This window comes from Mustela nivalis (genome assembly GCF_964662115.1).
Source record: "Mustela nivalis genome assembly, chromosome: 16".
In the NCBI taxonomy this organism is placed as follows: domain Eukaryota; kingdom Metazoa; phylum Chordata; class Mammalia; order Carnivora; family Mustelidae; genus Mustela; species Mustela nivalis.
In genome coordinates, this window is record NC_139035.1 from 33,041,487 (window position 1) to 33,544,430 (window position 502,944).

General features: G+C 43.7%; 7 protein-coding genes and 3 long non-coding RNA genes across 53 annotated transcripts; 4 read left to right on the forward strand and 6 right to left on the reverse strand.

The window, feature by feature from the left end:
* Positions 1-5,574: 5,574 nt before the first annotated feature.
* Positions 5,575-7,346, reverse strand: LOC309849521 (uncharacterized protein). The gene is made up of 2 exons (XM_082702187.1): positions 7,272-7,346; positions 5,575-6,858 (listed from the first exon to the last, which is right to left on the reverse strand). The coding sequence occupies exons 1-2, from the start codon at positions 7,294-7,296 to the stop codon at positions 6,176-6,178; spliced, it is 708 nt and encodes a 235-aa protein (XP_082558313.1). The 5' UTR covers positions 7,297-7,346; the 3' UTR covers positions 5,575-6,175.
* Positions 7,347-75,457: 68,111 nt separating this feature from the next.
* On the reverse strand, positions 75,458-97,095 carry LOC309849955 (regulator of G-protein signaling 18-like; the record flags this gene model as incomplete). Its single annotated transcript, XM_082703049.1, has 5 exons — positions 75,458-77,303; positions 78,792-78,958; positions 94,898-94,959; positions 96,016-96,129; positions 97,061-97,095. 5 exons carry the CDS (start codon positions 97,093-97,095, stop codon positions 77,046-77,048), a joined length of 636 nt encoding a protein of 211 aa, XP_082559175.1. The 3' UTR covers positions 75,458-77,045.
* On the reverse strand, positions 93,025-93,460 carry LOC309850293. The gene is made up of 2 exons (XR_014304173.1): positions 93,410-93,460; positions 93,025-93,310 (listed from the first exon to the last, which is right to left on the reverse strand). It is a non-coding gene; the product is annotated as an uncharacterized lncRNA (long non-coding RNA).
* A 2,262-nt stretch (positions 97,096-99,357) lies between the features above and the next one.
* CR1L (complement C3b/C4b receptor 1 like) lies at positions 99,358-277,401 on the forward strand (the record flags this gene model as incomplete). Its single annotated transcript, XM_082703050.1, has 20 exons — positions 99,358-99,373; positions 106,372-106,568; positions 124,765-124,825; positions 130,417-130,818; positions 131,494-131,670; positions 131,785-131,887; positions 133,091-133,176; positions 135,144-135,371; positions 137,539-137,718; positions 138,337-138,436; positions 143,377-143,462; positions 150,297-150,523; positions 152,108-152,283; positions 154,644-154,849; positions 159,602-159,622; positions 160,588-160,663; positions 274,271-274,375; positions 275,775-275,966; positions 276,191-276,389; positions 277,033-277,401. Coding segments are annotated over 12 exons (1,638 nt in total). The 3' UTR covers positions 150,299-150,523; positions 152,108-152,283; positions 154,644-154,849; positions 159,602-159,622; positions 160,588-160,663; positions 274,271-274,375; positions 275,775-275,966; positions 276,191-276,389; positions 277,033-277,401.
* LOC309849957 (REST corepressor 3-like) lies at positions 183,917-202,869 on the reverse strand (the record flags this gene model as incomplete). The annotated part of the gene is made up of 5 exons (XM_082703051.1): positions 183,917-184,456; positions 184,927-185,168; positions 193,526-193,583; positions 200,882-200,959; positions 202,849-202,869. The coding sequence occupies 5 exons, from the start codon at positions 202,867-202,869 to the stop codon at positions 184,112-184,114; spliced, it is 744 nt and encodes a 247-aa protein (XP_082559177.1). The 3' UTR covers positions 183,917-184,111.
* LOC309850286 (membrane cofactor protein-like) lies at positions 218,435-253,020 on the forward strand. 24 transcript variants are annotated; one of them, XM_082704010.1, is made up of 12 exons: positions 218,435-220,996; positions 227,542-227,721; positions 228,171-228,270; positions 233,031-233,116; positions 234,000-234,197; positions 239,860-240,042; positions 242,734-242,781; positions 247,619-247,669; positions 248,173-248,208; positions 248,714-248,774; positions 249,318-249,361; positions 249,633-249,852. In XM_082704010.1, exons 1-12 carry the CDS (start codon positions 220,879-220,881, stop codon positions 249,746-249,748), a joined length of 1,221 nt encoding a protein of 406 aa, XP_082560136.1. In that variant the 5' UTR covers positions 218,435-220,878; the 3' UTR covers positions 249,749-249,852. The 24 variants fall into 24 exon arrangements, with proteins under 24 accessions (XP_082560136.1, XP_082560147.1, XP_082560154.1 ...); XM_082704021.1 differs by having other exon boundaries at positions 249,676-249,852; XM_082704028.1 differs by lacking the exons at positions 249,318-249,361; positions 249,633-249,852 and adding an exon at positions 250,497-253,020.
* A 3,437-nt stretch (positions 277,402-280,838) lies between the features above and the next one.
* On the forward strand, positions 280,839-325,276 carry LOC309850284 (membrane cofactor protein-like). Of its 19 annotated transcripts, none has more exons than XM_082704003.1 (14): positions 280,839-282,499; positions 293,195-293,380; positions 293,772-293,874; positions 298,687-298,781; positions 300,219-300,416; positions 307,809-307,991; positions 308,508-308,552; positions 308,661-308,705; positions 309,828-309,881; positions 314,390-314,443; positions 315,872-315,907; positions 316,442-316,496; positions 317,081-317,113; positions 322,635-325,276. In XM_082704003.1, the coding sequence occupies exons 1-13, from the start codon at positions 282,379-282,381 to the stop codon at positions 317,088-317,090; spliced, it is 1,185 nt and encodes a 394-aa protein (XP_082560129.1). In that variant the 5' UTR covers positions 280,839-282,378; the 3' UTR covers positions 317,091-317,113; positions 322,635-325,276. The 19 variants fall into 19 exon arrangements, with proteins under 19 accessions (XP_082560129.1, XP_082560130.1, XP_082560127.1 ...); XM_082704004.1 differs by lacking the exon at positions 322,635-325,276 and adding an exon at positions 319,976-322,027; XM_082704001.1 differs by lacking the exon at positions 317,081-317,113 and having other exon boundaries at positions 319,976-325,276.
* A 9,051-nt stretch (positions 325,277-334,327) lies between these two features.
* On the reverse strand, positions 334,328-398,593 carry LOC309850288. Its single transcript, XR_014304166.1, has 13 exons — positions 398,443-398,593; positions 397,080-397,353; positions 396,496-396,740; positions 352,541-352,842; positions 352,319-352,401; positions 350,911-352,163; positions 349,056-349,194; positions 348,882-348,960; positions 348,395-348,565; positions 345,899-346,067; positions 344,634-344,793; positions 334,980-335,078; positions 334,328-334,539 (listed from the first exon to the last, which is right to left on the reverse strand). It is a non-coding gene; the product is annotated as an uncharacterized lncRNA (long non-coding RNA).
* A 14,848-nt stretch (positions 398,594-413,441) lies between these two features.
* CD34 (CD34 molecule) lies at positions 413,442-437,812 on the reverse strand. 2 transcript variants are annotated; one of them, XM_082704042.1, is made up of 8 exons: positions 437,412-437,812; positions 426,697-426,879; positions 425,807-426,060; positions 424,471-424,551; positions 416,398-416,548; positions 416,109-416,161; positions 415,648-415,812; positions 413,442-414,942 (listed from the first exon to the last, which is right to left on the reverse strand). In XM_082704042.1, the coding sequence occupies exons 1-8, from the start codon at positions 437,488-437,490 to the stop codon at positions 414,757-414,759; spliced, it is 1,152 nt and encodes a 383-aa protein (XP_082560168.1). In that variant the 5' UTR covers positions 437,491-437,812; the 3' UTR covers positions 413,442-414,756. The 2 variants fall into 2 exon arrangements, with proteins under 2 accessions (XP_082560168.1, XP_082560169.1); XM_082704043.1 differs by having other exon boundaries at positions 413,442-415,083; positions 437,412-437,778.
* On the forward strand, positions 437,066-443,849 carry LOC309850295. Of its 2 annotated transcripts, XR_014304174.1 has the most exons (6): positions 437,066-437,221; positions 437,922-437,973; positions 438,350-438,427; positions 439,639-439,798; positions 441,316-441,412; positions 442,175-442,507. It is a non-coding gene; the product is annotated as an uncharacterized lncRNA (long non-coding RNA). The 2 variants fall into 2 exon arrangements; XR_014304175.1 differs by lacking the exons at positions 437,922-437,973; positions 442,175-442,507 and adding an exon at positions 443,710-443,849 and having other exon boundaries at positions 437,125-437,221; positions 441,183-441,412.
* The last annotated feature ends 59,095 nt before the right edge of the window (positions 443,850-502,944 follow it).

Genomic DNA, 502,944 nt, shown 5'->3' on the forward strand with positions numbered 1-502,944 from the left:
AGGTTATAAGCCTCCCCATTCCCTTAAATTCCCACTAATTGCTGTGGGTTCCTTCCTATTTTTGACATGTGAAAATTTCCCCTTTTTGCTTTTGATCTTGGCAATATATTAAACATACATTTAAAAACATTTTTTTCCAGGGCACCTGGGTGGCTCAGCGGGTTGTGCTTCTACCTTCGGCTCTGGTCATGAATTCGGGGTCCTGGGATCAAGCCCCATGCTGGGCTTTCTGCATGGTGGTGAGCCTGCTTCCCCCTCTCTCTCTGCCTGCCTCTCTGCCTACTTGTGATTTCTGTCTGTCAAATAAATTAAAAAAAATTTTTTTTTCCGTCCTTTCTATGCTTATTGTAGAAAGGCAGTACTCACCTCTCCTTAGCTCAATCTGCCATCTTGATTGTTAGTTTCTAGTTACCCTTTAAAGTCATTGTAACTTGGCTTCTTCCCCAGTATTCCATTGAAAATGTATCTACTAAGGTCTCAAATCACCAGTGAATCATTAGATCCAGTGGACATTTTCCAGTGTTTACAGCATATAGCATATGATGGTGTTCTTAATTTCTCCCACTTCAAAGACTTTTTCTCTCTCTGGGCTTCTAGAAAACTGCTTCTCAGAGTTGTCCCTGCTTCCAAACTGCTCCTTCTCAGCCTCCTCTGAAGTCTGTAAATTGTTGATTTGCAATCTCTGGCTCTACCCAGATGTGTCTTTAGGGCTCTACACCTGTGTGTATCCCCTGCCTACTCAATATTTCTTTGTTATGTCCCACAAACACCTCAACTTTTTCAAAACTGAATAAAATTTTCCCTAAATCTATTTAAAGAAATGAAGAAGAGTAGAGTGTTATTTCTATTGATCATGGTCTTCAAAGGAAAAAGTTTATATGAATGTGGAAGAGTAGTGATTTGAAGACGGTAGTGAGGGGTTAGATGAATTCTCATTGCAGCTTCTGGCTTCTAGGAACACAGGTCATGCCAGATGAATAACCTCCAAAGGAGGGGGATCGGTGGGATTTCAAGACCTTAGAGGAAGATCAAGTGTCAGTTAAGAGGAGTTGGGAAAGTCTTCAGGGATGAGATCAAGCTGAACTATAATTTGTTGACAGAGAAAGAAAGATTTAGAGTGTGTAACTGAGAGAGGAAGGTAGCTAAAAGCAGAGAAATTGTAAAAAAGCAAAACATTCACCAAGTGTTTATTGAGTTTCTTGAGCGTAAGTGCCAATCATTAGCATCTTTCCATCCTCAGAATCTCTCCCAGTGACTGGTATATACTAGTCTCTGAGCAAATGTCATAAAAAAATGAGACTGTTGTAAATGGCTTTTAATTATTTTCCATGGGGGGAGTGCAGTAACAGATCCTGTTTTCTGATGATAATAGGAAATGAGAAAGAAGGATATTAAGTTTGGACATTAGAAGGACATAACCCAATTCTACAGACATTTATAAATGCCTATTGAGTTAGCCGCAGTTGAGTGCAACACCCACATCTGTGCATCCTTTCCCCCAGTCACATAGATTATGGAGTCTGATTCTCATTGTGGCACATTCTCTCCCTTCTCCCAGCCCTCTAGGGGTGAGGAGAAGTATCTATAATAAAGAACAGGTCCTTCCAGTGGATATGGCCTTCACAACCCTCTTCCTGTAAGTTTATTAGAAAAGAATTTTTGTTAACAGAAATTAAATGTAACAAATAACGCATCAGTCATTGGGTTATAGGAGCTGAAATTTCTCTTGCTGCAAATTCCCCCTGTTTTAAATATTTCATCATGGTGGCAGAGCAGGTGAGGTTACCTTCACGTTCAATTTCTCCTAATGGTGCTAATTGTTTGGTAATGATGAGGCATCCCTGCTTGGCCATTTTGGCTCCCAGAGCTTCCAGGACTCATTGGTGACTCTTTCATGTTTGAGGGGTCTGTAGGGGCCTACTTAGCCAGAGCGACTCCATCTCGGTTAAACAGCCATTTTGTTGTTTATGCAGTAAAACTTAAACTGACCCTCCCCCCCCACCCCCTACCACAGCCAGGGGAACTTACTTAAAAGCAAGTCTGGGAGACCAGTAAAATATTGTCAACCAGTCCCTGATAACAGAACCCAAATACAAGGACGGGTTAGGTCAGGTGGAGATAACAGAGCCCAGAATGCAAGGACGAGTCAGGCCAGATGGAGACATCCAATCAGTAAAGCACACATATTATCTCCCTAGCCACCAAAGAACGTAAACCCCGTCTTTTGGCGCTAAACTAGGGCGCCAATTCTGACCAGAGTGATAGGCTAGTTCAAACAGCCACTATAGGGTAAATTGTAATTTAATTGGCCACCCATGTGTGACCTAGCATGACTATGCAACTTTCTCTGTGTATTACAATGTCATTGGTCAGGCTCAACCACATGGCCTTTACTCAGTAAAAGCTAGTCTGTGAGGCTGGGGGTCGTCGCTTTCTCCGTAAGAGACGGCCCTGGCCGGTCGGTTTGATTCTCGGTGCAGGCGCGAAATAAAGCTTTGCCTGACCTCCGCTTTATATCAGTCTCCCTCCTTTGATCACAGACCCCATCAGGGTCCTTGGCTTTCTGAAAGGTGTCACCTATGCCTGACGGTCTTAATAAAAGAAAAAAAAAAGTAATCTTTCTCTTTGCATTTTGTCATTTCCACCGCCCCCCCATACATGGCATTGTCTTCCTCTGCATTTGATAGAGTTTTTTTTTGTTGCTGTCGGGCATAGAGATTTTTCTGGTAACCTCTGGACTCCTTTCCCAGCCAGTCTGCACCCTTCGATTGCCATGCTCTCTCTGTTGTAGAATCCATCACTATCCAGACCCCGGTGAACTCACTAATTACATCATGTCTCAATTACGTTGGTCAGAACAAAGACTGGCAAAGTTCACCTTTTTTCAAGGAGCTCTCCATCTATTGTGTGATATGATATAATGATAATATGATATAATTGAGGGATAAACTAAATGCTAGAAAGTACAGGAGGAGAACCGCTGAGAAGGGTAGGTGAGAGGCATTGGAGTCAAAGTTTACAAGGTTTCATTTCAGACTCTATTCTCGGTAGAAGTTCTAGACAGTGGTACCCAACTTTCTGCAAGGAGGGATAGAGGCAACTTAATTTGAATTCTGGTCACAGTTATTTAAAGTTGTCCCTTTAAATGAGAAGTGGTTTTGCCTGTTATATAAAAATACTGGAACTCTCAACTGCTTTGCCAAGGCACATCGGTGTAGTGTGAATCCTTTACAAATGTGTTACCAGATTTTGACAAATTTGTAAGAAGAAAGCTTGCTCCAACTGAGATTCTTACATTTCAGTAATAGATCTCAGAATCTGAAGCTGAGCAGATCCTGGAACTGAATGTAGAGTAGGGAACAGAAGGTGTCAAGTAAGAGGTAAGAAGTAGAGTGTATTGTCAAACCTGCTCCTGAAAATATGGTGTGTTTACTGAGCACATGCAAGCTTGACCTGTGAATTATCAAAGAGAACGTGGATGGGACAGAACACAACCAACTCTCTTCCCACAGTCTGATAGTGCTGAGCGTGGGGCAAGAGAATGCTTTGCTTTCTCTTTGAGGCGTGCTTTCATAGACACTGTGTGACATGGTCACACTGAGTAGTAATGGTGGTTAAAGATTGCTGACTTTTTAGTGTTCTTTTAGGTCTTTTAATCTCTCCAAGTGTGCCACTAAAATTTATAGTATTTAAAACGGTGCCCCTCCCCTTACAATGTAGTGCATGATGAGAATCACAGTAGTACTACATTTAAAATTAAAATGGGAGAGATCTTCTTGTTCTTTCTTCTTATCAGGTTAAAGTCTTTAACATTTCTCACCTCAAATGAGTATCATCTGTTTCTTTTTTATCTGAGCTGCAGAACAGGAAAGCTCATTAAAATCTGAGAAGTTTTATTAATTCTCTCTGACAGTTTCCCCCCATTCTCTTCTTGATCTTCTTTGCACAAGCAGGATTATGAGGTTGCTTGATGGGTTTTTAATATTGTCATGAAAAATCTCCCTTTGGGCATGTTTGTGCTTTAGATAACATAACCTTAAGAACCTTATTCAAATGAACTTATTCAAGTGAAGTGTGCAGTCACCACGGAGCCAGCTCAGCACCAAATACATTTCAGATAAGCTCTTGCCAATCACCGTGTTACCTCATTTGTAATGGAACAAAGGGCCACTAGACGGAGCTAGGGCTTAAGAAATTGCAGCTCTAAGCTTATGTGATGGGCTATCTTATGGAAGAAGTGTTATCATTACTTCGATTTCAAATCCTACACAATCCTTACCTAACTGGGCTATTAGCCCACCCCTGTTTACTTTGTGGCCTCACACGATGATGTCTTCAATGGCCCAATTTATTTAGTCACTCAATGATGCCGTCTTACCTTGGTATAGCACTTCACAGTTTAGAGCGCTGCCCCCCACATCATTATGTTTGATCTTCACGGTAACGCTGACACTTTGCTGGGCAAGAATCAGTCCCTGCATTTTGAGACTAGTAAATGGAGACAGGCATTCTGCAATACAAATAGGGTGAGTCAGGATGGTTAACCTGGACCATTGGCGTGGTGGGGTCTGTTTTTCCCTTGTAAACATTTTTTTTTGACAGAGAGAGATCACAAGTAGGCATAGAGGCAGGAAGAGAGAGAGGAGGAAGCAGGCTCCCTGCCTGAGGCAGAGAGCCCAACGCGAACTCGATCCCAGGACCCCGAGATCATGACCTGAGCCGAAGGCAGCGGCTTAACCCACTGAGCCACCCAGGTGCCTCTTGTAAACATTTTTGTGTCAACTATTCATCTAGTCTGGAACTGACCAGAAAACTATCAGCTCATTCCTTTTGTGGGGCACCATTTCTGGCCACATCCACCGGGGACATCCAGTAAAAAAAGACAGGTAAAAAGAGTCATGTACAGGTGGAAATGGCCCAACTAAATGAGCACAGGAAAGCGAGCCAACATGAGGTGCTGCCGGGAAAACTTTGATGTATGAGATTCGTTATATCAGGGGCAGGTGTGGAGACCAGTACCTCATCCTTGTGGTATAGATAGTCCTTCACGCCAAGTCTGGGGAAGCTGCTGGCCCCATCCCTCCACCCCAGGCATTTGCCCTCAGAGGCAAGCCCACTGTTTTTGTTTTTGATTTTTAAGATATTTATTTATTTATGTATTTGATTTATTTGACAGAGAAAGCGATCATAAGTAAGCAGAGAGGCAGGTAGGATCCTGGGATCATGACCCGAGTGGAAGGCAGAGGCTTTAACCCACTGAACCGCCCTGGGGAAGACTGACAGTCTTGACAGTATTCAGTTTTCCTATCTATGAACGCCTCTCCATTTATTTATATCTTCTCTGATTTCTCTCACTAGAGTTTTGTACTTTTTCCTCATATAGATTTTTTAAAAATATTTTTATTTATTTATTTGACAGAGATCACAAGTAGGCAGAGAGGCAGCAGAGAAAGGAGGAAGCAGGCTCCTAGCTGAGCAGAGAGCCTGGTGCGGGGCTCGATCCCAGGACCCTGGGATCATTACCCCCGCTGAAGGCAGAGGCTTTAACCCACTGAGCCACCCAGGTGCCCCAAGCCCACTGTTTTGATGTCTGTCAGTTTGCTCCTATTAACAGGTTGCGCTTGGGCTAAAAAACGTTATGCATATGTACATATATTTTCTTGCCCTTTTTTTGAAAGTAGATGCTGGATAAGAGTGGTAATCACGTCAGTCACTCAGCAAATTTATCAAACGTCCAGAGCCTGCATTTGTGCCTTTGGTTATCTTAGCAACTCAAGACCATTCTTCGGGAACTCGGTCAGGTGGTCACTCTGCTCGTCTGACCTCTTAAAATTCAGCTTCTTTAACTACTGGTAGAACACTGGCAACTTTCACAGACGAGGCTAACAAACCCTAAGGACAGGCGGGAAGGTGTTCCAAGAGGCTCAGAGCTCCCCCAGAGGCTCCGGCCTGAAAGAGAGCGAAGGAAGAGAGTTACAGGATCATGTCCCCCCAGGACACGGGGTGACCTTGTCTGAAGTGAATCCACCAAGGACAGGGCTCAGAACGCCTTCCTCTCCACTAGCCCAAGGCGCATCCCGAACCCATCGCGGGGCTGTGCCCAGAGGGTGGCGCTGCTAACCCAGCCTCGGCCCACCGTCGCCAGCAGCTTCCCCGCCGCTGCGGGAGCCCCCCGCTAGCCCTCCCGCAGGCCGGCGGGGGTGGGGGGCGCAGCGCCCGGTAGGGGGCGCCCAGTCCCAGGCGCCGCGGCTCCCTCCGCCCACCCGGAAGCGGCTGCGGCTGGGCGAACCCCGCGCGAGTGCTCTGCGAGGCGGGCCGCAGGGAGGGAGGCGCGAAGAGGGCGCGAGGGTGGCCGCCGGAGGGAGCCGCCGCCCCTGGCCGCCCGGGTCCCCGCGGGGCGCATGGGGCGCTTGGAGCTGGGATCGCGTGAGGGCCCGGCGCCCAGCTTCCTGCTGCCGTGAGAAGCCGCGCCGGGACGCCCCCAGGACTCCAAACTGCCGGGAGGATGACCATGGCCGGGGGCAGGAGAGGACTGGTGGCCCCGCAGAACACGTTTCTGGAGAACATTGTCCGGCGGTCCAGTGGTAAGAGGTGTATTCGGATTTCGGTTACCCAGGCTTTTTACCCGTGCCTCGATTGCCATCGCCTCCCGCCGCTCGGCGCCAGCAGATGCAGTAGGACCCGGAGCTCTGCTGGGAGCCGCGGCGCGGGCGCGGGGGGCTGCCTCCCGGAGGCTGGGGTAGGTGGGTAGGGTGGGGCGAGGTCTGTGGGGCCCCGTCCCAAGAGGAGAGCTCTGCTGGGGACGCCTCTGGGGCTCTTCCCGCTTCTTCTCTGTCTCCTCTCCAGAGAGCGTGATAGCTGATGGGCAAAGTATTGGGGAAAGTGATGGGAAGCCGGACGCGGCAGGAGCGGCGGCGCGCTCCGCATCAGCACTGCCCACCCCTCCGCCGCGGCTCGTCGGGCTCCGGCTGCACCCTGGGCGCTGCCTCTGCCCAGGGAGAGCCTGCAGCAGAGAAGGCCACTCGGGTCTGAGCCCCCGAGGGATGGGGGCGGCAGCTGCTTCCCACCTTCCATCGGGCAGCAGACAAGTCCGAGGTGTGGGGACGCGGGGATATAGGGACGAGCTGCAGGTTACCCGGTTCCACCTCTTCACCCACCCACCCACCCTCTTGGAGGTTAAGTTGAGGCTCCCGAGGGACAGAGTCTCCTGGAGTTATATGGGAAATGGAGCGCATAGGTGCAGAGCTGGCCAAAGGATCACAGGAACAAACCTGCCGTATAGTTCCTCTCTTCCATACCTCAGCGGTGTTTTATGCCTATAAATCTTGCTCAGCTCTCCATTCCCGAGCTCACCCAGTGTGTCAGTCTATCCCTTACCCAGTAAACCAGTGCCCTCCGCTCCTCTTTCTCTGTGGCATTAAGAGGGACCGTGTCGTGAAGCGCTAGACTGTGAGAGTTCTAGCAGCAGGGATGGAAAAGAATATTTCTGATACCTTTAGGACCCACAGCAAAGCATCCTGGCTAAAGCCCTGGCAGAGCAGTTAGGACGTGGCATCTGGAAGGTGCGCTGCACACCCGTTCGTCAAAGGGCTGGATGGAAAGGGGCCAAGAACCGAGCCATCTTCACGGGATCTGGGACTCCTCTCCTTCCAGATGCAGATGATACGAAGAGTTGACTGAGGAAATAGGTTTTGAAAATGCGGAAATATCGCAGCTTTAGAGCTTTCAGAAGGAGCTTGTGTTAAAATCATGGGCTTCTATTTGGATTTAGTTAGGGATTCAGGGGAAGAGCGTGAAAAGTGACTTACACCTCCAAGAAATGCTCTTTAATTAAAAAGTGATGTAAAGTTAGCTTGCAACAAAAACCTGGTCAACTATGATAACATATTATTGTGGATTATTTAAATATTTTAGAAATGATCCTTTATCGTGTGCCCCTGAAGAATAAGAGTATTGAAGAATTTCTGGTTGGTCACCTTTCCCTTCAATGTCTTGTCCACTCAAACTTAGTGAGGTGGCTTTTAGAAGAAGGTCACAGCTATGACCTGGGGATTCGAGGGGATGATAATTACTACACAAAGGGTCAAATGAATTCTTTTGTCATAAAAAAGCTGGAGGTGTTCATGCATTTTTAAACATGAAATCACTGAGAGTTAAACTGCTGTGGTAATTGACCTGTTAAGGGCTGTGAGACAGTCTTGCAGATTTGGGGATCTCAGTGTGCCTGACACCCAACTTTCTCATAAATATCAATGACAGTTCCATTTTGCAGGGGGCAGGGGGAGTGTGGTGTGAAGAGGCTGTGTTCTTTAAGGCATAGGGGAAAGCTTATGTTTAATGTGCATCATATAATGTTTTTGAGTGGAGAGAGAGGTAAGAATCTTATATGGAACAGTCATAAGGTTCACTGGGCTTGTAGGAGGACCTTAAGAATGGTGGAAGTAGGGGCACCTGGGTGATTCAGTCCGAGGAGTGTCTCACTCTTGGATTTAGCTCAGGTCATGATCTCAGGGTCCTGGGATCAACATCTGTGGTGGGCTCCCCACTCAGTGGGGAGTCTGCTTAAGGATTCCCCATCCCTCTGCTTCTTCCCTGCTTGCACTTTCTGTCTCTCTTTCTAAAATTACATAAATCTTAAAAAGCAAAAAGAATGGTGAAATACCACGCAAACATAAAATGAATCTTGGAGCTGAGACGGCAGATTACTCTAGTTGATTTTCTTAGAACCACTTCTCTCTAAGCATATATAGAATGTCAATAGACTAAGTCGCTGGGAATATTTTTAGTGTTGGCATTTTAATTTCAGCACCAATTCCAACAGCTTGACTTCAGTTAACCACCCAACCAAACAACATCAACAACACAAACAAAACATCTTAGGAAAGCTGGATGAATTTTTTTAAATTATCTATTATTTCAGAAGAAAATATTCTGGTCTTGACACGTGGGATATAAGCTTTTAGTGATCCCTTTCACCACATTTCCAAAACACAAATAGAAGAAAAATATGTGGACTCATGGAACTATCACAATATCTCCATGCATTATTTTATTTTACTGTGATGGAAAAAAGTCTATTTAAAAATATTGATTGTCTCCTCCCCAAATCCACTAGCCTTTTTTTGGACATTACGGTATTGAAATAGCAGTTTACCTTTAAATAGCAATACTTTTTGGATCATCTTTATTAAGCATTTTCTCCCAGTGGTCTTATTGCAGTATTTTTGTTCATCTTTTGCAGATCAGAAAACAGCCCTAGGAATAGTAAATGACTTATTCAAAGTGGGAGGCACACAGTGCCTGACGCAGGAGCTCTTTGGAGGCTATCATTCATCATTGTTTTTCCAGCCATAAGATTTAGCATGTGTAACTACTGTTATTCTTACAAAACAACAAAACAAAACAAAACAACTACTCTCATATGTTTATGGATAATAAAACTGGCTTTGTCTTGGGCCATTTGAATATCTGGTGTCTGGAATATTATAACCTGTAGGGTTTGCTGCTATGTTGTCTGCCTCTCCTTCCCCATCTTTGTATACATGAAGAAAGCGAAGCAAGCACATTTCCTCAAATATTTAAGGGCAGAGCTGATGAGACCCAAAGTCCCTTGACCCCAGTGTCGTGTTCCTCACGGTACATTCTGCAACGACCTCCTTGTATTACCATTATGTTCTCTAGAGAAGCTTGATTTCCCAGTGGAGATTGAATAAAAATGTTATAACAACAAGAACACATCCATTTTGGCTAACAGCCACACTGCCACATCCAAACAGAGTAACAGGGCAAAGGAGAAGCTAATTCTGTTTTAAGGAAGGGCAGCCGTTTCACCTTTGTCCATGGGTTAACTGAAGTCACCTGCAGGGTAACAGGCCCTTACTGATTCAAGCACCTGTCATAAAGTATTAAATAACTTGGATCCTCATATGCAAGCAGAAGAGGAGCAGTGTCTCCATTTTAGAATTTTAAGACCTGAGAATCTTGGGACACCTGGGTGGCTCGGTCAGTTAGAAGTCTGCTTTCAGCTCAGGTCATGATCCCACGGTCCTGAGATCGGGTCTTGCATCAGCTCCCTGCTCAGTGGGGAGCCTGCTTCTCCCTCTCCTGCTTCCCTTGCTTGTGCTCTCTTACTCTTTCTCTCAAATAAACAAATAAAAATCTTAAAAAAAAAAAAAAAGAACCCTTAAGTAATTTACCTCTAGTTAGTAAAAGGCAGAGTTAGAAAATGCAGTTAGAGGCCCGTCAGGGACTAGTCAGCAGCTGTGACAGGTTTGTTCATTTGAAAAGGACTTACTGTGCCCATTTCTTGAACACTGGGGATATAGTGGGAATCCAGAAACCCTCCTTACCCCCTTAGAATTTCTACATTCGAATGAATCTTGGTCCAAGCACCTTTCCACAGGTGTTTCTGGCTGGAGCTCTTATTTAGGCCTGACATTGTGTTAAAAAAAATTTTTTTTTAAGGTGTTTAATTGTCTTTGATGGGACTAAAAAAATCTAGTTTAACTTGTTCTGAAGACCATTTGGAGGAGAGATATAGTCATTATCTGTGGTTTGGATAGTTGCAAGTGGTTAGCAGGAATAAGTGACTATGCTCCAGATTTTGCTTCTGATCATGTCGGTGATCATTTCAAATCCTCCTTTTGACTTTCTAACCAGCCTGTTTCTCTTTATATTCATGATTGGAAAGTGTTTTTCCAGAATATTTTTTGATGGTTGCTTAAATTCAGGCATTTACTCTCTTAGGAAGGCTGGCAGACTTTAGTGCCAGAAAACTACAAAAATATTACCCTAAATGGTCCCATCCTAGGCAGAACATATGTTTTAATGTTCAGAAACCTGTATCAAACAATTGTAGGTGCCAGTAAGAATCCATGCACATTAGCAGGAGTGAAACGTAGCACATTCTGGTACAGATTTCTGTACATGTATAATTTACAGATTGCTAAATCAGCTGTGTTTTTGTATAGTGTTAAGTTGGTTCAGGTTGTTGATATAATTAGTACACAAACAGCATGAAAGCCGCGGGTAATGTTGTGTCTCCTAGATATGTTGAGCCACGATAATATTTATAAAACAGAAAACTGGTTAAAATCCATTGTTGCTCTGAAAGGGGACTAGTTGGTAATCTGGATTATTACCAGCTCAGTGGATCCTGTTTTTTTTTTTTCATGTAATGTGTTCTAAGATAACCTTCAGCCAAGGCTCCGCTCTCTTGCTCTGAAAGCGTCAAAGAGTTAATTCTGGGGATTGATATCAGCTCGCAGAATGGGAGGCTAAAGGCTTCTGAGTTAACGTGAGGCAAGAACATTTCCACACTCCATGGTTTTTATGAAATCCTTCTATTTTGATAATCCATCATAAAAGAAGAAAAGCATCTGAGGAGCATTGTGGACGATTTGGATTTTTGCCTTTATTCTGACACCAGCTCTTCATTTATGATCGGGCCTTATTTGACAGTGGTTTCTCCAGCATTACCGTGAAGTTCCTCAGTTTTCCCCCCTCCCCACCCCCGCCTCCCTCTGTCCTTTATTTTTGGTTAGTTAATGGCTTGTTCGCAAACCCTTAAAAAATACCTGTTATTTTTTCAAAGGAACCACTTTTGTGAAGTGAGTGTCTACTTTGTATGTTTAGGATATTTGGATCATTTGTTACTGTTTTGGGTTTTGTTCTGTTTTGTTTCTTTAAGTGGCCGCACCTGTAACTGGTGAGAAAGAGAAATAGAATCGTAGACTCTTAGGTCTGAAAGGACATTGTTTACTGTTCGTTTTCCAGCGTTCCAATGTCTCCAGAACCTCCCTCTCAGTTTATGCAGCCCAGGCTTGCATAGCTCCAGGGATGGGACACTCACTTTCTTGCAAGGATTGTTCTGCTTTTCAGTCACTGATTGCGAACAGGTGTCTCTTCCCTCCCCTTTGCCTTCCTTTGCCTTCCCGCCCCTCCCCTTCTTTTCTCTTTCTTCCTCCCTCCCCCTCTTCTTCCTCCTGCTTTTTCTTCTCTTGTTATTCTTTGGTCTCACCCAAATCTGTCCGTTTTCAGCTCTGCTCTGTTTGAGGTATGCCTCATAGAACAGAACTGACCTACTTCACTCTTTCCTTCCACCCAAGAACCAGTTTGTTGTTGTTGTTTTGTTTTGTGTTTTTGGTAGTAGTTATTTGGTAATAGTTGTCCTACCTTGATTCTTCCCCCGCCCCCCCCCCCGCTTTTTTAACCTTTTTGATTGTATAATACCACGACAGAAAAGCACATAAAATAATTTTGTACTGCTCAACACATTTGTATAAAGTAAATACTGTGCTGTTGCCATCTATGCCAACAAATAGAATCCTGCCAGCTCTCCAGAAGCCCCCGGATCCCTTCCTAATCCCAGCTCCCTTACCTCCCAAAGGGAGCCGTCTTTTGATTTTATTCTGATCACTTTCTTGCTTTTCCTCCTAGCTTTACCACCTTGTTTTGTGTTTCTGAATACCCATAGGTTAATTTCTTATCTGTTGCTGAGGTTTATATGTGTGGGGCCACAGAGCGTGTGTTCTCTGGTCAGCTGGAGATTTGCCCATTTTGTTACAGGTGCCATTGGTTCATTTTCGCTGTGATGTCATAGTTGATGGTATGACTATACTACACATTTTATTTACCTCTTCTGCTCTTGATGGACATACATTGGTTCACAAACTGGCCCCTGGACATGGAGGGTGAGGATATACCGAAGAAAGAGGCAGAGCACTTCAGATGCGTAGCTGGCAGGTTTAGTCAACAAAGGAACTTACTTCAGAAGCTTGTCTTGGGCTGCTGAAAGTCAAGTAGATCTCTACCCCCACTGCCAGAATCTCAAAAGTTTATATACAGGCCTTAACTGGGGTCAGCCATATATACAGCCCACATGGTATCCACCCCTTACTGTCTCAGGGCTACATACTTGGAATGGCTTCCCTGGTGGGAGCTATGAGCAGAACGTACATTTCCAGGGCAGGGGAAAGGGTGAGGTGCCTCTGATTGCCTGGGTCCATCTGGCAGGTCAGCCAGTGGTCACGTCATCTCCATGACCTCCTCCAGCAACTTGTGAGTTGTTTCGAGTCTTATGCTATTTGTGCTGCTGCAGACATTCTTGGACATGTCTTTCCGGACACGTGGGCACAGGTTTCTCTTGTGTAGATACTGGATATACTGGATATGTATGGTTTACTGTGGTTGAAGCTGCCCGCCAGTTGTTTGAAGGATCTGTATCAACTTACCATCCCACCCTCAGCAAAGAGAGAGCTCGCACCACTCCACCTCCTTGCCAACACTTGGCATTTTTGTCTTTTTCTCTTTGGTAGGGACATTGGCCAAAGTGTCTCGTAACTCCTAAAACAGGGTGATTTAGAGTTATGTTAATAGTGAGCACATGAACAAAATGAAATGAAAACGAAACTTGCTCTTGTCTTTGGGGAGGCATCAGCATCTAGTGTGTGTTGAAATGTTCTCACAGTCTGATCTCCCTCACACACGCTGGTGAATGACCCGAAAGACTAGCACAGTTAGAATTGTGTGCGAAGGGTGCATGCAGGGGTGCGTGCTTGCAGACATGCATGTGGATGTGTGTATTTAGGAACCCCATTTTCTGAAACTGAGAATCACTAAACCCCAGGGATGGAGATTGTGGGAGAATCAGAGCTGGAAGTGAGAAGGAAATAGAAAGTGCATGAGTTAGGTTTATTTTAATGAAAGATGGAAAATGACTGATGGAAAGAAGGGCAGAGATGAGGGAGGAATGAAAAATCAAAGAAAAAGTAAAATGAAAAGTAAAGGCTTGCTCGTGGGTTCAGCTTCACGAACATGGTGGACCTCCTTTGTGTCTCATACTGAGCTAGAGGCTGAGCGTACCAAAATGAGGAGGACTTTTGTGATATTGGGGTTCGTTGAGGGATTTATGATAAAGACCAACACGCCCTATAAACCTGGAAAGATTTAAGAAATGTTACGTCAGCTGAACACACACTACACTTTTTCCCCTTATAAATGCCTTACCCCCAAATTATTCTTAGATTTTTACAGCCATTTCTTTCTTTCTTTTTTTTTTTTTTTTACAGCCATTTCTTTTTCTGCGAGATGGAATGTGGGATGACTAGATCGCTGAAGTCAGTTTAATGAAGATTGCAGAATGTGTGAATCTTTGTTTCGGTGGGTGGAAGTTCTCCTAAAAAAATCTTATTCCTCTGGGATATCTCATTGCTCTGACTTCTTTGGCATGCTCTCTTGGTTTGTTCACCCATTGTGAGTTTTCAGCTGTTGACTTTAAAAATAAAACAGTTATTTTACCAGCAGAAGTGGGTTGTTTCAGGAATAGCAGAGAATTGCAATTTGGGACAAGCAGGCTATGGCAGAAATGACAGGATAGACCAACAGAGGAGAGGAACGTTGTTTGATGGAGAAGAAGGAGGAAGTTGGAAGGGGTTGTTTCAAACAAACATTCATGGGAGAAAGGCAAAAATTCAGGGTGATGATGGTTTCTCATTGGCTGAGTTGCGGAGGTGGTCAGTTCCTACAGGAGACAGTGTACTTTGTTCCCTATTGGGCCTGTAGCTGATGATGATTCTTTCCTGTTGAGGATTCTTCTGTTGGGGGGTCTGTCTGTAATGGACAGTTTGGTTTTTTTTGTTTTTGTTTTTTTTTGTTGTTGTTGTTAGACACATTACAGTACATCATTAGTTGTTTTTCTTTCTTTTTTTTTTTTTTTTTTTTTTTTTTACATCACTGGTTTTTGATGTAGTGTTCCATGACCCATTATATGCATAAAACCCCCAGTGATCACTAGAACACATGCCTGCCTTAATACTCATCACTGGGCTACCACATCCCCCCACCTCCTCCCCTCTGAAACCCTCAAATTGTTTCCTGGAGTCCATAGTCTCTCATGGCTCATCTCCTCCTCTGGTCTACCCTGCTTCAGTTTTCCCTTCCTTCCTCTAATGTCCTCCATGCTATTGCTTATGTTCCACATATGAGTGAAACCATATGACAGTTGTCTTTCTCTGCTTGACTCATTTCACTGAGCATAATCCCCTCCAGTTCCATCCATGTTGATGCAAATGGTGGGCATTCATCCTTCCTGATGGCTGAGTAATATTCCATTGTATATATGAAGCCCATTTTCTCAAATCTATAATGGGCAGTTCTTGATGTTGAATGGTACCATGGGAGAGCTCCCCTTTCTGGGCTCTCCACTCGCATTTTAGTAAGGTGTCCCTTTTTAAATTTTCGCACAGCATGAGCTAGATGCTGGGATTTGTTTGGTGCTCTGGTGGTTCTCCATGTGCATGCAGTCTTGGCGAACCCACTGTGCTCTGACCAACTTTAGCATCTCCTCAGTTTTCATGGTCTCTGCTCTAACAGCTCCCCATTGCTGTTAATGATCAACTACCAAAAACTCTTCTGATTGGGTATTAGAGAGTTGTGCCAGTGATTAGGATGTTTGCTTACTCATCCTAAGATTGCTCATTTTGAAATTTCAAATGACAGTCTTTTGGTTAGTCCTGTGTTGCATAAAGCTGAGTTTGCAAACTAACAGAGTCAATTCTTCTTTTTTTAGATTTTATTTATTTATTTGAAAGAGAGAGGGAGAGCAAGAGAGAGCATGAGAGCGGGTAGTGGCAGAAGGAAAGGGAGAAACAGACTCCCTGCTGAGCTGGGAGCCTGATGCCGGGGCTCGGTCCCGGGACCCTGGGATCATGACCTGAGCCAAAGGCAGATGCTTAACTGACTGAGTCACTGAAAGACCCCTGACTCAATTCTATAATTATTAATGCAATTGTAACTGAGAGTGCCCCTGAACCATCACTTCTCACATCTTTTTAAAGGTCTTGTGATGATATCAGGTGCTTTTATAAAGAATGGCCTCTCCTTCCTCCTCCTTCTCTGAAAGCAACAAACAAGCATAGGCACCGTGCCCTGACATTCAGGGGCTGGGGTCAGCATCTGGAAGATGTTTAGCTCCTGCTTGAGTTTGGTTTTTATTGTACATTACACAACCATGGCAAAGAAGATGGAGTTCATTTGAATGATAAGACTGTATTTATTTTATCTAAATAGATTTTTTTAAAAAGATTTTATTTATTTGTCAGAGAGAGAGCATAATCCAGAGAGCAGCAGGGAGAGGGAGCAAGGAGCCCAATGTGGGACTCAATCCCAGGACCATGGGATTGTGACCTAAGCTGAAGGCAGATGCTTAACCAACGGAGCCAGCCAGGCACCCCTCTAAATATATTTTTCAGTTTCAGTTTTTGTTTGTTTGTTTGTTTCTTCTCAGCATTGTTGGTATCAAGTTGACTAGAGCTCTATCATGACAGTTGTGCTCTGAGCCTCTGCTTGGGTCACTGTCCTGCCCATTTTCTCTTTGCCTCCCTGGAGCCATTCACTCTTCTGCAGCCTGCTCTGTGTCTGTGAGGCTGACTTGTACGGATTATGTCCATAGGCTCCCCTGCTTTCTGGCTTCTGGCTGGCTTCAGCTTGTGGGGCGTACCACCATAGGATGGGAGGGAGAATTTATTTACGCTGTGCTATTTATTCTTCCAGTCTCCCCCCTCCCTCCCTCCCTCCTTCCCTCCAGTGTAGACTCGCTGTTTTGCCTTGATTAATGGTTACATATCCAGCTCGCTCTCTTTGGGTTTGGGGAGGGTTGAATGTCTTACTAACCCTGGGGGTGCTCCGTGTCCCTGAAGTTTCCTCAGAGGTGTTCTGGGGGGCCAGGCAGCAGCCAGCTGGTACCCCCTCTTAAGATCTGATAATGCACGTCTCTTCCCTATTCTAGGTTCTGGGACATCAACTGGGTAGCTGGAAACCTACCCTGCTGGGAGCATTTCCCTCAGAAATCGGCAAATAGTATATATCATTTGCTGCTGCTGGCACCTCACACGTGCCTTTGTAAATAGTTGTGTCATTAAACACTCCTCTAGCTAACGAGTTGAGTGTGCCATTTTTCTGCCAGGACTGATGGACAGAACCAGTCACTTGTTCTCTGGATCAAGTACTTTCTCAGCCTTCTGTCCAGAACAGCTGTAATTCAAGGGGTTGAGCTTGGTCAGGGGCATGTGTGTGTTCAGGTACTTCTATCAGCTTCATGAAAAACACCTGTGTTCTGCCTGCGGAAGACAGCAAGTCCTTGCTTTTCCGAACGGAAGTTGGTCATCTGGAGGCTGGATAGTTGCTTTCACTTTCCTTCTCCGTCTTTCCTCACTGTCATGATCTCAGAAGTCCTGGAAGACCATAAGTAAACTGAGAGTTTACCAGAGATGATGGAAAGCAGGAACGGCTAGTTAGGGGCACTATTAGATTAGAGTTATTGGTTACAGTTGTGATCTTGGACAGATGGCCTTTCTCACATGTGTGCCTGGCCGAGTGCCTGAGGTTTGCATGCTTTGCCTACTCTGACCTTCAGGGTGACTCTTGTCCTGTGGGTGCTTCTGTTATTGCCACTCTACCTTTGCAGATGCTGAGGTTTAAAGACACTAAGTCAATGGCCCTCAGTTAATTTCTAATAGTAGAATCTCTGGGACTCGTTAAGAACACAGATTCTCAGGCCCTCATCCCGGGTGCATCAGAATCTCTGGGCGAGGGCCCAGGAGCTGTGTTTTCCTGAGCCTTCCACGCAGCTCTGAAGGCTGTCGCAGGCAGAGAACCACTGCTTTGAGACCCACCCCAGGTGGTTTTTTACTTGAGAGCCACAGGGTTGGCTGCTCGGTGAGCTGATGGAGGAGGGTGCCTGTTGGAGGCTGAGTGAACTTTTTCACTCACTGAAATAGCCTTTTGGTTACTTTTCCAGTTTTTCTAACATGCCCTTCCTGCCTCGTGCGGCAGCTAGTGTTTCAGGGTGTGAAATCTCTCCAGGGACCTGTGGGACCCTGTTAGCCCCTTCTGTGGCCAGATTCCTCTGGAATTTTGAAATTGTGGTTTCCTGTGCTGCACGTTTACTCCCCATCTACTTTTCATCTCCCGGGAACAGAGTTCATGCCTTCTCTTTGTTGTTGTGTGTATTCCTTTCAGTTTTCAAGCTGTCATTCCAGAGCGAGGAGATACGCGGCGTGATCCATCAGCCGTTTTGAAGTGGCAACTGATACCTTCTGAAGACCGAGGATTCCCTCAACTCTAGTCATTCTCCCTCTGTCAGATGAAATGACACCTGACGTTTTTCCCGCCTAGCGAGCACAGCCAGGGATTGTGCTCCGGCTGGACTTTCAGAGTGTGCCATTTTTCTGTTGTTCTTTTTTTTTTTTTTTTGACAGAGAGAGCAAGAGACACAAGCAGGCAGAGCAGCAGAGGGAGAGCGAGAAGCAGGCTCCCCACTGAGCAGGGAGCCCGATGTGGGGCTCGATCCCAGGACCCTGGGATCATGACTTGAGCCGAAGATAGTTGCTTAATCAACTGAGCTACCTAGGCGCCCCTCTCTGTTCTTGACAATGACAGAACTAAAACAATTTAGTGATGACTTTGATGTTCTTTATTCAAGAGAAAAGCAATGCATGGACCCGGGGAGTGCCGGGCCTCACAAGTGGCAGAGGCTCTTCTGGAGGGATTCGAGGGCAAGAACAGTTTTTATAGAAGAGGCAATGTGGAAACAGGGCAGCATGATGGCTTAGGAGGTCAGGGGGTTTCCTCACAAGACTAAAAGGTCTTGTTTTCTAAGTAAGGTAGGCTAACTACAGCTGAGTTGGATGATTGGGATTGGTGTTGTGAGGTGTCCTTGACAGTGAGGTGTAAGTGGGCTAACTTAAGTTTACATTTGTGACATGGACTGGGAGACTGGTGCGGCCACCATTTTGTGGGTCGCAGCGTATGAATTAGCTATCTCTCTCCCCAACTTCTCAGTCCCTGCTTTCGTGTTGTCTCTAGTTATGCCTTCTCTTTGAATTTTCTGGTTTTCTTCTTTTTCTCTATCTCCCTCTGGCTCTTGGTCTCTGTCTCTCTCCTCAGTCTCTCCTGCATGCTCTTCCAGTGGGCTTCTGTTCTCTGCTCACTCACTGTCTAGGTCTTGCTGTAGGTATCCTGCTCTTGGGTGCCCATTCTCCAGCCCATTCTCCATTCTCTCACACTCTAGTACTCCCTGTTGGCTGTCTTCCATCTCCTGCACCCCTCACCAATACTCCGTATCCTCCCATTCCCTCTTTCTCTCCTCTCTCCTTCTGTCCATCTCGCCCTACTGCTGCTTGCCACAGATTGTCTCTGTTTTCTGTCTCTGCTGCTCTCTGCATTTTGTCTATATCCCCGAGTGTCTGTCTTGATCTCTGCCATCTGTGTTCATCACTGTCTGTCATCTTGCTCCATCTCATTCCTGTCTCTGACTGTAGACTCTGCCTCCATCTCTCCATCTCTGCCTTTGTCTGTCTGCCTCTTTTGGTCCAGTCCTCTCCTCACCTGCCTCAATAGATGCTCTTCTGTGTATCCATCTGAGTGCCTTGCTTCTCTCCCAAGACCTCCTTTCTCAAGCGGGATCAACTGTTTAGACCTCTTGGCCTTATTGTCTTAGTTTTTGTTCTGAGAGAATCTAATTGACCCAGCCCTGCCTATGCGTTGGTTGGGCAGTTGTCCCCTCCTGGTCTCGTGTGCTGGGACTGGGACCTGGGTGGGCGATGGGGAGGGTAAGGAGTTAGGTGATGTGTAGACTGTGGTAGGTACAGCTGGGCAGGGGAGGTCAGCAGAGCTTTTAGACACACAGCTATGTCCCCTGTACTCCTTCTGTGTCTGGGACAATGTAGATACTCCAGTATTTGTCGTATTAAACTGAGCTGCTCTGAGATTCCTTCCATTTACCTTGGTACTATACTTTAGCTTCACTGAGCTGTTTACCAAGAAAGTTCTAAAGATTTTATTTATTCATTTGTCAGGGAGAGAGAGAGAGAGAGCACAAGCAGGGGGAGCAGCCAGCAGGGGGAGAAACAGGCTCCCTGCTGAGCAAAGAGCCGCATGTGGGACTTGCTCCCAGTACCCTGGGATCATGACTTGAGCTGAAGGCAGACGCTTAACTGTCTGAGCCAGCCAGGTGTCCCACCAAGAAAGTTTTAAAATAACACAGGAGGCAAATGTAAAACTAATTAAAAAAAGAATTTTCTAACACTATATAATATTCTATACTGCTTACTTTGAGTTACCTTTTTTTTTTTTAGTTCTGGGAATCAAATTTTTACATGTTCTTCAATGATGGTCAATGAGTTTTGTTAAAAATGCCTATAATATGTATAGATATGCATTAAAAATTATCTTGACTATAAAAATGAGAATAAAACACCTACTTGATTAATCTGTTTCACCATTTGTTAGCAACTGAGGACACCAATATATATTTCTTCCCAGTAATTCAACATATCACTGACCGCTTATTTATTATGTAAACTATCATTGAATCATAAAAAATCTACACTTTTAACAATTTCATGGGGTTTTGTTCCCTTCCTTCCTGCTTATACAACTGATTCATCTGTTTTTATTGTTTAAAATCCTTTGAGTGAAGGTAGAGGTAATGTTTCTGAAACCATGTACTTAGAGGTAACTACCCAGTAAACAGAGTTTTGAGTTTGCTCTTCAAACTGAAGCCTCTCTTTCCATTGTAATTTACTGACTTAATCAAAGTGTATTTATGGGGGTGCCTGGGTGGCTCAGTGGGTTAAAGCCTCTGCCTTTGGCTCAGGTCATGGTCCCAGGGTCCTGGGATCGAGCCCCACATTGAGCTCTCTGCTCAGCATGGAGCCTGCTTCCGTGCCTCTCTGCCTACTTGTGATCTCTGTCTGTCAAATAAATTTAAAAAAAATCTTCAAAGTGTATTTATGTAGAATATTAAAGTTAGAGGCAAAACAAGTGATTATCGAATATCTTGGGAGTTTGATTTGTAATGTGCCAATATTGGGCCCTTTATAATTTAGACGAGTCATTTTCATGGAATTTTATTGTTGAAAAACACAATAGAGTCAGAACATGACTTCTGCTGGTATTAAGATTTTAGGTATTTTATGTAGGTGTGTCCTACTGACCTCGCTCTTATTTCTCTCATCCCATCGTCTCCATTCTTCCAAATATTACCATATCTCAATCTTTTTTGTGTTTCTAAAAATTAATTTCTGGTATGGATTTTATTTAGGTTCAGGCAAGTTGAACTATTGTTTTCTTGTCTTTGTCTAGTGCTTATGTACATACTTCTTGTTCTCATCATTTATCTCAATGATTTCTTTTAATTGTTTTTCTAGTGTTTTGAAAGAAAGGAAAAGATAATTAAAGAAAAAAATTTTATTTTTAAAGATTTTATTTATTATTTATTGGACAGACAGAGATCACAAGTAGGCATAGAGGCAAGCAGAGAGAGAGGAGGAAGCAGGCTCCCTGCTGAGCAGAGAGCCTGATGCGAGGCTCGATCCCAGGACCCTGGGATCATGACCTGAGCCAAAGGCAGAGGCTTTAACCCACTGAGCCACCCAGGCACCCCTAAAGAAAAATATTTTTATTTATTTATTTGAGAGAGAGCTCGAGAGCAGCAGGTTGAGGGAGAGGGAGAAGCAGGCTCCCTGGTGAGCAAGGAGCCCAATGTAGGGCTCGATCCCAGGCCCTTGGGATCATGACCTGAGCCAAAGGCAGCCGCTTAACTGACTGAGTCCTGCAGGCCCCCCAGAAAAAGATGATTTTACTCAAACTACTTTTTGTAAGCACGCTGATATCCTTAGTGATCTGTAACAGTGAAAGTATTCCAAAGATGTGTTCCCTTCTAAGAAAAATACCTCTAGTTCTTAGAAGCATATTGTGAAATTTATATTGTAGGTTTCTAAATAACCAGTGTGCGCAGGGAACAATAATACATCACCATGAACTGTTTGCTGGATATAGCTTTTATCTGTGTGATGGCCCAAACTGAGTCACTTGCTAAGTCATTGCTTAGTTAGTCTCTCCTTTTCTTCTTCTTTTTTTTTTTTTTTGGTGCTAATGAGGGTGAAAAGCAAATTTCTAATAATTTCTTCTAAAGAATAGCATCTGTCATTCTTTTTTTTTAAGCTTTATTTTTTAAATTAAGTTTTACATTTTAATTCCAGTATGTTAACATACAGTGTTATATAGTTTCAGGGATACAATACAGTGATTCAGTGAGTCTCTACATCAGTACTCAGTGCTCATCAGAGTACTGTTGTTCTATTACCTCTGTTCCTAAATACATACCTGCCCTCCCTGTAAGCAAAAGCCTGTGCTCTTCCCTGTAAGTTCTATGGGAGCTGATCATTTAGTTCAGGGGCTTTCCGAATCTCTTAACCTGTTAAATACAAAAGCCTACATGGAAGCCCAGTGTAGAAATCACATTTTTACAAGGAGCTGCTCTTGTTGAAGCCAGAGCCAGTTTGGGGTCCTGAAGCCTTGTCCAGTGCCTCTCTTTGTCTTCCCATTCCTACCTCCAAATAAAGGGACTGTGAAAATCACTACTTAAGAAGATCAGCATTTTCCCTCTAACCATACACTTTGCTAGGTTTCTCTCAAGTTACATGTGGCTTTCACAGATACTTTTGGTAGTTTGGTTTTTATGAGCTCAAGTGCTCCACCACTTTTTGAGTCCTAGAGTCTTCCAAGAAGAGAGGGATTTGGATTATCTTCTGCCTACTCCCATTCCCTCTCTCCCAGCTTCTTCTTCTTCTTCTTCTTTTTTTTTTTTTTTTAAGATTTTATTTATTTATTTGAGAGATAGAGAGCAAGTGGGGCAGAAAGAGAGGGAGAGAGAATCTCAAGGAGACTCCATGCTGAGTGTGGAGCCTGATGGGGGTTCAGTCTCACAACCCTGAGATCATGACCTGAGCCAAAACCAAGAGTCAGACAGTTAACTGACTGAGCCACCCCCGCCCCTCTCCCAGGTTCTTATATACCATTCCTCAGCCTTGACTGGAAGACAGTCTTGCATCTAGCAGTGAATGCCTCTAGAGACCCTAAATCAGATATCATCATCATTTAGATAAAAGATTTCTTTGAAAAGGTAAGTGTTAAGGAGGTAATGCTTCCCTTGAATTCGTGCCATTTACTATTCTGGTTAAAATTTAATTATACTTCATGGAGTTCTGGCACAATTGAGTATCTTTCATGGCCTTCATGCTCTTACCAACTGTGTTAAAATTACTGCTTGGCCTTACAGAGTAAGAGGCAACTCTGTCCTAAAGATTTTTTAGGGTTTCTGATAGGCTGAGAGAGGAAAGAGACCCCAACTTGCTTATGCCTACATGTGAAAATGCGGTCATTTATTTCTCTTGAGCACACACAAAAAGGATTTGTGTACATGAAATTTGGTAAAGAATTAACTTTATTAGAAGAAACGAACGGCATTCTATGGGTGTGAGTTTTTAGGTGCTCTTTCAAAGATTCCCAGCCATTCTCCCCTTCTGTCTCCGAAGACTTTACCACTCACGTACAGAAAGCTGTCAGGGGCTGAGGTGAGGGGCTCCCTGTCAGCCCTGCAAGGTGACTTTGCAATGAATTCTTTCTGTCCAGTAAAATAATTGTGAGGTGGTACCCCACTTGAGAAGTTGGACTTACAAACACAGCATACTTAGTAATTGTCAGCTCTGTGAAGGGTGATTATTCACTTTGGAAAAGGTCTTTGTGAGTAAGTGTATTTACCCAGATTCCTAAAAATAGCCCTCACTTAGTGCTTCCCAGGGATTATATACAGATCATGAAAAATCTAGTGTTAGGAGAAGAGAAACGTTAAAGCCAAGTTGTTTAGCAATCTACTGGCTCTTTGAAGAACAATCTGCAAAGATGATAAAGAATTTCTGAAATGAGGGGCACCTGGGCGGCTTGGTGTGTTAAGGATCTGCCTTTGACTTAGGTCGTGATCTCAGGGTCCCTGCTTCTCCCTCTGCCACTATTCCCATTTGTGCTCTCTCTCTCTCAAATAAATAAATAAAATCTAAAAGAGAAAGAAAGGACGAAAGAAAGAAAGAAATTTGTGAAATGCTGTAACTTTCTCAAATTCAACTTATACATAACTTTTTTTAAAGAAATCTAACTCCCATCAAATGATTTGTCTAAGGAACACAGCAACTATAATTTGCTGATATCTGACTTTCTGTGTAATATATAAGACATATTAATGAATGGATTGAAAGGAATGGAATGAAATGAAATGAATGTAACCCCTTCTGAGATGGCGTCCAAGGCTGAGTGAGGAGAAGAAAAGCTTCTGCCCTGCCCAGCAGAGAGGACTGAACTTTCTCTCACTTTGATTAATGTCATTTGTAATCTCTGAAAGGAAGTGCTTACCTAGAAATGTTATTCTCCGCCAGATAGTGATTATTATCTTTTCAGAGGATTACTTTTTTGTTATCTACTCCTAGAGGGAGATCAAATAACCCTACTTGTCCTTTATAGTTGAGTTTTTACACAATGTGTTTTTACAGTTTTAATGTAGGAATATCTGATGTCATTAAGAGACACAAATTCTCAGAGCCAACAAAACAAATCAGAACAGAGGGAGGAAAAAAACGTAGATCTGAGAAGACTCTGAACTGAGAAAATGGGCTCATCAGATTACACCAAGATACCTGGAATATTCATTTGAGCTTTAAATATTTATTGAGTGTCCAGTGCCTGCCAAAAATTTACAGGCTCAGTTAGGTTTAAGGAGAGAATCATCGAACATCTGAGCAGGACCAGGTAAGAGACCATGGTCTTTTTGGGCAGACCTTACCAGGAGTTCCCTGTTTTAATATGTTGTGGCAAATCTGGACATATCCAGAGAGGACTGACTGCATGGAGAAGGTTCCGGAAGCCATTTTGCTGGAGAAACTATTGAACAAACAAGGGCAGTTTCCCTAGAGAAGATTTTTGGTAAAGAGGTCATGAAAAACGTTTTTAAATCTTCTCTGTTCGATATGATAGCTACTAGCTACATGTAGCTTTTTCAATTTAAATTAATGAAAATTGAGTAAAGATTTGAAGACTCATTCCTCAGTTACACCTGTACATAATCAAGAGCTCAGTAGCCACATGGTGCTAGTACTTACAGTATTGGCCAATGCACAGAAATAGTAATTTCCATCATTGCAGAAAATTTTATTGGATAGTGCTGCTGTAAATACCTAAAGAATTTCGTGTAAGAGAAAGAATAGGTTCATCCTGCATATATCTAGAAGGTATGGTTATGCCCAATGGAGAACAGAGAGGAAAATTTTCCCAGCACTTGAGTTTGGTCAATAACCAAAAAAGCAGAGTGGAAAGGTAAAAAGGGAAATACTGACTCTTGGTGACCCTGTCAAGGATGCTGTAGCAGGAAGGAGGAGTGGATGGGTTCTACAACTTCCCAGCTGCTGGACTTTGTCTGCCTGTCCATGTCAGCCCCTGAGCTGTAGCCTACCCAGCCCACTCAGTCATCTGTTAGAGCTCTTTCCAACACCTTCATTTGGTCATAGAAAGTACTTCATGGTCTGGTTGAAACTAATCTCAGTTCCCTCTCTCTTTTCTTAGTCTCATTTGAACCCTCCTTGGGATGGCTGGTAATATATAAAGTTTATTAAAAGCTTATTTCTCAATGAAGTTATGCCTGGAAAGTACTTATTTCTAAAATCCAAAAGCAGAGATATCTTTTCTGAATATAAATTTGGGTGGATGATGGATGGGGATCATGAAAAGGCATTGTTTTCTAAACCCCGTGTAGGCTTGAATTATCCAAGGTCCTATGTATTCAAATACTTGAACTTAGGCAGAGTGAAAACATCAGTTAAAAGTTGGCAACAATATTTTCTTTGGATAATCCACAAAGCACGTAGTTGGTCTGTGTGTTTGGAGGGGTCTGTGTTTGCGGGGTATCTTTATGGCCAGGTGATGCTTCCTCTGATGCTTGGTTGAATGTACAGAAAATTAAGGGACCATAATTAATGGGGGCTTATAAAGCTTTTACTAGCTTTTGGTAACTTTAGTAACTTTTGATAACTCAAAAGCATTACTTCTGGAAATCTAAGACCGGAGTTGATTACCTGAGCACATTCTTAAATTAAAGCTTGGTGGTGTTGCCTTTTGTAAGAATGTCACCTCTGGTCAAGCCTGGGCAGTTTTATTGGTCCTTTGTAGTTCTGAAATGACATTCTCAAACGGCCTGAGAGTACCAGAGGAGGAAAATGACACATCAAATACATTAGGATCATCTCTCCAAGAGGTCAGGCGAGAAAGGTGGCAGAGTCTTGGAGACAGATTGTGGTCCGAACACCTCAATTATTTTGGATTGACTTTGTCATTTTTCCCTACTCTCAATGAGAAATCATTGTCTACTTTTTTTGGAAACTTCCTTGTTTGTCTTTCAGTGTCTTTTAATCTGCTCCTGTGAATGGCATAAACAGCTGACCTCCCTTTTCTTTCTCTTCTCTTACTCAGTACAGAATCTGGTTTCTCTTTCTTTCTTTCTTTTTTTTTTTTTTTTTAAGATTTCATTTATTTATTGACAGAGATCAGAAGTAGGCAGAGAGAGAGAGAGGAGGAAGCAGGCTCCCCATGGAGCAGAGAGCCCGATATGGGGCTTGATTCCAGGACCCCAGGATCATGACCTGAGCCGAAGGAAGAGGCTTTAACCCACTGAGCCACCCAGGCGCCCCTCATTTATTCTTATCCAGTGGATGGGGTTAAAACATACTCTAGGCAAGGGTTTTATCAATGGCGTATTCCAACTCACCTTGTGCTTAAAGCTCAGGTATTTTTTCTATGCCCCGACTCTTCAAAGAAGTGTCTCCTCAAAGTAAACATAGATGTATTTATTTGCCAGAACTGAGTTTCTTTGGCAAAGTATCCTTAGTTTGATGTGTCTACAGTGAATAAGAAGCTCTTACCTATGTCTGTACATAGTGAAGAGGAAGTTCTCATGGGCAGTGAGGCTTAAATCACGCTAAAGGATAACTAGGGATTTGTGGCGTAGATGATGGGTGGGGGGAAGCATTCCAGGCAGTGGGAGTAGCCTATACAAATGGAAAGAAACTCCAGATCTTGAGGTGTTGAAAGGAAATTCAAGGATGGTTCTGTGAAAAGAACTAGTGGGAGAATCACTCATTTATTTACAAATAGAAAGTAGCCATGATGTGGTAGGCACTTTTCCAGACACCAAAGATATATTAGTGGATAAAACAAACATTCCTGTCCTTATGGAACTGATATGTCAGAAAATATTCAATACATATGAAATGATAGTAATTAATTTGTTATTTCTAAAGAGCTTAGAACAACCCTTGACACATGGTAAAGGCCACATGAGTGTTTTATTGATAAACCAAATAATTTTATGTGTTTGTTAGAAGGCGGTGACTGCTGTGGGCGTTGAGGGGTAGGGGATCATAGAGTTTGGTAAGGGAAGTTGGAAGCACCAAAGGGAGGCATTAGGCATGGGTCGCAATGTTGCACCCTCTTCAAGAAACCTTTTGGAAGAAGTACCATTGAGCAAAGACTTTAAAGAAAGAGAGTTTACAAAGCAGTTATTTTGGTAAATAGCCTTCCTGTGTGGGTAAGAGCCCTTGCAAAGGCCCTAGGGCCGGACAATGTCTTTGGGAAACAGCAAGGATGCCGGAGTGGAGAAATGAGGTTGGAGAGATGGGAAGGGACTGACAGAATGTCATCATCAGGATCTCTGGGTCATCATAAGGACTTTGGCTTTATTCTGAGTAAGATGGAGAGTTGTAGGAATATGATCTGACTTAAGTTTTAGAAGGTCAGTCTTGCTGCTCTGTTGAAAACAGATTTTAGGGGGACAACATTAATGGTTACATGAAACCACTTAGGGTACCAATCCATAAAGAGCATTGCAATAGCCCTAGGAATTTTATAAGAAAGAGATATTTCTTACCAGAACTCACTGTAGGAAAGTACTATATATCAGGAAAAGTTTAACACTGGGACATGTTCTGTGGGGTAACAAAGTTATCCACTGAATGCCTTCAGAGGACTATGGGTCTAGTTAATTATAGGCCTTTTGTTTTGCTGAGTGGGAACTGCAGTTTGCTGCCAGAGCTGAATTGTTTTTCCTTCCCAGCTTCCCTCTACTTAAAGCTCATCTCTTCTTAGACTCGGGTTCTTATAGAATCAGACTCCCCAGAGAGCCCTGTGTTTCAGTTCCTCCACCCTAAGGAGAAATGCAGGGGCCAGATCCTAAATGACCTTGAACATTTTTCAAAACATGCCTAGTTACATAAAGTATACACACTTCCATGATGGCCTTCTTTTCCCACCTCCAGACCCTGTAGGAGAATGTTCTTTTCCTTCATCCTGAGAGTAGTGTTATTCCATTCATTGTTATTCAGAAAGTCATTGCAAAACACAGGTGAAAGGGTCTGCTCTTGAATAATGGGTTTAGCTGAGGATATCTAAGAGGATTAACTGCCACTATGCTCAAAGAGGGGGACCCTACCTGGGAGGGGAGCCCCAGGGATCTTTGACAGAGATGAGTAGTTTTCAAAGCCCCTATCTAGAAAGGACAGTCTTGGGCATTACAATAATGATAAAGAGGTCAATTTGCCAAGAAGATATAACGACCTTAATATGTATGTGTCTAACAACAGAGCATCAAACTATAGGAGGCTGGGATACCTGGGTGGTTCAGTCTGTTGAGTGTCTAACTCTTAGATTTGGATTGGATCATAAGATCAAGCTCTGAGTCGGGCTCCATGCTCAGTAGAGTCACTTGTCCCTCTCCCTCTGCCCCCACCTTCCTCAAATAAATAAATAAATAAATAACGTCTTTAAAACCCCACAACACTATATGAGGCAAAATCTGATAGAACAGCAAGGAGAAGGAGATGAATCCACTATCATAATTGGCAAATTCAACACCCCTCTATCAAAAATAGATCTAGCAGGCAGAAAATCAGTAAAGACAAAGTTGAACACAACATTACCATCAGTCAACTGGATATAATTGACATCTGTAGACTATTTCATCCGGCAACAGCAGAATACAGTCTTCTCAAGCTCACATGGAATATTCACCAAGATCATTCTGGGCCACCTAAACAAATTTAAAAGAATAGAAATCATTCAGTGTCTGCTGTCAGAGCACAGTGGAATTAAATCAGAAATCAACAGAAGAAAGGTAACTGGAAAGTCCCAGAAAGGACAATCTAAGCATCAACAACCTACTTTAAGTCAGCATGCTTTGTTGAGTGCGTGCTTCATGGCAGGTCCCCAAGGGCAAGCACCATGGCTGTGTCCGCGGGGTGTTCATTCCCTGACTCTGTGATCTGTCAGTACTTGTATAGTAAATAAGTAAGGATTTGGCAAAATAGTAAAACTTACCTAGACTTCATAATCTACTGGCAAGAGGGGTAGGTGTGTGGTAGCCAGAGACCTGACAATGATAGTGTATTCCTTAAGTGCTCTGAGATCTAGATATTACTATGGAAACATTGAAGATGCATTCCTTATCAGTGCCTCATCTGTTGCTTTTGTTTTATTATGTTACATCCTTTGCCTATTTCTCCTTGTATTACATGGTGAGTGCTTGTTTCTTTCTCCACATTCTATAGTACTCTTGATGAAATAATGATAGTAATGATAGCTACCATCGCTTACTGAACTCCCATCTTCACAAACACTTTCAGTTAATCCTCCAATAGCCTATTAAGGTAGGTGTTACATATCTCCATTTTATAGATAAGAAAATGAAGTGGGCTCATATGTCTAAAATAATCAGCTAAGGTGCTGACCACTGGAGCTGATTTATTAACACAGATACATCTGATCCCCAAGCCATGCTCTTAGCCATCACTGTGTTCTGGATCATACCCTTGTGGTATGAATGTAAGGAGATAATTTTAACAAGTTCTATTTTCCAGTTCCTCTTTGGGAGAATGGCAATAATTCTTCCCTGCCTATTTCAGTTGAGATATTCAGACGTGAGCCGTAACGTGCAAATAGAAGATACTGAAGTAATGACCTGTTTATTTTATAGCAAAAGTGCCGTTAGCATAGAGACTGTCATACTCATCTTTGATCTTCCTGATTCTCCACCCAAGCCCATGGGGGAGTAGTAGTACTTGGGAATGTTTGTTGCAGGATAAAATTACAAGTTTAAGAAGAGATTATGTCATCATGAAGGGTTTTGCAAACTGATATCTCTAAGGTTGGAATTGCATTTATAAAATGGAAGAAGGTTGAATTTATGTTCCCTCCAGTTTTAAGAGACTCACTTTTTGATGGTGAATGTGTTTCCCACCAGACTCTGAGTTGCCACATGCCAACTCTGCAGGTCCCGGGCTGACTTGGCAGAGGGGCTGCCTAGGCACTGTGCCTGCACAGCGTGGTCAGGAGGGAGAGGTCATTGCTCGCCGGGCTCTGCACACAAAGGCACATTTTACAATGCTGCTTTCTGCACATCGTCTGTTGGAAATGGAACATGCAGAGCATAAGTCATTTTAGTTTGCGTGTATTCAGAGTGACTATAGAATTGCTGCATTATAATTTCATGTTGAGGGGAAAAATACTTCTTAGATATTCTCGACTGAACTCCTGCAATCCTGAACTCATGGCTGTCAGCTCTCTTCTTTCGGTGACTGTGCTCCCTTTCAAAGGAAGGAGAAGAAAAAAAAACCAAAAATCTTCAAGTCCTTCTTCCCTTGAGGCATAAGATCCCATGACGCCTACATTGTCTGACCTTTTCAATGGACTCTCTTCTGGTTGGTTTTATTGTCTAAAATGAGTTGCACTGATGTGAGGTTGCATCTTTATTATTTTCACTTTATTCTTTGTGGACAGCGTTTACTAACTTCATGGGGAGCCGCCTTGTGATGTCATGAGCATAGGGAGATGGGTGTAGGGGAACAGGTAGAGGGTGCTCCCCAGAAACCCTTTACTGCAAGTGGAAAACAGCTCAGAGCACATCTACCGATAATGGGGTTGGAGAATCTCCACAAATCAAAAATAAAAATAGTAGCATATGCACTCTTGTCAGTCCGCTAGCTTAGTTCTCAAGCTGTCTGTGGCAAAGAGCTAGTTTTTGATTTCTCAAAATATCCAGTCCATCTCACAATAACACTTCTGTCAAAAGAGAATAATTTAAATGCAGAAAAATTAAATCTTAAATAGGTAAATAAAGTACAAATCCCAAGTTTTAAATTAGACTTAATAGACATAAACTTTTATTTCAGTAAACCTACTCAAGCAGAAAAAGGAAATAATTACAAAGACTGTGCACATTTTTTATTTGACATGCACGCACTGGTGATTGATACAGAAAATTCCTATTACACTTGTACTTTGTCGTTCCACAGTCGTAGTTAAACAGAGTCACAAGTGAAAAGGCAATTCCTTCTATTAAACGCCTATATGCACACTTTGAATGAACACCATGTGTAGATGAGCTTGCTTCTTGCTGGCTAATTTATCGAGTCTAGGTTGGATTGACAAAAATGCTGTTCTCGGGGGATAGATGATGAAGCCCAAACTGAGTGCATCAAGGATGCAAGGCCATGGTTTAGGCATTCAACAAAAGCATGTGGAATTAAAGTAGGTTGTTGGTAAGGAGATGGTCCTTTCTGATATGTGGTTTTGGGAACCACTCATCTATGCCAAAAATCTGAACATTTTGAGGATGTTCAGATTTTTGACATGGATGAGTGGTTCCCAAAATGACCCAGCAATTGCACTATTGGGTATTTACCCTAAAGATACAAACGTAGTGATCCAAAGGGGCACGTGTACCCGAATGTTTATAGCAGCAATGTCCACAATAGCCAAACTATGGAAAGAACCTAGATGTCCATCAACAGATGAATGGATCAAGAAGAGGTGGTATATATACACAATGGAATACTATGCAGCCATCCAAAGAAATGAAATCTTGCCATTTGCGACAACATGGATGGAACTAGAGCGTATCATGCTTAGCGAAATAAGTCAAGCAGAGAAAGACAACTATCATATGATCTCCCTGATATGAGGAAGTGGTGATGCAACATGGGGGCTTAAATGGGTAGGAGAAGAATAAATGAAACAAGATGGGATTGGGAGGGAGACAAAACATAAGTGACTCTTTTTTTTTTTTTTTAAAGATTTTATTTATTTATTTGTCAGAGAGAGAGCGAGTGAGAGCGAGCACAGGCAGACAGAGTGGAAGGCAGAGTCAGAGGGAGAAGCAGGCTCCCTGCGGAGCAAGGAGCCCGATGTGGGACTCGATCCCAGGACGCCGGGATCATGACCTGAGCCGAAGGCAGCTGCTTAACCAACTGAGCCACCCAGGCGTCCCCATAAGTGACTCTTAATCTCACAAAACAAACTGAGGGTTGCTGGGGGGAGGGGGTTTGGGAGAAGGGGGTGGGATTATGGACATTGGGGAGGGTATGTGCTTTGGTGAGTGCTGTGAAGTGTGTAAACCTGGTGATTCACAGACCTGTACCCCTGGGGATAAAAATATATGTTTATAAAAAAAAAATTAAAAAAAAAAATCTGAAGAGGTCCACTCCCAGGTAGAGCCCACATCTTTTAGGACAGCGACAGCTAATCCTCTGAGCCTTCCTCAGCTAAACCCCTTTGTTCAAGAGCAGAGGCTTTCAGAAATGATTTGCGATAACTTTCTGAATAACAATGAACAAGAATTGTTATTACTCAAGAGTGGAATAAAGCTGCTACCAGCATGAAGGAATAGAACAGTCTCCTACAGGGTCTAGAGACAAGAAAGGAAGGCCTTTGTGGAAGTATATGTGGCTTATGTTCCTAGGTATGTTATGAAGGGCACTCAGGCTCATTTAGGATCTGCCTCTGCATTTCTCCTGATAGTGGTGGGATTACCATACAGGTTCTCTGGGTGGTTTTATATAATATGTGCAAGAATAAAAAAAAAAAAAAAAAAAAAAAAGAGGGGCGCCTGGGTGGCTCAGTGGGTTAAAGCCTCTGCCTTCAGCTCAGGTCATGATCTCAAGGTCCTGAGATCGAGCCCCACATCGGGCTCTCTGCTCAGTGGGGAGCCTGCTTCCTCCTCTCTCTCTGCCTGCCTCTCTGCCTACTTGTGATCTGTCAAATAAATAAATAAAATCTTAAAAAAAAAAAAAGAATAAAAAAAGAGAATCCAGCTAATTTAGCCTCGCTCGGAATATTCATTTGTAATTTTTATCTAAAATGAAGCAAGTGGTGGTGTGTTTCCAAATTCATCTTCAGTCCTTCATCAATAGCCAGTTCCAAAAATGTTAATTAAATTTAAATTATCTTTTGATGAAAAAAAGTGAATCCATAGGATGGTCTATGCATAAGCTTAAAAAGAAATTCAAAACATTTTCTCAAATTCAGAAAATATTTGGTGATAGCTTTTTTCAGATATGTTAAATCAACATCATCGCATCCTTCAGTGATACTTGTTAAATCTGGAACATGTCGTCAGCTGTGGAGGCTGTTCTTTTAAGTGTCTAGCTTTTGTTTTGGTCTTCAGTCCTCTCTGTCATTGAAAAAAATGTTCCTCCTTTACATAGAAGTATTAGGATCATTGAAATAACAAGGACAGACAAAGAAACAAGTTTGGATGTCTAATTTACATCTTTGTAAAGTTGGGACGAAGCTGGCAAAACACTAAGAATTTCTCCTGTACTTAAGACATTCTTGACAGTACTCTTCCTCTTGATAACCATCAAACGTCAACCTGTAATACTGTTGTTTATAATTGGCTTCCTTCTCAACCATTTATACAGAGTAAGCGTGAATTTAATTCATTTACCTTTATGAATTTACAATATTTACTGTATCACTAAATACAGTGTTTCATTTAGCTGACTTCCTTTTGAAGCAAGTCTTTCTCAACAAAGGCAGCAATGAGTTAATTTACATTCTGGTGCAAGTTTATTAATCTGTATAATTCCAGAATGTTTTCTCATCTCTGCAGCTGTGCCATCAGAACATCCTCTACACAAAACTTAAACTCCAAGCCCCATCTGTTGACAATGTAATTCTTCCTGCCTTTATACATTTGAGAGCTAATTGTCTCTTTTGGCAATGAGCATGGGAAAAAAGGGATTCTTCCTTCATATCACCATCATGTTCGAATCATATATGTACTGAAAGATTGCCATCTTAGTGGTATTGGTGCATTTGTCAGGTTGCAATGAGAGATCCTCTGCTTGCTTTATTTGGTTTAAGAGTTGATGTTTAGGGCGCCTGGGTGGCTCGTGGGTTACGCCGCTGCCTTCGGCTCAGGTCATGATCTCAGGGTCCTGGGATCGAGTACCTCATCGGGCTCTCTGCTTGGCAGGGAGCCTGCTTCCCTTCCTCTCTCTCTGCCTGCCTCTCTGCTTACTTGTGATCTCTCTCTGTCAAATAAATACATAAAATCTTTAAAAAAAAAAAAAAAAAAGAGTTGATCTTTAGCCTGCGGAGTTACTCTGTGATTCTGAAAGAGGTTCTGGAGCTATCTTCTTTGCCACAGATTCACCCAACATTTCTAAGCAAATACTTCTTTTTTTTTTTTTTTTTTTGAAGATTTTATTTATTAATTTGACAGAGAGAAATCACAAGTAGACAGAGAGGCAGCCAGAGAGAGAGAGAGGGGGAAGCAGGCTCCCTGCTGAGCAGAGAACCCGATGTGGGACTCGATCCCAGGACCCTGAGATCATGACCTGAGCCGAAGGCAGCGGCTTAACCCACTGAGCCACCCAGGCACCCTAAGCAAATACTTCTGCTGCAGATTTTATTGAGAGAGAAAGAGAGAGAGAGAGAGAGTGTGTGTGTGTGTGTGTGTTGCCTTAGCAACCCAAAGTGCTATTTTATTAGAAGCCTGCAAAGCGTTAATAGGTAAAATTTTGAACCTTTGCTTCTGTGGCTTTCTAATGCAATCCTCTCATTTCAAAAAATTCTTTTGGTTTTGAGCATTTTTTTTTTAACCTTGTGTAAGTAAATGTTGCCCAAGAAGTTTTGGAGAACATCTCTGTCAATAACACACTTTTGGGTTTAGCATGCCACCCTTAAACATGTCTACAAACCCAAACTTAGTAGATGAGGAATGGTACTTCCAAATACAACTAGCATGAGCTCCTTGGTCTCCATTTCTTTGGAATCATTTCCACTGCCATTATCCAGTTCACTTCTACCGATGGGCTCAGTTGAAGTACATCTTGTCTTAAACAAGTCTCGTGAAACTGCTTTTACAGTTTTAAATTAGAGCTAAAAATATATACTACAGTTTTTGCTTTCTTAATTTAACTTATAGTGTTAAGCCACAAATAAACAAGTTTGCTTACAAATGGAACCAATCACAAAAATAGCAAGTTATAAAAGTAAATACACGCCAGCATTGTCTCCATCTGCCTTGTCTTCTCTGGCCTCCCTCATCTGACTTCCCAACTGGCTACCTCATACTTCTCATCTGAGCTGGCCAGGAGGTAGGTAGGAAGACATTGGTCTGGTAATGCCTGTTTAAAATCCTTCTGTAGTCTAATTCATGGGGGGGAAAATAGGAAGACTAGGGTTTCATGTCATTTCCTAACAGGTATGGTAATAATCTAACCGTATCCTGCATAGGATCCATGATTAGACTGAAACAAGTGCTGACTTCAGGTCAATACATACATTTTGAGCCCTTACAATGTGTACAGCCCTGTGCTAGATGTGGGAGGGAATACTGGAATAAGTATGTCATAGTTACTGTCTTCTCTGACCTGACAGTTTGGTAAGGAGGATAATTCACATACCAGGTGTATGGGATATCTGTTGCTGCATAACGGATTACCCCAGGAGCACCTGGGTGGCTTAGTCGTTAAGGGTCTGCCTTTGGCTAAGGTCATGATCCCAGGGTCCTGGGATCAAGCCCCACACCAGGCTTCCCACTCAGCAGGAAGCCTGCTTCTTTGTCTCCCTCTCCCCCTGCTTGTGTTCCCTCTCTCTCTGTAAAATAAATAAATAAAATTGTTTAAAAAAATAAGAGATTACCCCAAAATGTAGTGATTTAAAGCAGTGGCTTTTTTTTTTTTTAATTTAGCTCAAAAATCTGTAGCTGGTCAGTTGATCATCATGGTGGCTCATTTCTGTCTCACATGTGGTCAGTAGGCTCAGCTCCACTGGACACTGGATGATCCTTTTTTAGGAAGGTTCACTCACATGGGTAGCAAATTGGTTTCCTGGATGGAGGCTAGGAACCCAGCTTTGGCTTTGAGCCAGGGACCCAGTTTGCTTTCCATGTAGGCCTCTCCAAGACTGTTTGGAATTTCTCCTCATAATGGCTGTGTTCCAAGTGGGACTGTCCCCAGATATGAAGGCAGAAATGCATGGCCCTTTAAAGACCTAGCCTTAAAAGTCACATGGCATCTTTTCTACTGTGCTCCAAAGGTTGGTGCAGTCACAAAAGCCAACCAGGTTAAAGGGGAGGGAACAAACCTATGGATGACTATGTGGCAAGAATATAGAAGAGTAAGTGTGATGGAACATAGTGTCATAACCATCTTTAGAAAACACAATCTAGGGGCGCCTGGGTGGCTCAGTGGGTTAAGCCTCTACCTTCGGCTCAGATCATGATCCCAGGGGCCTGGGATCGAGTCCCGCATAGGGCTCTCTGCTCAGCGGGGAGCCTGCTTCTCCTCATCTCTCTCTCTGTCTGTCTCTCTGCCTATTTGTGATCTCTCTCTCTGTCAAATAAATAAATAAAATCTTTAAAAAAAAAAGTTCTTCATTCACTGAACAGCATTTATCAAGCAATTACTATGTGCTTGGCACTGTTAAGGCCTTGGTATTCAGAGATAAATAAGACATAGTTTCTGCCTAGAGAAACTTACAGTTGTAGGGAGAAAGACGATGTAATTAACTATGCCTCATAAAATGTTATAAGTACTATGCCAGATGTTTGTGCAAATTACAGTAGTAGCTCAGAAGGAGGGGAAGGGGTAAGATTCTTCAGGGAAGTAACCTTCAAATTGACTCTAAAGAGGTGTGTAAAGGGCAACAGTTCTCAAAGCAGGATCTTTGGTTCCCAAAGAACCTTCTGGGACTTCCCAAGACCTTCTCAAGGAGGTTGCAAGGCTATAAGTAGTTACATAATAATGCAAAGACATTATTTGCCTGTTCCACTGTGTTTATAATATGCACTGATGGTACAAAAGCAATGGTGTGTAAATAACCAGCATCTCAGCAGGAATCCAGGCTGTCCCAAAGTATTGTTGTCCCAGACTGTATTAGTTGTCATTTTATTCTTCACTTTCAGGCACTTGTAAAAAAAAAAAAATCCAATTTTACTGAAAAATGCCCCTGATGAAGTGATAAGAATAGTTAAATTTGGTAAATTTATCCCTTGAGTATATATTTTAATATTCTGTGTGACAGAACAGGAAGCATACATAAAACACCTCTGCATACTGAAATATGGTTGTTCCAACAAAAAGTATTTGTGCAGTTGGATTCCAAGCTGAAATAGGGTCTCCTTTCTCACTAGTTTCACCTCCATTTTTACTCGAAAGAAAAAATGACACATAAAGCATGGCTTTTCAGACTTGGGTATTTGGCAGACATTTTCAGGAAAATCAGTGGGGTGAGCCCATCACATCAAGGAAAACGACTAACGTATTTGCTGCCAATTAGGAAATTCAAGCTTTCCAGCAAAAATTAGAATTATGGCAAACCAGTAACGGCCATCACAAATGTGACAGTTTCTAATATTGAAGACTGTATGATGCAACTGACAGGGATATTAATGAATACGGTTTTTGGTATTCTTTGATGGAAAGTGTTGACTTGTGGAAGATCTTCATAGCTTAATGAACTCATTCCGTAACTCGTCACGCACCAGAAGAGCTCAGATATTTAAAATAGGGATTGAAGTGTGCCTGTTATCTAGGTCTGCTAGGATTCAATGAAATAAACTCTGTAAAATTCTTGAGCTAGTACTTGGCATAAAGAAAGCACTCAATAGGGCGCCTGGGTGGCTCAGTGGGTTAAGCCGCTGCCTTCGGCTCAGGTCATGATCTCAGGGTCCTGGGATCGAGTCCCGCATCGGGCTCTCTGCTCGGCGGGGAGCCTGCTTCCTTCTCTCTCTCTCTCTGCCTGCCTCTCAGTGTACTTGTAATTTCTCTCTGTCAAATAAATAAATAAAATCTTTAAAAAAAAAAAAAAAAGAAAGCACTCAATAAATGTTAGCTATTTTTTACTGAGGTGTTTGGACTCTGTTCTCCAGTAAGGAGAGTGTTGGAAGGTTTTTAAACAAGAAAAAGACAATTCTGGATTAAGATGTGTTGTAAGAAAAATGTGGAGAGAGCGCATGTCATATTTGGGCCTTTTCTTGATGTGACACAGTCCTTAGGGGAACACATTTAAGCTGTGTTCCATTGGTTGCTCTTTTGGTGGAAGTCTTCAACCTCAGGAAGCCACTTGGGCATACTAGTCACTTCAGGAACAGTTTTATGTACAACCAGGGATCGAGTCCTTTTTGTGGAAAATTTTGCTGGCTTATGAGCTTTCAAAGTTGGGTTGGTTTTTGTTTTTGTTTTTATCTTTTTGTTTTTTTCCCCTCCTTTTCACTCAGAGTGCTCTTCATGGGTATGACTAGTTACAGAATCATTTCGTTCTCCTCAAGTAAGTGACTGCCTGGTGCCCATTCTCCTGAGAGGGCCAAACGTTACTATGGTTACCACCCATAGAACCAGGCGGGGCTGGGAGCTGATCATGGAAAGAAGAGGCCCCGGTGTCCAAGAAATCACTGGATTATTCTGGAGAGGAAAATTCATTTCATCAATAATGCATTGCCCCTCCCCCCCATACATACCCCATGCCCCAGGGCTGGGTCAGTTGCTTTGGCTTGGGAGTCTTCCTTTCCCACTCCATTGCCACACCCCCAACTCTGTTTATCCTTCAAAAGTGTTCTCAGGGCATGCTGCACAACCTGCCCATCCCTACCCCCACATCTAGATTGTACCTGACCACACCATGTCTCATTTGTCCATGCATATAGACTTTGGTCTCATCAGACATTGTACCTCAGCACCAGCACCATGACTAACACAAGAGACATGCTCGGTAGATGTTTGTGGAATAAATGAATCAATAAAGAGATCAAGTTTGGCCATTAGACTGAGGTGATTATCTGAAAACCCATTCATTTCCGCATTAAGAGCTGAACTCTTTTTGGTTCCAAAGAGGGCATGTGACCAGCAGTTCCTCCGCAAGCAGAGCATATACCACTGCTGCTTAAACAAGCATGTGCCAAATGGAGCTCACTTTTATCATTCTGACACCCCAGCCCCTCTGCTGTCACCAGAGACCAGGGAGGAGCAGGACCGATGCGAGTGCAAGAAGGGGGAGGGAGTGGTCCACGCTAATAATGTATTGTTAGTGGAGAATGTAGGTGATATTAGTTGATACTAAAATATCTACTGAAAGGTGGACCATTTCTGTTAACAGCATGAGCTGGTACTTCTAAATGTCAGAGGTAAAATACTCCTTCCCCTCGGAGGCTGTCCTGTTTTCTCCCCCAGAGAACCCCAGAGAGCCCCACTGGGGAGCATCTCAGGTTTCAGTCATGCCTCTCAGGGCAGAGTAGAGGCTATTTATCTGCTCTTTCTATAACTGTTGGCCCCTCAGAACTTCCTTTTTCCTCCTTCTGTTGATGGCAATGTCACAGTGATCTTCCCAGGGCCAACCAAGCCTGGCACTTCTCAGGGGCTCTGCCTCCCTCCTTTTAGTTTTGGGGAGGTATCCAGAGGCTTGGTTGGCTCAGAAAAGCCTCTTGGAGTGGAGCTGAAATCTAAGCTTTAGAAGGGAAATAGAGGGCTGTCACAGACTCACCATCTCTGACCCTGTGTATATACTGGATGAGAGTCTATTTCTAGTCTTCCACTTACATGTGTAGACTGTAGACCTCAGTGCAAACATCTTTCTGAAAACCCTCCCTCTGTGCTGAATTAAGTTGGAAACTATTTCAAAGCTACAGAAACTATGGCAATTTGAAGACTTTTGCTAGCCAACATTTCGTATCAGAACTATTGTATCAATATGGTGCCTCATCTTGGCAGACCAAATTAGCAGTTTGAAAGGTATGGTGGTACCAGTGGATCACTCATAAATGTTGAGATGATTGGTGTCTCCCTTGGCCTTAAGCCAGCTCTCAGAATGAGCAACCCAGTTGGTGGGCTGCTTTGACCCTTCTCCTGGAACCTGTGAGCAGACCAAATTCTTTATCTTGGATAATTGAAGTTGCTATGTCTGTGCTGGCTTGAGGGGTGGAGAAAATAAGGAGCTCCACTGCCTATAGAATAAAACCTAAGAATGCCTTTCATGATATGGGTCTTGTCACATGCCAACTTCCTCTCGTAGGGTCATCCCACCACTAACCTTGAATTACAGGAACCAGCTAGCTATGCTGAGAGACTTGCAGGTCCTCAGACAAGACTTGTTCTCTCAACCATTCAATCATTACCTTTGCCCAGATTTTTCCATTTACTCTCATTCCCTCATTTACCAGAATAATTTAAGACTAAGTTCTGGCATCTTCTCATGCAGGAGGGCTTTCTTTGCTCACTTCCCCAAATGGCATCAGTTAAATGCAGACTTTATGTCCATGTACTTAATATCACAGCTAAATAACCTCACCTTTCCCTAGACCACATCATCCTCATCCCTGCCTTCTGCACCTTTGGAGATGTTATTTTTATTATCTGGGATACCTTACCACATACTTCCTTCTATCCTCAGTGTGGCCTCTCCAGGAGAATTCTCTGGGGATGTTTTTTTCTGCTTATCTCAAGTCTGATTATGTATTTATGAGCACTGTTCTTACAGTCCCTGATAGCTACCATGAACTCTACTGTTCAGTGGTAATAGTGTGGTGAAACTGAATCAGAAATCTGCAGGAATTGATCACTTGGGCCTTTTCTGTTAACAACAATACTGTCCACAGAAGAATAGAATCCAATAATTTCTGATTGCTATTTTTTAGACTAATTTATCAAGATATGTATATATGTTGTCGATACAAGTTGAATATTGGTTTTTCTCCTCCCTAAACTCAATGCATCCACCTCTGCTTAACTTACTTTTTATTTTTCTCTCTCCCCTCAGGGTAACCTTGACTATCTTGTAGCCCTAGTGTTTCAGGGCAGGAAGCCCAGGGCCTTTGGCTTATCCAAAGTGTCATGGCAGACACTCAAGTCGTGGCTGTTCAAAACCCTGGTAAAGGCTCTGTTCCTCCTCCTGACATTTGGCCAGCCCCCCTTAGGCATCTCTCTTCATGAAAAATACTGACCTTGCTAATTTCAAGGACTAAATTTATCTTTTTCTCTACATACTATTTCTTAATCTTTCTTCTTTCAAGTGAGAAAAGAGAAAAAAAAAAAGTCAAGGCTGCAATTTTTTCCTGATCTCTGTAAAATCTGAACCTAGCCTATGATTATTTCTTCTTAACTAGTAAAAAGTTCAAAAGTTACTAGTTTCTTCAATTAACTACACCCCCTCTTTTATTTTTTTAAATTATAAGTACCCAGTTAGCATTAAGTGTTTTCAGCTAAAACTTTTCTTTTATAATCTGTTTCCTAAAGGCATCATATTCTTTTCCTTAAACATTTTTAGAATAGTTGAACATAACCAGACTTTTTTAAAACAAGGCATCCAGTGGTTACTTGCGGATAATTTAGAGGCTCACAGATGGGGATGAGATAATGGTGCCTATAAGAATCATGGGGAATTTAAAAAAATCTACTTGCTCACCCTCTTCTCACCCCACATCACCCCTAAGTCTAAGTAAACCGAGGAGAATATAATTTTTTTAAAAAAAGCTATTTCGATGATTCTAATACACCCCCTGATTGAGACACGTGGTCATGATGGTTCCAGGCGGGCAGGACCCATCTGAGGATTGTTGGTTTCACACAGGAGTCACAGTGAGGAGCAGAAGTGGGGGGTAGTTAGATGTGATGGTTCTGGGAGGCTTTTGGAAGAGTTATGTGTTGTTTTGAGTTGGATCTTGAATAAAACTAATATAGCAACAACTGACATGTGTTGAGCATGTACTGTGTAGAGCACTTCATCTATGTCATCATGTTTAATCCTCACCAAGCATGGTATTATCCCCTCTTTGTACAGATGGGGAAAATGGAGCTCAGAGGGATCAAGTGCTTTGCCCAAAGTCACACAGCAAGTAAGTAAGTAGCAGAGTTACTATTTAGCCCTTCCGTCAGTGTGACTCCAGAGCTCTCACTGCTGTGATGTGTCCGATTTAGTGGAAGGAAAGCAGCAGAGAGAGACTCATGGTGTGGGTTATGACAGGAAAGTTATCTCACCTGATCAAAATATTTGCAGGAGACAGGTATCTGGGTTTGAGAAGTCCTTAAAGTCAATTATGGACATCACCATTAGGCTGAAATTTGTCTTTGTGTCTCTGGGAAGGTGAGAAGGGCCAAGTTTTTTTTTTTTTTTTAAAGATTTAATTTATTTATTTGACAGACAGAGATAACAAGTAGGCAGAGAGGCAGGCAGAGAGAGAGAGAGAGAAAGAGAGAGAGAAGCAGGCTTCCTGCGGAGCAGAGAGCCCGATGCGGGGCTCGATCCCAGGACCCTGAGATCATGACCAAAGCCGAAGGCAGCAGCCCAAACCACTGAGCCACCCAGGCGCCCCTAGAAGGGCCAAGTTTTTGTCATCATGAATAGACCTGGTATATGATCATCCACCTCAGTTTTTCTATCTAATTTCATAATCATAATGCATAATCATAGTACTTTCTTGAAGATTAGAGGGATTTTAGATCCCATGCAGTCCTTTTTCTTGTCCTACTTCCTCATTGGGCAGGTTTTATTCAAGGGAAGGCAGCAGCCAGCCAAGTCCCGCAGAGCTGCCCTAGACATCCCGGCGCAATGCGGCCCGCGGCCGGAGGCGGCGGTAGTGAGACCAGCGCGGCGCTGCAGCCCCCTTCCCTCCTCGGATTCCCTCTGCTCCCGGGAGTCATGTAGCTCAGGGGCTCCGCTCCGTTGCCTGCCGCTGGGGACTGTCCGAGGGCCCTCCCCGCGCAGGGCCAGATGCCTGTCACCCCTCCGCCCTTCAGCAGAAAGTGAAGTTTGAATAGTGGGGAAGAGGGAAGCATGGTGGAGAGGAACCTGGAGCCGAGGCGTCTGACACCCTAAGCTGCTGGAAAACTTGTCCCGGACAACTGCAGATCAGATAATGGGAACATTGCGGGCTCAACACTGAATTTGTGAACTTAGAGTTGCTCAGTTTCATAAATGCAGCTTTATTTCACATCACCCCCAGCTACCTAAATTGAAAAAGCTTGAGCTCAGTGACAGTAGCATCTTTGGAGGTCTGGACGTGTTAGGAGAAAACCTTTCAAATCTCACCCATCCGAACGTCAGCGCATTCTACTGCAAAATATCAGCACCTTGGAACCTTTGAAAAAGTGAGAATGTCTGAAAACCCCGAACCTGTTTAACTGTGGGGTTACTAGTCTGAATGACGAGGGAGGACCGTCTTCCCCTGGCTAGGACCGAGAGAATCAAGAAGCCCCTGGTGCAGATGCCCAGGGGAATGGTGAGCATGAAGAAGAGCCCTGCAAAGGCGAACACGCGGAGGATGAGGACGGTGAGGAGGAGGAGGAGTTTGATAACCGTGAAGATGGAAAGGAAGAAGAAGGTGTAAAGGGGGAGGGCAGAGAGCGACGAAGGTGAAGTCAGTGGGGAGGAAGAAGGATTTGGACATGATGGAGAAGGTGAGGAAGATAAGGGGATGAGGAGGAAGAAGAGGAAGAAAAAAAAAAAGTGGGAAGGTAAGAGAGGAAAAGAAAAATTGATAATGAAGGAGAAGATAATTAAGACCAAAATGACCTGCAAAAAAAGAACTGCTCCATATTGGCTGGACTGCTCACAGGTAGCAGTTTAAATAGTAATAGTTATACAGGTAATAATAGTAATAAAGGGTATCGGTAATACCAACCACAGGACCCCACCCACCCAAAGAGCCAAAGAATAGTTCCTGTGACATTGTGCCTTCCTCCATTTGGTCTGTCTTCAAAATCCACCATCAGCATGGGGATAGCACCCCAACAAAACTGCACGTCCTGTTAGGTTCTCCTGTAAGACTTGCTGAGCATAGGTCATCGTGGTCGGTGAGTCAGCCATCAGTGGCTGCTAGTTACATCAAGACTATAACAGCATTTTTATTTATTGTACAACAAAGAAGGCTTGTAAATAAAATCTTAGCATAAAAAAATAGTTTCCTGCAGCAAGGAATGATTTGGCCAAAAATATCAATGGGGCTGAGGCTGAGAAACCGTGGTATAAATGTCAAGGCATGGGATGAGTTTGAATCCAGCGCTATATTTACTAGCTGTGTGACCTTAGTGAAGTTACTTAACCTCTCTGTGGCCTATCTACAAATAAGGCTCCCAATAGCTCCTTCCTCCTAGGGCTGTTAAGAGATTTAGACAAGTCGGTGTATTTGAGGCCTGGGAGCAGTAGCTGGCCCACAGCAGACTTGGGCTTAAGAGCGGTGTCTGGTGCTGTGCTGGAACAGGTTCCCAAGTCAGCCTGCCAGTGTGTAAATCCCCCATCTGTCATTTAAGCTGTGTGACTTTGGGCACATCACTTAAACATTCTTGACTCAGATGCATCAGTAGAAGGAAGATAATAATAATTTCTATCATGAAGATAAATCATGTATGCAAAATGATTGGGACAGTGATTTGTACACCCTAAAAGCTGTATACAATCCAGTTGTGATTATTACTGTTCTTATTCCCTTTTTCAACAAGTATTTGGGCCCCCTGAGCACAAAGGGTGAAGTCACTCGGCTTACAGCTATTAGACAGCAGAGTCTGGATGAGAACCACAAACTCATGAAAGAAGGAAATCTCTGTCCAGTGTGAGAGTTACCAATTCTCTCTAGTCCTTGGCAACCTGTTTAGTAGAAAGCCTGGTGGGGCACAATACTTCGGGGTAATTAGTACTTTGGAGTCAATGTAGAGAGAGGCACTCTGACCTACAGTGTCACTTAGCAACCATGTGATTCCAGAGCTGCCTTTGAAAAACGAAGACTGCGGGTCATTCACGGAGGAAAATCACGAGATGCCGAAGTGTCCAGATCAGAGTGGCCAACAGGGGAGAAAGTGATTTTAATTTCTTTCTATTAACTATTACTGGAAGAGGTATTTGTTTAAAAGATTTTTTGCAGTCATTGCGCTGTTCCAATTTAATTCACCATGGTGATACTAGTGCCTTTTAAAAAAAAAAATTCTTTTCTTTTTTGTAGTTGTTTTGAGATGTAGAAGAAAAACCAAATTTTGAGCTTTCTTCAGGAATTATAACTACTATCAGAAAATGAGCCCAGTTAAGGTTAACATACCTGTTTAAATGGTTTTAGAAAAAACTTATGTATTTTAAATGGATTTGTTAATTAGATTCTCTTTGATGACTCATATTGGCAAAATATAAACTTAGGGCTCTCATTATGACATCAAGCAAGACCCGGGTTGGGAAAGCCGCAAGCCAGTCTACCTTTTCAGCCAGGTATAACTGTAACTAAGTGTTTGTCTCCTTGCAATCAGGAACACAGCAAGCACAAAATAAGTGAAAATAGCAGATTATTTGGAGACCTTTCCAACCTGTGTCTGACCTTCTTGATCCATTTGCAGAGGTAATTGCCTGTGGAAATTGCTGTGCTTTTATCTGTGGTGCTATTAAAACAGTGGTTGAAATGAGGTAGCACAGACTGCATGGATAATGGGGTACCGTGGCGTTATTTTATTCGACAGATGAGAAATGGCTGAAAATAACCTTCTGTCTCCCCTGTAAGAATTTTGCTTGTTAAGTGACATTCACCAACACAGCAGAGTTTCAGCGTGGTATAGGAATTTGAGCTATTCTTAGCAAGATATTAAGTGAGAGTTTTCAGGCTTTTCTTGTTATAAAGTAGGCAGTGTATGAGTGTTTTATATTCCCTGATTTCGGGGGCACTTTATGTGCTCAGGGAAATAGCTGTTCCAGCTTGGGGAGGAATGAGGACACCATGCTATTAGGACATTCGAAGTGGAGTAGAGTCATTCCTATCAGTGTCCCCTACATCAGGGTACCACTGACCTGTAGATCACTCCCTCATTCTCTCCTGGTTTCTCTGTCATTTTTCTGTCTGTTGGGGCAAGTTTCACTGCCTTCTTGGCCTCATCCTGCCTCCTCAGTATGGCCCAGTATTTCTTCCCCCTTTGACCATCCTCTTCCCTTGGAATGGAGCATTACACTTAAAACTTATTAAGGAAATGGTGGGGATCCATGTGGTATAAAACAGTATTTCTCAAACTTGAAGATGCCTCAAAATCCCCTGGAGAGTTTGAAGAGATACAAATTCCTGGGTCTCACCCCCAGAGATTTGGATCCAGTAGATTTGGAGGGGGCATGAGAATTTGTATGTCTACAAACTAACTGCCCAAGCAAGTGATGTTCCTGGTTTGACACCACATTGTGAAGCCTTTGTGTGATGTTATGATTTGTAATAGTAAATATATATTTGGTTTTCCTCCATGTTTCTGGCACAGAGTTCCTAAAACTCTTGGAATTTCCTGTGTCTACAGCAATAAATATGTCTCTTGTATGAATGAGGTGACTTTTGGAAGCACCTAAGGATCTGGGCTGGTTGCCAGAAGAGCCAATCACATGATTAGAGGATTGGAACTTTTACCTGCCCTCTGCCCCCATTTCTCCTCCCCCACCTCCAACCTTCTGGGAAGGAAGAGGGGACGAAGATGGACTTGATTCACCAATGGGCAATGATTAAATCAGCTGTGCCTACGTTACAGTCTCCATAAGAACCCAGAAGGAAAGGATTTGGAGAGCTTCCAGGTTGGTGAACCAGAATGCTTCCAAGTGCCGTGCCAGCCCCCAGACTCCAGGAGGACAGACACTCCTTTGTTGGGGCCTTGCCCTGTGTGTCTCTTCATCTGGCTATTGACTCCTATCCTTTAATATGCTTTGTAAGCACCCAGGAATCTAGTGAGTAAATAGGTTTCCTGAGTTCTCTGAGCCACTCTAGCAAAGTAACTGAACCCAAGGATGGGTTCATGGGAACCATTATCAGAAGTACAAGTAGCCATCTGGACTTGCAAATGGCATCTTTAACTGGGGGCAGTCTTGTGGGACTGAGCCTTTAACCTGTGGAATCTGATGCGGCCTTTGGCAGATGGTCTCAGAATGGAGTTGAATTGTAGGACACCAGCTGGTGTCAGAGAAATGGTTGTGAGGTGCGGAAAAATCCCACCCACATTGTAAACCTTGTACAGATGAACCTGAGGGAACTCACCTCATTGGGACAGTCTCTTCAATAGTAAGGCAAGAGTACCTTCTGAGCACCTGCTGAATGCTGAGGAAGAAGTCGCTAAATTGACCCCCATAATTCCTGCATTCCAGAAAGTCTTCTGTTTATAGAAAAGCACAAGCCTACATATCACTGGAGGAGGTACCCACTCAAAGCCAAGAGGGGAGGGAAACTGAGTCTCAGGGTGTTGAATGGAGGGATGTTAACACCGGGTGGGTCAAGAGAGAAAACTAAGATTTATTTTGGATCTATCCTATGCCAGCACTGTGGCTGGCATTCGTCATGTTAGTTCATTGAATCTTCACAGAAATCCCGAGAGATGAAGATTTTGCTCTTTTTCTCATAAATGAGGAAACTGAGGCTCTTATGACTTGAATTAGTTGGGCCAAGGGCAAGATGTCCCAAGCTGAGCCACTTTGGCATGAAGATTATTTTGAGCTCTTGACAGTCAACACTCTGTGGGGTCAAGAGAAACTCTTGCCCTTCCCTTAACTACATAGAAGAATCTAAGTTGAGGGTCTTTCTCAGAATAAGGGTTATTAGCAGAAATAAATTTTATCTGAGTGCCCCATCTGTAGGAGGGCAAACATTTAATTACCAAATATCTGCTCTTCTTTTTTTTTTTTTTAAGATTTTATTTATTTATTTGACAGAGAGAAATCACAAGTAGATGGAGAGGCAGGCAGAGAGAGAGAGAGGGAAGCAGGCTCTCCACTGAGCAGAGAGCCCGATGCGGGACTCGACCCCAGGACTCTGAGATCATGACCTGAGCCGAAGGCAGCGGCTTAACCCACTGAGCCACCCAGGCGCCCCAAATATCGGCTCTTCTTACTGCCCTGTGAAATGCATTCCTTTCCTCTGAAGTCCCAGACCCCTACCCCCATCTTGTTAGTCCAAGATGACCTATGGACCTCATTTTACCGGACTGTCTTCGGAATTGCCGTGTCTGGGTGGATTCCCTGTATGTATGCTATCGAATTTGATATTTTCCTGTTAATCTGTCTCATGTCAATTTGATTCTTAGTCCAGCTAGAAAGGACCCTTGAAGGAGACAGAAATTTTTGTGCCCCCCCCCACCAAAAGGGGCAGGGCCAATAGGGTTCTTTCTTCTCAGAGACCAAGTGATTTTCACCGCACCATGTTGCTTCCCAGCATAGAGCATGACATGCCTGAGTATCCAGTTAATGTTGGTTGCATTGAGACATCAGATGATTAAGTTAGTAAGCAAATGTTTCCAGGAAGTGGATGACTCCAGAGATGGTCCTTAAACATACTGCTGTTAATTATTGTTGTATTTCTTGAGCATTTTATCATGTACCAGGTACTGTGTGTGAAAAGCATTTTATCTACATTATCTCACTTACTAAAAAGTAAACTATAAGTCATTATTAACTCTATACTCTGTTCTGTATGAAGATATTTAAAGAGGAAAAAGAATTGTCCTGGGGTTGGTAGTGAAACCAAGTTCCCAAACTGCAACTTTTTGTCTCCGAAGTACAGAGTTCTCCTACTCTGTGTTGATCTGCTGTAGAAACCCAGTAATCACTTTTTTATCTTGTTCTTGTTACTACTCATTTCTTCCCCCAAAATGAGATAGATCCATAGCCATGGATTTCAAGACACAGGAAATACGATTTTAAAAGTTGGTTGCCGGTTACTATACCAATTTAAACTTTTTTTCACGCCTGCTCATCGTGATCACATTAGGATAAGCACGAGCAGTTACAGCAGCAAAGACCAAAAATACTACATGAACAAAATGAGATATGCTGCTGTCTGGTGGGCCAGATGACATAGGACCAAGATTTAAGTCTGGTTCCCAGGCCTTCCTCCCTACCCTCTCTGCCTTCCTGTATGCATCCACTAATTCTTCAGTCATTCCTAATCTATGAGTAGCTTCATCCAGAATCACCACATGGTCAGTATTTCAGCTGATGTGTCAAAATGCTCAGTATTTATGGATTTTAGAGATTCCTCTGCAGGCCTCAGTTTTTGCATTATGAGCTTGGTTTAAGACCTCTTTCTGGACTCCAGTACTTTCCTATTGTGATAACTTTTGAGTCTGTCTGTGCAACTAAAAGATAATAGTTCCCGTTCTGGCTAGTGTTCCCAGGTTGCTGTCTTAGTGAAATGCCCTCCCATGTGTGTGTTCTGACATTTGACTCCAGGACAACAGCAGAAAGAGACGATAACTTTGAAGATCTCTTTGTTCCAACTGAGTACTCTGGGTACTTTCACACAGCATCTCGTTACCCCAACAACACAGGGAAGTGAGCAGGTGATATTTCTTTTGTCAGACTGACAGAAATGGAGGGAAAAGCAGCAAAGTAATTTGCCTCTGGCCGCACAGCTCTAAGTGGCTGAGCCAGAACTTGAACCCAGCAGGGTATAACTCAGAAGACCCCCATCTTCCTGTCCTTATCAGATAATACTGGGGGTGCAGAAGTCATTGGGTTCACCTCTCAGGATGTGCTGGGCTGTGCTTGACCTAGAAAGCGGAAGATTCAGTTTCTGAACACCTTCTCTGGTTTTTCAGATTCTACTTGCTGTATCTCATTAATGTCTTGGAAGTGAAAGGCTGTCTCTGGACTGCTTTGAGCTCTCAGTGCCAATTGTTGTGTGTGTTAATGACTTTTACCCCCAACCCACCAGTGCAGTCACATGACTTAATGAGTAGTTCATCCTAATCAGATGGCGGCTAATGGGGAATTAAGGATCATAAGGCTGGAGATTTTATTGTAGGGGAAATTCATATAACAAGAGTCTTTTTTCTTTTTCTCTTCAAAAAAATGAAGAAATTAAGTCTCATTAAAATAAGCAGCAACAAGCCATAATCTTAACAGATATTGAATTTGAGGCACTGTCTGGTTCAAAAGCAGGGATTGGAAAGGGCTTCTGCTTCCTTGGTTTTTCTTGTTGGCATCTACGAGGTCTGGGGGTGGCAGGATAGCCCGGGTGGGAATAGAGTTGAAGAGGGGAAGGAGCGAGTGGAGAAAGGCAGAGGAATAGTATAGTCTGTATCCCGGAAATGGGCTTTTTAAAGAAAAGCAACTCTCCTTTTGATCTTTCTAAACTACTCTGAAAAAAGAAGTTGGTGAATATATAATGGACCTTGACCATGAAGAACAAATCAAAACCAACATTTACGTCCATAGAGTTTGACAACATAGCCTGAAATAAAACATAATTTATGAAAGAGGCTCAAAGATCATAGTACTATGCTTCTCAAGGTTCCCAGCAGTAACAGCATCACCTGGGAACTTGTTAGAGATATCCTTTCTCTAGGGCCCACCCAAGACCTACGGAATCAGGAACTCTGGGGTCAAGGGCCCAGAACTGTGTCAAATGCCCTCCAGGTGATTCTGACACACACTGAAACTTAGGAGTCAGATTTAGTGGAGGATGGCCTTGGAGTCAGAGAGACCCTGGCTTCTGGCCTCTGCATGCTGTTTCTCTGATGTTGGACTTCATTTTTCTTTTCTGCCGAGCAGTGATGGTACCCACCTTTAGGTTGTGCTGTTTTTTATGATTACTACCTACATTGCTCTGAGCTCTTGGCTTTGAAGATTTGGAAACTATTTTTTTCAGGTTTGTGGGGGGTCACCTTGGGCCAGAGCCAGCAATTCCTAATTGCCTTTGTAAACCATCTGTATGGTTGTCAGTAAGCATGGCTGTCAGAACACACACATTTGCATCTGATCCTTCCCAAAACCCCACTAAAGCAACAACAAAAGAAAGGTCCTTTTGGAGTATTAATGCATTAGGACAAAGAGCATGAGAGGGGTGGAATATAAAATGGAAAGCTAGAAGGCAGTGATTGACTTGGCAGACCAAAGAAAGCTGAACCCCAAGGTGATGGAGGGGAGATTTAAACAGTAATTTGATTGGCAGCAGAACTTCCCCAGACTCAGGCATTATGGCAATAGTGCCACTAGAAGTGAGGATGAAGGGGGTGCTTAGAATAGGGCTAGTTGAAAGTTTGTTTAAGAAGCATGTCGACCCTGCCCTGGTCCTGGATGGCTCAGTCGGTTAAGAGTCTGACTCTTGATTTTGGCACAGGTCATGATCCCATGGTAATGAGATCGAGCCCCTCCTCAGGCTCCGCACTAGGCGTGGAGCCCAAGATTTTCTTTCCTCTTCTCCTATCCTCCTTCCCACCCTTCCTCCCCATTTGCTCATGCTCTCTTTCTCTCTAAAAACAAAACAAAACAAAAACATTTTTTTCTTTTAAAAATAATTTGCTTTCTTTTGCATGCCACAGGACAGATTTCTAGTTTTAAAACAAGGTACATCACGAACTAAAATATTCCCTCCAACCATCTTTCTTTTCACCAATACAAGAAATCCTTCTGGAAACATAAGCAAGTGACTAAACAAGATCAAACCACCAAATCTACAAGTTAATACATGATCTGTTATGGCAGAATAATCAAGAATTTTCCCCCAAAGAAAGATTTTAGTTTTACAAATATAAAAGAGTCTAAGAGGATCATATATGAACAGAAATCTTATTCCAGATTTTATGGTAAAGAAGGATAACACACCAGCAGCTGAAGAAAACTGAAACTCTGTCTAATAAATAGATCCAAATTAAGAATTTCTGCAATATTTCTTTAGGACACAGAACCAAAATTATTAAAAAAAAAAAAAAAGAGAGAGAGAGAGAGAGAAGCATCTAGACCCCCCAAGAGATTGAGGACTTCTCTAGCAACTCAGAGAGTCCAAAAGGACAATCCTAAAGTTGATGGCACCATAGTTTCTTCAACATGAATTTCAGGCTGGTCACCCTACAGTGAATTCCCATAGTTGACAACCCCCACTCATACTCAGAAGGGTCCCACTGTTAAATATGAGCAGGCATCTAAGGATTACCATACATTTCTAATCTGAAAGGCAGGCAGACACAAATGAGGAAGTAAAAACCAAGCAGGAGTAAGAGAACTTAAAAATACATCTATTATTGATATTCTCAGAAGACTAAAGGCATTAATGTCATGAAACAGAACAGAATGCTATTAAAAAACAACATTCAGTGCTGTGAAATGTGTAAGCCTGATGATTCACAGGCATGTACCTCTGGGGCAAATAATACATTATATGTTAATTTTCAAAAAAGCAACATTTAATGAACCTGAGGGAAATGAAAAGTATGATATTGGTTGGAAATTAAATAAAAGGAATAGAAGATGGGGCACCTGAGTGGCTCAGTTGGTTGAACGTCTGAATCTTGATTTCAGCTCAGGTTATGATCTCAGGGTTGTGAGATTGGGCCCTGCATTGGGCTTGGGCTTGTGCTGAGCATGGAACTTGCTTAAGATCCTCTCTCTCCCTCTCCCTCTGCCCCTTCCCTGTCACGTGCGTGCTCTCTCTCTTAAAAGGGGTGGGGGAATAGAAGATAAAATGAAGAAATCTTCCATAAAGTGATAGGAAGAAACTGGAGAGAAAAATAAGAAAATTAGATTAATCTAGGAGTCCAGCACCTGATTCACAGGAGACCTGGGGTCGGGGGAAAATGAAGGGAAAGAAACCATCAAAGAAATAATCCAATTAATTATGTGACTAAACTATTAACTATATAACTTAACATACATAATCATTTCTCAGTATATACATATATCAAATCATTATATTATACACCTTAAACTAATGCAATGTTGTATGTCAGCTACGTCCCAAAAAACTGGAGGAAACCAATGATGGGACTTAGAGAACCCTTTACAACTGAAAGCCTACCTCCATGTCTAAGGATTCTCTTTTCAAAATTATTGTGTTTTTACCTGACTTGTTTCTTACATCAGTACTTATTCCTTCAGCGTATTCATTCAGCCCATGCTTTTTTAGTCTTTTTCTGTATTTGGCATAAAAGGGGAAAAGAAAGATGTCAGAGGTATCACATGGTTTTATCCCCATAAGCTCATCTTCCATCACTGCCAAATGGAGTGGCCAGATCATAAGAGCTAACAAAGGCCTGATGATCTAATTCTGCTGGGAATTAAGTCAGAAACCAGCATAGTTGTGAGTAGTCTTCTTTAAATTCTGTTTTAATATATCTTTTGGAATTCTGTATGGAACAAAGTCAGTTTGGATAAACCTGTAAACTACCCACAGAGAGCAATGATTTTTAAGTTATTACAAGGAGGAAAAAGACTCATTAGTCCTATATCTCTAAGGTTTGATACACCTGCAGAAATGGCTTTTTTTTTTTTTTCTAGCCTTCTTGAGCTTAGGAGTAAATTACGCTCTGCAGAGTCATTTAGAAGTTGGGGTACACTTTCCCACAGGAGTAATTTTGTGAATAATAACGGACTTCCTCAAGAAGCCCACAAGTCTGTTTACCTCCTGATGATGAAAAGTATGCAGGTGAGAGGCGAACAGCTCTGTAGAAGCCAGTCACCCAGCACTCCCGAGACGCTCTGCTAACACCGGGCTGGGCGCTTCACATCTTCACTCCCTTATGTCAGCAGGCAGATTAAGTGCCCCTCTCGCTTCAGGAAGCTGGAGTCGATGTCCCAAAGAGATGGTGATGAGAGATGGGGGAGTGGTATGCCCACTGGCTCTCGACTGGAGTGCTTCGGAGACCCGGGAGCTGGAGAGCACCTTAAGGGTAAACAAAGAATAAACTAGGGGCTTCGGAACTGCAACCTCAAAACACACTTCTTAGGTCAAAACTCATTCCTGCAACGTCTCTTTTCTGTTCCACCGCAGAGCCTCAAGGCTGACCTACCAGCTTCACTTACATTTCCAATGCCTTTTTTTTTTTTTAAGATTTTATTTATTTATTTGACAGACAGAGATCGGAGGTGGGCAGAGAGAGGAAGGGAAGCAGACTCCCTGCTGAGCAGAGAGCCTGATGTGGGGCTCGATCCCAGGACCCTGAGATCACGACCTGAGCTGAAGGCAGAGGCTTTAACCCACTGAGCTACCCAGGTGCCCCAACCAATGCCTTTGATTTGCTCTTTCTGACTAGGGTTTTCCTCCATCATGGGTTCATAAAATAAGAAGCTGTGAATAATTTTTTTAAGTGATTAAAAAAAAGAAACTGACTAAAAATAAAAGGTGTCCTTATTATGCTTATCCTTCCGTCAGCCCATCCACCACTGTCCCCACCCTCCGTATTTGCTTTCTTTTTAAAAAAAAATTATGTATTTTTTTTCCATATTTGCTTTCTTTGCTCTTCCCTCCCCTTCCTTCTCCCCTCCCCTTCCCTCCCCTCTTCTCCTCTCTCCTCCCCTCCCCTCCCCTCCTCTCTCCTCTCCTCTCCCTTCTCCTTCCTTCTCCCCTTCTCTCTTTCCCTTTTATTTTCACTTTAATCTGCTGGAGGCAAGTTTAAAAAAAGAAAGAAAGAAAATAAAGTAGCCCAAGAAAATTTCCTTGAAAGGAAGGCCATAAATTCCTGGATTGAAAGGACTTACTGAAATCCTCGCACAATAGATGAGAACTGAGCCTCAGCAAAAGGCACGCTATTATGAATTTTCAGAACATTGTGGAAAAAGAGTTTCTTGAGAGGAAAAAACAGGTTCAGTATGAAGAACGAAGGATCTGAATGCTTTTGTCTTCACAACAGCAAGAGAAGACAATGGAGAAATGCTTCCAGTGAGAATGAGCGAAATGATTTCGCATCTAGAATTCTACACCCAGCTGAGCTATTAATTGATTGTAAGAGTAAACATTAGGTCTCAAAAATGTTGCTCCCATATACCCTTTCTCAGAAAACTACAAAAAGATGTCTTTTACCAACAAAAACTAATAAATCAAGCAGGTGAAACCATGGGAAATCAGGGGATCTAAATGAAGCTCCTTCCCAGGATGCTAGAGCCGAGACATCCACACAGCTGCCAAGGGAACAGTTCAGAAGCCTCTAGGGGAGTTTTCTTTTTTCTTTACTTTTTAATTTTTTTAAAAATTTTTTAAAGATTTTTATTTATTTGACAAATGGAGATCACAAGCAGGTAGAGAGGCAGGCAGAGGGAGAGGGAGGAGGAAGCAGGCTCCCTGCTGAGCAGAGCGCCCAGATGTGGGGCTCCATCCCAGGGCTCCATCCTAGGACTCTGAGATCATGACCTGAGCCGAAGGCAGCAGCTTACCCCACTGAGCCACCCAGGCGCCCCGTATTCTTCAGTTTCTTAATTGTTTTCTGAAAATGCTATTATTTTTGTCTCTTCAACTTTCAATCTGGATATTTTCTTGTGACTCACCTTTCAGGTTAATAATTTTGTCTTTATCTGTGTTTAATTTGCTGTTAAATCTACCCATTAATATTCACTTTTTTCTCCACTTTTTTCAGTCCTAGAATTCCCTTTTGATATTTTTGTAATTCTCAATTTTCTTCCCATATATATATATATATGTATATTTTTTAATCTTTTGGAGAGTGTTGAAGATAGTCACTAAATCATTGTATATAGTATCTCAATTTTTGGTATCTTTTCTTGACCTATTACTATGGCCTTTTTTCCTATTTATTCATCCTTTTATTATCTTACCAATATCCTCTTATTTGGAATTGCATTATGGAAAGTTTATGTCAAAATTTGTCAAGATAAGTTGAGAGTTAAGATGAGGTTATCTGTCCCTAGCGAAGACTCATTTTTCCTTCTGATCTGAAGCTAAAGACTAGTCATATCAGTTATTCTTAATTCAGGTTTTAGGATTGAGGCCTTTAGAAACTAGTGTTCACTTTTTCCCGAGTTCAACCTTCACCCTTACCATTGGGTTTAAGACTTCAGGAGGCAAACTCTGTGAGACTGGTTTTATCAAGCATTCCTTCCTTCAGTGCCCTAGATTCCATTTCTGTCTATATTTCTTTTTAAAAATGCCTCTTACTGGGGCGCCTGTGTGGCTCAGTGGGTTAAAGCCCCTGCCTTTGGATCAGGTCAAATAAATAAATAAAATCTTAGAAAAAAAAATGCCTCTTACTATCTGAGCATCATAGCAGGCTTGAAGTTCATACAGGGAAAGACCCTAAAATATTTTTTTTTTTAAAGATTTTATTTATTTATTTGAAAGACGGAGATCACAAGTAGGCAGAGAGGCAGGCAGAGAGAGTGAGAGAGGGAAGCAGGCTTCCCGCGGAGCAGGGAGCCCGATGCGGGGCTCGATCCCAGGACCCTGAGATCATGACCCGAGCCAAAGGCAGCAGCCCAAACCACTGAGCCACCCAGGCGCCCCAAGACCCTAAAATATTGAATTAATCCTCTCTGGAATTTCTTCTTTTCATGAGTCTTAGTCATGTAATTTTTTACTGCTTTGTGAGGATTTCCCCTGACTTAAGGGGAAAATGTTTTCTATACTTCTATATTTTCTAAATATTTTCAGAAGTTTTCTGAATTGCCTAGTCCATCATTATTGTACAGTGGACATATCCCGGTTTCTAAGAAAAATTTTTTAAAATTCTAGAGGTAAAAAAGCAAAAAGAAAAAAAAAATTTCAAAAAGTAAAAATGAGGGTGCCTGGATGGCTCAGTTGGTTAAGCAACTGCCTTTGGCTCAGGTCATGATCCTGGAGTCCTGGATCCAGTCCTGCATTGGGCTTCCAGCTCCACGGGGAGTCTGCTTGTCCCTCTGAGACTTCTCTCCTCTCATGCTTTCTCTCTGTCAAGTAAATAAAATCTTAAAAAAAAAAAAGTAAAAATGAGATTGGCCTTAGAGTTCTCTTTCACAAAATTAAAGCCTAGCAGTTTTTAACATCTTCATAGAATTTAATACAAGATCAAATAAATGTAAATATGCTTATAAAATTTTAGAAGAAAAAATTTTAAACCTTAAAGTACAATTATTTGAAAGGAAAAAAATGAGAAATTAAATGATACCTACTTCTCCAATTATTTTTGCATAGAAAATAGATCACTTTCCATATTATAGAAGACTTGTATAATAGGTAAAACACAAACAGAATGTAGAAAGAATTGAAATGGAACTAATTCAAATAGTAATCAGGATAAAAAATATTATTTTACTTTATACTTTACTATTATAAAGCAAAGATCTCGAGATTGGTTTGGATAGAAAACTATATTTACACCTGTGCTTACACATACACATATATACCCAAAACCAAATACAAAGAAATTTTAACAGTTAAAAGATAGACAAAATGTACATTAGGTTTGTTAAGTCTGCAATTTAAATGTGAATACTAAGCATCACTTAAGATCTTAAAATTACTATAATTTAAAACTCTAAAAGACTTTGATTGAAGAAAGTACATGATTTTAATTTTATAGTAAATAAATTCAACAACAGAGATATAACTGTGTTCACTAATTTACATTAAATAAACAAGAATCCACTCCACTTTTTTCTAGAAACATTATCATGCAATGTTAGGAGATGTGGTCTTCTAGAATTTGAGATAAGGAGGAAAGAGTAAATATTGATATTGTGACCCAATTAGTTTTCTTAGATATCTGAGTCTTCTGCTGTTCTCTCCCAACACAGTTTTCTCAAATGTAAAATGGACATTTTTTTAGAGTTCTTGGGAGGTCAGGAATATATATACATAAATTGTATAGTTGAATTCCTGGTACAAAATAGAGGCTCAAATGATCACGTTACTATTATCATTATTACTAGGATTGTAGTAGTACTTACTTAGCACTTAATTTCATATTGCTTTTAGGCAAATCACTATTATCTAATATTTACAATTATTCTTATTTTTAAGATACAGTCATGTTATAATTTTATTTGTATGTCAATCATCAAAGAGAAGAGACTCATTCTAAAACTTTGTATTTATTTAAACATTCTTTTCTGAGAAACCATATTATGTAGCGATTGTCCATATTTATCAGGAGAGTAGAATCAATAATTTTAATAGCAAATACATTGGTTAAGAGATTAAGTACAATTTACTGATTTAAATTTAGACTTGGAAAACATCTTCCACTATTATTTTGTTATTTATGAAATTGACCAAGATCTTAATGTGACTGAATTCTGTCATTATGCCTCAATAAAATCCTCTACTCAATATTTTATTTGAATAAGTAAAAATAGGGGAGGTTTTTATATTGTTTCAGACTGCTAAAAGCTTGATAGATATATGTTAGGTTTATAGAAAAACAAATGGTATTAAAAATGCAAATACTGAATATTTAATTTACTGCCTTGTTTGTACATGTTGATGTCAACTTGTGATATGATTTACAGAGTATAGTAGACCTAAAAATATTACATTTACAATATGCTTTCAAAATGGAAGGAAAAGTTTTACAGATTCTATGACTTATTTGTAAAGAATACTACAAAATGCTATTGAGAAATAAAAAAAAAAAATTAATGCAAGTGTTCTTGTGAAGAGTAAAATCGTAAAGACGTGATTTTTTGTAATTATTCTATAGGTGCAATGCATCTCTAATCGATGGGCTCTGGAGCCATCTGAATTTTTCTTATTTCACCTATATGCTTAGTTATTTACTGGGTGTTTGATAGTTAGTATGTGTAATAGTGTAGCCTTCTATTATGTAACATCACAAAACCTAATCTCTTTAATTTTTAATTTCCTTGATTTATATTAATATCTACCCAAATAGTCAAGCCAGCAACCAAGGCATAGTCTGTAGCTGTTTTGTGTTCCTCACTGTACCCTCTAAGGAATTACCAAGTCTCATTATACGTGAGTCTAAATTGCTCTTCAACCCATCCATTTCCTTATGTCTCCACTGCCAATATATTTCGACCACTTCGCCATCATTTTTCCAGGATTATTGCTACAACATTTTAATGATGTCTTTGCCTCTTGTCATATTTTTTTCCAATCTATTTTTCTTAATGGTAGCCCTAATGACCTCTCTAAAATTTTTTTCGATTATATCATTCTTCTAGTTCATAAAACTTAATTGTTTTCTTTGAGCTTTAGAATAAAATCCAAACTTCTTAACATGCCTCATAAGTCCAGAAATATCTGACCTTTGCTCACATCTCTAGTATTACTACCTAGCATATACTCTAGTTTTAACTATACTGGAATTTTCTGTTTCTCAAAGGACTTATGCTTTTCCCTCATCCTGAGCTTTGCAATAGTTTCAGTAGCTGTATTGAGATAATATTCACATACCATGCAAGTCACCCACTTAATGTGTACAATTCATGGCTTTTTAATGTATTCACAGAATTGTACGATCATCGACACAACCAATTTAAAAACATTTGCCTCACTTCCAAAAGCAACCCCAGACCCATTAGCAATCATTCCTTATCTCCTTGGACTCCCCTCCTCTTTATACTCCCCGATGCAACACAAACAAACACTAATTTACTTTCTGTCTATTTAGACTTGCAAATTGTGGACATGTCACATATAGAATCATGCAACTATGATTTGTGTCAGTGTTCCTTCACTTAACATAATGGTTTCAAATGCATCTATATTGTAGCATGAATAAGTAATTTCATTCCTTTTTGTTGTCAAATAACATGCCATTGTATAGATATTACTACACTTTATTTGTTTCTCAGTTGATGGGTTTTGGGGTTGTTTCCACTTTTTGCTGTTATAAATAGTGGTGCTATGAACATTTGTGCATATGTTTTTGTGTGGACATATGTTTTCAGTTTTCTTGGATGTATCATTTTCATAAAACTGTTGAGTCATGTGGTAACTTTTATGTTTCACCTTTTAAGAAACTACCAGGCAGTTTTCCAAAGCCACTGTTCCATTTTACATTTCCACCAGCAGTGTTTAAGGATTCCAGTTACTCCACATCTTCACCAGTACTTATTATTTTTGGTCTTTAAGATAGGTTCTTTTTTTCCCCCTGGAATCCCACCTCCTTTTATGCTAGCCTACTTCTTTCTTTTCCAGAGGACCAGGATTCATCCTTCAATTCTTTTTTTTTTTTTTTTTGAGATTTTATTGATTTATTTGACAGACAGAGATCAGAAGTAGGCAGAGAGGCAGACAGAGAGAGAGGGAGGAAGCAGGCTCCCTACTGAGCAGAGAGCCCTGATATGGGACTCGATCCCAGGACCCTGAGATCATGACCTGAGCCGAAGGCAGAGGCTTTAACTCACAGAGCCACCCAGGCGCCCTCATCCTTCAATTCTTAGTTTAAATGTTAAATGTCAAGGCTTCATTCCTGACACCCTCAAATGTTAGGTGTCTTCATATTGCTAACTGGCATGGCACAAAATTTATTATAATTAATAGCCTAATTGTTGTCATTACAATCACATTCTAGCTTCTGAGAAACACTATGGTTGTTTTTTTTTTTTTTTTAATTGCTGGGTCTGAACATCTGAAACACTATTTAACATTTAAGAGATGCCAAAAAGATTTTCTAAATGACCGAGAGAATAAAAATTAGACTCTAATATCTTTCATGTTTTCTAAAACTCAACAACCATTGAATCCCTTGACAAAAGAGACAGTCTCTGTCGCTTTGCAGCTGTACCATCCACAAAACTCCTCTCCTTCTGCTTCATGTACCATTATGATCCAGTTGTAGGCATTCTTAGAAAATGATAAGCACTTGCAAATGTCTGGAGTTGGGCTATCTTTTTGTCACACACCTGACATCCCCCCTTTTCATGTTTTGCATCTATGCAATTCCACCCATTATCCAAATGTGTCCAAATACCACTTTGGTTTTGAAACAGTCTTGAAAATTTCTTATCCTTCCGGTATTCAAGTAATGATGACATTGATATCTGTACAGACTGTTCAAGATAAGTGTAAAAGCACACTTTTTACAAGTATCTTACAGAGGATTTTTGTGTTACTGTGCCAAAGGATTAATTGTGATTACCATACTAAAGAGAGACTCTGACTGCAGGTATTGTGAATTTAGAATAAAGAAGAGAGGCGATTTAACATTAATCTACATCTGTCCAGTGACAACTTGTACCTTTATTTTTTGTTGTGATTACAAAACCTTATATCCGTAATAACTAGCTAAAACAGAAGGTGGTAACCTGTTTTCATCAGTTTTCCTTGACTCTCTTCTGTTGTGCATCCTACTATCTTCTTGATAGCTTTAATTTATAATGGTTTTCCACTTTCACCTGGTTTTGAATTATTGAAACTTTTATAGCAGAAATAAAATGTATTTCTTCTGAATGCCCATAATAAGCAGTAAGAACAAAGAATGAGACAGTCCATAGATAAAAGATAGTCCACAGATAAAAGAAAGCAGAAGCAAGGCACAAAATGTCACCTCGCAAATTCTGAGGGAAGATGTGGTCTGACTTTTTATATATACGACTAATATATTGAGCATATTTAATGAATTTACTAATCACAACAACTTCGTGAGTGTACAGTGTTTATGTTTTATTCATTCTTTGTCATTCCTATCATATTTTATGGCTAAAATAACTTCCTATTAGGTTAAGAATAAATCTTTCTTCTTTGACTGAAAGAGCACTAAATCTTAGTTTTTTTTCAGCAGTTTGTGCCTATTAACAAATTTGAACTGAAAGAAAACTGTATATCCTTTCATTTGATAGTATAAAAGGTAATTAAATTATTTGCTAGGAAATTATTTTTCGGAATTAACTCTCTTTATGGTTATTATTTTTCCCTTTGGCAGGACTTCTCCAATTTAATGGGTTTCCAGTACTTTTGGCAACCACATAAAAACTCCACGGTGGGATGAGTCAACATTGCACAGGTAAAACTTTGGAAATTTATGGGAATGGATATCTGAATTTCTGAAAATTGAAATAGTAGGAAAAACATTCCTCTTAAATTATCATCCTTATGCATATATGTTACAATTCTGTAGTGTGAAAGGAAGTGGTTTTCTACTAGTTTTCTAAACTGCAAGTTTAGAAAATAATATTGAATATTATTTTGAATAATTGAATAATATTGATACGTTTTTAGTAAAGAAAAGATGTATCACGGCAGCTACTGTGTCCTGGGCCATCTTCCTTTCCCCTGCTACAACCTGTCCTGGGAGCAAACAATATAAAATTTATCCTTATAAAAACATCAAATTTATATAGATTTGTGTGTATGTGTGGTATCCATTAAAATAAACTGCCACTACCTCTTCTACACCAAGTCTTCTTGAGCTGACCACATTTTGTATCCCAGACATGTGAAGGCTCTTGAAGAAGCAGCAGTGTCATAATTGTGAAAAAGAAAGGAATCCTTTTATGTTCCTAAAAACATGTACTATTCATTTTGGGATAGAGCACCTCAGCTGAACCCAGAACCCATACTACCCATGCCTACTCCAGCTTTGAGATGTTGGTGGAAGTGTCTGGATTGTCCGTGAGAAGCTGATGTTGTAGAAGTGTCCAGATGTTTACACTAAAATAAATATAAACTTGACTTCAGTGGTACAAGCACTGTAAAGCTGATAGAGACAAGGGTCTCTTCCTCAGAGCTGACATCAGTCCTAAAATTAGAATCCATTAATGTCTTCTGAGGATTAACAACTTGGCTTCCAAGTAGGCATGTCTACCTGGACATATAGGTGGCATGGGGCACCTGGGTGCCTCAGTGGGTTAAGGCCTCTGCCTTCGGCTCAGGTCATGATCCCAGGGTCCTGGGATTGAGCCCCATGTCGGGCTCTGCTCAGTGGGGAACCTGCTTCTCCCTCTCTCTGCCTGCCTCTCTGCCAACTTGCGATCTCTGTCAAATAAATTTAAAAAAATATTAAAAAAAAAAAAGAATGACATCTTTTTAAAAAAAATTATAGGAGGCTTCTTGTACACAATTTTTCTTGTGCCCATACCACTCTCTAACTCTTCAGAATAATTCAAAGTAAATTATGCTAGCATGTGAAAGATTTTGTGATTTCTCTGCTGAGCAGAGAGCCTGACGCTGGGCTTGATCTCAGGACCCCGGGATCATGACCTGAGCCAAAGGCAGAGGCTTTAACCCACTGAGCCACCCAGGCGCCCCGGAATATGACTTAAAAAAAAAAAAAAAAAAAAGATTTTATTTATTTATTTATTTGAGAGAGAGACTGAGCATGGGGGAAGGGAAGGTAGGGACCTTGAGAGAGGTTGAAGCAGACTCGCCATGGAGCAGGGAGCCCAATGCAGGGCTTCATCCCAGGACCCTGGGATCCTGACCTGAGTCAAAAGCAGACACTTAACCAACTGAGCCACCCAAGTGCCCCCTGGAATCTGACTTCTAATTCCATTTCAAACTCTAGCACCTTAAAGCATTTAAAACAGGGGTGGATATTTAAAATGTTTAGTATAAAGTTTTAGAAAAGTTTGTTTCTGCTTTTTTAGCCCATTCATTCATTGATTCAAACTTATTTCAACTTCTACTATATATGAGATACTGTGGTGATGCAAAGATGAATAAACCATAGTTAGAATCTTCAATGAACCTTCCATAGAGAGAGGATGAGAAGGATGTAATAGAAATAACCATAAATATGTGTAGAGGATAATTGCATCAAAATGTTGTATAAGGCTTGAAGGAATATGGAGCTTTGACCAGTACACAGCAAAAAAACAAAATCAAGAGACATTGACTGCTCAGATGACCAAAAATTACTGATGATAAAATGAAAAAGCTTTCCTGTATTAAGTAGGTAATATGAGCCTTGAACATTGTGGATATTGAACAATGAATTGGACAAATATATTACCTCACTTAGTTCTCCAAACAAATGAAGTAGGAATAATTATTTTCATTTTACAGACGAGAAAATTTAGGAGTAAAAAGCCATTCGCAGCTTGGGCAGATCTATACAACAATTAAGTTTTAGAACAGAAATTTAAAGCTGGCTTCATTATATTTCAGTACCTACACGTCTAACTGCTGTAAATTCCTGTGTACCCTGGGAAGGGGATGCAACTGCCATAGTACTGACAGGCCCAAAGCTGCACCTGTCACTAAAGAACGGGAGTAAGAAGCAGAGCAATCATTTCAGGCCGATGATATACCAAAGTCATTTTCAGATCTACCACAAGGATCATTTAATGTGGGGCTGGTAACTCACTGACCTGAGGGCGTATTCTACCTGATGCTTATAGTTAAGCTCTGTAGGAAGCTAGCTAGGCAATTACAACAGCCGAAATTGCTTTTTTAGATTAAGTTTTCGTTTTAATTCCAGTGTCATTAACATACAGTGTTATGCTAGTTCCAGGTGTACAGTACAGTGATCCAGCATTTCCATACGTTACTCGGGGTTCATCACGGTAAGTGTGCTCTGACTCCTCACCTCTTTCCCCCATCCCCCCCACGCAACTTCCTTCTGGTTTGTTCGCTATAGTTGAGTCTGTTTCCTGATCTCTCTCTCTCTCTCTTTCTTCCTTTGTTCGTGTGCTTTTTTCTTAAATTCTACATATGACTGAAACCATACAGTGTTTGCCTTTCTCTGAGTATTTCACTTAGCATTATACTCTGGAGCTCCATCCATGTTGTTATAAGTGGCAAGATTTCATTTTTTTTAATGGCTCAATAATAGTCTATACAGACTATTTAAAGATGTGATATATATATCACATCTTTATCCAGATATATATATATATATATATATCTTTATCCACACATCTATCAATGGACACTTAGGCTGCTTCCATAATTTGGTTATTGTAAATAATGCTATAATAGCCAAAATTGTTATCTTCAAATTCAGAGTATTTTCATTAAGTGAGTTAATTCATATTGAAATAAAAATTTGGGTTACTCTGTAAAGAGTTCTTCTTACCTGGTCTGTTCAATTTATCCTTAACTGATCCATTAAAATCCATCTATGAGGTATAAATCATGACTTTCAAAAGATAATATAAGAGTAAATTGAGATGAATGGAATTACATTTTATATAAAAACCTGAGATACTGCCATTTAAACAGTTAAATACATATAAACACATAAATATATACCACATATAAAAATATTGTAAAATTATACAAGTGTTTCTATAAACAAATGTACAAGTATCTCAGTATATACATTCCAAGATATCCCTCCTACAGCCTACATCCAGATGTGGTTCATTTTAACTCAGCTCCCAGTGACTCAGAACAACATGTACATAATCCTGCAGACATAGTTCAACTATATTATAGGTTAAATAGAAATGTGCATATTTTGTGTTAAATAAGCTACTCATTGAACAGTGTGATTGGGAAAATCTATTTTGAGTTCTAAAAACTCAGTTTATTAATGAAATACTGAAATACGAACCACCATGCCCTATCCTGACCCCTCACTTTCACCACAGAAAAAAGAAGAAGAAGAAAACAATAGTATTTCTGCAAATATTTTTATTCCTAAATAAACACATTCTCTATTTTCCTTTATGTAATTGATATTTATTTTGTGTTGGTATCAGCATGAGTCAGGTGCTATGGTGAGTTTTTCATATAGATCATTTAATTGTTGCCCATATTAAAATTAGAAAATTGAAATTTCAGTGTTCCTAATCCACCTGCATCCATGAAACACAATTCTGACCTATGGGGTTAGGCAGACGTCCCTGGGGAGGGTGTCCTTTCAGACAGCAGAGGTGGCTGCCCGGAGAGGAAACCCCTTGTGCTCTTCGTTCATCTCTCTCTTCTCTCTGTTGGACAAGCAGACCTCAAGCCTACATTGCCACAGCACACTGCAATCACAGAGACAAAAGGCTTTCAAAAAGAACAATAGAGCAATAAAATAAAAGGAACCTAGCTCAGAGATGTCAGATTGAGCCAACAGACAGACCTGGCATGCTTATACATGAGAAAAATGAGGCTGTTACTTTTTCTTTAAGCTGTTGTTAGCTCCTGCCTAATAAAATTACACAGGTAGAAGAGGAAAAGCTAGCACAGAACATGGGGCCGAGCACTCCAACACCAGTATGTTTTTCTATTTTGCCTGAAATCTAAGAATTCCTTGGAAAGACAAATAAACAAAGTCACAAAGGCCAAGGTATTATTGTTATAAGCATAGTTTCATAAGCACTTATGATTCTTTTGACAGCATCCTGGATTTGGGGAGCTAATCTTGGAATAATTCCTTTGCCTTCCTACAACTTGCAGACCCTACCCTCCTCCTCTTGCAATCTGTCTCTCAGTGGATAAGACAAAATTTGGTCACAAGATAAAGGGGGAAAATGCTCAAAAACCTAGAAAAAACATAGGCTATTACATGAAAGATATTTACTTCCTAAATTCATGCCTTTTATTTTGTATGTTTGTTTTCAATGGTCGTAAAATTATTTTAAATGTTAGTAATTCTAGCGTACATTAAATCATTCTTCAGAAGTTCAAATATGTAATACCAAGCAAGCTGCTTATAAAACAGTTTTTACTATGCATCAGTTTCCAAACCACAATTATAATAGATGTTTCTAGAAATGTCTACTGGTTTCTGTTATGGAGATTTACTCCATAACAACGATAGTATCCTCTGATTGGCATTTTACTATTGTACTGCAAGCTAAAGACAGATAGGTGTGTATATACATGATATGAAAAGCAAGTATTTTATTTTTTAACCAATGTTCTTTTTCAAACAGGTTTCTTTGGACTTTTTGGAAAACAAAAAGTGTTCCTTTGTAGTGCTCATTTTTTCCATCTCTAATTGCAACCTGACTCAAAGGTTTTACTTCCTATAGTCATTAAGTATGGCAGCAGGCATTTGGACTTTAGAATTTCAATGTAAATTGTCTTTTTTTGGAGACCTACAGGAATTGGTAAAACAATAATAAAGTGATTAGGTTAGACAATATTCCAGCCTGATATTTATCTCAGGAATTCTAAATGTGACTACTATTGCTAGTATTAAATATAAAGTTGTATTTTAATTTACTATACTACTTGAAATTCTAAAACCATAATCAACTGAGTCTGATGTCTGTTAAAACTAAAAATAAAATTATGCTGGTAAAAATGTAACTTAATATTCATTTCTAGCGCTAATCATTGCCTAACATTTTAAAAGATGGAGGAAGATATTTGACTTGATGAAATCACTAAAAATTAAGTCTGTTCTTAAATAAATAGGGCACTATGTATCCACAATATTTGGATAAGGGTGACTATAAATAAGATAACTAAAATGTCTTCTGTTAATAGTAATCTTTTGCAGTTACAAAGTGTGCTTCTTTCAAGAGGCTGGAAGTGCTTTTTCACTATCTTCGTACTGCTTCACTCTGTGAAAAATGAAACATCTCTTTAAAAATGTCATTGTAGGGGCGCCTGGGTGGCTCAGTGGGTTAAAGCCTCTGCCTTCGGCTCAGGTCATGATCCCAGGGTCCTGGGATCGAGCCCCACATCGGGCTCTCTGCTAAGCGGGAAGCCTGCTTCCTCCTCTCTCTCTCTGCCTACTTGTGATTTCTGTCTGTCAAATAAATAAATAAAATCTTTAAAAAAAAATAAAATAAAATAAAAATAAAAATGTCATTGTAAAAAGAATTTTCTCTATGGGAATAAATGACCTAACATTGAATAAATAGCCCCTGAAAAATCTATTGCTCCCTTTGTCTGCCTCAAAGTGTACAGTCAGATCAATGGTCCTATTGAACTTTGCACTGGTCTGAAATCATCTGATGTATTTGATCAATTTTAGGTGTAATGTTTTAAAAAGGAGTAATTGGTCATGTCTAATTTATCAGTTCATGTATCCCAAGCATTTCTTCTATGTCTATGATATGTAATTGTTGTTCAATAAATACATAGTACCTGAATTAATATCAAAAGATGATTATGTAAATGCCATGAAAGGTGTATACATAAAGGGTTTGAAAGTTTAAAGAAATGTATTCTTGTTTTTATTATTTCATAACAAACTACCACAAATGTAGCAGTGGGTCCGGGTTCTGGATTGGACTTAATTGGGTTCTCTTCTCAGGATCTCACCAGGCTGAAATCAAGGAATTGGCCAGGGTTGTGTAACTATGGGAGGGATTATCCCATCATAGTTTGCAACATATATAAACTACCAAGGGAGTGAGTGTTAGGTTAGATGCACATTCAAGTGTAGATGATTATATAAGGTCTATACACCGGGGAGCAAGAATCTTGAGCCCCTTGGGGGCCATCTTAGAATTCTGCCCTTCATAATAAATAAGTATGTACACACACACAGACACACACACACACACACACACACACACCCTGAGGCAAAAATCAAAGAGATCCCTCATTTAATTACTATCATTTTTTTACTGTTGTCTCTTTTTAGGAATAGAGAGGAGGAAAAATGGTGATTCTTTTCTACCTATAGTTCAGCTATTTGAAATTGACTTGTTTCGTAGAATAATAACATGAATTGAGTGTTTATTATATGTCAGACACTAACCTAAACTTTTTTTTTTAATTTTTTTTTATAAACATATATTTTTATCCCCAGGGGTACAGGTCTGTGAATCACCAGGTTTACACACTTCACAGCACTCACCAAAGCACATACCCTCCCCAATGTCCATAATCCCACCCCCTTCTCCCAGACCCCCTCCCCCAGCAACTCTCAGATTGCTGTGAGATTTGTGAGATTAAGAGTCACTTATGGTTTGACTCCCTCCCAATCCCATCTTGTTTCATTTATTCTTCTCGTACCCACTTAAGCCCCCATGTTGCATCACCACTTCCTCATATCAGGGAGATCATATGATAGTTGTCTTTCTCTGCTTGACTTATTTCACTAAGCATGATACGCTCTAGTTCCATCCATGTTGTGGCAAATGGCAAGATTTCATTTCTTTGGATGGCTGCATAGTATTCCATTGTGTATATATACCACATCTTCTTGATCCATTCATCTGTTGATGGACATCTAGGTTCTTTCCATAGTTTGGCTATTGTGGACATTACTGCTATAAACATTTGGGTTCATGTGCCCCTTTGGATCACTACGTTTGTATCTTTAGGGTAAATACCCAGTAGTGCAATTGCTGGGTCATAGGGCAGTTCTATTTTCAACATTTTGAGGAAACTTTTTTAGATACATTAGTTCATTTAGCCTTCCAGAAACTCTATAAGAGAGGTAACATTATTACCAATTTTTTATAATAGACAACAGATACAAAGATATCATTAGTCAAAACACTGGTAAGTGGCAATGATAGGTAAGATACAATGTTTAATATATATTGTATATTCAGTGAATAGTTATTATTTTCATTATGTCTAGAATTTTTAGAAAAGGAAACAGTATAGAAAAACTAAAAGAACACAAATATACATATTCACTTAACTAACGCTGTTGTTGTTTTATATTAGGACTGCTCTAGGATGGGATGCATCCCAGAGGAGAATAAAATCAAATTGTGGGGGGTGGGGGTTGGGGGCAGTGTCTGGGTGACTTAGTCAGCTAATTGTCTGCCTTTGGCTCAGGTCATGATCCCAGGATCCTGCGATCAAGCTCCATGGCAAGCTTTCTGCTCAGCGGGAAGACAGCTTCTCCCTCTGCCTCTGCCCCTCCCTCTCCACTCATGCTCTGTTTCTTTCTTTCTGTCTCTCTCAAATTAATAAATAAAATCATTTAAAAAAGCTCAAATTGGGAAAGAACTTTTAATTCAGAGTATCTTTGGTTTAGCAGTAATTGTTGCATTCCTGCTCAACTTCTCAATATATTGACCTAGGGATCCCAGGGGGAAAAAAAAAAAAAAGACAAAAGCTTAAAATGACCATAAAACTCAAATAGAAGTTAAACACCACAGGATAAGATCTCCATTCATTCTCAGAAGTGAATGAGAGCCATTTAACTCAAACTTCCTTTAGTAGCGTAAACCTAACTTTGACCCCATGGTAAAGAAGCTAACTAAAATCATGTAAGAAGACGCTTTGCTCCTCTCAAAAGCTTGATTTTGGCTATTCCAACAGAAATATGAGCAACATTTTCTCCAGTTCCCAAAGGCTGATTTTAGGTAGCAACAGTAATGTGGTTTTTCCTCATCTCTTATCACTATATACCCAGGCCCCCAATACCAATTGTCCCACCAATTCATTTTTTTTCCCCACCATCGGGGCAGAGATTCCAAAGCCCAGCAAGTCACTAAGAATCAGACTCTATGTCAAGTTTTCTCTAGCAGGTGGTGGTGGCTATGGAAGGATAGAGGAACCTACCGGAGGCAAAGAGGCATTATAAGAAGTTTAATAACAAGACCTAAATGCTATAGGAGAAAAACCGAGAACAAGACATGTCATGAAATGTGCTTTTTTAGGCATTATGCCAATTCTGAGCAGCAGAGAAATGAGATCATATTTCTGAATTAATATTTTATAGGACCCTTTGTATAATTTCAAGAAACTCTTCCACCTGCTCAGTAAGAATAATGAAAATCAGACTTTATAAGTTATTATTAGCTATTCTGATTTAAAGGGAAGAGGGTTAGGAATCAATTTAATGACCTGGGGAAACACTGTAATTCTACAATACTTTTATTAAAATAATTTGATTTTAAGATAAAGAAGAAACAGATCTACAGACATCTGCCACACTTCTGTGAATAAGAATGCCATTTTAATCTTGTTCAAATTGATAAACGTGGAGCATAGTCAATAAAGGCATGTGTATTTGGTTGCTATGGTCAAAAAAATACTAATATAAGTTTGATGAGAGGCAAGGAGACAATCAGAATAAATATAAGATTGACATATAATTACTTGATTAGTAGAACTGCATAGAGAATTATGTTAGTAGTTGACCAACTTAGCTTTGATAAACGTACACAAGAGGCCATAAAAACAATTGCTAACGCTCAGACTTTATCACTATTCTACAGGATTGTCTCTTCATGTCTCTCAGAATGAAAGTATGTTAGTTGACATCATCACAAAAACTTTGTTGTAATTGTTGAGCCATTTCTATAATAATTGCTTTTTTAGCCCTGATGTTAGTTTTTAAAGCTTGAATTATGAATATTTCATATTATATTATTTTCATATTCCACGTGCATGCCTCATGCAAATTAACTTTCTTATAGCCTCACACTGACCTTTACTTCATTGAAGGAAATTACATTGTAAAATGAATCTGCTTAGGAAAATCTTTTTCAAAAAATGTCTCTTTCTCTATGTTGTTGAGGTTCACCAGAAGCCTTTAGCATTCCAAGTCATAAATCCTATTATATAATGAAATGAAAATCTAGTTAATTGATAGAAAATTAAAATATTTTGTTTGTCTCAGGATGAAAATGAAATAACAATGTTGGAATATTGGAATATGGTAGAAAAGAAAAAAAGTAACTACAACAATTAGCTCTTAATATTTTCAGGATTTCAAGATGCTTATCTAACCATATATTGGCCTATTTGACATTTTCCTCAGGCTGCTTGAAAATTGATGAAACACACACTGAAACAAAGACATTTCAGTTTTGTAAACATCTGAAAATCCCATATTTGTACTTCCAATAATATATTCATATATTAAGAAATAAAAAATACCTTAAATACTTAGAAACAAAATTTTGCATGTTACTACATAATAAAACTATTTTCTGTTTTATCTGAGAGTGCTTTCATAACAGGTTGTTTTTTTTTTTAAAGATTTTATTTATTTGAGAGAGAGAGAGTACATGAGTGGACAGAGGGACAGGCAAACTCCCTGCAGTCAAGTTCAGAGCCCACAGGTGAAGGGAGGCACCATCCCAGTACTCTGAGATCATGACCTGAGCTGAAACCAAGACAGACGCTTAACCAACTGAGCCACCCAGGTGCTCCTTCAGAACAGATTTTAAGCTCTGATGATTTGCAAGGAAAAGAAAAATACAGGTTAGGTATTTTCTATTCACAAAACCTCAGCTGCCTCCTAAATTTTACATATGTAACCTTCTGATGCCTGGTGGCACTGATGTCCTGTATACTAAAGGAGAAAAACTTTGGGTTTCCTGTGCACTGTTTATTTTAAATTCACATTGCATCTTATTTTCAATATATTACATCGGCTTTACTCCCTTTATCTAAACATCCTGATTCAATTTTCATAGTAGAGTGTTTTTTAATGTAACATCATGCATGGAATCAAAAATAGAAGCATCGGTATTTATTTTCACACCAAGAAAGTTTTGTTTGTATGCCAGGCTTCAAGGGAACACACCTATAAAAACAGAGTATATAGATTTTAGAATAATCTTGATAAATTATTACTTAGTTTAGGAAGATGAAGTCTGAGAGATAGAATAACCAACTCTATAAAATCAAGAGACCCAATTTCTTTTTCAGGAATTTTAATTTTAAAAGAAGTAGAAGACAGAATAATAGTATATAAAGTCATGACATTCTCAAGCTTGTTGACTTCAGGGGGTGGAAAACAAAATATATATATATATATAGATTCTATAATTGTTTAGTAAATTCTATGACTCAGTTACATGTAACATTAATAAATACCCAAAACTCTTTCTCATTTGAGGAATTTTTCATAGATATTTATTTTCTATTTTTCCAACCTCCCTTTTCCTTCCTCCCCTTCTGTCACAGCCTATATTTCCTTCTGTATGATTCATTATTTCACTAGGATGGTAAATGCTCCTTTAATTTATGTGGCAAAATTAGAGGTTTTAAAAAGAGTATATTCATCAAAAACTTTCAAATATATAACTGCGATTTTACATTTGATTTCAGAACCCTTCTTTTTTTTTTCTCATTGATGTAAAATATGGTCTGAATTATCACTTATCCTTTGAAAAGACTTGAGCAAACAACCCATATCTTTGCTCAAGTCTTAGCCTTATCACATGGAAGAGAAAATTTAACCTCTGTGGTTAAAACTTATAATTTAAATGTTCATTTTTTATATCATTAATTTTAACCACTGTTACTCATTCTAGTATTTATATGTAGCATATATAAAGTATGAAAGAAGCAATGAGATTTTTTATAAAACAAAATAATAAATCAGTGGCTCCAATTAAATTTTATTAAAATGATTCAACCAAATATTCAAAAATTAAGGTAGCTTTTATTTTAAAAATGAATTTAAGAGATTAACAAATAATATATGACACATATCCTCAGTATAAAAGCCAAATACCTTGGGCACCTGGGTGGCTCAGTGGGTTAAGCCGCTGCCTTCAGCTCAGGTCATGATCTTGGGGTCCTGGGATCGAGTCCCGCATCAGGCTCTCTGCTCAGCAGGAGCCTGCTTCCTCCTCTCTCTCTGCCTGCCTCTCTGCCTACTCGTGATATCTCTCTGTCAAATAAATAAATAAAATCTTAAAAAAAAAAAAAAGCCAAATTCCACACTACCTAAATGTAGTTTTATATAAAGCATAGCTTTCAGCTGAATATTGTACTATGCAAATTTTATCAGGTAACATACCATGAAGAAAGTTTCTTTCTCTCTCCCTTTCACTCTTTAATTCACCTCTGAATGTCCAGTGCTAACATTACCAATCAAACACAAAGTGTTCAATAAATATTTGTTCATACATACAGCATGCTACAGAAGATGGGCTGGCTATGCTGTATTACCTTTCATTACTTCAGGTAATGTAAATGAATAAATTTGTGGTTAAAATGGTAAGTATTTTTGTGTTTGCTTCCCCTTTATGGACCAATGATAATGAAAAAGCAAGAAAATTAAATACAGTTGGTGTCACACATGAAAATAAATTTAATGTGTTTAATTTTAGTTAATGTTATGGTTAAGTCTGAGCATTTTGGGGAGTATATATCTTTTTTTTTTAAGATTTTTATTTATTTATTTGAGAGAGAGACAGTGAGAGAGAACATGAGCGAGGAGAAGGTCAGAGGGAGAAGCAGACTTCCCATGCAGCTGGGAGCCTGATATGGGACTCGATCCTGGGACTCCAGGATCATGACCTGAGCCGAAGGCAGTCGTCCAACCAACTGAGCCACCCAGGCGCCCCGGGAGTATATATCTTGAATATGCTTCGTCCTGTTTTTGTTTTTGTTTTTTTCTCCAGGGAACATTGCACATAATTAAAAAGATTTTTTTCAGCTTTGTCTTTAAAAGAATATTTAAATTTATAATTTTCCAATATATTTTTATGTGGCTAAATGTCATTATTTACTTTTCTATGTGGGGTAAAATGATAAAAGACTTGGTAAGAGCAAGAGTTATCTCCATATTTATCCAAGAAAAGCTCATTATTCTCAAAGGACATTTGTTTGATTTTAACATAAAAATTAGGAAAATTTATAATTAAAATATGATATTTAAATTCCAAGAATAATTCCCATATTTCTGTTTACACACTAAGTCAATATATACTTGGTACTTTACAAACATTTTAAAATTTAATCATCTTAGGATCACTGTAAATGTTTTACTTCAATATTATAAATGAGAAGTTGAAATTCAAAATAATTAGGAAGCTTACCAATATACTATACTTGATAAGTGGCAGAGCCAAGATTCAAATAAATATACGCCACATTCAGATAAAAAGTATGCCTTTACTCTTTCCTGAAATGTGAGCTTTCGTCATAATGCTTCCTTTTGCTTCCATTTGATTCCATAGTCATTTATTGAGCTTCTATCATGTATAAAATATGAGAGCATGGGTACTGACTTTTGTCTATGAGCTTCAAGATACTCCAAATTATCTTCTATCCATTTAAAGATACTGGTTAAAAAAATGTAAGCTGTATTTCCTGTTGTTTCTTTCCTTTCACTTATGTCTAAGGTTTCTACAAAATTACACTTTACTATTAGATCAGTATCTCATATTAATATTTAGTCTGAAGTTTTCCTTCATTAACCATACTTATTTGCCATACTTTTCCTTGCTTGCGTGTCAATCAAGAGGTGCTTCGGAGAATATCAGGTGCTCTACTTAGAGACCAAAATGTAGAGACCATAGAGGATAGAGGATTAGAATCAGAAATGCTGAGCCTTTATATTTAAAAAAATGTGTAAGGTAAAGATGCTCAAACGTAAATGAATTTCTGAAGCACACACATCTGTTTAGGTAGTCCAAGCATTGAGGTTCTCAAGGTCTCCAGCTTCCATTGTATTTCTGTAATGCCTTCAGCCAGTGCTCAGTATTTTTTTTTTTAATTTTATTTATTTATTTGAAAGACGGAGATCACAAGTAGGCAGAGAGGCAGGCAGAGAGAGAGAGAGGGAAGCAGGCTTCCTGCGGAGCAGGGAGCCCGATGCGGGGCTCGATCCCAGGACCCTGAGATCATGACCCGAGCCAAAGGCAGCAGCCCAAACCACGGAGCCACCCAGGCGCCCCACCAGTGCTCAGTATTGTCTGCACATTTCTACTTGGCTTTTTCACTTCTTTCATTGTTCATTTTGTTTCCTGTTTGTGACCATGTTTTCCTTCCATGGATACAAGTTCTTTGAAGTCAGACATTAAGTTCATCAAAAAGTCCTTCTATGTTTTTGAAGGGTCCCACTGAATTCTTTAAACAAGATATTGGAAAAGTATTACAAATGAAAAAGCTGCATAATATTTATTTGTGGTCCTAATCAGCCCATGATATTTCCAGTGAGATCAGAAAGCTTGTATATCAAATCATAACTGAGCATGAAGCAATCAGCCTCTTTGAAAAGACACTTCTACAGAAAAAGAAAATACAAAGAAGCCAAAGAAAAATTAAACATCACTTTCTTAATTGGTTTTTGAAATGCATGACACCTTGTTTTCATATTTATAACAGTATAAAGAATTAGCATTAAGATCAGTGACAAAACACTTTAATTCTTTCTATCCCAATATCATTCTAAAATAAGAAAATACGTCTGTGTGTAGTTTGATGACAGAATGGATAATCAACAATCAGCAAGAGCACTTAGTGATCAAACAAAAATTAACTGTATGAATGAAGAAGTTAAAAATATTTATTACTATAGGTGATCTGCAGTTTTTATACTTTACATTTCAACTAAAATAACATTTGCCACAGCCAAATGTATGGCATCTTTAAATACACACATTTACATGCAAACACATTTAAAATAAAATATTTCCCTAAAGCAGAGACATATATACTTACTACATACTCTTATTTGAATGATATAGTATTAAATGACTCAATGAGACTTGGAAGAAAAACAATGGGGAAGTACTTTATTTACAGGATACAATGTAGCAGATGCACAAGTCTCCCCAGTCTTGGACTCCTTGTTTCTTACCTCCTCTCATTTCTAATTCTTATCCCAGTCCTAAAAGTCCAAAAAAGAAACCTAACTACTTCTAGGATAAACCTCCCCTGGGCCTCATCCAAACTACTAATTGCCCACTACTTTAGTAGCAATTTCTGCTAGCAGATGAGAAGATGCTCCTAGTCCCAACCTTGGAGCTATATATAATATGGTCAGGTTTCTACTACTACTAGAAATGTGCTCTGCTTACTGGGTAAGCCTCTGTTCATTTAAGGATGAACCCAAATGTCGATCCCATTTTCAGTTACCAATGTGGGTCATGTTTAACCTGGAAGTTCTAAAGAGGTGAATGTGTCTTCCCCAAAGATCCTGTTTCTGGCTTATAACTAGAAGTGATACATTGTTTATTCTTGAACCAGGGTTAGTAACCCAAGAACAATGATTGTCCTCTCCCATTATAAGAACCAGATCACTTCTACTCTCTATGACTGAGATCGAAAGAGTCTTTGTCATTATGGAAAATGTGTTCTGAATGTACAATATCTGAACATTAACTTTTTTTATATGTAGAAAAATTATCCAAAGTAGATATATGGTCTAAGTATAGACAATTTTGCAAAAGCTTAACTTGAACTCAACTTTATGGTCTTATAACACATTCTTATTACTTCTTTACTTTCTTTCCATTAAGTAATATGTCTTTCTGATTATGACTGGAATTAAGTCAAATGAAGGCTTTACAGAATATATTGGCAGATATAGTATGTGTTGTCATAATGTTAAGTTTTGATTTCCATTTTTAAAATCCTTTGACACAATGCATTTTATTTTAAAACATGTACTCATTTGTTAGAAGTAAACATGCTATATTTTAAAGGCAGATTACAGGTTTGCCACCAAAATGAACACAATTAATTTTCTTTATAACCAAATGGCAACATCTGACTTTACATCTTGGAACTCCGTACAGGTGAATGAACATGATCGTCTTCTAAGATTTGTTGGTCTCTGAGGTCTTCCTTCTGTCAAGTCTAAATATATGTCAGATTTCAGAAAACGTGTGTAACTGTCTTGTTCCATAAGCTGATACACTCTGCTTTGCGCAGCATCAAAACTGTGTAGGGTAGGTTGGGTGATGCTCTTGGTAATGACTTCTTTGGTGTGAAAATCAAGGTTAACCTGGATGATAGTAATAACAAAAAGTATGATTATGGTCAATCTACTTAAGTAAACACTTTTGAAAAACAAACAGTGCAGGACTGATCCAATGTTGGAGTGGGCATAAAACACTAGGTTGCTTTTGTGATTTGTTTGTTTGTTTGTTTGGTTGGTTGGTTATAAGTCTAAGGATCCAGTGATTTACTCTGGGGTGACATTTCACCTGGCTCTTCTCTTCCTTTGCTCCTGGTCCTTCTCACTCTCTGCTGATTTAGAATAATGAAATATTGTAAATATCATTAAGACCATCAGATTAACCCATTTTCAACATGGAAATGAAACTTTATAGAAATTAAATTATTTTGAATGAGGGCAAAGGGTGACTTGGGGGCATATATGGGATTTCCATGCAGGGCTTTTGTTTTATCCCCGTGCTCTTTTCATTTTATTATGATGCTTTCTTACAGGCAAGTGTATGCTAAAAATAGATATCTTTTAAAGATAAAAAATCCTTTAGTGGTTTTTATCAGAGAACACCGCTATATCTGATTCTGATAGATGTTAAGTTGTCATTTAGGGTTCCTTCCTTTTCCCTCAGGGGTAACACTATACAACTAGCTGCTTTTAAAAAAATTGTTTATAAAATTGGCCTGGAAAAACAGAATAAAGCACTGAAACACAGAACAGATTGAGACTTATTGATACAAGAAAAACAATCATCATTCCATGTAAAATGATATCCATATAAACAATGCTACCTCATGGACATATTAATTTATAGTGAAACAGAACTCTTAACAGTGGTATACTACCAGTCCTACCATTTCAGCAAAAAAACACTATTTATTGAACACATAATATAAATATAGAAACTCTATTTAAATTATTTTTGAGGGCAGTCAGGTAATATTCACTAGTTGTATAATTTTATTGCTATAGTTTCAGCAGTTGTACCACACAATTATTTCACACTGTGCTTGCAGCCAGAATCACGACTATTTTTTCACTTGAACCATTGTCAAATTAGGTTTTGCTCATCTATTGATTATGAAACTTTCTTTAGCCTATCTTAAAATGGAGGAATAATTATTTTGGGGCAATCAAAACTTCGCGTAGGTAGATGAGCTCACAGTAAAATGGTACATTATACAAACTTTTTAATTTGTCTTGCCTTCTTCACTTATAGAAATTGTTTTGTTAAGACATTGCTTATGCTTAGGTGATTAATATGGATAAGTGAATGAATCTAAAGGCTGCAAGTAATTGTATTTTCTTTTAGTCTAGAATAAAAATAACCCCAAGGAATGACTTCAGTTATACTTTAACTTTCATGGCGAAGCCTTACAATGCATTTTGTTCGTATGTAGGAATTTATATAAATATCTGAATTTGCTTCAATAAAATCTTGACCTTTCTGATAGAATATATGAGGATACTGATTTGATAAAGACAGAGTCTCTCAAAAATTTTTCAAGTAGTTTTAAATTTTTATAATTATCTTTACTGTACCTCTTGTGGAGCATCATTCTGTATAAATTTCTCATATATTGCTTTTGCTTTAACGATAATTTGTTGAGGGTCTTTACTTTTCTTGAAATCTTCACAGGCTATCCAAAATTCAATGTTTTCCTCACTGAATTCAGTTTTAAGGAATGTGGTAAAAGTCTTCAGTCCATCTACCAGGAAAAGAAGTGATATATTTTAACTATACAATATTAATGCTGAGGAATTGGATTATGTGATTTTCCCCCTCCAAATATGTATACATTCCAGTTAGTTAACATGCAGTGTGATATTGGTTTCTGGTGTAGAATTTAGTAATTCATCACTTACATACAACAGCTACTGTTCATCACAAGTCCTTATGTTAATACCAACACATCTCTCCACCCACCTCTCCTTCTGTATTGTATTACTTGATATTAAAGTATAACTGCAAATATTAACAGAAGAGCTATGTCTTCCCTCTAATGCAGTGAAGATACACACTTCTGCACACTATATGTGAGAGACCTCATATAAATTAGCTGTAATCTTCACAATTATGTAAAGTATTAATCCTGTTGAAATGAGGCTAATTATCCTACATAGACCTATCATACATTGACCTGAGCAAGAGGGACAAACCCCTACTCTGGACCTTGCTTTGGGTCTCTTTTCCTCAGTGCCTTCCTCAGGGATGTGGGGGCTATTCTATGGAACCAAGAAACTATTCCACCTGGAGCCCATTCTCCCCTCAATCCCCCCGCCCCCACTTCTAGACTATGCTTCTATACTCAGGACCCTGGAGTTCCCTGTCTAAAAGCTCTATGTTACCAGGGTTTGTACAGTCCTCTTCCCTAAGTTCATTGACTAAAGGCACACAGACTCAAAAGTATGTGTACCCTTAGGATAAGACTTGAATTTGAAAGTTGAGGTGTCTACCCAAATATGCAAAGAGGACTTTCACAGTATGGAATTGAACCATGAGTAGAAAGAGAAGGAAGGTAGGCATGTTGCTAATAGAACTGTGTAAAGTCTGAGAATTTTATATTTAAGCCTAATGGTTACACAGTACATTTATAAAAATAATAAGATGAAATATGTATTTTTAACAGTTTGTTAGCTTGACTTATTGCTCTTAAGCATTTAGATATTTAGTATGGGGTCTCCATTTTTACTTCTGTTCTGAGCTCCATCAATATTAGACATTGGTATCTTGTGGAAGATGGCCAGTGTTCAAATTCATGTTTAGCAAGTTACTATGTAGTCCTGAGTGGAATACTTTTCTTTCTTTGCCTCAGTTTTTCAATATTTAAAATTAACATAATCATGACTACCTGATCGGGCTGTTTAAACAATTAAAAACATTGATTTCTGGGAAAGATGGAGTAGGAAAACCTTCACCTTTCCCCACAGATACAACTAGATAGCATTCATATAAGTGTAAATAACCTGGAGAATGACCTAAGGCCTGGCAGAACAGACTCTCCACAGCTAAATGCAGATCCACAACACTGTGTGCAGGAGGGAGGGACACTGCAGGCACAGAGAGGGGAGAGAAACAGACCCTCATGCCAGACACCCCAGGCTCAGCCACCATAGAAGAGCACATAACACACATAGGAGACACCCCTGAAGTGCCAGGTTCTCGGGAATAGGGAACATTGAACTAGAGGAAACCACAGGACTTCTTCATAAGACCAGTAGTTTCAAGAGCAGATGTAGCTGACTTCCCTAAAACATAGAAACAGACACAGACCATTAGACAAAATAAAGAGACAGGGGATATGTCTCAAATGAAAGAACAGTACAAAAGAGGAAAAATAGACTTAGGGAACTCAGCACTATCAAGTGAAATAACTTTTTCATTATATGGATCCCAGAAGAAAAAGAAAGGAAGAAAATTTATTTGAGAAATGATAACCAAAAAATTCCCAAATCCAAGAAGGAAAGAGAAATCCAGATCTAGGGGGCACAGAGAGGCCCCAATAAAATCAACCAAGGAGGTCCATACCAAGACACACAGTCATTAAAATGGAAAAAAGTAGAGATAAAGAGAGAATTTTAAAAGCAGCAAGAGACAAGAAAACAATTACATACAAGGGAAGCCATGTAAGTCTATAAATTGCTTTTTCAGCAGAAACTTTGCAGGCTGGCATGATATATTCAAAGTGCTAAAAGAAACAAAACAAAACAAAACCTGCAACCAAGAATGCTCTATGCAGCAAGGTTATCATTCAGAAAAGGAGAGATAAAAGAGATTCCCAGACAAACAAAAATTAAAAGAATTCATGACCACTAAATTGTTCCTACAAAAAAAATGTTAAAAGGAGCTCTTTGAATTAAAAGGAAAGACCAGAAGTAGGAATAAGAAAAGTAGAAAGCATAAAAACAGTAAAGTATATCTATAAAAATTGGTTAAGGGATTCACAAAATAAATGGATACAAAGTATGATACCAAATACCTAAAACATGGAGGGTCTGGGAGAGGAGTAAAGTATGCATTCAAATGTAAGCAGCCATCAACTTAATATAGACTGTTATAGACATTAGATATTAGATGAAAACTTAAAGGTAACCACAAATCAAAACAAAAAATAGATATGCAAAAAATAAAGACAAAGGAATCCAAGTATATCATTAAAGAAAGCAAACAAACCATGAGAGAAGAAAGCAAGAGAGGGGAGAATTAAAAGTATTACAACATGCAAAGTATAAGTGATTCTGGGAAAATTGGATAGCTTTTTACAGAAGAATGAAACTCAACCATTCTCTTACACCATACACAAAGATAAACTCTAAATGGATGAATGACGTCAATGTGAGACAGGAATCCATCAAAATCCTAGAGGAAAGCATAGGGAGTAACAACTTAGACATTGGCCACAGCAACTTCCTTCAAGACACGTCTCCAAAGACAAGGGAAATGAAAGAGAAAATGAACTTATGGGACTTCATCAACTTATAAAAAGCTTCTGTTCCACAAAGGAAACAGTCAATGAAACAAAGAGACAACCCACAGAATTGGAGAAGATGTTTGCAAATGACACTACAGACAAAGGGGTGATATCCAAGATCTATAAAAAATTTCTCAAACTCAACACCCAAAAAGCAAATAATCATGTCAAAAAATGGGCAGAAGACATGAGCAGACACTTCTCCAAATAAGACATACAAATGGCTAACAGACACATGAAAAAGTGTTCATCATCATTAGCCATTAGGGAAATTCAAATCAAAACCACATTAAGATACCACCTCATACCAGTTAGAATGGCAATAATTGACAAGGCAAGAAACAACAAATGTTGGAGAGGTTGTGGAGAAAGGGGAACCCTCTTACACTGCTGGTGGGAATGCAAATTGATACAACCACTTTGGAAAACAGTTTGGAAGTTCCAGAAAAAATTAAAAATAGAGCTACCTTATGACCCTGCAATTACACTCCTGGGTATTTGCCCCAAAGATACAGATGTAGTGAAAAGAAAGGCCATATGCACCCCAATGTTCAGAGCAGCAAAGTTCACAATAGTCAAACCATGGAAAGAGCTGAGATGCCCTTCATAGACGAATGGATAAAGAAGATGTGGTCCATATGTACAATGGACTATTACTCAGCCATCAGAAAGGGTGAATACCCAACTTTTGCATCAACATGGATGGGGCTGGAGGAGATTATGGTAAGGGAAGTAAGTCAGTTGAAGAAAGTCAACTATCATATGGTTTCACTTACTTGTCGAACATAAGGAATAGAGTGGAGGACATTAGGAGAAAGAAGGGAAAAATGAAGGGGCAGAAATCGGAAGAGGAGAAGAACCATGAGAGACTGTGGACTCCATGAAACAAACTGAAGGTTTTAGTGAGGAGGGATGTCAGGGGATGGGTTAGCTTGGTGATAGGTATTAAGGAGTGCTCGGATTACATGGAGCACTGGGTGCTGTATGCAAACAATGAATCCTGGAACACTACATCAAAAAATAATGTACTGTATGGTGACTAATATAACACAATAAAAAAATAAAGATTTTAGTAGTTTTGAATATATTCACAAAATTGTACACCCATCAAAATAAAAAAAAAATAAAACATGCAAAATGCTTAAAATGGTGACTGGCACATAGTATTATATTTTGTGGGTTTTGATGATGATGATGTTAATGGTCTTGATGACTATCATTTATTTAAGGCTCAGTCAGGTAAAGTTTACATAATTAGAATATGACAGAATCAGAATTCATCCCTAAGACAAATTAACTTTAAAACTAGTGCTCATTGAACTTTTTATGATATTCTACTTCTTTTGGCTTATACACATTTTTTTAAAATTAAACCTTTATTTTGAGAAAATTATAAATTCACATGTAGGAGAGAATAGAGATCCCATGTACTCTTTATTCAGTTTCCGCCAATGTAGCATTTTGCAAAACTATACAGTTATTGTTGAATAGTACAAGGGTTAGAAGTGCCAACCCCCCACTGCAAGCAGTCAGAAATCCACTTTTGACACCTCAAAAACTTGAACTGCTGATAGTTTACTATTGACATGAACTATCACAATTAACCAGTCAATTTACATATATTTTGCATATTATGTGTATGGTATACAGTATTCTTAGAATAAAGTAAGCCAGATAAAAGAAACTACTAATAAGAAAATCACAAGAAAGAGAAAAGGTTAGGTTAAAATCTAATGGTAACTACACTTAAAGTATTGTCCTGTATTTACTTACAAAATCCAAGAGTAATTAGACCTGTATAGTTCAAAGCTCAGTTGTTTAAGGGTTAACTCTAATAAAATATCACAAGTAAGATAATGACATAGTACTATTTATTTACCCATTGAAAAACATAAAGAAGTGGGTTTTAAAAATTTATTTCATTTAGAGCAGAATTATTTCTTAAATAAATTATTTTAACAACCTTCTAATTAGTGACCCTTACTCTAGTAACCCTTGTTTCCACATCCTCATAGTTTATTATCGACATTCTAGTCAATAGTATATTTCTATATACAGACTTCATCATGTTTCTTTACTTTTTAATATTTTCCAGTAGTGCCTTTCATCTCTTTCCACTATCTTTTTCACACTTTAAGCTTCAGGTACTTAAAACATTGCGCTGTAGTTGCTTGTTCACTTGTATTTCTCACGCTACTTTTTAAGATTCATGAGATGAAAACTCTTGTCTAATTTGCCACCAAACTTTGGAGTTGTGGCTCCACAAGGATCATGATTCTGTTACAAACATTACACTAAAGCCACAGGTCTTTAGTATACTAGTATTGAGGCAATACTAGTATTGAGGCAAATCACAAAGAGATGGTTTCAAAGCATCAAATTGGCCAGAAAAAATAAAGAGGATCTGTGGTGGATATAATGGGCCGCCAGAAAAATAATCCAAAACTCTTTAAAGGAAGGCAACATAGTCTAGACTCCTCTATCTTCTTTTATACTCACATACAATAAAAATTTATTAGGCATGAAAGAAATGCCTAGTGTGACCATTATTAATAACAAAAGGAGTCAATAGAAACTGACAACAAGGTATCCAAAATATTTGAAATAGCATCCAAGGACAGTAAAAAAGCTATTATTGACTTGTTGAGGAACATAAATGTTAAAAAAGACATACTGAGAGATTAGATGCAAAAACTCAGCAGAGAAACTGAAACTAGAAAGTCTGGAAAGTCTAGAATTGGAATAAACTAGGGTAAAAAATTCATCGAATGGACATTACAACAAGTTAAAGACTACATAAGAAAGGGTAAGTCAAGTGGAAGAGAGCTGAATAGAAATTATTTAATCTGAGGAGAAGTAAAGAGGTAAAGATTAACAACAGAAAAATTATGGGACAACCAGAAAATAAGATGTTAGCTATATCAAAGATAACATTACATTTAAATAGACTATATACTCCAATTAAAACTCAAAGATCATTAGACAGATTAAAAATTAAAACTAGACTATATATTGGCTACAAGAGACATATGTTAAAAATAAAATACTATGGCAAAATAAAAAAATGAAAATGATACACAATATAGGTGCTTAGCATAAGAAATCTGTGTAAAAACAATCTGATGTGGCCTGACAAAGTGACTTCAAAATAAAGAGTATTTCCATTTCATAATTATAAAGTGGTCAACTATTACTACTAAATAATAATCCTAAATATATATGGACTTAGTTGCAGAGCTCTGAAATACATGAAGCAAACTGGCAGAACTGAAAGAAGTAGAAATATTTACAATTACAGTTGGAGATTTTAATTCTGTTCACTTATAAATTTATAGAACATGTAGACAATATTAATAAGGTTATATCAAATTTATCATTATTGGGGCACCTGGGTGGCTCAGTGAATTAAAGCCTCTGCCTTCAGCTCAAGTCATGATCCCAGGGTTCTGGGATCAAGCCCTGAATTGGGCTCCCTGCTCAGCAGTGAGCCTGCTTCCGCCTCTCTCTGCCTGCTTCTCTGCTTACTTGTGATCTCTGTCTGTCAAATAAATAAATAAAATCTTTTTTAAAAAATTAATAAATTTAAAAAAATTAACACTATTTTTCAAGTTGACCTAATTGATAATTATATAACACTCTGCCCAACACATTTTCAAGAGCATAAGGAAGAATATCCATGATAGACACATGGTATGTAGGATGTAAAATAAATCTAAATGTCAAAAGAATGATATTTGATACAGTATGTCCTTTGCCCGCAAGGGTTTTAAAATAAAATTAATACTGGTAACATAGCTACAAAAGCCTCCAGCTATTTGGAAATAAACACATATAAATTCATAGGTCAAATAAGGAATTACAAGAGGAATTATGATATATTTATAGTTGGATTATAAGGAAAGTACAGCACATCAAAATTAGAGGAGTTCAGCTTAAATAGTATTTAGAGGGAAATTTATTGCATGTAAATCTATACTAGTAAAAAAAGAAGAGTATAAAGACAAGATAAAAGTTTCTACCTTAAGAAGCTTGAAAACAAGAACAAATTAAAGCCATGGTAAGTAGAAGGGAAAAATAATAAAAATAGAGGATAAATCTACATTAAAAGAAAAAAAATAGAGAAAATTAGCAAAAGCAAAAAGTTGGTTTCTTGGAAATATTAGTAAAATAGAACCCCTAGCAAGGTTGTTTCATAGTAAAAGCAAAGCAGGGATATTACCACATATCTGACAGATATCACAAAGATAATAAATATTATGAACAGTTTTACACCAATAAATGTAACTTAAATAAAATGGGAAAATTGATAAAAAAAAAAACCTACGCAAAGTGACACTGAAGAAGTGAAAAATCTGATGACCTTAATCCAATTAATGAACCGACTTTATAATAAAAATATTCTCCCCTCTCCCTAGCAAATTTTGGGTTCAGATTTAGTAAATTTTATCAAACACTTAAGAAAAAGTATTCTAATTTTATACAACTCCTTCCAGAAAACAGTGGAGGGATGAATACTTTCCACATCATTTTAATACCAAAACCTGATATTCCTTCCTCCTCAGAAATAAATAAAATAAATATTAAGAAAGAGAGAAAAGGAAAACTATAGACCAATATCCATCATGATCTGAGATGCAAAAATTCTAAACAAAAAGACTTAAAGACTTAAATTTAGCAATGTATGAAAGGAGAAGCAAACATTCTAACATTATGGGTTAAAAGAACTGTGAAATAAAGTGATAGCTTTCTTTCCTCAACTCATTTTCATTTATGCTCATTTCTTATATTCACTACTCTTTAGAATGATTCTTTATGGTCAGTGATGGCTTCTAATATAAAATGTTCCATACAGAGTGAGGCAAGAAGAATGAATCTCTACGGTGGAATTACAGAAATTGAGAGATCTTGCATTTATAACATGTTTAGAGAGGTTCTGAGGGCTAAGTGCTGCTTATATACACTATCGTATTCAACCTTTACAATAGATGCTAGGAATATGCCTTATATTCATTTTCATAGATGAGGAAACTGAGATTCAGATAAATTCAACTTCCCCAGATCTCACTTTTCGAACAAACAAACAAAGTTGTAGAAGTATATCTTTCTTAGGGAGGCAACATTTTCTGTGGTAGGTACAGTAACAGCTCTCCATAGATGTCCATGCCCTAATTCCCAAAACCTGCGAACACGTTACCTTACATAGGAAAAAGGAGCTTTGCAGATGTGGGTATGGTTAGGGACCATGAAATGGGTAAAGTACCCTGCATTGTCTAGGTGGATAATCTAATCCAGTCTGAGCACATGAGTCCTTAAAAGTGGAAGAGGAGGGCAAAAGAGTGGGTCAGGGAGATACATGAGAAGGACTGTTGCTGACCTTGAAGATGAAAAGAGATGGTCATGAGCCAAAAAGTGTGGTGGCTTCTAGAGGGTATGAATTGTATTGAGTTTAGAGCCAGCAACATAATGGAGACCTTGGTCCAAAACTGCAAAGAATCGAATTCTACTAAAAACCTGGAAAGGGATTCTGCCCTAGACCCTCCAGAAGAGACGATCACACCTTGATTTTTTTTTCCCCTGATAAGACCTATACTGTACTTCTGACCTACAGAACTGTAAGGTACTATATTTGTGTTTTTTTAAATCACTAAAGTTAGGGAAATTTGTTAAAGCAGCAAGGGGAAACTAATACAATCCTCGAACTATGTTTTTTATTTCCCCACATATATTTTTACATTTCACCAATATATTTTTTATTTCTCCTATATATAGAACTTGTCCTCTTTCTCATGAAGCACCATTTTTTTTTATGTCATAAGTAATTTTTAAAAATATGTTAGAGATACAGAAACAGAAAATGACATGACAACCCATAGACACTTGCAAAGTATTGAGTATGAGATGATTTCAACTGCTACCATGACAAAAGAATCATGCAGCTCTATTCCTTCCATTGGTGTTTTCACTGGACTAAGGGGAGATTTTTTTTTTCTCTATAAATTAATCCTGAGAAACAGGTGCTAGTTAAATGTTTGTGAAGAAACTAGGAAGACAAGCAAAGGTCAGGCTACAAGAATTTGAGAAGCTATCATTTAAGATGGACAAGCAAGTCAGAACTTGTTAAGCACCACCTTTTTTTTTTTTTTTTAAAGATTTTATTTATTAATTTGTCAGAGAGAGAGGAGCGAGAGTGAGCACAAGCAGACAGAGTGGTAGGCAGAGGCAGAGGGAGAAGCAGGCTCCTGGCTGAGCAAGGAGCCCAATGCAGGACTCGATCCCAGGACGCTGGGATCATGACCTGAGCCAGAGGCAGCCACTTAACCAGCTGAGCCACCCAGGCATCCCTAAGCACCACCTTTTTAAAGAGGTCTTAGTGCCAAACAGTTCCTGAATGATTTTACAAACTCTAATCACTGAGAATAAGCAAGAATGATCAATGTAGGATATTTAACAACTTTTCTTATTTTTTAGTTTGTGTTTGATTTTCAAGGTTTATTTCTTTTTTTTAATTAATCTATTTATTTTCAGCATAACAGTATTCATTATTTTTTCACCACACCCAGTGCTCCATGCAATCAAGGTTTATTTCTTAATGCTGTGTAGTGTGCTTTTCTCCAAATGTAGAAGGGAAATATAAATGGGTAAAGATTCTTTGAAGTATTTTGATATGTAGATTTTCCTCAAATACCTAAATATGTATGTTTCAGAGTCAAAATAAAATGCCTGCAATCTTGCAATGAGACAATAGTCTGTTCCAGATTAAAACTAGTTTGGAAAGAGGAAATTAAGTATAAGCATTATTGGGACTGTAAATAAAGTCACATTGACCCAAGTGAAGGAAAAAACCTTTCTGATTTCAAGTTTTGCTCTCCATATGTCATGTATAAGTATGGTTGATCAGTTTTTATTTTATTTTTTTAAAGATTTTATTTATTTATTTGACAGATAGAGATCACAAGTAGGCAGAGAGGCAGGCAGAGAGAGAGGAGGAAGCAGGCTCCCTGCTGAGCTTAGAGCCTGATGTGGAGCTCGATCCCAGGACCCTGGGATCATGACCTGAGCCGAAGGCAGATGCTTAACCCACTGAGCCACGCAGGCACCCCGGTTGACCAGTTTTTAAATGCCAAATTATTCCTAAAGTGAGTTAATAAAGTTATAATTTTGGGAAAAAATGACCATTACTTTTCCTATTAACAGATCTCTATTATAATAAAGTGTTTTTCACTAAACATCTAAAAGGAATCATCCATATGTCAGGCAACTGAAATTGTTACATATTAAAAATAATTTTCTTCCCTTTTATTTATAAAACACCTAGTATGAACATGAGGACTGTATTATATAATGAAATGCAGTAATATTAATTATAATAGACATTTTAGGTGTTTGCTAAGGTCTTGACACATTGCTATATGCCTTTTATTGGCCCAGCTACATTTAATTTTCATGTCAACCCTACTGGAGCAACCCATTTTTACAGATGAAGCTGAGGTACAAAGAGTTAAGTTGCACACTGGAAAAAGCAAAAGAAAAAAAAAAAAGAAAGTTAAGTTCCTCTAAGTTTACAGCTGGTAAAATACAGTGCAGAAGATAGAACCCAGATGTTTTTTGTTCAAAGTTATTAACTGCCATCAAACAACAAACTCCCTGCTGCTGAGGAATATGAAAGTCAATGGGTAGGCAAGACAGGCATTTATAACCCAAGGACTAATGAAGAATATTTCTGGGGGTTATTTATTCTGTTTAGAGCAGCAGAGGAAAATCAATTTGCATGGAATCCAAATAGAAACTTTCAAAAAAAAATGCTTCTTAATATATAGTCCTTTACTAATGCACAAAATATGTGTCAACTATGTGCGAGCCACTGTGCTCTGGGATATGCATAAGAACTTTGTTACATGATTAGTCTTGAGTTTCATATAGACATTCAGAATGAAGTCACAGAACTAACAGTGGGAAAAGTGCTATGTGCTAAACGTGCTGATAATGGGTTAATTGAAGTGAATGGGCTCAGTTGGCAAAATATGAATATATAATAAGGAAGAGTAAGTACGGATTCAAGAAATGAATTAATAATGAAGGAAAAGTAGTTCATTTATTTAAAGGCTTAAGTAAATTACTTTTTAAAAAGTAACATGCCATGTTGTGCAAGATTATCCCAGCACCTTAGTTACTTCATGTTTCTCTTACTTTGGGCAGCTACATTAAGTCAGGTCACAACGGAACCATTTGCACACAGAAGGAGTAACTTACCAAACAGTCCTTTAGAAGGCAGCAGTGGTGAATGCAGCTGCCAAAAGTACTTGATGGAACCTGGGATTAGAATTCACACTGGAAGAAGCTGACTCAATGTGTCATACAAATATGAAATGCTTGTGATTGCATGTTTCTAAATTGAAACTCTGGCATCTGTTGGAGAATTTTTCTGACGCCAAGAAATCAAATGAAACAAAAAGTCAAGAAACTCTCAGGTTGGCAACCCAAGTACAGTATTACTAGGTTGCATGTTTCCCCCTTAAATATTTGGCTTCATAGCTCTTGACCTGACACAGAATGTTGTGGTTACTTCTGCAATAATGATGTATTTATGTGATCCATTTATAATGTAGACTGGATTTTACTTACTTTTATCCTGAGACAGATTAAGAAACTGAGTGTTAGTTATTGTTGGTTATGGGTCAGCCTGATTCAGAAATTTCACTTTCCAGAACACTGGAATTCTTTATCTTGCAGAAAATCAGTAATTGAAAATTGGGAAGAGCAAGCTGAAAAGCCACAGGGTAAAACGTGTAAGGAGAAGTACTGACTTCCTTCTGCAAAAGTGAAGTACTCATTTCCTTGCAGGCTTTATTCAAAGTCAGTAGTAAGTATTTTCCACAGTATAATCAGTTTATATTTTTAAAGCAAGGGGGAGCCAGGACCTACATATCCTACTTCCCTCATCATTATGAATTATTCTCAGAATCAACTTTAGTAGAACCACAATACAGGTTGCAAAAAAGTCCAAGCAAATATTCATTAATGAAAAGGTAAAAAAATTGGAATTATTTGCAATGACCAGAAAATGAACAGGTATGTAGTAGTTGGAATATTTTCTTTACCGAGACTCCCTGCAGGAAATAACATCCTCTTTCACACATCTTTAGTTAACTGACGGAAGATGTGATGGTTAGAAAATCTCTATTTATAATCAAGTACTCTTAAATATTCTAGGTGTGTTCCTATAAAACCCTGCAAAACTTTCAATAAAGTTTACCAGCAACTAAATAAGTTCAAACTCTGACCTGTTATCTTCTCACAAATCTTGTGCTCCCACTTCTTTTTCTCATCTGTAAAAGGCACTGTCACCTTCCTATTAATATGGAATAAAATCTAGAGATTTTTGGCTCATCCTTTTTCTTCATCTCTTCATCATCTCACTTCACAATACACACACAGATTCAATCAGTCACCAAGTTCATCCGTCTTTCTTTCCAAAATAGCCCTTATGTTGAGGTTAGCTTTTATATTTGTAACAATCTTGTAGGTAGTCCATATTACATGTATAGAATTCTACTTTTCTGTGCTCGCTTCGGCAGCACATATACTAAAATTAGAATTCTACTTTTCTGTCCATCAGTTTTCTAACAAACTTTCTGAACTTTGTCCCCAACTTGACTTTCCAATGTGTTTGTTCACTAGTCTGCCCCAGTGAAAGTGAACTGGTTTATTTTCCAAGTTATATCAAAATCTCGTGTTTCTCTAGCCATTTTCCTGCCTTTTTCTCAGCTCAGGAGTTATTTTTTCTTCTGCCTGTTGAAATCCTGAAACACATCCGTATAATCTCTTTTAATAATTTTTAAAAGGTTACACGATACATTGCAAGTTACATAGCATTTTTAAAACTATTTAGCTAATTATTTTCAAACATATATTAGTCAGCAGAATTATTTTACTTTCAAAGATATCTTATGTGGAACCATATACATATATGTATACAAACACACAATATACACATACACATAATACCACTAGAATTGATTTGCTAACTTTATATTGGTAACATTTACTTTTATAAAGTCAATTAATAAGAAGACTGATAACTAAATTTGAAATTGGTGATTATGAATCATATATAATCTGATATAGCATTTAGAAATCATTGATTTTGTATGTGTAATTAAATTAAAAATTTTTATGATTCACAATTTCAGACAAATTTGTCAATAAATAAGGATGTATGCTAATATCTGTATAGAAACAAGAGGAACAGTTTATTTTAGAATAGACTTAGATTTATGGAAAAGTTATGAAGACAGTGCAGTGTCCTTATACCTCACAACCAAGTTTCCTCCTATTAACAACATCTCATATTGGCAAAGTACGTGTTATAATTGATAAGCAAATACTGATACACTTTTATTAACTAAAGTCCATACTTTGTTTAGATTTTCTTGGATTTTATCATCTGTGGGTTTTTTTTTTAATTTTTAAAAGAGCTAAACTACATTTGAAGGATGAAATTTGGATGAAATAGCCAGATTATCAAAACACTCCATGGATTCTGTCATTTCTGTGGAATATAGCTAAAACCACGCTCTTTCTGTTTTAGTCTCATCTGTCTATTGTCTGTCACCCTAAGCCTCCCTTTCTTTTTTCAAATTGTTTCACAACAAAGAATTACTTTATTTTTAATTCCCTAAATAAATTGCACTGGTTAATCCCCCATGCTTATGTTGGTTCTGCACTTGGATGGCCTCTCTCCTTGTCCAGCTAGTGAATTTTGATTAAACTCCCTAAAATCTAGAGTAAGAACCATCTATTTTGGGGTTCCATTTCTAAAGTTGCTAATAATTAGCATATATTACTTTTAATATCAGCCATTTTTGTTCAAAATAATAATCAAATTTCTATTGTATTTTGATTTGTATTTAGTTTGATTTATCACTGCATTTCTCATTTGGCTAAATTTAATACAATTTCCTTTTCCTTTATATAGACATGACATACAGAATTTAAGAAACGTACTCATGTAACCACAGGGGAATTTTGTAAAATTTGATACTGTAAAGTCTTTCTTGAAGTGCATATATGTGCATGTGTGTGTGTGTGTGTATGTGTGTGTGTATTAATGAGTATAAGATCTTTCCTTCCTTTTTTTGTTTGCCTGGAGTCAAGACAATAGAAATGAACTGAATTTAACCATTGCAACCAAAAGACTTTTTTAACTGATTATTATATGCTTTATAATTTAATATTACAATAAGCTTTGCAATAAAAAATAATTGGATTTTGGAGGGTTGATTAAAAGGATACTAGTAACATAATTTTTTGTGAATTCAATATAATTTAATTAGCACTTTGATCAAGAGCAATGATAATAATGTCCAAGTGGGTCAGTGGGGCTGACTTTCATTATCATGTTGAACCCTCGTGATTCAAATGCTGCTATTTTACAGTTCTTTAATATTTCCACCAGCAGAGAAGCTAGAGAGAGAAGCAGATTCAATTTTTTTCCATTCAGTTTTGACTACTTGTAATACAGAATGATTACAGAATGCCGGGGGAAATTTTTCTGTAGGGCTAATTACCCTTGCTGAAGCTTTCTTCTCTCTGTATGGGTCATGAGAGTAAGATGAAATTATTATGTACCAATTTATTAAGTTCAATAAATAAATACAGCTTATATCTTTCTTATAATTGAGATTTTACCTTGTAAGTTATTTCACCCAGTTGGGAATTAACTGGAAAATAGGAAAAGATTATTAAATGTATTGTTGAGGGGCATCTGGGTGGCTCATTTGGCTAAGGGGTTGCCTTCGGCTCAGGTCCTGATCTTAGGGTCCTGGGATCGAGTCCTGGATCAGGCTCCCTGCTCAATGAAGAGCCTGTTTCTCCCTCTCCCTCTGCTTGCCGCTCAGCCTACTTGTGCTCTAACTCTCTGTCAAATAAATAAAGAAAGTCTTCAAAAAAATAAATTTATTGCTGATAATTATTATTTTTCATAATAGAAGTAATAATTTACACTTGTATAGGGTTGGTTATTGGTTTCTTATTCATCATCTCACTTAATCCTGAGAGAAATCCATTCCTTCTGGAACTAAAGACATTGTTATCTCCATTTACAGTTGAAGAAGCTGAAAGTCAGAGAAAGTAGGAAGATTAACTAAGACTATGCAACCATTATGTAGTGCAAGAGAATCAGAGCTCAGATCTCAAAGGAACAGTGGGCTAAACTTTTCCTAGAAATAAATTTGTTTATATTATTTAAACACAATATTTATCCGGTGATGTGATGGGTTTGAGCCTCCAGAGATGAAAAGACATTTGCTTCCTTATAATAAACTGTCAAATTAATTTAAAAAAGGGGGGGGGGTATAGATAGAGAGAGAAACAATCTAGGAAGCCGGTCCTGAATCATGGCTTATCAGTGTTGAACAGTCAAATAAGGACTTAATATTTGTTCTCATCTTCCACCTCACCTAAAAAGCTCCATCGTAAATATCCACCTGATTCTCAGCTCTTCTACAAAATTCTACTTTAAAAATAGATGATTGAGGGGCGCCTGTGTGGCTCAGTGGTTAAGCCGCTGCCTTCGGCTCAGGTCATGATCCCAGGACCCTGGGATCGAGCCCCACATCGGGCTCTCTGCTCAGCAGGGAGCCTGCTTCCTCCTCTCTCCCTCTGCCTGCCTCTCTGTCTACTTACGATCTCTGTCTGTCAAATAAATAAATAAAATCTAAAAAAAAAAAAATAAATAAAAATAGATGATTGATATGAAGAGTGAAATATTTACAAAATTTGAAAAGAAAGTATTTTCATGATGGTTACCTGAATTTCCAATGAAAGAACTACTTTAAATTTTAAATCAATAAAATTAACATATGTAATCAGGTATTTTAAAATGAAGGATCTCATTAAAAGAATCAATAAATTTAAAAAATGTGAAACCATTAATCACAACACAAAGAGGTAATATTTCAACCACAATAAGTATTTTTAGTAAAATCAGAATATTTAAAAAATTTTCCATTTGCTTACTATTCTATTATTTAGTTATTTCTCTTGATCAGAAACTCAGATTGCTGTAAATTACTAATCAGACTACATTTTTATAACAGCCTGTTTTGTATAGTTATGTGCACACTTTGCATAATTATCCATTAAAATGTAAAGCATTTGGGGAAAAACACCACTAACCTTTATGGGAAAGCAGTTTGTCAAATGATTCACCCCATATCACTGCTTCTTCAGGGGAGACTCTGTTCAAGAAACAAAATGTTTGTAATGGAGTATGCAGAAAGTCTGTTTCTGGATCTGCTCTAACACACTGTTTAACACTGCTCTTTTCAGTCATAGGGTTTCTTCTTTTATTACTATGTAATGAAAGTTGTATTGACATTCGAAACTTCAAAAACATTTGTCAACTTTTTTATTGATTTTGCCTATCAAACAATATGTTAAAATAACATTAAATATTTTCTCCCAAGTGTATAAATTATTTTATTTAAAATTAATCATGTGTCAGGTTAAAAACAAAGAAAAAGAGATCAGGTCAATTATCTTTTTATTTTTTTCTTTATTCATCTCTGCATATCCAGTTTAATTCAGCAAATAGAAGAACCTAAACTAACAGTAACTTTTAGCCAAACTTTTTTTTAACTGCAATTTCCTTGAAGCTCTTAACACAACATGCAACAATTTTTTTTTTTAAACAGACACAGGAAGTTTGGCTGATGAGTTTCTAAAGGGATAAGAAATATGTTTAAAAACTTGCAATACAACAAATATTTTATAGTAACAATTTAAAAGGTTGAATATATTTGTCATTTCATTATTGGAAAAATTTGTATTTTAGTATTTAAGTATATAAGTACATAAGACCACTTCATTTTCTGTTTGAATGGCTAAAAATGACAAAACATCCCGTTTCATGCTTTTTGCTTTTATACCTAGAGCCATTTTTTCAAACTACTAAGGGAGGAAATGAATAGCTCTCCTCTATGACAATATTACATTGTGAAACTCTTAAATTAATGAGTATTTCATCAGTTTATAAGGAGTAAAATATACCATTTAAAATTGACAGGTATATAATTTTAAAAGCGCACCTTTAAATTTTTATAAGGTTATTTAATTTAAGTCATTAAAGTGTTTTAATTTTATGGAATATTCCTAGTTTTTTGAAATGAGATCTCTAACCTTCCTTATATTACTGTGTAATTTCCAATAAAATGGAAATCCCTAATTTCCTCTTTCTTAAACCTTTAATGATAGAATCAGCAAAATCTTCCCTCAAATAATTAAAAGTTATTCACCTTGTTTCTTTGGCCAAGTGCCCAGATCTACTGGAGTGGGTTTCTTCATGAAACTCAGGTTTCTGCACAAGAAGACTTAACCTATTTCTTTTTTCCTTAGCTCTGAAAATGAAAAAGTGTTAGCTTCAGGACAATTTGGATGACAATTAAAATATTTCCTTCTAACTGTCAAATAAATCTGGGATTGGTAATCACCTGAACACCTTTTCTCGTCAACATTCACCACCCCACACACACACTCACAATGGTTTTCCTAGTGAATTTCATTCAATTTGCAGAGGAATTAGGATAGCGTATGTGAAATATATTTTGCTTTTTTTCCCCTCAGTGATTGTAAAGTATTTGAGATTATATTTCAATTAAGATTGTCACTAATTGTTCTGTGTGGTTAAAATTGTTGCACTTTTTCAAAGAGGAAAACATTTTAGGGGAGCCTGGATGGCTTAGTTGGTTAATCATCTGTCCTGGGCTCAGTAGAGCAGAGCCCTGAGGAATGCCTTTATAGGGGACAGGTGGAGAAGCCAGTGATGGACTGCCAGCAGGGGGGAGTGGGCTATCACAGAAGACAGGGAATGAGGGAAGGAACACGCCAGTATTTTATGGCGCACTGAGACGTGATGCTGCCAGTTAAATGGTGATATATGGTTGACTGTAAGACACATTCTGATTTCAGAGATAAAAAAATGCTCGACAACTTAAGTATATATTAGAATCAGAGAGCTAGAATAAGTTGAGGACTAAAATATACCTTTTAGATTGATTAGGAACAGAGCTATGATTGACTGTGGTGAGAGTAGTGTTAGCAGGGGCTGGGGGATAGAAGCAAGATTAGAGTAACTTGAGAAGTGGGGGAAGGTGGCCATTAGTTTCAGGGTGCTTGATAAATTGCAAAGATCTTTCAGAGTTCTGAACCAAGAGAGAAATAAGTAAGAGAGATACCAGTCAAAATATCACCTCTTTTTTCTGATTAAGCTAATATTGAAGAATATGCTTTGTGTCTGCATCCAAAAGGTCTTCCCCATATGGAACCCCGGAATTAGCCTACCCTGGTGAGGGTCTGCCTCGCAGATCGTACGACATGGAGGCATGGAAAGAACATGCTTCCTGCAGGCAGGCAGATTCTGAAGAGAGCAAGGGGCTGGCCTACTACGCATGTGCAGGTTCTTCTTCCAAACTCTCACACAGGGCCACTGAGAGGCCAAGAGTGTGGTGCGACTGGATTGCCTTTAGAGAAGACGAACATTGGCGGATGGGGGTAAACCACACCTTAACCCTAAGAGTGTAGAGATGCTGTAAATACTATTACCCAGACATTGAGTCGTAAAAGAAAGGAGAACAGCCCAGACCAGTAACCTCATTTCCAACCATGCCCCTTTACCCCTCTCGCTGTTCAGAAAAATTACCCATCTCTTCCGTGTGTCTCAGGTCTCTTGCCTAGCCGTAGAAGCCCTGCTCCATTCTTAGTTTTCACTATGAATTCCCCGTAGCCCTGCCCAAGACAACCTCTGATGTATGTTGTTATTATGTTTTTGTTTTATACTTTGCCGTTACACACCTTTGGTTTGTCTTTCACCATGTAAGCCTCTTGAATGTAGAGACCTCGTCTTTTCCATGTCCTGTGCCCCGTCACCTCTGGAACGCTGCCTGGTCCATGACAGGTGGGGCCAAATTGTTGAACTGGAATGAACTGGGTGCCAAGAGATGGTGAGATGTAACCCCATCTTTGGGAACCCCCAGTCTCATAGCTGTCCAGGAGAGAGAGGCAGGGGCCGTTCCCATCAGAGCCAGTGTGTGACATGACAGTTCCTGGGTTTGACTGACCAGGGATGTGGCAGACCCTCGCCAGGGTCCCATGTCTAGAGGTAGTTTGCTGAAGAGCCTAACAATTGTTCTCCTTTGTACTAACTTCGAAAGAAGACAAAAAAAAAAAAAAAAGAAGACAAGTGTTTCTTAAACATCTCGGAGCTCTCCTACAAAAGCTAAATTAAAGACCAAGCCTCTCTAGAAGGAGATGCCTTTCTGCGAAGTGGGGTGACATGTGTGCCTCTGCCTGGAACCCAGGCCTCCTGAACATCTCCAGGCCCCACTTTCTTTGTTGGCTAAAGAAATCCAATAAAATGTGTTGGCTCAGTACCTAACACCACAGCACACTCAGATAAGACCTGGCACTTAAGGTTTTGTTCTGAGGCTTTGTTCCGAGTGGTATATTTTCACAACTTGGACAGGAAAGTGCATCGAGGAGGTCTCCACGCTGTCTGCCTTGGATGGGCCTCTCACTGCTCTAAGCTATAGCAGGTGAAGCAGAAGTCACAGACTTCCAGCAGCATTTATTTTCTCAGTAAGAGCAAAAAAAAAGGGGGGGGGATGAACTTTGTAGCTTCATTACAAATAAAAGAAGGCAAAATTTACCAGGTGTCAAAATTTCCCTATCTACTCTTTCCCGTGGTCTCAGGTGACCTGAGGGAAGAGCCATAGATGCATGCGGGAGGGTTAAGGATTCCAAATTAAGCTGGAAAGCCTGGACTTCATTATCTTTGGGGTAAGGGACACGGTGGGTATCTATGGCAGTGTCCTTGGCTGGAGTCTGGCCTGGTACCCAGTGCACCCTTGGCAGATCCTGCCCACCCTACCCCTGCCCTGGCCTCCAGTCGCTGGTCTGAGAAGTGGTTGAGTATCACCAAGGTATTTCACTGAAGTCCTTGGATCTTTGGCTCTGAATGTGCTTCCAGAGCTCCATCATGACGTGAGTGCTGGGCCCTTCTGGTGCATGGAAGCCGACGTCTTTCCCCGCAGCAGGGGGAGAAAGGTGTGGATGGACCTTGCCTACAGCAGAACCCACTGTACTGCCCCACCAGACTGTGGACTCTGGAATTGGCTAGGATGCGGGTTTAGCTGCTCCACCAGAAACCCAAAGTAAAAGAAGCTTAGACAAGACAGAAACATGGTATTAGAGCTGGTGTGTCCATTTCATGGTGTTGGGCGCCCTGCTTGCTTCTTGCCTCTGGCTTCATCCTAACTAGGTTGTCACACTGGCCTCCTGGTCTAAGAGCACTCACATCCTTGTTCCAGCCAGGAGGAAGGGAGGAGGGGAGAAGGGCAGAGCAGGACTCTGGAAGTTGTGCACATTCCTTCTGCAACCCTCACCTTAACCAGAACTTGGACAAAGGGCCACAGCTAGGCGCAACGCGGTCTTTATCCCGGCCATCTTTGTGCCCAGCTACAAGTCATCGTCTCCTTTACTAGAAGAGGAGAGAACCGGTTTTGGAGAACATGAGGATTCCTGGGCCATAGCTCCTTAAGGTCAACCCTGACTCTGATTTATCCTTTTTCCCATCAACTAGCATGGTGCCTGACCAAGGTGAATTGGGCAATCATTCAACCTCTCTGGAGCTCACTTTCCTCTCTTTAAAATGGGCCTGATGATCTCTGTGGAATTCATTTCACAGGGCATTAGAATTCTTCTTTCACTGTGTCTCTGATTTACTGAGCACCTACTGTGTTCCAAGCCCAGGGCTAAGTGCTTTCTTCATATTAATTTCATGTAAGCCCCACCACGGCCCTATGAGGTGGGTGTTAGCATCCACATTTCTTAGCTGGGTCAGTTGAGACTAGGAGGGGTTTAGGAAGAGGCCCAGTGCATTGGTTTATCTCTGTATCTAGTATCCACTGAGTGTCCATCGTGCACCAGAGCCACTGCTGGGATCTAGGGCTTCTGGGGATAGGGGGTGTTTCTAGAGGACAGCGGACACACGTAATGGGAAGATGCTCTGGCCGAGGGCTCAGGAAGGAGGTTGGAGCATGTTTGGAAGCCAGAGCAGAAGTTATCTAGACCAAAGAGCAGGGTAGAGGTCGGGGATGGTGCTGGCAAGGCCCTGAGGGGAGCAGAGAGCCAGACTTGAAGGGACTGTGGGAGTTGCAGTGTGGCCAGAGGGCAGAGTGAACAAAAGAGGGGGCAGGGGCCCCCTCGGGCTCCCAGCAGGGGAGTTCAACCTGTCTGGCCCTGAGGCTTGAGTTGAGGGTGTTCGATAAAGTGCTTGGAAAATGTGCCATGCGGGGGGCGGCACCAGGGAGGGAGGGCGAGACTTGGCAAGTTCTCTTAGTGTCTTTGCCACGTCTCCGAGGACCAAGGAGGGGACCTAGATGTGACATGCCTGGCTTATGTGATGAATCCAGGAGGTCTGAACCTCCCTTGTTCTCATCCTCATCCTCCTGAACTATACTCCGTCTACTCCGAACTTCCCTGGAAATATTTGTCCAGCCCCTATTCTCTGTTGCATAAGCAAAATTATTCCCAGGGCCAGAAGACAGAATGGCCGACCCCCTGAGGGAACTACAATCCAAACATGGGATAATGTAGGTACTTCCTTTCCTCCTGTGCAGAGCGCTATGACATGCCTCAGGGTCTTTGTATCTGCTGTTTCCTCTCCCTGGACTCATCTCTGTGCTGTATATTTTTTTGCTGGTTAATTGGAACTCATCCCTCGGGTCTCAGCTCGGACATCCTTTCTCCCTGAAAGCCTTCCCTTACCCCTTGACTTGAGCCAGACACCCCTCCTGCCTGGTGTCCTATCAGGTTAGAATTAGGCACTTACCGCTGAAGTGTTATAGTTTACTGAGTCTCTGTCTCTCACTATATCATGTCTGTCCTTCCCCTGCTATACCTCAGCTCCTAGGACAGTGCCTGCCAAAAGTTGCACGGTTGACTGAATGAGTTGTTTCTCTTTGGTTCTAGAAATGGTTGGTGACTTTAGAAGCAGATAGTAACTTCTACTGCAGCCCCCTGTGCGGGCTCCTTGTACCAAGCACACAATAGGGAATAGTGAGGAGAAGCAGCTGGAGATTGCAGTTTTGTTCTTACCCCTCTGGCCTGGCAAACTCACTCAGAGCCCATCTTTGAATAAACAGGGCCTTTTCTAAGGGTTCCAATTGTCAGTTTCAGAGCAGAATTGCTTCCCTGTGACTTTTTAGCATTTGGGTAGGTTGTTTGATCCTCCTGGGGTCCCAGTTCCAGCACCTCTAGATTTCACCCTGATCACCCTTCCCAGCCCCCCGCTCCCCCCTTCCATGACCCGTCGAGCCCCCACATGTGGGCATTCCTGCCTCTGCCCATCCTTAAGTTGAATTCTCTATAGGGTCTTCTTCTCCTGTGCTCCTTGCAGAGATCTGCCCTCCCTCTCCCTGCGCCACCTCAGCTCTGTGTCCCACCTCCCACCTCTGCCTTATGAATGTTCTTCAGTCCCACGGCTGTACCCCATGGGGTTGTTTATGTCCACTGCACGGTGGAGGTGTGGGACAGACAGCTGTGATGAGGGAGCAGGAGGCTGGCTGAGGACAAAGCAAAAGCTGGCGCCTTGCACCCCCCCCTTCATCCGCACCCCTCCATATGTGTAGCATCCCTCAGGCAGCCCTGACTGCCATGAACAATAAGCAAATAGTTAACTTGCAGAGCTCACAATCCTGCTAGACCGGAGTCTCCCTTGGCTTACAAATGTCCTAAATCTCACTAACAAAGACGATTGATAGCAGGATTGTGACACCCCACCAAAAAGTCTCCCAAAGATCTTAATGTTAATGGCTGGTCTAAAGACAACATTGATCCAGCAGCAAGGGCAAGGCCTCTGGCAGGCCTGGAACATCCTGGCACCTTGTAGGCCCTCTTTAGCATATGAAAACTCCACTGAAACCTCCCTTCCCCTCACCTTCCCCCAACAGCAGGGTACATAATCTGCCATCCCTCACAACCCGGGGCAGCAGCTCTTCCTGCCCACGGGTCCTGTCCCCGTGCTTTAATAAACCACCATTTTGCACCAAAGATGTCTCAAGAATTCTTTCTTGGTCATCGGCTCCGGACCTCAGCTCACCAAACCTCACCTAGGTTCTAGAACTTCATCAGCTGCACTGACGTGGGGGCGACAGGGGGAGGAGGATTAATTATCACAGGGATGTTTGCTTGAAGTTTTAATTAGACTGCCTTTCCTTACTTCCCCTCTTCATTCTTTTTTCTTTTCCCCAGCTCAGAACATCCACTTAGAATGTATTTTAGAAACTTGGAACATTAGGTTTTAACATTCTGCACCCAGCACCTCAATGTAATAAATAAATCAATAAGCTGATTGCCTCCAGTAGTTTGATTGCCAAGTGCATTGGAGGAACTTTTGTTCTTCAGTGAGTGATCATTTCATGCTAGGGAACAAGGGATGAATGTGGGTGTAGGGCTTGTCCTGGCCTCGGATTCGTAACCCTGACCTGGGACGTCGTTATTCCCAGAGCTGTGCGTAACTTACAAGCAGCCTGCTCAAAGCTCTGTGTCCTCCCCTTTGACAGTTTCCCCAAGTTCCATGTCATAAATATATTTCTCATTTCCGAGAAGAGGCTTAGATTTGTTTAGAATCTAACAGGCCCCCTGACACCACACTCTTAAATCTCACTAACAGATCACGTATACCAAAAATGCTGCCTTGACAGGAAGAAAGATCATAGGGTATTCCATTTGGGTGGAAAATCAAATCCAAGTTATAACAACACTTTGATTTCCTGGACCCTATAGATTAATCATGATTATCTTACCGTGAAATACTTCATATAGTAGTAACTAATCTCTATTTATTGTTGTGTTAAAGCCTTGGATTGGAAAACTTTCTCCAGTGGACTTGTTGTCATTTCTAAAGATGCTTTTATTAATTTCATGATGTGTTACAAACATAATATGGTTGTCCTTTATTTTATGCAATAGTTTGAATTTCTACAGGTAAATCATATGTTAAACATACATGAGGAATTATTATTTTACTTTCTGGGTTCTTTTCTAATTGGAAAAACTACTCCCAAGTTTGTTTGAGAAGTGTAATGCTCATTCATTAGGTTTTATTTAAATGCAGAACAGTTGACCCTTGAAGAATGTGGGGTTAGCGATGCTGCCCCCGTGCATATCTACATATAACTTTTGAACCCACAAAACTTAACTACTAATAGCCTATTGTTTATAAGAAGCCTTACTGATAACATCAACAGTAAATTAACATGTGTTTTGTATGTTATATGTAATATAGACTATATTCTTACAACAATGTTAGAGAAAAGATGTTATTAAAAAAATCATTAAGAGGGGCATCTGGGTGGCTCAGTCAGTTAAGCATCTGCTTTCAGCTCAGGTCACAAACCCAGAGTCCTGGGATTGAGCCTGGCTTTGGGGTCCCTGCTCAGTGGGGAGTCTGCTTCTCCCTCTGCCCCTCACCCCACTTGTGCTCTCTCTCTCTCTCACTCTGTCTCTCTCAAATAAAAAAATAATAATAATAGGGCGCCTGGGTGGTTCAGTGGTTAAGCCTCTGCCTTCGGCTTGGGTCATGATCTCAGGGTCCTGGGATCGAGCCCCACATGGGGCTCTCCGCTCAGCGGGGAAACTGCTTCCCCCTCTCTCTCTGCCGCCTCTCTGTCTACTTGTGATCTCTGTCTGTCTATCAAATAAATAAATAAAAATCTTTATAAAAAAAATCATAAGGAAGAGTAAACTCATTTACAAAAAAATCTACATGTAAGTGGACCCGCGCAGCTCAAGCCCGTTCAAGAGTCAGCTAGGATCTTAATGAGAATCAGGCAAGATTACTCTTGGTAATCTATGTTCGGTAGCTCTGGCTTTGTCATACTACGTTTCATCAATAGGAGGCTTTAAGATTTGTCAGTGCCTCATGTTCTCACTGACCGATACTCAAAACTCTCAGGAGAGTCCGCCCCTGTTCGAGCCCCTCGTCGCTCTTTCCTGTCCCATTCTGTCAGAGCAGGAAGTGAAGTGCCCAGCTCAGGGCTGGGATCCTTTTCAATGTTCTGGTGAAGTATTAGCTAACCTACTAAGTAATTTCTCATGGGTGTCTCAGTCCAGAGTTCCATGAGCCTGTGTGTTCTGGTGATCTATTTCTGCATAATAAACCTCCCTTAAATTTAATGGTGTAAGAAATTGATGCCTGTGTCTCACCATTCCATGGGGTCTTTAGCTCAGCTGGTTGGTTCTGACTTGGGCTTTCTGCATGCGGGGCTGCACGCTGGCGTTGGCTGGGGCTGTGGGCATGTGAAGGCTTGCCTGGGCTGGCTGGCTGACCAGACGGCTCATTTACATGACAGGCAGAGGCTGGCGGTCCGTGGGAGCTCAGCTGGGCTGTCCCCCAGAGCACTGATATGTGACCTCTGGTGTGGTTTGTCCTTCTCAAAGCAGGGTACCTGGATTCTAAGAGGGAGCATCCTACACTAAGTGTTCCAAGAGACCCAGGCAGAAGCTGCAAGGTTTTTTTATGATCTGGTCTCAAAATCTCTGCCACACGCTAGAGAAGGGACTAAGGCAGAGTCCAGATTCAAGGGGAAGGAGATTGGGCTTTGCCTCCTGATGCCTCCTCACCATCTACCACATTATCACGTAAAAATGAAAGGCATGGGAGGCATTGGAGTTAAGTGTAGGAAGTTACGGAATGCTTCCTGTGTATGAACAAATGGCCAGCCTTCTTGGTTGGAACTCAGTACCAGGAAGCCCACACTGAATGAACCCCACCCCATGGAAGCTGGTAGCGCCCCACAGAGAGAAGCATTCCCAGCTAGTGGCCCCAGCCCTCAAGTGACCAACTCAGAGAGCAGATGATTGAAAAACACCTCGGAGGTGAATTTAATTAGTGCAGGTTTAAAGACATTGTTCTCTAAAAGCTCCCCCATGCATGATACTGAGTAGTAAAACTGTCTTCATAAATCAGAACTGTACATCACCTCATAAACACAGAGGAAACTCTGGAGGAATGTGTCTGGTACAGTCCATTTCTTGCTCACACTTGGAGGTGCTTGGAGAAGGCTATGCGCGTGGAGTACCCTGTATCCTTAGAATGGAGTCTTTGATGTTTGAGAAAAGATCAACCAAGCGTCCAGGCGCTTGGAAGTCTAATCTCTTCTTGGCCCAAATGACAAAAACACCCACCCTATTAATCATACGGAGTCAAGGGGACCTGGCTCCCTGCTGGGGAGTGTGACAGGTCTGGGTGCGTGGGACAGCCACTCTCCAGAGGGTGACGAGGGTTCCTTTCCACCCTCATAGCATTGTTTGTTGCCCCCTGCATACTCCTCTCCGGCTCCCCGTGGATTCAAATTTGTGTTTATCTGCGCTGAAAATTTAGAGGCACGATAAACAACATTTCAAGCTATTTATAACCAGATGCTGTGCCAGGAATGAATTAGGCTTTGCATTAGACATATGTTAAAATGTTGGACTCGGGGAAATGTAGGGAGAATATCCCTCGATGTGAAAAGCAGATATTTAGAGGAGGCTGATGGAAGTGGGACCCAGAATATGGTTACATGGAATTAGTACTCTGTTGGCTTTTTATTTTTTATTATTTTTTAAAGATTTTATTTATTTATTTGATGGACAGAGATCACAAGGAGGCAGAGAGACAGGCAGAGAGAGAGAGAGGAGGAAGCAGGCTCCCTGCTGAGCAGAGAGGCTGATGCAGGGCTCAATCCCAGAACCCTGGGATCATGACCTGAGCTGAAGGCAGAGGCTTTAACCCACTGAGCCACCCAGGTGCCCCTCTGTTGGCTTTTTAAATACACTCTTGAGGAATGCCAGATATGGAGTGGCTTGGAGATGCCATGTGGAGGGGGCCCATACTTTTACCCTACCAGGAAGGCCTTTGGCAGCGGTGAGGAACATGGAAGCAGGTGGAGGGGAAGGGTGAGGAATGAGACACCATACAAGCATAAACCCGAGGGCTGTGGACAGAGTATGGAAGAGAATGAACTCTACCCCTAGTGCCTTTTTCCATGTGAATCATCCTAAACAGAGGAGAACTGTCCTGATGTTCAGCTCCCGAAGGAAAGTCCACACCTTCTCCATACTGTTCGTCTGTCAGTCTGTCCCATGAATGGAGATCCACAGTCCGCCCTGCTTCCTTCCTTCTCTTTCGCCTGCACTTACTGGCAGAACTATTTGGTGCCAGACATGGTGTGACGTGGAGGGAACTCTCACGTTGGGAGTTCCACAATCAACAAAGACACAGGCAAATCACGTGATTATAGATTATGATCGGTGTTTTGGGAAAATGGGGGAGCGATAAAGAATAACAGGGGGTTCCCACTTTGGATAGGATGTCCAGGAGGTCACATGACCCCAGTGTCCTTGGCTAAACTTTGACATGTATTATGTAGTATTTTAAAGTTTCTTAAATTGCGTGTTTTTAAGGTTCAAAATAAAACCTGTTTTTGTTTTTTGGTTTTTTCCTTTCCTGAGCCCATGTGGCAGAATGTAAAATGGGAGATGGGGAGCGAACGGGGATGGCCAGATGCCATCTGGTTGACACTTTCTTCACCAGAACTTTCTCTCCTTAGGGAAAGGAGACGTGTTTGGAGATGTGTTCTGGAAGGAAGCCACCCTGGCCCAGTCCTGTGCCAATGTTAGGGCCCTGACCTACTGTGACCTGCATGTGATCAAACGAGACGCCTTGCAGAAAGTGCTGGAATTCTACACGGCCTTTTCCCACTCCTTCTCCAGGAACCTCATTCTCTCCTACAACTTGAGGAAGAGGGTAAGCTGACAGCTTCAGTTTCTTCTCCACCAAGAGCTGTCTCTGTGCACTTAGCATAACCACACAGGCCAAGAAGAATCCTCTTGCGGTTTCGGAAGGGGAGCAATTGTTTTTGAGCGTGGTTTGCTCTTCAGAGCTTTTGCTATGAAATAAGGGCAAGAGGAATGTTGCTAGATTAAAAGATGGATTTGTTTTGCTCCAGAAGGGATTTGTTTGTGTATCTGTGTGTTTTTTCCCCAGCGATAGCTAGACCTTCTAGCATTTTGAAAAGATGAGTTAAAAAAAATGAGGTCATTAGTCAGTAAAATGGCTAAGGGGGGCTACTTAATTAAAGTAAACTGAATTTTCCCTGGTGACTAGGACTCACTAATTGGTGTGAGGCCATTAGTCAGCTGGTAATAATAATTTTGAAAAGCCATGAAGATGAGTCAGTTGGGTCTAGAAAATCAGAAAGGTATGGAATCTGATTGCCTAGAAAATATCTTGTAGACACCGGCCTATTTAATGGGTTGTGAAATGATGAGTAATTTTAAGAACCAGAGAAGATTTCTTGTCTGAAATTGTTTCCTTCACCCTCAAGTGATCGGGATTGCTCCATCCATCTCTGTGAGGGTTAAAGTATTCATTTGTCTTATACTCTTTAGATTTTTCTTGACTGATTTCTTGCCCATCATCTGTCTCTTCTTGTGAACAAGGTAGCTCTGACCTATAGAAACCATCAGGAAGGATTGTTTTAAGAACCTTTCCAAAAATGACCTCATAGGGGGCACCTGGGTGGCTCAGTGGGTTAAAGCGTCTGCCTTTGGCTCAGGTCATGATTGCAGGGTCCTGGGATCAAGCCCTGCAGTGGGCTCTCTGCTCAGTGGGGAGCCTGCTTCCTCTTCTCTCTCTGCCTGCTTCTCTGCCTACTCGTGATCTCCTTCTGACAAATAAATAAATAAAATCTTTAAAAAAAAATGACCTCGGGCGCCTGGGTGGCTCAGTGGTTAAGCCGCTGCCTTCGGCTCAGGTCATGATCTCAGAGTCCTGGGATCGAGTCCCGCATCGGGCTCTCTGCTCAGCGGAGAGCCTGCTTCCCTCTCTCTCTCTCTCTGCCTGCCTCTCCATCTACTTGTGATTTCTCTCTGTCAAATAAATAAAAATAAAAATCTTAAAAAAAAAAAAAAAATGACCTCAGAATCTTTCCTCCAACACTGTTCTTCTCGTGGTCCTTGTCTCTGTGTATGCTTGTGTCATGCTGGTCCATGTATCATGCTGGTGTACCAAGTTGGAGACTCTGGCATTGTGGTTGACTTCTCCCCCTCTCCTGTGTCTCAGGTAACTCATTAAATCCTTTTGGTTCCACCTAAGCTCTCAAACCTGTGTCCACACTTTACTTCCATCCTTGGGGCTCAGCCCAAGCTCTTGGGACATGGTGCCTCGTTCCCGACCGTCCCTGTGTCCTGCAGCGCACAGTAGGTTCCTGCCTTGTGTCAGTGTTCAATGCAGTGCTCTCTTCTTTGGCCAGTGGTGTGACCTTAAAAACAAATTGGATCATGTCACTTCCTTTGTAAAGACTTTTTGCCCCCACCCTAACTTTAGGATAAGGTCTGTACACTTCAGGATGGTTTCTGTGGCTTTTCACATCCAACGCCAAGCTCAGCCATTCTTCCCATGCCCTGCTCTGCCATCCTGACCACTCTTAGCATGAGAGCTCTGCCCGCTTCTGCCCTGCTCTGCAAGCACGCCACACCCTTTCAGAGCCCTGGGCCTCTGCCTGTGGCTTCCTCAGCCTGGCATTCTTTTTTCTCCTGCTGTGTGTGACAAACGCCTGTTAACCCTTAAGATGGCTGAAATGTTTATTTGTTCAATCATCAAACCCAGTGTGCATCAGCTGAATGAGCCTCAACATACAAAGCTGAACCACACTCAGGTCTCAATCCCCTGCATCCTAAAGTCTAACAGAGATGAGCCCAGGAAGGCTGGATGCAGTGCATGATGCCGAGTACGACGAGTGTGATTTGTAGGAGATGCCGCGGGAGCGCGGAGTAGGAGGGCCGCTAAAGGGGGAGTTGGGAAGTAAACGTTGTGGCAGGGGCTCGAGACACTTGAGCTGACTCTTACAGGACGGAGTCTGCCTAATAAAGAGAGAGGGCAGCTGTGGCATTTGGAGGGGCAATTTGAGCCAAGGCACAGAAGAAGAAAATAGCCTTTTGTCTTTCAAGTTGCTTGTCCAAGGTTCCAAAAGCCTATTGTTGGGTGCCCCAACAATATGCTCCCACCTATTTTATTTTATTTTAAGAGAGTGAGCAAGCACAAGCAGGGGGAGGGGCAGAGGGAGAGAGAGAATATTAAGTAGGCTCCATGCTTGGTGTGGGGAAGCTGATGCAGGGCTCTATTTCATGACCCTGATATCATGACCTGAGCCAAAATCAGGAGTCAGAGGCTCAGCCAACTGAGCCACCCAGCTGCCCCTGCTTCCAGTTATTTTAAATCCTTTAATTGTATTGTCGTGTGTGAGTCCCTGCTCAGAGACTTAGGAGGGCAAGGCCTCAGTACCTTGATATCCTCAGTGCCTAACCCAGTATTCAGGATTAATGAGCATTTGGGGATGCCAAAGAGAAAGAGATGGGATCTCTGCACCCCAGTTTCCACATTGTCAAATGTGAGGTTGTAGCTGGATCATTTTTATGGGTCTGTGATTTGAAAACTTGTCATTCAAATTCTCGTGGAGAGTGGGCCGTGGTGGAGAAGTATATATTCACAGTACTTCCTTGTTTATTTGGGAGCCTGGAATGCTTTCTGGTCGTCCTTCTAGCCACGTGGATTCTTCTAAAGTCTATCTTTTTTATTTTTTCCTTCTTTTTATGAAAGCAAGTTGATTATAATCAGCTTTCAGTGTTGCTGATAATATAGGTTGAAAAAAAGCGTAGTTCGGGTTATTTGGAGTAGTAATCATTTTGGAATAATTGTGAATCAAATAAATCTGTCTTAAAAAAAAAAAAACAAGGACAACAACAAAAACAACAGTGCCTCAGTGGTCAGATTGTTTTTGTAAGTGCAAAGTGATTGACAGCTCTTGCAGAAGGGGAGCCCCGGGGGTGGCATTTTTGAAGGACTGGGGTGGAAGAGGCTTGGGCAGGGCCTGTGTGGCCACAAGGTGTAGAAGAGTCATCCAAGTTGTAGAAGATATGAAAAGGAACTTGGGAAAGGTCAGAGGTGTCCAAGTAGGCAGTGCGGAATGGTTCTTAAGGTATTTAGACACTCCCTAGATACCATCAGACATGTGGCGGAGGAAACTGAGACACCCAATGGAGAGTCACATCAGTTGACCTTCAAATGTCCTTCCAATGGTAAGTGCCTATGAGTCTGGTATGGAGCCAAGACAATTTTAGGGAGATCCTTTATAGGAAGAGGTAGGCATTGTTTTTCTTGGAAAAAAGAGCCTTGTCATTTTGGCATTGCCATTGTAATCTCTCATTGTGTCCTTCTGAGAATTCATCGTTAACATAGGGCATAGAAGACAGGAACATTACATGCATGAATTATTCTTTTTTTTTTTTTTTTAAGATTTTATTTATTTATTTGACAGAGAGAGATCACAAGTAGGCAGAGAGGCAGGCAGAGAGAGAGAGGAGGAAGCAGGCTCCCTGCTGAGCAGAGAGCCCGATGCGGGACTCGATCCCAGGACCCTGAGATCATGACTTGAGCCGAAGGCAGTGGCTTAACCCACTGAGCCATCCAGGCGCCCCGCATGAATGATTCTTGTAGCTATTTTTTTTCCTGGCAAAGTAAAGTGTATTCTTGTGGCTGTTTCTGTCTTGGCAAAATCGAGTGTTATTTGCAAAGATTCCTGAGAACAGAGTGCCTTTGACATCTGCTTGGGGAGTTGTGTGGGCCTGGAGAAGTCCTCTACGGCACAGCAGGAACTCGGAGCTGGCGGTGCCCCCAGGGCCATCCAGTCTCTCCTCTATTTTCCCACCACCCTCATTTCACAAATAGGACTTTTCAGAGAAAGGTCACAGAACCGGGTCAGTAGGCAAAGATTTAGAGGCACCCCTGACTCACCACACAGGCCCCCTGCAGGTTCTCCCAGCTCGTTGGCCTTCTCTGGCCTCTACATTCTTACCCTCACCACCCCATCCCCAAATCCATGTATGTGACTACAACCCTGCTCCCGGCACTGCTCTTGGGACCCAACTCAGGAAGGGACCTGTCACCTTCCTCGGTTTCCTCCCCAAACACCTGAAGTCCTAGGCAAGGGTGAAAGGGGCAGGACCCGGAAGCCAATCCAGCATTTTCCCTGCTTGTGGACACTGAGCCGGATGAGACCCGGTCTGTGTCCTGCCTCTGCCACTTAGTGCTTCTGCAAGAGTTGTTAATGTTCCCGCATCTTTCAAATGAGGGTGATGAGAAGGTCTACCTTGTACCATAACTGTGAGGCTCAAATAGGGTCTTGTCGGCAAAGCTCTCACACTCAGGGTCTCGAGCACAGTGCGAGCTCCCATCCATTGTGGCTCATCATCATTTCGTTTTATCCACTTGACAGGCTGCTCCACTCTGCTCTTTGTCACCGCGCGCCTTCTGGCAAATAAGGAGGCAGTTCTTCTGCCTTTGCTTATGGAGGGTACTCGCTCTGCAGAACTTTCCGAAGGGCAGAGGAGGTGCTGGCGGCTGGGGGATGCTGCCGGGGGTGGGGGGGGCTGGCTTAGTCTCTAGTTCCCGCCCCTAGAGGGGTCAGCACTCATTCTTCTCACCAGTTTCATTGCAGAGGGAGAAAGTAGGCCATTCTGACATCTTTGTTCAGTCACCAGGGGGTCCGGGTTTTGCCAAGAGGAAAGCACAGCATCTTTGTTTCTTCTGAGGGATGTGGCACATATCCGTGAAATGCAAGGGTAAGTGGAGCCTTCCTCACCCCAGGCCCTCAGCATTCTAGGGTCCAAGCCTTTCTGGGCATTTTCCTCCAGGCCCTGAGTGGCCTTTGCTCTGCACTCAGAGCCTTGTACAGTGCTGATACTAGCATTATCATCAACTCCCCATATGGGGCGAGCGGCAACCTTCAGCATGAAGGCAGTATGTGTTTTAGGTCAGTTTATTCAGTCCTGAGAATGGCCTCATGGCTTTATAGTATCAGTCCCATTTCTCAAAGGAATAAACTAAGAACCTGTGGAGAAGAGAATCACTTCTCCAAGGTCACAGCCAAGAAGTGGCCGGTTCCAAACCCTGCACGTGCCCCTGAGGCTAATCAACATTGTGTCCTCCGGTAAAGCCTGACTCTCCGCTTTTCCCGTGTTGGTGTTCTTCAGCTTTCGCTTTCTCCTGGTTTATTGACTTTTCAGAGGTGGCACAAATTCTCTCCAAAGTATACTCACTATCTCCCAGCACACTCAGAAACGTGTGCAGTAAAAAGGCAGGGAGGGAGGCAGGGAGGGAGGGAGGAAGGGAGGAAGGAACTAGTTTGTATAGTGGATCATAGTAATATCCCAGTTTGGGAGACATCAGAAGTTTCTCCCGCAGAGTGATGACCACACCATGGCCAGGTGTGCGGGAGAGGCAGCGTACACTTCCCTTTGGTTGGGCAGTAGGCTAACCTGGCAATGACATCAGTAATACACAAAATGGAACACCAGCTTTGGGGTGAGCGACCTGGGTTTGGATCATGTTTTGTTTTTTTTTTTAAGATGTTATTTATTTATTTGACAGAGATCACAAGTAGGCAGAGAGGCAGGCAGATAGAGAGGAAGGGAAGCAGGCTCCCCACTGAGCAGAGAACTGATGTAGGGCTTGATTCCAGGTCTCTGGGATCCTGACCTCAGCCAAAGGCAGAGGCTTTAGCCAACTGAGCCACCCAGGCACCCCTTGAATCGTGGTTTTGACTGCTGACTAGCTGTGTACCCTTGGGAAAGTTACTAAACTATTCTAAGCTATCTGTAAGAAGGGTCTAATAAAAGTCCCTCCTAATTAGGTTTATTGAGAGGATCATATGCATTGAAAAAAAGAAAGTGACATGATACCTTTAGGAACCTCTCAATACCTATTTGTATTCTTCTGTCCATCTACCTTCAGCCTTAGAAGTTCCGAGTGCAGGCTGTGCTCCCCTTTGTGTGTATCCAGACACTTTCTTTAATGAGTGTCTCAGCTGGGCTCTACTGTCCCTTCAACCTGGGATGAGCGTTCACGTCCCAGCAGGTGCCAGCTAGGAGCTTGGGTTGTCCTGCTCATCACTGGGACAGGAGAGAAAATGTACCACAATTAAATGATGTATCGTAGACAGATAATTATCTAATTAACAGTGGTCTGCACATGGGATACTTGGCATGTAGGTAATTGGTGGGATGGTTCTCTTTCTTTGTGTGTGGGGCTTTATTTTTGAAGCCAATGTTGTCATGATTTTGAGTATGTTTTGCATCAATTGTGTTTATGGTAATGTGTTCCAGGATGGATTTTTCTTAGCTTGATAAGGCCCTGACCTAGTGTGTTTGGGAGGGAGCTGAGACTAGAGTTACTGGCAGCTTCAAAGCAGGGACCTACTGATGCCTATTTTCTGTGACTGAGGTTGCCATAGTGAACTGTGTCAAGACCGTTAAATACGGCACATGCATTTCTAGCCATCCTCCTCCTCAGTAACCAAAGGGCATTTTCTTCTGGGGAGGAGAAGGTGAAGACATTGGAGGCTTTGGAAAAAGAGCTCTGTTCTGGAAAGCCTCTCGGTTTTCTTTCGGCACAAATTCTTGTGGAAGGTGGTAAGATGGAGAGAAAGATCCCAAGGCCAGGTGCTTGGCAATGTTTCTCCTTCTCCACTGAATCATCACAGCCTAAAGTTTAAAAAACAATCTCTACATAACATATATATATATATATGTATATACACACACACACACACATATATATATACATTTATATATATATTTGTCATCCTTCCATAGTGAGGTCTTCTGTGGAATTAAAATCATCTATTAGACTGTCAAATTATGAAGATAATAAAATCAGGGTGTTGGAATTAGGGGTGGGGGATGGGGACATGATGTGAGTGGTAAGGCCATAATTCTTTCAGGACAACAACATAAAAATCAAAGCCAAGGCCCTTTTCCCTCAAGAAGATCAGGGGGTGATGTTAGGGACCTGTGTAGACTTCCGTGTATCCTTAAGGATCCTCCCTAATACCCCCAAAACCTATAGCAGAGCCCCATCATGATCCCTGGGGGATGGGAGACAGTGAAACCACTCCATGCTTTGTTATGAATCAGCTTGAACTGGAGGTGGCTAGGGTATATGTGGACACCTCCAAGGAAGCAGTAACGTTCTGGGATGTATATGGGCTTTGAAGCTAGAACTCTGTATCTGGGCTCAGCCACGTGTTTGGTGGGGGGGAGGGTGCAGGGAGAGATTGTACAGCTGTTCCTCTTCTGTGGATTCATGCTGTTCACTCCAAAAGGTGGCTATGGGAAGGATGATCGTGGCCCGGGCACAGTGCCTTACACATACACATGGGCACAGTTGAGTTACTTTCCTTCCATTGTCCATAGGAAAGGGGGTAACAGAGTGAAGTAGAGCAGGAGCCTTAATAGTGTGGCTCATAGAATAAGCATAAGGAGGCAAGAGAGAGTGGTAGCTACGAATGTGGACTCTGGAGTCAGAGTTCTTGGGTTCAAATCTTGACTCTCCTTGGTGACCACAGGCTGGTTATCTAAACTCCCTGGGCCCCAATTCATTCATTTATAAAATAGGAATAGGAATGGGACCGTAGAAGGGTTCTTTGTCATAACAAGGTTTCAGTGCATGTGCTGTTCTCATCATGATTACTGATGAGCTCAACTTTTCTGGAAATGAAGAGATCCCATCAAGTTTTAAAAGGCAAGTAGGGGCCAAAGTTTAACACCTGAAAATCTAGATAAATGACTCCAAGATCTGTGCCTGGGCCTCTCGAGTAGCACCAAAGGATCAGTGAGGTTTGGCAAATAATGACTCTGTTGGGCTTGATTCAGATCCTGTTTTCCTCTTTGGGCAGAATGGATAGAGAGAATGAGAGAGTCCGGTGTGGAGTAGGTGCTGGGGGAGGGAAGTTATAATTTACCTTACCCCTTACCTACTATTACACAGTGTGTTTACCACAAGTTTAGAGACCCATGGGGCCAGGGCAGTTCTTTAGAGAGTAATGTACCTGCCTAATATTTTCTTAGAAGTGTGTGATTGACTCCTAACAAGTAGGGTAGTGCTAATGAGTCCCAGATCATGGGTTTAGTCCCCAGGTGAGCAAGCTGGCTTCCTGGGGTCTCCACTGGTGAGTCCAGCATTTCACACATTTCTTTGTCTCCCACCCCCCCAAACACTTTTTTGAATCTCACTAGGACTTTCTACTGTCTACTCCAATATAGCTATTGACATCTGTCAGAGCCGGTGTTTTCCCAGACATCTCTAGGAAACAGGGACTAGATGCTCTTCAGTGTCTCTTCTGCCTTAAATGGTTAGTGACCTGTAGAATGGCCGGGTCGTGTCTGTGAAACGTTCAGAAGCCAAAGATTACCCTAGCAGAGGGAATCCATCTCACTCGGTCTCGGTGGCACCCCGAGTGGACACTACTGGCTGAGTCTCCCTGCTTTCTCAGCGTCCTCCTTTCTCCCAGCATTCCCCCATCGCCCCTCCAGGGGTGCATTCATGTCTAGTGAGCAGCGGCCTTATGTTTCCAGCGAGCAGTTTGTCCCCATTCTGGCAACCCCCGTGTCAGTGAGAGGCTGCTCTCCAGGGCGTTCTCCCAGGCCCTGCCAGCCCTTTACTAGCCCAGTCACATTTCACGTTCCTACCCATCTGCCCTGTTTCTGGGGCTTCTTTGTTTAAGGGCTCCTCCCACTCCTCAAAATGTGCTCTTTGGCTTTGAACATGTTCTTATGAATTTTTCCAGTGAGTCACAGGGGTTTTTATTCTAGCCTGCGCTTTTAGTAAGTGGAGCGTTAGGATCACAGCCCAGGTGACCTTTCATAATAATAACTACCTTCTGAGATCTTAGATTAATGGAAGTGAATGTTAGTTCAGCCCCTCCAAGGGGAATTTGAACACCTGCCTCAGGAGCTCACACACCAAATCTATCCCAGCCCAGATGTCTACAAGGACCGTTTCTGTGTAATGTGTGTTCATGGGCCTGCCCAATTTTGGTTCTTCTCATTGCACACTCTGTTGATTGCAAATTTGTTTGTGACTAGTGTCACTTAATGGTCTTGGCCTGGCTGTATTTCACTTAGGGATCAGGAGTGAAGCTCTGAATCCACAAGGGGCCCTGACTCTATACAGCGTCTCTTGAATCTCTCTAGTGTAGGCGAGGGCCTGTGTCTTTCGATCCAATAAGTAGCAGTCACTTTTTCTCTGTAGCTCTCGTCATACTTCCAATGAATTGTTCACTCAAAGTCTTTTTTTTTTTCCAATCTAGAAGCTTTGTAAGGCCTCGGCCTTGTCTACCTGAATGACCGCTCTTTCCTGATCAACTCTCTTAGAGCTTGGTGCAAAGTAAGCATTCGATAATTGAATGAATGGATGAACAGTGGGCCAACCAACCATTCGTGCAACCAACAAATGAACACACAAGTACACCAACCTCCTTCTTGTTATTGTTGTAGATTTTTATAAAGTGCCTTGACTATAAGTTGGTTTCTGTAGAGACACCTCTCCTTTTTTTCTGTCTCTGAAACTTTGCCCACATATCCCATCTCATTCCTCTCCCCGACCCTGGGTATAGAGGTCTTTCAGCCTCTGTAGGTACCACTGATGCCACCATAAAATAATAATAATCATCCTTATTTATTAAGTATCGCCCAGACCCAGTATGTGCCAAAGCCTTTATATGCATCGTTATCTCATTAAGGTGCTGAGGAAACTAAGGTTCAGTTAGGTGAAATAATTTGCCCCAAATCCAATAAGCTAAATGGAGCTGGAATTTAGGCTCAAGTCTGGCAATTGCCAAGACCATACTCGTTCTTGCTTTCATGCCCCTCCTCTAAGTGGGGACCCCACTTCGCTCATCTGGGGCTAACAGTCCTGTTTCACAAGCCTTCGGTTCCCTGGGAGGAGGCTGTCAACCAGAGGATGGCTTTGGAGGCCATAGCATGGCCTGCCTGTGTCCTGTGTATTTCTGTTAGAAAACAGGCCCAGTCCTTTGTGGGTACCTGTCTACGTCATGGTGGACAGGGCACAGATGTTTGGTTGAATGGCTGACACTCAATCAGGAAGGTGTCTTCGCATGGATGGTGGGAGAACACCATCCATTTAGAATCATTTAGAATGATTGGAAGAGAAGGCCTCCCGAGGGAAGGCACTGGCCAATTTGCCCATCCCCCAGGTTTTGTTCATGCTCCTTCCCCACCTGGTTTTGAAGACTCCAGAAGGGCACTGTCCCAGACTTACAGGGCAGCAGCAGCTTCAGCTTTCGGGTTTGACTTTTCTGGAGGTGCCTAGAGACCCCAAGGAGAATTGGACCAATATGGAGGACGTGGTGCTTTTGGGGGTCTGAGGGAGCTCGATGCCTCTTTCAGCCCTCTTCCCACTACACCTGTGGCTGCTTACAGGACCCCAGCCACCCCTCAAACCCCTCACTTTCCAGGCTTTAAAATCCACCTGACTCTCCCTGGGCGGCCCAAAGTAGCAAGAACCAGCATATTTTCCATGACGGATTTAATTTTTAAAAAGCCCCTTGCTGCAGGCAGCATGCGGAAGATGGGGCCTTATCCCCGGGAGATCAATTTGCAGACAGCTCGTGCATTCATGCTGCTGCATTTCCCAGAGCGCTTCTTGCGAATGCTTAAGCCAGACTTGAAAACAGCTTCTGGTTCACAGAGTATGAATTTCTAAAAGGGGATCCTTGTTCAGAGGATAGCACCAAAAATCCTGCCCTCCGCAGGCTGGAGCGCATCATACATTTGGCACTTCCTGTATGTGAGGCATGAGAGTGCGTCCTAACCATGTTGGGCCTCTGTGACCATCTGGGTGAAGAGACGAGTGAAGCTGGGTCCCAACGACAGAAGGAGGGCGAGGACTTCCCCATAGCAGGTGGCAGGTGGCAGGGGAGGGGAGATGAAGAATACCACGGAACACCTGTAAAAATAAGAAATGGCATAAAATACTAAAAATCCTAGTGATGGGTGGTAACTGGACTTGTGATCATTTGGCAATAAATAAAAATACAGAATCATTGTATCGTATACCTAAAATGAATAGAATGAGATATGTCGATTATATTTCAATTAAAACAGGAAAGCTTGACAAAGCAAAGCGCTTTACTGAGGACGGCAGCTAGCGGTGTGCTGTGTGGGAAACCTCCCCTTCCCTAGAGCCCCTCACTCAGGCACACAGGGGAATACTGCCATGGGATTTTAATTTAACTTATTTCATGAAAGAGATGATGAAATGATTATGGAAGGCTCAGGCGGGGGGAGGGGTGCTGCCTTTCTCCGGTATCTTCCCTATCTTGGCCTTCAGGGCTCGGGAGATGTGGGCAAAGCCACTTTCTTTGGTCCTAGGACAGCAAGGATCTGGGGCAAGCCTCGGGGTAAGGGAAGGAAGGGGATTGAGAGGTCAAGGTGAAGGCGATCTATGGTTGGAAGGTTTCAGAAGGTTGAGTAGATTCTGCAAATAGTATTCACTGAGGAGAAGAACCTGGCACCTGCTCTGTGCAGCTGAGCTTGGCCTGGGGAGACACATGCCTTTGCTAACCGGGACTGAGAGCCAGGCTAGAACAACAACCCGGGGAAGAACTCATCTGCCAAATCTGGTTTCCCCAGTCCCTCCGCCCTGGGACAAGTTGCTTGCCGCAGCAGAGTGGCTTTGTTTCACTATTAGATTGCCTGTTGAGGCCGCTGGGAAGCTGCCAGAGTTTTTCATCCTGGGCTTTCTGCTTAAGCTCTGTCTCATTCCACTCTGACATTTCTCTCCAGTCAGAATCAGAACAGGGATGCTTGGGGCTCAAGGGCTCAAGTCCCGCTCACTGGCGCCAGAGGCAGCTCCTAATCACCTGTGGTCACGAGCGACAAACCTCCTCCTAATCTATAACCAACCATTTCGAGCAGTGTTTCCATTTCCAGCAGCCCCAGCTGCCCTAATGGGAGAGCAGCCGCCCGGACCCCCCTGCTCAGTGCTTCCTACCCCACCCCTCCCTGCAAGCTCACTGCTCCGAGAGCCTCGGGCTCACACAGGGGCCTGGAGCAGGAGTCCTTGTCCCTTTGTCACCGCACAGGTGCTGGATTCCGGCCCCTGCTGCAGAGCCAGGTGCCGTCTTCCTGTGTGTGTGCATGCCCCTCACGCACCCTTGGCTGGAAGTTTGCAGGCTTCTTAGTGGATTGGTCTGTCTGCCAGCAGTTGCTGCCGCTGCTGCTGTGTGTGCGTGAGAGTGTGTGGTGTGTGTATGTGTGTGTGTGTGTGTATTTGCATGCACCAGCAATTCCTCCCATCCGTGATTAGTCCTAAAGGAGGCTGGTGTTGTAGCCAGCTGGTGTAGTCCCCCAGCACCCTGTTCCTCTCCCAGTGAGGGCTGTGGGGTCAGCTCTGCTTGGCTGGGGAAGCAGGATTTTTTTCCTCCGGGTTAGAGGTAAAGATCGGCCTGTAAGATCTGTAAGCTTGATAACCCTGTAAAGTGCCCTGTGTGGCCGGCTGTTATTTGTTCATGTGTGTACTTCATTGAAAGTAAATGCTCCTATTTGGGGCCACTGGCTGGAGCCTCCAATCCTGAGGGATTGCAGAGCATGACAGCGGCGGGTGGAGGGAAACTGCACCTGTTCTGTACCCTGAGTGCGGGGCCTTGTGGGCCTCGGACCTTGGGTGGCATTTAAAAAAAACTCATGGCTACAACCCCCCAGTGAGTTTACTACAGTGTATTTATGACCTGAGGCTCTGGTTCAGGATACAAAAGCCGCTCTTCCATAGAAGCAGTGGGAAGCAGTATGTTCAAGGTCCCAGCCTGAAGCTTGGGAACAAATGTCCAGGACAGAGGCCACCTCCTCCCCTCTGTGAGGCCAAGAACAGCCCCTCCGAGGAGTTGGCCTCTGGCTCTCTTGGTGCTAGAGGTGGTGCCGAGACTCCAAGTTTCGATTGCGTTTGACTTGACTTCCAGTTTGTTTACATGTCTTTCCTGTTGTCTGTGTGTGTCTGGTATGGAGCTCGCCAAGGAAAGACAACCATCCAGTTAGATGCTCCTTGAGAATGGCACCATGGTATCTCCCTTCTGCCTCCCAACACTCACTCAGCCACAGCACCGCCAGGTGTCTCACTTCCCTGAGCCTGTGGTCACAGATGACCATGCACTGTGTGGCATAAAACCACGGACATTTACTCTCTCACACTTCTGGAGGCCGGAGGTCCAAAGTCAAGATGTCTGGAGGGCTGTGCTCCCTCCTAAGTCTCTAGAGCAGAATCCTTCCTCGCTTCTCCCAACTTCTGGTGGCTCCTAGCATTGGCTGGCTTGTGGAAACCAAACGCCAGTCTCTGCCTCCATGCGCAGATGGCCTCCATCCCTTACCTCTGTGTGTCAGGTCTACCCTTCCTTTCTCTTACAAAGACACTTGTTCTTGCATTCAGGGCCTACCCTAATTCCAGGACGATCTCATCTCTGGGTCTCTATATTAATTACATCTGCAAACAACCTATTTCCCAATAAGGTCACATGTACACGTCGGGGGATTTAGTCCTTGCATCTGTGTTTTGGGAGGGCGCATCTTAACTGCTAACACCACTCTCCTCCCCCTCCCCTCTCTTCCTCCTCCTCCTTCGCCTCTGCTCCCCTGCCCCCTCCCCCTCTTTCTTCTCCTTGAGCCCCCTCCCAGCGCAGGAATTCTTTTTTCTCATAAGGATTATTCTTGTATAAGCCCTGCCCCTTTTCTTGCATGGTTCTTGGAATAAGGTCCAAGGATTTAATTAATCCTTGTTCCTTTGAATCTTAGAATGAAATATTTTCCTTTGTTTTTCTCATCACTTAGAACCCAGAGGAACTCAGAAAGAGAGATTGACAAAACACGGACAGCACCAGGATCTCAGGAAAGAGCACTGTGTTAGACATTAGAGAGAACGTGGTGCTGGCAGAGGCTGTAGGATGTTGGTAATACCCACCGCAGATGGCCAAGAACAACCTCTGCCTGACCGTCCAGCTCTGCTCACTCACACTCTCACTCTAAAAACCTCTTGTGTTTCCACACAGGCTCAGAATCAAGTCCAGACCCAGGGATCTTGTGTCAGCCTGTACTTCCAGCTACAGAGCAGACTGCACCTTCAGGCTGCTCTGTGATGCCCACCCACACTGACAGTTCTAGAACGTTCCATGTACTTACTTCTGTGTATGTTGTCTGGCTTGGAGCACCCCTCACCCTACCTCACCTCCTCCCACAGCTCCCAACCCAGCCAACCCCTACTCAGATTCTCCTTCCCACCAAAGCCGCCCCCAGTCTACTGCAGCTCGAATCTCTCTCTTCTTTAATTTGTCTTTCTGCAGTATTTTGTTGGATCCTTGAGAGGAGATAGCACTCAGGTTTCCTGTTTGAATGGGTACATATCTAAGGTTTCCTATGGATTTGGGGACCTTATTGATATGTTTAGTCCTTGCATTTCTTCATGTAGTGCCTGGCACATAATTTAAGCTATTAGAATCACAACTCAGTTGCCACTCACCCGTCTTCACACTTCAGGTCCAGCCCCATGTCCTCATCCAGGCTGTCTTTGTCCTCTCTCTCCGGAAGACACCCTCAGGTCAGGGTGTTCCCCCAGTGGCCCACACCCTCCACGCCAGGGTGACAGGCCATCTCAACTTACCGGAGACTGTCCTGGTCTCAGCAGCTAATGCTCTACCTCCCAAGAAACTCATCATACCTGGGCACATGGGTTGCTCTTCTCCATTCTCGGCCTCTCGGGGCTCTTGCTGGAAACACCTCTGAATGGAATCAGAGTCTGGCTCAAACTTTTTCTGGTCATTTGTTGTGCAAGCACCTAATTTCTTTCCTCCCCTGCAGGTGGGCATCTGGCCTGGCCCGGCGCAGCCCTCCTGAGGCTTCCCCGAAAGACAGTCTCATAAATGTGACTTCTGAACTTTCCACCAGCTCAGGGGCATCCTCATCTGGTCTGCATACCCGCACCGATCCTAGCTTGATCCATGTAGCTGGCCCTCCCAAGTTACCTTTCCCTCCCCGCTCCTCCACCCAAATCCCCGTCTTTATCACATTCAAACAGGGTCTGGGAGGATCGGATCCCAGACCAAGCCCTCCTGTCTATAGAGCCACAACCCAAAGATGCCTTCTCTGTGAAGCCCTCCCCAGGAAACTTTTCCCCACCAGCTCCTCACCACTCCATCTTTTTTCCTCTGGGGGCTCCTACGTGACTGAATGGATCAGGACCTCTTGTCACCATGATATTTCCCAGACTAGTTGCTGGGACCCAAGTTCTACCCCAAGTTTGCCGTAAGGTCAAGTCCTTAACCTCAGTTAAGTTAATGGTAAAATGAGAAAGTTAGGTGAATCCTAGTAATTTTACCAGCCTTACCAAACTTGGATTCCAAGGGTCTCTGCCAGCTGGTGTCCTCTGGAGAGCCTCGGATACAAACGTCTTAAGCAAGACATCCATGGAAAGAGACCTCTGGAATCTCATCTCCTGTTGGCACATTCCCTTCACCAAGCCAAGCTTGACTTGTAATTTCTACCTTCATCCTTTGATTCCCAGGATAAACCCATCCTGCCCAGCTGTGAATAGGTCACAAAGCCACCACCTACAGTTAAAGAGACTACTTAAAGTACAATTAGAAGTCTGGTTCCTTGGCCATGACTTGACCTACAGAACTCAGCATTTGTGTGGAGAGGTTATATTCTTGAGCTTTGTCCTGGGCTTAGTTTCCAGCAGACCCACAGCTCTGACTTTCTCCTTCTGTGCCCGGGGATGAGTGTGTCAGGACCCACGTTTTTCTGCCCTGAGATGTTTTCAGGGGTACTCTGCCTATCGGAAAATCAGACTGGGGGTCGTTCAGCTTCGAATTCTCTAACATGTGCACATATTTATGTGTGTGTTTACTTTTAACATCTGTGCCCTGCTTTCCTCTGGACAAGGTATTTTCACATATTTTATCTTATCTGATCTTGGCAACAACTTTGTGAGGAACGTGAGGCTGATTGCGAGCCTGAGGATTTGAAAGAGGAAATGTAAGCTATGTGGCAAAACTAGAACTTGAACTCGTATTGTCCAGCTCCGCATTCCACATCCCTTCCACCAGCCCACTGGCCTCTGTGCACCTGCAGTGAGGTGATGGACAGCCTTGGGGATCCCCAAACAGGGGCCCTGAGAACATTCCATTGGCAGAGGCTGGTGGCCAAGGAAGCTATCTCATCCCTGAGTTTAGTTCTGTAAATCTTGTCTCCCAGTCTTCAGTGCACACACAAATCATCATCAGTCTTGTTAAAATGCAGATTCTAGTTCAGGAGCTCTGGGGAGGAGTCAAAATGAAGTGTTTCTAACAAGCCCGCATGTTGTGCTGGTATAGCTGCTAGCTAACGGCATTTTGAGGAACACACCTGAGCAGCAGGGCTGTGACAGGTCCAGGTGACACAGGCTGACAGGGACAGTGACTCTCTATCTCCCCAGGCCTGTCCCCAGGAATCCACCGTTCTTCCCCAGTGTCAGAGGCCATGGAGAGATGCTGATCATGGGGGAGGAGAACCTAAAACCCAACCCTGGCATCTGCAGAATCTGTCTGTAGTCAGGAGCAGGGTGCATGGGTTCCTGTGTCTTACAGTGCGTCACCCTGGGCTGTGACCTGTGTGCCCCTGTATCCAGGGCCCCTTGGCAGAAGGAGGTGAGCACTGTCCTGTCACACATCACCTGCCTTGTTCTGTGTAACACCAGATGGGTAGCTTTCACGTCTGGTCACCATCGGTTCTCACCTGGCATCTACAGTCTAGAAAAGGCCTTTTCAGCTACCTTCAGGAGCAAATGCACATCTGGAAATATAGTTTCAGATATGCTCAATACCAGAGTTCCCAGGTTAAAAAAACGGAGCAGAAAATTCAAATCCTGGTGGCCCCAGAAAATCAAGGCAATTCGATGTTCCCTTAGAGCATTTCTTCACAGAGACCTTCCCTGACCCGTGTACTCTCCATCCAGGTTAGTTCTCCCACCTGTTTTTTCTCACAGCACCTTTCCCCCCCTTTGTAACACTTAAGCCATTGATCATTTTAAATATAAGATCTTTGATATTTGCTTCCCAGAGTAGTTTTGTCTCCTGCTGTCACCCCAGTAATTCTACCTCTGTCTTTGAGGGTGGGTCCCCTACTCTGTACCTCTCAGGCACTAGGCAGCGGTTCTCAAGGTGTGGTCCCTGGTTAGAATGACAAATTCTTGTTCCCACTCTCACCCTATTGACTTAGAATTTCTGGTGCTAAACCCAGAATTCTATACTTTGTTAAGCCCTGCTGGGCATCCTAATGCCCCCTGACTCTTGAGAACTACATTAGGGTTTGGGACAGGTGCCACAGTGTCACACAGGTACCCCCTTATGTGGGCTGACCATCAATAAGAGAAGAGGGCCATGGGGCCCTTGGAGCCGCTCATCATCTCACAGAGAGGTGCTGGTGCCCATTCTGCACCTGCAGGCAAGTGGAGGGACCCCCTTCTAGTGTAAGTGGGAGAGCAAGCTCTTGGTGAAGGGCACGCTGGGTCTGTGGAGCTAGTGGATTCCAGGCGTAGACTTGGAACATAGCTGCCTGAACCCAGGAAGCCCTCAGCCCAGAAAAAGCTGGAGACCCCACCACCCCAACAGTGTGGAAACCCCAGGAAGTGGAGCTGGATGTAATCCCTCCCACAGAGAGAAGGGAAACGTCCCAGTCCCAGCTAGCTTGCTACCTAGACAATGCAGAGTGAGATCCCAGGATCACTGTGGTACAGCTCCGATCACAACCCTGGCACTTAGTAATAGGCTCTCAGTATTTTGGGGGTGAATGAATAGGATCACTTCCAACTCTGAGGCTGATCCTGTTTTTCCCAGATCTGGATTGGTCACCATTAGACTGGTGGCTTCTGAAATATTTAAACAGGAATGATCTCTCTTGAGGGGCAGGCAAAGGGCTGTATTAGCCCCTGTTTTGTGCCCATACCTATAAACAGGTGCTTGTGTGGAATTTCCAGATTCCTCCCTTTCACGCAGGCAACTTGGCTTTCTGAGAAACTTTGAGGGCTCCTCAGCTCCACTCTCCAGTTGTAACCAACACCCCAGGCTGCCAGGTTGACTCAGGCCAATGGAGAGACCAAGTCCATTGGACGCAGGGCCAACCCAGGTAGAGGCAGTGACTGGGAGTATTTCTTTCCACCCAAATGAAGGAACCCACTAATGACCCAACCCCCAAAGCTTTCTTTGAGGCATGCTGGCCCTCCCAGGAAAGCTGATCTTGCCTCGCTCCTGCCATCCACCCAAGAGCCTCCCTCTGAGGGCCCTCTGACTTGCATTGTTCAATTAGCAGTCTCTGAACAACCCAGGGAAAGCAATTACCCAGTGCCTTTGTGACACCTGCAGGAAATGACAGGGGATTTCTTGCCATGCAGGCCCCCAGCCGCAGCCCCAGGCTCGCATCTCTTTCTTCTGCTTGATGAGGGAGCAGGAGGCTGGCTGAGGACAAAGCAAAAGCTGGCGCCTTGCACCCCCCCTTCATCCGCTCCCCTCCATATGTGTAGCATCCCTCAGGCAGCCCTGACTGCCATGAACAATAAGCAAATAGTTAACTTGCAGAGCTCACAATCCTGCTAGACCGGAGTCTCCCTTGGCTTACAAATGTTCTAAATCTCACTAACAAAGACGATTGATAGCAGGATTGTGACACCCCACCAAAAAGTCTCCCAAAGATCTTAATGTTAATGGCTGGTCTAAAGACAACATTGATCCAGCAGCAAGGGCAAGGCCTCTGGCAGGCCTGGAACATCCTGGCACCTTGTAGGCCCTCTTTAGCATATGAAAACTCCACTGAAACCTCCCTTCCCCTCACCTTCCCCCAACAGCAGGGTACATAACCTGCCATCCCTCACAACCCAGGGCAGCAGCTCTTCCTGCCCACGGGTCCTGTCCCCGTGCTTTAATAAACCACCATTTTGCACCAAAGAGGTCTCAAGAATTCTTTCTTGGTCATCGGCTCCGGACCTCAGCCCACCAAACCTCACCTAGGTTCTAGAACTTCATCATGCTCACCATGCCTTTGGCTTTGGCTAGAAGCTCAAATTCTCCCCCATTTTTTGCAAAGAAATCTATCCCATGAATCATTTACAAGCAGTCCTCTTCCTTGACTCTTAATTTCTTCTCAGTGCCTTAATCTCTGTCCTCTTTCTCAATTTCCTCTCTGCTGCCTAGGACTACATTTTCTGGACTGGTAAATAATGCCGCTGACAATGCTTTGAAGTAACTTTATAGTGTTTTCCATCCCTGATGTGTGCACACACCATGAACTGAGACTCCTCCATCTGTTTTCATAACTTTCATAACTTGAACTTTTCATAACTTGAAAGGTACATGATCCTTCCTATCTCTCTGCCTTGGGCTCCCCCCACTTATTAAACCTGCTCCCGGGTATAATTACCTTACAACTTCTCTGAGCTTCCTCTGGAGCTGAAAGCTGGGGTTGGGGGGGTACTGGGGACGAAATCAGGGCCCTGACCCACAGTGCTGTCCCTCAAACCCAACCCTGTCCCGGAAGCCTGACTCTGTGCCCAGCTCAGTTTTATTTTTGTTTTTCAACATTTCCTTTGTGATTCGGGGTCTCTTCTGATTCCATACAAAACTATAAACTCCCAAAATTGAACCAGGAAGAAATTGACAACCCGAATAGACCGATATCTAGTAATGTGATTGAAGCAGTGATCCAAAACCTCCTAAAAAACAAGAGCCAGGACCTGAAGGATTCCCTGGGGCATTCTACCAAACTTTCAAAGAAGAAATATCACCTATTCTCCTGAAGCTGTTTCCAAAAATTGAAGCAGAAGGAAAACTTCCAGACTCTTTATGAAGCCAGCATTACTCTGATCCGCAAACCAGGCAAAGACCACACCAAAAAGGAGAATTTCAGACCAATATCACTGATGAATATGGATGCTAAGATTCTCAACAAGATCCTAGCAAACAGGATCCAACAGCACATTAAAAAGATTATTCACCATTGATGAGGGAACAGGAGGCTGGCTGAGGACAAAGCAAGAGCTGGCGCCTTGCACCCCCCCCTTCATCCGCTCCCCTCCATATGTGTAGCATTGCTCAGGCACCCCTGACTGCCATAAAATGATAAATAGTTAACTTGCTGAGATCGCAATCCTGCAAAACAGGAGTCTCCCTTGGTTTGCAAATGTCCTTGAGATTACAACAAAGAAGTTACCTTATCAATAGCCCAATTTCCAAAGACACAGAACTCAGTTCCTCAAGCCTAATGTTACCCTCCCCTCCATAAAAACCGAAGGAGGTGGAAGTAGAAGGAAAAGTAAATAAAGTTAAATTTCTTCTAAACCTAAATCTCATTAACAAGGATGCTTGATAGCAGGAATGTAACATTCCACCAGACTCCCAATTGTCTTTACTTGATAGCAACTAAGCCTTCAATATCCTGATAGTATTCTTTGTCCCAATAGCCCTTCTGAACACCCCTTTGTCCTCACCTACCCAACTCCTGCGTATATAACCAACCACCCCTCACAACCCGGGGCAGCTGCATCTCTGTCTGCCCACGGGTCCTGTCACCGTGCTTTAATAAATCACCATTTTGCACCAAAGATGTCTTAAGAATTCTTTCTTTAGTCGTCAGCTCCGAACCTCACCCCACCCAACCTGACTTAGGTTCTGGGACTTCATCACCATGACCAGGTGGAATTCATCCCTGGGTTACAAGGATGGTTCAACATTCACAAATCAATCAATGTAATAGAACAAATCAATAAAAGAAGAGAGAAGAGTCACATGGTCCTCTCAATTGATGCAGAAAAAGCATTTGATTAAAATGCTTCAAAGTATAGGGATAGAGGGAACATTTCTGAACTTCATAAAATCTATCTATGAAAGACCCATAGCAAATATCATCCTCAATGGGAAAAAGCTCGCAGCCTTTCCGTTGAGATCAGGAACATGACAAGGATGCCCACTCTCACCACTCTTGTTCAACATAGTATTAGAAGTCCTAGCAACAGCAATCAGACAACAAAGAGAAATGAAAGGTATCGAAATTGGCAATGAAGAAGTCAAACTCTCTCTCTTCACAGATGACATGATAGTTTATATGGAAAACCCAAAGGACTCCACCCCCAAACTACTAGAACTCATACAGCAATTCAGTAACGTGGCAAGATACAAAGTCAATGTACAGAAATCAGTGGCTTTCTTATACACTAACAATGAAAATACAGAAAGGGAAATTAGAGAATCGATTCCATTTACTATAGCACCAAGAACCATAAGATACCTGGGAATAAACCTAACCAAAGAGGTAAAGGATCTGTACTCGAGGAACTACAGAACACTCATGAAAGAAATTGAAGAAGACACAAAAAGATGGAAGACCATTCCATGCTCTTGGATCAGAAGAATAAACATTGTTAATAAAATGTCTATACTGCCTAGAGTAATCTATACTTTTAATGCCATTCCGATCAAAATTCCACCAGTATTTTTCAAAGAGCTGGAGCAAATAATCCTAAAATAAGTAAAATCTTAAAAAAAAAAAAAAAAGAAAAGAAAAAAGAAAGACCAGTTCCCATAGATCACAGCGCAATAGTATAATACCCTAAATCAGGTGACATTATAGGTGGGTCTCATTTCAGAGAGGCTCTGTTCCACTGGTTGATTTATCACACTGTTTTCATGACTATAACATATATTAAGAACTGATACCTGCTGGTGTATTCTCGAACCATGTACTTCTTCCCAGATTGATTTGGTAATTCTTGCCCCTTTGCATTTTCAGACAAAATTGAGAATCAGTTTGTCAGTTTCCACAAAAAGAAACCTACTCAAATTTCTGCTTACTTTGTATGGACTCCATAGATCAATCTCTGGACCACTAACATACTTACATTTTTGAGTTGTAAATTCATAAACATGATATGTTTTGCCATTTCTGAAATTTCTTTAATTTCTCTCCATAATACTTACCAATTTACATTTTAGAAAATGATGTAAACATAGAAATGTAACATTGGAAAATGTAACATTACCTAATTGTTTCTTAAATATGCAATAGTTTGACCTTGGTCCCAACAATCTTGCTAAATTTACTTATAAATACAATAGTTTATCTGTATATACTTTTGGATATGCTGCATAAATAATCATGTCACTGATACATTATTATCCTATGTTTAATCCCTTTATTTCTTGTATTTTTATTTATTTCTCTTGCTTGAATGTATCTTTCTGATATCTTCACAGATACATTTTATCACTATTCCAGCATTTATAGTCTTTTTTGGGGGGAAGAACGGGAAATAGACTGATTATTTTATTTGAATTAATTAAGATTCCCCTTACCAGAAGGAGAAGCCTTCTTAGGAATTTTTATTTTTATTTGCTTTTGTAAAGATTGATTAATTGATTTTTTAAAGAGAGAGAGAGCCAGCCAGTTGAGGGGGGGGTGGGTAGAGGGAGAATCCTCAAAAAGACTCCCAACTGAGCACAGAGCACAACTCACTGCCAGGCTCAATCAATCCTAAGAGCTCCCAGAGATCATGACCCAAGTGGAAATCAAGAATTGGACACTTACATGGCTAGGCCACCCAGGAACCCTAAGAAATGTTATATTTAATTTCATGTGTTTTGCAATTTTGGATAAAATCACTTAGTTCTAGTTATATAGTATTACAGTAATATAATGTACTATGTCCACTGACTACATTTTCAAATGTATTCAGGATGTTTTTTGGACTAATATATGATCATGTCTACAGGGGCATCTTGTTGTGATATCAAACTTCAGCTTGAAAAAATGAGTTGGTAAATTTTCTATCTTTTACACCTCATGAAACATTTGAAATTACATTTGGAAGTGTGTATTACCTGAAAGTAACTTGATAGAACATTTAGGTAAAATATTTCTCTATTCTGACAAATTTCCTTGTCCATTTCAGCTTTTTAATTATCTTGAATGAATATTGGTAATTTCTATTTCCATTCATATCATTTAGAGTTTCAAAATGTTTCACATTATATTAGTCTACACTTTCATGTAATTTTCTTATACATTTGCAAATATTTTGAATTCTACTTCCTACACTGGTGTATCAGTGTTGTTTCTCTCCCCTTCCATTTTTCCTTCAGCAAGGGTCTTTTTATTGTTTTCTTTTTAATCATTTTTTTCTTAAGATTGTATTTATTTATTTGACAGAAAGAGAGATCACAAGTAGGCAGAGAGGCAGGCAGAGAGAGAGAGAGAGGGAGAAGCAGGCTCCCTGCTGAGCAAAGCGCCCAATGCAGGGCTGGATCCCAGGACCCAGGAATCATGACCTGAGCCGAAGGCAGATGCTTTAACCCACTGAGCCACCCAGGCGCCCCAGGGTCTTTTTATTTTTTTTGAACGCTCTCCTGGGCTAATAACAAAATGGAAATGAAGAAGGCAAACGGAAAAGAGTACGGGAAACTGGTGTACACTATGGTGTGATAATATATCAAAGAGCTATCTAAAATGAGAGGAAGTTTGTTTTAAAAAAATGCATATGCTCATAGGAAACAGTATAAGCAGGAAAGGCAGAAGGCATGCTATGATGCCCACCAAAATCACAATCTTGTAGACATGTATCTCCATGTTAACAAAGATTAAAACCAATAACAAATGCAAAACTAGTTCTGCTCATTGCCTTTCTGACGAGCTATTTGATCCACTATTATTTAAGTTGCCATCTCTTTTCTCAGCGATTCTTTGTGGGCCACCCCCAGCCATTGACAACGGAAATGTCGTTAACCTCTACAGAGAAGATTTTCCCTATGGAAGCGTGGTGACCTATCGCTGCCATCCCGGACAGAGAGGGAAAAAAAAGCAGTTTGAGCTTGTGGGCAACCCATCGATATATTGCACCAGCAAAGACAATCAGGTTGGCGTATGGAGCGGCCCTCCGCCTCAGTGCATCATACCTAATAAGTGCACACCTCCACACATTGACAACGCAGTGAGGGTGTCTGAGAACAAGACCTTATTTTCCTTACATGACACCGTGAGGTTTCTCTGCGAGCCCGGCTTTGTCATGAAAGGACCCTCCAGCGTGCAATGCCGAGCCCAAAACAAATGGGGGCCAGAGTTGCCGAGCTGCTCTCCAGGTGAGTCTGACTGAGGCTTTGAAGGGACCGACGAAGGGCATGTGTTGCAGGGGATCAGGAGGTCAGTGCTCATTCTGGGGGAAGGATATATGCAGGGAACAATGTGCGCAGATGAAGCATGAATTATGAAAGTGTGTGTGTGTGTGTGTGTGTGTGTGTGTGTGTGTGTGTTCACTTTTGCCTTCACTTTGAAAGTAGGAGCTTCATCAACCAAGGAAGGAGACTTTTGGGACTCTCATATCGAGCATCCTCAGAGCAAAATACAAGCTCCAATATCTCCCCCATATCCTAAAGGCTGAGGTGCACTTTCTACTCAGCTGTGCAATAAGCACTTTAAATGCCTTATCTCATCTGCCCTTCACAGCTCTCCTTTATGACAGGGCTAGTAATTCCATGTAGACTGGCCAGCACTGGAGAAAGCACCCTCAGGGTCCTGGTCATGCATTTGACCTTGTGCCAGGAAGAACTCAGCTCCAGTGATCAGCCTCTAACTAGGTGTGAGGCCTTTGGGCACATCCCTTCATTGTCTGATTTTACATAACGGTTAAAGGAGGGGGCAGGAGCCTCACTTGATTTCCTCTGTTACACCTGACCTCCCGTTAATGGAAGGGTTAGAATGTAGCAAAAGACCTTTCTCTGTCACTGACGGGTCCTTCACACTTGTTCTTTCCACAGTATGTCAGCTGCCTCCAGAAATTCTGCACGGAATGCACAGTGCAGAAAACCAGGCCAATTTCTCCCCGGGGCAGGAAGTGTCCTACAGCTGCGAGCCTGGCTATGATCTCCAAGGGGCAGCGTCTCTGCACTGTACACTCCAGGGAGACTGGAGCCCAGCAGCCCCAAGATGTACAGGTGCCTAGACTATCATCTCCTTACAAATCAGTCTTTTCCATCCTCACATGACCATCTTACATCTGTTTTTTTTTGTTGTTGTTGTTGTTCTTGTTGTTGCTGTTGTTATGCTAGTGAAATCATGTGCAGACTTCCGGGACCAACCCCCTAATGGCCGTGTGCTCTTACCACTGAATTTCCAGCTTGGGGCAAAAGTGTCCTTCATTTGTGATGAGGGGTGAGTATGACCTGGCAGAGAGACCAGGGACACAGGACTCGATGCTACTATGCTGACACCGGGGCCAGTGGGGGTCTACCCAAAGAGCAAGCTGCCTAACGGCAAAGAAGTAGCAGAAAGGACTGATACCTGAAACGGTGATTGGGAAGTATGGTGGGAACCAGATGGAACCAAGAACCACAGGTGCTTGAAAAGGAAAAACAGTAAATGCACCAAAGAGCAGAAGAGTAACAAGAAATCTTGGATATTTAGGTGAAACATTACATGTATGAATGAAAAGTAACTTGTAGGCACGAAAGGATACATATTGCATAGTGGTTGTTTATGAAACGATTGGGATGTCAAAGAAAGCTATTTACAAGTAATATGCAGGGATTGTTCCAAGAAAAATTTAAACCAGCCAATAGTGGAATTTGGAATAGGAACAAAGCATCAATAGGAATAGTTTTCCATCTAGTTTTATGTCAGCTAATTAGTGTTAGGCTATATCACAGGAGTATGAAGACCTACGCTCATGTTTGCAGTAATGTCGTGAACTCTCTACGGGAATCTTAATGACCTTGGTGTTATGTTCCAACAGCACTGCCGGGTAAAAAGCATGGACGACAGAGCAGCTGTCCTCCATCTACTCCGAGGATCCCTTGGCAGGCAGCAGATATCTGTTCCAACAAAGCCCTGGAGGCAATCCAGGCAGCCCCTGCTCTCCAAAGAACCCTCTCTTCTCACCTTTTCCATCCTTTCCCAGATAATTTGCATTAACTCATCAATACTGGGGATAGGCCAAAGGTGTTGATCTGGAACATTCTGAAAGTGTGGGCTCAAAACAGCAGCCTCTGCTGTCTTTCCTCACTGTCTCTGATTTACCAACTTGAATCGGGAGTTGTCTTCCTCCTGAGCCACCAGAGAGGAGAGTGCTATGTTGTGGCCTGGAGAACAGAGTTGCTGACAGAGACAGACAGGGAACTGTCAGAGGGGCAGGATGGACAGATGACCCCCTGATGGTTGACAACCAGAGACCGCTATCACTCCTCACTGGAAACCGCAATCTTGCAAATGTTTTGATTTCAGAGCCTCTGGCAGCTGAGAAAGCCGATGAGCTGGGCTTTTCTCACCTGGCATTTATCTCAGGCACTAAACTGTACTTCAGCGGAAGGGGAGAGAGAAACGGTGCACTCACCCCACCACTGGCGCTTCGTTCCTCAGGTTCCACCTAAAGTGCAGCTCTGCTAGTTACTGCGTCTTGGTTGAAATGGAAAGCCTTTGGAATGACAGTGCTCCTGTGTGTGAACGTGAGTACAAGGAATGCCTGTTCAGGTCGGCACCTCCTTCCTGGTTTTCTTTGCTGGTTTGTTCCTTTAATGTGTCTTGCCTATAAAATTACCTAATATTTGTCCCTTTATTTATCTTCACTTTGGATCAACATCTTTCTTTGCTACAAGGGCTCTTTCTAGGGGAAATAAATCTGAGCATCACATGCTTGGGGAACCATCCTGTAAGGGTGTATAAGCATACTGTGTGCTACAAATGGAGAGAAATCTACACAGGAGGAGGGGGATTTAGAGCCTGAAGCATGTTTCCTGTAGAAACGATAGTTTTTGTATCCTTGCCTCAATCAGCATTCATTCCTAGCCTCATTCTTTTGACAAACTTTTTTGAGCATCTGGTAGGTGCCACCCAGCCTTCTGGACACTGGGAATACACCTATAAACAAAACTGACTAGCACCCTGCTTTCATGTTGTTTATACTATTGTGTAGAGAGAAAGACCAAAAAATAACAAACAGGGGTGCCTGGTAAGCAAGGTCAGTTGAGAGTCAGAGTCTTGGTTTTGGTTCTGGTCTCAATTGGTCATGGGATCAAGCCCCACATCAGGCTCAGAGCTGAGCTCAGTCAGCTTCATTCTCTTTCCTTCTTCCTCTGCCTTTCCTGTTTTTGCCCTTTCTCTTTTCCCCTCCACCTTGAAATAACTGAATCTTTAAAAATAATGACAAGCAAACACAGAGACTACTTCAAGTAATACCAACTGTTATTATGAAAAAAATAGGGTAATGCAATAAATTAGACATTGGGAATACACCTGTAAATGAGACAGACTTGGGCCTTGATTTCCTGTTGTTTATACTTGTTTTTAAGGGAACAGAAATATAGTGTGTTAAATACAGAAACACTACTAATATATTCAGTCTTCCCATGTATTTCTTCATGAAATCAAACAGAATGTTGCTTCATCTTCTGATCATAGCTGTTGAAAAATACCTGTTTATAATAGAAGGTTTTCAAAGGAATATTTTGCTTCAAAAGTGTTGGGAAATTTTGTATTGATTTATGTAATGAAACTTGATAATTACATCCTTCATATCTGGAGGTCAACTGTTTGAGAATCTTAAGTTTCCCGGAATATAGTTAAGAAGCATGAGGGAAAGAAAGAAAAAATACTTGCATGAACCCAGATACACTTACTAGAGTGTAAACATTCCACCTTTTGATTATTCATAATTCTTTCAAGCTGTGGTATCCTCTTCCCAAATATAGATCAAACCAGAAAGGGGAAGGCGTATCTCCGGAGAGCTACACTCAAAAGAAGAAATGTACATTTCTTCAATGAGAAAAAAAAAAAAACCTGTAAAAACCAATAAATATCTCAAAAGCCATTTCATTTCTGCACCTTCTGGATCTGTGCATAGGAACACTGAAATGTTTCACTCATTGTGATGGCATTACTATAACCATCTGTTTTGGTTTTGAGTATAATAGCCCCAAGTCATCAGGAAGAGAGTAAATCAGTGACCAACAAATAGTAAGTATATAATATATTTTGAAATATTGCTATGGTATGAATATCCTTGATGTCAAAAGAGATTTTCTCTACCTTGTACTTAAAATAGTACTTGATACAGAGTAGGTTCTCAAAAAAGTCCTGTTGAATTAATAGATAATTTTATTAAATGGATGATTTTATTCTCAGTGGGGTTAAGAAGATTTTTGTCTATTTTAAAAGAACAAGCTCTCAGTCATTCAAAAGTCTTCACTCTCCCAAGGGTCAGGATGATTAGGTCCCTTCTGGGCTTTGATTTCAGTGTCATTTCATTTAGAAGCATCTCAACAGAGATCTTATATACTTACCTTCTGGTTCTTACTCTCATTGAGAGTTAATTATTTAATGGGCAACACAGTCACAGCATCCCATTATTGTAGAATTAACTCAGATTAAAATATAAACATTTTGATGTAACTTATAGCACTTGGGTTTTTTCCAGAAATCTTTTGTCCAAATCCCCCCTCTATCCTCAATGGGCAGCACAATGGGCCTTCTCAGGGAGATGTTCCCTATGGAAAGGAAATAACTTACATGTGTGACCACCACCCAGCCAGAGGGATGACCTTCAACCTCGTTGGGGAGAGCACCCTCTGCTGCACAAGTGATGATGAAGGGAACGGGATCTGGAGCAGCCCTGCCCCTCGCTGGGAACTTGCTGTTCCTGCAGGTTAGTACCCATGTACCTTGAATGGATTCAAAACATCTGGCCAACACCCTTGACAGTTCGATAAGATACAGTGTGTGCTTGTGGGTTCAACATTGTCATAAGTGAAAGGGTCAGAGTTACATGCATAGGTAAAACAGGGGACTCCAAGCTGCGTTTGAATAGTAAGATGGGAATAATTCTTCTTGCTGGTGTAGTGGCGAACAGAGTGGGGTAAGAGGAGGGAGATAAGGGTGAGGGGAAGGCAGTAAGCACCATGTATAAATCAAGAAGAAATACATATTCTTTGGAGAGAACATGAGAATAACTGGCTGTGAACACTAACCAATGCCAGGATAACTGATACACACTCCCCGCAGATGCAGGGGCATGCAAAGAATCAAACTGGCAATATGGAGAGTATTTAGCTAAGGTTTTAGCTAGTCCTATGCTGAACAGGCTAAGTAACCAAAAAGACATGTCCTTGGTAGCTTAAGACCCTGACTCAAAGTATGCCCATTTGTCAGCTGGCTTCTGAGCCCCAACTTAAATTTCATCCTTGAATTTTTACATTGTGAGAGTTAGAAGCAAGGAAAATAAGCTCCAGGAAGAGTATGAAAGAGAAAGAAGCTTTTTCTTCCTAAAGACTGGAGGTTACCTGGTTCTTGAGTCCTGACTGTAGGCCTTCCCAGGATGGAAGCAGGAGTACACTGGGGATATGGCACCAGATGTGGAATACCTCATGAGAGAGAAAAGCATGCCAATGAGAAAAGGCAATGCATGATCAAAGGAATTTAACCCTTCTTTGGTGTCCCTCCCCTTCCAGCTGGATGGTTATATCCGAATCCAAGAAGATTTCCTTAAATGAAATTGCTTAGGCCACCAGCCATGCCTATTGAATGGACAAAAGAGAAGCCTGTCTCCTCCAAAAGGGAGATAGTTGAATATAACAGACTCTATTCAAAATATGCAGCGAGAGATCTACCCTCTCATTAAGAAAACACAGCAGCTTAGACAAAGCTGCTCAATGGCTTGGTCTGTTTTGTTCTTGTTCTTAAATATCTGGCTTAGCATCAGAATGAGAAGAGTGGTGAGTAGTTGCCTAGGGCTTCCATACAAATTACCACAAACTAAATGGCTTAAGACAACAGAAATGTCTTCTTTCACAGACCTGGGGACTAGAAGTCTGAAATCAAGGTGTTAGCAGGTCTGCACTCCCTTTCTCAGCTTCTGGTAGCTCCTGGTATTCCTTGGCTTATAGACACATCATTCCAATCCCTGTCTCTGTCTTCATGTGGCCTTCTCCCCTGTGTTTCTGTGTCTCAAATGTCCCTCTCCTTCTCATATAGACACCACCCATTACTGGGTTTAGGGCTCACTCTGGTAATCCAGGATGATCTCATCTTTTTTTTTTTTTTTTTCATTCTTTCCTTAGAAATTTTATTCTCCCCATCACACTATTGAAAGCTCCTTATAAAACATTAAGCAAAAGCAATCCATGGAAAGAAAAGGAAATATATATAAATATTTATGCCAAAAGCAGTAGCATTGTAAATATCAATAAATTTTAAATAGAATATATCAAGGAAGTAAACAATTTTTAAATACCTTTCAAAAACATAATTTCATTTTGAGAGTGTTACTTTAAATATAGCTGAAAAGACCCTTATTCCATGTAAGTTTCCACAGTGAGGTCCTGGATGGATGTACCTTCTCGGGTAACATCATTCAACCCACTACAACTAATGACTGCTATTTAGAGCCAGAGAGGCTGCTTTTGGTGGACACCCTGAGAATGAGGTAGGGAGGAATAAATGGAGAGAGAAGGTAAAATATGTGTTGATATACATGAGTATATTAACACCAAGAAATGAGCATATGAATGGTTAACCCTACACACAGGCAGTCTAATGGGCCCAATACATGAAACCATGAGCTAAAATTCTTGCTTTGGTGAGACAAGAGCAGAAAGGCCAGAAAGGTGAACAGTCTTCCTAGTAGTAAAAATTTCCTGATGAGTAGCTGCTGTTGGAAAACCCCATGCTAAGGTAACTTGAAGGGGAAGAAAACCTTTTGCCATTATTGTAAATCTTCTTCTCTGAGCCCATCTACCAGCTTCACTGGAAAGAATGAGGAGGTAGGCTGGAAATCACTCTGCTCACTGTGGTTTTCCTGTGGTTTTGCTCTCCAGATTACTGTAAAGCCCCAGAAGAGTTTCCAATTGCCAAGCCTACGGTCCTGACTGATGAGTCCGAGTTTCCAATTGGGACATCTTTGAATTATGAATGTTCCCCTGGGTATTTTGAAGCTATGTTTTCTATCACCTGCTTAGAGCACTTGGTCTGGTCGAGTGCCGAAGGTATCTGTAGACGTGAGTAATACCATCCTGGGAGCTAATTCATGTATGTCAAAGCATCTGTGGGATTTAATTTAATTTGTTCAGATTTTGTAGGCAAAATATCAAGGTTTGCCCAAGGCATTTAAATGGAGGATAGACTTTGTCAGTCAGCCTTTCTTATGGCCTGGAGTCTGTGCCTTGACTCCATGTTCATGTCACAGGAATGTCTCTCACAAAAGGAAGCCCAGGGGAAATTTCCATTCACTGGTGTTGATCTTTGATGGCTAAAACCCAGAAATGAATGAAATAGGGATGCCAAAGAAAATTATGTAGGTCACATAAATGAATGAATGGTGAATGGTGCTTGGTTAACCCAGATGGATGTGAAATCCCAAATTTTGAGGCCTTTGATCAAGGCTGATGGGATAAGAAAACAATTCTTTATCCATCAATGACTTTTATTGGGAGATCCGGAGTAGTCTTTTAAAAAGCAGTGCTCTGTAGCTGCTTGATTCTGAGCTTGTATGGTCAATTTCCTCAAATGGAGCAATCACATGTGTATATACTGTTCAGTATGCCACACCCCGGGCTGAATCTTAAAAACCGAATTGAAATCTACACCTAGCCCCAAATTCTGCTTCTTTCCTGCAGGAAAATCATGTGGAGCTCCACCAGAACCCTTTAATGGCGCAGTGCATATAAATACAGATACTCAGTTTGGATCAACAGTTCATTATTCTTGTAATGAAGGGTGAGTTGAGAGCACTATGCCTAGGATATAAGCTCCAGAACAACAATACTATCTCTGACCTAGTCTGACAAGGCAAACTAAACTGTCACCTGCACTTCAGAAAGTTAGCAGTAAGAACTTCTGGATAGAGATGGTAGCTTGGACACTGGGATATGACCAAAGGAAATAAAAAAGAAGTAGCAACCTGTATTTGTATGCTAATGAGGGGAGGGCACCAGGGTCCTGCTAAATGTAGTAATGTGGAACCTGGTAAGATATTCACTGGATAAAAAGGACTGGCCTGCTACATGAGTAAAAAGAGAACTGCTAGCTGAACTTTGCATGCAACATTCTTAACTAAGATCTGCAAGTATATAGCTGAGTTGGAGGACCTTGAAGTTGGGGTTGGAGAGGCAGTCTCAATGGAGTAGCTCTGGGAAATGTATTAATATGCCAAGTGAGTGTGAACATTCATGGTGTTCTTGCCCTAACTCTTCACTGGCACAGGGAACCTTGCTAGAAACCATTGCCTCAACATAGAGGGAGCAACTAAGGAATGTGTACTAACCTCTTGCCACAAAAATTCAGAGAAAAAAATAGAATTTCATTGGATTACAAAAGGAAACATATATTATATGCATTAGACATATCTGGAAGCCATGAATAACTCAAAGATCAAAAAATTCAACATCCAACATTCTACCACTCATCATAGTTAATATTTTGCTATGAATTATTCCAGGGTTTTTATCTGATAACTCACATATAACCCAGATGTCTGTTGAGCTCAATTGCCTTTAGAAGGGAGAGCTGGTTAAATTGGACACAGGCATTAATGCCATATCTGGAAAGCATTGGTTCTGCCCTTATCCTTGCCCTCCTGCCCCCAAGAAGGGCTTCTGATTTCTCAGTTCATCAGTCCTTCAAATGACTGTTGCCCCAGTCAACATCAATGACACTATCAAGACAGTGAAAAGAGAGCCCACAGAAAGGCAGAGAAAATTTATAAATCATTTCCCTAACAAGGGTTTTATAAGCAGATTATATAAAGAAGTCCTGCAGCTCAACAACAGAAATGCTTACAGTGTAATTGAAAAAAAAAAAAATGGGCAAAGGATTGAAATAGACATTCCTCCAGAGAGGATAAGAAATGTCCAGGAAACACATGAACAGATACTAAATATAATTAGTCATTAAAGAAACACACATCAAACCCACTTCACACTTTATAGGATGGCTCTAATAATAATGGGTGTTTTGTTTTTGGTTTTGGGTTTTTTTTTTTTTTATGAAAAATAAAACTATGGGGAGGATGTAGAGAAAATGAAACCATTATGGTTGGTAGTGGGATTGCTAGTGGGCATGTGGACTGGTGCAGCCGCTGTGGGAAATAGTTTGGTGATTCCAAAGTTACCATGGAATTACCATGTGACCCAGCAATTCCAATCCTAGGTATGTATCCAAACAGATTGAAAACAGAGACTCCGACAGATAAAGGTTTATCAGCTGTTCTACCTATTTTGAAGTACATCCTGATAAATTACATTTTTCCTACAAAAATGACACATCTCACAGATGTTTTCAATTTCATTGGGATAGAGGACATAATATTTTTATAAAGTACTTTATAATGTATACTTTTAAAAAAAGATTTTATTTATTTATTTGACAGACAGAGATCACAAGTAGGCAGAGAGGTAGGCAGAGAGAGAGGAGGAAGCAGGCTCGCTCCCTGCTGAGTAGAGAGCCCCATGCGGGGCTGGATCCCAGGACCCCAGGTTCATGACCTAAGCCGAAGGCAGAGGCTTTAACCCACTGAGCCACCCAGGTGCCCCTAATGTGTACTTTTTTATAAAGTTTCCTCAGCATCTATAATGATAACTATTTTCTCATTCATGTGTATCTGTAGATTTGTTATTTTGTGAAGTTATGATTGGCCAAGTTTTGTTTGTTTTAATCAGCCACTTTAAAGAAACTGCTCTTTGATTTACTTATCATTTCTATTCTCTTTTTGGTACTTAGATTGGTTTATTTTACCGGGTCCTCAGACCAGCTTCCTTTATATGTTCATGTTTATAGTCTATAAAACATCTAAAGTAAAATGTTGGGTTCATTTATATGAAATTTTTAAAAAATTTTTTTGAAGATTTTACTTATTTATTTATTTATTAGAGAGAAAGAGTTTGGGGGTTGGGGACAGAGGGACAGGCAGACTCCCCACCCAGCACAGAGCCGGATGTGGGGCTCTATCCCAGGAGCCTGGAATCATGACCTGAGCCAAAGTCAGGTGTTTAAACAACTGAACCACCCAGGCACCCCTGAACTTTTGCTTGTCAAATGACAAAAGTATTAAATATTTCTCTAAGGCAGTTTTGACATCAGCATCCCAGAAATTTTCAAAGAGTAATATCTGCATCAGCATTTATAAGGAAGGCACTGAATAATGAATGTCAGGTTCATCACTACAGGTTGTTGAGGCCAGTTGGCATTTAAATTCTAACCTTAGTAACTGTCATGTGAATTCGGACAAATTTGTTAAACTCTGTTTCCTCTTTTGTAAAATGGGGGCTAGGCATAATATTTGCTTAAAAGCATCATTTTAAAAATTAAGTAAGTGAATCTATGTCAAACACTTGGAAGAGTGGAACACATCACTCGCTGATCATGTTATTCTTATCCTATAGGTAATCTGCAATGGCTGTTTTACTTTTGTCTTTGACCAAGATCCCACCCAACCTTTGAATTTTTTATTTATTCTGTAGTTATTGATTGCTAGTGTTATTGTATTATAATGAGAGCATATAGCTGTTTTGATTTTTCCTATGTGCAAATGTATTCAGATACACTCTGAGGAGTGATAGGTTACAACTTTTATAAATGACTCCTTGAGAGAAAGCTTACATTCTCTGTAAAATACAAAGTACAACACACAACTGAATGTGAGACAAAATCGTATCTGTGAGCTACGTTTAATCATTTGCAGCCTATGGAATATCTCCATAGATCTCCTCTACTCCAAACTAATTCTAAGTCCATGAATAAATAGGAAGGATAGAGGTAGCACAGCCCTTACATATCCCATCCCTGACCTTATGTAATGGTCTCTCCAGTGTCTGTGTCAGCATGCTTCTGCACAGTGTGTATTTTGCTCACAGGGAAAGGAATCTCAGGACTTTTCTTGATCAGAGGTTAGCTTCAAGGCCACCTGAATTCCTAATGTCCTGGGAAGCTAAGGAGTAGGCTGGAGTAAAAGAATTTCAGAGAGATGGGAAATCAAGTCAGAAAAAATTAAAATTGCTACTGGAGCATATTAGTGTCTCATAATACAATAAAAAATATTCCCTGTTTTTTACAGCCATACATAGACTGTAACCTGCCTCACATTTTTTACTCCAATTCTCTAACTTAGTCATAGTGAACACATTAAAAGCAATATCTATAGTCAAAAGTCATGACACCCATGATCCTGTGCTTTTAAGACAATTGTTAAATGTAGAATAGGAGAAAGGCAGAAGGAAATACAGTAGGGCTTCTCAAATAGTCTCTTTGAAGAAATTTTGAGGATTTTGTTGGTGCATTTGAAATATTTGTTGGCACACTGGAAAAGATTTTACAACATACTCAATTAAAAAAAAGTAACAATAAGTAAAACTCAATATAAGTACCTCGACCCATTTACAAAAGTACTCACTATCGTTGCTCTACCACACAGTTCCTGTCACCTTTATATCACTGTTTTTGGAAGACCTGGTATATAGGTTAGGATTGGATTAAGCTGTAAAAGACAGAACAAACAAAATAAAAGGCTTAAACAAGATAATAGTTTACTTCCCTCTCAGTTTAAGAATCAGGGGAAGTCCTTCAAGAAAACAGTAACGTACAAACCCAGGGCTAATAGGTGACTCCGTGATCCACATAAACCTGGGATCCTTCCACTTGAGACTCTGTGTCATCACATGGTCCAGCTCTCGCCAGCCAAGAGAAACAATGGAGGAAAGGAACAGCCATTCCTTTAAAGACACTTTCCAGAAGTTTCTGCCAACCCTCTAGGTGCATCCCTGTAGCTAAAACTTAGTCACATGGCTATACACAACCCTAGGGAACCTTTAATGAAGATGCCCAAAAGCCCAGTTAAAAATACAGGGCTCCATCGCTAATGAGAAAGAAGAAAGTAGATAATAGAGATAGCAGGAGACTCTGCTACAAATGGTTACTGCCCTGATCACGTCTTTGATAAACAAGAAGCAACGTTCTTAGCTGTTCCAGTAACTACTCACTATTATATGACATTGCATTATACCCCTTATCTTTTACTTAATCAAGTTTAACCCTACTCTACACGAAATGTGTGAATACCTTAGCTGAATATCCTTTGTGACATTTCTTACCGTAACAGTATAGATACCTACTAAATAAAAAATAAGTGCTAAAATGTTCCAATCTTGGTGACCTACACTGAATGATTTTATGGCACAATAGGTAAGTATTCCCATCTATTACATTTGAGTCATCTTAGCAAAACCATCATCCTATCCTTCATTCAACAGGTATTTTTCAAGTACCACGTGGCTAAAAGTCTCTAGGTGAGGTTCTAGAAAATATAAATATCTCAATAAGATATTTTCCCTTAATCAAGGAGCTTGTCATTTCCTGGGTGGATGTGCACATGGATAGAATAGCTCTTGAGGTTCCCTAAAGACAAGTACAAAATGTCCCTTGATGAAGAAGGGCATTACTGCATTCTGTAATGAGGGACTAGCAAGAAACATGGATGAAAGTGGTGAGAATTAAACCTGTCGTCCTTAGAAATGGCCAATTTTCAGATGGAAATGAGGTTTCTTTATTGACATCTCCTGTTTTAATCTGCCTGTAATTTGGAGCATCTATCCACAATTCTTTTCTCATAGTGACTTAAGTAGAAAATAAGTGTAGAGTATAATTTTTCCATTCTTTGCTTCTAGGTATCGACTCCTTGGCTCCCCTTCCTCGGCTTGTCTCCTGTCGGGCAGTACTGTCACTTGGGATAAGGAAGCACCTGTGTGTGAGTGTGGGTTGACGTGGCCTTCTTCCCATAATTCCCTCTGTTCCACCCAAATCTGCCCATGTTACAAAGAGGAAATCTGGTCCATCTTGCAGAGAGTAGTCTCTCAGATATTCAAAAACTGGAGTCCTGGGCTGCATAGACCTCCAGCTGTTTGTTTATTTTAGGAGGTTATTTATCTGGAACTGTGGGTCTGAACTTGGGTAAAAATGCCCTCCTTTCCTACTTTGATAGTAAAATGTACTCCAGGGTAAAGATTTTCCTCGGGACTAAATTTAAAAGACAGTGAAGAAAATGAAATTTGCCTCTGCCACCTCTTCATAGCACATTATAAGCCCAAGAAGTGATTTACTCCATTCCGTATTATTTTCACTCTGAAAAATGAAACAAGATCTCATAAATCTTAGTGATTGCCCCAAGTCTCTGGTCATTTTGCACTTCATCCTTTCTTTAAATTCTTCAGGTTCATGTCCTGGTTGTAGTTGTTTTTGATTAGTCGGCCTTGCACCTTTCCAGTGGGATGTGATAAGGTGAACTTCCAAAGCTCTGAGCAGACGGATGATTGACGGATTGCAAATTGGTAAAATATTCGAGCTGGAAGAAATCAGGATCACACACAGAACTGAGGACAGTGAAAGTGGGCACAAACTTCTGGAAGGGCTCATGAGCAATAGGTCCAAAAGCCTTAATGTAAATGCCCTTTCACCTAGTAATTCTATATCTGAGAATTTATCCCAAGAAAATAATCATGGAATTTCCCCGTGATTTTGGTCCACAGGCACTCAATGCAACAATATTTAGGATAGTGGAAAATGTTAAGAATCTAAATGTTCAGCATGATTGGAAAACAGTTAATAGAAGAAATAAGTATGCTAAGTTTTGAAGAAAGGCAGAAAAGTATACCATGAGCATTAGAGATTGAGCTGCCTCACCCAAGTGGAAACAGATGGTATATTTATGTATCTACATGCTCAAATATTAACAGGCACTAAAAATGATACTGCAGAAAATATATCCATAGCTGCAGGACCATATGCACACAAACACATCTGAAATAATATACATAAAGTTGCTAAAAATAGTTCTTTTTGGACCATCATCATTTTCTTCTCTTTGCTTGTCCATATTTTATAAATTTCCTCTAAGAAATGTGTTCATTATATTGATATTATATAGATAGATAGATAGATAGATAGATAGATAGTATTGATAAAAAGAAGATAGCATTGGCTTTTAAAGATTCAAAGAAATGGACAAGGGCTTATATATAAAATGCCTTCTTTACCCACCAAAAATTTAAAATTCTCTGAAAAAAATCCAAGTTAGGAAAATTCTATCAATTTACTATATCAGTCTTCTAGGGGGACATCTTTCATGAAAAATGTTTCCACATCTATATTTATAGGTCAATACACATTGAACCGAGTCAGTATTGGTTATCCATATATGTGCATGTGAACATGTATGTAGGTAATTATATGAGTATTTAAAAACTTTCATGTAATGATAGAACATAGTAATCATTTACCATTTACCTCTGAATCTGTGAATATTTCATTTCTCATGCCTTATCTTTTACATTTGTTTTCTCCCTTTTCTTTTTTTGAAATATATTTGACATAGAGCTTGTTACTATCATACATTGTAATATGATGCCATTGTAGTGATCATTAAAAGTTCTACCACTTTAACATAATCATCCTTTCTCTTTAGTAGTTAGAATAATTAAGTTCCTGTCTCTTAGCACATTTGATGTTCCTCATCCAACATTGTCTGTGTGCACTGTGCTGTGTATTATCCTTCTAAGGATTTCTTTACTACTCATTGTAAATTTGTACTATTAAATAACATCTGCCCTGTCCCCCCATACCCTAAACCCTGGTAATCACCATTTTATTCTGTTTTCACAAGTTTCTCTTTTTTTATATTCCACGTGTTAGTGATACTGTATAGAACTTTCTTTCTCTCTCTGACTGATGTCACTTAGCATAATGTGCGCAAAGTCTCTCCATGTTGTAGCAAACGGCAGGATGTCCTCCTTTCTCATGGCTGAGTAATACTCCATGGTATATGGGCACCACATCTCCTTTATCCATTCATCTACCGTTGGACACAGTTGTTTCCAAATCTCGGCTATTGTAAATAATGCTGCAATGAGATGGGGTACATACTGTTTTGGGGGCTTTGTTTATTCATTTGAGAGATGGGGGGAGTGTGAGCGAGAGCATGAGCAGGGGAAGGCACAGAGAGAGAGGGAGAAGTGGACTCCGCACTGAGTAGGGGGCCTGATGCTGGGCTTGATACCAGGATGCCAGGATCATGACCTGAGCCAAAGGCAGAGGCTTAACCCACTGAGTCACCCAAGCACCCCATATATTTTTGAGTTAGTGTTTTAATTTTCTTTGGGATAAATACCCAGAAGTGGAATCATATCGGTAACAGGATCATATCGAGTACTATTTTTAATTTTTTTTAGGGTCCTCAATACTGTTTTCCATTGTAGCTGCAGCACCTGTGTGCAGGAGTTCTCTTCTTCCACATCCTCAGCAGCGCTTGATAACACTTGTCTTCTTGCTGATGGCCATTCCATTGGACATGAAGTAATACCTCATTGTGGTGTAGATTTACGTTTCCCTGATGACTGGTGATGCTGAGCATCTCTTCATGTACCTGTTGGCCATTTTTATGTCTTCTTAGGAAAAAAGTGTATTTTTTTTTGTTGAAGTATAATTAGCATACAGTGTTACATCAGTTTAAGGTGTACAAAAGAATGACTCAACAATTCTATACCCTAGTGCTCAGCAAGATATGTATATTTTTATCCTTTTTAAATCAGATTGTTTGGGTTTTGTTATTGAGTTGTATGAGTCTTTTGTACATTTTGGAGATTAACTCCTTATCTGATATATCACTTGCAAAATGTTCTCCCATCCTACAGGTTGCCTCTTCATTTTGTTGTCTCTTTTGCTGTGTAAAAGTTTTCAGGTTTCTTGTAGTCCCATTTGTTGATTTTGCTTTTGTTGCTTGTGCTTTTAGTGTCATATCCAAAAAGTCATTGCTAAGACCAATGTCAAGGATGCTTCTCTTCACTTTCTTTTGAGAGTCTTATGGTATCAGGTCTTATATTTAAGCCTTTGATCCATTTTGGGTGAATTTTTGTGAGTGGTGCTCTTAGCTTTCTTGTCAATTATTAATTGGCTGTATAGTCAGGAAGTTCATTCTGGACCCTCTATTCTGTTTTGTTGGCCTAGGTATCTGATTTTGTGCCAGTACTATACTGTTTTTATTACTGTAGCCTTGTAGTATAGTTTGAAATCAGAATGTATGATACCTCCAGCTTTGTTCTTTTTCATCGAAATTGCTTTGGCTAATCTAGGTCTTTGGGAATTGATTTGTGTTTACATGGTGGTTCCAGACAAATTTTCTGATTGTTTTTTCTATTTCTGGGAAGAATGCCATTGGTATTTTGATGTGGATTTATACATGGGCTCAGGCGGTATAGACATTTTTACAATATTTATTTTTCTAATCCATGAAAACAGGTTGTCTTTCCATTTGTGTCTTGATTTCTTTCAGCCAGGTCTTGTAGTTCTCATTGTACATATTTTTCACTTCCTTGGTTAAGTTTATTCCTAAGTATTTTATTCTTTTTGATGTTGTTATTGTTAATGGGAAAGTTTTCTTGATTTCTTTTCCAGATGTTTCATTCTTAGTGTATAGAAATGCAACTGATTACTGTATCTTGATTTCATATCCTATAACTTTACTGAAGTCACTGATTAGTTCCAAGTGTTTTTGTTTGAGTATTTTGGATTTTTCACTCTACAGAATCATAACCTTTGCAAATAGTGACCATTTTACTTGTTCTTTCTCAATTTGTATGCCTTTTATTTTGTTGTCTTGCCTAATTGCTCTAGCCAGGATGTCCAGTACCACATTGAATAAGAGTGGTAAGAGTGGACACCCTCGTCCTTTTCCTGATCTTAGAGGAAAAAACTTTCCATTTTTCTCTCTTGAATATAATGTTAGGCATGGATTTGTCACATATGACCTTTATTACATTATGGTATGTTCCTTCTATACCCAATCTGCCAAAGGCTTTTATCATGAAGAATGTTGTATTTTGTCAAATGCTCTTTTCTGCATCTATTGAGATGATCCTATGATTTAAAATTTTTCATTTTATCAATGGGATGTGTTGTATTTATTGATTTGTGTATGTTGAAACATCCTTGCATCCCAAGGATAAATCCCCCTTGGTCATAGTGTATAAACCTCTGAATGTGTTCTTGAATTGGGCTTCCTAATATTTTGTTGAGAACTTTGCCTCTATATCATCAGGGATATTTTTCTATAGTTGACTTTTCTTCTGGTGTCCCAATCAGGCATTGGTGTCTGGACAATCTAATGCTTGTCTCATAGAATACATTTAGACACATTCTCATCTCTACAGTTGTTTGGAAAGGTTTGAGAGAGGTTGGTATTAATTTTTCTTTGAATGTTGGTAGAATTCATCAGTAAAACTATCAGCCCTAGAATTTTCAATGTTGGGAGGTTTTTGATTACTGTGTCTATCTCTTTGCTAGTTACTGGTCCCTTCAGATTTTTAAAAAAGATTTTAATTATGCATTTGAGAGAGAGAGAGCACAAGCAGGGAGAGCAGCAGGCAGAGGGAGAGGGAGAAGCAGGCTCCCCACTGAGCAAGAAGCCCACCAAGGGGGCTCAATCCCAGGACCCTGGGATCATGACCTGAGCTAAAGACAGATGCTTAACCAACTGAGCCCCCCAGGCATCCCTAGATTTTCTATGTCTTTCTGAAATGGTCTTGGTAGGTTTTATGTTCCTAGAAACTTATCCATTTCTTCTAGATTATCTAATTTGTTGACCTATAATTGCTAATAGTAGTCTTATGGTCCTATATATTTTTGTTGTAATGTCTCCTTTTTCATTTCTAATTTTATTTTAGTCTTCTCTCTCCCTTTTAGTTAGTCTGCCTAAAAGTCTGTCGGTTTTGTTTGTCTTTATATAAAACCAGCTTTTAGTTTTGTTGATATTGTCTATTAGTTTTCTGTTCTCTATTTCATTTATTTACACTCTGATCTTTATTGTTTCCTTCCATCTGATAACTTTGGCCTTAATCCATTCTTCTTTCTCTGGTTCCTTGAAGTGTAAAGTTAGGTTGTTTGAGATCTTTCCAATTTCTTAATATATGCATTTATCACTATAAACTTTCCTCTCAGACCTGCCTTTGTGGCATCCCATAAGATTTGATATGTTATTATTTCCATTTTTATTTATCTTGTGATAATTTTTCTATTTCCTTTTTAATTTCTTCTTTGATTCATTTGTCGTTCAGAAGTGAGTTGTTTGGTTTCCACATAGTTTTTAGTTTCCACATAGATTTTCCAGTTTCCTCATGTTGTAGATTTCTAGAAAAAAAAAATGTCTATTGAGGTCAGAAAAGAAATAGTTATCTTAAATTCAGTCATCTTAAATTTGCTGAGATTTGTTTCATGCCCTATCATGTGATCTTGGAAAATATTTTGTGTGCAATCAGGAAGAATGTATATTCTGCTGCTGATGGATAGAATGTTCTATATCTATCTGTCAAGTCCATTTATTTGAGATTATGGTTCAAGTCCAATGTTCCCTTGTTAATTTTCTCTCTGATCTATCTATTGCTCATAGAGAAGACCTGAAGTGCTCTACTAGTATTGTACAGTTGTCTATTTCTCCCTTTAGATCCCTGCATATTTCCCTAATAGATTTAATAATCCAATGTTGGGTATGTATATAATTATATATTATATTATCCCTTGGATCCACAGCAGCCTCCAAGATTCTATCTACTTACTTTTTGAAGCACAGGTGCATAGAAATATAATGTATAGAACCACATTCGTTCAGTTGCGAAACACCCTTTTAATCTGGATTCTGTTAAAATATCCTGCTAGAAAACTATTAGGACATCTTATGGGATTGTGATGGAACTTCATAAGAACATCCAACCCGAGTAAAACTCAGATATCAAAAAACTCTACCTTCCTGAGACATATAAATCTGAAGGTAAATACTTAAGTAAGCTTTCGATAAATACAAACAGATAAAATCAAGATACGAGAAGTCAATCACTGTTCGTTGTATGAAGGCCTTCACTTTGTTTATTCACACAATTCTGACAGGCTTGGGTATCTATTCCTAAATTCATATCAGATTCAAAGCATCAAATTAGTTTTCGGGAGAGAACTGCTAGGAACAGACTAAAAGCAGAAAGAAATGACAGCCGGTCACTTGGAAGAAAGAAAAACACAAAAGAAAAGGCTCCTAGAGCCTTAATCTGGCTCTGAAGAACCCAATAGGAATCACTGTATTCTGAAGACACTATTGTGTATTTGGTATTGATACAGATGATGATGGTCATGAATCATCAAGAAACACATCTACTGAAAAGGATAGTCTATGTTTAATAAAGATTCACTAAGATTTCTTCGCAACTTCAGATCTTTGAGGGCCAACCTCATCTGTCTTATACCCCCAGTGTCAACCCAGGACTGTCTTTAAGTCAGACATCAAGCAGGCAAACAACAGTTGCTAAAAAACAAATTAGTTATCTTTCCAATCGAATCTTAGCTACCTGGAGGGTCTTGGACTTTTACAATGAACTGAAATTAAAGTCTCAACTTCAGTTAGTTACTTCTCTGAAAGACAAAGTCTTACATATTTAAATCCACCCACCATAGTTGTGTTCCCATTGCAAAAATACAGTCCCAGGATACCATGGAGGTAGGATCATGTTGATTGAAATGCTAATGGAAACTAAAGCTCTTGCTTTCTTTCCAGAAATCTTCTGTCCAAATCCTCCCTCTATCCTTAATGGGCAGCACACCGGACCTTCTCAGGGAGACTTTCCCTATGGAAAGGAAATTACTTACACGTGTGACCACCACCCAGCCAGAGGGATGAACTTCAGCCTCATTGGGGAGAGCACCCTCTGCTGCACAAGTGACGATGAAGGGGACGGGATTGGAGCGGCCCTGCCCCTTACTGTGAACTTGCTGGTTCTACAGGTCAGTGCATACATATTTCCCTATGTCCCATCTAGCTCAGAATATCTGGGTGAGAACCTCCCTGTTTCTATGGGAACAGTCATTTTGGCTTGGGAACGTGGCTTTCTTACAAAAGTAAGGCACACAGAATTACCTACTGGGAGAATGGAAGCTGGGTTCTAGATGTGCCTTGTTGTGTCCCAATTGCTGGTCCTCTGATGGCCCTTCCTGCTGGGGTGAGGAGTGTGAGATAGTAACAAGAGAAGGAGGAAGATAGTGGGAAGAATCAGTGAGGCCCAGACTTTACAGAGACTATTTTCAAGCACTAAAAACAAATGCCAAAGAAAACACTCTGTCTCTATTACAAGTTGTATTTCGGAGCACCTGTGTCACTCAGTTGGTGGAGCAGCTGATTCTTTTTTTTTTTTTTTTTTTTTCATTAATTTTTTATTTTTTTATAACATATATTTTTATCCCCAGGGGTACAGGTCTGTGAATCACCAGGTTTACACACTTCACAGCACTCACCAAAGCACATACCCTCCCCAATGTCCATAATCCCACCCCCTTCTCCCAAACCCCCTCCCCCCAGCAACCCTCAGTTTGTTTTGTGAGATTAAGAGTCACTTATGGTTTGTCTCCCTCCCAATCCCATCTTGTTTCAGCTGATTCTTGACCTCAGGTCTGGATCTCAGGGTTGTGGCTTCAGCAGCACACTGAGCTCCCTAATGGGCATGGAGCCTACTTTAAAAAAACAAACAAACAAACAAACAAAAAAAACACACAAAAAAACCCAGCTGTATTTCTTTATTAAAGATTTTATTTATTTGATAGACAGAGATGACAAGTAGGCAGAGAGGCAGGCAGAGAGACAGGCAGAGAGACAGGAGGAAGCAGGCTCTCCACGGAGCAGAGAGCCCGATATGGGGCTTGATCCCAGGACCCTGGGATCATGACCTGAGCGGAAGACAGAGGCTTTAACCCACTGAGCCACCCAGGCGCCCCCCCCACCCCCAACCAGCTGTATTTCTATTGGATAGATGGGTGTGCAGAGCAAAAAAGCACATGTATTTTACTTTAGATTTGATGTGATGGAAACAACTAAAGAAGCTCCAAGGCAGGCATTTGTATTGCTTTTGTTCCTCCTAAGTGTTCTGCTCAGTCTGTGACTGCATTTTGTTGACCCTTCGTCTCTCGTGTTTAGCAACAGGCACTCAAGGCATCCTAGAGAAGTGGCGTTCAAGGCTGTGCTCTTGGAAGCTCCTTCCTTTTACATATTAGTCTGGCATTAAATGGCTCTCCTTGTCCTTGAAACAGCTCTGTGCACCAGTGGGGACAGGTAGCACCAAAGTGGTCCTTTGCAGACCCCGGTGGTCCTCCCATCTGATGCAGTTTGCAGGAAGAGAATACAGGTGGTCCTCTTTACAGGCTGAAGGTCTACATTTAAAGAATCAGTTTTCCCACTGATTGGGAAATAAGGAGTGCCTGCTTTGGGTCTTCCTGTGTCTCTAAGAGTCAAACATGCTATTGGATATGTTGGCATATTTGTACTTCTTTGTTTAAGTGAGTGTCTTTTCTTGTGTTTTGGGGGGATCTTGTTCTTAGAATGCCCCCATCTGCCCAAGATCTACAATGGGTATTACCTTGAAAGACCTGCATCTCCATATCTTCCTGGAATGACTGTCAACTACACTTGTACCCAGGCTACTTGTTGGTGGGAAGAGCCTTCATATTCTGCACAAACCAGGGAACCTGGAGCCAATTTGATCATTTTTGCAAAGGTATTTATTATTCTTGTTGGGTTTTTTAATGGAAAATGGATGCATGGGGCTGATAAGATTGAGATATCTTTCTGAGAAGATTGTGAAATGAGTGTCAATAGAGGGGGGAGAAAAGTAGGGGGAGGGGGGAAGATGGGAAGGAGGCTACCCAAGGACTCTTAGTTCTACCAAAGTAGTAGAACGAACTGATGGAATTTCCAGTAATACGGTAGACATCAAACACCAATTTAAAATGATTTGTGGGCTTTTAACTAATAATATATCTTAGCTCTGAAGGATCTCAGAGAGTCACAAGTGGTCCTCACCAATACCTTAAATAAGAGACTAGAAGTACACTTTTTTTTGTAAGGAAAATTGAAGCATGGAGCAAGGTTGAGAGCAATTAATTCCTGGAATGACTGAATATGGGTCCTTATTATAACTTCCAAGACCAAAGGAGAAGTGCTTATTTCATCTCTTCCCTAGAGCAAGTGCCAGGAATTACTGCCTTTGTTCTTGTCTGTGTTTGCATAGACTTAAAATCTTTTGTTGTTAATATTCTTTAAATCTACAAAATTTGGGATCAAAAATATTCTGTGATTAAGCATGGTACTGAGGTCCTTAATAAAAATTATTCGTGTTAATCTCGCAAGGAATCTGATGAGGTGGGATTATTCTTGCTATTATTCTACAGAAGAGGAAATTGAGAGAGAGACCCAGTAACTAGTCCATGGTATGCAGCTAATGGATGGTGGTGCCTGTGTTGGGCCACTGCCCCACCCATGCTTTTATTTATTTATTTATTTTTAAGATTTTATTTATTTATTTGACAGACAGAAATCACAGGTAGGCAGAGAGGCAGGCCCAGGAGAGAGAGAGAGGCAGGCTCCCTGCCGAGCAGAGAGCCTGATGCTGGGGCTCGATCCCAGGATCCTGGGATCATGACCTGAGTCAAACATAGAGGCTTTAACCCACTGAGCCACCAAGGTACCCCCCATGCTTTTAAACACTGCACTGTATTCTGTCTCCTTTCAAATGCGGTTCTTTTGACTTTGCACAGCAGTAAGTTAGCAATCTGCTTTTTGTCCCCCTTCTTTTATTTTTAGAAAACTGAAAGCAGGGGTGAGGTAGGAGGGATTTCAGGCATGCCTGGGTTTCAAATGTAAAGAAGCAGTTAGTCCTATGGCTGCAATGGTGGTTATAGGGCCAGAGGGCGCTCCACAACCGAAAAGTCTCAGAAGTCCTTGGCTAGCCACACTCTGATTTTAGAGAAAGAAAATGAGGTCCTCTACAGAGGTGTAAATAGCCCTGCTGTATTTATTTACAAGAATGGAGTGCATATACTGTGGAGTCCCTGTGTCTCTGCAGAAATAGGAACGCTCACCCCTCCTTGCTTTAGTTGCACGGAGAAGTAGGGAGGGTCAGCGAATACTTCAAAGATTACGTATTCAAATCAAGACTCTAGGAAGGTTCTTCTCCTGAAAATAAAAGGGTAATATTCTATTTTCTTGGCAGCTGCTTTCAAGTAAAATTCATTTTGTCTTAATAACTGCCCTCTTTGAACGTGCTTTATAGCAGTCATTCTAGGTCTTTAGCACGAGCAAAATCAGCCAGGAACCTTAAGATTAGGATCTCAAGTGTCATTCCTAAGAACTCTGATTCTGACATTTTAAACTGGAGTTTGGTCTACTTTTAACAAACCCATCAGCATATTCTGAAGTAAGAAGACCACAGACCATACTTTGGAAAATACCACTTTATCTTCTTGGCTCCTATACAGAAAAGAATAATTTAGCCTCATGTTTGAATAATTACAATGAAAAAGCAGGCTTTGCTTGAAGTTAAAGAAGGTATCGATAGCTGGGCAGAAAAAAAAAAAGCAAAATAAAGAATAAGCTAAATAAGGTAAAATAAAGTAGAAAAAATATGTTTTGAATTTAGAATCATGATTTACTAGCTTCTTTGTTCTATGCATAGAAATGAGCCAGAAACATGCATTTAATCAAGAAGCAAAATACGAGTATGTACTGTATACCAAGGGAGAGTTAATGTGATATTCCTGTTTCCTTATGGGGTGACCAAAGTGGATCCAGTGTTAGAACATGGTGATCATATCTCCCAATCTTTCCCCAGTTGCAGAGGTATCAATAATTAAAGGTGGATGCATAATACATTCCATATTCTCTTACTTTACCCAAGAAATGAAAGTCAGAGAACTTAAAATCCTAAGATGTTGAGTGGGTGTCAATAGTTCCTGACTGAAAATATGACATCTTTGCTGAAGGCAAAGCAGTTTGGGGTCATAGATCTCTCCACTATGTCGGTTTCAATTAACAATTTACAATAAAATGTCAATTTCTGTCTGATTTTTCTAATTTCAGAGGTAAAATGTATCATCCCAGAGTTTATGAATGGAATCCGGAAGGAGCTGGAAATGAGAAAAGTGTATCACTATGGAGATAAGATAACTTTCGAGTGTGAGAATGGGTATACTCTGAAAGGCAGCCCCAGAGCCAATGCCAGGCAGACAACACATGGAACCCTCCTCTGGCCATATGCACATCTAGTAAATGGAGCTGCAAGAAATGTAGGTCCTTCCTTAGTCATGGTTACTATTCGTTCATTCTGCAATACTGTCACTGAATGTGATATGATGTTTATAACATCTGCTAAGAGCTAAGGAGTAAGACAGGAGCTCCTAATTCTTCCCAGAAAGCCCTTGCAATGAAAGTAAGGCAAGCCTCGGCTCTTCTCACACTGCTCAACCTATCCACCTCTCCTCAGGAACCCCTCTGAACCTTTTTTGTGTATATTACTCTATTGTTGATTGCAGGGCACAGTAATGATTTGTTTATAGCCCAGGGGCCTTAAACATCAGGAGCACGTCAGTAGTAGTGCAGGCCTTCAAGAATATTCTAACATGAGTAAGAGAGCACTTTCCAAGGTGCAGAGACAAGATGTTTGGTGTCCCTCACTGGTATGCAGGATTTTAAGCTGGTAGAGCTGGAGAGAGCAGATTTAGAAATCATGTATCTTAAATTGCACCCATGAGTGGAACCAAATGGTATTTGTCTTTCTTTGACTGACTTATTTCGTTTAGCATAATACCTAAAGTTCCATCCACGTCATTGCAAAGGACAAGATTTCATTCTTTTGACAGCTGAGTGATAATCCATTGTGTGTGTGTGTGTGTGTGTGTGTGTGTGTGTGTATACCACATCTTCTTTATTCATTGAAGAACAAAACAGATGAACAGAGGGGAAGAGAAAGAAAAATAAAATAAGTTAAAAATGGAAAGGGAGGCCAGGAAGAGACTCTTAATTATAGGGAACAAATTGAGGGTTGCTGGAGGGGAGGCAGGTGGGGGGATGGGGTACCTGGGTGATGGGCATTAAGGAAGGCACCTGGGGTAATGATCACTGGGTGTTGTATAGAACTGATGAATCCCGAAACTCTACCCCTGAAGCTAAGAACACACTATATGCTAACTAAATTTAATTCAAATTTTATAAATTAGTTAATTTTAAAAAATCATGTATCATTGAGCTCAGTAGAAGAGTACCCCTCTGCTAACAACTAGAGAGTGATATAAGATAGAAAACCCTAAATCCGGGGCGCCTGGGTGGCTCAGTGGGTTAAGCCGCTGCCTTCGGCTCAGGTCATGATCGCAGGGTCCTGGGATCGAGCCCCGCATCGGGCTCTCTGCTCAGCAGGGAGCCTGCTTCCTTCTCTCTCTCTCTGCCTGCCTCTCTGCCTGCTTGTGATCTCTCTCTGTCAAATAAATAAATAAAATCTTAAAAAAAAAAAAAAAAAAAAAAAGAAAACCCTAAATCCTAAACTTGTGCACATGAAGATGCTATTGAGCAAAATTAACAGTGTACAATCATCGTTAATCAAAATTTATGTGAACCCTCCACACCTCTTATAACTCTTTGTTATAATACATGATTGAATACTAAGATTGTTCAAGATCTATTTTTTATAGTTAATCCCTTAAATATGTTCACTAAGCTGACTCACATAATATTTCCAAGTTATAAATTTGACACTCCCTTAGTGTCAAATTATATTTACTTCTTTGGCAAAAATCTCACTGTTGAACCAACTGCATGTCTTTAGAGAATTCTGAAGATGTGTCTGAGAGAGAGAGAAAATGCACATAATTGGAAGAGTAACCGTACCAGATAGTAAAAGAAAATAGAAAGCCACAATATCTGAATTACTTTATGCCAACACAAAAAATAAACTTACTTTCATAAGTAAATGGAACAAGGAGATATTAATAAAATAAAGTTATCTTGCAGATAAAACATAATAACAGACATCAAACCAGGGGAAAGGAAAAGATGAGCAAATGCTATAAGGTAGCACTGAAGAAATTTTTTTTAAAGATTTTATTTATTTATTTGACAGAGATCACGAGTAGGCAGAAAGGCAGGCAGAGAGAGAGGGGGAACCAGGATCCTCACTGAGCAGAGAGCCCGAGCAGAGAAGTCCTTCCCAGGACCCTGGGATCATGACCTGAGCCAAAGGCAGAGGCCTTAACCCACTGAGCCACCCGGGTGCCCTGACCCTTTCTTTTTATCTTATAATAAATACCAGATGGAATAAAGAGAAGTTTAAAAAGTGAACATAGAAAAGCTAAGGTGAAATATAAGAATATTTATGAAACACCTAAAGGAAGGGCAACGTTTTGAGCTTTCTGATAGCATAGAGAAAATCATAAAATGTCAACAAACTTGTCTTCAAAGTTACATACTTGGAAAAGTAAATTTGAAGACATTAGCCAGATGAGATCTCTGTGCAGATATAATGAAGGGTTAATAGTGTTCTCACGCACACACAAGTGGTAGTTGCGATGATCGTACAAGCTGACATATATTGAATACTTCGTTCCACTGTTGAAGTATTAGCTAGAGAGAAAGATGCTATAAATACATAAAAACTTAGATCACAGGAATATGTTCCAGAAAGGAATGTACAGAACATTTCAGGATATTATAAAACAAACAAACAAACAAACAAAAACAAATCAGTAGTTCTCAGCCAAAGCAATTTTGCTCTCCAGAGAACACCAGCAAAGAAGAAATTAAAAAAAAAAAAAAAAAAGACAAGGAATCACTTGATGCTTCCTCAATGAATACTGATTATAGCCAGAATTTTTGGCTTATTACATGCTGAGACTTCATTTCACAGATGTTCTAGGAAGAGAAGTCCACTAAATGAGTTACGAGCCAAATCCTTTTTCTTTTAATTAACATACAGTGTATTTTTTGTTTTGGGGATACAGGTCTGTGATTCCTTAGTCTTTCACAGTTCATGCCGTTCACCATAGCACATGCCCTCCCCAGTGTCCATCACCCAGCCACTCCGCCCCTTCCACCCCAGCAATTCCCAGTTTGTTTCCTGAGATTAAGAGTATTTCATGGGAGCGCCTGGGTGGCTCAGTGGGTTACGCCTCTGCCTTCAGCTCAGGTCATGATCCCTGGGTCCTGGGATCGAGCCCCGCATTAGGCTCTCTGCTCAGCAGGGAGCCTGCTTCCTCCTCTCTCTCTCTGCCTGCCTCTCTGCCTACTGTGATCTCTCTCTATCTGTCAAATAAATAAATAAATAAAATTTTTTTAAAAAGACTCTTTTATGGTTTTTCCTCCCTCTCTGGTTTTATCTTGCTTCATTTTTCCCTCCCTTTGCCCATGACCCCCCAACCTGCCTCTAACTCCTCATATCAGTGAGATCATATGATAATCGTCTTTCTCTGATTGACTTATTTCGCTCAGCATAATACCCTCTATTTCCATCCATGTCATTACAAATGGAAAGATTTCATTTTTCTGCATAATATTCCATTGTATATATATATATATATATATATATACAATGTTCTCAGCCAAAGCAATTTTGCTCTCCAGAGAACACCAGCAAAGAAGAAATTAAAAAAAAAAAAAAGACAAGGAATTACTTGATGCTTCCTCAATGAATACTGATTATAGCCAGAATTTATATATATATACATATATATATATGTATATATATATATATACCACATTTTCTTTATCCATTCATCAGTTGATGGACATCTAGTTGTAAGCCAAATTCTTAACAGTATAGGAGAAAAATTACAGGGACTCTTATTTTTACTTCACATATTTCTGTATTATTTGGATACTATTACATCTGCGATGAAGAAAAAGATACATATATTAGGAGCGGTAAACAAGAACTAATATCCATCCGCTTCCTTTATGACAAAGGCTTCTCTGAGTCCTTTTTTTCTCTGAGTCCATTTGTTTTTTTAATTCTGTGAGCTCTTGAGCAGGTTAATGATTATAATTAAGCATATATAGAGATATATAAAAGCTCCATGAGGGCAGGGATTTTTGTCTATTTCACTTGTGTCCCCAGTACCCAGAATTAAAAAGCTCATATGTTCTCAATAAATATTTAGGGAATAAATGCTCTTATGAGTTAGATGTACTGTGATCTCTAATACACAGGTAGGATAAATGAGATACAGAAAAATCAATGAACATGGAAAATATATGGCTATTTGGTAGTAAAACTGATTTTTAACCGAGCCAATCTGACTCCAAGGACTTGCACTATCTTCTTCTTCATTTTCTTTTAAAGATTTTATTTATTTGAGAGTGGTGGGGAAGCATGAGCAGTGGGAGGGGCAAAGGGAGAAGCGGACTCCCCAATGAGCAGGGAGCCCTATACCAGGTTCAATCCTGGGACCCTGGGGGATCAACATTTGAAATAAAGGAAGATGCTAAACTGACGGAACCACTCAGATTTGCACCCTTGTCTGTCATTCTAATGATTCTTTTTAGAGCCAACAGGTTTGAAAGAGACAGAAGCCCTAGAACAGTAAGATTGATTTGAGGCTCTCTAGTCCCTGAAGACCTACTAGAGGCATCCTGAAATCATAAGCTTCCAGAAACAGCTTTCTGGAGGCGAATGTAGAAAAAAATCAGTTAGGCAGACATAGTCAGCCTAGGAAGCTAGAAAAATGTACACCACAATTTTAGGACAATTTTACCTAGTAAAGGATTTTTCAGGGTAGTACAATCCTCTGTGATATTTTTCATTTATGCTGTTTTATAAACTCTCTTCTGTAATTGTTTTATGATAAAATTTTAAGTTAAAAAGAAAAAAAAACACACTCTTTGCTCACTGTACAAGATAAAATGAAGTTATATGAAGGAAACCAATGGCTTTTTATACTAGAAAAAGATTAGACTGTATGCTGAAAAAATCAGGATGAATCGTCAGTGATTGATCTCCTGTTGGTCATGCTGTGGGCCAGACTGACACTGTCCTGCTTTTGTCTTCCCCTCAGGCACAAGTGCTCTCATAGTCGGTAAGTTTTGGGAAGGGCTGGATGAGGAGCTCTGGCACCCTGAACAGTAAGTATGTTCTTACATGGGTGAAACCTAAAAGGAGAGATCTGTGTCTCCTACATTACAGTTTCGGTTAGAAGGAAAGTAAGTCAAAATTCAGGCCACAGTGTGGCAAGACTGGTATCCTCACAGGCATACAGAGTGAGTGTCCTTGAGGGAAGGTTCTATACTGGCTTTAAAGCATTACAACTGAATAATCATCCTTCGTGTTGGTAGCTGGAGAGCCCTACTTCCTCTTTGGTTTATAACCCAGGAGGTTTCCTCAGGATGGTATCATGCCCACTCCCACAAACTGGAAGCCACAAAGACGAACTTCCTTAGCCCATTTAAGAGGAGTGGTTTGGTGGCAGACTCTGTGGCGGAGGACAGCTCCTCCCTGGGCCTTACACAAGGCGGGAGCACAGGGCCCTTAAGCGCCGGAGCTCCAGGGCTGTTGTTACCAAGCTGTTGAATGGCTGCTGTGGACTAAAGGTTACAGACTGGCCTGCTCACACTTTATCAGTGACTCTGACCCTAAGACTAACTCGCTAGATTAAACCAGGAGTTGAGGAAAACTCCTAAAGATAAGCCTGTGTGAGGTGTTTTTTTTTTTTTTTTTAAGATTTTATTTATTTATTCGACAGACAGAGATCACAAGTAGGCAGAGGCAGGTGGGGGCAAGGGGTGGTGGGGAGCAGGCTCCCTGCTGAGCAGAGAGCCTGATGTGGGGCTTGATCCCAGGACCCTGAGACAATGACCCAAGCTGAAGGAAGAGGCTTAACCCTCTGAGCCACCCAGGCGCCCCATTGTGAGATGTTTCTTAAGAGTATAATTTATAATTGCATTTAAAGAACTCACTGGCAACTTTGAGGGGACTAGATGTTTAGAGTTTAAAACGTATGGGTTATATTTTCTGTGCATTCAATGACCCTGTTTTACTGCCTAGGTATTATCTTTGGCGTGATCTTCTTTCTTTCATCTGTCATTGGCTCTTATTGGATAATTGTAAAGCGCAATAAATGGTAAGCATAGCCATATTGTCCTAGAAAATGTCTACAACTGTACCTGCCTCCTCTTGAAAGCCAAAGAGAAATTAAAATAAACCTCAAAAAAAAAACCCACTACATAAACAGATGTAATAAATTGTAATTATAAAAAATACCCTTGATGTATATTATAGAGAAGTATTCACACTAAAAGAAATATATAGGATAATAACATTTTTTTCAAGTGATACTTAAAATTATATAAGCATCTCAGAGACCTGTGCCAGGTACTGAAAGAAAAAAAACAATACATATTTTCTGTTATCTCATAACCACCATCATTCAATTGGATAGCTACTCATTCAGCATACACTAAGGTTGTATTTTCTACTACCTATCATCCAGGACCTCTTCTAGGTCATTCCTCAGATAACCACTTAGTCATTGTGCCTTGGAAGCTGCTCTGGAACACTTGTTGGTACAACCCTCTGCTCTTCCTCATGCAAGGATCTCAAGTTGCCCTTCCTCGCCCTCTGAAAACTTTGGCTCCTGATTCACTCTTGCTCTTTGTCTCAAGGGATGCCCTCCTTGTAATTTCTAAGAAAGGATAAAGAGTAACTGAGTAAAGAAGTACTGGCAAGTGGCCAAGTGACTTAACTGTGCTTCCACCCTGAAATCCCTAATACCAACACATACTCGAAACCTAAAGGTACCAGGATTGCATCATGTCTCATTTAATTTCTGTCAGGGAGGTGCTTACTTAGCCCTTGAAGAGGCAGAGCAGCACACCACATGAGATCCCAAGACTTGTGAGCAGTGAGAGCTGTGTTCATCCCACCTACTGGCTATGAAACCCCCAGGGAGACACTTCCCTTCTCTGAACTTCATTTTCCTTGTCTGTAAAATAGGGACAGTAGTTCCAAGCTCACTTAACAGAGTGCCTCGCTTAGGATGAAGGTCAGAAAATGTGAGCTATCATTCTTCACACGTGATCGTTACTGGCATCTCAAAGCATTAAATCCTTAGAAATACTGTCAGTCTTCCTATGCTTCATGACAAGGACTGCTGCTCTCCAAACTGTGGATGTTAATTGGACAGAACACAGAACTTCTACCTTCACTAAAGCAGAAGAGGAAGCTTTGAGTCAGACCCACTGTGCAGGGCCCCTGACCTTGAGAGGCTTCAATGCCACAATCAGGTGGTAAAGGGTTACTTGCCAGTCAGAGCTGCTTTGGAAGGAAGTGTTGCTTTAGGCAGGGACACTTCTCTGTAAGAATTCAGGCTCTTCTGACACAATGTACAGGGTGGTTTTCATAGCTTTTTCTCCTTCAAGTTTTGACTTAGTCTTGAAAGGTGGGAACTGGTTATGTTTTCCTTTTACGTATCTCACAAAGATTTCAGAAACTTAGGCAAAGTCTGCCCTAAATTTCAAAGTGAAGGCCACTGACAAATTTCTTCCAAGACTGAAATGTATATAATTAAGCTATTTTCCTATTTTTCCTCTTCTGCCCATTAACAAGAATACAGATGGGAAACCCAAAGAGATGATCCATTTACGTCCTCAAGAAGACACCAGTGTAAAGCCTCAGACTCTGCAAACCAATCAGGAAGACAGCAGCAGGTACCTCATGTAAATCCTGAACTCACGTCTTGGAAAGCTCAAGTACTGAAAAATGAGAATAGGATCTGCATAGGTTGCTGGTCTAGCTGGATCTCTGGGGCCGGGGGTCAGAAGGTACTACAGGAAGTGGCAATGCCTTGTTGCTGTTGTGTTGGATTCTGGCTGTTTCCAGCAGTTGGGTGAGGACTGCCATCTGCGCTGTGCATGGGCACTGTTTTCACAGAGCATTCTTGTATTTTTGTGCAGGGGTGCCGTGAACCTTTGAGAGGGAAGCTTTTGTTTTTCTTGTGGAACCCAAGCATTTGCCACGTGGATGTGCCTCCGGGTCCCCCACTCCCCTTAAGTGCACAGGGTCACCTAGGATCCTGTGGAGACTTTGTATTTCCGGCTTCCCAGCTCTGAATCAATTCTCTGCCTCACCTGTCCTCCTAGGACTGCTCTCTCCCTTCTGTGCCCCTCCCCCACCCCAGGCGCTTGTCACCACACCTCATGCCTACAACTTTTCCTGGAACATTCTTTTATATCAAGGTACACGTAAAATTGTGTACATTGACTGCTGATCAACTTTAAATTAAATGGTAGGAAGTCCTTTAATGAGTTTGTCTCCAATCTCCTTTTTAAGATTGGGATTTTGGCCATAATGTTCTCCAGGAGCAGGGCTGATCATCTGTGGCAACATATGATAGACAAGGAATGACTCAAAATCTGCACCCTGCGCCCAAGCCAGGTGCAAGGGCCAAGAGGGTGATACCGGTAAAGAGGCAGATTCAAAGACACAGCTGCACACTAAAGGACATGAGAATGTTCAAAGATGACACAGGTAACAAATGATGTTGTGCAATCATGTTAGGCGGAGAGAGAAACATTGAGGGATCAGGTGGCAGTAATAATAGGGGGTGTCAGGTGAGCGGCTGGGCCTCCGCAGGGATCTGTCCCCTGGTGGGAGGACAGTCATCCTGGCCTTAAGCATGGTCAGGGAAGTGTTTGGACATCTTGGACTATATGGTATCTTCTGCAAATCGTGACTGCCGTAGGGGGAGGCCATGCTCTCAGAGGCAGAGCCTCGTCCAAACTACCAGCTCCTGTTTACTCTCCCTGCCATGGCCCGGCTCAGAAAAGAGAGTCAGAAATATTCTGTGTGTTATGAGGGACCTCTATGTTTCTGGAGCAAGGCTCTTTCTGTTTAGTCACTCAATTATGAGAACACGAGGCAACGAGGAAAGATCAACTTCTTCATTAATCTCTCTCTTATCTACTCAGAGTCTCAACTTTGGCCGTATTTTCTTGGGCCCTACACAGCAACCACGAAGGAGGGCAGAAACACATCTTCTGAACTCGTCATTATGTGTAACGCTAGTATCACCATTCCAAGCAGCAAATTCTTGGGTTGTTCCCTTGTCACCCATGCTGTCACCAGAATAAAAATATCCTGCTATTTCAGTGCCCTTCCTTGACAAAGTACCACAGAGCTGAGGAACACCTTGAGTCACAATGTTGTTGGAAAGGAGCCTATTCAACAGAGTAAGATGTGAGACTCATACAGTGACAGACGTGACCTCGCAGAGACCAGACCATGTGCCCAAGAAGATGCTGACACGCTCCCAGGAGCCCGTAAAAGCTCCCTCCTCTTAGCGTGGGTTACTGTCAGTCCTCCTGCTCTCCCCTGCTGAATGCACACCTCAGCTAGTAAGGGGAAAAGACCACACTCAGGGTTTATAAATAGTCTCAGTTACGGAAAGGAAGACGGCGTCACTTTGGATTTCTGTTTACAAGTTTGTGATTTCCCTTTCTCATTTTCAAATGTTCATACTATGGAACGGGCTCATTAACGAGAAGATCAAAATCCAGGAGGAAGATATGACAAACAAGTCACGTGTAATTATACTATTCAGTGATAACCACTGTTAATATTTTGATTTTCTGCTAATGTTTCTTCATACATGTTCATTTCTTTATACACAGAGCTTTCTTAATAACCACTTTTTCTTCTGTAGAGCAAAATCTATTAGAACAGAGAAATATAGTAGATCCGTTTTTGCTATCACTAGGAAAAAAGTATCCTTTTTGTATTATATGTGCTGCTGAAGTGAGCATAGTTTTGTTTATATGAATAAAATCTTTTTTAAAAGGGCATTACATGAATCTGGGGAAGAGGTTTTCAAGAGAAACTTTTAAACAATGAGATCTGGGTATTTCCTAAGCTCTATTTCAAAAGCAATCTGTACTGTGTGTCTAAAACATACTAACTTAAATAAAAGGATAATTCTAATAAAGCATGTGACTTACTTTTTGTATAGATTCAGAATAACCCAATAAACTAGGAAATGCTGAATTTAAAAATTGCAACATTAATGTACAGGTCTCTAAATAAGTGGTCCTGGAGTCCGTAACTGGTCCACACACTTACAGATCGGCCATGCTAAGGATCTAGAAGATACCAGAATCTTTCTGGGTAGTTAACAACAGACTTGCATATGACGACTGCTAACTACTGTGTAATTCTGGGTTGCTTTTCAAGTGTATTGTGCCACACTTACCTTGATAAATATAGAGAGGGAACTGGATATCAACTTGAAGTTTTCTTTAAAATCATAGAAAAAAGGGGAAAAAACAGCATTAATAAAGTCAACTGACAAACTAGGAGGAAAAAATTACAACGTATATCGTAGACAAGAGTAACTGGCTTATTTAGAGAGTAAAAAAGTCAAAGACCAAACCTCCTCGCCTCTCCTCCCTGTAAATGGGCAAAGGATATCCATCCGGGCCTCCAACAAAAGAAAGGCAAGTAACCAATGAATATATGAAAAGATCCTCAATGGTTTTGCTTAGTTGAAACTTGGGGAAACGTTGGGAAATATATTAGGTCTTGAGTTTCTGAAGAAGCACACTTTAAACAAGGGCTAGAAATTAAATGATGGGAATTGGCCTTTCTTAGAATTAACATTCCCTATCACAAGAAAAAAATGTAAATTCCTTTATCCCCCCAGACTGCAGTAGGTCAGTGAGCATTGTGATGAACCGGCATCTGATGCCTGGGCCATTGAATTTCAAGGAATTCATGAGATTTTTTTGCCTGTGACATCAGTGATCCATGGGAAATACTGATTATACTAATTATGGGTAAAATACCAACCTGTCTGACTTCATTTGCATTGTTGAGTAATTCTGTTAACCTCTGGCCTTACATTTTTCATTTGAGAAGCTGGTCTCCAAGATTATTCTTAGTGCTAACAATCAAATTTTGTTTCTCATTTCCTTTTTGTGTACATGTAATTGTGAGCTGTAAGTTAAAGTCTATGACATTTAAATGGTATGTTCTATTTTCATCACTATAATGGGATAGGAATAAAAGATTTTTTTCCTTCTTAATCTATGTCTGGAATATGGTTGGTAATATATTTACTTTTTAAAGCCTTCAAAATCCAAGAGGAAACAAAATGAAAATGCTTTCCTTCTGAGAAGTGCCGCCCTCTCTGCACCTAATGGTTTCAGAATCCCTCCCTGCGTGGGGTGTGGCTTATCACTGGAATGTTCTTGCCAGTAACAGCTAAATATGAAGGTCAACGGGCAGGTGCTCACCAGGTACAAACAGAGGTGGCACAGCTCCCAGGGCCAACATCAAGAAGATGGCTTATCTTAGCTCTACACTTCACTGTGTTGCTTGTGAATTTGCAATTTCCCTAAAAGCATTTGTTAAAAAGGCTCTCCTTTCCCCATTGAATGATCTTGGCACCTTTGCCAAAGATCATTTGACCATTTAGAGGAGAGCTTATTACTGGATTCCCTGTTCTCTCCACTGACCTATAGGTCTGTCTTTATTCGAGTACTACATTGCTTTTAGCACTGTTGTTTTATGATAAGTTTCGAAACCAGGAACTGTAAGAACTCCTACTGCATTCTTGTTCAAGATTGTCCTGGCTATCCTTGTTCTCTTGAGATTCCGTATGAATTTTGCAATAGCTGTTTTTATTTCTGTAAAAAAAAATGCATTGGGATTTTCATAGAGATCACCTAAGTCTAGTTTTTGATGGATAATTATTCTGTTCTTACTCCAATACAGATCTTAGTATTTAGAGTCATTTCTAATTTTATTAGTTTGAATATTATCCCTCCGTGGGAGGTAATGTTAAAGACACTACCAGGCAGCAAAGAGCAGCATTTCTGAGACAGGATAGCATAAAGAGAAAAAATAAAAACTTTAATTTAAAAGTAACAGAAGTTTTTTTAAAAAGGGGGTGGGTATATATATATATATATATATCTGTATGTAAAAATCCATTCAACCTACTTGACCTTTTTGGCACTGGAACACAAGGCCCAACAAATGCAGAATACCCAAGGATGCCGGAAATACTCGTTGAGATCAACCACATTCAAGCCCATAAAACAAGGCTCAAGAAAAAATTTTTTTAAAGATTTTTTTTATTGAGAGAGAATGAGTGAGAGAGAGCATGAGAGAGGAGAAGGTCAGAGGGAGAAGCTGACTCCCCAAGGAGCTGGGAGCCCAATGCCGGATGAGATCCTGCAAGTCCGGGGTCATGACCTGAGCCCAAGGCAGTGGCTCAACCAACTGAGCGTCTCTCTCCAGAAATTGGTCAACAACAGCTGAGGGGCACCTAGGCGGCACCCTCAGTGAAGTGCCCAACTCTGGGTTCTGGCTCAGGTGGTGATCTCAGGCTGTTGAGATTGAGCCCTGAGGCAAGCTCTGGGCTCAGGGCAGAGTCCACTAGGTCTCTCTCTTGGTCCTGCCCTTCCCCCCTCCCCCACGCACGTGTGCTCTTTCCCTAAAACAAACAAGGAAAACCCTTCACAGCAATGAACAAGGGTTGAGAGTGGGAGGGGTGGGGAGAGAGGCCACCGGCCCTGGGGCCAGCGGGAGGAGCCCGAGATGCTGCCCGCCCTCCCAGGGCCCAGTTCGCTCAGCAGCAGCAGCAGCCGCTGCCGCCGCCGCCTCCGCCTCCTCCTCCTCCTCCCAGGGCCGAGCTCGCTCAGCGGCTGCTGCTGCCGCTGCTGCTGCCCCCGCCGCCGCCGGGAGCAGCTGATCGCCAGAGCCGGGCCAGCGCCAGCCGGGCCGCTGGGGCCCAGAGCGCTGCGCTAACAGCCAGTAGCGCCCCCAGCGCCGGCGGAGCACACTCAGTTGGCCGCCGAGGGGCTGCAGGCGGGTCCAGGGAGGCGGCGAAGGCGGCGCCCAGGCGCCCTCGGGGGTGGGGGTGGGGGGCAGGCAGGATGCATCCAGACCCCTGGCGACTGACTGAGCTGCTGCAGGGATTCCCCCGGTGGAGGTGCAGAGGCACCAGCCTGCGGACCTGCTGGAGTTCTGCTGCCGCACTTCAAACGCCTGCAGCAGGAGAACCAGGGCAAAGGCGCCACAGACTTTGGCCATGAGGGCGCACCTGGGGGGACCCGGGCACCGCGGTCTGGGGCAGCACCCCCAGGGAGGGGGTCAACTTCTCTGAGGAGTCCAAGCACACTGACTCTGAAAATGGGGGGGGGGGATGGGATGCTGTGCACGCCAGGGCGTTGGAGGCACTAGTAATAAACCTATCCACAGGGGCGCCTGGGTGGCTCAGTGGGTTAAAGCCTCTGCCTTTGGCTTGGGTCCTGATCCCAGGGTCCTGGGATCAAGCCCCTCATCTGGCCCCCTGCACTGTGGGGAGTCTCTTTCTCCCACTCCCTCTGCCCCTACCCTCTTCTCTTGCACTCCAGATCTTTCTCAAATACTAAGTAAAATCTTTAAATAAAGAGACTTTGGGGATAGCTCTGACTCCCCCAACTCAGAGCTCTTGAGAAAAGTGTGAAGACACAGGCAGGGCAGGGCTCATGCAAACAGTTCCCCAGGACCCACCCTGCTTCCCTGTGGGTAGGGGCTGGTGCTAGTATCAAGGAGGGGACACTGGAGGCTCCCCGCCTGAGGCAGGGGACATGGGGTCACATGATGGCACCGTTTCTCAACCTGAGTTGAGTGTGAAGGGACACCTGAGGCCGGTGTTCATGCCCTATTTCCCTGGAAATAGTTAAAGAAGCAGGATTCAAAGGACTTCTATTCCTTCTATGTGTTCTCCAATTCCACTGTTCAGTAATGTAATGGTAGCTGGTTTGGTCCCATGTTACCAGCTCCTGTTTCACTGAGCCTGGGTGGCCAGGCCCACTAGCATCTGCCTTGACCTCCTGTCATGATCTCAGGGTCCTGGGATCAAGCCCAGTTTGGGCTCTCTGCTCACCAGGAAGTCTGCATCTCTCCCTCTTCCCCGCCCCTCCTCTCTTACACAGAGGATCTCTCTCCAAATAGATAGATAGATAAATAAATAAACCCTTCAAAAAAAAATAAATAAAAGCTCACGTTTTGGCAAGCTTTCATGTTGGAATACACTAGAGAGAAATGACACGCTTTCATTACCATAGCATACTCCCTTTTATTTTAAGCACCTTCAGGTTTGGCTCAGGTATTAGAAAGGAGAGGATTCCCATAAGGAAGGGGGAGCTCCATGAACTGTGCATTTTGGCTGTGTTGGTCTCATGATGAGTCTTCGTGTGTGGCGGGGGAGGGAGGCAGGGGCAGGGTGACCGTTCCCACCCTGTGTCATCAGGGCCACTGCTGCTCACGGGGCTCGGGGTGGGACTGAGCCTGTTCATCCCGAAGCCTAGAGTCTCCCCTTTCCTGCACATCACATCACTGTCCAGGGGACCAGTCCCTTGAAGTCTGCCCTACCAAATGCCTAGGTGAAGTCTCTCCTGGGGGACATTTGTAGACACTCTCCGCTACAGAAAACACAGTGAGCTCAGACCAGCAAGGGCCCTGGTGCCCTGTGGCTCTGTGCCCTGGGGATGTCAGGGCCAAGGTCCCCTTCTAGAATCTGTGGGGCTTCCTGGGTCCCAGACACCCAAGTGAGGGGGCCTCCTCCATCCGTCTCTGTGCCTCCCCCATCACTGCAGCACCTGTGTGTGCTTCCCAGGTTCTGGGTGGACAGCTGGAAAGGGGGGCCCTGCAGTTTTTAAAATGGACGTGGGTCTTTAGAATCATTGAGACCTATTTTTCTTCGGTATTTAAACCCCATTTCCTCTCTGAATTATTTTGGTCACATCAGTTTTTCCATCGTAGAGTGACTACTTTCAAGGGCCTTCTGCTTTGTTTCAGTCATGACATGCCTTTGCTTTTTGATATTGATGTTTGAGTCATTTGACTTTCTTGCTGTTCGTTTTCACTTTATTGTTGGAATTCTCTATTTTCAGAGGGATCTGCTTTTAGCTCTGGGAATGTAGGTTTAGTTAGTCAGTGACCAATCTTTATTTCTGATTCTTTAGGTCCCTAGATACATGTCCAGAGGGCCATTTTTGCCTTGGCCTACAGTTCTATCAGCAAATGTTCCTATTTATAGTCCCAGACAGCAGGCTCACAGGGAGCCTGGGTGAGTGTCACAGACTCCCTAAGCTTGTCCTTAAATAATAAATAAATAATAAAATAAAATAAAATAAATGCTAAATAATAATGATGATAATAATAAATAAAATAATAAAATAAATTAATTTTAAAATAAAATTAATAAAGGAAAAATAATAAAATAAAAATAAAAATTAATAATTAATGCAATTAATAATAAATAAATAAATTGATAATTCAAGGCAGAATTTTCGGGACTCCTGACTGTCTATGTGTGTGAAGCATCTGCCTTTCCTCAGGTCATGATGCCGGGGTCCTGGAATGGAGGCCCGCATTGGTTTCCCTGCTCAAAGGGGAGTCTGCTTCCCCCTCTGCTACAACCCCTCCCCCTGTGCTCTCAATCTCTCTTTGACAAATATGTAAATAAAATCTTTAAAAAATTTTAAGGCAGAATTTTAGAAATAACCTCTAAAAAGACGAGCTGCCTGGGTGGCTCATTTGGTGGAGTGTGTGATGCTTGGTCTCAGGGTTGTGAGTTTGAGTCCGCCCACCCCCTCCCCCACGGTGTAAAAATGAATTCAGGTATGAGAAATAACCTCTAAAAACAAAGAATTTTGTCATTTTTTCTATGGATAGATAAAAATCTATATCCACATATAAAAATATGTGAGCCAGGTTATGTTGGGACTCCCGTTACTGAACAACTGGAAAGCATGTTCAACTCCATGGTCACAGACTATCCAAGAACACAGCTGGCTCCTGGCCTGGGGGGAACCGTTTTCAGCTGCTACCGCCAGGGAAAGAAAGTCTCTTCCCAGGCCAAGTTTTCAGCCTCCTGAGCCCCCGGAAGCATGTCTGTGGCCTCAGGAGCTCTCATTGCTTGAAGTCCCTGTGTGCCCCTGGTGTGGGTTGGGCCATGAGCAGATGAAAGCTCTGGTACTAGGCCAGCCCTGGACACAGGGAACGGTAGATGCCACCCACTCGTGCAAGCAGGTACAGGGTCCCACCAAACTGTTATGCAGATGAGGAAGAGACTGACTAGGACACAGTGGGGGTGACCTGCCCACTGGGGACCTGACGAGCAGCCAGGAGGAAGAGCAGGATCTAGATGGCCTCACTGTATCCCTGGGTCGCTGCTCCTCCCCTCTTTCCTATCTGCCCTTTTTCTCTGTGTGTGCGTGTGCATGTGCTGGTGTGTGTGTGTGTGTGTGTGTGTGTGTTGTCAGTCCCCTCTGTTCCTCTCCCCTACCACCTCCTTCTGCAGTGCTGTCCCTTCTCTGCTTCTCTGTCTGCTTGCTGCCCCATCTTTCCCAACTACCGGCCACCGTGTCCACGGCAGTCAGTGTCATCTCTCAGCCCCCAGGCCACCTTTCTTGTATGCTCAGGCCAGCACCCTTAAAGCCCAAGATGTACTTCCTGGGAGAGTGGCAAAGGGCCCTGTGGGGGACAGAGGTCCACCCTGCCTATGGGCCACACTGCAAATGTAGCTATCGGGGTCAGGTCCAGGCTACAGGGAACAGGCCCCACTCAAGCCCCAGTCCCAGTGTGGGGGCTGCTCAGCACCTTCTCCCCCTTCCCACCTGTGTCCAACAAGCTCTAAGACCTATACGGATGAGGGAAGGTCAGGGCCTGAGCTCTAGCCAGGCCTGCAAGCCTCTAGGACCCAGCTCTCAGCATGGACTCAGGGTGGCATCACCCTGCCAGCTGGGTGACCTGGGACAGGCGGTGAATCATCTGCGTGACTCAGCGTCCCCAACTACGGAACAGGGGGGAAAAGACTCCCTCCTTCTTAAAGTGCCTCTGAGGACTGGATAGGGATGGACAGACATGAAGAACTTGGCATGGCAGTTGCCGCAGTCAGTGGTGAGAATTCGGTTCCGAGTGGCAGCAGCAGCGAGAGAAAAAAGCCCAGAGAGCACCAGGAATGCCCACTTGGACCTTCACCCTGTTGCTGGATTAATCAAAATGGGTAAAGAACCCTAAAGGTCTTCAGAGCGTCTCCTGGAGGCCAGAGTCGCACCACATGTGAGCCCACCGTCCAAGATGTCACCCAGAACCAAAGGGCCTGACACCCAGAGAAGGAGGCAATGCAGGCACTTGCCCAGGGAAGAGAAAATGCATGTAGCCCTGCCATGCCCGGCTGATGGGTCTGCAGGGGCGCGGCTATGGGACCAACTCTTGTCCCTTAGTGCTTGTCCCTTAGGCCCAGCCAGGGGAGAATGCTGGCACCCACTGCACTCCCGTTCCCCTTCCTCAGTTCAGCCTCCAAGCCCAAGAGATCTGTGAATCCCCCAAGGGTTGGGAACGAGGGAGTTGACCCCCCCATGGCGCCTCTGCAGGCCTGATTCTTGCACTGGCTGGTGACCCAACAGAAGCTGTGCGCGTGCACAGGGGTTCCTGCACGCGCGCTCACTCCTCAGGTTCCAGGTTCTAAAGCTGTGTCCTGGCAACAGGCCCCGCATTGTGCTCTAGGCCTTCAGCCGTGACTTGGCAGCTGAAGGAGAGCGCTGCGAGCCTAGTTCGCTATCCTCAGCGTCTGACCTTACTGGACTGCTCTATGGGCACCTCCTGGAGCAGGCCATGCCCCTCCCCCCATCCCCGGGCTCTGCGGGGTCCGCACCTGCCAGGAGGGCTGGTCCGCCCCCACCGGGCTCACTGTGGCCGCAGACAACTCTTGGAGGCCAGGGCTCGCCCGGCGGTCCACGCCCCGGGGTCCACTCACAGGCGGTCTTCCAAGTACCCCGCAAGTTGGCATCCGCGCTCCGTCCTAGCAGCTTGGAGAAGGTACTCAGGGACCCTGGCGACCCCGCGCTTTCTTCTGGGGCTTCTTACCTCCTCCTGTAGGTGGGGCTGCCGGCTGAAATCAGTGCTGTCAGATGCCAGATCACAGATGTCCTGCCGCTGCCGCTCCGAGTCCATCGAGGACACGGTCACCCCCTGTCTGCTGCAGAAGCGGGTCATCACTGGGCTGCGGCCCTCAACACCCAGAAATGACCATGGTGACTCCACAGCGGAACAGGTGTGCAGAAATCCCAGACAGAGCGGCAAAGGGACAGCCCAGATAGAGACTCACAGAAAGGACCCTAAAGGCACTGAGGCCCCACAGGGGGCATTTAGGCGCCTGGGGGTCCACGGAGGCCTCTCTCCCTTTGTGCCCAGGCCTGGGCCTCTGCCGAGAGCCGTCCCCCGGAAAGAGAGCTCAGAAGACCCATACAGTAAGAAGTCCCCCAGCTCCCACAGGAGCTCCTGCCCCACTCGAAATGCCATCACCAGTTCTTACAGTTCCACCAGGGGCTGCCACCCGGTCCAGAAAAAGAGGCGTCTGGCCACAAGTCAGGCCTCGCAGCCCCCGAGGTCCCCCAAAAAAGTCAGCCAAGAGAGCCTCTTGTGTCCAGCCAGAGTGCCTGCACTCTGCCAAAAGAACCAGCCGGAAAAGGCTGCCGATACCACCACGGGGCAGAAGGCAGCGCAGAGGAACTATTCATCCCCAGCTGACTGTTCCAGGCCCCGAAAACGCAAGTTTCCTCTGCTGCCACACAGGCGAGGGGAGCCTCTGAGGCTGCCATCACCCCCTGAGCCGGGGTTTCGAGTGACGGTTGAGGACCTGGACCGGGAAAGAAAAGCTGCTCTCCAGCGCATCCAAGATGCTCTTCGAGGGGACACAGAGGCCACCTGCAGCTGTGGCCCAGCTAGCCCATCCAGTGCCTTGGCCCTGCCTGCTGCAGTGGCTGCTCCGCTGCCAGCCTCTGACTCCCAGGTCACCTCCAGGGACTGCTCCAGTTCTTCCCAGCCTCTCCCTTTGGGGTCTCACCCTGGCTGCAGTGGGAGCAACGTTGCATCTACCCAGGCCCCCTCGATGCCGTCCGGGGACATCACAGCCTCAGTCACAGTCCCCCCAGGGCTGCCTGCACTGCCTGGAGGTAGGGGCAACCCGGGATCCACTGCCCAGGCCCCACTCGGGGCTGTTGGTGGGCAGTGGCCCGGAGCCAGCACCCTTCAAATCTCTCCCGCGCATGGACAGCCGGCAGCTCAGGCTCAAGACCCACTCCAGGCCCTGAGCACGGCAGTAGTCCAGCTGTCCTTGGGCAGTGGCACCCAGGTAGGTTATGTGGTTCCCTTACCCGCATCTGCCTCCCGGGGGACCCGTGCCAGTGCCCAGCCAGGCTCGGTAACCTCCTCTGCTGTCCTCGCCCCTGGCGCAGCTGCTGCCCCTGGCTTGACAGCGGCCCCCCAGTTGCCCAGCGCTGTGCCCCATGCTGGGCCCAACAACCAGCACCCCGGCCCCCCAACTGGCACCACAATGCCGGCCCCCATCAGCATGGGGCTTTCGGCAGCACCCACAGTTTTGGGGAGAGGAGATTATGTTGCAGGCCTGTGCACCAGATTAGGGGCTCTCTGCATCACAGCAGCAACAAGCAGGGCCCCAAATGGCCCACAGGGCTCCAGGGCAAGCCTGGGCCCAAACACAGGGGGCCGCCCACGCCAGAGCACCTTGTCGGGGACCGCTGGAGCCAGCACGACGAACCAGCCTGTGTCGGGAGCCCCGAGTTTCCCTCCCTTCAGTCACATCCCCAGGAACCTGAGCCGGAAGAGGTCCAGATCGGACGGCTACAGCACTTCCAGCAAGGCCGCCTGCAGGGATGGGAGCATCCTGGCCTTTCCTCCTAGTGGCTCCACGTCTCTGGTCAGCAAGGCCCAGAGCAGCCTTGCCACCAAGACCCCCTCATCCCCTGCCCTGCGACTGATTAAGTGCAAAAGAGCTGCAACATGTAATAATCCATCTTCGGCCACTTCACAGTCCACTGCAGCTGCCCCTGGCTTGGCAGTTGCCGCCCAGGTACTTGGCACCGTGTCCCATGCTGGGCCCAAAAGCCAGCACCCCGGCCCCCCAATTGGGACTGCAATGCAGGCCACCATCAGCATGGGGCTTTCGGCAGCACCCCCAGTTTGGGGGAGAGGGGATGATGTTGCCGATCTGTGCTCCAGATTTGGAGCACTCTGCATCTCAGCATCAACGAGCGGGGCCCCAGGTGGCCCGCAGGGCTCCAGGGCAAGCCTGGGCCCGAACACAGGGGGCCGCCCACGCCAGAGCACCCTGTCGGGGACCACGGGAGCCAGCACAACGAACCAGCCTGTGTCAGGAGCCCCGAGTGCTCCTCCTCCTAGTCACATCCCCAGGCACAAGACCAAGGGGAGGTCCAGATCGGAGGGCGGCACTTCCAGCAAGGCTGCCCACGGGGACGGGGGCGTCCTGGCCACTCCTCCTAGCACCACCGCCTTTGTGGTCAGCACGGCCCACACCAGCCTTGCCACCAAGAGCCCCTCATCCCCTGCCCAGAGATTGACTAGGTGCAGAAGAGCTTCAGCGGGCAACAAGCCATCTTCCTGCACATCCCAGCCCACTGTCGCTGCCCCTGCCTTCACAGCGGCCCCCCAAATGCCCAGCACTGTGTCCCATGCTGGGCCCAACAGCCAGCACCCCGGCCCCCAAACTGACACCTCAATGCCGGCCACCATCAGCTTGGGGCTTTCGGCAGCACCCCCAGTTTTGGGGAGAGGGGATGATATTGCCGATCTGTGCTCCAGATTTGGGGCACTCTGCATCTCAGCATCAACGAGCAGGGCCCCAGGTGGCCCGCAGAGCTCCAGGGCAAGCCTGGCCCCGAACACAGGGGGCCGCCCACGCCAGAGCACCCTGTCGGGGACCACGGGAGCCAGCACAATGAACCAGCCTGTGTCGGGAGCCCCGAGTGCTGCTGCTCCTAGTCACATCCCCAGGCACAAGACCAAGGGGAGGTCCAGATCGGAGGGCGGCACTTCCAGCAAGGCTGCCCACGGGGACGGGGGCGTCCTGGCCACTCCTCCTAGCACCACCGCCTTTGTGGTCAGCACGGCCCACACCAGCCTTGCCACCAAGACCCCCTCATCCCCTGCCCAGAGATTGACTAGGTGCAGAAGAGCTTCAGCGGGCAACAAGATATCTTCCTGCACATCCCAGCCGACTGCCGCTGCCCCTGCCTTGACAGCGGCCCCCCAAATGCCCAGCACTGTGTCCCATGCTGGGCCCAACAGCCAGCACCCCGGCCCCCAAACTGACACCACAATGCCGGCCACCATCAGCATGGGGTTTTCGGCAGCACCCCCAGTTTTGGGGAGAGGGGATGATGTTGCCGATCTGTGCTCCAGATTTGGGGCACTCTGCATCTCAGCATCAACGAGCAGGGCCCCAAGTGGCCTGTAGGGCTCCAGGGCAGGCCTGGGCCCGAACACAGGGGGCCGCCCACACCAGAGCACCCTGTCAGGGTCCACGGGAGCCAGCACAACGAACCAGCCTCTGTCGGGAGCCCTGAGTGCTCCTCCCTCTAGTCACATCCCCAGGCACCAGACCAAGGAGAGGTCCAGATCGGCCGGCGGCTTTTCCAGCAAGGCTACCCACGGGGACAGAGGCGTCCTGGCCTCTCCTCCTAGCACCACCATTTTTGTGGTCAGCACGGCCCACACCAGCCTTGCCACCAAGAACCCGTCATCCCGTGCCCAGCACCTAAGAGGACGTAAAAGAGCTGCACCGTGCAAGAAACCATCTTCTCCCCCATCATAGCCCACCTCTTAAGGGCCCAAAGGGAGAGGCTTGGATGAGCCAATAACTACCTGGAGACATATCTAGTGGTGTACTTCCACCTTCCAACATTGGGAAAACTTCCCAATCCCTGACCTACCATTTTTAAGGAAGGTGGGGGCCTGAAGCCTCGTCTGTGATCCCAGGGGCCATGGGCCTTCGGACAGTACACGGTAATCGGGTCCCTTGGGCCTCCAGTCCCACAGCTCCTGGGACTCCTGCCGCTGCCCACAGATTTCCCCTCCCCTCTCCCCACGTTCCTCTCAGAACCTTTAGGTAGTGTTCATTTCATTAATAAAAGCCTGTTCTAGTTTCTCTGCATAGCTCTCTTGAGTCTCCTCTGTGGGTCATGTGGGCAAAAGTTGGGGGCCGAATGGAGGCTGGCATGGGAAGCCAGACGCCACCGTTTCCAGGTTCCCGTGGCCCAGCGGAGCGGGTAGGGCTGGAAGGACAGACCCTTGAAGAGTGAGAGTAGGTTTTCCGTTTCGGGGATGGGCCTGGGAGAACACTGGCCTGGGGAGGGCAAACTGGGGAGACTCACCCTTGCCTATTGGAAGCGCTGCTCCTCTCTCACTGGGGACCCCACGGAATCTTCTTGCTTCACAGCCCTAGGGCGATGTAAAGACACTCCTGGCCTAGAGTATGGGTCTGGCATCCACGACTGTGGCTCAGGGCAAAGGAGGACAGCTTTGCCTTGAGGGTCTGACAGCTCCCTGAGCGCTGAGTGACATCCCACTTCATACAAGCACCAGGCCTCCCTCCGTGCATCTCTTCCCTCTGCCAGGCATTTGGGGGCCCCTTCCGGATGGCACTCAGGAGAAGAATGAGGAAGAAACAAGTCACCTGGGAGAGGGAGGGAGCAAGGACGACGCTGAAAGGACTGTCACCCCCAAAACTCCTCAGTCCCATATTGATTAGATACAAAATCACAGCCAACGAACGAGGAGGTTATACATTAGTCTTGGGTCTTGTAGGTCAACCAGAAGGAATGGGAGTCCTACATCGACCATAGTCTTGCCGGTAAACAGAGGAGGCTGTGCCTGGCCCAGCAGCATGGAATTTTTGGCTGAGCAAGTGCACAGAAAGGGATGATTTTAACAGCAGGCTTTCCGGAGGCAGGGAGACAACGGTAAAGGGAAACAGGCGATGTTCCACCCTGAGCTGCTGGGCTTCGAAGACGCGTATCCTCCTCTCCACCGGAGGCCTGCTGCTAGTTCGGGTTTTCTCAAGGTCATCGTCAAGCATTTGCCCCTTTTTGTTAATGCAGAAGCAGCAAAATCCGTTTTGCAAGTTCTTGAACCATTAGTCGTCAGAAAGATTTCCATGAGCATCTGAGGACTAAGCATAAAATGATTATAGCAATAAAAAGTGTCATCATTCCACCTATAATGCCAGCGCTAGTGTTTTGATCCAAGCAAAGGGGTTTACATCAGATAAAATATCATTAATCCTTTGAGTGAAACTCACACTTGGAACTGATGGTAAGGATCACAGGGAATGCCCTGAATAGTATCTTGAAGGTGTTTAATATCCACAGTTAAATTACCACCATCATGACTACTGATATGGGTCTGGGATGTATCACATAGCACACGGGTGCTAAGTTGAGGACAGGAGTCAGGTGGCTCGTCAGGCTCCGGGTGTGGCCAGGGGGCACTGCCAAAGGTGGTCGTGACCTCAGGGAGGCATGTGGGTTTCTCCTAGTCTGAGGGTTTTGTGCAGCTCTGAATGGCATGGTCTCCTCCTGGGTTGCAGGCAGACTCCTTGGGTCTATGTCCTGAGTCCTCAATCAGGAGGGCTCAGGGCACAGGCCCCTGGGGACAGAAGCCTGTAACCGAACCGAGAGTTACCAGCACTGGGATGGGCGCCCCAGAGGGCTGAGTAGAGGGTGGTTTTGGCCACACGTGAGTGTAGCTTTCAGAGGGCTTTCTCACGTGATTTGGGCTGCGACCACTCGGGAACCCCAGCCAGTCCCAGGCAGTGGGACTGCAGGCCTGTGCCACCGGAAATGAGTTCCCCAGGGGCTTTCCAGCCAATTCTTATCTCACAATCTTTCTGCCCAAATTAATATTGATTTGGGCAGAAAGATGATGAGACTTGGCTGGCATTGGGCGGCAATTCCAGCCACGCTGGCAGTCTAGAGTGCTTCCTCACTAGGTGGGTACTTGTCAGGCCATCCAGGAACATGGGCCAGGTTCATGCATCTCCCTCAAGGGCTCCTGACCAGGGGAGCATTTCGGGGGAAGAATTGACGGAGTGGGTCCAGCTGAGAGTCAGCCTCCATGTTTGTCGCCTGGTGGGTCGCCGAAGGTGGGGGTGGGTTTGAGGGTGCATGCAGGTTTCTCCTGCTCTGAGGGTTTTGCACAGCTCCGAATGGCACAGTTTCCTCCTGGGTGGCAGCCAGAGTCCTGGGGTGTGGCTCAGTGGTCCCCAGTCTGAAAGGCATGGGGGCCAGGTCTCAGGGGAAGGAAGCCTGAAAACCCAACCAAGGGTTAGGGTTAGGGTATAGGGGCATAGCAGGCCCAATCTGCCAGCACTGAGGCAGGATCCCCTGGGGGCTGAGTGAAGGACTGGGGTCAGGTGGTGTATCAGGCTCCAGGTTTCGTGGCCAGGGGGGCCACTGCAATTGGCCTCAGGGAGGCATATGGGTTTCTCCCAGTCTGAGAGTTCTGCACAGCTCCAAATGGCATGGCTTCCTAGTGGAGGCCGGCAGATTCCTAGCATTTGGCTCTGGAGTCCCTAATCTGGAGAGATTGGGGGACAGAAGCCTGAAAACTCAACTGAGGTTTAGGGTCAGGGCCTAGGGGCATGGCAGGCCTGATCTGCCAGCGCTGGGACAGGGACCCCAGGAGGCTGAGTAGTGGGATGGGTTGGGCACATGTGTGCCTGGCTCATAGAGGGCTTTCTCACAGGGTCCAGGCTGCGACCACTCATGACCCTCTGCGAGGCCAGGAAATGGCCCTATGGGACTGTGCCACCCAAAGCGAGTTCACTGGACATTTTCTTGCCAATTCTCATGAGCTTTCTGCCTGTATTGATATCGATTTGGGCAGAAAGCTCGTGAGAATTGGACACTGTTGGGCGGCGAGTTGGGTCGCACTGTTGTCCACTGTCTAGAGCACTTTCTCGCTAGGTGCATGTCACGGCTATCCCGGGACATGGGCTGGTATGTGGCTCCCCTGAGGGCCTCTGCCCACAGGAGCTTTCCAGGGGCCGAGTGGAGGGAGGGGGTCTGGATGAGCGTCAGCTTCCATGTCTGTGGCCCAGTGGGTTGTTGAGGGTGGACTCAAGAGGGGCATGCACATTTCTCCCGCTCTAAGGCTTTTGCGCAAATCCAGATGGCACTGATTCCTCCTGAGTGGTAGGCGGAGTCCTGGGGTATGGCTCAGGGCTCCCCAATCTGGAGGGCTTGGGGGACAGGTCCCTGGGGATGGAAGCCTGAAAACCCAACTGAGGGATAGGGTGAGGGCCTAGGGGTCTGGCAAGTCCGACCCACCAGCGCTGGGGCACACACCGCAGGGGACTGATTAGCGGGAGGCATTGGCCTCATGTGTGCCTGGCTCACATGGGCTTTCTTTTAGGATTTGGAGCATGACCACTCGGGATCCCGGGCCAAGCCTAGGTGGCAGCCCTGTAGGCCTGTGTCACCAGAATTGAGTTCACTAGGGATTTTTCGGCCAATTCTCGTGAGCTTTCTGCCCAAATCGATAGCAATTGGGCCCCCAAACTCGTGAGAAATAGATGACCTTGTGCTTCCATTTGGGCCGCGTGCGTGCCAAATGTTTGGAATGCTTTCTTGCTAGGTGCGTGTTGCAACCATCCGGGGCCACAGGCTGGGCCCATGCGGCTCCCCTGAGGGTTCCCACAGAGACAAGCTCCCTTGGGGGCAGAGTTGATGGAGAGGTTAAGGCTGACAATCAGGCTCTGGATTTGTGCCCGGGGGTTGGGGGAGCCCTGAAAGCAGGGTTGGCCTTAGGAGGCCATGCAGGTTTCTCTCCCTCTGAGGGTTCTATGCATCTCTGAATGGCATGGTTTTCCCCTGGCCGGCAGGCAGAGTCCTGTGGTGTGACTCAGGGGTCCCCAACCTGGAGGGCTTTGGGGCCATACCTCTGGGGACAGAAGCCTGGAAATCCAACCTAGGGTTTGAGTTAGGTTGCCTAGGGGCACGGCAGGCTTGATCTGCCTGCACTGAGGTGGTATTCCCCAGGCGGCTGAGTTGAGGCTGGGGGTCAGTCGGTGCATCAGGCTCCGGGTTTGTGGCCAGGGGGCCACCGAAGGTGGGGGTTCCCTCAGGCAGGGCATGCAGTTTCCTCCTGCTCTGAAAGTTCTTTGCAGCTCCAAACAACACGGTTTCCTCCTGGGTGGCAGGCGGACTACTGGTGTATGGCTCTGGGGTCCCCCATCTGGAAGGCTTGGGTGCCAGGTTTTTGGGGACAGAAGCCTGAAAACCCAACCTAGGGTTAGGGCCTGGGGTATGGCAGGCCCGATCTTCCAGCACTGAGTGGGTTTCCCCAGGCTGCTGAGTAGAGGGTGGGGTTGGCCAGTGTTCTGAGATAATTCGTGCCACTCATGTGTCTGGTAATTAGAGCACTTTCTCCCAGGGTTCAGGCAGCGAACACTCAGAGGACCGCGGGCCTGGCCTGGGTGGTTCCCCTGAAGCCCCCAGCACTGGAAACAAGTTGGCTGGGGGTTTCTAGCAATCTCACAAGACTTCTGCCCACTCAATATTGTTCTCTTGAAGTCAGAGTATTAGTTGTTCTGAGGAGACCTTGATACCCTAGTGTTAAGTGATCAGCCATAACTAACGTGAGTAATCTACTTCTTATAGCAGGAAGAAACATTAAAATAGTACAACATATTTACTAACTGAACTCCATACTTTAATAAAAACCTTGGCAATTTTTTTGTTGTTGTTGTTAAAGAATTTATTTATTTGAGAAAGAGAGATAGCATGAGAGAGCATGAGGGGAAGTCAGAGGGAATAGCAGACTCCCCCCCCCCCCCCCATGGAACTGGGAGCCTGATGTGGGACTTGACCCCAGGACTTTGGGATCACGACCTGAGCCCAAGGCAGTTGCCACCCATGCACCCTTTGGCAAGATTCTTAATATTTTTTAAAATCATGGCTGTCACTTTGTTTACTCTCTATATCTATTCCTAAAAGTATGTTGGCTTATATGAAGATAGAATTTTATCTTCTTTCATCTATATTGTATTTTACTCATTTAATTGTAGGATTATTAATTAAGGAAAAGTTCTGATCAAAACTTACCTGTAATTCCATCCACATTACACTTGAATTAAAGAATATAGAAAAAATATTTTTTCATTAATATTACCAGGTGTATCAACAGTGTGATTTATTTTTAGTTATGTAATGAAAAAAATACTTGGGTGTAGATTTTTTTCAAAAATGATAACCATGACATGATGAAATGGTCATTAAAATATTTCTAGATTTTGCTTTTTTTTATAAAAATCAGTATTTAGAATTTCACAGTGAAGAGGTCCTAAATTCTTCACACATGAAATTATATAAAAATAGAAGACATAGACATCTTTAACTCTTTAATCCTTTGATTAAGCAGCAAGCATATCTCTCTTCCAGGCCAAACACTGCTTAAACAAAAAAGAAAATTAATGACGTGCAAAATATTTACAAAGTATGCAAAGCACACAATAAGACATCTCCTAAGGCCAACCCTGCTTTCAGGGCTCCCCCAACCCCCGGCCACAAATCCAGTTCTCACTATATACATGTGTCATATTACTAATGAAGCTCAGATTTTTTTTCTGTGTGCTCTAGTGTATGTAAATCAAATTACAGCACATCCCTTAGATACAGCATCTTGGCCCATGGCTGGGATAGAACAGATTTTTAAATGAATCATAATATACTTAACAGCTAGACAGATGCTGGTGCTGACCAATACACTGACTTGTCCCACACACTGTATATTGAAGATCTACTGACAAGAGACAAGACAATAAAAGCCATATAGTATGCACGTATGCAAGACAATCTAAGTACTTTTTAAAAATGCTTTAGATATTTTAATATATATAACTGTCCCCCCGTGGCTTTTAAAGTAAAAATAAGTATAAATTCTTGAATATTAAGAATTTTAAATCAGATTTTTATCTAGTTACAATCCAGGGGCAGGAACTTTTTAAGATGATCCAATGAGAAAGACAAGATACACCCTGGAAAAAGTTTGTGCCAAAACACAAGGTCCTTATGAAGAGCAGAGCTCTAAACTTCAAAATTAAAACTAATCAATGAATTTAAATCTAATAGCTCCTTAGGGCGTTAGAGCCAATGGTAGGAACTATTTTTCCAATATTGGGAATATAGGACTTCTCAAAACATAAATCAAGGGCCTTAGATGTTGACTGTTTCTTGAAGTAGTTCTAGATCTGATGAGAATGTAAATGTGCAAACATTTAGCCTTAAGTTCCACTAGTATAGTAATCTAAGTGATCTCTTTGCACAAGTCATGATTCCAATATGAAATCGCTGTATCAAAAATATTAGTAACACATTGTTGAAATACTATTACTTGTAAAATATTCTTTGTAGGTGCTTAATGATTTATGGATTAAGACTTGAGATGTTTTCGTTTCTTATAAAAAAGCATTTTAAAAAAGTTAACAGCACAATTGTGACAATATACTGATGCATCTTTAGATAACACAGAACAAATTCTTCAATTTATTTTACGAAATAGTGTTGATGATTTAACCCTAAACCATACCCACAAGCACAGGTCGGCTGCAAGGAATACACAAATGTATCCAAACAGTACAATAGAGATTTATCAAGAAAACATCCTTTATATTAAATGCAGACCATATTAATAAGTATGAGGGCAATTTTAAGTCAGATCCTAAACACAAAAAGGGCACTGTAAATAAATGCTTCCATAACTATCACTATCTCCACGTAACTGACAAAATATAATTCTCTTCTAAAGTCCCCAAATATAGGCAACTACTAGTTAAAAGCAGAGAGCATTTTTAAAAATCAAAATTAACTCCATTTTCAAGGAACTTAAAGACACTGTACTTCAACAAATCTGTATGTAAAATTATCACACCAATCCTCTTATTACTTATAGATGACAGATCAATGACCTTTAAGCAAGGACTTTGCACTAGGACCCTAAAGTGTAAGTTAAAGGGTTAGTAGGTTCAGTACATTCTTTGTGGTTTCATATAATTGCTTTGCAATTGATTAAATTGCTTTCTTTTAAAGGAATATATTAAAATTCCTTTAGAAAAAAAAGCAAGATATTTTGAAAAAAGGGATATGCACTGAAATTTTTTAAATATGCATTAAATGAACATATGTCAAAATTTGAAATGCAGGCTATTTATTCTTGTATTCCTAACATAGGAAAATGTTGTTAAAAATTAAATTAAGGAAGAAAGAAGAAATTAAATTAAGGAAGAAACTTAAGGAGTTTCCACAATTCCTAAGTCAGTATTTCTGTACTAAGAGCCTTGACTATGAAGAGGCAGAAATAGAAAGAATCTCAATAAAATAAATATGGTAAAAACAAAACAAAACAAAATCTATATACTTTCTTAAGTATATAGAATACTTAATCTCCTTTTGTTCCTTTTATGAGATCATGTCGCTGAACATATACTATAGAAAGGAGACTAACTGTAGGCTTTTTGTTGTATAAAATTTAGTTTGGTTGCACAAACCAAAAAATGTCCTAGACATCCACTTAGGCTAGCCCCCTGCCACAGAACTAGTTCACAGCCTCAGTATCAAGGAGGACTGTTCTCTTTTGCATCAGTCTGATGAGCACTGGTCTAATGATGGGGTGAAGAGTTACTGCAGCTCTGTCCAGTTTAATTTTAGTGCAGCGAGTCCTGTGAATCTGTCTGAATTCCGATAAGTGACGGTGGCTGTTGACCACCAACCGTGGACAACGCTGGTCTTGGGTTGAGACGGGGCGGCAGAGAATTAGCAGGGTGAATGAGAGGTGGTGGAGGCTGATTTAAAGTTGGCCGGGGCTGGATGAACCGAGCCTGCTGCTGTAGTGGAGGAGGCTGCCGGTGAAGAGCGGGGGCAGCAGGCAGTGTTGGACGAAGAAGTGGTGGAGGCTGGTTCAGAGTGGCAATGGGGGCTGTTGGTGTTGGAGTGGATGATGGGGCAGGAGGTGATGGACCCAGAGTCCGAGGAGCCTGTGGGGTCTGTGCCTAGAGGTGAGGAAACAAAAATACATGTATGAGATGAGCGTTCCTAATGAACTGAATGCAATATAGCTTGGGCTGTCCCAGGAAAAACAAAACAAATCAAAACAAAACAAAAACATAACACCAGTGTTTTTTTGGAAGCACAAGCTTCTTTTATTTTAAACAAAACAAAACAAAAAACCAAAAACTGAAAAAGCAATGAAGCTACCAAACAGGCATCTTTATTAGTAATCAGCTTAACACTGGAAATAAAAATAAGACTATGAAAGAACAATACACTCTCCATTCTTCTAGGATCAGAACTTAGCATGTCCTTAGGACTTAAGAGTCACGAGAGAGGCACCACTGAGTAAGTGCATTGTCAACCTTTCATGCTCATTTAGCTAGTCCTCTGACAAATTAACCTTACAGAACACCACACAAAATGATGATTCCTCAACTCACATTAGCTCAAATTCCATACACAAACACACCTCCTCTTCTTCATCAGTGCTCTTCCCTGATGGCACATTAGAAGCAATTTTTGTCTCCTCCCCTAAAGTAGAAGCATCACCATTAGAAGCCTGGGTTCCTTGTTCTGCTTCCCACTCCTGCAATACTTCCTCTAAGTTAAACCGACGCCTGTAGTTTACAAAGAAGTTCTTCACTTGGCCAACAGTCTTGTTGCCAATTACATCTGCAGTAGCTTGAAAATCTTTACCATATTTGCGGACACCTGGAAGGCAAAGTAAATAATACACCTGTGAAGGATCAATAAGGAGAGCTGTGTGTACTATACGTCATGCACACACAAAATATACCAGCAATGAAAATCCTTTCTCATAAACTCTGCTCATTTCTCAATTCCGAAATAGAGACTAAGATAACAGTGTCACAGATGAAAACTATCAATTATGTCATTTCAGCGAGCCAGCCACTTGCCTTCAACTGAACAATCAGAAACTTAACATTTTTCACATACTCAGTTATTTTCTCCAATCCTCTCTTGAACTCTCAAATACAGTCCATTTATTGTAAAGCATTGAATTCTTTGTTCCATCCTCAATTCCACATTCATTTATTTCCCTAGTAGCCAGTCACCTAAATTTGAGCAACACCGTTTGTAAACAAAACTGAATGGGAATGAGCCATCTGTTTTATCCCCTCAGTGGATTGAGTGGGTGGTCTTAGAGTTCCCCCATTAAGAAAAGCATCATAATTTTGGTTTTAATACCAGCTTCAATTGGTTTTCTTGCCTAATCTCAACAGGGCACCAAAGAATAGAAATGAGGTAAAAAGAGAATCATGACAATGTGATTCGGCAAAAAAGGGAAACTATGTTTCAGAGTTAGTTGGATTTCAACTCCTCTAACAATTTCAAAGACTGTGTATGAGAAGGAGTCTTAGCTGTACTTTATAGCCTTAAGAGTAAGGTTACAGTAGTGACTACATGTACTTGTGTTTATCATCACTACCTTAAATTTAATGACTGCACATTCAGTTATTTGAGAACCTAACTTTTTGTAATGGAAATTTTATTGGAATGAAAGATTGATATTTGATTTATGAACCTGGGATAGTCAATTATACTACAGAATTTGGAATGACTTTATATGATCAGATGGATAATAAACTGCTCTTAAGGGAATTCTAAAAGGACATGCACTGACTCATCATTTAACTCAAAATACAGAAGGTGTCAAAAGTGTTGACTTTACAATTTCATAACTGTTTAAAATACCAGAAAACACTCATTAATTAGAGAGGAAAAATGGAAATAAATGATACTTATGATACTAAAAAGTCTATAATATAACCTAAGCAACCAGAATCATGGGAATTTAAATAAATTCAATATGTATACAATCATAGATGAGAGAATATAAGGGTATGTTAACACCTCAGGAGAAATGCTAGATTCATATCTTACAGATACCCAATTACCTTAAAGCATCATCAGGATATGACAAAATTCCTGTTTTTAATTTCTGCCTCTATTTTATATAGAGAATTTGGGAACGAATAATCTCTTGCTTATATTCAACTAGCCAGGCTTGACTATGGGGAATGCTTTTATCTTAAAGAGCATTTTGGGCAGGAGGTTTGACATTAAGCTGGAATGATTTTTACTACAGAGTTTGGGGTCTGTAAACTGTGCTCATCTGCTCTGTTCTCAAAGGGAAAGACATACACATGATAATAAATTATGGCACATTATTTACATTATTTAGCAAAATAAGCTCTTTTTAAATCCATAAGCTGATTAGCAATTTAAACTCCATAATTGAGTAAAAATTCTAAGGGTGACCAGGTTCCACTAATTCCACATCTGCAATAAAAATCCAAGGGTATTTCCTATCAGGAATTATTGCTATATATTCAAGTACTTCTCTACTACTTATATTCTGGAAAATAACAACTCATTTGAGATTGCTGTACTGAAAAATAACTCCTAATTAGAAATCAGACACAGAGTTCTATCGATGTACTATTTTTTACAAGGAATATGTAATTTATATTCTAGAAATGACCAAATCTACTGAATACATGAGTTTGGAAATGAAAACTTCAAATAAATCTAAGATTAGTTCTTCTGTATTATAGCAAGAAGTCACATTAGGATGGATTCCAAATACGAAGACATTACAATCCTCAGAACACCTATTTGTTTAGCAAAATATATTACAAAACCTACCAATAAGTTGTCCCCATGTCTGATTCCATTTTATTTTCTCTTGTTTAAGGGACTTGATCTTGTTAGCAACACTGCTGCACTTCCAGAATTACAGACCCCCAAATATAAACTACTTCCTATTGGAACCTTAGTTTTCCCAGACACTCTGAATGTCAAGGATTTTTTCTAAGTCACCTAGGTTCTGAGTCACCCAGATATGTTTATCATTAACTCATGTATGCCATATAAACTACTTGGTAAAATCTCAAGGCTCAGACCATACTGCAGACTTTCGTCGTCTGGTTGAGGATCCCACTGGTGTCCCAAGAACACGCAGGCCTTCGGGGATGTTAATGTGCTCAGCCTGCAGGGTGGCAGGGCAGGGTCTGGAATAGCTAGAGCTCCTGGACAGTTGTTTCTGGACAAGAGCAGTCTCATCCATTTGCCCTAGTGTGTTGTGACAAATTTCATAATTTGTTCTGTATGCCATGAGGTGAGAAAAGTTGGGAAGTACTGTCCTAGGAAATATAATGCTTAGTGCACAGGAAGCGCTCAGGAAATAGGATTGACTTTTCTTCCCCAAACCACAAGAGTCACATATAGCTAACTTCTTTATCACCTTCACACTGCCCATGACGCTGGTTCAACAGCATATTTTGTTTAGAAGGTGGAATTCTTAATTCTATACTGTGGCTGATAACTAGGTAAATTCTAGTGAAATATCAACTGAAGACTTAACTGGAACAGCTCTTTCCGAAGAATCCCGAGCTAGGCTTCTGGAGGAAAACCTAGCAGGGTAGCAATGCAGAGCAACTCACTTTAACAACCCAGGACATTAGAGCTTACTTTAGTTCCAATTTGTACCTGCAAGAAGGGTGGTCTACTGTTTTTCATAATTTAGAGTAAGTAAGGCCATCTGATTGCTTTATCAGCAAGGCTGAGAATCAACATAGTGACTAAATCTCTTTCTCTTCCTGAAGATGTAATAAAAGGTCCATTTGAACCATGGTTTTAAATGAAAACTTCCCAGGTTGGGGCAAAGGTCAGTCTTTAAAGGTTAGTAGAATGAAATTTTAGAAAATCCTGGAAGAGTTAAACTGTAAATATCCCAGGAAGAGGAAAAAGTGTTTTCAATCAAATTTTGAAAGTTACAATCAAACAACTTGGCTTCTTATGCTGGCAGATGATACTTTATAATCTTTTAACATACACTTTTAAAGTTTTGTTTGTGAATTAATATAAAATCACACTTTATAAAAGCCCACATTTCCCAAACAGTATTCTTCATCCGGCCCAACAAAAAAAAACACACATTCATATTTTTAAAAATTTGGCTAGTAAAACTAAATTCAGGAGCATTTGTAGTATGGTGTTTTCCAACTCTGGACATTAACAGTAGACTTTTTATCTTTTTTTCTCCTGCCATAGAAGGGATATATCTGCTTTTGCTATGCTCAAAAAGTTATTTTTAAAATCTGATTTGGGGAGTGCCTGGGTGGCTCAGTGGGTTAAAGCCTCTGCCTTTGGCTCAGGTCATAATCACAAAGTCCTGGGATTGAGACCCGCATTGGGCTCTCTGCTCGTAGGAGCCTGCTTCCCCCCCTCTCTCTCTGCCTGCCTCACTGCCTTCTTGTGATCGCTTTTACTCTGTCAAATAAATAAATAAATAAATCCTTTAAAATAAATAAATAAAATAAATCTGATTTGGGGCTACCCCCCACCCAAAAAAGTAAAAATATTACAGTGGCAAGCTGCTTCTAAACAGTAAATTTGGGGGGGGGGGGGCGGCATTGTTTCCTGCTTCTCATATAACAGTATTTCTTAAAGTGAGCATGTACTTAGGATAACCAGGAAATCTATTTTTGAAATAAGAACACAGTGACACCTAGAAACTCCAGAGATGTGGTTCTTCCCAATCAATGAGAGATTAATTTTAAACTCAAACCATTTGGGAACATGCATTTCTTTCTACCTCCTATAAATCTCTTCAAGAATTCATATTAAAGTTAAAAAAGAAAAAATCAACAGCAGTGGGACAGTGAATGGTGCATCCAGGTAAGGGCTAAAAGTAAAAATCACATATTCTCTTTTTAATATCTAGCTTTTCTCTTCTGAGTCTTGTGTTCCCATCATACTTGTTATAAGTTAAATTCTATCACAAACATGCTAGAAATTTTGAATCATGAATTATCTGAAGCAAGTGTATCAGAGAGCTGACAATTATACTTCTGGGGCTCCATTCTTATGATACCTGTTATAATAGAAGAAACTCTCTAAGGCAAATGAGTGTTTTTTCAATGGAAAAATATGAACTTCCTGATCTCCACACTTCCTTTTGATTGTTCATGTTCTGGTTTATAATCCCTATGTTTTAATCAAGTGCCAAATCTTTCTCCCCTCCTTTAGGAACCATTCTAGCTTTTTTCTTAATGTATGAGATAAAATTAGAAAGAAGACAGTTTCTAGGCTTGCAACCTAAAAATGAATGAAATGTATAAACTACAGGAAAAGAAGGTAACTTTAACTGTGAAAGAATAACTGACTTGAATGTATTGTTGTCACTGTTTCATTATGAAAGGCAGACAATATGGTGAAAAAACTAAACTAAAAAAAAACTAAACTAAAAAGTAAAGCTGATATCTTGATAAAACTGGAAAAGTTTCTTGTTGTTTACCCTAAAATAGCACTAATATTTTATTAGAGAGTGTATTATTTTTTAGCACAAATGATTATGAAATAAATACATTTAAGAGAAGGCCAAAAATAAATATTGTTTACCAGGCTTCTGCCCCTCTAAACTTTGAAGAGTCAATATTTTGTACTATCATTTAAATCTATTATTATTTTTTCAAAATATTAATTTGAAAATATTGTTTCATTTTAAATGAAAAATATACACCCAGAATCTAATTTTTTTCTTAATTCTTGCTAAATAAGAAACGTTTATCATATGAATATCAAGATGGATTTTGGGGTGATTTCTAAAAGCACTACAAATTAGAAAAGATATATTTATATGTATGATATAAGCTATAAACAGAGATCTTCATTAACACATATTGTGAAGACTGTACTTAATCGCCTGTTAACCAATCCGTTATAATAGAAAACTCAGATACTTAAGGCTGGCACAGATTACTGAAAGTCTAGAAATACCATTCTTAACAAGTACTTTTCAGAGAGAGGTTTAAATTAGGCACATTTATAACATCCTACCTGGAGACTCTTGCAGAATGTTAATGAAGTTATTACATAGTTAAAACTAAAATTCAGAACTAAAATTAATATAATAAAGTGATAGAGAACATAAGTACAAACATTCCTGTTTTGGTCTGGGCATGATTCTCACCCTTCCAAATAAGGGAGAAAGAAGGAAAAATAATTTTTTATTTATTTAAATATTTATTATTAGAGTAACACTTAAATAGTTATTATTTAAATGGTAGTATTTAGTTAACAACAGTATTAAGTAGATGGGGAAAAAAAGGAGGAAATATATGTATTTGAGCCCTAGAAAATGATCCTAATATTGTATGTGGTTTTAAAAGAGTTACAATAAAAAAGTTTAATAGTAAAATTGTGTCACTAATGACACTAGAGTTTATTTCTCTCTTCAGGTCATTCTAATAGTCAACTATGAGCAAGATTTAAAAAGGCATTTGGGAGCGCCTGGGTGGCTCAGTGGGTTAAAGCCTCTGCCTTCAGCTCAGGTCATGATCCCAGGGTCCTGGGATCGAGCCCCACATCAGGCTCTCTGCTCAGCGGAAAGCCTGCTTCCTCCTCTCTCTGACTGCCTCTCTGCCTACTTGTGATCTCTGTCAAATAAATAAATAAAATCTTTTAAAAAATAAAATAAAATAAAAAGGCATTTAACAAATGAGTGTTAAATCAGAATATATACAGAATATGTCTTAAATATAAAGTGCTTATAACCTAAAATGTTACTATCAAAACTTACATGATCTACTGTTTGTAAAACTGAAACAGTGATAATAATACCATATAAAGTTTATCACAAATAAAGATTAAAGAGAAGAAAAAACAAAACAACTGCCTGCTAGGTATTTCTGGACAGCAAACTACATGTTAAAATAAAAACTGCAGTTATGTCCCTTAACCACACCGCGATTCAGGTACACAAGACATTACTATAGATTATACTGTTTATAAGACACACTTCTGAGAATTATATAAATGTGTGGGCCCATTAGCAAAAATGGCACTTTTTAGTTTTCCCTAAAATAACTATTTTGGACACAAATAGCTCTATATTGTTTTATTTTATGTAATGAACCCCCTTCCCAGAAGAAAAAAAAAAAAGAAAAACCCTAAAAAACCCAAAGTGAAACAAAAATTCCACATACAGAGTTAAAATAAAGACAGTAACATATCAAGAAAGTACCTTCAAAATCCAGACCATGTATATTTCTGTACAAATTACTTTCTAAAGGTGCATAAGAATATTGAATATATCTCAACAGGGAGGAAATGTTTGATTATATCCATAAATATTCTTTTAATATTTATAAACTGAGATAATGTCCACATATACAGCTCAAATTATACATGTAAATCTTGCCATTGTCCCTTCCCCTGACTGCAGCTCAGCACAATATCCGACCCAGGCATGAGATTCCATGGTAGTGCTGCAGAACAAACATGAATGCTCTGGAAACATTAGCCCAGATTTTCCTAAATGAGTCTCTCCAGAAAATCATTTCACTGGGATAATTTTCATATTAGAGTACAAGATTGATATACTAACTTTTATGCAACTCAAATACTGGAAATCAGGGTTAAATTCTATAAATTGTAGACCAAACTTACACACACACACACACACACACGGATAGACAGAAACACAGGTGTTACACCTATAAAAGCAATGCTACCCCAAATAACTATGTTAGAGCTCGAAGTCATAGATCTAAATATGAAACAGCCCCTGAAAATACCAGTTGTTTTGTTGTTGTTGTTGTTAATTTTTATTAACAGGGAGCTTGCACTCATAACCCTAAGATCCAGTCATCACATGCTCTACGAACTAAGCCAACCAGGCGCCCCTACTCATTTTTTACTCTAAATTTTAAAGTTACTAATTTTAAAACAGCTATTATTGAACATTATAAACAAATTAAACTTTGTTCTCATTCCGAAACAGTTCCACAATTACAGATGTGCTCAATGCACACTCCACCACCCTGCTACCATAGGATCAAGTATTTATTCTGTTCATGAAATGACTGTTTGGGGCTATATAGGCCAACAAGAAGGCTGCCATCATTCTGATGGCACTGTCCTGTGACAGTTTCTAATCACACTGGTAGGGTAATACTCACTCTAGTCCAAACGGCCAAGTCCTCTATTAATCAATCTTTAATTACATTACTCTCACATCCAAATGATAACCCACACATTTTTTTTGAGTTAAGTATGTTCTCTGTGTTTGAATAATTAGAAATATTTTTCAAAGTATAGTTTTATGTTTCACAGGGGCCTAACTCACATATAGTTAACTACTATAACCTACTATATATATAACTTATTATATATCTAGGTTAACTAGATTAAAAAAAAAAGCTATTAGTACTCAATACAAGGGCAGCTCAGGCAGGAAAAACCAAATTGTAGACCAAACTTATAATTACACAATCAACCCTGTAGATAGTTTATCTTGAATGGAAAAGAAAAAAACAACAAAAAACAAAAAACAACTACAACACTGAATAAAAAATATAAAGTGGGCCCTTCCTTAAGTAATTCAAACATGAGACAATCCAAACTACAAAGTGCTCTGCCACATAATTCAACAAAGCATTCTAGTTATATCAGTGCATTTAAAAGGCTTTATGTATATTTTTCAGTGTCTCTCTTAACTCTATTACTTATATACATATATATATAATATAAATATATAAATTTATTTTTAAAGCCAAGTTTCTAAGCATTCAGTGGCACATCTCTTAAGATACACTGAAAATTAAGTATATCATTAATATTTTCAGTACCTGACATTTATCATACAGAGAAACACTATTATACAGAACAATTGGATAAACCAGAAACACGTTATAGTTCATGCTTTTAATGATGAGGGTTATCAATGACTAATATAGTAAGAATGAACCCAACTGCAGGAAAACTGAAGCAAAAGCATGCAGAGACCATATGTTCAAGCTTGTCATCACCATCACTGTTAAGGCTGAGAATGTTTTACGTACTGTACAGGACCCAAAATGTATATAGGCTCAGTGAAGTCACACCCACGAGAACAAAACAGAATTTCTGGTTTTCAAGACTTTGTGGTAAACATAAGTGCCCTTTCTTGATCCATTTCCAAATGAAAGGAAGAACTATGGAAGTCACCTTTCATGATAAGTTAAATAATTAACAATAATAGCTGCTTAGCTTTCATATACCTTGCACTGCTAGAAGCTGCTCCTCTATGGCCCAATGGGCATTAATTTTCTGATTTGACTACAAAATTAAAGAGAAGTTTCCTAATGAGGATATGAAGACAGACATTTTTCCAAAGTGCTTATTTTTGTTTAACTTTTCACCAAATCATAACTTTTCACCAAGACATGAGATTACTAAAACTCTGATTTACAAAGATCCTGGTTTTTTTTTTTTTAAGATTTTATTTATTTATTTGACAGACAGATCACGAGTAGGCAGAGAGGCAGGCAGAGAGAGAGAGAGAGAGGAGGAAGCAGGCTCCCTGCCGAGCAGAGAGCCCGATGCGGGACTCGATCCCAGGACCCTGAGATCATGACCTGAGCCGAAGGCAGCGGCTTAACCCACTGAGCCACCCAGGCGCCCAAAAGATCCTGTTTTTAATAAGGATTAAAAAGTACGTTCTGAGTTACCTTTTACCCACACATAAAAGATAATGAAAGGGAAATGAACCAGTTTGGGAGAATGAAAAACATTCACATTTATACTCAGGTCAGAAGCATTAAAACTGAGAAAATTTATTAGTCATCCATTTTCCAACTACAATGTTCCTATCACACATGGCAAGTGTTAAATTTAGCCTAGTTTTAAACATTCAAGAGACTTTATCTTCTTTAGAAAGATCTGTGACTTGCTCTTAAATTTCTTCTCTTCACATTTTCATTAAACCTAACCTTACTGCACCAAAACCAGTGTTATAAATTAATACAGAACTGTAGCTCAGTCCTAATTCCTAAAATATTTCCCTAAATTTCTGAAGCAGAAAGTGACCCACTATAAGAATAGATTTTTCTCCCTAAGGTCTCCCCACATTTCTCCCAATATTTTTGTTTGAAAAATTCCCAAGTTTGGGGCGCCTGGGTGGCTCAGTTGGTTAAGCCGCTGCCTTCAGCTCAGGTCATGATCCCAGCGTCTTGGGATCGAGTCCCACATCAGGCTCCTTGCTCTGCAGGGAGCCTGCTTATCCCTCTTACTCTGCCTTCCACTCTGTCTGCCTGTGCTCGCTCTCGCTCGCTCTCTCTCTGACAAATAAATAAATAAAAAACTCTAAAAAATAAATTCCCAAGTTTAAGACTTTCACTATGGTACAACTACAATAGTAAACACCAAATCAAATGTCATTAGTGTATACCCGCTGATTAGTGCAAGGACCACTGGCAGTAGAGGGAGGGACAGAAATATAACAGCCTACAGAGGTTTACAGAAGAAAGTGCCCAGATAAATTTGCCTGGTGTAATACACAGATAGGCTGGGCAAAACAGAAAGAAAGGCTTCCTTTGAGAACAAGTGTAGGTCTTATCTCACTTACAGTCTTAGCAGTAAGTTTCTACAGTACACAGAGGTTCTAGGAACAGCTACTTTCCCACCAGGGGGAAGAGGTATAAAAAGTAAGTATTCAGAAGAAAGAATAAAACAAAAATTCAAAATTAGAAAAAAATTATTAGAGAAGAAAGGAAAAAGTTTTTTTAAAAAACTGGATAAATGAGGAAAAAACCTAAAGCAGAAAGCACCGAATACCAGATGATGAGATTAAGAAGAGAGCAAGGCAAGGCCAGGCAGACAGTGGATAAAACTCAACTTGAGAACATCAGCGATGAAGCAAAATGCAAACATTAAAAAGGTAAAGAAAAAGAGGGGGCTATAGGCTAAGAAGCACTTAGGGGCGCCTGGGTGGCGCCTGCCTTCGGCTCGGGTTGTGCTCCTGGGGTCCTGGGATCAAGCCCCACATCAGGCTCTCAGCTCAGCAGGGAGCCTGCTTCCCCTTCTCTCTGCCTGCCTCTCTGCCCACTTGTGATCTCTGTCAAACAAATAAAATCTTTTAAAAAATTAAAAAAAATAAAAGTAACATGCACTATGAAAACTTACTTCGGCTTATAAGCAAATTAAGAGACAGGGTAGACGCAAATAGCTATTAATAAAATTAAAAGTTCAGAGTATACTGCAGGTTCAAAGATGAGAGGGAAAAGTTACAATGACTAGACCAGGGAAGAGGGCCAGCTGGAAGGGATAGACACGGAGGTGGGTTAAAGAACATGATAAGTTTCTGAAATGCAAAGATCAGGAGAAGACCCACCAAGTATGGGCAACAACAGGATCAACAATTAGGAAGAAGTGATAAATAACGTCTGGAAAGTTGGTGATAGTTTAGTTAAGTATGTAAGGACCACTTTTGGAAGTGGTCCTTACATATCAAGGTCAATGAGTTCACACTAAATTTAATAAGCAATAGATTTTTGGGGGGAGGGAACAGAGGGAGAAGAGTAGGATTCTGATCAGAATAAGACTTTAAGCCTGGAGAGCTGGCAGAAGAGTGGTGCTGTTAAGGACCTAAGACGTTATGAAATGCTGATTGGGGAGGCGCAGGAAGGCAAGACTGAGGTGATGATGGTAACCTGGGATTCACGGACAATGAGGTCATTCATGTGGAGCTCAGGATCACAATTGAGGCTAAAATAGATTCATCTACGCAAACACAGCTTTTGAGGGTTTGGAAATGTTTATGAGGGAAAACAATGGAGTCATATTTTACTTACATATAAAGTTCTAAAATCTGCCCATGAATTAAAAAAAAATTCTTTTAAATCCAAATTATTAGTGCAATGTTCTTACAAAGGTGGTCATGGACACAGGCACACGATTGCTTAGTAGGTCCACACGGCCAGATATCTCTCCAGCACTGAAATGGACCAAGTCTTTCAGTTAATCCCAGATGAAGCTTTGGTTGAAATTTAAGGTAGTACTGAATGAAAAACAAATACATATTTAAATACTAGAATTTCAAGTCAAGGAGACTGCTCGTACAGGAGGCCTGTGGAAGCTAAAGCCTTCTTAAGAAATAGTGGATTCACAGTTCTGGCCTCTATCAGCTTACTCTGCAAGGAAACATTTGATAAATGGGAGTTGAGGCAGGATTGTCAGCTCTACTCTACTTGCTATTACTAAATATAACTCCGTTTTACCTGGCTTAATATCTGCGGTTGCATTTGTGCCATTTAAATGTACATATGATACAATTTTAGTATAGTGAAGTGATGAGCTTGTATGTTTCCAAAGAGAAGTGAATTTTGAGGATAAAAGCTTGGAGAATGCTTCCATTTACATATAGAAGGGAAAAGTACAGCTGAAAAGGGAACATAATAGTTACAAAAGACATCCCCTCTCAAAAGTTAAAGGTACAGAGAGGTTGTCATCTACGTCAAGGCTGAGAAAAAGGCAAGAAAAACGAGTTAGAGCTGTGGAATTTGATCATTAGCAGCACTGTTATTAGCCTTTAAGCAGCAGCCTCGGTGGAAAAATGCAGGGAGGAGGGTTGAAACTGCAAACTCTAATTCATTAGAGTCCGTATGACAAAATAGAAGCAGTGGAAGAAAGGGAAGACTGAAGGTGAAATGGGGTCAAAATTTTTTAAATACGTAAGATTCCTTCAAGTTACTGATTTTTCTATTCTCTTTTAAACCCAAGAAACTTTGGTAGAGATTTCTCTAACTTACAGGAAGGACAACTAGGATGTATCTTGGAATTTAGAATTGTGTAGTTGTTATGGTTAGTAGGTAGTATGACGGAGAACATTTTTCTACAGCAAACCCCAAATGGAAATACTGTTCTTTTTATCATACTCTTTCTTTTTATCATAATGAAATACTAATCTAAACTAAAAGGATCCAATATATAACAGTTATAAAACTAATAATATAAAAGGCTCCAAAGAGCCTTTTAGAACAATCGATGACATCCCTCGCGAATTCGGCATCTTTACTGCATCCTTTCCCTACTAAATTAGTCCTCTCATCTTTCCCATTTTTGTCAGTAGTCGATTCACACTATCTTTGAGTTGAAAGAATTAGAAAAGGACACGAAGTTAAACCTTCCATCCAACATCCTTAATGAAAGGATGTCACCTACCTATGCATGAAAACATCAAAAGATGAGGAAATTTCTAGCTCCCCAAAGCACTCCTTTTTTAGTTTCTTCCTTCCTGGTTTCGTTCATCTCCTTGTCCCTTGTCTCCTTCCTACCTCCAACCAAAACAAATCAAAGCATAACCCCACAGGCCACCACTCCCCACAACACTCTTACATACTTTCAAATAGATATATTATGTTCTATTTTGAAATGTTCTTTGGATTTATCACTAGCTGTCCACTCCTACAACTATCACCTGACTGTACTCAAAATGCCTTTTACCATTTACTTTATCACTCACATGCTTAGTATTTTAGCAGCTGTAAAGTTTCCAACTTAGCCTGTATAATACTGCCAGGATAACCTTCCTAAAATTAAAAATTCCCATTATATCCTTCCTGTATGGAAGAAACTACAGGGTCTTCACATTTGAACTAATTTAAAAGGAAAACTTCTCTTCCTAGCTCTCAGACTTTCACACTTTAGCCCTTGCCCACTGATTTCTATCATAAAGAAGTCCCTGTTGAACTCAATCCTGTTAACATCTCTCATTTACCACATTCACTCTTCCTCAGCGACCAACTTTGCTTTCCAAAGTACACAATACTCTTCATGAAAGAAAACTGTTTTACACCTCCTTTAAACTCTCAGTGGTAATCAGCACCACAATGCGCATATAAGTGCTCAGGGAATGCCCCTTGACTGATTTTCTCCTTCACAGGATTTATATGTATTTTGAATATACTGTTTAATACCAAACCACTGTTCATATTATTTCCTTTCTTGCCCTTTTTGCATGTGCAAAACTCCTACTCATCCTTCAAACCTCAGCTGAAACATCCCCCATTAGGGAAGTCTTCCCTGATTATCCTAACAAGCATGAGTAATTACCACTTGTTTTCCTGTAGCTCTTTACTTATAAATCTATCACACAACTTTAATCAGTTTGTCTTATACTCTCTAGACAGTTCTTTTTTTAAGGCAGATGGAAAAATCTACCCAAATTTCCCATAGTGCCTAAAACAGTGCCTTACATGAAATAAGTGAACAATACTTATGGGACTGAATAAACTTTTTTCACCAATTTTTTCCTAAGTGAAAAGAACAAATACAACCAAAAGAGTAAGTAAAGCATCTTAGTACCTGTTTACTTTCAGTTGAATTACATCACTTAGTAGCCTACTGTTCTAATGGTTAATGAAATTTCTTTTATTACATATTGGGCAAAAATTCTATCTAACCTAAAGAAAAGGTGATCATGACATGATTTTTCAATGTCTTTACTAAGACTGTTCGTTTAGTATTTTGAAATAGATCTATTCAGGTTATTTTCCCCTGCAAAGCAACAGATAAGACATGATAAATATAAGTATATCCTGTTTCCTAGATAATAAACCTACATATATTTTTCAAGTAATAGGAGTTCAATAAATCAACCTCAAACTAATATTCAAACTTCAGTGTATGGATGGTAGAGTGTTAAGATTCTGGTTGTTTCATTTGGATCATTATTTTTAGAAAAACTCAAAAGATGTCATATATGTCTGATAACTCTAACCCCAAACCGCATTTAAATGTGAGAAATAATACACTATTTTGCTATTAAATGAAAACTTACAAAAGTAAGAGTGAGCAGGAAATGAATCTTGGACTCCATCTGGTTTCTAAGACTGTGAAATATAGTCAAAATTTCACTATTTACTAGATTTGATGCTGATCAAGCCAGTTAACCTCTCTGAGGCCCAGAGGGGTTTGTCATGTGAAATAGTATTTGCTTCATCTACTTCTTGGAATTTATGTGAGCATCAAATTAGATACCATACAGTTATGCTATTGCACTTTCATGTCTTACTTTTATGTCATGTTAATGAGTGAAGCTATCCTTCCATTTTTTTGGAAAATTTGAGGTTAGAATCATTGTTTCCTTGAAAATTTGGTAGACTTTCTCGGTAAAACTGTCTGGGCCTAGTATTTTCTTATGAAAAAAATGTTAACTGTTCCTTCATTTTATTTAATGACTATAAATTTATCAGGCTTTCCTTTAAGACAATTTTGGGAAGATATATTTTCCTACAAATTTCTAAGCTTTGTTTAAATTTTTCAATTTATTGACATAAAGTTCTTCATGGTAGTCCCCTATTTTTAATGTCTAATATAATTTTCTAATTTAACTTTTTAAGTTACAAAATTACAGGCATTTAAAGCTTTTGGATTTTATGCATCTTAATGCATAGATATGAAATTTAAATTTTAATATAAAATTTAAAATAATTTTTGTTACAATAATATAAAGTAGTATTCTTTGTATTACTAGCGTTCAATAAATAAAAATGTCACTTGAATGTTTGTCAGTTTACTTGTGGGTTTGGAATGAGATGGTATATTAGTCTATGTATATTTCATTCTTTCTCATTATCTAACCTTCGTGAAAGAAACCATTCAAAACAAAACAAAAAAAAACCCAAGAACAACTTTATTCCTGAGGATTCTTCCTTTCTGAAAGATTCTAATGAGCGAGACAACATCTGGTGCATTCGTTCTGAAGCCCTCCCCGCAACCTTGCTGCCCTCCCCTCAAGCCCCTCATGCATATTTCATTTGTAGATATTTCAGGCAACTTGTGATTGGGGGGACAAACCATTAGGACCAAATAAGGATTATTTGATTATTAAATAATAATATAAATAGGCAAGTCCAGGATATGAAGCACAGCATACAAATCTTTAAAAAAAGAAACAAGAGAAAAGATTTACAATAGGAGCTTCTGTGAAAAGACTTGATTGGAATTACAGGCATTTAAGTACTCCTATAATTATCGCAAATATCAGATATATATTAGGTTTCAGAGGAAACAGAGGGAAGAATTGAGAAAATGGTTAATCTATATCTCGTTCTTAGATTTCAAATTTTCAGGGACAGGAGTACAAAAATGTTAATTAAGTCCACATACCAAAATCCTCATTAAAAATCTGAGTCAAAAGACAAATACCTTAAAATAAAAAAATTGTTAAAATTGCTAAACCGAACTCTTTTTCTTATGTTCTTTTTCTTTCTGTGTTACAAATTCACATAGCTAAAAAAAGGCTTTGAGCAAACACTGCTGCAGACCCAGAAACATACTGGTTTGCTCATTAATTACCTTCCGTGTTCATGTGCACTGGGCCTATCTGTATAGCTGTTTTTCCCTACTTACTTTGCTTGATATGTATTGCTAACAGCAGGAAAGAAATGACTTCACTTAAATCATTATTCAAGTCTCAAAAGGCTATCTAAATAACAAAATAGAGTCATGACAAATTACCCATGCTATGGTATCTTCGAAGTATTAACAACACATGGGACCAAAATAGTAAATACTGGATATAACTCAAAGAATAAGGTTTCACCATACTTAGTCACATAGTTTCAATAACATACCTCAGGAGGTTTGAATTCTTCAATTCCACCTTCCATTTTCTGTTTAAGTGCACTGTTTACTTGTTTAGCATTCTGAACCTTCAAAAAAATAACCCAAAATATGAATCAGATCTCATTCTTAGGTAAACATATGAGTACTCAGTAAGTGAAAAGGATATATACCAAATCCATCTTAAATTTTATTTCAGGAAAACAGACAATTACATTTTACCACACTTGGGCCACACAACTAATACCCACATCAAGAAACTATATATATTAATATATGTAACTAATAGGTCTCTAGTAGGCCAATAAACAGTCTACAAATTATAGTATCTGAGTATTTTTTAACAATGTCTGTTATAAGACAAATGGTATACAGAGGAATTAAATTCCATCAATATTGCTCATTGCTATTATGTTTTAATGAAAATAACAATTATCCCAATAAGAATAATAATGATGCGAATGGATAGTATTAGGTGTTTATTAGGTTAAGCATCATTGTTGGTACCTCACATGTAATAAATCACTTAATTCTCACTACTACTTTGTTAAGTAAGTATAATCAGTTCTGCTATAACCTGACATAGGTCTTCTCAAAAATCACCCCACTAGGCAAAATTGCACAATAAAAAATCACAGGACTTATAGGGAAACAGAGCCTGGGACCCAACACTGAGAAACTTCATCAGTGACAAATAAGAAAAAAGACAGGAACCTCATAAAAATGATAACAGATTTATGCATTCTAAATAATAAAGAAATTTACAAAGGCTATGATAAAGATGGCACTTTACCTTGGAAAAGACCTCAGGTTACTTATAGAAGTGTCAAATAATTGCACCATGTGAGTTACTGGGAAATGGTAGGAGAAGGGTTATTCGAAATCAAATGAAAAATTTTAACGCCAGCTATAGATGTGTGTGGTTCATAACATATAGTGAATTGAGAGAACTGGTACACATCTGAAGTATTTGGATATACTCAGCTAGATCAGTTTTGCACTGATAAAAATAAAATATAAGCAAATGCAAAATTCACATTACACTCAAATTGTTCCCTAGTATATTAATTGTGTTGGAACAAATTCATGTTTTAAAAATAAGCATTATAGCAGAACTGACTCTACTTTTACAGTACCCACTTTACAGATGAGGAAGGCAGGGCACAGAGAAGTCCAGAAATGTTCCCTATGCAACAGACAGATGCAGCAGAACCTGAATGTGAACCATGCCAAGTTTTTAACTATCATTCTACTGGCAATATTATTAATCTTTACCTAGAATATTAAGGATTAAGATTTTTGTTTCTTCATTTGTTTACATGTTTTTCTTGGCTTTTTTTTCCCCCCTCCAGTATGAACAATCAAATATTTATAAAGTGACTTGTGAATTTTTTTCTCAGAGATTTTAACACAGCTAAAATGTAAAAATCTAGGTTGGTTCAAATGTAGTTAGTAGGCCAACCATGTTATACACACAAAGATAAAACGTAAAAAGGTAAATTCCTTAAGGATTTCACAGATCAGTGGGGAGATAAATAAATATAAAAGTATAAATATAAAAATATTTATATATTTGTATACATATATAAATATATGTATTATATAAAAATATAGAAATATAAAAATGTAAAGAAAGCTAAAACACCTAATGTAGACTTGGAGGAAGAAAGAAAGCAAATATTTTGTATTCATGTTAACACACGTGGGTAATAGGGAAAATAGGGTTAAGTTCTCCCAAGGAGATGACACCCAAGTTTAGTTTCAAAGGATTACAAAGAATTAAGCCAGCAGGCAAGGTTTGGCAGGAATGCCTTTCAGGCAGAACAGCATGTAGGAAGAGTTATGCTGGGACAAAACAGGCAATTTGAATTCTGCCTAAAGACTGAAGAAAAGATTTTCTTTATTTGTTTATTTATTTATTTGAGAGAGCATGCGCACGCATGCGAGGAAGAGCTGAGGGAGAGGGACAAGCAGATACAGTGCTGAGCGTGGAGCTCATGTTGGCCTCAATCTCACAACCCTGAGATCATGAACAGAAACACTTAACAGCTTCAAGACTACTTGCAATCTTTTTAAAGATATTATAGGCAGGGACGCCTGGGTGGCTCAGTTGGTTAAGCAGCTGCCTTCGGCTCAAGTCATGATCCCAGCGTCCTGGGATCGAGTCCCACATCGGGCTCCTTGCTCGGCAGGGAGCCTGCTTCTCCCTCTGCCTCTGCCTGCCATTCTGTCTGCCTGTGTTCGCTTGCTCTCCTTCTCTCTCTCTGACAAATAAATAATTTAAAATAAAAAGATATTACAGGCAAAGTATTTTATAAGTTCTCTAAAAAGAAAGAGTGCTATGGTTTGGAAGATAGGAATTGTGCACATGTTCATTGTTTAACTAAAGGCCAAGCATTCAGTCAAACACTTACAACATACATTAGAGAGCCTGGTGTCATAAAAGCCAAAGAAAAGGAATTCCAAGAAGGATGAAGGGGTAGTCAGTGTGAGATATTAATGAGCAGTGACAGATTCAAGAAAAATAAGAACTAAAAAGAGGACACAAAACCTGGCAATTTGTTAATAAATAAACTTAAGATAGCTTTTTCCAGTGGTAGAACTGGGATGGTGTATGGGACAGAAATTACACTGGAAGGGTCAGAGAGTATGTGATGGGAAGAAAGCAGAGGAAGCTAAGATGGTAGGTATTTATTCAAGAAGTTTGTTGGATAAGAAAAGAGAAATATAAGAGCTGTTTGGGTGAATAACCAGGGTCAAGAGATAGAGAAATAGGAATGTTTGGGACAGAGAAAAACTATCTTGATCCCATACTAGACTGTTGCAGGATTCTTACATTTTATATAAAGTAGTATAATATTAACTCTAAGGATAACATTGTAATACCTAAACAAGGATGATATGGTAGGCTGAAGATGCATACTGTAATCCCTACAGCAACTACTAAAATAAAAAACGCAAAGGGATACAGTTGAAAATATAAATACGATAATGTTACACCTCTCTAAAATCCTTCAGTGGTTTCTTAACTCACAATGAATTTTAAATTTCACAAGACCTTTTGATCAATTCCTATCTATCTGTGCTGTAACCTGCTAAAGGCAAGTAGAAATTAATGAAGAGCTTCAAAATGAATGATTTTGATCATAAAAGTATTTTAAGAAGATAACACATACAACAATGTGTAGCATGGAGCTATAGCAAAAGTGAACAGCAAGGAAAAGCCACAAGACAGTTATTGTCAGGGAAGAGGTTATAAACACCTGAACAAAGGTAGTAGGGATGGGATTAAAAATAAGGAGACTAATTTAAATAAAATTTCTCAGGTAAACTTACATAACTAGTTTACTACTTGGATTTGTGTGTTGGGGGATGTGACAATAAGAGATAAATCAAAGCGGATTCTCATGTTTCAACAGACAGGGAACAAAGAAAAACAATCTTTTAGGGGTAAGATGAGATGCCTAGCAGGTAGCTAGAGATACAGCAATACAGAACTTGGGAGAAAAGTCACAGCCTGAGAAGTAGATTCAGAAGTCACTGGTATATAGTGTAAGACTGCTTGATACAGTCCAAGAAAGCACAGACTTAGAAGAGTTACTAGGTCTAAGGGATAGGGAAAACAACAGAAAGCTATCGGTTTCTGAAAATGAGAGGGGAAAAAATGATTAAAAAGGCCAGTGACCAAAGAGCAACCATTAGCTGAGTACATACTATGTGCTATGTACTGTCGTAAGCACTTTTCATATATTACCTGTTTAATTTCTCCCAAGCATCATATTATCTACATTTCAAGATGAGGAAGCGGAGTTAAGAAGAATTAACCAGACACTAAAAAGAAATTTTAAAAATAAATAAAAATTTTTAAAAAAAGAAGAAGAAGAAGAAGAAGAGTTAACCAGCTCCCCCAAGGAACTAGACAATGTAGCTAAGGTTAAAATTTACATTCACTGACCCTAGATCTTGACTCTTAACCATGATTATTAACCTGATTATGATGATGATATATTTATAATACCATGGCAGCTACTACTGGTGACAATGAGGAGGATGAAGAGAGCAGCCATTATTCACTGAGTATTCAAAGACCCAGCTCACTGAGTATTCAAGACCCAGCTCAAAAATCTGCCAATAACATCTCTACCAACCCCTACCAACCTGCAAGAGAAGTATGAGTATTTTATCCTTAATTTCATAGATATAAAACTGAAGCTCACGGGTCATGGTCTCGGGGTCCTGGGGTCGAGCCCCGCATCGGGCTCTCTGCTCCGCGGGAAGCCTGCTTCCCTCTCTCTCTCTCTCTCTCTCTCTGCCTGCCTCTCTGCCTACTTGTGATCTCTGTCTGTCAGGTAAATGAATAAAATCTTTAAAAAAAAAGAATTAAAAAAAATAAAACTATTATTTTCAGAAAACATAAATCCCTTCATAGGAGATGCAATCTACAAATAAATTACACAAAGGTTTCTTTTCTCCCTATATGTCAATGGAGTATTTATTAGGGCTTTTCTAAGAATACATAAGCTTTAAGAGCAAAGGTCCAAGAATAGCCAACTCCTTACTCCTTAAAAAACACCACCAAGCAGTGGGACTTATACCCTAACAGCCATCAAGACTTACCATAAAGCTACAGCAATTAAGATCTTGTAGGACTGACAAGAGGAGCAGAATAGATAGTCATGCATATATAAAAACCTCATATATGATAAAGCTGCAGACCAGCTGAAAGAGAGGAACTCACTTCCGTATTAGGAAACACAAGTAAAAATGGATTTCTACCTCACATGAACCAACCTTAACTACTGACAGATCAAGGACTTAAATGTAAGAAAGCAAAACTTAAAAGCTTAAGTTTGAAAATACAAAAGAACACAAATTGAACCTGTACATGCTTCTGATGTAATAGCTGTTCATCAAAAGCTACAAACTGCTAAAAGCTATGCAACACATTTAACTAAGAGATCAGTAGCCAGAATGCAGAAGGAACTCAATAAGAAAATGAACTTTTATACATTCTGTCTTTAAGAAAAAGACAAAAACAACCCCAGAGGAAAGGAGGTAAAAAAATAAGCAAACAAACAAAAATAGGATTTTTCTTTAAAAAGACACAATAATAGACAATAAACAGATAGAAAAATATTCAGCCTCATTAGTAATCTGATGAAATTGAGAACACAATGATACCATTTCATACTACTAGATTTATAACATTTTAAAAGTCTGAATATATCAAGTATTGGCAAGGAAGTGGGTTATAAGTACAATGTGGGGGATGGGGACACTGGGCAGGTGCCCAGCTCCCAAGGGGGACGACAGATGAAAGTGGTACAGCCGTGCACGTGACACACTGAAAGTCACGCTGCCTGTGAGGACAGGGCCTCAACCTGAACCCAGCAGCCAGCCAGAGCCCAGATGTCCTCACCGCCGCCGTCCCTGGCACCCAGTTTGTGTGGCACAAACACAAAAAGGGAGACTATTTGGCTTGGAAAAGAAGGCATTTCTGCCATGCGAACGAACCTGGAGAATGCTAGGGAGCAGTGCCAGGGGAGCATCCTGGAAGGGAACACATCCTGCATCTCTGCCTGGGGTCTGAGCAGCCCTGGGAGCACAGGAACGATCCTTCTGTGGCTTCTGGGAAAGCAGGTGAGAAGGGGACCAGCCTCACCGGGATGCTTCCAGGCCCCCTCTTGAACCCTCCACTCTCAGGCTGACACCCAGGGTCTGGCAGGAGAGGACCCCAGAAGCTCTGCTGCTTGGGTCTAGGGTCCTTGCTTCTCAAGGGGCAGGCTCCCCACTCTGGGACGGAGGAGACACCCCCTTCCGGAGAGGACAGACTCCATTTGCTCATATGAGAGCCGAGTCCATCCCCAAACCCTCTCTGGCAGTGCACAAAAGTGTCTGCTATTTGCAGTCATTCCCAGAAGCTCAGGATCGTTCATTCATTCATTTGTTCACTCAAAGAGCGTTCACTGGTGACCAGGTGGGAGACACAGAGCTGGACCCTGGGAATAGCTACAGCAGAGTCCAACCTGCCCCTCCTGGATCCTCCAGGACCGGGCCACAGAGGACTAGGATGGCAGAGAGCTGGGACAGGCCTGGCAGGGGAACAGGGCTCCAGGCACGGAGGACCTTCAGGGATCCTTACTCTGAGAGCTGAAGACCCAACAGGGGGCCCGGTAGGTGGGAGAGGCAGCATACCCGATGCCCTTGGGAGGGGCCGGAGCTGGTCTGAGGTGGAGGGCCCGCTGGTATGTGGGGGGGGGGCATGTTCCCATTCCGTGGGTGCGGGAGGCCCCGGTGGGAGTGATGGCCAGGCGGTGCTGTCAGCAGCAGCCATAGCTGCTGGCACTGTCCAGGCCCCTGTCCAGCCTTGCTGGCTTCCAATGCGGGCTTGTCCTGGGGGGCAGAGGCTGCTGGTCCCCTCAGCAGGTCTGCTTGGTCCCCCAGGGGCCTCTGGGCACAGAGCACCATCGAGGTTTCAATGTCTGTGTTGTGGACACTAGTGGAATTCAGGGAGTTCCGAACTGGCCCACACCTGACACTTTGAGCAAGCCTCCCTGGGGCAGAGTCCTTGGGACCCAGCATTTTCTGGGCCTTTGGGCTGAGATCACAGGCTGGTGGGGTGAGGAGCTCAGCTCACCTGTGCCAGGACCACTCCAGGACCCGCTTTCCTTCCCCCAAAGGCTAAAAAGCAAAAACCTGAATCTCCAAAGAAGGCTGCCCACATAGCATGTAAAATCATCTGTGTCCCCCAACAGGTGGGTGTACCCCAGCTGGGGATTTTCCCTGGATCTGGGGGCACCTGGGAGGAGCCCCTGCACTGGCACCACACTGAGCCCTGGGGCAGGAGCGCGCACCACAGGACAGATGGGCCTGCAACCCCCCGTGTGTGGCAGGCTGACCTGAAGTTGCCGGCAGCCGGCCACCCACAGGTGTTCTTGTGGGGGGCTTGAGAGGAAGGGGTCAGCCCGGGAGCAGGTGGAACTGTCCTGGGAAGGCCTCCAGGGTGTAAGGCTCCAGCTGCCTCCCAAAGGGCTCCCACGACCCCGAGATCATGACCTGAGTTGAGACCGAGTGTCCAAAGTTTAGGGGCACCTGGGTGGCTCTGTTAAGCGGCTGCCTTCAACCCAGGTTATGATTCCAGGGTCCAGGGATTGAGCCCCACGTAGGGCTGCTTACTTGGCAAGGAGTCTGCCTCTCCCTCTGCCTCTGCTGCCACTCTCCCTCTCTCTCAAATCAACACAATCTTTAACAAAGAAAAAGAGCCCAGTGCTCCAGTGCCACCCGAGCGCCCCAGAGGCTGGAAATTCTAGAAGCATGGCTACATCAGCAAGAGGCCCCCCAGTCTTACCAAGTCTTACTGACCAGTTTGGGAGCCACAGGAAGAGGTGAAGGACATCAGCTCAGAGGCCTACATTCAGTGACAGAGACCTGGAAACCGGGTCTCCTGGCTTCACCAGATGGTGACATTTGTCTAGTAAATAGAAAAACCACATGACTGTCAGCAACAGGGACTGAGTGAGGGCAAGGAGCTGCACCTCAGCATGGGGTGAGGTCATTCCACAGGAGCTCCGCCTGGCTGCATGGTGACGTCACCAGGTGGGAGCTCCACCAGAACGCAGGGTGACGTCACTGGGCCAAGGGACTCCAGGCCACATGGAGGCCAGAACAAGCTTGGCAAAGGCTGGAGAAGGCTCAGGCTATGGGAAAACACTTAAAGATATAGTGGTTTAACAGGGGTTTTTTTAAGCCTTTATAATGTAGATGTGTGGAATGGTTTCCCTAGTGCCCTAGGGTGATGGGGAGCCCTGCCAGGGATAATGCTCTGGGGAAAGCAGTGAAAACCTCTGGTCAATCAGTCCGTCCCAGTGTCCTCCAACCTCCTGTGTGTTACCAGGGGCTGCATCTCTACCCTGAGCACTGGCTGGGCTGCTTCAGTCCCAGAGCCGGGTGGGATGTGGGGGTCACCCAGGCTGCCCACACCCCAGCGAGCCAGCAGGGCCGCCTTCTGGGGGCTCTCATTAAGAGAAAGGATGCAAATTAGCATGTGCAGTATAAAATTGACTATTTCCTTAGACTAAGAAATCACAACAAATTATAGATCTCAATAAGCTGGCCCCACAGACATCACAAAGATGACACACAGAGACGGAAATAACAAAACAGTCTATAAATGATCGATTACCCGCTGCCAGTAGTCCATCACATGCCTGCCTACATGCTGTGGCCTCTGTTCTTTTGTCTCTTTCTAGGACAGTGATTTTCTATCATTGTTTCTATAGAGAGAATATGAAGATAATTCTGTATTTTCTGTAAGCATGGTGGATCCCAATTTCTGTTTTACCATTGATAGTTTGAAAATGTGTTTCTTCTGGCTTCTTTCCTTGGCGCTGGTGACACAGCATCTGAGCAGGGCAATCCTAGTGGGGGGCATCCAAGCTGAGGGGGGGTGTCCTAGTGGAGGGGTCTGAGTGGGGAGCATCCGAGCAGAAGGGGGAGTGTCTGAGTGAGGCGTTCTGAGTGTGTGGAGGCCAAGAAAAACAAGGCTGTACCCACCTCGAGTCTAGCCCTGACATAACTGCAGCCATCTTGATTTCTTGGGTTCTGACCTACTCAGGTTAGCACTTTAAACAGTCCCTCTCTCCTTTAATGATTGATTTAAACCCTGGACTCAGCTGCCTCTGTCTTTCATAACTCCCCTACACATTCCCTAATGGACCAGTGTTAACCCGAGTAGGTAGGGACAACTCTACACCCCTATTCAGCGGGAAGAAATTACAGAAGATGAGACCTTCCACCTTCAACAACCTTAAAGATTTAAGGGTCAAAATTGTTCAGGGGGAAATATGGGGGCCAAGAAAATTAAGGCCATCCCACCTCACGTTTAGCCTATGTGGGAAACAGAGGCAGAAGAAAATCATTAAAATTCCTTACTGGGGTGCCTGGGTGGCTCAGTGGGTTAAAGCCTCTGCCTTCAGCTCAGGTCATGATCTCGGGGTCCTGGGATCGAGCCCCGCATCGGGCTCTCTGCTCAGCAGGGAACTGCTTCTCCTCTCTCTCTGCCTGCCTCTCTGCCTACTTGTGATCTATCTCTCTGTCAAATGAATGAATAAAATCTTTAAAAAAAAAATTCCTTACCTACTGACAAGCCCTTGAAACAGACAGAGTGGCTCTCCCCTGGGGACTTAACTGCCCTCACCTTGATGTTTTGCTAAGGACAATCCAGCCTGACCAACCCCCTACCCCAACAGATCCGACCAGGATTCTATAAGTCTACTTTAACAATTCCTTTATCTCTTACCTCCCTGTCCGAGGTAGTACTCCAGAATAGAAGAGGGCTTAATTTGTTGTTCCTCCAACAGGGGGGACTATGTGCTGCACTAGGAGAAGAATGCTGTTTTTACGCAGATCATTCGGGAGTAATAAAGGAATCCATGGCTAAGGTATGAGAGGGATTAGCTAAGAGAAAGAGAGAGAAGCACAGGAGAACTGGTTTGAGGCTTGGTTTAATAAGTCCCCCTGGTTCACCACCCTAGTTTCTACCTTAGCTGGCCTATTTGTTTTGCTTGGGCTCATTTTAACTTTTGGCCCCTGCATTCTAAACAAACTTATTAATTTTGTAAAGAACCGTGTTACTACCGTCCAACTCCTGGTCTTAAGACAACAATATGAAAAGTTGCCCACTCCTGAGGGCCCCCACGACTGCCCTACAAAGGAACAAGATTCCTCATTATGAACAACTAATAGGGGGGAATGTAAAAGTGGGTTAGCATAAGTACAGCCATCTTAGCTTGGGCAGCCATCTCAGACCCAAGGGCTGAACTTTTCCCTACTTTGCTTTAGTTCCAGGGATCCCCTCCCTGCTTTAGTTCCAAGAAAGTACCCCACCCTGCAATACCCTGGCTGCAGCTAATCAGCAGCTAGGGGGTTGCAGCATGGGGATCAGATGTTGAAGAGAGCTTAACTTCCTAAATCACCAGGGGGGCACAAGCCAAAAGTATGTATGGTCTCTGAAGTGTTGGAAAGTTACTGTGAGTTCCACCATCTTTGGAATAAGGCCACCATGACTCGCTTGTGGAAACGCATCTGAGGTCTCACAAGTGACGCAGGAGACACGCGAGTCCCTCACACCAGTGACTCCATGTGTGATGATGCAAGGAGAGCATGATGAGCTGCTTAAGCTTGACCTTCCGGAATGTTCATGGCAGCTTGGCTTGTAACCGCGAAGAAAGAGCCCAGAGTGGGCAGGAGGGGAGTCTCATGCCACAAGGGACACGTGGAACAAAGAAAAATGGAAGGAGAGATTCCTTTTTTTTTTTTTAAGCAGCCTCCATGCCCAGCACAGAGCCCGAGGCGGGATTTGATCTCACGACCCTGAGACCATGAGCTGAGCTGAGCTAAGAGTCGGACGCTCAACGGGCTGAGCCACCCACGTGCCCCGAAAGATTCAATGTTAAAGATTCGGCTTCTGGCAACATACCCTTTGAACGAAAGACCTAAAGATGTTAAATGCCATTGGTAGTTTTCTCTGATGCGGTAATGTCACTGGTGAGTTCTAATTTAATTTCACGTTTTCCAAATTTTCTAAAATAGATGTGTGTTACCTTTATAGACATCCACCCCCAGAACACAATACATTTTCTCTGAAGACACACGGTGTAACATCGACAGGTTTATGGCCAAAATCATGAGAGAAGCCCAAGGCTGTGCTAGGTGGTCACCAGCAGACAGGACCGGTGAGCATTTTAGCAAAGGGATAAACCTCCTGAGGTCGAGAGGATTAATTCACAAAACCCAGACGCTCAGTGCCCCACCGCTGGCCAGCTGTAGAGGCAGCGCCCTTCCCCCACCCCGGGACAGCCTGCACCTGCCGGGATCCAGGTGGTCCACAGAACAGCCGTGGTGCAGGGAACAAGCCGGGTCAGCACCACAGGAAAGCCCAAGAAGACCCGCCCAAGTCATCAGTCATCTATAGGAAGAGCTTACGCTTGTCTCCCTTCATTCTCGCCTTCCGACAGACCAGGAGCAGGTGCAGGGAGAGGGGACCTCCGGCCGCATGCAGGATCCCTGTGGAAGCGTCAGGGGCCAGCAGCCCGTCTGCCCACCATGCTGGAGCCCCTTGCCAGCCCCATGTCTGCCATCCCAGGTCCAGGCATGGAGACAGGGCAGGTCTGTCCCTATGGCTGCAGAATATCAGACCAGATGGCTTCTCTGTGCTCGGACACACGTGACATTGGCTGAGCCCCTTGCCAGTCAGTGGTCAAGACGGTGCCCCGCGTGTCCTTCTGTCTGTCCACATCGTGATGTTCCTGAACCATCTCAACCAACCCACAAACCACGGTGGAGACGTCCCCTCTGGGGCCACAACGCCCACAAACGCCCCTGACAGCGCGCGACCCAGACTGTCCCTTGAGAAGGCCAGCCCGACCCCAGCCTTGGCTCCACAGTGGGGGTCCATGAAGTCCCTGTGCCCTCGCTCACCAAATCAGAACACTGAAAACCACAGAAGTGCTCCACAGCAGGGGAGGGGTCGTGTAAACACCAGGATGTCCGCGCTAGGGAGCCCAAGATGGGGAAAGGGCTGCCCGTGCCAGGACGGAGCAGTCCCTGAGCCCAACCCACAGGGAGAGGAACAGAAGCTGCCCGTCCCCTCCCCAGGGGCCACTAGTCAGGAACCGCGGCACCGTCCAGACGGACGGACGGGACGGGTGCCTGCTCCCACGGCCACGACCCCCTCTGGCTCAGGCAGTATGTGGGGGGCAGCATGTCCCCCTCGGAGCACCGGGAGGGTAAAGTGGGTCACCTGGCACGTGGGGCACCTCCAGGTTTGCAGATGGAGAGGCCAGGTCTGGTGCAGCCGAGCTCCTTGGACTGGCGATGGCAGTGGGCACTCCAGGGCTGCGGACCTCCGGCAGGTGTGCAGAAGCCCTGGGAGGGCCGCGCATAGCAGGTGCACACGGCCTTCCACCCACAGCTCTGCTCCCACATGCGGAGCATGGGAACGGGGGCCTCAACCGGATGCTGTGAGCCCCCAAGGACACCCCACACACCCCGAAATGCTAGAGCCACAGAGACCCACTCCAAAGGCTGCTGCTTGGGCTGGAAAGTGCAGGAAAGGCTCTGTCTCGGCCCTAATGGGCGCGACTCAAGAGGCACCACGTAGGGCAGGCTCCCCGGCATCCCCAGAAGCCCACTTCCTGCAGCTCCGAGCTACCAGCAGGGTTAGAACCAGGGGGCCTACCTGGGTCCAAATCCCAGCTCCCCCACGTAGGGGATGGGTGACCTTGGAAAGCATTTGTGACCTTCTCCACCTCCGTTTCCTCAGCTACAATCACAGCATGTCCCAGCACCCACCAGACATGGCCGTTAGGAGGGCAGAGCGATTTCCTACGTGGCGAGGGGTGTGGCTGCCACCGGATGACCAAGGAAATATATGCCACCATCACCAGGACGCTCCCGTCCTAGCCCCATCCTGTTGCCTGGCCTCCAGTCACAGTCCCCAGCACATGGGGGTCCCCAGACCTCAGCCTACTGCCATGCCCCGGGGCCCACATGTGGGCCACTGGACTGCACCCCAGACCTCAGCACTCTGGGGGTCCCATTGCCTACCAGCCCCACCTGGCCTTGACCACCATGTCGCACCTAGAGCTCCCACACGAGGCCGGGACAGAGGCCTCTGCACCCCGCCCGCCCTCTGCAGAATCATCTCTGAGCCCTGGCTGAGACAAAGGCACACGTGTGACCACGGCCCTGACACCGGGTTCAGCGCCCAGCCTTGTCCATGGGCACAACCGATAAGCCATCCACTCTCCCCAAGCCTGAGCCAGCACATCCCACTAACAAACCCAGTCAGTTTGACACCTGCCATCGGGGAAGGCACGATCCTTCCAGCCTCGTGGCCCAGCGGACAGCATCCTGGCCAGCCTGGGGTGCCCATGCAAGACAGATGACATGGCCATCCCAAACCTGCATCCGGCCCAGGCTCCTGCCCCGTGCAGCGCATGGCACACACGCACGCTTCACAGGTGCCCTTACCTTCTGGGAACAAAACCCTGAGCACGCGTCCACCATCGCGTTGGCCTGCTCCAGGGAGGCTGGGAAGGTGTGGGTGCCGTTCTCCGGCAGCCCGAAGCACTCACAGTACGTGACCGTCCTCCATGTGGGGCAGAATGGGTCTCTGGTAAGACGTGGTGCCCCTGGCTGTTGGTGCCTGTTGGGGGGAAATGGTGGGTTCAAGGTCTAGAAAGTGGCAAATAGAGTCAGTGGGGTTTCAAGCCAGACAGCAGACTGCTCTGGACAGCGTGTGTTGGGCCAGACTCCTGAGACCCTGGGCACCCGAATCTCTCCACCACGGTCACCGACAAGGGACCACGTGGCTGCAGATGCTGACCTCAGGCCACTTCTCCTGCTAGCTCCGCGGGATGGTTTCTGCCCCCTCTCTGTCCCTCCTTCTTCTCCCACCAGCTCCACAGGATGGTGTCTGTCCCCCCTCCATTCCTCCTTCCTTCCGCTAGCTCCCTGGGAATGGTATCCCTCACCCCCCTTCCTTCTCCCACCAGCTCCTGGAGAATAGTGTCTGTCCCCCTTCTGTTCCTCCTTCCTTCTCCTCCCAGCTCTGGGGGATGGTGTCCGTCCTTGCCTCGTCCCTCCTTCCTTCCACAGATCTGCACTAGGCCACCCGAGCGGCTGATACTCTGGAAAATTTTATGTCCCTGCCGTGCAAGTATGAGGAGAAAAGTAGATCCAGAAATGTGACATGCCGCTGCCACCCCTCGCTGTGCTGTGGGTTAAGACCCGAACTCCCACCAGCCCCAGGAAGGCTCCCCAAGCCCACAAGCTGTCCTCCAGCCCAGGTGGAGTAGTACAGCCCGGAGTGGGGTCCTGGCTGCTGGGCCTTCTGGAATGTTCCAGCTCAACAGATTGCACTCTGGCCACACTCTTCAGGGCTGCTTAGGCAGGAGCCTCGCTGTGGTGCCTGCTTTGCCCACCTGCCTCAATAACACTGAAACCCTGTCACCAGCCAGTACCCTGGGTGACGTCTCCGTGCACAACCGTTTAACAGGACCAGGCCTGGAGTCTGGGAGCCTGTCAGGTGGGCCAGCACTCTGCAGTCCCGGCGCCAGTGGGCGGAGGGCAGCCCTGGGAGGCCGCGCTGAGCGCCTCCTGAGCAGGTGTGTGGCCCCTCACCCTCTCTCGGGCTTTATGGACTGCATAAAGCTATGTAGATATGTATCAATGTATGTCCTCATACACACATCTACAGAGTTGGATTTCCTTGTTCCTGTTTTTATTTTTGTTTTTCATTACCTTGAACAACTCTGTAAAAGTTATCTTTAGAGGAACCTGGGTCGTTCAGTTGGTTAAGCAGCTGCCTTGGGCTCAGGTCATGATCCCAGGGATCAAGCCCCACATCGGGCTCCTGGCTAAGCAGAGATCCTGCTTCTGCCTCTCCCTCTGCCTGCGGCTCTGAATACTTGTGCTTGCTCTCTCTCTCTCTCTCTCTGCGTCAAATGTGTTCACTTTTTCTGTGTTAATTTTTGCTGCCTGCGCTTTTCCTGTCGTATCAAGGAATTCATTTCCGCGTCCTATATCATAAAGACTTTCCCCTGTTTTCTTCTAAAAGTTGTATAGTTGTAGCTCTTACATTAAGTTTTTGACTCATTTTGAGTGAAGTTTTGTATATGGTGTAAAGTTTAGCCAGTGCTTTCAGCTTTTCACAGCTAACCTAGTGTGTAATTCACTGTGCCAGTGGAAAGCCTTTTCTGAGAGTCCTCACAGGCCCATTTCTCTCAAAAGCATGATAGAAAGACACTAATTTAGGAGGCCAAGAAGCATCTGGCATTCAGATTAATTTTTCACAAGTTGACCTCTGTTTAATGACATTCCCACACCCTTCCCTCCACCCTAGTGCCATTCATAAGGCCTTAAAGGAGATCTAGCACACGGCTCCAAACCTGTTCGACACACAGGCGTACTCTCCATGCTCTCCTCTTTGCCACTTGGGCAGGGTGACAAAAATCTTTAGGGGAGTTGCAGGCACCAGGAGCTTTACTGCACCAACTCACTCAAAGCCTTGGCTCTTGAGTTCTATTCCTGTCCAGGCTACAGGATGTTCAATGTCAACACTCTCCCTTTGAACTAAGTCACTGAAATGATCTCAAGGCTAAGGGACAGACAGTAGCTCCACTTCCTATCACAGCTTGCACTGCCTGAGACAGGACGTTTTCTGAGCAGACAGTTGTAGCTCCCTCCTTTAGAGGCAAATCCCACCGTGTTCCTAGTGTCTAAGATTATTCAAACAAAATCTCTCAGAACCTTCCCAGCCCTTATTTGGTTAATCCATGCTGGGGGAGAACTGACAGAGACAGGTTAGAGGCATTTGACAGCAACACCCATTTCTTTCATGCAGTATTCATAGGCATTTATTATGCACCTATGACAGACCTAGAACTGTCTTAGCACTGGAGCTACAGCAGGAAAACTCTATCCCTGTGTCAAGGAGCTTGTTCAGAAAAAAAGGGAACAGGGCCCAGAATCTTTCCACTGGGGCCTTAATCTAGTCAAATTAAAACAAATCAATGTGAAAATTTTCAATTAAGAATGGCTTGATAAGCATCCAGCATAGAGTTTACCGGTGGAAGGAACTTCCAGTAAAACCCTAATTCTTGAATGTAATCTACCACTTGCAACTGGGAAACCAAACACCAGCCATACTTTGCCACCTTTTAATTTACTCATGACAAAAAAAACTTTTAGGGGTAGAAATAGATGAGAAAATGTTTTCATCTTATTGAGATGTAACAGACATATATCATTGAACAAGAAGGTTGCAGAGAAAAATAGATTCTATTTTCACAAATAAGTTTCAACATTGATCTACAGAATATTTCTCTTCTCTCACTCTTATAATTCTAAGAACCAACAGAAATGGTAATTCCCCCTCTTTGAGTTTCCAGTGTCTCCTTTTTATACCTCCTTCAATTAAGGGTCATCACGGTGCATGGTTTCTGATGTGAAACATTGGGGTTTGGGAGTGAAAGGTCGCAAAAGAATTCCTTAGATGTCTTTGTTGCCAAAAATGTCCTTTTTGGGGGGAGGGGACAGGGTGGCTGGTGATGGACACTGGGGAGGGTATGTGCTATGGCAAGAATTGTGTAAGACTGATTATTCACAGACCTGTACCCCTGAAACAAATAATATATTATATATGTTACTTTTTTTTTGCAGTTTTTTTAATTAAATTTTTTATTTTTTATAAACATGTATTTTTATCCCCAGGTGTACAGGTCTGTGAATCAGCACTCACCAAAGCACATACCCTCCCCAATGTCCATAACCCCACCCCCCTTCTCCCAACCCCCCTCCCCCCAGCAACCCTGTTTGTTTTGTAAGATTAAGAGTCATTTATGGTTTGTCTCCCTCCCAATCCCATCTTGTTTCATTGATTCTTCTCCTACCCACTTAATCCCCCATGTTGCATCACCACTTCCTCATATCAGGGAGATCATATGATAGTTGTCTTTCTCTGCTTGACTTATTTCGCTAAGCATGATACGCTCTAGTTCCATCCATGTTGTCGCAAATGGCAAGATTTCATTTCTTTTGATGGCTGCATAGTATTCCATTGTGTATATATACCACATCTTCTTGATCCATTCATCTGTTGATGGACAGCTAGGTTCTTTCCATAGTTTGGCTATTGTGGACATTGCTGCTATAAACATTCGGGTGCGCGTGCCTCTTTGGATCACTACGTTTGTATCTTTAGGGTAAATACCCAGTAGTGCAATTGCTGGGTCATAGGGCAGTTCTATTTTCAACATTTTGAGGAACCTCCATGCTGTTTTCCAGAGTGGCTGCACCAGCTTGCATATATGTTAATTTTTTTTTAAAAAAAGGTCCATTTATGGTAGCACATGGACAGGACTCCTTGGTAGAAAGCATTGCTCTGGGATTGTGAGGAGTGGTTGATTATATACTTTCAAGATGGGGGGTTGGTTAGGGATAGCATCAGTCTCTAAGGAATTTGGAAGAAAGGTTTCTAGGACCTTGGAGGCTAGCTGTTGTTAGGATAAGGTTATTTATACTGCCTAGTAAAACCTTAGTCATGAGACCCTTCAGATGTATATCAACCAGCCATATACTTGGAAGATGATTGCTACCTTGGCGGGGGAGAGATAAAGGAATTTTCTGAAGGAATTTTCATATTCCTAAGAAGACTTACAGGATCCTGGACTTCTAAATACCTAAGGCTGCCTTTTGCCTCTAGCAGGTTATTACACCGAGGACCTGAGATTTGGCGAACAGTCATCCTGACTATCACAAGCACTTGTTGATGGCTGTAAGTTATAAGAAAGTTTAACTGGTTTTTTCTTTTACCTTTGTTCTCCACATGTTGTTTTTTTTTTAAAGATTTTATTTATTTATTTGACAAACAGAGATCACAAGTGGGCAGAGAGGCAGCAGAGAGAGAGGAGGAATCAGGCTCCCCACTGAGCAGCGAGCCCAATGAGGGGCTTGATCCCAGGACCCTGAGATCATGACCTGAGCCGAAGGCAGAGGTCACCCAGGCACCCCAAGTTTTTATAATCCAAAACAAAGGTGTTTATTTTATATATCAATCCACAACTTTGCATCATATATGCTATACCCAGAATCAAAAATAATGTTTTGATCTGGACAGAAGAGTCAATTCCAGAATGTCTTCAGTACATTTCAGATACAAAATATTAACCATATATAAGAGAATTTTGTAATTCCAGAATACGAATCTGAAGTTTATACAGAGAGCATTGTGAAGCTCATCCCTGGTAGGTTTCAGCTCTTCCCTAACATTGAAAACATGATCTCTGGTCATTTTCAGTTTGGTCCTAATCAATTCCGTTTGGTGACCCATGGCTTTCTCCAACCTAGCTATTGCTTGGATAATTGTTAGCCTGAACTCTCTTTCTGACATATTGTCTATGTTGATAGCCATTAGCTCTATTGCAGAAGGCCCATCCTCTGTATTTGTCTTCTGTTGGGCATTCCTCCTCCTAGTCATTTTGGTGAGAGATGGCTGAATGGGTGTAGCTGGATGTATCAACCGTGGTGTAGTCAAGGTGCACCCTGGAACACTTCTGCTCACTGGCGTCTTCTGCTCCAGTAGAGATCCAGACGTGTATAATTCTGATCTCAGGCTAATTTAGTGGGTGATCGGAGCTCATTGGAAGATAATCAGCTCACTTTAGGGTACAGGTTGAAAGGGCGCCTCCTCCTACTTCCCCGCCATCTTGTCTCGACCTGAAGTTTATACAGAGAGCTTACATTTCCTTCCCAACCTGTCATACCTTATCTAGGTGTGATGCAGGTTTCATGGCTACCACTCTTTGAAAAGAGTAGCCTTTGAAATATAGGTTGGATTTAATATTTTTTCCTTATCTGATTACAAATGTAACATAAGGTCACTATAGAAAACAGGAAAACACAAAGAAAATGAAATACCCATAATCTTATGAAGTATTAGTTCATTTTGGTATACTCCAACTCCCTTTTTATGTGTATCAGTATACTATTTTTACTTTAATAAAGGAATGCCAGAAGGCACATACTGATTTGAAATCTGCTTTTTCCACATACGTATATATCACAGTTTCTCATACTGTTTTTACACTGCTTGCTGAATAGACATTCATACCATAAAACCACCTATCAAAAATTCCTTATACTTTGGCTAGACACTGAGGATTTATTTATTTTTTCCAAAGTTACACATCTTTAGTCACAGCTCTGAGGATTCCTTTGGGATAAAGTCCAAATGCAACTGGTGGTTTAAAAGTCGTGGCCATTTAAAAACTTTATAGAAAAGTTAAATTTTAGCCAAAGTTTGAGGGTGTTGCCCACCAAATACGTTTACTCACATTGATTGACATTTGTCATTCTTTGCCAGCTAATGGGAAGAAAATGTCAATGCCTTTTGTGTACTCCCTTAATGCAGGTTGTGACTTTTTTTTTCCCCCTTCCTAGTCATACAGGTTTAGTCAGAATGCTACAAACAGATCTGGCTCATTTCCTCTTCATATTCCACTGAGAGATTGGGTCATCAGGAAATTTCCCCTCTTAAGGATTCCTCTCCATCCCAACAATAATGGATTTAATTAAGGCACTTCCAGGAGATAAGCAATTAATACATCCTTGTCCTTACTTTTCTCATGCACCTTTTTTCCCTCTTCAATAAAGCATTTAGTTGCTCAAGGGCAGGGACCCCAGAGAGGTGAGGCCCCAAATGCAAATGGCCCGGTGTTGTTTAATAGTTCATCTACCTTGCTTTACTTGAGGGGTTGGGAGTGCAGCGCCCAAACCTCTGAGATTCTGAAACCTCTCAGGCCTCCAGAGAATCCCAGAGCAGATGCCGAGAGCCCCGCAAATCACAAGCACTGTCCATCCATATGCCCGACTCATGCCAACTCCTGAAACAAGGGCCAGGGAGTCGGGGCCGTTTGGACGCCCCAGTACACACAGCAGGCGCGAGGGGTGCGGCCCCACGACGACCCGCCGCCTGGCCTTGGGTTTCTAGTTTCAGGTCACTGTGCTTTTCGCTCAGTGGGGCGTTCGCTTACGGAGAAGGGACAAGGTGGACCCCGCCAGCTCTGCTTCCCTTCGCACCCTCCTGAGTCCGGGCGGTGAGCCCGCCGAGCCCCGCAAGCCGCCGGGTCAGTGCGCAAGGCAGCGTCGTAGGGCCGCCTGGCACCCGCGAAGAGGACCGAACAGCTCTGTGACGCCGCAGCCAGAACATCTCCTTCCCACGCCAGGTCCCAGCGGTCAGCGGAGCCCCGCGCCCAGGCCTCGCCCTGGAGAGCCGGCTGGCTCCGCCCACTTCCGGAAGAAGAGTCACTTCCGCCCCAACCGCGCTGAGGCCACGCCCCCGCGGGGGGCTCCCGACGCCCGGCAGCTCGGCATTGTTGCGTCTGCTCCCTGAACCTGGGAGCAGTCCGCTTGGCGGACTCTCAGCTTCCCGCGGGTCTCCGGGAAGATGACGGTTTCCTGCGCGCCGTATGTCGCCCGTTGCTTTCACCCCGAGAAGCGCTTTTCTTGGCGCCTGGTCGGGGTCCTTCTGGTGGCCCCAGTGCTCCTGCTCTCTCTGAACTCCGGTAAGAGTCTGGAGAGGCTGTGCCCTCTGGCGGTGAGCAGACAAGTTAGCCCGCTGCGAGAACCCCAGTGCCTGGCACACAGTGGCGGTGGAGAAATGGTTGCTAAAATTGATCAGGAGTGGCAGAGCAAACATACTCCTCGCGAGTACGTTATAACCCAAAAGGAGTGCTTTCGAGGAAAGGAGCTTGACCCTCTGTTAGCATTTACCCATCACTAGGGGCCCCTGGTGCGTCAAACTCCGCCTCCGTGGGGCTTCTGTACTTACTATTCCCTCAGACTTGGAACATCCTCCTCTGGCTTTCTTATCTCTCAAGCTCAGTGGAGGTGTCAGCCCCTCAGGGGGCCCCTCTCTGACCACCCTATCTCAAGACAGACGCACATGCTCCAGCTCAAACCCCTCCTGACTGGGAGTCACCCCTGCAAACATGTTTCCCGCTCTCCCCATGAGAATGCAGAGAGCTTCTCTGTCTTGTCACACGTGCGTTTCCAGATTTGCAATTTTTTGCCCAGTGTCAATGCTCTTGTATAAGTATTGAGTACCAGAAAGTGAAATATAATAATTATATAGATGTAAATAATATAAATAATATAAGTTAAATAATATAACGAAGTTAGGGCTTAGAGTGCCGGCAACAATTCCTCCCGCTTCCAGGAGGAAGGTTCTTTAAACACCTGTCCTCAGGATGGCCTTTCTGCCGTGCCTGGTGCCTAAGCTAAGTCAGGGGAAGCTGACCATCACAGGGGCTCTGTCTTTCCTGTTCTGTAGAGTCTGCAGAGCTCACCATACTCTAATCTTGCTTGTTCCTGATCATGAAAAAGTTCATTTCTGTGGGGGAAGTAGCGTGGGGAGGGACCAGAGGCAATAAAAAGAAAACAAGAAAATGTTGTAAAAAAGGATCAGGTTTAGATGAGCCTTGGAGCTCACGTTGGATGTTGTTTGGAAGAGAGAAAACAAAATGACTGGGGTGCAACATGGAAGGTAGCAAAACTTAAAAATGCAGCAAAGGAAACACAAGACCAAGTGGAAAGTTCAAAGGTAAAATCAGGATAGGTATGAAATTAGAGAAAGTACAAATGAGCCTCCTTATGTCGGGCAGGGAAAATACGGGACTAGAATACACATTCAGTTCTGAAGCAGCTCACAGGCCGGGAAGCAGGTTTGTAAGCAGGCAGTGTTGTGCCTGGAGGCTTCCCATCTCAGAGGTAGTTAGTTGCCAGCTGCATGAGGTGGTAGAAGCCAACATTCGTCCAATTCAGAACCAGTCTCATTCTTCTAGAAGGGGTCTGCGTTTTGGACAGAACCCACCACCTCCTGCTGAGTGGTGTCTCTTTTAGGTCTTTTCTTTCTCTCTGGTGGATGAAGCCAGGATAGATCCATTAAGTGTTTCCAGGGTAGTTTCTTACTTCCTTACTCTACAGGTTATAATGCAATGAGAGCATGACCTTATCTGGTCAGTTGCCAGGTCACCAGAATACTGGGAGTTAGGCAACAGAGGAAATCCTGTGGCCAGGTCTTTCTGGCCAAAGCTTAAAGATGATGCTTTTCTAGTATTAGATACATCTCAGTATATTCTTTCAGCGAGGTGTTCTGTTGGACACCAGTGGTCCTTTGAATGCCAGATGGTTTTGCCCAGCTCCTCTGAGGGACATCATGCTGTGCTTGGTGTTATGGCCGCATGGGTGAATAATGGAATCGGCCAGGGGAACTATTGAACACAGAAACCCGTGATAGTGACTGAGTGATCCATGCGGAGGACAGTCCAAGAGGAGGCCACTGGGCACTGCCTCCCGAGGGAAGCAGATGGTGCTTGCTAGAGGAGTAGCTGAGTGGATTCAGTATAAAAAGACAGGAGTTGAGTGGGGGTTGCAGCTGAGCAGGAAGGAAGGATGTTCAGAGGGGAAGGATGTTGTGACGTAGCTGGGGACTCCCAAGGACCACAGAGCTGCCTGGTGTGGCAGCTAGAGGGCAAGGGAGGCAAGGGAAAGGCCAAGGACTAGAACACAGAGCCAATCACTGTGAAAAGCAACAGGATAGTGAGGAATGAACAATCCCTATCGTTAAAATGTAGGCATGATGTTATCTGTCCCTTCAGGGCACTTGAGCCCTTAAGTTTGACTTAGCACACAGCAAATCTAAACCAGGGTTCCTTTAATTTCTCCAGACTCGGTAGAAGACCATTTCTTGAGGATTGCATTGCAGGGTGTTGGTGTAAGCGTGGGAGGGTTTTAGGGAGTGTGGTGAGAAGCAGTGTCCGTCGTGGAAGCAGGCTGCCTGACTGCTGGAGATGTTGGCCTGGGCAAGTGACTTAACCTACTGTGCCTTAGCTGGCCCATCTTAGAGAGGGGGCAATAGTGCCCAGCCGTAGGATGAGTATGAAGACAAGTTAAATTGTACTTAAAATAGTAGTATAGGTCATTTCCCTGAGCACCTCTCCTTCTGATTGTTTCTGATGGGCAAAGCAAATAAAGGACTGCATGTATTATCTGATTGAAATCCAGGTACAAATCTAGAGCTTTTGACTAAAGAATCCCGAGGGGGGAGGGGAATGATAATGCAGGCCGTATAAAAACATTCAACTACGAGTAGGGCTTGCAACCTAATCTTGGTGTTCTGAGGCAGGTTACTATGTGCATTTTGCGGGGAGGAATAGAAATAATTGAGGAACATCTGACATTGCCATCTCCCTCAAGTTCCTGTTAACCGTGATAATGATCATTGACTGCCCTTGGAAACTTGTAGTCTAATGAATGTACAGAATGGAGCTAGGCAATTGATAAAGTTAAACCATATATCAGGACCCACAAAATGGAGTCCCAGTGACTTGGTTCACATCACAGATTTAACTCTAAGTCTGCCTGCACTTATGGGAAACAACTGACAGGGACATCCAGCATACCCCAATCACCATCCTCAAAGCTTAGGGGACTTTCCTGAGGAATTGGGCTGGCTAACCTTATAAAGAGATATCCAGTCTCCCAGCCAATCATGCTCTGTTTCTGAGTTTCCTCTTGGAAAGTTCTATAAATCTCCTTCTTGCTCCAAATCCCTCAGGAATAGTGCTCCAGAACATGAAAGTCACTGCATTCCCTCAATCTGTGGATTGTGTTCCCTTGAATAAAGGACATCCAACTCCAAAAAAAAAAAAGAAAAGAAAGAAAGAAAAGAAAAGAGGTAGTGCTGGATGTTTGTTATTTCTAAAATTATTAATAGTATCATCACTATTGTATTAAGATACAAGATGTAGAGTCTTCAGTAACTGTACTTCGGAGAAAATAAAATCCCCATTATTTGGAGTTCTCCTTTAATCATGTTAAAATGCTCTTTCTAAGAATAGCAATAATGGAGAATGGGGTCAAAATAAAACAAGAAAGCATAAATTTTTTTTTTTTAAGATTTATTTATTTATTTATTTAACAGAGAGAAATCACAAGTAGGCAGAGAGGCAGGCAGAGAGAGAGAGAGAGGAGGAAGCAGGCTCCCTGCTGAGCAGAGAGCCCGATGCGGGCCTCGATCCCAGGACCCTGAGATCATGACCTGAGCCGAAGGCAGCGGCTTAACCACTGAGCCACCCAGGCGCCCAAGAAAGCATAAATATTTTGACATGAAAGAAATCAAATACCCGATTAAGGGAAAGAGCTATCATTTAACCAATGAAAAAAAGTTGAAGACAGGCATACAACAACAAAGAAAAAATTATGATTTACAGATATCTTTGGAAGAAGTTGGCTGAGCAGAAAAGGATATGCGCTTTGGTCTAAGAGTGTCTGGAACTGACAGCGGCGCTCATTCAGCTCTGGCGCTTGGTGTTACAGGTGCAGTGAGGTGTCCCCCATAGTCCTCAGCGGCAGCAGTCTGGTAGGGAGCAGAGACAATAACGAGTCCCGCTGTGGGGTTGTCTGTGGATGAAGTAAATGTGGATCGCAAGGAGACTCACCCCTGTTGTTTTTAAAGATTTTATTTATTTGTCAGAGAGAGAGGGAGCACAAGCAGGGGGAGCGGCAGGCAGAGGGAGAAGCAGGCTTCCTGTAGAGGAGGGAGCAGGATGCGGTACTCCAACCGAGGACCTTGGGATTATGACCTGAGCTGAAGGCAGAAGCTTAACTGGCTGAGCCACCTGGGTGTTCCTTAACCCAGGTTTTGCTGACACATGTCAAGAGCCACAAGAAGTGGCCTGTCAGCTGAAAATGAAGGATGAGTGGGTGAGAGGGTGGGAGGCATGTGGGGGTCTCTGCTCAAAGCTGAAGTTAATTGAGGCAGGGAGGTCTGGAGTGCGGACATAATTGAGGTCTGGAGTGCGGACATAATTGAGGTCATTGCCAGGAATTGAATAGGGCTTGGGAATAGGATGCACAAGTGAGCAGAGTCCTGGTAATGACGGGCTTTACAAGACTGCTGGCCATGATAGGGAGCCCTAGACATTGTCATGACGGCATTGGTAAGTCATTGAAAGATATCACTTGGAAGAGCTTTGGTCACTGTGTCCTGTCAGCATGACTCTGGCAGCAGTGTGAAACATGAAATGAATGAAGGGTGGCGAGGTGGCTAAGAGGGCCTGGTCGCACTCTAGAGAAGAAATGGCAGTGGTTTGAGCTGGAGGGAAAGGTGGAATTAGAGAGACAGAACAGGCATTTGAGTTGTGAAAACTCTTGTTTGCTGGGCATGTGTGAAAACTGTCTATCTTGTTTGTTGAGCAAGAGGTCACACGCTGGCTTCCTAATGTTATCTGAGAGAGCATGACACTTTCCAGGTGGAACCAAACTCAAGTCCATCTGCCTGATGCAAAGCAAAACCAATCACAGAGACATTAGATATGCAGCAAGGAAAGTTTATTTGAGAAGCAACCAAAGGAGGCAGGAGAGCAAGCCTGCAAACCCCCCCCCCCCCCCGCCGGAAGGGAGAGGGGACAGTGTTTCTGTAATCGTAAGTGTTGAGATTATATATATATTTATGAAAAGAGCAGGGAATTTAACAACTTATTCAAGAGGAAAGATGGAACTTTGTACATTGAGTGTCCTGCATGCATACATCCTGTGTTCCCTGCCAAACTGGGTGGTGTGCTTAAATCGGGGAGAGAGCTTTTCAGGCAGGAGAGAGCAAAAAGGGATCAATGGCTGCAGAAGTTATAGACAGAGTAACTAATATTATTGGGGAATAAATTATTAAAATCAATTTACCAAAAATGGAGTCAACTAATGACTTTTTTTTTTTTGAAGATTTTATTTATTTGACATTGAGAGACTCCGCGCGCGAGAGAACACAAGCAGGGGGAGTAGGAGAGGGAGAAGCAGGCTTCCAGACGAGCAGGGGGCCCAACATAGAACTCGATCCCAGGACCCTGGGATCCTGACGTGAACCAAAGACAGATGCTTAATGACTGAGCCCCCCAGGAGCCCTAACTAGTGACTTTGAAAGTAATTTGACTGATTTTCATAGGCCCAGAAGTGAGTGGGAAATGAGAACTACAATTGACAGGTGTAAACACAAGAGTCTGTCTTTGAGGTAGCAAAGAAAATTTAAAACTCGGTTGGGTGGCCATAGGAAACATAGTGGGTAGGTCAGGTTTCATTGCAATACCAGTTTAGGTCGGAGAACATGATTTTCTGAAGGTAGTGTTTTAGGCAGGACTGTGGGTTTGTGCTGGGGTCAGAGAGTTATTTTAATTTTTGCAAGGCTAGGGAGCATTGTAGGATTTTTGCATGTGTAGAGGCAAACAGTTGGATTGCTCTATAGTAGAGCACTTTCAATTTCCTGAAATTCCCCTGGAACATCAGGGAATTTTCTGCATGCAGACTGTGGGATTATATAATGGTATCTATTGTTCAAGTATTGTAATGCCCCAAAAAGCAACATTATTTTCCCATAATGATATTGTCAATGATGTATTTCCATCAATGATATTGACTGAAATCAATGCAATTTACCTGTCCAAGTCTTTCCTTGAAGTTGCAAGCCATCATCAGACTCCAGAGTTCCAAGATAGTTCTAGCATTTCTGAAGCACCCACTGGATATACAGTGCCATAGAAAAAAGACCTACAATCCCTGACCTCTGGGAAGTTGCTTTCTACGAGGAGACTGAGCCTGAGGTGACGAGTTATCATTACTTTGTTTCAGACAGTGGAAGAGTCACTGGAGCAGGGTGCTGTGTACTACAGAAGGCTTCTTAGGGGAGAGGCGAGTTTTTAAATGAATTTAGAAAAAAGTGGGGAAAGTTGCATACCTATATATATTTTAAGATCATAAACATTGATTTTGTCTCTTCAATTTATTGTTGCATGAACATTCAGCTTATTTCCCATCAAATAAAATGCTGATAGCCTGTTACTTAAAGCAAGCAGGGCACATCCTCCACTCCTCCGCCACCTGGGTAAAAGCATGTAAGTATCATTAAAAGCCTGCCAAGGATCTTTCCATTTATTCAGTGTTACCTACACCCCGTCAGATCACAGTCCTTGGCTGGTGCATGAGATAAATACGTGTATTTTTTAAAATGCATAAAAAAAATACCGAAAATATTTTCATGTTCTTAATCTCTTATCCCTAGATGCCTGTGGTGAGCCACCAAAATATGAATATATGATCCTCAGCAGTCCCCTTAAAAATTATTATGAAGTTGGGGAAGCTATAAAGTATCAGTGTCTCCCAGGATACATACCTCTGAGCTCTGTTGTGACTTACTGTGAGCAAAATCACTCATGGTATCCTATTGAAGAAGCTTGTTACAGTAAGTAAACAACGACAACAACAACAACAAAAAAAACAAAATTGTATTTTGCTTTCTCTAGAGATTTTTACAAATTTGGGGGTCCATTTTCCACTACTACTTTTTACATTTCTTTTTTTTTCTTTAATTTTTTTTTTTAATTTTTAAATTTAAAATTTTTAAAAAATTTTAATTTTTTTTTCTTTAATTTTTTTCCCACCACAGCAAGATTTTCTCATGTGAAAATTGGTTTCAGGGAGCAGTATTTTTCCAGTATTTAAGAAATTGCCAGGGGATCTTTTTCTTGGCAATTGTTTATCAGGTTTAATGTGAATTTTAAGTTTGTATACCGGTTAGTTACAGAAAATGATATTGCATTAACTGCAGAGAGTAGTACAGAATTTTGACTTTGATTTAAATCTGTTTTGAAATTGGTGTTTAAAAAAACAAATTTTAAAATTTTATTTTAGAGAAAGAATGTACAACTCCAAGACTTGAAAATGGCGAAGTGTATGCCCCAAATTATTCCTTTCAATTTGAAAATGCAGCTTACTTTTATTGTAATGAGGGGTAAGTTGCTCCTTAGAGGAAATGAGGTAAATGTTACTAACTCCATTTTTGTTTTGCTCCTCAAGTATTTCCGTAAATGTTGCACTTTCAGCCAAACAACCCTTGGGTTTTTTAAAGAGACTGAAAAGATACATAATTAATTCAAAGAAATCAATTCTGAAGGAAAGCAAAATTGTCTCATATTTATATACCTATAATAAGTTTATTGTGAGCATCAAAAATGTAGTAGTAATCACGGTGACTTTATCCTTGGCAAAGTGCACCCCATTTAAAATGCCAACTCTCAGATTCGAAAGAGGACTCACAGAAATGTTGTGTTCTTGAAGTCGCCAGCTAGTAGGAATGCCTATTATGTAGAAATGCATATTTCTTTGTTCGATTCTGTCAGGTTTTGCTTCATATGTTATGGTGGTATGTTATCAGGTGGCATAAATATTTACAACTGTTAAATCTTCTTACTGTATAAACCCTTTGGTGATGTATAATGTCCTTTGTCTCTTGTATCCTTTTTTGACTTACAGTCTATTTGGTCTGATATTAGTATAGTCAGCCTTACTGTCTTTTGGTTATTATTTGCTAAAATATCTTTTTTCAGTCCATTTACTTTCAACCTGTTTTGTCCTTGGATCTAAAAGTAAGTCTCTTGTAGTAGCATATGTTAAATCATGTATTTTCATCCATTCTACCAATCTCTGTCTCTCAATTAGAGGGATTTAATCCATTTAAATTTGAAGTAATTACTGATAAGGAGTCTGTTACTGCTGTCACTGTGCTGTTTGTTTTCTGTCTGCCTTACAGCTTTGTTCTGGCCCTCATTTCCTGCAGTAGTGTCTTTGTTTATTTGATTTTTTGTATTGAAATGTTTAAGTTCCTTTCTCATTTCCTTTTATGTATATTCTATGGCTATTTTCTATATGGTTATCATAGGGGATTATATTTAATATCCTAAAGTTATAACACTCTAATTTGAATTTGTACCAGTTTAATGTCATAACATACAAAAACTCTGATCCTTTAGAACTCCACTCCCACCCCCTTTGATTGTTTATTATACAAAATTACATCTTTCTACATCGTGTGCTCCAAAACATAAACTAATCTTACTTTTAAATTAGTCCTTTAAATTATGTAGAAAACAAGATTTGGAGTTAAAAACCAAAGTTACAGTAACACTGTGCTTTACATTTCTTTTTTTTCCCCCTTTAATGTATTAGACTCTTAGGTTATAAAGAAAACAAAAATTGCACTTATACAATAAGATAAGCTGTTAAAATGACCAATATATTTACATTTAATGAGATATTTATTTCTCCATATGACTCAAAGATACTTTCAGAGTTCTTTCATTTCATCTTGCAGGACTCCCTTGAGCATTTCTTACTTCTTTTTTTTTTTAACTGTAATTTTTTTCAATTAAATTGATTTATTTATTTTCAGAAAAATAGTATGTATTCATTATTTTTTTCACCACACCCAGTGCTCCATGCAATCCGTGCCCTCTATAATACCCACCACCTTCTTGCAGGGGACATCTAGTGGTCACTGAGTCCCCTCAGCTTCTGTTATAAAATCTTAGTTTCCTCTTCACTTTTGAAAGGTAGTTTTCCTGGATTGATGTTTATTGGTTGACAGTTTTTTCCTTCTAGCACTTTTTGGCGTATACTGTCCCACTATCTTCTAGCCTTCAAAGCTTCTGATTAAAAATCTGCTGATAATATTATTGAGGCTCCCTTGTATAATGACTCACTTCTCTCTTTCTGCCTTTGAGACTCTCTTTTTGTGTTTGTCTTTTGAAAGTTTATTAACTGTCTTAGTTACTCTTTGAGTTCATTTTTCCTGGAGGTTGTTGAGCTGCTTGGATGTTTATATTCATGTCTTTCTTCACATTTGGGACGTCAGCCATGAGATATTCTCTCCGCCCCGTCTTTCTTATCCTTCTGGGACTCCCATAATGTATATGTTGGTCTATTTAATGGTGTCCCACAAGTCCCTTTGGTTCTGCTCACTTTTCTTCACTCTTTTTTCTTTCTTTTCCTCAGACTCAGTAATTTCTGTTGTTCTAGCTTCATGTTCACTTATTTCTTCTGGTGCTCAAATCTGCTTTCAGTGCCTCTAGTGAATTCTTAATATCCCAGTTATTTTACTTCTATGCTCCAGAATTTCTTTTAAGGTTTTCTGTCACCTTATTGACATGCCCATTTCATTCATATATCATTTAATTGACTTTCTCCTGTTCTTCCTTTGAGAAGTTCTTTGAGCATGTTTAAGATAGTTATTTTGAAGTTATTTTGAAGTCTCTGTCTAGTAGATCTGCCATCAGGTCTTTTTCAGAAACAGTTTCTGTTGATTTATTTTTTTTCTTCAATGGGCCAAGCTTTCCAGTTTCACTGTGTATCTTGTAATTTTGTGTGTGTGTGGAATACTGGACATTTGAATTCCTCCCTTTCGCTAGGGCCAATGTTTTCTGTTACTGTTCATATTTTTGTGGTTATGGTAGGGTATCTGTGCTGAGGATCAGGCTGACCTTTATTTACTGTCAATTTAAAATCAATTTAATTTATGTATACTCTATTATTAGTTTTAGGGATAGAATTTAGTGATACATCATTTGCATTGAACTCCTAGTGCTAACTATACCAAGTGCCCTCCTTCATGCCCATCATCCAGTAACCCCACCCCTCCCCCACCTCCCCTCCAGCAACCCTCCATTTGTTTTCTATAGTTAAGAGTATCTTACGGTTTGTCCCCCTCTCTGATTGAATCTTATTTTATTTTTCTTTCCCTTCTCCTATGTTCATCTGTTTTGTTTCTTAAATTCCACTTAAGAATGAAATAATAAAATATTTATCTTTCTCTGACTGACTTATTGCACTTAGCATAATACACTCTAGTTCCATCTATGTTGTTACAAATGGCAAGTAATATTCCATTATCTCTATCTCTATCTATCTATCTATATCTGTTTCACATCTTCTTTATCCATTCATCTGTCGATGGACATCCGGGCTCATCCTATATTTTATGAGCCTGATATTTAAACTAACAGTCTTTCCAGAGACTTTCCTTGGGCACGCACACTCACTTCTTAACTTTCTTCACATATGCAGTTGGTTTTGAATATTCTAGTCTTTAATGTCTAGCTCTCTGGAAAGGGAAAAAAGTGAAAAATGAAGTGGGGAGCAAATAGTCCTGGATCCTTACATCCCCTGGAAGTCACTTTAGATAGTTAGCAAGGGGCTTACAAGAGTTAGGGGTAGGTATGACGACAGTGGCTGCCCACCTCTTTGAATGTTTCACTGTGATTGGAATTCAGAATTCAGTGATAAGAGCACAGGTCCCCAGTATTTGGAGGACAGGGTCCTTTTTGCCCACCCTGGCTCCCCAGAACTGCTTCTAAGCTGCTCCAGGAACTCATACAGAGCTGTCTGCTGTGGGTGGGAGACACTGCGCTAAGGTGATAGTGACTGAAATCAATGCAATTTACCTGTCCAAGTCTTTCCTTGGAAGTTGCAAGCCATCATCAGACTCCTGAGCTCCAAAATAGTTCATTAGGCAGATTCTGCCATTGCAGATGTTGTCTGGCTAAGAAGACAGACTGTTAGTGCTTCCTACTTTGTGTTTTCCCAGAATCCTTCCCTAAATACCATAACGTAGAGAAAAGGCAACTGGATCCTATATAAACCATTTAACCAACTATTTGTTTTAATTTGATCAAGTAAAAATATTGGAACATCTAGTTAGTAGTTACATAGAGCAAGCCTGCTAGGCAGACAAGTTTAAGGTATAGTCTCTTCTCAAAAAATCTGTAGCCTTGTTGAGTAACACAATGTATAGAGACATGTCAAAACAAAATAATAAATGAGAAGTAGCAAATAAATAGAATTATTCATGCTTATTACGGTAAGAGTCCAGCAGGAGAAGAGAATACCATGAATTTAAATCACAAGAGAATATTTCATTGAGTTATATTCCTGAGCTAGCCCCAGAAAAGATTCTTACCTAAAGAATATTAACAAGAGCTAAAAATTACCCTAAGCACTCAGTATGTACCAGATGCTAACTCATCTAATCCTGGAAACTATCCCATGAAGTATGCACTGTTCCCCTTTTCATAGATGAGGAAGCTGAGGAAGGGGAGCATTAAGGGACTTGCCTGAGCTCAGACAGAAAGTGAGTCAAAAAGCTGAGACTCAGAGCCAGATAGGCAAGCTCTAGGGCCTACTCTCTCTATTCAGTTGTTGTTTTCACTGAGAAGAGTGGTGTGAACATAGATGTAGAAATGAATGTGTAATGTGATTGCTGGAGATAGCAAAGAGGCCAGACTGACAGGTACAGAAGATTTATTTAGACATCTCTGCTTTTTATCAATGAGGGTTCAAATGTAGAAATTTTACTTATTTATTTATTTAGAATTTTTCATTTATTTGACAGAGAGGGAGCACAAACAGGGGGAGTGGCAAGCAGAGGGAGAGGGAGAAGCAGGCTTCTTGTTCGGCAGGGAGCCTGATGTGGGGCTCCACCCCAGGGGCCCTGGGATCATGACCCAAGTTCAAGGCAGATGCTTAGCCATCTAAGCCACCCAGGTACCCCTAGAAACTCTATTCAATTAATTGCAGATATGGTTAGCACTTTCACTATATGTTATTTGAGAAACTTCTTCCTCAAACTACTGTTGTGTAGAAAAGCAACAGTATTAAAATTTTCATTTTTATGTGTATCTTGTTAACTAATAGAGAAAACAGTAGTTTTTCTTTTCTCAGTTTTTACTTATCTGGAAAACAAGCTATAATTTGTCACCGTCGTGGAGATGATGTGTATTGGGGTGATGAATTTCCAACATGTCATAGTAAGTAAATTTTCATTTTAGAGTTTAGATAAGCAAGCCTCAATCTTTTGGGCCTCAGATCCCCTTTATGCTTTTAAATTGACAAAGATCCCAAAGAACTTTTCTTTATGTGGGCTGTGCTTATTGATATTCATTATATTGGAATAAAAAATGAAAAGTTTTAAAAATAATTATTCATTCATGTTTAGTCATAGTAAGCCCAATACATTAAGGTACACAGTATTTTTTATGAAAAATAAATTTTCTGACACAGATACTGAAAATACTGTGATTGTTTTACATTTTTGCGAATCTCTTTAATATTTGGCTTAAAGAAGGACATCTGGATTCAGTATGTTGTGAAAGCACACAATTTGTAGCCTTGGAAAATTTCACTGTATGTTCATAAGGATGAAAGGGAAGAAAGACAATATCTTGGCATTATTGTGAATCACTCATTTGAATTGATTCACTCATGTGAATCACTCATTCAGCGTGCGTGCGTGTGTGTGTGTGTGTGTGTGTATAATTTGCAAATGGATATATTTAAAGAATTTCTCAGCTAGCAGTGAATTTTATTTTCAATCACAAGCATGTCTTCTCATTAAAATTTCAGTAGAATTTATGGTGACCAGAACAAAACTTAGCATGGCCTTATAAAGTAATAATAAGTATTTCATATAGCTATTTAAGAAAATGAGTTTTGTGTTTTGAAAGTTTATTTGTGCATGGTTTGAATTTGGGATCATTCATTTTCTCGTAGAAGCCTAAATAGGTACTAGATTCACAGCTAGCTTGTAGAAATGGTTAATGAATTTACTGCAGGTAGTTCATAGGACTTTATATTGCTTTCTTAACACTTTTCCTTTTGCCCTTTATTTCCTCTTTTTATTTCCTTTTTAAGAGATTTACTGTAATCCACCTAAAAAAATAAAAAATGGAAAATACAGCAATAGTCACAGAACTCTATTTGAATATAATGAATTAATTACTTTTACTTGTAATCCTTCAAATGGACCAGATGAATTTTCACTTGTTGGAGACAGCAAACTTATTTGTATTGACGATAACAAGTGGAGTAATAGCCCTCCTCAGTGTAAAGGTAGTGATATTTCCATTTATTTCCTTCTTCATTTGTAAATCTTGAACTTGGAATTTTGTAAATAGTTTTATCTGTAAGTGAACAAAATTAGTGTGTATGTGCTTCCTCTTCCTGTTAAATTGACTTCCCTTGTAGGTTAATACAGGTTCAAGTGAAATCAGTTCTAGTTGCAGAGTTCCCTGCTCCTCATCCCATCTCTTCTCAGCATTCTAGTTCATATATGGTGATCTACCGTGTATATGCATGAATTATGAATTTTTTTCTGGAAAGAACCCAAAAATTCAACACCTACTGGGTTAAAAATAAGAAAGTATTTTTTTTATATTACAAGGTATCTGAGAGTTCTGGCTACAGAATAAATTGTAAAAGACGAACCCTCTAACCACCAAGATTGAATAGCTCTGAACAAAACATTAAAAAAAACAATATTAACAATGGAGAGTGATCAAAAACAGAGAGGCACTAGAAGGGATTTGACTCTTAGAAGACAGGGAGCACTGAATAGCAGCAAAATATTTACTATCCTTTCCCTCTTTTTAAGATTTTATTTATTTATTACAGAGAGAGAGAGAGAAAGATCATGGGTGGGATGGGGAGAGGGAGAAGCAAGCTTCCCACTGAGCAGGGAGCCTGATATGGGGCTCCATCTCAGGACCCCAAGATCATGACCTGAGCCCAGGCACCCCCGAATATTTACTCTTTTCAAGTGCATATAGAACATTCTCTAAAATGGGCATGATAATTTTTAACAAACTTCAAATAATTGAAATTATTCAGAATATATTAACTGATTACAATGGAATGAATGTAGAAATAAAACAGATGACCTAGAAAATCTTCAAATATTTGATAATTATGCAAGACACTTCTGACCAACCCCTGAGTCAAAGAAGAATTCATGAGAGAATTTAGAGAGAATTTTGAATTGAATAAAAATGAAAACATGGCATATCAAAATAGCAAATTTGACACATCAAAAACATTGCTTAGAAGAAAATTTATTTAATGAAATAGTTATGTTAGAAAAACAGAAGTCTCAATAATCTATTCTTCTTTTTATTTATCTATTTATTTTTTAAAGATTTTATTCATCCACTTGGCAGACAGAGACCACAAGTAGGCAGAGAGGCAGGCAGAGAGAGAGGAGGAAGCAGGCTCCCTGCCGAGCAGAGAGCCTGATGCGGGGCTTGATCCCAGGACCCTGGGATCATGACCTGAGCTGAAGGCAGAGGCTTAACCCACTGAGCCACCCGGGGGCCGGCCCCAATACTCTATTCTTAAAAAGAAGAGCAGACTAAACTCAAATCAAGGAGACAGACGAGATAATATCTGTAGAAGTAAATTAATGAAACCAACTCCTGGTTCTTGGAGAAAAATCAGTAAAATAGATAAAGTTATAGCCAGACTGAAAGAAAAAAAAAGGAATATACCAATATCAGGAATGAAAAAGAGGACAACACTAAATATCCTATAGACATTTAAGGGATAATAGGGAATAATAGGGGAATATTATGAAAGCAGCTTTTGTGTTTATAAATATGATAACTTACATTATGAAAGCAACTTTTATGCTTATAAATATGATAACTTATATATGAAATTGACAAATTCCTTGGATGACACAAAATACCAACCAAGGCTCGCCCAGAGATATACATAACCTGATAAGTCATCTTCTTTTTGCCCATTGGGGCTATGCCCAGGTATATAAACAACAGGCATATAAACAATTCAATGGAAAAACAATAATGTTTTTAACAAATGATATAGCAAAATTAGACATCCATACACAAAAACAGAACAAAACAAAACAACAATAAGAAAAACAAAAAAAACCTTGACCAAAGTTAGCAACACAAGCCAAAGTTTATTCAAAATGGATCATAGAGGTTCAATAATTCCACTGCTGGGCATTTACCTAAAGAAAACAAAAACATTAATTTGAAAAGATATGCACTCCTATTTATTGCAGCATTATTTATAATAGTTAAGATACAGAAGCAATTTAAATGGCCGTGAATAGATGAATGTCTAAAGAAGCTATGAAACACATGCACACACACACACACACACACACGAGCATTACACAGCCATAAAAAAGGATGAGGTTTTTGCCATTTGCAAAAACACAGATAGACCTAGAGGGTACTATGCTAAGTGGAATAAGTTAGACTGAGACAGAAAAATACCATATGATTCCACTCATACATGGAATCTAAAAAAAACAAAAATGAAAGCAGACCTATAAATAGAACAAACTGATGGTTGCCAGAGGAAAAAAAGGTGGGAGATGAAAAAAAAATCAGTGAAGGAGAGTGGAGAGATACAGACTTCCTACTAGAAAATAAATAAATCATGGAAATAAAAATATAGCATAGGAAATGTAGTCAATAATATTGTATGGTGACAGGTGTTAGCTACACTTGTGAGACTAGCGTAACATGTAGAGATAGTAAATCACTATGTTATACACCTGAAACTAACATGTGTCAACTATACTCAAATTTTAAAAATTCTTAAAAATTAATAAATTGGGGCACTTGGGTGGCTTAGTCGGTTAAGTGTCTGCCATCAGCCCAGGTCATGATCCCAGGGTCCTGGGACTGAGTCCCACATAGGTTTCACTGCTCAGCGGGGAGCCTGCTTCTCCCTTTCCCTCTGCCACTCTCCCCTGCTTGTGCTCACTTGCTCCCTAATAAATAAAATCTTTTTAAAAATTAATAAAATTTAGGGGGAAAATTGGACCACAGATTTACATGGAAAACGTAAAACTGTAAGACTTTTGCAAGAAAACAAACAATATTTGTGACCTAGTCAAAGATTTTTTAAATACCATCTATAAAGTGTGATCTTCTAAAGAAAAAAAAAAATTGGATGTTCCAAACTCAAAACTTCTGATCTACAAAAGAAGTGTTAAAAGAATGGGAAAAAATGAACATAGACTAGGAGAAAATATTTGCAAAGCACATACCTAATAATGGACTTCTAACTATGATACATAAAGAATTCTCACAGCTCAATAGATAGAAAACAAAGCAATTTAAAAAAAATAAAAATAAATATTTGAATAGACCCATTTCAGTAAACATGATATATGGGTGGCAAAAAAATACATGAAAAGTTTCTCAATATAATTAGAAGTTATAGAAATGTAATTTAAAAACACAAATAGATACCACTAAACACCTATTAGAATGACTGAAATTAAAAACAGATGACTAGGGCGCCTGGGTGGCTCAGTGGGTTAAGCTGCTTCCTTGGCTCAGGTCATGATCTCAGGGTCCTGGGATCGGAGTCCCGCATCGGGCTCTCTGCTCAGCAGGGAGCCTGCTTCCTCCTCTCTCTGCCTGCCTCTCTGCCTACTTGTAATCTCTCTCTGTCAAATAAATCAATAAAATCTTTAAAACAAAACAAAACAAAAAAATCAGATGACTAATAACAAATACCAGCAATGGGATAGAGCAATTGGAACTTTCGTACATTGCTCGTAGGAATACAAAGTGGTATGACCACTTGGAACCCATTTTTTCATTTATTGTACAGTTAAATGTACCATATAGTTCATCAATCCAAGTAAAATGAAAACATGTGTATATAGGAACCTTTATAAGAATGTTCAGCTGCCTTAGTTATAATCACCCCAGATAGGGAACAACCCACTTGTCCTTCAACTGGTGAAATGGATTAGCAGCTGTGGTAGATCCAGATGGCGGAATGCAACTCAGCAATTAAAAGGAGTGAGCTCCAATCCATGCAGCAGCACGAATGACTCTCAGATGTATTATGCTGAGTGAAATAAGCCAGAGTCAGAGGCTGTGATCCCATTACGACATTCTGGAAAAGCAACTGTACAGAGATAGAAAACAGATCAGTGTTTGGCTGATGGTAAAGGTGATTGTGTGTGTGGGGGGGTGTAGGGTCAATTACAGAGGGGCATGAGGATGTATTGGGGGTAATGGAACTTGTCTGTGTCTTTATTGTGGTAATGACATGATTATTTGCATTTGTCAGCCCTAATACAGCTGTATTCTTAAAAGAATGAGTTTTACTGTGTGGAAATTGTGTCTAGCTGATATAAAGAAAGCCATTATTGCCACTAACAACCATCTAGCACAACAGTGCAAAAATCGGTGAACCTGAAGTCAGGAGAATATGATTTGAAAAGAAATACTAGAAAGAGAGAGAGACTTACAGACCTGTGGAAGAGTAGCAAGAAGTCAAACATACAGGCTGTTGGAGCTTCAAAAAGAGGTGAAAGAACAGGGTAGACACCAATTTGAATAAACATGGGCCAAATATTAATCACATTTGTCCCAAAACAACAACCTCACAGAACCAAGAAAGTCAGTGACCCCAGCAGGACAAATACATTGTTTTCATTTACCAAGAACCCCTCAGGGTCAAGTGACTGAAAACAAAAGGTGTACAAGGAAAAGCAGTCAGGGAGAGGGGAGAAGAAACACATGTCACACTGTCCTCCCCACCCCCTACCATCGTCTGGAGTAAGACTGACAGCTGACTTGTCCTGAGGAACGCTGGAGACTGGAAGACAGTATCTGCTAGGCTGCTGGAAAAACCCCACAGCACTTCATCTAGAATTCTCCGTCAAGGGGAAATCTTTCAAATCAGAAGGTGAGGAAATGACACCTTTGGAGCTAAACCCAAGCCAGGAGAATCACAAGCCGACCTGCGCTATAGGAATTGCTACTGGAATTTCCTGGGCTAAAGGGAAAGGACAGCTGCTGGAAAGTCAGAATCCCTGGGAACAGAGGAAGAGCAGTCCTCTGGTTGAAAAGGCTGTCCACTCTCCGGCCCTTATCTACTGCTCGGATTTAATATCATAACATGTTCTGTCATACTCACTGCTCAGCCCTGTGGTTTTGTTTCCAAATTCTCCCAAGCCCATGAGTCGATTCTGAAATCAATCTGTGAGGTCATGACCCGTGTGTACTTCTTAAGAGGGAGAGTAGAATGGAAACTAGCAGAGTCCTCTGTTATGAGGCTAACTTGTATTTCAGGCCTGTGTGCTCATATACTGGTTTACAGCAAGAAATGTGTTGTTTGATCTCTGGATTGCCGGCCAAGATGTTTGGAAAACACTGCCCTAACTCCACTGGCCTTTCCATTTCTTGAACATTCCATTTGTGTATGTTATTGCTACCTGAGAACTTCCTTTTTGCCTCTCTTTGCATGGCTGCCTGGTTTTCAACTTTTAACTTTGAGCTCAAGTATTGCCTTCTCAGAAGGTGTTTCCCACCTTTCTAGAAAACCAGGCTACTGAGATCAGTGTCAACATGACCTTGAAAAAAACCCGTACGGCAAAGAACATTAAAAGTTGCTCTTGAACTTACCCCAGATTTGTATGTGGTGGGCAGGCCTTTCTCAAACCTTATCAGTAATGGGAAAAAAGTGTAGGAAAGCCAATATACTGTAATGCTAGTCTTTTGGGGGTGGAAAAAAGTTACTGGATTTCTCTAAATCTGTTTCCCAAGAGTTAAAATATATATATGCATACAGGTTTGTTTGGTGGTTTATTTTTTCTTTTAATTAACATCTGGGCTTTCATACCTTGTATGTTTCTCCCTGCTGGAAATTATTACCTTGTGCTATTTTTTCTGCTCCTGCGTTCAAGCAGCTTTCCATTAATTTCTCCATTTTTCAGTGGTCAAATGTGAATATCCAGTAGTTGAACATGGAAGAATGGTATCAGGAATCAAAAACAAATATTCCTACCAAGATACAGTTCTATTTGAATGCTTCCCAGGCTTCTATCTGAATGGCAGCAACCCAGTGTTCTGTGGTGGGAGTAGTACTTGGGAGCCTGAGATGCCAAAATGTATCAGAGGTACAAATGTCTTTTTCCATCTTTTTGTGTTAGCTTTTATTATTTCTTTGGCATCATTCAATATCAATGATATTGAATCATTGAAAAGAAGAAATTTTAGTATTTAACTCTATCTTGTGTTTATTCCCATGATGGAGGCATGAGATGATTTCTGTGTTGTGATTTTGTATGTTTTCAGAAGGTTTTAACACATCATGTACATCACACGGGTATATAAGTTTCTCTTGGGTAGTATTTTTAAGAATGTATAGGGACCACTTTTAAAATCAATTGAAGCATGAGAATTTTTACATGAATAAGTCAAGAATGAAAGGTATAATTCATATAAATGAAAGCGGTAATGCCCAAGTAGTTGATTCTACGTTATTTGGTTTTTCAGTATCAGTTTCTCCCAATGTAAAACCTCCAATTTTGAGTCATTCAGATTAGTCCTTCCTGCGTATATTAACAAAAAATCCTTTACTGTTGTTTGATTTACACTCATTCATCATTGTTAGTAATGAAAGGATGAAGGACATGTTTATAGCCATTTTGGTTGTTATATATAGTTATTCTAAAACTATCTGGCATAGTTTGCAGATTTAAAAATGTATGTAAACTTGGGCAAGTTACATAGAGTGTAAATGGGATACATTTAGCACTTAGCACAGTGCCTGGCATATAGGAAGCTTCTAAGGGTAGCTCATATGACTTATATAGCATCACTCAGATTAAAACTAGTGAAGAGGAAGGTCTATGGCTTCTATTTTATTTTTAAGATTTCGTTAGTTAGTTATTTGACAGACAGATGACAAGTAGGCAGAGAAGCAGGCAGAGAGAGAGAGAGAGAGAGATGGAAGCAGGATCCCAGGTGAGCAGAGAGCTTGATGTGGGGCTCGATCCCAGGAGTCTGGGATCATGACCTGAGCTGAGGCAGAGGCTTTAACCCACTGAGCCACCCAGGTACCTCTAGGGCTTCTATTTTTTAACATGTCATTGACTTTGCTGTTTTATTCCTTTTAAAGGTGATCTGTTGGCTCCTTTAGAGTGTCTTCCTGATCCAGGACTATGTCTCAGTTGCTGGACTGCAACCAGTTTAGTGTTTTGGTTTTGGTTTTGTTTCTATGTAGCACAATTTAAACTGGGAAATTTCTGCTATCTCCAGAAAAAGGCCTGAATGTCTTCCCTCATCCCCAGCACTTGCCACTTCATACAATTATTGTTTTTGTTTTCATTACGCATTTTTATTTGGCAATTGAACCTAAATTTCAAAGCAACCAAAAGGCAGGAAAAATCTTTTATTAAAATGAAATGGAGGATTTGTTGCAGGGACTACTTGTCAGCTACTCTACGTAAGACTTGAAAGCTGATTTTGCTCTAATGGAAGGAAATATCTTCCTGATTTGAGGGCTGCTCTCTCTGGCCTCTCTCTGTCTCAGAAAACACGAGACAGCAGAATAGTGGGAAGAGCATTAGCCTGGGCTAACCTCATCAGGGTCCTAGTTTGGCTCTGCTTATTCAAGTCACCTCATTTCTGTGGACTTTACGATTTCATGGAGGTGTTGAACTCAAACAGATCATGAATACTGGCTTTTAATTTGTATATTTTCTATGGCCGTACTATTTTAAAGATTTGGGAGAATTATGCATATTAATGTGGTAATGAGAATACTATTTATACTTCCTATAAACCTAGTACCTGATAGCCTCCTTGTGTACTTCAGTTGAGTGCTGTGAGGTTTGGAGGGAAGGAAATACTTTTTTGGTGGACTGATAAGATTGCATATGAAATTTATACTCCTTGACCCATTCATGTTTACTCACATGGGCCTTGTGGACATATACACTGTGGTGCAGTGTTTGTTGATATGCTCTTTTGAAGGAGTTGAAGTATAAGCATTTCAGAAAGAGTTTATAAAACACCAATAGAGTTTAGGTTGTTTTTTTTTTTTTTTGAAGATTTTATTTATGTATTTGAGAGAAAGAGAGAAATCACAAGTGGGGGAAGGGTCAGAGAAAGAAGGAAAAGCAGGGTCCCCTCAAAGCAAAGAGCCTGATGTGGGTAAGATCCCAGGACCCTGAGATCATGACCTGAGCCAAAGGCAGACACTTAACTGACTGAGCCACTCAGGTGCCCCTAAAGTTTAGTTTTTGAAAGAATTGTGAGAAAAAGCTTGTGAAGAGAAACTATGAGGATCTTTTAAAAAAATAAAATCAAAACTCCCTGTGGGATTGTTAATCATTTTTTATCATTGGTTATAAAAAGACTATATCAAAAGCATCAGCAACATATAATGGTGTTAAGGCAGATCTAAATGTGCAAATATTTTTTAAAAGGCCCAAGAAATACTAGGCAGATAAAAAGATACAACTTCTTATGTAGTATGATACTACCTGGATGGTATTTTTTTAAAGATATGTGTGTTTATTCTGAGCACATTATTTTTATAATTTACTATCAGTTAACTTCTAGGATTTCCATATAAAACACAAGGTTTTGGTGGGCATTCTTATATATATGCATGCTTATGTACTTGTGCAAATATGTATTAAGTTAAATTCCCAGAAGTAGAATTCCAAAGTTTGGAAAGCAGGTGTGTTTTTCATTTTGAGAAGTAATGGATCTTTTTAAATAAAAAATAAGAAAGTAATATTAAATCCATAATTTTATAATGATAAGGCTGGTGAATTGAATCAAATTTATTTTTCCAGGTTTCAAACCTACTTATCCAACCAAACCTCCAGTTTCAAAGTACCCAGGTACACTAATTCTTTCTCTTGCTTTTGTTGTTAACAACTTGATAAGGTGATGAGTACAAAGTTATGTCTTGTTCTAATTTGCATTTGTAGAATTTATCAATGAAGCTGAACTTTTTTAGTTCTGACATTGATTTATCCACTTTTGCTCATTTTTTAAAAATTAAGTTTCTAAAATATTTCTCTTGTTGATTTGTGAGAGCTCATTTTAAGTTAAAGCCTTTTTCTTATGAAGTGAACATTCTTTCAGGGGTTTTTTGACCTTTTCACTGGACAGTTTCTTTTAAGATTGTTTATTGCATGCTACTAATTATAGATTGATCTTATAAAAGATTTTATCTATTTATATGAGGGAGAGGGAAAGAGAGTGCATGAGGAGAGGGGAGGAGCAGAGGGAGAGGGAGAAGCAGGGAGCTTAGCAGAGAGCCTGACCCAGAGCTCCATCAGACACCCCCCCCCCCCCCCGCCGCCGCCAATCATGACCTCAGCAAAAGGCAGGCGATTAACTGACTGACCCACTCAGGTGCCCCTAGATTGCTTTTTATAACTTTTTGTTGCATGAGTGGTATATGAATATGTTTTTGTAAATTTTCAAACACTATGAAAATAGACATGTAAAGAATTATACTTCTTTCTCTATTACCTGAATTAATCCCGGTTAATAGTTTAGGGCTCTGCTTACTCAAGTCTCCTCATTAGTTTAGGTGCATCAGCATTCCTTAGATGTATAATTATACATACAGTTGAGTATTTTTTCTTTTATCTCCAACAAAATTGATATCATATTGTATATATTTTTCTGAAACTTACAATTTTTCTACATAATGTTTTATATTGGGATTATATTTAGATTCACTGTTATTCTTTTCAGTGATGACTTTGAAGTGTATACTGTATTTATTTATTTAACTGTTCTGTTAGTGGTCTTTTACATATATAGAAATTTTACATCAGTAGGTAGATGGATTAATGGATGTAATGATCTTTTCTCTAGTGGCTATGTATGTTGTGTCTTTCTTATAAAAACTTTATGTCTTCCTCATGCTACAACTTCCTAAACATTTCAACCCTGAGTTCTGATTGCAGTCTTTGCATTTAAGTCATTAGTGCATCTAAAATTCATTACGGTGTCTGGAGTGAGATCCAGTTCCTCTCTTCTCTACCCATACCCACCCAGTGGCAAAGTAACAACATTTGTTGAATAAGTTGTTCTTTCTCCAACTGTTTTCAAGTGCCAATTTTTTTGTCATTAAATTCCTAGGTGTTCCAGTCAGCTTTCTGTTTCCTTGAACTCTGACCACTCTCGTAACAGCATTAAATCACTTTTTTCCATTCTATGATCTGTTTTACTCTCTGGCAGAATACTTCCTTTTCAGAAATGTTTGGACTGTTTTAGTATACATTTCAAGGCATTATTGTATCCACATTGTTTGTAACCATCACTACTACCTGTCTACAAAACCTTTTCATCATCTCAAATTAAAACATTATAGTCTTTAAACAACAACTCTCAGTTCCCTCCACCACCCAGCCCTGGTAAAAATTCCGTTTTCTGTCTTCATGAATTTGATTAGTCTAGGTACTTCTTGAAATGGAATTATTTCTGAATCATTTTATTTAGCATAATGTTTTCAAGGTTCATCCACCTTGTAGCATAGATCAGAACTTTATTCCTTTTTATGGCAGAATAATATAGATTGTTTTGTATATTTTGTTTATTCATTCATCTATTGATAGACATCTGGGTTCTTTCCACATTTTGGCTACTCTGAGTAATGTTTCTCTGCATATTGGCTTCCAAATGTTTGAATCCTGTTTTCAATGGTAGACTTGAAAATAGAAAATTTTTAATTTTGAGTCCCTGTTAGCAGTTTTGGGATGCTGTATACCTAGGAATAGAATCACTGGTTATATGATGATTCTGTGTTTTACTTTTTTGAGGAACAATGGTACTGTCTTCCACAGTGGGTACACATTTTACATTCCCACCAGCAAAGCACAAAAGTTCCAGTTTCTTCACCTCTGCCAACATGTATTATTTTCTGCTTTATTTTTCCATTTCATTTATTTATTTATTTATTTTTATTAGCATATAATGTACTACTAGCCCCAGGGTACAGGTCTATGAATCATCAGCCTTACACACTTCACAGCACTCACCATAGCACATTCCCTCCCCAATGTCCATAACCCAACCACCCTTTCCTTAACCCCCTCCCCCTGACAACCCTCAATTTGTTTTGTGAGACTAAGAGTCTCTTATGGTTTGTCTCCCTCCCAATCCCATCTTGTTTCATTTTTTCCTTCCCTACCCTCCAAACCCCCCATGTTGCCTCTCAAATTTCCTCATACCAGGGAGATCATATGACAATTGTCTTTCTCTGGTAGACTTATTTCACTCAGGATAATACCCTCTAGTTCCATCCATATCATTGCAAATGGTAAGATCTCATTTATTTTGATGGTTGCATAGTATTCCATTGTCTATATTTATACCACGTCTTTTTTATCCATTCATCTGTTGATGGACATCTAGGGTCTTTCCATAGTTTGGCTATTGTGGACATTGCTTCTATTAACATTCAGGTGCACGAGCCTCTTGAGATCACTACATTCGTATCTTTACGGTAAATACCCAGTAGTGCGACTGCTGGGTGGTAGGGTAGCTCTATTTTCAACTTTCTGAGGAGCCTCCATACTGTTTCCCAGAGTGGCTACACCAGCTTGCATTCCCACCAACTATTTTCTGCTTCTTGAAAATAATGATCATACTGTGTGTTAGGTAATATATGAGGTAGAATCTCATCGTGGTTTTTATCTGCATTTCCCTAACAATTAGTAATGTGTTGCACATCTTTTCCTGTGCATATTGGCATTCTGTATCTTTTTTGGAGAAAAGTCTGTTCAAGTCCTTTGTCCATTTTTAATGGATTGTGTTTTGTTTTGTTTTATTTTTGAATTTTAGGATTTCCTTTTATATTTTGGATATTAATCCCTTATTATATGAGTTTCAGATATTTTCTCCCATTCTGTTGGTTGCTTTTTCAGTCTATTGCTAGTGTCCTTTGATGTACAGATTTTTTTATGTTTGTTGTAGTCTAAGTTATCTGTTTTTTTCTTTTGTTGCCTGTGCATTTGGTGTCAAATTCAATAAATCATTGCCAGGTGCAACATCATGAAGCTTGTAGTCTTAGTTTCTTCTGAGGGTTTTATAGTTTTAAATTTTTAGGGTCTTTGATCCATTTTGAGTTAACTTTTGTATTTGGTGAATGGCAAGTGTTAAAAGTCATCCTTTTGTGTATGTAGTTATCCAGTTTTCAAAACCATTTGTGGAAAAGATTGCTCTTTCCCTACTGAAGTTTGTCAGCACCTTTGTGGAGAATTACTTAACAGCATATCCAAAGATTTATTTTGTGGCTTCTGTTCCATTTGTCTGTAGTTCTTTAGAATGTCTTTAGAATGCCAGCACCATTCTGTTTTGGTTATTGTAGCTTTATAGTAAGTTTTGAAATCAGGAAATATGAGTCCTTTCATCTTTTCTTTCTCTTCTCATGATTGCCTTGACTATTCCTAGTCCCTTGAGATTATATATGAATTTTCGGATGGATTTTTCTTTTCCTACAAAGAGCATCATTAGAATTTTGATAGGGGTTGCATTTCATTTGTAGATTGTTTCTTATCATGTTTACATCTTAACTTTAGTAGGTCCCCCAATCCACAAACACAGGGATTGCTTTCCCTTTATTTATGTCTTTTTAAATTCCTTTCTGCTTTAGCTTATAATTTTCAGTGTAACAGGTCTTTTACCTCCTTTGTCATGTTTATTCCAAAGTCTTTTACTCTTTTTGATTCAGTTATAAATGGAATTGTTTTCTTAATTTCCTTTTTAGGTTGCTTATTGTTAGTGTGTAGAAATGCAATTGATTTTTGCTTGTTGATTTTGTATCCTGCAACTTTAATGAATTCATTTATTCATTCCACCAGGTCTGTGTGTATGTGTGTTTAATCTTTAGAGTTTTCTATGTAAAAGATCGTGTCACCTATGAATAGAGATCATTTTATTTCTTCCTAATTTAGATGTTTTTTATTTCTTTTTCAACTAGTTCTGATATGAATTTCCATATCAGAAATATGGAATAGAAATGGCAAACACAGACACCCTGTCCTGTTCCAGATCTTTTTTTCTTTTAAGATTATTTATTTATTTATTTGAGAGAGAGAGAGAGTGAGTGAGAGAAAGCATGAGAGGGGAGAGGGTCAGAGGGAGAAGCAGACTCCCTGCTGAGCAGGGAGCCAGACACGGGACTCGATCCCAGGACTTGATCCTGGAACTCCAGGATCACGACCTGAGCCGAAAGCAGTTGCTTAGCCAACTGAGCCACCCAGAACAGGCACCCCCTGTTCCAGGTCTTAAGGGAAAAACTTTAGTCCCTCACCATTAAATTTGATGTCAGCCATGGGTTTTTGATAAGTGGCTTTTGTTATGTTGAAGAGACTTTCTATTCCAGATCAGCTTCTAAATTGTTTCAAAGTCCTGTATTTTTTTAATTTTAAGTAGAATCATGTTGAATTCAGGATAATTTTGAGGATGTGGCAATGATAAGTTTGCTTCCTATACCACAGAATATTGTCACAGGAAATCTCAGTGGACAGGAAGAATATTGTTGATGACATCAAATATAAATTTATAATTGATGAGCGCACTTTTATTTATAACCATTAAGGTAAATGAAATGAAAAGTGGTTTCATACAAAAGCAAAAAATAAAACCAGTGAATTTATGGACCTTTAAGCTTTTGGCTATCTTTCTTTTTTAACTTATTTCTATTTTTTCCCCTAGGCTATCCGGAGCCCAGTGACCGACTAACACTTGAAGACTTTGAGGAATTAGGTATTATTTTGGCTACTAATTACTCTGCATTATGAGGCCTTGGAGTTCTATGTGGACATATCTATTGTGTTTCAATCATTGGTAGTTAAGGAAGGAACCAAGTTTCACAAAATTGGACATTTGGAGTTTAAATTTTAGTAGTCCACTTAACATGCTAAACCTAAGTGGTACTGTATATGGAGACCCGTAGGTCATTTCCTCTAATCTAGGGAATTCTGATAGTCCTGGTGAGCTTTACGAAGTAACCTGGTACAGCTCCGACAGCACAAAGCCATGAAAAGTCAAGTTCCAGTGAAGAGTTTTGCAAGAGGGATTCTAACCCTGGAATCTGATTAGAAGGATTCTCTGATCAGAATGAGCTGGACACGCTAGCGCTCACCCTGAAACTAGACTGGGGAGCGACTTCTCTGACATGGCATTAGATGATCTGATCCAAATTAAATGCATCTACCATCTGGGACCCTTGTGTGCTCAGTCTTCAAACAGTTTTCTTTTTTTCTCAGATGCAGGCATCATCACTGTGATTGTTCTTACTCTTCGTAAGTAGCCCGAACATTGATGCCACTTAATGAAAATACAACTGCAAAGAAGAGCATTATTTTTTAAATGACTTTTCAGTTTCTATAGCTTGAAATGAAGTCCACCAGTCTAGAACAGCCTGACCTTGGTATGACACACTGCGTTTTGCTGGCGAATGTGTAGTCTTTTATACTGTACATGTCCACTTAGTCACAAACCCTGAACGTTACATGTGTTTTCAGGATGATTGGGCACGAGTTTGTGTCCCAGAGATGCTTCGGGTAATTTTCTAAACGAAGCAAGGATTCTTCTCTGGCTTCCTGTGGATTAGTCCAGTGACTCCAGGGAATGGGCCTTAGATAGTAAGAGAGTCCGGAGGGAACATGAATAGATAGGTGCTTAAGTAAAATAACATTTTCTAACGACTGCAATGCAACCAGCACTTACTTATTTCTGCTGCTAAATCTTAAATCTTGACACCCAGCTTTCCAAGTTTTATGTCCTTTGTCTCCTGGTCTCTTGCAGTTGTTGGCCTTGCCGTACTTTGCACCTGCCTGTATAGATGTTTTCAAAGGGGAAAGAAAGGGTAAATAAAAGCATGTTCTTCTAACTCATGGTCCTGCTCACTCTTGACATCCTCTCGTGCAGCTCTTCTGTTTGTCCCGCATACCGCCTTTCCAGAAACTCTGCCTGCATGAGCGCCCCATCCCGTTTGCTCGTGTTTACTGAAACCTCCTCGGGCTGCTGTTAAGGTTCCTGCAGTCAGAGGGCTCCCTGCAAAGTAGCCGCAGCTGTTCCCTAACAAGAAACGTTTCGGTGGGATTTGAGATTTAAGTTGTGTAGCAAATCATGGACCTAGGTTTACCCTGCGTCCTACATTGGACTAGTGGTCAAGATTAAATTTAGAACCACCCACGGTGGAGGCTTGGACAGTTGTATTCCTTGAAATTTTTATGATGAAAGTTTCCATATGTCTGGGTAACTTAGGTAATTGTAAGAACCTATGTAGGTTCTCATTCAAATACCCAATTTGATTTGTTTTTATGTAGAGCTTTTATTTATACTTATTGAACTAGGGAAGGAAAAACAGCACTATTTGATTTCCCTCTTATGTTCTCTTAATTTACAGGGTTTCAGTAAAACTGATGGGATTAAACTTAACATTACTGAGGGGTAAGATTTACAAAGCACCTCATTAACTTTATCTTTGTTTTTAATTTATAAAACTGAAAAAAAAGGGGGGGGAGGCTTATAATAGGAAAAAAAAAAGTGTATAAGTACATATCTCCTATCGAGAATAGGGCTTTTAAATATCAAACTTAAAATTTTAATGAAATGTCTTTCAATTTAGTAAGAGACTTAGAACAAATCCTGGAGCATAGACCAAGATTAGGTGCTTTGAAATTTCTGATTTTTTAGTGATTTTTAGTAATTTCCTTTCCAGGTAGCTTGGGAAATACCTCTAACATGAAACCTAATCATTCTAGGGATGCCTGGGTGCCTCAGTCAGTGTTTGCCTTCAGCTCAGGTCATGATCTCAGACTCTCTGCTCAGCAGTGAGTCCACTTCTCCTTCTCCCTCTGCCTGCTGATGACCCTGCTTGTGTTCTCTCCCTCTCTCTCTCTGACAAATTAAGTAAATAAAATCTAAAAAAAAAAAAAAAATCACTAATAATTTTAAGGCTCTTGGTATTCATGGTTTTATGATATAATTTGCCTTTTTTATTAATCGTCTGGTTTAGGCTATATAAAAAAAAAAAAACAGATTCTTTAGGGGCACCTGGATGGCTCAGTGGGCTAAATCCTCTGCCTTCGGCTCAGTCGTGATCCCAGGGTCCTGGGATGGAGCCCCACATCAGGCTCTCTGCTCAGCAGGGAGCCTGCTTCCCTTCCTCTCTCTGCCTGCCTCTCTGCCTGCTTGTGATCTCTCTCCGTCTGTCAAATAAATAAATAAAATCTTTTAAAAAAAGTATATTCTTTACACATAAAGGACTCAAACTTTTTTATATTATTGGTTATTATTTTTAAACCATAGTGCCTTTGTTTGAATCTTCAATCTTATATTTTTAGAACACATGATATGCATATTGGATTTCTCAATCAGTAGTATATTTTTTAGTACATATACACCATAGCATGAGAAGGAAATGGTGGAATAATTTTACAAGTCCAAAGGTTTTGTCTAGAAATAACTTCTCGAGAAAGCAAAACAAAATAGCCTTCTGCTTCTTACTTTCCTTTTTTGCTTAAATTCTCTGTGTCAAAATACTTACTGGGTCCTTAGCAAGTATTACTTAAACTCTCTGTAGTTGCCAGTTAATGGGTCTTGTAACCTGAGCCTCTGGTTTAAGATGGCATCATAAGAGGATCCTGAACTCACCTTTTCTCAAACACATAGAATCTACAGCTACGTACAGAACAATTCCCTCTGGAAGAAATCTGAAAACTAACTTGATGAACTCCTACACATTTGGTGGATAAAAAACCCACATCAAGGGGCACCTGACTGGCTCAGTCGGTGGGGCCTCTTGACTCTTGATCTTGGGTTTGTGAATTCAGGCCCCACATGAGGCATGGAGCCTACTTTTAAAAAACACAAAATTGTACATCAAAATGGGTAGGAGAGACTGAGATAGTATCTCACCATAAAATCCTCCCCAAACGTGGTAACAGTCAGGCAGAAACTCAATTCTGAGCTTCGTGGGAAGAAAAATGTTTGAACCCCACATCTGGCACCCCATCTTTTAAGACCTACACCTGACAGATGGGTCTGCTTTGAAAGCCAATGGGGCTTATGTCTATAAGGTTATAGCAAATCAAGAAACAGTTCCTGAAGTGCCCGTTGTGGATAACCCCCCAGGGTCCAGTGGAGAGGCAGCTGACTGAAACGCCTGGTCTTTCTGTGGAAGAGATCTGTTTGCTTCTCTTAAAAGCTTTAGGCTGAAGGGCAGGTATCTAATGTCACCCTCACCTAACCCAGCTGAAATACTCTTAAAAGCCCGTGGAGGCTGGAGGGCCCCATCTTCCTGCTGTCGTTCTGCCTGCTCTCAGCTGCTGGTATCTTTCAGAAGGGAGCTTGTGCACACATCCGGGGCTTTGGCGTTTATAGCTGCCACCCAGGGAACGCCGCTTGATTGCCTGGCACTCATGACCAGGGAGGCTGACATTGCAGGTCCCGCAGGCCATAACAGAGAAGGACCTGTTAACAGGCCACACCCCAGGACACAGCACAGAGGCAGCCAACTGAAATGTGCCACCAGTCTTTCTGGAAGGAGGCCTATTAGCGTAGCCACATCTCTGAGGCCTGAGGGACAGGCTTCTCATTAAAAAAATGGCTGACTGCGGTCCTCTCCAGACACCTCGCTGTCTTCCTCTGTCCCTCTGCTGGACTCCATATTGCCAGCAGCTCCAGGAAAAGCTCATGCAGCTATCAAGTGGCCCGTGGGGCTTATATCTGCAGGTCACACAGGACTGTAACAAACTGACCGTTGTTAACCGGCTGCCCAGTCCAGGACACAGCACAGAGGTGGCGACTGAAGTCATCCCAGTCTTTCTGTGACAGGCCTTTTAGCTTATCTGCATAGCTGTGGCCTAAGGAACAGGCTTCTAATGAGACACATGTTGGTGAGCCCAAGACAGTCCTCCCCAGAGACTGGCAGACTGACAGGCACCTTCAAACTCTCCTTCTGCCCAGCCCCAGGTTGTACATGTCTCTGGGAAAGGAGCTTGTGTATATGGCTGACGCCGCAGCTTTTGTGGCTGTTACCCATAGGACATATCCCTTGATAACCGGCCCTGGTGGTCAACAGGACAGTAACAAATAAAGCAATGGCTCTTAACTATCGCCATAGGGCCCCGTACAGAGGGAGCACCCCAAAGTGTCCAGTGCCCAGCATTCCCCTGAAGGAGGTTTATTTGCATGCTTTCTAAGCTGCCACCCGAGGGACTGGCTTCCAATCAGCCTAAGTGCTGACTGGGGTCTTCCTCTCTTGGACACTGACAAGTCTTGACAATACCCTCAACTCCTGAGAGCCACTGAGAACAAAGTCAGCAGCTTGGACAATCGCAAAGGTTTGAGAGACAACCAAGAACTAGGGCTGGGTTGAACGGTAAGTTATATCCCTACACCAGGGTGCTGCTTTAGGACTGGGAGAGCTGTTTCCTCGAACACCTAGAAACCAACAAGGTCAAGAAACAAGAAACAAAGGAACATGTTCCAAATGAAAGAACAAGATAAAGCCTGGGGAAAAGATCATAGTGAAATGGAATTAGTGATTTACATGTTCATCAATAGATAAGTGGATAATGAACCAGTGGTACATATACAATGGGATATTATTCAGCCATAAAAAAAGGAGGAAATCTTGTTGTTTGTGACAACATGGATGGACGTCGAGGGCATTTGGCTAAATGCAGTAAGACAGAGAACACAAATAGCATATGATCTCACTTATATGTGGTCTCTTGAAATGACAAAAACACAACTCTTAGATGCAGGGAGCAGATTACTGGTTGCCGAGGAGGGTGGCAGGGGTGAGTGAGATGGGTGAAGGAGGTCAAAAAGGTACAAACTTCCAGTTACAAATAAGTCACAGAATGTAAAGCACAGCATGGTAATATGGTTAATAATACTGTATTGCATATTTGAAGGTTGCTAAGAGTAGACCTTAAAAGTTTTCATAGTAAGAAAAGAATTATATCTGTATGGTGATGAATGCTAACTAGATTTATTCGTGGCGATAATTTTGCAAATGTACAAATCTTATTTAAGTATATTGTATACCCGAAACTGATGTGTTATATGTAAATTACACCTCACTTTAAAAAAAAAAATGGACAGGGGTGCCTGGGTGGCTCAGTTGGTTGGACGACTGCCTTCAGCTCAGGTCATGATCCCGGAGTCCCAGGATCGAGTCCCACATCGGGCTCCCAGCTCCACGGGGAGTCTGCTTCTCTCTCTGACCTTCTCCTCGCTCATGATCTCTCTCACTGTCTCTCTCTCAAATAAATAAATAAATAATATTTTTTTAAAAAAATGGACAATGTGAATATACATTCTTCTAAAGAAGACATAGAAATTGCCAACAGATGTATGAAAAGATGTTCAAAATCACTAAACATCAGGGAAATGCAAATCAAAACCACCAAGAGAGATTATCTCACAACTGTTAGAATGGCTACTTCAAAAAGATATGACAGTAGAAAGGTGAGCCCTTGTACACTATTGGTGGGAATGTAAATTAGTGTACCATATGGAAAATAGTATGGAGGTTCCTGAAAAAAGTAAAAATAGAAATAACTTACCCATCAATTCCATTTGTGGGTATTTATCTAAAGGAGATGATATCACTGTTTTGAAAATAAACTTGCACACCAGTGTTCATTGCAGCATTATTTACAATAAGACGTGAAAACAAACTAAATATTCGTCAGTGAATAAATGGATAAAGAAAATATTGTACATATATATACACCATAAAATGAAAATATATTGTCTGTGTATATACTATATACATACATATATTATAGAATGTGGTACATTTAAGTGTATAATGAATATTATACATAATTGTATAGCCCATTATATAGATTCCATCATCTGATGATATGTTATTCAGCCATAAAAAAGGAAATCCTGCCATTCGTAACAACACAGATGGACCTTCGAGCATTATGCCAGGTTAAATAAAGCAGAGAAGGACAAATACTTTATGATATCACTTATATGTGGAAGCTTAAAAAAATGAACTCAGATACAGAGAAAAGTTTGGTGGGTGCCAGAGATGGAGCGGAGTCGGGGAGGATGGGGAGAAGGGGTGTTAGTTGAGCTGAGTGAAGGTGGTCAAAAGGTTTGCAGTTTGTAGGACGTACTACATCGCTGAGGACATAATTGACAGAATGGTGACTATAGTTAATAATACCATATGACATATTTGAAAGATGCTAAGGGAGTATATCTTTAAAGTGTCTGTCACACACCAACGATATATTTGTAACTGTGTTGTGAATGATAACTAAACTTATTGTGATTATTTTGCAATATATATATTTCTCAAATTATTATTATGTGTTCATCTAAAGCTAAAACAATGGTCTATGTAAATTATCTTTCAATTTTTTAAAAAGGCCATACTTGACTGCTTACCATCCAAATTTTCTTTGTAAACAGAATATTGCAATAATAAAATTTTTAAATATTTTCAGAAAATATATCTTTAACTGGTGCAATGTGATTAATCCTATATATGGTAGCATAATTTGGAGGGAAAAGAGTTTTTTAAAAAAGTGTGGGAAGAAAAATTCATAAATGCCTAATGAGCTAATTTATGAAGAATATTTTAGGATACGTTACCCTTTTCATGACAGGAACATACTCCGTTAGAAAATCAGTATTCTAGAACAGCTTTATCAATTTTAGATTCTCTAAATTATTTCATGTCAGGACATTGAACTATTTTACCAAACTCTCTAGGTTCTATGTTGTTTCAAAACTCAAGTCTCTCTCATGTGGGTTGATATTACACCTTTCTCCTTTACAATCTAGAACAATGCTTCTCTAACGTTCATGTGCACATTAATCACCTGGGGTCTTGCTAAAATGCAGACTTTGAGTCATAGGTCTGGTGCTGAGACAGATATCCTGTCTATCATGAGCACCCAGTGATGCTGCCGCTGGCCTGGGTTGCACTCTGAGTCACCAGAGGGGGTGACTTGATGGAGACGCTCACATTCCTGAAACCTGAAGAAAACACCGTCAAGCTCAGCAAAGTTTTTCTCCTATTTAAGATAATTGGACTTTTTAAAGATTCCTATGAGAGAGAGATTCTTTGAAAGAGTGTGGGCTAATATTTATATTTACGTTGCTGTTGTTTAAAAAAGTAAAGATTTGAATTATATTCTTTGTAGTGCCTAATGCCCATCACCTTTCTCCCTGAAATTGAGCGTTGTTGCCTGAGAAACTTGCTTACGAGACTACAAAGTGTAAGCAGGCACTGCTCTGTTTCTAGGGGTAACTCTGGAAGCAGGGCACGAGGCACAGACCGTCCCAGACGGCTGCTGGAACTTGGTACAAAATGGATTTTGGTGGAAACCTGTGTTTGTGATGACTTGGGAACGGGTCACCCTTCTGCAGCCTCCATCCCAAAGCACAAACATTGTGGAGGTCCTCACGTTTCAGGTCCTCAGATGTCTCTAGGTTGTTTGATGAATGTGGCCCCACACAGACGGGTTCTGCTGTGGTCGTCTGTTCTTAGTTTCAGCTAAGAATAGAATGGGATCCCCAGGGCATGTGAAATGGGCCCTTTTCCTTCAGTTTCCTTCTAGAACTCACTTGCCGCCAGACTTTCTCATCCGGGAGTCCGCACCCCTTGCCCAGTGCTTTGCTACTGCTTGAGTCCTGCCTGGCTTCTCATGACTGTGTGGCTCTGGAAAACAGATGCATTTGCCTGGCATTAATGTGTTCACATGTGGGTGGTCATTTTTGTTTCATAAATGTATGGTTTTCTGTACTCTGGTGACATCATCCCGGGGAAGCCAGAGCCTGCTGAAGTCCATTAGAATCATTTACATACTTTATGTATTTTTTTACCTGTGATGAAGCAGTTTTCCCATTTTTTTTTTCTGTTAATGGTATTTATTATTTGGTTTAACTCAGACCGATGTTTACAATAATGACTGAGCCAGTCACTGTAATTTTTAAGCTGTCAGTACTTCGGTGAAGGTTATAGAGGTCTGGGATGTCCTCCATCGAGTGGCCAGATCGGGCTGTGGGGAGAGGGGTGACAAGGGGCAAAAAACGGAAGGATCACATCAACTTGAACCTTTTTCTACGTGGCTCTCAAATTCTTGAGCTCTCAACAAACTTCAGACAATTTTAAACAGTTAATAGATAAGAAAGGATTTTGTAGTTAGTCGAGGAAGCAAACTTTAGATCCATCCTAGGAAAATGGGGTGTCAGGTAATCAGTTTTACGGAGGTTTTCCCTGGGGGGGAAGCAGATGTGCCTCAGGGAGAAACTGCTCGATGCGGAAGTCAAGATGCATCTGAAGATGTCTGCTTGTCATAAAACTGACTTCTCAGACAGTGTTCCATGGATCTCATATGTGCTCTGCGTGTTCCCTCTGAATCTGATGTGTGAGAGGCTAGGACCCTTTGTCCTCACAGAGAGTTTACACGATTTGCATCAGGCTAAACGGTTTTGGGGGTAAACAGATTGCACAGAAATTTAAAATGAGTTCAAGTGCAGGGAAGAAAAATGTCCTTTGTCAGAAGCCAAAATACATTTTATTTAATTTTATAAATGTATTTGACTTCAATTCATAAATATTAGCTCTATAAATGCATTTATTTGTTTTCCTTTACCAGATATTTTTAGCATATGAAAGAGACCCACAAAAAAGTTTAGATTTTGAAAAATCTTGAATTGCATTGCCTTAGACCTTTTGAGCCTCACTGCCCTCTGTCCTGATGAAAGGAACTGGAAGCCGTCCTCTGTGCCAGAATGTGTGTCTCCACGGCCGGGAAGAGAGAGAGACGTTATCCCATCACTTGTATTGTGAGGTGCTACCCCACCTTACAGTCAGGAGTCTGGGAGCAGACTCTACAGAGGCCAATAGGAAAGGCAGTTTCTCGGCAAAAGCAGAGTGCTGTCTGGGGTCAGACGAGCACAGGGGAAGACCCACCATACCAACTGGAAGTGGCAGGACGCGCCTCCCCAGTCCTGTGCACCTTGGTCTCTCAGAATTCCTTTGAGGCTAAGGCCAACCAGGAAGGTAGATTTCAGTCTGTTGTGAGTTTCAGGGTGTCTGCAAACATTTGAAGGTCATATAATGGAGGCTGAAGGTCATATAAGACATCTGTGATCAATAATCCAAGGTTAGATGTTACCATCTTTAAACTGCTTCATCGTTCTACCAAATAAGTGTCACCTTAAAATTTAGCTGAGCCCTTTTTATCTTTCTCTCTCGGACTCTAGTTAAAATTCTGTGTGAAGAAAAGGATTCCACCACCACACAAACAAAAGGAAACACATGATTTCCTTGGCGGTGAGGGCTAAATGGGGCTATTATTGGGCTCGAAGGCTGGTGGAATTGTTACCGAAAGTTTCATCTCAGAACCAGATTTAAGATTTTGCGTTTAGGTCCTACATGTGTTTCTCTCCGGTCTTCGCAGTTAGCCCTCATTTTAATTGAAATGACGAAATCTTTACTAAGTGCTTTGTATCATACTACTCTATTTCTTGCTTTGGAGAGACTCAGAAATGAGACACAAGGATATGACAGTTTCTATACTGAGACTAGTTGAAATTTTGCTACTAGAAATACATGTTTTTAATTGTCTGTTCTCTCAGTGGGCCTCTGGATTTAATTTCTGTACTTCACTGATGTTTTCTGGGTAAATTGCTTTGTAGGAAACAAGAGGTTGAAGGTGAATATACCACTTAGCAAAGTAAATCAACCACTGAGGCAGAGCAGATGCACTAAATTGTTTCCACAAGCTTCAGTTTATCTTTTGATCCTGTTAAAATCTCAAGTTCCTTCAAAGTTATTCTGTAGTTATCATGCTTTCGTGAATGTAGCCACTAAGCCATAAGGCTGAATGTAGTCACCATCTTTTGATGATGCTTAGAACGGGGGATGAACTTCAGTATGGACATCAGGCCTATTTTCCCTTAAATAACACTTGAATATCTAGGACTACTCAACAAGGTAACCCTGGTAGTATTTAGGCGGGGAAATCATTTTTAAAATACATCTCCATATTTAGAGAACTATAGTTCAAAATGAAATACATTTCATTTGTAAAGAAAGTGATTTTGAAATCCTTTTTTGTTCAAAGATTAATGCCAAGTCTTAAGATTCATTCTTCCAGGAACTCTAAGATGTGTTTTATATATTGTTTAGTGTTAAATGCCTCTACTAATATGTGTATGGTACTTCAGCCCTTAAACATTAAAAACAGGAACACTGCATATTGGGAATTTGAACAAGTCTGACTTCCTTAACTAAGAATATTAGTGGAAAATGTTCTAAATAAGGTTTTTATTCAATTAGCCAACATATAGTACATGATTAGTTTTTGATGTAGTGTTCATTAGTTGTATGTAAAACCCAGTGCTTAGCACCTCATGTGCCCTCCTTAATGCCCATCACTCGGTTACACCATCCCCCCAAACCCTCTCCCCTCTGGAACCCTCAGTTTGGTTCCCAGAGTCGAGAGTCTTTCATGGTTTGTCTCCCTCTCTGATTTCTTCCCATTCAATCTTCCCTTTCTTCCCCTGTGGTCCTCTGCTCTCTCTATATTTTTTTTTAATTTCCTGGTGATTTAAGGAAGGGTACAGATCTGTGCTTCACTTTTTAAAGCATCAGCAAGCTGTCTGAGACATGCATGAGGCATCAGATCTGTTGCAAACTCCTGTACAATGTCAGGGAGCTCGCAAGAACGCCAGCCGGTGCCAGAGGGAACACTTGCAGTTTTCTCTAAGAGGATTCCACTCTAAATTCCGGCAGGGGGCCCTCTTCTCCCAGTACTTGAATGCAGAGAGGTCTTACTTTAGACAAGGCTGTGTAAAAGGGGTGAGGTTTGCAGGAACGTGGCCATCGGAGAAGCTCAGGTTCTCTCAGAATCTGAGTGTTCAGGCGCATCTCACCTTCTGTGCTGAAAGCAGAGTAAAGACTAAGGCACGCGTTTCAGAGGAGGAGACTGCCTGCCGTTGGCCGTGCAGAGGGACAGAAAGGGCCAGCAGCTGAGGAAGTAGCGGATGCTTGGTTGGGACAGACTGTGGCCCCTGTGTCCTCACCCCACGCAGGGTGTCCTTAAGAGAAGCCCAGAGGGGCAGAGGAGGGACGGCCACTCGAACTCACATGACACTTGTATGAGTTTCATCTTGCACTTGGATGGTTAGTAGGGCCCGTTCGGCAAAGAAGCATTGCCCCGAGAAGGATAAGGTTGGGAAAACAGCGCGGAGCAGCTAAGTCCTGTCTGGAGATGAAGGATGTCTGTGGTGCACTGTCCGTGTTCCTTCCCTCTGGGATCCGCCAGCCGGAGCAGAAAGAAACGGGAATTCTGAAATCAGTGCGGAGGGGAAGCCGGACCCTCCCCAGCAGTACCCTGCCCATTGCCGCCTACTCTTCAGGGGGGTAGCACTGGCTCAAAGCAAGGGATGGCTGGGCCCTTTATTTGTAACGGGCCGAACTGAATCTTTTCAACCAAAGATTGTTATGCTTTCGAAAATAAATAGACTTGTACAGTAGTTTCTGCTTCAGATTTAATTTTCATTTTAGTAGATTTATATGGAAATTGTTATATATGTGTAAATATAAATTATGCTCTTTGTCAGGCAACTTGTCAATCACCTAACATAAGGGGAAAACAGAAAGTTTCTGTAATGACATAAAAATGTGTATGTAAATTTACAAGTTTGCTGAAACTGTAAGAATGTATTTGCAGTGAAATGAGACGTCCCATGTGTCGGATCTTTATTGCTCATTGTTTTGAAATCTGGATCTTCAAATGTTGCAAAAAATAAAGTGTAGATTGGAGACTTTTCCCGTGTGATGATGTGTTATTTCCAGCGTGCTTGATCTCAGAGGACATGTGCTTGCCCCTGGGGCCCAGCTTCCCTTAGCATCCCACTCCTGCTCGGAGGTGTTCAGCCACAGCACGTGACCTACAGTATCAAGTCCAAGTTGCTTCATGTGCTCCCTGAAGGCTTCCTATGATTAAGTCCCAGCTTTTCTTCCTAAAATTTCTCCTCCTGCTGCTCCATGTACTTCTTCAAATAAGCTGCGTCCACCAAGCAGACTGTGTGCCCCAAGTGCTCTGCTGAGTTCTTGGTTCACAGCTGCCCAGAGCCCTCATGGTCCCGCCAGGTCCTGGGCATCTTCCAAGGCTCAGCTCCCACTGCCCACCCACTGAAGCTTTTCCTGATTCGCTCAGCTCTCAGCCTCTGTGATCTCCCAAATCAGCCTTTGTGATTGCCCAGCTTCACTACACACCACCTCTGTATCCCTGCCTCTAGGAAGGAGACGTGCCTTCCTCATAACTGGAATGCATGGGTGTGGTCAAGTACAGAAAAGCCCAATTCCCAGCAATGAAAATATAAAATTTGATTTGTGTAACTAATAATGGGGTTTGCTTTTGTGTATGCAGAAAACTTCCTGGTCCTTTTGCAAATTTAAATAAACTCAGAGTGTTCAATGCCTGAGATCAGGCCTCAGTGCTCTGCACCATGTTGCACAGGGAATGGCCTCAGAAGCTTTACTGATGCTGGGGTCCCAGCCCCCTGGGTTTTCTTATGTAATTCGCCTGGGATGAGGTCTGGGCATAGGGAATTTTTTAAGCCTCCCAAGTGATTCTAATATGCAGTTAAGACATAGAACCTCTGCATTCGTGATTCTCAAGCTCCATAACCCATTTCTATATATAAATTCATAAAGACAGAGGTAAAGTTTATATATACAAAATGCTGTTTTTTATTTTTTTAAAGGTTTATTTTGGTTGGGCGGAAGGACAGAGGGAGAGGGAATATGAATCTTAAGCAGACTCCTGGCTGAGCACAGAGTCCTATGCTGGGCTGGATCCCATGACCCTCAGATCATGACCTGAGGTGAAATCAAGCGTCAGACACCTAACTGACCAAGTCACCCAGGTACCCCACAAGATGCTGCTCTTCAAATATAGCCTATTACATCAGAATATAGTCTGAGACATAAGATGTTGCCTAAGGAAACAAGGCTATTTGTAGTTTGAAAAAACAGAGGTAATCTTTCTGATAACACTGCATGAAAATTAGGTTGTCTATCAGTAAATAAAACAACTTATTAAATTGTAATTGGCTTTTGCTTGAGACTATAGAATATTTTTTTAAATTGGCATAAAATGTACATTTTATGGTAACTTTTTATGGAGCTTTTAAGGTTACAACCAGAAAGTCTTCTGTAAGAAAACTGGAGAGAGAAAGGATGGGCAGGAATCTGAATTTGCATTGTTCCAGAATATTTTAGCTTTAAAGAAAATAGGTAGCTTCGTTATTTGAAAACTTACTCATGACCGACAGCTAACATTTTAAGCAAGAATGAACTCTTATAGATTTTCACATTTGCATATTTCTATTCAAGAGCAGTATTTAACATAGTCTACCGACGGCCAGAAATGATGAAAAGTCGACTACCTGGGCACATCATTTTTTCTCTACTTAAATGCTTTCATCATTTCAAATTTCATCCTGAAAAGTTGCACTGAACTGAAGCGGTCCCTCTTTCTACGGCGTAGCTCTGCTGCCCTCCTGTGGACGCTCCAGGCATATGACAGTCCCCAAATCCTTCCAACCAGGTCATTATTCAGAGGTTCCTGTCCTTGCTGTGATTCCCAGAAGACATTTTAAGTTTTGTTTTGGATCCAGCATTAACTAGGTCTTTTCTGATTTCTTTCTGTGAAATCAATATTTTAAAAGGGCTAACCTCTGCCCCATCTTGCTTGAATATGGGGAAGCAGAATACTGGGGGCTGTGGTCCTTTCCCTCCCTCTCACTTATATACCCAAAGATAAAGGAATCACCACAAGTATAGGTCCCAACGAGAAAGTTACCCCCCTCCCCAATTCCTGGCTCACTATCTCCCTTACACAGCGTTTGAAAACTGGAATCGTTTTCTGTGGCAGTGGCAGCAAGTCTTGAGCTGAACAATGGGAACCAAGCAAGAGCTCTGGCATGCTGGTGCTTAAGGCTGGCTGCTTCAGAAAGAATCTGGAGACCATCGTCATTCAGATGAACACTTAGTTACGATGGCTGGGAAAATGCAGATCATCAGATTACCCAGCACCAGCAGAAAATGCTCCTGGGAAAACACCCCTTCAATCTGTATTTGACATGGGGCTCAATTCCTTACTATAGAATTTCTTGGATGAGACCTCATGGGACCACGCTTCTCCAGTTGCAGTGTACAGGTAAGTCTTGTTACAAAGCATATTCTGAGGACCCTGGGTGGCTCAGTCAGTTAAGCTGCTGCCTTTGGCTCAGGTCAGGATCCCAGGGTCCTGGGATCGAGTCCCACATTGGGCTCCTTGCTCAGCGGGGAGCCTACTTCTCTCTCTACCTCTGCCTGCCACTCTGCCTGCTTGTGCTCTCAATCCCTCTGACAAATAAATAAATAAAATACTTAAAAAAAAAAAAAAAAGCATATTCTGATGCAGCATGTCCCAACTGGGGCCCAAGGTTCAGCATTCCCAGGAGTTCTCTACCTTCTGCTGCTTGTGGTAGGCTAATGGCCTGCAGAGATTTCAGAGTCCTAATACCTGACCCCTGGGAATATCCCTCCCCTCTTTGGCAAAGGGTCTTTGCACCTGGGATCTTGGCTGGGGCCCTGAGTATAATGAATGGCTCAGTTCCCTGGAAGGGAGGACACTGAGGAAGCTGAGTATGGCAGCGGGCAGCTGCGTGTCCCAGAGGCTGAAGGCTCTGCTGGGGGCCTGGAGGGTGCAGAGCCAGGACCACAAGCCACAGGTGCAGCTCTAGAAGCCAGAAAGGTAAGGAAGCAGATTCTGCTAGGACCTCTCATGGGAGCCTGGCCCCGCCAATGCCTAAGTTCAGCCTAGTGGGATGATGTCGCACTGTGGATGTCTGAGCTGAAAACAATGACGTGTATTATTTTAAGAGTTACCATGTGAATGTTTGGGTCCCGCCAGAATCCCCAGGTTCAAATTCTAACCCCCAAGGTGACAGTCCTAGGAGGTGGGACTTTGGGAAGGGACTAGGGTCATGGGGGCAGAGGCTTCATGAATGGGCTCAGTGCCCTTGTAAAGAGGCCCAAAAAAGTTCCGTCAGCCCCTCTGCCCTGAGAAGGCAGGGTCTTTGAACCAGCCAACTGCTCCCAGCCAGCACTGAATCTGTCAGCCCCTTGATCTTGGCCTTCCCAGCATCCCAAAGAGAAGTGTCGGTTATTTAGAAGCTGCGCGGGCTGTAGTATTTTCTCACTGTGGCCCAAGGAGACGAAGACCAACCCCAAGTTGCTGCATGTTACCAGAAACACACACCTGCGCTAGGGGTCCTCGCAGCACCATTTGAGTAGGAAAGCAAGACCACAGAGAGGGGGTTGTCGACAGTGGCTGCACCTGAGAGTCACCTGGGGAAACTAGAACAAAAATGTAGGTCCGATCCCAGAAGAGTATAACTAGATTTGCATGGTCTTGAAAAACAGATCCAAGATGTCTTCGGATGTCTTTGCAAAACACTTGCTCAAGAGGCCACAGCCCTTTGACCTGCAGATTCTCCAGGTCTGACCCCCCATGAACTCAAATCTGCCTAATCTTTTGAATACCTTTCCAGAACAGGTTCACCCTGTCTTCAAGGGTTCACGGAGACTGCGCACCAGAAGTAGACCTCCCACGTCTTTTGTTAAGGGGAGTCCTCAGTGCTCTCCTTTACCAGCCGTGGGACAAGGGTGTTCAGTTCCGCAAAATTTCTCAAAGGATCACGGGCCACCGAGGTGCCCGTTGGGAACCAGCCTCGGTTTCCCCTTCCGTGAGCAGCATCCCTCCACCCAGGCTGGAACATCTCTGTTCTGGGATCTTTTCTCTCGTTTATGTTTCTTGGCTCACAGAATTCCATCCTTGTCCTAACGGGCTGCCTTCTCAAACGCTTAGGAAGCGGCGAAACCTACACGGACCCCACTAATCACGGAAGTATGGAGAGGGAATGACAGATGAAAAACAGAGACGTGATGACTCGACTAGAGGGAAATATTTATTCAGGCAGGAGCACCAGCAGACCCGTCACAGAAGGAGAATTCAACAGCAACCACGGACCGCACGGGCGGCACCTACCACCTTCCAGCACCATGCAACCCGGACAGCAGATACAGCACAGCCATTTCTCAAAATACATTCGGTTCTCTCTTACCTCTGCAGCAAGGGATCATAAATGCAGTTAAAGAAGTTAGGGGAAAGGGCGCGCGGTCGTTCTTGCGCGCTCTCTGCCCGTCCATCCTCCAAGAAACCGCAGGCGGTGGCTCCCCAGAGCCTGCACGAGGCTTCGGGGCCGCTGCTTTTCCCCCTACATCATAACCGATTTCAAATGGTGCTAGACAAAAACAGACTCTGAACACCAGGAGAAATCGGTCAGCCTGTGTAAGAGATGGGTCCGTCGGTGCTCCCGGGGGTCCCGCACATGACTGTGCAGGTGGCGAGTCCGATTCCAGCCGCAGTGCCACAGCAGCGGAATGTTCCGGGGCGTCTGGAGCAGGCGCAGTGCTGACGCCGATGGGACCGTCCTCCGGGTACCACGAAAGAGAAAATCCCAGTGTTAGGATGAATCCCAGCGTTAGCTCTTAGGCCAAAGTCCAAACACCGGACAAGAAGCAGTTCTTCTGATTCAGGAAGATACAAAGAATTCAAACAGGCCAAGTAACTGTTAAGCAGAAGATTCCTGGAACCCACACCTCAGCGTGGACTCATCGATTGGGCAGGACCACCTGTGAACTCTTTCATCCCTCTGGACTTAAAACAGACCCAGACTGAAAGGACAGCCCCTTGCACTTTTTGCTCTTTGTCTCTTTCTCCTCTGTAATCCTGGTCCTTTGTGTGAGAAGAGGCGAGCAAAGATAAAACAGTGGAAAACAGAGATAAAAGAGTATTTTCCCTAAGGTTTAGGATTGCACAAGATACTAGTCCTAGGCCTTCCTAAAAAGGAAGCTAGGGAAGTAGACCAGGGACTTGGAAGAATTCCGAGAGAGCAGTTTGAGAGAAAACAACAAGCCAAGTAAGAAAAGAATTCTTTGGATGCTAGCTAGCATCACAGAATGAAGAATTTCCTGGAATTCTCAAATCTACCACTTCTGGGGGCGCCTGGGTGGCTCAGTGGGTTAAGCCTCTGCCTTTGACTCAAGTCATGATCTCAGGATCCTGGGATGGAGCCCTGCATGGGGCTCTCTGCTCAGCAGGGAGACTGCTCCCTCCCCTCTCTCTGCCTGCCTCTCTGTCTGCCTCTCTGCCTACTTGTGATCTATCAAATAAATAAATAAAATCTTAAAAAAAAAAAAATCTACCACTTCTCCTATTTCAATGGCCCAATTATACCAGATGATTGATATCATCTTCCTCACCTTAAGGGGTGATCTCAGGCTCCCCTTTAGGGCTAGAACATGCCACTAACCTATATTGACCTATATGACCTATATTTAACTGTGCTGTCTCAAGAGTACCATAACAGTATTACCTGAGAGCTAAATAAATTTAACTCCAGAAATAATGTAAAAACTAAGACTTCACTGGAATATCCCAGTGAGGCTCAAGGAAGTATTTTATCATGTAACACTCAAAAAATGTCACTAAAATCCACTTCACCCATTTCAGTCCCCCCAAGGATCCATCTATTAATGCAACTGCTTTCCTAGAACCTAGCTTCTCTCTTCCACCCAGATTTTCTCAAAAGTTCCAGCTCAAGTTGGCTTATAGTTGGTTCTACTACCTGCCCTCACTATCTGGATCTCCTAATTTACAAAAAGTCTCCATGATCTTCCTAAGGTAAGTGAAATTTTTTTTAGCAGATTTCAACAGAACACAGCACTTAAAAAGGAGCAGGGAGGGGTGCCCGGGTGGTTCAGTGGGTTAAAGCCTCTGCCTTCAGCTCAGGTCATGATCCCAGGGTCCTGGGATCCAGCCCCAATTTAGACTCCCTGCTCAGCAGGGAGCCTGCTTCCCTTCCTCTCTCTTTCTCTTCCTGTCTCTCTGCCTACTTGTGATCTCTGTCTGTCAAATAAATAAATAAAATCTTTTAAAATAAAAACAAAATAAAAAAGGAACAGGGAAATGCAGAAACTATCTTAGAATGCAGGATAGGGAGACAGAATATAAGCATATATTCACCCTGGCCCATAAATCTGGAAATTTTTACCTCATTAAAACTAAAGAATTGCAAAATCAAAGAACAAGATACCTTTAATCCCCATTATATTAAAACAACAGATAGCTTCTTATGTGAACACCCAATAAAAAGCAAGGAGGTGATGAAACAGATATCTTCATATGTTGAAAGTACCGCAGCGACTGGCAAAAAGCCTATGAAAAACAATAAAGAATAGTACAAATATTCATGCCAATTAGCCTTCCTAGGAATCCACTCTAATGGAATATTTTTTTTTTCTAAGTTTATTTGACAGACAGAGATCACAAGTAGGCAGAGAGGCAGGCAGAGAGAGAGAGGAGGAAGCAGGCTCCCTGCTGAGTAGAGAGCCCCATGCAGGGCTCCATTCCAGGACCCTGAGATCATGACCTGGGCAGAGGCTTAACCCACTGAGCCACCCAGGCGCCCTAATGGAATATTTTGATATGAAAAATATTTCATGCATTTTTAGCAAGGGCTTCATTACCAATAAAACTGGAACAACTTAAATATATAATAGCAATTTTGGACTACCCAGATACAGCCACTAGAATAAGTTTATATTTCCCTGTCATGATTTAGATTTTTATTGCATAACTTTGTAAAAACTTAGATGCATGGGAAAATGTACTAGAATGGATGGCACCAAAACATTTCAGGGTAAGAGGAGTATGGGTGATATTGTGTGTTCTGTTTTACAAATTCTCTGTAATTTTATGAAAAAATATTAAGTTAAAAGAAGAAAACACATACTTTGCTGAGTGCACAAGATAAAATGAGGTTGTATGAGGGAAATAAATGGCTTTTTATACTAGAAGGACATCAGACCGTGTGCTGAAAAAATCAGGATGAATCATCAGCGACTGATCTGTTGGTCATGCTGTGGGCCAGAATGACACTGTCCTGCTTTTGTCTTCCCCTTAGGCACAAGTGCTCTCATAGTCGGTAAGTTTTGGGAAGGGCTGGATGAGGAGCTCTAGCACCCTGAACAGTAAGTATGCTCTTACACGAGTGAAACCTAAAAGGAGAGATCTGTGTCTCCTACATTACAGTTTTGGTTAGAAGGAAAGTAAGTCAAAATTCAGGCCGCAGTGTGGCAAGACCGGTATCCTCACAGGCATACAGAGTGAGTGTCCTTGAGGGAAGGTTCTATACTGGCTTTAATGTGTTAAAACTGAATAATCATCCTTCGTGTTGGTAGCTGGAGAGCCCTACTTCCTCTTTGGTTTATAACCCAGGAGGTTTCCTCAGGATGGTATCACGCTCACTCCCACAAACTGGAAGCCACAAAGACCAACTTCCTTAGCCCATTTAAGAGGAGTGGTTTGGTGGCAGACTCTGTGGCAGAGGACAGCTCCTCCCTGGGCCTTACACAAGGCGGGAGCACAGGGCCCTTGAGTGCCGGGGCCAGGAGCTCCAGGGCTGTCTTCACCGAGCTGTTGAAAGGCTGCTGTGGACTAAAGGTTACAGACTGCTCTGCTCACCCCTTATCAGCCACCCTGCGGCAATAAGACTAATGCGCTAGATTAAACCATGAGCAGAGGGAAACTCCTAAAGGTAAGCCTGTGTGAGGTGTTTCTTAAAAGTAGAATTTATCTGCTTCCTCCTCTCTCTTCTGCCTTCCTGTGATCTGTCAAATAAATAAAATCTTTTTTTTTTTTAAAGTAGAATTTATACTTTCATTTAAAGAACTCACTGGCAATCTCGAGTGGGACTAGATGTTTAGAGTTTAAAATGTATTGGTTATATTTTCTGTGCATTCAATGACCCTGTTTTACTGCCTAGGTATTTTCTTTGGCGTGATCTTCTTTCTTTCATCTGTCATTGCCTCTTGTTGGATAACTGTAAAGCGCAAAAAAGGGTAAGCATAGCCATATTGTCCTAGACAATGTCTACGACTGTACCTGCCTCCTCTTGAGAGCCAAAGAGAAGTGAAAGTAAACCTCAAACAAAACAAAACAAAACAAAAACCACTGCTACATAACCAGATGTAATAATTCATAATTATAAAGAAGGCCCTTGATGTACATTATGGACACTAAAAGAAATATATATGATATTAAGAACACCTAAAAGTTCTTAAATATATAGGATATTAAGAACACCTAAAAAAAAAAGTCTAGGATTTTATGGAGGATTAAAGTTTTACCAAAAGGAAAATTAGGCAGGAGGAATTTTTCCAAAAGTGTTGATGAGATACTTGGTATCCCAGTCTTGCTGAAACATTCCCGGCTCTGAGCTCTATACACAGACCTCATCCAGGCACTAGAAGTTACACAGTGTGTCCTGCAGGCCCACACAGCACAGGCTGCCAGTGTCAAAGAACTGAGGCTTTTTTTTTTTTAAGATTTTATTTTATTTTTTAAATTTATTTGACAGTGAGAAAGATCACAAGTAGGCAGAGAGGCAGGCAGAGAGGAGGAAGCAGGCTCCCGGCTGAGCAGAGAGCCTGATGCCATCCCAGGACCCTGAGATCATGACGTGAGCCGAAGGCAGAGGCTTAACCCACTGAGAACTGAGGCTTTTTACAGGGCATTAAAAAGTAAATATTTTATAAACCCACCTAATTTTGAAACTTGCTAAAACCTTCCAAGGATTAGATCTAAATAAACATTTGTGACCAGGAAGAGAAGGCATTCAGCTTTTGTATTCGCTGATGTATTTAAAACAACATCTGTGAGGTCAAAGTCAGTAAGATCAATGTTCAACGGTGATAAGCAAATTCTATACCCATGAGACATAGCTCACACCTTCAAGCAGTTTGCTTCAGTAAACATTCTAAACACACACACAGTCCCCAAAAACAAGCCTGACAGAAACTAAAGTTGCTACTTCACACAGGATGCCAGGGTACATGTTTTTGGTTTTGTTTAAGATTTTATTTATTTATTTGACAAAGACCGAGATCACAAGTAGGCAGAGGCAGGCAGAGAGAGGAGGGGAAGCAGGATCCCCTCTGAGCAGAGAGCCCGATGTAGGGCTCAATCCCAGGACCCTGAGATCATGACCTGAGCTGAAGGCAGAGGCTTAACCCACTGGGCCACCCAGGCGCCCCAGGGTACGTGTTTTAAAAGCAGAATATCACAGCCGAGGATCCTACAATCTAGTCAGGAACTCCATTTCATGATAAAATAATTAGTAGAGATGTACATTTAAGTTCAATCTTTAGCCTTCCTAAGTAACATTCTCTGTATGTTATGGTTTGACAGATAAAAACACGTCGCTCTTCTTCATTATTTAAAAAAAAAAAAAAAAAAGTGAAAGTAGCCCTGATACTTTATATAAGCAAAGGTCTTTGTGTCAATAAGCTTTTCCCCTTAACGTTTTTTTAGTGCTATCGTTTGTGAGTCACTTTTTTTAAAAATTAGGCTTTTTAAAAAATTGAGGCTGAATGAAAGTAGTTGGGGATTCTAATTTTCTATTTCCAGAAATGATTATCCTGTCTCATCAAAACACCCTCAGATCGCACACCATTTCTTCATACGCTCCATGTCTTAAAATCCGCCTCCTGTTGTTGCCATGTTCTTTCCGAGTGTGACGTGTGATGGCCTCGCACGAGCCTTCTGTGAGCAGCAGCAACCAGGGATGGGATGGGGAAGAAGATTATGGTCTTCCCTAACCCAAAAGCTCAAAGAGCAAACCCCCAACCAGTAAAGCAACCCACTATCGAACCTATCATACAGTGATCCATAAACATTTAAAAACTTCTCTAAGCCTTTATTTTTTGGGCCCCTGTTTCACTTCTTGGGATAATGAGTGGATTACTATAAGAAAATGTTTTGTTTTCATGTTAGAAATTATATATAACTAACAGGAGGAAGTGCTGAGTTTAAATAATCAGAATCTCCAAGGTCCTTCTCTTGGAAGCAACTGGGTGATTAATCATTGTTCTATGTCCATGTATGGTGAAGCTAATAGACTATGGAGCTGAGCTGTGGCTTCTTATCTGGATCTCAAGCTTTCCTCGCAGGAAGGGCAGGGAAGCCCTCTCACAGAAATGAGAAGGAAGTCATATGAGGCACAGAATAGAAGTGGAGGGGACTTTGGCTCTTGCCCTGCCAGCAGAGCAGTTTACGTCAGTGCCCTAAGACTGACAGAACAGTGTAGAAGGAATGGCCTGTTGTTCTGTGGGAGCTGCAGGATCAAACCAGGCCTGGGGGGCGGGGGGGGGGGGGTGCAGGCACAACTCTGCCTCTGACAGGAGACAGCTCAGAAACTGCCCAGTTTCATTTTGTGGTAGCCCTCTGAGGGGATTTTTAGCACACTCATTTCATTCTGTAAATACTTGAGCAACTGCTCTGTCCCAGGGACAGTTCTGAGGCTGGTGTGAGTGTCCATTAGTGAAGATGGACTCCTTTAGGGAGTTCTCATTCCAGTGACGGGAGAGAGAGCACAAACGAGACATGTAATTAATTATAATAAAGGGGATAAAGACTAGGAGAAAACAGAGCAGAGTAAGGGAGCTCGGGAACATGGGTGTGGGGGAGACGCCAAATTTAATACGATTAGGTGAGTCCCATTTGGGAGGGCTTTAAAGTGAGGTCATGTCTATGGGTGTATAGATAATATAGCCTTTCTACGTTTGTCTAATTTTAATTTCTTATAAATCTTCAAACTGCTTATTTTTTTAAATTACTTTTTTGTATGCCTTGTATAACCAGCAAGTGAGGAGTGAAGTGGCCAGAAGTGGTGTTAGCAGGGAAAAGTGCAGCTATAAACCCAAGTCACCGGCCTGAGGTGGTGGTTAGGGTCCAGCCGAAAGCAGTGTTGTAATTAGTGGCGTCTTCTCACGGTGGGGGTGTGATCCGGGACTGAAGGACCTGATGGCTATAACTAGCCCTCTCCTCCATCACAGAATTCTGCTCCAACTGTTTACCAGGTAGTACATTTCTAATTGTCCTATACTTACCCTAGGTTTCAAGGTTGCTCTTTGTTTGAATATACTAACGCTGAATTTGGGGAGCAAGCCTGTTCTATTCTTTTTTTTTTTTTAAAGATTTTATTTATTTATTTGACGGGCAGAGATTACAAGTAGGCTGAGAGGCAGGCAGAGAGAAAGGAGGAAGCAGGCTCCCTGCTGAGCAGAGAGCCCGATGCGGGGCTCGATCCCAGGACCCTGGGATCATGACCTGAGCCGAAGACAGAGGCTTTAACCCACTGAGCCACCCAGGCGCTCCGAGTAAGCCTGTGCGAGACTAACATCACATCACTGATGATTTCCTATGCGTCCTTGATCTTTAGCTTTCCGAGTTTCAGGATGTCTAATTACTCCATGCATTTCCTCCCTCTGCCCCCACACCACACTGCCCACTCTATTAAATTATTATTTTTTTTAATCTCTTGTGTCCTTGGTCTCTATTATACTCCTTAACAGTGCCCCTGGCAGAAAATGAGCTTCTTGTGAGCAGAGACCACCTATCATATCAGACTCAAAATCATTTTTATTTAGTGATTTCTGACTTCCACTTCTACAGTAGACAGGATTAATAATAAGAATAGCAATAATGGGGGTACCTAGGTGGCTCAGTCAGTTATGCGTCTGCCTTTGGCTTAGGTCATGATCCCAGGTTTCAGGGATCAAGTCCCACGTCAGGATCTCTGGTTAGCACGGGGAGTCTGTTTCTCCCTCTGCCCTTCCCTGCTGCTCACTGTCTGCCCCTCCCTTACAAAAATAAATGAAATCTTAAAAAAATAAAATAACAACCGGTAATATATTTGCTTACAAAATACTTTAAAATATATTGTCTTTGGTCTCCAAAGGAACTCTGCGATGTAGATAGGCCAAATAACATCATTATCCCAAAGCAGAGAAGACTCCCAAAGCAGAAAATTTCAGTGACTTGCTTAAAATCATACCAGTGGGAAGTTGCTCAGGGTTAGGGCTTTGGTCTTGATGATGGAACTCAGAATCCTGAGCCCATTCGGCTTCCCAGTAACAATTTCAGCTGTCATGAGTTCTGAATCTCATTCTGTATCACCCAGAGCTGCATATAGTACAAAGGGGGAATATTTCCTTTTTTCTTCCAATATTGTCCCCCTATCAATTTTACTGAATTTTTTTAAGCTACTCTGGTACATTAGGCCAGTATCCTTCTAGAAAACAGTAGGAAATCTCTCCCTTTTTATGCTAGTCTGTTATTAGATATTTTATGCTAGAAGTCTGTTATTATATTAGCTTATAAGAAAATTACAGTATTTCTGTAAAGGACTCTGTCCCTAGTAAGGTTTGGTGAAAATGTTCCTGTCCCTTCACACAGTCTAGCAAGTTCTGTAATTTAACATTACTGGCCTTTCACTAGCGAAAAATGTGCCATCTGCTTACTGTATATTTCACTGTATATTTATACAATAATTTGTGACAAAGATTAATTAGCAGAAGTCATGCATTGGTCACTCAGGAAAAATGTTAGACTCCTCCATTCACAGCCCATTTATCCCTGCCTCTTGTTTCTGCCTCTGACTCAGATAAGTCATTAAAATCTTCATTAGTCTGAGGCTTGGAGTACAAAACTATTAAGACCACTCATTATAAAGTATCCGTGCATTACTCCATGTTCCCATTAACTCCCATCAGTCAGGTGGCTAGGCATGTCCCACTCATCACTCAAAACCACTTAGAACCATTCCTCAGATAACCACTTCGCCATTGTTCCTTGGAAGCCCCTCCCTGAATACCAGCCAGTCCAACCCTCTGCTCTTCCTCACCCAAGGACCTCAAGTTGCCCTTCCTCGCCCTCTGAAATCTTTGGCTCCTGATTCACTCTTGCTCTTTGTCTTAAGGGATGCCCTCCTTGTAATTTCTAAGAAAGGGTAAAGAGTAACTGAGTAATGAAGTACTGGCAAGTGGCCAAGTGATTTAACTGTGCTTCCACCCTGAAATCCCTAATACCAACACATACTCGAAACCTAAAGGTACCAGGATCGCATCATGTCTCATTTAATTTCTGTATAGAGAAGTGCTTACTTGGCCCTTGAAGAGGCAGAGCAGTACACCACGTGAGATCCCAAGACTTGTGAACAGTGAGAGCTGTGTTCATTCCCACCTACTGGCTATGAAACCCCCAGGGAGACACTTCCCTTCTCTGAACTTCATTTTCCTGGTCTGTGAAATAGGGACAGTAGTTCCAAGCTCACTTAACACAGTGCTTCGCTTAGGATGAAGGTCAGAAAATGTGAGCTATTGGGGCACCTGGGTGGCTCAGTGGGTTAAAGCCTCTGCCTTTAGCTTAGGTCATGATCCCAGGGTCCTGGGATGGAGCCCCGACATCCAGCTCTCTGCTCAGCAGGGAGCCTGCTTCCTCCTCCTCTCTGCCTGCCTCTCTGCCTGTTTGTGATTTCGGTCTGTCAAATAAATAAATAAAATCTTAAAAAAGAAAGAAAGAAAGAAAGAGAAAGAAAGAAAGAAAGAAAGAAAGAAAGAAAGAAAGAAAGAAAGAAAGAAAGAAAGAAAACGTGAGCTATTATTCTTCACACATGATCGTTACTGGCATCTCAAAGCATTAAATCCTTGGAAATACTGTCAGTCTTCCTATGCTTCCTGACAAGGACTGCTGCTCTCCAAACTGTGGACGTTAATTGGACAGAACACAGAACTTCTACCTTCACTAAAGCAGAAGAGAAAGCTTTGAGTCAGACCCACTGTGCAGAGCCCCTGACCTTGTGAGGCTTCAATATCACAATCCAGCGGTAAAAGGTTATTTGCCAGTCAGAACTGCTTTGGAAGGAAGTGTTGCTTTAGGCAGGGACACTTCTCTGTAAGAATTCAGGCTCTTCTGACACAATGTACAGGGGGGTTTTCATAGTTTTTTCTCCTTCAAGTTTTTTTTTTTTTTTTTTTAAGATTTTATTTATTTATTTGACAGAGAACACAAGTAGGCAGAAAGGCAGGCAGAGAGAGAGGAGGAAACAGGCTCCCTGCCGAGCAGAGAGCCCGATGCGGGACTCGATCCCAGGACCCTGAGATCATGACCCGAGCCGAAGGCAGCGGCTTAACCCACTGAGCCACCCAGGCGCCCCTCCTTCAAGTTTTGACTTAGTCTTGAAAGGTGGGATTTGGCTATGTTTTCCTTTTACATATCTCACAAAGATTTCAGAAACTTAGGCAAAGTCTGCCCTAAATTTCAAAGTGAAGGCCACTGACGAATTTCTTCCAAGACTGAAATGTATATAATTAAGCTATTTTCCTATTTTTCCTCTTCTGCCCATTAGCAAGAATACAGATGGGAAACCTAAAGAGATGATCCATTTACGTCCTCAAGAAGACACCAGTGTAAAGCCTCAGACTCTGCAAACCAATCAGGCAGACAGCAGCAGGTACCTCATGTAAATCCTGAACTCACGTCTTGGAAAGCTCAAGTACTGAAAAATGAGAATAGGATCTGCATAGGTTGCTGGTCTAGCTGGATCCCTGGGGCCGGGGGTCAGAAGGTACTACAGGAAGTGGAAATGCCTTGGTTGCTGTTGTGTTGGATTCTGGCTGTTTCCAGCAGTTGGGTGAGGACTGCCATCTGCGCTGTGCATGGGCACTGTTTTCACAGAGCATTCCTGTATTTTTGTGCAGGGGTGCTGTGAACCTTTGAGAGGGAAGCTTTTGTTTTTCTTGTGGAACCCAAGCATTTGCCACGCGGAGGTGCCTCCGGGTCCCCCACTCCCCTTAAGTGCACAGGGTCACCTCAGGATCCTGTGGAGACTTTGCATTTCCTGCTTCCCAGCTCTGACTCAATTCTCTGCCTCACCTGTCCTCCTAGGACTGCTCTGTCCCTCTGTGCCCCTCCCCCACCCCCAGGGGCTTGTCACCACACCTCATGCCTGCATTCCAGAACTGAGAGCCCCAGCTTGGCCTCACAGGTGTTGTGTAGTAAATTGTAAGCTGTTTGCTGAAGGATTGGGGTAAAAAGGGAGATTATGCTACAACCCAAATGGGCATACAACGTATAACTGAATAGTAGAAATCATGGAACCTAAAAGTAACTGTTTTTGTAAATAAGGTCTTACTGGAACGCAGCCTCCCTCACCTACTGTTGGCCTATTTACAACTACAACAGCAAAGCTGAGTAGAAAACCACAGAGCCCCAGAGACTGTGTGTGTCTTTACAAAACTTAATTTAAAAACTGTTTCACAATGCTTTAAGTAGCATTTAATTCCTCTTCATTCCTGCCAGGCTACTGACCTACTAAACATTTTACCAGCTTTCTTCCAATTTAAGGTGCATTCATCAGGCTCGGACTCTAGTTACCCAAGGAGCTCTCCCCAAAGTGCCCCAGTCCAAAGTGATGTCAATCTTTAAAACTCCCTGCACTTGCTGTCTGTAACATTTTTAAAATAAACTATTTCCTTTTAAGAATAATAAGTGCCCATTAAGGAAAATATAGAAAATAAAGAAAAATATTAAAAAATATAAAAATGACCTGAAATAGCCTCCACCCACTAGGTGGTATGCTTATGCTTGTTTGCCTACATTTACATGTTGCAGGGCTATCCACTGAAATTGTACTTACTTTATAATATTGAATTTTGATTTTGTTTTCACCAAATGACAACCATTTCCTTTATCAGAAAACCTATAAACCTATATTGCATAGTATTCAACACAATATTTCTTGTTTTTGCCTATTAACACTCTTCTATTCACTTGGTTATTCCTACATTCTACAAACATGGCTTAGTCCCTTTTTTTTCAGTTTTTTTTTTTTTTTTTTTTTTTAATTTCAGAGAGAGAGAGAGCACAAGTCAGGGGAAAAGGAGAAAGAGTAATTCATCCCCACTGAGCAAGGAGCCCAATGTGAGCTTGTACCAGGACTTTGAAATTATGACCTGAACTGTGGTCAGATGCTTAACTGACTGAGCCACCCAGGCACTCCTGGATTAGTCAATTATGACATGGACCACACTTTGTATTTATGGGTAAGTACTTCCTTTTAAAATTTCCCTAAATTTCTGAGTAGAGACTTTATCAAATGAGAAGTATTAATATGTGAGTAAATTTACCAAAATTTTATTTTAACTAACATTTTGGAAGTGTTCTTTTGCATCAAGGTACATGTCTAACTGTTTACCTTCACTGTTGACAAACTTTTAATAAATGGTAGGAAGTCCTTAATGAATTTGTCTCCAATCTCTTTTCTAAGACCGCAGTTTTGGCCATAATGTTCTCCAGGAGCAGGGCTGATCATCTGTGGCAACATACGGTAGACAAGGAATGACTCAAAATCTGCACCCTGTGCCCAAGCCAGGTGCAAGGCCCGAGAGGGTGACACGGGTAAAGTGGCAGACTCCAAAGACACTGCTGTGTGCTAAAGGACATGAGAATGTTCAAAGATGACACAGGTAATAAATTATGTTGGGAAATCATGTGAGGTGGAGAGAGGAACACGGAGGGATCAGGTGGCAGTAATAATAGGGGGTGTCAGGTGAGCGGCTGGGCCTCCGCAGGGATCTGTCCCCTGGTGGGAGGACAGTCATCCTGGCCTTAAGCATGGCCAGGGAAGTGTTTGGACATCTTGGACTATATGGTATCTTCTGCAAATCGTGACTGCCGTAGGGGGAGGCCATGCTCTCGGAGGCAGAGCCTCGTCCAAACTACCAGCTCCTGTTTACTCTCCCTGCCATGGCCTGGCTCAGAGAAAAGAGAGAAGAAATATTTTGTGTGTTATGAGGGACCTCTATGTTTCTGGAACGAGGCTCTTTCTATTTAGTTGCTCAATTGTGAGAACACTTTTCCTTTGGCAAAAAAAAAAAAGCGACGAGGAAAGGTCAACTTCTTCATTAATCTCTCTCTTATCTATTCAGTGTCTCAACTTTGGCCGTATTTTCTTGGGCCCTACACAGCAACCACGAAGGAGGGCAGAAACATGTCTTCTGAACTCGTAATTATGTGTAACGCTAGTATCACCATTTCAAGCAGCAAATTCTTGGGTTGTTCCCTTGTCACCCATGCTGTCACCTGAATAAAAATATCCTGCTATTTCAGTGCCCTTCCTTTACAAAGTACCACAGAGCTGAGGAACACCTTGAATCACAAGTTGTTGGAAAGGAGCCTATTCAACAGAGTAAGATGTGAGACTCATACAGTGACAGACGTGACCTCGCAGAGACCAGACATGTGCCCAAGAAGATGCTGACATTCTCCCAGGAGCCCGTAAAAGCTCCCTCCTCTTAGCGTGGATTACTGTCAGTCCTCCTGCTCTCCCCTGCTGAATGCACACCTCAGCTAGTAAGGGGAAAAGACTGCACTCAGGGTTTATAAATAGTCTCAGTTACGGAAAGGAAGACGGCGTCACTTTGGATTTGTTTACAAGATTGTGATTTCCCTTTCTCACTTTCAAATGTTCATACTATGGAATGGGCTCATTAATGAGAGGATCAAAATCCAGGAGGAAGGTATGAAAAACAAATAAGTCACACATAATTATACTATTCAGTGATAACCACTGTTAATATTTTGCTTTTTGCTAACCTTTCTTCATACATGTTTGCTTCTTTATACACAGATTTTTCTTAATAGTCACTTTTTCTTCTGTAGAGCAAAATCTATTAGAACAGAAAAATATAGCTAGATCCGTTTTTGCTATCACTAGGAAAAAAGTATTTTCTGTTTATTATATACAATGCTGAAGCAACCACAGTGTCTTTTGTTTAGACAGAAGGGGGAGAGGTTTTCAAGAGAAACTTCTTAAACAATGAGATCTGGGGCTCTATTTCAAAAGCAATTTGTACTGTGTGTCTAAAACATACTAACTTAAATAAAAGGATAACTTTATTATAAAGCAAGTAACTTACTTTTTGTATAGATTCAGAATATACTCAATAAACTTGGAAACCATGAATTTAAGAGTTGCAACATTAATGTACAGGTCGCTAAATAAGTGGTCCTGGAGTCCGTAACTGGTCCACACACTTACAGATCGGCCATGCTAAGGATCTAGAAGATACCAGAATCTTTCTGGGTAGTTAACAACAGACTTGCATATGATGACTGCTAACTACTGTGTAATTCTGGGTTGCTTTTCAAGTGTATTGTGCCACACTTACCTTGATAAATATAAAGAGGGAACTGGACATCAACTTGAAGTTTTCTTTAAAATCATAGAAGGGGGAAAACAGCATTAACGAAGTCAACTGACAAACTAGGAGGAAAAAATTACAACCTCTATCATAGACAAGGGTAACTGAGATATTTAGAGAGTAAAAATGTCAAAGACCAAACCTCCTGGCCTCTCCCCCCTGTAAATAGGGAAAGGATATCCAACTGGGCCTTCAATAAAAGAAAGGCAAGTAACCAATCAATATATGAAAAGATCCTCAATGGTTTTGCTTAGTTGAAACTTGGGGAAACCTTGGGAAATATATTAGGTCTTGAGTTTCTGAAGAAGCACACTTTAAACAAGGGCTAGAAATTAACTGATGGGAATTGGCCTTTCTTAGAATTAACATTCCCTATCACAAGAAAAAAATGTAAATTTCTTTATCCCCCCGGAATGCAGTAGGTCAGTGAGCATTGTGATGACCATGCCATTGAATTTCAAGGAATTCATAAAATTTTTTGCCTGTGACATCAGTGATCTATGGGAAATCTTGCTTATACTAACTATGGGTGAAATACTGACCTGTCTAACTTCATTTGTATTGCTGAGTAATTCTGTTAACCTCTGGCCTTACATTTTTCATCTGAGAAGCTGGTCTCCAAGATTATTCTTAGTGCTAACAATCTAATTTTGTTTCTCATTTCCTTTTTGTGTACACATAATTTTGACGTGGAAGTTAAAAAGTCTATGACATTTAAAGGGTATGTTCTATTTTCATCACTATAATGGGAGAGGAATAAAAGATTTTTTTTCCTTCTAAATCTGTCTGGAACATGGTTTGCAATATATTTACTTTTTAAAGCCTTCAAAATCCAAGAGGAAACAAAATGAACATGCTTTCCTTCTGAGAAGTGCCGCCCTCTCTGCACCTAATGGTTTCAGAATCCCTCCCTGCGTGGGGTGTGGCTTATCACTAGAATGTTCTTGCCAGTAACAGCTAAATATTAAGGTCAACTGTCTGGCAGGTGCTCACCAGGTACAAACGGAGGTGGCACAGCTCCCAAGGCCAACATCAAAAAGATGGGTTATCTTAGCTCTGTTTAGCCAGTCTCTTTCAGCTTTTCACAGCTAACCTAGTGTGTAATTCACTGTGCCAGTGGAAAGCCTTTTCTGAGAGTCCTCACAGGCCCATTTCTCTCAAAAGCATGATGGAAATACACTAATTTAGAAGACAAGAAGCATCTGGCATTCAGATTAATTTTTCACAAGTTGGCCTCTGTTTAATGACATTCCCACACCCTTCCCTCCACCCTAGTGCCATTCATAAGGCCTTAAAGGAGATCTAGCACACAGCTCCAAACCTGTTCGACACACAGGCGTACTCTCCATGCTCTCCTCTTTGCCACTTGGGCAGGGTGACAAAAATCTTTAGGGGAGTTGCAGGCACCAGGAGCCTTTACTGCCCCAACTCACTCAAAGCCTTGGCTCTTGAGTTCTATTACTGTCCAGGCTACAGGATGTTCAATGTCAACACTCTCCCTTTGAACTAAGTCACTGAAATGATCTCAAGGCTAAGGGACAGACAGTAGCTCCACTTCCTATCACAGCTTGCACTGCCTGAGACAGGACGTTTTCTGGGCAGACAGTTGTAGCTCCCTCCTTTAGAGGCAAACCCGTGCTCCTAGTGTCTACGTTTATTAAAACAAAATCTCTCAGAACCTTCCCAGCCCTTATTTGGTAAATCCATGCTGGGGGAGAACTGGCAGAGACAGGTTAGAGGCATTTGTCAGCAATACCCATTTCTTTCATGCAGTATTCATAGGCATTTATTATGCACCTATGACAGACCTAGAACTGTCTTAGCACTGGAGCTACAGCAGGAAAACTCTATCCCTGTGTCAAGGAGCTTGTCAGAAAAATACGGAAAAGGGCTCCAAATTTCCAATGGAGCCTTTATTGAGGCAAATGAAAATAATTTAATCTATGTGAAATTATCCAATTATATTTAGAGTGTCTTGGATGATCCCCCAGCATAGATTTTACTGATTGAAAGAAAGTTCCAGTAAAACCCCAATTCTTGACTCTAATCTAGTTTGTGTAGCTGGGAAACCAAACACTAGCCATACTTTGCCACCTTTTAATTTACGCATGAGAATAAACTTACTTCTAAGACTAGAAATAGATGGGAAAGTATTTTCATCTTACTAAGATGTAACTGACATATACCGTTGTATACAGATGGTGGCCGAGAAAAATAGACTGTCTCTTTTTACGGGTAAGTGTCAACATTGGACAACAGGACATTTCTGTTATATAACTCTTTGTAACAATAATAACAGAAATAATCCCCTTTCATTTTCTTACTCACTCTCTCCTTAATTATACCTCCTTTAAATCAGTGTTCTGATAGAGTGTCTGGATTTTAGAATCTAAGACAGTGAGATGTTTTAGGTATTATTTCCATACCTTTTGTTTCAAAGGCCATCAAGAATCCAAACATTGTGTTGTTCTGGGACAAGAGGCAATTCCATTGTTTGATGAACCCACAAAGTTTTTAGTACCTCTCAGCTACAGAAATCTTTAAATATACAGAGAGTTTTGTAATTCCAGAAGATGCATTTGAGGTTAATACAGAAAGCTTACCTTTCCCCAGCATTGTTATACCCTAATTCTGTGTGATGCGGGATCAAGTGGCATCATTCTATGAACAAAATAGTAGTTGATACATAGGTTGGACTGAAAAAATTTTTTCTTCCTCTCATTCCTAAAACACAGGGTCAATATAGAAAACTGAAAAGCATAAAGAAAATGAAATACTCATAATCCTATCACTGATGGCTAAGTTTAAACTAATTGCTCTATGAGAATGCCCAAGACAAACATTTATTTGGAATCAGTTATTTTTTTTTAAACTTACATATATATTGTAGTTTCTCATGTAGATTTTTTTAAACTCCTGCTGCATAGATGTGCATAAAACCACCTATCAAAAATTCCTTGTTCTTTGGCTAGACACTGAAGATTTATTTTTCCCAAAATTACACATCTTGGGTCACAGCTCTGATGATTTCTTTGGGATAAAATTCAAATGCAACCAGTGGTTTAAAAGTCACGGCCATTTAAAAACTTAACATATGGAAAAGTTAAATTGAAAGCCTAAGTTTGAAGGTGTTGCCCCCCCCCCCCATACATTTACTCACACTGGCTGACATTTGTCATTCTTTGCTAGCTAATGGGAAGAAAATGTCAATGCCTTTTGTGTACTCCCTTAATGCAGGTTGCGACTTTTTTTTTTTTCCCCTTCCTAGTCATACAGGTTTAGTCAGAATGCTACAAATAGGTCTGGCTCATTCTTAATTTTCCACAGAGAGATTGGGTCATCAGAAAATTTCCCCTCTTATGGATTCCTCTCCATCCCAACAATAATGGCTTTATTAAAGCACTTCCAGGAGATGAGCAATTAATACACCCTTGTCCTCACCTTTCTCATGCATCTTTTTTCCCTCTTCAATAAAGCATTTAGTTGCTCAAGGGCAGGGACCCCAGAGAGGTGAGGCCCCAAATGCAAATGGCCCGGTGTTGTTTAATAATTCATCTACCTTGCTTTACTTGAGGGGTTGGGAGTGCAGCGCCCAAACCTCTGAGATTCTGAAACCTCTCAGGCCTCCAGAGGATCCCAGAGCAGATGCTGAGAGCCCCACAAATCACAAGCACTGTCCCTCCATATGCCCGACTCATGCCAACTCCTGAAACAAGGGCCAGGGAGTCGGGCCGTTCGGACGCCCCAGTACACACAGCAGGCGCGAGGGGTGCGGCCCCACGACGACCCGCCGCCTGGCCTTGGGTTTCTAGTTTCAGGTCACTGTGCTTTTCGCTCAGTGGGGCGTTCGCTTCCGGAGAAGGGACAAGGTGGACCCCGCCAGCTCTGCTTCCCTTCGCACCCTCCTGAGTCCGGGCGGTGAGCCCGCCGAGCCCCGCAAGCCGCCGGGGACGTCGGGTCAGTGCGCAAGGCAGCGTCGCGGGGCCGCCTGGCGCCCGCGGAAAGGACCAAACAGCTCTATGACGCCGCAGCCAGACCCTCCCCTTCCCACGCCGAGTCGCAGAGGTCAGCTGGGCCCCGCGCCCAGGCCCCGCCCAGTTAGGAAGGAGAGTCACTTCCGCGCAAACGGCGCTGAGGCCACGCCCTCGCGGCTGGCACCTGACCCCGGGCAGCCGGGGATTGTTGCGTCTGCTCCCGGACCTGGGAGAGTGTCGCTTGGCGGACTCTCAGCTTCCCGCGGGTCTCCGGGAAGATGGTGGTGTCCTGCGCGCGGCGCGCAGCCCATCCCTGCTGTCTGCAGAAGCGCTTTTCCTTTTTGTGTTGCTTTAAGATCTCTTTGATGGCCGCAGTGCTCCTGATACCCAAGCCCTCTGGTAAGAGCCTGGAGGGGGTGTGCACTTCCGCGGCGAGCTGAGCGGGTCGGGGAGCTGGCCGACGGGTCCTCGGGGCCCGGGAGCTTTGCTTGGTGGTCGGGAACAGGCGCGGTGCTGGGGCGGCCCCAGTCGTGTTTTGCGGGTACCCAGGGGGTGGAGGCCCTGTGGTGCGGGAGCTGAAGGTTTGGGAGCAGTTGGGCAGTGAGCCCGGATGGTGTTGGGCGCGGCTTGTGCTTTCCCGGGGCGGAACTGTGACCCCAGCGAATGCTTGCGGGGTGCTTCCGGGCAGAGGCACCCGGGGCAGGGGAGCGCGGACGCGGGGCCTGGGGAGACTGCTTGGTCTCCGTACCGAGTGCGAGTGGCTGTTGCTAGGATCCTTGGGAGGTTTCCCGTGGGAGGTTTCCCCGTGTTCCTTGCCGGGGTGATGGCACTGGGGAGAGGGGCGTTGTTTGTGCCGGGCTGGGAGACCCCGGGTTGGGTGTTACCGGGTGTGTGCTTTATGGAACTAACCAGGCTTGTGGTATGGATGTGGTGTGGGGTAAGAAAGCCCACTGTCTGCTGTGCATGGGGGCTGGGAATCGAGTGTGGCAGCTCTTGGGTGAGTGGGCTCCGGGGGCAAGCATGCTGCGGGCCCCTGGGGCTTAGAAGGTTTTGTGTCTAAAGGCACAAGTCTCCTTGCTGTCCGTGATCATACTGGTATTGGTTTGAAGGGTGTTCCTCTTTTAGTTTTTTTTTTTTTATATATAAAATCATCTTCCTGTTTCCATTCAAGAGACATTATCCAATTCCATTACCCAATGGCTTTTTGCTATTGTTTTCATGTGGGTGGGCCATATTTGAGGGGAATTCTAAATTAATCTTAAAAGCTTTGGTAGCTTACTGTCAACTGAGTAAGAAATAACCCATATATAATGTCATTCTGGTTTCCCCTACACCCATTAACGGAAACTGAAGATTCCCACCCAATAAATTTGTTTACTGTATCGCTGAATAAGAATTAGTGTTCATGCTAAAAAGACATGCTAGGTGTGTAACACATTTACAATGAAGTGTCGACCATTTTCAGTACTTTGGTATATTTCTGTCTTTATCTGCACCTGTGTTTCTCTGCCCAAGTTATTTCTAGGATCCTGTTGCATGTACAGTTTCTATGCTGCATTCTTTCCTTAGTAGTATTCATTCTACACATATTTGACTTGTATGTGCCAGGTTCTATACTGGGTCCTGAGGATACGCTGGTAAGTGATAACAAAACTGTCCGTTTTTATGATCCTGATTTCACTATTGCTCTGCTTGCACTCACACAAATAGAAGCAGACACATTTGCTCACTTTTAGAACCCCAGTGCCAGGCACACAGTGGTGGTGGAAAAATAGTTGCTAAAATTGATCAGGAGTGGCAGACCAAACATACTACTCGCTAGTACGTTATAACCCAAAAGAAGTGCTTTGGGGGAAAGGAGCTTGATCCTCTGATAGCATTTACCAATTGCTAGGAACTGTTGGTGGGCCAAACTCCACCTCTGTGGGGCTTCTGTACTTACTATTCCCTCAGACTTGGAACATTCTCCCCTGGCTCCTTCTTATCTCTCAAGCTCAGTTGAGGTGTCAGCCCCTCAGGAGGCCCCTCTCTGACCACCATATCTCAGACAGACGCACATGCTCCAGCTCAAATCCCCCGAAAGTCACCCCTGCAAACATGTTTTCTGCTCTCCCCACGAGAATGTAGAGAGCTTCTCTGTCTTGTCACACTTGCGGTTCCAGATTTGCAATTTTTTGCCCAGTGTCACACTCTTATGTAAGTATTGAGTACCAGAAAATGAATGATAATAATATAATATATATATATATATATATATATATATATATACCCATATATAATGTCATTCTGGTTTCCCCTACACCCATTAATGGAAACTGAAGATTCCCACCCAATAAATCCTATAATGAAATATATAATATATATAATATACATATTATAATGAAATATATAATATATATAATATACATATTATATATATTATATATATATTATAATGAAACTGGGGCTTAGAGTGCCAGCAATAATTCCTCCCGCTTCCAGGAGGAAGGTTCTTTAAACACCTGTCCTCAGGATGGCCTTTCTACGGTGCCTGGTGTCTAAGCTAAGTCAGGGGAAGCTGACCATCACAGAGGCTCTGTCTTCCCTGTACTGTAGAGCTCACCATATTCTAATCTTGCTTGTTCCTGATCATGAAAAAGTTCATTTCTGTGGGGGAAGTAGCGTGGGGAGGGACCAGAGGCAATAAAAAGAAAACAAAAAAATGTTGTAAAAAAGGATCAGGTTTAGATGAGCCTTGGAGCTCACGTTGGATGTTGTTTGGAAGAGAGAAAACAAAATGACTGGGATGCAACATGGAAGGTAGCAAAACTTAAAAATGCAGCAAAGGAAACACAAGACCAAGTGGAAAGTTCAAAGGTAAAATCAGGATAGGTATGAAATTAGAGAAAGTACAAATGAGCCTCCTTATGTCGGGCAGGGAAAATACGGGACTAGAATACACATTCAGTTCTGAAGCAGCTCACAGGCCGGGAAGCAGGTTTGTAAGCAGGCAGTGTTGTGCCTGGAGGCTTCCCATCTCAGAGGTAGTTAGTTGCCAGCTGCATGAGGTGGTAGAAGCCAACATTCGTCTAATTCAGAACCAGTCTCATTCTTCTAGAAGGGGTCTGCGTTTTGGACAGAACCCACCACCTCCTGCTGAGTGGTGTCTCTTTTAGGTCTTTTCTTTCTCTCTGGTGGATGAAGCCAGGATAGATCCATTAAGTGTTTCCAGGGTAGTTTCTTACTTCCTTACTCTACAGGTTATAATGCAATGAGAGCATGACCTTATCTGGTCAGTTGCCAGGTCACCAGAATACTGGGAGTTAGGCAACAGAGGAAATCCTGTGGCCAGGTCTTTCTGGCCAAAGCTTAAAGATGATGCTTTTCTAGTATTAGATACATCTCAGTATATTCTTTCAGCGAGGTGTTCTGTTGGACACCAGTGGTCCTTTGAATGCCAGATGGTTTTGCCCAGCTCCTCTGAGGGACATCATGCTGTGCTTGGTGTTATGGCCGCATGGGTGAATAATGGAATCGGCCAGGGGAACTATTGAACACAGAAACCCGTGATAGTGACTGAGTGATCCATGCGGAGGACAGTCCAAGAGGAGGCCACTGGGCACTGCCTCCCGAGGGAAGCAGATGGTGCTTGCTAGAGGAGTAGCTGAGTGGATTCAGTATAAAAAGACAGGAGTTGAGTGGGGGTTGCAGCTGAGCAGGAAGGAAGGGTGTTCAGAGGCGAGCAGTGTGATCAGAGGCTTAGAGCTGTGACGTAGCTGGGGACTCCCAAGGACCACGGAGCTGCCTGGTGTGGCAGCTAGAGGGCAAGGGAGGCAAGGGAAAGGCCGAGGACTAGAACACAGAGCCAATCACTGTGAAAAGCAACAGGATAGTTTGGAATGAACAATCCCTATCGTTAAAATGTAGGCATGATGTTATCTGTCCCTTCAGGGCATTTGAGCCCTTATGTGTGACTTAGCACACAGCAAATCTAAACCAGGGTTCCTTTAATTTCTCCAGACTCGTTAGAAGACCATTTCTTGAGGATGGCATTGCAGGGTGTTGGTGTAAGCGTGGGAGGGTTTTAGGGAGTGTGGTGAGAAGCAGTGTCCGTCGTGGAAGCAGGCTGCCTGGCTGCTGGAGATGTTGGCCTGGGCAAGTGACTTAACCTACTGTGCCTTAGCTGGCCCATCTTAGAGAGGGGGCAATAGTGCCCAGCCGTAGGATGAGTATGAAGACAAGTTAAATTGTACTTAAAATAATAGTATAGGTAGTGTTGAACGTTTGCTATTTCTAAAATTATTAATACTATCACAACTATTGTTTTAAGAAAAAAGATGTAGAGTCTTCAGTTATCATACTTGGGAAAAAATAAAATCCCCATTATTTGGAGTTCTCCATTCGTAATGTTAAAATGTTGTTATGTAATGTTATGTTATGTTGTTAATGTTTCTAATAATAGCAGTAATGGAGAATGGGCCCAAAATATACCAAGAAAGTGTAAATATTTTGACATCATAGAAATCAAATACCCTGATTAAGGAAAAGAGCTATCATTCAACCAATGAAAACAGTTGAAGACAGGTATAAAACAACAAAGAAAAAAATTATGATTTGTTGATATCTCTGAAAGAAGTTGGCTGAGCAGAAAAGGATGTGAGCTTTGGTCTAAGATAGTGTCTGGAACTGACAGCGGCGCTCATTCAGCTCTGGTGGTTGGCGTTACATGTGCAGTGAGGTGTCCCCCATAGTCCTCAGAGGTAACAGTCTGGTAGAGAGCACAAACAATAACGAGTCCCGCTGTGGGGTTGTCTGTGGACGAAGTAAATGTGGATCATGAGGAAACTTACCGCGGTTTTTTTCTGACACATGTCAAGAGCCACAAGAAGTGGCCTGTCAGGTGAAACCGAAGGATGCGTGGGTGAGAGGGTGGGAGGCATGTGGGGTCTCTGCTCAAAGCTGAAGTTAATTGAGGCGGGGAGGTCTGGAGTGCGGACATAATTGAGGTCATTGCCAGGAATTGAATAGGGCTTGGGAATAGGATGCACAAGTGAGCAGAGTCCTGGTAATGACGGGCTTTACAAGACTGCTGGCCATGATAGGGAGCCCTAGACATTGTCATGAGGGCGTTGGGAAGTCATTGAAAGATATCAGACTTAGATGAGCTTTGGTCACTGTGTCCTGTCAGCATGACTCTGGCATCAAATGAATGAAAGGTGGAGGTGGCTAAGGGGGCCTGTTCAGAAACGCTGGTCGCACTCTAGAGAAGAAATGTCAGTGGTTTGAACTGGAGGGAAAGGTAGAATCAGAGAGACGGAATCAGCATTTGAATTGTCAACTTAACATCAAAAAAAGAAAAAAAAACCCAGATAATCTATCTGAAATGGACAGGAGACATGGACAGTTCTCCATAGAAGGGAGACAGATGGCCAACAGACTCATGCAAAGGTTGATCAGTATTACTGATCATCAGGGAAATGCAAATCATGTCACACTGGCAGAATGGGCAAAATCAAAAGGATAAAGATGTGAAAAAATGCCTCCTCCTCCACTGTTGGTTGGAATTCAGACTAGTATAGCCATTGTGGAAAACATGGAGGTTCCTTAGAAATTTAAAAATAGAATTACCACCACATGATCCAGTAATGTCATTACTGAGTATTTACCCTAAGAATGTGAAAACACTAATTTGATAAGGTATATGTACCTCTGTTTTTATGGCAGCATTATTTACAATAGCCAAAATATGGAAGCAATCCAAGGACCTATCAATAGATGAATGGGTAAAAGAAGGTGTGATGTTTATATGTTTATACACACACACACACACACACACACACACACACACAAACACACAGTGGACTGTTACTTAGCTATGAAAGAGAATGGAATCTTGCCATTTGCAGCAGCATGGATGGATCTAAAGGGTATAATGCCAAATGAAATAAGTCAGTAAGAGAAAGGCAAATGCCATATGATTTCATGCACATAATGGATTTTTTTTTTTTTAAGAGAGAAAGCATTGGTAGAGGGTTTGGACAGAGGGAGAGGGATTGAGAATCTCAAGAAGCGTCAGCACTCAGCACAGAGCCTGATGGGAGGATTGATCTCATGACCCTGAGTTCACGCCCTGAGCTGAAATCAAGAGTCAGACGCTTAACCAGCTGAGCCACCCAGGCACCCCCATATATGGAATCTAAGAAACAAAACAAATGAACAAAGAAAAAAGAGATAAACTAAAAAACAGACCCTTAAATTTAGAAAACAAACTGCTGATTACCAGAGGGGAAGTGGGAGTGGGGGTGGGGGAAGGAATGGTTGAAATAGGTGAAGGGGATTAAAAGCACATTTATTGTGATGATTACTGAGTAATATATAGAATTGTTGAATCTCTATATGGTACACCTGAAAACTAATATAATACTGCATGTTAATTATTGAGGAATTAAAAATTTAAGAACTCATCTGTCTTGTTTGCTGGACCTGTGTGAGTGTGAATAATCAAGAGTCTACACGTTGGCTTCAAAATGTTATATGGATGGGGTGCCTGGATGGCTCAGTCATTAAGCCTCTGCCTTCTGCTCAGTTCATGATCCCAGGATCCTGGGATCAAGCCCTGCATCCAGGTGTTTCTCCCTCTCCCACTCCCCTTCCCTGTGTTCCCTCTCGTGCTGTGTCTCTCTCTGTCCAAAATAAATAAAATCTTTAAAAAAATTTTTTTAATGTTGTATGGATAGCAGTATGTGGGGAGGCAGTTGAATATAAACAGTTGGCCCCTGGGCTGGAGGTCAAGCATGGAGACCAGGATTTAGGACAGCTCTTCTCAGTGGTGATGAGGTCACGGGAGTGTGCACACTCCCTCACAGGGATGTGCAGAATGGAGTAGCCAGGATTCCTACAGCAACCCATTAGGAGCATACATTATCCAACTGGGCAGAGAAGGAAGGGTAGCCAGAGGATAAAAAACATCAGTGTCCTGAGGAACAGAAGTAAGTTTATTGTGAAATAGTGTAATATTGGGCACAGTTATTATAGTGTGTAAAGCTTACAGAGCAAGTTGTAAACTCTGCATATTTTTGAAAGCGTGTCATATAACTGCACATGCGAGGAAGAGAAATACTGCAAATTAGTTGGATGGATAAACCATCCCATTGACATTTCTTTTCCCAAGCTGTCGCTCTCGCCAGCAAGAACGACTCGGAGACTCATGTAGCGGCGAACATTTTTATTAATCGCTTTTTTCTTCCTCCTCTTCTCTAACCCCGGGCGCATGCGTTTTTATACAGGCAGTGTTAACCAATCAGAATGCAGTGCTCATGCACCTCCCGCGTGAGTGGACCTAAATGAACAGCCAATCATATTCAGTCCCTTACAGCTCTTATAGTAGGCCTCCTGTACTGGCTCCCGACATCTCCCCCTTTTTTATTTATTTATAATGGCTGAGATCGTGCCTGTCTTAGGTTGCCAGTCCTCAGCACACATGCTTACCCGTCATGGGGTACTCTCCCTGGTCGAAGAGCCCCTGTCTTAGGTTGCTATGGTGTGGGATCAGTCTTACCCGTCTTTGACTACCGATCTAGCATGCTTAGCCATATCTGGGGGGAGGTACCAGCTTCAAGAGCCATCATGGCTTGAACCATGAGGTGTTATTGTCGTTGATTGCGACGGACACGGCCACACACCCAATGTAACATTAGTATGTTAGCTGTGATTAAGAGAACAGCCATGGCACCAAGTCCGGCCCACTGTTTGAGGAACAAAACAGATTGCTGTAACATTTTTTTTCCACTCACTAACATGTGCAATAGTTACTTTGGTAGAATTTATGGATATAATTTGAGCTCGTAATTGCCTAGTTAAATTTTGAAATTGACGGTTCCAGGTACCATTAAGCATTCTTCCCAATTGTCGAGACAGATTGGCCGCTATTGACAAGTTATTGTAAGCTACGGGAGTAACACAAAGTCCCGCCATATTATGTATACATCCTGTTGAGATTATAGATTCTAAGACATCTATTTGTTCCTGTACTAGATCAACTCTTTGATTTACAATAAGGATCCCAGCATGCAAATGTCCGTTAATTTGTTCTTGCGTAGCCAATGCTTCAGCGACCATTCCTGTGACGTTGTTGAACATGGCGGCTGTCTGTACCGAGGTTGTCAACGCTACCGCGGCAGCAGTAGCAGTGGCGGCGGATGCTGCGATAGCTGCAATAATGGCTGCTGTTATTTCAAAGTCTCGTTTATGTCGAAGCAGCACCGGCAGGTTGTCGGGGTTCACCTGTACTGGCATCGGGATATACGTCGGTATCTTGGCTATTACTGCTGAGTCTCCCACCGTGGCGTTCCAACATTCTGATAGCAGACAATTCTGGGACTCACAAGAGAGACTAGATGACTTGTTAATAGTAGAAGCATTAAAAACTATGAAGAGAAAGGGAGCTCTAACACAGACGGGCGTTGGTGAGTAACTTATGTGCTTAGCTGAGGTGCAATTGCAAGTAACATTTGTTTCAAATCGAGAGCCTACGTGATAGTTGTATGTACAGTTATGCCATGTAGACCCATTAATAAAGTGAAGGCTTTCCAAGCCTGTACATGCCTGTGCAGCGTTGCAGAGCAGCCACCTATCTAGAAGGTGAGCTGACGCGCCTTGCTCCGGGTCTTGGTAGGTATAATTATAGCTAAAAAAGGTGGAGTTAGAGTAAGTGGGGATTTTAGGACTGAATGAGAATCCTGTTCCCACCCAAACTCCTGAGAGGCTACTATGGCAGCCACTCATGCGGTGCAGCTCGCACAATAGCAGGCCTTGGTGCAGCAAGGTTTATACGGAGGAGGCCCCTCGTAAGGTGGAGCTGTTGGGGCTGGGCGCGTGGGCATAGGATCTAAGTTATCTACCACTTCCGTCTTTGTTTGTAACTGCGCCATAACTTCCTCCTGCATTTTGAGCTGCGCCATAGCCTTCTTTAGCTTTTCCTCCTTTTTTGCAAGCTCCTTTTGCATCTTGCTCACCTTTTGGCTTTTGGGCGATTTCCCTCCTCTGCCCCTTTCATCATCGCTGGAGCTAGATCCCTCACTGTCTGAGTGTCCATTTGAGCTTTCACTCTCAGAGCTAGTGTCCTTCAAGGAGCCTTTACAAAATTCCTCTTTCACTTGTTCTAAGATCTCCCCTCCCAGTTGCACCGCCTGGTGTATGGGTTCTCGCGGGGATTGCAAACAAACTTTCACTAAAGACCAAACAGCCAGGGTTCCCGGCGTAGTGCGCGGATCGCGTCTAAGGTCTTCTCCTAAATGCTCCCACTGAGGGATGTTTAATATCCCTTCCTCCAAAAACCAGGGAGCCGTTTGTCCCACTTCTCTCAAAAACAAACGAGCTGTTTTATTTTTTAAAGGAGTACCAATTGCTTTAAGGATATTAGAAAGTGGCCCCAGCATTTTATATGTGGCCATCTCGTTTCCCATACCGGAAAGCTTTACTCTCGTCCTTATCCTAGGAACTTTGCAGCCATCTCGTTTCCCATCCCAGAAAGCTTTCTACACTCGTCCTTGACTTGAGGAACTTTCCCTGTCACTAGACAGAAATAGGTGTACTCTTTACCTGATCGTCGCCGACTCCGTGCGACTCTCACGATGAGATTCCCGGGTTTCGGCACCACTTGTCGCTCTCGCCAGCAAGAACAACTCGGAGACTCACGTAGTGGCGAACCTTTTTTATTAATTGCTTTTTTCTTCCTCCTCTTCTTTAACCCCGGGTGCATGCGTTTTTACAGGCAGTGTTAACCAATCAGAATGCAGTGCTCATGCACCTCCCGCGTGAGTGGACCTAAATGAACAGCCAATCATATTCAGTCCCTTACAGCTCTTATAGTAGGCCTCCTGTACTGGCTCCCGACACCAAGCAGATTACTTTATATGAAGTCATATTTGGAATTTTGTCTTCTTTTTTTTTTTTTTAAACTCTAGGTGTATGTGGTTTTTTTTTTTTTTTAAGATTTTATTTATTTATTTGACAGACAGAGATCACAAGTAGGCATAGAGGCAGGCAGAGAGAGAGGAGGAAGCAGGCTCCCTACTGAACAGAGAGCCCGTTGTGGGTCTCTATCCCAGGACCCTGGGATCATGACCTGAGCCGAAGACTGAGGCTTTAACTGACTGAGCCACCCAGGTGCCCCTAGAATTCTGTCTTCTTTATCTGCTTTCGGAATAGTTAATGAAATTGCATAAAGCAAGGAATACTTGTATTATTTAATCAGTGGCATGCTGTTGCTTAATTCTTTCTTGGTGGTTCCATGATTTTCAATGAGGTAATGGATTGGTATCTAGAATGGAATTATATAGAATTTCTAGCTGAAGGAATGTGGGATCCATTAATGAGTGGAGGAAGATGAAATTATATTTAAAATACTGCCCCCAAAGCAACATTTTTTTTTTGGTAAGGATATTCATGGTAAATTTTGATATTTGAGTGGCATCTGTTCACTTGTGAGAAGCTCAGTTCACTTATATGAAGCATGAAATGAAGTCTTACATGGAAGAGTTTGTGCATATTTATCTTGATCTGTGAACTACACAATGCTTATTTAAAAATCACTTGATACTCTAGCATTTCTGAAGTACCCACTGGATACTGAGTGAGTAGAAAAAGAAGACCTGTGATCTCTGGTCTCTAGATATTTGCCTTCTGCAACAAGGAGACTGAGCCTGAAGTGACGGGTTATCATTAGTATGTTTCAGACTATGGGAGAGTCATTGGAGCAGGGTGCTGTGTCCTATAGAAGGCTTCTTAAGGGAGAGGTGAGTTTTGACATGAATTTAGAAAAAAGTGGGAAAGGATGTTTATCTACATATATTGTTAGACCTAAACCATCCATTTTGTTTCTTCAGTTGATTGTTGAAAGAAAATTCTTCACCTAGTAGGACGTTACTGAAAATAAGCAAGGCACAGCCTCAACTACTATCACCACTTGGTTAAAAGCTTGGGAGAATCATTTAAAATCTTGCCAAGGATCATTCCATTTATTCTGTATTACCTATCTGCTGGGACATCATCGTCCCTGGTTGGCCAAAGAGAGAAAGTAACTTCATTTTCACGTTCTTGTTCTCTTATCCCTAGATGCCTGTGATCCTCCTCCAAGATTCGAGTTTATGAAGCCAAATGCTACTAAATCCAGTTATAATCCTGGGGACGTAGTATACTTTGTTTGTCGACCAGGATACAAGCCTGTTGTACCTCCTCGTCCCATGTCTTCCATTTGTCAGGCTAATAACATGTGGACACCTCTTCAGGAGGCTTGTACAGGTAAGGGTACAGAAGTTTTGTTTTGTTTTGGTTTTTGTTCTAGAGATTTCACATATTTTAGGTTGCATACTGCACTAGCACAATGATTGTTTTCTCATGTGAATGTAGGTTTTAGATAACAATGTAGCTTTTCAGGTTTTGAAAAATCCCCAGGGAATCTTTCTTGGCAGTTGGTTACCTGGTTAAATGTGAATATTAAGTTTGGCCTTACAATAGTCAAAGAGAGAAAGTAACACTCTCCTGAATTCAGAAGAGCATTGTAAAATTTTGATTTTAATTTAAATGTTTTGAAATTGCTATGAAATAGGCTAATTTCAACATTTAAGCATTTAAATCTTTTGAAATGTTTTGAATTCACTGTGAATCAATGAATTTATAAATTTTCTTTTAGCAAAACAATGTCAGCATCCAGGAGAACCCATAAATGGCCAGTTAGCCGCTGTGAATGGATCTTTTGCCTTTGGTTCGCAGATTCACTATTCTTGCAATGAGGGGTAAGTTGTTCCCTATTGGAAATAAGATAAATACTACTAATTCCATTTTTTTATTCTGCTTCTCTTAAGCATTCCCATAAAGTCGACTTCATTTTTGTTTTATGTGACAAGTCATACTTATAGCCTAACAAGTCTCGGGCTTTTTATTGAAACTGAGAAGATGTGTAATTAGTAGAAAGAAATATAAATTGAAGAAAAGGAAAATTCTATAATACTTACTATACTATAAACATACTGTAAGCATTAACAATGATGACTTCATTTTTTTTTAAGTAGCTTCTTTTTTTTTTTAAAGATTGTATTTATTTATTTGACAGATAGAGATCACAAGCAGGCAGAGAGACAGGTGGGGGAAAGCAGGCTCCCTGCTGAGCAGAGAGCCCGTTGTGGGGCTCTATCCCAGGACCCTGGGATCATGACCTGAGCCGAAGGTAGAGGCTTTAACCCACTGAGCTACCCAGGTGCCCCTGATGACTTCATTTTTGACAACAAAGTGCACCCTATTTAAAATGACCAACTTATAGAAATGGGAGGTCGAATCGCCAACTATAGATATTCTTGCATTGAGATAATTCTAAGGTGTTCCCATGTCAGAATTCACCTCGTTAGCCTGGGCCATTATGTTGATGAGGATTTGTTAGTTCGATTTTTGTGACTACTATGAAGTTTAAGTATTTCAAAAAGAGATACTGAGCCCTTAATAATAAAAACCTCCATTCTGTGGGGCTCTTTTAATATTATATATTGGGGATACTGGGCATTTAAGAAGCGTTCACCTAGAGGACAATACGGAAATGTATCTTCTTCTTTTCTTTTCTTTTCTTTTTGAGTGATCGAGTGAGAGAGAGCGTGAGTGGCGGGGGGAAAGGGCAGAAGAGAGGGAGAGAATCTTAAGCAGGCTCCACTTGTAGCAGAGAGCTGGAAGCAGGCCTTGATCTCACAACCCTGAGATCATGACCTGAGCCCAAATCAAGAGCTGAACAGCTGAGTCACCCAGGTGCCCTGCATCTGATTTTTTTTAATATTGATTTTGTATCCTGCTACTTTGCTGAATTCATTTATTAGTGCTACTAACACCCTTGTTCTGGTGGAATCTTTAGGGTTTTCTATAGAGAAGATTGCATCATCTGCAAACTGATAATTTTACTTCTTCCTTTCCAGTTTGGATGTTTTGGATGTCTTACTTCTTTTTCTTGTCTAACTGCTATGGCTTGAATTTCCAGTACTGTGTTGAATAGAACTGGTAAAAGCAGGCATCCTTGACTTACTCCTCATCTTAGAGGAAAAGCTTTCAGACTTCAGCTTTTCACCATTGAGTATGATATTTGCTGTGGGTTTCTTATGAATGGCTTTTATTATCTTAAGATAGTTTTCTTGTCTTCCTACTTCATTGAGTATATTTATCATGAAAGAGTGTTGAATTCTGTCAAATGCTTTTTCTGCATCACTTGAAGTGATGATGTGGTTTGTGTCCATTTTGCTGTTGTAGCATATGGCACTGATCATTTTTTATGTTGAAATATCCTTGTATCCTATCTGCTGGTTGGCCAAAGAGAGAAAGAATAGATCTTGCTTGTTCATGGTGTATAATATGCTGCAGAATTTTGTTGTTTAGTATTTTTTGATGATATACGCATCACTGTGCATAAGAGATATTGGTCTGTAGCTTTATTTCTTTGCAGTGCCTTTGTCTAGTTTTGGTATCATGTTGATGCTGATCTCAAAATGAATTTGGAAGACTTCCTCATGAATTTTTTGGAAAAGTTTGAGCAGAATAGGTTTAGTTCTTCTTAAATGTTTGGTGGAATTAATCCATGAAACCATCAGGTCTAGGGCTTTTTTTGTATTGGGAGAATTTTGATTGATGATTCAATCTCCTTACTAGTTATAAGTCTATTCATATTTTCTGTTCCTTCATGGTTTAGTTTGGTAGGCTTTGTCTTTCCAGGGATTTGTCTATTTATCTAGGTTGCCCAATTTGCTGGCATAAAATTGTTCAGAGTGTATTATATTTTATTATATTTTGTATTTCTGTAGAATTGATAGTAACCTTACCACTTAAATTTCCGATTTCAATGAATTGAGTCTTCCCTCTCTCTTTCTTAGTCCACCTATCTACAGGTTTGTGAATTCAGTTGATCTTCACAAAACCAACTTTTGGTTTTGTTGATTTTCGGTATTGTTTTCCTCATCTATTTTATTTATCTCCCATCTAGTCTTCAGCATTTACATCTTCTGCTACCTTGGTTTAGTTTTTCTTTTCTAATACCTTTAGTTGTAATGTTTGGTTGTTGATTTCAGATCTTTCATTTTTTAAAGTAAGTCTTTATGGTCATAAATCTCCCCCTTAGCACTGCTTTCACTGCATCCCATAAGTTTTGGTAAGCTGTGTTTTCATTTTCATTCACCTGAAAGTATTTTCTCATTTCCCTTTGATTTCTTCTTTGATCCACTGGTTGTTTAAAAGCATGTTGTTTATTTTTCACAATTTTGTGAATTTTCTGGTTTTCCTTTTAATATTGGTTTCTCACTTCATCCCATCATGGCCAGATATGATATCTATCTTTTAAAATCTACTGATTAATTAATATTAATTTGTGGCCTAACATAATTATCTTATTAACTATCCATTGTATAATTGATCATGTTATTAATATAATTATATTATTATTTTGTGGCCTAGCTTATGACTGTCCTGGGAAGTGACCCATATGCAATTAAAAGGAATGTGTATTTTGTTGTTGTTGGATAGAATGCTCTATATATTGTCTGTGTCATCTTGTTGGTTTATTACTTTGTTGAAGTTCTCTATTTTCCTTATCTTCTTTCTAGTTGTCTTTCCATTCTTGTGAGTTGAAGTCTTGAAGTCTCCAACTATTAGTATAAAATTACCTATATGAGAAATGTGCAGTCCCCCCGTAATTCTGTTTTTGATTCATATTTATTTATGTCATGGCATATATAAATGTTTGTAATTGTTATATTCTTTGAGTATTTAACCTTTACTAATATAATGTCCTCCTTTGTTTCCTGTAATCGTTTTTTAATTTAAAGTCTATTATATCTGAAATATAGCCACCCCTGCTCTCTTTTGGTTACTATTCGTGTGGAATATCTTTTTCCATCCTTTCAGTTTCAACCCGTATGTGTCTTTGAAGCTTAACTGAGGCTCTGATAGATGTTGTACAGTTGGATAATGTGTTTCTTTCCATTCTGCTGATCTCTGTCTTTTGCTTGGAGAGCTTAATCCATTTACACTTAAAGTAATTAGTGACAGGAAACACTTCTGAAATTGTGCTGTTTTTTCTATATTCCTTATAGCTTTTTATGTTCCTCATTTCCTGTATTGTTGTTTTATTATGTGTGTAGTTGATTTTTGTAGTGTTTAAATTCCTCTCTCATTTCCTTTTGTGTATATTATAGTTGTTTTGTTTGTAGCTCCTATGGGGACTACAGTTAACATTCTACAGGCCTAGCACTCCAGTTTGAATTTCAATAAATTACAAAAACTGTTCATTTATAGCTTCATCCCCACCCCTTTTAGTTACTGATGTCATACTGCTCTCTATACTAATTGTAATATTAGCTTCTACACTAATAATCTATTTTCTTCTAAAAGATTACTGTCTTAAATCACATAGAAAACAAAAATTTTACTTATAAGCCATTGTTACAATAATATTAGCTTTTATAATATAATTACTCAGGTATTTACCTTTAGTGAGATCCTTATTTATCCATACAGCTTCAAGTTACTTTCTAGTGTCCATTCATTTGACCTTGCAGACCCCCGTGTAGATTTCTTGCAAGTTAAGTCTAATGGTCACAAACTCCTCAGATTTTTTCTCTACTGGGGAAATCTTAATTTTTCCCTCACTTTCAAAGGATAGTTTTGCTGGATAGAGGAATTTTGTTTGCAGTTTTTTTTTTTTTCTTTTAGCACCTTGAATATTCAGTCAGCCCACTGTTTTCTGGCCTCCGAGTTTCAGGTGTGAAATCTGCTGATAATCTTATTTAGGATCCCTTGTAGGTGATGATTCATTTCTGTCTTCAAGCTTTCAAGATTCTCTTTCTTGGTCTTTTGAAAGTTTGATTATTATGTGTCTTAGTGTGGGTCTCTTTGAGTTCATCTTACTTGGAATTCTGGAGCATTTTAGATATTTATATTCATATCCATCATCAAATTTGGGTTTCCAGCCATTATTTCTTCAAATACTGTCTGTGCCCTTTCTATCTTCTTTGGAAGTCTTAACAGTATATATCTTGGTCTGCTTATTGGTGTCCCAGGAGTCCCTTTGCTTGTGTACTTTTCTTTAGTCTTTTCTCTTTCTGCTCAGTAGTTTCCAGTTTGCCAGTTCTTTTCTTCTGTGTGCTCAAATCTGTGTTTAATTCCCCTAGTCAAGCCCTACATCAGGCTCCCTGGTCAGCAGGGAGTCTGCTTCTCCCTCTGCATCTTTCCTCTGCTTATGTTCTCTCTCTCTCTCTCAAATAAATAAATAAAATATTTTTTAAAAACGTCAGGAGCATAGTCATAGAAATGAATGTGTAAGGTGATTGCTGGAGATAGCACAGTGGCCAGACTGAGAGAGAGAACAGATTTATTTGGACTTCTTTGATCTAGGCCAATGTATATTTAAAGTAGAAACTCTGGTTAAATTACAGATATGGTCAGCATTCTCATTATTTGTCACTTAAAGAACATCTTCAGCAAACTACTATAGCATAAGAAACAAACAACCAAATTTTTTTTCATTATTATATACATCTAGTTAACTGCTAAAGAATCCAATAACTTTCTCTTTTCTCATTCAGTTATCGGCTAGTTGGACAAAGAATTCTATACTGTGAAATCTCTACTGATGATGAAAGAAAAGTGACTTGGAGTGATGATCCCCCACTATGTATAAGTAAGTATATTCTTTCGTTAGAATCTAGAGCACTAGTTCTTAACATTTTGTTGTTAGGATCCCTTTATGCTTTAAAATTAGAAACCACAATGCACTTTGCTTTATGTGGTTAGGTCTGTTGGTAGTCATTATATTAGAAATAAAAGAAGTTTTTAAAATAAATATTTATTAATTCACTTTTAAGAACTGTAAGCTCAATGCATGTCAATATATGCCACATATTTTATTTTTTAATATTTTTTTATAAAAAAAATATTTTCCAAAGGAAAGAGAGTAGTGGCATTGTTTCACAATTTGGCAAATCTCTTCAAAATCCGGCTTAAAGGAAGCTGTGTGGATGCAGTCTATTGTGCTCTCACACAATTTATACATATTTGGATAATTTCACCATAGACTTACTAGGATGAAAGTGAAAACAGACAATAGCATCTTGATACTGTATATTACCGATTCAGTGAATGGATATACCATTGATCCTTCAACAACATATATTTTAACTGTGTGAGTCCACTTATATGTTTTTTTAACTGTACAGTACTATAAATGTATTTTCTTTTCATTATGATTTTCTTAATACTTTCTTTTCTCTAGCTTATCTTATTATATGACTATATTATGTAGTACATACATACAGTGTGTGTTAATCATCTCTTTATGTTCTTGATAAAGTTTGTAGTCAATAGTAGGCCATTAGTAGTTAAGCTTTGGGGGTAGTCAAAAGATACATGAGGAGTTTCCACTATGCAGAGGATCAGTTCTTCTAACCCCTTCGTTGTTCAACTTGTCAAGTATATTTATAAATTATAAAGCATTTCTCAGCCCTGAGTTTTATTTTGAGTCACAAGCATATTTTCTCATTAAATTCTCATTCGCATTTCTCTTTTTTAAAAGATTTTATTTCTAAATTGTCAGCATCTCTTTTTTTTTTTTTTTTTAAGATTTTATTTCTTTCTTTGACAGAGATCACAAGTAGGCAGAGAGGCAGACAGAGAGAGAGAGAGGAGGAAGCAGGCTCCCTGCTAAGTAGAGAGCCCGATGTGGGGCTCGATCCCAGGACCCTGGGATCATGACCTGAGCCGAAGGCAGAGACTTTAACCCACTGAGCCACCCAGGTGCCCCGTCAGTATCTCTTATAATGAGAACTTAAAATGGCTTTCCTGGTAAACATAGGTATTTCATAGGTATCTTGTGTAGGTATTTAAGAAAAAGAGTTCTGTTAAAGTTGACATCTACCTTACTGGTCTGAATTTGGGATAATATATTCTCTCACAGAAACCTTTTTCTAAATGAATATTGGAGTTACACCTAGCTTGTAGAAATCATATGTTAATGAATTTATTGAAGGCAGTTCATAGGTCTTCACTAACGCTATTGTAATCTTTTCCTTTCCTTTTGCCTTTTGTGTCCTCTCTTTTTTTTTTCCCCCCACTTTCTAAGGGATAATGTGTCCACCACCTGGAAAAATACCAAATGGAAAATATACCGGTAGTGAGAAGGATGAATTTGAATATAATGAAGTGGTAATTTACAGTTGTAATCCTTCAAATGGACCAGATGAATATTCACTTGTTGGAGAGAGTAATCTTATTTGTACTGGCAATGGTGTATGGAGTAGTAACCCTCCTGAGTGTAAAGGTAATATTTTCCTTTCCTTCTTCATTTTAAATATTTTGAAACACTTGGTAAATACCTACCAGTAAACAAAACAGCCACATGTGCTTGCTCCTCCCATTAAATTGGCTTCTCATTTAATTTTTTAAAAGATTTATTTATTGGGAGGTAGAGAGAATATCTGTAGCAGACTTGCTCTGAGCAGGGAACCTGAGGCAGGGTTCACTTTCACCACCCATAAGATCACAGCCTGAGCCAAAATCAGGAATCAGATCCTTAACCATCTGAGTCACCCAGGAGCCTAATTTAGTTTAATGTAGGTCCAACTGACTCAAAAGTAGTTCTGATTATAGAACTCCCCAGCCCTTACCCTACATTTTTTGGCATTCTAATTAATACATTGTGAACTCCTGTGTGTATGTATGACTTAGGATTTTTTTCTTTGGAAACATCAAAAGAGCATACAGTGGCCTAAAAATAAGTTTTATCCAAAACCCATCAATATGCTCTCTACAAGAAACTCATTTTAGATCCAAAGACACCTCCAGATTTAAAGTGAGGGGCTGGAAAACAATTTACTATGCTAATGGACATCAAAAGAAAGCTGGGGTGGCAATGCTTATATCAGATAAATTAGATTTTAAGCCAAGGACTATAATAAGAGATGAGGAAGGACACTGTATCATACTCAAATGGCCTGTCCAACAAGAAGATCTAATAATTTTAAATATCTATGCCTCTAACATGGGAGCAGCCAACTATATAAAGCAATTAATAACAAAATCAAAGAAACACATTGACAATAATAAAATAATAGTAGGGGACTCTAACCACCCCCTCACTGAAATGGACAGATCATCCAAGCAAAAGATCAACAAGGAAATAAAGGCCTTAAATGACACACTGAACCAGAAGGACATCACAGATATATTCAGAACATTCCATCCCAAAGCAACAAAATACACATTCTTCTCTAGTGCACATGGAACATTCTCCAGCATGTTCTCCATGAATTCTCCAGAATCTTTTCAGAATTCTCCAGAATCTCATCTGGTATCAAAAGATTGGGACATATTACCCAATATATTTTCCCAGACATATTTTCCCAACATATTTTCAGACCACAATGCTCTGAAGCTAGAACTCAGTCACAAGAGGAAATTTGGAAAGAACCCAAATACATGGAGTCTAAAGAATGAATGGGTCAACCAGGAAATTAAGAATTGAAAAAATACATGGAAACAAATAATAATGAAAACACAATGGCTCAAAGTCTGTGGGACACAGCAAGGGCAGTCCTGAGAGGAAGATATATAGCAATACAAGCCTTTCTCAAGAAACAAGAAAGGTCTCAAATACATAACCTAACCGTACACCTGAAGGAGCTGGAGAAAAAAACAACAGAGAAAGCCTAAACCCAGCAAGAGAAGAGAAATAATAAAGATCAACAGAAATCAATGAAATAGAAACCAAGAAAACAATAGAACAAATCACGAAACTAGGAGCTGGTTCTTTGAAAGAATTAATAAGATTGATAAACCGTTGCCAGACTTACCAAAAAGAAAAGAGAAAGGACCCAAATAAATAAAATCATGAATGAAAGAGGAGAAATCACAACCAACACCAAAGAAATACAAACAACTATAAGAACATATTATGAGCAACTATACACCAGCCATTTTGACAATCTGCAAGAAATGGATGCATTGCTACAGACATTTAACTACTAAAACTGAACCAGGAAGAAATAGAAAACCTGAACAGACCCATAACCAGTAAGGAGATTACAGCAATCATCAAAAAGCTCCCAGCAAAAAAGGGCCCAGGGCCAGGTGGCTTCCCAGGGGAATTCTACCAGACACATAAAGAAGAATTAATAACTATTCTCCTAAAACTATTCCAAAAAATAGAAATGGAAGGAACATTTCCAATTTTATTTTTTGAGGCCAGCATTACCTTGATACAAAACCAGACAAAGACTGCATCATAAAAGAGAATTACAGACCAATATCCCTGATGAACACAGATGCGAAAATTCTCACCAAAATACTAGCCAACAGGATCCAACAGTACATTAAAAGCATTATTCACCACGACCAGGTGGGATTTATTCCAGGGCTGCAAGGTTGGTTCAACATCTGAAATTAATCAACGTGATACAATACATTATTAAAAGAATAAGAACCATATGGTACTCTCAGTAGATGCTGAAAAAGCATTTGACAAGGTACAGCATCCTTTCTTGATCAAAACTCTTCAAACTGTAGGGATGGAGGGTACATACTTCACTATCATCACAGACATCTATGAAAAACCCACTGTGAATATCATTCTCAATGGAGGAAAAACTGAGAGCTTTTCCGCTAAGGTCAGGAACAAGGCAGGGATGTCCATTATCACCACTGTTATTCAACATAGTAGTAGAAGTTCTAGCCTCAGCAATTAGACAACAAAAAGAAATTAAAGGCATCTGAATCAGCAAAGAAGAAATCAAACTATCACTCTTTGCAGATGATACAATACTTTATGTGGAAAACCCAAAGGACTCTACTCCAAATCTGCTAGAACTTGAACAGGAATTCAGTAAAGTGCCTGGATATAAAATCAATGTACAGAAATCAGTTGCATTTCTATATACCAACAACAGAACAGAAGAAAGAGAAATTAAGGAGTCAATCCCATTTACAATTGCACCCAAAACCATAAGATTCCTAGGAATAAACCTAACCAAAGAGACAAAGAATCTGTACTCAGAAAACCATAAAGTACTCATGAAAGAAATTAAGGAAGACACACAGAAATGGAAAAATGTTTCATGCTCATGGATTGGAAGAACAAATATTGTGAAGATGTCTATGCCACCTAAAGCAATCTACACATTTAATGCAATCCATATCAAGATACCATCAATTTTTTCCAAAGAAAAGGGACAAATAATCCTAAAATTTATATGGAACCAGAAAAGACCCTGAATAGCCAGAGGAATGTTGAAAATGAAGCCAAAGTTGGTGGCATCACAATTCCAGACTTCAAGCTCTATTACAAAGCTGTCATCATCAAGACAGTATGGTGCCGGCAGAAAAACAGACACATAGGTCAATGGAACAGAATAGAGAGCCCAGAAATGGACCCTCAACTCTATGGTCAACTAATCTTCGATAAAGCAGGACATAATGTCCAATGGAAAAAAGACAGTCTCTTCAACAAATGGTGTTGTGAAAATTGGACAGCCACATGTAGAAAAATGAAACTGGACCGTTTCTTCACACCACACACAAAAATAGACTCAAAATGGATGACTCACCTCAGTGTGAGAAAGTAATCCATCAAAATCCTTGAGGAGAACACAGGCAGCAACCTCTTTGACCTCAGCCATGGCAACTTATTCCTAGAGACATTGCCAAAGGCAAGGGAAGCAAGGGCAAAAATGAACTATTGGGCCTTCATCAAGATCAAAAGCTTTTGCACAGCAGAGGAAACAGTCAGCAAAACCAAAAGAAAACTGACAGAATGGGAGAAGATATTTGCAAACGACATTATCAGATAAAGGGCTATTATCCAAAATCTATAAAGAACTTACCAAATTCAACGCTCAAAGAACAAATAATCCAGTCAAGAAATGGGCAGGGTGCCTGGGTGGCTCAGTGGGTTAAGCTGCTGCCTTCGGCTCAGGTCATGATCTCGGGGTCCTGGGATCGAGTCCCGCATCGGGCTCTCTGCTCAGCAGGGAGCCTGCTTCCCTTTTCTCTCTCTCTCCGTCTACTTGTGATCTCTCTCTGTCAAATAAATAAATAAAATCTTAAAAAAAAAAGATATCTATAAAAAACAAGAAATGGGCAGAGGATACGAACAGACATTTCTGCAAAGAAGACATCCAGATGGCCAACAGACACATGAAAAGGTGCTCCACATCACTCAGCATCAGGGAAATACAAATCAAGACCACAATGAGATTCTGCCACAATGAGATTCTGCCACACCGGTCAGAATGGCTAAAATTAATAAGTCAGTAAATGACAGATACTGGTGGATGTGGAGAAAGGGGAACCCTCCTACACAGTTGGTGGGAATGCAAGCTGATGCAACCACTCTGAAAAACAGCATGGAGGTTCCTCAAATAGTTGAAAATAGAACTACCCTACGACCCAGCAATCATACTACTGGGTATTTACCCTAAAGAAACAAATGTGGTGATCCGAAGGGGCACGTGACTTGAATGTCTATAGCAGCAATGTCCATAATAGCCAAAGTATGGAAAGAACCTAGGTGCCCATCAACAGATGAATGGATAAAGAAGATGTGGTTGATATGTACAATGGAATACTACACAGCCATCAAAGAAATGAAATCTTGCCATTTGCGACAACGTGGATAGTTAGAAAGTATTATTATGTGAGTGAAATAAGTTGATCAGAGAAAGACAGTTATCATATGATCTCCCTGATATGAAGAATTGAGAGGCAACGGGCGAGTTTTGGTGGGTAGGGAAGGAAAAAATGAAACAATTGGGACCGAGAGGGAGACAAATCATAAGAGACTCAATCTCACAAAACAGACTGAGGGTTGCTGAGGGGAGACGGGAGGGAGAGGGTGGTTGGGTTATGGACATGATGGGACGGTATGTGCTATGGTAAGTGCTGTGAAGTGTGTAAACCTGGCGATTCACAGACCTGTACCCCTGGGACTAATAATACATTATATGTTAATAAAAAATAAGAAATTAGAAAAAATTAGTTTTATCTTGTATTACAAGATGTCTAAGAGTTCCAGCTACAGGAACTGGTAGAGCAAATTGTAAAAGACTAACCCTCTCCCAAGTAAGAATGGTAAACTCTGGACAAAACGTATTTTAATAATAGTGTGTAAGGCTGTAAAGAGTGGCCAGAGGCAGGGAGACTCTGGAAGGGATTTGACTCTTGGAAGAAAGAACCACTGAAGGGCAGCAAAATATGTACTCTATTGAGGTACATGCAGAACATTCTCCAACACCATATTCTACAAAATATGGTAGTTTAAAAAAATTTTAATTGAAATCGTGCAGAGTGTAATGTCAGATCACAATGAAATGAATGTAGAAAACAAAGATATATAAAAAAGCCCCAACTACTTGAAAATTACACAAGACACTCAATCCATGAGTCAAAGGAAAAGTCACAGGAAAATCAGAACATGCTTTGAATTGAATAAAAATAAAGAGCACAACATATCAAAATACCACTCTTTGTGCAACACAGCAAACCAGGAATTGAGCAGAACTATCTGAACCTGATAAAGATGCCACAGCTTGCATTATATTTAATGATGAAAGACTAATTTATTTCCCTCTAAGGTAGGAACAAGACAAGCACGCCTGCAATCACCACTGTATTCAGCATTGTATTGTATTCAGCATTCAGCAAGAGATGGATATAGGAACACACTGGAAAGAGGGAAATAAAATATACTATGTTCACTCATGAGATGATTAGGTGGTAGAAGATTTGAAAGATTGAAGTTTTAGCAAGGTTGTGAGACAGAAGATCAATGTACAGAAATCAACTCTATGTCTACATACTGGCAATAAACCATTAGAGAATGTTGATGTTTCATTTAGAACTTCAAACTTGTATACTTGTGTATAATTCTGACAAACGTGCAAGATTTGAGTGACTAAAAACAGCTAAACACTTACTAAAAGAAAGACTATCTCAATAATATCAATAATAGAAATTTAGTAACATTAATTAGAACACTCTGTATAATAAAAATGTCATTTCTTCATAACTGATCTTTATATTCACAACCCCAATAAAACTCCCAGCAGAATTTTCTGTATAAATTGACAAGCTGAATCTAAAGTTAGTCTGAAAAGACAAAGCAAAATATTCAAAGCATTTTTGCTTTTGGTTTAAGGACTTAATTATAAAACATCGTATGAAGCATATTATCAAGACAGTGTGGTATTGTTGAAAGAGTAGCCTTATACAGCAATGGAATGGAATAAAGTCCAGAAATAAACCCTTCCAGGTATGTCTAGTTGATCTTAATCACAGTTTACAAACAAATCAATGGAAAATGATAAAAATACAGGCATATTTAGACATGCATATTCAAAAATACCAAAAAGAACCCTTAACTCGTGTTAGTTTAATATAAAAATGCTTACTCAAAATGGATAATAGACTAAACCTAAAACTATAAAAGTTTCACTATAAAACAGAAAATGTTTGTGACCTAGCCAGAGATTTAAGTATAACCATAAAAGCTTGATCCTTTAATGAAGAAATAAATTAATGAAATAGACTTTTTAAAAGTCCGCTATGTCTGCTCTCACAAGACACTGATAAAAGAATTTTTAAAAATTAGCCATGGACTGGAGACAAAATATTTGCAGAACTCATACCTGATAATGGATTTATATCTACAATATGTAAAGAACTCTTAAAATGCAATAATAAGGGATGCCTGGGTGGCTCAGTCAGTTAGTGTCTGCCTTTAGGTCTGGTCATGATCCCAGTGTCCTGAGATCAAGTCCCACCTCAGGTTCCTTGCTCAGTGGGAAGCCTGCTTGTCCTCTGCCTGCTACTCCCCCTGCTCATGCTGTTTCTCTTTCTATTTCTCTGTCTCTCTGACAAATAAGTAAAATCTTTAAAAAAAAAAAAAAAGCCCACAATAATAAGAAAACAGCCCAGTTTTTATTTTATTTTAATGGGCAAAGGTTGAATGCATCTGTTTCATCAAAGAAAATATATGGGTGGTGAAAAGTACATGAGAAGTTGCTCAATATCATTAGAATTACAGGTATGAGGCTAACTTGTATTTCAGGCCTATGTGCTCATATACGGCTTTACAGCAGGAAATGTGTTGTTTGATCTCTGGATTGCCGGCCAAGATGTTTGGAAAATGCTGCCCTAACTCCATTGGCCTTTCTCCATTTGTGTATGTTATTGCTACCTGAGAACTTCCTTTTTGCCTCTCTTTGCATGGCTGCCTGCTTTTCAACTTCTAACTTTGAGCTCAAGTATTGCCTTCTCAGAAGGTGTTCCCCAGCTTCTAGGAAAACAGTGTCAACATGACCTTGCGAAAAATCCTAGAACAGAGGGGGATTTAAGGTTGCTCTTGAACTTACCCCAGATTTGTATGTGGCGGTCAGTCTTTCTCAAGCCTTGTCAGTAATGGGAAAAAATACAGGAAAGCCAATAAACTATAATGCTAGTCTTTCTAGGTGGAAAAAAGTTAACTAGATTTCTCTAAATCTGAGGACTAAAATGTTTATATGCATACAGATTTCTTTGGTGTTTTTAAATTTTCTTTTATTTAACACCTTGCCTTTCATTCCTTGTATGTCTCTTCTGGCAGGAAATTACTTCGTACCATTTCTTCTGTTCCTGTGTTCAAGCAGCTTTCCATTAATTCTGGACTTTCTTTCCATTTCAGTCGTCAAATGTCCATTTCCAAACCCTGAAAATGGAAGACTGTTATCAGGATTCAGAAAAAAATACTACTACAAAGCAACAGTCACATTTGAATGCGACCCGGGTTATTACCATGAGGGTGAGAACACAGCAGTCTGTGGTAGTAACAGTACTTGGGAGCCTGCGAAGCCAACGTGTCTTAAAGGTACAGTAGGTGTCACTTGCCTTTTTGTCTTTTTTTTTCCTTTTAATTTTGTTTCCTCGACATTAAATAACAGTGATGCCAAATAGTTGAATAGAAGCAATTTTAGTATTTAACTCTGTCTTGTATTCATTTCCCTGACAGATGTATGACGGAATTCACAAAAGAATTCTGCTGTGTAATTTTCTGTTTTCATAGGGGCTTTGCATGTTAGGTATGTCACAGAAGTATATACATTTCTCGTTTGGCTTTTTTTATGTGCAAAACTGAATGATGCCATTTTTCAGAAAACTGAAGCATGGAAATTTTTACCTAAATGAGTTAAGAATGGAAGGTATGCTTCATAATAATGGAAAGAAAGCAATAGTTCCCAGTCTACGTTATTTTTTTTCCAGTGCTCATTCCTTCCAGTACCAGTCCTCCGATTTTGAACCATACAGGTTTAGTAACTTTCTGCTTGTATTTTTCAAAAATCAAGTCTGATCAAGCTGATCAAGTCTGCATTATTTTTTTTTCCAGTGCTGATTCCTTCCAGTACCAGTCCTCCGATTTTGAACCATACAGGTTTAGTAACTTTCTGCTTGTCTTTTCCAAAAATCCTTTAAATTCCTGGTGCACATGCCAGCAATAACTCCCAATCATTTGATGCATCTACATTATTTTGTTTTCCAGTGTTGACTCCTCCCAGTACAAAACCACCTATTCCAAGTGTCTCAGGTTTAGTACCTTCCTGCTTATATTTTTCAAAATCATCTAAATCTCTAATGTTTTACATGCATTCATTATGCTCAGTAACGAAAGGAGGAAGAACATACTGGTAGTCATTTTTAAGTTGTTAACAGTCCCCAAAACGGATTTGCCATAGCATACAGTTAGAAACAGGTATGTAAACGTGGGCAAGTTATGGACTCCTCAATGTGTATGTATTTGTAAAATGATTTTAATGCCTTCCCTAGTGAGTGCTGGTAAACTTTTCATGGGATTCATTTGAAACAGCACAGTCCCTCGCATATGGGAAGCTCCTAAAAGTAGCTCATATGATATCACTTGAATGAGTATTAGTGAAGAGGAAGGTCCTTGTCTTCTGTTTTTAACATATATATTTTCTGTGTCTTTTACTTTGCTGTTTTATTCTTTGTAAAAGGGATCTCTCGGGCCCTTTAGGGTGTCTTCCTGGTCCAGGACTGTTTCAGTTGCTGGACTGCAACCAGTTTAGTTTGGTTTTCAGTGTTGGTGTTGGTGCTGGGTACTGGAATTGGTTTGTTTTGTTTTGTTTTTGTAGCACAGTTTAAACTGGAGCATTTCTGCTATCTCCAGAGTAAGACGTGTATTTCCATTCTCCACCCCCACCAAACTCCTTGTTTCATAGAATTATTCTTTTCTTTTTACTGGGCATTTTTATTTAGGAATAGAAAATAAATTTCATAGCCACTGAAGGCAGTAATAGTCCTTATTCATTGACATGAAATGAGGGATTTCTTGCCAGTTCTGCTGATAAGCTACTCTGCTTAAGAACTGAAAGATTATTTTGCTATGGTTGGAAGGAAATATTTTCCAGATTTCAAAGTTGCTATCTTTGAACTCCATTATTGGTATGACTTATTGTCATTTAGCTTCCGGGATTTCCATTTTAAAATACAAAGCTATAGCAAACAATGTTACACATACATTCTCATGTACTTGTGCAAATAGATATTTAGGTTAAATTCCCAGAAATAGAATTACAAAGTTTAAAAGGTAAGTATTTTTCACTTTGAGAAATAATCTTTTAAAATCAAAATTAAATCCATAATTTTGTATTAATAAATTTGGTGAATTGAAACAAATTAATTTTTTCAGAACCCGAGTCTCCTCATACGACTATGCCTCCGAGTTCAACAACTACACCTCCAGGTTCAGCAACTCTTTATCCTACTGCTATTGACGCTGGGGCCCCTGTTGGCTCAGTCTGTTGGGTGTCTGCCTTCTGCACAGTTGTGATCTCAGGGTCCTGGGATTGAGCTGGGTCCTGCTTCCTGCTCAGTGGGGAGTCTGCCACTCCCCTTGCTTGTGCACATGCTTCTCTTTTTCTCACTCAAATGAATAAATAAAATCTTTGGGAAAAAAAGTTTTACAAAGTGATGGTTTAAAAATGATGTCCTATATTAATTTACATTTTCTTAATTATCAGTGAAGCTGAACTTTTTTTGGTCTGCCTTGTTTTATTCATGCCCTTTGCTCGTTTTTCTATTAGGTTTCTACAATATTTTTCTTGTTGATTTGTCAGAACTCATTATAAATGAAAGTATTGTTATCATGAAGTGAGTAAGTGTTTTCTAGGCTTTTTTTCTTTGCTTTAATTTTACTAGTCAAGTTTCTTTTAAGATTTTTATACTATTGGATATAGATTGCTTTTTGTAATTTTAATATGTAAGTATACGAATGTAAGTTTATAAAATTTCAAACTTTGCAAAAGTATACAGAATAAAAGATGGGTTCTTACTCTTTCTCTAGTCTATTACCTCAGTTAATCACTTAATAGTTTAGGGAGTTAATCACTCTTAGTCCATTACCTGACTTAATCACTTAATAGTTTAAATAGTAAACTTTTTACCTGTTTCTGTATATAAGTATCCTTTTCTGTGTAGTTACACATATTTTGGTATAAATTTTTACTTCATTCTTGAATAAAAGTGGCATCATGCTGTTCATATTTTTCTGAAACTTGCACTTTTTCCACTTCCTGGATTAGTGTTGTATTCAGATTTATTTTATCCCATCCTTTTTAATGGTGACTTTAAGATATGCCACAGTTTAGGGGTGTGTGGGTGTGTCAGTTAAGTGTCTTGCCTTCAGCTCAGGTCATGATCCTGGAATCCCAGGATTGAGTCCCAAAGTCCACTTCTCCCTCTGTCCCTCACCCTGCTTGTGCTCTCTTTCTCTCTCTCAAATAATAAATAAAATCTTAAAAAAAAAAAAAAAAGAGATATGCCACAGTTTATATAAACTGTTCTCCCATCAGGGGACTTTAAATGTGTATTTTTATACTAACAGGTAGTAGGGTGTATTGCTCTTATCCTAATAGCTATGTGTGTTTTGCCTTAACCTTTTGGTCTTCCCCATGCTGAAATATACAGTCATTTCAACCATGCATTCTGATTGATTTGTTTGCATTTAAGTCGTGGGTGCATCTGAAATTCATTGTAGTATATGGTGTGAGATAGGTTCCACTCCACCCTACCCACTCCGACCCAGTGGCGAAGTAGGAACATCTATAAAATAAGTTGTCCTCTCTCCAACTATTTTCAAGTACCAGTTTTTATTATGAAATTCATGAGTGTTCTAGTCATTCTCCAGTACGCTTGAACTCTACATCCCTGAGCCAGTACCAGATCATATATGTGTATGTATGTATGTGTGTGTATATATATATATATATATAATTTTTTTTTTTACTGTAGTGTTTTTTTTTTGTTGTTGTTGTTTTTACTATAGTATAGTGTGATTAATTTCTGGAAGAACACTTCCTTCTCAGAAATGTTTAGGCTATTCTCTATGTTAATTTTTTAAAAGATTTTACTCATTTATTTATTTGATTGAGTGAGTAGAGGGAGCAGCAGAGAGAGAGGGACAAGCAGACTCCCCACTGAGCACAGAACTCAGTGTGGGGCTCGATCTCACCATCCTGAGATCAGGACCTGAGCTGAAATCAAGAGTCAGATACTTAACTGACTGAACGACCCAGGTGCCCTTGAGTGTTAATATCTCTGAATAAACTTATACTACCATTTTAACCACTTGAAATGTACATTTCATTTACATTTAACACCACTTTAAGTGTACATTTCAGTGGCATTACGTGCATTTACATTATTTGCAACCATCATTACTATCTGTATCTCCAAAATGTTTTTATCATCTCACTTTGAATCTTTATACCTATTAAACAATAAGTCTCCATCTCTCCATCCTTCCCCAGCTGGGGCAGCCACTTTTATACTTTCTGTCTCTATGAATTGGACTATTGCAAGTACCTCACAGAAGTGGAATCATTTCTGGCTTATTTCAGTTAGTATAATGTATTCTGGCTTATTTCAGTTAGCATAATGTTTTCAAATTTCAACTATCTTGTAGCATATAATAGAACTTATTTCTTTTTCTGGCTGAATAATATTTTGTATTATGTACCACATTTTGTTTATTCATTCATCTGTTCATAAACATTTGGGTCATTTTGCCTTTTGGCTATTCCAAATAATGTTACTCTGAATATTAGCATTTGAGTAACTTTTCAGTTTTGGCAGTACGTATACCTAAGAGTAGAATTATTGGGTTATATGGTAATTCTTTGTTTACTTTTCTGAGGGACAGCCATACTGTCTTCCACAGTGGCTACCCATGTTATAGTCCCACCAGTGATACACAAAGATTCCAGATTCTCCACATCTTTGCCAACACTTGTTCTTTTCCGCTTTTTTGACAATTGCCATCCTAATATACATGTAATAGTATCTCATTGTGGGTTTTTATTGTTGTTGTTTGTTTGTTTTGCCTTTGGGGGGGTTGCTGAACTTATAACCCTGAGATCAAGACCTGAGCTGAGATCAGGAGTCAGTCAGAAGCTTAGCCTACTGAGCCAGCAAGGCACCCCCCTCATTGTGGTTTCTATTTGCGTTTCTCTAATGACTAGTGATAGGTATCTTTTCACGTGTTTATTGGTCTTTTGCAGATCTTTGGAAACCTGTCTATTCAAGTCCTTTGCCCGTTTTTAATTGTCTTGTTTTTCCACTGTTGAGTTTAGGAGTTCATTATATATTTTGTGTATCAGTTTCTTATTAGGTGTATGGTTTGCAGATGTTTTCTCATTCTGTGTATTGCCTTTTCACTCTCTGCAGTGTCCATTGATGAAGTCCAGTTTTTCTGGTTCTTTCGTTTCCTGTGTTTTTTGTGTCACATCCAGGCAATAGTTGCCAGATCCGACATCACAAAGCTTGTTCTGTATGTTTCCTTCTATGAGTTTTATGCTTGTAGCTCTGTGTTTAGTTTTGTATCCATTTTGACTTAATTTTTATGTATGCTGTAAAAGTAAGGGTCCAACTTCATCCTTTTGCATTTGGATATCCAGTTTTCTAAGAAGTATTTGTCAAAAATTTTTCCCTTTCTCCGTTCAGTATTCTTAGCACACTTGGTGGAGTCATTTCAGCACAGTCATAAAGGTTTATTTTTGAATTCTCTGTTCTGTTCCATTGGTCTATGTATCTGTCTTTATGCCAGTACCTCTCTATTTTGATTATTGTAGTTTTATAGTAATAAGTTTTAAAATCAAGAAGCATGAGTCCTCCCAACTTTGCACTTCTTTTTCAAAATTATCTTGGCTATGAGATACTGTAGGAATTATGGGGTTTTTGTTCTGTTTTTCTTGTTTCTGCAACATGCATTTCAAGATGGTTATGGGGTTTGCATTCAATCTGTAGATTGCTTTGTGTAGTATTAAAAGTTTAATGATACTAAGTCTTCTAATTCATGAACATGGGATGTCTTTCTATTTATTTATATCTTCAGTTTGCTTCAGCTGCGTTTTGTAGTTTTCAGTGTGTGAGTTTTTCACCTTCTTGCTTGTTTTATTCTTGAGTATTTTGTTTGTTCTTGAGCTATTGTAAATGGGATTGTTTTCTTAGTCTCGTTTTTCGATTATTTATTTTTAGTGTATAGAAATACAACCATTTGTTGTGTGTTGATTTTGTGCCCTGCAGCTTTGCTGAATTCATTTATTCTAATAGGAGTGTTTGTGATCCTTACAGTTTTCTGTGTAAAGGTCATGCATGTCATTTGGAACAGGGATCATTTTATTTCTTCCTTCCCAGTTTGGATGCTTTTTATTTTTTTCTTGCCTGGTTGCTCTGACTAGAATTTCTAATGTTATGTTGCATAGACGTGGAAAACACAGGCATCCTGTCTTGTTCCTTGTCCTGTCTTGGTCGTAAACGAAAAACTTTCAGTCTTTGACCTTTGAGTATGATGCAAATGACGGCCTTTTCATAAATGGCCTTCATCAAGTTGAAGTTTCCTTCTATTGCAGATCAATATCTAAATTGTTTATTAAGCCCCCCAAATTTTTACTGTTAAGTAGAATCACATTGAATCCATATTTTAACAATTAAATCCATAATTTTAATAATACACTTAAGATATAGTTGGTTACAGTACCACAGAATATTATCACAGGAAATATTACTGGACAAGAAGAACCATGGTCACATACAAATTTGTATTATGATGCCACCTTTAACTGGAGGAAAAGGAAATTATAAGGGTTTTTATACAAAGGTGAAAAATCAAAACCTATGACTTTAGAGGTCTTTGAACTTTCTTTTTTTCTTTTTTTTTTAACTTATTTCCTTGTTTTGTTTTTTCTTTTCTAGGACCTCGCCCAAACCCTGGTGATGACCCAAACGATGATGGCCCTAAGACTTTAGGTACTATTTTGGTTATTTTGAAATCTTAGAGTTCTACGTGTAAATATCATATTTCAGTTACCTGTAGTTAGAGAAGATACAGCGTGTGTGTCACAAATTGGTAAAATTTGACACTTGTTATTTTAATAGTGTAGATACCATAGTAGAGATAAGCAGCAGTCTTTGTAAACACATGTATAAAATATATTTTTTAAGAGGTGTCCCCCCAAAATGATTCCTAGTAGGGCGAGGTACCTTCCTTAAATTCTGTAATTATGTATAGATTAAAACACATAAAATGTAACTTGCTGTCCATGTGGTAGTGTTATTTTTTGATGGCAGTTTGTAGATCAGTTTTCTTTCTACTTGTACCTTGTATATATAAAGCCTTAAAGTACTACAGATTGGATTAATTTTTTTCTAGAATATGCTAGTGTGGCAAACTTTATATAGGCCTACGTAGTTCACACAATGCACGTAAAAATGAAAAAAAAGTATAGTTGTGACAGTTAAAGATTTCTTGATAAGTAAATGAAGAGAGCTATCTATTACTTTTATTTATATTAGACAAGTTATAGTAAAGTTAACCTTTTTATAACTTTAGGCCTGTTATATTTTCCCTCTGAACACTGTAGTCAGACTGTCATTGTACAGTAAAAACAGTGCCATCTTAAAGTGCTTAAGAGCTTGATAATTTTTTACAAAATGAAAAGATCAGACTTAAACATGATATTTTATGCATTGACTTTCAGAAATTTAGTATAAATAATGGCAGTTTAGAAGTAGAGGTGCTTCTGACATCATTGCTAAGCATTAAGATTTTGTGGTATGATTTATTTCTCTCTGGGTAGTCAAAAACGCATGTTTAAGTTTCTGTGCATTATTTTCATCCATGTGCCTGGTATTTAGAATCTCCTTGGTAATGAGGATTATGTCTTGGTTTTAGGGGGTGGAAGATAGAAGGGGTTGATGATAAGATAAACTATTACTTATAGTTCTGCAACTAACATCTGATGGATAGAAATTTATTTGTGGCAGTCCACAAGCCCCACTTTTGTAGAAAAAATACGAATTCCCAACAAAATCACAAATGATAGAATGAATACTGAACTAAACCAACTACAATGGAGTAATACATTTTGAAACAGTTTTCTTCTAATCTGCTGAATTCTCATTGTCCTAGTAAGCGGTGCTAACCTGGTAACTACAGCACAGAACAGTCAAAAGTGAAGTTCCTGTGAAGAGTCTTACAAAGCTGAAGCCAGAACAGGGATCCGATTCCAAGAGTTACGGGAAAAAATGAGTCGGGCACACTAGTGCTCATGCCAAAACTAGACTGAGGAGCAGCTTCTCTGCCTTAGCGTTCGATGATCTGATCAACATTAAATGCAGCTACTTCCTGGGACCCTTGGGTGCTCAGTCTTGAAACTGTTTTCATTTTTTTCTCAGGTGGAGGCATCATTGCGGTGATCATTGTTTCTGTTCGTAAGTAGCCCCAACGTTGATGCCACTTAAATAAGAGTGTTACTCTGAAAAAGTGCATTATTTTTAAATTTATATAATTAAATGATTTTTAATTTAACTTTTCAGTTGCTATAGTTACATAGCTTGAAATGAAGTCCACCAGTCTAGAACAGCCTGACTTGGTATGACACACTGCATTTTGCTGGCGAATGTGTAGTCTTTTTTACTGTACGTGTCCGCTTAGTCACAAACCCTGAATGTTACATGTGTTTTCAGGATGATTGGGCACGAGTTTGTGTCCCAGAGATGCTTCGGGTAATTTTCTAAACGAAGCAAGCATTCTTCTCTGGCTTCCTGTGGACTAGTCCAGTGACTCCAGGAAATGGGCTTTATTTAGATAGTAAGAGAGTCGAGGAACATGAATAGATAGGTGCTTAAGTAAAGTAACATTTTATAACGACTGCAATGCAACCAGCACTTACTTATTTCTGCTGCTAAATCTTGAATTTGACACCCAGCTCTGTTACATATTATTTTTTTCCTGGTTTCTTGTAGTTGCTGTTGTTGTGTTACTTGGCGGCTTCCTGTGTTATCGACACAAGAAGAAAGGGTAAATAAAAGCGTCTTCTTCTAACTCATGATCCTGCTCACTCTTGACATCCTTTCGTGCAGCTCTTCTGTTTGTCCCGCATACCGCCTTTCCAGAAACTCTGCCTGCATGAGCGCCCCATCCCGTTTGCTCCTGTTTACTGAAACCGCCTCGGGCTGCTGTTAAGGTCCCTTCAGTCAGAGGGCTCCCTGCAGAGTGGCTGCAGCTGGTAGGGCTGCAAGAAACGTTTCAGTGGGATTTGAGATTTAAGTTGTGTAGCAAATCATGGACTGTTATGGGGCCTTCCCCACATAAGTTTACCCTGCATCCTACATTGGACTAGTGGCCAAGATTAAATTTAGAACCGCTCACTGTGGAGGCTTAGACAGTTGTACTCCTTGAAATTTTTAAATTACATGGCTTTTGTCTAGATAACTTAGGTAATTGTTTCCATGTGTCTGGGTAACTTAGGTAATTGGAAGAAGCTATGTAGGTTCTCATTCAAAAACCCAATTTGATTTGTTTTTATGTTATTTATACATGTTGAACTGGGGAGGAAAAGCAGCACTATTTGATTTCCCTCTTATGTTCTCTTAATTTACTAGGTTGAAGTAAAACGGTTGGGGTTGCTGACAGGGGTAAGATTTACAAAGCACCTCATTATTAACTTTATCTGTGTTTTAATCTATAAAAATGAAAAGTGGGGAATCTTAAGACAGAAAAAAAGTGTACAGATATATGTCTTCTGAGCAGAGTAGGGTTTTTAAGCATCAAACTTAAATCTTAAATAATTTACAGTTTGTAAAAGGCTTGAAATAAATCCTGGATCATAGACCAAATTAGGTGCTTTGAAATTTCTGATCTTTAGTGATTTATTTTTTCCCTGTTGCTTTGAGAAGAGCTTTGAAATCAAACTAATGATTTGAAGACTTTTGGTATTCGTGGTTTTGTGGAATGTATTTCCCCATAAATTAATATCTGGCTTAGGCTATTGTAATAAAAGTACATTATTTACTCATAAAAAGCTCAGGCTTTTAAAATATTACTTAGTTATTTTTTTAAGATTTATCAATTTAGGGACACCTGGATGGCTCTGTCAGTTAAGCTTCTGCCTTTGGCTTGTGTCATGATCCCAGGGTCCTGAGATTGAGTCCCACATCGGGTTCCTTGCTCAGCGAGGAGCCTGCTTCTCCCTCTGCCTCTGCCATTCCCCTGCTTCTGCTATCTCCGTCTGACAAATAAATAAAATCTTTAAAAAAAAACCAAAAGATTGACTTGAGAGAGAGAGAGCACGCACAAGCATGAGGGGCAGAGGGAGAAGGAGAGAGATTCCCAAGAAGACTCCAAGCAGAGCGTGGAGCCTGGCCGAAGGGCTCAGCCTCACCACCCTGAGGTCAGGACCTGAGCTGAAACCGAGGGTCTGAAGCTTAACCAACTGAACCATCCAGGTGCCCCTACATAGTTATTATTTTTAAATACTCATAGTGCCTTCATTTGAGTCTTCAGTCTTATATTTGTCGAACAATGATATGCATATTTGATTGCTAAGTCAGCAGTATATTTTTAAAATTACACATCACTCTCAGTAGGAAATTGCAGAGAAATATTTTTACAAGTCCAAAAGTTTTGTGTAGAAGTAGGTTCTCAAAACAAACAAAATAGCTCCTTGCTCCTTACTATTACTTTGTGTACAACAACATTGCATCAGAATACATACAGGTTCCTTAACAAGTGTTGATGATACTCTCTCTGGCTACCAGTTATTGGGTCCTTTAAAGTTGCAGAGTTACTTGAGCAGTGAACCCCAGGGGAAGGGTTTCGGTAGCATTAGTGATCTGAGATCCCATGTCTCATGAGCTCCCACTGGTGGCGACACCCTAACTTGCCAGGCTGAAGACTACAATCAGTGCACCTATATTCTTGAAATTTGAAGAAATACTATCAAACTTAATGGTAAAACTTTTTTCCCTTTTAAGGTAATTGGATTTTCTAAAGATGCCACATCTGTGTGTATGTTTTTAAAAAGTGTGTGAGCGATGTAGCTTTATATTGCATTTAGAAAAAAAAGAAAAAGCAAAGATTCGAGTTATATTCTTTGTAGTGCCTAATACCCATCACCTTGCTCCCTGAAACTGAGTGTAGTTGCCTGAGAAACTTGCTTACAGGACTGTAAAGTGCTCTATTTCTAGGGGGTAATTCCAGCAGCTCTCTCTGCTGGGCACTAGGCACAGACCATCCCAGACGGCTGCTGGAACTTGGTACAAAATGGATTTTGGTGGAAACCTGTGTTTGTGATGACTTGGGAACGGGTCACCCTTCTGCAGCCTCCATCCCAAAGCACAAACATTGTGGAGGTCCTCACGTTTCAGGTCCTCAGATGTCTCTAGGTTGTTTGATGAATGTGGCCCCACACAGACGGGTTCTGCTGTGGTCGTGTGTTCTTAGTCTCAGCTAGAATAGAATGGGATCCCCAGGGCATGTGAAATGGGCCCTTTTCCTTCAGTTTCCTTCTAGAACTCACTTGCCGCCAGACTTTCTCATCCGGGAGTCCGCACCCCTTGCCCAGTGCTTTGCTACTGCTTGAGTCCTGCCTGGCTTCTCATGACTGTGTGGCTCTGGAAAACAGATGCATTTGCCTGGCATTAATGTGTTCACATGTGGGTGGTCATTTTTGTTTCATAAATGTATGATTTTCTGTACTCTGGTGACATCATCCCGGGGAAGCCAGAGTTTGCTGAAGTCCATTAGAATCATTTACATACTTTATGTATTTTTTTACCGGTGATGAAGCAGTTTTCCCATTTCTTTTTCTGTTAAGGGTATTTATTATTTGGTTTAACTCAAACCGATTTTTACAATAATGACTGAGCCCGTCACTGTAATTTTTAAGCTGTCAGTACTTCAGTGAAGGTTATAGAGGTCTGGGATGTCCTCCATCGAGTGGCCAGATCGGGCTGTGGGGAGAGGGGTGACAAGGGGCAAAAAACGGAAGGATCACATCAACTTGAACCTTTTTCTACGTGGCTCTCAAATTCTTGAGCTCTCAACAAACTTCAGACAATTTTAAACAGCTAATAGATAAGAAAGGATTTTGTAGTTAGTCGAGAGAGCAAACTTTAGATCCATCCTAGGAAAATGGGGTGTCAGGTAATCAGTTTTACGGAGGTTTTCCCTGGGGGGGAAGCAGATGTGCCTCAGGGAGAAACTGCTCGATGCGGAAGTCAAGATGCATCTGAAGATGTCTGCTTGTCATAAAACTGACTTCTCAGACAGTGTTCCATGGATCTCATATGTGCTCTGCGTGTTCCCTCTGAATCTGATGTGTGAGAGGCAAGGACCCTTTGTCCTCACAGAGAGTTTACACGATTTGCATCAGGCTAAATGGTTTCGGGGGTAAACAGATTGCACAGAAATGTAGAATCTGTTCATCTGTAACCTAGAAGACCTCCAACATCAAAGTAGCTTTTTTTTTTTAAAGATTTTATTTATTTACTTAGCAGAGATCACAAGGATGCAGAGAGATAAAGGGAAGCAGGCTCGCCGCTGAGCAGAGAGCCCGATGCAGGGCTCAATCCCAGGACCCTGAGATCATGACCTGAGCGGAAGGCAGAGGCTTAACCCACTGAGCCACCCAGGCGTCCCTCGAAGTAGCTTCTTGCACAAATTTCCCGTTTCATGTTCCTAAATGAGAATCAGAAAAGTTGTCATTTATGATTCTGTCAGCTGTGCGTCCATTTTTCCTGTCATTGATTTTATACCACTTATTATGCTGCTCTGCTGCCTTTTGGTTTGATGTGACTGTTTTATTCAGCCCTTTCCCCTTCCTCTGTTCAGCACATACCAAACTGGTGAGAGCCATAGAGAAGTAAAATTTAATTCTCTATGAGAATTAGAGATGAGAGAACGGTTTGCTTTTATCATGAAAAGGTATTGGCTTTGTGTGTTTCTTTTCAGAGATGTCCTTTCTAGAATAGAAAATAGTCAATGAATATTTAGATGTCAGTACTCTGAACATATGTTAGCAATAAACATGAAAGAGGACACTGAGATTCCTATGCCCTTCGCTAAATTATTGATGTTTTTGTACCATTCCTGTTTTAAATAACAGGTCCTGGCAGGCATTTACTTTGACATAGGCTCCAACTGAGTAATCTCCCCATTGTCCTTTTATCAGATTGCCAGGCTTCCTTGACCTCCTAATAGCTATGATTCCAAAAGTGCAGGAATTTTTTAGACCAGTGGGAAGAAATAGCATCTGTACATTTTAAGTGCAGAGAGGAAAATGACCCTTTCTTAGAAACCAAAATATATTTTACTTAATTTTGTAGGAAAAAAAGCATTTTATTTCAGATTGTAAATATGGAATTTAAAGGCATTTATCTGTTTTCCGTGAACAGGATATCTGTAGTGTATGAAAGAGAAACCAACAGAAAAAGTCCTTAGATTTTGAAAAACTATGAATTGCCTTGCTTTAGACCCTCTGACTCCATCTACCTTGTGTTGTTGAATGAAAGGAACTGGAAGCCGTCCTCTCTCTGTGCCAGAATGTGTGTCTCCATGGCCGGGAAGAGAGAGAGACGTTATCCCATCACTTGTATTGTGAGGTGCTACCCCACCTTACCGTCAGGAGTCTGGGAGCAGACTCTACAGAGGCCAATAGGAAAGGCAGTTTCTCGGCAAAAGCAGAGTGCTGTCTGGGGTCAGACGAGCACAGGGGAAGACCCACCATACCAACTGGAAGTGGCAGGACGCGCCTCCCCAGTCCTGTGCACCTTGGTCTCTCAGAATTCCTTTGAGGCTAAGGCCAACCAGGAAGGTAGATTTCAGTCTGTTGTGAGTTTCAGGGTGTCTGCAAACATTTGAAGGTCATATAATGGAGGCTGAAGGTCATATAAGACATCTGGGATCAATAATCCAAGGTTAGATTTTACCATCTTTAAACTGCTTCATTGTTCTATCTAATAAGTGTTACCTTAAAATTTAGCTGAGTCCTTTTTATCTCTCTCGGATTCTGTTTAAAATTCTGTGCGAAGAAAAGGATTCCACCACCACACAAACAAAAGAAGTATCGACTCCAAAAAGTATAAAAAGATGTCAATCTTGGAGAATTCACTAACTGTGCTAACTCACAATATAAAAGGGCTCACAGTAGTCCCCCGGAAATTGCTCGAACACAAGTACTTTTATGACCGTGGTGGCTCATGGGATAGCCTCCCCCAGAAAGAAGTACTAGGGCATCCCAAACTGACAGGGTTGCTCTTAGGTTGGGTCGACATCACTGAAGGGTTCGCTGTGACTTGCAGACTGGTGAACCACTGAGTCATCCATGGGTGGTTTTCATCTGTCCATTCTAGTCATTTTACTAAGGCAGGGACTAGACTTGCGTGTTCCAGTTTAATAGTCCATAGTCTGTGTGGTTACTAAGGACTTTGCAGTGACTAGTCCTGTGTCAGTTGTCCTGTAAGTGTAAAATACACACCAGACTTTAAGACCTAGTACAAAAAATATAAAATAACATGTATGTTGGGTTAAGTAAAACACATTAAAAATAACTTTAATAGCCTCTTTTACTTTTTTTAAATATGGCGTCCAGAACATGTAAAGTTAGCCAGGTCACTCATCGTATATTTCTTTGGACAGCACTGGGCTAGAATAATACATTTTAGAAAGATGAGTATTGTTACCATGAAATTTTGATGTTATCCTTAATTATTCAGGAGAATCTCTTAGAGAAACATATGATCTCCTTGATAGTGAGGGCTAAATGGGGCATTATTGAACTTAAAGGCTGGTGGAATCATTACCTTTTCAAAAGTTTCATCTCAGAGCCAGATTTAAAATTTCAGTATTAGGAAAATAAGTGTTTCTCTCCAGTCTTTTCCAGTAGCCCATTTTAATTGAAATGAGAAAATATTTAGTAAGTACTTTGTAGCATACCACTCTATTGTTTTGAAATAAAAAAAATATATAACAGGGATAGAAGGGTTTCTAGAGTGAAACTAGTTATACATTTGAAATTATTTTTTAGAAATAATTTATTTCCTAGTTCATGTACTCCTACTTTTATTTTTCTAATTGTCAATTTTCTAAATAGACTTTGGAATTGAATTTATGTACTTAATTATGTTTATCTGTGATACTTTTTACCTCGCCTTATAGGGAAAGAGAACCTGGGGCCGAATACCATGCTTATCAGGTTAAATCAACTATGCCAGCCGATCAGTAAAGGTTTCTACACACTGGCAAATCCTTTGAGATCTACAGTAAATTCACACAGCTTTATGGAAACAGTACAAATGTTCCTCAAAAGATTAAGAACAGAGAATCATTGGATGATCCAACAGTTCCACTCATGGGTATATATCCAAAGGAAACAAAATAACTGTACAGCACTCTTTTCACTGCAGCATTATTTATAAGAGCCCCAACGCAGAAACAACCACGGAGGGAGGCATTCTAACAGAAAACATGCTACGCAAATATGGCGGCATACTATTCAGCCATAGAAAAGAAGGAAATCTTGATGTTGAGGGCAGAATATATGGACCCTCCAGGCATTTTGCTAAGTGAAATAAAAGTGAAACAGAAGGACACATACTGTAGGATTTTATTTGTTGTAGAATCTAAAAACAACAACAAAAAAAAAAATGGGAAAAACTCCTAGAAACCCGATTGGTGGTTGCTCCGCGAGGGGGGGTGAGCAGAATTGGGTGAAGAACGTCAAAGGGGACAAACATCCAGTTTTAAAATTAGCAAATACCGGGATAGAATTAACGTGTGGCCTGGTGACTTTCAGCAGTGCTGCTATATTGTATATTAGCAAGCTGTTAAGAGTAGATCTTAAAAGTCCTGATCAGGAAGACAAAAATTTTTGTAATTGTGGTGCTATCAGCTAAATTCTGTGGTGAGCATTTCACAACATATCTTATCAGTTCAGGCTGTACACACCTTCAATGTATACCATGTTACATGTCAGTTACGTCAGTAAAACCAGGAGGGGAAAAAAAGGGTTCTATAAAATCATTGTCTAGGTTTTCTTTTTTTTCACTCAGATAAGTGCAGTCGTTAAGCCATAATGCTAGCATTTTAATGTGGTTTGAATGCTTTGATGCTGCTTTGAACAGTGTATGAATATGGGAATGAACTTCTGGCCTGTTTTCCCTTAAATAACATCTGCATTTATAGGACAACTCAACACAGTATCCCTGGTAGTATTTAGGTGGGAAGATAAGTTTTTTAAATGAAATACCCAAATTTAGAGAATTGTGCAAGATAAATTACATATTATTTGTAAAGAAAGTGATTTTGAAATCCTTTTTGTTCAAAGATTGAGAAGTCTTGATTCACTCTTTCAACAACTCTTAAGATGTGTTTTATGTATTGTTCTGTGTAAACAGCCTTACAAATATGTGTATTCTACTTCGGCCCTTAACATTAAAAATGGGAACACTGAAAATTGGGATTTCGAGCAAGTCTGACTTCCTTAACTAAGAATATTATTGGAAAATACTCTGAATGGGGGAGAATTCTATATATACATGTTTTTAACTATTTGTAATTTTCATGGTGATTTAAGGAAGTTATAACATGTACAGACCTGTGCTTCACTTTTTCAAGCATCAGCAGTCTGAGACATGCATGAGGCATCAGATCCGTTGCAAACTCCTGTACAACATCAGGGATCCAGCGCTCACTTAGCAAGAACGCCAGCTGGTGCCAGAGGGAACACTGTGGCCTTGCAGTTTCCTCTAAGAGGATTCTGCTCTTTAGGAAAATTTGATTCCACTCTAAATTCCGGCAGGGGGCCCTCTTCTCCCGGTACTTGAATGCAGAGAGGTCTTACTTTAGACAAGGCTGTGTAAAAGGGGTGAGGTTTGCAGGAACGTGGCCATCGGAGAAGCTCAGGTTCTCTCAAAAAGCAGAGTAAAGACTAAGGCACGCGTTTCAGAGGAGGAGACTGCCTGCCATTGGTTGTGCAGAGGGACAGAAAGAGCCAGCAGCTGAGGTGGCAGCGGATGCTTGGTTGGGACAGACTGTGGCCCCTGCGTCCTCACCCCAGGCAGGGTCTCCTTCAGAGAAGCCCAGAGGGGCAGAGGAGGGATGGCCACTCGAACTCACATGACACTTGTATGAGTTTCATCTTGCACTTGGATGGTTAGTAGGGCCCATTTGGCAAAGAAGCGTTGCCTGGAGAAGGATAAGGTTGGGAAAATAGCGCGGAGCAGCTAAGTCCTGTCTGCAGATGAAGGATGTCTGTGGTGCACTGTCCGTGTTCCTTCCCTCTGGGATCTGCCAGCTGGAGCAAAAAGAAACAGGAATTCTGAAATCAGTGCGGAGGGGAAGCCGGACCCTCCCCAGCAGTACCCTGCCCATTGCCGCCTACTCTTCGGGGGGGTAGCACTGGCTCAAAGCAAGGGATGGCTGGGCCCTTTATTTGTAACGGGCCGAACTGAATCTTTTCAACCATAGATTGTTATGCTTTCGAAAATAAATAGACTTGTACAGTAGTTTCTGCTTCAGATTTAATTTTCATTTTAGTAGATTTATATGGAAATTGTTATATATGTGTAAATATAAATTATGCTCTTTGTCAGGCAACTTGTCAATCATCTAACATAAGGGGAAAACAGAAAGTTTCTGTAATGACATAAAAACGTGTATGTAAATTTACAAGTTTGCTGAAACTGTAAGAATGTATTTGCAGTGAAATGAGACGTCCCATGTGTCGGATCTTTATTGCTCATTGTTTTGAAATCTGGATCTTCAAATGTTGCAAAAAATAAAGTGTAGATTGGAGACTTTTCCCGTGTGATGATGTGTTATTTCCAGCGTGCTTGATCTCAGAGGACATGTGCTTGCCCCTGGGGCCCAGCTTCCCTTAGCATCCCACTCCTGCTCGGAGGTGTTCAGCCACAGCACGTGACCTACAGCATCAAGTCCAAGTTGCTTCATGTGCTCCCTGAAGGCTTCCTATGATTAAGTCCCAGCTTTTCTTCCTAAAATTTCTCCTCCTGCTGCTCCATGTACTTCAAATAAGCTGCATCCGCCAAGCAGACCGTGTGCCCCAAGTGCTCTGCTGAGTTCTTGGTTCACAGCCGCCTGGAGCCCTCATGGTCCCGCCAGGTCCTGGGCATCTTCCAAGGCTCAGCTCCCACTGCCCACCCACTGAAGCTTTTCCTGATTCGCTCAGCTCTCAGCCTCTGTGATCTCCCAAATCAGCCTTTGTGATTGCCCAGCTTCACTACACACCACCTCTGTATCCCTGCCTCTGGGAAGGAGACGCGCCTTCCTCATCACTGGAATGCATGGGTGTGGTCAAGTATAGAAAAGCCCAATTCCCAGCAATGAAAATATAAAATTTGATTTGTGTAACTAATAATGGGGTTTGCTTTTGTGTATGCAGAAAACTTCCTGGTCATTTTGCAGATTTGAATAAATTCAGAGTGTTAAATATTTGGGATCAGGTCTCAGTGTTTTGCACTATGTTGCACAGGGAATCGCATGAGGTACCAGCCCCCTGGGTTTTCTTATGTAAGTCACCTGGGGTGGGGCCTGGGCATAAGGATTTTTTTTAAGCCTCCCAAGTGATTCTAATATACAGCTAAAGTTAGGAACTTCTGCATTAGTGATTTATAAAGTGATTTATAAATGTACAATGGCAAAGTAAAGCTTACTTTTTTATAAAAGAAAATTAGAGTTTTATTAATTCAGTCTATTTAATAAATTACAAAATATATTAAGACTTAAGGTCTTATTACCTGGCTAACCAAACAAGGCTCTGGAGCAAACAAGAAACTGAAGCAATCTTTACAATATCAACACTTGATATAAATTAGGTTGTCTATAAATAAGGAAAATATTTTACAAATTTTATTGGGCCTTGAGATTATAATGTATTTTTTAAACTGGCATCAAATGTAGGAAAGTTAAGATTTCTAACAAAGTATTCTGTGGGAGTGCTGCAGTGACATGGGATAAGCTGGAATTGTTAAAGAATAGTCTTGGTTTAAGGAAAACAGGCAACTCCAGTATTCTAAAATTTAGTAATGCGTGATAGCTAGGCTGCAACCAAGAATGAACTTCCTCACATATTTTAAGCGTTTGCATATTACTCTTCAAGACCAGAATTTAACATAGTACTGACTTCCAGAAACGATGCAAAATTGAGTGCCCATGCACACACTTTTGTTTGTTTTTTCCACCTAGGGTATATTGCTTTCATTATTTCCAGGTTCATCACCAAAGGTTGCACTAAACTGAAGCGGTCCCTCTTTCTACGGCGGAGCTCTGCTGCCCCCCAGTGGACGCTCTGGGCGTAGGACAGTCCCCAAGTCCTTCCAAGGAGGTCATGATTCAGAGGTTCCCGTCCTTGCTGTCATTCCTAGAAGACATTTTAAGTTTTGTTTTGGATCCAGCATTAACGAGGTCTATTCTGCTTTCCTTGGGCGAAACCAACATGTTAAAAGTGCTAATCCCTGCGCCTTATTGCTTAAATATGGGGAAGCGGAATACTGGGGGCTGTGGTCCTTAAACTTTTTCCTTCCCTCTCACATACCGGAAGGTAAACAAATCACCGGAAGTACATGTCCCAATGAGACAGTTATCCACCCCGATTCCTGGCTTGCTACCCCAAGAAAACTTGTATATGGGGAGTAGCAGGAGAAACTGCTTATGTTTACATCATAAACATCGATCTCCCTTACACAGCGTTTGAAAACTGGAATCGTTTTTTGTGGCAGTGGCAGCAAGACTTGAGCTGAACAATGGGAACCAAGCAAGAGCTCTGGTATGCTGGTGCTTAAGGCTGGCGGCTTCAGAAAGAATCTGGAGACCACCGTCATTCAGATGAACACTTAGTTACGATGGCTGGGAAAATGCAGGCCATCAGATTACCCAGCACCAGCGGAAAATGCTCCTGGGAAAACACCCCTTCAATCTGTATTTGACATGGGGCTTAATTCCTTACTGTAGAATTTCTTGGATGAGACCTCATGGGACCACGCTTCTCCAATTGCAGTGTACAGGTTAAGTCTTGTTACAATGCATATTCTGGGGGCGCCTGGGTGGCTCTGTTGGTTAAGCCACTGCCTTTGGCTATGGGTCGAGCCCTGCATCTTGCTCTCTGCTCATCAGGGAGTCTGCCCCCCCAACCCCCCACCCCCTGCCTGCCTCTCTGCCTACTTGTGATCTCTGTCAAATAAATAAAATCTTTTTTAAAAAAAGGGGCAGATTCTGGGGAACCGTGGGTGTCTCAGTTGGTTAAGCTGCCTCCTTTGGCTTGGGTCATGATCTCAGGGTCCTGGGATCGAGTCCCCACATCAGGCTCCTCGCTCAGCGGAGAGCCTGCTTCTCTCTCTGCCTCTTCCTGCCTCTCTGCCTGCTTGTGCTCTCAATCTTTCTGACAAATAAATAAATAAAATCTTAAAGACAAAAAAAAAAAAAAGATTCTGATGCAGCAGGTATCAGCTGGGGCCCAAGGTTCAGCATTCCCAGGAGTTCTCTACCTTCTGCTGCTTGTGGTAGGCTAATGGCCTGCAGAGATTTCAGAGTCCTAATACCTGACCCTCTTTGGCAAAGGGTCTTTGCACCTGGGATCTTGGCTGGGGCCCTGAGTGTAATGAATGGCTCAGTTCCCTGGAAGGGAGGACACTGAGGAAGCTGAGTATGGCAGCGGGCGGCTGCGTGTCCCAGAGGCTGAAGGCTCTGCTGGGGGCCTGGAGGGTGCAGAGCCAGGACCACAAGCCACAGGTGCAGCTCTAGAAGCCAGAAAGGTAAGGAAGCAGATTCTGCTAGGACCTCTCATGGGAGCCTGGCCCCGCCAATGCCTGAGTTCAGCCTAGTGGGATGATGTCGCACTGTGGATATCGGAGCTGAAAACAATGACGTGTGTCATTTTAAGAGTTACCGTGTGAATGTTTGGGTCCCGCCAGAATCCCCAGGTTCAAATCCTAACCCCCAAGGTGACAGTCCTAAGAGGTGGGGCTTTGGGAAGGGACTGGGGTCATGGGGGCATAGGCTTCATGAATGGGCTCAGTGCCCTTGTAAAGATGTCCAAGAAAGTTCCCTCAGCCCCTCTGCCCTGAGAAGGCAGGGTCTTTGAACCAGCTAACTGCTCCCAGCCAGCACTGAATCTGCCAGCCCCTTGATCTTGGCCTTCCCAGCATCCCAAAGAGAAGTGTCGGTTATTTAGAAGCTGCGCGGGCTGTAGTATTTTCTCACTGTGGCCCAAGGAGACGAAGACCAACCCCAAGTTGCTGCATTTGTTACCAGAAACACACACCTGCGCTAGGGGTCCTCGCAGCACCATTTGAGTAGGAAAGCAAGACCACAGAGAGGGGGTTGTCGACAGTGGCTGCACCTGAGAGTCACCTGGGGAAACTAGAACAAAAATGTAGGTCCGATCCTGGAATGGTATAGCCAGAGCCCATATGGAGGGGAATCTAAGAATCACTAATTGAAAGGCTCCTGGTGAGTCTATTTAGAAGTTATAGTGTGTGGGGTACTACTGACTAAGAATAAACCCAAATTGTAACTTCTCTTGTGTTCAAGGAAAGCCCTTAACCTTGCCCCATGTATGGACAGCCTAGTCTTCGAGGTAGCCCCTGGCACCATATGCCAGCTCCTCCTTGCAGGCCAGGGCCAACACCTTACAGGAATTATCAGGGACACGACTTAACACATTCTGTCTTGCCTAAATTGGTCAGATTGGATTTGTATCAGTGGCACTCATTTCCACAGACCGGAAGTGTGTGCCAGTTTACAAAGTACGTGAAGCTTCTGCCCAGTCCTCCCTCTCCACCTACACACCCACAGCTAAAGAGATGATAAAACAAACAAACAAAAAAAGAGGTGGTTATGGGGACTCATGTCTGACCTGGCACTTTCTAAGTGGAGAGCATGGCCCCAAACACTAGGTTCAAGATGTCTCCAGAAGAAACATTCTGCTTACCGAATTGTTACGAATACCACCTTGAGATGGCAATTTTCAGTAAAGAGCTGAAACATCTCGTTGAATAAAGCTAATGGATTCTCTGTGAGGCACCCTGGTCATGTGGGACATGTGTTTTGCTTCTCATGACCTAGCAGTGTGGCACCGTTGAAGGACTCCGTCACCTTTACAGAAAAGAGGTCTCAAGTTATGGTTTTTGTGCTCGGATCCGAAACTTGATTTTCTAGCATTTCTAGAGAGCATTTGGGGACCAGAATCCATGTTGTCTACTCGTTCCACATGGAATACTGAGGCTGGGGCTTGGGACACGGGAGAGGAACCGAACGCTGGCTGAATTGTGGCCATTGGGCCATACACAGGTCTTAGTGTATCTAGCTTAGCCAAAAAGGGAGTAAAACAATCTTGGGTCCTACTGATTCTCACCATCCCATCCTGGGGAGGAGCACATAGATTCTTCGCTCAACAGCCCTAAATAGCACGGCAGCTGCAGTGAGGGGGTGTGGCACGTTCCCCCGGGCAGGGTTCCCGGCAGAGGCTGCACCGCCCCCCATCCCCTCCCCACCAGGCGTGGCAACCATCTGGGGGTGCAGACTTGGGAAACCTTCCCCCCCGGCAGTAGAGTTGCCACCACTTCTCGTGAACCGCAGGCATGAAAGGCAGGTGCTGCAGGCAGCTCACAGGCGGCCCCATGGGTCTGGTGCAAAACCCTCGCTTGAGGGGTCACAGCCCTCTGACCTGCAGATTCCCCAGGTCTCACCCCCCATGAATTCAAATCTGCCTAATCTTTTGAATACCTTTCCAGAACAGGTTCACCCTGTCTTCAAGGGTTCACGGAGACTGCGCACCAGTAGTAGACCTCCCGCGTCTTTTGTTAAGTAAGGGGAGTCCTCAGTGCTCTCCTTTACCAGCCGTGGGACAAGGGTGTTCATTTCGGCAAAATTTCTCAAAGGATCACGGGCCACCGAGGTGCCAAGGCTCGGGCCCGTTGGGAACCAGCCTTGGCTTCCCCTTCCGTGAGCAACATCCCTCGGCCCAGACTGGTACATCTCTGTTCTGGGATCTTTTCTCTCGTTTATGTTTCTTGGCTCACAGAATTCCATCCTTGTCCTAACGGGCTGCCTTCTCAAACGCTTAGGAAGCGGCGAAACCTACACGGACCCCACTTATCACGGAAGTATGGAGAGGGAATGACAGATGAAAAACAGAGACGTGATGACTCGACTAGAGGGAAATATTTATTCAGGCAGGAGCACCAGCAGACCCGTCACAGAAGGAGAATTCAACAGCAACCACGGACCGCACGGGCAGCACCTACCACCTTCCAGCACCATGCAACCCGGACAGCAGATACAGCACAGCCATTTCTCAAAATACATTCGGTTCTCTCTTACCTCTGCAGCAAGGGATCATAAATGCAGTTAAAGAAGTTAGGGGAAACGGCGCGCGGTCGTTCTTGCGCGCTCTCTGCCCGTCCATCCTCCAAGAAACCGCAGGCGGTGGCTCCCCAGAGCCGGCACGAGGCTTCGGGGCCGCTGCTTTTCCCCCTACATCATAACCGATTTCAAATGGTGCTAGACAAAAACAGACTCTGAACACCAGGAGAAATCGGTCAGCCTGTGTAAGAGATGGGTCCGTCGGTGCTCCCGGGGGTCCCGCACTTAATCGTGCAGGTGGCGAGTCTGATTCCAGCTGCAGTGTCACAGCAGCGGAACGTTCCAGGGCGTCTGGAGCAGGCGCAGTGCTGACGCCGATGGGACCCCGTCCTCCGGGTACACAGCCTCGCCCCTCCCCTGGTACAATCGAGCCCCCCCGCCCCCCGACCAACCCCGCATGGAGCATGGCCCCACCTCTGTGCTCCAAAGCCCAAAGGGCAGGTGAGCCCCGGGGTCTGCTAGGAGCCGGCACCGTGTCTGCCCCTGCTCAGATGCGGAGTTTTTTTTAAGCACCACACCCGCCCCGCGCTGTCACCCCAGCCTAGCCCACATACGCGAGGGTGCCTCCTCCTCTGTAAGGTCTTCCTTCCTTGAGCTGGCTCAGGTGGCAGGCGGAGGGCGCCCGTCCCACCCGCCGAGGCTCCTTTGCAGGTGGCCCTTCGCTGCGCTGCAATTCTTACTCCTAAAACACTGATTTCAAATGGTGCTAGATACAAAGATGGAAAAATCTAAGCCACCATGTGAAACCAGCTTCCAGAAGAAGAGGATCTCATTGAAGAAAGGAGGAAGATGACATCGGAAGCCCCAGGCTCTGCCCGGAGGACGGAGGGAGGTCTTCTTGTGGTTCCACTTCGGACGTGACGTCACCACCCGTGAGAAAGGCCCGGCGAAGAGCTCCCCAGGGATGCTGCAGGAGGGCTGACGGCTCCGCGAGGCTTCACACACCCCGTGGCCATACACAACTCATGAAGTCTAGTTAATGCAGTTTAATTACACAACGGGTCCTAACAGAGTATTAGCTATAGGATAAAATCAAATCTCCCAGAGCTATTATTAAAATGCACTCATAGCTTCATTAGCACCGTCCTGCTGTATTAAATATTTCACAGTGCGCAGAGGGCTTTCCGATCCTATCTCACGTCATCAGGAAACCAGCCCCCTGTCTGCCCAGCATGCTCTAGCCAGTAGCAGAGGGGGTCTCACTGGCCCTGGGCAGCCCTTCCATGCGCCCTCCTCAGAAAGAGCTCAGGCTCCTCCTTCCCGGCCTTACGTAAGGCTCAGAACATTGGCAATCTTACTTATTCTCAGCCCTAACACAAAAAAATGTGATGTTCTAAAGCTGTGCTAAGTAGATAATCCTCTAACAGGAGAACAGAGTTGTGTGTGTGTATGTGTGTGTGTTTTCTGAATTTGTCTGAAAAATAAGACTTGCATCGTCTTCAAATTAGATTTCTCATCTCCTAAATGGGCTGTTTCTGGTTGTTTGAAGCTGAGAAAATGTGTATTTTCCTGGGACAGCACAACCAAGGAAATAGAGAGTGGAATCTGTACCTTTCCGGCTACCAGCTCTGTGGTAGAGACAGGCCTGTATTTATTGTAGCTCCTGGAAATAACAGCATGCACTGCTCCAGGAAAGAGGAGGAAATAAAATTTGAACACTGAGGTGTGTGGTTTAACCGTGTCAGTCCCGGGAAGCATGTACTGTTACCACGCTTGCTGGAGAAAATGCTCCTTATGCTTTAGTAACTCGCCCACGGCCATGTGACCAACACATGGTGCAGATCCCAGATCTAACCCCACAGTCTGTGTTACTGCCCCTGGGCCTACTGTGCCTGCTCCAGGCTGGTCCATAGTCTCATTCTGTTCTTGAACTCAACTGTGAGCAAGGTTGAGGCGGGGTTGGGGGGGGGCAGTCCTAGGCAATGTTTATACACGGCCATGGATGTGACTGACAACATGTTTAACTTGGGGTGAGACAGGCCCCCTCGTTCTGCAGGGGTCCCGGTGCTGGGAGCTGGCCTCCTGTGTCCTCCCGCACGCACAGCATGGCTGTGGCAGGGGAAGGCGCTGGAGAGGAACTGCCCATGATGCCTGTGCTGGACTCCAGATTCTGACCCCAGCACTGGGCTCAGAGCCCAGGGCCTTTGCATGGCCTCAGCCACTGATAGGAAGCAGGGCAGCAGCCCTGATCAAGGACACCTGCAGTCAACAGCTGGGCCTCAGAAAGCAGGTAACTTGCAGGGTTGTAAGGTCAGGAAGTTACTGATAAACGATAGTCATTTTCATGGGGTCCTATAACATGAGGGAGTTGAGCTCTACATTTGGTCCTTCTCAACTTTTCTGCCTCTGACCCCAGGTGGACTCTTCCTTCTTAGCCGCTTCCAACTGCCAATATCCACAGAACTTTTCCCAGCATGTTATCACACAGGTGTTTTTCAGTCATCCAGACGGCCCCTGTCCTCCCCCAACAGGCCTCTGCATACATTGCTCCCTCTTTCTGGAACATTCTCTGTCTACCCTCCCAGAGCAACCACCCATCAACCCCCTCCCCCCCCCCCCCCCCCCCCCAGGTAACACAGGTCGCCTGAAGCTTTCCCAGGTGAGCCAAGCATTCTGTTACACCCTCTCACAGCACCTAGTTCTTGTCCTTCAGAACACACAGATGTCACATGGTCATCAGGGTGATTAATGACTGTCTCTCCTGCTACCCAGGGAGCATCAGGCCAGAGTTCGGGGCAGGAGGGCATGGCAGAGGACCAACTGTCCCTGAGGGAACTAAGGACCACGACCTTAGTTTGGGAGTTTGGGCTCCCAGTGCCCGAGTTCTATGATATTCAGTTCTCTGGAGAAAGACAGCCATCATTCAGAACACATCATCATAAACACTCTAACACAAGAAGAGGGAAAGAAAGTAATCTTAGTACCAAAACCCTCTGCTCCTCCAACCCCACTAGATACAAGAGTCTATGCAGGTCTCAGCCTTCCCAAAAGAACCAGGCTTCTCTCACGAAGTCTGCCAAGCAATGACTCACTCACCTGAAGCCAGCTGGTGTTTTCGTTGCCGAGCTGGGTATAGCGGGGTGGTTGGATGGGGGCTGGAAGGGGCTTGGGCTCCCTGGCACCCAGCTCCATGGCCACCTCGATCTGCAGGAAGGCAGCCCGTCGAAGCCCCAGCCTGCAGGGACTCGGCCTGGCCTAATGGCCCCATGCAAACTAGCTAGTGGGAAGGGTTTGGTGCGCTGTCTGGTAGGAAAACCGCCCAGCGGGGGGGGGGGTGGGTGGGTGGGAGGGTGGGTATGTCAGTTTGGGGAGGTGCCACCGTGCGGGAAGAGGATTTGGGCAGCCCGCTGAGGCCTCCATCCATTTCTGGGCAGACATTCTATGTGGAGGTTTTTCCACGCCCTCCTGCCTAGGACGCTCCTCTGCCTGGGCAGGGACCGAGGGTGGAGGAAAGGTCACCACACAGTGAATCAGAACACAGTGGCTTTAATTCCTGCTCAGCCCAGACTCTGAGAGCAGGGGCCTGCACTTCCCCGGAATGGACCACAGTTCTGAAAAGCAGGAGGGCTCCCGAGGCCTGGTGTCAGTGCATTCAAATGCTCCAGGGCTGGGACAGGAACTAGGACAGAAGGAGCAGCGGCATGCGCGGCAGGAACAGGGACCCGGAGAGGCTGTGTTTTGTCTAAAAGCATGCAAATCAGATACATTAAAAAAAAAAAAAAATCAACAAAAACTCTGTGGAGGCCAAACAAAAACATCCAAGGGTTAAATGGACAGAACTCGTGGGCCATGGGTTCAAGGGCAGTCTGGAGATTTCAAAGAGAGCTTCTACTGCCTTCTAGAAATAATGCTGTGTCTTTTAAAGTCCTAAAAAATCCCATGCCAGGCCCAGCACCCACAAAGTAACATGGGAGAAAAATGGAGAGCAGAGGAGGAATCCGGGTTTATGAGATCCACAAGCAAACCCACGGAGCCAAGAGACACACGCCCCCAGGAAGCTGATGCTGCCGGCTGGTACTGTGCGACCAGGACGTGTTCAAATCCAGAGCACTGGGAAGGCTCCCGCGAGGCAGCAGCTTCTCCCTCCCGCCCCAGGCTGGGTGCTGAGTCACGGCTACTTACGTGACTGACGCCAGCTCCAGCCAGCGCGGGGGAGGGGCAGCGGAAGCCGGGCCCAGCTCGGCAGTCTTCCCGCCTCCCAGAATGCTGGTTCCGAGGCTCCTGGCAGTGAGGGAGAGTCATTTTGGTGAGAGAAGGACCTAGGGGGTTAGACCCTTTTGAAGATAGGTCCTGTTCTGCCCCCCAGGACGGTCCTAGCCCATTGTATGTGACAAGGGCCCAGCTTCCTGTCCCTCGGCCCCAGGCCAGACCCAGTGTCCTGGACATTTTGTCTTGAGCTGTCAGGGTGGGGCCTGGTGCCAACTAGCTGTGGTTAATGAATCAGAGGAAAGGGGTGATAAAATGAAGGGTATGTGTATGGAGGGCCGGGGAGGAGGAGAACAAGGAGCCTGCTGCTGAGCTGCCTGCTCAGCCCCCCAAAAGGACTGCTCAGCATCTGGGGATCAGTGCACTATCCAGAGCCTGGATCCTGAAGTGGGAACGGCACACTCGAGACCCACGGAGCCCCTCCAATGTCTGTGGAGGTCACAGGGCAAGAGGTCACAGCCTTCTCTGCTCATGCGGACCCAGCCTCACCAACTCTGGTTTTCCCTAGGGCAGGCGTTCAAAGGCCTAAGTGCCCAGGCGGCTGCCTTCTGCAAAATTCGGTTCTCTGTCCCTTCCTGGACACCATCGATGAAGACCTGCACCTGGAAATCTCCCAGATTCAGTACAGGCCTGAGGTTGGAATGGCCAGCCGGCTGTAAGGATGGGATGCCTTGGGAAGCTGTGGGGTGTGGGGGGCAGCAGGTCCCCATGTTTCCGCAGAGAGTGGCTCAGCTCAGGCAGAGGACGATCGGCCCAGCCCTGAACTGCTTCCACACGAGGAAAAGCGAGCATGCCTACAGCCCGTTACACAGACACAACGCCCACCCCACGGTTCACAAGTCCAAACAACCCCCAGCTGAAGGCAGACCACTGCTCCTTCCCCCTCATCACTCCCAAGCAGTACTCCAAGCAGGGAAGACGGATGTGGCAGGGAAATTTCAGTCTCAGGTGAAATCTAACTGGGAAGGCTGGAGAGAGATGGGCTAGAGCCCAGCTTCTCCCTCCCCCAAGTGGAGCTGGGTCACCCACTCCTTCGACAGCCAAGAGTAACTAGCAGACGCGGCACCCCACCAGCTACCCCCACTCACAGGACCCTGTGCCTGCCTGCTGCCGGCAGCATGTCTCTGGGGCTCCAGGGCTCCCTAGCTCAGCCCCTGCTCCTCCTGGAGGGAGAGCAGGCCCCCTGCCACAGGCCCCAGGACCCACAGCCTCCCTGGAGCATGGGCCCTCAAAGGCATCAGGCCGCTGGGGACAGACCGACGAGCCGAGTGGTGGCTCTACCCGATACTGGGGTACATAGCTGGTGCAGCACAGGGGCCAGGCCACAACCCGTAACATGGTTCCACTTTCCTAGCTGGGGGCAGAAAGCCTGGGCACACAGAGGGTATGTCCAGAGTCCAAAGCCAACCGGGGGCACCTTTCCTGCTTTCCTCTCCTGCCACCAGCTGGCGGGGGTCTGCACCTGCACGGCAGGCCAGCCTTGTTCTGTTATGGGGCCTGGCCCGCCAGTCTCAGGACCTGGAACAGTCAGTGGCGAGAGGAGGCAAGCAGAGGGAGGGTGAAGGGGGAGGGAGGACCGGAACGGGGGTGGGGGGGTGGGGGGGGGAGTTTCACAGTCTAGCGCACTCCCATCAGATCAGAGAGAGGGGAACACATACAACTTCCCCTTTTGGGGAGCTTCTCTGCCCCTGCTTTTGTTTCGGTTCCTTCCCCTCTGGACTGGGGATGGCTCGGCTGGTGGGCTGGGCAGGGGCAGGCGCCCAGGTACCCGGCCAACTGGGCCCTCGCCCGGCTCCGTCCTGGGCCTGGCAGGCTCCCGCGGCCGTTACCCGGCATGCCCTTCTCCTTGTCAGGGAGGCCTCACCCTCTTGTTTTCAAAGTTTTATAACAGTATTGTTTGTTGTCCAGCAGATTAAATTCTTTTGGAGGCTGGAGGGCGGAGGCGGGGGCGTTGAGGGAGAAAGAGGAGGGAGAAGGGTGAGGGAGAGAAAATACAAACAACTTTCATTAGGGCCAAAAGATTAAATGAGTTCCTCTCTGGACACAGAGTTCACCTGTCTTGGAGAGAGGCCAAGTGGCCAGGAGCATGGGTTCCCTTCCCCTCTGTCCCTGTCCCTCTAGGTCATCCTCACCCAGCAGGGTGACACGTGGTCTCAGACCTTCAAGGTCGCTACTCAGGGTTCAAGCGGAGAAGAAGAAAGAGCTAACAGTGTTGGGGGTGGGGGAGTCATGCCTGAGCCGCCACCGCCCCCAAAGAGGAAGCATGATGGGGGGGCCGGGCTGGGCCCAGCTGAGGGGCCTTGATCGCATCTCCCCGGGGCTCCCGATGGCCTGCTCGCGGATGAGGTGGGAAGGATGTTTGTGGGGAGGGCTGCCCCATCTCAGAGACGGCTCCCCTCTGCAGCGAGCCTGCGGTCTGTTCACACGAGGAAGGAAAGTAATACAGTCAATGTTGTCAGAGCCTGGAAGAACGGTACCCCCAGGAGACAGGAACACAAGTGTGCGGACAGATACTCAGGTGTTCCTAAGGACTGTGTGAGAGCAGGAGACAGGACGGAGAGAGGACAGAAAATCAACATAAAATAAGCATGATCTTACAGACAGGAGGGCCCAGGGAAATGTCCTTAACCCGTCAGGCCTTCAGATGCTAAATCTGCAGACAGGAATAACACAAAAGGATATACGATTATCCCCATGAAAATAACCCTCGTTCAGCCATTACCTGGTTTATTTCTGACTTCAGGGTTCCCAATAAATAGTAGCCCATGGGGGCACATGTGTGTGCGTCTGGCGTGGCAGGCAGCTTCACAGGTCCCAGAGCCGTGGACCTGCCCTGAGACACTCCTCCTTCCACCTCCGACCCTCTTCCCAGCAAACTCTGTCTGGCCCTGCCTCCTGGCCTAGCCCCCACTCCTTCACCTCTCCAGGGCCTTCTCTGGAAGCTCCCTAGGGCTGGGGGAAGCAGCACGGGGCGGGGGGCGGCAGCGGTTCAAATACAGGTTTAGAGCAGCTCAGGGCTCTTCCCAGATAGCAATGGGGGACAACCTGGCTATCTCCTCTTTTTTTATTTACAAATAGTATTAGTCCTAGAGGGTCAGTTCCAGAAGTTCTGTCTGCATGAGGAAACAAAGGTACAACTGCAGGCCCAATGCTCCTGTGCCCCGACCCAGGTCAGGCTGGCCTCCGAGGCAGAAAGAAAAAAACGGAGCCCTCTCTAGGTCCTGGCACCCAAAGCTCATGCTGTTCTAGGGATAGTCTCAGAGCCCCACAGACTCGGGACGGGAGGGACCTTGTCAGGGACATCCAGTCTCTCTTCTCAGATAAAGAGGCTCTGTGTTTCTTTGGAAGGCCTCAGCAAAGGGCCACCACAGTTCTCCCTGAAGTCTGCTCTAGATCACCTCCCAGCTTTGGGTTCTGCCACCCTCCTTCCCACCCTCCGGGAGAACAGAAAGTTCTGGATGCCATACGACAAATCTTCACACAGTAGTTATCAGAAGCTTTGTCCGGCAAAACCACTGCCCTGTGGATTTCCCATGATACAGCCTCTCTGTGAGCAAGGCTGCATCTGAGGAATACAAACAGACAGACGTATGCACACTGCCCCTCTGTCCAGCCCCAATCCTTCGGATTCATGCCCAGGCAGAGCCTAAACCATCCTGTGTTAGTGCGCTCTAAATAAAGACAAACACTTCTCTGCCCCTTCATATAGGCTCTGGGTCTCTCTGAGCAAAGGCCACTTAGAGGGCCACACGGACAAGAAGACAACCAGTCTGAGCTGTGCCTTGGCCCCCCCTCATAGAGAGCGGGCTTACACGCAGGATCCGGGAACACGGACGTCTAGGCGTTCTCTGACTTTCCTTCCTCTCCATGGGTAAGGCCTACTTTTTCAACTCTGTCAGGAAGCAACAGCCAGAGCTGAAGCCAGTGGTTCCAGTATCTCACCCTGTCCCTTAGCCAATACTTCCAGCGGGGGCTGATTAGCCAGCAGAGAGAACAGTCACACAACCCTCAGGCTCGGCAAAGCTCTGGGCCTCCCTTATCGGCCTGCTGGGAAAAATCTCCCAGATCCGACAAGAAAGCCTTATTTCTAAGTGAGCTACACCAGAAGTCTAGCTCAGGACTAGAGACAGGACTATATGCACGTGCACGAAATGCCCTACAAATGTGTCAGAATGGTTTGAGAAGCACTGCATAATTCCAGAAGCTTCCAAACGTAGGCAGTCTCACCAGAAACACATGGGGAATGGCTGGCTTCCTGGCCAAGGAGTGCACGCCAGGTTTCCCAAGAGCTCCAAGAAGCCAAAAGAATCTGAGAACAGGAGAAGCTGGACATTCTGAGGCTCCCTTCCCCATTTGGTGTAGAGGAAAGTGATCTTCTACCTACAGAGATCAAGTCAGCTGCCCAAGGCCATGCCCTGGCCCTGGCCCACTGGTCAGTAGAACAACAACTAAAACCCAAGGAAATGACATCTGGAGTCAGGGGACTTAGGTGGGGGACCCCAACTCAGCAGGTATAAGTGGATCTTGGCAAGGCTGTGGCTCAGCTGCAGCGACTGTGCCTCGCAGGCAGCATGAGGACCAAATGAACTAGCAAATCGGAAAAGAGCTGCAGACCATCGCATGGCACGCACAAGACGTCAGGTCACCAATCACTTCAGCTCCTGCCTGAATCCTGGCCCAAAGCCCTGTTTGCCACACCACTCAGGGCGAGACAGGGTGGACTCACATCTCCGAGGCCCATGTAAGAGTCCAGCAAAGCGGCACGTGGACAGTGTCTTGAAGTAATGGTGCCAATTTTAAAACTGCATTCTGTTTGGTGGCTTGTGTGGCAGGTATCCGCAGCCCCAGCCCCAACCCCAACCCCACCCACACAGTCTCAGAGCAGGGCTGGCCACTGGAGACGGAGGCCACCACGGTCCCAGGCTGGCCTGTGAGGGCCCGTGACCCTGAGCTTGCCTGCACGTGCTTTATTTTTGCTACTTTTTGAAGAGTGACTCAGGACTAAAAAGTCAAAATGGAATGGGTGGCTTGGAGATATTTTTGTTTTTGTTTTTGTCTTTTCGCCTGTCTTTTTTCTTTTTCTTTTCCTTTTTTATTTTATTTTTTTAAATAGAAGAGCTTCAACAACTACATGAGAAGAGATGGCTACATATAAAGGAAAACTTCTGACAGCAAGGGGCACAGACCCTGAAGAGGGAAAGTCTGGGACACCTGACCCGCAGTCCCACGTTCTCTCTAGGATTTAAGACCAGAAAGCCCAGAATTTCTTTCATAGAGCACAGTGGCAACTCCAGTTAGACCCTGTGACACAGAGAGCCCCCAGCAGCTCCCACATCACCTGTCTGCACACAAGCCCCTAGGTGGGAGCCAGAGTTCACGTCCTCTGTCACCTGGATGACCTTCCTCCATCAGTCACCCTCATGTAATCTCTGGCCGCTTTCTGCTTGCAGCTGGGGGTCCAGGGCAAACTGTCTCCATCCGCCTGGCCTCACGGATGGGGACAGCATCTCTTCAGAAGACAGGACTGCTGTAGCTGTTCTCAGTCTTCTGCCTGAGAAATACCTCCAGAAACATCCAGGGAACCCCTGCATCAGAGCTGGCAAGGTGCTTTCTAAAAGGTTCTGGTTCAACTCCCTCAATTTATAAATAATGAAACTGAGTCCCAAATACATAAAGTGAGTAAGATTTTACCAAGGGAGCCAGGGCCAGAATGCGGGCCTGCTGAGTCTTCTACACCACACCACATAAGGCCCACTTTCCCTGAGTCCCCACAACCACACCCCAAGGACCCACACCTCATCCTTGGGCAATATCAGCTCCCCCACCCCTCAGCAGCAGGTGGCATCCTCTGAGGTCTAGGAGGGCCAGGCTTAGATCATGGGGCCCAAGAGGGAAGAATCACATGGCCAGACACACCACGAACCCCAGGTCTACCCTGTAAACCAGCCCTGAGCCCAGCAGTGGCACACACCAGAAACACCCTCCCCCATACTGGAAACACCTTCAGCCACCAACCTGCCTCAACCTCTCAAGACACCCAACTCATCCAAGCCTCCGGCACACGGGGACTTCTCCCTCTGTTGCCCCCTGCCCTTTCTCTATCATGAGGATGTGGGAACCCCAGACTCGGGCCGGAGAGGCTGGGCTGACTTCCGCTTCTCACAGGCACCTACTTCGCAGTGACTCGCTGAAGACTTAACCCGAGTGTTCCCCTATCTGTGTGGATGAGAGAGGGGCACAGGGACAAGGCTGCAGCAGAGCCACCAGCTGGCACCTGGGGAGGGTGGCTGACAGAAAAACCTTCGTCTGCTGGTGACCAGAGGCTCGAGATCTACTGCTGTCTTGATCCCTGACTGCAAGTTCTTATAAGCCGTGGGGACCTTGGGTAATTTTCTAGCTGTTAGGACAAGAGAGGGGTTAGCTCCTCCATCACTGTGAACTCCATCACTGAGAGCTCCATCAGTCTGGCTTCCCCAGCCTCTTAAATTCCCTCCTTGGACACCATCTGGATCACTGGACCCTTCTGATGCGTGTGGGTGTCCCCCTGTCCATCTATGCCTGCTCTGCAGATTTCCCAACTCCCTCTGTCATCATCGTGAATGGCCTCTCCCCACACCAGAGAGCACACCTCAGGAGAGCAGGGGCTGAATGGGGGTCTGGAGAAGGGCTGCATCTGCCACGCTTGGCCCTGTCTGTTCGCGGGTGCCGACAGCCAGCTGCCTCTGCTCGGCCTCCCCCAAGAGGGAGGGAGCACAGCCGTCACCGCCCACTGCCACCTTCCCCAAGATACCCAGCCTTTCACTCTGCTTACCATCCGTTCTGCTGGCTGCCTTATCTTGGACAGTCTTATTAGCTCCCCCAAATGTCTGAAGTCATCCAAGAGGGTAAAGAGAAAATACAGGCTTTGGAATCAGAGGTGCCTGGGTTTAAGTCTTGGTGTTCCCACTGGCCAAGTGTGTGACCTTGGTGAAGTCACTTAATATGGACCGTTTCTTTAACAGAAGATGGGAAGTCACCCCTACTTCATGGGGTTGCTCTAAGAATGAAATCAGATAACCAATGGAGACCCTTAACAAAGGTGAGTTTCCCTTCCCTGGGACTCCCTGGGATGCCTGTCTCACACCTCCACGCCTCATTACAGATCCTGACCTGGGCTCCATGCACACACAGGTCCCTTCCAGGCTGCAGAGGGCCATGCTGGTTGAACACGAGACATACCCTCACCCTCACCCCTGGATCCTGGCCTCGGTCCTGTGTTCAGATGGTGCACAACTGTTCCCTGAGTGCCTCTCTCCATCCCCAGGCCCCTGTTTCACCTGGTGCCACACTACTGTATCATGCTCTGCACAGATCTTGGGGCCTGGAGGTGTTCTCTGGCTTTATCAGCTCACGAGCAGCTCCCGCGGAAGAAGCCAGCAAGGAACCAACCCCAGCCTCTGCTTTCTTCACAGACACTCCAAGGCCCAGAAAAGCAAAGCAAAATGAGGGCCTCCCACGGACAGCCGGCTAGTGGAAAAGGCAGTATCTCTTACATATCTTACAGGGAGGCAACGTGCCCAAAACAGTGACCAGCGCAAGATACACATCCTCTCTAAAACGGGGCTGCAGCCTCAGAGGCCCTCGTGCCAGGGGACAGAGCCAAGATATGCATTAAACAGCTCACAGCCCTGACCAGACCAGGATTCAGTGGGACAGAGCAGGTGCTGACCAATCAGGCCTCCCCGACACCTCCTGGCCAAGCCACACCACCACAGCTCCAGCGCCACCCGCTCCGTTCACCTCTGTTGGACCCCAGACGGAAAGGCCCCACACCGCCTCCTGGCTTCCGGACCACAGGGACTTCAAGGGTTGAGAGCCAAGTGCCAGAGAGGCCTGGTCCCTCTCTCAGGGGATGCCAACTGTTCTGGCTTGGCTTGTGACATAATGTCCGTGTCATGTCAGTGGAAGCCAGACTGGTAAGCAGGGAGGAAAAGACTAAATGAGGATCGAAAATAGGAAAATCATCAGGGCGATGTGTCCCCCCCATCCCCCCCGCCCTCCAATTCTGGGAACACCAGAGGCCCCAGAGACAACTGCGTCACAGGGAGCCAAACCAACTTTCCCTTTGCTTCCCATTCTGGTTATCTCAATCCCGCCAAGGGCAGGGCAGGGCTGTGCATGGGAGCGGGGGTGACCCCAAGCGAGGCCCGGGTCTGCACCGCACATACGGGAGCAGGGGTGCCCGAGCACGGCCCATGGCCCCAGCTGGCCCCGGCCCGGCAGTCAGCGCTGGCCGGACTCTAGCCGGCACGTCTTGAGGGAGTTGGCCGTCTCAACCTCAGCTCCCCAGCTGCACCCAAGCTCATCTCTCCTTTTTATTCGTGCTCCAAGCCCAGCACCCCAACATGCCTCCCTACGTTACTGCTGGAGGGGCTAAGACTTGTCAGATTCCTTTAGGAGAGAGAACCCGGGCTCTCCCCAACGGCCCTGGATGCCTCACTTGATGAGGACCTCGGGCTGCTCACCGCCAGCTCAGACTCATCTCTAACGGAGAGAAGAGAAGGCAACACACGGACAGGCAGAATTCGCCAGTCCCTCCCGGACAGCGGTGGGAGGCGGGTGTGGAGACAGCCGTGAGGCGAGAGCAGAGGTGGAATCCCAGCGGTGCCTCCAGAAATTAGCCAAGCATATCCTAAAACTGCCCGGCACCATTCCTTTTATCTGGAGACCCCAGACAAACGTGCTGTTCCAACCTGACCCTGCTCACCCAGAACACTGCAGGAATGCCTTCCATAGGAGAGACGTCCTGCTCGGGAGAAGGGTGAGCGCCCACAGTCCACTTCCTGAGCTGTCTCTAGAACATGACAGACGACCCCCGCTCCCGTCCTGGTTCTGCTGACCATTTTCATTTTTAATCACCATCGCTATTGCTGTGACCAGCATCAAGTGAGGCAGAGAAAAAAGATTTCTACATTAACTGCTTAAAGATGCTGTGCAATGCTTACTGGGCCCAGAATTTTTTTTTTTTTTTTTTTTTTTTTAAGGTGAAGGCCATGAGGGCCCAGAGGAAGAAAGTTGATTCACTCACTCAAACAAACAAACAAAAAGCCCCAAAACAACACCACCCCCAAGTAGGCCCTGAAGCCCACCACCCAAGCCCACACTCTAAACTCCAGCGAGTCTAAAGGGATCTAGAGTAAAAGCGAGCACCCACTGGGGTACACAAGGAAGGCCCCCGGCACCTAAAGGGCTCTAACCCAGAAACTCACTCTGGATGTTGGGGGCCGAGGCGAGTTCTAGACCCGTCACCGAGGGAGGCCGCACCGGTCGGCTAACTGACTGCCACACCCAGCAACGCATCCCAGCCATCTCCCACAGGATCGCCTGGGCCCGCCCTTCCCCCAGGCCCTTGCTGGTTGCGAACACCATTCACAGAAAAGCCAGGAGTGGGAGAATGGAAAGAAGAGGGCATTGTTTGGGAGATTCTGAATGGAGATGTTTGAGGATTCCCTACTGACTAAGGGAAATGGTCCCCCTGAGAAGGAAGGGGGCTGCGGGTAGGCCAGACACGGTAGCCCACACCTGACTTACCTGGGAGGCAGCAAAGCGGTTAAATCCCATTTTCTTGCACCCTCTGGTTTCCAGTAAGCAGCCTGGAGATGATTCACTGATAAGACCGGATCATGTCCCCGTCCGTCGGTCGTCGGCCCTTGGAATCACAGAACCACAGACACCGGTGGCTCCACAGTACCTACGAGAGGAGGCGGCAAATATCCAGCCGGTTCCGCCCTCTACCACCAAGGATGACATGCAAAGTCACCACCCAGTTCCTCCCGGGGACGGCTGACTAAAGGCAGATCTCCCTGAAACCCCCAATGGTGGGTGAGGGCGGCGAGCAGACACAGTTCCCGGATGCCCGGAGCCACGTCTGCTGTCACAGAGCCTAAAGAAAATCAAAGGAAGGAGGAGGAAGAGGTAGAGGAAGGCAGGGAAGACAAGAGGTCCAAAAGAAGCATGAGAGGTCAAAAGGCATCCTTGGGCAAAGCCAGGCAAAGAGGAAAAACCAAGAAGACATGTGGGAGGCTGGTGGGTGACACGGGCCACTCTGTGCCGTCGGCCACATTTTCAGCCTCTAGCCTGTCCTCCTCTAAGCCCCCAAATCCATCGAGAACCATCAGCCCCGCCTGGCTCTCATCCCACATCAGACTTTCCGATCTAGCAGCATCTGGAAGAAGGAAAAGGAAAGAAAGCTTGGCATTCCGGAACCAGCCCCAGACACACAGCCCTTCCTGGAATGAAAGGCCCCTTGGAGATGATGGCTCACACTCTCGAGGTTCTGGTTCCCTGGGAGAAGGGCTCCTCTCCCGCAGGGGAGGGCAGACATGTCCGATAAGAATTGCTTAGCACAAAGCTATATATAGTCTAGGTTCCTAGCGGCCTAGAGATTTGGAGCTAGAACTTGGCAGAGAACCACGCTAGATGCTGGCAAAGACCATCCTCCCCCAGCCAGCCAGCTGAGAGCCTCTCCTCCCTGCTGGGGGCAGCGAGGGCAGGCAGGGCCCTTCCCGTCGGCCCATTAAGAACACGGCACTGAGGGACATGGGCTTTTGGCTCCATCTTAGGGAAAATCGACTTCTCCTGAATGTGAGGGCGATGTGCGGGGGCTAAACACTGAGATCTAGCTTCTCCGCTGCTCTCCAGCGGCACTAGAAAATCGATCTCGTCCTGTCTGACGGAGGACTGGGGGCAGGGGTCTGTGGGGAAAGGAAGAAGAAGGCCCAGCAGCTGGGCGGGTTCAGCAAACAGCGGGGGCTTCCGACATCAGAAGGAAGAAGACCACGCAGACGAATACTTACCTGCAGAGCCGGGCTGACAGGCCTCTCCTTTCTTTTGCTCCAAATAAATGCAAACGGGCCATTCCATTGGGCCTCTGACGGCCGTCTTCTGCATACGGCTCCGTCCTCAGTTAGCGTGCGTCTCCAAGAGGCTGTCACCTACTCACATCGCTCAGCTTGCCTGAGTTCTCTGCGGGGAAGAAGTGAAAAGGAGACAGTAGGCTCGGCTCTCAGGGCCCACCAACCAAGTGATGTTTTGCACGGGCCCAGATCGGGGTCCCGTTTGGGGCTGATATGTGGCCCTGGGACCCTAGCCCTCAGCAGCTGATCACCCGTCAATGGCAGAAACGAGACAAGGTTGGGCCCCTTGTCCTGAAGAAAGGCCAGTCCCAGTGGGCACTGGGCCTCATCAAGGAGGGCCTACCATCTCTTTTGGAAAACAAATCTGAGAGACAACAGAGCTCTCTGAAGTACAGAATCTGGGCTCTCATCATATGCACGGCTTCTGGACAAAGACACAAAGGATCTAACAACCACATACATACAATTTTTTTTTAGGTCAAGTTGCTCTCTATTCAGGCTCAAAAGACATGACACAAAGGGGCTGGGGCTGCCTTTGCACTCTGGGCAGGGACAGCTGGCTCCTGTCCTTTGCCCTGCGTACCTCTCCACAGTGACCTCAGCCAGGTCTCCCTGCTCCCTCTGGCTCCCAAGTCCCCAAAGCCACTCCCTGAAAAGATCCCAAATGAGTCATGCCCGCAGGTCCTTGGGGGAGAGGAGGAGGTGCTCAGTGACAAACGTCAGTGCTAAGCATCATCTAAGGAAAGCATGCGGCTGAAAAATGGCACAAGGGATGCATAGGCCAGGTGGCCCCAGACCGTGCCGTCCCTCAATCCCCACCCCCAAGTTGTTGGCTTCTCTGTCCCCAGCCATGGCCGAGGGAGACAGAACAGGAGAGAAGGGAAGCCAGATGCTGAGGGCAATGGCTTGCCTGCGATTCGGTGGCAATGGAGGTCCAGGTCTCTCTTGCTCCCGAGAAGGCACTGCTGGGCATGGTTGGACACGGTTGGGCGGGGCCGGGCGGGCGGGGCAAGGGGGGAATGTCACGCGCACTTGACGTGCGCTTGGCGCAATGCTGCAGATTCGAGAAAAGCCTGGAACCCTGAGCTACCATGATGACGCACATACACAAGCACAAAGGTCAAGGGCTCGAGGCCCACTGTTTCTCCTAAGAAGGAACCGAGGAAGATGTAAGGGGAGGGGAGAAGTCTGGTTTGGGAAATAAGGCAAGGGGAGGCTAAAGCAGACTGCCCAAGGGCTAGTCTTCAGCTCGAGGCTGGTGATGCGGACCTGGGATCTTCATGTGACGCCAGCAGAGGACACTTAAGATGCCACATCTCCGTGATGGGCACTTCCTCCTGGGGCCCCTGAAGGCCAGGGCTCACTAGGGATTGTGAGGCCCACCATACCCAAGATGGGACTCACCCTCTATCCAGGCCACAGAGAGAAATCCCAAAGGGTTTTCTGGCCCCAAGAAGATGCCTCTTGTTGCGGAAGAGTGAGAGGAGGTTGAAAAGTGGCTCTGTTTGCCAAGCACATAATAATAATAACACGAGCAGCTGCATTTTCTGTTTGGTTTCTAAAATTCAAGACTCCACAGAGCCCCGTTGGGATACCCGGTGTCACCCCCAATCCGATGCCCAGAAGTGGTCTTCTCTGCCAATCCCTTCCTGAAAATGACCCCAGCCCCGGGGTCAGCTCCAAGCCCTGACAAGCTGTTCTTGCTGCTTTCATGTTGACAGAACGCCCTGGCTACTCGGCTGAGCGCTCCATCTCCCAGCTCCCGACATACTGAGTCATCATCCAAAGAGGAAAAAAACAACAAAGCAGTCGTCACCAGGGTCCCCACTGCCGTCGGCTGACGACTCATGGGCTGTCGTCACTCTCTGTTCTGCAGCCCCAGAATTGGTGATGAGGGGTTCCAGGGTGCCCAGCTCCCCTCCCACGGGATGCAACGGCATCAGGAAGCAGGCAGCCACCGCTGCCATCAGAAAGAAGGGAAACTAACCTGGCATCACGAGGCTCCCCGGAAGGACCACTCGTTAACCCTCACTCTGCCACTGCCCACCCTGTCCTCACGGCTCCGCTCCCACAACGCTGCCCCGATGCAGACGTTAAAGGGGTCTTTACTACAGGTGGGAGAAGGCACCCCCTCATGGGTTTCAGGTGTGGACTGCCTGGTTACCTCCTCCTCTGCCTTCCAATACCCCTGAAGGCACTCAAGCTCCTTTTCCCCCATTCCTTCTCCAGCCACCTGCTATGGTCCCTTCTAAAGGCCCTGATAAGACAGCTGGGCAGGGGAAAGGGACGTGCATCACTTCCTGCAGGGATCCTATGTGCTTGGCAATATAATAGGCATTTCTGTGTAGTAGATTATGGTGGCTCCCTGTCACTGACTGACATCACAAAGCCCTAGAAGAACCATCCAGAAAGACGAGGCAGGGTCAAGATGCAAACCTAGGGCAGTCCAAGTGCAAGGGCTCTGCTTCCTGCCTTGTATGAGGTCCACTGATTCTGGGTCCTGGAGCTCCTTCTGCTCTGAAGGTGCTACAACCATCCCACCTCCACCTCCTCCGCTAGGAGGAAGGGGACCAGGATAACTGAAGGCTGTTAATCCACCAACTGCAACTACCACACACAAAAAAAATAAAAATAAAAAAATAAAGCCATCATCTTGCATGAACCTGACCACAAAGGAAGAGGAGAAAGTTAAGAGGGTAACAGGGAGGGTAGCACGGAATGACTAAAAGACCCAGAAGCTGGGCTCAGGAAGGTTGGCCACCCAAACCCCATACAGCATTAGGGATGTACAAAATTCCTTAAATAGACAAGTTCTGGGGATCTACCTCGTAAGAGGCATTTTGCAGACACAGAGAACTGATAGGTAAAAAAATGCAAAGACTCTGGAGAGATCAGGAGTTCTAATCGTGAGCAGAACACTTACCGGACATAGGACGCTCCCTCACAGCGCTGCGGGAAAAAGATACATGAAACAAGTTCTGAGAAATCGCCCAACATGGTACCTGGCAAACGGAAGGCACCAAATAGGTAAGTGCTTTCCTTCTTTGTTCCCCGGCCTCTGGGAGCTCACCATCTAATAGGTGACCGTAGGACTTACACACAAAGAGCCAGACGATAACCAAAGAAGCATCTAAGAAGGATGAAGTGTATGAGAGCTTGGCCGGAGGGACCCAGGGGTGGTTCCGAGGATGGCTTCTCGTGAAGGGGATCCGCAAAGGTCCACAGAGGACGGCGGGCTGCCGCAGGTGGGTGCGGTAGAGCCAAAGAGTCATGGAAAATACCAGTGGTGCAAACAGAGAGGTCGGAAAAGCAAGAAAAAGTGAGTTGCCTGGTTTTGCTGGAATACGTGGTCTACCTGGGGAAACGCAGAGACGTCAGACTGAACAGGAGAGCTAAGGCTGGTTACAGACAGCCTTCAGCATGGTGCTACAGAGGAGGAATTTTATTCTGGAAACGATGAGAAACCATTTTAAATTTCTAAGCAAGAAAAGACAAGATGGCCGCTGCACGCAGAAGGGCCTGGAGAGGAGAGGGACGGGCAGCAGGGAGCCTCACTGGAGGACTACAGCTGGAACCATGGCACTGGCAGGGGGCATGACAAGGAGCAGAGAAGAAAAACAATAAAAAGGGAGGGCCATCAAACAAATCTGCCTTGGACCGCCCCCCCCCCCCCACTCCGTCCCCATAGAGAGACTGCCTGAGACAGAGCCTATTTGGGGAACACAAACCACAGGTCTGACACATCTCAGCAGCCACATCTCTGCCTTCACTCTCCCCCCTCCCCAAAACAGCTTTTCCTCTGGACTGCTTTAAGCCTCAAGCCGAGGAGGGCATGGGAAACCTAGGCCTTCCATGTGCAACACCCACCCTTCGGCCAACCCCAGACCCCCGGAAGAAGAACCCCCACCCAAGGCTGCGACCGAAGGTGGGACTGGGCGGTCCTGCCCCTGGGGCCACCTTCACTGCGGCAGCCACCACTGTGCCCGCCTCTGCTGCGTTTTTGCCCCCCCTTCCCCTCCTCCGTCATAGCCCCCGCCCCCCGCCCACTCTGCGGAACTGGCACAGCAGGACCAGAAAAACCAACGCCACCATGTCAGAGACCAGCAGAAATGCCTCCAAAATGGCAGCCTTAGGATAAAAAGGAATCCAAAAATATTATCAACCCACCCAAGGAAAGGCAAGCCAGTGACAAGGGGAATGAACTGTGAACCCCCTCCTGACTGGGCACTCCCCACCCTTCCTCACTCTTACAACTGTCACGTCTTTCCCATCAGAAACTTCCTCTAAAAACCCAGAGAGCGTAAGAGGGCAAGAAGGGCATCACCCCGTGCCCCCGGGAGGTTCTGGGGTCCATGGGTGACACAGGACAACCAGAAGGACATTCTACGTTCAACACTCCAAGAAGGGGGAGAGCACCCCATTCTGTCTTCAAACCTAGCTCCTACCACTGGCTGGACAAGAGGGAACCCTCTGAGGGAGCAAAGTCTTCCATTGCTCCCTACCAGACCCTCCCCAGCTCTGTGGGCCCTGGGGAGCCAGAGGCAGGGTTGCAAAGAAGGGCCGAGAAGGCACAGCCGTGCCTCCGTTATGTAATAAGAAGGGCGGTGCTGTCCTAGGCCGGCGACCCAGGGCGCACTGCGTTCCCCGATGCGCAGTCACGGGCGGGGGCCACTGCGCAAGGCGCAGGGCTCAAAAACCCCCTCCCCACAAACACGAGACCTCCCACAAGGACCCGACGGGGAGCCAGGACCCTGATTTTTCCAAGTCTCCCTCCCCCAGCCACAGGCGAACAGCCTGCTGCCCTAGTTTTGCTCTCACTCTCCTCACTCCCCAGAACGGCAAACCTTTCTAACCTGGGACCTCCAAACCTCCTGAGGTCCAGCTGCTTTCCTGGAAATCCCACCAAATACGCAGTTTCTGAGCAACCCCCTGGGGTTGGTTCTCATCCTCACCTTTCCCGGCACCAGGGAGCAGCAGCTTCCAGAAGGCAGGTCCTTCCCACACTAGGCTCAGCTCTGGACAGCCCCGTCAATGCAAATCTCTGGTCCCCGGGGAGTAGCCCAGAGGCAGCAGGAAGCCCATGGTGGTGGCAGTGTCAGCAGCAGCAGCTCTGTCCTACCTTGCCCGTGCGTTTCCAGGGGAGCCAAGAATTATTTTGCCGCAACAATGAGGTGTGGCAGACCGAAAAATCCCTTTTCCAACACCAAACTAAGGGACAGATACCTCCTTCCAGTTTGGTCGACTCTCTGCGCACCCATCTCTCCAACCCTTCCTCCTTCAAAAAAAAGTTTGGGGAACCCTGAGCTCCTCTTCCTTAGAGTGCATGAAATAAGAAAGGCAGAGCAAGAGGCTTCAACTGGTCAGTCAGAAGCAGGCACTGACACAGGAGCATACGCACACCCCTAAACAGATTTTAGAAAGCTGCTGGGTTTCTCCCCCCTCCCCTTTAAGCAAGTGAAATGCAAATTAAGATTTGATACCCTGCCCTCAACCAATCAAAAAAAGGTTTTCACCTGCCATTGGCCCGCCCACCAATCAGAAGAAATGTCTGGAGTGAGAGCCCTCCCCTGGCCAATGGAAGGCCAGCTCAGTCACTTAGTTAATGATGCAGCAGTACAAGGAAGGCCATCACATGTGAACTGGAAGGGTGCCAACATGGAGACACAGAGAGCACAAGGTAAACAACTTTCCAACGCCAAAAGGATGACATTTAATCTCTAAATGCTAGCTTCCCTTCTCAGCTCATCCTTAACCCCTCTCAGCTGGCCCTACAGATGCCGGGAGCCTCACTACCTGTCCCCCTGGAGCTCCTAACAAGATGCAACAGTGACTGCGTCACCATTCCCCACTTTTCCCAACTACGCAGTGACAAACCTACCAGCTTTACCCCACTGCTCCCAACCTACGCCCCATCCTGCCCACCTGCTCCCCACCAGCTCCAGGTGCCCAGAGCTGAACATTTTAATAAGGCAACCCCTGGAAAGCTGTGCCTTTCACCTTCCTCCCAGCACCTCTCCTCCCCACTCCCTACCTTCCTCCTAAGAATCTCATGGACGGACAGACAGACGCTGACACCCAAACAACCTGGGAAACCAGTCTGTCTGTCCAATAGAAGGAAATGGGGGCAAAGGCTGGGAGGTCAGGTGGGACGCCAGGGACAGCTTGCTCCTCTCTCCTCTACCCCGTCAGGCTTGAGCAGCTGACACTAAGAGAAAAGAAATTAAAGTGGGGAAAAAAAAAAAAAAAAACAACAAAAAGCCCTCTCTTGGAGAAAAAATAGCAAAAAGCGAGAAAGAAGGTGAGAAAGACAGAGCACCCACATACGCAGAGACATCGCCCCCGATCCCAGCAAATACGTACGTGGGGGAAGAAGGGGGTTACGCCATCAAGTCCTGAAGCCCGTCGGACCACCCATCGCCGCCTGCGCAGACCCAAATTTTGGTCTGGCCGTAGGGTGCCGCAGTCCCGAATGTTCCAGAAATCGGTCCCGTTAAACCTTCCACCATCGCCCCGCAACCTCTTGCTCCCACCCCTGCCCCCCCCACCACCCACCTCCCCCCCGGCAGGAACCGCCCGTGCCACCTTGCGTGTCATCTCCTTAGCCCGGGCTACCCAGAGGCCTCCAGCCCCCGACAGATTTCTGAACGCTTGGCAAGTGAGCTGGCAGAACCTGGTGCCCGGTGTTGCTATGACTTGTTTCTTGATTTCTCTCTCTCTCTCTGCTGCAGCACGGCTGTTGCTAGCAGACCTATCGACGGAGCGCTCTCTCTCTCCTCTCTCTCTCTGAGCTCTGTGACGCAGATCTAAATTCTCCAGTCTGCTCCTTGTGTTGCAAGAGCAGAACTGCAGCTTTTCCCCTGGAGAGCCGGAGGGCAGTGCCAAGGCTGGTCAAACAAGGCAAAAAAAAAAAAAAAAAAAAAAAGAAAAGAAAAGAAAAGAAAAAAAAAGTTGGGCCTACACTCCACTTCCCTGGCCACACTTTGCAGCCCATTTTCTTACCCCATACACCTCACTGCTCTGGGGCAGAGAGGGCCTGGTCCCTGCAGGCTCCTGCCTTCCCCGAGGGCTTCCCAGCCACCAGACTAGCTTAACTCTTTGAGTGACAGCGCCTGGAACCGAGACAGGGCTGTCCCACGCTCAGTGTTGCCTCATCTTTTCTTGAACCGTGTGAGCTTCTCCCAGACAAGAGACCAACCCTGACACCACCGTCCTATTAACTCTTTCTGCCACGGACATGTCCAGAATGATGACCGTGGCTTGACTTGTGCTGTCTGCTGTTTTTTTTTTTTTTTTTTTTTTTTTTTTTGCCACACACCAGGACCATTTTCTCCCAGGAATTTCTTAAGGACCAAAAAAGTGTGATTAAAACATTGCCTGCCTACCCCACGAATGCTATCCTTTTCTTGGGGCAGGAGCTGGAGAAAACTAATTAAACAGCAGCCCGAAGAATCCTGAATAAAACCAGTCTGGATCTTGATTCTTTCCGGGCTCAGGATTTTAGGGCCTCGGTGGAAATGTCCGATCATTTCTCAAAAGGCACTTAGGCCACTCAGTCCCAGAGATTCAGGTTGCTGAGTCATTTGTTCCCAAGAAGATCCTCTGACAACATGGAAAGCAGCAAAACAGAGCAGCGGCCAAGGCGAGACCTGGAGTGGCCGAAGGCTGGGTTCTTCTCCCCGGGGTGGGCAGTCCGGTGAGAGGAGCACCGACAAGCTCTCCCAACAGCCCCCGTGATGGTGGCACGAGGCCTGCCCACACCTGGAAACTCTCACAGGGACGGGGCTTTCCCAACGGCGCTGTGAAGGCCGGCTGGGGTTGTTTTTGGATACTGACAGGTCCCCGCGGCAACTAAACCACAGAGCTCCCAATATTTTTCTACCCCCAGACCCAGAAATGCTTCCGGATCAGCTTAGATGCTAATTCACTAGACCCTGTATACCCAGAAAGATCTGGGGAGTGTCAGATCCCCACACCACTATGTCCAAACAATGCAGATCCACATGGGTTTCTGACGACCAGTGATACCACATGAGCCTAGACATGACCAGAATTGAGCGATACACTCAGGTCCTGAGGTAGCTGACCCAAAACATATGTCACATCAAGAACCTTACGACTTCTGGGAAGAGGACTTGAGAACAAGAGACCAGGCCACCACCTTGTCCTGGACCCCGCTTCCCAAGCAGTATTCTTTGGGCAACTCCTCAGGGCCAAGGTTTCACTCCACAGAAAGAAGACCACTCAGAAGAAGACCATGGCACTCCACGGGTTTAAAAGAAGCCCAGAGCATCTGTGCCAGGCTCCCAGCAGGGGGGAAAGTGGTTCAAATTCACACCTTCTGGGCTCCGGGGTGGTGCGTGCCAATAAAGAAGTCACCTACTGGTCTGATGACCAAAGGAATGTGGCCTTGATGGCACTAAAGCAGGTCCCTCGGAATGGTCCTCTGCCTACTTAAATACCGTTTGCCGTAGTTTCCTTTTCCGTGGAAAAAAAAACATGCCTAAGTTCATGTCAGGACATTCCTGATTTATCCAAGGGCCCAGGATCAAATAAACAAAGGGCTCTGGACTCTGCCAGGGAGCCTCCTGCTTCAGGAGGGAGAACCAGAGGGAAGTAGGGCTCGGCGAAGTTGGCCCATCACCTCCATGAACTTGGTGAATGACGTGGCTGCTCACTGCCAGGGCGATGGAGATGTCATGGGTGGGTGGAAGTGAGAGAGGAGAGGCAAAGGAGTCACGAGAGACAGAGCAAGCAGCAAGGGAGGGTCAGAGGAGGGCCGCACGCAGCCACGGAATTCACTGGCAGAGCCGACCGTGGTCAACCACGGCACCGCGGAGCCTGGGTCCACGCAGAGAAAGGTCTCCCCATTTCGGAGACTCAGCCAGGCCCCCGTCTGACTTGACCAGCCTTAGGATGGCACTATGTCCGGGGAGGCTTTTCTTTGTTTCACTTTTCATCGAAGTCTTAGCTTTTTCTTCCCATGACTGTGTTATTCCTCTCGCAATTTTCCTACAACTGAAATGGTCATTTTAGGCACCCCTGTCCCCACTCTAGGTCTTCCTTCTATGAACCCGACTCTGCATAATGCCCACAGCAGAAAAACCCGAATGGGATGACCGGGAAGCAGAAATGAATTCAGTTCTAAAACACGGGAGGATGTTTACTTAGCCAGCACACTCGCGTCTACAAGGAAGTTTTACAGGGCACTGCACGCAGTGTTTGATTTCAGGGGGTAAAGATAACTTCTGAGCGAGGAGAAGGTGCTGGCTCCTTCCGTCCACCCCGTGAGGCCCGGGGAGGCTGGGCCACGGCAAACTTGAAAAGGCAGGGCTTCCTCCTGGGCCCAGCAGGTTCCCTGCTCCCTTCTGCTTCTCCGCAGCGACAGGCCCAGGAAGCTACGCACACTTTATAGTCCACATGAGCTCTCTGTGGCCTCTGACTGATCTGGGTCAAAACTATAAAATGCCAGACATGAAGAATTATTTTCTTTACAGAGAAGGAGCTGAACTTTTACTCAGTCCTTGTCCAGGGTGTGGAAAGCAATCACTCGGTCACCGCCACAAACCCCGGGTCGGTGGGCATCCGACAGGAAAGGAGGCTCAGCGCAGGCCTCTGTTCTCTCCTCGCCTCATTTGAGCCTACTCTACGGCGACTGCACCTCTCATCAGGAAAGAAACAGTTTTTCTCAAGACAGGGTAGCTGTGTGGCGGGCTGATCTCAAACTCCACGCAAGTGTCTGGGGCTAGAGTAGGTGTTCTAGATAAACTGACAGGTGGGTCACAGTGAGACAAGTGTTTTGGTTTACCACCTGGGAGGCATCAGACAACAGGCCCCCAGTGGCCCCATGAGGTAAATCATTTATCAGGTACCTTCTACGTGCTAAGCCAACACACAGCATAGGAGAAGACACAGGCCATCCCCCTAAGACCTATACATACGAGCTGAGGACCCTTATCAGCTTCCCAACAGGTAATTTTTGATATTTTGAAAATGTCCTCTTTACTTAAAAAAAAAAAAAAAAAAAACCAACATTTTATTTACTTGAGAAAGAGATAGCTAGCAAGAGAGAGCAAGAAAGATCACAAGTGGGAGGGAGAAGCCGACTCCCTGCTGAGCAGGGAGCCAGATATGAGGCTCCATCCCAGGACCCTGGGATCATGATCCCAGCTGAAGGCAAATGCTTAACCAACTGAGCCACCCAGTCACCCCAAAAATATGCTCTTTAAAACCTGGAATTCATTTTCCCATTGAAATAACATTAAACACATCGGTTGGATTCCCAGGCTAGCCCCTTTGACCCACTTCAGGAAGTCACAAACCCCAATGCCCTTGGGGTCGAGGCAGGTAGGAAAGGTGGGAAGCAAGTTAGGGAGGGAGCATGCCAGCTGGAAGGAGGTCGCCCCTCCTCACTGGCAGCCCACCCTAGCCCTGCCTGCTGGAGGCCATCTGCGAACAGAGGCCACCAGGAGCCCACATCGTCCGGTTGTTCGGGCGAAGACAGAAATCTAGACTCACATTTCAATTTTTAAACACTGTCAAAAAACTTTTAAATGTCAGAACATTTCTGCAGAGCTTCCAATTTGTTTCCTTTGAGGTAATGGATCCAAAATACGGTATGTTCGCTACAGAAAAGACAGGAGCAAGTACTTCCAGAGTGAGGGTTTAAATACAATGAAGGAATGAAGAATGTAGAGATGCAATGTAGAATGCAGAGAACTTCCCCTCATAGACGCTGGTACCGGAGGAAAAGGACGGCAGAGAGAAAAGTGAGGACAATCTCAGCCTTCAGGTCAGTGGGTGTCAGCGAGCCCTACGTGGAGGCCTATGAACGGAAGGGGGCTCTAGGATTATTTTTAAATATAGATGCTACCATTGAAGAGCTGGTACCTGGGGGGTGGGGGCAGAGGGAGACGGAGAGAATCTTAAGCGAGATGACCCTGAAATCACAACCTGAGCCAAAATCAAGAGTCAGAATCGGAGCCCACTGAGCCACCCAGAAGACCCGACAGCGCTAGTATCTATGCCTCATCCTGATCCACCAGAAAGACAAGACAGTCATTCCAGCATCCTGGCCCTCTCTCCCAGTTAGGAGTTGCTACTGTGCATGTCATCCAAGGGTCTGTCGGGGCTTTGCTGGTAAAAGTGAAAGGGACAATGCAGCCGTCCATCAAGGCCCAGAGCCCTCAGAAACCAACACGATGACCAAGGCGTTGTCCAACCTCGCCTTGGCTCAGTAACCCCCATCCCAGCTCGGGAGGTCTCAGGCAACAGAATAGAACTAAGGACGAACTCTCCCTCTACGTAACTAGCTACTAACTTCCAGTCTTTGCTCTGCCCCTGGAACCCATGAGAACAACCCTAGTCCCCCAAACACGTTCAGATATTTCGGGATAACTTTTACCACCACAAGTTTTATTGGGTGAAACAAGGAGGTACAAAAAAGGGAAATGAGAAAAGAGGTGTGTGTGTGTGGGGGGGAGGGGGTGGCGGGGAGGAAGAAGCCGGAGAGAAATATTCTTAAAATAGCTGATCAAAAGTTAACAACCCAAAGGAAAAGAGGAAGAGAATTACGCATTACGTCTTCATGAGAAAGGAGGTGCTCGTGGCAGAACAAACAGTCGAGTGCGTCAGGACACGCGAAAGGAAGGGCCCTCGGTCCACACACAAGGGAAATGTCAGCAGGAGCCACGGGATTAAAGAGTTCCCAAGGACAGCCACCAGGTTGTGCCAATGATCTGGGACAAACGGAATGGAACCTGGAACTGGGAGAGGGAAACTACACGGCTCACAACTGTATACCTGTGGGATATTCGTTTGCCTATTTTGTGCACAAGGTTCTTTTGCTTGTGCATTTCTTGGGAGTCTTTACATATTCTGGATACAAATCCCCTTGCCCGTTACAGGTACTACCTGTGTCTTCTCCACTCAGCTTGTCTTTTCTCTTCTAGTGATGCCTTTGAGGATCAGAAGATTCTCTTTTTCATGTCATCCAGCGTATCAATCTTTCCCCTTATAGCTAGTGCTTTTGGGGTCTTCCTAAAAAATATATGGCTACCTCAAGGTTATGAAGATCTTCTGTGTTATCCCATTGATGGAGTTTTACTTCGTCTGAACCCGCACATGTAGAAGGATGATCTCTGACTTTATTCTTGTGTATGAAGTGAGATGGGGTCGAGATTCATTTCTTTCCTTGTGGCTATCCTACAGTCCCAGCACTGTATATTAAAATGACTGTCATTCCCTACTGCTCAGCAGAGCCCCCTCTGTCATCAGTCCAGTGTCCAGATATGTCTGGGTCTGATTCTGGGCTCCCTGTTCCATTCCTTTGGTCAGAAATAAGACAGATGAATAGGTCTGTCACTGTGTCACAGAGCACTAAACTTAAAGCAGGTGATTTTAACACAAGGATTTGCCAACAAGTAAAGTTGAATAAAATACAAATCAAGGAACAAATTTTGCAAAGTGAGTTTAGTGTAGACAGGCAGAGCCCAAGAAGAGGGCTCCAGTGTGGACCTCTCAGAAGGCAAAAGAGGAGCAGGAAGAGAGAAAGAATGGAAGAAGCAAGGGACAGTGGTAAAAATGAGCCTTGTTTTTTTGTAGACAGTAACATATGATCAAGAGAACAGATTCATTCGGTGCAAGAAGTAACCTGCCTCCAAATCCTTCCTGTCTACTACTCAGCTGTGTGACCTTGGGCAAGTTAACTCAGCCTTCTTGAGCCTCAGTTTCTTAATCTTCAAAATGGGGAAATTCTTCCTCATTGGGCTGTGCAGTTCAATAGGTTAAGTGACATACGTCACTCAGTCCAGGGTCTACCACTGTACGTATTCAAAAAGATGCCGGGTGCTGCCCTCATCATGGTCAGTGACACAATGGAGACCAGTCAAACTGCTGAAGCAGTCTTGCCGTTCAACAAACATTTAGGGCGTCTGGGTGGCTCAGTTGGTTAAGCGACTGCCTTCAGCTCAGGTCATGATCCTGGAGTCCCAGGATCGAGTCCCACATCAGGCTCCCAGCTCCATGGGGAGTCTGCATCTCCCTCTGACCTTCTCCTTGCTCATGTTGTCTCCCACTGTCTCTCTCTCAAACAAATAAATAAAATCTTTAACAAAACAAAACAAAACACCAAACAAACAAAAAAAAACCCCAAATATTCAGTGAGTACATACCACTAAACAAAAACAGCATATATAGTAGTTAAAAACTCAGACGAAAAAAAATGAGACAGGTTTGAATCTAAATTCTAGTATAGCCTCTTTACTTGTTATGTAGACTTGAACAACTTATTTCTCCTTTCTAAGTTTCTAGTTTCAGCTTCCTCCATAGTTCCTATGGGCTTTCTTTGTAAGGCTATAATGAGATACAGAAGCATTTTGCACAATGTCTGACAAGTGAACACCCTTCTAGAAAACCCCACCAAAAGACTATCAGAGCTGAGAAACGGATTCAGTAAAGTTATAGAATACAAAATTAATGCACAGAAATCCATTGTGTTTCTATACACTAATAATGAAGTAGCAGAAAGAGAAATAAAGGAAACCATCAAATTTACATTTGCACCAAACAATAAAATACCTAGGAATAAATTTCACCAAGGAGGTTAAAGAAGACCTCGTACTCTGAAAACTGTAAGACACTGATAAAGAAACTGAAGACGACACAAATGAACAGGAAGATATTCCATGCTCGTGGACCAGAAGAACCAAGATTGTTAAAATGTCCATACTACCCAAAGCAATCTACAGATTCAATGCAATCCTTAGCAAGATACCAAGAACACTTTTCACAGAACTAGAACAAATAATCCTGAAATTTCTGTGGAACCACAAAGACCCAGAATAGCCAAAGTAATCTTGAGAAGAACAAAGCTGGAGATATCACAATCCCAGATTTCAAGCTATGCTACCCAAAGCTAAAGTAATCAAAACTGTAGTATGGTACTGGCACAAAAACAGACACACAGATCAATGCAACAGGACAGAGAGCCTGGCAACAAACCCATGCACAGACTGTCAATTCACCTATGACAAAGAGGCAAAAAGATACAACGGGGAAAAGTCAATCTTTTCATCAATAAAGGGTGCTTGGAAAACTGGACAGCAGAAGAGTGAACATGGACTACAAGCCACCCCATACACAAAAATAAACTCAAAATGGACTAAAGACCTAAAGGTTAGACTTCAAATCCTAAAACTTCTAAAAGAAAATTTAGGCAGTCATCTCAGCCGCAGCAACATATTTAGGGATATGTCTCCTCAAGCAAGGGAAACAAGCAAAAACAATCTATTGGGATTACACTAAAATGAAAAGCTTCTGCACGGTAAAGGAAACCATCAACAAAATAAAAAGGCAACCTATTGAATGGGGCAAGATACCAATATATTCAGTAAGGAGTTAATATATAAAATACGTAATTATATTACACAACTCAACACCAACCCCCCCCCAACAATCCAATTAAAAAATGGGCAGAGGACATGAACAGACACCTTTCCAAAGACATATAGATGGCCAACAGACACACGAGTCTATACTCATCTATGCTCAATATCACTAACCATCACAGAAATGCAAATCAAAACCACAATGAGATATTTATCTCACACCATCAGAATGGCTAATGTAAAAAAGACAAGATTTAACAAGTGTTGGCAAGGAGGGAGAAAAAAGGGAACCCTTATCTCACTTCTGGTGGGAATGTAAATGGGTGCAAACGCTGTGGAAAATAGTATGGAACTTCCTCAAAAAAGAATTAAAAATAGAAATACCACTTGATCCAGTAATTCCACTGGCTATTTACCCAAAGAAAATGAAAACAGTAATTCAAAAAGATACATGCACCCTTATGTTTACTGGAACATTTATTACAATAGTCAATACATGTAAAGTGTCTATCCACAGATCAATGATAAAGGAGATGTGGTAGCCACACACACACACACACACACACACATTGGATTATTACTCAGCCATAAAAAAGAGTGAGCTCTTGCCATTTGTGACAACACGGATGAACCTAGAGGATATTAAGTGAAATAAGTCAGAGAAAGACTAATACCATATGATTCCACTTACATGTGGAATCTAAAAAATAAGTGAACAAAGAAATGAAAAAACAGACTCCTTACCATGGAGGAAAAACCTGCGGGCTGCCACAGGGGAGCTGAGTGGAAGGATAAGTGAAATAGATAAAGGGGACCAAGAGGTACAGACTTCTAGGTGTAAAACAAGTCAGTCATGAAGATAAAAAAGTACAGCAGAGGGAACAGAGCCAGTAATATTGTAAGAACATGGTGACAGATGGTGACTGCACTTCTTGTGGTGAGTACTGAGTGATGTATACAATTGTCAGATCAATGTGTTGTACACCTGAGACTAACATAACAGCGTATGTCAATTAGATTTCAATCACGATTTTTTAAAAAATTCGGGGAAAAAACTCCAAAATAAATGCTCGAACTGGTGCCAGCTAGCATGACGATGATATCAACGATGCCAGACAATGATGATTTGGGGAATGGTACATATCAGGCCCTCGAAGGAAAGGCTTTCTAACACCTTGGAAGCCCTACAGTCCCTGGCATTCCTGATCTTACATCCAAATATTTACCAGGCACAGGCAGCCTCGCTTCACAGTGATAAGACAAAGTAGTAGATAGGATCAAGTGTGTCCAGGTGGTAGGTCCAAGGCAGAGGAAGGGCTTGAAGAAGAAAGGTTAGAGGTGCCAAGGAAAAGCCAAATTGCTGTAACAGTTAAATGCTTATTAAAATAATTTCTAATCTCTAGATACTGTAAGAGGAAACAAAAACATAGGATCTGCAAATGTTATACAATTAGACAAAGTCTCAACTGATGCTGGGCTAGGCGTGGGTGTCAGACACAGTGCTCATAGATTAGAAGTCTAATGGGGAGAAGATTCCGGAAGGAACAGTGCTGCCAACAGCTTCAATCAATAATGATGACCACGATGCGGTCAGCCTGAAGACTGCATCTTGTCAGTCTCTTGGAACAACTCCCCAGAGCCACTGAGAAGTCGCTCCCCTCAAATCCTCAACCCAAGGGACCATGGCACTTCTACCCAGATGCCTGAGCTAAAGTAAAACTCCGCTCAGCAGTGACAACAAACACCCCAAGGACACAATGCAGTACCACGTGCCAAGTGCAAATCCGAGACAAGGGCTGGGGACAGCCTGTGCTGGAGGGTAGGTCCTGGCAGAGGTGAGATGCAGATCCAGACCCGGAATGTCACCACAGATGGGGAGCAGGAGCCAGGCCGCCGCCGACAGTAAGTGGCCTGGCAGACGCTGGCCCTGAGAGCACAGGCCTCCCACGGGGGCGCGGTGAGGGAACAGAAGTGAAGGCCAAGGCCAGTCCTGAGCTCACCTCACCCATGGAAGGAGCCCCAGCACCAAAAGAGACTCCCTTGTGGAATGTGCCCAAGGGAAACAGAATAACGGGGTGTGTTTGTTGTCTCGGACAAGGGGTGTGGTCAGGCCTGGGAGGGCAGATGCTGGGACCAGGATGCCCTGTTCGTAAGCAGATGCCTTCTCCTGGGCAGACTGGCTTAGTCTCCCTCTCAGGCCAAAAGTCCAGGCTTCAAGCGTCCTGCCTAAGCTGGCTCCCATCACCTCCTGGGAAAGGGGAAGAGGATAAAATGTCTATCTTTTCCTGGGCCACTGACCACGAAATCTAAGCTCCGGCCACAGGGGTCTCTGGGCTCAACTTCACACAAAACCTAGGCTGACAACGGGATCAGCACCAGCTCTTCTGACGATGGACCAAGGCTGGCTGAACAGGCACTCCGCCAGCCGAAGCCCCTAAATCCCTGGACCAGGGGTTTCTGGTGCCGCCTGAATTGCAGGGGGACCAAGTCTGCTTGGGACTCAGGGAGTAACCCAACGCGCCCCTTGGCTGGCTGCTGTTGAAATCCTGGCCTGCCAACGGATGGAAATAATTTACAGAGAAATGGAGTGTGGCTGGGCCACGTGAGGTGGGCTGAAGTGAACCCCACCCCACCCTTGCCCAGTGAAATATGCAGTCGGTCTGTGCCCTGGGCCCGTGTTGGTGGTGGTGCTGTAAGAGCTCTTGCCCAGCTGCCCTCTGGCAACAGGCTGGGACCCTTAGATGTTACTGCTGCTCTTGGGGTGCTTTGTCTCAATCCAGGAGGGAAGTTCCAGGCAGGGGGAGAGGTCTCTAGGGTATGCAGATCCTGGGCAGCCGATGATTCATGGAGCTGTACTGACCTTTGTGTGAACACACAAGCTTAGCACCATGTTGCTCAAAAATGAAGTTTCTGTCCTGCTCCAGAACAAACTACTGCTTTGCTTCGCTGAGTCAGATCTAGACAGCAGGAGTCACAGACACCAGTAGGACGGGGGTTCCCCAAACAACTCTGACTTGAGCTTTAATTTCCATACCGCATTCTCCCCCACACAGGGGGCATGCCTGTGCCCATCCCCACAGCCCAAGAAGGAAGAGGAAAGACACCGGGGCCATCACGCACGCCAGCGTGCAAGTCTGGGCTTTCTGCAAAGTGCGAGCCTTGCCAGGAGCTGGAGCAGGGACAAGGCCTCCGGGGCTGCGGCGGGTGGGGGAGGGGCCAGGGCCAAAACATGATCGTTAATGTCGTTTTTGGGGGTGATCTTTGGAATGCATTTTCATAACACTGCTTTCGATTTCAGGATATTGTTTTCAAAATATGAAACCTCACCCAAAGTAAGGTTCCAAAAATCTTTGATGGTGTGAATGAATACATCCTCTGCCTACAGAAAGCTCATGAGCGTGGAGGGTTTGTTGACCAGAATTGTTGGGGGTGAGAGACAGTCCTGTGGTTGTCTTCTTGACGGAGAGAGAGTGTTGGAGCAATGTTCTTCTGCAGGGTTCTGACTGTGACTGGTAGGCCGCAGTTACTCTCAGGTTAGGATCTGGGGCAGGCCTCTGAGGTCAATGTTCTCTCCCCCAAAGCAGACCAGCAATAACTGCTCTGCCTTTAAAAACTAAAGATCACATTAGGAGGTTTTCCCCAATGCCACGTAATTTGAGGTGAGTGGAGCAGCCCACCTCACCGACACTCTCCCTCTAAAAACCTTCAAAACCTTCAGGGACCTGGTGAGTACTAAAAAAGGAGGCTTGTCCTACAACAAGAACCATGTCCTACAATAAGGACCATTTATTTATTCCAGAAAGTGTTCCTGAGGCCTACTGTGTGTGCGTCAGGCACAGCGCTAGGCACATTTTGTGGAATTCAACTTTGGCCAGCAGAGGCTCTCCCAGATCACCAGAGGCTGGTAATCTGCAAAAGTAGGGCACTGGGATGACAACTGGCTCCTTAATCGCACCCTACACCCCCCCCCCATGAGGGGGCTCAAGTCTGGCCACCCCTCCAGGCCACAGCACATTAAGCATCACTTCATGCCTTTCTGGAGAGGCAGAGCTGAGTGGTGGGGGCAGACCAGGAGGCGAGGTGCACCGGCAGCACCAGCGAGAAGCTTCTGCATAGGGTGACATGGAAAGGGTGCCACTAATCCTTCTGAGAACCCAGAGTCACTAGAGAACTGTAGAGGACCCTGAACATGAGCCTATCAGCCAACAGAACAGCCTTCGAGGAGCCCCTCCCACCCAACAATGACCTCGCAGTCAGGCGAAGGCACGGCTCATGAAGTCACCCCTAGAGCAGTAACACCATCTCTGCCCCAGACCTAACAGAGTGACCCAGCCCCAAGCAAAGGCCCCGCATAACCCTCCAGATAAAGCCTTTAGAGTCCTGGTGATGTAAGAAACCCTCAAGGTCATCTGGCCTCACCTTTCACCAATAACAAGATTGTTCTTAGGTTCAAGGCCAAGGTGGAGGTCCCTGGCTGGGTGACTATCTCTCTGCCCAAATTTACTCCCTATAAAGTAGGGCTAACGAGCTATTCATACCCCTTCTCGGTGTTCCCGTGAGGAGCAGATGGGTCCCTACCAGTAAAGCACTCGGTAACACCGCCTGGTACGCAGGAGTCCACAGAGGGATAGCTCTCGTTTTTATCATCAGCATCCATGGGGGGTGGCTCCTCCGCTTACCTGGAAACACTGCTAACCCCGTGGAAAGAGCTCCCTACCCCGCGGGGTCACCCATCTTCCCTCCCTCACAACCTTTACAGCTCAAACGCTGGGAGAATATTTTAAGTTCCATGCACCAGCCTCAGCCTCTCTGCCACGGTCACCCACTGGCCCCAGAACTGCCCTCCGGAGCGCCCAGAGTAAGCCCAACACCCACATCACGTGACAGTCCTTTAAATACACAAAGCAAATAAGTACCCAGCAAACCCGCTCCACGGAAACCTCTCCCTCTCCGGGATCAATACTGCCAGGTTTCGCAGGCCAGCAACCCCTCCTCTCTACCTGCTCGAGTGTGACATTTTCTCTCCTAATTGGGAGCAATGACAATGCTCCAGAGATGGCCCTCGCAGGCCAGGGGGCAGCACAGTGGCCTCCGGCAGAGCCTGCTCCCTTCCCTAGGACGCCTCCACTCTCCGTCTCTGGCTCAGTCCAGTACGGCTGCCCTCACTACCCACGCTCCCTTGGTGTCTTCTTGGGACTCTCATGTTCACCGTGATCTTAGGGACAGATGAGCGAACCTTTGCTGAATTATTTCTATATGAAAAACACTAAACCAGATGCTTTCACACGTATTATGTCTACTCATCCGCTCTATCTCCCTCAGCTAGGAATCCAGCCCTGTTCTCCCATCCTGAGCTTACCGGCCCGCCTTTCCCGAGTGCTCCCTGGATGGATCCCTTCTTCCTGGCCATGTTCCTTCAAGGAGAAGGTGCTCGGACACGGCGGATGCTGGCCCAGAATCTGAGGCTGTGGTCTCTGCGAGACGAAGCAATACGTCCACCTTCATTCTCCATTCTCTTCCAGGCAGGCCACACGCTGGCCACCACGAAGTTCTCCCTTGTCTAGACACCAACAACGGGTATTGCCCCATGTTACAAGCGAGAGCCTGGGACTGTGGAGTCACATGTCATCACGTGTGCTCAGCCAGCATCTCCACCTAAACAGAGCGTGAACGTTTCAAAGATGGGGCCCCAGCAAGCTTTAGAGTTCTTTCATTCTTCCCGAAGCTCAACTCCCCGGGGCACTGAGCCAGTCCTTGTCGAATGGCTGATGGGGCTAGAGCAGGCCTCCCTGTCACCACGACCACCCTGAGTCCCTGACAAACACACTGGAAATGGGTCCATTCGTCCAAGGCCATTTTCTCACGCCCTTGTCCTCTGATTTCCGCTGCTCTCTCTTTCCTTCGAACCAGACTTGTCATCTTACTCTAGTTTCTAGAAAGGCTTCTCAAGCACATGCCAAAGGGACATCTGACTTGTGCTTTCACAAACACGAGTGATCACCTTGCCCTCTGGCTGAACGGTTCTAGGAAGGTGCTAGGCTTAAAACAGTGAACCCCAACCCTGAACCCTGCCGTCCCTCCCTTCCATGGTTCTCCCTGTAAGGTAGAGAATGCAGGACCCAGAAATCAGCTGTCCTAACCCCACAGCGGGGAAGACCACGGTCAAACCCAGCCACATCCAAAGAACCAACGACCGGAGATGAACAGTTCTGCGTAGCTATTAACTGGACTTCGGCTAAGGAAGAATAGAACACTGTCCTCACCTGATCTGGCGGCAGATGAAGAGAAAAGGAGCAAAGGGACAACATCCACAGCCCCCAGGAGGTAGGTGGAAAGCTGGAGGCTTGCCCCTTTCCAGGGGCTCCTGGGGTGGGCCAAAATTCCTGCTGTGACTACAAACATCATGTACAAAGGAAAAGAGGGGGCAAAGCCCACCACCTTGTGGTTCCAGATACTTCGCTGATACTGATATGCTCCAGACAGAAGCTCAGGGTCCTCTGAGACACGAAAAGTGGTGACCACATGGGGAAGGCCCAACGTCCTTGGGAGGCTGTGCCGGGTCTAGTGAATTAATGAGCTCTTACCAAGTTATTTCTGATTCCTCTAAATACTTGCAATGCTGAAGACAACGCCAGGCACACAGTGTTTGTTGATGCTGTTACTGAATCCAGGACAGGAGGAGAAAGAGAATCAAAATTAAATATAAGATATGGTTCATAACCAAAGGAGTTCTTAAAATAGCCTCCAGAGCTAACATGATTTGGGAGCAGTTATAAAACAGCCTAACTGCAAGGAAGCTTCTTGTGGACCTGGAGTGCGTCTCGTGGCCCTTGATGCCACCATGATGGCTACATCCATTTCCAGAAATCATCTGCTGGCTGAATGGACAATGAACACAAGAATGGGAATACAGCACAACTTCTTTGGGGCCTACTTCGAAATATCCCAAACACCAATGTGTACCTCCCATTTTCAGATCACAAAATGCCAAGATGCTACTGACTGACCACTTCTTACCATGAGGCTATACTCAGAGTTATGACACACCACCTTGTGCAAGGAATACAAAAATGTGTCCTAGCAAGCCACGCCCAACATGGACCTCCCTCCCCAACTTCTGGCTCCCCTGTCTTTCTCTCACACATAGCACCAAGTAACAAGTTAAAAAAAACTCTTTGTGAAGAAACTTTTGCTCCTCAGCCAAGAGGATGACGCTAACTCACACCACAGAAGGCATCCCTCCTCCTGCTGATTTGTAACCTGCTTAGACCCGAGATGGAATCTGCCCAGTTGACCTCTAAGACATGGCCTTCTCCCTGGGGCCTACAGGACTGCAGGCAGAGGCTACCTCCCTCACAGTCTTGACCCCTACTGACCCCTAGGTGAGGAATAGTAGCAGAGCCTCTATTTGGCTTAGAGGCCTTAACCAGAGTTTGCCTTCCTACCAAAGTTGCCTTGTGGCCTTTGCCCTCAGTGCCACAGATCTGGATGTTCCCTTGGTCCCCCTCCTGAAAGAGCCTTCAAATAAGGCCAAGACCCCAAACTCGGATGCCCCTTGCCTTTGATATACCCAAACAGCATCTTCCTCCTTATGAACATGGAGCTCAGTATTCATGAAGCCTGTCAGACATCGGGCCTGGTACTGGGCCCTTGGTAGGCCTCACACTCACTCGGTCTTCACAATGGTGCTACGAAGCTGAGACTACTGTTGCCTGCACTTCAAAAGTTAGGAACTAAGAAGCATGATCAAGGATGTACAGCCAATAACCAGACCTATAAGCCCAGCATCTTCACCCTTGTGCTAGACATGCTAGTGTCATCCCTTCCTCTCCGGAAACTTCCTCCAAACACCTGTCCTTCGTGAATGAACTACTCCCCACTTTCCCAACAGACAAGCCTGGTCTAAAGGTGAGACTAACCACATTTCTTACAAAAAAAGAAAAGAAAAAGCAGCCAAACATACATGTGTCTTTTTCGTAAATAAGTATTTTTAAAATAGGTTTTTACTATGGACTCATTTACATGAGGTGTAATGTATGTGTAACTCCTTCCAGTTTACAAAGGAGTTTTATGACCGATTATTCTATCGCATCCCCCCTGGAGGCCTTGTGAGGTAGACACACTTACTTCCTTTTCACAGATGAGCAAACGAGAGAAGCAAGGGGAGCTGACCAGGCTGGCCCAGCTGGTGAGCAGCAGAGTAATGCTAACTGACCCCCGACTCGCAGACGCCCAGACAGCACAGCTTGAGGCTAGCATAAGAGGTGGCAGAGCTCCGGGGCTGACAGTGGGGGTCTGGGAGTCAGGAAGACTCCCCTCACTGGCTGTGTGACCCAGGGCCAGTTAATTAATCCGTTTCTTCATCCATAAACAAGTGCTAATAACAACTGTGACACAGGATTACCATGAGGATTAAATGAGATAATATATATATATATATATGAAGGACTCAGCACACAGATCAACACCCAGTAAACACTCGTTACGGCGGTCATTTTTATGACTCCCTGCAGCCCAGGCAGGGACTGGGTGTCCAGGGTGTCCCACATTCCCACAGACTCACAGGACACAGCCTGAGCAGGCCACAAATACACAGGTGCACGATACCTAGGACCTGTGCTCTCCTGCTGGGGAGGCCGGGCACAGGCTCCCCCGCACGCCCCCCACCATGGGGAAGCTGAGAACAGTTCTCTGACCGTCAGGGAGTCCATGGCGGCGTGGGTCACAAACAAGATGGTGCCATGGGCCACAAACAAGATGGCACCGGCTGCACGGCTGGGCGGCCTGAGTACACGGGAGCCTTCCTCTCCACATTCTGCCTCACACGTCCCTCCCCCGGGGCTCCGGGGCTCTGCTCCCAGGGCTTGGGAACATGCCTGTCCTTGGTGAGAAGAGCAAATAGAAGCTTGTGGCCTACTTCCAGCAACCTCGCTGTTTCTCACTTTAAGATTAAAATAATAAACACACAGACAGAGAGAGGCTGGAAAGCGCAGGGTTGGGGGAGAGTGAAGTGCCATGGGAGCTGCGGCACAAGGACTCACGCAGCACAGGGCCACCGTAACCTGGCAACCTGTGGAAGGTGTGTCAGAGTGAGTGGGACGCACACAGTCAAGTACCAGGGCTAGGAACAGTCAGGGCTGGACAGGGGAAGGTCACAACAGGCTGGCTGGGTTCCTCGGGGCGCTGAGAAGGGAGGGAGGGGGAGCACAGAGCACGCTGCCTGCCCACACAGCTCGTGACTCCCAGCTGTGTCCCCAACGCCTCCTAGCCCGTGGCCCTGCTAGCACCAGGCTCTCTCTTCTACCGTCCAGACTCTAGATTCCTCTCCCAGCATCTTCCCTGAAATTCCGGACTATCATGTCCTCCTGCTCTGACATCTTGCATGGTTCCCCCATGTCTTACCTAGGTATTCTCTTACTGTTCCAGGCCCCCTCGCCTCTGGTCTCAATCCGCCCCTCTGACATGAATTTCCATGTTCCTCCCATACTGCCCTGGGATCTGCCTCCTCAGCCCTCGGCCCAAATCCGAGGTCCCTGCTCAACAAATGTCTGCCGAATGCTTATCACGGACCAGGCACAGGGCTAGGCACCGAGACTACAGGAATACCTAGGACGTACTGCCCACGGTGAGCTCGTGGTCCTCGGGCCAAACTGACCCACCGACACAACACAAATGAGGCAAGTAATCTAGGATTACCAGACACAGTGCACTTACCATGAGCCAGACACTATTTTAAGCACGTTATAGTCTCTCCTTTAATCCTTTCACTAACCCTATGCGGTGAGTGCAATTATGACCAGTCCCATTTTATAGATGAGAGAACTGAAGCCGAGCACGTAAAACTTCTTCAAAATCACCTTAAGTGAGGGACAGACGGCCACGGACACGGGGCATCCCTGGCAGAGAGGCTGGTGTCAGCGCTGAGGCCTGGCTGGACAGTCAGCGGTGACAACAGTCATGGACAGAACCATACACCAGGATGGCCGCTACCCAGCCAGCCCTCTCTACTTCCCAAACAGTCCCCCTGGGCGTGGGTGCTTCCCACCTGGCAAAGAGAAGCCTGCAAGGAGCAGGTAGAACATCACCCAATGCTGCCCTCCCCCGTTCTAGGAAGAAAGCCAAAAGCAGGAAGGGGACATGCACACGGAAAGCAAACACTGTCACAGGAAGATGTGATCAGAGACCCAGACCCACAGCAGCTCCCTTTAGTATCTGCGCTCACCCCAGGTCAGCAGGCAAACTTAACCCCACATCTGTTCGGGGCTCCACAACTCCAGCACCGATCCCCCCCCGGCACAAGTTGTGGGAGGGATGTCCGGGGGATGCGGAAAGGCCTCTTCTTCCTGTTCCTACGTGGCTGTGAGCCTCTGCGTGGCAGGGGACATCCGTGCCCCATCCAGCCCGGCAGCCCCTGCACCCATCTCAGGCAAGCCATTGCCACCACCCAGGAGGGATGGAGCGACGAGGCTGGCACAACACTGAGGCCCAGCCGGGGACGGGGTTGCAGAGCCGGGGCCTTCAGCCTGGGGCATCTCCACCAGGCCTGGGATCTCCTGCTCTCCTGGGGCTGCGGCCGTGCAGAAGGGGTGTGCGGCCTCAGGGTCAGGCACAGCAATGCGGCTGGGCGTGGGGGACAGACTCGCTGCCCTTTCAGGCCAATCCAGGTGGCCTTTTCCCATCCTCTTCTCCTTACTCACAGTAGGAATCCCACCCGGGAGTCCCCGTGGCCCACACCAGGCACCCCCACATAATGTTTCCACCTGTGACCGGCAGAAGCACTCTTCCCTCCCCCTCTCCTCTGAGCAGCCCTGGGGGCTCCTCCTGAGACTGGCTGTAATGTACACACCCGTAAGGACGGGGCCTTGTCTGCTCCGTAAATTGCTGAGTCCCCAGGGCCTAGAACAGTGCCTGGAATACAGTAGGCACTCAGTAAATACATATGGAAGACATGCATTATCGTTTCCAACTTATCAATAAGAAAAACTAAGTCTGTTTCCCAAGGTGACAGCTCCTCTATGGCAGAACCAAGGTTCATGGCCAGGCATTCCCAGGCACAACACACCCTATCACATAATCATTTGACACTGGTATTTACTGTGTACCGGACAGGGGTGAGATCTCCACAATTGATCTCCACAATTAAAATTTTATTGGGGGCCTTTTATACACCAGGTGCTGGAGGACACAAAGACATGGCCTTTCTCTAAAGGCTATGTGTGTGTATGCACACACAAGCGCGCGCGCACACACACACGTATACTTGCATATATGTAAATGCATGCAAATATATGCTGTTTGTATACCCAGTATATGTAAATGCCATGTGTATTTACAAATACCGTATACACGTAAATTCCTTTAAGCCACCCCTAAGCAATACAGAGGACCCTAATAATTAAAATAGTTAATAAATGCAACAGGAATCTGGAGAGAGGATTCACCAGAGGCAAAGAGGTTCCACGAGGGAGGTGGAAGCTGAGGGGAAAATCTGAAAAATCCAAAACTTTCAGTAAAAATGGAAGGAACAAAGGCAACCCGAGGGGCAGGAACGATGCGTGAAAAGCATAGAAGCAGAACTCTGCAGGCTCGGGGAACAATCTGTAGGGAAGTCTGACCGGCCTAAGGTTTTCTTTCCCTTGTTTATTTTTTGCAAATTTATACCTCTGCTTTCAACTGTTTCATATTCTGTTGCTGTCAGTCACGTTTTATTTGAAGAACAGGGTCTGCTGCAATAAAAAAATATATTTTTGAAAACCACTGCTCACGTTCAATCTTGTCATCCCACAGAAGCTGGAACCGCCCTGGGTCGCAGAGCTAGCTCAGGGCCGAGCTGGTGCTGGACCACAGTCTGGGCTGCCCGTGAGCTGTCCAAGACACTCTCACATCCCACAGGGTGTGATGAGGCGAGCAGAGAGAAGGCGGGCTGGGCTGCTACAGGGCCTGACTGCCAAGTGGCTCGGGCCTCGGGGCCCTGAGCACTGAAACAAGGGGTCTCAGGGTCCCTCTTAAGAACAGATGCCTCTGACAAGGACATAACTAGACCCCTCCTGGGCCCCTGCCCTGGGGTGTCCCCTTCTGCTGGAGAAGCTGCAGAGCTCTTTCTGCTCAAAGTCATGAGTCGTTTGTTGGTTTTTTTTCCTGCGTGGCTTGTTTTGACAAGAGGAAGAGGTTAATCCTCTTGGCAAACGTGGGTCATACAACAAGGCAGCCGTCCCCTCCCTGAAGCAACAGGGGCAGCCGCCTCCAACAGGGAGAAACCGGATCTAGGAGTCTGACTGGTCAACAGCTGACCTCCCTGTTCTGGCCTCTGGTGGCTCCCACATGTCCCACTGGGGCCACCTTCCCTGAAGAGTCACTGGCTCCGGATGTGTTCGGCTTCCGCCTCCACCTAGGTATAAGCTGGCTGATCTCAGGAAAAAGTACTTTATACTGCTCTGTGACTCAGTTTCCTCATCTGTCAAAAACAATGACCCCACAGAGTAACTGTAAGGTTTCAACGAGTTAATAAGCAGAAAACAGTTAGACTAACACCTGGAACACAGTCAACACTCAATAAATATTGCTATTATTCTTTTTTGTTGGTTTGTATGTAAGTCTCCCAGAAATCTGGGCTCTGAGGGGCTGGGCCAGACTAAGCTGGCAGCGAAGGGGCCCTGCTCATCCTGTGGGGATGCTCCAGGCATTTTCCTTGAGATAAATAGCTTCTAGGCAGTGGAATTTACCGGGGTGGGGGTGAGGGGTATCTGGATATTACCTTTAAGTCCATTTCTGAATATTTCCTTAAGATCAGGGGCCAATCCTGTGGGTGTACGTAAGAATTTATCAAACTGCTTTTGCAAAAGGGGTATGTGTGAGCGCACAGCCTTCTGCCGGGCCCCAGGGTAGCGCGTGGGCAGCCTGGCATGCGTGGAGAGGCTTCCCAGAGCGAGATGGGGGCAGATGTGCCATCCACTTTCTCGGTCTCCAGTCCAACATCTCCCCGGTTCTGCGTGAAGGAAAGTCTGGAAGACTCGGGAGAAGTTGAGGAGCAGTCCAGGCCCACGTCCTCCTCCTTAAATCGCAGCCTTCTATCCCGTGCCTCAGCGGGGGCTCAGGGAACGCTGGTTACACGGAACGCAGGCTCTGATTCTCCAGCACACAACTCAGAAACAGCCACCCTCGCATCTGAGGCAGCTGTGTCTGTGACATGCAACCGAACCTTTACAAAACCACCAGTGTCCATGACAGAATATTCTACTACGCTAACAGGGCAATGGGGTCGTCCTGGGGACTCTCCGGTGTCGGTAACGAGGCTGCATTACTTGAGATGGAGATTACTCAAGCTTCCCCCACCCGCCATCTCTTAATCATCTTTAAAATGGAGGAAATAACAGAAGTGCCAACTGCGTGTCCCACATTCCCCTGCAAATACTCTGCCTCGCCGACCTGCTCTCTTGGTCATCCCCTTGCACACCCCCATTCTTTCCCCACTCTTTCCCTTTTCCCACTCTTTCCCTCCCTGCTTCCACTTGGGGTGCTCTCCTCTCTCATCGTAACAGCAAGGAGTTCCAGCCATACTCCAAGGTCGCCGGCAAGTTCGAGATGCCCGAGAGGCCAGAGGATGACCTGTGTTTCCTGAATCTTTCTCTGCTGCTTCACACCTGTTGCCAGTGCTCGTGCCTCAGCAGTCAGCAGCTCTCTGGCTGCTTCAGGTGAGTTTCCCCTGTGGCCCATTCTGGCCTGTACCATCACTAGCACTCAGCAGGAAGTTCTTTCCAAAATGACGTCAGACAGACCCGAGTTCAAGGTGTTGGTTCCATCACTGTTTGCCAATTCCATCATTCCTTCCTCGACCTCATTCTCTTGACTTGGATGTTACTTAACAGCACCCCCTTCTTACAATCGCTATTCTATTTTTAAGAACATGACCCTGAGACCCCCTGTCCTGCATCTTGCTCAGTGATGCTCCCACCTGTCCTGAGCCCAGACACCTGCTCCTGATGCTCAGGCCCCGTGCCCGGGGAATATCTTCACAACACTGGCTTCATCCCTCCCTTCCCCTTTAGACCGGAGCTATCCTAGAATGCCTGCTCGGCAGTCTACTGCAGTACCCACCCCTCCCCTCAGTTACCTCATGTTCAACACAACTAAAATTCATTCAACAATTCCTTGTTGAGCACCTTGTTGAGCCAGGACCTGTTCTGGTTATTGATCAGAAAACCCTGTAAAAATGTGTGCACTGACAAATGCGTGCATACCTAAAATGGGGTGTATCCAAATAACAGAACATTATTCAGCTTCCACAAGAAAGGAAATTCTGAAATACACTGCAACATGGACACACCTGAAGACATTCTGTCAAGTGAAACATGCCAGTCACAAAGGACAAGAGTGTGGGATTCCCCTTCCACGAGTCCTTAGAGCGGTCAGATTCCCAAAGACAGAAAGAACGGTGGCTGCCGGGACGAGGGGGGCGGTGGGGGGGTGCTGGGGAGAGGGCAAGTGGGGAGTAATTGTTAGTGGGTTAAGTGTTTCAGCTTCACAGGATGAGAACAGCTCTATAGATGGACAGCGAAGCTGGCTGCCCCACAGTGTGAAAGCACTTAATGCCCCTGGGGCTGTACACTTACATACGGTGAAGGTGGTAAGTCTAGGGGCGCCAGGGTGGCTCAGTAGGTTAAGCGTCTGCCTTTGGCTCAGGTCATGATCCCAGGGTTCCGGGATTGAGGCCCACATGAGGCTCCCTGTTCAGCAGGGTGTCTGCTTCTCCCTCTGCCTCTGCCCCTCCCCCCACTCATGTTCTCACTCTCTCTCTCAAATAAATAAATTTCAAAAGTCTTTAAAACAATTTAAAAAAAGATGGCAAATCTATATTATATGTATCTGTCACAATGAAAGAAGCACTTCCCCTCTTGGCAGCTCTCCTCCATAATGGACGCTTCAGTAAAAAAGCAAAAGACTCTGTCCTCATGGAACTTAACATTCTGGAGTCAAGATGGCCGTCGTCACACAAGCAGTTTCCTTCCCCAAATCCCACAGCTTGCCCTGCTTCTTGGGTGTGTCCTGCAGTCGTTCAGCTCCCCCTTCTTCCCTGTAGCCCATCATTCTCCCGATCACCCTTCTTTAAGGCTCTCACCTTTCCTTCCTCCTTCCCAGTATCACCACTTCCATCACCTCTTAATTTCTGAGGAAGCAGCAACACTGCGGTGCCTGTTTTCAACCCAGGTTCTACCCCTGGCTCCTAACAGCCTCGCACTTTGGAGCTTCCACTTCCTCGCCTGTTAAATAAAGAGTCTGACAAGGCCTTCAGGAGGGCTACCGCTAGCTCTGGCACAGGAGACGTCTCTGGATCACCGTGCCCTGAGGTCTGGAGTGTTCCTTGCAGGCACTGGGCACAGCCTGCGAAGAAAGGCCTCATTCAGGAGGGAAACCCAGCCTGGGAGACGACTCCCTCCAAGCGCTCCCTGGCTCTCTTTCCTGCCAGCCTGAACTTTTACTGCTTGCAACCTTGTGACTTTGGATTACCTGACCCTGCACCCTGCCAGCCCTGCACCGCTGCTGGGACCTCTTCTGACCTCACGGCCTGTAACTGGGACAGCCTTGCCTGCTGACACTGGACCCTGTTTCTGTTTCCACACACGGGGCGGTTAACAGCCAGGGTACTGCTCGCCAGGCTCTGGATCGTCCCTGGGCCATCCCCACAGCCCCCCATGGCGTGCCTGCCTTGGCCCTGGGCCTTGCAGTGTCCTCTGAGTTCATCCCCTTGGCTAAGCCGAGTTTGCAGTCTGTCTGGGATTGAGTCATTCACTCCACAAACGCCCACTGTGATGTCTACACCACCACGGGTACGGCTCTAGGCAAGACACACAGCAGGATGGAGCACTACTTCTCGTACCAACAGATCCACTGCCAGGACAAACTTCCCCACTCAACGAAGACTTGGGCTCTCCACTGTCGAGCTCTTTTCCCTCAACGAGTATTTACTGAGCACTTACTATGTGCCAGGCGCAGTTCCAGACACGCTAATAAAACATTGATTTTAGGAAGTGCAACTTTCTAGGTAGTACAATGGTTATGGCGCATGAGATCTGCAGCCAGAGTCTTAGTTGGTGACCCTCAGGAATGACAAAACCTCTCTGAGCCCGTGACCTCACTTGAAAATGGGGATGAGGGTAGTAACTAACAGATAAGCATGTCTAAGGAATAAATGAGAGAGCCCATGCAAAATGCTTACAACAGTGTACTACAAGGCACCTGGATATCACAATTTTTATTTTTAGGGGACTCCAAAGGGACCAGTACCTAAGTAGGCCAAGAACTTCAAGAATCCCTGTCCCACCCTACATGACCAGTATTGCAACAGCACCTTTGTAGGTGAGTACTGACAGAAGGATACTGCGAGCCAAGCATCATTAACAAAGAAAAAAGATCCCTAGACAGGGTGACAGGGTGGCTCAGTCATTGAGAGTCTGCCTTTGGCTCAGGTCATGATCCCAGAGTCCTAGGATTGAGTCCATCAGGCTCCTTGCTCAGCAGAAAGCCTGCTTCTCCCTCCCCCACTCCCCCTGCTTATGTTCTCTCTCTCTCTCTCTCTCTGTCAAATAAGTTAATAAAATCTTTCTTCAAAAAAAAGATCCCTGTACACAGTACTACATCTAATCCCAATGCTTTCACATGGGCTACACTTGGGGATATCCCTAAAGATACAGACCCCAGAAGCTACTGAAGGGAGAAAATATTTACGATACAAATAACCAACAATATATGAAGAGTTTCCTATAAGCCAATGAGAAAAAGATAGGCAACCCAATAGAAAACGGGCAAAAGACCTGAACAGTCCCTTCCCAAGAGGATATCCATATGGCCAGTATCATGAAAATCCCAATGCAGAACACAGTATAATACTACTTCCTGTCCACCAGAGTACGATGGACAAAGGAGATCATACGAGATACCGACAAAGACATGGAACAGCCAGAACTGTTTTATGTTGCTAGTGGGAATGTAATTGGTACAGCCACTTTGGCACGATCTACTGAAACAATGATCCAGCAGTTCTTATCCTGGGTGTATATCCACACAGCCCAAACATCAACCCCACAATGATAATAAATCATGATCTATTAATGGAGTACTATGTAGCCAGCAGGATGGAAAGCAGCAAGAGCATATATTGTGGATGAATGTCACAAACAAAATGGCGGGTGAGAGAAGCCAGACACAAAAGAGAATGTCCATTTATATAAAGCTGAAAATCAGGCCAAACAGATGGGTAAATTTTAGTAGTCAAAATAGTGTTTATCCTGGGAAGGCGGGTTAGTAACTAGAAAGAAGTACAAGGCGTTTTCAGCGTGTGGAGGGGAGGGGTCTTATAATGTTCTATTTCTTTGCTTGGCCCAGCTGTTGGTTAGAGGCCGTAAACACTTTATGCTAAAGTCTTAGGGGGTGCCTGGGTGGCTCAGTGGGTTAAGCCTCTGCCTTTGGCTCAGGTCATGGTCCCAGGGTCCTGGGATCAAGCCCCGCATCAGGCTCTCTGCTCAGGAGGGAGACTGCTTCCCTTCCTCTCTCTGCCTGCCTCTCTGCCCACTTGTGATCTCTCTCTGTTGAATAGATAAATAAAATCTTAAAAAATAAAATAAAATAAAGTCTAAGGATTGTGTTTGCTTTTCTGGACATATGTTATATAACAAAGAAAAATACAGTAAAAAAAAAAAGTAGCTAACAAGAAAGATTTTTTTAAAAAACCCAAAACCCTAGGAAAAAATGAACCTTTATCGAAATGGGTTGTTGCTCTAGCACCAATAGATTTTTTTTTAAAGATTTTATTTATTTATTTGACAGAGAGAAATCACAAGTAGATGGAGAGGCAGGCAGAGAGAGAGAGAGGGAAGCAGGCTCTCTGCTCAGCAGGGAGCCCGATGCGGGACTCGATCCCAGGACCCTGAGATCATGACCTGAGCCGAAGGCAGCGGCCCAACCCACTGAGCCACCCAGGCGCCCCCAGCACCAATAGATTTTTGTATCTACTCTCTCCACTCATGAAATATAAAAGACACATATACATTTCTGATCACTTTCCTGTTGCCATTTAATAAATGGCAGAGAAGTTACTCTATCAAACTTCAAAAGCCTTATAAAATTAACATGTTTTCAAAACTCTAAATTAATTCATCAAGCTTTATGTTCTGTGAAACAGAGTCTGAAAATGTGCCACGGGGGGTGAGTGAGTGTCAGATGGGCCTGGGCCAATGACTCAATCACATTGGGTTTATAGCCCATGTTGAAAGAAGGAGTAATTTTTATGAGAAATCAGATTTTTTTTAATTTTTAATTTTTTATTAACATATACTGTATCATTAGTCCCAGAGGTACAGGTCTGGGAATCGCCAGATTTATACACTTCACAGAACTCACCATAGCACATACCCTCCCCAATGTCCATAACCCCACCACCATCTCCCTACCCGCCTCCCCCCCAGCAACCCTCAGTTTGTTTTGTGAGATTAAGAGTCTCTTATGATCTGTCTTCCTCCCGATCCCATCTTGTTTCATTTTTCCCTTTCCTACCCCTCAAACCCCCCACGTTGCCTCTCAAGTTCTTCATATCAGGGAGATCATATAATTGTCTTTCTCTGATTGACCTAGAGAAATCAGATTTTTTAACGTGACAGAAGTGGCAAGGACCAGGGTGCAAGGAGTAAGAATCAAGACTGAGGACAAAACACAGCTCCAAACCAGCAACCCAGGGCTGAAATTTCCAGTGACCACTGGGCAACTGAATTCACTCTAAGCCTGGAAGCCAGGGAGTCCAAGCAGAAACCAAGGATCCCCAGACAAGAGCAAGATCAGGAAGCAAGATGGCGGCTAAGCTGGAAGGAGGCTCAGCAGGCTGGTAGGTGACTAGACGCTACGGAATTATGAAAGGGGTGATGGGCACTTCTTGAGCTGGAGCAGGAAATAGTGGCTGGGTGTGGGTAGGCTTGGGTACATAAGGAAGTGACTTCAGCTGATCATGGAATAAGAGGATATGACCCTGGGTGTGCTCAGACCTGTGGCTGGGATGAGCCAGCTAGGCTTTCTGGGGGTTCTTTCTCGATGGGGTGTGACATTCTAAATATACACGCACTCATTTGTTCATTGCATTCAGATGCTTACTGTCATTGAACAAGACTTTGGAGGCTTTTGGTTTCAACTGCCCTAGTTGCCTGCTTAGCGAGCAGTAATCTAGAACCTGGGGTACTTAGCCCACAGATAGCACCTTGGTCCTGAACATGAGAATAAGGGAAGCAGTGAACCTGAACTCCAGGAACATCAGGATCTGTCCTATAACCCATCTCCCAGCGAATTCCACCAACCAAGGGGGACGCAAACTCTCAGTGAAAACACAAAACAGGGAACCCCACATCATTTGTATTTACTCCTCCAAGTAGAATTACCTTCCTGTTTGGCTTGGGCTCATCCAAAAATATATTGGTCTCACTAGAGCGCATGGAAATTAAGTGTGTGTATCAGTAGACAGAGGAAATAACACTGAGAAATGACCTGGGGGCCAGGAGGTCCAATGCATCCAGGGAGTATCTGTCCATCTTCCACACTGCCTGGCTTCCCTTGGCTTCTGTCCTGACCCCATTCTCACCATCTCTTCTCCCCCCAAACTGGAAAGCTGCACTCACACCTTCACTGCTAAAGAGTCAGATAGGAAAGTCACACAGAAAGACCCTTGGAGCCTGTCCTGAAATGTAAAAAGTCAGTACATTCTAGAATCTGTACACAGCCACCACCCACCTCCACCACGTAGAGTAAGCGTAGATCCTCACGCTGGGAGACTTCTCATTTCCCTGCTCTGGCCTTAGAGCAGCCCTGCCGACCGCAGAAGGGTGCTGGCAGATGAGAGATGTACCCGGCTGCTGAGGTTACCTGGCAGCAGGTTCGATGTTTTATTGGGTAAGCAACATCATGTTCTCCAGGGCAACAGATTATGTTTCCTACATTTAAGAAAATTTAGCAAGCACCACTCAGTTCTGCAAGGCGGGAGAGAGACCCCCCACCATTCCACATGATGTTTGCTCGGAGGGGCTTCTCGGCTGCACTGAAAAGTCATCCCAAAAGTATCAGCATCTAAAAATGCTAACACCACAGCTGAATTAGGTGCATGGGGGACACAGCTGCATCCCCACCCATAGGACCGACAGAGGATATACACATGCTTAGATGGCGGACTTCCATGAGAAGCTATACCATATAAGGTCTAAGCATCTCCCCGTGTCTTATATTCATATAAGACAATGTAAATGCTAAGGAAGGGGGGAAACCTGGAGGATAAAGGGAAAAGACCATGGCCAGACAGCTCTTGGTCTCAAGTCATTTCTTTCCTTCTCCCCCTCTCTCTTTTTTTCTCTCTCTCCTTCCTTCCATCCTTCCTTCCTTCCACCTCTTTTCTTTCTTTTTTAGTAGGCTCCATACACAGCATGGAACCCAACACAGGGCCCAAACCCATGACCTGGAGATTAAGACCTGAGCTGAGATCAAGAGTCAGATGCTCAACGAGCTGAGCCACCCAGATGCCCGTCAAGTCATGACTAATAGGAGCAGGGATCTAGAAAAAATGACCTCTCAGGGCCATTTCTGTAAGACTGTTCCCCTCTACCAGGGTTTCTCAACCTCAGGTAGAAGGGAACACAGGATGAGGTTTCTCAACTTCAACAGAGGACTAAATAATCCTCTGTTGTGGCGAGGGCTGCCCTGTGCATGGTATGATATTTAGCATTATCCCTGGCCTCTATCCACTAGACACCAACAATACCCCTGCTGCTTCTCCACTGTGATGACCAAAAACATCTCTACACTTTCCAAAGGTCCCCTGGGGAAATGCTCCTGGCGGAGAACCACTGCTTTAGACTCATAACAAATCCTGTCACAAAGACAAGACCCCAGCCGTGGCCAGAACATAACCATTCACTTTGGAAAGGGCTGAGAAAATGTAGCCTGGTCATTAATCTCCTAAGGCATTAAGGCAACAGAGACTTCCCCAGGGCATTAAGGCAACAGAGACTTCCCCAGGCAAGGCGCCACCAGGAGATCTGAGAAGTGGGAGGAAGAGGTCTAGGAGGGAAAGATGACCAGCCGACCTCCACTCTCCAGTTTCACAAAACCCACCTCCTTCCAGATACGGTCCACGTCAGAGCAGAAGATGAAGCAACCAAAGAAATCTTCAACCACTAAAGCATCTCGCAGCTCTGTCCACGCCCTCACCCCATCACTCCATATCATAATTCACTTCAAGTGGAGGGAAAAGACAGCTTAGTCCCTCAAAACCTTGTTCAGCCGACCATCCCAGCTCCTTTCTTTGCTCCACTCAATGATCTTGACCAAAAGGTGTCCGAAGATGCCAGACGCTCTAAGAGCAATCCACCAGAGCTCCCGTCTGCTCTCCAGGGCCTTGAGAATCAAGGCTGGCAACAGGGCCAAGAGGCATGGAAAAATGTGCAGGCCAAGGCTAACGTACTGAAGTGAGAATTCCAGACACGTGAGGGAAGGCGGGAGGAACCAAATCCCCAGGGGCTGTGGGGGTGGAGCCAAGCGTCCCAGGGGCAGCGCCAGGAGATTCTGCAGGACAGGCTGACAAGCTTCCAGGCTTCAGAAAGGGAAAGATCCTGTGCAACCACAGACTTGCCCAAGCAGAGACAACGCTGGCTGCATAGCTGACTATAAATCTAGTCCACTCGGGCCTGAGTTTGGCTCACTACAGTCCGGCCCCCAACCAGCGACAGTTTTGCTAAATTTAGTGCTGTTCCCAGCCACCCAAACGACTCTGCTCCTCGTGTCCATTTCAGGTTCACCCAGGGACAGACGGAGAAGAGCAGGACTTGTAGAGAAGAGATCTGCCCTCGAGTGACCCTTGCCCCTCCCCACTAAAGTCAGGGGCCCAGGGGAGCAGAAGACGTGAGAAACCACATTTGGAGGTCTTCAGGGCTCTGAAAATGTCCCTGCCCCAAGATGGCCCTCCGAAGGAAGAGGACAGCAACCTCAGGAAAACACCCCCTCCCGCCCACTTCAGCCCACCCAGGTTTCACTCTTGGGGGTCCCAGATGCTGTGGAGTGTGAGGGGTCCTGCCCTAAATCCTACAGTCACGCTCTGTGCCATGGTGGGTGAGCATCAGATGGGCCTGGGCCAAAGGCCTCGTTGCCTTGGAGACACAACTGTATTCAATCAAATATTCACAATTCCTAACCAAAACTCAGAGGTTAACCTCGTGGTTTCCAAACCTGGTGGCACACTGAAGTCACCTGGGGAGCTTCAAAAACGACTGATGCCTGAGTCCCAGCCCCAGAGACTATGATGTAATTGCTCTAGGGTGTAATGGAATTGGCCCACGCTTCGGAAATTTCAAAAGCTCCCCCAGTGATTCCAGTGCTCAGACAAGTTCAGGAACCAGCGGGTTAAGACCATGGGCCTCTGCCCTCCGGTTGCCCCAGCTGGACTCCTGACCCAACCATTTCCTTGCTATGTGACCGTGGCGAGTTACTCAACCTTTCCACGCCTCGGTGCCGTCAACTGGAAAGGGCAGATCCGTGGTGCTGTGCAGACATCCTGAGAAAATCCACGGAAAAGCAGCCAGAACAGCGGTATGCAGCAAGTGCTCAGTCAAAGTTAGGAATCACTATTCTTGTTATTATCATGACAAAGAGCAGGAGAAAAGAGAGGGAATGCTAGAGCTGTCTCTCTAGGCCTGAGACAGACTGTTTCTAGAAGCGGGGTTGGGGGGGGTGGGGGCGGCGCGGCAGCCACCGCATGCAGGAAGACAACTGCCCGCTCTTCCTGCCTCTTCACGCCATTCCTCCCACCTTCCATGTCCTTCCCTCTCCCATCCTTCTCAATGTCACCACTCAGGGCCCAGCTCTGACCAGCCTGGGGCTCTGTCCATTCTCAGACCTCCAACAACACCACCCCCGCCATGCCGATTACTTTGGAACTTGATTATGTGCTCCCCTAAAGCAGCAGCTAGCCAAATAGGTACCAGCCTGTGGGACGAATGAACATTTTAATATGTCCTCGTCTGGTCTCAAAAAGACAATGAGCAATCTGGGGGAGGCCCAGATTCTCATGTTTCTGTGTGTCCCCAACAGCCCTTAGTACCACACTGACTAATAAACATTTGTGGAATAAAAACAGATGTTGACCCAATAGAACTAAATGCACACTGGCAGGGACCCAGGCTCAGTTGCCTGGAGAAGCAAGGCCAGCACCCAAGACCCACGGAATCCCAGGCTCTCCACGCCGTCATTAAAAAGACCCACCATCACCCCATTCCATTTCAAGCGACCTCACCCACCCACTCCCAGGGCCTGTGTACTGTGCTGACAGCCAAAGGAGTATCAGGCAAATATCTCTGCTTCCCCAGGACCTTGCTTTCCTGGTTCTCAACAAGTCACAAGCAAGTCTGCGTGCCTGGTCGTTCCTTCCATGAAGTCACAGACCCCTGTGATTCCTTAAACACAACAACAGCCAGGCAAAGCCCAGCTCTGCCCCATGGACGTCGAGAGCAGCTGGCCACCCAACAGGCTGTAAGCCTCTTACAGATTAAAGGTCCTAATTTAAACCTCTATTTGAGGTACGACAAGTGGGTCAGCGCTCTGCAGGCCGGTTGGCGCAGCTGGTGGAAGGGGTGGCAGCGAGCATCTAGGAAAGACTCCTCCCCTTTCGGGGAAAGATGGAGGCAGAGAATCACAAAGCCAAAGGGAATCGTTGAGTGGGGCTGGCTCATTCCCATGGGCCAGAATCTCCCCCAGATCCTGCGACCTCTGACATCCCTACCCAATGAGTCTGAGAAACAGAGAACAATAGGGCCAAATAATAGTTGGACATGGTCTTCTCTCTGCCCTCACCTTGGTGTGGATATAGCTAATAAAGTCCAGAGAGAAGAGGCCAGGCTGCACTCCAGGGAATCATATCTGGTGAAACAGACGGGAAGGGGAGCCCTGCTCCCATCACCTGGTGTGGTTTCCCTGCCCCCTCCATTGTGGCAGGAAACATGGGGCATAGGGAAGGGGGTATGGGAGGGGGGGGACAGGCGTGGGTAAGCAGCCCCAGACAGCCTGAATCACGTTGTGGGAGCCTGACTCTGCAGTTCTTAAAAAAAAAAGCCCTCTCACCACATCTGTCTCCATAGAGATGGCCTCTGGGGAAGCGGCTGGAACCCACTGTCTACACCAAGAACCAAGAAAACCTTCCAAGACGGTTTCTCGAACTTTTGGACCCTGATTCACAGTAAGAAATAAAGTTTACAAGGTGACCCTCTACACACCCATACGCATATACTTTGTATATGAGAGATATGTATGCAAGCTTATAAAACGATATAAACATACATAAACTTGAAACAAACCTTCATGAAATCATACTACTCTTTACCACGCACGAGACAGCCTAGTATTTTCTATTATGTTCTTTAAAAAAAAATGTTGGTCTCAACCCATTAAATTGATTTCACCCTCCATTAAGGTATCTGGACTTGCAGTCAGAACACAACTCTGGGGAACACGGGAGGGGCTCACCTCCTTGAAAAAAACCTTTAAAGCCCACTCACAGACTCATCTCCCAAAGGAAAATCCCACTGAGTACACGAGTGGGGAGCCTCAGCAGATGGGAGGAAGAGCACTGGCTGCTCCCGAGGGTTCCCGAGCCTGCTCACTGCTTTGCTCCTGGGTCCGGAGCTCAAGGGTACTCCCTCTTCTACCCCCAATGGTGCCTTCTATTGCCAGCAGGGAACATGGCTGCATGCAGGGCTCATCTTCAACCGATTCGTTCATTGGGATGAAGCGTTACCTCCACGGGATGGACTTCGTAAGACACACACAGGCAGAAAAGTCAACACGGTGCTGCCCACATCGGGTTTTTCAAATCTCCAAATATTCCATCTGTCTATGAGGGACACTATGAACTCAAGGCAGACAGGAAGTCAGGTCAAGGAAGTCAGGTCAATTTTTTTTTTTTAACTGAAGGTACACAGATACTCTTTCTTCATAGGAAGTTTATGACAACAGGAGTAAAACAAACCAATTTTAAACTACCTTTAGCCCTAGCTCTCTGTTTTTTGAAGCAGCCTGAGAAATCTTGCCACCTCCTCCAGGCAGCTCCCTCTGATGGATCAGGACAGCTAAGGACCTCCTCAAACCCTGTGCCAAGGCAACATGAAACACTAATGACTCCTTTCCACAATCACTGTTCCCAAAAAATACAAAACATTGCCTCTCTATATCCATAATTACTGCTGGTGTCTGGTGGCCAGGTGTCTGAGTTGGAAATCATGTCACAGAAAAAAGTTAGCATAAGCATCTCATATTCTGAATTAGTAAGTTGGAAAGGTTCATTTTTTTTTCCTATTTTTTTCCCCTAGGTAAACTTTTTTGTCCCGTGCTAAATGGAACAAACACTAGACCTCCCCATTTCTGTCAGGACAGAGACCACTCCCGTCTTCTCCATGGCTTCTCCGAGCTTGTTGGATTCACTACTGAGCCTGCCACCTATCAGGGTCCTTAAAAGCTGGAATGCCCCCAAACACACTCATCGGAATCAATACTCAAAGAATCCAAGGGAAAAACAAGTGTCTTGTATCCCATATGAGATCTCAGTGAGCACTGACAGCTCCCCCAGCCGACAGCATGGTCTTAGGACTTGGGATCTGTGAGTCCTCTGATCGTATAGGCCAGATCATGTGTTGTTGTGATTCTTTTCTTTTCATTTTTTTAAGAAAGAGACTAATAGTTTCCATGCAATTCCTAATAAGTACTGGTGCAAAAGAGGTTAAGAACAACTATAATCAAATTCTTAGAAAGTTGGTCAAGGCTTTCCCAAGACTGTCCTTAATTCTGCAATACAGACCCTCATCTCCGGCCACATACAGCCCTCAGAGCACACCAACTAGTTTCTGAAGAAGCCATTTCTTCCTTCACCCCTGGGCCTTTGCATGGCACCTTTGGGTGAAGGCCTACACCTTCAGTGCCCAATTATTAACCATACATAATTACTGAGCACCAGAGAGGGACCAAGAACAATGCTAGCCTCTGAGGATTCAGCTATGAACAAGAGAGACAAGATCTTCCTCCTCATGTTCCAAGAGTTATTCTCCAATTCCCAACAGTCCCTCTGGCTCCTACACCCCCTTCTTCTCCATTCATATTACTTTTACGCTTTGTCTTGTGTTTTAGTTGGGGGGGGGGTCTCTCACCTTCACTAACCTCTAGCTCCTTGAGGACAGAGACCATGTCCCATTCACACGGCATATTCCTTCCTTTCCCATTCCCACCCCATTCCATCCAAAAGACAGAGCCTTTCACCCAAATGCCCCTGTACAAATGTGTGTCGATGAACAGATGCTGAGGGACAGGTTAGTCATCTAAGTAGCAAAGACTGGCCCACTGGGGACAAGCCTTGTGCATTGATGCAAGGTGGGGGAACATGGGAGGTCATCCGCATGGCAGAACGGACACCAGGGCCTCTGTTCTTGGCACAGTCTGCAGCTCTCATTCCAGCCACATGTCTTGGAAGTGGTGCTTCCGGTCCCAGCAGTGAGAAAATCAACTCCCAGTGTCCACGTCCAGCAGGCATACCTCCCAGACTGCCAACATGGATCAAAAGCATACTTGCACAAACATTTTCAGCACATAGGTGAGCGAATGGAAGACACAGCACACTCATCAAGTGTCAGCACCACACCGCCCCATTCCAAAGCACCCACGTCTCCCACGCTGTTAAAGAAATGGTTCTAGAAGCTACTAAAGAAATCTGGCTACCAGACCTGGTTGTCCAACAAAGGCCCAGAGGTCAGAGAATAGATCTATCCCCCAAGTCTGTTCAGCCAACAAATATTGGTGCATCCCAACCCTGTTAGATATAAGGATCAACAGAGAAGAGAAGACCCAACTCTCAACTGGATTAAAGTGAGAGAAACGCGCTCAATAAAAAAAAGCACCAATTAGAGCCATCACTCGGATGTGGCAAGTGCAAGACCCACCAGGATGAAGAAGAGTTTAGTAGGATGTCTGTATTTATTTTCATTTGAAAACAAGCAATGAAACACATGTGAATCAATGCCACCGCGACTCCTTCCATTTCTGTCCAGGGGTCACTGTCACGCCTGGCCCTGTGCAGGAGATTCAACACACACTCCAAGATGGTTGGGGACACCCCCGTTGTCTGTGGACTTTACTACCATTGACATGTGCCCAGTGCAGCAAATCTCAGGGTACTGTCTCGCCTACAACAAATGATAGCCCTCTGTAATGAGAGGGTGAGACCCTAATCACCTGACCGCACTGACACGGATCAATACCAGCAGACTTCCTGAACAAGGTGTTGCACTTCACGAGGAATCATGCATTTTTTTTTTAAAGCAGAAAACAAATCGTTCTAAATCTGCTGACCTCTTCTGCAGTGAGTGCCTGTCAGTTAAATGCTACTTGATAAATATTTTTAAACAGGTATTCAATCTGTCCTTTCAAGGTAAAGGTGATATCTAAAAAAATGGGTTAAGAAAGCCTTTACTTTTGGAAAGAGACTGACGTCACAGCAAGAACATGTTAAAAAACAGGCATTTGGAAATCATTTCCACCATCATGTGACAATGTTGTCACATTCAATGTGAGGACATCACCTCTGAAATGTCGTGTCTGTGCACACACTTGAAACAGACTGTTCTGAACGTGGTTCAGAATCTCCCGAGGAAATGAGTGAAATGCAGTGTATCGGGGGTCTTGAATCCATTTAAATTATACATTGAACCCATAATCCCCGCTTTATAAAGAGATCTCTTTCAAATTACCCTGACTTGAACTAAACCTTCCAACTGCTACCCAGCAAAAACATGACGCCACCCAATAAAGTACATTCAACGGGATGGTTCTGAACTAAAAACGAATCGTTCTTAATAATTCATCTCATTTAATTCTTCAGAAACATCATGTATTCAGCAGGTGACAGGCACTGCTCTATGCTCTGGAAATACAGCAGGGAATAAAAGTGACATAGAACCTCGCTCGGTGGAGGTCACATTCCAGCAGGGAGAGAGGGAAAATATACCAGGTAAGAGAAATACACAGTATGTTAAGTGGGTGAAGGTGTTAAGGACAGAAAGCGCCGCAGGAAGGGATGCAGGAGATGCAGCAAACGTGTGGGGCTGGACTGAGCCGCTGCAAAGGTACTATCCCGGCACAGACCCAAAAGAAGGCAGAGTCTGCTACAGGGCTATCTGGCAAAAAGCATTCCAAACCCAGGAAGTAGGACCTAAAAGAGGAAATCCCTAGTTTATTGGAGGGGCAGCAAAAAGGCCAGTGGGGTTGGGATGAAGTGAATGGAGGAAGAGTTGTAGGAGATGAGAACACAGAAGCCAAGTGGGACCTGATCACAGAGGCGTGCATTTCCACCCCGGGAACCACTAGCCCCAGGAGGCTGTGGAGCCCAAGATGCGTAGCTGACCCAAACTGAGATGTGCTTTGGGTGTGACTTAGTTTGAAAAACCCTGCAATATGCATCAGAAAGTAAAGTATTTTTGACATCCTGGATTAATTTATTAAGATCAATTTCGCCTGTTTCTCTTTCCTTTCCCAATTTAGCTACCAGAAAAGTGTTCAGCTACCTATGTGGCTTTCATGTGTAACTCACATGATATTCCTAGTGGACAGTGTTTTGAAAATACAGGGTCCTGTAAACCACCCTAAGAACCAAGACTTTCAGTGAGTGAGAAAAGAAGCCACTGCAGGGTTTGGAGGCTGGTTTCTTTATCATGGGATCCTTCTGCCTACTGTGAGGGTTACGTCACCTGTGAGGGGCCGAGGAGAAACAGGTGAGACATCATGGTGGCTTGGACACAGGTGATAACAGTGAAAGTAGTTCTAACGAGTCATATTCTACATATATTTGCAGGTAGAGTCAAGGAGATTTGCTGATGAATGAAAAATGAAAGAAAAAGAGAGAAGTCAAGCATGACCGTAGGTATTCTCATGAGCCAGTAGAGGGATGGCATTCCCACAACCAAGATGGAAGACTGAGGGAGAATATATTTGCGTGGGGAAAACAGGAGTTCAGTTTTGGGCATGTGAGTGTGAAATACCTATTAATATCAAGTTAAAGTATTAAGTACACTGAGATACACAGGTCTGTACTTCAGAAGAGGGGCTAGCCTCCAGACAAATAACCGGGGGTCATCAGCATACAGGTTTTTAACTTTTCATTATGGAAAATTTCAAACATAAACTAGAGAGAACAGTATAATAACCCCTAGGTACACAGCACCCAGCTCCAACTGTTGTCCACTCACAGTCCACCTTTATTTCTCTCTCAGGATAAATCTGGAGCAAATTCTAGACATCATTCATACAGATGCTACTGAAAGCCAAGGGCTGGGAGAGGGTCAAGAGAGAAAGAGAGAAGATGGGGAGGAGGGGGCCCATGTTTCAAGGTCAAAGAGAGGAACTGCTACAAAGGAACAGCTAACGAGGCAGGCAGGAAACCAGAAATATGTGTCCTGGAAGCCAAGTGAAGAAAGAACTTCAAAGAAAAGGGTACGGCCAGCTGTGCCAAACTGCCGGGAGCCCCTGGGATGAAGACTCAGATGTGATGGCTAGATTTAGAAACATGGTGGTCATGGCTGGCTTGGTTGAGAGCCCTTTCCCCCTGGAGGGGTGGGGACAAACCTGCCCAGAGGGAGTCATGAGAGGAAGTGCAGACTTGGGGCACTGAAGACCCTCCTGGGCGGGGGGAGAGGGGCAGAGAATGGGGCAGGAGTTGGAAGAGATGGGGTCCAAAAGATCGTAAGCTAAGAGATACCAGGGTACAAGGAGAGAGGAGGGGAACTAGTGATGCTGGCAGGGGAGGGAACAATGGAGTGCTAATGTCCCGAGTGTGTGAGGAGGTGGGAATGGAGTGCCAGGAAGGCGGGCTGCCCTCAGTCAGGACCATGAATGGTTCACGCTGCGGGTAGGAGGAGAATACACTACATCAGAACTGCTTTTAATTCTGTACTTCATACTTTGTATTATATATCAGCACAACGTGCTGCATAGAAATTATACACACACACACACACACACGGGGATCTGATCAAAAATTTTAACCAATACAGCTACCTGATCAAAAGAGTCCAAGACCACTTAATTAGAAGAAAATAAAACATATCCTCAAACTCTAACCTATGAATCCTTCAATGACAGGAGATAAATCTCACGGCACATTGAATACGTTCTACATTATTATCTTAAATGTAAAATAAGATATCTAGGAAAGGTGCAAGAATATTAGTCTTTATATCTGAGAATGTATTTATTCAATAGAGGTTTGTTTTTTTTTTAAAGGCTCAGATACTAACCCACGAACTGCAACATATTTGTATCTGAACTGGAAATGGAAACAAATACAACACTCATAGACCCTTCCCAGAGTGTCATGGGGTCCAAACAGAAAGTCTGATTATTTATTTACATGGAAAAATGCAAATGAGTTAATAGTTTTACTAGCAAGCCCGACCTGAACTGTACCATTAGATTCCTCATCGGAAATGGAGAAAGTGGGCAGGTAACGAGGCAGGTAACCTAATCAGAACAGACAGAAGCCTCCGAGCAACCTGACATCCACGACATCACAGGAACAGCCAACCTGATCAAAGAACATCTTAGCACTCCTTGGTGTTTGCTGAGCCCTTCAACATTTCAGAGCACCTTCCAGATGTTTTATTCAGCCTCTCCACCATCTGCCAGGGAAAAAGGCTCTCCATTTTAACTTGCTTAGCTATAGACACTCAAGGCCAGAAGTGTTAACTGGATCCATGCCACATCTGTCGGTGACACTGCTAGACTCCCAATCCTGTGGCTTGGAAAGAGACCCACCAGAAGAGCCACACCCAACCTCTTGGACGGTTCCAGAGGTATCTCTTGTCAACCACATATATGACAGCATGAGAACATGAACGCCAAGCCCCAGAAAGCAGCAGAGCGGACAGCCCAGAAAGGACCATGTTGGTCACCCAGCTTGGCTGGGGTGAACATGTAGGGGAAAGAGACAACAGGCAGACCGAAACCACTGTCACGTGGTTAGCCTGTGAGCTCCACAGGGAGCAGGGCAGCTGCATGACTTCTCACGGCTGCGTGCGCAGCGCCCGACAGAGCGCCCAGCGCAGAGCAGGCTCTCCAAAAATAATTGACCAGTTCTATTAAACCACAAAGACAGGAGCAATAATGAAGTACACTCAGGAATCATAAAAATGGCTCAACAGAACTCGGGAAAGCTACTGATGGCAGCTGAAGGGAGACGGAGCGGAGGCAGCGAAGTCAATCTAAAAGGTAGAACTGCAAAACAAACTCTTTTAAGCATGTTCATAATCTTTATTCACAGACAATGTGATATTAATCATCAACTCAAGGGGATGTGTGGATCTTGTTTGGAACCAGATTTCAAACAAAATTAAATCTGGTTTGGAACCAGATTTCAAACAAAATTTAAAAATGGAGACCAGCAGAGAAATGTAAACACTGGCCGGGTGGGTGACTGGAGAGATTTCGAAATGATCCAACGATGGGGTTATGCTTTAAGAGATCCATAGTGGAGAACTTATGGATGAAATAGGATATCTGGGGCTCACGGCAACAAAATACAGAGAGGAGTAAAGAACAGGTGGGCGCGGTGCAGATGACAGGAGAGGGCCCACGTGCGGATTACGTGCTGAAGCTGTGATAAGAACATGGAATCTTATTCTACTAACTCCATCTTCGCACACATAGGAACATTTCCATAGTAAGAACATTGAAGAGTAACCGTGATCTCAGACAGCTGCTCATTTCCTCCTATCTGCCCGCCCTCCCTGCAGGGAAATGTGCTATTGTGGGGGCCGTGCCTGCACATGGTCGTTTCTGAGACCACAGAGCACCTCTGACACCTGTCTTCTCAGTCACTGCCCTCGTCTTCCTCTGGGGCTCACCTGCTTCAGCTCTGGCTTCACCCTGGGTCTGGAGAATCCACTGTGCTTTCTCTCCTGCTGGTTCCTACTCTCCCTGCCCTGTCTTACCTTCCTGCCACCCGCTGCTTCTCCTGCCCAACTCCGCCAGCCCTCCGTTTCCTCTGCAGTGGGCTGCCACTGACCCACCTCCTCATGCCGTGGTCCTTCTCCTATCTCATGGTCCCCTGATGCCAAAGGATCCTCATGCCCAAGGGGCATTACCTCTTTTATACACTCTTTCCCTCACATCACCAGGATGCCCAGGGACATCCTATCTTCCCTGAAATTGGCCACATTTGTTGCCCTGAGCTCCCCTCTTCCTCCACTTCCTCCGAGACTCAGATCACTTTGGCACACTTCCAGGATGCACCAGATCCAGAAGGGTCAACGAGTTAAACGACATGCCCAGGACAATATCCTGCACTGTGCTTACAGTAACGGACAGGACAGACCCAGACCTGCTCTCGGGAAGCTTGGGTTCTAGTGCGGATCACAGGATAATGGGTTCAACCGTCCACTCACCTTCCTGGCCAGATGGAGAATCCTGTGTTTCCCTCCGCAGCCTCTGAACTTCACCCAGTGCCCTATGTGTAACACACCCTTAATAAATACCCGGTAAACAAATATTTCCCCAAGTCAGTGCTCTTGTGTCAACATCGGGTCAAGCCCAGGTAGGATGAGGTCACCCTAAGTTCTACAAATGAAAGGTATTTAGAGGACTTTTGAGGAAGACCCCTTTCTTTTTTCTTTTTTGGGGGGCAATAAGAACAGTCAGAGAGCCAGGCTCTGGGGAAAACGTGTGGAGGGAGGTGTGAAGCAAGACTCCTAGAGCCAGGCTCACCCTTACCAGCTAAAAGCAGCTCTGAGTATGCTCAGCTTCCCTCCTTTGCTATTCTGGGTTGTCTGCTCCCTCCTCCCAGTGCCAGCCTCCTCCCTTCCAGCAGCAACGGGAATAAACCTCAGTCACCCCCGCCCGGCCCGCGCCGTGCCTTGAACATGGTTTCCTCCTGCCACCAAAGTGCCTCACTTCCTATCCCAGCCCTGACCAGCCGTGACACAAAACTATCCTGTGGGAGGGAGGGGGGTGGCTTCTACTGTTCCTATTCAGGAGTCTTCACGGTGACTCCGGTATGAGGACCAGGTCCAAAGGGTGAAAGCCTGGACACAAGAGGAGACCATAAACTTGGCCACAAGAATCCTGACTCCGGGTTCCAGATGCAAGCCAACACAGACACACGCCCCACAAGCTCCAAGCTGGAGAGCCTTGCTCCATCGGAGTGGATGAGTGCCAGGTTCGGGCGGACAAGCGAGGCTTGGTGGTAAGTTCTAGGCAAATGCATTGCCGTGAGCCCTGGCACTGAAAGGGGGCAGTGAGGCTGGACATGACAAAGCAAAGATAGCAAGGGAAATACATGGCAGGACTTGGTAAGACCAACCAGCCTCTCCTTCTCCTTGTGGGGTTTGAGTTTGTCCATTCTGCTCTGCACAGCCTGGGAAAGCAGAATGAGATGAGAGGGAGCACAGGCGGTCACAGTGAGGGCATGACCCATCCCTGCAGAGGAATCCAGATCACCAGGCTCTAAGACATGGGGTGGAGAGGTGCACCTCCAGGCTCTGGGAAAGGGCTGAAAATGAAAGGGATCTCCCAGACACAGGACAGTTCTCTCTGGGCTGACTCCAGCACTCTCCTATCTCAGCTGCCCCATCATGCAATCATGGGTTAGCAAAGGAAGGCCCAATGCAGAAACTTCAAGAACCTTAGGGATCTGAAATGGCTACAGTAAGCATCCCCAGCAGAGATCTAAGCAGTTGCTGGCCTACAGCACACTTTTTCTTAAAAGGCAGGACAGTAAGTATCTCAGGCTTATAGACGAGGGTCTTGGTTACAGTTACACAGCTACACCAATGCGGCAGGAAAGCAGCCACAGTCTGGGTTCCAATAAAACTTTACTTACAAAAGCAGGCATCTGACCTATGGGTTGTGGTTTGCCAACCCCTGGTCACTGGAAAAATCTACTCTTCCAGCGTTTCCACACTCCCAAGAGGAATAGGAACCATACTCCCTCTGATGGGCTCCCACTCAGTCTGGAGACAGGGGCCTTCTCTGGAGACCAAACCTCTACCCTGTTTCTCCTTCCCACAAAGTATCGAAGAAATCTGGGTGGTTTGTTTAAAAAGCGCGGCCCGCACCAGAAACCCAGACGAAGGTGAATAAATCTTTGGATGTCGGGTGCCTGGGTGGCTCAGTGGGTTAAGCCGCTGCCTTCGGCTCAGGTCATGATCCCAGGGTACTGGGATCGAGCCCCGCATCAGGCTCTCTGCTCAGCAGGGAGCCTGCTTCCTCCTCTCTCTCTGCTGCCTCTCTGCCTACTTGTGATCTCTGTCAAAGAAATAAATAAAATCTTAAAAAAAAAAAATCTTTGGATATCAAATCTGAAGGCTTTAGAGATGGAAGAAACCAGACCTCTTAGACAAGGCCCTTTTCCCTAGAAAAGGGAGTGCCTCGCCAAAGATCATACTGCTTGCAAAAGGCTCCGGACATTCTGTGCAGTACTCTTCTCCTCTAGAGTGACGACTGGGATGGAACCAGAAAAAACAGCCATCCTGGCGTCAGGCTAAGGACCTATGGCTCACCTCTCTAGCAGGTATGTCTTGGGGCCTCTTAGGAATCTCTAAGTGAATGGTAAACCAAAGGGCAAGGAGAAAGCTTGGAGAAGTAAGTGTCTGTATCTATCTTTCCAGGACATGTCCTCCTGGACATAGTTACCAGGGAGAAGGAAACTTAAACAGAAACCTGAACTTCAAAAAGGGGTGTGGTTTGGTAGCGGACGTGCGTGTTCAGTAGCAGAAACGGGTCCAGCAGTCTGGGCGGGTGCTGGGATCAAAAACAAGTACAAGACATACAGCCTCACCCGATCTAGGCCGATGCCCTGCACCCTGGGCTCTCTCTCTCTCAGTATACGTTCTTAACAACCTAGCGCGTTCAAGACCTTGTAAAAAAATTTCCTACAAGTCTTGTCCCAGGATTGACTTCCCCTGCAAACTCTGACCACGAACATTTCTACCTGGACACCTTGCCATGGTCTTGAAGGCAGTACGTCTGAAATCCAATCAAACACGATGCCCCTCAAATAGTCTGAATCCTGATTCTTCCATCAATCACTAAGACCCAGTATCATACCCCTTATCCTCCCCATGTCCTATCCATAAGCCAAAGTGGCTCTCTGAACTACTCTTCCTCTGCATTCTGATAAGCTCTACCCTAATCTAGCACCTCCAGTCTGGAATACGGCCAGTCTCCTGCCTGGGGCGCCAGATTCCAGGCTTGTAATAAAGCCAGGCTGATCTTCCCATATATCCCTACCTTCCTCCCATCTACCACAACCTCTTCAAGGTCAAGGCCCAGTCCTGTCTTCCCAGCTCCGAGAACCTTACTTAACATGGGAGGTATGTAGTCTCTACGAATGAATGAACCCCAGATTTCATCGGGAGCCTGAACCACAAAAGAAACCTCGAGGTCTTCCTAATCCCTACTCTCGGACTATGCTGCCAGACTCTGCAGGCCCTCACCCACCCTTTCCACCCCCAGGTCCCACCACCCCAGAAACAAGCGCCATCTAGCCGATCAATGCCTGACCCTTCTCGTGCGCCAGTCATTCCTGCATCCACGTCTCTGCCCACGCTCTGCTCGCCCTGCCCTGCAATGACGTCCCTGCCCTTCCCCCTCCATCCATCCAACTCCTGCGCAAATGCCGAGCTCCGGGGGGAGATAAGAGATGCAGAAAGGCGCAAGATGGTTTAAAAAAAATGGGGAACAGGGGCCCTGATGGGGATACACTGGGGTCTCTGATCCCTGGAGCCATCAACCTCCCAATGGGTCGCAGGCGATTAGAGAAGGAAGAGGCGGGAGGAGGAGCCAGATTTTTCCACTGAACGAAAGGCATGATTTTCATCACTGCTTCTGTTGCCCTGGTAACCAGGGACAGCCCAGTGGAGAGTACAGTAAAAGAACACCATGTTTATCTTTGCTGTCTGATCCACTTCCCTGTACACCCTTCCCTGACCATCCCTGAGCTCCGAGGCCTGCTCCAAATTCCTCCTAATGCCACTCGACCATCCTTCTAGTCACTTCTGCTCAAAACCGCAAAGCAGAGTTAATTTCTGCCCCTCTCCCTCCAACCCTACATACCATGTATTCTTTCACTGCGACATCTGGGGTCCATATCACCACACCCATCCGCCATGCCAGGGGACCCCCAAGATGAAACGCAGGCCTCAAAACTCAAGGATGGCAACCACTCCACCAGACGGTTCACTGGGCAAGGGGGGCCTCGTGAAGCAAGACGGCGAGGAAGCCGCCCAATCACCTCCTCTTTCTTCGCCCCAAACTGCTGGTATGGATGGGCCCCTGATCTCCCATTTGCCCTCCGGGACCTGGGATCAGGCAGAAGAGCCAGGCTGAGTATGGGGGAGAAGGTCCACCCGCAAGCTTCCACAGATCCTGCCTCCCACAGGGACACAGTGTCGGCGTGACCTGGGAGCGGAGACACAGCGCTCGCCCTGGGAGATTATATAAGCGTTATATAACATGGTAGCACCAATAAGCACATGGATGCAGGGGTGAGTGCCAGGGACGGGCCAGGGGTGCAAGCAAACCCAAGGGGCTGGAGGTACAGGCCTTTCACCACCAATGCCAAAGCAGCACCAGGCCCTGCTGCCCCAGCCTGTCTACACCTGCTCCTTTCACCCCAGAGGACACACAGAGAGACTTGCCTGGCTCTGCATTCTTCTTCCCAGGCGGGGCAGCAGGGAGGGGCTGCAGCCATCATGCCCCAGCCCACCAGCAGCCTCTGTCCCGGCAGCCTAAGCCAGGCTGCCCTTCCAGTGCGAAGCAGCAAGGGGGCCAGGGTCCCGGGAGGACCTGGGAGCCAGCAGCCCCCTCCTCTCTGTCCTTGCACCAGAACATGTTTGTTTGGGGAACAAGTGCTGCAGCGGCTCCAGGATTGGCTGGGCCAGCCGTCCCTCTGCTCTGTCATTTGCAGTTCCTCTAAAAAAAAAAAAAAAAAAAAAAAGAAAAGAAAAAGAAGAAAAAAAAAAAAGAAAAAACAAAACAAACCGAAAGGGAAAGAAAAAAGAAATAAGCACATTTGGCAAATGCCAAATCCCCAATTTTGGTCGACAGCTCTAAACAAAGCTAGAAAGACAAGGTCCTAAGGACATTACCCTATTTCCCCACAGACCCCACTTCCTACCACCTACGAACTTGAGCTATACGCCTGGAGACTCCCCCTCACCTCCAACCCCAACCCCCCAACCCCTATCTCTAGGGCTGACTCTGTTGCTGAAGCTTCTTTAACCGCAGGCTTTCTCACAGACCACCCCCGCTCCGGCCCCGGCCCCCCAGACTCTGCAGAGTGCTCAGAGTACGCGGCTCCGGATATGCACGCGGGAGCCAGGCGGCCGGCTAGGGGCAGTTTGGGGCAGGTCTGGGCCAGGTCTTCATCAAACTCCTCCACCCTCACCACCCCAACCACTTTATCAATTTTTTGGGGGGGGGGGGGCTGATTAGAGAGAGAGAGCCCAGTGGCGTCTCCGGCAGCCTGCCCGCTCCCGAGCTATGCCTCTGGCCTTCCCGCCACCTCCTCCACACGCACCTCCGCGCCCCCTGAGGAAGGGGGGAGAAAGAAATACGCATTAATATCACGAGCCTCAGCGCACCAGCCCTCGCCCCCTCAACCACCTGTCTCTGCGCTCTCCCTCCCCCACCGCCTTCCTCAACTCCGGGCGCCCCCTCTGCAGCAAAGGGGCACCACGCCCACTGCGGAGCCGAGAAACGCAAGGTGGGAGTGGGCACGGGCTGCCGCGCCGGGGCCCGGGGGCTGCTCCGCCACCTCCCCCGCCCGGCTAGCCCTGGCCTCAGAGCCCGGGGCTGCTCCCGGCCACGATCCACTCCCGCACACGCGGCCCCGGCAGCGGCATCCGGAGGCCGCACCGCAGCGCGGGAGGGGCGGGAGCCAAGGGGCCCCGGCCTCGCCCCCGGCGCCCGCCCCGGGGCCCTCGGGGAATGTACGCAGGCCCGGCCTGCGGTGCCCCCCCACCTCTTACGCCCGACACCCTGCTAGGGCCCAGCTCTCACCTCCGGCAGCCTCCTCCCTCCCGGGGGACCGCGCAGCCCACCTTGCAGCCCCCAAGCGCCCAGCGAGAGGCGCGCGATGCGCAGCCGCTGCGGACCCCGGCTCCGCCGCCGCGGCTTCCCAGGAGTGTGAGCTCAGCCCGCCCGCGCGCCCGCGCTTCCCACGCTCGGTGCCCTGCGCCGCGCCACCCAGCGGCCGCGGGGGGCACGGCACGCTCGCGTCCGGGAAAATCTGCCGCAGCCCTGCCGACCGAGTGGGAAATTCCCAGAATTTGACCGAAGCCTTACTGTGGGGCGGCGGACCTGACGGGCCGACTGACCGACTCCAGATGTGGGGCAGAACGGCTCCCCTCCAAACCCGTCTCCCTAGGCGCATCAGAGTTCTTGCTTGATTCCCGGATTTCCGCCCCCCCCCCCTGCTCCTCTAACCTTGCCTTCTTTATTCCTGCCAGGGCAGTGGGGACTGTGGCACGGGTGGCGTCCACTCTGGTGGAGAGGGGGTGGGGGGCCAGCGGTGGGCAAAGGGCAGGAAGCGCATGAGGTTAGCATTCCAAGGCCTCCTTGGGCCTATCCAGAAAGATCCCAGGTATGCACGGGTCAATTCCCAATGGGAGCTTTTCACACACACGCACACACACACGCAAACACCCCACAGGTGTGCAAGCGCGCCTCCAGCCACCTGTAAATTCTAACTCAAGGGAATTGAAGTGCTATTTGCTTACCTTTTCTCAGATCCAGACCCTTCTGAGGATTGGAGAAGAGCTGTGGGCCGGCTCTCCGGTAAAGTCCGCATGCCTACATAAACACAGTTTCGCACAGTCAGGGCGTTCTCAGACTTCTCAGAGCGCCATGGACCCCAGTTTAAGAACTGGGTCTGCAGATACCCTAATACAGCAGGAGGCTGAGCTTGTGATTACTTGTACCCACTACCATCTCTATCATAGTGTTCCTTCCTTCAGAATATCTCCTTTGTACCCCAAGCTCACGTTTCTTCCTGTAGAAATTCCATCTTTTCTGGTAAGACTCACCCTGAGGCCTCTTCCTTCTGATTTTCCCATTCAGCAGTGCCATCTGCGACCTCGGGAGGCATGTACTTTATGCCACTTATGGCTATTAACACTATACACATGGAACTGTAATTATTTTGGGGTTGGTTGTCTTCTTGGTCCTTCCAGATAATACTCTTTTAAATCAGTTTCCCCCCCTTGGCAACTACTAATGGACTTTATACGGAATGCCCTTGACGAACAGCACTTCAAAACCAAAGAAAAGGAAGTTGGTTAAGGGAACAGAAGACTCACAGGAAGCCAGGAGATGAATCTCTTTGCTCCAAAGGAACTCAAAGCCTCCCTTCCTCTCCCACCCTGTACCAACAACGTATAGCCACCATGTGCATACTCGGTACCTGGCAGATGGAATTCTCAAGGTAGCAGGATCTTTTCATCCATTCCTCCTCCTCTGGGCAAGATGGCCATAATTTAGAGGTGTCTGGGGAAGCTGGGATACAATTTCATAGCTAGAAAGCAGACATTCTATCCCCAGAATCCCCTTATCCAATAAGGAAAACCATCACCCAGTAGTTGCTCAAGCTAATGTCGTCCCTGACCCTTCCCTCTCACTGCCTCTCTCTACGCACATTCCCCATCAATCGCCACTTCTTGGTTTTACTTCCTAAATCTATTTCAAAGGTTGTCCTTGTCTTCAGCCCCATGACCCCATCTGGAGCTCAGCTCACCATTATTTCTTGCCTGAATTTCTGCATTTTTCTCCATGTACATGCTCTATCTGCCTCCAGTCTTGCCAGGATCAGATCCAGTCTCTTCACATCCCAGCCAGAAAAATCTTCCACTGATCTCAATCATTTCCCTGCTAAAAATCTTAGGTAACAAACAAACAACCCAAAACCAAACAAAAAAACCTTTAGGGTAGCTCCACATTGCACCAAAGATGAGGTTCAAACTCTTTTACTCACTTGCCAGGCCTCTCTAAACAGCTCAACTGTCCCTCCAGCCTCCTCTCTTGTCACTTTCCTCTTACCCTTTATGCTTTAGTCATCCTAAACACCATGCCCTTTCCCATCTTGAGCTGAGAACGCCCTTCCACGATGTTTTATGAAGCTATGCCCTCCTCTAAAGATTGCCTTATGGTCTCCTCTCGTTCCCCTGTTCTAGGGCGTTCTAACGTTCATCACACAGTATTGTCCCTTACATATAAGATGTCTGCTTTCTCCACCACAAGGGGAGCTCTGCAAAGCGCCCTCGATCCCTGGTGCCAGGTAGAAATGCAACCAATATTTACTGAATGAACAAAGGCTTTGAACATGACACGTACCCCAGAGCGTGGTGGTGTTGCTTGATCTGAAAGTCAGGTGTGGTAGGGCCAGGCAGCCTGTTTTTGTTTTTGTTTTTGTTTTTTTGTTTCAAGATTTTATTTATTTATTTGACAGACAGAGATCACAAGTAGGCAGAGAGGCAGGCAGAGAGAGAGGTGGAGGCAGGCTCCCTGCTGAGCAGAGAGCCCGATGTGGGCCTCGATCCCAGTACCCTGGGATCAGGACCTGAGCTGAAGGCAGAGGCTTAACCCACTGAGCCACCCAGGCACCCCAGCCTGCTTTTGAGTAATTGCACTGCTCACTGTTCTTAGTGAATTTCAATCTCTCTGAGTCTTTTGAGTTCCTCAACTGAAAAATAGGGATAATCATACTCAGGTTTGAGAATCCGAAGGTTGCCAGAGATATCTGTGGAAGTATTTTGTAATTGTGCGTTACTTCACTCGATCCTCACAATAACACTTGTGGTAGGCAGCTGACATTTCCCATTTTGCGTATGAAGAAACTGAAGGTAGCTAATGCAAAGCAGTTTGCCTGAGGTCACCCAGTTAGTTGTCAGGGAGCAGGGACTGGTTGCTGATTCCCAAGCCCAGGCTTTCCCCAAACATACATCACCACCACCCCTCCCTCCCATCCCCGAAGTAGAAAGCAGAGTGGGGACCCATTCATATTGACATCCTGAGGATCATGCAGCTGGAAAATGTAACCGCTTACCATTTCTGAAGGGGTTTCTTTGGGAGGGAGGAGTGGTGTGTTGTTGCTAGAAAGTAAAATCAGTAACAACAGGTATTAGGGCAGGAAGGAGTAGGGCAGGGAGAAAATGACCTTGAGGCTGACCCTATACTCCCTATCTCTGACTCCTCTGCCACTTTGGCAGTTATCTCCCTTGACCGCCCCCTTTTTCCACATAGTTGGACCCCTGAGAGCTCTGAGGTCCCCCCAAACTGGAGAACTTCCATTGCCTTCATGTTTCCGATTCCGTCTGTCAGCAAATATTTACCTTGCTAAGTGCTTTGTCACTGCCTGCAGAAGACTGGCCAAATGATTTCACCGCTCTGAGCCACGGGTCCCCCATTCTGCAAAATGGGATTGATGATAGCCTGTCACACGGTTGTTCTGAGGATTAAACAAGATAACCTAACAGCTGCTGGTGGGCTGTTGATGGTGGAGACACCTGCCTCCCTCACACCCCTCCGTGTCTGCTAGTTTTCATTTGAGTGCATGGGTATGTCAGTTCACTAACTAGGGGAGGATGGAGGGGAGCAGAGGTGCTGGAAAAGAGAAGGAGGGAGTCTGAAGGCCACAGTCCTCCCTGCTGTGCCCCTCCTGGGGACATAGAGAGAGCAGTGGAACCCAGAGGCTCTTTGAACTGTTCGAGCGAGAATGACTTGTGAGTTTCTGGGCCCTTTGAGTCAGCCTCAGTGATGAGAGGCCTTTTCAAGCTCTCGGTGGGCAGGGGGCATGAACCACTGAGAGTCAGAACAGGAGAGGAAGAGTCCAGCCACCATGGTTTGATGACCACGGCTGTGAGGGTTCCTATGGGGCTCTTTTTTGAGAACTCCCAGAAATAACTCTAGGGCGCCCTAAGAATGTCGGAGAAGTCATCCAACAAGCTGTTGCCAATGTAAAACACAGAGGTGTGCCTGGCACATAGTAGGAACTCAGTATGGGCCGGTTCCCCGAGATGAGCTTGCTTTAGCATCAGTGCGTGGAGGGCTGTGTTCCTGAGTCTTCTCACAGCGCTGCCTTTGCACGAAACATGTGTGCTTCTCACTGTGTCCAGTACCCTGGGGGACACCCACTGGAACTGCCCTTTACAGATCCCCCTGTGTGGTTATGGTGGTTTTTCTCTTTAAAGATTAAATCTTTTCTTCCTTTTCTGCTCAACAAAGACAACAGCCCTTTGGTTTTTGATAAACGTTCCTTCCCTACTAGCAGGTGGATTTGCCCCGGGCACTAAGAGCTGTGCTTTTGAAACACACACATGCCCAGCTGTTTGAATCAGCTACTTCCGTCTTTCTTACTTCTCTTATCTCCTGCCCGTGGGGCTGAGTTTTCTTTGCCTTGGCAGGCTGATAACATGTGGAAGGATGAGAACAGTTCTAATTAATAGACTAATTAGTGGTACAAGACTTTAATAGCTGATTATAGGAAAGTCATTCCCCACCCCCCAAATGATTGATTGATTTATTGCTGATATGTTGCATTATGGCAAAATAGCCAGCTTCTAATTGTCCATTGGTTGCTTTAATGGGTCTTTTCCTTCTTTCTTTTTCCTCCTTCCCCTGGCTATTGGTGGGCACAGGCTGAATGGGAGAACTCAGAACCAGCTGATGAGCAGCTCTGAACACACGGAAGTTGTGGGATTCTGATGTCATCCCCCTGTTGAAAGCTCAGAGCTAGAAAGGGAATGGGAGGGATGAGAAGGAAGGAAGCAAGACAGTCCTGCCCCTGTTTGTAGGTTTACCTCCCCAGGACACTTCCCTGATGATACCTCACCGCCTGCAGGGCATAACTCACACACAAGTAGTTGCATTCAAAAATAGCAAAAAGCTTGAAAGAGTCCACTGAATGGAGTGCCCACGTGGCTCAGTCAGTTATAAGCCTCTGCCTTCGTCTCAGCTCATGATCTTGGGATCCTGGGTTCGAGCCCAGCAGCGGGCTCCTTGATCAGCAGGGAGTCTGCTTCACCCTCTCCCTCTGCTCCTCCCTCCTACTTGTACTCTCTTTCTCTCTCAGATGGACAAATAAAATCTTAATAATAATAATAATAATAATAATAATAATAATAAAAAGAGTCCACTGAAATCCCACTGTCTGGGTTCAAATGCTGGTTCCCCCACTGGCCGCCATCTGAGCTCGTCATTTAACTTTACTGTGCCTCGGTCTGGTCATTTATAAAGTGAGAATACAACTGTTTGTCCCCAGGAGTGTTGTGAGGATTGTATGAAACACACCAGGTGAGCCAGGTAAGGCACGGAGCACAGTTCGTGGCCCATCCTGAGCCCTGAGTGACATTAGCTCTGATGACCAACACTGCCTGAGATTATTTAACTTACCTGATATATAGGTAAGTGTATCAAGGAATTTGATAAATGTTTGTAGAATGAATGAATGACTAGATCATCTTTTTCAAGGAGATTGTGAGGCCTTGAAGCTCAACAAGGTGAAGAAAAAAGGAAATTGCGCACTAAATCATAGTAAGAGGCTATCTGTAATTCCATGCTTATCACAGGCTGGCCCTGAGCTAATTATGCTTTCTGTACCGTCTCTCATCTAATCCTTATGTAACCTGATTTTTTTATCAGCCTTCCCGGATCATGTATTTTTGTAATTAAAAAAAAAATTTATTTATCTACTTGACAGAGAGAGATCACAAATAGGTGAGGTGGAGGGTGTGGGAAGAAGGCTCCCCGCTGAGCAGAGATCCTGGGCTCAGTCCCAGGACCCTGGGATCACCACCTGAGCTGAAGGCAGAGGCTTTCACCCACTGAGCCACCCAGGTGCCCTAATCATGTGTTTTTGAAATAGGTCCAGTCCCCATACCAGATTTTGTGGGATGTCTGTGTTCTCCCCCAAGACTTTCTAAGATTCTTAGGGGATGAGCTGACATTTTCTTTTTAATAATTTTAAAAAATATTATCTATTTATTTATTCACGTGAGAAAGTGCATGAGAGAGCGAGCGAGCGAGCACAAGCAGGGGGGAGGTGTAGAGGGAAAGGGAGAAGCTGACTCCCAGATTAGCAGGGACCCCGATGTAAGACTCAATCCCAAGACTGTGGGATCAAGACCTGAGCTGAAGGCAGACACTTAACAAACTGAATCACCCAGGTACCCAAGGCTGACATTTTCATGATGATGTTTCTTTTGAATTCCTATTCTGGCTAAATTCAACCTCTTGCATCTTCCTCCTGACAATGTCATTCTCTTGACCCATCACTCTTACTCATAGCAAGCTGGACGTCTTCCTTCCTTCCTTTGATCCCGGAAACCCTAAGAACAGGGGGCCATTTTGTGTGGAAGACTTACTGGAGGTCAGAGGCGAGATAGGGTGCCTGTAGCAGCACTGAAGGCAAACAGCTGAAAGCCACCACACTTGGGCTCCCCATCTCCTCCACCTCATGCCCTCCAGGCTGTCCAGCTGTCCAGAGCCCTGCCCACGGCCATTTTTCCCTCCCAAGATACCTTGTCTTCCACCTCTCTACTGTTCCCCATCTCTCCCTGGAAACAGCGGTTTCCTGTTACTTTGTTACACAAAGACACTGAGCTCTCTGAACAAATGTCTCCGTTCTGGGCTATTCTCAATCTGGGGTCAGAGAAGAAACTGAAATGCGTGAATAGGAGGGTGCTCAGCTGCTTTTCTTAACCACTCAAGTCTCCTGAAGCATTTTCCTCAACAAATGAGCCAAGTACCTCTGAGGCGAACCCTGCACCACCCTAGAATGAAGAAGTTTGGCAGGCATATTTTTATATACATTTTTTTCCTCCCTGCTCTACTTCCGGTGATGATATGAGGTAAATATGATCCTTATTTTTTTTCTCTAGGTGAGGAACCTGAAATGATACAGGTTAAAAATGTAAACCACTCAAGATCACATAGATAACGCCAGAGCTGGACTCCCAGGGAAGGACTGAGTCCCAAGCTAGGGAGACCAACCACGAGGTCACATGGTCACTTAATAAAGTTCTAGCAGGTCCCAGGTTGGTTCTTCTCACAGGGCAAGCCTTTCGCAGGAAACCTGTCAGTGGGGAGGCGGTGTGGGTCACAGGAAAGCAAACTGATTGAGTGAAGGTCAAAAATTTTAGAGCAGAGCGAAAGCTAGAAATAACTACAGATCTCTAGCTCCATGTATGACACCCTGGAGTTATCAGTATTAATCACCATGGAGTGATTACCTGATTGCTTCATTTCTTGATGCAGTGCTTTCTTCAACCTTGGCCTGGGGCCCCCTCTTTGGGAAGAGAAGGCCGACGTTCTTTGGCTCTTGGAATGCTGACTTCATATTGTAAAACATCTCATTGGTAGCCCACCATGTCTCAGAAGCCTGGCCCAGTGGCTGAGGCTCTTTCCAAGAGCTCAAAAAGTAGCTATGGAATGAATGGGAAAATGGCTTTTCACTCACTTTAATTTGTCATTTATTTTCCCAAGGGCTTACCTAAGGCAGGGAGGCTGAATTAGGCAGAACTAGACGAAGGGACATCTATTCCCGCAGGGCAGCCATCTGGGACACCAAAATTATAAAGGATGCAAGAGCATCACTGCCAATGGGATGAGGTTACCAAAATGGAATTTATCAGAACTCTTCCCAGAAAGAGTAATGAATATAGTTAGACAGAATTCTTTAATAACCCACTGGTGTAGGGGGGCCAGATTTGACCCAGTAGTAGCAGGGTGACTTTGCCTTTCCCATCCCTGAAATAGGGATTATGATACTTATCACTAGGGGTTTTTTCCCCAATTAAGTTTGACAATGGAAAATTTACATCTTTTATTATTACTTAGGCGGCAGTCCACTATCATCTGGTTTCTGCCCTCCTACACCCTACTGATTACGTTCGTCAAGGTTGCTAACCACCCCTTTGTGGAAAACCCCATTTTTCTTCCACTTGGTGGAGTTTTGACACGGTATACCAGCCCTTCCTCTGTGAAATATTCTCTTTCCCTGGTTTCCTGTTACCCCAGTCTCAAAGTTCGCGGCTCTCTTTGTCCACCCATCTAAGTTTCCACTGAGACATCAGTATCAGTTGGCTGTCTCTTGTTGCACAGCAAGTTCCCCCCAAATTGAGCGGCTTCACCCAACGTTGATGATCTCACACAGCTTCTTAAGGGTCGGGAGTTGGAAAGCAGTTCAGCCGGGTGGAAGAGCTTACCTGGGCTGCGCTAGCTCTGGACTTCTCGTACGGTCTCAGCCTTCATTCATTCACTCATTCCTTCATCCGTTCATTTGTGTCTATTTTCTTCCAAGCTCTTCCGAGCTGCCTCACATGGCTATTGGCAGGAGGTTTCGGTTCTCGACCACGTGGACTTCTGCACAGTGCTGCTCAAGACGTGACAGATGGCTCCCCCCAGAGCAAGTGATCCCAGAAGAATGAGCCTGTGTGGCCAAGATCAAAGCCATTGTGTCTTTCTTAATCTGATATCTGCAGTGATGCGTCCTCACCTCCGCCCTTGTCACACAGACTGGTACACGTAGGAGAAGCCAGTCCTGAGGAGCGTGTCTACCACGTGGAAGTAGGCTGTCTACCACAGCCTTCTCCTTTGCTGACCCTTAAACATCCATGTTCCCCAAGGTTCTCTTCTCATTCCCTCTGCACACCCTTGATACTAGCCTGCTCTCCAGGACTTCCAATTACTGTCTAGACTCCAAAACATGCGGGGCTGCCTCTCTAGACAGTTGTCTCTCAGAAACTTCAGGGTGGACACTGCCCCCTGGGTCCCCAAGGTGCCCACTTTCCAGTCGGGACTCATCCTCACTCCCGGTCCTATTTCTCCTCCTGCGTTTCCATCTCAAGAACGACAGCCTCGTCCACTCCCTTGTTAAGCAAGAAATGAGAAAATCACTCTTGATTGCGCTTTCCCTTTTCTCCCACATCCAATCAACATGTTAAGGGTTTTCGCGTTTTCATGTTCCCCCTTCTTTTTATTTTGAACAATTTCGAACAGACAGAAAGATGAAATGGAGAGTAAAACGAGCCCCTATTCAGTAGAACCCTTCGTCGAGAGTCACCACGACTCACCTTTTATACCGCATTTGCTTTTCCTCCCCACCTCCTCTCGCAATATACGCATATTTTTCATAATAATAGTAACGTGCTACTCGCCTTTCCACCCCCCAGGCGCTCACAGATGTGCAGTGCGTGTATGTGTATGAGTTTTCCATGTGAATATACAGGATTTAAAAGTAGATTGTGGATAATAGGACCCTTCGTCCTTCAACATGTCTGCCGGCATTTCCTAAGAATAAGGACATTCTCCTATATGTCATCATTACACCCAGGAACCAATGCCAGTTAATTTGACCTCCCCAATATATCTCCAATGAAGCCACTTTTTTTCAGGCCCCCCTATCCCTTATCTTCAGGAGTGTGATCACCTCCCAGGTGCTTTTGCCCTCAATCCACACTTCTCGTTGCTGCCAGAGTGAATTTTCTACGGTGCAAATCTGATGGTGTCGAAGCCTCACTTGAGACCTTTCAGTGGCTCCACATTACCTTCAAAATAAAGAATAAACTTCGCATGGCTTACAAAGCCTTCACCGTCCAGATTCTGCTGGAGAAGCACCTCTAGACAGAAACCCAATATGAGCTAGTCCTGTGCCTTTACGCCAATAATAGGTTCATTTTAAAAAGTGAAACAAACAAACAAAACCTCCAAACAATTGCAAAAAAACCCCCCAAACACACAAATGATGTTAATCTTGAAAATACATTTTACTTAAACCAATAGATTCAAAATAGTACCATAGCAACACAAGCCCCATGTAAAAAAACATTTTTTAATTAATTAAAAATAATTAAGGTAATTAAGGTAATGAGACGGTTCTTCTTTTCTTTTTATTCCCCCAGGTCTTTAAAATCCGGTGTGTGTTTAATACATACAGCACATCTCAAAGCAGATGTTGTCTTCAGGGGTTAAAGTGAAATGTATTCCTACCCAAACAGGAAGATTATATTTAACAATAACAAAAAACTCATCCTGCTTTGGTTTTAAAATTTGAATTGATTAAGATGAAATAAATGGGAAGTTCTGTTCCTGATTCATAAGAGCCACATCTTCTGTGCTCAGCAGCCACTGCAACGGACAAAGGATAATTCTAGAGCCCCAGCTCTCCACGTATGATCCACGGTCCCCTGGGGGTCCTTGGGACATTTCCAAGAGGTCTTTGGGGTCAAAACTATTTTTTCAATAATGCTAAAAAATGTGGTTTTCCATTTTCTACTTTTCTTCTCTCTGAAGTGTAGACACCATACTTTTCCAGAGGCCACGTGGCACAGAACGTGACAACAGACTGAACACCAACCCAAAGGGAGTCAGGAGTGTTCTATGAGTCAGATATTGAAGAGATGGGCTAACGAGTAAAACAACGTCCCTCTTCTCACTCAGTGTTTTTATTTTGAAAATATCATTAATTTTCATGAATGGGTAGGTTAGTTTGTCTACTCACATAAGGAGAAAATGACCATTTTTAAATGAATTACTGAGTAATTAAAAATTCCCCTGATTTAATTTCTGATGTAGTGATTATCAATAGATGTAACTCTCAAAACCAAAAGCTCCTTGAAGTCCTCAATAACTTCAAACTGTGTGAGAGAGCTTTGAGGACAGCTTTCTAGAACCTGCCTACCACTCCAGCCTCGTGGCCTGGGATGGGCCCCTCCGCCTTCACGTTTGTTTGCATGAAATTACGGTTCCAGACTAGATGAAGCAGATGTACCTCTTCCTAGTCCTCGGGCTCAGTACTTCTAAAAACTCTGGATCGGGGCGCCTGGGTGGCTCAGTGGGTTAAGCCGCTGCCTTCGGCTCAGGTCATGATCTCGAGGTCCCAGGATCGAGTCCCGCATCAGGCTCTCTGCTCATCGGGGAGCCTGCTTCCTCCTCTCTCTCTCTCTCTACCTCTCTGCCTACTTGTGATCTCTGTCTGTCAAATAAATAAATAAAACCTTTAAAAAAAAAAAAACTCTGGATTGTGTATATAACACAAAAGTAGGAAGACTCTGAAAGGTAAAGTGAGGCAGGGGAGGGACCTCATGACTCAAAGGATGCTGCGTCATCAGGGTGGCATCAACAGAGGGATAGCAGGGAGCCTGAACTCCCACTCTGGGGCACCCACCCCAGCAGGAACAAACAGTTGAATGGGGGGCCTGGACTTCCGTCCCCCCCCCTCTGGTGCGAAGGAGGAGGCACCCCAGCAGGGCAGTTGATCAAATGGGGTCTGCCAAAACAGGAGATGGAAATGAAATCTAGAGTCTCGTAACCTCGTACCTAAAACATCCAGGATAGCAATTTGAAATCACTCGTAATATCAAGAACCAGAAACATCTCAACTTGAATGAGAAAAGATAATTAACAGACACCAATACTGAGATGACTGAGATTTTGGAATTATCTGATGAGAATTTTAAAACAGCTATCATAGAAATGCTTCCATGAGCCATTGTAACGTGCTTGAAATAAAAGAACAAATAGAAAGTCTCAGCACAGAAATACAAGATGCAAAGAAGAATCATATTCTCTGCTTGGACTCGAAAAGAACCCCTTGCATTTCCGGAATGACTACCCTCACTTTGCTCTTCCTAGAAAACTGATCTCTAATGTCTTCCTTTAAAACCCTGCTTGTCCCGGATGTCACCTCTTCTGGGAAGCCTTCCCTGGTAGCCATGCCCCTTCCACTCAAAGTAACCTTCACCATATCACTTAGATTCAATGCTAATTGTTCTGTCATGTGTCTCCCCCCATGCTCACCAGTCTAAAAACTTGACAAAAGAGACTGTATCTTATCCCAAGTGACTGGCATCGTATCTGGCTTATAATGAATACTTCAAAAAAAAAAAAAAAAGGTTTGTTGAATAAACGAATAAATCAAGAATAAATGGGAACTTTTCAGTGGTTCTCTCTTTCCTATTTAGTACAGTTCGTCTCTGGGGCCTGGCACTCCGTGGGTTACTGCTCACTTCCTGCCTTGCACTTTACTGCGTTGTTGTCTAAAGGTACTGATCGTATTCTCTTCGAGATTTAAAACTCTGTGGGTTCCAATAAACTTGTACCTTACTTGTCTTTGCTTCTGCCCCCTGAGCCTCGAGCACAGCTCCCTGTTACTCTGAAAACTCAAGTTTTGTTTTCTGAGATAAGAGTCCTTGCTTCATTGGGTTTCTGTGCATATTAAATAAAATACACTGCTTACATTCTGGTATTTGAAGAAATACACAGAGAGACCAAGCCCTGTTAGCTGGACCTTCAAGACCTCTTTGCTCCATTTCCGCTGTTCTGACCCAGCTCCCAGCTGTGACCCTTGCTCTGGCTACAATCAGCCCACCTGCCCCCTTCCTTTCCGCTTCTCACCTCTCTACCCCCATTCTCAACTCAGCGGCCAGTTTCACCCTTTAAAAACACAAGTCAGCTCATATTACTTCTCTGCTCAAAACCTTCCAGTGGTTCCCACCTTTAGCTAAGAGCCAAACTCCTTACCGAGGCCTAAAAGGCCTACTGGGACTGGGCCCGCTGAGCCCCCTGCACGGGCTCTGATGTTGCCTTGGCCACCTTCCTGCCCTGCTTCAGGTGTTTGCATTTGCCGTCTCCCCTGCATGGCATGCTCTCTCCCTTGTTTCATTAGAGTGAGCTGTGCTCTCAATTCTCATCTCCGTGGGAGTGACCACCATATGCTAAGTACCGATCATCCCTCTCAATCTTTTGTATTTTTCTTAGCTCTTCGTACAACCTGAAAACATAAGTCTTTATTTACTTAGATAAATGTGTTTTCTTATTGTCTTTCTTCTCCACCAGAATTGTAAGCTCTGCATGGATTTGTTCCTGGCACAGGGCCGATCCCCAGCAGGGTGTGTTTTGTGAAACTTTTGGAATGAATCAAGGTTGGCCATGAACTCCTTGGGTGGGGGCTTTTGGAAGAGAAGCAGCATCCTGTTGCCCAATATTGCTTACCTGCTACCGGATGTGCATGAAGAGGAAGTGTGAGGTTAATCTACCTGGAGGGGATGGAATAGGGATGTCCCACGTATCCAGACTCAGAGGACAATTGTGTTTATCCATTCAGATGCGACTTGAGCAGAAGACACTTCTGGGTATGTTTTCCACAGCGAACTGTGTGACACTCCCCTTCATTCCCTGGGCTGGCTATGGGCACAGCAGTGCGAGCCGAGCCTCACAGCTTCCCATGGTCTTCAGTCTCTGCTTTGTCCCAAGACCCCAGGACCTGCTTGGCTGTCCAGGCATGGGAACACATGTCGATAAAAGGCTCTAGAGGTGAAGCCCCAAACCTATTCTGACCCTGCCCTCGCCAGCCTCATGACATCCAACTGGAGAAACCCTGAAGCCTGGTGGAAGCGTGGGATAGTACGATGAAGGGAAGAGCTTCGGGTGCAGGACACCGGAGTTCCAGGGCATCTGGGCAAGCCAGCCACGTCTCCTCTCTGGGCCTTAGTTTTTCTTTAATGTGACATAGGGAGTTCAGTTACATGTGTCTCTAAAATCCTCTTCAGCGGTGACTTTTCATAGTTGTATGAGCCTCATGTATGAGACCTACCGGACTATTTAAGGGTGGGGCAGCTGGGAAGAGAACCCCCACATGGAAACAAGAGAACTGATTGAGTGGTAGGAGCCCAGCATGGCCAGCAGGTGGAGCCATTGCTGCACTAGGGTGCTCAGGCCAAAGGTAGGAAAGTTTGATTTTTAAACAAGCAAGGAGTCCTTCAGAGCAAGCTGTCCAGCTACCCGGGAGAACAAGCCGCCATGGCACCCTCTACACACACACGCACACACACACACACACACACACACACACACACCCCTACTTCACCCCTACTTTCCAAAGCCTACATCGGTGGGCAGACTCAGGGTAAAAAAAATGATTGATAGCAGGTTGCTGGGCCTGAGGCTGGACACGTTTCAACGACCCAGGTGCTTTTTCTCCTCCTTCCACCTTTCCCAGAAGCTTGTACCCTGTACACCTCTTCCCCCTGCCCTCCACAACCTGCCAGACCCCATCGGGTCACTCTCATGGCAGGACATGACTAGATGGAGGTCAAATGGCTTCTCTTTCCAGATGACTGTCTCCCTTTCCTGCCACCCCCCAGGGTCAGCCTCACCTTCTAAGGAAAGTTCTAGATCTCATTCCTTGCCCCTTCACCCCTGACTCTGCCCCCTGAGTCCTGCAGAGGAACCTGTGGTGAGAGCGGCTGGAGAACATCTGGGGGGAAGTTGGGGTGGGGGAGCGCTAAAGGGAAAGGTCTGGCTTTGGCCAGATAAGAATGGAAGGATCCTTTGTTTGGCCCCAACTGCCTCTGCCACTGTTGACACACTTGGGAGTGTTTCCTGAAGCTACTGTGCAGTGTCTGGCAGGGCTCCCTCGCCCACTTCCTATGGGGGCAGGGGTCCCCTGGGGGCTGCCCTTGCAGATGTGTTTGCAGTGAGGCTGGTATCTTAGTGCTGAAGGCAGAAGCCACTCCCTCTTGGAGTTGGCCCCCAGGTCTCTAGAGCAGAAGCTGCCCACACCAGCTTCCCTTGCTCTGCTCCCAGCTCGGGGTAGAGAGGGTGGGGTAATCCACGGGCATGGGGCTCCTTCTCTTGCACATGCATTATTTGCATACAGGGACCAAAGTGTGCCACTTCTCTGAGACGTGCTCACAGAGGCCCCAGGTCCTGTGCCTCCGCACACCCCCCTCCATCCTGAGGGCCTCTGCTGCACTCTGGTCTGGTCTTTCTTTCTAGGACTAGAAACATCTTGCCTTTCCGTGAGCCTTCTCCAGCACCCCGCGTGGAGGGAGACTTGGTCAAAGAACAGCACGCTGGCTTTTGCCTGTGTCCTCCGAGATGGGCCCACCTCTTTCCTAGCTTACCCACCCTCCTTGCTCTATATCATAGCAAAGTCCAGCCTGGTCTGACCGAGACACCTCCGTGGCATTCAGACACAGCTGGCTGGGACAGCTACACAGAACAGATGTGTCTCAGTATCACTTTAATTACAGTATTTACACACACCATTTTGTATTCCGAAATAAAATCCACCCAATCTTCCTATCTCTGGAAAGCTCTATTTCCAACCGTCATTGAAACCAGGATCCCTGCTCACCCCTCTGGAAAAAAATCAAAAATGCAAATAAAAACCCAGGCCACCTACAGAGGTGGCGGCTTGTGACAAAGGTCCTCTGGAGTTGCCAAGGGGACCTAACTACATGGGGGTGCAGAGCAGTGAGGGTCTGGGGTGGGGGAAGCAGAGACAGAAAGGATTCTGCTGGGAGACTGGGTCCACAGCCCAGCCCAGGAGTCAGGCGGAGGAAGGAGGAAGTCATCCAGATCAGAGGATAAGGCCAGGACCCAGCCTCCAAGCAAGGGGCTTCCTCCGAGATGCACAGGTCAAGAGGCTTGGCTCAAAGATCTGGTCCCGTGTTCCCGTCCACTCGGACCCACAGGGGGAAACCGAGGCCCAGGATGAGACTCTGTGAGCCCGAGAGACAAGGACTGAGCCACTCCCTCTCCCTCATTTGTCCCCAAAGGTAGGAATGCATGTGTCCAGGCACCCCTACTCTGTCTCCCCAAACAGACACAAGAAATTGTTCAAAACTTGGAGCTTCCTTCCAGGCTCAGCTGAAAAACAGGGCAGGCTTCTGTACGTGGATGTGGGAGCAGAAGGGGTGGAGCTCAGGGGAGCCTGGAGAGCAGGAGGGAAGCCAGTGCCTGAATCCACAGTGACTTGGCGTGGGCATAAGGGAGACAGTTTAAGACAAGTCTTGCTGGTTATATCATTACAAAGGACTGGGTACACTGGGTTGCTCTGGTTTCCCTAAATGGGAGAAGACAGACATGAGGAAGAAACAGGAAAAGGCAAAGCCTACTGGGAGGAAACTGGAGCCCAGAAAAGCCCATGCTTCCCCTGGGGGTTCTTTCAATAAGGCAGAGAGGAGGGTGAGGGAAGCTCATGTGTGAACAATGCAAGATCGTCCCCTGCTCCCCGCACCGCTGGGAGCTTCTCTGCACTTTGGAATTTCCCCCTCACACCTTTGCTCAAAGTAGACCAGATTCTCGGCTTAGCGAGCAGAATGTGGAAAAGACAGGGGTCACCTCCCGGTCCCCCAGGGGGAAAGAACCCCTAGGCCTGGTACAGTGCGGGGGCCCCAGGAACGGCCTCCGAGGGTGCGTGCGGCAGGAAAGGGTAGAATGTAAGGGATGGTAGCTCCAGCATGGAGACAGCCTGTTGCAGGTGCAGGGAGGGGCTCCTTCCCCAGACCCTGCTCAGCCTCGCCCCACCCAGCCGAGTCACAATTCCGTGTCAGCCACCACGTGTTGTCTTGCTGAATGGCCGTTTCTGGATGTGGCCTGGCCGGTCCCGTTCTCCTGAGCCCCTCGGTTCACACTGGCCTTTCCCTGAGCCTCAGGGGAGGACCCAGGGCCTGAGCTATAGCCCTGGCCTCCACCGTTCTCCGTGTAATAAGGGTCTTCGCCCTAGACAGTGTATAAATAAAGGAGCATTATCTGGTAAGCAGGGGAGTGAGGTGGGGATGAAGGTAGGGGGAGGGACAGAGGGGGGTTGCAGCTGCATGTGCAGACTCCTTCCTTCCTGAAGAGCAGTCAGGGTTCCAGCTCCTAGAGGAGAAAGGACAGAGGAGAGGCACCACACCGTGCCACCACGACTCAATCACCAGCTCCCGCCAGCAACCAGGCAGTCCCCAGGACGGGATAACCTCCCCAGAGTAGGGAGCAGGCTGAGGCCAAGAGTCAAACCCCAGCCTTGTCTCCCTCATCCAGAACACTTCAAGAGTAGATTTTCCTACTCTGTGTCCCCTTCTTGTGAGCTGGATGGGACCCATGGGCACTTAATATGCATGCAAATAAGTGTGGCTGATTTAGCAGCCTGTTCTGGTCATACCCAGCTAAACTATGCCAGGCAAAATCAGAAACAGGTGAGAGGAGCCTTCCACTGCCCCAGTGAGCAGGTGGGCTGACCTCCCTAGGGCCCCCTCCCTAATCTGTTCCACATCACTCAGCCTCATCCACTGACACGGTAATGTGCGTGAATGCACGTCCATGTGTAAGGGCACAGAAATACCTTTTCTGGGATTTCTCCTCCCCCCACTTCATGACATTTGTGGACTGCCCCAGAAGGCCACTATCTTCCTCATTTTCTTCACCCTGGACCCCCAAACTGACCAGCCTTTCTCCTGTGGGGCTCCAGCTACGGCGGTTCATCAGGAAATAGCCAGTGGTTCCCAAGATAGCCAGCAGGATCCCTGAGGTGACCAGTGCAATCAGGGTCTTGCGGGAATAGCTCTGGTGGCTCCCAACATCTTGTTCGGTGAAGCCACGGATCCCCAGCTGGAAGGCAAGACACAGAAAAGACAGACCGTCCCGTGTGGGATGTGAGTTCTGGAGCCCACGCTAGACCAAAGAGTAGAGAAACACAAGACTTTGACCTCAGGGATTTTTCTAAACAGGATTTAAGACTGACATCTCTTGATCAAGCTGCACCATAAAATTTTGGTTCAGGCACAGAAAGGTAAAGATTGTCAGGGAAGGAGAGATAGGAAAGGGAATTGCTTTCTCCCCTACTCGAGTGAATTCCCCTGACCCAGTTCTCCCTCTGAGAATGTCCATCATCTTAGAGAATTTACCTTTTCCAGGTCAGTCTGGTGCTTCTGCAGAAGCTGGAACTTACTGGAACGTTCTAGAATTAGAAACAGGGGCTGCTGAATCTAGAAGCTGGAAGGGCTGTGTCCTCCTGGGATGTTCTAGATGACGGTCTGATGGCCAGGATAGTCCATCTCAGGAGAGCCTCTCCCATAGTTAGCTCCCCTCCCTAGCACCTGTGCTCTTTAAGCTCAAATACTAGATTTCTGTTCAGGAACCTCGAACTTCAGCCCCACTCCCCCCGCCAGGCCCCAAGACAGAGGCACCCCTTACCTGTTCTGTTGGCCAAGACCAGCAGCAGGCAGTGAGGGCTCACCTCAGACTGGGCCAGGAGCAGGGAGCACACCCCGGCCCCAGCCTCAGCCTGCTCCTCCTCACATAGCACTTGGGTCAGTTTCTCTTCATTGTCCTTCTTAAAGTCCTCCTGGGAAGACAGAGAGAAATGGCGAGCAGAAGATGAAGTTACCCCCATACCCTGAACTGCATCCAGAGTGTCAGGCAACAATCCTGATTCAAGTCACACTGTTACTCTCTAAATAGGAAGGCCCCTTTCTTCCCCCTACAATTATAACTAGAGGGGGAAAAAAAAAAATCCTGTGAACTGTATACGTGGAAAAAATCTAATCAGAAAAAAAAAAAATAAAAAGCTCCAGAATTTCGCAGTACCAAAACATCTATGATTCAGTATCGTAGGTGGCACTGTAAGGGGGCCGGGGACGAGTTCAGGGAACATTATTAAGGACCGTCCCTGCACACATATAGTATTTCCAATTAAATTCAGAAGAAATTGCCAAGACCAGAAAATAGGAACAGGGTGTAACTGACGAAGAGCAAAATCCTTTGTTTCAAGGTTACAACAGCCCCGAATGTTGGAGGAAAACCCCAGGGAAGTGAGGAACAGAGTACAAATCTCTGGCTAGAGAGTCCGTGGCATCCGCGGGCCCTTCCCTCCTCCCCCCAGGGGGCTCGCCCAGAGCCTGAGTCAGACTGAAGCGGAGTTTTCCCAACACCCCCTTTTCCTCATTAGCGGCCTGGAGCCTAGTTGTCCCTGAGGGTCACAGGTTTCTCCGGGTCGCGGGTTTGACTCTCGGACCCCGGAACCCAGCCCTTTGCGGACACACCCTCACGTGTTCTTGGGCAGCCGAGTCCGCGGCCGGGGATGAATCGCAAACACCGGCTGCGCCCTTCCAACTCCCTGTCCCCGCTCGTCCCGGGGGGGGGGGGGGGGTGTTCCAGCAGCCTCGGTCAGGGCGCCCCCCACCCCGCCCCGCCCAGGAAAGGAACCGAAACCAAGACTCTCTGCTCCGTCCGGACGGCAGATGGCGAGGAGGAAATGCCTGAGCAGCTCCGCCAGCTTTCCTGTTCGGGGAAAACTGCCGGCGCGTGTGAGACGCGTCCGCGCCGAGCCTCCGCCGGGGGGCGCGCTTCCTGTTTGTGGGGCCGCGCCGCGCCTTGGGGCCCTCCCGGCTTGGAAGGCGGCCTGGGTATTTTCCTACTGCAGGAAAGCCAGGCTCCTTTGCTCCTGCACAAGGCAAAGTCGGGACTGGATCGAGGCCCCAGCTTTCTTCCCTCAGCTGGAATTAAGGGAGTCGAGGAGCAGCTCCCTGGGCTCGGAGGAGGCCCGAAGAGCGGTGCCAGCTCACCTCCACGTCTGAGAGACAGGAGTCCAGAGGGAGCCTCAGGAGGCCCTCAAGAGCCAAGGTCACAGAAAAATGAGTTCTCGAGCCACTACTGTTTCACCCCTGAGGCAAAGGTCTTTCAGGAAGTACTTGGATAAAGGCCCTGTTTCTGGAAAAATCTGGTTCTTACAAAGAGCATTTGCCGTGGGCAGTCTGGACGCGCGGTTGGTCTCCTTCTCTAGGCCCCTTTCTCTTCGGGGAGCCTTCTGTTGCTCCCCTGTGAGCAACCCCCCCACACACACACACACACAACCATGCCTTCTGGATGAGGAGGACAGAAGTCCTGCCCTGGGTGACTCTGGGCTTCTGGAGTCTCTGGTTGAGGTACATCTCCTGCCTGAGAGGCAGAGGGACAAGGGCTCCTGCACAATATAGACAAAGCCACACAAAATGACACAAACTTCCTCAAACCACAGAATCTTAAGAAGCTGCACCTCAACCATAGTCACCTCTTCTGACACGTGGGAAGCCGGATTGTAAGAGGCTGTGCGAAAATCTCTGCACATATATCCAGTGCGTGGTGGGGTGGTGGGGGGGGCGGGGAGGGCAGCTATGAACGCCCCAGGGTCAGGGCTCTCAGTCTGCGTGCCTGGCTGTGAACATACATGACACTTACTACGTCTCCGGCGCTGCTCTGAGTGCTTTACATGTATTGACTCACTTAGGCTTTGCATAACCCTCTGCGATGGGTGTTATCATCCTCCCCATTTGACAGATGAAGAAACTGAGGCACAAAGAGACAGGTGACAGAGCTAGTTCCATGGTAGGCACCACAACAAAGGGACCGCTAAAGTGCTTGGACATTCAGAGGAGGGTGAGCACACATCAGGTCTGGGGTTAGCAGAAATGTGACAAAGTAAGCCTTGGAGAATGGGGAAACTGTGCTGGAAAAGCTGGTAGGGACAGTCCTTCAGATGGCACGGGGGTGCGGGGTACCACAAGGGAAGCCCAAGTGTGTGAGAGCCTGTGACCTTCACAACCTTGGCTATGAGAAGATGGAAGGACACCACCTTCTCCTTCGGATTCTCCATCTTTCAAGACTCCCACCTCCTCCATGAAGTGGTCCTATCTTGCGTAGACTGGGCATCAACCTTGCCTCTGCTGTTGACTAGGTTCTTTGCAAGTCATGCAGCTAGTTTGAGTGTGAGTTTCCTCAGCTGAAGACTGAATTGTGACCAAGGAGATGCTGTAGGAAGAGCAGCGCACAAAGTGTGTAGAACTTAAGGGGACACTGGACAAACCGCATAGTACGATTACTACTCAATAACAGCAACACTACGCACACCCTATCCCCCAGAACCCACACTTCGAGGTTTGATTATATTCTGCCTTACAGTCAGAGTTATTTCATTCTGGCTAGACTGTAAGGCTCCTTAGCTGGGGGAGTGGGTGTACATTACATAATTCCATCATTTTGAACCCAGGTTGCCCTAAGCATAGCACCAAACAAAGAACTCACTGAATTGTTGTTCAACTTAAGGTCCCAACTGGTTTGGCCTCCACACAGGGTCCCTCCACCCTTTGCTTAGTTTCTTGGACTGAATTCAAGGGAATAACAGCGGCCGGCCTCCCACTTTGGAGTCCAGCGGCATCAGTGAATTGTGTCGGGGCCGGAGAGGAGCAGGTGGATCCTGAACAAAGCACAATGCTTCTCCGGAAGCTTGAAATAAACATCCTCCCCCCAGAGAGGCTGTGGGCAGATATCATGGGAGAGTGGGCAGGAGGAAGCCACAGCCTTTGCCATTTTGCTCATGAGAATCAGATTTGTGAGCCCCTAGCCACATCTGTTCACACATGGTACTTTGCAAAAATAATACGGACAACAATAAAGCCATCTAACCTTTCCTGGTAGCAACCTCAAACTCTGCCAAGACTTTTAACATGTTAAAGAAGCATGTTAAGCACTGGAGTGGGGAGGAGAGGGACAGGTATTTTTCTAAATGAGCCTTAAGGGTTTTCAGTGCTGAGATTTTAGAATCAATTCTCATGCTCTCTCTCTCTCTCTCTCTCTCTCTCTCCCACTTTATTAGGGTGTGAGTTTGACATTGGAAGCAAAACCTTGTTTTCATTTAGCGACTAGAGTGAAGGGCCTGCTACAAGTCACACAACAAGGGGGCAGCGGGCCAAGGGCAAGGAGTTAGGCTGTCTCTAGATCTCAGGCTCTCTGCAAGAGACATACTGTTGGGGCGCCTAGGTGGCTCAGTTGGTTAAGCAACTGCCTTTGGCTAGGGTCATGATCCCAAAGTCCTGAGATTGAGCCCCACATCAGGCTCCCTGCTCAGTGGGGAGCCTGCATCTCTTTCTCCCTCTGCTACTCTGCCTGCTTGTGCTCTCTCACTCTCTGAGATAAAGTAAATAAATAAATAAATAAATTATTAGATTAAATTAAATAAATTAATTAATTTTAAAAACTTTATAAAATTCTTTTAAAAAAAGAGAGAGACACACACACACACACTGTCTTCATCTGTACTCCATCTGTAAGTTATTTTTTTCTGCATGGAAACTGACCTTTAGTGTTTGGGCAGAGGGCAAGGAAGGCGTGGGCTGGGGGAGATGATCTGGAGGCTGGAAGCAAACTGCCTTCGATGGAGTCAATGTGACAGAATAAGGGTGATGTGAGCTGGCTGAGTAGGTACAGCCTCGGCATAGAAACACATGTGGCTTGGAAGAAAGAAAGGTAGTTCTCAAAAACAAATTCCTGGGCAAATGGCTTGAATAGAGATTTCGCCAACGAGGATATGCAAATGGCCAGTAAGCACATGAAAAGATGTTCAGCATCACCAATCATCAGGAAATGCCCATCAAAATCCCAAGGAGATACCACCTCCTGCTCATTGGGATGGTTACTGTATAAAAAACATGATAAACGTTGGTGAGGATGTGGACATATTGGAACTCTGGTGCTCTGTTGGTGGGAATGCAAAACAGCACAGCTGCTGTGGAAAACAGTATGGCGAGTCTTAGAAGACTTAAAAATAGATTTACCATATAATGCAACAATTCTACCTCCGAGTATCTAACCAAAAGAAACGAAATCAGAGTGTTAAGGAGATATTTGTACACCCACGTCCACAACAGCATTATTCACTGTGGTAAAAGCTGGAAGCAATCTCAGAATTCTTTGGTAGATGCAAGGATCCACAAAATGTGGTCTATATGAACAATGGAATATTCTTCAGCCTTGAAAGGGAAGAAATTCTGACACTTGAGGACATGATGCTAAGTGAGAAAGGCCAGTCACAAAAATATAAAAGCTGTATGACTCCCCTCTCGTGAGGTAGCCAGAGTCATCAAATTCATACAGACGGAAAATAGAATGATGGTGGCCAGGACCTAGGAGGTGGTTTCATGTGTGTAGAGTTTCAGCCCTGGATGATGAAGAGTTCTGGAGATGGCACAACAATGGGGATGTTCTTAAGACCACCTAATACCACTGAGCGGTATGCGGACTTACAAATGGGTAAGGTTGTATGTTTTATGTTATGTGTACTTTGCCACCACTAAAAATTTTCTTGGTGGATTCCCCCCTGGATAAACGGGTAGAGTCTAAGAGAACAAAGTCATCTCACATTTTGGTAAGTATTTGGGAAACCATAACCACAAAAACTAAATTGCCCTGGCGCCGTGGCAGAGAGAATGAAAGTCAGACTCGGAGTGACAGGGACTGCTAATGAGGACCTGAAGACGGGGTAGCAGGTGCTTGAGAAGAGCATGGGGTTGCCTTCCCTCCCCCAGCTGGTGATTTCTGTCTAAAGGTGAGGCTGGGGAGCAAAAGGAGAGTGGCTGAGAAATAAGTGTCTGCAGACACACGGACAGAAGATAGGTCTGTCTGATACACACAGTGAGCGCTGCCAGGTCAAATCCTCCATGCGGCCCAGTGCAGAGCGAGCGTCTGGAGGGCTGAGAACAGGCATCCGTAGCTCTGTCATGGGTAACACTACCCCTGATACAGGAGCAGCCAACATGACCCAAGTACTCAAGGACACGATGCTATAGGAATTCAAGTCCTTCATGCTTCTCACTAGGCTGTGACTAGGACTTGAGTTTCCCACGGTTAGAACCAGTGCCTTGAGGCCCTCTGATGCTAAGAGTACAAATACAACCCAAGGAAAAGGAGCAGGCACCATGCCGCTCACAGCCCCCAGAACAGACTGATCATAGACAAGCGCGCACTGGGACTCAAGGAAAAGGAATCTGAAACACAGTCGGGAACTTTGGCCCAAGATTCTGAGCAAGGATTGCTGACTGGGGAAAAGTTACCTTGGGGCGGCTTAGGAGGTACTGCTGCTTAGGGGCTGGGGCAGAGGAGCCCTCAGGAAGAAAGGGGGACCAGCAGTGGCAAAGGGACCAGGGAACCCATAGCAGGATCGGGTGCTACCGTAGAGCTCATTCATCATGAGCGGCGCAGAAGCCTTCCTCAGGATGCCAGAGGGCTTGCTGCCTTTCTTCATCCCTACACAGAGCCTCCCCAGATCTCAGAAGGGAGCACAGACCTCAGCTGTGGCCTGAATAGAGGAGACAGTAAAGAATACAGAGAGAAAGCAACCACAGCACAGTAAGAGGGGTTGGTTCTGGAATAGCAGTAAGTTTCCGGCACTTGTCTTGAATGATGACCCTAGTTAAATGTGAACCTCAAAGATCAATGGACAGGGGCGCCTGGGTGGCTCAGTGGGTTAAAGACTCTGCCTTCGGCTCAGGTCATGATCCCAGCGTCCTGGGATCCAGCTCCGAAATAGGCTCTCTGCTCAGCAGGGAGCCTGCTCTCTCCTCTCTCTCTGCCTGCCTCTTTGCCTGCTTGTGATCTCTGCCTGTCAAATAAATAAATAAATAAATCTTAAAAAAAAAAAAAAAAGAGCAATGGACAGATGCTTAGAATGCTCGGCAATTAGTTCTAAATTGGTGGGACAAAGAAGCAGCATTCTGGCATAGGAAAATAAGTGCTTAACCAGGATATTACACACACACACACACACACACACACACACACACACACAAAACTCACTTTTTTAAAGCTATAATTACCAAAGGGTTTGGCAATTAAAAAAAAATAAGTAGAGTTGAAAATCAGTATCAGAAACAGAGTATTACCTGTACATTGTACATTCATGTTTAAGTTCACTATTTTGCAAATTGCACTTGTTAGTCTATTGTGTGAACTTGTGTCTTTGCAATTCCCATGTTTTTTTAAAAGTCCTAGGCTAAATAAAGACCTTAGGTATAATTTTAAAAGATCTGTGAGTCAGAATGACCTAACCGATAATCACAGGTAAAACGGGTAGTCAGAATGGACAAAATAACTAACCGAATGTTTTCTACAGACTATAGTCCACCCAGGTCCTTTCCAATCTATGCAATCACACACCACATACATGGCTCCCTTAAATGGATTCCCAACCAGTAAGGAAATGTTTTTTCCTACAAGTTTAATAGGAAGAGTCCTGTCATTCCATTCTTAGTTGAGGAAATTGTAACTGTCAGGAAAGATTACTGAAACAAAGCAAGGACGTCTGCTATCACCATTAAAAGTTAATGCCTTACTGTATAGTCTTACCAATGCAATAAGACCTGAAACTGAAACAAAGTGTAACTACTAAGAGGGAGGAGAAAAACAATGTACAGCTGCAGTGGTAGGTAACATGACAGCTGGCCTTACAAACAAAATGAATCAACTAGAAAGCTCTTGTAAGTAACAAGTAAGTTAAAGAAAAAAGCTAAACCCAAGATAAATTTCAGAACTCAACTTTCTAATATACCACCAGTGATCAATTAGAACAGTTAATGGGGAATCTATATTATAAATAACTTTAAAAAGTTCATAAAACCTACAGGGAAAAAACATAGCTTTTAGTTTTAAAAAACTAAAAAGTCAATATGCTGAACAGTACAAGAGTAGACCAGAAAAATATAGAGGGATTTATAGTGGCTCCAATGAAAAAAAAATTTCTTTAATTTTGACAAGATGTTTCTGAAGTTTTTCTAAAAGAATAGACAAAAAATACATTTTTATTTACAGTGTAGTGAGCAACGACCTGCCTAGATGGATATTTAAAGTACTATAATGTAAAAGGACGATAATTTTTAAAAATTTAAATAAGCAAAAAAGACAAATCAAACAAATAAAATAGCTCTGAAGAATATGCCCTGGTACATATAAAAACTTAATAGAAGCTTGAAAAAAAAAAAAAGAAAACAAACCAGCATTCCAATCAACAATGGAGGGGATCATTCAATAAATGTTAGGAAAATCAGTTACATGGAAAATACTAGCATTACAGCATAAAGACATTCTATATAGATTAAAACATTATTTGTCAATTATAATAATAAATTGGTATTTTAAGTTACTGGTTTATGTTTCACTAAAGACTTTCTTAACACAAAAGTAAACTTAAATCTGACAATGTACGTATTCAATGTACTCAAGAGGAGGGAAAAAGGTAACTAAATTTAAATAAAATTGTTTTTGCCTTCTTTGCCCACCAGAGGGGGCCTCTTACTCCCTAAACCCAAAAGCTCAGTGTTGAAAAGTGCCTGACCAAGCTAAATTCTCCCCATCCCACCCAAGTCTCATCTAGTCCAAGATGGCTTAAGGATGTTCAGAAAGGGTTGTGGAAGAAGAGGGAGGAGGAAAGGATCGAGGTGAGATGGAGGGAGTCTGACTTACACAGCTGGAGTCCTCATTTAGCTCTAGGCAGATACCTTGGGTCAATTTCACTTCCTTGACTTGGGAACATTTGATTTCTCCCTGTATTAAAACAAAAACAAAGTAAATAAGCCAGTATCTTTGCTCCCCACTCTCCCTCCCCCTACCGCTTTTCCAATTTAGTTTCTGTGAGGTACTCTTTTAAGGGGTTTTAGGAAAAAGGAAATTTAAAGATGTTAGGGGACTAGAGCTATATAATGGTGTTCCTCCCTTCCTCTGTCTCACTCCCATCCCCATCAGATAGTCAAAACCTGTGTTACTAGCCCAGGCTTGCCAGCAAGTAGCTATTTGCAGTCTTGGTAAACATTAGCTTGGATGGTACAGAAAAGGAAGAGGGGAAAAACATTTCCCACTGGGGCTGTTTTCCCTGCAATGGATTATATACTTGCAAGTAAGGCCATGTAAGCAAACAGATAATGGGGTGGTGGCCAGGCAGAACCTGGTGACATTCTTTTTCTTCTTGGCCCCTAGGACTCTCCAGATTCCTCGTCTGGCTCCTTTAAAAACAGAAACCCAGACAGGTTCCTCATGCCTGCCTTCAGGCTCCACGCCCCCATGTTTTCTCCCCTTCCTGCTGAAAGCTGTTGACAACCACGGACCCCAACACTGAGCTCATCATCCCTGGTCTGCCCAGTTCTTCACGGCTTCTCTATTCCTGGCATACTGTCAAACCCTCTCACATGCAGGAAATGGGAGTTGTCCTAAACATTTTTGGAAAAGTCACCCCATTAAATGGAATATGGTCTCCAAATATGCCCAAAGGAAGATGGTGCCCTGGTCAAAGCCCAGACCAAGGGTACGAGCAAGAACCACAGCAGACCTCCAAGAAACCCCCCACCCCGACTTTCTATTCCCTAGAGATGCAACACCTACAATATAGATCAGCTACCTGTCTCTACTCCTCTCTTCCCTGTCTATCCTTTCCAGCAATTTTTAAGCTGCCTATTTTCTTAAAAAAAAAAAAATATTTATTTAGAGAGACAGAAAGAGAGCATTGAGGAGGGAGAGGGGCAGATGGAGAGGAAGAGAGAGAATCTCCAATCAACTCCTTGCTGAACACAGAGCCCAACATGGGGGTTGATCCCACAGTCCCAACGTCATGACCTGACCCGAAATCAAGAGTTGGACGCTTAGCTCACAGAGCCACCCAGGCACTCCTAAGCTGCATATTTACCTTATTAATTGGTACATGAACCAAATCTCACTGGTTGGTATGAAAAGAGGTTGACAGGAAGAGAGGGTCTGCATAAATATGAAGTGAGGGGGCAATCTGCCACTTTTGGCCCAATTCACATACCTTGATGATACTTGGGATAAGAGAAAAGGAGGTATAGTATTCACTGGGGGATGTCACAAGGCTGGTGCTATTGTATGGAGGATCCGAAACATTTTCAGGTGGGAGGCTGGACTGCAAGGTCATAGCTGAAGTTGAAAAGTTGGTGGGGATAAAAGTTACTGTGGTAGCTAAAGAGGTCTGTGACTGGACGGTAGAGTTCATGGTCCCAGACACTAGGATGATCTCAGAGGTAGATGTGATGTTGACTGTAGTCTCTGAAATAGACAAAAACACAAGTGTACATGTGCACATGTGTGCATAAACACACACACACACACACACACACACACCTACACACATCTCAGTTCACCATCTTGAATTAAAATCTTATAGAGAATGATATTGGCATGGACTTCCCAGAAAAGGGAATTTGGGAAGTTAAGAGCTACTTCATGTCCTAACCCTTACCAAAGTGATTTCAAGCCAGCTGTTGGAACCACAGCTATAACTGAGAATATTACTAGAGGTTCTTTTGGGATTCTAACATTGAACTGGATTCTGATCTACCCTAAAGAAGTCAAAAAGCACTTTGAACCTGAAGAGATTAGAGATTTCTAGGGAGTCCTCATCTGATCCTTATTTCATCACTAACGTGAACTCAGCACGAGAGCAGAGTACAAGGAGAATGACTGATCAGGATTAGCTGCCAAAGCTGCCCGAGAGCAAGCTGTCACTATAGGAGAATCATCAAGAACTTACTTCAGGGTCCCCTAAGCATGACGCACAAATCATATTTCACGGGGCTTGCGTATTTCCATCTGTGGGAGAAAGCAGGCCTGGTGGTGGCAATATCCTAATGCTTTACCCAGGCACCAGCAGCAGCCCTCTGGGGCCTGAGACAAGCACTTTACCTGAGATGGCTGTTGTGGTCCCACTGGTGTCCCGAGAGACAGAGAACGGGGTGGTATCTCCAAGAGGACTTTGTGTGGTGGTTTCCTGGTTGGATACATTTGCAGAAACAGCTGAAGTTAATTCTTGGGGGGTTGAATGTGTGGTAATAGAAGTTATGTTTTCCACAGTTGTGAACCCAGAGGCTATAAAGAAACAAGGAGGACAAGTCAGAACCGAAATCATCCTGGAGTCTCATGACATCATGACATCAAGAATATCCTTCTGGACAGGTGACTAATTTCTCACTACTAGATTTTCCCTAGGAAAATAAGGAAGGAAAAGCTTGCATGCACCAAGTGTCTAATATGGTACTATTTATAGGAGGGGAAAGTGGAAAGCAACTAAATGAATTACAAGAGGATAAATGCTAGATGCATTTCACATACCATAATCATCACAGATAAACAATTGTGGGAAAAAAAAAAACTAAAGCCACATGAGAATATAAGGCAATGTTTGTAACATGTTAAATAAAATATTAAAATATCAAATTCTATCTGAATAAATATCACAGAGATCTAAACTATAGGAGAGGAAGTACCTTTATTTCCTTTTTAATGGGTCTTCCTCTCTTCTGTTGCTCTCTATCCCCTAGAGTAATACAGTCTTGGAATAATCACTAGAGTCATGCCATCTCGAGGCAACCCCCTTAAAAAGCTTCTCTCAGTCTAAGGCTTTCCCACTCCCAAACTCCCTCCATTCTTTCCCTTATGGTCTGCAAACCCTTCCTCTCCTTGTCTTTTGTTGAGGAACTCAGAAGGCCACCCCCCCGGCCCCAAGATTTCTTTCAAGAAGCTCTGACCTAGGAATCCAGTGGATGGATTAGAGAACATAAGGCCTGGTTGCCCATCAAATGGGGTGGGAAGAAAGCCTAGTTCTGGCTCTGCCAATAACCACATAGTTTAATGCGTGTGCCTGTGTGTCTCTGTGTGTGTCTCAGTTTACCCATCTCAAGAGTAAGTGTCTTTCCCTCCATGGATTGTTGGGAAAATGAACAACAAATGTTGAATTGGTATAGCATACTGTTCCTGGATTTAATTATTCTCTGAAGATCTTCCTGAGGGTCCTTGCCCTTCCGTGTTTCCTGGGGCACCTCCCAGTGCCATCCTTACACCCAGAGAGGAGAAGCCTCCTGACTGGACCCTGAGCTTTAAAGTCTGTATTTTGTTCCTCCTCCTACTGCCCTGCCCCAAACCATGAGGAGTCCAGGGACCCAACAGAGATGTACCCTCTCTTCTAGGTTATACGGTGGGGACCAGAACTCCTAGAACTTCTTGCCCAAATGGCTCTTTGCCCACTTGAGGATCTTCAAGGGGCCTTTTCTCCCAGTTGTCCATCCTTCAGAGGGTGAATGCACCTCCAAGGCATGCGGGTGGGCAAGAGGTGGCTGTTTTAGGAAGAAGGGGGATACGTGAAGCATGTGGGTGATTGTGCATCACTTGCATGCAAGATCCCCCACAATGTGTGCCAGATTTGTGGGGGAAAAGGCCAGAAGGACATGCTGGGACCAAAGGCCATCTCTTCCTGTTCAGCCACACTGTGGCCTTGAATTCAGAGACCGACAGGGTCCCAAATTCAAACTTGGCCTTCCAGAAGGCCATGAAGGTATGTTTTTTGAGGTAAGGGGCTAGAGGATATTTCATTTATAAGCTAACTGATAACTTGGGCGTACTTAGATAAGACTGAGGGCCTCTATTCTACTCTTGTTGGGCTTTAGGAACGTTGGGGACAGACTTGGTACCCAGAGGTCAGCGTCCAGCAGCACCACCCTTAAGGAAAGATGCCTGAGGATCCCAGGCCACCCAAAGCTTATTTTTAAATTTTCCTGATTAAGATCTAGGTCTGTATTTTGGGGGGTTTCCAGGTAAATAGTAATGTAGAATGACACCTCTTCTTTCCCTCAGCATCCAGAGGGAAATTAGGGTTTTGTTTCATTGTAATTCACTTGGGACCAAGAATGCTGCCCTTAAAAATCGGTGAGCAGTCTCACGCTCCCACATCTGCCTCCCTCCCCACCTGCTACAAGTAGATTGATATGCATGGTGAGGACAGTAATCATATCTTAATATTATGTGCAGGTAAGCAGGAAGAAGAAGTGATATTACCATCTCCATTTTAGAGATAAGGATCTTGGCCAAGGTTTTGGCCAAGAGGGGAAGCCATAGTTTACGTGGGGCAGAGAGCAATGGGGCCTCTGAGGTTTAGCGGACACTTGAATGGAAGGAGGAAGAGGGTCAGGGAGTCTAAACTGCTAAGAATCAGGATGCATCCTCTCCCCTCCCTTCCAGACAGAAAAGAATGGGCTCCTATCTGGGCCAGGTGGAAGGTGGGCTTATCAAGATAAAATACCTGGGAAGCAGATCCAGTCTTCCACTGCCCTTAGATAGGACCTGTTTAGCAATCTGCCCCTAAGGTATAAACTCACTGAAGGGGGCACGGGGTGGGGACTGAATCGAAGGATCATCCTCCCTGGGTACGACTCCAAGGCACCGCTGGGACTCCCCCTTGACATCATGCTTCCTTCCCACCCTTTCCTCTTCTTCCTTCCAACACATCAAGTCCTGGGAATCCTATCTGACTTAAGCCAGCCCAGCCTGGCCCAGCCCTTTTCTCTTTCCAAAGAAAGCTGGGTCTGACTGAGGTGATGTCATGCTTTTGAATCCCCTCCCCCAGGGCCTCCTTCACCCAGACAAACAGTTTTGAACTTTTCCAGATGTGAGCAGAGACCTGCTGCTCATTCTGAGGACGGAGGTGTCTGTGCCAGATGAGTGAAGCAACCCGGGACCCAGGCCAGCTACTGACCCACTAGGGTCTGGTTCCCGGTGGCCGCAGCCTCCTCTTGCCCCCCAACCTGGCCAAATTCTGAGCAACAGGTAGCAGGATCCATCAGTAAAGAGAATGAAAGCTCAACCTCAGAATCACGTCCCTGAGCCTGGAGTGGGCAGGGATGCCTGCTAAGAACCTGGAGAAACAGATCAAAGATGGAGACCAGAAAGGCAAGGCTCAGTGACGGGGTATGTTGTGAGTTGGTGTAGAGCGAGGGGTCACAGTGGTCGGGCCCTGGAAGCCAGTCCAACCAAGGGGCTGCAGCAGAGGGACTGGCCAGGAGGGAACCTCGTGGTTTCCCAGCTTCTAAGGCTCCCATGAGAAGACTGCATCTCACAGGAATAAAATTTACATGAAGCAAGACTGGCCCCAGGTCTCTTTATATCCCATCTTCCCACACACGTCCCCATGGCATTAAACCATCAAATGCTGAGCCTTCTTTATCTGAGCTTCCGTTCCCCCAACTCCATAAGGGAGTTACAGCAGCTTACCAGTTAGATTCTAGGAGACAATGGTGAAAGCACCGCCCCATTGCATTCTTGATGGAGCCTTTCAGAAACATAACCCTTAGCCCCAACCCAACAGTGCATTTTAAAATTTACAAACAGATTAAAATCTAACAAAAGTACAATTTAAAATCAAACAAAAGGCTATCTTCTGCTGTTTACTTCTGATTCTACCTTTATTAGCTGTGTCTTCCTAAGCACCTGATTTGACTGTGGGTAACCTGTTTGATATTGGGACAAAGGGAGGAAACAAGGTATCAGGTAGTTAGCAAAATGAGGGTAAGAAGCCAAAATGGCCAAATAGAGGTCACGCAAGTCATGTAGTAAAAGTAATGCTTTTAACTTATAAGTACTTATTCCGAGGCGATTATTCTTGTTTTCCACGTGGTTCTAACAAGCTTTGTTATCAGATATCCTAGCTAAAGCTAAAACTTAGAGACTCTTAGAAGCAATCAATAAAGAGAAACAACAGCTTATAAAAGAAGAAACAGATAAATGAAAAACAGACATGGGTATTAAAACCCACACCAGTCTGGAATCATTTAGGGTAGGAGTCAATAAATACATACACCTTAATAAGCATGAACAAAGTCACTGAGTTGCACCATAACCAAATTATTTTCCTCATCCAACTGAGTCATAAAAGTTAAAGTCCTCTTTTTGAGGGACACCCTAAGGAAGCAGGGGCCCAAGATATTACATTTTTAAGATATTTCTACCTACAAGTAAAATGGAGAATCTTTTCATCTTGAAGGAGGGTGTACAGCATCTCTGATCCAGAAAACTCTGCTCCCTAACCAGCTAAATTCCCATGTCTTGGAGACTATACTTGGACTTGTTTTGTTTTGTTTTTTAAGATTTTATTTATTTACTTATCGGAGAGGGAAAGAGAGAGAGAGCACAAGTGAGGGAAGGGCAGAGAGAGAGAGAGGGAGAAGGAAGACTCTGTGCTGAGCAAGGATTCCATGACCACTGTGGGGTTCGATCCCAGGACCCCAAAATCATGACCCAAGCCCAAGGCAGACACTTAACTGACTGAGACACTGAGGTGCCTCTTGGTCTTGCTTTCCAAAGACCCTCTTAGGTTTAGTGGGGGTTTTTGCAGGTGTTTCCTGATCTCTGGGTCAGCAGGCTGCATCGGACCCTTCTGTTCCAATCCTGGCAGCAGCCGGCCCCAGAGGGATCTCTGGGAGGAATTCTTGGGTATCTCAGCCCACCAGGAGAGAGTACTGGGAAGCAGCAGCCTGCTGCCTCTGCTGGGAAGCCCCAGCCTGTTTTTCTTTTTTCTTTTCTTTACTTTTTTTTTTTTTTTAAGGTTTTATTTATTTATTTGTCAGAGAGAGGGAGAGCACACACAAGCAGAGGGAGCTGCAGGCAGAGTGGGGGCGGGGAGCAGACTCCCCGTGGAGCAAGGAGCCCAATGTGGGGCTCCATCCCACGACCCTGGGATCATGACCTGAGCCAAAGGCAGAGGCTTAATCAACTGAGCCCCCCAGGTGCCCCCCAGCCTCTGTTTCTGAAAAGTCAGTGAAGCCTCCGTGTAAAGGGTAAGCTTTGCCCTCAGACCTTGTACCGAGGTTTCTTTTCCCCATGCTTGCTGTCAGGGCTTGGAACGAGGGTTCCTCCACACTCTAGACCTTACCTGTGAAATGGGAATAAAAACCGCCCCTACCTCCTAGTTGTTTTGAGCAGCAGAGGAGAGAAGCGGCATAAAGCAGTTAGCCTAGCTGGTAAACGCTCAAGAAATAGCGGTTATCTTTAGTCGGGGGCCCCTTCCTTCTGCTTCTCAGAGGCCTTCAGACACGTCTCTCTGCCACTTATCTGGCACAAAATCATATACACTGCTTCCTGAGTATAGGTCTTGTCGCTCAGTTACATTATTAATTTCTTTAGTGTCGGAAGCGTCTCTTGGACTTATCAGTTTTACTCAGGGTGTGAAGCATGACCGTCTGAGCTCAGGAGAAGCCCTCAGATGGCACCGTGCCCGTGGAAGGCGTATTCATGCCCACCTCCTCTATGGAGAGCTGTCTTATTGAGGGCTCTAGTTGAAGATGGAATTTATTAAGTTAGGGAGCAACCCTGGGTGGATAAGCAGAATTAGGAGAGCTCTAGAAACCAAGTCTCATATGGTTGAGGGCCTGGAGTTATTTCATCTAGATCGAGAGTTGGCGAACAGCTGCTGGACCCAAACCGCCCACAGGCCGTGCGTTGTATGGCCAGTGAGCTAAGAAGGGCTTTTACATGTTTCAAGTGTTGTAACATAAAACAGGGTGGAATATGCATCAGAGACAACATATGGCTTCCAGAGTCCACAATATTTACTATGTGGCTCTTGACAGAAAAAAGTTTGCCAACCTCTGATCCAGAAAAGAAGAATCTGGGAAGGGAGAATAAATTATTTATTCTTAATTTATTTAAGACTTTATTCAAGACTCATTTCACTTATTTAGTCACACTTATTTTTTGTCCTAAGAACCAGTGATGTATAAAGGACCATGCTTAGTGCTGTGGGGAGCACAGAACAAGAGAAGATTCCTTCCTGCCTTGTGGGGTGGGTGTCATGCCAAATTAAATAATCCCTGTCCTCAGGGAGTTTATCATCTAGTGGGGCCAGACAGATCCGTAAGGATTGTCAGGAAGAAAGATCACATTCGTTCTGTGCTCGTTCCAAGAATAGAATTAGATTAGAGGTTACTGAAGATTGGAGCACCCAAGGTGACTCAGTGGGTTAGGCTTTTGCCTTCAGGTCAGGTCAGGATCCTGGAGTCCCAGGATCTGCCCCACATAAGACTCCCTGCTCAGGGGGGGTCTGCTTCTCCCTCTCCCTCTGCTGCTTCCCCTGCTTGTGCTCTTTCTCTCTCTCTCTCTCAAATAAATAAAATCTTAAAAAAAAAAAAAGTTCCTGAAGATTAACTGATTCTAATTAAGAACAGAATTGAAAGTTAATGATTAGAAGATACAAGAAAGCTAACTTCATTGTCCTACAAAGAAAAGCTGAAAACAACATCTTATTATTGTTGTTTGTTTTGTTTTGATTTTAAATGGAATGAACTGGGGAAGTGCCACCCGCCTTTTCCGCCTTTTCCGGGAGCAGCGAGGAAGTGTGCTTGTTAGGTGTTTCATTGAGATTGGGCATCTTGGACTGGCACAAAGAACCCGCCTGTCACCTTCCTATGGTTCCTCTGAATCGAAGTTGAGAAGTTGAGCATAAACCAAGTGTCTGTGGCCTGGGGCTACCAGCGGACTGGGACTCCCCTTTAACAGGAAAATAGCTGGTCTTGGCCCCCACCTACTCACCCTGGAACCCCAGGCTCTGAGCTTTCCCTGGGGGCCCTCTGTTTCCCCCAGTCCCCTCTTCCTTCATTCTCCACGGACTCCTTTCCTGCAGCTCTGTGCCTCCCTGTCCTCAGGCTGCTGCCTTTCTCCTTGGTGCCAAACAAGCACCCAGTCCTTTCTTCCAGAGCACACTAATACCAGGCAAATGTGTGTCTATCAGAGGTTTGAGAGCCTGGTGCCAGCTCACAGCCCAACCCAGAAAAGACAACGGCATAAGCTTGAACTCCTTAGACGTCACTGTGTTAAGCACCCCTGTCACATCAGAGAGTTTCTTCTTGAAGCGACTTTTCCACCCTTGGGCACTACTGTTTCTTTGGTGGTTCAGGGACCTCCCCTCCTCTCACTCTCTTCCTTCTGGACTCTGGATCCCTGCAACCTGCGTCTCTTGGGCCCGTTAAACACAAAGTTCCACTTAATTTTTATCTCAGTCTTCTGTCTGTCCCTGCATATCCAGGGCCTGGTTTGTTTGTTTGTTTTCCCCACCCAGGGATTCATTAAGGCATTTTCTTTTCTTTCTTTTTTTTTAATTTTTTAAGATTTTATTTATTTATTTGACAGACAGAGATCACAAGCAGGCAGAAAGGTAGACAAAGAGAGAGGGGGAAGCAGGCTCCCTGTGGAGCAGAAAGCCCGAAGTGGGGCTCAATCCCAGGACCCCGAGATCATGACCTGAGCCAAAGATGGAGGCTGAACTCACTGAGCCACCCAGGAGCCCCAAGACATTTTCTTTAACAACAAAGCTGGCTATCTAGAGATGCTGCTCTGCTACAAGGTATCAGTTGTGGGTTCTTAGTGTCTTTTCCCCACAGATCAAGAAGAAGCAGACTTCCCAATTAAGCCAAAAGGCCTTTTCCTTCACATCCAAAGGGAAGCAGATTGGTCTGGGATGGGGGTGGGGAGGCCACAGAGTACAGGTGCTACGACGGAGGACACCTTGGTCCATCCCTATTTGTGCGCAGCTTACTCCCCCAGGATGCATGCTCCTTTCTCCTCAGCAAAGTCAGGAGCCTTCGGGATGAAAAATTATAGATAATGTGTTTTTATTTCTTAGCTGAGAAGGGAAGAGAATGTTCTCATTAGAGAAGTCAAAATCCAGAAAAATAGGAAATTCTGCCCTGGCAACTCCGAGCGTTTTCTTTTGGAGGGTGGTGTTGTGTTCTTGTTCCACACCTTCACATTCTCACTTCCCCACACTCGGGACCATTTCGTGAGATCAGGCAAAGTCAACTAGAGAGGGAGGCCAGGCGCTCTCAGCGGAGCTGAGTAACCATCCAGCCCTGAAAGTGAGCCCAGGCCCTCCTGCCTGGGCTCTAAAGGAAATCAGGCAACGAGGCCCCGCGAAGTGGAATTTGTTCCTCTTTTTAAAATTTGTTTTTGTAAGACGCTGCACCCGAGTTTATCTGCTGCAGTTTGGCACTCCTTGCCCTGAGCTCTTGGAGACAAAAGACTCAGAGAAGCAAAGAGGTGAGGACACGGGAGCAAGGAGGCCCAGGAGGTGGAGCCAAAGGGATAAGAACAAAGATGCCCGGGCGTGTTTTCTCAGTCTGACAGGAATGCTGCTGGAGACTCGTATTGGCAAAGGTGCTGCCAGCTGGACCGACCCTCCAAGGGGGACCACTGGGGGCCACGGAATTAGTCAGAGGTCCCCAAGGCTGCTCCTCCTCAGTCGCCATGTGGCAGAGATTCAAAGGGTGGAGTCCTCTCTCTTCTGGAAAATATCTGATAAAATTCTTTTCCCTTTTCTTTTTTCCCCTCTTACATGTAGCCCCAGACAGGATATGGGTGTGGGGTCAGCACGCACGAAGGACCCAAAGGAAGAAGAGGAATGTGAAGGGGCGGGACGGTGGGGGGGGGGGGAGGTGTCCTTATGGCGAGAGGAAAGATAGGCCCTGGAGGTCTTGGAGGAAACAGATACTCTGAGCCTGACAAGCAGGGTTTCCTATTCTCCTGAAAAGCTTCTCCTCCTAGCTGGTGGCATGGCAGTGCTACCTGGTGGCCTCTGAGCTCCCACTCTGACTCTGGTCACCACCGAGGCAGCCCGTCCTCAGCCCGAGGAGTCTACTTTTGGTTGGCTGTTGTGCTCATCCTTATGCCAACTTCTCATGGGGACAGAAAGACCTCCAGGAACAAAGCTCTCTGTCAGCGTACATGACACAAAACCCATCAACCCCTCAGTGCCCTAAAATTTGCAGTAACCACACGAAATTCCTGCAATATTCCTCTGTTAGCAAATGGTCACTCACTCATTTGTCCCACAATGTGTACCAGGACAGAAAATGACTCCTGGCATTAAATAAATAAATAAATAAACAAACCCTAGAAAGTTCTCAGGGAAGATATAAAGCTCCAGACTGACCCAAGACATCTGGCAAGATCGAAAATAGGGATCTATGCCCCAGCTGTCACCCCAAAGCTGAGACAGGGGAATTCTCAGCATATCTGGCCCAGATTTTGCCAGAGTTCAGTCTCTCTCCCCACCTCCTGCTGCAGGCCAAGGCAAGACTGAAATTGGCCAGCTGAGGAAATAAAAAAAGGGTGGGCCTCACTCGGCCCGGGACCAGGTCATCATAAGCTGTGTAGCCAAAGGAGAGAAGAACATTTGATCAGCTGTTCATCAACTCCCCCCTGCTGGGAGAGCACCTTCTAGCACCCAGGGGAGTTCCCCGGTCTAGGACTTCATCAGCTCTGTGACAGCTTTTTTCCCTGCCCAACAGGTCCACAGCTGCCAACTGGTCAACCCAGAGCCTAACTTAGAGCTTTCTCAAGCCCAGAGTCTCTCTCCAACTGGGTGGGCGCAGAGGGGGACAGCAGAGGACAATGAGAGCAAAGGGGCCTAGCTGGCAGGCCCAGGTCACTCTGTGGGGCCCTGGTGGGTGGCCTTTCGGAGGGAGGAAGAGTAGGGAGTTGGGAGCCCCAGAGGGCTGGAAGCAGAATCTTGAGCAAAAGGGAGAACAACCAACCAAGCTGAAAAGCTTCTAAACACAAGGCGATGAGATGGAGAACATTATCCCCAAATGAAAGCAATTAAGAATAAATATTTATTAAGCGTCTATTACCTCCTCACCAAAGTGAGAGCAAGAGCTTAAGGAGTAGGGGCAAGTGTGGGTGAGTGGAAGGACATCCACTAGGCTGCTAACCTATTCACTAGTTTTAGAACTTGGGGAGGGGGGTTTGAGGGAGGAGAAAAAAGCCCCCAAATGTAACAAGTCTCAGTTGGTGCCAGGGTTGGGGGTGCCCGGGGAGAGGGAGGCAGCGCGCAGAACAGTCTCCATCTGCCGCCAGCTTCTCTCCAGCGGATTGGGAGTGGGAGTGGGTGTGGGAAGAGGCAGTTGTAATTCAGCTTTCCCATCCTAAAGGCAAGGATCGTTTCAAGGTCTGTTCTTCACTCCATACTCCCCTGGTCATCTAACTCCGCGGGACTCCTGGGCCTCCAGGGCTTCGGAGCCGGGGCCTCTTCCCAGGCTGGCCTCGATCCCGTTCCTTAAAGGTCCAATTCAGACTCGCCCTGTCCCGGTGGTCTAGCGGGCGCCTGCGCTTTTTTCCCAGCAGCCGCTCAGGCCTGGGCTTTCGGAATCAACTCCCAGACGCAAAACTTTCCCTCTTCTCTCCTCCCCTCTCCTGGCTCTGGCTCCAACTTTGCGCTCTGCACCTCCAGCCACGCGAACAGACTCTGGCAATCTTCGAAGCGCTTTACTTTAGAAACAACTCCAAGGAGTCTCAGGGCTCCGACTCCGGGAAGCCTAGGGCGCGTACCTTGGGGAGCTGACCCTGGCGGCGGGGGTCCCCCGCCCTGCCAGTCCACCTCGCCGCTTCCCAGGTGACGCGCCGTTCCCAGCGGGGCGCGGTTCAAAGGGCCCCGGTCTCGCCGGAGCCCGGAGCCGCCGTGGGCGTGGGGCGTGGGTGGGGGTCGGGGTCCCTTTCCCCCCCGCGCCCCGGGAGCTCTGCGCGCTCGGCCGCGGGAGAGCGAGGACCCACCCCGGCCGCCCGGGCGCGCAGCCGGTACTCACGTAGCAGACTGAGCAGGCAGAGTGCGGTCCAGCCCCGCGGCATCCCGCGCCCCGCGCGCGCGCCCCTGCCGACCAGCATCCTTCCCGCGCCGCTCCGGAGAGATGCGCTCAGCCCGAGAGGCGCTCGGCCCGCGGGACGCGCTGCCCCCGCCCTCCGCCCGGGAGCGGGGTGGGCGAGCTGGCTTTTTCCCCTCCCCTCCCTCTTTATTCCTGGCAAGGCCGGCCCCTCTCCTTGGCCGCCACTACCGTGAGCTTCCCCGCTCAGTCCCACAGGCGGAGGACGTTAGCAGGGGCCGGGGTTGCCGCCGTGGAGGCCAAAAAAGGTGGAGGTTTGTGTGGGCCCCAGACGACTTGTTCAACTTTATATAGAGGCCCGTCTTACTCCTTCAAGCTCGACTTCCACTTAACTTTTAACCCCTTTGTGTCAGCCTGGCCGGTGGCCGGGGCAGGTTTCCTCGGAGTTCCGTGTGTGTTCTTTCCTTTTTGTTTTCCTTTATATTCAACTTTAAGCCGAGAACAGTGTCGCTGAAGGACTTGGCTGTGAGGAGCTGAGTTTACAAGTGTGAGTATACTGAATATTAGGTAAAGCTCGGCACATGCCTGCTGCATTTCGTGACTGTCACACCAGAGACTGTGCCGCATGGTAAGGAAGCATAAAGACAGAGAAGGACACATAAATGTAGCAGTCATTCGTTTCACCCGCCCAAAGCATCCTTGTCGATTTTCTTCTCATTTTTTCCCCCCTGCAGGATTTGTCTATTTGTGTTAATTTGGAGGGCTTTTCCTGTGACCGTCCCTAATTTCCCACATAGTTTGAGCCGGTCACCATCATCATAAAGACGAAGGACTCTCCCCACCCCTAGGAGGCTCTTTGTTGGGCACCCCCTCTCCAGCTCTGGGTCTGTGGCTCTGCAGGCTTTATCTTGCTCTTTCTTCAGGAAAAGGACTTCCCTGACCCCACCCTCTACTACCTGACTGATCCTGGAGCTCCTTATTCCTCACTAGTTGTTCTAGAGGTTGCTAAACTGAGCTGGGCAGTCAGCCTAGTTGCAGATTGGTTTGAATGGGGGAGGTAGAGGCTGGAGGACAGAGGGCGAGGCAGGAACAGATGATGGCACCAGGGAGGGGATAAGACAAACCACAGTCTCGGAATGTGCTCTGAGGTCCCGAATGGAATCACAGGGTTAGGAATACCCAGTCCACCGTCTTCCATGATGTGGGCGCCACACAGCCAGAGCAGGGGGGAAGGAAGGTCAGACCAGCTCCCTCTGATTTCTCTTGATTTACTGGCCCGCAGACTCCCTAGCATCATGAAAGTAGAATAATCTTTACAGTCTTTCTCTGATCTACTATTATTTGGTTTGTACAGAAGTCAGTCCAGGCCTAAAAACAAAATCCAAAGCTCTCTATTCTGATCCTGTTGGCTAATTTTCCTTTAAGTAGAAAACAATGCCTTTCATCATGCAGTAAAACCAAAGGCTTAAGATGCAAATTTGATAGAACACAATGGTATGGAATGAATCTGTTTCAAAGTGTAAATGGTGATTCAGATCTGATCACCGTTGTGATCTCAAAGGCCTGCAGCTAGAGACAGAAAAGGCTGAAAAATACATTTTAAAATCAGGCATTTGTCCTTGGGACTCCCCATAATAAAGAAAAGAGGAGAGCTCCTCTCCCACTCCCCTTCTTAGCCGCCCCCCACAAAACTTTCTTGGTTCCAGGGACTGGGGCTGCTTCACACCCAATGAGAGGTCCTGAACAAAATATGAGGTTCTAATCCTTGTTAGACAGGAAAACCAATTTGGCTTAGATGGCTCTTCCTTCACTCTTTGCCTTTTCTTCTGGTTATTTCAAATGTCGTTTGTCTGCCCTAGCTGGCCCACAGGAGACAGAAAAGAACTTGTCTCTAGCACCTGAATTTCTCACTAGCTTTGGTGCAGACCTTCTCAAAGCGTGGTCTACACAGAATCAAGGTTAGGGTCCGGAATGTGCAATTTCATAGGCATACCCGGGATTCTTATGCACACTAAGTTCAAGAAGCCCTAGTTTAGAAAGAAGACACTTTGGATGCAAAGTGGAGGGCAGCCTTCAGGGAGGAAAAATAGGAGTAAAGGGATGGGAAACCAGCACATCCCTGCCTCTGAGAAACCAGAGCTGTTCTTCTCTGGTCTGCACCACACCTGTGCCACTGGGGTAGCGACTAGTGGTTACCCTTCCTATTTTCCAGAGTCACTGAGACACACCACTTCAAGCACACACAAGGTTGGCCCCACCACTCACACACTCTGGTTCAGTCCGACCACTGGAGAGGAGTCCACCTGGGGCTCCTGCCTCACGGTCTGTTTCCGGTTTCCTGTTTTCCCCTGTTTCCTCACGGTCAGAGAGAGGTAAGTTCTCAAGTCTCCTCAAAGCTCTAGACTTTCTTGGCTGCCCGTTGGCCTCTGCCCCCTACTTCACCACTTAATCTGGTGCTAGAAGAGGATGGTGACTACACTGCTCATAGTGGAGGGTGCCACAGAAAGATCCAGAGTGAGAGACTCTGTCAGGCCCTTTACAGACCTCTAGGTCATGACCATTCTTACTGTGGCACGTTGCTCCATCTCAGCCTCAACACACACACATCGTATCAAGCCATTTAAAATAGACTTGCACTCCATGTTAAATATAACTTCTCTGAGTTAAAAAAAAAAAAAAAAGAAAATGATTAAAATTTTTTTTTGAGTTTTAAAGTGTATACATCATTTGGTTCTTATTATTCAAACTTTATTACATTTATATAAAACTGTTGGAGTTGAATTGTGGCTTACAAGTTGGCTAAGTTTACCTTTTATGGATAATAAATACAACTTTTGTTCATTTTGATTTTCCGATTTCATATTATAGAATCAACACCTCTTCCCGTGTTGCAAACTTGTTTGGGCTCTTTAAAAACTCTCAGGTTTAGATGCCATTTGAGTAAGGAAGGTAGCCTTGGTGGCAGAGGTGTTCAGATGCCACAGGGAGGCCACGAGGACTTAAAGCCCGTTCCTTCCTCTTCCCGCCTCCCAGTCTCTCTCCAGTGCCTCCTCTTGGCAGAACTGAACTGGAAACCCACAGGAAAGGGGGTCTGGGAAATATGGCGTGTGAATTCCGGGCCCCAGTGTCTAGTGGAACATTAGTTCCATGAAACAGGAGCCTCTGGCTATGCCATAGACCAGCTCTAGGAACAACAGAGCCAGAAGTCTCAGGCTGAATTATGATGATCAGGTCACAAAGGTTATTGAGTCCGTTGAAAACATACAGCCAGAAAGAAGAGGAAAGAGCTGGGGTAGGTTAGTCTGCATGGGATAGGGAGCAAGCCAGGTGAAAGAACCCCAGTCTTCCGTTCTGCTCCGATGTTATGGTTGTGAGGACCAGAACTGAAGTTAGGTAAGAGAGCAGTAGACAGAACATGGTTGGAGCCAATGTTGCCACCACCACTTGCTTTGTTGGGCGATGCAAGGGCAGGTAGGCCTGGTCCCAGGTCTACTCCTCACAGAGTTCGTCACTGTTCTGTGCAGCCATCCCTTTTGTTAGCATTTCTGGGGCAGAGCATACAGGGACCAGAATGGTGTCACCAACAGGCAGACAATTTAGGTAGATAATGACCTGGTTGTCACCCCTGAGGTGATATACTCTCTACCCTATGGCGACTTAATCTTTCTATCCCTTTCCACCCGTAAGTAATACTCTTGCTCATTCCATTGTTTTTACAATATATTCCATTTATTTTATTTTTACATGTCTTTGCAGATTAAAAACTGGCTACCTACTTTTAGCTTATCTGAATTCTGCCAATGTCTCGCAAGACTTGTTTATGTATTATCTATAGTGAACACAGCTGATGAATTTTGCCCATCCTGTTTGCTTTTCTTGGCCTCTGTAGAAGAATTTAATATTTTCCCATAACAGAGCAAACACACACTCTCCCCAGCATTATAGAGAAGAGTCTGGAAGTGTGGGGTTGGAACTTAGAGACCAGGGTGAGTAACTGGCACTGATCCAATGTCATATATTTTTCACACAGATAACCACTTTCCCATTCTGTTTACTGTGTAGCTTCCCCTTTCCCTCTGATCTGAAATGCCATCCTGTCATATGCCAACATTTTGTATAAATGTGGGCCTGTTCCTGGACTCTGTCTGCTGGTCACCCTGTGTACCCCAGGGCCTTTGCTGCTGTCTCATCTACTGCAGCTTCTAAGTCCCGATATGGGTAGCGCAAGGGAAAACCCTAATTTTCTTCAGAAAAGTAGCCTGCTTTTCTCTGCTCTTTACTCTTTCATATGTATTAGAATCTGCTTATCAGGTTCTTCCCCCAAAACAGCCTTTTGGATTTCGATCAAAACTTCTCTGTAAATTAATTTAGAGAGAACCAAATCTTTCCTTCGGTGAACTTGGCATAGCCCTCCGTTGTTTGGGTCTTCCTGAAAGTTTCTGATTTTCCCTGCAGTGGTTGTAATTCATCATTTGTTAGATTTATTTCTAGATGATGGATGTCCTCTAATGCTATTGTAAATCATATCTTCTTTTTAATTATTTTTGTTGCTGGGGTATGAAACAACAATTCATTGTTTTATAGCAATCTTCTATTGAGCTCCCTTGTGAAATTCTCCTATTATTCCTAAGTGTTTGTAGATTCCTTGGATTTTCTATGTAAATGATCATATCAGCTGCATATAGTGACAATTTTATTTCTTATTTCCAGTCCTTCTCCCTCTGAATGATCATTATTATTTTTTTAAGGTAATGTCCTGGCAAGAATGTCCGCTGTGAGGATTAAAGATGTGGTGATCCCAAACATCTCTGCCTCATTCTCAATTTTAAAGGCTAATATTCTAGTGTTTTCCCAACATTTGCTTAATTTTTTATATGTGCTTTGTATCATTCTAAACACGTTCCCTTCTATTCCTCATTTGCTGAAAGATTTCTTTCTTTAATAGTGAATTTACTATGATTTTTAAAAATGTCTTACCTAGATCTATCGGAATGATACACATTTTCTTCTTTAATATGGTAGTACAGTAAATTACATTTATAGATTTTTCTAACATTAAACCAACTTTGCATTAAGCCCAACTTTGTCATGGTTTATTATCATTTTTATAAACTGTAGAATTTAATTTGCAAGTCCAATGTTCTATTTATGATTTTTGCTTCTGTATTCATAAATGAAATGAGCCTGTATTTTTTCCTCCATCACTATGTCATTGTTTGATTTGGTGTCGGGTTATAAAATCCTTATAAACTGAGTTGGAGAGTATTTCTTTTCTTTTTCTTTTTCTATCAGGAAGAGTTTTTATAAGATTGGGATGATTACTTCCTTAAAGATCTGTTAGAACTTGCCTATGAAACCATTTGGGCCCAGTATTTAGTGTGAGACCATTTTAAAACACTGATTCCATTCATTGTTATGAATTCTCAGTTTAAAAAAATTTTCTTCTTGAGCAAATGTTATTATTTTCCTAGGCAATTATGTATTTATCAAACTTTTCAAATTGTTATTGATAAAATTCCTTCTGTCTCATTAATCTGTTCTTTATCTGGAGTATGTTTCCTTTTTAATCCAGATCATTACTTGTTCCTGAGTAATTTGTGTCTTAACTTGTTACAAATTTTTAAGTTATACGAGTTTTTAAATGACTCGTGGTTGTTTATGTATGTTGGGATCACACCCCTCATTGCATTTGAGTGGGTGAGGCTGTTCCTTAGAAGGGAGTGAGCTTGGATTGACCACCCAAAGCAGGCGCCCAAGAAAATCTGTTGGCATCTTTCACAGACCCCTTGGGATATCATTAAAGGCAAAAATGTAATGATGATTAGAAAAGAGGCATAAAATGTAATGTCTCATTTCCCCCTCCCCTCCAAGCACTGGCCCCAGGCCACCATCTCAGTTTGGCTGCTAAGGGACAAGCTTCTGAGTCCAAGAGAAAGGCTGTGGCATTCTGGCTAGACTTTCTCACAACCCATAGCTTCTCTGGGCATTGCTGCACCTGGTAAGACCTGGCAATATGTAAGTGAGAAGAAAGCATGTCACAGTGTGATGCTGTTTTGTTGTGTGAAGTGGTAACATGTATCCAGTACATACACAAGGGTTGTGTGTGATGGTGAAGTTATGGGTAAATTTCACTTTCTTCTCCACTCCTGTAGGCAGCCCGTGCATTTGGTATTTGCAAGAGCTGTGCATTAATTTTACAAACAAAAATAATAAGCAAAGCTATTTTCATTTTGAGAAGGTGAGAAGTGTGATGATTATTCACGATTATAGTTCTTTTCTTTAGCTTTGTCAGGACCTGGGCAGTCCCTCTGGGAGCGGCCTCGTGATTCTGAACACAGCTTGGCTAAAGGGTGAATGTGTCTATGATGAAGCCAACTTGGATAAACATCCTTTAAGTCCCAGGAAGCAGCGCTCCGAGAATGGGTCAGACCTCCACCGTTTGTGACTGGGAGTGCGGCTGTACTTCCGGTGTTGTCTCTGCTGCTTTCCCTTGTGTCTGTTCTAGGCCTTCAGTAAATCTTCCCGGTTGTGCAGTTCTATCTTGTCATTGCTCATGAATGCTAGTGGATAGCGTGTATGTTTCCATTAAAGCCAGGGTATCAAAGCGGGTCCAGGCTGCCCTGGGGGGGGTCAGCATGTAATTGATTCAAGAAAATTCCAGGATGAAGGATTTATGGGTAAACAAGAGGCGCCACTTAGCAAACTGCCTTCCTCACTTGGAAATTCTGTCTGGTGCTACCTGAAGGTTGGTGTAGAAAAGGGATTTCCCTCATGAAGGGGTCCTGGAACCCCCTTCAAGGAGCTGGATCTTCTTGCACTCAATATTGCATCTAGTTCATAGGCCAATAGGCTTTAAAATTCGGGGACCCATCAGTCTTCGTCTCTGCAAACCCAACTGGAGAGTGTTAATAACATACATCTTATGGAAGCCAAAGCAAAGAGGGTGGCTATTTTTAACTTGGAGCAGGAAAATGTGGCTGGAAAGGAAACATCTGTCCCAAGCTATTGACTCGTATGCTTTGTGTAGAGGTCTTTTCTGTCTTGAAACCATCAAAAATAAAATAAGGTGGTTGGTCCAGGCCTGGCTCTGGAAGAAAAAGGCAAAGCTTTCCTCAATTCTTATTTCTCCTGCTTATCATCTGCGTTGGTTCTGTGGGCCCAGAAGAGACCACCTTAGAGGCAGAGGGTGGGGAAAATGGCCCAAGAACGGCCTGATTCCTGTGAATTTGTGATTCCTGTGAATTCCTTCAACCAAGATGGCCTCACTTTTTAGGGTTCAAAATTTACAAATTCCCCAGTTGGGGGTGGGGCAGGTCACCAGAGGTCTCATGCTGGGAGAAGACCTCTGAGTGTCAGAATACTTCCCTTGGCAGTTCTGGCCACTGCTTTCCAAGCAGAGGAGTTGTTCTTTCTTCTAGGGGCAGCAAGAAAATTCTCTTTCCTCCAAGACAGGCCAGTCTTCTCTGTGTCTGGCTGGGGGAAGGGGGCAAATGTGGATCTGCAAAGGTTCAGAGACCTCTTTTTGTCTCCATAGAAACATTTTTCATATTTTAGAACATATAAAGTGAGGCTGAATTTACTCACCAGAGGCTGAGGATGGATTACCTGATGGAGGAGGCAGGGATGAAGTAGACAGTACTCAGGCTGTGCACCGCACAATTCAGCAGCACCAATCACACACACGTGCGGCATGTGAATAGCTCTCCCTGGAGTGACTAGAGATAGAGAAGAGGAAGAGGAGCAAGGCAGAGAATACAGCTAGTGAGGAGCTCTGAGCCTTTGTCTTAGAAAATCGACCAGTGCAGTTCTGTGTTCTTTCTCTCATATCTCTCTCTCTCTCTCTGTCTGTCTCTCTCACTCTCCCTCTCTCTGTTTTCAGTCAAAGATTGAACCAGGAAAGAAACAATTTTTGTTTTCCAGATTGAGTGGAGAGTTGGCAGGAGAAATGACTGGGAAGAACAAGAATAATAGATCTGCACAGATCTGCTCATTCCCTCTCCTGGTGCACTCCCAGCAGAGCACTGTCAGAGCAGCAGGGCTTGGAGGGTGTGAAACAGGGCTGCCAAATTGCATGAGTCTCTAAAAAGATCCATATGTCTGGGTTGCACCAAACTTCTGAGATCAGGGAGGGGGTTGATAACATCATCTACTGGATGGGAGTTCAGTTCTCTTCCTTTGGGGAAGATTGCACATCAGCCCAACTAGATGCTGCTAGACTTGTAATGATCCAGGTTTGGAAAGTCGAGGTGCAAGTGTTTGGGGTCTGGAGGAAGGAAGAGGGGCAGGAAGTAGAGTGAATGGGAAAGATGAAGTCTCTAAGCCAGAGTCTATGAACCATTCAGTAGGAAAGGAGTTTGGAAGCCCCAGGACATTGAGTTTCCTTTAACATTTTTTTCCATGCCAGGGGAGAATTTTGGGGGAGCCACTGTGCAGATGGATTCCAGCCCATTTGCCTACTTCGTGGGAAGTCTAGACTCAATCCTCTAATCCACCCTCCAGAGCCAAAGAAGAGTCACTGTCTTTGCCTCACTTCCTTAACCCCCAAACTCTAGCTTCCTCTGGGATGGAGGGTAGCAGATGGTACACAGCTGTGAGACACATCTGGTTTTGCAGGGATCAGAGGAAGGCACAAAGGCCAGTTGAAATCCCAAGGGCTACCCTAGAGGCATGTCTCCAAAGCTGGGGTGGTGCCCCTGACACTCTACCCAGATCCCATCTTGGACAGGCTTCATGTTTTCCCTTAGTTCTCCACGCCTTCCCTCCACTCCAGCTTCAACTGGATTCGACGAGCATTTTGTGAGAGTGGCCAGGCAGCTGCTTTCCAGATGTGTGTTTTCTCCAGAGATGGTCACATCCAAACTGAGGAACTTTGGGAGGACTGGCTGGGGACAGCAGAGACAGTGTCTCCGAGGATGTATTGACTAGGGGAGCAAGCACGGTGACCATCCGAAGACCCCATAGTCAAGCCAGAGGATGAGAACTGAAGAGGGAGTGGGAAGGTCCTGGAGTGTTCTCAGCTCTTGTCTCCAAAGATCTATGTCCAAACATTTGAGTTTATTGAATTTGCCTAATAATCTGACTCATCGTGTGTGTGCATTGTGCGTGCGTGCGTGTGCGCGCGCATGCGCGTGCGCGTGCGCGCGTGTGTGTGTGTGTATGTTTGCTTACAAACAGAGCATAATCTTGAGGAAGAAGTATCACTTCTCTGTATCTCCTGCATTTCTCACTTGAAATTCTGGTGGCCTCTAATCTGGTCTCCCTCTGACCATTCTTGAGTTTTTCCCTGTTCATTCTTCACACAGCAGGGAGAAATAAAATTTTAAAATTAAAAACTAGGACATTTCATTCCCCTGCTGAAAACCTTTCAATGACTTCCCTTTGCTCTAAAATAAAGTCCCAACTGCTCACCGTGGCCAATCAGATCTGAAGGGGCTGGGCTTCACCTTGCCTGTCAGCCTCCGCTCTGAGGCTGGCCTTTTCGTCGACTCTCCCCCTCACCAGCTGTGTCAGCCTCCTAAATCCTGCCAAGGTCTCTTCCAACTCCAGATCTCCACCCAAGCCATCCCTTTGACTGACTGCTCTTCTTCGGTGCTTGCTTTCTGTCAGCTGGCTCCTCATCTTGGGATCTTCCCTGACCGCCTGATTGAAACGAAGCTTCTCTCTGATAGCACCATCCTTTAAAAACCTCATTCACAGCACCTGTGACATTTGACCGTCATACACTTATTTGTTGCTCAGTTGTCATCCCCATTTGGCTGTAAGCAGCATGAAGGCGGACCTGTGTGTGTTTTGTGTCCTGGAGCCATGCAGGCCAGTAAGGAGACCCCCCTGAATATTTCCTGAATGAATGAATGAACTGTGGCTTTATTTATTTATTTATTTTTTTGGTCAATATTCTCTGCTTTATCGGTTTGCAGATACGTTTTCACCTCACACATCCGTAAAAGATGTTTTCATATTAGGGGCCGACATAAGATTATCATATGCCAGTGTTGTCATTTCATAAAAATAAGGTCTTTTTTTTTTTTTTAAACAACTTCAAGTTGAGAAGAGCATGAGCTCAAAAGGAAACCCTTTCTACAGAAGTACGATTGGTGATCTTATCCTATTTTTCATCATTTTCCTGAGGACTTAAGAGGATGTTGTCACAGATGGCCCATGCCTTCTGACTGGCACTTGGAAACCTTAGCCCAACCCTGCAGTTCCCATAACCTAGGACCCTGCCCGGCACTGGTTAGAGTTCTGGGTCAGACCCTGAGTGTCCAGGGGACCCGGGCAAATCAATTCCCCGCTCAGGAGCTCGGCCTTGGCATCTGTGGAATGAGAGGGTTCCATGAAGGAAGTGAGCTGGTGGCTAACTGTGCCTACACCCTGACCCAGAAGAGGGAGCCTGAGCCATGCTTGCTGCTGAGGGGACACCGGGGGTGGCCCGAGCCTGAGCCCTAGTCGCTGCTGGGTTGAGGGAGTGTGGTGGTCATTTCCTCGTGTGAGGAGCAGCCAAAGGAGGTGGGGGAGCAGCCAAAGTGGGTGGCCAGTTCCTGTCTCTGACCCTTGGGGCAGCGCCTGCTGCTCTTGCCAGGCTCCCACACCTTGGCTAAGAATAGCTCAGCTCCTTCCTGATGGCCGGCAGTCACCCGGAGCCCAGAGGAAGGAGTGCGGGACTATCTAACCTCAGGCTGGCCTGTCCCTTCCGGCGATTCTCTCCTCCGCTGGGGGGATCAAAGGGCTGCCGGGCATCTGACGCGACCCCCTAATTATAGCACCGTGGTGTGTAGACAAGGGCGGCATTCAGGCCCCTGCTGAAGGATGATGGGAAGCTGGAAGCCTTGAGACTGAAAACTGAGGATTTGGGGACCCAGGGTCAGAAGGATGTGGGCTGGGGGAAGAGAAGGTCCTCAGGGGTCTTTGAGGGAAGCAAGGCCCTGGGGAACAGGAAGCTCTTGTTTCTGACTGAGCAGGAATGAGGTGCGGCCTGGGCACCTTCTTAACTGACCAAGGCAGGTGGCCTGAAGAACACACTTGGAGAAATGGCCAACCACGGATGATGGACCATTCCAGAAAGTAGATGCCTGCGTGACAGACCAGCCCTGTTCTGGTTCCGGAGCTGACTTCAGAACCATCACTGGGTCCCAGAGACTCTGGTCCCCCCCCCCCCATTTATCATCTGAACAGAGACGTTTTTGACAGCAAAAGAGGATGTTTTTAATAACTACGCCAGGACAGCAAGCATAAACAGTCTGTCCTGGGCAAACCAGGACGTCTGGTTGCTCCAACCACAAACCGTGGCTGCGTGTCCATGTTCTCCTCTCCTTCGATCTCTCCAGAGGAAGAGATGAGATAGAGCCGATTAAAGACAAGAAGAGGAAAAGACAGAAATGGCAGGACCCCCCAGAAGTGTGGGGATCCAGCATCCCAGCGTGTCACAGGTCCTGTCCTTCATAAATCGGGTGGAGTTTAATTCTAACCCCAGAGGAGCTGTGCTCCAGAGCTGGGAAAGAAAGGAGCACGTTTCTCAGGAAGTTGCATTGCTTGGCTGAGGTTGGGGGCCGCCTGCATGGAGAGATAAGCCGGGCGGACAAGCCAAGAGCAGCTTCTTTCCTTGGTTTTCTGCAGCTGAACTTCTGGGCTCATAACAAGTGCCAGAGAAACCCCCTGTGCCTTCTTTCACTGTAAAATAACATCAGCTTCCAGTTAACTGTCCGCAGTCTACACAGATCCCTTGAACAAACAGGTCTACTGTCGATTCCTTAACGAGCACATAAGGAGCGGATCCTATGTTGTGTGCCAGCTTCTGTGCTGAATTTTGGAGATGTAAAAACAAACAGGGCAATGGTCCCACCTTTGAGGTACTCTCAATCATTCAGGGAAAACAGCGGGCCAGACAGTTCTGAAGGTGATGGAAGCTGCTCTCCTGAAGAAACCTGTTCTAGAGCCTCGTTTTCAGAATCCTGGAAGGCTTTGACAACCTTTATTTTATTTTTTATTTTTATCTTTTTATAAGACTTCATTTACATATTTGACAGAGAGAGAGAGAGACAGCAAGAGAAGGAGCACAAGCTGGGGGAGTGGGAGAGGGAGAAGCAGGCTTCCTGCTGAGCAGGGAGCCCGATGTGGGGCTTAATCCCAGGATTCTGGGATCATGACCTGAGCTGAAGGCAGACACTTAATGATTGAGCCACCCAGGCACCCCCTAACCTCCCTTTAAACGCACAGCAGTTGTCCATAGAGCAAAACCCTCACTAACAGGAATGATGGAATTTACTAGGAAGACTTTGAGAGTAGTTGTCAGAGGTAGGGGTCTTGGAGCTAGTCAGACCTGGTTTTGGATTCTGGCTTGGCTAACTCAAAATTGTGCTCCTTCAGCAAGTTTCTATGGGCAGATGGTAGTAGGGCTTACTTCATGAAGCAGGATGTTAAAGCTTTCAAGGATGCACAAGTCACCAAAATGCAGATTCTGATTCAAGAGGTCTGGGCTGGGACCCAGAATTCTGCGCTTTTAACAAGCTCCCAGGTGATGGGGATGCTGTGGTCAGAGGACCGCACTTTGAGGCGAAAAAGCACAGAATCTCAAAAGATCAAAGAAGTGCTGAGCGTGGTACTGATGAGTGGTGAGTTAAGTACTCCATAAACGTACCCTATTACCTTTCAAATGAATTATTAAAATATTTATTTTCATTTAAGTATCTCCCCATATATTACTTGTTATCATAATTTAAAAGAAAGATTCTTAAGCCTGGGAAACACTCCTGGTTACATTTCTTGGGTACCATATGTTGCCAGTTTTTTCAAGGTTCGTGACAATAGGAAAACTCCAGAAGAGAGGAATGGGAGATATAGACTTTGTGTCTAGTACCATCTCACATCTTCTTGAGGTGCAGAGTCATGGGGACCTGTTCAAATGTCATATCCCTCCTGAAGAATATATCTAACTGTGGATATTGTGAGACACTACAGACCCATGAGCACTGTCATGATATTACTCCCAGACCCAATATGAGCCATAAATAGAAACTAGGGAGCAGAAATTAAAACAACAACAACATATGATTAAAGTTTTGATGTTTTTGTAAACTAGTGATTTTAGGATATAGTCCCAAATTTGTTGAGACTCCTACAACTGAGAGGCAGGCTCAGGCTCTATGTCCCTGTCCCTTAAATCTAAGCAGGCTTAGGGCACCTGGGTGGCCCAATCAGTTAAGCATCTGAGTCTTGGCTCAGGTCCTGATCTCAGGGTTGTGGGATGGAGCCTTGCCTTCTGCTCTGAGCTGTGTGGAGTCTGCTTAAGATTTTCTCTCTCCTCTCTCTCTGCCCCTCCCACTCATGCTCACTCTATCTCCCTCTCAAAGAAATAACTAAAATCTTCTAAAAAAAATCTGAGCTGGTATGTGATCGCTTTGACTAAGAGAAGATGATGCCATCTCTCCTTGGCACTTCAGAGGCTAGATCAGAAAGGGTCCTGCAGTGTCCTCCTTTTTCTGGGAAGGCTCGCTTTCCAGACATGCTCCCTCTCCTGGAACTCCGCCGTCACTTGCTACATGGAAAGGCCCCATCTAGGTGCCCTGGCTGAAGGCCCCAGCTGAGCCCAGCCTTTCAGAGTCCAGATCAGGCGCCAGGAGTATGAATGAAGGAGCCTCCAGCCAACCCGGTTTCCCCAGTGGAATCCCCACAGCGGTGGAACAGAAGAAACCCCTCCTAGTATGCCCTAACCCACAGATTTCTCGAATGTGATGACATGCTTGTTGTTTGATGTCACTATGTTCTGGGGTGATTTGTTACTCAGCAATAAGTAATTCAAACATAAGCAATATTTTTTATTTAGAATTAGAGAATGTCGTGGGCCCTCACTTACGAATGTTGAATATTATGTGCTATAAAGTTTAATAACATACAAGTAAACATCAAACCTCTAACAACTTAAGTTCAAATTCTGCGATTATTATATTGTGTCATTGGAAGAGGAGGAGTAAATAGCGAGAGCAAAAACAAAACAAAACTGGGCTTTGGAATCAGACAGACCTGAATTTGAATGCCAACTTTAAAATTTACCTGTTGTGTGAAAGGCAAGTAGGTTTACTTTTCTCTATGTCAGTTTTCTGATCTATTAAATGGAATAATAATATCTAACGCATAGGGGATACAGGAGAGATTGAATAAAAATTATAATAAACACATACATAATCATTATGATTTCCAAATATATCACTAGGAAAAAACAAGCCCTGGAAATCATGAGTACATATGAGATCACGTGTGGCGGGAAGATAGGCAGGTTTCTGAAGAAACTGTCCCCTAAACTAATCCTTGACATGAGTGAGAATAGCTAAATTTGATATTCTTAGACTCTAGAATTTCAAAAATTTCCAAAAAATTTTGGGGACAGATATAGGGGAAAAAAGATTTCAAAGATCCTATGATAACCAAGACAATCTTGATGTGAAACAAAGCTGGAGATCTTATATTTCCTATATTAAGGTCAATTATGAAGACATAGTAATTAATTTAAATCATGTGGCTCTGGCGGCACCTGGGTGGCTCAGTCGGCTGAACCACTTACTCCCCCCCCTCCCCCGAGTGTGAAGTTTCCCTCCCTCGGCCCCTCTCCCCTCTCGCTCCTGCGCACTCTCTCAGTCTCAAATAAATCTTAAAGAAGATTGTGTGTTTCTGGAACAAGGATATGAACAGAACAGAAGAGAGAATTCAGAAGCGCACCCATGCGCATTTGGTCACCTGATTTATCGCAAACGTGATTAACTCAGAGATTATGAAGCAAACAGAAGAGGAGTAAGAGGTGTGAGGAGAAGGAGAAGCGGTGAGGGTCGCAGCACCGAGGAGGGGCCGACAGAGCTTCGCTTGGGGAGCAGGAGGAGATCCGCAACGTCAGGGACAGCCGGCGTGCATTAAACGGAAGCGTTACTTAGAATTGGACTGTCACGTGACTGTGGGAACCAAGGTGAGCTCTTCCGGCCCAGCGGACAGGAGCCAGAGAGGAGCGGTTTACAGATGGAGACGCGGTGGGCCGGACGCAGGGAGAGTCAGCTGCGCCTCCAAGAACTCGGGGCGCGAGGGAAGGCGAGCCGTTCACAGCACGTGTGAGGGACAGGGGGTCCTTACTCATTTATCGAGGACAGTAGAGGCTTGAGAATGTTTATAAGCTGAGGACACAGTGAACCGGAGAGGAGAAAGGAGAAGCTGTGTGCCGTGAAGATGACCGATGCGGCCGGTCTAGAGGAAATAGTGTCTTCCGGGGGAGAAAGGAAGATGGAGAGTCAAGAATAACCCATGAATACACTGTATTTTATGAATCTTTAGATGTCTCTAGAAACTTCCATATTAATATTTCAGTTAAAATAGCCCCACTTCTTGGACAGCTTCCTCAAAAGACTTTTTGCTGCTTTAAAAATAGATTTTGGAATATTTCATGCATAAAAAGGCTATAAAGAGTGATGTAAGGAGCTTGTGAGCCTTTTACTCTCTTTAAGAAATAGAGTGTTATCAATACAATAAAAGATAGCTACATGCTCCTTTTCTGATCATAAACTCCACTTCTCCCCACTCTGTCCACAGGAAATCACCATCCAAGTTTGGTGTTTCTTTATTTCTGAGTATTTCTTTATATTTATATTATATACAAATACATTTGTATTTATCTCTGAGTGATATTTATTGTATTATGCATTTGTGACTTTTAAATAAACGACATCGTACCGTATGTTTTCTTTAACTTTGTTTTATCCCTCAGTATCTTTGCAAGATTTCTTTATGTTGACATATGTAGCCCCAGTTTATTAATTTTTAGTGGTTCATGGTATTCTATTATGTGGATATACTGTAACTTATCTCTCTCATATTGATGACTATTTCCAGTATTTCCAATTACAAACACTAACACCATGAATATTCTTGTACATGTTATCTTGTACGCATGTGCAAGAAATTATTTATATATACCTAGGGGTGAGATTGTTGGGTTGTTGGGAAATGCACACACTCAACTTTAGGAAGTATTCACACATTGTTCTCCAGCATGGGCACCCCTGTTTATGTTTTGGGGAAGGCTCAGTTATTAGGTCTTCAAACATTTCCTCTGCCTTGGTCTTTTCTTTCTGGAACTCTGATTAGGTACTTACTAGAACTTATAAATCAGTCCTCTATGTCTCTCCATTTCTTTTTTTTTTTTAAGATTTTATTTATTTATTTGACAGATAGAGATCACAAGTAGACAGAGAAGCAGGCAGAGGGAGAGGAGGAAGCAGGCTCCCTGCTGAGCAGAGAGCCAGATGCGGGCTCATGACCTGAGCCGAAGGCAGAGGCTTTAACCCACTGAGCCACCCAGGCGCCCCTGTCTCTCCATTTCTTATTCATAATTTCTACCTCTGAATAGCTGAGCTGCATTTCAAATGATTTCTTCATTTCTATTTTATCATTCAGCTAATTCCACTGATTCTCTTTCTAGCCACATCTTCTTTCAAATCAATATAATATGGATTTGTAGATTTAAAATACACATTTATACAGTAGAGATGTCAATTGCATGTTTATGTTGCAAAACATATCACATACACAGAACTGTTGGGTGGTGTTAAGAAATCTTTATTTTTCGGGATATTAATTATTTATTAATTATATGTTACAGTATCTTCTCCCTGTCTGTGACTTGTCTTTTTTTTTTTATCATTTCTTTTGTTGTATAGAAGTTTTAAATTATAACGTACTTTAATTTATCCATCTTTTTCTTTATGAATTGTGCCTTTTATACCTTGTATAAGAAGTTGTCTGTATCATAGTCTTAAAGATATCTTCCTATAATTTTGCCCAAAAATCTTAACTTCTGCTTTTCAAGTTGATTCTTCAATCTAATTGGAATTGATATGGATATTGAATGATACAGGGATGGAATATTGTTATTTTGAAAGAAGTTAATGAACCCAGAACTAATTAATTATTAGTCTATCTTTTCCTTATCAATCTTAAATGCCACTTTAATCTTAGACACATTTTCCATATTTCTGGGCTCTCTGGCCTATTCCAGTTACATATTTCTATCCTTGTGCCAATACCCCACTGTCTTATTTATTGTAGTTCAAAATAAATCTGGATGTAGAGATGGCAGCTCCAATTCAGTCCACCTCATTCCTTTTCTTCAAAAACAGCTTGCCCATTCTTGAACATCCATTCTTCCATATACATTTTAGAATCAGCTTAGCCAGAAAAACTCTCTGGGTAAGTTTGTACACATAACAGTTTTATCTCTTTCTTTACATTTCTTTTAACATTTATTTCTTTGACTTGCTGCACAGGCCAGAACATGAAGCACGATATTCAGTGGAAGGAGTGATACAAAACATCTTTGCTGTGGTCCAGATTTTTTTTTTTAAAGAGTTTATTTATTTATTTGAGAGAGAGAGAGTAAAAGACAGCATGAGTAGAAGGGGTGGAGAGAGAGGAAGAAGCAGGATCCCTGCTGAGCAGAGAGCAAGGAGCCTAACAGGGGGCTGAGACAAGGACCCTGAGATCTTGACCTGAGCCAAAATCAGGAATCAGATGCTTAATTAACTGAGCCACTCAGGAGTCCCTATTTTCTTAGTATTTTAAAACATAGCCTATATTTATAGTCGTAACTGATTTGTAAATCTTACTATGAATTATTTTTTCTCTAAAAAAACAAGTTAAAAAAACAGTTTTAAGATTTCTAAAAAGATCAACTGTTGGCTTCATTCTTTGTGTACATCTATTGTCTTTTTAACTTCTTAAGAAACTTGGCTCTCTAATTTCTATTCTTTCTTATTTTCTAATACAAACATTTAAAAATTTCCTCTAATGTCGCCTTTGTTCATTACACATATCGGATATGTACTATTTAATTATACTTGAAATTAACGTATTTTCCAATTGCTGTCTTCATTTGTGTGTTTTTTAAAGATTTATTTATTTAAGAGTGAGAGAGTGCGCACTCATGTGAGTGGGAGGAAGGGCAGAGGGAGAGGGGAGAGAGAATCCCAAACAGATTCCCCACGAGTTAGGGCTCAATCTCATGGCCCTAAGATCTTGACCTGAGCCTAATCCAAGAGCTGGATGCTCTACCACATGAGATACCCACATGCTCCTAACTTCATTTGTTATTTGACCCATAGATATTTCAGAAATATGTTTAAAAATCTTCAAACATCCTTGTTTTTTTAAATGTTATTTTAAAGAAATGTGTAATTCCATTTTAGTCAGAAAAGATAGTGTCTGTGATATGGTAGCTTTCCCACTTACAGAGACGTGCTTAATTGACTTAATAATACAAATTTAACTTTCACAAGTGTTCCATGTGTGCTTGAACACAGTGTGTATTTGCCAATTGCTGGGTTCAGCGTTCTATATATAGCCTCTGGAATAAATGTGTTAATTACGTTACTCAAATCTATTTCTAGCTAATTTTTTGCCTGCTCGATCTATCATTTTTGGAGGGAATTGCATTAAAGTTTACCATTGGGTGAGTTCATTTTGCTATTTTCTTTTTGTAGTTCTATCAATTTTTGCTTTATACTGAAATTATTTTAGTACATATGGAAAAGGATAGAATTGTTATTTTTTATGGTGAATGAAAAACTTATCAATATCTAATGATACTCTTAATCTTCAGTAATTTTTTTATGTTAAAGTGTATTTTGCTTGATATTATTGTAGCTACATGAGCTTTCTTTCTACAAGTATTTGCCTAAAATATCTCTCTTCATCCTTTCACTTTTGACATTTCTGTATCCTTACTTTAAGATATGTCTTTGGTAAAGGTATAAAGCTGAATTTTCTAAAATCCATTTTAATAATCTCTGTCCTTTAATTGGTGAGTTTTCAGTCCACTTACATTTACTGTGATTACTTATCCACATGGATTTATTTCTAACATATTATTACATGTTTTCTATTTGCCCTATGTTTTCTATTCTTTTTTCTTTTTTCTCATTTTTTTAGATTGGTCATTTTTTTTAATTCAATTTTTTTCCTCATAATAATTTGGAAGTTTTACATTCCATTTCAATTATTATAGAGGCTAACTTTAAACTTTTAATAATAAGTATATTAATTTTAACAGGTCTACTGATCAGTATTTCCCCTTTTGTTATACATGCTGTTATATACCACTAATTTAATTTTATCTTCATACATTTATTTACTTATTCAGCAAACATTTATTGAGTGCTTGTTATGTGCAAACACTGCTAGTAGCATGGGATACATCAGTAAGCAAAGTTTTCCAAAATACATCATAAGAAAAGTCTTCTAAAGTAAGAATTCTTACCCAACACCCTTATGAGGGTTAAGAGTTTTAGGAAAACATTTTTTTGTTTCTCCTCTTTGTCTCACCACAAGACCCAAAGTCCAAGCAGAAATAGAAAAATTCCTTTGTGATTTATCTTTGTAAAATATAAGCTGGTAAGTAGAAACTGAAAGAAATCAAACTGTCTATACATACACATATTTAAAAATACACCCACATGCCTACTTGTGTATCTACCTATAAACACAAATTTTATCGAAATGTATTTCTACACAGCTTAAAGATTCCTGTTATTGCATAACATTTATCACCAAACCTTAAAGAAGAAAAGAAAAAAGAAAAACAAACATACCTTTTCTCTTGTTTTCCCTCTTCAGGCCAACCTCTGTCCTCTCTTTTAGCTAATTCTTTTGGGATTTACTTCTAGATTTCTAAATAACATGTTTACCTTATCACTTTCAGACTTTTCATCTTAGTCATTGTGCGCAAATCCTCTGGGTTGGCACCTGAAGCTGGGCTGGCTTTCACTTCACCTCCTCCATCATCCCATTCACTCCCCTTGTCCTCACAAGGTTAACTCCAGGAAAGAGAGTAAGTGGTTCATTTTATGTAGTTATATCTTAATATAGGACTATAGGATTTATGCTCGGCACTAGCTGTTTCATAACTATACAGACTCTATTTATAGATGAATCAAGCAACTTTAATATTTTTTCCCTTTCTGAACTAGTTTTGTTTATCTTTTCTGGAAATAACTAGAGTCCTGAAGTTTGGTTTGCCTAAGTCCCTATGCATTTGTCATTGACTCATCCATAACCTCTTCACCATGATTGCATTCTTCTCTCAAGATGTTCAGGTACACCAAACATTCTGTCAATTGCAACTTCTTCAAGAAGGATGGCTTGCAGCCTTCAAATGCGCTCCAGGTAGGATTGGTGGCCATCTAATGCTTGAAGTACCGTCTCATCCTAGGCTGTCCCCTCACCCTCCTCCAAGGAAGTCTCTCTGTTTCTCTGCTGGGCTGGATCCCCTGTTTTCTGTGTCCATCTTCCTTTTTCTGGGCTTCCTCCCCTATTTGTGGTAAACGCAGCCTTCACCAGCATTTTACAAATCAATGTACTGGATGGAGGCAAAACATTTCAGACCTTTTATGTTTGAAATGGTCTTTACTCTCACACTTAGTTTAGCTAAGAAAAGAATTATTTTTTATAAATTGATTCCTTCTATAATTTTAAAGGCATTACTCCATTGTCATTTAGGTCCCAGCATCGCTATTAGGCCTGAATCTTGTTATTCCGATTCCTGATCTTTGGAAGTGATCTCTTCTTTCTGGAAACTTGTGGGATATTTTCTTTTGTTCCTTAGTGTTCCAAGAAACCATGAGGTGTCTTGGTGTGGGTTATGTTCACCTATAATATTGGGTGATCAATACATCCTTTTTCTCTGGAAAAACATACCTGCCTGTTTGGAGGAAAATATCTTGAATTATTTGCCTGTTTGGATTTTGGACTTTCTTAACCAGTGCCCTGGCTTTATCTTTTCAATAATATTTTCTATCATGTATTTTTACTCGATTCGGGGTGATTTCATTATATTTTAAATTTCTGCTACAGTCTTTTATATTTCCAGAGTGCTTTTTAATTTGTTTACTAAATATTGCTTTCTTTCTTTCTTTCTTTCTTTCTTTCTTTCTTTCTTTCTTTCTTTCTTTCTTGTTGTTTCCGGCATTCTATTTTTGTTTTATGGAAATAATTTCTTCTCTTATCTCTCTGAGGATGTTTGTAATTCTACCTTTCTTCCCCCTAAATATTCTTCCTCTTATATGGTCTCCACTTCCTCCAAGTGGTTTTCTTTTTCCTGTTTGTTTATTTACTTTTTTGTTTTGGTTTGTGTCTTTCACGATAGAGTCTTTCTTTGCCATGTGATCACCCTTGAGTATCTGCTCATCTGTACGAATGGGATGCTAGCAAGCTGATTGGAAGCACTGAGAAAGGGGTTTGGCTTGCCAGGTGTGGTCTCTGCAGAAGGGGTGTTCTGGCTGGGATGTATCTTTGAGGGACTCCTGGCATCAGTAGCTTTAGCCCTTCCTCTTGTGCTTGCCAGAGGCCCCAGAATGTTCTCCTTTGTCTTCCCTAGAGGATTTAGTCCTAGATGCCTATCACTGGGAAGTGGCTGGGGAATCCCAGCTTTCAGTTTGGGCCCTTATTATCAGAATGATGTACCCGTCCGAAACAAGGGCTGGTATCTGACAGTCTAGAGCCTTTGTGTTTTATTTCCATCAGCCACTAACTCTTGTCATCTTGCCGCAGTTTGAAAGAACCAGTCACCTGTGGTGTGGTGGGCTGGGACAAGTGAGATCAGGGTGGAAACTGGGGGGCCAACTGCTCTTCAACCAAACGGATCTTCAACCAATTATTTCATTTTTACTCTCAAATTTACCTCTACCCCCTAGAGATTCCTCATGTCAATTGTGAGTTTGGGGGGAAATTGGCAGTCAAAATTCTGCTGTTTCTTAGCTTTCTCTACTGCAGACTTAGGAGGAAGTGCCCTAAGTTATTTTCTGAGTCCGTTACTACTCTTACATAGGTTTTTAAGTTTCCAATATTTTACCATTACTGATTCTTTCCTGCAATCTGTTCTCATAGTAATTCATTAAAAAATATATTTTTGTTCTGATTTTAGTGGGGCTTCCAAAAGGATGTCAGTAAATGATGTATTCATTCTCCATATATCTCCAGAAGCAGAGTGCATTTCTTCCTCATCCTCCTTTTGCCAAGCAATGTAGCGTTCTCCAGAGGTCTTGGTTCCAGGTTCCACATTGACTGGGCTTTGTCTCTTCTCTTCCTTATGGTTCTTTAAACTCAAACTTTCACTTGATCAATTGCAAAACCACTCTCAGTAGCTTGGCATGAGTGCAGATTTATGACTCTTTTCCTGCTTCTGTAGGGATTTCTCTTTCTATCTTGTGAGCTCAGCTTTGCATTTAAACAGATGTCAATTATATTTTATTTTGTTTTACAGCAGGAAATTTCAGGATATCTGGTCCAGCCTATCATTAAAGATGGAAGTCTCCTGTAGATTTTTAGTCTCTCAAGACTGGCAGTGGTTACTCAAGCAGATAATGTCATACTCATTCACTCATTTAACAAACATTAATTGACCCCATATCCTCAGAGCTATGCTTGAAGCTACTTGTGGATATGTCCTTGTTGTATCTGTGCCCAGGGTTATTGGAGAACTGAACAGAGCAAGACAGTTGTGCATGGGGTTCCTAACTGAGCCCAAGAGGGTCTGCCAAACCATGAAGTTTGAAAGAACCACCAACTAACACACAAAAGAGGGCAGGGTAACAGAGTGATGGTGACTGTTAAAGAAAACTTGGTAATGTGGCTGGACCTTGATCATTGATCATTGGCCTTTGGAAAGAGACATTGGCATTTGAAAAGAGACATTTCAATATGACACAAAAAGAGATGGGAATGTTTCCTCAGCCAGAAGTTGTAATGACCAAATAGTGTTTCACCAGAAAATTCTGAGAGCTTCATGGTGACTACTGGGACAGGAAGGGATAGAGATAACTAAAGGCAGAGAATCCAGCTGGATTCTCACAACAGTCCATGGATGGACTATGGCTTCCATACTCAATTTTGTTTTTCTTTTTTGAGAAAAGAAGAGTTTATGAAGATCTCTAAAACTTGAAATGTATTTTTTTGAATTTTGATTTAGGATTCCAACTTTATTTCAACATCACACAACTACTTTGAAGTTCTGGTATGGAACATTATCTAGAGTCATATGTTTGCCAAGTATCTCTAAGTGACATAAAAATATTAAGTTCTTTGTAGTTTGAAAGGCCTTTCTAGATATGAAAACTTTAAAACAGATTTATTCATCACACCATCTAATTGCATTTTCACTCTGTGACCTTGGGCATCCGGTGTTGTACAAATCCAATATAGTCCTGAAAATATTTTGGATATTGAAATTCCTAATAGCTTGAACCTGTATTTTCTTATTTTCAGTAGAAGAATAAAAAAGCATTTCTTAAAATCCTGATCAGTTTTCCCATATATCATTAAACCACTCTTAGAAACATACACAATTATCTGTAGAGGATTTTGGAAAGATATAATGGATTTAAAACACCAGTTGCATTTAATGAACTCATTAGTAGTGAGTGGACAAATGCTCTGTGCGACCATGTTTTTTGGTAGCTGATACATGTTACATTGTCCTTTCTTATTATTTACGGTTTTGTATTCATTTTCTTTTTTCAAAATGCTGTTTTTATTCTCTTCTCTTTTTAGTTATAAGGTTTTCTAGACCTCTTCATGTACTTTTTTCATAGGCTTTTCCACATTCTTAGAAGGCATTTTCACTTACCAATGGGGGAGGGGGAAGATGATGGCGATAACGCACAAGTTTAAATAACCCAACCAACAAGACAAACAAGAGAGAAGCCATCTTACAGGGGAAGCATCTAAATAGACCGCAGGGTGCCCCATGATCTCTTGTCTAGACTTGTGTTCAAATGATGAGTTTTTACTGGCCCCAGCATGCAGATATTTTATAGCAGAATTTCAATTAGGATAATGCATGTGGGGTAAAAATGGTTCCAAGTCATTACAGAGAATATTTGGAGAGTGTGATTCAGGTACTAAATTCGATGTCTGTATTGTGTTCTGGGAACCCACTGTCTTTTTTTTTTTTTTTAAAGAAAGAAAAATATTTTTATAATTAACAAAATAAATCCAAAGCACAAAAATACAAAAAATAAAACCAATTATATTTATTTAATTCCTTATGGTTTACACCCTGTCTTCTGATTAGACAACAAATCTTTTTGTGGAAATGACCTCATTTTACAACTCAATCCAACAAATGATGCTGGCCGCCTACGTGGTGGCAGGCACCAGGCCAGGCAAAGAGCTGCTTATGACACAGATGGAGTACCTCGGCTGAATTCGTAAGCTTGTTCCAGAAAGTGTTTGTTTGCTCCCAGTTTCCATGTCTGGATTCCATGTATCTGCCACTAGGTAAATGGGTTACTTCTCCTAGCACTCCACCTCCCCAAACAAACAAAACCTTTTCCCAACCATGACCAAAGCAGCAAACAGTCGGATCATTCATACTCATTCATTCATTCAAAATGTGATTATTAAAATAAGAACATGAATTATTAGAATACGAATAATCACAAATCATTGCATGTGATTCCTGTATACTTGAGAGGAAAAATCGAAAGCAGTAAAACACATAAGGGGGCAAATTAAATATCCTTTCCCCATTAAACTTCAATTTTTAGCTGTAACCTCTTCTTCTAACCCCACTTTCCTTATTTTGCAAAAACATTTTACTTTCTTAGACTAAGTTGCCGGTGTCAAAAAGTCCTATATCTTCAAAGGGTCCCAGAAGCTCAGTCACTTCTTTTCTCTGCTTCAGCGTTGCTTGTTCTGGGGTCAAAAGCCTATAAGCTATTTCCTTCACTTACTAGAGAAAGGCATTCTCTTTCACTCCTTGGTACTCTGAATAGATTCTGACGTATGTTAACTGGCAGGCTAGACTTCCAGAGGAAATCTGGCTCTAAGCTTCCAGAACTGACCTTCCTTCCTCTTCTCTTTTCTTTTCTTTTCTTTTCACAGTCAGAAGAGGAAAAATCAGGAAGACAATGGCAAGCAGTGACAAACACTTGTACACCCAACAGGACAAAAAGTTCTCCCAGTTATCAGGGCAGCTGTCATTGACCCAGACTGACTTCCTCCCCTCCCTCCTCTGCTCTCCTCCCCTTTGAAGGCGCATAAATTCAGTGTCTACTGAGGAGAGGAGAGTTTTCGCAGGCTCCCCCAGGTCAGCACTGTCTGAGAGCAACACACTGTAAGCCACATATGTCATTTAAAACTTTTCTGCAGCCATAAAAGTAAAAATAAACAGGTCAGTTAACTCTGCTAATATACTTTATATAACACAATGTACTCAAAATACTACCTTTCAACATATAATCACTATATAATATAATAATGTTGTATTTTAGAATCTTTTCTTCATATTAAGTGTACTTTATCCATACTGCACAGCAAATTCAGATGGCTTGGTTTTTATGGGGAATAGAAGACTGGAAGACTCACCCCTCCAACTCTAGCACAGGCAGTGTATGATTTTATAGATGTTATAGTTAGAAAAGTATATTCATATACCTAAGGTGTTCCAAACCTACTTAAAAGTTTCCTCATAACTGAAAATCATTATCCTTCAATAGTCACATCCACATTGATAAAACCCATTCATCTTTTAGAAAAAAAATAGGTTTGACTTCAAAGCAAAAGACATCATTTTCAGATCGATGTCTGCTTAAGTAAATTCATTAACTCTTGTGATAATTCAGTATTAACATTGAACTCAAAATAGTATTGACAGATTGAAAAGCAGCTGTCAGTATCGAGTTCTTCATATTTTTCTTATAGTTCTTGCAGCCAGTTTACATAGTGCTTTCAATTACAGTGAAAATGTTCTGCCTATTGACTCATGAAAGGAAAGTATAAAAATTATTATTATTGATTCTATTATGAAAAGCTTCGATTTCAATTTCAAGTTTGCATCTGTCTACGTAGGTCACTGATAAGCTTTTCCTTTCTTTGGAACTCCAAATTTAGCTCATTTATATGCAATGTGATATTGGTGTGAAAATATAGATCATGTTGCCATTTTTTATCTCTGATTATTGGATATTTGGTAGATATTCCTTTATTTTCAAGGATGAACCTTGGAATTGGACTTAACAGTACATTAATGCTTGTAAAACTTTTTCATCACTTAATCTAAGAGTATTGGCAAAGAAGTCATGAGGCCATTAAATTCACTGTCTTCTACTTCTTTCAACACTTCTATTCACTTATAATGATTCACTGCATTTGCATGTATACACTGAATGATTTTAACAACTGTATCCATGATAGATTTCATGAAGTCTGCTTCAGAAAACTGGGCATAAATATTTGTAAGCTGTATCATACAGTGAAACAAAGAAAGAAAGGAAACATCAGTTCCTTTTTAAAAATTCCAATAAATCTGTGATTTGAGTTAACATAGCTGGTAGATTGTTTATTGTGCTAGAAACTAACTTTTTAAAAGCTAGCCAAAATTTTTCCTTGACAGATATAAAATAAAAAATATCTACGCCATGAGTTTGATATTTTAGGCTATGAATGGACAATATTTCTTTATAAAGTAAGACGTCCTAAGAGACAAAATAAACTCCAATTACTCACTGGGCAGCGTCTTTTATATTTTGTGACTCACTTAAAGCTAAAACAAAACAAAATGAAAACTTGTAATTTTTCAGATTTTGATATTTTTAAGAAGGTCTTGTATTTTATAAGCAATTGTTTGGTAGCTTAATTGAACTTCTTTTGGTGAGATATCTTTTAAAAATATTTTCCTCATAATTTTCCAATAAAATTTCTATAACTGAAATAATAGTTTCTTTTACCATGTCTCCATCTAAAAATATATGCATGTGTGTGTATGTATGTGAGAATCAAAGCAGTTTTATATCTGGCCAAAATGACAAGTGACATCCTCTTTCAAATTCTGAAAATTTTGTGACAACATGGATAGACATGGAAGACATCATGCTAAGTGAAATACATCAGTCACGGGAAGGCAAATACTGCATGATTCCATTTATAGGAAGTATCTAAACTAGTTAAACTTAAGAAAGCAGAAAAGTTTAGAGGCAGAAAAGAGAATATTGGTTGCCAGTGGGTGTGGGGAGGAGAAAATGGGGAATTGTTCAATGGTATAAATGTACTTCTAACGGATGAATAAGTTCTAGAGGTCTGTTGTACAACATTGTGCCTATAGTTAACAATATAGTATTGTGCACTTAAATCATTAGGATGATAGATCTCATGTTAAGTGTTTTTAACACACTCACACACACAGCAAAGGGGCACAGGGAGACTTTGGGAGGTGATAATATGTTTATTTCATTGACTGTAGTGATATTACAGGTGTCTACATACAACCAAATTCATCAAATTATTTACATTTAAGTATGTGCAGTTTTAAATATTTCAATTATACCTCAATAAAGCTGTAAAAAAGAAAAAAAAAAGATGAGGAATCTACGCAAGTCAAACCTGTAAAAAAAACCAGAGAAGTAAAATGGCGGTTACCAGGTGATGGGGATTGGGGAGATTGATGGTGCTTAAGAGTATGAACTTATAACCAGTGGTGAATAAGCCATAGAGATCTAATGCACCCTATAATGAATACAGTCAGTAATGCTGTACTATCATGATAGAATGTGATCAATATTGCTTCAATGGCAATCATATGACTCTATGTAAAGGTACCAAAGAAACATGCTGTACATCTTAAATATTTAATTGCAACAGGTCAAATTCATCAGATAAAAACAAAATAAAAAACTTTAAAGATTTATTTATTTATTTACTTATTTATTCAAAGAGTGTGAGTGGGGGAGGGGCAAATAGGGAGAGAGAGAATGAATCTCAAAAAGACTCCCTGCTGAGCAGGGAGCCTGACCCTGGACTGGATCCCCTGACCCTGAGATCATGACCTGAGTCAAAATTAGGAGTCAGACACGTAACCAGTGGAGCTACCAGACACCCCCCAAATTAAAAACTTTAAAGAAAGAAAATAGATTGTCTACAAAGGGAAAAAAGAAAAAAAATCTTAAATATTTGACTCTAATTTGAAATACAATTTCAACAATTTTTTTTTTTTAATATGTAAAGGAAACTCACCAAATTCACCATGGCCACGTGTTTGGTGAAAATGTCTCTTACTTTTGCACATTTAGTTATCTTTTAAAAACTTTTATACAAAAATCAGCTTCCTCATCTTGTACCACTTCAGTAAATGATGATTGCCGTTCGATGTGGCATTTACAACAGATCTTTTCCATGACAGTATTAACTCCTGGACCTCTAAGCAATGCAGCAGTAGTCGTACAGCCTCATTTTGAATTAAAAAATGAAAATTGTGCTAAAACTAAGATAATGTTTTCGATTTAACTACCAATTAGATTTATGGGTATCCCTGAAACTTGTACCGTCTACATAGAACATTCAAATAAGCACATCATAATATTCCTCTGGCATACAGAAAAAAGTCATTTTTTTGAAAGATTTTATTTATTTATTTGACAGACAGAGATCACAAGTAGGCAGAGAGGCAGGCAGAGAGAGAGAGGAGGAGGAAGCAGGTTCCCTGCCGAGCAGAGAGCCCGATGTGGGGCTTGATCCCAGGACCCTGAGATCATGACCTGAGCTGAAGGCAGAGGCTTTAAGCCACTGAGCCACCCAGGAGCCCCAGAAAAAAGTCATTTTAATTGAATCCATAGGTGGCCACCAAAGGGTCAGGGAAATGCTTACAAGTAATACTAGAAACAGCCTGCTTGCTCACCACGTATGCCGTCACGCCAGAGAAATGGTTGATGTGACGTGTGGTCCTGCCAAAATGATCAAGGGGTGTTATTAGAAAAATATTTTACCCTGCTTCAGTTTTCGAAACGCAAATTATAGCAATGAAGGAAAATAAAAGATGTGGTGCCCTGGTGGTGCTAGCCACATTGTGGGTGCCGTGGTCACATGTGGCCAGTGGTCACTGGATTGGATAGTACAGTCTCAGATTATGTAGTAGCTAGCCCTGGCAGACTCCTAGCTGAATCTCCAGTCCCTCCAGCAGGGGATTTGGATTCCATTCCCCTCAGTGAATATTCAAAACCACTCATGAACCAATACTTTAAAAATATAATTATACTGTAATTTATGTGGCTCCTCTAAGTAAGGATATAGTGAAATAATAATATAAATTAAGAATTAAGAAAACTTGGGCGCCTGGGTGGCTCCGTGGGCTAAGTAACTGCCTTCAGCTCAGGTCATGATCCCAGCGTCCTGGGATCAAGTCCCGCATCAGATCGAGCTCCCTGCTCAGTGTGGTACCTGCTTCTCCCTCTCCCTCTGCTGCTCTGCCTGCTGGTGCTCTCTCACTCTCTCTGTCAAATAAATAAATAAAATCTCTAAAAAAAGAAAGAATTAAGAACCCTCAACTTTCAGAAACCTAGCTTTCACAAGTTCCACCACATTTTTGTTTATTACATATTATATTAAATAGACTATCCCACCTAAACCATTTAACACAATAAAACATAATAAGCAACCCAGTTGTTTGTTTTTTCCGTGTGTCATCTGATTGCTGATGATTTTGAGCCAAAAGGACTTGGGGGTGTTGTGCATTGGCTGTTGGGGTGGATGTGGGAAGAGGGGACCAAGGCGGGTGTTCAAGAACTGAGGCTGGGCTTGTAAGGTAGCAGATGTCCTTGTCACCATCCACCCACCGACCCCACCCTGTGACCCTGTCTCTGACTGTCAGGGTGTGAGGCTTGTTCAGCGTAGAAGCTCATCATCCCAGGCTGCTATCTTGCTAGGCCCCCTCCTCTGACCTCATATACCTGGAAGGCTGGCCACTGAGCGGAAGACTTGACCCTGGTGAGGTTGGAGGAAATAGCAAAGCAAGCCTTCATGCAACTACTGCTCTGGAAGCAAAAAAAAAAAATAAAATCTTTTTCCCTCTACCATGATCCTTGTGTATCCTGAGAGGCCTGCAGAAGGAAGGGGGCTGTTCTGGGTTACTAAGCCTTGAGCTCCTCTTTCCTAATAACAGCAGCTTCTGTCCTAGCCAGCTGTGCCTGTTAAAGATCCTCATATGTTGTAGATTACTGGAGTTTGAGTGAGGCACTATTTACAGGAAGTACAGTTAAGGACTTTTCAACCCTTAGCATTTTGGGAAGAGACCGCCTTAAAACATGTGAGCATGTTCTTTAAATTCTGGATATGGGACCCGCAAACTTTGTCAGGAACATTGTTATTATAAATGAGTAAAAGGGAGTTATAAGAGTAAAACCTGGTATTTATTGAATCTTTGCCACATCATAACTATCTCATTCATCCTCAAAGCAACATTTATTGATAGTATTTTTACCTGTTATTTTAAAATAATGAACCTGAGAATGAGACAATAAATCTCATAGCCCGAGAACATAGAGCTGATGGGGGGGTGAAGCTAGGATTCAAACCTAGACAGTCTGACTTTAGAATCTGATAACTTTGCATAGGCATATATAGTATTTACATACAAAAATACATATGATTTATGGGATATATATAAGATATGATACCTGTATATATATCCACATATAGATATATCTTTCTCTCTATCTATCTATATATTATATGTGCCTATATAAAACATCTCCAGTGTTTTTACTCATTGCTTCTATTTAATCCTTTCTGAACAGAAATCTTGAATACCATCCAGTGATTTACTCACATTGCTTATAATACCTAGTATTGTTGCTATTTCATTTTTTTTCATTTAAGCATGAAAACCTTTTTTTCAGAAAGGAGTCAGAAAGAAAATGCAGTGCAAGATAAGGCAGTTCACAGCAAAGTCCTATGGAGTATGGTCAAAGGATGCAAAGAGAGTGGTGAACCAGACACTCACATTGAACAGATGGGCACGCATGGGCAATGAGCTGGTTATCAGCTTTCTGGAAGTGAACACAAATGCCAAACATATTTAGATGACATAGTTCCCATTTTCTGACAATAAGAAGACTAAAACTCAGCTCTAGACCCCTCAAGACAGAATTAATGTAGGGACCTTTAAATAAAGGGAATTAGGCAACACCGTAAAAGATACCTAATCCTGGTTTTATGTGGCACAGAAGAGTCATTCAGTTGGTTCCCATCTTGTTCTTAAAGAAGAGCAACTGCCCTTACATACTAACCTGCTACGTGGTAAGGCACCTCCACAGGCGGAAAACATGTGATCCTCTTCTTCCTTCCAGGCCTAAAATCACATGAATAAAACCTGGAGCGGTTTACCAGCTTGGACCCTCTCTGATCCCCCATGCACATGTGAAATACTTAGAAATAACAACGACAGCCTCCAAACAATATAAACTTTTCTGAGCTGTTTGTTAGAATGATGGCTATCCAATTTAGATACCCAATGGGAAAGTGACATGTCCTTCTGTGTTGTTAATAGTAAGAGCTGGACTTGAACTCTTTTCTCAGACAGGCTGACCCCTGCAGACAGGCATGAGCCCCACGGCGTGGGGCAAAGGGTGGGGAGAGCTTGGAATCATACTTGGATAATGTCCTGGGCCCTGTTCTAAATAACCCTGTGAAGGAGAAACCATTATTTTCCGCATTCTTCAGATGAGGGCCTTGAAAGCTCAGGGAGCTCAGAGGTCACCTATACGTATCCTTGAATGTGGAGGTCCTGCTCTTGATAGAGAGCAGTACTCACTGGTCAGACTTGGGAATTCTAGTCCGTACTACTCGGCAAACCAAGACTTCCCTTAACAACTGGTTTCGGCTGTGATCACGTGTCTATACCTTCCCAAAGCAAACTTCTGTATCATTCTGTACTTTTTGCTGAAGAAGGTGTCTATTAGGTGACCCAAATAAGTAATAGTGTGAAAAAGCAACTTAAATAGTAGAGTGATTCAATTTAAACAGTTGGAGAAGATTAAATAAAATTGCTCTTTTTAAATTTTGATGAATGCTTACTTATTTCTATGATTTAATTATGGTGTAATTTATATTAATTAATGTCCCTTCTGGCAATTGCTAAAGTACAAATTCAATTGTTGCTTCAGACCTTTCCTAGTCAAAGACAATAAAACAATGCCTCTGGTTCAAAGGAGAAAGGCTAGCCTTCCTGTTTCCTAAGGCAGAGGGACATGCCCCTAATTTTCCTAGTATTATGAAGATTAAAAAAGGAGCTGTGCTGGGTCATTGCCCCACTTGGTGCCATGTAAAATTGGTACTGTTTCTGCCATGAGACTAACTAGTCTAAGAGTGCTGTTTTCCCAGAGGTGCTAGAGAAACGGAGGCTAGCCTCAAGTCCGTGTTACGTATTAAATGACGTTGAGTGGCCCGGGTGTCCTTGATGATTTCCCAATGTAGAGGAAAACATTCTTTAATAGAGCTTTGTCCTTATACAAAGCACGGTTTAATAGTAATAGTAGGAATAGGAAAGTGGGTGTAGATAGGAGGTCACATTAGTTGGCTGAGGGACTGCAGAGATCTGAGGGGCTACGGGAGAGTCAAATAAGAGGATTTTAAGTTTTAGTAGCCCAGATAATGGTGGCACCGCCAGGAGAAGTAGGAAAATTAAGAACCAGGTTGGTTTGGATGGTGGAGGGACTGAAACCACCCGTAGAAATCTATTTGAAAATAGACAGTAGGTGGCAGTAAATTCTAAAAAAACAAAAAACAAAAAACAAAACAAAACAAAAAACCAAAAAACAAAACCAAAAAATAGCCTGAGCAGTTGCCCACCTCCCTTGTTGGGAGTCATTTAATAATAATGACACCTCCCTTGGGCTGTCATTTATTATTTCCCATTAATATTGGCATGATGTAAAGGATCCCTAATGGTCTGATAAAGGGCTGAAAGAGGCCAACGATTTATAGAAGCTGATATTGCCATGTTACAACCTGATGCAATTTATAGAACCAACGCCAGGTCATCCAGCCATCTGTTCCTCCATCCATTCGAATTCATTCATGTGCTCAAGTAGCGTGTGCACCCATGAGCCAGGCACTGCAGGCGCTGTGCTAGGCACTGTGGATAAAAGGGTTAATAGCACAAGGAGCTTAATAAGAGATGATAAGAAATCATATAGTAACATCAGAGTGAGTATGCAATGGCAGGGATAGAGGAAGAAGCATGATGTGAGTTCATGGGAGAAGTATCTAACCCAGCCCCAGTGAGTCAGACTGAAAGGATGGGGAGCAGAGAGCCGGGGAGGTGGCAAGGTAGGTTTCCAGGTGGAGCTGTAAGCAGGTCACTATGGTTGGAGCAGAAAGGGGTATTCATAAGCTTGGACTGGACAGAATTGCTGGGAGATGGTACCTACTGAAGGATTAGAATGATCTCTGCCTACAGTGGGAAGGCAGGAGTGGACTTGAGGTAGAGCTTCGTGGAGCACTATGTTGTCTTCTGATCATCTTGGGACTAGAGCCAAGTGTTTCCACCTCAACAAGCAGCGTCTTGGAAAATCAGGATCGGAGCTCTGGCCCCGGCCCCCCTAGGAACCCCACTCTGACACTCTCTACCTTTCACTTTAGTGCTACTTATCAAGGAATAGTAAGAAACTGTGTTTCATAAGTACTTTCTTCATACCAGGGACGATGTCAGCATCTCACAGTGTCTGTGAGGTAGGGATTATTTTTATCTCATTTTACATCAAAGGAAAACTGAAGCTCAAAAAATTAGAGCAGCTTGCCAAAGTGATGGGAGGGTCTGAACCCAAGCAAGCTGTCTCCAGAGCCCATACCTTTGACTGTAGGGAATGTAAAAAGTCAGGTAGCATTCATTTATCTAATTTAGATGTTACCATATCATAGGAGAAGAGTATGGAAGATAGAACCACACTTTTTTTTGTGTGTGGGGAAAAAATGTATGTAACATAAAGGAGGGATGCCACTTTAACCATTTCTACAGGTACAATTCAGTACCATCGATTACATTCATACTGTGTGCAACCATCATTACAATCTGTTTCCAAAAACATGTCCATCATTCCAAACAGAAACGTAGTACCCATTAAGCAGTAACTCCCCCTTACACTTCCCCCTGCCCATGGTAAGCTCTACCTCCTGCTTCTATGACATTTCCAGTTTTATATATTTCATAGGAAGGGAATCATACAATATATGTTGTCTCTGGCTCATTCCACCTACTATAAGGTCTGCAAGGTTCATCTGTGTCCTAGCACGTAGCAGAACTGCATTATTCTTTACAGCTGAATGATATTGCATGGAATCACACATTTTGTTTATCCATTTATCTGTTAACAGATGCTGGGTAGTTTTCACCTTTTGGCTACTTTAAAAAATGCTGTAATAAACACCAGTGTACAAGTAGCTGTGTAAGTCCCCACTTTCAATTCTTTTAAGTATGTATCTAGGAGTGGAATTGCTGGCATGTCTGATGAGACTCTGTTTGGCTTGTTGAGAAATCTCCAAACTATTTTCCGCAGCAACTGCATCATTTTATATTCCCACCAATAATGTAAAGGGTAGAACCATAAGACTTTAAAGGTGAAAAGGATCCCGAGTATACTCAGTTAGCTAAGAAGACATTAGTAGTTTAAAAATTAGTCACCATTTTTTATTGTTGACTGTATGCCAGATATTTACATATAATATTCCACTGAGTCCTCTCCAAAACCCCATGGTGTCAGTTTTACAGATCAAGAAACTGATGCTCAGAGAGGCTGATGTTAAATGCTCAGTATTACAAAAAGGATAAATATAGAGCTCAAGCCTGTGCCTTTTCTCAAGTACACTCCAGGTCCTAAACATGGATCTTCTCTGGGGTCACAAGGTTATTTCCTGGAACTAGGTCTCAGTTATGTCCCTCTCTAGGATGATCACAAAATTTAGTGTGCTAGCGAAAGCTTTTAATTATTTCTGTAAATTTATCTGAGGTTCACCTTTTGCGTGTGTGTGTTTTCATACTACCTGGGTCCATGTTTTTAAAATGCAGCTTCCTTGTCAATAAACAATGGAACAGGCAGGAAACAAAACACTTTGTTGTTATTGTTGAGTAAATATAGCATTGGTGCTGGTTCTTCCTTTGCTGAATCTTCTCCAAAGTATTTCTCTGGGTAGCGATTGTAATCTGATCAACGATAAACATTCTGCTAATTTGGATGCTGTTAGTCATTGGGAGAACTCATCAGATTTTTACGTCTGTCTTTTTGTCCTTCATGAGTGTGCTGAGCACCCATCTCTTATCTGATTTTCTTTGTTATAGATGGAATTTCCACATGCTGCCCCACAGTGCCTGTAGCCTTCCTTTCCAAGTCTTTACTGTGTTAAGACGGTTCACACACTATTGTGAAACACAAGCGTGTTCTGTCTTTAGCCAATGACAACATTTCTCCCAAGAAATTTCCTTCTGCTTCTCCTCTATTTTATAGGTGTTCGATTTCATTCATGTGTCCTGTTTAATGCCCTCATGACGCAATGTTCTCATTGCAGCGTGGCTGCCTTTTCTCTTTAGCTTTCTAAATAATTTGGTCGACCATTATGGGGGTCGTATTACCCACCCCCATCTAGGATTTTAAACCCTCTTATCGGTGATACGGAGAGTTAATCTCACGGGCTTCCCAGTCTGCTCTTTTTTACTTACAGAATGAAAACACACTCCAAAGGAGAGTCCTTGCAACTGTTCCCCCAATGCTTTCTCCAAGGGCTCGTCTTATTCATTTTCTCCTCTCTGTTAGGTTTCTTGATATCCTAGCGGGGACTTTCGCCGCTGCTGGCAGCCTGTTGGTTGTTCTGGCTTCATGGAAATAGTCGCTCACACTTGTATACCGCTTTATACTTCAGAAGTCACATTGAAATACATCATGTGGCTTGAGTCTAACTTCAGTGCAGTAAGTTTTGCAATCCCTATTTGTAGATGGGAAACTGAGATAGAAGGAGGCTAAAATAAATTTCTCCAAACCGCACAAACTAAGGGGCAGAAGGGACAGACTTTACATTTTTCTTATATTTTCTTATATTTTATCAGCACTTAGGTTAGTCAAATTCTTTCTGATTCCTAGCAATCAGATAGTAAATTGGCACAGGAAAAAACAATCAAGAGGGTAATGGAAACAAAAAAGAAATAAAGGTAGGAAGAACTAACATATAAATCAGATGGTGGACACATTTCTAAGCCCTAAGTCTGAACTACATATTTTCTCACTGATCTGTATCAGGTTCCTATTGTTGCATACATAATCCTTACATATTTAACAGCTTGAAACAACACCCGCTTAGGATGCACAAGTCAGGGTTTGAATCTGGTACAGAGAGGCTGGGGTCCCGCTCAGAGGCTCCCAAGGCTAAAACCCAGGTGTTGACCAGCCTGGCTCTCATCTAGGTGCTCTGGGGGAAGAACACCCATCCCAGTCCATTCTTGGTGGTAGCAGAGTTCAGTTCCCTGTGGTTGTAGGACTGAGATCCCTTTTCCTTCCTGGTGGCCACCAGAGCTGCTTCTCCTAGAAGCCGCCACATTTCTTGACCAGTGGCCCCCTCCATCTTCAAGCCATCAGCAGTGTCTTGAATCCTTCTGCCTGAGATCCTTGATGCCCCCTTCTGTCACCAGCTAAGGTAAACTCTCTGTTTTTAAGGAGCTTTGAGGATTAGGTCCGACCCACCTGGATACTCTTCCTATTTTGAGGCCAACTGTGCATTTTAACACAACCTAGTGATGGCAGTCAAGTCCACTGTCTCCACAGTTCTAAGGATTTTGCAGGATGTATAGGGGACACACGGGGTGGGAGGCTGAAACACCTTTTAGAGTTTTGTGCTCTGGAGGTAATATTGTTTTCCACACACCCACAGACCTTGTTCTTCCTCATCATTTAAAATAATACCGCAGTGTCTCGTACCCCTTGTGAGGACTTCAGGGACCCCTAAACCTCTCCAGTTCTCGTTGATTTTCTCTTCGAGTGTGGCTGGACTTCCGAGTGCTCACTCTTAGATGTCTAGTGGACCCTTTTTGACTCTGGTCTCGAGAATTCCTAAATATACGTATCACGCCCCTAAAGGTCCTTTGGCTCCCAAATCCGGCAAATCCCATTCTTTTTTTTTTAAGATTTATTCATGTATTTGACAGACAGAGACCACAAGCAGGCAGAGAGGCAGGCAGAGAGAGAGGGGGAAGCAGGCTCTCCGCCGAGCAGAGAGAGCCCGATGCAGGGCTCGATCCCAGGACCCCGGGACCACGACCCGAGCCGAAGGCAGAGGCTTTTAACCCACTGAGCCACCCAGGCGCCCCGGCAAATCCCATTCTTATTGCTGACCTTTCTCTTAGTGCCCAGAGTCGTTTGCCTCAGCATCATTTGCTGGCTGGTGACAGTGGCCTCTGACTCTTCCCTCGGAACCCCTAGCCGGTATCAGGCCTGGGTCCTAACCCACTTCCCATGTTACATAAGCAGAGCAATGACACCCTGGCTCAGCTCTCGAAGTGACTTTGGCTTTCTCTCCAGGTCCCGGTCAGATTAGCATCAAATAATGTCCTCTTCCCCAGACGCCCTGTCTGCCGGGCACCTCCCAGCCATTCCTCATTTCTGATCAGATGAGCACAGGGAATTCCAAGCTCGTTTGTTGAGGCGGGTGACAGACATCGCAGGGCTCAGTCAATACCACGGTCTGGACGATGATCCTCTGAGAGTGACCAGAGAGCCCACCTGCCCCGGGGGAAGGGGTCGTTTAGAGTCACGGCTTTAAAATGTCATCCTGTTAATGTGCTCAACGTTTTCTCAGGTGCCTTACTGTATATAAAGAATGCAGCAAGCCTGCAAGGAGAGTTGTATTAGACACATTTTACCAACAAAGACACTGAAGCTCAGAAAGTTCAAACAATTTGCCTGAGGATATAGAACTAATAAGTGACAGGAACACCTCACTCGGCGCCTCTTCCATTCCTGTGATTGCTCACTCTTAAGGAAAGAGTAACACACACTCTCAGGATACTACAAACACAGCAGAAACCGCATCGCAGTCTCCCATGTCAGCTCCTCGTGGCTTGTATCCCATATGCTTTTTAAGAGCTTTGATTTAGGGAACCGTCTGCGGCGGTCCTTTCACTGTCACGGCTGCTTCCAGCCCCATTGGCACGGCTGCCTCTCGCACATCCCAGCACCAGGCCTGCCTTGCAGGCTCCCCCAATGCCTCACACAGCAAAACAACTCGGAAAACAGTTGCCACAAAGAGCCGTATGGAAAAATCGCATGTGCAGTGCGCCTTTGGGACAGCGGCTGTGTCTGCTTCCTGTGGGGACAACCTGGGAAGGAGGGGGACAGTGTCTGAGCAGCAGGACTGTGTATCTGGGGGCAGAGTGAGGCCCCCCGGGCAGACATTCTGGCTGGACAACCCCCTGACTCTCGGGTGTCTAACAGATCAACAGCAGAGAGGGGCTGTAGTTGCAACAGATTCCTTTGCTCTGACCCTGGTTGGCTCAGCACTGCCATTTTATTGCTCCCCACGAGGTCCGTGCTGGGGCGTCAGTCTCAGTACCTGCCAAGGGCTTTGTTTACTTGGGAGCCTTCCCTGCCCATGGCCTCCGCCCCCAGGCTGAGTGGGGCTGGCCACGTTCTGCATCCACTCTCCTTACCATGGATGATCAGACGAGGAGTGGGACCCTGATTCAACGACAGCCATCCACAGACTTGCTGGTGACCCTTGAGGACGCCTGGTATGAGAACTTCTTCCCTATCAGAAGCTGTGGTGCTTGACGAGGCCAACCAGGTTCTCCTCCTGGAAAATTTGGATGGGAAACCAGTCAGCTGGTAGAAAGTGGAGGCAACAGACACTTAAAAGGGGTGGAGAGCAAAAGCAACAGAGCCACATCAGTGGTGGGACAGGGCACTCCTGAGACAGGTGTGGAAGACCAAATGATCCAGTGCCTAGAGTCATCAGAGACCCCAAATGACACACCCGTCCCCACCTTTCCAGGTCTATTAACTCAGTTGTTTAATAATGTCCTGAAGATCCCGAGTGTTTCCTGACTTTCTTCACTGTCACCCTCAATATGCTGTCCCCTCTTCTAGTCTAATCTCTTTCATTGTCTTTTTGGAAAGACTGAGGTGGTTCTGGGTGATGACATCTAGAGACACAAAAAAAGAGAAAATGTGTGTCTCTTGTACCCTTTCAAAGAGAGAGGAAATTTTTCCATTGACTTCCCAGCAAGCTTCCCGGCCACGTCACTGGTTCAAATCCTACCTGGTACTTCTCCCTACATCAATCACTGGGGCCAGCTGGGAGAAGCACAGCCTGAACCCCTCCCAGCCTCCCCCCCACCCCAGCACAGGCTGGCTCTGTACCCCAACCGGGTCAGGGTCAGTTTTCTGTCAGCCAGGGAGAATGAAACAGCTGTGTCTGCTCTACTTACTTCCTCACACCCAACAACACTGTTCCATTTCATGACATGACCTGGTTGCATCTGTTTCTTTCAACTCAAAGAATCAGTGAACATCCAGATCATCGTTAGAGAGCGGAGGGACGGTCCACAGCAGGGACACTGTGTTTGGGAGTCACGTGTGCATGTGAATGCAATATTACATGAGGTCCTAGAAGCCTCCATTACTTTCCAATACCCTATATGGCCTCAAAGGTTTACACACACACACACACACACACACACACACACACACACACACAGACAAACACACACTTAAGAGGATCCAAGGAACAGACCTATCACACTGCTGCTAACCACTGGACCAGCTCATTCCTTGCCCTCTTAGGCCTCCTTGGCGGTGTGGCAGTCGGCCTCTTGGGTGTAGAATCTGCTTCTGGCCTATATAGAGGCTTTTCTAGTGGTTCTCAGAGCTTCTCGAATATCACAGAATTGGCCCGAGGGTTTCTGAAAACAAAATGGCTAGGCTCTGCCTCCAGGGTGTCTGTTTCAGGATTCCTGAGCAGAGGATGTGAACTTCTTACTGGTTCTGAGTGATGTTCCTGCTGCCAGTCTGGGATAAGACTGTGAGAACCACTGCTCTAGCACAAGGATCCAAAGCCTCTAAGAAGGCCACTGTAGAATTTGTCCTGAAGTCGGGACACCCTTCTTCCCTGTCACTTGCTATCACCACGTCCCAGGCAGCAGTGAGTAGAAGGCCTAATTCCCAGAGAAATAGAGGTCACCCCTCTTCAGGAACACTTGGCCTCCCGCTGAGGGACAGAGGGAAGGAGCGAGGCGGAAGAGGGAAGGGGTGTAGCTTCCGCTGACAGAGCCTAGCTGGGCAAATGGGCACAAACAGGCCTTTCCCATCCCTGTGCTTCCACGAATAGGTACTGGCTCTGCCTGCTTCGCGGGCAGCTGTGAGGAAACAGCTGAGGGAGGCGTTGAAAGTGTGCAGATCATCTAGGTCCACAGTCCTACTAACGACAGTAGGGGACTAAATCAGGGCTGTGTAATTTGGGGCTCCGCAGAGATGAATTTCAGGGTTTCCTGTGCTTGTGATCCTCCCCAAGCAGGTGCCCACTTCTGGAAGTTGTGCGCGCACGCCGATCTCAGCCCTGCGCTCCGGGTCGGCGCGACCCCGGAGCACGCGTGGGGCCTGCGGATTGCTTTCGTTGAAGACTGCGGCCGCAATTCTTCGCCTCCCACAGTCTACTCAGGGATTCCCAGGCTCGAGCCCGGAGCCCCAGGGGCTGAGTGCGGGAGGAAGCGCGTGCTGCCCGGGACAGGAGTGGTCCCGCCGCTGGAGCGGGCGGCGCGGGCAGGGCAGGGGCGCCGATGGAGGCCGCCCGCCCCTGCCGCGCGTCCCGGCCGGGCCCAGGGGCTGCGCCGGCCGGCCAAACATTATTCAGCACCCCGCGTCAGCCTTGGCTCCGGGCGCTGGCGCGAGCCGGCCGCCTTTTGGCTGCTTTGGCCCCGTCTGAACCCTGCGGGCGGCGGGCCAGGCCCCTCTCCCGTCGCCTCCCGGCCGCCCCGGGATGTATTCGCGGGGCCTCCCGGGGCCGCCCCGGGTTCCTCCCGCCCGGGCCTCGCGCCGATCCGCCACGCTTGCAGGGCGAGGGCTTTGCTTCAGGGTTGGCCGACGTGCGTGCGCCCTGGCTCCCTGCGCTCTCCGCGCTCCCTCTTCCTCCCCGCTACCTTGGGCTACCAGGCACCAAGAGCCCGCACCCCTAGCGGAGGCGCGCGGGGAGTGTCCCCAGCTAGGCTGTGCCTGGCGCCGCCCCGGGGTCCGCCCTGACCGCCGGCTCAGGGCCCCTCTGCTCCGGGGCGGGGGTCGGGGCAGCGGCTGCAAGGAGGAGACGCACGCGGCCGCCCAGGCGTCTCCCCGCGCAGAGGTTTCGGGTCGCGGCGCGCCCTTCGGGGCTCCAGCCGGGCGGGGTGCCAGTGTGCAGCTGTGCGGCGCTCGGCTTCCAGCGGGTTCTAGGTGGGAGCCGCGCCCAGAAGCAGCCCCTGTTGCTTTGTGTGCTAGCGGAGGCGGGAAAGCTTTGTCTTGGGGGACCCACGCTGGGCCACAGAAGGCTCTGAGAAATGGGCCTTTGGAGGAGAAACTAAAGACTTGGGTTGAAGATGGCGTCTTGTTTCCACTTACCAGTTGGCCAACTTTGAGAAATCTGTTTGCTTGACTGTAAATAATATAGCTATCATTTGAGTGCTTCCTATTTTCCATATTTAATTTTAAAATCTCAACGATTTGCAGAATAGGTGTTACCCACATTCTACAGAGGAACTGGAATCCAGGCAAAGTGACTTGTCAAGCTTAGACCACCGATCTGGGATCCATGACCTGAAACTGTCTCTAACCCGAGACAGTGCTGGCTCAGTGAGGATGTGGATGGCATCCAAAGAATTATGGATACCATTCTCTTCCGACTCGAACTTCAGCCAGGCCCTGAAGTCCAGGCCAGAAGCATGACCATTCCTCCTGCCTAACCTTCACAGCAGAGCCTCCTTAGGACAGCTGGGGAACAGAAGGGGCTCAGACAGGGGACCCCTGACAGCCTGGCCTCCCTACCCCACCTGGAACCAGGGGTGACCCTTCTTCCCTTCCAACGGACTGCTCTATGTCCTCGAGAGGCAGGATGGGCTTCAGTGCTGTGGAGATTCCCCACCCCCCCCACACAACCTTGGACAAAGGGATTTTTTCTCCCATGTTCAAGGTTAGAAGCCCAAGGATTTTCACAAAGTCACTCTGGGTGGCCCAAAGCTCACTCAGTCTCAGGACCCCCTGCGAGGCTGGCAGTGCCTCAACTTTCTCATGTGTGGTTAAGAATTCACATTGCAGATGAAATGGGTGAGTTGCTGGGGACAGAAGGACCCGCGTGTCAGAGAAATCTGGGCACTAAAGTGAAATATATTAGTAATACATACTGGTCTCGCCTGACTTCACAAGAATTGTGGTAAGGCTCAAAGTGGGTAATGGCAACACGAGGGCTTTGGGAAGTGTGAAATGCCTCACCAACACTAGGAGGAATTATTCATACAAGGCAGAGGAAAGGACCAGAATATAAAGATGAAGGCCATCATGGAAAAGTGCAGGCTAGCACGGGAAATAAAAAGGACCATACAAATAGTTAAAACGTGAGACTACCAATGCATGCAAGTACTATACGTACTTGCCTATTCATACCCATTCTGGAATAACAAAGAACGTATGGATATATCTGGATAGCCTCTGACATTCTTACTTCTGCTGTAGGAGCTCCTCATCTTCATATTAACTCCTGCCGGATTGTCTCCTCTCCCCAGATAATCCCCCTCTTTCTGTGAACATGGGTCTACAGCAAGATTTTCTTTTTTCCTGGGAGGCAAGGTATATTAGTTTCCTATTGCTGCTGTTAACAAATTACTGCAAATTTGGTGGTTTAAAATAACACAAATTGATTGTCTTACAGTTGTGGAGGTCAGAATTCCAAAATGTGTCTCCCTGGCCAAAAATCAAGGAATTGGCAGGATTGTGTTCCTTCTGGTGGCTCTAGGGGAAGAATCTGTTTCCTTGCCTTTTTCTACCTTTTAGGGGATACCTGCATTCCTCTCTTTATGGACCATTCCTCGATCTTCAAAGCCATTGGTATTCAGCAGAATCTGTCTCACAGATTCTGTCTCAGCCTCCACTGACACTGACATCTCCTCTGACCTTGACCCTCTTACCTCCCCCTTATAAGACCTCCTTCTGATTACATGGGGCCCATGTGGATAATCCAGGATAATCTCCCGAAGATCCTTACCATAATCACATCTGTAAAGTTTCTCTTGCCGTGTAAGGTGACGGTACCTGTTCCAGAGCCCAGGAACTGGATGTCTTTGGAGGCATGGGGAGGAGGGAATGGAGGGGTGGGGTGGGGAAGGGAGGAGAGCACTTAAAAAATCTAGAATTTCAATTAAAAAGAAAGTCTGCTCTTAAAAAGCAAAATATGAAATGCCCAGCTCTCCTCCTTTTGCAACGTTTTGTATAGATGTAACAAATTCCAACAAAATACCTCCCAGCTCCTTGTTCTAGCCATTGAACATCAGACTCCTTGCTATCAGGAAAGAGGAAATAACAGGTAGCAGGAAACGGACTCCACGGAAAAGGAAGGCAGAGATGCTCAGGAGGTTGGCAAGTTGTCGTATGTTCTCCACTGGGGAGGTAGGTCCTCTGAAATGATTAGCTGCTAACAATCACAGCTCTTCAGCGGCTCTACCTCATAAGCCTTTGACGCCATAGACTTCAAAAGTTTCTGAAAGCATTAATAGGAACCTTGGCTCCTTTTCTTTCCCCACAAGAAAGACCTAAATAAAAAAATAAAAATGGTGCTACTCTGATGAAAGTGGGCACATCGAACCCCTCGAGCACTTTTGCCAAATGGTAGAACATGGTTTGAAATCTCTGTTTTGGGAAATCTTTTCTCTAAGTAACATAACAAGAATAATGAGTTAGAAATTACCATTTGGAATACAGAAATTGGGAGAACATCATGTTCCAACACCATGCTGAAAGTTACTCTTCTCACTGTGAAAGCAAAGAATGGGACATTCCTTCAAGAACTGACTTTTACTCTGACTCTTGGTTACCCCACCTGTGTCCCCGATCACAGGCTCGTCTCTCTCATAAATCTGTTTATTTTAGCGACGGGAGTGAAAAGGCCAATGCGCGATATAGTGAAAAATACACATGCCCAGAGATTGGGGCATGGATGAGCTAGCGCTGACCCATTCATTCATCACATACTTAGAGAGTCGCTCTCTCGCGTCCAGGACTGGTTTAGATGCTGGAGACATAGTATGCACCTGGACTTAGTGTGGGCCTTTCACGGGGTGAGGGGAGAAGGGGACTGTGGGAGTGAACGAACAGGGACAGTCTGTGTGGGCTTCCCAGGAGATTCTCAGGTAGGTAGGCGTCCATGCAAGGGGTACAGGGAAGACCTGGAAAGCTTTTCAGAGGAAATAGTGTGTACAACAAAGTCTAAAAGTCCAGCAGGAGTTAGTCAGCAGAGGCTGGGTTTGGGGGAGGCTAGAATCATGCAGCCGAACATGCAAGGTCAAAGATGAAGAATCTAGTAGAAAGGAGGGTATGTTGGAGAATAAGCAGGGGGAGACAGTGCTGGAGGGCCTGGAGGTCATTTTAAGGAGTTCCCACTTTCTCCCAAGAACTAGGAGAGCCATCCCTGGGTCCTAAGTAGGGGACAGACAAGGTCTGATTTATTCCTCCTGGGCATACTCTGTGACCTTGGCTAATGTACTTCCTCCTTTACCGATGCCTGGCTGATTCCTTAAAATCCTTTTCTGCTCTGGCCCCGCAGGTCCTTAAGTGCAGAAAGGGCGTGTGGCGCGCAGCCCCTTTACTGGGCCCTCTGTAAACTGGGCGTCCCCAGTGGCCATTCCCCACGCCCCGGGCCTCCTGGTCAGTGCGACCTCTGGAAATAAGAGATCGAGTCGACCTCGTTCAAAGCAGAGCCAAATGGGCACGGGGAGGACGGCGGGAGGGAAAGGCGGAGGCCGCTCGGGGTGGCCAGCGGACCCTGGACTCCGCCGGGATCTAGGGCGGGGCGAGCGCGGCCCTTCGCCGGCGCCGTCATTCTTCCAACCCCCGGCCACGGCCGGAGCTCACTCCTCTTATCGCCACTCGGGGGGCCTCGGGGCAAGGCTGGCCGGCCCTGAAGGCTGAAATCCGCCCATTGTTCCCTCCCGGGACCCAGAACCGCAGCTCCAGCTGCGGGGCCCGCGGCAGCCGGCTCCTCCCCAGCGGCCGGAAGCGCGGCCGGGGCCCGGGGGCAGGGGCGGTCACGGCTCCGCGCAGGCGCAGGCGAGCCTGCCGGGGCAGACGGGTGCGGTCGGAGATTCTGCGGCCCGCGGCTGCCCTCTCGTGGAACTTGGGCGCCATGGCGTGGCCGGCGCTGGCCGGGAGCGGCCGGGCAAACCCAGCCCTGGGAACTCAGCCAGGCGCTGTGTTTTTCCAGGTCCGCGCAGGGCCAGGGGAACCCTGCGTGTTTGTTTGGTGGGAATGGATTACTGGAAAACTAGACGGAAGGTACCCAGCAAATCGGCGTGCACTGTATTGTTTGGGAGTCAACAGCCTGTAAAGTAAATGTCAGGTGATAGCAGTGCTGGAAACCAACGCCCGATCCCTGACCTTGAGCGAGGCGCTGATGGCAAAACAACCCTGCTGCTTAGAGCAGAGGGCGGGGTGGCAGGGGAGTGGAGACGTAGGAGTCAGAGCTAGCCGCTGTAAACGGTGGGGGGGGGGGGGGATACCACGCGCCCCTTTGCCCACCCGAAGACATAATCTATGTGGACTCGGAACACTTCCAGGGAGGCAGGCGTTCTGCAAGGTGGGGGTAAGAGTGGAGGGGTCGCCGGGGACCCACCCGGTCATAAAAAACGCGCTCTGAAGGGCAACCCCAAAGAGGGAAGGTTTCGCTGAGAAGAGTGAAGACCCACAGTGGAACGAGAATTATGCGCCCCAGTCTGCTTCGGGACCGACTGGCCTACAGTTCCCTTCAATGCATCATCACTAGCTTTGTGTGCGAGTCCTCCCCTCATTGCTGATTCTAGGTGGTCCCTGACCTTCTTGAGTCCCACTCTGTCCTGGTCTCCAGCGATTACTTTGGAATGTGTTTCCTCTCCTCAGAGATACAAAGATCTGTCCTGAAAACCGCCACTGGCCTCTGCCTCTGTTCTTTCCACCTGCGTGTCTGGGGTAGTCTGCCAGGGAATGGCTTCTTTAGGGCTCTGGGTTCTACATGCTCTCCCCGCGCATGACTCCATCCCCACTGACGGATGTCACCCAGTGCCTGCAGTTGGTTGGGAGGAGAGCGAGGTGGGGAATGCAGCGAGGAACTCTCACTTCTGCAGACGTCAGGCCTTCCATCGGAGGGTGCTTCCTGTCCCTGGCCTCTGCACGTTCAGCCTGGGTGCGGATGCTGGGGTTTATGGCGTCACCCTTCCACACCTGCATCTGTGTAGGTTATCACTCCGCGATGGAGGGGACTGTAGGGGTTTCTGTGGAGGGAGATGCCAGGGACAGAGCTTAGGTCTGGAAAGCTCCTGGTGTGGACTCTGGTGACACTGATGTTGCGTGTTCTTCAAGAAATGTTCTTCTAAACCCGGCGACCTCAATTTGCCCCTCTGTGTGGCAAGGGCTTAAATCTCCACCTCGCCACGTAGAGGAGCAAATTGAGACCCAGAGATGGGAAGCGACTGTCCCAGATCACCCAGTGGGTGCCTCACTGTGTGTTGGGTGCTGCAGGGGACGTAAACATATAAGAGGAGAACTTGCCTTCAAAGCTGGCCACTCACCTGGGCAGATAAGATATGCCTTTTAGCATCATCTCTGTATGCGCGTTTGTAATTTTGATGCACACTGTCTTCCTCCCCAATCTCCTCCAAAAAAGAGGCTTCTAGAAAACTCCGGTTCTGAATGGGTGCAAATCCATTCCCCAAAATGCATGTCAAATCCAGTTGCTGCTCCTAACTTATTGATAGACATCATCCAGTGGCCGTGGGGAGGCAGTGGGCAGCCCAGTCACAGCCTGGAATAAGGAGAGAAAACCCAGCATCCACCCTGCAGTGAATAATAGAACAAAAAGCCACAGGTGCCCAGAGGATCAAAGCACAGAGCAGTAGTGTTTCTGGGTTAAACAGCTCAGCAGAGCAGGCTGGGTGGGCAGTGGGTGCCATGGACATTCCAGGAGGGAAGGCTGGGCTGCGGAGGGAGGATTTGTGCTTCACAACATACTCTCCCATGGTGATCTTCTACACCTTCCTTGGCTGGGGGGAAGGGGCTTTTCCTCTATCCTCCCTCTCCACCACCGGCACTTCCAGAGTCTGGAGAGATGGAGTGAGTGGACCAGAAGGTGAGGGGGAAAGAGGGCTGCCCAGGGAGGTAGGAGACACTGGATCCTTAGGCCATGATGAACTACTTTCCAGGCCTCAGTCTTTCCTTCCGTAAAATGAGGAGGTTGATATACAATCACGAACGTTCTTCCCACTTTTTTTGTTGCTATTGTTGTTTTAAGATTTTATTTATTTATTTGTCAGAGAGAGAGAGAGAGCACAGGCAGGCAGACTGGCAAGGAGAGGCAGAGGGAGAAGCAGGTTCCCTGCAGAGCAAGGAGCCGGATGTGGGACTAGATCCCAGGATGCTGGGATCATGACCTGATCCGAAGGCAGATGCTTAACTGACTGAGCCACCCAGGTGTCCCACGTTCTTCCCACTTTCTTAAAGGGTATTTCTGTGAAAAGAGACAGACTCTGTTGCTTGGGCTCCCTGTCCAGTCCCCTCTAGGCCACACAGAGTGATTGCCACAGCTGTCCCAGGCCAAACTCAGTCAGTCAAGCCTCAGTCAAGCCTCAGAGCGAGCCGCCGGACCATTGGCAAAGAACACTCTTTGTCCCCTTGCCTGTCTGCCCTACCCCCTTGCCGGTGGAGCAACCAGCCTCAGCCTTAGAATAATATTTTGGGGATGAATTATCACTGGGATTTTTACCTTGAAAGAGTATTTTGAGATGATAATACATTTGTGTCTTTAAATATATATATATATATATACTGTTCTAACAGGAGCCCCCAGTGCTATGAGGGGCTCTGGAAAGTTTTGCAGGCATTCCTCTCCATCCAGAAGATCCCCAGGGTCCTGAACACACTCTGAGAATGACACCCTGACTGCTCCCTGTGGAAGTGTGTATGAGTGTGTGTGCATGCGGGTGTGTGCGAGTGTGAGTGAGTGTGCACGAGTGAGTGTGTGTGTGTGCTGAGTCAGCCCGAGTCCCGGGCCTTTTGTCTCTTCTGCCGAAGTAGCCAGTGGAGGAGTGAAATGTGTAATTGGAGGAAGGAATGTGTCAGTCAGGAAACAACTATTTTATTAGTGAGAAGCCACTGAAAAGCCATCCTACTGTGCGTGGGCACAGGCGTCTGGAAGCAGATGAGGAATCTCGGAGCAGATGAGGAATCTCGGAGCAGAGTGGGGAGAAAACCAGACCATTAGTGAAGAGAGGGGCTCCCATGTTTGTTATAAAGCCAAGACTCCTGCGGAGAGCCCAGTGCACCAGTGCCGACAGAGCACACAGGTGTGCCCCCCCCCCCCCCCACAGCTCCACACGGGCACTGCACCGACAGATCTGGCTGATGGCAGACCTGCACACACGTGCATACCCAACATCCAGATACATTCTAGGCAGAGGCTCAGTGTGATGGGTTGGCCTGCGTTCCCTGCCAGTGGAGGCTCAAGTCTAACACCCCCCCACCCCACCACTGCTGAATGGGACCTTATTTGGAAATCAGGTCTCTGCAGTGTAAACAGGCTTAGAGGAGGTTACACTGCAGAAGGGTGGGCCTGGTACAATGTGTTTGGGGCATGAACTTCCCTGCATGAAGGGGGAAACTTGGACACAGACAGGGGCCCGGAGGGAAGATGGCCATGGGTGGGTGGAGGCGGAGACTGGGGGGACACTGCCATCAGCCAACCAACGCCTGGGGCTCCCAGAAGCTGGAAGAGACCAGGAAGGATCTTTCCTTGAGATGTTGGAGGGAGCATAGGCCTGCGACACCTCGATTTAGGATTTCTGCCTCCACAACTGGGAAAGAATAAATTTCTGTTGTTTCAAGCCGCCTCGTCGGTGGTGCTGGGTGACAACAGCCCAAGGGCTTGAAGACGCCCCCCACACCCCCGCGCAAGTAGGCACGGCACATGCGCACATCCAGGAGACAGGATCTGCCGCGCGGACCGCAAGGGACGCTCAGGTCAGCCAGACTTCACAGGCTCCTCTGCTCCCTCACGCAGCCCCGGGTCTCTATCCGCTGGAGCTCATTCTTCCAGTGGCCTTAGCCCACCCTCAAGCATCACCACCGCAGCCAGCGTTTCCTGGGCGCTTTCCTCTCTGATGGCCTCTGCTTCAGATGCTCCAGGCTACTCTGAATCTCCCTCAGCAGACCCAGGCGTTGTTTCCATTACGCAGGAAGGGACAGAGGCCCAGAGAGGTCGGGTAAGTTGCCCGAGTAAATAAAGACACAGAACTTGGGGTTTGGTGTTGATCGTGCTTGTGTCCTTCCACACCTGGGAAACAACTTTTTCCTCGGGGATCCATTAAGGACTGTGTCCCAAATAACACCTGGCCTGTCTATCAACAGCTTTGTGGGTCCCGGGCTGTGATGTCCAACGCTAGACTGGGTCCTCAAGGCTCCCTGTCCCTGTGTCCAGCTGTTTGAAGGTAGAAGACAGGCTGGGGGCAACGAGTGCTCAGGGCTTTCATCCCCCTCCCCCTCTCTTGTTTTGATTGAGAAATATTTTATTCATTAGGGAATATGCCAGACCCTAATATACGCCCGTTGACATATGAAGTTTGATGAGATTTGACAAATATATCCAGTCGCATAACCACTATTCCAATTAAGAAATGACCGTTTCCATCACCCCAGAAAGTTCCCTTGGGCACCTTTCCCAGTTAGTCCTCCATCACCACCCCAGGCAATGCTTGATCCCATTCCCAGCACTACAGAGTCATTCTGCCTGTTCTCAAATGTCATATACACAGACATATGGAGTATATCCTTTTGTGCCTAAGTGGCTCCTTTTACTCAGCATATGATTTTTTAAATTGATGCACATAGCTGTATGCCCATAGTTCACTCTTTTGTTTACTGCTAACTAGTATTCTTTCGTATCAATGTACCACGATTTGTTTATCCATTCACCTGTTGATAGACATTTAGATTGTTTCCAGGCTTGGGCTACTGCAAATAAAATTGCTAGGAACATTTCTATATGAGTCTTTAGGGGACGTGTATTTCTGCTTCTCTTTGGTAATACCTACTAACTGAACAGCTGGTGTGTGTTTAACTTTTTAAACTGTGAAACTCATTTCCAAAGTGGTTGTACTATTTTACCATCCTGTCGCAGTGTGTGAAAGTTCTAACTGTTCCACACTCTCAACTGAACTTGGTATTGTCTATTTTTAACATTTTAGTTGATCTCTTGGGGGTGAAGAGGCATCTCATTGTGGTTTTAATTTAACTACAGGTGTTGGCCATCTTCTAATGTGCTTATCTTCTTTTGTGAATGAAATCTTTGGAAAATTGAGTTGTTTATTTTCTTATTATCGAGTTATAAAAAATTCTTCATGTATTCCAGATATGACCCTTGTGTCAGATATATAAATTGTGAATATTTTCTCCCAGACTGCAGCTTGCCTTTTCATTGGTTAAGACAATTATTTTGAATTCTTTGTCAAGCAGCTTGTTGATATCCATTTCTTTAGGGTCAGTCCCTGTAGTTTTATTTTGCTCCTTTGGTGGTGTCATGCTTCCCTGATTCTTTATGATACTTGTTACTTTGCTTGGTGTTTGCATGTTTGAAAAATGGTCCCCTCTTCCAGTTTCTACAGATTACCTTCTGCAGGGAAAGCCCTTCACTAGTCAGCTCAGCCAGCGTCTGGGAAGGACTGTTGGGGAGGACTGCAGGGGAGGAAGTGGGGTGGCTCATAGGGGTCCCTGAGCGGGCCTGTTGCCAGGACGGGACACACAATTAAGGACATGAACACTGCGTTTATGTCATGCTTCTCTTCTTGTCAACAACCATACTTGTAAGTTCCCTTAGACCTCTCTTGGTAGAAGATGGATCTGAGTAAATGCTAACATAAAGTCAGCTGAAGTTACCGAACAGAACCTCTCAGACTGCAAACAGGAATCCTGTTGGCTCAGATCTTTATTCTCTCCCTCTTCCTCCAATCTGCAGCATATTTGCTTTTTTTTGGGCAGTCCACCCCCTTCATTCTCACATATCCCTAAGAACACACTCATACCCACACAAACATGGAGATACCCTCAAACCATCAGACTCCAGATCAGACACTTGAGATCCCTGGACCAGAAATTCACAGAGACAAAGGAGACCTGGAAGTGGTCTTCGCACTGTCCCCAGGGAGTTTGGTTATAGATGGAGACAAAGGTCATTGGGAAAAGGGTAGGAGAAACACAAAACCTGTAAGGAGAAACACATGAGTCAGTACACACAGGAATAATGATAGGGAAGGGGGGTTTAATCTGGGAAATAGAGGGATTCCCCCAAAGTTGTGCAACCCTACTCTTATTGAGATGCAAGAGATCATGCAGCTCCCAATCCTTCTTTGACAGACACTTTTTGAGTTTGTGAGATAGTCTGAGATGGGAAGGAAGTCCCTATATTAATGAGGCCTTTATGATAGTACCACAACTCATACTATTGAGCAAAAATAGAATCTAGGCTTCAGGTAGGGCTAGGTTTAAGACTTCCAAATGTCATTGAGGCTTTGTCTCTCTGAATTGTAGTTGGGTGTTCTCTTCATGGTGAGCATGGTGGCCATTAATAACACAAGGCTCAAGTCCTACCAGATCAGCAATTCCAGGGAGAATAAAGCTTAGAACTTTGGCAACAAAGTCCAATGGAAGGGGCTGATTGGCTTGGTTTAGGTCACAGGACCATCCTTGATTGGATTACTGGGGCCGAGGGCACTATTCCTAGTCTTGGGAACATTGTGGAAGATGGGCAGCTACAGTTGCATCCAAGCCACTTGGAATGGATTCCCCACGATGCAAACAATTTAACCTGAAGAAGAATGTTCTTGATGTGTGTAATATTTACACACCGATGACATGGGGGCTGATGGTCAAGAACACGCTCTGAGATGTCAAGGGGCTTGTGTTGGTCTCAGCTGTCGCTCTAGCCACAGGCATTTTCTTTGTGGGAAGCCGCAGAGAGAGTGGCCACGCTCCCTGAGCCTCTTTATCTTGGTCACGAACTGAGGTAACTGGGAACTACCCTGGGAGAGGCAAAGGCACAGAGGGGGGCAGAGAGAGCAGGTAATAAGGAGTGCAGTGTCCAGCCCTCTCTCCCTGCAGGGGATCCATGACCACCCACTTGTACCCTGAAACACAAGGATGGGCACACACTGTGTGGCCTTCCTTCCCCACCCCCACCTCCACCCCAGCACCAATGGCAAATAAGATTATAGACTCCGTGGAAGGCAGCATTTGGAAATGTAAAAGATAAGCGTGCACGGGGTAATTGAATAGAAGCATTCTGCTGAAAAACGAGCTCTCAGAGCTCATAATCAAGACTATGCTTTACCTGAGGGCCTCTCCCCTGCCTCCCTCTGCAAACCCAGCAGAGTTAACCCTTTGGGAGGGCTCTGCTCGGGGAAGGCAGGTTTTGTTGTCTGAGGACTCACTGGAACAGTCTGATGATGGAGTGAGCTGCCTGCATGGTAGGGAGGGAGTTCCTCGTCCCAGTGGTGTTCCAGCAGGGGACAGAGTGGGGGTGAAGGCTCTGGTTGTTAAAGGGCTTATCAGCAGGAGATTTGGATACCCCCATTCTGATTTTTCAGACTCAATCTTCAGATTTCTATCCAGAGCTACTATATTGTCAGCAGCAGGGTCAGGCCCGTGAGAGAAAAATGTAAATGCGAGTTTATACAGCGCTTAGTAGGTCCTAAGCTCTATTCTAAGCACTTTGCTTGTAGGAACTGATAGATCCTAGCAGCAGCACCCAGAGGAGGTAAGTACCATCCTGTCTCCATTTTACAGTTGAAGAAACTGAGGCACAGAGAGTTGAAATCATTTCCCCAGGGATTCAGACTCGGATGACAGGAGAAAGTAGACCCGGCTAGCTGGAATTCGCCATCTTGTTGGGGAGAGCAGAGACTCTGAGGTTGGAAGATGGGGGAAGGGAGATAGGGGATGAGACCCGGGGTGGCTCCCCAGGGCGGCTCCTCAGGGCCTTTTTGTCAATCCCCCTGGCCTCTGAGGCCTAGCCCTTCTCCAGCTCCCCTCAGAGGGGGCTGGGGCTGGATGCTGTCCCTTGCAACTGTCACTCACAGCTGTGCTGGTAACCCCCACCCCTCCAAACTCACCTTCCTCTCCCCCTTTTTTCTCTTTCTCTGGTTATCGTAATTATTTGGGAATTTACAGAATAATCCGTCACCGAGTCCTCCAGAACAAATTGAATGTCAGGTTTATAAAACAACCTAATAAAGCAGATGGCATTACCCACTGCTAAATCTCTTCCCCATTTCCTGCCCCACCCCCTACCCACTTCAGTGTCTCGGAAAGCTGACAGATTATCCATTTACAGGCAGATTAATCCTGAACAGTATAAACACGGGGAGAAAATTACACTTTCTTGTCTCCATAATTGATAAGAAGGACGCATTAATCTATAAAGCCCAGGGGAAGGCCCATCTGTCTGCCCAGGCAGACGTGGGGGTGTCTGGGAGGGAAGGAGTCCCGTCCGTCTCTCTGTCTGTCTGACTTTGTATCAGAAAGCACTTTCCCAGGAGCTGCCCTCCCTCTCCCAGACCTTGGCCACTGGGCACCTGCAGCCTGAGACAGCCTGGATCCCTGTCCATGAGGCAGGCAGGGTTCAAGGTCCAACAGTTCGGGATTCCAGGCCAGGGGCGGGGGATCTGCCATCGGCATTCTCCTTTCCAGAAGCTCCAGCAGAGAGCCTCCTAGTCTGCCTCTGTGGTGATTCCCTAAGTTTGCCTCAAGTGTCCACTCTCTGGCCCTTAAGGGGATTCCAAGAGCAATTTGTTCAATAACATTTTGATTCAGTTCCCTCCCTATGCTCTACTCTTACTTTAAAACTTTTTGTAAATTTACACACTTCCCTCCCCCGCCTTCCTCCTCTTCCAGCACCTTCCTGATAGAGGCAGCTGTGAGGCATTAATTGTCTCCTTGAGGCCTGTCAGAGCTGTCAGGAAATGTCACACCGGCCAACTCCTCTCTGCAGAGGGATGTGAGTGGAAAGAGGGTGTCTGAGAAGACTCTGCTCCAGAAACAACCATCCCCCTCTTGGCTTAGAGACATACAGTGACACGGACAACCAGCAATCCCATCCTCGCCCCTCCAACCCCATCTGAGGAATTTAGGGCAGGCTCCTCTGTCACTGTGCCTGTGATGTCTTGAGATGGGGATGGAGGGAGAGTGGCAGGTGGGGGCATTTATCTGGAGTGGGAGAGAGGGCCCAGGGGAAATTCTGGCAGATCCCCATTTGACCAGAACGACCCTATTGGCCAGTAGGACCTTGAAGTAGAGAGAGGAGAAAAACATGAGGATGGGGAGGGAGCAGAGGAGACAACCAAAAAACACGGAGGGACAAGAAGGAAGGGAAGAGGGGGACGGAATACAGCAAGACGGGGAAGTCTATGGTAAGAACTCATAATCTCTGCCTTCAGGATGAGTGGGCATCTCGTATGATCTGGATTTCTTTGTCCCCTCACCCGCTATCGTGCTGTTTCCCCCAGAGCACAGGAGAGCGCAGGCCTCCTGACAATTGGGCCCATTTCTAGTGCATCTCCCCAGCTTCATGTGAAGTTGCACTGGGTGCCCAGAGTCTGAAACCTCTCACAGGAGAACTGTGCGTCACAAACACTCCACATCGCATCCCCCCGCCCCCCCGCCAGACTGCAGACTAGCCTTGGCTAGGCTTCTCCTAAGAGACAGTGGGAGACAGTGCCAGGGACGGAGCTGGGGTCCCCTGGGGCCACTTCTCTCTGTTGGCAATTAATGGGCCCAGAAGTGCTCAAGCATCTGTCTTTGGACTTCCATGCTTTTGGCACAAATGACACATGGTCATCCTGGCTGGCTTTCGAGGATGGCTATGACCAGAGTTTCCCAAATGGTGTCCCTGGGAGCACTGATGGGGCTTGGCTATTCTTTGAGCTCCACAGTTAAATTTGAAGATGCTGGGCCAGCAAAGTTAACATTTCCTCTGTTTTCTTTCTTTCTTTCTTTTTTTTTTTAACTTTCCTTCTTTTCTCTACTCTGTGTAGTTTTTCTCTGCTTCTTCCTAGTTTTTTATTTTTTTCCCTCACCTTCTATATTATAAAGCATTGATTATAGGCTTAACACAAGCCCAGGGAAATCATAAATACTAACCCATTTTTGTTTCATGCTTTCCTTCTTAAAATAAATCATTAAGTTCTACATATATATTTTCTAAATTGACAATTATAATTTTAAAGAAGAAAAAATAAATGACTCTGACCCTAGGGTCCTGAAAGCTTAGAGGTAATATTATTCCATTTTCATTGACTAATTTTAATAAAAATTATTGCAACATGAATTGTGAAATAATGATATGTAAATTATCTACAGAAACCAACAAAGCACTTAATTTTAGCCCCTTAAATGTAGTAATTAATGCTGGATAAACATCTAAGGTTTGGAGGGTTAGTTTTAATTGGTATAAGTTTGGGTGAGAAAATGAAATTTTTTACTTATTCTGTTTCTAACAGTCTCAAACTGCTTCAACCAATTAACTTGTTACTGTCTAAAGAGACAGGTTTTTTTAATAGGAAAAACGGAGTTTCTTTGTTCTGCTACTGTATTTTCACAAAGTGACAAAGCAGTCTCCACATGCTGTCCAAAGAGCAGGGTTGTTTTTTGTTTTGTTTTAGGGTTTTTTTTTTTTTTTAAATTTGTGAAGTCTTGTGTTAGACATTCTCTGAACATGCAGGGAAGGGGAGAATTGTTATTCCTGCCCTTACAAGGACAAACAGATTGAGGAAACACATGCAGCCTGAACATATCATTAAGAATTTCACAAAACAGGGGCTCCTTGGTGGCTCCTTGTTAAGCATCTGACTCTTGATCTCGGCTCAGGTCTTGAACTCAGGGTCAACTTGAAAAGAAAAAAAAAATCACAGAACACAGCCAGCAGGCTATAAAATTTTTTTTAAAAAAAGATGACGTGAAGTAGAACACTGGAGAATGAAGAGCTGGGGTCCGCATGTGTCATCTTTCATGGTTTTGTTCATGCTGTCCCTGTGTCTAGCCTGCTTGTGCCATTGCTCTCTATACCTGCTTGTATCCATTCCTGGCATCTCTTCCCCTTCAATGTGGTAGAATTGAAGAGACCTCTTCTGGGCCCTCATTGTATCCATTTCAGACTTCCAGTAATATCTTATTGAATTTCTATTATATTTCATGTTGGCATATCCAAGAGTCAAGAAGCTTAATGAACTCCAAACAGTATAAAATTAAAGAAAACCACATGTAGGCTTATCATAATTGAAATGGTGAAAATTAATGTGAAGAAAACCCTTTGAAGGCAGCTAGAGGAAACACTACACTTTACATATAAAGGAACAAAAGTTCTAATGACATGAGATTTTTCATTAGAACCCTGAAGGTCAGAAGACAGTAGAACATCATTTTTAAAGTGCCGAAAGAAAAGAACTATCAACCCAGAATTCCATATCCAGCAAAAATATCTTCCAGGTATAAAGTCAAAATTAAGCTATTTTCACATGAAGGAAAACTATGAGAATTTGTCACTAGAATGCCTATTTTGTGAGAATTCTTAAGGAAATTCAACAGGTTGAAGGAAAATGATAACAAAAGATAGGTCTTGAGGAATGAAGGAAGAAAAACAGAAAGGGACAAAAACAAATATCTGGGTAAGCATAAAAGACCATTTTTTCCCCTTTTAAGTCTTTTTAGAATGAACATGAACAAAAAAAGCAAAGATTATAAACTTTCTGGTGGGATTTTCAATGTCTGATGATAAAATACAAATGACAATGATAAATCTCAGTTGAGGGGAATAGTAGAGTTTATATGAGTGCAGAACTTCTATATTTTACTCAAATATGGAAAGATATATTTATATAAATATATAATAATTAATATAAATAAATATAACTAATATGAACAAATATAAATGTATATAAAATAATAAATACATATACATATTTATATATATAATTTCTAGAGCAAAAAGTACAAATAATACAAAGAGATTTAGCCAAATGCCAATGACAAATAAAAATAGAACGCTAAAAATTATTTCCATAATCCCAAGGAAGACTGGAAAGGGAGGATAAAGGTACAAAAATAAAGGGGAAAAAAGAAAATAGATGGTAAAATGGTAGAACTTAATCCAACAATATTAATAATTACATTAAGTGTTAAAGGTCTAAACCCTTCAATTAAAAGGCAGAGAGTAGATAAAAAAGCAAGACAGTCCCTGCTATACTCTGCCTTTAGGTGACATGCTTATATACAAAGACACTGGTGGCTTTAAAGTAAATAGATATCATGCAAATAATAAGTGTAAGAAGGCTAGAATTGCTATATTGAGATCAGATAAAATAGGCTTCAAGATAAAGAGTATCACTATAGGTAAAGAAGAACATATCATAATGATAAAAGGGGTAATTCATTAGGAAGACACAACAACTACAAATGTACATAAACCTAATAACAGAGCCATTTCAATCTTAGGAATAAAAACAAAAAGGAATGCATTTTGGTACACAACATGGATGAATCTCAAGTCATCATATTTAATGAAAGAATCAAGAAGAAAAAACCCAGTACATACTATATACTCTTATTTTTGTAAAATTCCAGAAAATGCACTCTATTCTATAATGATAGAAAAAGTATCAGTGGTTTCGTGGAAATGGACATACAGGGAGGGAAGAGCACAAAGAAACTTTTGGGAATTGTTTGTCAGTTCTTTGTGGGGATGGTTTTATTTGAATGTACACTTGTCAAAACTGAACATATTGCATACTTTAAGTATGTGTGGCTAGTTACTGCAGTTATATCTCAATAAGGTTGGAGGAAAATGAATACTTAAAAAAGCAGGTGATCACCTCTCATTCCAGTCTAATGCTGCAGGATCCTTGCTCTCCTTGCCCCTTCCTCATGTGTATCTCGTTCTTGCACACTGATTCTCTCCAACAGCTTTTCAACCTCCCTGGTTCTCAGGCACATTGGTATATGTGCTTATTTGCTCACTGCCATACTACATACAAAATTGCTTTGGATTGCAGTACCAATCCACCTTCAAAACGATGCCGTTGGATAAAATTCAAAACTTCTTTGCAGTTATTTTTAGAGTACGTCTCACTGAGACTGTACAGCCCAAATATTATGCTCAAAAGTTAATTGTTTTTTTTTTCCTTCTGTAGAGTTATCTTATCGATTCAATACACAGATAGGTTCATTTATTTCTGTTTACATTATTTTTAAGGTCTTTCCCTTCTCCCTGTGTTCAATGATTTAGTTTCACTGTTGTGTAGTGAAATATTTACATGGGTCAAAAATTCAAATGATACAAACAGTACATTTAGAGAAGTTTCTGTCCTTTTCTTAGCACTTCTTCTTTGTAGGTAACCAATTTCACTAATTTATCCTTCCTATGTTTCTTTTGCAAAAATGGACATAAATTCTTATTTTACTTTCCTTCTTACAAAAACATAGCATACTATCCATGTCTTTTACTTAAAAATATCCTGGAAATTACTTTCCATCAATTAACAGAGATAATTTTCAGTTTTACAGCTATATATTATGCCAAGGATTGCATGGACGATGACCTATTCTACTAATCTGTTCTGCATATATGCATATACATTATTCCCAATATATTGTTATTATAAAAATGCTACAATGAATCATCTTGTGCATATTTTGTTTCGGAGATGGATCTTCAAAGTAAATAAATGTAAATAGGATTATTGGGTACAAAGTTAAATGCATATGTAGTTGTGGTAGATATTGCCAAATCCTTTCTGGGGTTGTACCATTTTGTATTCCCATCAGTGTTAACTTTGAGAGCCTATTTTCCCATATTCTTGTCAATGGAATGTTTTATAAAAAGCTTTTGAAATTTTGTCTATCTTGAAGTTGCTGAGTGGTGTCAATGAGTTTTAACTGGCATTTCTCATATCTTCTCATTTTCTAATGATCTTTTTATATATTTCAGGACACCCCTCCTCCCCATTTCTGGGTTTAGTCTGTTTCAACTTTCTCTCCTTGATTTTTGTGAATTGTTTACATGCCATGATATTAGCTTTTTATCTGTGATACACATTGCATAGATTTTCCCAGTGTATAATGTATTTTTTATTTTGTTTACAGTGATCTTAGGTATAGGTTTTTTTAATGTCACTGAATTATCTTTTATTGGTTTTGGATTTTGAGCCATAATGAGAAAGTCTTTTTCCAGTCCAAAACTATAAGGTAATTCACCTGTCTTCCCCTAGTACTTGTGTGTTCACTGATACATCAAATGAGCCTGATTCATTTTCAGAATGTGAGGTGTGTTTCAATTTTATCTTTATCCAAATGATTATCCAGTTGTCTCAACATCCTTTATCTAAAATTCCATCTTTTTTCCAGTAATTTGAAGATGCCATCTTTATCATATAATACAGTTCTTTATGTATTTAGGCATGTTTCTGGATTATTTCTGCCATATCACTTTGTACCTTCCATATATTCTACATTTTTTTGGATTATAATTTTTCTTCTGTTATGATTTCCATTACATAGATAGATTTTCTTATGCTTATTTAAAATTATATCTTCTATTTTTATTATTATATTGGTTGCCTTTAATTTAAAACCCGCACTTCTGTTTATGTGTTTGATAATGTCTAAAATCTTAGTTTTGAGGCTTATAAATATGCATTTTCTTTTCTAATCTCTTATTTGATACTTGCTGTTTTAGATAAGCTTTATTAAGGAATTTGATCATTCTTCCATCTAATTTTTTAGCAGCACTTTCCTGGATTTATTTCTGTTTTTATTTAAGTGCTCTTCCAAGAGAGTTATCAAAATGGGATTTTGTGTGGTAAACCTCATATGCCTGAAAATATCCTGGTGGCACTCTTGCATATAAACGACAATTTGGCTATATATAAAATTCTAGGTTCAATGTTCTTTTCCTTTAATACTTTGAAAGTATTTCTCTGTGTGTTCCTATATCCAACATACTGTTAAGAAATCTGATAAAAGCTGAGTCTTTACCTTTTTCAAGATGATTTGTTTTTCTTTCGGTAAACTTGGAATTTTCTTTTTGTATCTTTGATTTCTTAATATTGCCAAAATATGCCTGGATGTGGGTTTTTCCTTATTATCCTATTTGGGATTCTATAAATCCTTTCTGTCTGGGGTCTTTCATCTTTTATTCTTATTTCTTCAACCAATCCCTCCCCTCTTTTTCCCTCAGTTTATTGGAATTCCATTATTTAGGCATTAGTACTTCTGTTTAGTTACAACTTGTGTTAGTGTTTCTTGAAAAGTTTCTATCATCGTATTTTCTCTGCTGCCTTCCAGAATGCCTCAGTGTGATCTCCCAGCTTACATATTCTGTCTTCAGGGTTATCCATTCAGTTATTTATCCTTCCTACTTATTTCAATCATTATCCATACACAGTGTTTCTATGAGTTCATCTTTTGTGGTTTCCACCTACTTCATGTTTCAATAATGTCTCTTTTGTTCAAGGTACTTATTATGCATATTTAAAAGTCTTGGTCACCTGTCCCAATTATCCTGCCTCATGGGATGTATGGTGCTTGGTTCATTATCTTTCTTTTAGAGTGCTATTATTCCCCAGGGTCAAATTGTGTTGACCTGTAAACCCATGTTCCCTTGGGGATACAGTTATTCTGTCTGTAATGTGTTGTGGGGAGGATTTGGAGTCCTAGTTTGCTCCTTCTGGTGAATTTGAAGAAGAGGGGAAGGTGTGAGCTCCAAGGCAGAGAGCCCCTGAATGAGTGAACAGCCAAGGGTGACTGGAAGCGCACTACTGGTCCCGTTAACTTTTATTCCAGCAGAGTTTCAGGATTTTTCTAAGACTTCTGGAATCCCAGAGGCCTGGATTGTGATGCTGCTTAGTCTAAGTAGACAGTGGTCATCTCAGGAAGCTCTGTGCGTGCGTGTGTGTGTGTGTGTGTGTGGGTGGGTGGGTGGGTGGGAGAGGGTGTTTGTGGGGGCGTGGAGGTGCGTCTGGATAGGTGAGTGATGACATGTAAGACCAGAGCTGGAGAGCCACCCTAATCTTCCCCTGGAGCTTCTCCCCCTCTGTTCCCCTTCACACACCCACCTGTTCCTTTCACACACAGACTATTCTCCGTTGTCAGGAGCCTTCTGTCTCCCAGGGATTTCTCACAGTTTTATGTTTAGATCCTCAGATAACATGACTTATTTTCTCTGCTGTAGTCTCTCCAGCATTAATTTTGGGTGAGGAAGCTAGCAGCTTATGCTAGTTTGCCATCTCCTCGGGAACTGGTGACTCATCCTTTGTGGGTAAATTCTCAGTCTTGAAAATGTCCTCTTCCTCTCCCCGCTCCTCTGCATTGTGGTAGAGGGTTTACAAGGTGATGGGATGCCATAGGGGGAAAGGTGTCTGAGATTCACTCAACATCATTCCCAATGGCCTGCTCTTTCCTGAAGAATGGCTGATCTGAGCTGGTGCCTGCCCTGGTGACTTCTGAGGCCCGCATCTATTTGTCTAAGGCCTCATGCTGGAACCCACCATTAGTAAGTAGGGTCCGGTTTGGTGACTCTGGGTGGGAAACACCTGCAGCCTTTTCAGCAGATCTCAAGGCTCTGCTGGTCTGATGACCCACCAGGCAGCTCTAAATTTGTTCACCAGGGAACAGGAAAGTCCTATGTCATCCCTGCAAGCCTTGCGTAGACCTAGCAGGGACCTAGGGGTGGCCTCAGGCTCACAGATGTGGCAAGCATCCTCCGTAATGACTACTTTGGTGCTCTGTGCCATGTTGGCTGTCTAGGTGCCGGACTTCTCTTAGACTGAGATTCCCAGCCTACCTTAACCTACTGCCTGGAGAGCACCCCACTGTCCTTCTAATATTCTTGATCTCCCCACCTCTCTCTAGATGTTTCCATAGTGCTTCCCTTAATCATAACCTATAGAATTCTGCTTAAACTTCTGTTCTGACCCCTTTCCCTTTGCATCATATGTATTTATGTTTCTGTCTCCTTGGTGAGAGCATGAGCTCCCCTAGGGCAGGTATGTTTAATGTTTTTCCCTGCACTGCTTAGTGTCTGGCTTAAGGCTTGGCATAAAATAAGCATTGGATAAATGTGTGTTGAATCACATTGAATAATACAAGTTAGAAAGAGATAAGTGGTTTAAAAGAGGTGTTTGGAGGGGAGAAAAACATTATTTATGGTTGGAGGATATGGAAAGGTTTCTTAGGAAGGTGAAAATTGAGGGTTTTGAGTGATGGAAAGAGAAAAACACTTGAGGTGCAGAGAATACCAGGAGTAAAGGCATAAAGATGAAAAAGCACAGGACGTTTGTTCCTTTTCTTGAATTTCTTTGCAGACCCCTTGTGCAGTGCCTTAGACACAAGTGGCGTTAAGAATAGAGAGCACTGAGTAAGATAAAAATCCCTGTGTCCTTCTTCCTCCCTTAGAAGGTGAGCCAGGAGTTGGAGATGCCCAGTGGTCATAGAAAACTCAAGGTCAGAAAGAAAAGGACATTTCTTTGGTATGGATGTGTCTAAGATTACAGTGTTTCACACCTGTATCATTCAGTCAAAGTCTCTGTAGGAACGAAATGGCACAGCCAGACAATGTGACTGAGGAGAATTTAAGGAAGGAGCTATTCACAAAGGTGTGAGCTAGTAAAGGAAACCAACATGGCGGGGGGTGGTGGTGGCGGTTGGGCACCACTGGGCTGGAAAAGGCTCATCCCTAGGCCTGAAGGACAAAGAGAAGAGGACATGCCCCATATGAAGGGCTGTCCAACAGGAACTCTGCCTCTTCTAGAGACAGTCAAACTGGGGGTGTGTGCACATGTGGGTACATGTATGTATGTGTGTGTACACATACATCACTTTCTCCTCCTGCCCTTTCACATCCCCTACCAGTGCCTGCCACTGGCCAAACCCAGCTGAAAGCCTCCAGGGGTACAGAGCAGGGTGTGGGAAGGTGCAGAGTGGGCCCACAGATGGAGAAGACACCCATTGTCTCATTTAAGTTCAATGACCCAAGGAAGATGGCTTTAACTGTTAACAGCTGGGAATTAGAGTTGAAGAAAATAAAGCCCGAGAAGTTGACTTTTCCAGGATCAAAAGTTACTCCAAGGAAAAATTGGGTCTTCATTGTCTATAGGAGCGGTTGTTGTTGTTGCTATGTGTATGTGTGTGTGAAAGCAGGGGGTCATGGTAAGGAAGAGGGGCATGTATCAGGCTGGAGTCTTCATAGGCCACCCTGGAATGGAATCCCTGCGAAGGCCAGGGAGGGCATCATAGATCTAGGGCTGATATTATGTGTTAGGACCTGGACCCTAGGGCTTGAAAGCATGAAGAACACTAGGGGCCCAGGCCCGAGGAGAGGTGATAACGGTGACTGGAAACTGTGAGCTAGAGTGGGATTCTCAAACTTTTTGGTCTGAGGAGTCCTTCACACTCTTCAAAAGAATAGAGGACTCCGAAGGCATATGTTTATGTGGGTTGTATTTCTAATATGTTATTAACTATTAGAGATTAAATCAGAACTCTTAAAATACTTATTTTCAATTTATTAAAAAATAAGAGTAATAGAACGACTACATGTTAATATAAATGACTTTTTTTTTTAATTTGACAGAGATCACAAGTAGGCAGAGAGGCCGGCAGAGCGAGAGAGAGGGCGAAGCAGGCTCCCTGCTGAGCAGAGAGCCCGATGTGGGGCTCCATCCCAGGACCCTGGGATCACGACCTGAGCCGAAGGCAGAGGCTTTAACCCACTGAGCCACCCAGGCGCCCCTAAATGACGTATTTTTATAAAAACTATTTTCCAAAATAAGATTAAAAAAACAAAAACAAAAACTGTGAGAAGAGTGGTATTGTTTTCCTTTTTTGTAGCTCTCTTTAATGTCTGACTGGATCCCATCTGCGTTTGCAGTCAGTCTGTTGGGATATATCGTTCTGGTTGAAATATGTGAAGGAAGTCTACCTTCCAAATGCGTGGTCAGAATAGGTAGGATTTTTTTTATATTAAATTAATTAATACATAGTGTCTCATTAGTGTCAGAGGGAGAGTTCAGTAATTTTTATCGGTTGCGTGTAACACCCAGTGCTCATCACATCATGGGCCCTCCTTAATGCACATCACCCAGTTACCCCAATTCTTCCCCCAGCTACCCTCCAGCGACCCTCAATTTGTTTCCTAGAGTAAAGAGTCTCTATGGTTTGTCTCCCTCTCAGATTTCACCTTATTTTATTTTTCCCTCTTTTCCCCTATGATCCTCTGCTTTGTTTCTTAAATTCCACATATGAGTGAAGTCATACAATAATTGTCTTTCTCTGATTGAGTTGTTTCACTCATCATAATACTCTCTAGTTCCATCCACATCTTTGCAAATGGCAAGATTTCATTTTTCTGATGGCTGAGTAATAACCCATTGTGTATATAGGTAGGAGTTTCTAATAGTTTTTTTTTAAGAATTGTGACTATTCATCTTTGATACTATACTAAAACTCAATCAATAATAATTTCTTAAAGGTTATTTGCAGCGAAGAATTTGAAACCATATCAATGAAACTTTTATACTCAATTCTAGGTATTGTATAAACTACATGGGTGACTCTCCTTCCAACGGTCTTTTTACCCATGCATGATCTTGTAGAACCATGCATTGGATGTTTGGAAAATATTATTTCATTGAGTTATGTGGATTTTCCAAATGTTGACACATTTCATTATACAGGGTCTTCAAAACCACATCAGATTTGTTATTATCACCAGTGACCTCATCGGGAAAGATTTTAAATATTGGGAAACTGGTAAGTTTGTGGTGATGAGTCCACATTTTCCAAAATTCTAATTTTCACATGAAAGTCAAATTTTATCATTGGCCACAAATTTGTCAATTGTTTTAAGTGATGGGCTCATTTTGTTCATTTTCTCTTTTGTTTGTTCTAATTAAACCAATAGTTTTAATTTTTTAAAGTTTTTATTTTAATTCCAGTTAGCTAACATAGAGCATTATATTGGTTTCAGATGTGCAACACAGTGCAATTCAGCACGTCCAGATGTCACCCAGCACTCATCACGAGTACCCTCCTTAATCCCCATCACCTGTTCCGTGCCCCCCCTCCCCCGCTGACCTCTTCTCCGGTGAACAGTTTGTTCTCTGTAGTTCTGAGTCAGTCTCTTGGTTTGCCTCTCTTTTTCTCCCTTATGATGATTTGTTTTGTTGTTTAAATTGCACGTATGAGTGAAATCACATGGTATTTGTCTTTCTCTGACTGATTATTTCACTTAGCACAATACTCTAGCTCCACCCATGTCATTGCAAATGACAAGATTTCATTCTCTTCTACGGCTGAGTAATAGTCCATTGCGTATATACACCACCTCTTCTCTATCCGTTCATCAGTTGATGGGTACCTGGATGCCTCTATATCTTGGCTATTATAAATATCGCTGC

Coding starts and splice junctions, on each gene's coding strand:
- LOC309849521 (XM_082702187.1), bottom strand. CDS start 7,296: ATGGAAGAGAGGAACTATACGGCAG. Junction 6,859..7,271: donor AGAGAGGAACTATACGGCAG/GTTTGTTCCTGT, acceptor TTTGCCCATCAG/CTATCACGCTCTCTGGAGAG.
- CD34 (XM_082704042.1), bottom strand. CDS start 437,490: ATGCTGGTCGGCAGGGGCGCGCGCGCGGGGCGCGGGATGCCGCGGGGC. Junction 426,880..437,411: donor CTGCCTGCTCAGTCTGCTAC/GTGAGTACCGGC, acceptor GTTTCTTTATAG/CCTCTGGGTTCACAACTGTG. Junction 416,549..424,470: donor TAAATGAGGACTCCAGCTGT/GTAAGTCAGACT, acceptor CTGTCTTCCCAG/GAGGACTTTAAGAAGGACAA.
- LOC309850286 (XM_082704010.1), top strand. CDS start 220,879: ATGACGGTTTCCTGCGCGCCGTATGTCGCCCGTTGCTTTCACCCCGAG. Junction 220,997..227,541: donor CCTGCTCTCTCTGAACTCCG/GTAAGAGTCTGG, acceptor TCTTATCCCTAG/ATGCCTGTGGTGAGCCACCA. Junction 228,271..233,030: donor TACTTTTATTGTAATGAGGG/GTAAGTTGCTCC, acceptor TTCTTTTCTCAG/TTTTTACTTATCTGGAAAAC.
- LOC309850284 (XM_082703990.1), top strand. CDS start 282,379: ATGGTGGTGTCCTGCGCGCGGCGCGCAGCCCATCCCTGCTGTCTGCAG. Junction 307,992..308,507: donor GAAGCCAACGTGTCTTAAAG/GTACAGTAGGTG, acceptor TTTTTTTTCCAG/TGCTGATTCCTTCCAGTACC. Junction 308,706..309,827: donor ACCTATTCCAAGTGTCTCAG/GTTTAGTACCTT, acceptor TAATTTTTTCAG/AACCCGAGTCTCCTCATACG.